The following is a 576,716-nucleotide window of genomic DNA, read 5'->3' as shown; positions in this document are numbered from 1 at the left end:
TTGCTTGCCCCAACCACCCTTGCTATAAAGTTATTTTAAGGAAACAAAGTAAGAGAAATCATTGCTTTAAAGCATGGATTTAACTAGCAGAGGTAACTTATTAGTGTTATATTAAGTATGACAAATGTTCACATTCACAAGTTGCAACGATGTTCCTGTAGGATATCTGCTCGTACTCGCTGACTCCAGAGAAATAAAGAGTTCGGTTGTAACGTTGGTATATCCAGCATCAGCAACACACATGGTGAAATACACAGCAGAGGTATTCATTTCCAACAGTCGCCGGTAGGCCACTGCAGACGTCTAGAGCGGAGATACAGATCCTTCTTTTAACTGTATACTGGGCATGAAACAGTCTGAGCTGTATTGATAATTTACATCTATTGAAAACAGCAGAAAGCCACTTATAGCAGGTACGTAGACCAGGTGCTATTAGTGCTGACTGTCCCTTGCTCATGGATGCAAACACATGTATGGTGAAAAAAGAGAGGGCTACTCGAAATTAAAATCAAATTGTGATGGCGTAATATTATATAACCATGTGACAAATGCATGGGTTATAGGCTTAAATAATTGAAAATAATATTCAATATTTGGTAACCTTTTTAATACTCATTTGCCTGCTCTTTGATTTGTTCTGAGAGCAACAAGATTTCACAGCGGGTGTGTCACTGACGCTACATCCACACTGCTAGAACCTGTAGAAACATGAACTGTCTTGTGGTGAACCATGGGCTTCTGCTTAGTGCTATGCTATTAGAGCTGCCATGGGAGGGCTGCACTGACATAGCAATGTGGAGATAGGTCTGGCTATGCGAGACTAGGGGAAGCCATAGCTAACTCCTTAGCTTAACTACAGTAGTAAGCAGCTGCAGAATAATGTGTAAACAACTGTGGGATATGAGAGAAAGTTGCTAAAAGAAGGAGAAAGCTATGAGTGCTTGAGCAAACTAGTGCAAGTTTAAATGTATAGTGGGTAATGAAATGAAGACTATCACAAAATGATCTGGCTTGAGCTAGAGCTGCAGGGTTACTAGCCCAGCTCTGGCTACCAGTAAGCAACACAGGAGCACCGGCGAAATGGAAATCAGAAATGGAGCTGACCCCAGCACGTCAGCGTCTTTTTGAGACAACCGATCCAAATATGTAGAACACATATCGGCAGGTTATGACCGGTGACCATAACCGATTAATCATTGACGTCCCTAAATGAAACATAATGCTGAATACAATTTTTAAATCACAGGAGGCTATAGCTACACAGCCATTGTATTTGCTTTCAAGAGATGCAAAGAGCAAACAAAGAAGGCCTCCAGGCTACATGGATGTGTTCTATCTGCTTAGGAGGAACAGGGAGGTTACAGCAGAAAGACAAGTCTCAGCAAACACTACCTCCTGTGTTACCACTCCCACAAGGCTGAGCTTGCCCTCGGTGAGAGAGGCCTGAGGCATGTGACTATGTACAGCTAAGCTCTTTACAAGCAACGACAAGGTCTTATTAGATCCACAGAACCTCATAACTCCACCTGAGCAGAAATCACAGACTAAGTTAGGTTAAAGGATGTTGAAAACATGCTGCTAAATGAATGTTATTGTTGTTTCGTGATCAATTCTATTTACAGATCCCGGTTGAGAAAACAAAGCATTTTGTTTCTAAGTTTGTGTTGTCTCGGTTTTCTGTAACAAGGAAACAAATGAATCAAGTCAAAAATCTGACCAAGTATTTGTTGCCATCTTTCAGTATGGACACAATCCAAAATGTTTGGAGGTTTCATACCAAGCTCTAAATAAACAATTCCCAGCTCTTCTACAATATCTGCTTTGTCTGTGGAAACGCATTCACAGCAAACCTTACTAATCTGTAGTGTAGCAATGCCCGAGGCCCTGTTCAGACATTCAGGTATTAACATGCTTCCAGGGTGATCTGATCAGCCAAGTACAGGTGGGAACGCACCCAAGACGTGTTGAGATCCGATCGATCAGACCACATTTAGATTCTCACTCTCACTCAAAATGCTCACTCTCGGATTGCTTAAAATGAACATGACCGTGTGAGTATCTCAAGTACAATGACCCTTACCTATCCTTCTGTAATGCTATTACTGTACAAGGCACAGACATAATTTGGCCCATTTCCATGTAGTTACATAGTCACTGATATGGTCATAACCACTACAGTGCTCAATTACCTATTTTTGAGGGGGAAATGAACTAAAAATTTTCGTCATGAAGGCATGACCTGTCCTCTGCAGGATATCCACCAGACCAGCAGGCATTCGTTGGATTGTTATCAGCCGCGGCAGGCGAGGAAGCAGAAGCAAGGATGCCGGTCGGGCCTGCTAGCCTGGCTAAGGAAACTACCACACAGATCGCCACTGCCAAGACCCCTACTCACCAACGCCAGTGTTTGTAGCTCATGTATGAGCTACAAACACGGAACTGCTGCGTGATGATTATCGCAGAAGCCTGGCTGAACAACCTCCCGGACGGCAGCTAGCAGCTAGCAGGGTGAGCTAGCAGCAGGATGTCTGAGTTGAAAACGCATCTTGTTGTCACGTAAGAGCCCTGTTCATGTTGCACAGACATTTTAATTGCATTTTGTGTCTGTTAAGAGGCACAAAGGCACTCTTTAGAAGATGCCCCCACAACTGCGGTTTTAGCTAACTGGGAGCTATGGGCATTGGCTGCAGCAACTCCAGTTTGCTAGGAACGATTCTGTTCGGGTTTTCTTGCTATCGACAATACTCACATATTTAAAGCGATCAAGATTAACGTAACAATTGCCCGGAGTTCTCCTTTAAGAAGAGGTTGTACAAAAGTTTAATTTGTAACTTAATCACTAGTTATTATATTACACCTATCCTAAATGTTGTTTATAAAGGGCATACAAATTATATTTTAATAAGAATTTGTATTTTCATATTTATTGTTCTATTTATTTCATTTGTACTGTTCAGCAAAGCAGAATTGTCTATTTTGAAAAGGTTTTTTGTTATCTAATTTGTAAAATATTATGGTATTTCTTCTTATGCTTGTTTAACTTTGTATGTATTTATGTTCGCTGCAAAGACAAACTAAATCACCTGATTAATACAACGTTATCACGATGTCTCCCGGCCATTTTTAAGCGCAGAGTTGCCAGAAAGCTGCTACCAGCCAGGCTAAAGCTAATAGTTAGCCTTAAGAACCAAGTGGTCTCTCCCAACTAACATTATGGTTTGGAGCCGCGAAGCTGGAAACGTAACACTTATCTACAACAGCAGCTTGTGTCTGATATAACGTTATTTACACTGATTGAAGTGTTCTTGGATACACAGTTTGTTGCTAGTGCGTGACATGCAGTCTGCATGCACAGCCAACCACCAATCACAATCAATGTTGATCAATTTATCAAACAAACAAAGCAGGCCCCGCTAGTCAACTACAACCTGAAATTTAGAGGAAGCAACCTGCATGCATTATTAATATCATTGACTTTAGCCTGCATTAATAGAATTACAGTCAGGTCCATAAATATTGGGACATCGACACAATTTTAATCTTTTTGGCTCTATACACCACCACAATGGAGTTGAAATGAAACGAACAAGATGTGCTTTAACTGCAGACTTTCAGCTTTAATTTGAGGGTATTTACATCCAAATCAGGTGAACGGTGTAGGAATTACAACAGTTTGTATATGTGCCTCCCACTTTCTAAGGGACCAAAAGTAATGGGACAATTGGCTGCTCAGCTGTTCCATGGCCAGGTGTGTGTTATTCTCTCATTATCCCATTTACAAGGAGCAGATAAAAGGTCCAGAGTTCATTTCAAGTGTGCTATTTGCATTTGGAATCTGTTGCTGTCAACTCTCAATATGAGATCAAAAGAGCTGTCACTATCTGTGAAGCAAGCCATCATTAGGCTGAAAAATCTAAACAAACCCATCAGAGAGATAGTAAAAACATTAGGTGTGGCCAAATCAACTGCTTGGAACATTCTTAAAAAGAAAGAACGCACCGGTGAGCTCAGCAACACCAAAAGACCCGGAAGACCACAGAAAACAACTGTGGTGGATGACCGAAGAATACTTTCCCTGGTGAAGAAAACACCCTTCACAACAGTTGGCCAGATCAAGAACACTCTCCAGGAGGTATGTGTATGTGTGTCAAAGTCAACAATCAAGAGAGGACTTCACCAGAGTGAATACAGAGGGTTCACTACAAGATGTAAACCATTGGTGAGCCTCAAAAACAGGAAGGCCAGATTAGAGTTTGCCAAACAACATCTAAAAAAAAGCCTTCACATTTCTGGAACAACATCCTATGGACAGATGAGACAAAGATCAACTTGTACCAGAGTGATGGGAAGAGAAGAGTATGGAGAAGGAAAGGAACTGCTCATGATCCAAAGCATACCACCTCATCAGTGAAGTATGGTGGTGGTAGTGTCATGGCGTGGGCATGTATGGCTGCCAATGGAACTGCTTCTCTTGTATTTATTGATGATGTGACTGCTGACAAAAGCAGCAGGATGAATTCTGAAGTGTTTCGGGCAATATTATCTGCTCATATTCAGCCAAATGCTTCAGAACTCATTGGACGGCGCTTCACAGTACAGATGGACAATGACCCGAAGCATACTGCGAAAGCAACCAAAGAGTTTTTTAAGGGAAAGAAGTGGAATGTTATGCAATGGCCAAGTCAATCACCTGACCTGAATACGATTGAGCATGCATTTCACTTGCTGAAGACAAAACTGAAGGGAAAATGCCCCAAGAACAAGCAGGAACTGAAGACAGTTGCAGTAGAGGCCTGGCAGAGCATCACCAGAGATGAAACCCAGTGTCTGGTGATGTCTATGCGTTCCAGACTTCAGGCTGTAATTGAATGCAAAGGAGTTGCAACCAAGTATTAAAATGTGAAAGTTTGATTTATGATTGTTAATCTGTCCCATTACTTTTGGTCCCTTAAAAAGTGGGAGGCACATATACAAACTGTTGTAATTCCTACACCGTTCACCTGATTTGGATGTAAATACCCTCAAATTAAAGCTGAAAGTCTGCAGTTAAAGCACATCTTGTTTGTTTCATTTTAACTCCATTGTGGTGGTGTATAGAGCCAAAAAGATTAGAATTGTGTTGATGTCCCAATATTTATGGACCTGACTGTATATGAATACAATGGTGTCATGTAAGTCAACCATTGTATTTAACTACCTAATTTCCCTCTCCAAAATCTCTAGGCTTACTTGCTTTGGTGTTTGTAAAGTATCAAAGCTCAAAGAATGGTTCACATAAGAAAAGTTCATTACTTTGCACTCCCCTACAAAATCACCACAGTAGTCAAGAATGATTTATTATTTCCAACTAGAGCTACTTACAGTGGGGAAAAGAAGTATTTAGTCAGCCACCAATTGTGCAAGTTCTCCCACTTAAAAAGATGAGAGGCCTGTAATTTTCATCATAGGTACACTTCAACTATGAGAGACAAAATGAGAAAAATAAATCCAGAAAATCACATTGTAGGATTTTTAATGAATGTATTTGCAAATTATGGTGGAAAATAAGTATTTGGTCAATAACAAAAGTTCATCTCAATAATTTGTTATATACCCTTTGTTGGCAATGACCGAGGTCAAACGTTTTCTGTAAGTCTTCACAAGATTTTCACACACTGTTGCTGGTATTTTGGCCCTATTCCTCCATGCAGATCTCCTCTAGAGCAGTGTTTGGGGCTGTCGCTGGGCAACACGGACTTTCAACTCCCTCCAAAGATTTTCTATGGGGTTGAGATCTGGAGACTGGCTAGGCCACTCCAGGACCTTGAAATGCTTCTTATGAAGCCACTCCTTTGTTGCATGGGCGGTGTGTTTGGGATTATTGTCATGCTGAAAGACCCAGCCACGTTTCATCTTCAATGCCCTTGCTGATGGAAGGTTTTCACTCAAAATCTCACGATACATGGCCCCATTCATTCTTTCCTTTACACGGATCAGTCGTCCTGGTCCCTTTGCAGAAAAACAGCCCCAAAGCATGATGTTTCCATCACCATGCTTCACAGTAGGTATGGTGTTCTTTGGATGCAACTCAGCATTCTTTCCCCTCCAAACACGACGACTTGAGTTTTTATCAAAAAGTTCTATTTTGGTTTCATCTGACCATATGACATTCTCCCAATCCTCTTCTGGATCATCCAAATGCTCTCTAGCAAACTTCAGACGGGCCTGGACATGTACTGGCTTAAGCAGGGGGACATGTCTGGCACTGCAGGATTTGAGTCCCTGGCGGCGTAGTGTGTTACTGATGGTAGCCTTTGTTACTTTGGTCCCAGCTCTCTGCAGGTCACTCACTAGGTCCCCCCGTGTGGTTCTGGAATTTTTGCTCACCGTTCTTGTGATCATTTTGACACCACGGGGTGAGATCTTGCGTGGAGCCCCGGATCGAGGGAGATTATTAGTGGTCTTGTATGTCTTCCATTTTCTTATAATTGCTCCCCCAGTTGATTTCTTCACACCAAGCTGCTTACCTATTGTAGATTCTTCCCAGCCTGGTGCAGGTCTACAATTTTGTTTCTGGTGTCCTTTGACAGCTCTTTGGTCTTGGCCATAGTGGAGTTTGGAGTGTGACTGTTTGAGGTTGTGGACAGGTGTCTTTTATACTGATAACAAGTTCAAACAGGTGCCATTAATACAGGTAACAAGTGGAGGACATAGGAGCCTCTTAAAGAAGAAGTTACAGGTCTGTGAGAGCCAGAAATCTTGCTTGTTTGTAGGTGACCAAATACTTATTTTCCACGAGAATTTGCAAATAAATTCATTAAAAATCCTACAATGTGATTTTCTGGATTTTTTTTTCTCATTTTGTCTCTCATAGTTGAAGTGTACCTATAATGAAAATTACAGGCCTCTCTTATCTTTTTAAGTGGGAGAACTTGCACAATTGGTGGCTGACTAAATACTTTTTTGCCCCACTGTATATCATCTTGTAAAAATTAGTCTTTTTTCCATATCGCAATATATATCGCAGGAAGAAAAAAAAAAAAATATGGGTTGTGTTTCCCAAGTCCAGGAAGGGGGAGGTGACTGCGAGGCCAGTAAAAACAGACCCTATATACAGTAAGTTTTAAACTACTTTTATTTTTATAACAAATAATGTAACATCAATAGTGACACACTGAATTGGTACAAGTAGTGTTAACTTTAGAAAAACACTTTCATAATTACAAATTAATGAATAAATAGTGACACTTATATAATAAATATAAGTACGGTAAACATAAATAAATATTTAAGGCTACAATATAAATATGTACAAATAAAGGTGGCGTCTGAGAAGAACTGTCTTCATAAACACTGATTATTTATATGCATTAATTCACAGAATATGTGGAAGAACTTATGAGGCTGGTTTTCGAGGAGGTGTTCGAGAACCCAACGCCATTTGTTGAGGTGCTGAAGTCGATCCCCATCCCCAAGGACCTGGCATCGGAACGCGAGAGACCCTCAAAGGAGGAAGTGGTTGCCCGCCATGTGTCCCACTTTGTTCAAGGGACAGTCGGAATCCAAAGACAAAGACAAAGCCAAGATAGGCAAGATGCCTGTAGTGCCTGTATGGACAGGATTGGACAATAGTGAACATCCCTCTTAATTATAGTGTATATCTGTATTTTTTCCTATTATGTATATTAAGAGTGTTCTATTTATAAAACTGTTTTGACATTTGATAAAAATAAAGACATTGTAATTGTGATTTCTTCATTAGGTCTTTGGTTTCTTGGTAAAATAATTTTATGGGACAGTTAATTACATGTTTTAAAAACGTACTCTTTCTGTTCGACACCTCAAAAGGTCTGCTCTGTATATATGTAGATGTTCCGCAGGGTGTAGTGGTTCAAACAGGTATAAGTAAGTAAATAAGTAACTCATTTAGAATAAATATTACCTGAGGAGGCAACATTCCTGCAAAATGCAGATATTGATTGATGAAGCAACATGTATTTGTTAAACTTGTATGTATAAAACAAATGGTGTCAGTGATCATAGAAATGATTGGCCCTATAATATAATTGATTACAAATAATTACATCCAGGAGGTGACTTGAAATTATGATACATTTTTGCACAAAGGTAAAAGTAAACATGACAACACATTTGAAAGTAGGCCAATTGTATATTTCTAGGGAGGATACATTTTGTAGTATTTTACAACAGAAGGTTAGTCAAAATCATATCTACTTTGCATGACTGTTGTATACATTGTAATTCATTATACGTACCATTTTTACCAGACATTACCACCCTCCAGGCAGTCAATGGACATAAAGTTGTTACTGTGATAGAGAATTAAAATGTTATGTATAAAAGACTTAAATAACTTACCACTCTGAAACATCTTGCTCCAGTCTAGGTTTCAAAGCTGGTTCGGGTTGTTCTACCTCTGTTTCGGGATCAGACTCTGGTTCGAACATGTACGGCTGAGCTGAAGCCATGGTTACCGTTAGATAGATGCTAGATCGGATCCGGCTGAGGCGGGTTTGTTTTGGATCACATCAATGCTTATCAAGGCCCGCCCTACTCTGCATCTAAGTGGCTAGTAGTCCTTACCTAGGTACTGCGCATGTGGGACTCCAAACAAAGATGGGATAGAAGTAAGATGCCTCACTCTGTAGCTAAAACAGAGAGCAACACTCTCTGTTGGAAAAAAAGAAAAGAGGAGCTGCAGCAATGTGCAGTACAACAAATATGTGGTGTTTGTTGAAAATTAAACCATGTAAACCTATTCTGGTACAAACTCTAAATAAATTATGAACCTGAAAATGAGCATAATATGACCTCTTTAAAAAAAGACATTGCAGACTAACCACCGCTCAGGAAAAATCCAGCACATAGACAGCACCTTAAAACACTAAACAGGTGAATTAACCTTACCAATCAACAATTTAACAAAACAATATGCTGAGGGAAAATATTTTTATGTTGATTTTGAGCGCTATGCATTCCCACTAACCAGGGAAAGTTTTAAAAAGTAAAATGATACAGCGTGTCGCATAAATACAACATCTCCTGTAGCGGGGAATCAAAGGCAGAGGGGTCGCAGGGTTCGCTAACATTAGCTGCTTGTCTCATCTGGGGTCTGATAAACAGTAAATTCAGTGCCCATAATGTTATTTTCCAAGCTACTGTAGCTGTCTTATTCCACTGGAAACACCTTATTGCGTTTTCCATGGGAAATCAGCCGTTCAGGCAGGTTTGCCTCCTCTGCCTGAGGAGAAAATGCTATACTTGCGCTGTTGTTTATTTGGTTGTCATGACTTCGTGTAACGCTTATCAGTTCAATTTTCTAAGCACAAATGGACATTTGGAAAAACAGAAAAATTTCAGCCTTGACAAATTGAAAAATTGGATCTTTAAACTGTTTCTCCAATTTTCTGTTTTTATTCAGAGGATCAGAAATTTAGAAAATTACAAAATTGCATCTGGGCTCCAATTATTCAATACTGCAATGGTATTCTCTCCCTCGTTCCACCTATCTACGCCCCCCCCCACTCGAAACCATCAGTTACAAGCACCTCTGACCCCAAAGTCTTTTTTTTTTATATATATATAAAAACAGTTTAAAGATCCAATTTTTTCATTTGTCAAGGTGGGGAAAAAAATGAAAAATTGGATATTTGAACCCATTTTTTTGTTTTTCCAAATGTCCGTTTGTGCTTAGAAAAATGAACTGACTTCAGGTCAAATTGACCCGTTTTCAATTTTTGTTTTATATCCGAAAATATGGGACGTAGAAATAAGCGCTGAAAATGTGTAGAAGAAAAATTCAACAATTTAAAACGGTGGAAAAAGCAAAAACAAACTGTGAAAAAAAGTCGTCAAAAACGTCGGAAAAAAAGTGTTTTTTTCAAGGTTGACAGGAAGACAACACAAGGGTTGGCTTTGTAGCAGTAGAAACCCGGTAGTATTTTCGAATGACCATGCTTCCCTCCCTCATGTCCCCCTGAGGCGAGCCTTCTCCGTATTGTGGGTCTGGAAAAAAGCCTCTGATGACGCAAAAACTGTCATTTAGTGTCATCTGAGACATTTTTGCCCAGAGGCTATGGACTACAGCCAGCTAGTTCCGCATGTTTTCAACCCGCCCATAGAGGGTGGGATTGTCACTAGCCGATGCGACTCCAGTGTCAGCCATCTTGAAGCTAAGCTAATAACAGGCTCTCTTTTCAGCAGCAAACTGCAAGCCAAAGACATCATTTGGACCGTTTCCATGTAGTTACATAGTCCCTGATATGGTCATAACCACTACAGTGCTCAATTACCTATTTTTGAGGGGGAAATAAACTTATATAGAGTTTTAGATTTTTCGTCGCAAAGGCATGACCTGTCCTCTGGAGGACATAGCCAGACCACTGGGCGCTCAGTGGATTGTTGTCGCGAGCGGGAGGCGACGAAGGCGGGACGGGAGAGAAAGCAGAAGCAAGGATGCCGGTCAGGCCTGCTAGCCCGGCTAAGGGAACTATCACACAGACCGCCACTGCCAAGCCTCCTACTCGCCAACGCCAGATCGATCGCACACTAAATGGATGAGCTACAAATACACACGGAACTGCTCCGTGATGATTATCACCGAAGCCTGGCTGAACACACTCATCCCAGACGGCAGCTAGCAGGGCAAGCTAGCTACCAGCAGGGTGTCTGAGTTGAAAACGCATCTTGTTGTCACGTTCATGTTGCACAGACATTTTAATTGTATTTTGTGTCGGTTAAGAGGCACAAAGAAACTCTTTAGAACATGCCCCCACAACTGCCGTTTTAGCTAAGTGGGAGCTCTAGACGTAGCTGCAGCAACTCTGTGTCGCTAGCACCGATTTGACTCCTTTAACGCTGCAGCTCTGATAAATTTAAGCATGAAATATCTACAATCTTTATGGGAGATTGCAGGCATAAAAACATGGGATTTTGATGCTGAATATTTCAAACAGCATCATATAACTTAATGTAGTATTAGAGCAAGCAGATACAGAACATACTGTATTTTAAATAATTTAGAGTTGTATTTAAAATAGACTATATTATTATACAGTACCCACTTCTCTGCTAAGCATGACAGGGTTTTTTTTCTGCAATTTTTCTTGCTTGCTTATGTAAATAACGTTATACGTATTTCATCATTTAACAGTGCAGGGCTCTCAAGTGTCACGCATTGAGCGTGACAGTCACTAATTTCGGTCTTTTGTCACGCACTCCCTCCACACATTGTATTTCTCACGTGGAAAAACTATTTTATATGCCGCAGCGCCCAAAAATTTCTCTGGCACGCCGCTCTCACTATGGAACCGGCAGGAATCAAGCGTGTCTCCCCTGGAGTTCTTAGTTGAGTCTGCCACTTATCAGTCAATCCAAAAAAAAGAAAGGGGCTACACAATAGCCAATCGGAAAACAGCACTATTGTATCTGGGTAAGATTTAATGCAACAACCAATGAAAAAAAAAAAAGCATAGAGCAGCGTACAGACACTTCCCTAAACGTTCGCTCGTTCAGAGACCAGAGTCTCAAACGGGGCTCTGTGTCTGTCAGGTCTGAAGGGCCATTCACATTGTATGCGGCATGCGCTGCGCTCGCCGCTAGGTTGTCCTATTCCCAACTATATTTGTTGTGCTTGTCGCCGGGCTCAGCGCAAATTTACGTCATACATGCGCCAATATTTGAATGCACGTCACGACTGCGTCCGGTGTTTACATCAGACGTGCAGTACATGCGACATTGTGGATACACAGTAGTGATTTGGTGGAGACGATGTTTCTGTCTTCGAAACAAAAGAAAGCCTTGGCACTTGCCCTGGTTGTGAGGAGAAGACGGAGGAAGGCAGCAGGAAGAAGGGTGTGGGTGCACGAGACCCTCAGGTCCAGAGAGCAGTTGGGGGAATTCCGGCTGGTGGCTCCGCATTCACTGTGACCGGTTCCAGGTGTACTTTCGGCTCAACAGGGAGCAGTTTGACAGTCTGCTGACGAGATTCGGGCCTACGATTTCCCGGATGCGAACAACATTCCGAAAGTCCATTTCTACAACGGAGCATCTGGCTATTTGTCTCTCCCTGACGTGTGGCTCCAGACAAGACAGTATGGAAAAGTACTTCCAAGTACTGTTTTGGTCTGCCCCTGCACCACTTTTGTCTCCTCTCCTTTATGTACCTGTCCCTTAGGTTCTTCCACCTTTTCTTACACTCCTCCTCTAAATAGATGAAGACGTGTGGATTATTTTCATTTCTAAATAAAATGTTGCATTTCAACACTATGTGTCATTGCATGTTTATATACTTAAGTAAGAGGTCTGCAGTCATTGCAGTTGGGTATAATAAAGCTAAGATATGAGCCTACATTCATACATGCATCATTCATTCTCTGGAAAACACTTTGTTTAATGCATATGTGCAATTAATTCCTCCAAAACTGGAGCTTACACATTTGGAAATGGGTAGTTATTCTGTGTAAAGGCCATATACCTACCTATATACCTATATGTGAACTTCAATGAAAATGAACATGACTTGTGTCAATCAGTCCAAACATATTTTACATCATATAAACATACAAATACAATATTATTATTGTGTAATAACAACCGAGTGTAAATTGTAATTTCCCCATTAGGGATCAATAAAGTGTATAAATTATAATTTGTTTTATAAAAAATACAAATATATCCTACAAATACCTGTATGGAGCTGTATAATCAACTTGGTATTTGGTTTTCGCAGCTCACAACAGTAGGCTACAGTTCTTCTCAGTTGCTTTGGCGCATTTCTCAGATCAGAGATGACAATAATGTGTAACTTTGTCACATAGGGAATAGTGCTCCCTTTCATGTGCATTGTTCATTAGACTATACTTCCAGAGTGAACTGTTAAATATGGACAACACCACAAAGCAGTTTCACTATCTTGGTATAAACAATGGCGTAAGGACTTGTCAGTTTGATTCATAAATACTTGCTTTGGACACATTCATTGGTACTTGCTTTGGACACAAACAAAAGATTTCCAGAAAGATACACGATTTTTCAGGTCAGTCACTATGCGGTGCAGTTTACACCAATTGTTTTAAGAAATGCACTCACTGTTGTGCAAATGCAATTATGATTTGACAAATGCACCAAAGTAACTGAGAAAAAATGTTAACATAGGATTGTATTTCAGTGGAGACATATATGTTGATTTCACATAGCTAAAACAAACCTGAATTATTTAAATTAAGAGGCTACAATAATCTACACAGCTGGCATGCCTATTATGGTGAAATATGCTTCCACAGCATAGTTTTGCGTCCGAGGTCTCTGTACGACCTCGAACTTAGTCTATAGAGCTCTGAGAGATCGCCGACAGCCAAAATCAACCTCTTGTCCATGTTCCTTTTGTGGATCCACGTGTATTCTGTGTTTTTGTTGTTGTTTTTTTCAGACACTTGAATGCACGTCAGAGCGCACCGCGGTCAAAGTTGAACCATGTTGAACTTTGACCGCGGCACGCACAAGAGCGGCCAGCCGCAAAATGCCGCTTGCTCAGCGCGGCGGCAGACCAGTTCTTGCGCGCGCAAGCCATTGACAATAATGGGTTTCATAGCGCAGCGCTGCCGTTTGCGCGTACAATGTGAATGGCCCTTGAGATCTACCGTATCAGCAGAGCAATCACGTAATGCACAGCAGACTATGGTGCAGGTAGATTATTTTCTGAAATATAGTAACTTTATTTTTCTCAAAATATCACGACTCCTCCAAATCTCAGAGAACACATATATTTTCAGTGTGCACAAAGTTTTGAACATGAGCAGATATTTTGCTCAAACTTAACAATATTACAGTAGAATGTCACTCTTGCCCGTCTTCAAAACTTGAGAGCCCTGACAGTGGCTACTTATACTATCTCTCAAAAGCCAATAAAACACCTACTTAAGGACATGTTTAACACACATGGCAGAAGTTTGAAAGTCTTGTGTAAGCATAGTCTTCCGTTATAGTATAGTATATGGCAGTATGTGAACCGTTATGGCACCGTTACTGTGAGAAGCTCAAAAGAGAGTTAGCGTTGTTATTTAAGGGAGTGGCGACAAGACTACTGTGGCTATAAGGTTACGCTACATTGCTAACGTTATTATGTTTCATTAAGCCAACTGGCTGTCTTAACGTTATATAATAACTATCTGTATTTCTATAACAGCCATGGTGGTGTCTCTCGGTCACTAAAAGGGAGTAAACTATTCAGCAAAGTTAAACCTAACCTATGACCGTTAAGCAAGCACTTGGCAAATTAACAGGCGGATGTGGAACCGTTAGCTAGCTAGTCACGTTAGCAAACCGAGTCAGCTGATATGGTAGTGGTGGTATTTAGCTACGCGTTTAACGAACGTTATTCATCAACATAGCCACCCAGGTGAGTTAACATAGTTATATCTAAGTTAATGTTAACTTACGTTATAGGTTAACTAGCTAACAAAACTTGCTAACGGATAAGTTAGCTAGCTCACCCAGTATTTCTTTTCTCCTGTCGGAATGCGGCTGGTCCGTATACACCCACTCGAAGTCCTCACGGGCGACCCGATTCCCCATCTTGTTATCACTATTTTAAACAACTTACTTAGACAAAGAAGTAACGTTAATTAAATATCACAAGGTCGTTTCAAAAGAGAACTCTAACTCTTGTCCTTGTCCTCTATGGTCTTCTTCCTCTCCTCTCTCCTCGCCTGGCTGATTTGCCCGAACATCAGTCACTCCTCCCTACTGTAGTCAGCTCCTCCTACCAGCTTCATCGAAGAACGGATAGGTGAAATTCTGAATGACGCAGTTGTTCTACGCTATCAACATTATTGTTCTTAACGTCTCTGAAATAACTAATGATCACATTTTACCAATAAGTGGAGTAGTAGATATCCATTTAACTATTGTCAGAAAACCCAGCAATATGACTAAAATATAATCCGTTTCATGCAAAAGGAAGAGAAAAAAAGAAGATTAAACAAAGACCTGGTTCTTTATGGATATGTAGGCTATTATATATGCCCAAAACTCACCAGACAAGAAACCATAGTGCTCTACTAGCAACCCAGGAACAGTGTAAAGTATTAGTGCTAGATTGGCATAGTATGGCCGCTTAAAGGGATAGTTTAATACGTTTTGAAACATCAATGAAAATGAAATCAGAGGATCATTTGGTGGGTGGGGGCAGGGGCCTAGCACAAATTTCTGGGCCCTGTAGAAAGGCATTCTTTATGGGCCCCTCCCCACATCCACAGATATTCATTCTAGCATCTTTCTGGGCCCTCCTTTTTATTTTATTTTATTTTACCTTTATTTAACCAGGAAGAGACTCATTGAGATTAAAAATCTCTTTTTCAAGAGTGTCCTGGCCAAGACAGGCAGCAGTACAACCACACATACAGTACATACAAACACAAAATACGTAAAAACACCAAAAAACATAAAACAACTGACACAGCAAATCTTTCAAAGTCAACCACAATCCTAAACACATCAGGCAAAACATCTGCAGCCAGATGTGGCTGCCTCCAAGTCAATCATCATCCTCTTAAAAGCGACCAATAAGACCAGCTCAGTAAGTTCACATGAGGGCCCTGGGTATTCAGTCCCATTTCCACCCTTAGTCTGACAACCCTGGCTGGGGGGTATCATCGTACAGCTCGGCCACTTCTTCACTGCCAGCAAGGACGCAACCCCTTTGTGAGGCAGCATCCTTCCTATGACCATAAACGAGCAAAATCATAGAGGAGCAGAAGGCATGCTATCAAAATGATCAAGACAATTAGGGTTATTGCTGCATTAACAGGCCTGGTATTCCAAATGTAGGCCTATAAACACTCTAATTAACAAGAGTGAAAAGAAGAGTCATTCTGTGTTGGCATGGATGACTCTAGGTGGGTGCCAGATGTCAAGGCCATCTTTTTTCGTAGAAGTATTGTATTAAGAAATGTCTTGCAACGAAAACGGTTTCTCTGTCAATTTGTGTCTGTTCTAATTTGAATGCTCCTCTGCACACTTATAGCGTGATTATAGCTAATTCTTTTGTTGCCCTTTCATTTTTGTTTGTTTTCCTAAGTTTTAATACTATGCTCAGAAGCCAAATCTAACTCTGGTCAGCTGAAGTAAATCATTGAATCTTCCACCTGTTTTTGGTCATTCAGAACTAAATGTGTATAGGCCTTCTTTCTCTCACTGCACATTTTCTGTTTCAAACCATTTCAATTCCCATTCATTCATAACAGCAGCCCTATGATTTGCATAAACAAACTCCCGCTGAACCAGAACCTGGGCACATAACTGTTCAGGTGGGCACACATTTTCTGTAGGGCATAACTAAATAAACATTGGCCTGACGTTGCAAGACAAGAAAAGTGATTTTTATTTGTCCTTACATACTGCACTGCTTTAAAATGACAAAATCAAAATTTATATAAACAAAAAGATGGTTTGATTTGAGTTTCTTTAAATACTTTATCAAGAAACAGCATATGTTCATGTTGAGCTTCTTTAGCAGAGTTGTCACATTTGAACACTTTATTAAGTTAAGCTTTTGTTGTGTTTCCCAGAAACTAGAAACACATTTCATCTTTAGAAACATTACAATCTGGATGACTATGAAGGAAAATTAGGTGTAGTGATTATAAGCCCTATACAATACTATACTAGCTGCTACTGGCTGCTACCTAAAGTTAGTTGTTTAGATGTGTGTTTAGAAAAAAAACAATTCACCAATACTTTATATTATAATTTGTTTATTTCTTTACCAGTGTCCATATTCAGTGTCAGTTACTTACAATAAGTTTCAGCTCAAAATTAAAACAAATAAAGCAACAATGTTGTACAATGTACAAATATAATTTTTTTATCCTTGCCTATATAGTCCAGGCAAAGTAGCGTTTTATGACTAATTGTAAAATAATTTTTTTCAGCATAGATCATTTCTATAAGGTGTCCAGAACAACATACTAAAAGTCCTAAGAAATCCTAGTTGCAGAAATATGTTTAATTCTCATCAATCCAAGATGTGTGCCAGTAAGGCCAGGCAACAATACACCTCAATGGGGCTATTTCTTTCCCTTTCCTTTACTCCTATCAAAATAAAACTTTATACAATGAAAGTATCCATGAAAAGTAAAAAATGTTGTATTACAAGTTTCTTTGAAAATGAATTTTAATATGCAAATGAGCTATACACTAATCGAATATGCCCAAAGTACACCCAAATAGGCTTAATTTTTTCCTTTACTCCTACCACAATACAATTTTACATAGTAAAAGTATACATGAAAAGTAACTTTTTTTGTATTACAAGTTTCTTTTGAAATTAATTTGAATATGCACATGAGCTCCACACTTATTGAATATGTCCTAATTTGCATAGGCAGAAACACCATTCATATGTATGACAAATACATCGGCCCAATCTTCATCCTACTGCCAATGGGTGATGGCAATGCTGTTTTTAGACTGGCCTCTAACCTGAAAACTGCCTGGCTTGGTAGTACCTGCCAGGGGTATAACCCCCGCCGGTATAGTCTTCAGGGTCACGGAGTCACACAAGCCTCCCCACCACGACAAGGTAGCAACAACAGGAGAGTTTTTTTTTTTGGTGTTTTTTATTTAATTTAATTTTTTTTGTTTTTCTTTTAAAAGTTTTATTAATGTTTTTGTTTTTTTTGAAATCCAGCCTGGATCCTTGACCCCTTCTCTGTGGCTCTTGGTTCTGACACCCCCTATATCAGTTCCTGGTTTGTTCTTTGATTAGTTCTTCCCCTCTGGGTCATATTCATCTGATAAATCAGGCAACTGTGAGTTTGTGCAGCTAGTACCACGACATTCTCTGCAAATGGCAGTGCAAGGGAGTCCATGTTTTTTGCATGTGCATCTCTTTGTGCTGCAGTCTTTCTTGCAACTACAGCGGACTACATCTAGTATTTCTGGTGGTGCCGCAGGCTGATCGGTCATTATAGGCATAAATCTCCCATCCAAAACATGCCACCCCCAATCTTTTGGGTCAATACCAATCATTTGTAAATCTACCAGCCCAAAATGTAATCTCACCACGTTACTAATGACTAAGATGGCTATTCTGACGTTCTTCTGATGTTATCTGTGGGGGAATGTCATTAGGTAAGGCTTGTTGCAAATAAAAAAGAAGAAGAAAGCAACTGGAGGCAAGATTGTGCATTCAATTCTTAAGGTCAATATAAGTCTTTTTGTGGCAAGTGACCCAGGTAAGTGTGGCAAGTGACGTCAAATTTATCGTGTTTATGCATAGGTTAACTTACTGAATGGACATGAATGTGTTAGTTATTTGGCCCCTGTTTTTTCTACTTGTGACTTTATGGTTTCTTGGCCATTAGTCAATTAGGCCTAGCTCATGTGCATATTTAAAATACATTTTTCCAAGAAACTTGTAAAACAAAAATGTTACTTTTCATGTACTTTCACTGTGTGAGGTTTGATTGTGATAGGAGTAAAGAAAAAAATAAGCCCATTAGGGTGTATTTTGGGCATATTCGATTAGTATATTGCTCATTTGCATATTCAAATTAATTTTCAAAGAAACTTCTAATACAAAATGTTTTACTTTTCATGTAGACTTTCATTGTGTAAAGTTTTAGAGTAAAGGAAAAAAATTAAGCCTATGCGGGTATATTTTGGGTAGCCTATTGACCCTTTGCACGTGACGTCACGCTCCACTCACGCGAATTATGAACGCCATGACGGACGGCGGAAGAGCTATGCTGTAGATCACATGTGTCAAACTCAAGGCCCAGATGTGGTGCTTAATGGTCTTTAAAAAAAGGTTGTCTTAAAATAGGTCTATGTTGCTTTAAATCGTGCATTGACCATAAACTACATTTCCCACAATGCACGGCGATTATGTTACCCGCGAAGTGACGGCATCCCGCCACTAGATCGCAGTGTCCACATCAGTGTTTAATTAATGCAACAAGTGAGATTGAGAAATATCCCCAAATGATCCCAAAATGTCCAAGAAGCGAAAGATTGATGCAGATGGAAGGCTTTTTCATGAAAGATGGGAAGGCGAATATATGTTTGTGCTTCAAGGAGAAAAAACCGGTATGTCTTGTGTGTTATGAGGCGGTGTCGGTCGTCAAAGAGTACAATCTACGTCGGCATTTTGACACCAAACACGGAGCCAAGTATGCTAAATGTAGCCTTCAAGAAAAACAACAAATTGCGATCGCAACAGAATGTGTTCACAAAAGCCACCACCAAAAACGATGCGGCAGTGAAAGCTAGCTTTATTGTGGCTGAAGAAATCGCTCACGCTTCAAAGTCTTTTTCAGAGGGTGCCTTTTTGAAGCAGTGCATGCTGAAGGTGTGTGAGCAGGTGTGCCCCGACCAGATACAGACTTTCAAAAATGTCAGTTTGTCAAGAAACACCATCGCGGACCGAGTCAAGGAGCTAGCAGGAAACCTGTCAACACAGCTGGCCGAAGAGTCACGTAGTTACACAGCTTTTTAATTAGCTGTTGATGAAAGCACAGACAACACGGACACTGCACAGCTATCCATTTTTAGTAGAGGCGTGAAGTCGGACCTCTCTGTCACCGAGGAGCTCTTGGATGTAGCTGCCATGCATGGGACCACAACGGGACGGGATATTTATGAAGCGGAGGAGAAGTCAGTAAGTAAAACTGGATTGCCCTGGGAAAAGTTGGTGGGATTAACTACAGACGGTGCACCGGCAATGTGTGGAGGAAAAACGGGCCTGGTTGGATTAATGAAGGAGAAAATGAAAAACAGTAACTGTCACACGCCTCTGATAGCTTATCCAATGATAAGAAGCTTTGTGTGGAAAGGTGCTGGGGATGGATAATATAATGACCACAGTAATGAAAACGGTGAACTTCATTCGGGCGCGTGGCCTGAATCACCGCCAGTTCCAGCTGTTCTTGCAGGAGATGGACTCGGAGCACGGAGACCTGCCCTACCATACAGAAGTGCGGTGGCTGAGTAGAAGCAAAATCCTCAGACGATTTTTTGAGCTTAGGGAAGACATTGCTGTTTTCATGCAGAGTAAAGGAAAACCCTTGTCTGAACTGTCAGATCCAAACTGGCTGTGTGATTTTGCTATCCTATGTGACATAACGGAGCATCTCGCCCAACTGAATCAGAAGCTGCAGGGACGAAAACAAGTCATCACGCAGATGTCCGACATGATCACATGTTTCCAGCGGAAACTTGACCTATGGAAGTGCCAAGTGGAACAGGACAATCTTGCCCACTTTTCTGTTTGTCAGAACATCTCGGCCTCAGTTCCTGGTGTTTTTTCATGTGCCAGGTTGGCTACCAAACTGAGCCGGTTAATGAATGAGTTTGATCGGCGCTTCTCTGACTTCAGAGCACAGCACTCTGGCTTTGCCATCTTTACCAGTCCTTTCACCGCCGATGTCAGCAGTGTGCCTCATCACCTTCAGCTGGAGTTAATCGAGCTGCAAAGCGACAGTGGCCTGAGAGCAAAGTTCCAGGATGCTGCAATCGAGGACTTTTACCGTCTACTGCCCCCTGGTGTGATGCCACAGCTTCGACTTCATGCTGCCCGTGTTCTGTCTATGTTTGGGAGCACCTATCTGTGCGAACAGATGTTTTCAGTCATGAATCTAAACAAAACCAAGCACAGATCACGCATCACTGATGACAACATCCACGCTGTTTTACGGATTGCCACAGCACAGGACACACTGGCCAAAGGAAAACGGTGTCAGACATCCGGCCAGAAAACGGATAGGTAAGCATTTTTAAAAACCTAATTAAAATATACGGTAATAACATGTATTTCAACCAAGAATAAGAATAGTTAAACTGAATGCAATTTAATGATTGTGCTTGCATTTTGTTTTGTGTTTGTTGTTTTCAGAACATGATCAATGGATGAGGATGGTGGAGAGGGGATCCACTTGGTGTGTTCAAGGACAGGCAGTATATCCTCAGCTCATAACTCATAGCTGTGAACTGAGACAACCCTTATTTTGTTATTTTCAGTTTATTACATGTACTACTTTATGTGTAGCAATGTATTTGTTGTTTACAGGTTTATGTGTTTATGCAGACAAATGTTTACTCCTGCAGGCTGTGTGCAGCCATTTCTTTTTGTAAAATACTGTCACACGTTCTTAGCAGCTGGTCCGTTGTTATTGTCGTATGTTATTCTGACCCTCTCTACTGTGTCAAAAATGTTTTAAACAAATTTAATGTCATAACTTGTGTTTTGATAATATTTTTCTTTATTTACTTGAATAGTTTGATCGTTGATCAATGGAGTAATGTGGGTCTCAACCTGAAAATTTAAAGGATTATTGTTATAGTAACAGAGCAACAAGCTATGCAAATGCATATGTAATATTTGTAACTTCAATAAGTAATAAATACAGAAAGTTATTTAACAATATGTTACGGAGTAGTTACATTTATTCTACATTATATTTGGTTACATTTATACTGTTTTACAGTTACATCTGGCCCTTTGAGGGCAACCATTATGCTGATGTGGCCCTCGGTGAAAATGAGTTTGACACCCCTGCTGTAGATGGACGGCAAGCTAAACTCATACGCTTTCGTTCGTGTTTGTGTTCTCACATTCACAATCTGCAGAGTAATTCTCACCAACACAAGCATGCAGAGTAATCCTTACCAACACAAGCATGTGTGCAAGCTTTCTGTTTTAAATGAGTGATAAATAAAATTATCCTCAACCAGCTAGCTGCCGTGCAAACAGCTCCAACCCGATGATGACCCACATAACTAGCTAACATCAGTTATTCACTGACCTAGCTACATATCCAAAAAAGAAAGCCGTTCCCTTGATCATTTAACTTAACACACATACAAAAAATATTGGTTAAATTAAAGATGACATGGCACAGAAACTAGCTTCAAAAACAAGTTAATTGCGGGTCTGCGGAGCTCCTACCCCGGCTAGCTGCAGCTAGCTTTGGACTGCTCGCTAGCTGCTGCCCATCGCGTCGTAATATCCACTGGGCAAATCTAAACATAGGCTACACAGCGAATATAATCACAGATAAGAAGATGGCTAGATGTTACAATTGTGTGTGGTTACTACTGATCATAGACACATAGACACAGAAAATTAATGACTGCACTTCCCAGAGTTGGGATGTGTTCAGGCATCCATTAACTAGGAAGTTGCATTGGCACACCCAGTGAACAACGGTATGTGGGTAGCCACGACCGACCATGTCCTCTAAAAATAAGAATAGATGTTAATACAAAATAAACCCTAGATTGATGTCTTATCTTTGCCATTATGAGGTACCTCCCCCCGCCGTTAGCATAGCATCGCGTACCTGTAACCCAGCCAGCTACAAAGAACTGGGAAGCATCCAGACTTTTAAAAGCTTTGAGCACCAGTATATGGGGATACCCCGTTTACCACATAGTGGTACAGATCGTGTGGACTGAAGTCGGGCAGAGTCGGTGATTTAATGAGGTCTGTGAAAACGGAGGGAGGAAGAATTAACGGTTGGTATCCAATCCTGCTATCTCCAACTTCTCAAAATACTGCTCTTTGTGAGCACCTACCAGATGCCCTACCTCGGCACGACAACTTGTTGTTCAATAGAAGAAGCCATATAAAGCCATAAATACAGTTTATTTAGTGTTATGTATTTCAAACTGATTGAAACTATGAAACTTTCCGCTCGTCTACTACTGTTTAGCCTGTGCTTCCGCTGTCCGTCATGGCGCCGTCACGTGGTCGTGTGACGTGTTTGCAAAGGGTCAATATACGATTAGTGTATAGCTCATTTGCATATTCAAATTAATTTTCAAAGAAACTTGTAATACAACAAATGTTACTTTTCATGGATACTTTCATTGTATAAAGTTTTATTTTGATAGGAGTAAAGGAAAAAAATAGCCCCATTGGGGTGTATTGTTGTCTGGCCTTACTGGCACACATCTTTGATTGATGAAAATTAAACATATTTCCTCAACTAGGATTTCTTAGGACTTTTAGTATGTTGTTCTGGACACCTTATAGAAATGATCTATGCTGAAAAAAATTATTTTACAATTAGTTCTATTTTTGGCTCAAAAATGAGTGAAACTTTGCCTGGACTAATGCCGCGTTCTATTTACCTTGGAACTCGGAAGCCGGAGCTGGGAATTACGTCATACCCGAGTTGAATGCGTTCTATTTAAAAGTCGGATTTTCATTGTTTTCATTAACTCTAGCCCGGTTAGTTATTGTTAGCAATACCAGTTGATAACAACGCATTACGCCGTTTTTTGTGCATGCAAACAGCGTAAACACATGTCCACAGATAGAAGTTGAACATGCCTGTGTGAACGACTGATTTAGTGACACAAATAAGACAGAAGTGCTTATAACTTTATGTTACTGCAGCTTTTCACAACTGTTGATACAGGGGGCAGCCATGTTGGATTTTGAACTTGGGCTACTGCAAGGTTGTACGAGTTCCGAGCTCGTAAATTCGAGGTCAGGGGGCGTGTTTACGACTTTGACCTCGTTAAAACCGAGTTGCGAGGTAAATAAAACGCGGCATAATAGTATAAAATCTCAATTTCAAAATCTCAAAAGCAGTATCACCAATATGAGCTAAATTACGTAACTAAATGTCTCTTCTACTGCTTTACTACAACTGTAACTTTAAATTTGATTAAAATACACTAAAAGACAACATTCATAATACTTTTTATAGATATACTCGGGCAGTCTCCATGTTTGGGCCACAAAATCCCTATGCCATGGAAACAACAAGCTTCCAAACACCAATAATTAGTTGCAAATCTCTCAAAATGGTGGCGTGTGTGGTGATTGCTCTGTAGTAGTTTACTTAGCCTTAGTAAATATCCAAATATTCACATTCTTTGATAGTATATTTAATTATTTAACTTAAAAAAAAAAATGCAATAATGTTTTAATACCATAGTTTCTTGTTGGAGAAGATGCATGCTTTGTTTAAACCGAACTAACCAATAGGAAAGGAGCTCTTGTGACTCTTGTGACGTGTCCCTACCAATTGGAATCAACAGTTCTTTCTCCTTGTAACGCGAGGACTTACCTAGCAACAGCAGCTGCACTCTCCGAGTAGCTACTCCTTGAAGCGTAAGCTTAACGCTAACTGTGTGAGAGTTAAATCAATTTCTTCCATTTATTTTAACTACTTTAGAGCAGCTTCAGGAAACATGGTGAGTATGGAATAATGGGAAGTTTTCTTTTTGATTTAACCAGGCTCACAGTCCACATTTTATCAATTAACTAGGCTAAGGCAAGCTATCTCTTTATCGGCATTAACGTTTAACGTTAACTAGCTAACGTTACTTTAACGTTAGCTTTAGCTAGCTTTAACGTTAGTTAGCTAACGAATTAAAAGCCTAAGGTAAGGAGCAGTTGGCAGTTAGCAGTTGGTTTTTATGTTTTATGGCAATGTTACGTTGCAATTTGTGGATTAAGTGTAGTTAAAGTTGTTATCATATTGCTTATGGAAAAGGAAGCGCCAACAGTTACACCTTCTGTCTGTGCCGTGTGCACACTGACCCGTTATAACGTAGGAACGTTAGTTAGTGCCTATTTAAATAGGCCTGGCTGCAACCCTGGGTTTTTTCCAACAATATAATCAGACACTTAATCTGTAATCTGTAGTACTACAATTCAATTCAATTTTAATTATAGTGTCAGAAGTTATCTCAGTACACTTTACTGTTAATAATTTAACCTTACAGAGACCCCCCCCCCCCACTAAGAAGTCATACTTTAGTTTGACACCATTAACTGAAAACATTACAAGATGATATATATTTGTATTTGATAGAACGTTAGCCAAAAAGTGTTGACACAGTAATTATACTTACTGGTTTTGAAAGCTGCATGTGTATGAAACATATGACTACAGCTCTGTCTGGTTTTGGTAGACTAATGTTCATTTTGTCCCTCCACAGATATTCTGTAATATATATCCTCAACATGATTTCGATATGTTTCTGCTTTACAGATATTATATGTAATATTTCTGCATTAAAATGTCTAAAAACGACTATACCTATGTTATATATTTTTTTGTTTATCCCAAATGTTTCCAACAATGTTGGAGACAAATCTGTAATTGTATTCAAATAACACAGACGGTGTCATTTGGCATATAACCTTTGACTCCTCTAGTCTCTTGTCAAAACATGGGAAACGCCAATGTCCATGAGTATTTGTAAAACATACAATGTCAAAGAATTGTAACATTCAGCCTTTTTTTCTGCCACACAGCATAATTTTCTCAATAATTACATGCCACTTTGCAAACCAGTAGACAGTAGAGAACTAATTTATTGATATGATATATAGCAGCTACTATACTATTACAAATATTGTAATGTAAAATCAAAGTAATTACGTGGGAAAACTAAATTACTAAATGTAACATAAATAAAACTTTAAAAGATGAACAGTTACTTTTAAAGCGGCAATGGTGGTTAACAATGAAGACAACAACCTATGATCCCACTCAACTTCACAATGTCATCAAAAGTCTGTGTTTACATCCATGGTTTTTGATTGCGAGACCCCTAGCGGCAGACAATTACATATTGTACTTTTTATTTTTATTTTATTCATGTGTAATCAGCTATTTTTTTGTCTGAATAAACGTGAGTCGAGCATTTCTTATTTCTTTTTTCCCTCCTTCCTTTGAACCTTAGCTTTTGAGGTGTGATGATGATCTCAATCATCTAACGATTTGGTACACGTGAGTGCACCATTTTGTTTTCTTTTCCAGTGTCACATGTCTAAAATAATGCATACAAGTAAATAACCTCTTGTTCTTTTCTGTCCACAGCGTGAGTGTGTGTCAGTGCACGTGGGTCAAGCTGGTGTCCAGATTGGCAATGCTTGCTGGGAGCTTTACTGCCTGGAACATGGGATCCAGCCGGACGGACAGATGCCCAGTGACAAGACTTGCGGAGGAGGAGATGATTCCTTCAACACCTTCTTCAGTGAGACTGGAGCTGGAAAGCACGTCCCCAGGGCTATTTTTGTGGACCTGGAGCCCACTGTCATCGGTAAACTATAATTGAATATTTAGATATATATTTAGACATCTAAGATGCCGCAGACGGTCGACTCGGTGTGTCTGTGCACATTGTTTTGTTTGGTTTTGTGTTTTAACTTAGTTTTTTACGATGGTAGCTTTCTCCAGAGAAGAGCTCTTGAACATCAGGGGAACAACATCAGAGGATTTATTTCCTACTTTTCTTCTCCCGACACTGAACATTTTGGACATTCTAGTCAAAGGTGCACTCACCTTTGCTCACGCAGCGAAACATCGGTCGAGAGGGCGGCCGACTTGGTGTGTCTGTGTGCGTTGTTTTGTTTTGTGTTTTAGCTTTGTTTTTTGCGATGGTACCCGGATCTCTTTCTCCAGAGAAGAGCTCTTGAACATCAGGGGAACAACGCCAGAGGATTTATTTCCTACTTTTCTTCTCCCTACACTGGAAATTTTGGATATTCTAGTCAAAGGTGCGCTCACCTTTGCTCACGCAGCGAAATGTCGGAGGAGAGGGAAACGGGCTGGTGCGTCTCTGCCAGCGAGGATTATGCACACCGTTACCGGGCATATTTCAACGTGCGTTCACTGCCCAACAAACTGGAAGAATTACAACTGCTGTTGGGGAAAAACAGGGACTTTTCTACTGTTTTGTGCTTCACAGAGACGTGGCTCTGTGGATTAATACCGGACTCTGCGCTGCAGCTGGCAGGCTTCCAACTTTACAGAGCGGACAGAGACACGGACCTCTCCGGCAAAACTAAAGGTGGAGGAATCTGTCTCTACATCAACAGCGGTTGGTGCAACGATGTGACAGTGATCCAGCAGCATTGTACTCCTGACCTGGAATCTTTCATCGTCCTTTTTATTCACCCCGTGAGTTCCATTCATTCATTCTGGTCCCGCCGCAGGCCAACGTGCAGGTCGCACAGCGCATGCTCACCAACCAGATACTATGTGTGGAGCGGACCAACCCAGACACCTTAGTAATTGTCCTTGGAGACTTTAACAAAGGAAACCTCACTCATGTACTACCTAAATACAGACAGCATATTAAATGCCCGACCAGAGAGGAGAACATTCTGGATCACTGTTACACCACAGTCAGGGATGCTTATCACGCCGTCCCCTGTGCTGCTCTGGCCCTCTCTGACCACGTCATGGTTCACCTGATCCCCGCCTACAGGCAGAAACTAAAGCTCTGCAAACCTGTAGTGAGGACATCAAGGAAGTGGACCAGTGTAGCTGAGGAGGATCTCCAGACGTGCTTGGACTCTACTGATTGGGACGTGTTCAGGACTGCTACCAACAGTCTGGATGAGTACACAGAGGCTGTGACGTCATACATCAGCTTCTGTGAGGACTGCTGTGTTCCATCATGCACCAGGGTGAGTTTCAACAATGACAAACCCTGGTTCTCAGCCAAACTCGGAAGGCTATGGTTAGATAAGGCAGAGGTGTTCAGGAGCGGGGACAAAGACAAACTTAAAGAAGCAAAGTACAAGTTTAGCAAGGCGGTGAAAGAGGCTAAACAACGGTACTCTGAGAAACTCCAAAAACAGTTCTCAGCGAACGACTCTGCTTCTGTCTGGAGAGGGCTCAAACAGATCACCAACTTCAATCCCACAGTCTCCCACTCCACCAACAACCAACGCCTAGCCAACAACCTTAACGAGTTCTACTGTCGCTTTGATAGACAATGGGTCAGTCCTGTAACCATCCCCCTCAACACCTCCCAACAAAGGGTCTTCCCTGATACCATCCCCCGTGACACCTCTCAACAGCTCCAGCTACAGTGCATCACCTCCACCTCCCCCACCTTAAAGGTCCCCCCCTCCACCTCCACACCCACCTCAGTGACGACTCTCTCCATCAATGAGGAAGACTCCAGGAAAGCTGCTGGACCGGATGTTGTCTCCCCATCCAGCTTGAAGCACTGCGCTGACCAGCTGAAGACATGTCACCTCGCTGAAGACATGTCACGTGCCAGCCTGCTTCAAGTCCTCAACAATCATCCCTGTTCCCAAGAAGCCAAGGACCACAGGACTTAACGACTTCAGACCCGTCGCCCTGACCTCTGTGGTTATGAAGTCCTTTGAGCGCCTTGTGCTTTCACACCTCAAAGACATCACCGACCCCCTCCTGGACCCCCTGCAGTTTGCCTACAGAGCCAATAGGTCTGTAGACGATGCAGTCAACCTGGCCCTACACTACATCCTCCAGCAACCTACGCCAGGATCCTGTTTGTGGACTTTAGCTCTGCCTTTAATACCATCATCCCAGCTCTGCTTCAGGAGAAACTCTCCCAGCTTGGTGTGCCTGACTCCACCTGCAGGTGGATCACTGACTGAGGAAGCAGCATGTGAAGCTGGGGAAAGACATCTCCGACTCACAGACCATCAGCACCGGATCCCTTCAGGGCTGTGTTCTTTCTCCTCTGCTATTCTCCCTGTACACCAACAGCTGCACTTCCAGTCACCAGTCTGTCAAGCTTCTGAAGTTCATGGACGGCACCTCCCTCATCGGATAGGTCAAACCTATTTATCCTATGTACTTAGAACATCCATCCATCCATCTTCGTCCGCTTATCCGGTATCGGGTCGCGGGGGTAGCAGCTCCAGCAGGGGACCCCAAACTTCCCTTTCCCGAGCCACATTAACCAGCTCCGACTGGGGGATCCCGAGGCGTTCCCAGGCCAGGTTGGAGATATAATCCCTCCACCTAGTCCTGGGTCTTCCCCGAGGCCTCCTCCCAGCTGGACGTGCCTGGAACATCTCCCTAGGGAGGCGCCCTTACCAGATGCCCAAACCACCTCAACTGGCTCCTTTTGACGCGAAGGAGCAGCGGCTCTACTCTGAGCTCCTCACGGATAACTGAGCTACTCACCCTATCTCTAAGGGAGACGCCAGCTACCCTCCTGAGGAAACCCATTTCGGCCGCTTGTACCCTGGATCTTGTTCTTTTGGTCATGTCCCAGCCTTCATGACCATAGGTGAGGGTAGGAACAAAAACTGACCGGTAGATTGAGAGCTTTGCCTTCTGGCCAGAATGTAATACCGCACCCGCTGTGCCGATTCTCCGACCAATCTTCCGCTCCATTGTCCCCTCACTCGCGACCCCAAGGTACTTGAACTCCTTCGGGTAAGGACTCATTCCCCTACCTGGAGAAGGCACTCCATCGGTTTCCTGCTGAGAACCATGGCCTCCGATTTAGAGGTGCTGATCCTCATCCCAGCCACTTCACACTCGGCTGCGAACCGATCCAGTGAGTGCTGAAGGTCACAGGCTGATGATGCCATCAGGACCACATCATCTGCAAAAAGCAGCGATGAGATCCCCAGCCCACCGAACTGCAACCCCTCTCCACCCCGACTACGCCTCGATATCCTGTCCATAAATACTACAAACAGGATTGGTGACAAAGCGCAGCCCTGGCGGAGGCCAACTCTCACCTGAAACGAGTCCGACTTACTGCCGAGAACCCGGACACAGCTCTCACTTTGGTCGTACAGAGATTGGATGGCCCTGAGAAGGGACCCCCTCACCCCGTACTCCCGCAGCACCTCCCACAGTATCTCCCGGGGCACCCGGTCATACGCCTTCTCCAGATCCACAAAACACATGTAGACCGGTTGGGCATACTCCCAGGCTCCCTCCAGGATCCTTGCAAGAGTAAAGATCTGGTCCGTTGTTCCACGCCCAGGACGGAATCCGCATTGTTCCTCTTCAACCTGAGGTTCGACTATCGACCGAACCCTCCTTTCCAACACCTTGGAGCAGACTTTACCGGGGAGGCTGAGAAGTGTGATACCCCTGTAATTGGCACACACCTTCTGGTCCCCCTTTTTAAAAAGGGGAACCACTACCCCGGTCTGCCACTCTTTAGGCACCGTCCCAGACTTCCACGCAATGTTGAAGAGGCGTGTCAACCAAGACAACCACTCCACACCCAGAGCTTTAAGCATTTCTGGACGGATCTCATCAATTCCTGGGGCTTTGCCACTGTGGAGTTGTTTAACTACCTCAGCAACCTCCACCAGGGAAATTGACGACAATCCCCCATCATCCTCCAGCTCTGCCTCTACTATAGAGGGCGTATTATTCGGATTTAGGAGTTCCTCAAAGTGCTCCTTCCACCGCCCTATTACCTCCTCAGTTGAGGTCAACAGCGTCCCATCCTTACTGTACACAGCTTGGATGGTTCTCCCGCTTCCCCCTCCTGAGGTGACGAACGGTTTTCCAGAAGCACCTTGGTGCCGACCGAAAGTCCTTCTCCATGTCTTCTCCGAACTTCTCCCAAACCCGCTGCTTTGCCTCTTTCACGGCAGAGGCTGCAGCCCTTCGGGCCCTTCGGTACCTTGCAACTGCCTCCGGAGTCCTCTGGGATAACATATCCTGGAAAGACTCCTTCTTCAGTCGGACGGCTTCCCTGACCACCGGTGTCCACCACGGTGTTCGTGGGTTGCCGCCCCTTGAGGCACCTAAGACCCTAAGACCACAGCTCCTCACCGCAACTTCAGCAATGGAAACTTTGAACATTGTCCACTCGGGTTCAATGCCCCCAGCCTCCACAGGGATGCACGAAAAGCTCCGCCGGAGGTGTGAGTTGAAAGTCTGTCGGACAGGGGCCTCCTCCAGACGTTCCCAATTAACCCGCACTACCCGTTTGGGCTTACCAGGTCTGTCCAGAGTCTTCCCCCACCCCTTGACCTAACTCACCACCAGATGGTGATCGGTTGACAGCTCCGCCCCTCTCTTCACCCGAGCGTCCAAAACATAGGGCCTCAGATCAGATGAAACGATTATAAAATCGATCATTGACCTTTGGCCTAGGGTGCTCTGATACCAAGTACACTTATGAGCATCCCTATGTTCGAACATGGTGTTCGTTATAGACAATCAATGACTAGCACAGAAGTCCAACAACAAACAACCACTCTGGTTTAGATCAGGGAGGCCGTTCCTCCCAATCACGCCTCTCCATGTGTCTCCATCATTGCCCACGTGCGCGTTGAAGTCCCCCAGCAGAACTATGGAGTCCCCCACTGGAGCACCATGCAGGACTCCACTCAAGGTCTCCAAGAAGGCCGAATACTCCTAACTCTTGTTTGGTGCATATGCACAAACAACAGTCTTTCCCACAGTTTTCCCCCCCACAACCTGCAGGCGTAGGGAGGCAACCCTCTCGTCCACCGGGTTAAACTCCAACGTAGCGGCGCTTAGCCGGGGGCTTGTGAGTATCCCCACACCCGCCCGGCACCTCACACCCTGGGCAACTCCGGAGAAGAAAAGAGTCCAACCCCTATCCAGGAGTATGGCTCCAGAACCGAGACTGTGCGTAGAGGTAAGCCCCACCAGATCTAACCGGTAGCGCTCCACCTCCCGCACAAGTTCACGTCCCCAGAGCCAGCATCTGCTGCCCGCGTCTGGTCCGTCGAGGCCCCTGACCTTCACTGCCACCCATGTAGCAGCGCACCCGGCCCCAGCGGTTCCTCCCACAGGTGGTGGGCCCATGGGATGGAGAGATGTCTGCCACGTAGCTTTTTCGGGCTGTGCCCGGCCGGGCTCCGTGGCAAACCCGGCCATCAGACGCTCGCTGACGAGCCCTCCATCTGGGCCTGGCTCCAGACGGGGGCCCCGGGCTTCCTCCGGGCAGGGTCACTCCATCTCTACCTCGATTTGTCATAGGGTTTTTGAACCATTCTTTGTCTGGCCCCTCACCTGAGACCACTTTGCCTTGGGAGACCCTACCAGGAGCACAAAGCTCCAGACAACACAGCCCTCAGGTTCATAGGGACACACAAACCTCTCCACCACGATAAGGTGATGGTTCCCGGAGAGGTTCTTAGAACATTATGTTATTTTATTAGAATATGTTACACTCTAAATACATTAAACAAAAATAAAAATAAAACCCTTCCCTCTCTCCTCCCAAACCCATCCTTACAACCTATTAAATTGAATAATTATTCATTTCTTACTCATTGTAACTTTTATTCTTATATTTGTATAATCTTTATAGTTGTTTATTTATTACCGTTTTTAATTGCTCTTTAATGTTTCGTGTAAAGCACTTTGAATTGCCTTGTTACTGAAAGGTGTTGTAGAAATAAAGTTGCCTTTCCTTACAACCTCAAGTCAGTCATTCACCAGGGCACAGAAACCACTGTTGTGCCTGCTTAGGAAGTGTAACGTCAACAGCACCGCGACCGCTTTCGCCTCGCCATTAATATCATCACAGCAAACACTGTCTGCATGAAGTTTTAAAAAACTAGCCATACTTGAAACCACTTAATCGGCATTTCCGTGACTCACTTGAGTCTGACTTCAACAAAACTGCAGAGCCGATGAAGTTGCACCGTCCGCAGCTATGCGTGTGTGTGCGAGTGTGTTTGTGTCAGAGCTCTGTTCTCTGTCAATTTTCAGAGAGGACAGATAAGCTTGAGCTTACGCGCTCTCAGGTACCGAAATTTCGACGTTTAACGTGTAAAAAAGGGAGCAAATTTACTGGTCGCACATGTGCGACTGGATGTAAAATTCAGTCGCACACTCTCAAATTTTGGTCGCAGTCTGGAGCCCTGTGTACTGTACTGAAATTCAACCTGCCAAAGACAATGATGGTGCACTTCTACACAGCCATCATTGAGTCCATCCTCACATCCTCCATCACCATCTGGTACGCTGCTAGCACAGCCAAGGACAAGGGCAGACTGCAGCGTGTCATTCTGTCAGCTGAGAAGGTGATTGGCTGCAATCTGCCGCCGCTCCAGGACTTGTACGCCACCAGACTCTGAAGCGTGCTGGAAAGATTGTGTCTGACCCCTCCCACCCGGCAACAAACTCTTTGAGCTAATCCCCTCTGGCAGGAGGCTGAGGTCCATCAGGACCAAAACCTCACATCAGAAGGACAGTTTTTTCCCCTCCACCACTAGCCTTATTAACAAGGCCCGGAAACCACCCTGACTCTCTCCACACCCCACCTCTGGCTCTACATGCCACTGTACTTAATCTGCTGTTCTGCTCTTTTTATCTTAATTCTTACTCTCTTATTTTTAATACATTCTGTATATATATATATATATATATATATATATATATATACATATATATATATATATATACATATATTTATACTTATATTGTTTGTTCTGTTTAACCTGTTTGTTTAACTTATTTTAGAGAATGTGTTACCTACAACACCAAAACAAATTTCTTGTATGTGTAAAAAACTTACTTTGCAATAAAGCTTTTCTGATTCTTATTCTGAGATGCCATAGTTATTACCTTATAAAGTAACCTTTATAAACCAATATAAATTACTTGTTTATAAAGTGATTTTTGAATGAATTGTTCTCCTTAGATGAGGTGCGCACTGGGACCTACCGCCAGCTGTTCCACCCTGAGCAGCTGATCACCGGCAAGGAGGATGCTGCCAACAACTACGCCCGCGGACATTACACCATTGGCAAAGAGATCATCGACCTGGTGCTGGACAGGATCCGCAAACTGGTGGGTAACTTGATATCAGGAGGGATCCATTCCCTAATTTTCAAAAATGTCATTAAATGACATGACTGTATCTCATATGTGACCGTTGTCTCTCCCTCTCTGTCCTTAGGCTGACCAGTGCACTGGCCTTCAGGGCTTCCTGGTTTTCCACAGCTTCGGAGGGGGCACCGGCTCTGGTTTCACCTCCCTGCTGATGGAGCGTCTGTCTGTCGACTACGGCAAGAAGTCCAAGCTGGAGTTCTCCGTCTACCCAGCTCCCCAGGTGTCCACGGCTGTGGTGGAGCCCTACAACGCCATCCTGACCACCCACACCACGCTGGAGCACTCTGATTGTGCCTTCATGGTGGACAATGAGGCCATCTACGATATCTGCCGTAGGAACCTCGATATTGAGCGTCCTTCTTACACCAACCTGAACAGGTTAATCAGTCAGATTGTGTCCTCCGTCACTGCCTCCCTTCGTTTCGACGGTGCCCTCAATGTTGATCTGACAGAGTTCCAGACCAACTTGGTGCCATATCCTCGTATCCACTTCCCTTTGGCCACCTATGCCCCTGTCATCTCTGCTGAGAAGGCTTACCATGAGCAGCTTTCAGTGTCCGAAATCACAAATGCCTGCTTTGAACCAGCCAATCAGTTGGTGAAATGTGACCCTCGCCACGGCAAATACATGGCCTGCTGCCTTTTGTATCGTGGTGATGTGGTGCCCAAAGATGTGAATGCTGCTATTGCCACCATCAAGACCAAGCGCTCCATCCAGTTTGTGGACTGGTGCCCCACTGGTTTCAAGGTGGGCATCAACTACCAGCCGCCTACTGTAGTTCCTGGTGGAGACCTGGCCAAGGTCCAGAGGGCTGTGTGCATGCTGAGCAACACCACTGCTATTGCAGAGGCCTGGGCTCGGCTTGACCACAAGTTTGATCTGATGTACGCTAAGCGGGCTTTTGTTCACTGGTATGTGGGTGAGGGTATGGAGGAGGGAGAGTTCTCTGAGGCTAGAGAAGATATGGCAGCTCTAGAGAAAGATTATGAGGAGGTTGGAGTCGACTCTATTGAGGGTGAGGGTGAGGGAGAGGAGGAAGGAGAGGAGTACTAATAAGTAAATCTAAGTTGAAAGTGTCATTCCTGAACAATGTACAGGAGCACAATATCCTATATAATATTGTTTTTAGATGTGTAACCTTGTGTTTGAGTTCCAAATGTATCGCTGTAGTTGTAAAAATGTGCCTTTGTGTACTGGTATGTGGGTGAGGGTATGGAGGAGGAGGGGGTGGGGGGTTTCTGAGGCCAGAGAACATGACAGCTCTGGAGAAGGATTAGAGGAGGTTGGAGCTATTAGTGTGGGAGATGAGGATGATAATGACGGAGAGGAGTATTAAACAGACATGCATTCCTCTGTATTGATCTGATCTGTTCTTAATGTTAAAAAAATAAAGTTTGTTCATTGACTGCACTATTGTTTGCTCTCTTTAATACACTCCTTCCACAGGGAAATGCTCACAATAATCTCTAATTTAAGCCACTGTTAAACGTTATAACATACTTTATTTGCCTAAAATAGGTTGTATATTGTTTTGCTTTGTCACTCAAGATCTAAAACGCTTTGACAATAGAAATGATCTTGCTGCTTAACTCACTTTAATCCCATGGGGACTGTGGTTTTCAACAGATGTTTGAACTCCTGCACCTATGCTAAAATGGGAAACTACCCTACATTTTTTAATTGTTGCAGTATACCATTTGCAGATCTTTCGTTTATTAATTTAAGGTGATTTGTGTTCACGAGAGACGCCCGAGAAGAACCAAGGCCTAAACAGTGGATGAAAATGATCTTGTTATGGAAAAACTCAGGAGCAGCTCAACTCTGTATATGTGAAGAAGACTTCTAGAGTGAGGAGAGTTAGGATTAAGCAGTACAATTTAACCACTGTAGTATCATGTAGTGCCATCCCAACTCTAAAATTCTTCCTGAAGGAGTATTTAAACTTATGCTGGACATACAGGATTTAGAGATGACCAAATAATGAATAGTCTGTATTGTTTCACCCCTACGGCTAATATTTTAGGCTCATATAAGACTCAATCAATATCAACAACCTTACAACAACCTGTTAACTGAAAATACTCTAATATCAGTCTTGAAAAAAGTCCTTGTCCCACTCAAGAAATCGAAAATCAGAAGATTAAAATGTGTTTTGTGTGTTAACTCAAAACAAGTTCATACAAATGCTCTTTAGCATTATAAATACATTCTTATATTTTTATTTTTCAGTTTCATTATAAATCTTGTTAAAGAAAAATGTGCTTTTAAGAGATTCTATTATTTACAGGTAGCATTAGGGTCAAACTGTAAACCACGGCTTGTGTAGGCCACTGAACCATGAGCTGTCTGTATTGTTTCACCCCTGCTGTTCATATTTTAGGCTCATTTAAGACTCACTCAATGACAGCAACCTTATAACAAGATAAAAGACATTGTTAAATGCTTGTGACACTTATGTTTATACATGGAATAAATATTGGAACTGCTTTTTCTCCATCAAGTTGACTGAATGAGATGTTAGTTTACTGTATCAGTGGTGCCACATTGACTGCTGTGATTGATGGTCATTGCTCCTCTCTTCCAGGTGGAGGCGCTGCAGGACAAACACACACAACTGGTTTCTGAAGGTTTCCATGGAGACAAGAAAGTAAAGAAGCAGTGATGAAGCCGATGTAACATATTGTAAAATTGTTGTTGAGTGTGTGTGTGTGTGTGTGTTGTCCCAGCAGTTTGTTGAACAGTAGAAAGAGTGGGTCCCGCTGCACCCCTCCTTAGACCCCCTGGTAGTCCCGGGGTCCCCCATGAGCACCATATCGACACCGAACTTAATGCGTACACCCAATCGGCATAGTCCGCTGCAGCTCAGAGCTCCTGAGCTCAAACGATCCGCCAGCCTCAGCCTCCCGGTAGCAGGGATTACAGGCACGCACCACCGCACCCGTCAAGAGATCTCTTCATTCATAGAGGCTTTGGGCTTTTACAGACGTGACGTCATCAGGGAGCATGTTCCAGCGGCATCTAGCGACGGGAATAAAACCTGCAGCTGCAAAAAATAAAGGCTGATTAACATCTTTACAATTTTATAAAAGTCCCTCAGTAATTAATTTTTTTTTAAATAAAGATCAACACTTTATCACATATCTTTAAAAAGCTGTGTGTGTGTGTGTGTGTGTGTGTGTTAGTAATTGACAGAACAATTTACTAAACATTTGTCCCTGCACTCACAGAACAGCCTAATTGTCCTTTTACTGAGTGCTCCTGTTTTAGAATTTATCATTATCAACAAAAAGAATGACATTTTATTTAAAAAATAGGTGAAAAATATATAATTGAATATACTTCACAATTTGACATATTCACTGGGTAATATGTTCCCCCACAAGTATTGCAATGCAAAACTGATAAGGCTACAATATGAACAAACAATTAGATATAACTCCCAAAAGGTCCACATTTTGTTTGCATACATGTCATCCATTACACCATCTACTGAAAATACTCTGTAATATCTGTAATAGAGTATTGAAGAAAGTCCTTGTTCTACTCCAGAAATCTAAAATCAGTTTGTAAGAAGAAGATTACATTGTTTTTTGTGGCCAACTGAGGTATTTTCTCTAAATAAGTTCATACATTTGCTCTTTAGCGTTATATATACATTCTTATTTTTTTATTCCTCCGTTTCATTTAAAATCTGCTTGTTCAAAAAAGGGGCTTTATTTAGGAGATTCTATTATTTGCATGTTGCACTATGAGGTCCCTTTCCACAAGCTTTGAACTCTGCAGATGCAGTTTATTCATAGACAGTAAAATGAATGGACACAGCGATGCCATAGACTTCAACGGAGACCAGTGAAGTCAATTAGAAGCACTTTTCCGTTGATAGCTGAGCGTACTGCGCAGCCTCAAACTGAGCTTGACAACATAGATGTGACGTGAGCAACCCGTCTGAAAGTTGTAAGTCTTCTGGTAGCTGTGCCAAGAGAAATATAAATGTTACTTCATATGAATTCACTTGCCACATACAAAATATTTCAGCAACGTTTTGATGGATTGGAAATACTTACCCTGTGCGATTTGTACCACGCATGCATTGAAACACTTGACGGCCAAGCATCACAACTGGCAGCATATTTTTGTAGGCTACACTTTTTTTGTAGTTCACAAAGAGTCTTTTTTATAAAGATATTTAAATTAAGACTTGTTGTCACTGATCCAAAACTGTGTAGCGACGGCTGTGTACTATGCATAGGCGAAATTGTTATTAAGTGCTCGACATGTAATCTGGGGATTTTTTTAAATGTAGTTTACGCTAGGCTATAAATTACGAGGTGTTTACATGGTGGCCAATCCAAAAAAATAAAGGAGTTGTTACATGCTGCATTAACATACACCGTTTTGGTTACATGTGGAATGAAGTCTTTTCCATCACTGCATATCTCTAGTCTCAACACTCTTTGTGATTGATTGCTATATCACGTAACCTATCACATTTTAGCCAGAGGTCAGTAAGAGCAGCTGTAATGTCTCCGACTGAGAATTGGGCGATCTGGGTTTGAATCCCGCAGTTGCAAGTCAGTGTCATTTTGGTAAAAAATAATAAATATGCTAAATATTATTTAACTTTAAGAGTTGCAGTTGAATACGAGAATAAGGTGCAGTCTATGTGTAAGTCCTTTTGTATTAGTATGTTCATACATAATATATCTATGTTTAGTTGAAACATTTTATTTTTTTTGTTTCATTTACAATCAATCTATGATTCTAATACAGTATAATTCCATGGTTCCATACCAACAGTCACTTGTTTTGTTTGTTTCTATTTAATAGTTATTAAATTATTAAAACAATGTGTGAGACGCAATGCAGCAAGAGCAATAGGCACGATTATTCATTAAGATGACAAAGGAGCGGACACGCAATTAACATTACATTACATGGTATTTAGCTGACGCTTTTATCCAAAGCGACTTACAATTGCTATATATGTCAGAGGTCACACGCCTCTGGAGCAACGGATGAATAAAAAAGGAAGTCTCTGCTGAGTTCATTGATCTCTCACATAAGACTCTACCGTAAATGGGTCACCAGTTATGAAAAGGGGCGTGGTTACAGCATAGGGGGGTGGGCCTAAACATCACCAATGAAGAAGGAACTCTTTGCTGAGTTCAATGACACCTCACACAAGACTCTACCTTAAACTAGGGATGCACCGATCCGGCTTTTTCAGTCCCGATACCGATGCCAGGGCTTTGTGTATTTGTCGATACCCGATACCGATCCGATAGTGTTGTTGAATTAATAATAAACTGTATACCTTTTGCACCTTATACCTTCCTTCCACCATGTGGAAGAGACTAAGGCTGCGTCTCATTTCTCTATCTTACCCCTAGCCCTTGGTTTGCACGCTCCCGAGAGAATAAGTGCTGTCCCAATACTCATTTTGGTCGAGGGGTAGGGCTAAGGGGAAGGGCTATATACCCCTTGATGCCAAGTAAGGACGCGAGCTTACTTGAACAGCAAGGGCTATCCAGATTCATTACGCAACAAGGAACATGGCTGCCCCGTCGACCAGAGAGATCCATAAATGTAAGTATTTTCGGCTTAAAGAATTGATTTAAAAATTACGACGGTCTTGTTTTGTGCTCTACACAGTCCTGTACATATATATTGCAACCATATTTGTAATTGAAACGTTTTTAAAAATTGCTAGCTTGCTATGCTAACGCTGACGCTAAAGTTAACGTTAACGTTAGCTATATTGCTTATTTGCACAACAGTCCCGCAGTTCTCTGCCTTGAATGGACTCCATGCATGTCTACAGTGTTAACTAAACTCCATTAGCAGCGAATTTCGTTTGATATCAACACTACCGTCCTGTATCACACAGAGACGCCGGAGGAAACCCAGCAGCTGATCCACTTTCTGAAAACGAGCAGAAGTTTCTGCGTTCGTGTTGTAGCCATTCATTATTGTATTGGTACTGTATACTGTACTACTGGTACTGATACTGTAAACATGTGTAATTAATTCCTGTTCATGCACCTGTACATTGTTGTTGGTCATGATACAGGACACTAATGAAGGAAATGGGGTATGAGGGGAAAGGTTACTGGCCAACAGGCATCAGACTGGGATCTGAAATTTCAGAATAGCTGTAGTTTTTTGTTTGTTTGTGGTCTTGTGTGTCTTTTTTGAGTTGTATACATTTGAATGCCTTCTTTATATGTGTGTGACATGTAAGTTAAATAGTTGATAATGGTTCTGTAATATAACATATTTTTATATAATGTTTTTGCCTGTAGTGTTTACTTTATTGGGCAATAAAGCTTTTTGTTAACAAAGAAAGTGTTTCTGAACATCAATGATATTCAAAACAGTGATAACTGAAACAGATATACAACACACCATGCAGTGTGTATACAAATATGTATTGCAAACAGACCTAAGTATGTATGATGATGTAACCAAGTGGCGTCCCATTTCATAGGGGTATGTTTTCACCCTTACCCCTCGTTTTTCTAGGGCCAAGGGCTAGGGCCAAGGGCTAAGGGGTAGGGGAAATAGAGAAATGGGATTCAACCTAAAGGCACCAGACTTTTTGCACCAGGCACCAGACTTTCCTAACTAAACATTACTTTCCTAACTAAGACAAAATAACACAGATGTAATGTATTGAATTCTTATTTATTTGTTATTTAAAAACAATTGTGCATTCAAATCAAAACTATAATGTAATCAAACTTCTTTTGCCTTTATATAGGTTTATGGCTTATTCTACTGTCAGGAGTACATAGAATATCACAAAATGTTTTTAATGTCATCATGTTTACTAAAAGCTTTGATTACTAAAGAGTTTGCTTTGCTCATCCACATTATACAATAACGTTATATGAAGGAGAATCCATGAAACAGTTACAGAATCTAAACTATTTTTTTTCCTGCAAACTGCAAAGTAGTAAAATAAACTCAAATCGAATGAATACACATACAAACAACTTTAACATTGTTTCCCTTTCAAAACAAAATAGTTGTAAGCTAGTTGTATAAACACTACCTTGGCCACAGGTAAGTTAGGTTGTAGTGTGGTTGTAGTGGGCGACTGAACGTAGCTCCGCTGTCAGCCTCCTTTGCTGTTTGAATAATGTTTGTATGTTGGCGGACGTATTTCAGCGAGGCAAGGCATCTTAAATCCCGGGTTTTAATCATTGCTCTGAACCCGTCTTTCTCAACGGTCTGTAGCGGGACCGTAGTTAGATTGCGTTCATAATGTTGCTCTGCTGCATGCTTGAAGTGACATTTCTTTAACGTTAGCACTGTAACATTAGCACGGTAACGTTAGCACGGTCGAGTAACGTTAGAGCGACGGGCAACAACAGTGGCTAAATTATGTCAGATTTTTTAGAAACAAAAAACCTTGCAACAACAGACAGCGCCTCTCTTGAGCATACGTTGTTCTGGTGTATCTCCAGTCTTTCTTCATCCTCTAACTTTCTTCTCTGTTCTTGAATGTGCAGTAGTGACCGGAGCCTCTCCCAGCTTAACAGACTGTTATGCTACCTGGCTAGCTAGCAGCTATAATGTTACCCAACATGCCGTTCGGCGGTGTAGCTACATTTGTAAATGTAAAATTATTAGTGTTAGAAACTGTTTAAATCACAAATTGTTATATGCTATGGTGTTTTATCCTTTTAAAGAAAGTTAGTTGTGGGTTATTAATTGTTACCTTAAACGGTTCAAATGTTATGAAAGGGGGCGTGGCTACAGCATAGGGGGTGGGTCAAACCATCACCAATCAAAAAGAAACTGTCTACTGAGTTCAATGACACCTCACACAAGACTCTACCTTAAGCGGTTCAAATGTTATGAAAGGGGGTGTGGTCTGAGTTATTGGGCGTGGTTAAAGTATAGGGGGCGGCTAAGTATCATCAAGTTTCATGTAAATCGGATGATGTTTGTCATATAAGGCTGATTTCCTGTTGCCAACGGGGGGCTCTATGACCAAAAGTACATTTTTGCCTATAAATGTCCTCAGGCCTGGACTCTTGTCAATCGTGAGAAATTTCGGCCAAATTGGACAATGTACACTAAAGTTATAATAACTTCTTCGTTCATCGATAACTGCTCAAAATAGCTGGCACGCCACACCCACACCATTGGACGAGAAGTTTTTCTTTTAATAACTTTCATCTTTAAGGTCTTAAGATGACTGAATTTGAAGTCCATCAGATGAAATCTCTAGGAGGAGTTTGTTAAACTATAGCACCTTGACTTTTAGGCCTACTTCCTGTTGCCACTAGGGGCGCTATGACTTTGAGTAAATATCGGCCTTTATATGTCCTCAGGGTTGGACACTTGTACACTCAAGTTACACTCACTTCCTGTTTCGATGGCAAAACGCACAAAATGGCTGCCCCGCCACGGCCATGCCCTATGACGAAAAGGTTTTCTTTTAATAACGTTTCATCTTTAACGTCTTAAGATGGCACAGACCAAATTTGAAGTTGATCGGATGAAATCTCTAGGAGGAGTTTGTTAAAGTACAACAAGTGGAAATGGCCAAACTCGCACTAATTTCGAATTTTCAATTCAAAATGGCGGACTTCCTGTTGGGTTTAGGGTATGGCTCCAATGAGCGTTTTTGTACGTCTTGACATGCTACATATGTGTTCCAAGTTTCGTTAATCTACGTTAAACGTACTGCAGGGGCTTTGATTTTTTTTATTTTGTAGGGGGCGCCACCGAGCCGTTATACAGTATATATTGATCATTTTATTATGCCTGCCAAAATTGCGGGGAATGTCAACATTCTATCTCCTCATTGCATTCTCTAACGTTAGCCTCCATACATTTCCGTTGGTTCCTTAAAAAACTTGTACATTTAACTATTACTACTTTATTACTGCTTATTTATTTATTTGAATATAAATACTGGTAATCGCGCAAGCGTAGAACTGATCAGGTAGTGTTGTAAACTGTTGTAAAACATGTTGATCTTCTGCACATGCGCAGAACGGATCTGGCACTGACACCCCTATCACTACCCAATGTGAGTCGAGTGCAGATGTGGGTTGCGCATGCGTCACTTTGCGACAAGTAGCCTACAAGATGCTAATGAGAGACTTCTGTAATGTCAATACAAAAAAATGGACCTACATAACGAAATTCGTTCACTGCTGGCTACAAGTTAGCAATTAAACACAACAAAGGCTGTCACTTGAATGGGGTTTTGAACTAACGTTAGCAATCAAACAACCATAGATAGCTAAAACGTTGTTGAAATGACTGCTGGCTTCGTTAGCAATCAAACACAACAAAGCCTGTCACTTGAATGGCATTTTGAGCTAACGTTAGTAATCAAAACAACCATAGATAGCTAAAACGTTTTTGAAATGATTTCCGTCTTCTGTTATTGTTTGTAATGAGAAAAGTTTATTATTTTATGGATATCACAAATTTCAGTATGACACGTTATGCCGTTTAAATCTGAGCATGCGCAACTCACATCTGCACTCGACTCACATCGGGTAGTGTACACAGTTTCCTGGCTTGGGCGCTGTAGACCTTTTTTTATTTGTTGAGCATAGAAACTTCGTTTTGTAGTGCATTCCACAATGGGGAGGTTTTGCAAACCAACATTTATGTATATATGTTGTTATTATTATGAAATTTTTAACCAAGAATTAAATTATTTTGTCCTTTAAGAATATTCCTAATGGATGGTTTTGACAAAATAAAAATCTATATTCATGGTTTGGAGTTTAGCCAGTCATGCAATGATTCCATAAGCTTTGGATCATATCACAAGTATAAAACAGGTGCTGTAGTTTCTCTCACATTTGTGAGACAAAGGTGACAATGATCAACATCAAATTTGAACCTTGTTGCGATAAATTCATTTGAAGGATACATTTTGTTCACAATTTTAAAATGCATGTCTTCATATTTAGGAGGAATTGGAAATTTCAGGAATTTAGTTCTAATATTTTAGTTTTCCCACAGTTTTTGAGAAGTGTCGTCCTTGTTGAACCAAGATACATTTTCCTTACAAAGAAATTGCCTTAGAATTTTTTGAGTAAAAAAAATCCACATAATCAATATTTATATTTTGTAATTTAGGTGTTGGTGTATTATCTAGATTATTTTGGATTAACTGAATAAGTGCCATTGGAATGTTTTGTGGCACCTTAGTATAGTTTGTAAGAGAGCAATCCAAGTTATAAAGTGTTGAACTCATTGCCATTTTCATCCATCAAAGATGCACAATTGACCATATTTGTTTCTCCATCCAGTCTTCCGTAAAAATAGATTTTCTTCTACATAGAATTACTCTGTTATTCCACAGTGGGACATTGTGAGGGGTGAAATTATGTTTATAAATGATTTTCCAGTGTAATAGGCCCTGTTGGTGGAAGGCTGAGAGTTAGCAGGCAGTTTAGATATTTCATCAATCACATTTTAATAGAAACTCAATGCCTCCTAATTTACTGATGGTAATGAGAACCACACCTCTTCACCATTAAAAAAAAAAGATTGAAACCATTTCATTTTTAATACACCATTCATAATTTCAAAAACTAATGCTTGGGTGTGGGGTGAAATTAACCCAAACCAAGGGGAAAACACTGCAAGTTTACAAACTCAGAGTACCTGGTACCTGCTAACAGGTACTTTTTTTAGTACCACCTCAGTTGAGGTTCCAAGCGAGCTGAGCCGATACGAAAAGGTGATGTGAAAGCGACAGAGGGGGGTGTCCTGAACAAACCCGCTATTTTTAAAAAGTTTAGCCAGCTGTGTTTTTTTTTTTTGCTGCCTCCAGCTTCATTTGAAACTAAATGTGTCTTCTGGCTGTGGCAACAACAACACACCTTCGTTCTATTTATGTTAGGGACTGCTCGCTATTTATTTAAGGGGCCACCAGAGAAGTTTTGGGACCTTTAGGCTAAAAAGACTTGATCCTGCCCTTACCAGTTAATAATTACAGAAGCATGACCCTCCCATTGCGTGCTAGTTTGCACTTAGCAAAAATGTAAAAATGCCATTTCATTTTTTACCACCATAACATACACAAGTTAACCTCTGCTTTCTCATCTTACACATCACACTCCTCTGTTATGGTGTGGTGGCCATTTCAGTAGATTTACTCACTAACATTGTTGTGGAAACACAATAAGCAACTAAATGCACACTTCCTGCATTACTTCAAATACTAAAGTTACTCCTCTAGTAAACTAGTATTCACATGAAATAAAACAATAAAACATTGAGACCATTCAGCAAAGGACACTGGGAAATAACAAATTCAACACTGGTTGCTATGGACTCGTCACTAGGCTTCCTCAGTCATTGTATATTTTAGCACTAGGTAAAGCTGCCGAAGCTGAACATTATATTCCAAAACATATATGTTTATTTTTAAAGCAGATTTTAAATTACATTGTAACAATTTAACAATTCGCCCTTATGAAATCCAATCGCAGCACGGCTGTCTTTGGAACGCAAAGATAGACGGTGACGAACCCCCTTAAACAAAATTTCAACCAAAATGTAACAGTGAACAATCAGTGTTCGACCTACAGTCTGTTGAGATGCCTCTCCAAACGCAGAAACGAAGCGCAGTCACACCATAAAACGTTAAGACACGTTGCGAAAAAAGATCCGTATTTTGCTGTAATCCAATGTCATGGAAAAAAAAGTAATCCACAGCGATCAGCAGATCCACAAAAAGGGTCACGGTGTATCCAGCAAGGCCTATACGAGCGTCACATTCACCAGCCAGCTCCAAACAGGTGAACGAGGCCTCTCCACTTCACCGTTTAAACAAAGTGGAATAAACGTATAAAAGTCCAAATCCACACAAAACCCGCAATCAATTAGTAAGCTGACAGCAAATTTATATACATGGCATTTAGGCAACCTTTATTGCAACGTTGGCATGGCAAGATGTCCAGACTAGTGCAACAGTAACTTTTGTTTTATGCGTCCTGCTGCTCCCATCGTCAGCCAGGTAATATTTTTTTTACTAAAGCAGTATATGAAATCTGATGTATTACCTACCACCATTTAGTTGTTTTGTGTTATTTAAGATATTTATAAAATATCTGGTCATGCCAGATGTAATTATTCCACTCATTTTCAACAATGCAATTACTCGTTTCAGCCACCGGGGGGGGGGGGCAGTGCTCCCCCTGCCCCCAGCAAACTCATGGGTCAGACCCATCTGGTAGCGAAGGAGGGCCGAGACTAAGAGCTACATGAAAAAATATGCACCAAACAAGCCACTTTGAAATTTAGCTGTTTTCATGAATACAAAAGTTGAATGACCCCCCCCCAGACTAAAAATGTTTGGGTGACCCTCCCCTCAACAAAGAATAAAAAGACATGACCCTCCCCTATTTTCCTCCGGTGGTCCATTCCATAAATACTGAACGGTCCCTTAGGTCACGGCAGTTTACTGCGGCGCCGCTATGACGACCAGCCACGCTGAGGCGGTACTAAAATCTGCAATGGAAAACGTACAGTGAGGCGAGTAGAGTGGAGGCGAGTAGAGTGGAAGCGTGTCGAGCAGGTACCATGTAATGGAAAAACGCCATTAGTTTACTGTATCTGTGGTGCCGCATTGACTGCTGGGATTGATGGTCATTGCTCCTCTCCTCCAGGTGGAGGCGCTGTTGGACAAACAAACACAACTGATTTCTGAAGGTTTCCATGGAGACAAGAAAGTAAAGAAGCAGTGATGAAGCCACTGTAACATATTGTAACATTATTGTTGAGTGTGTGTTGTCCCAGCAGTTTGTTGAACAGTAGAAAGAGTGTAAAAAGACTGGGTCCCGCTGTATTACTCAGGCTGGACTACAGCATCTATTCACAGGTGCGATCCCACTACTGAGCAGCACGGGGGACTTGATCTGCTCCGTCTCCGACCTGGGCCGGTGCACCCCTCCTTAGACCTCCTGGTGGTCCCGGGCTCCCCCAGGAGCACCATATCGCTATCGAACTTAGTGCGGACAACCGATCGGCATAGCTCGCTGCAGCTCAGAGCTCCTGAGCTCAAACGATCCGCCAGCCTCAGACTCCCGGTAGCTTGGATTGCAGGCGCGCCCCACAGTACCCGGCAAGAGATCTCTTCCTTCATAGAGGCTTTGGGCTTTTACAGACGTGGCATCATCATCATCCAGCGGTATCTGGCGACAAGAATAAAACATTTAGCTGCAGAGTTGAAGGCCGATTCTTGTGGAAAACTGACAGAACAACTCACACATTAATACTTATTAGGAAAACAGTTTATTACGACGGAGCATTAGGGCCACATCAAAGGAAAAATATAAGGAGGAAGATTTTTTTATTTATTTTGCATTTCGAGAATAAAGTCAAAATGTCAAGAATAAAGTGGAAATGTCGAGAATAAAGTCAACATGACGAGAATAAAGTGGAAATACTATTTCGAGAATAAAGTCGAAATTATAGTTGAAATGACGAGAATAAATTCAACTCCTTTATCACTTAATCACATTAGAGCTACTGTCCGCCATGCCAGCTGCCATGTAGGCAACATCGTAGATACGGGTTTCATCCTTGGTTCAGAGGTGAGTTTCTGAAGTGGTGCAACTGTATTCTTAACCGAAAGCTGTATCATAGCAATAAGGTAAAGCCTATTTATTTATGCTTAACCTTGACGTTACCAGCCTAGCAGAATTGAAGTCATCAACAGCCCACTATCCTAAAAACTGTTAGATGCTATCAAAGAAAGATAGAAACTATCTTGATTGTCGTTACTATTCAACTATAAACGAATAGCTCATGTGAACCTCATGTGACTCTTTTATGTCAATGTTAAAGGACCATAATTCACCAGAACACTGGTTCCATGTACCTGGCAAAAATGTCAATCACTGTGACAGATTTCCTACGAGATCGGGTGGTCCCAGAGGAAGCCCTCACACTAATGGCGGAGCAAAAGGTGCGTATATGGCAGCTGAGATGCAGAAGTCCAGTTGACAGGCTAGCCAGGTATTCCCTGGGTAAGGTTAACGAATTAATTAATTTATTCTCTGAGAATACAAAGTTAATTTAATTTAACTTAATTTAACCAAATGAATAATATTTTTTGTGCTTATAGGCTATTTAGTAAAGTAAATAGAGCTTAACTGTCCCACCCACAGCGGGTTCCGGATGTAAAAATGCAATTTCTCCATTGACAAATTGGAGTATAAGCCATAAAATTGTAACCGTTGATTGTAGACTTAAAACCAGCTTGCCGACATGACTAAGCTATTGTATATGCTCATATAGATGCCAAAAGTTCATGGGGCACCAACCTTGTTTTGAGATAACTTTTATTCTATTCTTTTAGAATAGAATAAAGTTGGGGGGTGTCAGTACCCGATCTGTGCTGCCTGCATGATCCGTCATGCACATGCGCAAGATGATAATCCTGTTTTACGAGGATTTACGACACTGCACAAATCACGATCTGTTCCACACTGCTGTTACCTCCAACGGGAAGCTAACGGTAGTTTAGCTAACAGCTAATTCGGCTAACCGCTAGCTGACAGCTTGACTCAGTCTAAAATAACGTTATCGCAAACTAAACACTTAGAAAAGCAGGCTACAGCTGATATATATTTTAACGGTTATTTTCAGGTTTTATTTTGAGGGTCTTTTAAAGTTATTACATGCTGTCTCAGCTAGCAGTTAGCCGAATTAGCTTTTAGCTAAACTAATGTAGCTTCCTTTATTCAGTGATGCGCAGTGGTTTATGGGATGAGTAGTTCCTTCGCTCTGAAATGAAAATATGTACACAGTCTTGTACCTTTGACTTTTTTTGGATTTTCTGTTAGTTTTTTCACTCGAAATGATATGTTGTATGCTTATGAGTCACGTACCGTCTGGTTAGCCTAAGGCATGGTCTAAAACTCTTTATATACGGATTTTTCCAGACGTCAATGGGAGAAATGAATGGGAAATTTACTTCCGGAACCCAAGGTCTCTCGGAGGAGGGGCGGGACTGTTGCGCTCTATGGAAGGTGCGTTGAGAGAGTGACGTCAGTGTGTGTGTGTGTGGTCGAGCAAGGAGAGCGAGCGGTGCCGATAGCCGCTTTCCGACCAAGTAGTTACAGGAACGTAGTTATAGGAAAAGTCTACTTCTAAACAGATCTACTAACTACTCTCCCCCAAAACCGTTTTTTCCAATTGCATTCGCACTGGCCAAGTGGCCATAGGGACTGGTAGGAGGGGTAAGGGAGTGATGTAAGCACGGCAACGGTCTTTATGTGTTAAAATCAGAAAAAAATACACCAAAAAAAGTATAAACTAAATACTAAATCTAATGTATATAGCATATTTGTCATAATTTAAACAAGTCTCCCAAAGAGAAACGGGTATCTCTCTCTCCCCCGCCTCTGCCTGCTGCGCTGTGGACGTGTGTGTGTGACTGTGTGTGTGTGTGTGTGTGTGTGACGGCCGGCCAGCCGCAGGACACGCTTGTGGAGTTTAACCCCGAAAAGACAGTTAACCACAGGTTGGAGAAATTGCATTGTATTTTTACTTCCGGAACCCGCTGTGGGTGGGACTGTTGAGCTCTATTATGAGTCAGTGTCAGTACCCATTCCGGAAACGCCTGTAAGATCCGTTCTGCGCATGCGCAGAAACTCAATGTGTTTTACGACACTGCCTGATCAGTTCTACTCTTGCGTGAAAGCGAGCGTAAATAGTTAGGGGCTAAGAAGCCCCTAACTATTTACGCTCGCTTTCTTCTAAACTGCGCTGTCAGTTTCATGGCATGTGTCGCCAGCAGCGTCGTCAGCCTGGTGTGCGACAGTAAAAATCATCCGTGTGGAAACACTGTGAGTGATACAACGTTTGTAACATTGATTAAGCGAAGCTTCGAGGCAAATCATTTTGAATCGAGGATTTTTAGTAATCAAATGCTTTGAGTTACTCGAAGAATTCAGCCCTACTTCCAACTTCATTATAACAGACAGAAAACACAGACAGAGCTTGGCTCAAGGTGGGCAGCCATCTGACGGGATCGGTTGGGGGTAGGGGGGTGAAATTAACCCAAACCAAGGGGGAAACACTGCAAGTTTACAAACTCATCAACTGGTGCAATCCAGAGCTAACAAGCTAACCTGACAAGTAGGACAGGTGATGTAAACACATTGGTTAGTGTAACAATATGTACAGTGTACTGTTTTATAAGTGCCGCGCGTTGACCGATTGCGGCACTGGAGCTACATAACCTTGCAAATAACCTGTGATCACCACTGTTGCTGCTGGTTTGATACTGTGTAAGACTTGTCACACACTCCAGTCTGTCTCTGATTTTCAAGTTCAAGTTCAATACTTTATTGCCATGTCAACACAGTTGATTGGAATTTGTCTTGGTCCCACTCAGGTTAGAACAAGGCAATACATACACAGGCACATACAGTACATAGCAGACAATTACATAGACAATCATTCAAACCAGTAAAAAGTTGTAAAGACCTTGTGCTATTGCAACTTCCCATAAAGTGTCTTGTGCAGTCTATAAAGTGCATTTGAATAAGGTGCATTTAGGAGCCTAATAGTGGCAGGGTAAGTACTGTTACAAAACTGGGATGTTTTGCCCCTGAGACTTTGAACTCTCTTTCCAGAGGGCATTAGTTGGAAGAGGGACCTGGCAGGGTGGGAGGGGTCGTCTAGCACTTCATGCGCTTTATGGCTGGTCCACGTAGCGTAGATAGAAGCTACAGATGGGATGGCATGTCCTATAATTTTGGATGCGGTGAGCATCACCTTCTCCAACTGCTTCCTCTCTGAAGAGGTGGAGTTACCATACCAGACAGCGATGGAGAAGACTAGCACACTTTCCACTGTGGCTCTGTAAAATTGGAGCACTGCATCCCTAGCTACACCAAACTTCCTGAGCTGGCGCAGAAAGTGAAGCCTCTGGTGGGCTTTGCTTATAATGAGGTTGGTGTTGACCTCCCACTGCAGGGACTGACATATGGTGGTGCCAAGAAATGTAAAACTTGGACACTCTCTCCACTGCCTGGTCATCAATGATCAGAGGGGAGTGAACTAACCTTTTTTTCCTAAAATCTATGATCAAGTCTTTTGTTTTGTTTTTTAACATTTAAAAATAGGTTGTTCGGGACTTCCGGTGATGCAAGCACCCGAGTAGCTACGTTTTGGCGGAGCTCTGGTACACTTATTCTGCAATACTGGCATTTTTTATTCTTGGTGGCGTTCAATCTCACGGAAAAGCAGAGTGGCTACTCTGGATGATGTCCCTGGACCTATTCTTGAGCAAACCCGCGAGTAAAATTCCTCCTAAACAACTTTTGAAGAAGAAAGATATATCTGTGGCCTCCTCCCAAGACTATGATGCTACACTAGCGGCTAACACTAGCATGACACCTGATCCGGGTCTGACCAAAGCCCTTGAAACGATGACGGCGAATACTGCCACTATGATGGATAAAAAATTTGAAAAGATGCTGCACAATATCACCACAAATATTTCTCAGAGTTTGAAAGAAGTCACTGACTGTGTCAGTGAGGCGGAACAGAGAATTTTAGTGGTGGAAAATGCATCTACTGATGCTGTGCGCTAGTCTTGGAGAAAACAGCGAAGGAGCTGACAGAACGGCTTCAGGATTATGAGAACAGAGGTCGATGCAAAAACCTGAGGATTATTGGCCTGCAAAAGAATCTGGAGGGGACAAACCCTACGAAGTTTATGGAGTCCTGGATTCCCCAGCTCCTACAACTAGACACCAAAGCGGGCCGTATCAAGTTGGAAAGAGCGCACAGGCTCCCGGGTCCCCAGACTTCAAGACTCCCACGCGCAATGATAGTGAGGTTTCATAACTTCAGTGACCGTCAAAGGGTGCGGCTAGACGACTCAAAGATATCCGTCAGGATGGAGCGAGGATTCACTTCTTCCTGGACTTTGCTGCTGCTAAACAGAAAAGACGACGCAAATACGACCGGTACGGAAGAGGCTCCAGAACATCGAGGGAGCTCGTTATGCCATGATCTACCCTGCTTCCCTCAGGATTACAGTGAATGACACGGTTAAAACGTTTAATTCTCCAGAAGAGGCTTCATCATTTGTTGACTCTCTGTAGCTGTCCTGTGAGGCGCAGATGAGGTGAGCCACTTTCGTGTGATAATTGTCGGGCGTTTCGCCTTAACTTCCTAATATGTTCCCCTGCGGAAAGACTCTTGATTCTGCCCACGATATATTTTTCGGAAATAAATAAATCTCAGGGGATATTATTCGTTATTAAGTTAGGTGATGCTTCACGGGGTATGTTTATTTTTATGGAAGTTTGAGGATCACGAGATGCTCTTAAGATCTCGTTTTTGTTTTGTGCGTTTTTGTTGTTGTTGTACTTTATCCCTAATTTTCACTGCCATCAGGACCAATACCCTACCAAATGTGTTTTCTCTTTCTATTTTTTTTATCTTTTCCTATTAGATCTATATATTGGTTACTTAATATAATTATTATTATTAGTGGTAGGGATATTGTCTGTCTATATTGTCAGCCACCACTACTACAACCTACTCTGCCAGATAAGTAAGTAGGGAGTGTGCTTGCATTTAGCATTAGGCAGGGGGTCCTCCACCTGAAAGGAGGGTTTGAACTTGCTCTCTGTGGTGTGATCTCAAGTTTAGAGGTTCTAGAACAGTTTGTGAAGGACCTAGTGTTAGTCTTTGTAAATAGTTTTGTTCCAGGAATGGCCACTGTTTTGTTACATATAGAGATGCACCGATTACAACTTTCTAGGCCGATTCCGATTTTCTTTGAGTTAGGCCAGCCAATACCGATTTTAGCCAATTCCGATTAAATTTTTTCTAACCACTTTACAGCACACACAAATATTTATTTTCTATCTTTTCTTTAATACTACATTTTGCACAGAACAAATTTTGAACAGATAATGAATCACTATAAAATAGAACTATATAAAATTCACACACATCTAAAGTGCAATGTTAGAACCATTTCCTTCTTTTCACATCCAATATCCAACTAAAAAAATGTGATTTTGGTTTTTGGTGTCGTCCCTCCACACCCTACTCTTTCCTTGCAGGTGTTGCATATTGCAAACTTGTTATCTTCTGCACACACGCTGAAGAATTTCCAAACAGCTGACGTGTTGCAGGTTAATTCACGAGGTTCCCTACATGTGTGAGAATAGCGCGGACACAAGCGCGAGTGGGTACGCGCGACACACGGCGGAAAAGTTGAGAGAAAGGAAAAAGAGACTGTGCTGTCGCGTCCGTGTGTGGAGATGCGTGCGTCCTTGAGAACTGTAACACGTGTAACTTATGTTGTCAGTTAATTGTAGCATTGACCGGCATAAAATCGGCATATGTCAGACTGACCTGCCGGTCGCCGGTCATGGCCGAGCATGTGAAAACCGGCCAATTCCGGTCACCGGCCGGTCTATCGGTGCATCTCTAGTTACATATTATTAGCACGCTCAGTCCCGTTAGTATGCTACTTATGCTGCCCAAAGACAGACTGGATGTGAGCTGTGGATAATGATAGATATGTGACAGTGATGAGTAGCAACAATTTAAGATATGCTAAGTGCTTAATTTAACTATGAACATCCCTAGTATTAAACTCTGTACTTGGAATGTAAGGGGCATTCATCACCCAGTGAAGAGAAAGAAGATTCTCACCACTCTCAAAAAGGAAGGAGTGGAAATTGCCCTCCTACAGGAAACCCATCGGAAGGATCAAGAACATCTTAAACTTAAACGGGACTGGGTTGGTCAGACGTTTTTCTCATCCCACACGTGAAACAGCAAAGGGGTATGTATCCTGATAAATAAGAAATTGCCCTTTAAACTGGAATATTGTGTTAAGGACAGTAGTGGGCGATATATTATAATTAAGGGTCTGCTGTATGGGAAATACATCTCAATTCTTAATGTTTATGTGCCACTAAATCACCCTACTGACTTTGTCACAAAGGCATTCTTGGAGTTTGCAGAACTTGAAACTGAATTTTGTATTGTTGGTGGGGACTTTAACTGCCACCTAAACCCGCTTATGGACAGAATGCCTGCAGATCCTAGGGTCCCATCAAAAAGAGCCAGGGCACTAATAGACACATGTGAGGAGTTTGGGTTTATTGATGTTTGGAGAACTGTGCATCCTACTTCTAAAGAGTTTACCTTTTTTTCCAAAGCGTATAAGAGTAGTTCTAGAATAAATTATTTTTTCATCCCTAAATTAATGCTTTCCTCTGTTGTGTCTTGCAATATAGGAACTATTTATATTTCTGATCACAGCCCAATATTCTTACAGTTGCTCTTTAACGAGAAACAGTGCTCTTCTAATTCCTGGAGGTTCAATCCACACTTACTTAGTGATCCCAAATTTATTTCCTACTTTAAATCAGAATTTAACATATTTTACACAATAAATAAAACCCCAGATATAACACCATTAATATTATGGGAAACCTGTAAGGTTTATGTTAGAGGCCTTATTATCTCCTATGTTAGAAATAAGCAACGGAAATCTTTAGAAGCCCAAAGGAAATTAGAAGGCAAACTTGCTGATTTGGAGGAGACATATGCAAAATACCCCTCTGATATTAATATCTGTATAGAAAATATATAATACATATTTTGTTTTGTTGTGGATCCGTGTGATTATAGGGATCAGTTCTTTGGGCTACACCCTGACCCACAGGAGGGGGCTTCTTGTTATGTCATATTGTTTTTAATATTTTTGAACATGTTGGTAATTCACATTTTACTTATTATTTACAACTAAGGTCTTTTCTTTCTTAATCAGTTCACCTTTACCATTTTATCATAAACCAAATGATTGTGATTTATTTTTATATTACATGTGAAGGAACTTGACTTCGTCTTTTATGCATTCATAATTGTATCTTTGTAGTGTTGTCAGTGTTGTGTACATGTTAATATACCTTGGTCTATATCATTCAATCCATTTTGCTATTTTATTTCAGATATTAATGTTTTGTGAAGTTAGTTTTCCACAAGTATCAGCCTTCAGCTCTGCAGCTGCATGTTTTATTCTCGTCGCCAGATGCCGTTGGAGCGTGCTAACGATGATGTCTGTAAAAGCCCAGGACCACCAGGTGGTCTAAGGAGGGGTGCACCGGCCCAGGTCGGAGATGGAGCAGGTCCCTGTGCCGCTCAGTAGTGGGATCACGCCTGTGAATAGACGCTGTAGTGCAGCCTGAGTAATACAGCGAGACCCAGTCTTTTTACACTCTTTCTACTGTTCAACAAACTGCTGGGATAACACACACACACACACACACACACACACACACACACACACACACACACACACACACACACACACACACACACACACACACACACACACTAAACAACAATGTTACAATATTTTACAGCGGCTTCATCACTGCTGCTTTACTTTCTTGTCTCCATGGAAACCTTCAGAAACCAGTTGTGTTTGTTTGTCCTACAGCGCCTCCACCTGGAGGAGAGGAGCAATGACCATCAATCCCAGCAGTCAACGTGGCACCACAGATACAGTAAACTAACAGGGTTACTTTCACTCAATCAATCAATTTGATGGAGAAGAGAAATTCCTCCAGGAATGACTTCCTTTTGACTTGAAAGGCCTGTGAAAAAAGCCTGTTGGTTTATTAGAAAGTAGAAATAAGTAAAAAGGATCATGAGTGTCTAATTTTACAATCAGCCATCAGGTCTGTAGATATGAATTTTAGTAAGTCTAAGTTACTTTATTATTAGATAAATTAGTGTCACCAAAATTACGTCTCACATGACTGGTCTCCTGCTGGAAAAATAACTGTATGCATTATTTGGGCTAACATTTATTTGGGAAGAATATTAAATAGCTTATTTATTATACTGTGTAGTCGGATCATGTTCTCACTAAAAACTAAACAATACTGATGATGAATCAGAGCTAACAAACTATAGGTGTAAAAAAAAAGCACATGAGCAGCAGGACAGGCGAACACATTGGTTAGTGTAACAATATGCTCCAGGTGAGGCTTGAACTGACAACCTCAGCATTGCTCTACAGTGTACTGTCTTGTAAGTACCACACGCTGACCAGTTGCACCACTGGAGCTATAGCCCGCCTCCTTACTTATGACCTGTGATAACCTTTTGTGTGTGTGTTGATGTTGTGGCTGCTGGTTTGATACTGTATAAGACTTCCCAATTTCATATCATAACCCGGAATATTTTACTGTAAAACATTGTTTTATTAACACTTCACTCTCACGCAGACAACAGCTGAATCAAAGTCCGTAAAGTTCTTTATGCAAGATGAGATTACTGCTGAGAGTACTGCTGGTAAACACAGGAGGAGCTCAAGTGATACTAATCACTTAGCAGAGAACAACTCTTTACCTAGTGCTTCTGTTTTTCTCTGTCATGTGCTAGCTTGTTAGCTCTGGGTTGAACCAGTTAATGAGTTTGTAAACTTGCAGTGATTTCCCCTTGGTTTGGGTTAATTTCACCCCCCCACACCCCCAACCGATCCTGTCAGACGGCTGCCCACCTAGACCCAGGTTCTGTCTGTGGTTTCTGCCAGTTATAAGGAAGATGGAAGTTTTCCCTCACCACTGGCCCAAATGCATGTTCTTGGGGGGAATTGTTGGGTCTCTGTAAACTATTGTGTGGTTAAAAGTGTGAGTGTTGTCTAGACCTACTCTATCTGTAAAGTGTCCTGAGATAACTTCTGTTATTAAAACTGAATTAAATTGTTGTAAATTTAGAGATGTATGACCCTTCATTTTTTTCCTACTTTCTAATAAGCCAAAGGGCTTTTTCACAGCAGACATGTTGAGTGGTAATAACAGGAAAAGCCCAGGACGTGTTACTGTTAACATTAACATGGCTGTGTTATTCAAGTGTCCCAGTAAGCCATGGCAGTGTGACAGTGAGCCATATTTTTTTTCTTTTAGCTTATTTTGAACATGTTAAAAACATGTACATGTCAGTACATGCAAGAAAACCTCAAAACAATAAAAATCCTCAGCTAACATGTTTTTCAAAATTACAGTATTGATTCAACATGTTTAAAAAATCTTGTCCTTTTCTATTTTGTTTTCTTCATTTTTCATTTGATTATTTACACATCAAAATTACTTCTGTAAAAAAAGTCTATCAAGTTAAAAGGAAGTCATTCCTGGAGGAATTTCTCTTCTCCATCAAGTTGATTGATTGAGTGAAAATAACCCTGTTAGTTTACTATATCTGTGGTGCTGCATTGACTGCTGGGATTGATGGTCATTGCTCCTCTCCTCCAGGTGGAGGCGCTGTAAGACTAACAAACAACTTGTTTCTGAAGGTTTCCATGGAGACAAGAAAGTAAAGATGCAGTGATGAAGCCGCTGTAACATATTGTAACGTTGTTGAGCGCGTGTGTTGAACAGTAGAAAAAGTGTAAAAAGCCTGGGTCCCGCTGTATTACTCAGGCTGCACTACAGCGTCTATTCACCGGCGCTATCCCACTACTGAGCGGCACGGGGGCTTTGACCTGCTCCGTCTCCGACCTGGGTCGGTGCACCCCTCCTTAGACCACCTGCTGGTCCCGGGCTCCCACAGGGGCACCATATCGATACCGAACTTAGTGCGGACACCCGATCAGCATAGTCCGCTGCAGCTCAGAGCTCCTGAGCTCAAACGATCGGCCAGCCTCAGGCTCCCGGTAGCTTGGATTAGGCACGCGCCACCACACCCGTCGAGAGATCTCTTCATTCATAGAGCCTTTGGGCTTTTACACACGTGACGTCATCATTAGCACGCTCCAGCGGTATCTGGCGACGAAAATACTAAATATTGAAAGGCTGATTCTTTTGGAAAACTGACAGATCTCACAATAAGAACTCAAAAAACATTAATATCTGTAATGCATTAACAAAAGACAACGACGGTCCTGGCTGTCCTCTTTCTGATGTCTCATATTTCAGCATTTGTTTTCTTTGTTTGAAAACAAATAGTTTATCCTGCAAAGCTGTCAGAGAGGAAACTATAATTTTACATTTTATACAAGTGAGGCCTCAGTGACTGTCACAACAACAGTCAATTACAAGACAATATATATGGAACATATTTAACTGGGGATGTAACAATATATGGTGACAAAACATACCACAATACAACCTGTGACAATAAAAAATGAGCAGCTGAAAGTGGATCACAATGTGGACATATTTTCTTTATTTGAATAATAAAGAGAGAAAGCGTCTGGTTTGGGACTACATGATGAGGTTTAAAAAGCACTTTAAGCTTTTCTGGATTCTAAACTTGTCAGACTGGTAATATATGTTGCTAATATGTGCCTTTGGTTTATTTAGTGAAGCCTGGTTCAGACACACAGCTGCTTCCACTTGTTGTCTGATCAGGCCTCTTGTCAGGACTTTGTGGTACACACCGAGCTCTGGAACACCTCCTGACTCCTGTCTGCTTCTTGTGTGTGAAGGTGCTGCAGCTCACACCTTTATGAGGTATCAAGTGTTTTGGTTGCAGTAGTATATTTTAGCTGTGAGATTAACTGTTGTGCTGAGCTGCATGTTGAAGTGAACAACAAGAAAAGGTTTTATATGATGAAGACTCGTTCACTTTTGGTGAAGTGTTACTTTGTGTTCGGTTTGTTGTTACAGCTCAAGTCTTTACTTTAAAAACTGATCATGTATATATATATGTTTGAACAACTTTTATCCATGTAAAAGAATATGAGTTGGTAGTTTACAGTGTACTCCTTATAGGTTTACAGTTTTCACCGATTGCTTACACACTGAAATCAAAAGTATTACACATTTATCAAAACCTTACACTCAAGGAGCAAAACATTGGCCAAGATGTGCACCTATAAGCACAATGTCAGCCTCACACTTTTTGCCAAACAATACACACAGTGATTTTCTAAACACACTTGTATTCATTAGACACAGAAGTATATCATGATGTCACTTCCTTGTAATTTCAAAGCACTGACTGTCAACTACCACACCTATGAGCCAATCTGTGAAACACAGCCATCAGGTGTGCAAACACGATTGCTTAATTGTAGACACACCAATCAGGTTTAAGCACTATAAAAATTGAGCAGGTATGTCTAAAATTTTCTGCACTGCATTTTCATTTTTTATTTTTTTTTGTCTGTTGTTTGCTGAGCTAACAGTGTTATACACACTACTGTAGTAGCGGTATGAAAACTGGGACATGTTTTGTTGTGATTCTCCATGTTGACATGTTGACTGATTTGGTATATGGAGAGAAATAAATTATATTTTCCTCAGTCTGCAGCATTGGTCTTCTGTAGTGTTTGGTGAACTTATTGTATATTAGACTGCCGGGGGACTTCCTTCCTTCGACACACTGAGCTCCTCTCTCCTCTCTCTTTCCATCGGTGTGCATCCATGTCCCAGAAATGCTTGTTACTAATGTAGCTCTGGGGAGCTTATTCCCCGGAGCCCTCATGTTTTTTGTCGGCCAGCAGTTTTCCTTGGATTAGGGTGGCACCTAAATCATGGTTGCAGCTGTCGCTGTGGTCCTGCTACACCTTGCTACACCCTGCTACGCTCTGCAGTGCCCTGCTACGTCCTGCTACACCCTGTAACGCCCTGCAGTGCCCTGCTACACCATGAACTACTACAACTACTATTTCTAGTCATAGTTTCATTATCTTTATTGTGACTATTATTGCCGCTGTTCATCACACATCCAACCGGCACCGTCAGACACCGCCTTCAAAGAGCCTAGGTCTGTAAGTAAGTAAGTAAGTAAGTAAGTAAGTACATTTTATTTCTACAGCGCTTTTCACAGACACGGTCACAAAGTGCTTTACAATGTGCATAGACAATAAAAACAGTCCACATTCTCAGCAAACCTAATGCTGGTAGGTAGTGCATTCCAGAGTCTGGGTGGCATATCCTCAAAAGCTCTATCCCCACATGTCTTCAGACCAGTGTGTGGCGTGGATAGCAGACAGAGGATAGACAGACCTGAGAGACCGGGAGGGGGTGTGTAAGTGAATTATGTTGGCAAGATAATCAGGGTTCTGCTTGAGCAGAGGAATAGCACTGTCTGGCGCTATGATTAAAACCTCAGTCTTATCTGGGTTCAGCTGCAAAAAGCTTTCAGCCATCCAGTTGTTTATGGCGTCTATGCAATCTAGGAGCCTAGTAAGTTTGGATGTCATCTGCATAAAAATAAGAAATGTTAAAATTGCGAATAATCTGACCTAGAGGCAACATATATAAAATGAATAATATGGGGCCCAACACTGAACCCTGTGGAACACCACAAGACAGGGGCGATGATGCAGAATGGCAATCCCCAATGGAGACATATCTGAGAGATAGGATGCAAACCAGTCCAAGGCCACACCTGATATGCCCACCCATTCATGTAATCTCTTAATCATGATATCGACTGTATCGAAGGCAGAACTGAGGTCTAAAAGTACTAACAGTGAGCATAGACCTACGTCTGAGGCCATCTGAAGGTCATTATGGACTCTCACCAGGGCCGTCTCAGTAGAATGTCTCTTGCTATAGCCTGACTGAAATTTGTCATATCTCCAAATTCTCTAAAACAGCTGTAAGTTGATTAGCCACAGCCTTTTTGATAATTTTGGACAACAATGGCAGCTTTGAAATGGGGCGATAGTTTTTTAACTGTCTGAGGTTTCTCCCTAAAAGGACGTTTTCCTCACCACCCGAGGTTTCTCCCTAAAAGGAGTTTTTCTTCGCCACTAAATGCTTGCTCTTGGGGGAATTATTGGAATTGTTGGGTCTTTGTAAATTATAGAATGTGGTCTAGACCTACTCTATCTGTAAAGTGTCTTGAGATAACTCGATACTATAAATAAAATGTAATTGAATTATTATCACTTTCTCTGTGTACTTCATTTACAGTACTCTAATCACTGAGAAGTAGAATTGCTAAAAGTGTTTTAGGTTAGCGACAGCAGTGTGTAACTGGTTCAAACAGAATTAAATCATATGAAACGTGTGTTTCATATGACTTAAAAATTAGTAAATAAATTAGTGTATAGTTTTTGCAAGAGTGTTTCATTTTGCAAAGGGTCTGAGGTGTTCTGCTAATTGGGTGTGCGATTGTGCTAATTGTGTGTCGTTTTTTGAAAAAACGGTCCCGGTTTTCAAAATAGTGCTTAAGCAATTGAAAAAAACTGTAAACACATCGATCACAGTCTGAACATTGTGCTTCATCCACGTTGTGAAAAATATAAGATAAATGTAAATTGTCTATCTTTGATAAATAGAACAAAGTAGAAATCCTGCTCAAGTTAAACAAGTTCAGGTAGTTAGAGACAAGTTGCCAATCTCAGCCACTCTTCTTGTAAAACTCAAAACTCACACGACTAAAGATTTTACACGTTTCTACCGAGGTCAGGTGATGAAACCAATTAGTCAAACCAAGCCAGTGCACAGGTGGCACAGGAACATTGAATGTTGTTTGATTTTGCAGTTTCACAGTATTTTTTGTTCTACCTAGTGCCTAATATATAGACAATCAATATTGTATTGCTTGCACTACTTGCAGTGTACAATATATTCCAAGTGATATACTTTTTGTTTTCATTGCAAAATGTGTTTACTATTAATACTGTATGAAAGTTTTTCTGTAACTACATGCCCTGGACACTGTGTTCTCGAATTTTTGAGGTAATGTCTAAAGAATGCTCTGTAGTGTTTAGTTATTGACTGGCTGTGTGTATGATCTGAAAGTCTTGTTTGATTTTGCCAGCAGAGTCAGGTCTTTTTTGGATATAGTTTGAGAATTTGGTTTCATTTTTACAGTTTTGAGAAAATAGGTGGTTTCAAGAAATGTGTCTTAGCAATCGAGACATTTACAGTTCTTCCCAACGTTACATGCGTTTGCTGAATCCTTTGCTAATTTTCCCAAAACTGTAAACATAAAACCCCTAAAATGGTAAACTCTACAAGTCCCTAACAAAAGCCAACACTGCATTCAAAACTGTTAAATCGCTCCATCAAAATGGCACACACACACACATAAATAGATCTGTCTACCAACCAACAGCACACTGATGTGCTCAACACAAAACAGTACTATGAATATCCCATCAATAGGTTTATGCCTTTTGCATTCTCAGTGTTACGCTGTAGCCGGTTGTAAAAGATTGTCACTGCCTGTCGCGGGAACTGAAAATGGCAAATTGCGCTTTTCCATGTCATGCATATGCATTCACAGGAGGGTCAAGGGGAAAGTGGGAGTTTCCCATAAAGAGATGGGAGGGGAAGCGTAAAGTGCGCCTAACTGTGTATTCCAGCGAAAAAGGCTGTCCTACTAGAGCTTAGATCGGGCCCAAAAAAATCAAGCCCGACCCTACCCGAGCCTGTACACGGTGTGTCCGAGCCCGGCCCGACACATTAACTGTAATTATGAGCCCGATTTAAACCCGACAATTTTTTAATACGTGGGCCGTTATAACTGACGTTCTCAACTAAAATTCTGAGTTGTTTGAACTACAAAAAACTGTTTAGAATTATCTTAATGAATACAAGGACGAAGCATGTAAACTGCGCTGTTTGTTCAGAATGGATCGCAAATGGATCCGAATGAAGAAACGTAAAAAAAATTTTTAAAAAAAAAAACTCGACCCTACCTGCTCCCTCAGCTGAATAGTGTGGGTAACAGATCAGGGCATCAACATAATCAAAGCCCTGGAACCATATAGGAGACTTTCTTGTCTCGATCACCTAATTAATACTTCGCCACGGTCTGCATGCCGACGCACTGGCCGACAACAGTGCTGCAGAGGGGGGGAAGACACGATGTAGCACAGTTTACCTCATACTCAAGTCAGTGCAGGACATACACCTGGAGCTACGGGAGAAGCTGGAGAGGCATAGCTTGCTTCCCACCGAATAAGGCTAATAAAGTAATGATTCAAAAAACACAAATGCTTGTTTAAGGGCCGGCCCGTCCCGTCCCGATTATAGCGGCGTAAAATGTCGGCCCGGTTCGGGCTCGGGCAGAGAATCTAAACTCTATCTCCTACCCAGGACCTGACTATAACAATTGACAACTCTGTGGTAGTCCCCACCCAGACTGCTAGAAACCTGGGTGTGACACTTGACGACCAACTAACCTTCACTGCCAACATCGCTGCAACTACCTGATCGTGTAGATACATGCTGCATAACAGCAGAAGGATACGTCCCCTTCTAACGCAGAAGGCGGCTCAGGTTCTGGTTTAGGCTCTAGTCATCTCACGTCTAGACTACTGCAACTCCCTGCTGATTGGCCTGCCTGCGTCCGGCTCCTGCAGCTCATTCAGAACGCAGCAGCTCGACTACGAACGGATCAGCCCCAGCATACATCCAGGACATGGTCAAACCCTATACCCCAACCCGCCCGCTCCGCTCTGCATCAGCCAACCTGCTTGCTGCCCCCTCACAGCAAGGGAGAACTAATCACTCAACGAAATCCCGACTGTTTGCTGTCCTGGCTCCTAAAAGGTGGAATGAGCTCCCCGTTGACATCAGAATGGCTGAAAACCTGTGCATTTTCTGCCGAAGGATAAAAACACATCTCTTCTGACTACACCTCGGATAATGAAGGAAAAATAAATAAATAGAAATATCTATATATAGCTCTCTTGATACTGCACTTTCACATGGCTCTTTGTAGCATTACCTATTTAGAGCTAATATACTTGCACTTACTACTTGTTGTCTGGAGTTTGCACCTTCAAGGTTGAACGCACTTAATTGTAAGTCACTTTGGATAAAAGCGTCAGCTAAATGACACGTAATGTAATGTACAAAAACCGCCCGTGAAAGCGCGCCTCTATTTTGTGGTGAAAATTCTCTGCCTCTTACTGTAAAAGCGGGTGTAAACCAGCCGCAAGCGGGTTTCCTCGCATCTGTCTCCTGGTGAAATGGCAGCAGTAATCCGAGCAAGACGAAGACATAGGCCAAGGAGACGAGCTGAAAAGATTTTTGCCACAAGGATCACACTTTTTCAGTTGCGTGAACACGAAATCATTAAGCGTTACAGATTAAGCAGCCATGCAATATTACAGTTACTGGAAGAAATCAAAGATGACATTGAATCTCCGACTCAGCGTTCACATTCCATTCTAGCAGTTGTTAAAACTCCTCGCTACATTACAAATATTTGCATCCGGATCATTTCAAACAGTCATAGCATCAGCAGTTGGAATATCGCAGTCTGCACTCAGCCGTATCATAGCACAAGTACTTAACTCTTTGCTACAGCGCAATTTATGATATAGTGGGCGGAGAAAGGCGCTGATTAACCGATGAACTGCAGGTTTGTTAAATACGACGTAAGCTAAAGTATCACAGCGTCCGCTTTCTGTGGGTTGGCCATGGCGCTGATAACGCTACATTCGCAAATGTACGTACAGTACATCTGGCCCAGAGTGTAATTCAGGAATTGTGCTTGCAATTTTACAGACTTGGTTTAGGGATTTGGTACATGCGTTTCAGGTTTCGGTGATTGTGTGTCAAGTTCCAATTTTGGTGTGTAAACAACTGGGAAAAACTGTAAATGAGTCAAGAAAGCTCACTTTCCTTTTAAAGGTGCCCTGCCACACAAAACCATTTTTACTTGTATTTTTTTTTAAATATGTTAGGGCCATATGTGTTTGTGTTATGTCGTGAATGTGAAAAAAAACTGCTACCTCCTCTGTCAGCTCTAGCCACTGAAAAGAACTAAGCGGAGAAATCAGGCCAATTACAAAAGCTGGTCAGTCTGACTGATCTTTCTGGAGTGGTTTACTAGTCTGGACCACTTGAGATCAAGTTATGGGGTATGTGGTCCACAGAGGTGTCAAGTAACAAAGTACTTTGTTACCTTACTAAAGTAAAAAAAATTGGGTATCTATACTTTACTGGAGTAATTATTTTACAGAAAACTTTTTACTTCTACTCCTTACATTTTCACGCAATTATCTGTACTTTCTACTCCTTACATTTTAAAAATAGCCTCGTTACTCCTATTTCAATTTGGCTTGTTTTTTTATTGTCATCGTTCACCAAAACCTAGTAGTGGTTCTTTAATGTATCTGCATTGTACTAAAATGCGTTCATTTTCAATGGGCATAAATGCGGCTGAAACAGGTGCATTCCAAATTGTTTTCAACACATTTTAACATAACATTATAGTCATTATGGCCTTTAGAAAAATGAACATTTTTTGTGGAGGTGGGGTAGTGCACTGTAGGCCCCTGTGGCGCGGCCTTAGCTTTTGTCCCTAATGGCATTTCCCCCCTTACATTACTTTTACTTTTATACTTTAAGTCGTTTTGAAACCAGTACTTTTACACTTTTACTTGAGTAAAAAGCTTGAGTTGATACTTCAACTTCTACAGAAGTCTTTTTAAACCCTAGTATCTATACTTCTACTTGAGTAATGAATGTGAATACTTTTGACACCTCTGGTGGCCCATGAACTAAAATGAGTTTGACACCCCTGCTGTACTGGATGCAGTGAATGCTGGATGTCCACAAACAAACAAAAAATGTCTGGACTCATCTGCAGCGATGGATGAGGATCAGGCATGCGCGCACACACACACACACACACACACACACACACACACACACACACAGGCAGTGATGTTCTTCATTGTTTATATTTCTCAGTGGCTATTAGAGAGGTGCTGAAAGGGGCTGTTGCAGAGAATTTGTAGGACTTTATGTTGTAGTTCCCTCAGATTGCCAGTAGAGGTCGATACAAATCAAGGGTTACCTAATGTCTCACTGTAATCTAATTGTACTATATATATCACTGTGCAAATCCAGTCCTTTGGTCCCTTGGGTGGTGGAGCTGTGAGATGTGAGAAGAAGCTGTGGCAGGGCTGGAAGAATTTGTTGTTGTTGCTTTCTCGTCCGCTTCCATGGCGTAGGTTATAGCCTATGATCCAATTCGTCTTTCATATTTTATTTTATTTTATTTATTCACAGATTACATAGGCCACACATACAACATTCCCGCCCACCTGCATTTAATGGTCAATGGGAATGATATCCGTATATGACCCGGGAGTTGCCGTCCCTTTAAACCGCACAAAGAGGGACAGTGGAGGCGGGCTGCTCATGGGGCTGTGTGACTGTTCGACACCACACACTGTAAAGCATGGATGTATTAAGAGAACTGTGTTGGCCACACTGTACCCGCTTCCGCACGAGCGCTATTGGCCGCCACCGGGGTGTGGGCGGGACACCAAGCTCTGACTCAGCTCTGAGTCACTGCACTGCCTGCTGCTGCGTTCAGGTACTGTGGAAATAAATGAACATTACAAACCTGTTTCAAATATACTGTATAGTTTATCCCCGCGGGAGTCTTCCCAGCAGGGGCAACCTGCGTACGTCTACATAGTATACTGTCTATATTACTGTATTATCAGTGGTGGTAGAAATATTCAGATCCTTTACTAAAGTAAAAGTACTAATAGGCTACCACACTGTAATAGCCTACTAGGCTACTCTGTTACAAGTAAAAGTCCTGCATTGAAAATGTAACATAAGTAAAAGTATGTAAGTAGTCCATCATTCGTAAAATGTAGCCTACTTAAAGTATTATAGTACTCAATGCAGAAAAACTCTCACATTTTAGAAACTGGAAACAAAACAGTTCAATCTTAGCTAATCATTTTAGCTGTACCTATAGGCTATATTGTTGGGTAGGCTAGTTTAATTTATAATAAAACATAATATTTCATAGTTTTATAGTTTTGTGTGCACAAATCTTAATTTGTAAAGTAACTAGTAACCCAACTAAAACTGTCAGATTAGTGTAGTGGAGTCAAAAGTACAATATTTCTCTCTGAAATGTAGTGGAGTAGAAGTAGAAAGTGGCATGAAAAAAAGACTCAAGTAAAGTAGGCTACAAGCAGTCTACCTCAAATGTGTACTTAAGTACAGTACTTGAGTAAATGTAGCCTACTTAATTACATTCCACCCGTGTGTTTTATATAAGCTATTTAATCGGCTTTGTATAGAATTGTCAAATTGCTTTGCCTATTTAAATCTCCCACACCCGGTGGTAAAATATACATTAGTAGGCCTACTTATAAACCCTGCATTTTAAGCTAGGCTAATATTTCAACCATAGATTTCAACACGTGAAAGTTGACATGCCTATAGCCTATTCAATGGTCGCTATAAACTACTCGAAAGCTAAGGCAAACTGTATTTATAATCGCTTACAGCATCTAAACTCTAAAGTGAGCCTAATTGTATGAGCTATTGACCACATACAGAGTAGTGGGTTTATCGAATTTACTATCTGTCTCATGGCACTTAAATGCAGCACCAGACTGGCTGTTCCTCCATGACTTCGCATTGGTCGCGATCTGTGATATTAGAAGTGTTGGACTGATCCTACGTGGTCTGTCAGTTTTTAGATATAAAATAAATTAGACATTTCAACAGCAGCGGAGTGAGCTTTCTGCAAAACTACTCGAAAGACATTTCTTTAAATCTATTTTTCTACTTTAGCACCGTGCTGGACGGATCTGCCATAGAGGGTGAGTGTCTTAAACTGCTTCTTGAACTTTTGTTATTGATGCAACGTTATGGTGCTCCAACCAAGAGTAAGATTCACGTTACCTCGTTGTGTAGGGTGGAATGGTATGCGCTGCCTCCTTCTTGAAGCAGTTTAAACATTTTCATAAAGTCGCTTGATGTGGTAAACATATGATAGCGTGGGTAACGTTACAATTAATGGGGAGGTAGCCTACTTGCCTGTCTACATTTGTCAACGCTTTCACAAGAGGAAAAGCGCATTGTGGAATTCCCGTTACGCACCAGTCAGTATACCGGAGAAATTGTTGTTCTTGCTTATTGCTTAAAGCTGATACTCGACAGAACAAGGCTTCATATATATTCTACATATTTAATCGAAGCTGCTCTTCAAATTGGCATACATCTGACAAAGAAAATATCACTTACTATCAATAAGATCTTACATTTAGGAAAGTGTGCCTTTCGTACCGACATTCTTCTATTGAAAGAGACAGTGGGACTACCGTAACGAACCGGGTGAATCAATTTTAAAAGTTAAAATGATATGAAAATGTGTTATCTTCGGCACATTATTTGTATGCCGAATTTAGTAAAGGATTGTAAAGATTAACATAGCCTACATGTTAATCTGTTGTAGGCCACATGTTGTATTTTCCCATTGGCAATATCAATAACTTGCTATATTTTTCAGGGAGATCCGATTTAAACAGGATGGAAACATAACCTGTCAGGGTTGGATGAACTGGCCATGGTGTAACGTTACTCTCTTGTCGCTCCGAGGAAAGCAACGCGCATTCGCCGCAGCCGCTGCTGCTGCCGCCTGCATTATATAACCGAGTTATACCAAGTTAACCTGTCCAGTGCTCAGCATTCCCTACTTCCCCAGGGGTCTTTGATGTTATGTTTTGCCGTAGCAAGGAGTTTGTCTGACAGCCAGTCATCCAATCATGACAATCACATACCGGGCAGCTTCTTGAGTCGTCCAATCATGATTCACAGTTTACGCTGCTTCCGCTGCACAATAACTTATTTCACAAGTAAATTCCTGTTAAATGACAAAAACAAGCACTGGATGGGAAAAGGGCATTTCACAATAACTTTGAATGCAGCACAAGGCTGGCAGGCAAGTTTCAAGTGAACACCACGCCTGTGTTGTTTTTCAGACCCGGTGTTGGAATCCTCTACAGTGAAATACAGTCACACTTTACACCATTTAGCTGTCAGCATTGTAAACGTTTAATCCAGCTGCTAGTAGTTGTACTGTAGTAGTACTGGTAGGCTAACGTTACCTGCTGCCTAGCGTTAACTTGCGTGACATGCGGCAATGTTTCGATTGCCTCTAACGTCCGTTTCGGAGCTTCAGAGAGAAGCGCAGGCATTTAAGTGGCACCGAAATGAGGCACCGAAATCCGTGTTGCTATTCGGTCTGGTAGATACCGGTCGTTAAGGCACCGGTGCCGTATTAGCACTGGGTCTCGGTACCCAACTACACATAGACCTATCTGTTGTAGTAATGCTGTTGCAATGTTTCTATTGTGGTTTCATAGTTTTGTCATCATAGGTGTAATTTACAGGGGGGATGGGGGGTTTACAACCCCCTCAATAATAAAAACTGGCCAGTGCAACCCACCCCAAAAAACTATTATAATTTCCTTTACATAAATAAAGACATTTGCACCATAAATTGATGCAGAAAAGGCACAAATTGTTTCACCAGAATGCAGAAAATGTGTGTTTGACGTTCAAAATGTTGCTGTTATCACCTCATCAAGTCTAGAATGTCCCCTATAGGAAAAAACACCTTATAACACCTTATAACACAATCCATCCCTAAAGATTTAGTGGTTCTCAACATTTTTGACCTGTAACCTTTTATGATGAAACAGCATCTAGTTGGCCTATATAGACATGTTTCAGATGTCTATGAGATGTGAACAGTTTCACCAAAGAGTGGAGCTTATCAGATGGTCTCCTTTAAATAACAGTTTCAGGCCCCAAAAGGCAAAATCATCCAATGTTAAAAAAATAAAAATAAATGAATTTGTGTTGCAGAACTTATTTTTCTTCTTCCCTATGCCCTTAATGAGATGAAACTAAGAACTGTAAGAAAAGTTAGTTCCCCCTGACCAGCTATAAAGCTATAGTATGAACAATTTCATAATGTCATATTATATAATAGTATATCAGTCACTGGACCCATTTTTCTGTTTAAAATTGTACTTTTACTTTTGATACTTTAAGTAGGCTACATTTAGCTGGCAATACTTCTGTACTTTTACTTAAGTATTTTGAATGCTTTACTTGTAGTGGAATATTTTTACATTGTGGCATTGGGACATTTACTCAAGTACATCTGAATACTTACCACTGTACTCATGATGACTTTCTAGGGCTTGACAGGAGAACCATATGTTCACATTTTCTTCTCTGAAATAATACTGAGGCGATTTTTGTATAATATTACGTATGTGCGTATATACAGATATTTTCAGTATCCCTGTAACATGTGTTAACTGTAGTATGGGTACTGCGTCAGTCAGTCAGTCACCCTGTCTGGCCCATGTTGGGCTGGCCTGGATGATTAGGCTGCCGTCAAATGGCCACGGGGCTGACGGAACTTTGTCAACGGGATTACACAAGCAACCAGGCATCTAATTTAGCAGCTAATCCAGATTAAGGTGCCATGATTGGTCTGTGTTCGCCGCCTAAGGCTCAGACGCTGCGGCCCGTCTGGCACACAGAGTCAGCAGCCATGCAGCGTTCACTGTCTCTGTCTGGAAACAGAGATGATACATTCAGGACCCTGAACTAAGGTCAGGTCCCCACATTTGAAATCTTTGTAAACTGGTCAGTAGAAACCAGTTTAACTGTCTCCAGGGAATGTTCTTAAATGCAACTCTGATGGATTTTTTTTTTAATGATTTCCAGATGGTTTTTATTAAATCTTGACTCAGTTTGGAATAGAGCGGCAAAGATTAATTGATTAGTTGTCAACTACTACATTAATTGCCAACTATTTTGATAATCGGTTACAGTTATTTTTTTAATAGTCTATATCCACGACGTTCCACTTCTGGGATTGCTCCGTTGCCGCCAGAAATTCCGCCGGATGTCTGTTACCTTTATTTATGAGGACTATGGTGAACTGCTCCTCAGATCTCTGCAGGGTAAATCCAGACAGCTAACTACTATCTGTCCAATCTGAGTTTTCTTTTGCACCACTAAAACAACTTTTGAATGTACACGTTCCACCGAAAACAAGTTCCTTCCCATGGCTATTTTGCAGAGGCACCGTTGCTCTGTCCGGCGCTTAGCGCTGCCCAAAACGACTGTGATTGGTTTTAAAAAATGCCAGTAAATTAGAGCATGTTTTTCTCCCATCCGGGAATGCTGTGTGACCTTCCTCCGCAGTGCTGTGGAGGAAGGTCTGGCAAAGCGAGACTATTTTTTTAATGAAAAAAAGTAAAAGTTCTCTGATTCCAGATTCTTAAATGAATATTTTCAAGTTTCTTCACTCCTCTGTGACAGTAAACTGAATATCTTTGAGTTGTGGACTAAACAAGACTATGAAAATAGTTGCAATAATTATTAGTTGCAGCCCAAGTTTGGAATAAAATTGGCAAGTGCTTCCCCTGCCAACCATACTGAACCCGGGTTCAATAGAAAATAAAAGAAATATGTTTTTTCTCATTTGGTGGGTTAGGGTTAGGGGGGTATCCGCAATTGTAAAACAAGAGAAGCATGGGTGAGTTTGTTCTGACACAAGCAAAAGAACTGAACCTAATACTCCAGACTTCAAATAAACCACTCCACAAATGGTGTCAGGTGCCACACTTCCACGGTAGCATAATGAGGGTACAGACAGTTTATTAAAAAGATTTATAAAGCCTGTACAGTGGAAGTGTGGTGCTATTTTGAGCCTTGTTAGTAGAGATGCACCGATTACAACTTTCTAGGCCGATTTCGATTTCCGATTTTTCATTGAGTTTGACCAGCCGATAACGATTTTAGCCGATTCCGAGTTCATTTTTTCTAACCACTTTACAGCACACACAAATATTTATTTGTTTATCTTTTCTTTAATAGAAAATTTTACATTGTGCATAGAACATAGAACATTTTTGGAATAGATAATTGATCATTATAAAATAGAACTATATAAATTACTCCTGGTGTGGGAAATTAACACACATCTAAAGTGCAATGTTACGGAAGAACCATTTCCTTCTTTTCACATCCAATATTCAACAATTTTTTTTTTTATATATTTAGCAAACTAAACTTCTGTATTTATGAAAACAGGTAATGGCAATAAAATAATATATAAATAACAAATATAAATAAAATAAATATAGCCTTAATGCAGTATTGACCTTTTCATAGATGTAAACATAAACATTCTAAATGGACCCAAGTTGATTTCCTGTTGCAGTATATGTGAATGGCATCAACAAGGGGCCAGGTTTTTGCCTAGCAATGGAATTCCATTGAAAAGGTATTTCTCAAAACACACACACAGGCCTGTTTGAATGTCAACAGTAACGTTACTTGAAAACAGTGTGTAGTTCCTTTTTTAGCAAGTTTGCTTTATGTGTCATTGAACACTACCGTTGCTATCAACAGGCTTATCTGCTAACGTTGGTTACCGACGGTTACCTCAGAACAATCCAGCAAATAGACGGTACCCTAGAGTGCTGTTACCTGAAACAGATGATTTAACGTCACCGCTCATTTTACACACAGTTTAGCAACAAAACTAAACGCTGAGGGAAGATTACCATGGTTTTAATGTTGGTTTTGAGCGGTATGCATCCCCACTAACCTGGAAAGCGTTTTAAACAGTAACGTTAATACAGCGTGTCGGAGGAATACAGCGTCTCTTTTTTTTGAATTATTTTTCTTTACAGTGTCTCCTACAGTGGCCAGTGGGGCATCAGAGGCAGAGGGACCACAGCGTTTGCTAATGTTAGCTTTTTGTCTGATAAACAGTAAATTTATCAAAGTCAGTGTGCCCAACGCTATTTTCCAATAAACTGTAGTTGTCATTTCTTTTTACTTTACCCGTGCCCCGACGAATAGCGTTGTAAGCTAATTAGTGGTTTGAGCTAAAACTGGCCACATTTGATTAGCATGAAAACAAATCCCAGAGAACGGTCGACTCGGTACACATGTGTTATTAACCCTTAGGTTCATTTTGCGCTGGATTTGTCCTTTAATAAAAAAAAATAAAAAAAAGAATAGCACTCTATGTAAGATCAGGGACAGGTGCTATATTTCTCCCTGAGTTTGAAACCGCTAACTGCTGGTTAGCGCTTCTGTTTTTTCTGACCTTCTCCATTTAATGCATTTGGCATTCAATATGGAGAATCTGACAGAGGGACTGAAACAAAGACAGAGAGAGAGAGAGAGAGAGAGAGAGACAGACAGAGAGAGAGAGAGAGAGAGAGAGAGAGAGAGAGAGAGAGAGAGAGAGAGAGCTCTGTGAACTATAAATAGACAGTGGGAGAGTGGCTGTAATAATAGCATCACCACACAATAATCCCTCAATAGAATCAGCATTGCACTACACTATAGCCCTAACAGTGAACAGGTATCCCCTACATATAAGCAGGGTTATCTGGGGAACGTGAGCCTGTGACCCTCTGCTCAGCTTCTCTATTAATCTTGTTAATATGGACCTGTGGGTAAAGGAGCATGTTTGACTCTGGCCTGAACAGTCAGAATAATCCTTTTAAATGTGTAGTGTACAGGGTCTTACTGGTCAGTCAGACAGCAGGCGGAGGTGGGGATCATGTTGTGGGCTTTAACTGCCATTTGTTGAATGTCATGCCAGACCCTTACTGTGGCTCCCATCCGCTATTGCTCAGCAACAGAACATTAACTATCATCAGATCCAGCCCTCAGATATACATCTCTTGACATGGCAAAACTTGTGTTGGCTGTAAGCTCTAATGCAGTATTACAAATGAAAAGAGATCGATTAAGATGCTCTTAAAAAGCTTGTTATTGCAGTGCTACTGTATAATTGACTGTTCACTAGTCTTGCATTGCCAGATCTCCACAGCGTGGAGTAAGGTCTGGATACACCACACATGCATTCTGGGATAGGACAGAAAAACGCTCTGGGTTGTTTGCATTTCTTTAAACTAGGGATGCACCCGATACCGTGCGCATGTACTCAACATACTCAACATACATCCAAACCATTAACTTGCCTTTATCATCCCACAATAATATTACAATAATCATACTCCATGTGAAATATTTTTCCTGTCGTTAGTGTTTTTATGTCTTAAATTATTCTTGTTTTTAGCTAGTTATTGTCTATCCTGTTTATTATCTTTAATGCACCTTCAGTTGTGGCACTCACAATTTCGTTGTTCTCTGTGCAATGACAATAAAGGTTTATCTTATCTATCTTATTGTATCTTACTCGTACTTGTAATCATAAAATGACTCCGATACTACCACACCCGATACCACCTCATAGCAACGTGACATTAACTCCTCCGTTGAGCAGGTATAGGTGGTGGAAGAGGAGCAATACCAGCTGTTTGGAGATTTTTGGCTGTAAAAAATAACAGAGGCTGTCACCCAATACATGATTGCACTTGACCACCAGCCATTGTCAGTCGTTAATAAGACTGTGTTTCGACGTCTTCTCAGTGTACTGGAGCCGAGGTGTGAGATTCCCAGCCGACACCACATCACAGAAACCTTGTTACCAAAGCTGCTTTGTGAAAAAGCACATTGGCAACCTGTTGCCCGTATGCTTCACCACTGATATTTGAAGTAGTATCAGCCCAATGCATGAAGAAAGCGATATTTCAATCTGATCCGTCTACATGTGATCTCTCTCCACAGCGCTGTTTTATCAACCACGGCGCTACTCTGCAAATTGTGATTTTTTAAATAATTTATTTTACAAACAAGCTAAAACGAAAGCTCTCGGTTTGTAGTCTTATTGTTTATAGAGTTATAAAGCCTGTCTTAAAATTTGGACAAAATCTTGTAAACGTAGCTGCTGGGTAAACAAAACATCCATCCATCCTCTACGCTGGAGTGCTATCCACATGGCTACTTTATTTGCACGTGAATGGCGTCATCGGACTTTGCGTTCTTCATTCTTTCTCAAAAGAAAGGGCCACATAAAATATGATATGAAGTTAACTGTTCACACAATACAGTAACTTGAGCTATTTAAATTAGCTGGATACATGGTTAAACATAATTTGCTCTTACCAGTGTATTGTCGTGTGTACTTCGGCAACAGCAATCCCACCAATACGTCCCAGTTAGAGAGTAAATGCCGTAAACATACTCTTTGTAAATCTTTACAGTAATTTCCAGAAAGAACCAAGCAGGCCTGCCTTGTTGCAAAATTCAAAGTTTCTTTAAAACTTGACTTTTTAGCGTGAAGCTAGCTAGCTAGCTCGAAGTTTGTTGTTGTTTCCCGAAATGGACAAAGTTTGAGAACGTCAACACACAGAGACCAGATCTACGGCTGGGACGATTCGTCGACGTAATCGATTACGTAAATGCTTCGACACAAATAATTTGCGTCGACGCATAGAAATCTATAAATAACCGGCTGCCTCCAGCAACAGCGCAAGTATGGATTCCTTGCAAGTTCAACAACACGTTGAGAAAAAGGCTCTGGTCTTCTCAAGTGTGGGAGTATTTAATTCTTAATGCCAACAACAATGTGGCAGTCTGTAGACTTTGTAAAATGCATCCCTGAGTCAGGATAACAGCAGCAAAACACCGAAAGTTCTGCTCACCTTTTTGTCCCTTTCCCTCCCAAGTAGAGTTTAGATTCTCTGCCCGAACCCAAACTTGATCCACTGGCCGGCTCGAGCCAATATGTCGCGCCACTATCCTTGATGAAAACACAAATTCATCAAGTATTTGTGTTTTTTTATTAGCCTAATTGGGTGGGGAGAAAGCTATGCCTCGCCAGCTTCTCCCATAGCTCTGGGTATATGTCCTGCACTGATTTGAGTGTGAGGTAAACTGGGCTAAATCGTGTCTCCCCCATCTGTAGCACTGTCTTCGATAATTGCACAACCAGGCCAGATTGTTTCAGATATCTCACAAGTCCTTTATAACGTCAGTTATAATGGTCCACGTATTAAAAAAATTGCTGGGTTAAAACGGGCTCAGGTTCATAATTCCAGTTAATGTGTCGGGCCGGGCCGGGCTTGGACACAACATGCACTGTAGATGTGTGTGATTATCAATTTATGGAGCTTTTCCATTACATGGGACCTGCTCGACTCGCCTCGACTCTACTCGCCTTTTTTGGTTTTCCATTACGAAAAAAAGTACCTGGTACCTGCTAACACCTTTTTTTAGTACCACCTCCGTCAAGGTTCCAAGCGAGCTGAGCCGGTACCAAAAGGGATGTGAAAGCGACAGACGGGAGTGTCCTGAACAAACCCGCCATTTTTAAATAGTTCAGCCAGCTGTGTTTTTTTTTTGCTGCCTCCAGCTTAATTTGAAACAAAATGTGTCTTCTGGCTGTGGCAACAACAACACACCTTCGACGTTCTGTGTGTGTGTCGCGTTAGGTCACGGCAGTTTACTGCGGCGCCGTGTGTTTTACAGTTCTGCGGAGGCTCCAGGCAGAGCTTTCGCCATAGCCTACGTACACACACACATGCCGACTCGACGCACACACCAGCGCACAAGTATAAACATCAGGCCACTTACATATGCTACGGCGAAAGCTCTGCATGAAGCCTCCGCAGAACTGTAAAACAAGCTCAAATGGCCTGATGTTTATACTTGTGCGCGGGTGTGTGTGTCGAGCCGACATAAGACGACCAGCCAGACTGAGGCGGTACTAAAATCTGCAATGGAAAACGGACGCACAGTGTGTCGAGGCGAGTAGAATCAAGATCATATTTCCCTGCATTACACCTTGAAAACACAGCACAGAGTTGTTTCCCCTCTACTCCTGTGGATGGAAACAAACTGTTGTTAGTTTTGTGGTTCTGTTTATAGAAACTACATCCTGTTATATCGCGCGAACATACGTGAATTTGCGAGATCTCGTGGTTGGCTGGCTGCAGCCGTTACGCAACAAATCCGGACCTGGTGGGTATTGATGGACGGCGGAGCACGCAGCCGTTCCGCAGCGGAGCCGATCCACAGACGTTCCGCATCCTGTGGAAATCCACGGTTAGTCCGTTGATTCGTTTTAATGCCCCGCTATGACTTAACATTAAGCATCATCAAACGCTGTCAGTCTGCAAGTGTTATTTTTTTGGTTTACCGTCATCATGAGTGACCCAATCGATTACAGACTGTTATATTAGACACTCTGCAACTTGCCTTATGTTGGATTTATTTGATACATCTGATTTCATATGTTGCTAAAATTGCACATTTTTTTACTATAAGATTAAAGGGAAAAGAGCTTGGATGTTAAACAAGAGCTTATTTATTATTTTGCCTACTACTGTTAAAAAAAGCAAATACACGCTACTCTTTTGCACTTGCTCTGTTTACTTTAAGTTTGTATTTTTGTATTCCTTCTGAAAGTGACTTTATTTTGTTGTTGGATTGATAGCCTACATCTGGCTTCAGGTTGCACTACAAATTCATTTTACTTGAACAGTGCAGTGTTAAACAATTTTAATAAATAGAGACTTGAACCTTATTGACGTTTGTTTTGTGTAAATTGTTAATAATTGAGCAATGGGAAAATAATAAAAATAAAAATTAATCATTAGATTAATCGAAAAATTAATCGTTAGCTTAGACGACTAATCGAAAAAATAATCGCTAGATTAATCGGATCAGCAGCTATAAACTAACATGTTTCTAGCTGACTCATTTTAAAACACAAATCTTGTGAAAGGGTAAATGTGCACTTGATAGCTACATACATATTGTGCTAAAAGACTGGGGCTAAAGCTAACAGGTTTACACACTGTTTAACAAGCTCTACACTTTTGCTCTTGTGTTTTTGGAACGCATCTTTAAATGCAGAGTATCTTTCACAGTACAGCCCCATGCACACCGCTTCAACACGTGGAGCAATCTAAAGCTTAATGGGAGACACCCCAGGCAAAACCATACATTTTTAGCTTTTGGGCTATTTTACTTCCATAGCATGTCTTCTTTCAGACTATTGGGGTAAACAACATCCAAAATACACATTTAGGTGTTTATTTTACTACACTTTGTGTATTTGCACCTGCAAATTTCTCCTAAATTCAGCAAAATTAGATAATTCCTCATTTGCATATTTTAACATTTTCAGAAAACATTTAATAGAAATGAAAGTAATTTACTGGGGATGTTTCGTCCATGTTTCATGTAGTTATTTTTTTTACTCTATCACCTGTAATGTCTTGCAAAATGTCTGATATTTTATAATCCATATCTTTAAAGGCTAGTTTTCTCGAAATGGGTTTTTCTCAGACTCTGAGCCAGAAATCTCCACTTCAGTAGCACTTCAGTAGTACTTACCTTCCAGTTTCACTCCTATCTGTATTCTGAAAGTTTTGACAGAGGGGTTTGTTCGGATATCATTCATAGCCTAATTTATTTATTTTATACCTAGAAACGTGGTGAAAATGGATTTTGTTTTATGGCTGTTGACACCATATTCTGATTTATGCAGTGATAAAAGGAGATATCCAAAATCCCCTCTGTAAAAACCTTTGACATGTTGATGTGTCAACAAAATAAAAGAAAAAATTTGAACCTGTGTTCAGATTTCTGCTCTGGAAATGTATGCAAATAAGCACATATTTAACAAGATAATGCTTAATTTCCATATTTAAACATGAAATTCCAGAAAACTTGTAATACAAAAGATGTTTGTCTTAATGTATGGAATCAACTGGATAAATTTCATGATAATATCTATTAGTTAATTTCTTTTCCTATTCACCTGCAGTGTCTCTCCTTAACATGGCTAGTGCTTAGTTACAGTTGCTAAGTTAGGATTGGACAATCGCTCTTCAGAAGAGTTTAGCAGACAATGAATTTTCCAAAAAGACCAATAGAGTTTCTATTTAGTTTTCTTTGGAAGAACTGTAAATCGTGTGCACTTCTTCATCCAGTCAAAAACCACAAGTTGTTACAGTAATTGACCAGTTGGAACATAAACTCAACCAAATACATGTTGTGGCAACTCTTTCATCAAATGCAGTGTATTTGCTCCTATGTAGATTTTTGCCATTTGTGACTAATGATGTGAGTGATGGGTGTGAGAGAGAGGTCTTCATGACAACGAACACCATCACTTGTCAATAAACCGTCACAATAAGCGATCTAGTGTGTGTATGAGAATGCGTGTGAGTGTGGCAGCTACAGTATATTCTCAGTGCCTTTACTTTGAGCAGTGTTCACCATCACCCCACCCCTTCAGGCACTGACCTCCTTTTCATTATCCACACAAACAGCACCTTTTCTCGCTTCTTTCCTTCTCTTTCTCTCAAATAGTGTGCGTGTGTGTGTTAGGGGTGGAACGGTACATGTATTCTTATTGAACCGAAACGGTACGGGTGTCTCGGTTCGGTACATGAATTTACACGGAGAATACACGGTATAAAAATAAATAAAACTTGCATGCAAATTAATTAATGTAATGCGGAATGACTGTTAGATACGCGTTTCTTTAGGGACACCTAAAGAAGCCCCCCCCTTAGCTCTGAAGCTCCCGAGCTCCGCCTACAATACATCCATGCCTACCTACATGTTGGTCCAGTGAATCCACACACCATGGGCCACATGAGACAAACTAGTCCCTTCCAAACCAAACACGGACGTAGCTGTATCCCTTCTCGCCTCGACCACAAATGGCCTTCAGGCCTGTTTGCTTTGCTATTTGCTCCCCCGTTAGCTGTTAGCTCCACTGTTAGCTACGCTGTTTGCTGTTAGCTCGGCTGTTAAGCTAACGCCAAAACTCGTCAACTGCTCTGTGTAACCGAAGCTGCTCTGTGCATTCACATATGAGAGCAGCGCTTGTCTCCCATATCACACTACTAGCTAGCTGATTGTCTTATTTTGTTTACAAGTTCCAGATGGAGTCTGGAGATGATGTGGGGTACTTACTGTTTACATCTTACTTTATACACTCAGGCTGTTGCAGCTAGCTCAGGGGAGAGACTGTATGACACTAGGTGGTACAGCCTGAGACATGCACAATAAAAAAAATTGCCTTCTGCATTTTTGTTTTGCTTTTCCCTCCATTGTACCGAACCAAAAAGTGTGCCACCTTTACTTAAAATGATCATGACCATGTACAGAGACTCGGTCCTTGCCACAGCAGCCGCGGGTTTAATTCCGACCTGCGACCCATTGCTTCATGTTATCCCCACTCTCTCTCCCCTTTCAAATCTAAGCTGTCCTGTCAAATAATGGCCTAAAAATGCCTCCTTAAAATATAGCTGCAAGCAGCAATGAGGGGGCCAAGCAGTAAACTAGCAGGAATGGCGTTGCCATGGCATAAGCATGCACTCACAGCAACTTTGATGGCAATTGGATAAAGAACGGCTGAGATATCAGCTCATTTACTTTGTTACAGTGCCCCTAGAGGCCAAATTACACCAATGTCCTTGCACGTTCTCACAATCAAGTGCCAAGTCCATGTACCAAGTTTGGTTTTGATATGTTAAAGCATTGGTGAGATATGAGCCTACTTCCTGTGATTATAGCGCTCCCCCTAGTGGTCAAAAGTCACCAAATTTCTGGGAGCTGCCTGCATGATCCGTCATGGGCACGCGCAAGATGATAATCTTGTTTTACGAGGATTCATGACACTGCACGAATCACGATCTGTTCCACGCGTCTGCTTCTGCTTCGGCTAACCGCTAGCTGACAGCTTGATTCAATCGAAAATAATGTTAACTTGAACTAAACACTGGGAAAAGCAGGCTACAGCTGACGTAACAGCTGTTACATATTTTAACGGTTATTTTCAGGTTTTATTTTAAGAGTCTTTTAAAGTTATTACATGCTGTCTCAGCTAGCGCTTAGCTGAATAATCTGTTAGCTAACCTAACAGCTAATTCGGCTGTTGAGCTCTATACGCAATGGAATGACTTTTCTGTGGCTTGGTCTGAAGATCATCTGTGCCAAGTTTCGTGAAAATCAGAGACATTTTATGACCTGTGAAAACTTTTGAGTGTTTTTGATCAAATCCAATATGGCGGAAGGTCCAATATGGCGGATATTGACATCATGGGGTGCGTTGAGTTCGGCGTCATCCAAGGATTCCAACTATATCTCGATGTTCAAAATCAGGCATACGTTCAAAAGTTAATCGCATGGATGCAATGCCAACTTTGACCCATTGGTGGCGCTAGACTGCCTGTGGTGCAGACCTAAAACTTGGTGACATGAATTATGAGACTGCCCCGAATTAATGTGCCAAATTTCACAACTTTTTACTGTACGGTTCTATGGGCTGCCATAGACTCCCATGGCAGAGGAAAGATGTGTAATAATAAGAAAAGGTAGAATCACTAATGGTGCCTTGCAGCTTCGCTGCTTGGCCCACAAAAATCAACTGTGAGGCATTATGAGGAACAACAGAGGGGAACACAAAACCTTTTTTACACACTAATGTTTGTTTATGTGTGGATGTGCTCTGTAAATCTGTAGTGTATAATGTGTGTTTCTTTTTAAATAGTTGTTGGAATACTTAAAATTAGTCATGGGAAGTTCATTTTTGACTTTGAAGATTCCAACTCAAGGTAAACCATATAAGCTTTTTTCAGGGCTTTCAATCATGTCACATACATAGCGCCCTATTTTAACAATCTAAGCGCGCGGCGTGAAGCGCCTGGCGCAGGTGTGTTTAGGGCGTGTACAAATCTACTTTTGCTAGTTTAGTGGCGGAAAAAAGGGTCCGAGTGCCAGGCGCATGGTTTAAAAGGGTTGTACTGAGTGTCTTAATTAATCTTAGGTATGTTTTGGGTGTAACATGCAATAAACCAATCAGAGTGTCATCTCCCATTCCCTTAAAAGCCAGGCAAGTTTGTACCTTGACGTATTGCTATTATGATGGAGGATTTGCTAAGCAGGAAGGAGAGATTTTCAGGAGAAGAAACGGATCTGCTCGTGTGTGAAGTGAAAGTGCGTGAGCAGATCATATCATAATACTATTTCATATTGTAAGATTTTTTTTTTGTGTGCTGCTGCTGCGTCCCTGTGTGTGTAACAAGCATAAGCATAACAATGAAATGCTGCGTTATTGACTTTAGACCAGGTTTTTGTTGGTCACTCTCCGCTGCCTCAAGATAGCAATACATCAAGAATGCACCTGAACACACCTCCCTGTAAGACCAGCACGCCTATGGGCGCACAGATGGGCGCAGGCGCATTTGCTATTTAAATGACGTGGGCGCTGGATGGGAAATTGACAACTGCGTCGGTCTTAAACTAGCAAAGACACTTGCGTCTGGCTTTGCAATGCGCTGCGCCGGGTGCAAGATAGGGCCCATGGTCTTCATCAGCAGTTGGAGTTTGCTCCGTTGTGAGATGGATCTGTTGACATGCAGCTCAGTAGTTTATTTTATCCATATCATACATCTAGCCCTTTACACTGGATATACAAAAGAGCTGTTCACTAAGCCCAGGTAAATGTGACTGTGCAAAGCTTACAGCAGGGCTATTCAACCACACTGTTCTGGGGGACACATTTTCCGAATGAAGAATGAAGAATGAAGAATGCCGACATCACCGGCATGGTCCAATGACATCATTCACATGCATATTAAGTAGCCATATGCAGGAGGTGCTGGTAAAGAGAGATGGGCTGGTTTGTCTCCGCCAGCAGCTGAGTTTACCGACAGCTTTCGCTTTAGCTTGTTTTCCTAAAAATTCGCTTTTTGCAGAGTAGCAATGTGTAAAACGCTGGACGAGAGACATACATGCAGACGTTAATGTTACCTTGTGTAACTTGTCCGCTCCGTGACACACTGTACAGAGTTTTTGTTTTTTTTGCAACTTAAAATGATCCCAAACTTTCTGTTGTTTCTTGCCTGTCTCTTCTCTTAGCCCATCACTATTTTCGCTCTCTTGCTTTATTTTGTAATCCGCGCCGTCAGTCTTCACGGCATGTGTCCAGTAATAATCATCCGTGCAGAAACACAGCGGTTTAAACAAAGCTTCGAGGCAAAGAATTTTGCATCGATGATTTTAGGTATTCAAATTATTTGAGTTACTCGAGAAATCATTTCAGCCCTAGTCTGTAGGATAGGATTTGTAGGCTGGGATGTCTCTGCAGCACCTCAATACAATTCAGCATGGTTTGACACATATTTTGCCTTTAACAAATATTGCGCCCCCCTGCGATTTGGATATTGCACTAGTCCATATTGCGATTTCAATAAGATTGTGATTAATTGTGCAGCCCTAGTATTAACCGTACTAACAAGTCACCCAAATTAACATCAATGTTGTCAACACATCCGGGACCATACTTCTGTTCTTCACCTTAAAACGGCATGCTTTAACAACTCCAAATGATGCAGTAAAAGCTCCTTAATTTCCACTTTGAATGTAAAGTTATACCGCCACCTGAGCGTTGCCCTAGCCTTCTTACTGCTTCCTCTCATCAAAGTCACTTTCGTACACTAATTAGACATGTAAATGTCCATGTACATATATGAAAATTCACACGTAGATAGGAAAAGCATAGCGAAAAGACCGGAAATAGTGGCAGACTGGTGGTGTCCAGATAAGGCCAATAGTTGCAAATATTGTCCGAACATGGACACAGTTACCTTCAAATTATTATTATTTTTTAAATTATATAACACTTGTAACACTGGTCAGTTTAGTTGTTATTTTACATGTATTTAGATTTTTTTGTTTTAATTATTTGTTTACATGTAAACGAGTACCAGTGTTACAAACATGTGCTTTAAAATGTAAAATTATGTTATTGGAGACAACCTTTTAGCTCCTACAGGCCTCATAATATAATCATGATTCATTACAACATTACACATGTTGTTTTCTGTGGTTTCTTATGATGTGCATCACAATGTACTTACTATCTAATGACTGTGGAAGTATTGTGCTGCATTCAGAGATCCCGAGGAGACAAGACTAAGTATGGATCTGAGGGACACATAGTGTACATGCAGAACACACACACACACACACACACACACACACACACACACACACACACACACAGAGAATACTTATACGGCAGAGGGACATGTTTGGTGTCACAGAAAAATCTGCTACAGATCAAGAAAATCATGAGAACTGGCTTTAGCTATCTCACACACACACACACACACACACACACACACACACACACACACACACACACACACCCACCCACACACACACACACACACACACACACACACACACACACACACAAAAACAGGGGGATCGGATGTCAGAAGAGCAGCGTTTGCAGAGCAGGCCTCTTAACAAGAGCCAAAAGAACAAAGTATTAATAATAAATAAGCCTGCATTCAGAGAAAAGATAGATAGATAGATAGATAGATAGATAGATAGATAGATAGATAGATAGATAGATAGATAGATAGATAGATAGATAGATAGATAGATGGATGGATGGATGGATGGATGAAAGATAGATAGATAGATAATGGTTAAGAAGTCCACTGTTGATCAACTACAATCATTAGATCTGAGAAACGTTATTAGGTTAGTTTTGATGCTCACATTGATTTTACATTCATTTGGCTTAGGTGTTGCCCAAAGTGGCTGGTGCTGTGCCTAAGCTTTATACTAGTAGGGAAAACCCTGTAGATGGATAGATAGATAGATAGATAGATAGTAAGATCGAACTGAGTTTTCTCCGTAACAACAAAGCAAATATCATGTTCTGAGGAAGACCCTGAGACCATGTGGAATGAAAGCTCTGGAAAAAGCTATTTTTTGTAAAGAAACTTTGAAACTCCACAATAATAACTAGTAATAATTAAACATCTAGTTTACGTGTATTTTAACTTTCAGATTTGCACACATTCTAAATGAATTGTTAAGGTGGACACCTTTTCAGTGCTATTTAAGGAAATGACACTTCATATTTAAATTTAGCCACACAAAACACACACACACACACACACACACACACACACACACACACACACACACACACACACACACACACACATACACATACACGTTGAGTTGTTGGGATGTTATCATGTTCAATTTCCTCAGCGCAGTGACTCATTGCTCCACTACCTGTATTAAAGTAGACAGTGTTACATTATGTCCTCTTTTGGAATACCCCCTCCCACACACTCTTCCTCCCCTCTGTAAGTGTGCATTGACACTGACATGCTGTTCAATGCTCAACATCAGGTTTAGACTCAGAACGAAAGCAGTTCAACATTATACATTAGAATCATCATGCTGCACAAATACCAGCGTGTTTCTTCTTCAAGTGTCCTGTACGATATATTAATTTTAAGTACGAGGAGTTAAAATTAGTCTTTTTTTTATTGAACTCAAAAGGATGTTGATTGTGAAAAAATCTAAGTAATGGTCATTGCAAGCAGTCTACAGAAATCTTCATGGAGTCTTGAAGGCTTCATGTTGTCACATCTGAACCATCAATCTGATCAATTCATCTAATGTCAAAGAACAAAAATGAAGCTGTGCAGCCCCACAGGTTCGATGTACTGCAGCCTAGAGGATTAGACTTTATTTAGCACTTTGAATGCATTGTAATATTGCTGCCGATCCAGGAAGTTGGCTGAAAGGAGTACATCACTCTTCAAGACGGATAGCATAGACTGTAAAATAGTAAAAATAGTGGCGGTACCATCCGTGACGTCACACATTGGTTTGTGGACTGCCATTTGGAAGCCTCGAGTTTGGCTTTACGATTGTCGCCATCTTGTTTTTTTGCAACCAGATGTGACGATTTTTGACAAGAGGCTGTAGCTGGGGAGGATGACGCAGCCAAGCCAGTGTTGTTTATGGTTGCATTGGCACTGCTCTAAGCTAAATGCTAAACTGGGAAAGTTGCATTGTAATTGATGCATTATTATGGAACCCACGCAACTTCTAGGCAAGACCCGCCGTTCAATAGCATTCACACATTACTATTGGCCAGGCCTCCATGCTTACGCAAGGTAACAGAACCCGATTTGTTCAGGTCCAATCCCCTGATCAGTCAGCTATCCTAACCTTAACTTCTCAAGGTCAATGCCTAACCCCAACCAATCGGGCTGCTTCTTAGGGTGGGACTTGCCTAGAAGTTGCGTGGGATCCACTATAACGCGTAATTGGTTTGTAGACGGGCTTCCCCGTCCTCTCGTATCCTCTCTATGCTGTCAGAGGTTTTTCCAGCTGACTGCTGCTCTCCCTGTGCTACTGAGACAAACTGAAACCAACTGTGTTACTACCACTTAACAAGTAAACTGCTGATTTATTCTCTGCTCTAATATCCGACAGCTGTCACTCTCGCTTAAGGGTGTCACGGTTTCGATTTTAAATCGGAATCGATCGAAATTAAGTCACAATCTTGAATATTGAATTAAAAAATGGAATCGTCGATACTGCCACGCCCCCATGTTACGTCCGGTCGGCTTGTCAAGCGGAAAAAACACACGTGTTGAAATACTGCGAGTCAGTCAACCTCCTGTAACTTAGCTAGAGCCAGTCAAAAGATAGCATGGCAACTGCATATGCTGGAGACCCATCGACTGAAGTGTGTGAAAGTGTGGAAGTATTTTGGATTTCCAGTGAGTTATGTTGACAACGTTCGTGTTGTCGACAAAAAAGCCACAGTTTGCAAGCTCTGCTATGTGCGTGTACCATATTCTGTGTGTTTACCATTGCACATTAGCCTAGCAGATAGCATATATTCCTTCTGCTTATAGCTTTATCCCAACAAAACCGCACGGTTGAATTTCAGCCTGCATGCACATTTTGTAGCCTAAACAGAGCAGCTTATATTGGTTATATTAGAGAGATTAACAAGTTAGCGGATTGCCGTCCGCCGAGTCACCCTCTTTGCTATCGGTCTGCTCAGCTGCTGTGCTGGCTCGATGGTGTTTTAAGCCCCCAACTAAGCCTTCAAGGCAGCACTGCGACCATCGTCTTCAACCATAACCATTGCCTAATCCCAAGGGGGTAAGCTTCTCCTCGGACCGCGAACCTCCTATGGTGCCATTTTGATGCTAATAAGCCATCACCTCCCGTTAGCATTCCATTGACTGCCATTCATTTTGGCGCCACTTTGACAGCGAATAACTTTACATCTGAAGTGTTTAAAGACTGTATTTGGCTCCGTAGCAGATTTTATTTTTGTAAAAATAGGCTAACGATTGTGTCATAACCACACAACTTACTGTCACATAGTAGAGGAATTACCGTATAGTACAGGAGAAGCGCGCAGGCAGTTTCGTCTCACATTAGCTGTTGAAGTTTAATTACTAATGTTAACTAGCATTTTAGTTAGCAATAATTAGCCTGTGTCCATGTTATCTCCTTACATATACCTACGCTCTCCGTCTCTGCAAGATTGGGAATAATTGAGATTTCTCTTGGCACAGCTACCAGAAGACTTACAACTTTCAGACACGTTGCTCACGGCACATTTACGTCGTCTCTCTCAGTTGGAGGCTGCTCAGTAACGCTTAGCCATCACCGGAAAAGTGCTTCTAAAGGCCTTCAATGGTCTCCGTCCAGAGCAACGGGATCTGTTGGTCCATTCTTATATACTGTCTATGCCTAATCCTAGTGCCTTCCAGGCAGCGCTGCCTGGAAGACGACATTGGGGGCTTCAAACACCAAACTCTGTGTGGTGCGAAGCGTCTGCCCTCAGGATTGTCGGTAAACCTTTTTTTTCTTTTTACTTTATTGACAAGCAAGTTTCCAATTGACTGAAGATATGTTATTGTTACATTATGTTGTTAATACATGTTTTAAATTTGACAATGTAACCTTGACCTTAGAATCAAAAATGTAATCGAATCGAGGATTTGGAGAATCATGACACCCCTACTCTCGCTCATATACACACTAAGCACTGAGCTGTTCCTTAAAGGAGCTACACTTCTCTTATGACACGACGATAGCTTGCCATGTATTTAGTCCGAAAGTCCCAACCATCTACAAAATGCTTTCACACTAGAAATGAACCGGAACATGGTTCAGTTTAATCCGGACCGAGACTACTGGTGAAACTAGTGGTTTGGATCAAACTAAAAGTCCAGCCATGCCAAATGCTATATGAGTGAGGGAGTGTTAACAGGCCTGCCCTGATATTGGGATATTTGGCTTGCAGCTTCTGTATGATTATGGCCTAATGGTTATATACTTTGTTATACAGTGCTGTGTCAGCTTGGCAGCCATTCAAGTTGCTGATATCTTTGTCAATGGTACAGAGTAGCGTTTGGGGAGATTACTGTTTGGGTCTCTGACTGAATGATGATGTGTGTAACACCATAATTTTGGCTTTGCATGGAAGCACGTTGTGTGCTTGGTGTGACAACTTCACCATTCCATGTTACACACAGCTCGTCGTGAACATATAGTACACATACGGTGTTTTTCCATTACATGTTACCTGCTCGACTTGCCTTGACTCTGAACGCCTTTTTTGGTTTTCCATTATGAAAAAAAGTCCCTGGTACCTGCCAACAGGTACTTTTTTTAATACCACCTCCGTCGAGGTTCCAAGCGAGCTGAGGCGATACCAAAAGGTGACGTGAAAACCTGCAGACTACTGATAGGTCAGAGAGAATCGTCACTACATCATTGCTAGCGACAGACGGGGGTGAACAAACACACCATTTTTAAATAGTTTAGCCAGCTGTGTTTTTTTTGCTGCTTCCAGCTTCTTTTGATACAAAATGTGTCTTCTGGCTGTGGCAACAGCCACATGCAGAGAATCAAATACAACACACCTTCAACGTTCTGTGTGTGTGTGTCGCATTAGGTCACGGCAGTTTCCTGTGGTGTCGCTATGACGACCAGCCACGTTCGCCTTATGTTGCATTGCTCCCCCATGAGGGTAAAGACAGACAGTGCATTGCAGTGGCCTCCAACCTTGGGGTCGGGATCCCCCGAGAGGCCTCAAGAAAAATCTGCCAAAAAGGTTATGAACCAGTGGTCTATTGTCTGCCATACTGACAGTTAAAGGCCTAGTATTGGCAAAGTGACGGTTGGGAATGAGAATGGGCTGCTACCCTGCACGCTGTTATTGGCTGGGGGTTACACACCCATGTGAGGCCCAAAGGCTCTTTGCTGACGTCCATAAACATCCCACACTCAGCAAAATAAGAAGAAAAGAGGAAATCCAGGCAGAGGGCAGATACAGACACCACCAAACACTTCTAGTGGGTCATACGTGATGATTGAGAGAGATTATATTTGTGTTAGGTTAGAAAACCTGTAGATTTGCACTACAGTGATTATACAGTATGTTGTCAAACTGTGTCTATAGTTTATCTGAATAATCCTTTATTAATTACTCCTGGAGGATAAAAATATATTCATTTATCAATTTATTATTTGCAGATTAAGCTGTGTGAATAAGATGCACAGAAAGACCTAAATAACATATACAGTCTATAAATTACAGTGTGTGTGTGTGTGTGTGTGTGTGTGTGTGTGTGTGTGTGTGTGTGTGTGTGTGTGTGTGTGTGTGTGTGTGTGTGTGTGTGTGTGTGTGTTTGTGTATAGCTGAGGCCAGTCCTCATGACTTGTGGCTGTCTTGATCTGTAGCGGATTTGTTTGCACACCAAACAAATCCCTCTGCCGTATAAGTACTCTGTGTGTGTGTGTGTGTGTGTGTGTGTGTGTGTGTTGCATTGTGTTAGCTTGGACTGGTGCTGGTTTTATGTTAAGACTGTTGTAGAAGAGACTGGGCCAAACTGCAAGAAACATATTACTTTTCACCGGAAACCAAACTGGACCACTCTGGACTAGCATGAGTTCAGGTGGACTGGACTGGGCTCGAATGGTAGTAGATTGATGTTTGAGCAATGTGTTTAGACAGGGTAGGACCAGATTACTCTGGACTGGATTCAGTTCACATTTTCCCCAAATTTTCCATCCTATATGTAGCTCAGCGTAAATTCTGTCAGGGAGACTTCTATTACATTGTCTCTCTTCTCTTTAACTGATCAGCTGGGCAGTGGGTGTTACGGTTGTGTATATCAATTAGAATCGGGCACTTATGTTCTAACCAATCACAGCATACTACCATGTTTTAAATCTGTTCTCTCTCCTGCTTCTGTCAGTTGGATTTTCAGACGAGAGTGCGACCCGCCTCCTCCCCTTCTACCTCCAGGCATTTTTGACGGTGTTCTCGGTCTTCTCCCGGTTGATGGCTCGTTTTTTACGTCTTCGGATTTTCTCACCACCACCAGTGTATAGATTCCATTGGGGGATATGTTTGGTTTTCCTAAACATTAGATTTGTATAGATACCCCTTTACAATGGACTCTAATCTCCAAATAATTATGTTGTACTTACTGGTTATATCTTATCAATAAATGTTTGCATATCTGCAACGGAGTCTCTCCTGATTGAATTGTGGTTATGTTTCTGAAACCGGCAGAAGCATCTCACATTCTCAGGTTTTCCACGTTCCACGTGTTGTTTCCAGAAAAGCTCACTCCATTTCACTTTCCCCCTGTTTGTTTGAGCAGTTTGGGCTTAAAAAACGTTGGAAGCAAAGCATTTTTTCTTACAGGTTTGGTTTGGCTCACAGTCACCGTGCTGAAGGAGAAAGTTAAACTAAATATTTAGTAGTCTGGTTATTTTTTTTCCCCCTCCAGTCACTGCTTTCCCTTCTGATTTCATAAAGATTCATTTTATTTTGTTGCACAATAGCTGCTCCATTTCACTCCTTCTGCTACAGCTCTCCCCTTAATCAGCTGCTGTGAATCTCTGTTTAGTGTGTTCATGTCTTGGACATTACAGCTACAAATGAAAAAAGCAAGCAAAAAAAATTTAAAATATAGAATCTATAAGAACATAGCAGTGTGTATTGACATCCATGTATGGCAAAACTGTTTAGATGTGGTCTGTAATACGTATTAACTTTTTAAATGCTTTGTACAGGATGTGCAGATTTACATGTAAGCATCACACAAATATATGTAAGATACAGTTTATGGCTTTATGGCTGACAAACTCAGACTGCTGTCTTGTTTTTTCGACCATTGTCGAAAAATGCCTCATCATTCAACACCCAATTTCAATACTTAAGGAGTAAATCTCATCAGCGTCAGTGAGCCAATAAGCATGCAGCATGCTACCAAGATCTAATAAAGCTTCTGATTGACTGTCTAACGTTATACGTTGAGAGACAGACAAGGGAAAACTCTACGTAATGCACAGACGGCGCTCACATAGTAGGAGCCATTAAAAATGAATAAAAAGATTTGGGTCGAAATGTGTAATTTTTTTTATTTTATAAAATTGGTATCGACAAAAGTATCGTTTAGGAACCGGTATCAAAGTCATGGTATTGGTATCAATACAGGTATCGGACAATTTTACTGATACCCAGCCCTAGTTCCAGTTAACTCGGAACTCGGAATCCTGAGCTGGGAATAACTTCCCACCCGAGTTTCATTTACAAGTCAGATTTTTCATTGCGGAGTTAGCTTTAGCCAGTTTAGCTATTGTTAGCAATACCAGTTGATACAACGCATTATACTGTTTTTTGTGCATACAAACACAGATGGAAGTTGGACAGGACTGTATGTATGTGATTGTCCTCCTTGATCTTTCTCTAGCCCTCCACTGACTCCTGGTTGATGAACTTTGACCTCTTCCCAGTCAGTACTGTGACTGTTTTTTGTCTGGTGTTCACAGTACAGCCACATATAGAGCTCAACAGTGACCGCCCACTTTTTCAACGGCTCTAGCTCCGGAAGTGTTTTTCCCCATTCAATTGTTCCATTGACGTTTCAAAAATTGCTTATATAAAGAGTTTTAAGTACCAAGCCCACTATCTACGTGATGAATTGTAACCATAAAACATTTTTTATTCGGCGCAAAAAAACATTTTGAAAACGACAAAAAAGGCAAAGGTACAAGACTGTGTAGAGAAACTATCATAGGCTTGAATGGTAGAAGCTCGATCGAGCTGTTTCGTACGGTAAACGTTTCCATGGTAACACCGAGTTGGACCAATCAGAAGCTGTGTTCGAAACCATTCTCTATCACGGAAACTATATAGTGAGTTTGCCATTTTGTAGTGGTGTTCGAATTCTCCGCGGTTCATTTCATTCACTATATAGTCCACTATAAAATACCCACAATTTGCAGCTAATTAGAGTGTACATACGATGTACCCTACATTTTACTCCCGTATACCACAATGCAACGCGGCCGTGTTTTCCAGGAGGAGAAGAAGAAGCAAAACCACCTGCGGAAACTGAAAAGCGGGCCTCAGTTTCTAAACAGTGGAAATGTATATGTATATATGTATGTATATATACAACCTTTTACTCACCTCCTGAGTACTTGGTTTTTTCAGTGACGTAGTGGAGTGGAGAAAATCAATGGGATTTTTACTTCCGGAATCACACTGTTGAGCTCAATGGGAGTCCCACCGAGATACTCAGAGTATGGCCCCTGTTTGGTTAGCAGTGTCCGTCCTGTTTGATCTAAATCTAATTATTCATTTTGTATTTAAGATTTCTATTATTTAAGATAAAATACAATTTAAGTTGCACTTTTGATAAGGGGACACATCTGTTGTTTTGCGCTGTTTTGTAGTGTCATTTGTAGTGCTGAACGATGAATCGTTTTCAAATCTATTGCGATTTGAAAGAATGCGATTAGCTAATCGTGAAGACAGCGATTAATTGAATGTGCGATATTTAGTTGGTGTAAGATTTTGCATTCCTCTTATTATTATATTTACTGTTTAAAAGATAAATGCTGGAATAATGTCACAGATTGTTTCTTATTTCCACTGGATTTTTCATTTATTTTTTAGAACTTTATTTAACATGATCGTAGAAGATGCAACATGTAGGCTGCTATTAAACTGAGGCTAGGGCTGGGACGATTCACAAATAATTTGCGTTGACGCATCACGCGTAGAAATCTATAAATAACCGGCTGCCTCCAGCAACAGCGCAAGTATGGATTCCTCGCAAGTTCAACAACATGTTGAGAAAAAGGCTCGCACACGGTCTTCTAAAGTGTGGAAGTATTTTACTCTTAATGCCAACAACAACGTGGTAGTCTGTAGACTTTGTAAAATGCGTCCCTGAGTCAGGATAACAGCAGCAAAACACCGTAAGTTCTGCTCACCTTTTTGTCCCTTTCCCTCCCAAGTAGAGTTTAGATTCTCTGCCCGAGCCCGAACTTGACCCACTGGCCGGCTCGGGCCGATATGTCGCGCCACTATCCTCGGGCCGGGCCAGGCCCTTCATCAAGTATTTGTGTTTTTTTAATCATTTCTTTATTAGCCTAATTGGGTGGGGAGAAAGCTATGCCTCTCCAGCTTCTCCCGTAGCTCTGGGTATATGTCCTGCACTGACTTGAGTGTGAGGTAAACTGTGCTAAATTGTGTCTCCCCCATCTGTCTTCGATAATTGCGCAACCAGGCCAGATTGTTTCAGATATCTTACGAGTCCTTTATAACGTCAGTTATAACGGCCCACATATTAAAAAATTGTCGGGTTTGGGCTCATAATTCCAGTTAATGTGTCGGGCTGGCCGGGCTCGGACACAACGTGCACTGTAGACGTGTGCGATTATCAACATAGTGACACGGAATGTGTTCCCACTAGTAGCCCAATGGTAAGTTAGTTTGTTGATTCATTTTAATTCGTTCTATGACTTAACATTAAGCATCATCAAACGCTGTCAGTCTGCAGTGTTATTTTTTTGGTTTACCATCATCATGATTGACCCAATCGATTACAGACGGTTATATTAGACACTCAGCAAATACAGGCTACTCTTTTGCACTTGCTGTTTACTTTAAGTTTTTATTTTTGTATTCCTTCTGAAAGTGACGTTTATTTTGTTGTTGGATTGATAGCCTACATCTGGCTTCAGGTTGCACTACAAATTCATTTTACTTGAACAGTGCAGTGTTAAACAATTTTAATAAATAGAGACTTGAACCTTATTGACATTTGTTTTGTGTAAATTGTTAATAATTGAGCAATGGGAAAATAATCGCTTATTGAAAAATGAATCGTTAGATTAGTCGACTAATCGAAAAAATAATCGCTAGATTAATCATAGATTAATTGGGACAGACCTAACTCAGGCATATAACAAGTTTGCAAGAAAGTAGGGGAGAGCCGGGACAATTGAAACGCGGGACAGATGAAACATTCCAGTTTTCTCCGAGTGCAATGATGATAGACAGACTTCCTTAGGTCAAAACATAGAGCATGTTAACCTCTTCTATTAGCCAAATATCTTCCTGTTATTTCCTTTTATCATGGACTTACAGGCGATAAACGAGTTTTGATGGTCAAAAGTAAACTTCATTAGCGGTTCAATTTTTCGATTATTGAGTGTTTTTCATTTAAAGGTTCATCAACATGCTTATTCAGTAGACCATTTAGTGTTCTCCACAATCCCAGACTTTCATATTGCATGCTTGTTTACATGGAAAGCAAAACAGGCTGTAATGGCAGATGTCTATGTCGACCTGGCTGTAACTCCATATATTTTAAGTAAATGCACAAATATCTGTGTTTATAATATAATTTATGGAGGTGAGACATGGAAAAGCAGTTTTGTTTTTTGTTGACGGACACTCACCAAGACGTATAGCCCAGCAACAGTCTATCTTAAATAACACCTTTTGGGAGTACCATTCATGATATGTAGTAAAATATTGAAGTTGTGGGATGTTTATATGGCTTAAACTGTATGTTTCATTCGTCCCCCTATGCTGTTTCATTCGTCCCGACCAGGAGGGACGAATGAAACATTACGCACGTCCCACTTTTGCTGTAATAATTCCTGAACGGTTTTGTTCAAAGCTGAAAATGCAACTGTATTTGACAAGAGGACAGGTGTAGGTTGCTAGTGACAAAATATTAGCTTTCAGTGATCGGGGGGGGGCTGTGATTTATAGAGGCTATTTACAGAATTAAAAATAACAATGGAGCTCTGTTGTAGTGTATTTTATGTATGTGTGTGAATGTATTTGTGTGTGACACAAACAGTGCATGTACTCTCCGTGTTGTGTCCACTTCTTTTTGGGACCAACACATATTTTGGTTCTTCCCCAAAATGCTTTTTGTGTGCAGAGCAGAGTGTGGACAAAGGACTGGGTGTCTGGAGAGGGTGCTGGGGAGGGGAGACGAGGATGATGGGTGGGAGTCTGGAGGAAAGGGTGATGGGTGGAGTCTGCAGGGGATGGCTGGCTGGCTGGCTGGCTGTGTGTTTATGAATGTGAGTTTTTTTTTTTGGGGGGGGGGGGGTTCTGAGTGTGTGTGCGTGCATTGATCTGCATATCTGTCTGCATGTGTCTAAGACTATGCATATACTCATTTGCTAGTGAACCCATCTCTGTGTGCGCAGTGCCTGCCTGCCTTTATAGGCTTGTGTGTGTGTGTGTGTGTGTGTGTGTGTGTGTGTGTGTTCTTTTGTTTTGCTTTGGGTTGCTGGGTGATGGGACCAGCTGGGAGGGCTGAAGCCATTCACTTCCCTTCTGCTTCCCTGAAGGCAGCCAGCAGGGAGAGAGGGAGAGAGGGAGAGAGGAGGTAGAAGAATGAAATAGAGCAGCAAGGTAAGGTGGAAGGGAGGGGGGGGCGTTTTACCTTATTGCATAGAAAGAGATTGAGAGGGAGTGGCTGCAATCAGATGAAACAGAAAGAAAGTGACAGCGAAAAGAAGAGGGGCGAGGAAGTTTTGACCGAGCGCAGTGTGAATGAAGAGATTCATGAAGGAAAGAGAGGGGGGTTGAGGGAGGGAAATTGTGACAGGCTGAATCGTGATAGAGCAGCGGAGCTGACTCAGCCAGTCTGGTCTGGCGTAGGAGGGCAACAGCAGGGGAAGAAGTAATAGATTACTCTGCATATACTGTTTTTTAGTATATCAACATAAAGAAACATTAACCTATAAGAAGGTTATAGCAATACATTGATAGAAACTAATAACTGTGCTCTGCTACTCACAACATGACGTGGCCAAGCCAGTGTTGTTTATGGTTGCTATGGCTCTGTGCTAAGCTAAATGCTAAAGGGGGAAAGTTGTTGATTATCAACCCTTCTGAAGGGAGTCATCCAGTGGAGATTTACCGGTGGGTAAACGCAGACCTTTGTGTACTGCCGCCATTCATCTGCATGTATGGCAGTACAGAAAATCTGCAAACTTTCCCTTGGGATCCGGTATCCAGTTAATATAATACATCCATGAGGATAACTTGCTTTCTCAGTCAATACAGCACACACTGGGGGATTTTTATTTCTTCAATAGACTACTTATACTATCATTACTTATTGGACATTCACATTAAAAGGTGCCAAATTTTCCCTTTAACACATCCTCACACATCCTCACTGTGATGCAAGAACTGTGTTTTGTGTATCCACTGAGGAGAATGTTTTCTGAAAACATCCATTTTTGGATGTGGAAGGCTGGCCTTGTGTGGATGGAAGGCCGAAGGAGACAAAACAGTGCAAATTCATCTTTAGAGTGGACATCCTAACAAATCTCAGTGACAGTGACATCTCAGATTAGAGATTTTGTTAGCTAAAAGATTTTATTTAAATCAGGGTCTGGTGTGTTATGGTCCAATGTGGTTCTGTTTGGGGGACGTGAAAGGCTGGTGAACCTCTACCTTCCAATCAAAGCTGACCTCTGATGATTTATTTCAATCTATCACACGTCACGTTTGTTTTTTTGCTTGTGTCCATCATTTCCTTCTTTTAGCACATTGTTCTCACTGTATCCCTAATAAACAGGGATGTAGTGCTATTTGTTGAAGTACCAAAGCACACCTACACGCACGCACAATTTAATTAAAGTGGAACTATTTTCCGTATTTTCTGTTTTTCTACTCTCGGCTAAGTGTTACGCAACTCCAAGCTGGTCTTCACCGGCCTTCTATGATTGTTCATTTGCTCCAGGCAGGAACTACTGGAGTGTTTTTTAAATGTGCAATATGTAATATATTTACTGTATTAAATCCAAAAACTACCACCACGGCAGATAGCTGTAATCTTGGTGGCCAGTGTTGGTCATTTCTCCACAATTTCAGGTCACATTACTGCTGGAACATGTCCGGTTGTATAGTATTTGGTTAAGAAGCCTTTATCTGCGAAATTTGATGGTAGAAAGTGCTGCTCCATTCCATTACAATCTAATGTTAGCGTAATGCTAACTATTAAGTAGCTGCATGCTAACGTCAGATAGCTGTAATCTTGGTGGCCAATGTTGGTCATTTCTCCCCAATTTCCGGTCTCATTACTGCCGGAACATGACTGGTTGTGTAGTATTTGGTTTAGAAGCCTTTATTGGTGATTTCTGCTATATACACCGTTGCAGTCAGTCTCAGGCTTTGGAGTGAAATGACAGCCCTCCATTGCTTACAGATGTGCGTACGCACAGTTTTAGAAATCTGAATTGTTTTTGGCGTACGCCATTTTTGGCTTTTGGGCGTACGTACACTTTTTGTAAGGATCCTACGCACAGTTTTATAAATGAGACCCCAGGATTTTAAATTTAATTCTATACTGAACGGGTGAAGTGCTGCTAAAACAGGTGTGATGTGTGCTCTTTTGTTAATGTGAGTTAAAAGCCTTGCAGCAGAGTTCTGAACAGCCTGGAGACAGTAAAGCTCCATTTTACTCAAACAGGTAAAAAGACAGTTACAGTAATCTAAGCGAGAGGAAATGAAAGCATGAATGATCATCTCCAATTCACCCTTTGACACTAGTGTTCTTAATTTGGAAATATTCCTCAGTTGGAAGAAACCGTTTCTAACTAATTGTTTAAAGTGGTGCTCCAAGGACATGGCTGAATCAAAAACAACAACTAAGCTCCTGAGGCTCGGCTGGACAGACGAGCCTAAAATGTAACTACATGTCACGGCGATGCATGTTGCTTGGCCATGGCTTGGTAGCGTTGCATTTCCCCCGACTCATTTCCTGGTTCTCCTTCTCCATTAACAACATGAAATCAAGGAGAGGGTTAACTTTTCCTGCTACAAATTTCCCACCGTGGTCAGAAAGAACAGGGGAGACACTTTGTTTCTCTCACTATGACTCTAGAGTCTGTACTCGCTCCGGAGCTAAACGCCGTCACTCTCTCACTTCTCCCTCTACAACACACTCCCCCTCCCCACACACACACACACACACACACACACACACACACACACACACACACACACACACACACACACAAACACACACACACACACACACACACACAAACAGAAGCCGGCTCGACGCACACACCAGTGCACAAGTATAAACATCAGGCCACTTACGTAGGCTACGGCGAAAGCTCTGCATGGAGCCTCTGCAGAACTGTAAAACAAGCTCTAGTCACCAATATGCTGCTTTATCTGAGGGATTCAACTTTCAGGAGCAACAATTAGTGTTTGTGTTTTATATGAGTTCAGAAGCAAAACGTTGTCACATAACCACTGTTTGATACTAGTGTTTTAGTAGAATCGCAAAATACAAGTTTGAACCTGAAAATGCTATATAATTTTTTCAAATTTTATGTAACCATTGTTTCTACGGTGGCAAGTTTACACCAAGGTTATAATCGTTAACGAAAACGAACGAAATAACGTTGTTAACTGAAATAAAAATAAAAATGAGGCATTACAAAAAAACTGTTTTAAACAGTGTTTTTAAAACTGCATTAAACTAAAACTGTAATGTCTGTTTGCAAAACTAACTAAAATAAAATAAAATTATTGAGTAAATGTCATTAGTTTTCATCTTTGTCGATGTCTTTCATAGAGCTAATAACGTTATATCTCTCCGACCATGACATTTCCTGTAGACATGTATAGTTTCCGACTGGGAACCTAGACATTCCACGTCAAATTGAACACAACATGTCCGTGGCTCCGTGCCTCTCGCCTGGCATCAGCAGTACCGAAAGTCGGAAGAAAGCGGCAGTCCTATTTGATTATGACTGTGTCAGATAAAAGCGCCTTGCAGTGGAAGGTGGTAAAATATGTGGTCAATTTATTACAGGGAAAAATCCCACGAATTTGAAAGTACATTTGAGAAGCGCACACAAGCTAGGAGGCTAACCTAGCTTACCTTAAGGAGAACGCAAAGCCCCCTTTCCCCAAAACAGAAACTAACCCCGGTAACGTTACGGGCATGGATGTATGGATACAGGGCCAGGCAGCATGACAGAGACAGCAGCAGGACAGAGAACACTATAGGAGGGCTTTCACCGGCGACCCGATAGCTGCTGGTTAGTAAATACGCAGGAACACCAAAAGCGGGAGGAAGCGTGGGTTAATATGTGGATTGATACTGGGATGTCTCCACGACTGTGTGACTCGATTGACTTCAAAAAGTTCGCCACTTTACTCGAACCAAAGTTCAAAACACCTGTTCATGTATGTCTTCTTTAGTCTGTTGACTATTTAGTTTTTTTCTTGGAACACGTCACTTACACATTTTGCACATACTGCGTCTTGTGTAGACTGTTTACATATTTATGACATATTTATTTACATATGTAGGCTACATTTTATTTACTGGTGTTATTGTTGAATACATTGTGAATACATATTTCTAAAATGGTATGATGTTTTTGTTGCGTTATGATTACACAACACTTTTTCTGATGTATTTGAATCCCCCGACAAATAACCCATATTACAAAAAAAGACTTAAACTAAGATTAAAACTAATAAAACCTAAACTAAAACTAAGCATTTTCAAAAAATAAAAACTAAACTAAACTAGCAAACCCGCTTTAAAAACTAATTAAAACTAAACTGAATTTGAAAACAAAAAGTCAAAACGAAATAAAAATAAAAACTAATGAAAAATGCAAAACTATAATAACCTTGGTTTACACAGATTAGTCAACTATAACTATAAAATGAAAGGATGTTTTTTCTGCCTTTGCATCTTTACAGATGGCTATAGACTGGAAAAATCATTTAATTCACTGTGCCGCTCAAAGGCTACCGCCGGCAGCTACCGGCAGCTGTTAAGGTGGAATTTGTTCTGCCGCATGAGTTGACGTCATGAAATATTAAACACACCTTTAAACTTTGTCTCTCTTGCATGACAAACTTTAGTGATTATTGGATCTTCAAGCACTTAAAAAAGTATGAATTTCAACCGGATTATGCAAAGTGAGAGTATTCTATGTCCTTACTTTTTTATTATAGGTGGGATATTTTCTTATGTTTTTCAAAAGATTGCATATCTCATCTTTGGGATTTTAAAACAATTGAAGGAAACTCACACAGATGAACTATGTATGGTTATTTATTGAATATTACGGACAATTGAAATTGTGCAAACAATTGCATTTTTTTGTAAACAAAAAAAACATTTTAAATACTTTTTAAAGACTATATATATATATATATATATATATATATATATATATATATTTTTATATACTATATTTTACCATTGTTGTTTTCCGCCAGATTGTTTATAGAGCTCAACATTTCCGACCGCACTTGAAAGCAGCTTTATTTCACGGAGAAAGAGAGAGAAAAAAGGACGGCGTGACTGTGCTTTGTTGTTGCAGGTAACAATCAGCTGTTACACAAACCCCTGAGCAGCTCATTGCTTGTGTTTCATGTTTGAAAACTTTCATATGGCAGAGATAGAGGCATTGATGTTTCCTGTTTACTGTACGGGACTCTCATGCCGCCTCAAAACACATACGTCACACAAGTCTGATCACCAGTTACATGACTGGCCACCGCAGCGTGATGTCAGCTTGAGTTTCTCCAAAAGTTGAATCTGTCTCAACTTTCATGCCGCACCCTGGACGGGGTGGAGTTACGTGACTGAAGTACGTAAACGCACACAGTGGGGAAAGTATTAAAAAAACAAAATAACCAACATGGGAATATAACGTCGGTTAGAGGTTCTGAATTTATGTTTTGACTTTTATTTTGATTAATCATCCAGCCCTGTGAGGAAGTGGCTCACATGTTTGATCGCAGGAGCAAAAACACCCCCAGCACCCAGAGATATATACACTTATATATCGTGTATATATCAATGGTGTAACTTTACATTTATATGGCTGGCCCCTGCTTTGCTGCGGTCCAGCCAAAAAGAAAGCTGGATAACCAGCCAAACTGTAGTTGCTGGCTGCTAGTCTCTGCTGAACCGCTGTGACATGAAGTGGCATGAAAAGAAAAGACTCAAGTAAAGTACAAGTACTTCAAATTTGTACTTAGTTACATTCCACCACTGCTTGTGAGTTGGCTCACTTTCTCTCCAAGATTAATGACCTTCCTGTTTTTCGCTACAGTATCTCCCTCCCCAGAGTTTTCACTGCAGTTCAGTTTGACTTAAAGTGCACTGTAAAAAACGCTGCATTATTTTTCGAATCAAGACAGCGAAGGTAGGCGGGAGGGAAGAATGCATGTACACTCATACCAGAATGAGTACACCTCCTATTATTACCCTATCTACTGATATGACTGTCACCTTTACTGCTATCAACACCTTCATTCCTATTCCGACTGCTCAGAATGGAGCTAACCTGTGACCCAAACTGCAAAAAAAAACAACTGTCAAATTGTGGGAACTGAGATTTCCACCATCAATGTGTTTTTGTTGAGTTTTCCCCAGTGGACAGAGGTATCGGTGTCCCATCTACTGCTGGACTATTGGTGAGTTGTCCTGCTGGAATGTGTCACACTCACCAGTTTGCTATGGATGGGTTCAAACACACACACACACACACACACACACAAACACACACGCACACACACACACACACACACACACACACACACACACACACACACACACACACACACACACACACACACACACACACACACACACACATTGAAGGGATAGCATAAACCTTTTCATATAGCCCCGAGCCAAACGCCATTAAACCATACAACAGTGTACTGTACTGTATGTCTAAGGTGGTTATTACAGTATCATAATGTCTTGACTGGTTTAACTGATTTGAAACATCATATACTCAACTTTAAAACTTATTTTTGTCTACAGTGGCTGTATTCAATTCAAATCATTCATCTTCTAATATGATTTGGATGCATAACTTCATGCTGGTTTTTGACATTTTAGACTCAGATTAGGGAGTGTGATAAACAACATGCCAGTAAACAGAGAGAGAGAAAGCATTCATCTCCGAAGTTATGAAAGGAGAAAAAAAGGACTCAAATGAAAGAGAGACAGAGCAAGAGAAAGAACAACTTCTTTCCTGTAAGTCACCTGACACTGGAAGCGGCGTCACATGGCCATGAGTAAACACCCCCCCCCCTCTCTCTTTCTGTCTGTCTGGATCACTCATGTCCAGGCACAAGCCCTCTTCTTGCAAGATGAACAGTTGTGTTTGGAGGGCCCTAACTAGTTTCTATTCATAGATTCATTCAATTCTTCAGACTTAAAAAAAAAAAAAAATACAAGTCAGGTCTAATTCTATATTTTTCATATTGTATCCCATAAAATCCCATAAAAAGACCAAAACCAACAATGTGTTAATCTGTCTCTTAATAAATTCTGACTTCCCAACTTTGACTCTGGCTCTCACCCCCAAGTCGATTGGCTATATCATTTTCTAAAACAGCTGGGCTGTAGTTTTTAACAGACGTTATTTAAACAGGAGGAAATGGTACATTTGTTGGGGACTATTTTTTGCAGGAAACGATCCAAACAGTTCTGTCAATCAACTAACTAAAATATCTATGAGCTTTAAGGATGCAGTATGATGGGAAAAAAATACAAACTGTGAAAAATGAAACTGCTGTTGATAGGCTGTTATGAGCCGATGTCTGCATTCACAGCAACTTCAGGTGTGTTGGCTTAATGACACTGCTTACCAAATGGGGGAGCTGTAAAACCATGGGGTTAACCCTTAGCTAGCAGTTAGCATGGCGCCATTAGCCACTGTTAGCCAGGACCAGTTGGGATCACTTTACTGGCTGTGTCTCAATTGTTTTTGTGAGTTAACAACTCGGGTAGTCTAACTATATAATTCAATGTGACTACACAAATGTTGAAATGACATAAAATGTCTCCATCTTTCAAATACATCTCCAATATTTACCCGTGGTTTGTAACGTCTCTGGTCATGCAACTGTTAGAAACACTGTTTTGTTTTGCACTGTTGTTGTTTTTGCACAGTAGCCTACCTTTTGAAAAGATGCCTGAAGTCTGGAATGTGTCTGGGGACACTAGTTGTTGCACTATGACCATTAATTGCACTTTATTATGTTGTTCTATGCTCATTGCACATGTTGTGTATGTCTTGTTATTACATTTTGATATTTTTCAAATATTTTAATAAAGAAGTTCATGTTTCAAGTTAAAGTACATGGAATCTTAGAAAATCCTTTTTTTTTTTTACCATGGTATCGAAATCGGCATCGAGAATTGTGTTATTTTACTGGTATTGGCACCGACTACTGAATTTTTGGTATCGTGACACCCCTATGCACAACTTTTCCATGCGTACACTGTTGCATGCAATGGTACAGTAAATTGGGAGCAGTAAATCAAACTGATTTTGAGTAGTTGGTCCAACCGTGCTGCTATTATTGACCCTTCGCTAAGTCCCGCCCCTCGAAGGGAGACTGGCCAATCATAGCGTTGCGTTGTCTCCGACCAGGGTCAGACGACTGTATAGCTTGCTGTGGATTTCGAGCTAGTAATGGTTAAACAACATGGACTACAAAAGAAAAGGTTTTGTGTTCTATTGCTCAGAGCGTTTCTGGTTGGTTTGTCAAATGTTATGGTTCAGTGGATAAAATACCTGATTACTTGTAGGCATTGCCAGAAACAACATCGACACATCGTTTTACGTCATATTTAATGTTTTATGTCATATTTAATATCTTCAGATCAGTACAGTGTAGAGACTGACTTTCTTTGTGTTTAGAAGCAGAGATATGCACCGTTTCAACAAGGTCCTCTAACACTTGTAGGCCATCCAGAAGCTTTTTAATCTATTATGGAATTACAGTGTCTTTGTAAAATAAATAATTATGAATCCAAAAATCAACTCACATAATCTCTCCTTTGCTTCGTGACCTTTCAAACCATGCTCCCGCCGTGTTTTTAGCTTTGTACCTAACAACGGACCCTTCACAACAAGCCCTACAGTGTCTTCGTAGCCCTTCCAGAAGTTTAGTAATGGAATGTCAGTGACTTTCGGAGACTTTGTACAAGTAATTCCAGAGCGAATAATCCACGATTGTGCGGCTATTTAGTGTATTTAGTCATCTTTTTGTACCAAAAATCAATGTATTTGCGTTAGCCAGTGCCATCTTGGATTGTGACAACTGTGACGACTGACAACTGTGTCGACCAATCACATAAAGTGATTTTAGGATCGAGTTTGCTCAGCGAGAGAGCCCATACAGGCGGGCCTTATTTACTGTGTCTGTATGTGTGTATTGGCAGAGTCCTGGCAGAGTCCTGGCAGATAGATAAAGAGATGTCAGAATGAAGCCTGTAGGTTGAAATGAGTGTGATTTGACAGAAAATGCATTGAAAATGACACAAGTAACTTTTTGAATAAAAGTGTATAGACTTTTATGGGAAAAATCTAAATAGTTTCATATTTTTGTTAGTTACAGATAACAGTTAATGGATAACAATTTTCAAAAGCCAAAATTGTTTATGTTCTCTGTGTGATTTCAATGAATTTCTGTGAGATTCCATTTCTTTATTGCCAAGATTTGGGATAACAATTTTCAAAAGCCAAATTTGTTTATGTTCTCTGTGTGATTTCAGTACATTTCTGTGAGATTCCATTTCTTTATAGTCAAGATTTGGGATAACAATTTTCAAAAGCCAACATTTTTTATGTTCTCTGTGTGATTTCAATACATTTCTGTGAGATTCCATTTCTTTATAGTCATATAACAATTTATACATTCATGTGGCATCCCTGCAGCATACATATCCCGATACTCCAGGTTCTCCGGAGAGAAATTATGTCTATAACTTGTTCACTTGTTAACTGTTCACACAATACAGTAACGTGAGCTATTTAAATTAGCTGGATACATGGTTAAACATAATTTGCTCTTACCAGTGTATCGCTGTGTGTACTTCGTCCACAGCAATCCCACCAATCAGTCCCAAAACGTTCCAGTTAGAGAGTAAATGCCCTAAACATATTTTTTGTAAATCTTAACAATCATTCCCCAAAAGAACTAAGCAGGCCTGCCATGTTGCACGATCCAAATTGTCTTCAAAACTTGCCATTTTCAGCGTCTAGCTTGCTAGCTCCAAGTTTGTTGTTGTTTTTCGTATCAAAGAGATTTTGAGAACAGTGACACACAGCGAGCGGAATGTAAGGGGCATGGATGTCAGGCTTTATCCTGGAAATGTACTTCCGTTGATTCAGACTCATCACAAAAAAAACTAAGTCTAGGGGGCATGACTATACTTTGGGAGCATATTAGACTAAAATGGCAACTTGATTTGCTACTTGCTTTACTTATACTTCCCCTTTTGAAGTGCATAAGTCAAGGCACTTAACAATTGTTTGAAGTATCAACGTAATAAGAAGAAATAATGATTGTGAGATGTGTAGTGGGCAGACAAACTCCATTTTGCATACCAACTCTGGCTCTTTCCAGCTTTGTCTTAATATCAGTTGAAATAATATAGTACACAATTGTGGCACTAATCATGGATATATCATGTTGTATCAAGGATAAACCATCCTGTGTGTGTATGTGTGATTGAGGCAGGAGCTGTATGGGGCAGGGAGGAGGGTATGATGGACACTGGTAAAGAGACAAAGAGAGAGAATAGGAGGAGGTATAGACAAAGAGAGAGAAAGAAAGCAGATGGGTGCTTTTAGTGTGGAGCCCTTCCCCATCCTCTCTCCCCCCACCCCCCGAACTCCCTCTTTCTTCATGTTTGGCTGGAATGCCACACCCATGTCTTATAGTATTAATAATATTCCCAGGTCCTCTTCACACACCCTGCCCAAATCTGTACACATGGATATTTCCACTGGTTTTACTCTATTTGTCTGTTCCTCTTCTTTTCCATCCAAATATCAATTTATTGCATAAAATTCTTGCTAAAAAATTTCAAATTTAGATATTTTCCAAGCTGTATAATCAAATGTGATATTGCCCTGCCTGTCCCTTTGGGTTCATAGTTTCCAAATGTGATGCAAGAAAGCTAACATTTTAACATTTTCTTCCACACTCTCACACAATCTAATCAAAAAAGTTAACATTTATAAGTTTAACCACACTGAGCTGTATTAGATTGTTTTACACTGTACAGGTGTTCATGATATTATGTCTATGCCCTGGATCTTAACTGCATTTTCATAAACACAAGTCTAGGATAGTGTTAGAAGAAAGAGTAAACAATCAAATTTGAAAGGGGAACACCCTGAAATGTCCCCGTAAAATGTCCCCAGAACTTAATTTAGACCCTGGTTCCTGCTGTCCAAACGCAATGAGTTCCTCAGAAGATTCCTAGTTCCTAAGGAAAATTCCTAAGGTCTAAAAAAAGGGCTTTTGTTTAAAAAAAATACAATACAATGAATACAATAGTGGTAGTTGCAGCAACAGTATTGGTAATGGTTAGGTGTCTTTACTGTAGTAGTAATAGTAGTTGTGATAGTGGTCAATATTGCAGAAACAGTAGTAGCTTTTGCATCTATGATAGATTATGTTATTGACTGCTAGTAGTGTGTAGGGAATTCCTTTATTAATAAGACAAATAGAGTTTATTCCTACCTTGTAATACAACCCACAGGAGCGTTTCATAAATTAGCGAACCCTAGCGGTGACAGGAAATACAACGGTCGCAGGTTTTTTTAAACACCGGTAACGTTGTGAAACGGTCGCAGTTTGGTTAGGTTTAGGCACTAAGACTAATTAGTTAAGTTTAGAAAAAGATTGTGTGTTGGGTTGATGCAGAATGTGACTTAGCTCCGTTTGTTCCGTATAAACTTTGACTTTAACTGTTTCTGTTTTTTTTAAACAAGACTCGAACCCCGGTCTCCTGAGTGAAAGTCCTGTGTTTGTCAGACCCACCACCCTATCCTACCCAAGGCCCCATGTATGCTGTAAAGCCTGTAACGTGGATGTAACATCATGTAACATGTAGCTATCGGCTAGTAGCTAACATCAGCGGTAGCTAGCATGGATGTATTAAGAGATTGGTAACACAATACATTTATGCCTACATAACGTTACTACAGACATAGTGATTACATCCCCTTGGTTCTCAAAACAGTATTAATCTTAAATTAAGATAATTCATTTTAAAGTAAGGAAAATGTTTTTTGTAACTTCAATACAGTGTCACTATCACTCGACATGGTTTAGTGGTTTATTGTAAAAGCTAAAAAAGCATAATGCAGGTCAAGCTAAATAATGGAGCTAGTTAGAGCCGGTGTTGGTTTAGGTTTAGGGTTTAACACTTATCTTATGATACATCCGAGGGCTGTATGCTGTAAAGCCTGTAACATGGATGAGGGATGAAGCCATGGCTGTATTAAGGTAGTTACACACCAACCAGAAAAGGCAGTCGGACTGATCAGTCGGGTCCCCGAGGTCCAAAAAGTGCCTCGGAACACACCGAAGAGACGCCGACTTGAGCATACGCTCTGCGCGTGCGCGAAATGTAATACATCTCCATAACAGCATGCGGCGCTGCTCTGTATTGTTTCCCAGAAATTGAAAACCGGCAGCTGATTGGACGAACGTGTCACGTGGTTCTTTTTTCTCCGGAAATTCACAGCCAGACTGTCATGGCGGCTTGTTCAGAATACGATCTCATATTGTACTAAAATAGTTCACCGAAACGTGTTTCTGAAACCATTTTAAGCGAGAAATAGGCCATGCAGTTGCTGAATCTGTCTTCATTTCAGATTAACAAAGGTTAGTTTAAAAGATTTTGAGATGCTCATCCTCACGCCATTTCCGGGTGAGTCCCGACTGCCCTGTATCCGACTGAACATGTCGGGTCGGCCCAAATGAAGGCCGACGACTCCTCCGACGGACGATGGCACGGGACACACCAAACAAACTCGAGTCACAGACCTTGCCAGACGGTCCGACGGCCGATAATCGGCTCTATGTGTCACCACCTTTAAGAGAAGCTCTGTTCACGAAACTGCAGGCTAACCTTAGTAGCTAGCTAGTAGCTGGCTGGTAGCACGACATAATGATTACATCTCCTTGGTTCTCTAAAAGCATCCTTAGTTTATTTAGATAAGCATGTAAACGATCAGGAACAACGAAAACACAATGTTTAATGTTAGTGAATATTTTAGACAATGAAATGGCGAGTTCATGAGTTCGCCGCGTATACCATGGATGTATTAAGAGAACGACATATACTTGTTAGAGACACGAGGAAGAAGCTCATGAACGTGCAGCGTTGCTACGACAACACAAACAAACTGTTGCTAGTGTGCATGTCCATCATGACGTCATGGGCCAGTCAACGCAGAAGATCGAGCTCCATGACTGCTTTATGCGCTTTTGAGCAACTCTCGTTGGAATGAACGGGGCTTCGCGACGAACCTCGTATCCAGTTCTCTTAATACATCCGTGATCCTACCTCCTATTTGGCGCAGTTATACTTCGTCACCTTACTTCCTGCTCTGCTCCCGTCATAACTACTATGGCCACTAGGTGGCGCCACCACTATAAACGTAAATATAGGTTGCAATTGCTGCTTGAACAAACAACTTAAGTGGGCGTTTTTCGAGGGAGGACAATCTCCCCAGACACGTGTGTGACTCAAAAATTACAGCTCTGTGTGTGTCTGTATGTATGTGTGTGTGTGTGTGTGTGTGTGTGTGTGTGTGTGTAGCCCTGGCATTTTTCTGCTTGTGCGTCTATGGGAATTTATAGACCCTGATGATATAAAAATGCATGTGTGCTGTCACAGTGAGTATAAATGGAACATGATGGTCGGCAAACTAATTATGGTGACAGTGGTAATCCTGCGTGTTACTACCCAAAGGTGCAACACGGTGATGGATGGAAGCAACATGTAGTCTCATGTACTGGGCTGGAGTGATGAGTGGGAACAGTGAACTCACCATGAGTCAGGTTCACACTCAAGTTCACACTGATAGTTACACACACACAACCTGATACATACACAGAGAAATGTAGACACTAGGGCTGTTGGAACAAATTCCGAAAGTCGAATATAATTTGAATAGTAAAAAAAATCAAATAATAATAAATAGGTTGGCTAACGTCAGGTTATCTCCCTTTTCTCATGTCACGTCAAATGAACGATAAGTTACGAGAGTGAGAAACACAAGGCATTATGCTAACGTTATGTATGTGTGACAGGCTGCAGCTGCTAATCGGAAGAAGGATGGGAAATAGTTTTAACATGACTTTAAAATTGACATCCACCGAGCCAAAATGCTTATGTTATCAATAGTTAGCTCGTTCTGTTTTCCTAACTTCGTCGCGAGTTATAGGAGCTTAGCTGGGAGCTTCATGGAGACAGCTCTTATCAGCTGCCCTACAGCTGTCAGAGTTAGCTTCGACTTCATATATTACCTTCTAACAGCTGTCTTCTCAGTAACGTGACAATCTGCAAGAAACAGGTTGCTTTTAAATCACTAAAATAGTAGTGGCAGCACCATTTGGCGTAGTTATAAATGCCATTAGCATCGTGGCTAACACTACTGTTACTTAGTTTATGACAAATTGTTTCGGCTGTGCTTTCTAACATGATGTCATTGTGCTAACCGAGCAACGTTAGCCTTTACAACAGAGCCGCTTCATGACACTTGTTATATAATATTTCATTACAGAGTTCTCTGATGATTTGTGTTTGTCGCTGTGTGTGTGGTGGAAAATAATGTAAACAGAGAGCGGCGTGCCAGAAATGCAATGCGCCATGACGTAGGTCCCCTTCAAGGCCAGGCTGATGTTGGAAGTCCCTCTAGTGGACAGACTGTGTAACAACAACCACATGCTTATAGTGGCTAATATAGTATTGACAATGCATAAGCCTGAGTAGTGTAGTACATATTAATAACAGGCTGCATATGAGCATTAAATATTTGAATATAATTTGAATATTGAAAAAAAATAACAAATGAAATTCGAATGGTATTATAGAGGAAGACTGACAACTCTAGTAGACACATAATAACTATAGAATAGAACATTCACTGATATTGTAGCATGACATGTTCTCTGTTATGTTATTGTAGGTTCTGATGATTATGCCAAATTTTATAGCACGTTTGGAAACAAACAACATAGCCTTTCATTATGGTTTGAATGCATACATTGTTAACCGGGACACTGTTTACAGAATGGAAAAAGAGAAGCAAAGAGAAGCAGAGAATGAAAAATAAGGATAAAGCAACAGCAAAAGGGAGAGAAAGACAAGGAGCGGGCAGATTTTGCACAGAGAGGGAAATAAAATAAGAGCGAGGGAGAAATAAATAAAGATAGATGAAGGGAGGGAGGGAGGGATGGTGTGGGTGCAGCTCTCCAGTTGGTGTTGCTATGGCCCTGCCCTCCCTGCTCACTGAGCCATTTCCTGTTTTTGACCTGAAATCTTTATTTAGAGCCATCCCTCCTCGCTGCTCAGCATTCATGAGTCAACTCAGAATCCAGAGAGATGAAGACAAAACTAATCAGATCTCCATTCACCACAAAAAGCTACGTACTGTATGCATGCACGTGTCGCATGCACAGAGCGACCCAGGCTAACCCGCCTGTTAGCCCTACTCCAGCTGAGGCTTCATTCAGGCTGTTTGCATGATATTGATATATTGAGAATCTCTGTTGCCAAAAATAACACAATATTCCTCTTTTCTTGTCTTGTATTGTTTGAGCAGCGGGTTGCATAAGCTCTGCTGTCTGCACTCATTGAGCTCAGTTTAGCCTTTTATAAAAGAGTCTCATACATGTCATACTGTCCAGTGATGGACGTTTTTGTCTTCAGCCAATGATGACTTAAGACTTACAACTTACGACTTACAGCTCGCCGGCCAAAAGTTGCAAGGGTGGTTTTTCCGCTCACAGGCGCTAGGGGGAAGCGAGACGACGACCATTCAACCCGAAAAAAAAGTCATATAACCATTCCAATGACACCTAAGCTGTTCAGCTAAAGTAGGTTAGGTTTTTTTTTTAAATCACAAATAGGCCAATATTTGCTATAATATGCTGGATTCATATTATTGTATATTTTCATTTTTGAAAAAAATAAACTTTCAAAAAATTATTTTTTAACATAATTTGGCGCCCCTCCCTGCACTAACTCTGAGGAGCCCCTAGGGGTCACGGACCCCCTATTATATATCTCTGACTTAGGCTATTGTATTTACATTTTTATTTTTATTTCACACTTCCTTTGGCACTGTAAATGTATGTTTCACATGCCAATAAAGACTGTTATAAATTAAATTAAGATCAACTGTTTCTCCGTGAAGAGGAGTGTAAAAGGGAGAGAGAGAGAGAGGGAGAGGTGAGCAACATTTAGCTGTTTTTCTGCGAAAGGATGGTCAACAAGACAATGAGATTCGACACAGAGATTGGCAGTCGGCTCCTTAGATGAATGTGGGTCACCACTTATGTATTTTCTTGACTTTGTTTTGGTAGTTGTGGTGTTTGGTGTAGCTTCATCGTATGCTAAACATTTACCTGGCAGTCCTTTCACAAACTTGTCCATGCTTTGCTAGCAGTGCAGCAGAACCATGCATATTATTTATTCATATTTAGCGTCGCTGCTAAGGCCTGGTCAGACCAGTATTTTAAATGGTGAACTTTCAGGTTAAAACTGTTCACTCCAATGGCATTGCTGCAAGCTGGATCCAGTCACAGAGGCAAGAGTTGTGTTGAACTTTGGTGACCTTTGACCAGCAAATCTGCAACGTTGACCAATAGCAAGCTGCTATGACAGCTGACCTTTGAGATAACAGAGAGTCAAAGAGTCTAAATGTCTTATTAGCTGTTTTGCAGTGTTGTAGTACTCAAGACAACTTTTTGAAAGGTCTCGGTCTCAGATCAAGAGGACTCTGGATTTTATTTCATTATCATCATCACATCATTACTGTGATTGGATGTAAAACTCCCTGCTTCAAATGCAACCAAAAACTTGACTCATTTCTATTTTGAAATTTGTTACTGTTGACCCCCTCCCCCTTAACACGCAATCCCAAGAACATAAACGCGGGAGACAGGAGAAGAAGCTCTGGCTGTCTGGGAGATGTCAGCCAAATCGTCGGTAGGACTGGGACAATTCGTCGACATAGTTTACATAAAAGCGTCGTCACGCGTAGAAATCTATAAATAACCAGCTGCCTCCAGCAACAGCGCAAGTATGGATTCCTCGCAAGTTCAACAACACGTTGAGAAAAAGGCTCGCACACGGTCTTCTAAAGTGTGGAAGTATTTTACTCTTAATGCCAACAACAACGTGGTAGTTTGTAGACTTTGTAAAATGCATCCCTGAGTCAGGATAACAGCAGCAAAACACCAAGTTCTGCTCACCTTTTTGTCCCTTTCCCTCCCAAGTAGAGTTTAGATCCTCTGCCCAAACCCGAACTTGACCCACGGGCCGCCTTGGCCCGATATGTCCCGCCATTATCCTCGGGCCGGGCCGGGCCCTTCATCAAGTATTTATTTAAACATTACTTTATTATCCTAATTGGGTGGGGAGAAAGCTATGCCTCTCCAGCTTCTCCCGTAGCTCTGGGTATATGTCCTGCCCTGACTTGAGTGTGAGGTAAACTCACTAAATTGTGTCTCCCCCATCTGTAACACTGTCTTCGATAATTGCGCAACCAGGCCAGATTGTTTCAGATATCTCACGAGTCCTTTATAACGTCAGTTATAACAGCCCACGTATTAAAAAATTGTTGGGTTAAAACGGGCTCGGGCTCATAATTCCAGTTAATGTGTCGGGCTGGGCCGGGCTCAGACACAACGTGCACTGTAGACGTGTGCTATTATCAACATAGCAACGGAATGTGTTCCCACTAGTAGCCCAACGGTACATTAGTCCGTTAATTCGTTTTAATGCCCCGCTATGACTTAACATTAAGAATCATCAAACGCTGTCAGTCTGCTGTGTTATTTTTTTGGTTTACCATCATCTTGAGTGACCCAATCGATTACAGACTGTTATATTAGACACTGCAACTTGCCTTATGTTGGATTTATTTGATACATCTGATTTCTTATGTTGCTAAAATTGCACTTTTTTTACTGTAAGAATAAAGGGAGAAGAGCTTTGGATGTTAAACAAGAGCTTATTCATTATTTTGCCTACTACTGTTAAAAAAAAGCAAATACAGGCTACTCTTTTGCACTTGCTCTGTTAAGTTTTTATTTTTGTATTCCTTCTGAAAGTGACTTTATTTTGTTGTTGGATTGATAGCCTACATCTGGCTTCAGGTTCCACTACAAATTCATTTTACTTGAACAGTGCAGTGTTAAACAATTTTAATAAATAGAGACTTCAACCTTATTGAAATTTGTTTTCTGTAAATTGTTAATAATTGAGCAATGGGAAATTAATTGCTTATTGAAAAATGAGTCGTTAGATTACTCAAAAAATGAATCGTTAGATTAGTCGACTAATTGAAAAACTAATCGCTAGATTAATTGTTTAAAAAATAATCGTTTGGGACAGCCCTAATCGTCGGTCTTTACAGTGGAGAGTTTTAGTGCACCATGAAGACTTAAAAGATGTTTTCCACCCTGACAAGAGGAGAAACTGAGTGATTCTGTGCCAACAATTCAGTTCTGTAAACACGGGACTCAAATTGTGACAGCAGGTTGATCAAAGCCTGTCCTGAGAACAGGCAGCCCGTCTTGGAAAATAGGGAGACTTGTATTGTGATTGTGAGTGTATCAGTGCACAACTGGGTGAGTGTGCAGCAGGGGGCAACAGGGATACAAACGGTCTGAGATGCCCATTTTCTGCCCTGCTCCACTGGTGTTTTTGTCTGTTTGGAGCAGACTCTGCTGGGTTTTGTTTGAGTTTACTGGACATCTTCCCGCCATCTGCTGACGGGTAGGACAGTTACCGCTAACTGGCCGAACAGCACCATCAGTCCAGTGCTCATTTCTGTGACCACTCACTATTCTCGTGTCAATAAAAGAACAAATTAATGATTCCAAGTTCTCAGTAACATCATGCCTACGTGCAAAACACCAGCAGATACTAAAATCTCTGATAAAATACTTTAAAATTAAAAGCATATGACTAATTTAAATGTACTGGTAGGGCATGTATTTAAATGGGGACTTGCCACAGTAGTTACAGTTCTAAACTTGAACATTGCTTCCACTTTAGAGTTTCAAAGTCTTGTTAATGTTCAATTACATATTTAATACTGAGAGGGAGAGAGAAATAGAGATACAATATTACAGAACATACCATGTGTGTGTGTGTGTGTGTGTGTGTGTGTGTGTGTGTGTGTGTGTGTGTGTGTGTGTGTGTGTGTGTGTGTGTGTGGGCGGAGCAAAGTTGATGACGCCAATTCTCGGGCAGCTGCTAGGTTTCAGCTTCTCCTGCTGCCTTCATGTGCTCCTCGTAAATTTACCTGCCAGTAACAGGATGGATCCTGTCATTATTATTCCAGTTATTGTTGTTATATTAAAGTGCTCATATTATGCTTTTTGGCTTTTTCCCTTTATTGTGTTATATATCTTTTTTGTGCATGTAATAGGTTTACAAAGTGAAAAAGCCCAAAGTCCACCCCAAAGGGACTTACCATCTCCAACAGAAAACACTGTTCACAAACTGCTCCAAATAGCTCTATTGTAGTCCAGCTTTTACTTCCGTGACAAACGAGCGGCACTTTGTAACACACGTTATAATGCTCGCCTAGCTGCTAGCATGGCACGCCCCTCATACTCTGCTTCTGACTGGCTAGCAGTGCTTACCTATGTACTGCGCATGTGCGACTCCTATCAAAGATGGAACAGAAGTGAGATGCCTCACTCGGTAGCTAAAACGGAGAGCTCAACACACAGGGTGAAAAGAGGAGTAAAAAGGAGCAATACAACAAAAATATGGTGTTTTATTTTTGAAGATTAAACCATGTAAATCTATTTTGATATAACCTCTAAATACAATTATGAACCTAAAAATGTGCATAATATGAGCACTTTAAAAATGACCTTGGGAGTATCATCGATGGTGTTTTAAGGAAAGTAACTGTCAAAAACGTATGAGTATCAAGGAAAGGAAATTCATTCTAGGCTAAATGCCATCAGCAGATTTCGTCCATATTAATCTGTATTAAATATTTCTAAGTATTAAGGAAAACATTTTCAGGGAGGCCTCTGCACAAAAGAATGTACCATCTTAAAGCTGATCACATACTGAAAATGAATATTTTATTTATTTTTTGATTGCCAGTTACATGGTAGTGGAATGCATCTAATTGACCGCTAGTTGTCACAGCCTTTTGCTGTATGTCCTCTAAATGTCCCATCTTGGTAGCTCCATGGGCCGCTTTGTGTCTTGCTTGTGCCCAGGACAAGAGGATCTCCAAAGGCCGCCACCCAGCAGATTATCTAAAGATTAGAGGGCCCTTTTGGTTACTTGCTGAATTCTCGCTATATTACAAGATACACAAAAATCCGACTTCAAGTAATGCCCTTCCACATTTGGAGTTGCCCATGTTCTCTATTTAAGTGCTATATTCACCATACATCTTAGCATTGAACACCGGTTTTCCTTGTGTGTAACTTGGTGTCATTTGTTACACACTGATTAACTACTATCTTGTTACGTTTTTGCTTCAAATGACACCAATTGCGGGACATAAGCGCACGTGCAGTTTACCACGCGAGTATGTCCGACAGCTCTTGAAGGCAGCATCGTTCCTGCGAGCGGAGGCACTTTTCTCCTCCTATCAGCGCCATTGTGTGACAGAGTCTCGGGGAGCGAGGAGGACGGCTTGTCCTTCTGTAGCCGACAGGACTGTTTAAATACCCTCCATGTTTCTCTTTCAAACTCCGGACCTGGATGTGGTAAGACACCGTTTTTTTGTTTTTCGAATAGCAAAGTAAAACACGCCGGAGGAAATACATTACGGCAAGGCAGTGTAACGTTAACGTATTTCTTATGAATAATAGACACGGCGGAGGTGTTTCAGTAGTGCGGTGGGTAGCGGGGTCTGGTTGAAAAAAGTTTTCGTATTAAATGGATAATATCTGGCAATACGTGTCCCCGCCGCTGTACTTCAGTGACCCTGTACCTCTATCTGCCAAAAACTCCTTCCAGTTTACAGAGCCGAGGCAGCGGCCGCCACTTTCCACTTTATCACTACGGAGAAAAGTCTGTCTCATAAACTTTTTTTTTTACCCAAAAAGCACTAAGTGCTTTCCCCAAATACACTCATCCATTAGCATATAACATACTATTATAAATAATAGATACGTTAGTCATTTCTACTAAAGTTATTCTATTTTTTTAAGTAAATAGGCTACCAAATGACATAGAATGGCATACTCTTGCAGGTAAACGACATTAATTGAAACTGTATTTGGGGCCAAATATAATGGCTTGGTTAACTCTACATATTTGAACATGTTTTGTCAACAACACCATAGAGAAGATGGACTTCATGTTTACACAAAAGCTATTTGCAAGCACACATAGGCCTATTTAGTCTTTATTGTTAACTTGTGTGGAGCATCTTCTTGTACACCTTAACCTGCTCTTAAGTAGTACAGTAGGGTTTTGCAGTGGAAGTGGAAGTGATATGGTCTCCAGTGTTTGGGACTGTATAGCTGTGGTGAGTGGAGTTTCATAACGTGAACCACAAAACGGCAGTGTGCTCTTATACTGACTGTAACGTTACCTCTTCTTCACTTTGTCACTTTCTGTGCTGTGAGCCACAAGTAGGGTTGTGCCGATGGACGATATTATCGTCCATCGTGATGGCTGACCGACATCATGATGGAGAGCCACCATCGTGATGCCACGCCCCCCACCCTGTCAGACACACACTAATCCTAGTCTCTTCTATAGCTAACCTAAAAACTTTGCAGGCAGGCGTGGAGCTGTGGGTGGTCCTGAGCCCGCCCACATTGACAGCTGGCCCGCCCAATCAGAAATTCAAAGTCAAGTGTGTTGGTGTGCAAAGCGCCGCAACAATCACAACAACCATGGATTGCTGTTGTGGCCAACAACTGGAAACTTTATACATTGTTCGTCTGCTATTTCATCACTAAATTCACTTCTGAGACTTTTTTTTGCGAGAAATCAACTATGTACAGCTGAAATATGGGCCGTTTTACGAATGGCTAATTGCTAATTGCAAATTTCGTCCGACTTTGTCAGATTTTAGAAGCTCCACAGTCTGACGTGACTGCCGGCCGGTGCCTGCCACAGACCCGCTGTGAGCTGGCTGGAGCTCTGTCAGGAGACTCGCGTACAAGAGGCGTTTAGTTCCCTGATCGTTTGTTTAAATAACACAACACACATATCCATTATAAGATTAACTGGAACCTGTGGTTTTTCGAAGTTATGATGCTCCACAAGAGATTGCGGGCGTAACATAACAAGCTCGCTGACCGGGCTGTCACACACACCGGCCACGGAGCAGGCAGAGGAGAGGGAGAGCAGCGTGTGACAGGGCAGAGAGATATACCCGTCTCCCTTTGACAGTCTTGTAAATAAATTATAATATGTATATTAGAGCTGTCAGTTTTCCTGTATCATAGGCACCAATTTATGTTTTCCTCCATGGGTGCTCACGGGCGCATGCCTTTTTAAAAAAAAAAAAGTAGTCAAAAAATGTTTGCATTTCAGAACCTTAGGAAATGGACAGCGGCCGACACGAACACACACGCCTATTAACTCGATAATAAAGCCGTAAAGTAGGCTATCTTTCAACTCAGGACAGCGCCACTTCTCACAAATACAGATAGGATTGGAGATGAGAAGTTTAACTGACACGTAACCACGATCAGCGATCTGCAATGTTTAATTTTAAACATTCCATCGCGATGTTTTACTGTAAACATCGTCAACTGCCAATTTAGGGGACATCGCCCAACCCTAGCTACAAGCTTCACATAGGCCACTTCAGAACGAACTAAACTAACCCTTTTAAAGTGGACCAAAAAGTGAACTAACCAAAAATGAGACTCTGTTCTTTTTCCGTTCACGTGGTCAGTTTACTTGAAAGAGCATTCACTTCTCTTTTTGGTCCACCAGCTCTGATGGGTCCTCAGTAGGGCTGCACGATATGAGGAAAATATCTAATTGCGATTATTTTGACTGATATTGCGATTGCGATATGATTCACGATATTGGAGGGAATGATCATTTTTGCATCATTATTCTCATTTTCATTGACAATTATTAAAATTTAAAAAAATGTAAATGATTATAGTGTGATTTTTTTTTGAGAGGATCTGTACTAAAGAAGGATGTTTTCTTTAGTCTGTAGGATAAAATCTTTAGGCCGGTACATCAGCACCTCAATACTTAATTCAGAATGGTTTGACACATATTTTGCTATTAACAAATATTGCACCCCCTTGCGATTTTGATATTGCACTAGTCCATATTGGGATTTCGAAAACAATTGCGATTAATTGTGCAGCCCTAGTCCTCAGGGCTAAAATACATTGGCAAAAGGCAAAACGAACCTGAAGCATATTGTGTTCACAATGCACAGCTGAAGAGAACCGTGACGCAGACTCAACGAGTATGGTTTGTTCCAGAGGGGTCTGAGTCCCTTTGGAGTAAATCACTAAAAGCAAAAAAATGCTGACTAATAGGTCTGAGTTTTTTTTGGAGGGCTGAAACGGACCAAGTTTGAAAACGCCCTTTCTTTGTCTGTACGAGCATCCACAATTTAGACTCCCATCAGCCCACAGAGCCCTGCTTGATCAGAGCTGAACCCCTTCTGAGGAGTAGCCAGATGTAATGCAGAGTTACACAACTGCCTATACTGTAGTAACCACAGTGGGGGGAGGAAAGTCTAGTTTTTTCTGAGTGCGGTACCCTTCAGGAAGTCCCAGGGCTCCAGGTAGGGTCCAGAGTAAACACGTTGATTTTAAATGTCACTGTTTATTTGTATCTGTATGTGTATTTCATTTACTGGAATATGTCCAGTAAGAGACCATGACAATGGCTAAATTCTGATCAGCCTCCACTCTACACTTCAATACTAAAGCTTTCTAAACAAAATGGGGAAAAATGTCAAGCCTTTTAGTTTTAAGATGCACTCCCCGATTTTCTTTTTAGCACCCAGTTGTCCCTCCAAATGTCCTCCCAGCTTGCTGCTGTTATTTCAAACTCAATACATCAATTTTGATCTGGGAGGAAATTTGGGGGATTTGGAGGCACTATAACAAAATCGTCTGTCTTCACAGGCATTTTTAGAAGGCCTTGATGTGAATATGTATTGGACACCATGAGGTGACAGCTGCAGGCTTTTATTGTCCATTTCTAAGGCTTGAATTTACAGAAATAAGCAAGTTGTGTTGCATCAGCTACATTATGAGAGATGAATGTACTCTATATTGCATACCATCAGTAGCTGAATAACTAATAATAGTCATAAGGCTTAAGGTGCAGCAGTAAAGCTTCAAGTGCAGCAATAATATAAGGCTTGTACTGCATTCACAGGGATTATGCTTAAGTAGTAAGCGTGCTGCCTGCAGTAAAAATGATGACACTTGCAGCACTGAAGCTGGTGCTGCTGTAAGAAGGTTGCCACTAAGGTAATAAGGCTGGTACTGCCTTGATACACCCATGCTGCAGTAATAAGGCAGATACTGCAGTAATAAGGTAGATACTACCATACATACACCCAGTGAGCAGATATTTTGACGCTGTAGGTTTCTGTAGCTACTGAGGCTTCGTCACTGGAAGTGTCAAGCTGTGTTTTCCCCCCTGAAGACGCAAAGAGTGGAGCGCTCAACAGCATGTAGACACGTCTGCTGACCTAAATCTGCTCTCTTCTGCCTTTTATTTATAGACTTAAGTGTGTGTGTGTGTGTGTGTGTGTGTGTATGAGAGGGAGTGAGTTTGTGTGAATACACTAATGACCAGGCCCAAATGGAATCCGCAGATTTTTTTATTTATTTTATTTTAATAGTTTTCAGGAGTGATCCAGAATGAAAATCGGCGTAATTTAGCAAGCTGTTTTTCTGCTTGTGGTGGAAATGTTAACATTCTAAGTTTAATTAGAAATTTCTGTGTCCGCAGATTCCGTGTGGCCCTGCTTAATGACCAGAAATTTTAGTGGCATACACCCACTTATTGTGCATGTATGTATGTGTCGTTATGACGTTATTGCTCAATTCTGTAAAAGCAATAAATTATGTTTGTAAAACAGTGGATTTTCTTTAACTAACATAGTACATTTAGTCCAGAAGAATCAGGCATTGAAGCACAGGCACCTGCCAGGTCTCTCTGTTGATTGACTGTGTGCCATGTAAGTTTGGTTCTTGGATAAACATATTCAGTTGCTTTACACTGAGAGGTCTTTTTCAGCTTTTTTGTCCAGCTCAATTCTGTTAATGAGGGAAGAATATTAGAAACAACAACCCCTAAAAAAGCTGTATATGTACCCAATGAACTGGCAACTGAGTTTAGTTTCAATATGAGTCAGGTTTTACATGTCAGTGGCTCTCGCAGTGTGTGATTAATCTCCTAACTTCAGACACCTTAACTTGCACCTTAAATACTGTAAATCAAATAAAGATAGCCATTTATAAAAGAAAAACAGTGCTGCTCTCACAAATGAATTGTAATAGATTAATTGGGCACACACAATTAATTAAAAGCAACATCCTCCAGATACAGACACCAACTATCTCATCTTCTTTGTAACGGTCCACTCCACCCTGAGCTTGCCATGCCAGTGCTCACACCAGTGTCTTTATTAATGGGATGCTGCATGTTGCACAGTAGGAACTGTAGTGTTTTGTAACCAGGTCTGTCATTACGTAAGAGATCAGAGTGAATTCCTTGTCTGATACCCAGATGACCTCTGTCACGTGGGCATTTTATGATCACTATGAGGGAAAAAACACACACACACACACACACACACACACACAGAGGTTTGTAGTATGCACACACACGGACATTGTTTCTAGCGGGGCTATTCAGTGCCTGAATCGGACCAAAAAAGGTGCCACTACCCTTATTCAGCTGTTGCATGACATGTTAATCACATGTTCCTTGGATATATTTATATGATTATCTTGGTAATATATCACAAATTCAAATGTATGTTGTATGCATTTCATTACATACATTCAGAGTTTGACATTAACTTTTTTACACAGCAGCCACTGTGGCTAGTGGTTTTCCAAAGTTAGCCGTGCAGCATTTTCACTAGCCACTATTTTGTAAGAAATTAGGTTTTATTTGATAAAAGTTAAAGAACTAGATTTGCAACCCTTTTTAAATGTAAACGACGAACGATATCAAGACCACATAAAGTGTATAGGCTCTAACACTCCAGTGATGAAATATTCAGCTGTGACAAGTTTATGTGTAAAGCTCCTTTTGTATTAAAAAAAATGCAACCGATTAAGACACAGACGTAACAAAAGAGTGGCTTCTTATTGCATAAGTGATGCAGGGGTGGAGAAGATGAATTGAAAGAGGTTTGGAGCTCGCACTCGAGCAGTCAGCAGCTGACCCCAGGTGACGAGAAGCGGAGCGCGCAGAGCAAAAGTTTGTTGCCTTGGTTGCACCATTTTCATTTTTATTGGTGTGCGAGATTTGGTGACCGTCGGGGCCGGACGGACCACCATGCATCCACAGTGGCCTACTCCAGTGACCAGGGTTTCAATATTTTGTTGTTTCCTCAGCATTAAGCTGTTACTGAGACGCAGTTACACAGGTTCTTAGAGGTGTGTACCTACTCAGCACAGAAGTGGCGGTACTCAGGCTTATTCATTTTGATTCTTGCTCCCCTCTTCTATCTGTCCTCCATTGTTGTTGTTCAGAAAGATTTTTCAGCAATGTCACAATAAAAGTGTTTTCAAGATTAGTTTGGGGTCAAGTATGGGGGGTTTAAGCTCATTCTTATAGGCTATTTGACAACTTACTGTAGCTAACACTAGTACCAGTGCATGGTCATAATATAGCTAATATTCATAATAATATAGTAATATTAAAACGTTGGCTGCAAAATTGCACTTACAGCCACTTAAAGGTGCACTATGAGTTCCTGCATGGTTTCAGCGGGATTTCATTTCTGTCTCAAATCGTAGGCATCTCTCCTTGATCCGCTAACTGCCTGCCCCCACACAGGGGTCGTAAACGTCAAACAAACACTAGGGGCACAGGCTGTGCACCAAAATACAATAAACCACTCCAGCCAATCACCAACAAGATGGTTGGGGGAGGGGGTGGGGGTTAGAGACAGTCAGTTAGTCATGACCTTTACGGAAACATGGGGGGAGGGGTGAGCCTGCTGTGTTTTGTTTGGAATTTACTTGGAACGTCAACAGAAGTGACCATGCAGGAACTCATGGTGCACCTTTTAAAGCTTTAGTGCGTAACTTTTTGATATTCATGAATGTTCAAGCCATTGCCAAATGAGTTGCAACGAATCTAATTAAGACTATCAGCTCCACACAACTCTCTCTGTATTTCTCAATATGACTATGTTCAGAAGATTGTGTCGTCCGGCGACTTTTGCGCGCAGAAACTCAAGTGAAGATAATGACCTCTTCTGAAGAGTCCATCATGTTTTTTTTAATCATCCTGTGTCTATGTCTTTTTTGTCCTCCTTAGCTACTAGCAACTGCGTGGAGGAGGGGTGGGGGCTGTGCGCGATCACGGTAGGCTTGTATCATGTGGACGTGTTGTTGTCATTACTTAGAATTCCTCATGGGGGAACGCACTATAGCTTTTAGATAAATAAACATGTTTAATCTAACTATAAAGCAGGGAATCTCTTTCTGTGTGTCCTTGGCATATCTCGAGAAGCGTCTATCTGATCTTCTTAACACTTGGCGGGTGTATTGCTGGGGGACGTGCATGTGGAATTTGATGCAATTTGTAAACGTGACACGTTCAATATTAAAGGTGCAGTAAGCGATGCTGCATGAAGATTGTTGATATTCGAACTCAACTGCCAAACAAATACAACCCCCCACCCCCCACCCCTTCAGTATCTCCGCCCCCGAGATTCATGGACATACATTGCCATAGCGACCACTTCTGTTAGCGTCTCTGCTGACTAAAACGAAATATGGCAGAGTCGACATTAGCTCACGTTAGGTTGGGGATTAGCAAACTGTCGCTACTGCTGTAAAGCCAGCGAGTTGGGTGCAGCCTTCCCGAACAACAGCAAACGGACAACGTTAAACTGACCTAATGAAAACAGCAAACAGTGAAACGGCGACGCTAACGCTGTTACTCACTTGTCTGTAACGACGAGAGCCCTCATCAGTTTTCATTCCTTTGAAATCACGGAGGTTTATTTTTTCATATTTTTATATATATATAATTTTTTTTTAAAGGTTATTTTTTGGGCTTTTCCGCCTTTGACAGGACAGCTAGGTGAGAAAGGGGAGAGAGAGGGGGAAGACATGCAGGAAATCATGACAGGTTGGACTCGAACCCTGGACCTCTGCGTCGAGGCATAAGCCTTTCAGTATATGTGTGCCTGCTCTACCCACTGAGCCAACCCGGCCACGAAATCACGGAGGTTTCTGCAGCGGTCAAAAGCCTCACTGATGTTGACAAGGCTCTTCCTCTGTTCCCGGTCATAGAACTTCTTTTTTTAATTTCCATTCTTCAGTCCTCTTTAGCTGTTTTTCTGCCAACTCTTGTTGTTGATAACTCCTGGCCCCGGCCACTGCCTCTCCCTTCTCCCCCCGCCCCCATCACTCGCTTGAACGCGCCACCTGGTGCTGATTGGCTGGAATAGTGTTGTTTGGCTCGTGCGCACCTTTCTGTGCGGGCTGTGTAGAAACGCAGATTTTTTTTTCAGCGCACACAGAAAATAGAGAGCTCAGTGACCGTGAGGAGATATTTGCTGAATTTGACAAAAAGTGTATTAGAATAACATCGCTTACTACACCAAGTGTTTTTCCTAGGTTTGTGGAAGACTGAGGTGCATGTATATTGCTGGGGGGTTTAGGGGTCCTCCCTCAAGAAAATGTTAGGTTTTTCAATAAAAGAAAATATGTAATTTCACATAATTTTGGTCCATTATTATTATTATTATTATCATTATCACCACCACTGTGTCTAAAACGTTGGAAAAGCTAGAGCAGATAATAAAAAAACAACTCTTAAAAAGCTTAAAGACAAAACTTAAACCTAAAGAAGTCCACTGGGGACCAACTACAATCATTAGATCTTAGAAAAGTCTTTTAGTTACATTCATTCTTTAATAAACTTGAATAAACTTATTAACGTCTTCTGCAGTTTTAACTTTGCTACGTGGGAACGGGCGATCAAAAAACAAAAAATAAACAGATGGCGTCAACAGATGAAGTTTAAAAGAAAATTAAAGCAGGTCATAAACCACTTGCCGGCCGCACAGTTTCCGCTCTGAGCTGGCTGAGCAAAACTCAAATACAAGGAAAATAACAATGCGGCTCTAATTACCAACCAAATGTACCGATAAAATTCGATTCGTCATCTTTTCTGAATCTGTCCAAGCATCTTCTGGATTCGGCAAACACAGAATCCACCAAAGAGCGCATGCTAAAGTATTAGGTAACCCTTTATTTTAAAGTACTTATTTATGTTTATAAGCATCTTGTAAGGTCCTATACATGTTTTAATAACTGTTAATTACTGCTTATTACAAGCACCTTAAAATAAATTGTTACCAAGTATTATTTTAATTCTATCCAGGTACTCCCCTCTCCTCTCACTAAACGCAACCGTGTTTCACATTAACGTGAAATGGACCGAAAGGAAAAGCAGTCCAGTGAGAGCGTCATTTTTCTTTCACAAAAACCACTAAGACGACAACGCAGCGCTTTCTACAGTTACTCTGGTGTCTTACTGATTTTAGCAGCTTTTCCCTAATCACCTGCTCACATAAGGTCAGCATCATCTGAATGTATTATCATTTTGTGTTTTTTTTTGTTTTTCGAAAGACGAGTCTCGCCGTCCCCCGTGCTGCGGCAAAATGAAATCTATGCTCTACTTGGTGGTGGTTATGTCAAAGCAAGTGACTAACACGCCTGTCTGGAAACTAATACCTCCACTAAGTGTATATTTCACCGATGTTTCTGACCGCGAGTAGCCACGACTTGGGTGTGATTTATTTTCTGAAGTAAAACTATTAACTGTTAATAGTAAAACTATTATTACTGCACAGTAAAAGTCCTGCATTCAAATGGTTACGTCACATGAAGAGTCAAAGAGAGGCATTATCGGCACAATGTAAATTGATTAACATCTGTTCAAGGTGGAGCTTTCATCTCTAATATAATGCTAGATAGTTAAATGAATAATAATATTAGCATCATATTTTAATTGTGATAGTTTGAGTAAAATCTGAATCTGCAACATAACCAGTAACATTTCATAGTCATAATATAGTAGTACAATGATTTCCTCTGAAGTAGTAGTATACATTAAGTCGGTAGTATACAGTTAAGTTGCTTATTTTTTAAGGGCTTTGGGGGCCTTTTGTAAGTTATTTCAGGGTAGTTTGGGTTAGAATAGTAACTCAATTATAATCATTATAAATCTATACTGTAGCTGTTTGGGGCCTAATACCACAGGCCAATACCCTGACAAGCCAGACCCACATCAAGATGTTGGGTCTGGGAACGCACCATTGACAGGGCTCAATCCGAGGGGCGGGATAAGCGGTTGTCTTTCAAATTCCCTCTGCACGCAATAGGATAGCGCTACAACCAGGCAGAGCAACGAAGAAGGTAGCAGAACTAGTTGATAGATTACACTTTTGCCGTATCCGGTCGGCAAAACTCCGAACACATCTTCCTTTTTTAAGAATGATTTCAGTGTCGTTCTTTGTTCTTTTCTCAAAGAAAAGCTCCAAGTCTTCCAGAAGGCCGCTGTTCTCAGCAGCAGCAGCCATAAGCCCGCCCACTGACTCTATACACGATGTGATTGGCCTGACTAGAGTTTGGTTTTTCCAGCTTGCTTTTACAGAGAATGCCTAGACCCCCCTAGGGTGTGCCTAGATTTATAGGCTAACAGGCCAAGCTATTGACACGTTCCGAACGGGCTTGTGTTAAACCGGATTATTAGTCACCTTTAAGTATTTAAACCATGACCATCACCAAACCTCCTATCGGCATTTCACCAGAACCAGGCATTCCAGAAATATGGGTTTCTTTCAAGCAAATTGCCAATTTTATAGCATTTGATTTTTTTGATTTTTTTTTTTTAATGGTTTCAAAACAGCATCCTGACTAAACTTGGACATAAACCAGTTTGTGATTCACTCAACATCATAAATTCTGCTTTGTTTTAACTCAAACTTAAATTAGTTCTAATGTCATATAAATTAGGTTTATTGACCATGAATATAAAAGCTAAGTGACAAAAACGTGAAAAGCACAGAAAAAAGCAACAAAAACTTAGAAAAAGCGCCAAAAATTCACTTTTGACCCGGAAGGACAACAAGTTCATGGTCGAGAGGAAGACAACACAAGGGTTAATGAGACGTCTTGAACAGTTTAGTTGGTGTCACTTGAGTGTCACAGATAGTCGCAGTCTGGTTGAGAAAAGACACACATACTGTATTTTCCTGGTTTAGGGTATTTGCCTATTTTATAGCAGGCCCATGCAAAAGAGCCAGTTAATGATGGTGAGTCTTGATGACCTACTGTCTAATTGTAGCACTTTTAATGCATTTATACAAGTGCTCCAAAATGGCAGAGAACCAGAATGACTATATTAGACAGAGCTGTAGTAGTAGCAGCAGTGGTAGAAACAGTAGTAGGCATCGTCATGGTGTAACTGTATCTTAAGTTGTGTGTGGAAGCGTAGCTGCTATTAAGCGTAGTCAGGCTGGTCAGGCGAGCACTACAATGCACTCTTCCTCTGGGTTTTGTCTGGAATGTGTTTACTAGTTCTACATTGTGTCTGTGTGTGTGTGTGTGTGTGTATGAGAGAGAGAGAGAGAGAGAGAGAGAGAGAGAGAGAGAGAGACCAATGAACACACACACACACACACACACACACACACACAGTAGTAAGTTGGACAGCGTCGTCCTCGTGTGCAGAGCTGGATGCATTACAGTGAGGAGGAGCAGTGGAAGCACAGTCATGACTGCGAACTGTATGCTCATGCACACGCGAACGCTAAGATGAATACATGTCATACTGAGCATACAGCACACACAGTGCTACATTTATCCACCTGCAGCAGCAGAATGTGTAGTGTGTAGTGTGTGTCCATACTTTGTGCATCCAGAGAACCTGAAATAGCCCGATGTGGAGGTGAGGGGGAGGGGTGGAAGTGCAGCTCAGCTCAGGCATGGAAACTAGCGTATCCGGTTACAGGATCATAATATCACTGCAGAGTCCATCCACTAGCACTGCACTACTGCACAACACACACACACACACACACACACACACACACACACACACACACACACACAACACAGCCAGCTCCTGGAAAAATATGTTCGGCCCACATGTGGGTTTGCAGGCACAGTTGGCACACACACGCACACGCACACACACACTTTCTCTTTCTCTCTCTCTCTCTCATGCCTGCACACACACCTGACCTGCACTCTAAATGTGTAAAACATGTTTTTATGTTTTGCACAGAAACACAAAACAGGTTTTACACCATCATTTTGTGATTAGATTTATACTTTTCAATCATTCATTTATATTAAAACTCACAGCTTGTTCTTAATGGTCTATTTTTCTTTGCCCAGACCCACTTCCCTGAAGTCATCATCAACTTTTAATGTAATCTTGTCTTAAAACACACAAAGACACAAGATGGCTTTCTTTTTGAGATGAAATTTCAGATTTTTATGCTACTTGATTGTATTGTGTCCTTCAATATCAATTTGAGTTAATCATCATCTTCTCTCATAAAGGGGACAAAGTGTGTGGGCCTGGTTGTGTAGACGTTTCAGAGTAAAAAGGAAAAGCCCAGTCTGTGTTGGTTCTTTTTTGTATCAGGATATTTGGTGATATTTTAGGCAAAATTAGAGTGTTTATTTTGAGAAATGTTCTTACCTGAAGTTCTTTTCATAGATCAGGTCGCTCTGCTGGAAACAACCATTTATTTGTTTTGTATCTGTTTAACTTTTGAAGGTGGTTTATAAGGTACGAAAAAATAGGAAACACTGCAAATGGAACACATTTCATTAGATGTCTTATTGATTACATATATTGATTAAATAATAGATAGTCCAGTTAACGTTCTTAGCCTCTGATATGATAGATATGATGCAGTTTCATTTCACAGAACAACATAGGCAAAATAGCAAAAATATACTATTACTACTTTATCGCCATCACAATATCAACTTGCACAATATACACATGCGAAAGGCTGCAACGTATCGCAATTGACATTTTTTGTGTTAGTTGAAAGAAAATAAAACGTATTCTTATTCTTAATTTTATAAAGGACAACACACATTAATCAACATTCCTGTAAATGTGCCAGTGTTAGCCAGCCGGCAAATTTTCAACTGTAGTCCTTTGGCCAAATTATTTTAGACCAGAGCAACAGGAAACAGCAAGAAGTCAAGAAGACACCATACAGACAGCTAGAGCAACAAATAAGCTTTCTCAGTAAGCCATGCAGTGCTACAGGAAGCAGCAAGACATTAGCACAGTTACACATCAAGAGTACCCCCATTTAGTATAAGAAGCGATGCAGGCATCAAAACACAGCCAAGCAACACAGACCCAAGCCATCTTCTTACACCGTTCAAGCAGTAACAAGCAGTAATAAAAAGATGAAATAGGCTACACTTTAAAATGTAACTATCATTCTTTTTTTAGTGGTGCCTTTCATATATAATGTTCAATAAAAGAATGTTGGAAATGATTTCCTTTAATTTGTTTTAAATTCAACAAGCAATTTGTTGTATTTTAGCAGACTACTGAAAGCAGCAGAAAGGCAAAACAGAGTACACTTCAGAATCGCAAGTAATATCGTTATCACAATATTCAACAACGTTATCGCATATTTTCCTCATATCGTAGAGCCCTATTTTTGTCCAATTTAAAAGTAATGCCTATTGAGAAAAAGATCTATTGTTAACTTTAGTCCAAAATGATCAGTAATACTACTGAGATTCAAAACTGTAGGTTGGTTGATTTCTAGTCATAGTTGGTTGCTTCTTTGCTTAAAAGGGTTTAGACCTTGAGCTATATTTGCCTGATGGAAATCCTTCTGGAAAAGGTAGTTAGTATAAGACAGTTATTGGCGAGACGGTTAACAGTTGCGCGTTTAGTCACAGTGACCTTGAATGAAGACCGTGGCTCCATTTTGGAGAGCGGCACTCCTCCACTGCTGTGCTTTATCTGCTCCACTCATTGTGACCTGTTTTTCTTCTTCTGGTGTGTTCATATCCAGACATGGCTCATAGGGTGTAGGATGGTTCTGGGCCTGTGGACTCTGACAGTCAGTGGAAGGAGGGGGGGGTCTGAGGTACAGAACGGAGGAAGGAGGAATAGATAGACGGAAACTAGGTAAAGGAGGGACTGAAGAAGAGAAGAGGTGGAGGAGAAGTGAAGGGAAGAGGAGGATAATGAAGTGGAATGTAACGGGTGGGGCACCTCTGGTATGTCAGCCCTACAACGTGTGTGTGTGTGTGTGTGTGTGTGTGTGTGTGTGTGTGTGTGCGTGCCATGAGTTAGACATGCGCAGCTGCTTCAGCTCTCGGTCACACACCCCGCAAACTGCTTTGAAACTAACTCTGTTGCTCTCTCTTTGACTCTCTCTGTTTCTGTGTCTCTCTGACACTCTGATTCACCATTTTCCTACAAGCTCCACAAGCAGCTGCAATGAATACAGAAACTCAAGCAGTAGGTCGTTAAAAGGCACAAACGTCTTAATGTTAGGTTTTTAAAAAGAAATAGTACTTTTACTATTCTTACACTCTGTTGTCATTATTCATTACATACACACATAGGCCCAAAATACACACATAACCTATAAACATTAGTGGAGAGATGTAGGTGGGGGCTGCCATTTCGTAGGGGTGGGGGGAAAAAATTGATACAGCAAAGTATAGCAATATTTTCCGTGTGGCAATACTGTATCGATACATGGGCGCTAAGAATCAATTATAAAATTATATAAATTGCACCAAATTGCGCATTAACTTTTTAGTACTGCGATAATTAAATCAATTGCTTTTTCAGTCTATTAGATTGTAAGATGAACAAACATAGAAATGGATCTTTTTAGATAAAACAGATGTTGACAAAGTTTTACTTTGGGGACATAATTTGAATTTGGAAAATGGATAATAAATTGCAATATATCGAAGAATATTGCAATATAATTGAAATCACTATAACATCGTATCGTGACAAAAGTATCTTGATAATATTGTATCGTGGGGCCTCTGGTGAGTCCCACCCCTACCATTTAGGCTGCATCATTCTACCCTACTACGTTTTCATTTTTAAGCAGCATTTTGAGACAAAAATCTCCGTCCACACAAGAGTTTTAGCTCCTGTAGCAGAACTAATCTCCGTCCATATTAACACGTTTGACAACGCAAATCACATGACCATTCTCATACACTGGACATGTTCGTGCCGGTGTAAACAGGAAGCAGATTGTCTGACGTTACTCTGCGGGTAAAAATCATTGATGTATAAGTTGAAAATCCAGAAAATACTTTAAAAAATAACAATGGCGAAAAGTAAGATCAAGGGTTTATTTGCTTGGACCGATGTCGAGGTGGAACTGTTACCGAAAGGTACGTAAGCCTACCTAGCCAATAAGACTGATGTGCGTCGTCGTTTCCAAAGGTCTCAGTTTATGTCCCTACAGACTACAAATGGAACAAACGGAAATGCCGTAGTAGTGTGGACGCGAGGCCGTTACCTTCCGCTTTCTTTGTGTTGGAATTTTAAACTCCGGTGGAATTATGAGGACTATGGTTAACTGCTCCTCAGATCTTCTTTGGTTATTAAAATGAGGAAACACATGGATCAATAATTATTGTAACTAGCATCAGAACCTGGAACCCGGAATGGAGACATGTTAGAATATATTATATTTTATTTTAATGGAATTTGAATTATATTTTTACCTGTCACTGAGAATTGATTAGATGGCTGGTATGCTCACCTGGTAGAGCATATGCCCCATGTACAGAGGCTCAGTCCTGGTCACTGCGGCCGCGGGTTTGGTTCCGACCTGCGGCCCTTTGCTGCATGTCATCCCCCTCTCTCTTCAAATTCCCTGACTTAATCTGTCTTATTAATAAAGGCAATTAATGTCAAACAAAATAATCTATCCACTTGAGTATTTCTCTTTTATTTATTCTGCAGCCCCATGAACGAGGCAACTGTCTTTGGTTATGTCACATGTCTGTAATAACAGCCGAACAGTCGAGTGTGTTATCTAAACTGCTAAAGTCAGTTGAACAGGTAACATTAGCGTTGTCGGTAGCCTACCGGTTACAAACAGGCTCGGTAACGAGACACTGACATGCTGATGGATTCAGTGTTTTTGTGTTTTTTAGCTGAGCTAGACCAGATCATATTTGGCTAAAACAGATCGGTGATGCTGTTTTACCCTTATGGTTCTGGAAGTGATGAAATGTAGCGTTTTATGTGGAGTGAGCACAGCGCCGGACTACGTATAAAAAATAGCCTTTTAAATGCTACATTGCTTGTGAACAACTGGTTGCTCGGATTTGGCATGCAGTTAACACACAACTGTGTTAACAACTGTATGGCTTATAAATAATATTTCGATACTTTTAGGCAATACCGCAATATATATCTTCATCATATTTTCTTTAAAATAACATTAATTGTTTGATAAAAGTTTGATTTGACCCTTTAAAGTGTAAGATCATACCAGTAAACTCATCTGAAATTAGAGGGAACACAGCTTGTATAGTCTATGATATTTTAGAGGGCTTTAAATTAGAAATCCCACATCAGAATGTCCTGATAATATTATTATTTTGACGTTAACTTGGTCTGTGGAAACAGAAATGTCACTCAGAGGTAGTGTACTGTCACTTTGAAGTCATAATTATTCACATAATATTTTTTTCTCTGAAATACCGTTTGCTGGTAGTAGTCTTTTTAATTATCATTCTTTTTCTTTGTTATTTAATTTATTTTATTAATTTAAATTGACTGGCCTGTTGAATGAATGTGATATTGCCTATCACGTTCACCGAACTAGGCTCCTTACATGCTTATTTTGAGGAGTTTGGTCTCTGAGATCGAACATAGATAGACTAGGGAATTGCTAGGAACGCCAACAACAATCCTTCCTCCAACAAAGAGGAGGGGTTATTCACATACGGGTACCTTGTTGTGTCTGTGAGAGGGAGCGAGCCATAAGAAGGAGCAAGAGAAGTGAAACGCCAAAGCAAGTCTCATAAATAAATAACTTGACAATTTGTAGGTCTACTCGATGTTGGCGAAATAGTTTGCCGCTGGTTGGCTGTCTTGCCGAGAGTTAGATGAGAAGGTCAATAGCACTCTCATATCTGTGTGTCAGCTATGGATCTAAGGCCAGGAGATGGTTAGCTTAGCGTAGCTTATAATGTCTGGAGGCAGGGGGAAGCAGCTAGCCTGGCTCTATTAAAAAACTCAGTGGCATAGCTTTTATAGCTTACTTGCTAACACAGAAAAATGTTGAGGTACTTTTGTTGTGGCAATCAAATAGTCAAAGGGTTTTTTACATCCACTAACGTCAGTAAAATGCAAATATGTGCAGCCAATGAACCGACAGATCTGCATCATTTATGATACAATTGCAAAGTGTTAAGTAATTCAGAGTGCATAGCTCAAAGGCACCTCGGCAGTAGTTTTAATAGAAAAAAGGGGGGTTATTTTAGATTTACTTTTCTGACCGATAGCCGACCCTTAACTGATCATTATCCAACAATCAGGCAGCAGTGTCCCAGTTCACCCGTCCAGGAGGCTTAGACATACTTTCAGCGCTCTGCACGTGCCGACAGCTGCAGGCTTGTACCGGTCGCGCAGAAACGATGTTGCGTGCATTGTCATGGACACATGCAGCCACTTTTTTTGCACGTCTGTGCGACTGACGTATCCCGTCTCCACCGCATCCACCTGCGAGGTTGTCAGCTGTATGTCTGCCTGGCATACTCTGTGTGTAGGACGGCCGATTTAACCCGCCAGTCCTCATCGATATAGTGGCATTGTGTCACGTAGCTCTCCGCTGTGAGCGCCGTCCAGCAGAGAGCCATGAACATAGCAGAAAAAAAGAGCTTAAAACGCAACTTGCTTGTGCAAATTTAGCACTAAGTTTGCACTAGCAAGTTAACTAGCACTCAGTTAAGGAAATACATTTACATACATTTTTCTTTTAAAATGCAAAAAAAAACGTTTCTTTATTAACTTTTTTAATATTTGTTTTAATTATATTGTTTAATAACTGTTTAACTGATAGTATTAATCGGGTAAAATTCTTATTGTTGGTTAACAGTTAACCGGTTAGCCATTAACATCCCTAGCAGAAATAGATGGAAAGTTGTTCATTCCCCTCCTACCTTTTTCGGCCAATCTCTCACCTACTCCCCTGCTTCCTCTTCCTCCTCGTCTTCCTCCTCTTCCTTCCTGCCCCCCAGCTCACCCCCTCCCTCCTCCTCTTCTCCCCCATCTTATTCTTTGTCATCTCTCTGGGTGAATTCCCAGCTGACTCTGTTTGTCATGGCAACCAACCAGTCGTGGTGACTGGGCCTGCAGCTCACACTTCCTGTGTGTGTGTGGTTGTATGTGTGTGTGGAGACGCATGCGCTGTGTGTGTGTGTGTGTGTGTGTGTGTGTGTGTGTGTGTGTGTGTGTGTGTGTGTGTGTGTTTAGACAGCAACTGGCTGCATGAGCCTGTCAGCCTGGATTAGAGTCAAACACACTGCAGCGATTCCTGCTTTCTTTCTTTCTTTTTCATTTTCCTGTCTTTATTTCTGCTGCCTTCCTTGCTTTCTCTGTAGCACCAGTAATAACACTGTCAGATAGTTTGATTAGATAGGGAGATCTATTAAGCTATTGGAATATGTACAGTATCTTTAGAGAATGCACTGTGGCTTCACCGTGGCTCTCTCTTTTCTCTCCCACTGTATGTCTCTCGCCCGCCTGCCACCCTGCCCCACCCCCTCACTAATACCCCATTCAGACCGACACAGTGATGCAGTTCGGGGGTCCTTCTGTATGGGTCAACTGCATCAGCTGGCCCTCCCTCATGATCCTCTTCCCAGCCAGGGTTGGACGCCGGTAGGATGCTGCCAGGCGTTGCTACCAGCAATGGAAATTAATTCAAAGATACCGGCGTTTAAATGTGATTTAACCAATCCACCGACAAAAGAGAGTGAGAGAGAAGGAGAGAGAGATAAATAGAAAGCACGTGCATGGGTGATCAAGAACGATGGACAGACAAAGAGGGAAAACTGAAACGGAACTTTTATCTGGTAAATTACTGGATATTATTTAGTGTAATTCTGTGGTTTACCAGTAAAGTGTTCAAAACTACACTGTAGACTGGAGGCTCTGCTAACAGTGCTAGTTGTCTCATATGAAAGGGTCCAACGCGGGTTGAACACGCGAGCTGTCTGAAGGTGGTATAAGTAACTCAATGTGCTATTCTAATATGACAGGAGGAAGGAGGGTGGAGGGGGGTTGGGCTTCAAATGTGGTCCATGATCCGGTGGTACAGCAGGGAACACTGCTATTACATAACTGTGTGTGTGTGTGTGTGTGTGTGTGTGTGTGTGTGTGTGTGTATGTGTGTGCATGTGCATGTGTGTGTGTGTACTGGACTACAGTATGCAGCGGTAAGGCTCCCTTTGCAGCTGCTCTTGGTTTCAATGTATGTTTTTTTTTTTAAATCCCCTGTTGCAGTAAACTTGTTGCGTTTAAGCAGCTTTTTGAATCACCACGGTTAAGCTCCTGGGTTTCAGTATGTGAACTTCACTGTTGTATATATTAGTGTTTCAGTTAGCTGACATGTGGTATAGAGCCCGACCGATATATCAGTGGGCCGATATTATCGGTGGGCCGATATTATCGGCCGATATTAGGCATTTTCCAAACTATCGGTATCAGCATTTATAATGGCCGATAAATTAATATTTAAAAAATAAAATAAAAACGGACGAAACACCCTTCGACCATGTTATGAGTGTTGGTGTTGCATAGTTTGTCCACCAGAGGGCGCTCTACAATGTACCTGTTGGCAACACTCGTGTTTAACCCTTTAAGTTTCATATCTTAAGTTTGTATGTTTATACATTTTATTTATCAGAACTTTAATATATTTGGATGTTCCTCTGTTCTGTTGTGACAATAAAACAAACAAGTTTATTTTTTTAAACTGCATTATCATATTATTTTAGTGAGGACTCATAAATAACTACAAATAACAAATGTTCTGTTTATGTTTTGTTACACGTTTCTGGATTATTTTTTTAAATATATATCGGCCGATATATAAATATTTATATCAATATCGGCCTTAAAAATCCTTTATTGGTCGGGCTCTAATGTGGTATGATATTGATAATATAATGCTGAGATCCAGTAGTGCTATTGGATTTGAGTCAAAGTACAAAAGCCCCAATGGTCAGGTGTAAACTTTCTGCAATATCAGAATTGTTTGAGGTGTATTCCAGACAGGGAACAAAGGAGTGTGTAAACTTTCACCAATTTAGAAATACTCAATAACAAACCAGGAGGGAAGAACAGTTTTTGGTCATGGAGGTGCTCTGAATTGGTTAAGGAAAGTCATTGAAAATCTTATTTAATAGGCTTGGATTTTCTCAGAAATTCTCACCACTGCCCTGTGTTTTGTTATATACCAGGAGGGGGTACATTTAATCCCCATAGCCCAAATGGGACTGGACTGGCCCAAGTGGGGTGCTACCATTACATATCAGTGTAAGATGATGTAATTGTCACTAAAAGGGCCGTGCCAGGACTGCATCTTTTTTTTTGAATGGCTTGAGAGCTAGATGTTTAATTGATTGATGGATCAACAGGAAATTGAATGACAATTACTCTGTACTCCATTAGTTGTTGCATGCAAAAATGACAAATGTTTGCTTAGCTCTGGGAAATTGTGAGGGGCAACTTCTACTTCTGTCTAACATTTCATAAACAAAATGATTAATCAAGAAAAAAAGTTGTCTAAGAATAATCGCTTGCATCCCTAGATGACATGCTTGTTGCCTTGTTATGTTATACTGACTTCTATGTCGAGCGACAATTAAACTCCTTTCTCCTGTTTCTCTGATTTTGTGTTATTTCAGATATATGTTCGGTAAAGGTGCGAAGCGGAAGCTGGACGAGGATGAAGAGGGGCTGGAAGGCAAAACGCTGGAGGCGCCGGTGGCGGGAGGGGGAATAGGCCTCGGTCCGGAGGGCCTGTCCAAGGTGTCGTACACCCTGCAGCGGCAGACCATCTTTAACATCTCCCTGATGAAGCTGTACAGCCAGCGGCCGCTCGGCGAGCCCAGCCTGGAGCGCCGCGTTCTAATCAACAACATGCTGCGACGCATCCAGGACGAACTGAAGCAGGAAGGCTCCCTGCGGCCGCTGCTCTTGCCGCCCTCGCCGCCGCCCGACGACCCCATGGATGAGGGTTACCGTGAGGCGCCGCCCTCCTTTGGTGTTTTGTCAGTGGCAGCGGCAGCACAGGTATCCCAGCCTTCTGCGCTGTTGATGCCGGTGATCATTCCACCGCCTTCACCCCACCCAATGGTGCCTCCCAACTGCCAGGCATCCCAGGCCTGCTCAAACCGTGTGGAGGCCTGCCCCGCCCCTCTGGAAGCCTGCCTCACTCCAGCCTCTTTACTGGAGGAGGATGGTGGAGATTCAGCCTTTTGTACTCCATCCCCACCCACTCCTCCTCTGTCGCCTCCACCGGTGCAGCCTCCTCCGTTACCTTCGGCACTTCTGAGTCAGGCGTCCCCCGGGGTCCCTGTGCCTGCCTCGTCCAATGACAGTTTCCCCTCCGCTCTGAGTGACATGGAGTTGTGTCCTTCCACAGCCATAACAAGGACAGCAGCAGCTAATACTACGACCATGACTACCTCCCCAGCTCCCACCCGACTCACCCAGCCCTCCCACTTAGCAGCCCCCTCCCCAGTACCCAGAGACTGCAGGACCATGGGTGCTAAACAAGAGGCAGCTGGCGTCTTGCTAGCCGAAGCCTGCTGTGCCGATCTCCGGCCGATGGACACTTTGCCCACACTGCCCCCTGTTGGCCTAGTAGACATTTCTTCCTCTTCCTCCTCTTCCTCTCCCTCTGGGTTTCTCTCAGACTTGGCACTGGACGACGTCCTGTTCGCCGACATCGACACGTCCATGTATGACTTTGATCCCTGTACCACAGCGGGGGCTGTGGGCGCGGCGGCAGGTGGTGGACTCACCAAACTTCCGCCGGTGGTGACGGCGGACGACCTTCTCAAATCGCTGGCGTCGCCATACAGCAGCCCTGCCCCCCAGGTTTCAGCCAATCAGCCTTTCAAAATAGATCTGACAGAACTGGACCACATCATGGAGGTGTTAGTGGGCTCGTGACTCACCGACACCACCACCTCAGAAACACACAGACAGTTTCATATGGAGAACAGACTGGAATGAACTTTTGGGATCGATTTGGTTATTTTCCTGGTTGTTGTTTTTACGTTTAAAAAACAAAACAAAAAAAACTCTCTTCAAAGGTCGGTAATTGTAAACGTTGATAGTGATGTCAATTAGTACTACTATGACAACTACTACTACACAACACTGTGCATGCACTGTGCTCGCCTTTCCAAATATGGAAATGAAGTAACCGGGAAACAAAGACACACATACATTTGTATTTCTATACTTGTGAGGACCTCCATTGATTCCATTCATTCCCTAATCCTAATTTAAACCTAATCCTAGTTTTACTCTTTAACCTGAACCTAAGCCTTAATCCTAAAAAAGTAACTGTAAATAGAAAAAACGAGGACCGGCAAATTGTCCTCATTCTGGAGGATTTTTGCAATCATTCTATCCTTGTGAGGACATTTACTCCTCACAGGTATAGTTATACAAGTGAACACACATAGACATGACACAGACACACACACACACACACACACACACACACACACACACACACACACAAACACACTGAATTCATGGCTTTTAGCAGATGAGTGCCTTTCAAAATGACCACTTCAATTCCTGTTTTTACAGTATTTGTCTTTTTTTCTAGTTCTTTTCACTTTAACAGCCTAGAGAGGTCAATCCTCAATGTTTTTTTTTTTTTATTTATTATATTGTGTTAAAACTATTATTAAGTAAGGTAATTTGTTATGATCAAATAATTATTTAATCTTTATCTTATTACATATGCTATGTTTTATTTGTAAAGCAAGCATAAAAAGGTTTTACAAGGAATACATTGTTTTGTCAGTGTGCTACATTATATATTAGCCTGTCAATATAATCACGCTTTGGGAATAGCTCTAAAACACATCGCCTGGTTGTTTGTTAAACTCGTTTTGGTAGAAGGAAATGTCTTCTTATACACATCATGTCTATGAATTCAGTTCAGGACTTATTATTTTTCTTTCTCTTCCTTATTGGCAGGCAGGCACATATAACTGTGCTGGATGCTTTTTTACATGAGCTCAAACTATGGTCTGGTTATCATGCTTCACTTACATCATTCAAATGAGCTACACCCACAGGAAAGCTTGATGTGTTTACATTGGAAGCGCCAGCTGCGCCACCACCAACTCTTGCCTCCCAGTTGAATGTGGATGATCTGAAAAGTCCAACCTGAGTAGAGACTTTAGGCTCTAAACACATATTTGTGGCTGTGGACTCAAGACAAAACAACTATCACAGATTGCATAGAGCTTCTCAGAATCACACCAAGAAAATTGAATATTTTAGTAGAAATGCCTCTTTTTTGGTTTGGCTCCTACATAATTAGCACCATAAGTGACGGACAGATTACAGCATCGCATACAGTATTACACACACACATACACACAATTTTCAGAGTATGTTTACTTGTGATTAGAATAGGAGGCCTATATGCCAAATCTCAGGGTTCTGCTCTCTTCTGTGCATTGTGTTGTACAGTTTTGATGTTGACCCCAAGGTATGTTTTAAACATATGATAGCAGGAGGGCTTAATCTGGCTTGTGAGGAATTTGAATGTGGATTTCCAATGAAGTAGGAAACCCAAACCACAGTGTTAACCTGATACCTGATACGGTGCAAAATACTAATTGTTTCATAAACCCTACCCCCCTGCACAGCACAAGCCACTATGCATGATCTTTGATTTGACCCAAAAAGACAAAATGTGATGGCTAAGTGTAGCTTCTAAGATGATGGTCACATTGGCATTCCTAAAGTCCACATGCTACGCACACACACGCGCAGACACATACACACACATGCACGCATGCACGCACGCACACACACACACACAAAGTTTTAGCAGCCATGTTATGTCCATATTCGAGCCTTTTATATGATATCTATTGAAGCTAGAAATAGTCCTGTTTACACAAATTTCGAAATTTATGTTATTTTAACTAACTATTCACAAATTTAGCTATTAACTGTGGGTTTCCACGTGAAAAGTGACAACACTATATGGAAGAGATCTTTGGAGTAGAGGCAACAGGCTGAAAACAGCTGTGTCACAGTCTCCTAAATCTACCTTCTCAGACTGCTGACCTTCATTTAGAAACCACACAACAAGAATTTTAAAGGTCACAGTGTCACATAATTTGCACAAAGCCCATTCTGAATGAGACCAACATGTTTGCACCAGGATAGTTGTATTTTTGATAGGTAGTTAAGGCCAGTAGTAGACACAGACATTAACAAATCACAGACATACCATCTTTCCTTGTAATGTAAAAGTCATACTGGCTACAGGACTACGGGATAGAATAATTTCCAAGGTGCAGATACATTACGTGTTTTTAAGGGTCGATGGAACAAAACAAAAAGCTGTAAAATGCCTTTTCTTGCGGAAATATTCAGAAAGATAGAAGCAGTGAGTCAGTAAAAGTCAGACTAACTCACTTTGCCTCTTATAGCCAGACAATGCAATGAAAGTTGAACTAATCGGCTCAAATATTAAAAAGAAAAATCCACCCTGGGATACTTTTATACATCACCAGTCATAAGTTCAATGCATTTACAGACTTGCTGTGTGAAGTGTTGTAATTGTCTTGAGGCTACTCTGGGTGAAATTGGATTCTGCCTTCTCCTGATTTTTAAAGGGGCTGTACTCGATATTCAGAAGAAAAAAAAAAAGTGTTCTGGGATTGGCTCCACACGGCTCTCACAAACCCTTTCCCAACTTGTCAAATAACTCTGCCCAGGGAGCCATTACTGCACTATATCTTTACGTAGCAAATAGTTGTTTGATGCTATAATAATGTTCGGAATATCAAGTAAAGCCCCTTTAAGTATCAGAATTCAAAATGAGGGCTTTTAAGCCCTCAGTTTAATGTTTAAAGCTGTATTCGTAGGTTTTTTTAGCCACTTGTTGACAACAGAACAAGCTCAACACATAACATAACATATTATTACTCTATAGTATATGAGTTGTTTTGGCAAGTGTGTTGGCTAAAGATTGACGCATTAGTATTCATTTGGAATTCTGTCACCTGATAATTGCAAGTTCCATATTCACTCTCTCTTTCAGGCTGTTTTGGTCTCCACCAACGGCTGAAGGAGGGACACATCTGCCTCTTTAGCTGCTAATATACTCCACTTTATTCTGCAAATGTGTTGCTTCGCATTGTGGGTTTATCAGAGTAGTGGGCCAGCAAACCAAAACAATGAGCTAAAACACTCCATAGAACCAAGGGGAACTGCAGAGTTTGGTGATAAGTATCTGAGTCCCTCACTACAAACGACACCTTACACATTATGCATAATCATTTGATAGCAATAATAAAGGTATTGATGAGTGCAGCTTTAATGTTGACACCAAACATTGTAACTGCTGTGCACTGTATCTTATCATCAGACCCAAACAAAATCTGCTGATTTTAAATTTTACAGTTTTCAGTTTTCCAGAATGAAAACCTGCAGAATAATAGCGGACTGCTTTTCTGCTTAGGGCGGAGATGTGTAAGCATTCTGAGCTTTATTTTTATTTGTTTAAAATGTGCGGGAAATATGCGGAAAATTCTGCATCCACAAATTCCGTGGGGTCCTGCTTATCATTATACATATCAACATTTGTCTAGCTTTTCTCAGCAATACACAGTAAGGAAAAGACACCACAAATAGACACTGCAGTGGTGCACAAATGCACATCACCAACAGGGTGGATTTTTTCCTTCAAAAGTACTGAAGTATCAAATAGAACAAGAAAGCCTAAACACTTGTGTGTCTGCCAATACAACCTTGTTATGGTGTAAAATGGTATGTTAATGGTATTTCTAGCAGAAGTCCCAGCTGGTGGTACCCAGTAGTTGTTAATGGGACAGAACGTGTTATCTGGAATCCAGACTGACTCCTCTTGCTGTGGTAGCCAACAGCAGTGAGGTCGGGGCGGTGTTAAAACTTTTTTTTTAATTGAAGATCATTAGTTTCCCAGCGTGCATTTGACCGTAGCCAGTACGTAAATGAAATGCATTTGAACTGAATTCAAAGCAGAGTGTGAGCCGAGCAGATAGCAGCACCAACTCATGCTGTTTGTAGACGACTTAGTCTTGTTTCTTTCACTATGTTTGGATTTGGAGTGCTTGTTTTTTCTTTTGTGTCTATGAAGTTATTTATTCATGTTGTCTTTCTTTTCTGTGTAAATATATTTATTTTTGATGTGAAGTGAACATTTGGATTGTAAATGTGTGTACAGAATGTGTGGTAGGAATGTATTTCAGATAGGAATGTATCTGAGCGTGGAATTATGGGTGGAAGCCATTTTTTTATATATATACATAGGTAGTTCTATGATCTTGTTTATGTTTGTTTGTTGCTTTGTTATTGATTTCTGTGGGGTGGCGGCCACAACTTTTTACATCTTTTCTACTCTTTTATTTATTTATATATATTTTTTTTCATCGTTTTCCAGTTGAAGGCGAACAGTTCATGCAGCAATACTAAAAAAACCTGTTTCCAACCTTCAGATGTCAAGACTCCAAAGCCTGTCATAGACGCTTCAATGCCAAAAGTAATGTAGATAGTATGAACAGCATTCAAGCTCCTGAGACTTTGTCGATCAGTGTTTGTTACCGAATCTGTTTTAGCGCTGTCCGAGCATGTGGCGGTTCCGAATCGCCGAGAAAGACTGACCGCAGTCGAGGCTGATTTCCTCTACGAAGGCTGTATTTTACACAGACCTCAGAGCTGTGCCTTTTTCTATGCAATAGAACACAAACACACAGAGAGAAACTATCAGCTGATCACTGTATTGGGATCCAAATGTGGACTGTAGATAAAAAATGTGTATATATATATATATATATATATATATATATATATATATATATGTATATATATATGTATATATATACACATATATATAGTATATGAAATAAATGGACTGCTCTTTATGAATTTGAAACAGTCTTACTTTTGTAGTTTTATATATATATATATATATATATATATATATATAAATATATATATATACAATAAACTGTAAAAAGAGCAGATTTGTTTTGTCTCCCTACTTTCTGATATTGTGTACAGTCTTGATTTTTCATATACATGCACATAAACACATTGACATTCATATTTACATAATTGGATGACCACTTTGGCTCACTTTTGACCAGTTTGTGTTTTGAATGATTGAAATCAATACTTTGTTTGACAAAATAATCTTAACTCAAGGTCCTACTAGCGTTTTCTGGAGCTTTTAACCGCTTCTCACGATTGAAAACATGTTATCATGTGGCCGCAGTTCCATACTTGCAATCCTGAACCTTACTTTTCATGCCAGAAAATTCCAAACGTTTACTGATACTGTTATTTATATTTTTAATTTTGGAAGGGTATATTTTTTTTCTTCTACCATATACCTTGATAACAAGAAGAGGGGGACTACAACAACTGAATTGTTACAGCCACAGTGCATGTGTGGAAAAATATGTCTCAACTTCTGTATGAATTTTTGTTCACGATAACAGGGGGTTGTATACATGCTAACGAAGGCCATGTGATGTTGACACCAAGCAAGTGAACCGCATTGAGAATTTTTTATCACAATTATATCAAACTATAAATATAATTAACACAACAACATAACCATATAAAATTTATACCATGAAGTTTGTGCAACCCTATCAATAGGCAACGCATTCTCATGAACGGGTTCGTATGATATCGTACGAAAAGTTATGCACGCTAAAACGTATGATATACGAAAACTAGGAGACCGCTGGCTGGTCACGTGACATCGACTACAGAGCTCCGTGCTACAGAGCGGCAATTGCTAGCTGTTTAAGCCACTACAGAGCTTTGTGACGCTGGCTTCAGACCATCATCACAGGTCGTCATATCAGCGGCAGTTAGTAGATGTGTTTAGCTGCTGCAGAGCTCTGCCGCACCGACTACAGTGCTCCGCATGGTGCTCTGTCAGTTCAGCGGTAGCTGGTGGTTCAGTTACCTGAATATAGATGACTGTGCGCCGGGTACGGAGCACCACAAGCTGCCGGTCGTTTTAGGTGGTTCAGTTCCCCGAGAATAGGTGACCTGTGAGCCAGGTACAGAGCACCGCGAGCTGCCGGTCGTTTCGGCGGAGATTACGTTTAAGTTTAGGCAAGAAAAAGTGAGCGTTATGCGGCCACGAAAGTTACATTTAGGAACAGAAACGACTAGTTAAGTTTAGGAAAAAGATCATGGTTTGTATTAAACACGCATTCCTGGGTGAAAGTCTTTTGTCTTCCCCGGGAAGCAAACTCTGCTCCCTGGCTTGAAAGTCCTGCGTCCCATCACCCCGACCACTTCGCTACACAGAGAGCCGCGTTCTTATGCAGCAGCAGTCAATGTGGTGCGCACAGCACAAAAAAACAACGTGGAAATCATACGAATTACAGTGCTTATCTTTTCGTAGATTTTCGAACATATGGTTCATGAGAACAGGCTGCAATAGGTACACTGAGAAAAGTGGTTTAAAAAAGGGTTATAATTTATTTACTCATTCAGAGCGGGGTAGACTAAGCCGTGCCGCAACAAATCCAGACCAGATCTAGATGTTTATTATTTCAGTCAGACAACTCACGATTGAAATGTTCATTATAACAGCAGAATATTGTGTTTGGCGGCCAGACTCCAACCTCATCACTCCCCACAGATTGGGTTCACATGAGATATTGGGTAGTTTCCCCCTGGCTGGAGCCTGCATGTGGATGCTGGGGTGGTGGTGGGGCTTACAGAGCAGTCAGCAATACTGGAGCAGTGACCGCCAAATTGATTGGGTGTGTTTGGTAAATGATACAGAGTGTGAAGCGGGTCACGTGTATGCAACGGTGCAGCTCGAGTTGCATGCCTGAACTAGCTTGCAGGCGTTGCCCCATATATTAAAATTTGTTTATTAGGATAAACCACTTGAGACGTATCATATCGTTTTCAAGGGGGTCCCAACATGTGGGTCTTACTTACTGCATGGTACTAAGTGAACAGGCTTCTCATCTTTAAGGTTCCCTGGACTTAATAAAGGTGCATTATTTTTGTTATATTGTCTTATTGGCCGGGAGGTTGCCGTACTGACTTTCTCGACTTGCAGCTCACCAACACTATGTCTGGAAAACATAATGATAAATCCAACCATACGCTGCAGTACTCAACACCTGTAAACCTAAACAGATAATGCTGTACATGTTCCGTTTTCAGCTCATAACAAAACATAACAGACAACCTGCGGATGGCATACTGGACTGAGAACTTCAGCGGTTACATATAAAATTAAAAACAACAAGCTCTCCACGTAGGGTTGTAACCTGGACTTTACTAAGGTCATAATTCCCAATGCACCCCAACCCCCTTAGAAAATTAACAAAAGAAAAGACATTAAATAAAGTTATGTGTTTGTCAAATTGTTTTTATCCAATCAACTGTTACATTATATTTTCTGTAAATCTATTTCCCTACATGAAGGTTGTACTCGACTTGATCTCCTGCAGCTAAAAAATGATAAACAATTAAGAGCAAATTGTCAGCTAATTTTTATGGGAAACATATGACATCTGATTCTTTTCAAGGCTTAACAGTTGTTTTAAGAAACATAAGTGACTCCTTTGAAAGGGTATTTTTGCAGTACATTAGGTTGTTTTAAAGGGCCTGAGGGATGTAACAGACGTTATTCTACAACTGCCAAATTAGTGGCCATTGTGGAAACAAGTAGAAACCAGTATTTTGCAACGCTGCATCCTATTCATCTTAACTGACAGGGATCACAATAATTGGGCCACATTTGATTTTTAATTAGGTCTTGGTACCAGCTTGATGCGCTTCTTTGCGCTGGATATTGCTCGATAGTCTCCATTATAAAGTTCAGCCTGTGTCTTTCTCTGTTTTTATAGTTTACAGCAGCACAGTGCCAACATTTGCCACTGTTAAACAGCCATGACTCCTGATCCGCAGGCCGGTGGTTATTTCCAGCATTCAGGCCACACAGCTGTGAGGGGAAGGGGGACAATTTGTCTCTATTGGTGGAGGGAGGGAAAGTTTAGCTCAACTTAGCAACAGCAGAGCTAAGGTCACTGAGGACAACACAGACAGAGGGCTGCTTCTCTCGCTGTCTGTCATCTAGAACCGCCTCTCATTTTATTTTATTATTTTATTAAAGGCAGGGTTGGTAATTTATTCCAATATACACTTTTTGATATACTGTAGTTTGAAATGGTCTTTACACCCCAACAGCAATAAATAACTTATGGGCTCTGAAAAAGGAGGGAAAAATATCTGTCATCTGTAGCTGCTGTAATCCTGTAAAAACCAATCACTGCCTTGCGGTCCGCTCGGAAAGAACCAATGAAATGCTTCCTCGCCCAGCTGAGTACGAATCATGTTTGTTTAAGCATTCGGTATTATAATAGGCTGTGTTTTGTACAGAATAAACCTTTAAATCAGACAAATAGCAATTAAAATCCCTCCAATTCAAAACAATAGAAAGTTTATATAAAACGTCATCATGTTGAGTCGATTCTGAACCAATCAGCTGAGAGCCAGACGTTTCCCATCATGCCCTGGGCCTGCCTGGGTCCTGCAGTCGGTGAAGAGCAACTGCGGTGCCTGGCTTTAAAAACTGCGGCTGCCTTGATCTTGTGAGGTTATCGTTGCCCACGTGTGCATGACATCAGAGGGAGTTGGGATCAAGTCGGATACAAACCTAACTGGAATGCATTGGGAGGCAATTGCAGGTGATTGATTCTGCGCAGGCCTGGTTCATCTTGAACAAGCCTATTATTAGGTGTTTGCTTACTGCTGAATGAGACATGAAGTCAAATTGCAGTCCTTTCTCCGCTCTGCTCTGAAGCACGTCTGTGTGTGGGCAGAGCCCCGAGTACAGGAGGAGGGGTTAGACGGAGCCCCGAGGAAAGGAGGAGGGGTTAGAGGGAGCCCCGAGGACAGGGGGAGGGGTTAGACTAGGGTGACCAGATTTCCCGGAACTAAAACCGGGACACTTTGCTCGTGACCGTAGTGCTCGTGCACGCACACGCTTTTTAACGTAAACATGTGCCAGCCCAGGTCAGACATAGACACAGACAGATTAGACACAATTTTGCCAACAGAACACATAGGCCTACTGCTCACAACATAATGGGGTATCTCAGTTAATATTCATGCATTTTCTTGGTATGTAGCCTACATATCTAAGAAATAATATTAAAAGACATTGAGTGAGTTTTGTGTGGGACCAAACCAAAAAGCATTCTTTTGGAAAATTCACCCACTGAACTTGTGAAAAACTTTGTGAAAAGGTATTTTTCATTGCATGGCACTAAACTAATTATTTGGAACTGCTGCCACAGGCTTGAACTAAAGTTATGGTAACACTACATGAATTATGAATTCATGATTTGTGCATTACTTCATTCCTTTATATCTTATGAATGTGTGTGTGATGTGTGTGGCTTGCACAGTCATAGCGTTACTGAAGGCTAGCTGTAGCTCGCGCTGAAGTCAGGAAAAGGTAAACAGCAGTGTGCAGATCGGAGTGTAGTGTGTGAAGAATGAAGACCGGAGGTGTTGACAAGGGAAGAAGCTTGGAGTAACATCTAGAAGATATTGAACACATGGAAGAGGCTTTTGAGTTTGATGGTCGTCCTTTTTTATTCAAACCCGAGTATAAAGACGAAGAACTAGCCTCACAAGAGTTGGAAAGAACAAGACAGACAGAGGGGCAACAGGCAGATGAAGCAGCTGCTCCAAGCACGAGCCCGGAGTTCTCCTTTAAATCATATATGCTTAGAAACCAGTACATGTATGGACCAAAACAATAAATATAAATTTAAATGTCATATATTACATTTATTGTAAAAAAACACAGCCCTGAATGTTTTCTCAAAAGCCCAGAATCTTTTAGGTTTTTAAAACACCTTAAACGTTGTGTCACATGCCCTCAGACTCTCTGACTGGACCGGCAAATCAATGCTGCAAAAGTTTGGTTAGAAATATCAACATTCATTCTGTGAACTCTACTAAAAACAGGTTTCAGATTACCAATGCTGTTTACGCCAAATTCCTACCCTACCTACATTCTGTAACTTTGAAATACTAACATCAGACATTTTTTTGCCTCTCTTTAGGTGGCAGGGGTGAAAATCCTCAACATGTGCTGTGTTCTGGTTCCAGAATGATAAAGACAGTTGGAGAACAATTAGCCTAGATATAAAATAGGAACTAGGATGTAGATGTTTTTCTTTGCTTGGCAACTATGTTTTTTCCCCAAAATGATGTACAGATTTTGAGCATTCTATTATTAAATATCTTGAAAAATAGTGCATATAGCTGCCGTAAATGGGAAACCCTGGGGATGGGGACAAATGCTCTTATGTCTTCTATTTTCATTCTGCTTGTGGTTGCTTGCCAACTAGCTTTATTATATTGCCATCTCGTGGTTAAATACAAGAGGTGCAATGAGAATTTGCATGAGTAGGCTTAAAGCTTTAGTGTAGTTTTTAGTGTAGTTTCATCCGCCCCCATGAGGAATTCTAAATAATGACAACAAAACTGTTGGTGCGTCCACATGATACAAGCCTTCAGTGACTTCCTCCACGCAGTGGCAAGTAGCCAAGGAGGACACGGAGGATTAAAGAGTAGGGTTGGGTACCAAAACACAGTGCCAATAGGGCACCGGTTCCGATGTAAACGGTAGTAACGAGACCGAATAAGAAGGAAAATTTCGGTGCCTCATTTCGGAGCCTGACTTTTTTTCTTTCAGAAGCATCGCTGCACGGGACACTACGTTACCGTTAGCTAGTAGCTGTAACAATGGTTAAAATGCTGACAGCTAATGTTAAGCCGGGCAAAGTGTGACTGTATTTCCCTGTAGAGGATTCCAACACCAGGACGTAACAGTCTGACTGCAGCTGCCGTTGTCGGAAAAACAACACAGACGGTGTGTTTACTTGAAACTCGCCAGCCTTGTGGTGCATTTTAAGTTATTGTAAAGTACCTTTTACCATCTGGTGCTTGTTTTTGTTGTTTAACAGCAATTTACTGGTGAAATAAGTCATTGTTATAAGTTATTGTCATTACATTATTAATCAATCATTTAATTTTGACCATATGGCCTTAGCAATAAACAAGCTGTTCTTTAATGTCGCCAATGACGTTTTATGCTCCTTTTTATAAATATTTTAACTCTTTTTTTAAAAATATTTTATATTATATACATTATAAATATATTATATATATTGCAGTTCAGGCACTGGTTCAGGCACCGTTTAGGCACCGGCACCATTTTAAAAGTATCCTTTTAACACCGGTATCGAAAAAACCCAAATGATACCCAGCCCTATTAAAGAGGTCTTTAAAGGTTTTTAGAGGCCTAATTATCTTCACTAAGTTTCTGTGCAGGAAAGTCATCAGATGCCACAATCTTCTGAACATAGCCATACTGAGAAATACAGAGAGAGTTGTGTGGAGCTGAGTCTTAATTAGCTTTGTAGCAACTCATTTGACAATGGCTTGAATGTAACGGACGTTGATTACTGTAATATATCAGTCCTTACTTCAGAAAAGAAAAGAATCTTTTTGAACAGTATGCTTTCTAAAATAATCATTATTTCATGAAATGATCCATCTCCCTTTCAGTTAGGCTACACTAACTGCCAGTGGTGGAATGTAACTAAGTACATTTACTCCAGTACTGTACTTAAGTACAAATTGGAGGTACTTGTACTTTGCTTGAGTCTTTTCTTTTCATGCCACTTTCTACTTCTACTCCACTACATTTCAGAGAGAAATATTGTACTTTTTACTGCACTACACTAATCTGACAGCTTTAGTTAACAGTTACTTTACAGATTAAGATTTTGGACACAAAACACATGTAGTTTATGAAATACGATGTTTTATTATAAATTAAACTACCCAAAAATATATACCCTACATTTACAACTGAAATGATTAGACCATTAAACACAGATCTGTTTGGATCGTTTCCAGCTTCTAAAATGTGAGGATTTTTCTGCATCGAGTACTTTTACTTTTAATACTTTCAGTACATTTTCCTGATGAAACTTACATACAGTACATACAACATTTTCAATGCATGACTTGTAACAGAGTGTTTTTAGATCGTGGTAGCCTGTTAGTATTTTTACTGAAGTAAAGGATCTAAATACTTCTTCCACCTCTTCTAACTGCTTCAATAAAATAGAAAAGGTGGAAAAAGAGCGAGCAGCAGCGCCCTCAGGAGGCACAGAGCTGGTCATCCATCCCTCCATCTCTGACAGTACTATGTTCCTGCAGTACTGGAGACTACATTTCCAGGACTGCATTTATATGACCGCATTTCCAGGACCCTAGTTTTTCCTTTACTACAGCGCCGTACCAGAGGCTGCGTTTTCAGGACTGCATTTCTAGGACCCTAGTTTTTCATATGTTAAAAGGTTCATTTCACCAAAAAGCTATTTTCTGTCCAAATATTATGTTTAAAAAAGTTTTTTCCACCCAGATACTACTTTCTGTCTTGCAATTCAACTTAGTTGATGTTGTGTAATATTAACAGGTAAAATAAAGAAGTACTTTTTAAATGTATTTAAAGGTGCTGTAGGTAGGATTGCGAAGATCCAGGACTTAGCCAAACATTTTTAACATCGACAACTTCTCAGTCCCTCCCCCCATTTCCGCTAAAGCCCAAAACAGTCTCCTAAGCCCCTCCCCCCACAAGTGAGAATGAATGCGTGTGCATGAGCAGTGATTGACACGCAGTTAGACACCCCCCCCCTGTCCCTGATTGGTGCATCTGAACAGGGAGCGGTGGATTTTTGCAAATTGCACAACAGGCTGTAGGTGGAGCCAGAGGAGCCGGATTCTTTTTTTAAATGACCTGCTTCATGTAGTTCTACTCAAACATAGGGTCAGTTTCAGCAAATATGACAGAAAGTTAGTTTTATAAGTCTTACCTACTGCACCTTTACATTGAAAACAATATACTAAACAAATTTCACAACCCACCCCCCCAACAAAGAAAAAAAAGCAAGCAACTAAGTCAAAAAGTTTTTAATTCTTCCTTGCCACTGTCGTACTAAATACTTGCTCTTGGGGGAATTACTGGAATTGTTGGGTCTTTGTAAATAATAGAGTGTGGTCTAAACCTACTCTATCTGTAAAGTGTCTGGAGAGAACTCTTGTTATGATTTGATACTATAAATAAAATTGAATTGAATTGAAATGTTGGCATTTCCTCATGAACTACACACAAACAGGAGAATGACAGTTTTAATTATTTATTGTCTGCCGTTTGTTCTTCACACAATCAAACCCTTTCAAACTGTCTCAATGATTCATTCATTGCATTCATTACTACTTATTAATTAAGGTTTTACCTAATATTAGTAAATAGTTGATAAAGATTTCACGGCATTGTGTCAAAAATACCTGTGATGATAAAGTGTCTCAGGTATACAATGAACATTAAACATTTCACATACACTGAAGACAGTGAAGACCAACCATAAGGACAGGCTTTTATCATCTTTTGAAGTAATGTGCTGGCTATAATGAATTATTATAGTCTTAAAGTTAACAAGTAATATAATACACCTGGTTGTGCTCACCAAAGATAGCTAAAACGTTACGGTTTTATTAAACAAATACTTTAGGCTAGCAAGCTATCATAAGCTAATGATGATTGTAACTTTAGGAGCTTTAAGACTTTTAACGTTAACGTTAGTTAACTCACTCACACTTTGGCAAGACAGCTAATATTACTTTACTGTCCAATTCAAGACATCAACTGTTTTCACAGTAAGAGTTAAACAATGAAAATAACGTTATTCACAATCAGTAATGTTATTCACACTTGGCTTGACAAGCTCTTCTTCCATTTTTGGTGGAAATGCAATCCTGTCGCGTTATTAAGAATCTCACTAGCTTTCTTTGCAAAACCCGCCCTCTAGTTAGGGTCCTAGAATTGCGATCCTGAAAATGTGGTCCTGAAAGTACAGCCTCCGGTGCTGCAGCTATATGCTAGTCATCTCTCAGCCTGTGGACCTGACAGCTTGTTTGCTTGATGGCCAAATCTCATCTCACACTTGCATCTTTGATCAAGTGTGAATTAACCATCTGTGTAGGTTTCTTACACATCACGTTGCAACTTATCCTGATAGTGTTTCTTCCTTGCAGTCTGATTTCATTATTAGCTAAAGACAAGTACTGACATGACTGCAGCTGTCCAGCTGCATGAAACAGCGGTCGAAGATGCTAGAATGAATAGCTGTGGATGCGGGGAGAGGCCCATAGACAATGCCTTTCTACACGGCCCAGAATTTTGTGCTACGCCCCTGCTGACAGGTTTGTGAAAGCATTACACTGAGGACAACTATCCTTATCGATCTGATGCTTTTGGTAGCTGAGATAATACATGATATATGAGATATTTTTTAGTTTATAGCCTATAAAGGACAGAGAAAGGGAGAGAAAGATCAGAAGAAGAAACAGAAAAAGCGCAGTTGGCTATGTTTGGGAAGTCTTCTCCTGTTGATTTAATCATCCCATTTATTCAGTACATAGGGAAGGAAAGTGTGCCACATTGCCAGAGCGCTTGGCTGGCAATCCCTCCTGCTCTTGCATCATGTGCACTTGCTATAAAGTACCGGCTTCTGTGCGCATGTTCCAATGGCTTTTTGTGTCGTCGCTCATTCTCCATTGGCTCTCACTCCGCTCTGCGCTCAGCCTTCACACACACCAGACCAGCTCTTCACACAGCTGATTGCGTGCGCCCAACGTGTGTTCGTGTGTGTGTGTGTGTGTGTGCATCCAACCAACTCTGCCTGGACCAGACTCAGCTTCCCACGCCGCTCCGAAGAGGAAAAAGATGGAGAAAAAGAGCGCTATCAACGGGCACATGCCCAGCTCGGCGTCCACCGATCGGATCCTGGAGAAAAGTGCGCGGAAGAGCTTCAGGGAGAAGCTGATGGAGTTCCTGGGAAAGAACCTGCTGGTGATCATGACAGTGTCGGGGGTGCTGGTGGGCATCGGGCTCGGGATGATGGTCCGCAAAATGGACCTGACCAAGGCACAGATGACCTACTTCGCCTTCCCCGGAGAGATGCTCCTCCGGATGCTGAAGATGATCATCCTGCCCCTGGTCGTGTGCAGCCTCGTCTCCGGCGCCGCCAGCCTGGACACTCGCTCCCTGGGCAAGCTGGGGAGCATCGCGGTCGCCTACTTCCTGGTGACCACGCTGATCGCCTCGGGGATCGGGGTGGCCCTGGCCTTCATCATCAAACCCGGCGTGGGCGCCGGAGCCCTGAACACCAACAGCCTGGGGTTGGAGAGCATCAGCAGCAACAAGGAGACCGCCGACTCCTTCTTAGACCTGGCCAGGTAACGTTACTGTGGCAACACTGTCATCACTTTAACAATGTGAAACTTTAAAACACTCATAAAGGGAACTGTTGAATATGAAGCAGATTGGTGTGATATTGCAGCAGGGGAATTGTTGGGAACAAGTGCATGGGGGAAGGAGTTTTCAGATCCAGTAAAACTAGGCTACTAATAGGCTCCACACTGTAAAAATACTATGTTACAGTAAAAGTCCTGCATTAAAAATGTTACTTAAAAGTAGCTATGTAAGTCGGCCTATCATCAGGAAAACTTACTTAAAGTATTAAAAGTAAAAGTACTCAATGCAGAAAATTCCTCACATTTTAGAAACTGGAAACCATCAGAACAGTCAATCAACTAAGTGATTAATCGGCTAATCATTTCAGCTGTGCTTGTAGGCCCTTATATTGTTGGGCAGTTTATTATTTATAAGAAAACATCGTATTTTATAAACTACATGTGTTTTGTGTGCAAACATAATGTGTAAAGTAACTAGTAACTAAAGCTGTCAGATGATTGTAATGGAGTAAATAGTATAATATTTCTCTCTGAAATGTAGTGAAAGTAGAAAGTTGCATGAAAAGAAAAGACTCTAGTTAAGTACAAGCACCTCAGATTTGTACTTAAGTAAAGTACTTGAGTACATTTACTTAGTTACATTCCACCGCTGAACATGAGCGGCTGGGAGCATGGAGCCATCCGAGGCGCACACACGCTCAGAAAGACACCGACTGGTGGGAGCATTACATGCAGTGGCGCACAATTTAAAGCATCCAACTTATTCAGTGTATGGTTAATGAATGACATTACAGAGGAGGTCAGTGTAACCTGCAGTGATTGACGTTTGTGCAGTTAGGTCAGATTTTCAGCTCTGTGGTCTAGTTCCTGTCACTGCATCAGTGTATGTAGAGGATTATCATTACCATGGATGTGTGTTGGTTAACTACCTAACATTGCCTTGATTTGCTATTCAAAGTAGGGCTGAGTATGATTCGATTTTGATTCACAAGGTTTGATTGACTGATTGAATGATTTGATGACATTTCTGATTCAATATCAATATATATCAATATGATATCAATTAGGTTAGAGAAAATTCAGTTACAATACCAGTTTTGCTTGGATATAAAAGAGATTCTGAGAGAACGTATGCAACCCACAAATATGTTTTAAATTGCACCAGGTAATGTTTACATTAAGAATTGACCCCCAAAATTTTTTTTCTTTAAAGTAATTTTTGAAAAGGCATAGAAACATAAGATCGATTTTGGGATTTTAATAATCAATATCAGATCATTCAAACAAAGATTGATTATTTTAACCCAGCCCTAATTCAAATTGAGAGTGAACTTGAACTGCACGCTGAAAAAGATAGCCCTGGTTCACAGCATCAACTTGAGTGCCATTCACACACACACACACACACACACACACACACACACACACACACACACACACACACACACACACACACACACACACACACACACACACACACACACACACACACACACACACACACACACACACACACACACACACAATTGTAGCTAGGTGGTTAGTTAGTAGCAGTGACTCAAATCCTTTCCTTCACTTGCAGCTCAGTCAGTAGTAGAATAGAATAGAATACACTACAATTTGTCTTAGGCATAGTGCTACAATGTGTTGCTTCACAACACAAACATGTAACAGAGATCCCATTCTAAAATTTACAAAAAATCAACATAAGACATCGTAGGAAATAAAGGAAGGACACATATGAATATACAGACAATACGACATCTTAAAAAGTGGCTGTAAGAATTAAAGTGCTAGGTGCAAAAAGTGCTGATGTATTTATTGCACTATGCTCTGTTGTGCTAAGATTTACAATTGGAAGCTTGTAGTGCTAAGTATTCAGCAGAAAGTAACTAAGTATCAATGCTGAAGTATTTATAGGCTACTTGTATTACTATTTTTACTTAAGTAAATGATCTGAGTACTTCTCACACCACTGAGTTCAGCATGCAGCATAAGGCAATGCTGAAGTGCCACTTAGTCATGCTTTTCTACTTGCTTTGTGTCTTGAGTGGAAAAGGGAAAAGGGCCATTGCATAGTGGACGTTTGCAGACGTATGTCAAGATCACGTGGACTGAGTTTATATGGATTTTTACCTCATTTGGTTGCCAATTTTAAGAATGTTGGCTGTGTTTAAGTGGCAGCATTATACTTTTAGGAGCAGGGTGGGTATGGGGGTGGGGAACAATAATTTCCATAAAGAAATAAGACAAACAGCCAGTATCTTGAGCTCCCCATTGGTCTATCTTCCCTATTAAATGCCATCTTGTTGATGCCATTATTACATACAAAACTGAGTTTTTATGTCCAGGAAATACCAGCTACTGGTAACAGTCTATTTAGAAACTCACTCAGGAGGAGTCCTAATAATAAGTTCCCACAGTGTCAGGGAAAGCTGACAGCTGTTGGAAGAGTGGAGTGTATTTTGAGGAAGGGAAAAGAGGTGGAGGGATAAACCCCGGCAGCACTGTGTAGTACAAACTAAACACTGTCCGCTGCTGTCAGCATTTCTCCCTTATCACAATAGCAGATGGACAGGCTGCTGTTTTTTACTCGGTTGAGTCAGGTTTTATATTTGCACCAGTTGCTCAATTTTTTTTAGGAAGGATTAAATCAGTACAGGATTGTAAAGACAATTCTGAACTGTTATTCCTCTTGCTGATACATTTGGACTAAAGCTGACAGTTTGGGCTCTTTAACGCTCAGATGCCTAAGGTCATTTTTACAGTTCATTGTCCGTCTGGTTTTATTTTCTAAAAAAGCTTGTAAAACATCAACCCTGTTGTCTACAGTCAATTCATGAACATCATTTTTTTCAGGAAAAACTGGGCTATTAGAATATTTGTGCTGCAGTGAGGTCACTTGAATGTAAAAAAAGGTTTTATGACCTTAAAGACAAATAAATAAATAAAACGGAACATGAATCTCACATATATGTATTGATATCACACACAGATCAATAAAAGCTAAGCCAATCTCCTGTCTAAATCAGTTCCCATATGTATTAGGAGTCACACTGTGAAGAAATAAACATTATAATTTATACAGTTGACAAAATATATACATTTTTTCAAAAAAAGTCCAGACGCTTTTGCCCTCATGACATTCACTTATGCCAATAATCAAATAATAATGTCATATTTATTGAAATCACACACACAGCAATGTTCTAAAACAGGGGAACATGGGATATTCAAAATGGCAGCTAGCATCGAGCTAGCGGCAAAAATGAGGGAAAATTGATAAATTATGGACATCAAGTGGATAAATCTTGGATATAAGCGTTTGGATTTATTGCTGAACAACTCCGAAAAGAGGCACAACTTCCAGGCTGGATAGAAAACCTTCTGTAAAGGCTACAAAGACACCAAAGACACCCCTGTGATGGCTAACTCCTTAGCTTTTAGCAGGAAAAATCATTATCAAATTATCTAAATATTAATCAGAGGTGCCGTTTCGTACGATACCGTATCGTGGACGATCCCTTAGGGCTCTATTTGATTATTTTCATCCACAGAGGTTACAAGTAACCTACTCATTGTTTCCCCAGAGATGTATACCTGTCAGGACATGAAAGTGGTGAACTTTGGCAAAACCTTGGATTGTATAGCTTTCCTGGAAATGATGTTCAAGTCCAATTATTGTCCTAATCAGTTGCTCCTTTTCTCTATGAGGGATTTATATGATTTCTCTGTCCACACACTCTCATTACATGGACAAACAGGTCTCAAAATCTCACTCTAAAGGTGCAATATGTAATACTGACAGCTAGCGTTTAAAATAGTTACTGCTGGGGCGACCTCTAGCTCACCCAGTAGAGTGTGCGCCCCATGTAGGCTGAGGCCTTGGCAGCGGCCCAGGTTTGAATCCAACACTTTCCTGTCTTCAAGCTATCCTGTCGATTAAAGGCCATAAAAAGCCCAAAAAATTAATAAATAGTTACTGCAGTCCAAATTCAAAATACTGGAGAGAGTCATCTTCCTCAGCTCCCTTCTCCCCAGACTCAAAGTTCACAGAGGTTGCCAGGTTGAGAACGCAGCATCCACAACAATGTTGCTAGCTGCTTGTCTCATATAGCCAGACATTACTTCACAGCACAGCGGAGTAGCTAACGTTAGATGCTGGCTATGTTGACAGTCATAAAAGCCTGTGCTCACGCAGAGCTCTGTACCCGACTGACAGACACATTTTCTCGGCTTAAAATTACGGTAAGAACTGCTAAAACACCACTACCTTGCCATCCTCTCCACCCGACTGACCGCCACACTTTCTCGGATTAAAATTACTCACAGTTAGTCGGCTACGGCCGCTGAACAGGCTACATGGTTATTTTGCCAAAGTTAAATGGCATGTTTCCATATGAGGAAGTCAAAGTTGCGGTTTCTGTCATAGGTCTGTCAAGGTGGTTGTAAACAGCCATGGTCCGCTTGCCTGGTCCTCAGGTAGCGTTAGCCGTTATTGTGTTAGCATGGCGGACCAGATAGCCAGGACCAGTCGGAATCACTTCACTGGCTGTGTCTCAATTGTTTTTGCGAGTAACCAACTCAATACTAATTCAATGTGAGTACACAAATGTTTAAATGACATAAAATGCCCGTCCCTAGTAGCCATGACAAATTAGCCTGAAGCTAATGCTTACCTGTTCATGGAGAAAATTAGCCAACTCTGCATCCTTTTGGGCCCTAAGCTGTCTCCATCTTTTAAATACATCTCCAATATTTACCTGGGGTTTGTTACGTCTCTGGTCACGCAACTGTTTAGAAACACTGAGGTTTTTTAGGTCAGTAGAATCTATCTCCGTTGAGCCTGTTTGTTTGTTTGCTGCTTTCATGGCTGTCCTTAACGTTACAGCTGTAGCGTGCTGGGTTTACCTTTTTACAGGTATATCTGGCAACCCGGCACAGCTTTCAAACTGGGCAGTTGATAACAACACACAGGCCAAGACACAAACAGAAATTCCATCACAGAACGGAAATTTCAAAGGAGAAAATACTGGCATTAGCATTGTTGTCAGAAAAGATAGTATTTCAACTTAGCATGTTTCCTTAATATCTGATGACACATTATGGTCATTTTTGGATTTAATACAGTAAATATATTACATATAGGACCTTTAAGCTTATTTGTGAAGTGGAAAAAAATCCTTCAAAAATCTAGTGGGGCAGGTTTTACAGGATGGTGCCTAAACATCATTCCAAGCAAAGATCCACACTCCTGAATAAATTCAAACAAGACATGCATACATCATTTGTAAACATGACATGTATTTTCTGCATTTTCTGCTTTTGGTCTGTTTTGCTGCACGGATATGATGTAGCAGTCAGCGGTATCGTATAAACTCAATTTTTGGTAAAAGAATCGATTTTTTTGATTTCTTTTTGTGCACAAAAATTATTTGGGAGTTACCGCCAACAAGTGGACTGGAGTCGCTACAAACACAGGAGAGTTCATGGCCTCTTGAAAATAAATGGTGCTTAAGTTATGTTACTTGCGCTCGTAGTTGTGGACATAACTTCACACGTCCCACTTCAAAGCTTTCTCCCATTTCCTGATGGGTGCAGGTGACTGTGCGTCGACCATTCTGTGCACATTGTTGACATATACTTATAATAAAGCAATGGACGGCGCGGGGGTAAATAAACTTAGTTACAGAGCAGCCGCCCTCAACAGACGTTCTAACATAAAGTGAACGCACCCTCAACGGGGCAGGGATCATTTCATTGGTCACACTACAGCTGGCATTCTATTGGTTGTTGAATTTTGATAGGGTTATAACACACAAAAAAGCCGAGTGTGCAGGAAAAATCCGAGAGCAGAAAATTTGCAAGCGAGCAGAATCAGCCTGAGTGCGAGGAGAAGGTTCAAAGCTGAGAGCAGGAAATCTGTCCAAACAACAACATATCTGAGTCCAAGCAGAAAGTTTGAGCACAAGCACAGCAAATCCAAGCGCGAGCAGTGGCTATTTGAGTGTGAGAGCAAGGTTTTGAGCGCGAGCAGTGACTATTTGAGTGTGAGAGCAAGAAATCTGAACGTAATATCACTGAGAAATGCTCTCAAATTGAAATAATGCGCTCTTGAATAAAGATAGTAATATAACTCCATATCCACACAGCATTCGGGGATGGGAGGAAAACATGCTCTGGTTTAATAGCATTTCTTTAAACCAATCACAATTGTCATGGGCGGTGCTAAACTCCGCACAGAGCTGCTGCAAAATAGTCGTGCGAGAGAAAACTCAGATTGGACAGATAGTCTAGCTAGCTGTCTGGATTTACCCTGCAGAGATCTGAGGAGCAGTTAACCATAGTCCTCATAAATCCACCGAATTTAAAATTCCAATACAAAGAAAGCGAAAGGAAACAGAAAATACATGCATCCGGCAGAATTTCCTACAACACCGGAGCAATCCCGGAAGTGGAACACGAAGGATTTAGACTACTTTAGAGGGTATAGAAACAAGCCACCTATGTGGTTGTATGGTTTAAAGGACTTGTTGGTTTTCTTACTTGTATTTCTTGTATATACTTTGTATATTTCGTATGGAAATGTGAATGTTGTAAATCTGAACTTTAAAAACATCAGAGAAAATTTGTAAACCGTTTTTTAATTAGTGTTGACTCAGAATTTAAAGAGCCACCAGAATGTCAGATACACTCCTGACCACAAATAACCCGCTTCTGCTGCCTTGAATTAAAAAATGTGTGAATGACGTTTGGCTTAAATTAATTAGGAAATCAAGTTGTTATGTAACAGCTTTAAACTCAGTCCACAGAGAAGAGGCAGCGGGGCTCCGGGGTGTGGGTGGGTTGGCTCTGTGGGAAAAGCATGCCAGCTCTCAGCTCTGGGTTCCCAGGGTAAATCTAGATCTTGCCTCGCTCAGATGACAGCAGGAAACCTGACCGCCTTTATGGAAAGAAAAAGAGTATGAAACCTTGTGTGGGTGCAAGAATTCACCCAAACAGTTACATTTCCTAGCAGCATTAGGACACAAAGAAATGACTAAGTGACAATATGATGGCTACCTGCCATTGTGCCTGGTGGAGCTGACATATTTTAACAGCTGAAGCAGCATTTGGCTCTGGACTGAAGGCACAGTTGACTGGGATCATGAGGTTATGAACTGAATTGCTTGGCTATGGTCTGGCCATGGGAATGGATGGGAGCAAAGTCTGTATCTCTTTGCACAATACAGTTTGGCCACTGAGGACAAAGTTACAACAAACAGGCTCCCAGTTTGCAGGCTCCCAGTAATCCTTGTATGCTTATTTAACAGTAGTGAAAATAAACTCAGCATGGTCCCTGTGCAGAAAGACTTTCAAGGGAAAAGTTGTCATAATAGATTTAAAAATGAGAAACTTCAAAATGCTTAAAAATAATCGTATTTTTACAAGTAGTCCAGCAAGCCCTTCATGTATATGGGGTGTCAACAATGTCCAGATGTATTTTTTCTTTCAGGTTGTCACTGCTATTTGTTTAGGTCCACCACTTTGGTCCAAACTGAAATATCTCAACAACTATTTGATCTAGGGCTTCACGATATGGAGAAAATCAGATATCACAATATTCTTGAATAAATACCTCTATGTCGATATTTCGACGATATTGTCTGGTTCACAATATTACATCACTTTAATGTAATGCAGCCAACCAGGGAAGGACAACACTTGTGCCATATTACGAATCTAAGACACTATTTAGTCCAATATATCGATATAATATAATAATATATTGCCCAGCCCTAATTTGATGTATTGCAATCAAATGTTTCATGGTCATGTTTCCCGGAGGATTACACCAACTGAGTTTGGTCATCTCTTGACTTTTTTATCTAGCACCACCATGAGGTTGACATTTGGGGTTTTTAGTCAAATGTCTCAACAACTATAGTGTCAATTAGCAAATGTTAGCAAACACGTTAGCTGACACGCTCATCTAAAATGGTAGCATTGTGAACATTAAACCTGCTAAACATCAGCATATTAGCATTGATATCGTGAACATGCATTTATTATGTTATTTATTACATTTTATGTGGAATAATCTTAAAGCATTATGTCGACTGGATGCTTTCCAGTTGAAATGCTGCACACTTCCTGATTGGAAGGATTTCATTCATGCTTTAGTGAGGGGAGCCAGTTCATTGGTGATGCCTTTACTGCTCTAACCAAATGTTGCACACTAGATAATATTAGATTACTCCTTATAATATGTTCCCAAGGGAGAGAAAATGTTTACAGAAAAATTATCTTGCCACAAAAAACATCAACACATTTTTGTTTTCCTCTTGTTTGTGGAGACCTGTTATGTTCAAAGTGTAGGCATTCTTTTATATTTTACAAAATATACAGGCTACAGCCAAAGTGTGTAAGCTCCTGACCGACTACAAGAAAAACACGTTACTTTTTATAAATGTCTCTTAATAAAGAAAATGTCTCAGTTTGACTATAAAATGAAGGGAAAGTGAAAAGTAAATAAATACAGTGAAATGTCCAGGAATATCTTATCCTCGTAAAGACTTGGTGATTTGTTTTAATAAAAGATGAAGCAGACAGTAGAGCGGTGCCAGAACAACTGCTCTTTCAGGGAATTTAGGGAAGACTGGGCTTTATGGAAGATCCTGGGAGAACAGCCAAATTGTAGGGAATGTGTGATGACAAACCAATCCTGTGAACAATTTATCATTCAGATGGGTTATCCACATGGTTTCCAAAGACTTTCTGAGGCTATAGTGTTCAGTTGTTGCAATCAAAAACATCAAACAGGAAAACAGCATTTTCTGAATTCTGATTTTTTTCTTTCTTTCTCAGGAATTTATTCCCAGCAAACTTGGTGGCTGCTGCTTTCCGTTCTGTGAGTGCCGGCATCTTCATTCACCACACCATATTGTCCACAATTATTTATTTTTTTATCAATTCCCTTTTGTCTGTTTCTCCTTACCATCTGTGTCTTGATTAAACATTAGAATTTATTTCACCAACCACGCGGATGCCACTCCATGTTCATTTACAGCGGCTATAAATCCGGGCTGTAGCACTGAGAGCCTCATAATGCCTCTTAATGAGTAGATGTCCAGAATAGAGATCGCTGCACTCCCCCCCCAAAACACTTCTTTTTCTTGTCCCTTACCAGCCGTTACCATGGCGAAACCATTCCATTTCAGCCAGCCTAGCAACCCACCTCGCCTCACGGCAGTTGAACGCAGCTCGCTCCACTTCCCCGAATTATAATCGTGTCCGTTGAGGCCAAAATAAGACCCAGGAAAGTTCAATATTAGGGATACGGGCATACAAAATGGCTATGCACACACAAAAAGCAACTTACGCACACATACACTTAGTCACACACACTCACATATCTGAACCAATTGCCTGAAACTTGCCTATAACCAGGCCAGTGAATTATAAACTCACAAACAAGTTAGTGACTTCTCACAAGGAGCGGTAATGGGGTTTCAAAGTGCAGCCAGGTCACAGAGTTCAATATTCACCACCTCCACCTGGAATATACTGTACTACTGTGGCAGAGCCCCTGTGGTATGGGCCCTATTGTGGATTAAACCAAGAAAGCAGAGAAGAGGGGAGATTTACACAACGTGAAAAGCAGCTTGATGCTTAAAGAGGCATTTAAATAAATTAGGTGTAAGATTTAGATTATGGGCAAGGTTGTCTTTTTTTGTTTTATGGATATAGTTAAATACTGTATAACTCTGCATGCCCAAGTATGTTTAAAAAACCTACATGTATAGCCTCATTTAAAGTCCATAGATCTGTCAAGATGTTGGGAACCTTTATCCTAGAGGGCTGTTTAAAGGAATGCAGAGAGAGAGAGGCGGCATTGTTGCAGTGCTGGCTGTCTCCTTTACTGCTGAAAGACTGTCTGAACTTCAATACACGGTGTCAAACTGGCCCCTAACTCTGTGCACATGCTGCATTCCTTATGAGAGCAATGCACACATTGTTCTTAAAAAGTGTCAGTTCCCTCACCTTTTTTAGCCAATTATCATTTGTGAACACTGAAAAATCCACAAAATGCAAAGATTATAATTTTATTTGAAAAGGTTTTTTATAAACATAAAAACCATTAAAAAACCCTTTATCTTTCATTTGAGGTTTTCACTTGACATAATTTAAGTGTTTCTCTAAATGATGAAATGATTAGAAATGAAAAGAGTAGTTTGACATTTTGGGAAACACATTTCACTGTCTTTCTGAGAGTTAGAGAAGAATAGTGATACATTTCTCATGTCTGTTACAGAGGTGGAGCTAATTGGCAATTAGCTTAGCTTAGCATAAAGACTGGAAGCATTGGGAAACAACTAGCCTGGCTCTGTCCAAAATGTGTCTACCAACATGATGTTTGCTGGGACGAGTCTTGTGGCAAATGCGAAAATGTACTAAACAAGAATGTATGACTGAAAAGCATCAAACAAAATTAAGTTTTTTTTCCGTTTATGTTGTAGTATGCCACTGACTACAAGATGGTTGCTGTAGGGAATGACACCAATGGGACCACCCTCTATCAAAAGGTATGAACAGGGCACATCCCAAGCATACACATGTCACACAATCACATAGACATTCACTTAACACGTATGATACATGTGTAAAATGCTATCCATTGCATCTGTGAAAGGAACATTGCTTTGCTTGCTTGTGTCTATATGTCTGCCAAATTGAAAACAGGAGGGGAAGTAACCGTATTCTTGGAGAACATGTTTGCTCTGAGCAGCTTTTTAGTGTGAAGTGAGTCAATTCAGTGAGCAATCTCGGCGGTTTGGTGTGCGTTTGGCTTGGAAACCAACAGAACTGCGCAAAACAAACCAGAGGAGCTGAAATGAAGTAGTAAAGTTAGTTAGGAAAAAAAAACGTGGAGATATTTTTCGAGAGTAAAGTAAATGTAAATGTTTATATCTTAATATATATCTGCCAGCCATCAACCCAAACACATATATTTTTAAAGAATGCACATGGATTCTTTAATGTATTCAGCGGCACTCATAATCTGTTTTATTTTCCCTAGAAAAAAATTGGCTAGTGGAAAATATGATTGGTTGGTAAATTAAAAAAACTACTAGCCATGCTGGCAGGTGAAAAAGTTAATCTAAAGCTCTGCCTACAATATGTGTAATTTAAATAACTCAACTTCAAACTGAATTTAAACAGATACATAGATCATAAAAATGCAAAGGCTTTTTTCTATGCTGCTTCTAAAAGTGTAAACATGCAAAGAGCTAATACCAGCAGATGATATCTTATTCATTGTTGTAAAAGAAAATTAATTGAAAAATGAAACAGTTTTAATCTCATCCTATCCTAATACTCTCCTTCCTGTTCACTGATCAAGTTCCTGCTGTTCTGTATGACATTTCGACTGTGATTAAACTATTTTACCCAATCAACAGATACTTAGTGTATCCTGAATTAATTAAGTCTGTCTGGCTTTTTCTAGCTTATGCTTATCATACACTAGAAGACTTTGAATTGACTTTGAAAAGACTGACACCATCTCACATCTAAAGACAACCATCTCGCATCTAACGTTAAAGACTGGCATAATATGTAAAGACCGGAGATCTTGCAGGGTGTCAAATTGCAAGACTACATCTAGATTTGTTTAGAAAAGTTCAACCAAGCTAGCTGTCGCTAGCTGGTAACTTAAGGGAAAGTTTGCCGATTTCTTTTTTTAACTGTTTTTCCTTTGCATTTTAGGCCTTTAGTTGAGAGGACAGCTCAGACATAAAAGGGGAGAGAGAGGGGGGACTGCGGAATTGAATTTGTAGCTGCTGCGGTGAGGACTGATCCTCCTCTGTACATGGGGTGCTTGCTCTACCAGGTGAGCTATCCAGACGCCCCAAGTTTGCAGATTTTCTGCTCTGCCGTACAGGCAGATGAATGGCGGCACTACCAAGAGGTCTGCTTTTACCTGCCGGTAAAACTCCAGTTGGATGGCGCACTTCAGGAGGGTTGAAAATCCCTCGTTAGCATTTAGCTTAGCGCGCCGCCATAGCAACCATTAATAACACTGACTGTAGCCGTTTGCTGCTTCCTTCACTACCAAGACTTAAAACGTACGATAATATCAAACACGTTTGATTTTATCGGAAAGTCAAGACAGGAAAAAGACTGACTGGGACTGAGTTTTATGACCACCTTACACCAAACGATTAAGCAATATTGAGTCTATGCAAATCTACTCAGACATACATGTGAGTTGAATGTCTTCTCAGCTTTTGTTTATTCTGTTGTTTCCTATAAACTTGTATTAAACCCTGGCCAGAAACAAATTCTGGTAAGAGAGAATTCTGCATTCTTGTGAACTTCTGTCTACACTGTGCAGTGAATAAAACCTGAAACAACCACAGCAACCAATAATTTTTTCGTCTGCAGAGTTAATCTTAGTCAAACACAGTTTTGTTTATTCAACCTTTATCACCAAAAAGTATTATATTAAAGGATAGTCTGCTAGTCTGTCCAAATACAATACTCACATACAGTATCATATATACATTGGAAGAGTTATCATTACTCCTTTCCACACTTGCCATGAAGTGATCTCTTTGAAGTGCAACTACTCAAGAAATGGAGGACAAAATCCCCAGACCAAGTTCAATGCAAAAATACATTCTAAAGTTCAGACAACACGTTAATATGAGGCTTCCTCTCCCACAGTTTAGCAAGGACCCGGCATCCAGGGAAATGCAAAAGCTGTAATTTGTGAAGATAACCACTTAATTTGACAAAACCTCACACAGTATTAGCTTCAATAACATCATGCTATGTTGTTGAAGGCAAAAAGAGTTCCGAAAAGTCCTGTGCTGCTTCTTGGAATCTACTTTAATTTTGTGTGATATCATCTGCATATAGGTTTAGTTTATCTCATGTTTGAAGTGTCTGAGGTAATTTTGTATTGTATCTGGATTCACAGATCACTGGAAAGAGAATCGGGTATCCTTTAGGGCAGGGGTTCTCAACCTTTTGCAAGCTGGGCCCCCCCAAAGCTGGTTCATTGCAGTTGCCCCCCTCCTTCCCGGCGCCACCCCCACTACACCACCTTGCATAGATAGATAGATAGATAGATAGCCCTAGGCTAGGCTATTGTTTTTAGGCCCACACTATTATTATTATTATTATTATTATTATTATTATTGTTATTATTATTATCATCAGTAGCGGTAGGTAGGCCTATTATCATTACTAGGCTATTGTTATAATTGGCAGTAGCACCAGACTTCTAATGTGAGCTTACAGGCATTATTATTATTATTATTATTATTATTATTATGAGTAGTAGTAGGCCTATTATCATTACTAAGCTATTGCTATATAATTATATGAGGTTACATGCTTTATTGCTGTTATTATTATTATTATTATTATTATTATTATTATTATTATTATTATTATCATCAGTATGCCTATTATCATTACTAGGCTATTGCTATAATTGGGAATTGGCACCAGACTTCCGATATGAATTTATGCTTTATTATTGTTATTATTACTAGGCCTAATAGTAGGCATATCATCTGCATTTTTTACAGAAGCTTGCAGGTAGGCGATGTTAATGTGAGACCTGAGCCAAGTATGCTTCATCGTACCTTAGAAGCTTTTTTGCAGCTGGTGGTTGCCTTGTTGGTCCTCACTAGAAATCTCTCCATTTTTGTTTGGTTTTGAAATAATTTGGATGTGGATTAGTTGTGTTTTCAATAAAGTTGAGGCTATGATGTAACGATCTGTGCGTGTGTGCGGAGTGGTGTGTGTCTCCTCTCTGCTCTGACTGCAGGCTGGGACTGCTGCGCAAGGCTACTGAGAGACTGACCGCCTGTGAGGGCTTTTGGACGGGGGAGGGGCTCACGGCAGCACCAGCTGCTCGTTGAGCAAATAACTGCAGTGATACGTGCTTTCGAGTCTCCAAAAACCACAAAAGTCTTCAATAACACCAGTAAAAGTCGCTAAATTTGTCGCTAGTCGCTTTTGACAACAAAAAAAAGTCGCCAGGAGGATGATTTGTTTGTGTGTTAAGCTTGTTTTACAGTTCTGCGAAGGATCCACGCAGAGCTTTCTCCGTAGCCTACGTAAGTGGCCTGATGTTTATACTTGTGCACTGGTGTGTGCGTTGAGCCGGCGTGTGTATGTGTGGGGAGTGTGTGGTAGAGGGAGAAGTGAGAGAGTGACGGCGATTAGTTCCTGAGCGAGTACCGACTCTAGAGTCATAGTGAGAGAAACAAAGTGTCTCCCCTGTTCTTTCTGACCACGGTGGGAAATCTGGAGCAGGAAAAGTGAACCCTCTCCTTGATTTCATGTTTATGGAGAAGGAGAACCAGGAAATGAGTCGGGGAGGAAATGCAACGCTACCCAGCCACGGCCGAGCGACGTGTAGTTACATTTTTCGAGAGATGCACGTCAGGCTACGGCGTAGGGTCCGGTGTAGACACAGAGGGGAGTGCGTCTACGCCGGACCCTGCACCATCAATTCTACGCACAACTATAAAAACACCTTTATAATAGTCCAACCACTTGCATTTCAACATGGGGGGAATTTTCGTGATATATATATATATTTTTTTTCAGATTTTTTTTTTTTTCAGACTGCCACTGGGCCTGTTCGATGTAGTGGATGTTGGATCATATAGATGAGTGTACGATGAGTTTGTTTCTACACCGTAGCAGCTAACAGGGGAAAAACCAGGAAAACCGTAGAAACCGTTTTAAAGTTCCTCTGCAGCACTGCGCTCAAATGGTTCAACACAGTAAGTACTAAACAACCTTTTAAGAATGCAGAAAATGCTCCTTAAAGCTTTAGTGCGAGACTTTTTTATATTAATGAACGTCCGTTACATTCAAGTCATTGCCAAATGAGTTGATACAAAGCTAGTATCTTTGCCAGACCTTCCTCCACAGCGCTGCAGGGGATGGGAGAAAAACTTGCTCTGGTTTATTGGCATTTCTTTAAACCAATCACCATCGTCAAAGATAGCAAAATAGCCTCGGGAAGGAACTTGTTTTGGTGGAACGTGTACGTTCAAAAGTTGTTTAAGTCGTGCAAGAGAAAACTCAGATAGGAAAGATAGTCTAGCTAGCTGTCTCAATTTACCATGCAGAGATCTGAGGAGTAGTCAACCATAGTCCTCATAAATTCACCAAAGTTTAAAATTCCAACACAAAGTAAGTGAAAGGAAATGGACATCAGCGAAAAGACATGCATCCGGCGGAATATCCTGTGGCCCCGGAGCAACCCCGAAAGTGTAACGTTGAGGATATAGACTATAAAGCTAATTAAGACTATCAGCTCCACAAAACATTTGAGGAAGGGTGGGGGTGGTGCACGATCACGGAAGGCTTGTGTCTTGTGGATGCGCCGACAGTTTTGTTGTCATTACTTTGAATTCCTCATGGGGGAGACAGAAACTATGCATTATAGCTTTAACATTTTTTAGAGAACTTTTATGACTGGCATATTTTTAAATAGGTCAGAGGTTTCTTTATAGTCTAAATTGTGAATATACAGTAACTACCTTCTAAATTCAACTACTTGTCTCCAGTGGCCATGGCTTTCCCCCACTGACCCAGTATCAGGGAACAGTTGGGGGATCTGAGCTTGGCATCGGCCCATGGTATTTGTCTGTCGTGGATCGTGGTGGACAGTACCCCCAGTGCCAGGGGATGAAGCTGACAACGGAAGGGGATGAACTCAGGATTTGTCCCTGTCCTTATTCGTTATCCATCATCCAGTTCACTGAATACTTCAACTGCCCCCAGACCAATGCACCCACGCACGCACACTCTGTAGCAAAGGGTGTTGTATAAACTACTGCGGAATATATCAGCACTATTGTTTGACAAGCTTCCACTTCCATAATGAAAGGCTACAAATGAGGTCCCAGTCCAAGCTACAATAAGTGTATCTCCCAGAGACTGTATTATAATAATGTACAAACCTTCCAGGCATAAAAAGTGAAGCCAATGCGTAAGTGCCTTGAACCCGCATTCTATCTAATTTCCAGCAGGGGGTGACTCCCTGGTTTTAAAAATAACTCCGTTTCTGAAGAATACCTTCTATAGGATATTATTTATTACCTCAGCAAACATTATCATGAGTTTATGTCCTCAATCGCTAGCTAGCAGGTCTTCAATACAGAATGATGCTTATTTAGTAAAGTATGGTCCCATATATTTGAAAATAGACGATGAAGCAGGGGATGCTTTAGGGCGTGGCTACACCCCAACCTGTCAATCATCATAGAGGCTTAACAATGCTATCCATGGCCCTGTGTACAGTAAAATAGCCTGAAGTTGTTTTTGAGTGTTGTCCGTGTTTTTGTACTCACTGTGTTTTCACTTCATCAAAGTTTCATTTGGTTGCCTAAAAAGGTCTTGCTCAGCTTTATGTCAACCAAGCGTTAGCTGGTAACTTAAGGGAAAGTTTGTTGATTTTCAGTACTGCCGTAAATGCAGATGAATGGTGGCAATACCCGGACGTTTTCGGCAACTTTCCCCCTTTCGTGTTTAGCCTAGCACGGCGCCATTGCAAACATTAACAAAACTGGCTTGGTCAAATATCGTCACATCCGGTTGCAAAAAACCAAGAGGGCGATGCCCGTATTGCCAAAATCAAGGCTTCAAAACGGCAGTCCTCAAACCAATGGGTGATGTCACTGATAGTACGGTATGGTATGGTAGACGGATGGTCTATGCTTTCTTCACCACTTTGGTCCAGACATGGTCCAGAAATATTTTCAACAACTAATTGAAGGATTGCCATGACACTTTGTACAGGCAGTAATAGCCTCCAGAGGATTAATCCCAAGGACTTTAGGTATCTTTTGACTTGAGATTTTGGGTTTGAGTAAAATGTTGTGTAGTGGTAGACCAATTCTTTTCACAGAATCATTTTTTCGAGTCTATACATGTAAATTTATCGAACCTTTCAAGTGTTAATATTTTTTGCACAATACGGTGTCTAACCCAGACACTAGACAGTCGTTCAAAAAGATTTGTTTGTTTTAGTGCTGTCAAACGATTAAAAAATTTAATCACGATTAATCGCATTAATGACATAGTTAACTCGCAATTAATCACACATTTTTATCTATTCTAAATGTCCCTAGATTTCTTTTTGTCCCATTATTTTTTTTTCATTTTAATGCTCTTATCAACATGGAAAAGTGGATCGGCTTGCTTTGTGCAAATGTTTTTTTATTGAAAACAACATTGGCATACTGTAGTGTTCAATTTCACACGAACGTTCTCACTTGGAGCAAATAATCTCTCACACAATGTAACGGCTTTGACGAGGAGGCGGATAATTCGCATCAGCTCTGTGCTTGGCCATCAAGTGTTATTTCAGACTGGACGTGCTGTGATGATAGCTCAGTTCACAACGACAAAACACACAGATCACTTTGGTCTTGTCAATGGAACCATTTGGCAACATTTTAAAAGTAAACTTTCCATTCAGAATCTTATTGGCATCGATTTCGGTGTCTCGCGCTCGCCATCCACTCAAAACGTAACGTTAGCCTACTACTCTTTGGCTGGCTCGCAAGCCCAAACAACTGTGTGCCTGTTGTTTTGTTTCCTGTCTAGCTAGATCGTGGTGTTGTAGTTTTTCTAATGTTACTAATGTTGCAACAGCATGTGAAAAAAACTACAAAGTTTGCTAGGCCAAAAAGAACGTTAATCTCACGCAAAAAAAATTCACGCCGTTAAAATGGGTTTGCGTTAACGCCATTAATAATGCGTTTAAATGACAGCATTAGTTTGTTCATTTTCGCCCATGACTAATGTCTTGGCATCTGTTGGATGGATTAGCACAAAATGCCGCACAGACATTCATGATTCCTAGACGAGTCCCCTGGTGATCCCATTAATTTTCCTTTAGCACCACATAAGGTAGACATTTCTGGTTCAATATGAAATTACTCAATTTGATACGGACATTGATGTTCCCTGCAGGAGGAATCTTGATTGATCCAATGACATTTCCGCTAGCGCCATCATCAGTCCAATTTGTCCAATACTTTGCCTTATTACTGTATTATAAAATTACATTCAAAACTAATGATATTCGCCTCAGCTGTACTTTGTGTTTAGTGCTAATAAGCGAATGTTAGCATGCTACACACTATGATGGTAAACATCTGCATGTTAGCATTGTCATTGTGAGCGTACTGCATGCTGACCCTAGCTCAAAGACACACTGTGCCTGTAGCCTACTTAAAGTGATGGCGTAAATTCTTCCTTTGTGTCACACATAACCTGTCCAAGTAACCTGTCTTAGCTGCTAAGTAGCCAGTTTTTAACTGCTTCCAGTGCATCTGCACTGTTTAATGGTATTTCCAATGAAATGATACCCATGTTAAAAGTAAGACATTGTCTTTTAACATTCATTTTGTCTTTTTAAATGTTTTTATTTGAACCAACCAAAGGGTTACCACAATCTCTTCACTGTGTTCGGTCCAGTGGTGGAAGAAGTATTCAGATACTTCACTTAAGTAAAAGAAATAATACCATACTGTAACAATACTCCACAAAAATACTTAAATAAAAGTATGTAAGTATCATCAAGAAAATGTACTTAAAAGTATTAAAAGTGAAAGTACTCAATGTAGAAAAACCCTTACATTTTAGAAACTAAAAAACGATCTAAACAGTTCTGTCAATTATTTGTTTAATCATCTAATCATTTCAGCTGGACTTGTAGGCCTGTTTATTGTTGGGTAGTTTAATTTATAATAAAACATCGTATTTTATAAACTACACGTGTTTTGTTTGCAAAAATCTTAATTTGTAAAGTAACAAAAGCTGTCAGATGAATGCAGTGGAGTAAAAGGTACAATATTTCTCTCTGAAATGTAGAGGAGTAGAAGTAGAAAGCGGCATGAAAAGAAAAGATTTAAGTAAAGTACAAGTACCTCAACTTTGTCCTTAAGTACAGTACTTGAGTAAATGTACCATTCCACCACTGGTTTTGCCTCTTACAGTTTGACTCTGCTTTGTGTTTTAGGTGCCTATTGGTACAGAAGCAGATGGCATGAACATCCTAGGTCTGGTGTTATTTGCAATGGTGTTTGGAGTGGCGCTGAGGAAGCTGGGAGATGAGGGAGAAGAACTCATTCGTTTCTTCAACGCTTTCAACGAGGCCACCATGGTGCTGGTGTCCTGGATCATGTGGTGAGTAGAGTTAAATGCATATGGGATTACAGTGGTATTGGTAGTGCCGTATTTAGACTGCATCATATGGTTCAACCCTTGTGTTTTCTTCTCTTCGGCCATGAACTGGTTGTCCTTCCAGCTAATAATTGAAAATGATTATTTTTTTGCGCTTTTTCCAAAGCTTTTGACACTTTTTTAAAACAATTTGGTCACTTTTATGCACAACTAACACCAAATTGCTTTTGGTTTAATAATATGTTTTACACTTATTCTTGAAACATTGGTCAACAAACCTCAATTATGTGAAATTATACCAAATTTATTTTATTTATTTATTTTGACCAATAGTTAAGATCAGATGATGTTGACTGGATCAAAATTTAGTCAGAATACTGTTTAGAAACCATCTAATTTTTTTCAAATGCTATACAATTCATTAATTTTACCTGAGGAACATTGTATGGAACTATCCATGTTAATTTTGGGCAATTTGGTTGAAAGAAACCCATAGTTCAGATTTTGTTTTTAAACTTTGAAAATGAGTCAAATTTGACCCGAGGCAACACAAGGGTTAAAGGTCAGGATGAAGCACTGACTGTCTTTACTAAATATTTGTTACTGTTATAATCCCACATTCCAACTGCTTTCCTTCTATTTTTTCTTTCCTGATAAATCCTTACCTCGTGTCTCTCAGGTATATCCCTTTTGGCATCATGTTTCTGGTGGGCAGTAAGATTGTGGAGATGGAAGATGTGGTTCTTCTGGTCACTAGTCTGGGAAAATACATATTTGCTTCAATCCTGGGCCACATTATCCACGGAGGCATCGTCCTGCCACTAATCTACTTTGGCTTCACACGCAAGAACCCCTTCAGTTTCCTGTCAGGCCTCATCACGCCCTTCACCACTGCCTTTGCCACCTGCTCCAGGTATACAATACTGTCACATCACACGGGTCCAGATAAACTATACTGAAATGGGAAAAGGAGTTTGCATTTAAGTGATAGAATCAGGAAGAAATGTGAATTAAAAGTGGATTTAAATGTGGGGTGCATCTCAATGAAATTAGGAGTAGAATAGAAAATTATTTGCAAATGTGTGTGGAGAGTTGTAAATGTGTAAAACAATTATTCAAATCTGTAATCAGATTTGCAAGTGTATTGAGATTTGTAAATGTGTGGACAAATCTGTAAATGCATTCAGAGATCTGTAAATGTGTAGACAAAAATGTAAATGCATAAATAGTATTTTGCTCCAAGAGCTGGAAATACAGACAAGTCATCATCGACTTTTGACACGTGACTATTGCTACACTTCTGCCGTGACAGAGATCTACAAATGTGTATGGAGATTTGTCTGTACCGCTCTGCTCGTGTCTCAGTAGAAAAACATACCATACATACCTACATACCACCAGTCGGCGGTGACACCAAGTGAACTGAGCAAGACTGGCCTGTAAACAAGTAAACAGGGAAGCTGCTGTCTTTCTGGATAAAAAAAGGTTTACCATGTCATTACCAAGACCAGACTGTATCGAGACCGAGACAAGACCAAGAAGACTTTGAGGGGTTAAGACCGAGAAAAGACCAAGACCAGACCAAACAACTGAAACATACAGTATATACACAATTAGCTAATATGTACAGCTAACATTTGCTTAATCACTTTGGGTGAGGGGTGAAGAGATATATGGAGAGTTTTGGTACAGAGGCAGATTGATAACTTTAGCTAGCTAGCTTCACAAGCGTCAATTACACTTACCTTTCTTTATGCTTCCTTACTAAGTGGCGATAAAAAATGTGAGGTGGTCCCAGCTGTGTCGGTTAGCGTTACATTGCAGAATTTACACACTGCTGTGTGTTTTCTTTTAGGTGTTGTTTTGCAAATAAACTTTCAAAAAATATATTAAATAAAAAGTTATTACAGACGATTTGGCTGACATGTCCCAGACAGCCAGAGCTTCTTCCCCTGTCACCTACATTTACTTTAGGAGTGCGTGTTAAGGGGGTGCGAGGAATGGGGGTTAACAGTAAAACATTTCAAGTTAGAAATGAGTCAAGTTATTGGTTGCATTTGAAGCAGGATGTTTTACATCCAATCACAGTAATGATGTTAACACATAAATCAGACGATACACAGGTAATTTAGTGATATATATAGCAGTTGTGATCTTGACCAGTCTTGAAATAAAATCCAGAGTCCTCTTAATCGGAGAACGAGACAAGACCGAGTAAAAATGTGGTTGATTCTGAGACAAGACCGAAACCTTCAAAAAGTGGTCTTGAGACCAAGACCGGTCTCGAGTACTACAGCACTGCTAAGGGGATAAACCCTGTAAACAAGTTTTTACATACTTAAAGAGTAAGACTTTTCATATTACACAAACAGGAAAGGTTGGTTTAACTAAAGGTAAAGGTAAAGGTTAAGAAGCTTAAATGTAAGACAACTGTTTGGTATTATTTTCACATTCATAGTTGATAAAAAATGAAATGATAATGCTATGTCTCTCTCTTTTTCGCACCAGTTCAGCAACTCTTCCCTCTATGATAAAATGTGTGGAGGAGAACAATGGTGTGGATAAACGCATCAGCCGCTTCATCCTTCCCATCGGGGCCACTGTCAACATGGATGGGGCGGCCATATTCCAGTGCATTGCTGCTGTTTTCATCGCTCAGCTTAACAATGTTGATCTGAACGCTGGACAGATCTTTACCATCTTGTGAGTTCAGGGGATGATAAAAAGGTTTCTTTCTGTTGTTCAGCATAAATATTAAGAGATAAAAACACACCAGAATCAACCATCCATCCATATATTTGTTAAAGTTAACTTCCCGTTCTTCTGTTACAATGGTATTAGTAGTAGTACTATATAGAATTGGGCATTGAGAACCGGTTCCAACTTGTAACCGTTTCAAAAATTATGATTCCAATGGAATGGTTTGGAAAATGTTGGTTTTGAATCCAATCATCAGTTATAAATAACATAACACGCACAAGTTTTGGTTTCCATAGCAGCAAACGTACTTCCAGGCGCTTATTGTGTTTTAGCCATGGAGTAAGCGGCACTAAAGTGTGGCTTTATTTTACATTGAAAAAGCCTGGTAATACTGTAAATCACCATTGAATTAATCTAGCATCGCCAGACCTTCCTCCACAGCGCCGCAGAGGAGGGTCTGGTTAGTTCACAAAGCATACCGGGATGGGAGAAAACTTGCTTTGGTTTATTGGCATTTCTTTAAACAATCACAATCATCTTGGAAGGTGCTAAGTGCCGGACGGAGCAACGGAGCCTCTGCAAAACAGCCTCGGGAAGGAACTTGTTTTGGTGGAACATATATACGTTCAAAAGTTGTTTTAGTCGTGCAACAGAAAACTCAGATTAGACAGATAGAATTAGCTAGTTGTCTGGATTTACCCTGCAGAGATCTGAGGAGCAGTTAACCATAGTCCTCATAAATCCCGGAAGTAGAAAGTCATGGATATAGACTACCATTGAATCAAAATAAAATTTTCCAATGTTACATAAGCATGTGACCCGTTTCAACTCCACCCCTCAAAGAATCGGAATCGAGAATAGATAAGAACTAGAATCAAAAGGAAGAATTGGAATCAGAATTGTTAAAATCACAATGATGCCCAACCCTAGTACTAGTACTCATATGATTATTTCATAATTATTTCTAGGGTGACAGCCACAGCCTCAAGTGTTGGTGCAGCAGGCATACCAGCCGGCGGCATCATTACCATCGCCATCATCCTGGAGGCCATCGGCCTGCCGACCAATGACCTGTCCCTTATGCTGGCTGTTGACTGGATTGTGTGAGTAAAGCCTGTGAACCCAATGACACTCATGTTAGAAAACACAGACAGCTGCGTCTGATCAAGTCTGCACACGTTGCCAACATTACAATGAGCGTAAATCGACCCCAACTGGCATGCCAACAGGGGGGAAATGAAGGGAAACAGTTTGAAAAAAATAAAAGTTGGTTGTATTTTCCCCAAGCAATATTGCCTTGGGGTAGTAGAGCAAACTCACACACACATCAGCAGGTTAAACAGAAAATACATAAATGCTTTACATCCGTTTCACAAGCCAGGTCCCAGGTGGTGCAAAGGTCTAGCTTTCAAAAGTCCCTCGATTTCTTTTTTGTTCTCATGATGTGGAACAAAAACTTCTGAGCTATGAAGATAACACACTCTGCCTTGTGCTATGTTGTTACGATTCCGTGTATTCACTGTTTAGTTTAGTTTAGTTCAGTTTATTTACACAAGGATGCATACATACTGTAGGATAGATTAAAAAAAAAGAAGCAATTTTTAGAGTAGAAGAGGCAAGAAACCTTAAAGGCTTATTCACCTTATACTAAACAAAAGGAAAAAAAACATAACACATATAAAATATATACATATTAAAAACATAAAGCAAGTAGAAAGACAAGGCAAACAGAAAAACAAGCCATAGTCAGACAATAAATACAATCAACAGAATTATCCCCACATAAGGTTTAAGATTAAATGAGAAACTTCTTTAACTGTGACCTAAGGCTGGCAATGAATTCCATAGCAGTGGGCCTCTATATCTGATTTTTAAAAATGGATGTCTTGATATATACGACAAATAGGCAAATGGAAATAATTTTTTTGCCTAGTTGTTGCTCTGTTACTGGCTGATAAGCATACCCAAATGGAATCTGTGGATTTCTTTAGTTTTCAGCAGTAATCCAGAATGAAAATCTGTGGAATTTAGCGGACTGTTTTTCTGCTTGTGGTGGAGATGTGTTGACATTCTGAGTTTTATTGTCATTTTTTAAAATTGGTTCAAAATCTGAAGACAATTCTGCAGAATTCAGCGTCCGCAGATAAGTAATGCTCTTTTCAGCCCTTTCTTTTAGTTGTCCTAATGAGAAAATGCTGTACATTTACCTCCAAAGAAGTCTTTGTGTTTAGCAGGCTTGGAGCGAGGAGGCAGCAGGAAGATTTTAAAGGTTTAATAAATTAAAACAGCTGCAAACAAAAGGTGTCCTAAAGCAGGCAGGTAAAAACTGGCAACCGAGATCCAAACAAAATTCAATACACTGAAAATGAAAAAGAGAAAGAAACCACAAGGAACAAAACTGCACAGGGAGCGCTGCAGGGAATGACTCAGGAAACGAGAACGATCAGACAACAGAAAAAGAAAGCACAGATACTAAATACACAAGGTAACGAGAGTAGTAACAAGAGACAGGTGACAAGTGGGCTGATGAACAGGTGAGACACATCAGGGCAGCGTATGGAGGAAATATTTATTCATAATTCAAATTTAAAGTCCAAAGAGAAAACGAAGCGAGATCAAATTAAAAATATTATTTTTTTAAATTTTCCATTTGGCTTTTCCATTTGGATTTAGCATTGGCTTTTCCATTTGGATTTAATATTTGGCTTTTCAATTTCAATTTCACATTGGATTTCCATTTGGATTTAATATTTGGCTTTTCAATTTCAGTTTAACATTGGCTTTTAATTTGGATTTAATATTTGGCTTTTCAATTTCAATTTAACATTGGATTTTCATTTGGATTTAATATTTGGCTTTTGAATTTCCATTGGCTTTTCATTTGGACTTGACACATGTCAATGTAAATGAGGAGGCGTGGCCCAAAGGCTGGTGGGAGGGTCTGAAACGAAAGGGGTGCAGAGGCACCTGATGAACAGCAGGGGGAGCTGACTGCTTGGGAGCACACTGTTGAGCATCTGTCTGCAGCTTCGCCACCAGGCTGTGAACGACATGAATGAACGACATTTCATGCAACAGTGAAGTTTTCATGTAGTTACTATAATTGGGCCCGTGTTAATGAGGACTAGATTAGGACTGTATTTAAAGCTGATTCTGGTTTCCAACTTCACCCCAGGTGTGTCTGTTTAAAACACGGACGGAGACAACTTCTCTCTTTTGATGTTTTATTTAATTAAGCAACAGTACAAACATGGGTGTGGGTAGCTCTGCTATATGTTTTTGTGTGTTGTCAGATCCCGAGGACACACACACACACACACACACAATCTCAACCGGGTAGTCATCGTCCGAACTGCGACCCGTCCTTTTTCTTTCTCTCACTTTTTTCTCCGGGTGGTGCGCGCGGTGTGAGGTGCGTGTCCGCGCTATTCTCCAACATGTACTCACAACAATCACTCCTGATTGACGGCCTTTTGTACAGCCCGTGTAGGCTACTTTTTCGTTCATTTGATTTCCGATTTTGAAACGATATCCAAATTTGATATCCAAACTTCACTGTTGTTGCATGAAATGTCGTTTGTGTTTAGCCTAGATCATCAGTTTCTATCATGTGAAATAAGAGGCCAAGCCAGCCTGGTGGCGACGCTGCAGACAGATGCTCAACAGTGTGCTCCCCAGCAGTCAGCTCCCCCTGCTGTTCATAAGGTGCCTCTGCACCCCTTTCATTTCAGACCCTCCCACCAGCCTTTGGGCCACGCCTCCTCATTTACATTGACATGTGTCAAGTCTAAATGAAAAGCAAATGTTAAATGGAAATTCAAAAGCCAAATATTAAATCCAAATGAAAATCCAATGTTATATTGAAATTGAAAAGCCAAATATTAAATCCAAATGGAAAAGCCAAATTTTTAAATTTAATTTAAAATTTAAATTTTAAAAAAATAATATTTTTAATTTGATCTCGCTTCGTTTTCTCTTTGGACTTTCAATTTCTCTTTGGACTTTCAATTTGATTTATGAATAAATATTTCCTCCATATCAGCGCAGACAATCACAAAGGCAGGAAAACACACAAGGCAGGAAGTAAAACAAGACATGACAGAATAAACAACACTACAAAATAAAACAGGAATCTAAGGCATCAAAAACATACATGAGGATAAACCTAGAAACCAAAACCGGGGCCCGTTTCAGGAAGGAGGTTTAACAAACTCTGAGTCTAACCCTGAACTCTGAGTTGTCGGTTCCAGAACAGCTGATTTGAGTTGGTTCAATCAACTCAGATTAGATTCACTCAGAGTTAAGCACGTGCACCGCCACAATAAAAAGGCAGCATGAATGGAGCCATGATACTATGATTCACCATGGTAACAACCACAAACAAACTGGTCGACAGAAATACTCATGCGCACATACAGCGAGTTTGAACATGTATTTCGTTAAAAAAGAAACACAGTGAGAATTGGTGTGGGAGAAAATTGCTGCTAGAGTCAATCCATAAATTATAACATAGTGTATTAATTTCATATTTAATCACCTTTAATATTACTGGTGAAAACTGGAATGGTATTACACCTATAATTTCATTTAGATGCAATCCTGTGGGCGAAAAAGTAAACTACTACTAATCCCATTCTGAGGTTGCAGCATCATGTCATTAACAGAATTATAATTTATAATAATTTATTTCTTTCTAATGGCTCTCACTGGTGTGTGTCTAGGAACACTACAAAAATGTTTAAAAAATGTTTCAGAGCGAGTCACATTCTTCTGACGGCGCTTTGCTATACAGTGGCTTTACAAATATGCTCCGCATCACCAATGTTGTAAAGAAAATGCACCACAAAGAATGTGCTGGGATGTAGAGCATGTCCACGATGGGTGACGTTAATGATATGAGGACGGATAAGGTACCTAGCTACATATCTGATAGACTGGGAAGAAAAACGATACCGCTTAAATAGGTCGTTATCTGGAAATGAAAATGCATCTATAGTCGGGCCTCAATATCATCTCCCGACGTATGTTTAACTCTCTGCAAAGTAATACAACTTCTTCATCAGTGGGATCGTCGACAAAAGGAAATGCCATGTTTTGAGAAAGAAAACGTTTTATAGTCTGCCTAACATGGTTAATAAACCAACAGTTTATTCATGCAGATAACAAACTGCGCTAAAATGCGCCTGATACAGACTGAATGAATTAAGGAAATGAAAGAGGTAGGGCACTGAGAGAAACTTGAGGTTTATTGAAGAAAACCTGCTCCCAACCAGGTTAGGTTCACAGGCTCAGTTACCATAGTAACTGACTCTGAGGTTAAAGGTCCTATGACATGCTGCTTTTTGGATGCTTTTGTATAGGCCGTAGTGGTCCTCTAATACTGTATCTGAAGTCTCTTTCCTGAAATTCAGCCTTGGTGCAGAATTACAGCCACTAGAGCCAGTTCCACAATGAGCTTTCCTTAGTATGTGCCATTTCTGTGTCTGTAGCTTTAAATGCTATTGAGGAGAGAGGGGTGTAAGGTGGAGGGTGGGGGTGTGGCCTTGACCAACTGCCACTTTGCTTGTTTGCAAGCCATGATGTCTCTCTCTTTCTCATGGGCGGGCCAAATTCTCTGGGCGGGCAAAGCAGAGTAAGGGGAGGTAACCTTGCCCCTTATGACCTCATAAGGGGCAGATTCCAGATCGGCCCATCTGAGCTTTCATTTTCTTAAAAGGCAGAGCAGGATACCCAGGGCTCGGTTTACACCTATCGCCATTTCTAGCCACTGGGGGACCATAGGCAGGCTGGGGGAACCCATATTAATGTTAAAAAACCTCATAAAGTGACATTTTCATGCCATGGGACCTTTAAGTTACCTCTCTTTCTGAAACAGAAAACCCAGAGTTTCCCCCATCTCAGGGTTAACAAACTCAGAGTTTTCACTAAACCGGCTTTCTGAAACGGGCCCCAGAACACAGAATAAAAGAACCACGAACAGGGAATGAATTAACAAAATAAAACAGGAAAAACTACAACTGAACCCACAAGCCCTAACAGAAACGCAAAGATGATCCGTGGTAGTGGTTGTTTACCTAATGATTATAGCAGGTGAAAGATAACGTGAAAGGTAACTCATAAGTCCAGAACTAACTTTAACCATGTCATGTTTGCTAAAAAGTAGACCAATCTCAGCCGCCTGTCTCTTCTGTCCACTTTGCGTACAGGGATCGTACCACCACGGTAGTGAACGTGGAGGGCGATGCTCTGGGTGCTGGAATCCTCCACCACATCAACCAGAAGGAGATGAAGAAGCAGAAGGAGCAGCAGCAGCCGCAGGAGGAAGGGGAGCTGGCAGAGGTCCTGGTGGAGGTGGTGGCCAAAGTCCAGGCGGAGGAGGAGAACTCGCTGTACATCATTCACCAAACCAAAGCCATGCCTGAAGCCATTGAGTCCGTCCTGTGAACTAAGAGAGACTTTTTCTCTTGCCCCCTGACCTATCGATACTTCTGATGTTGCTGCTGACCAGGTCAGAATCCATTAAAAAAAAAAAAAAAAGAGGTCCCTGATGGTTTCACTTTTGAGGGAAAACAAAGTGCCATAGTAGCAGTCTGCATAGACCATTGAAAGTCTACAGTGTAGTGCGGCTGTTGTACTTTAAAAATTCAGTCACTTAGTCTCAATAACTGGGTTTTAAATGCAGATTAGAGTATGATGAATTTGAGAATGATTGATTTTTATAAACATTTCCTCAATCTAACATACATTTTTGTTATTTTCACTTGACTTGAGGTTGCCTACATTTGTTTGTATCTTTGGAAATTTTGATTGAGGCATTTTGTGATAAACAGTGACGGAAACACACTGTGTAAAATATCCCTAAAACATTCCCATACATGTTAATTTGTCTGACGTACTATGAGATTCTCATGGCCATAAGTTTTTACATTAGAGCATCATCAAGTGCATTTTTTTGTTTTTATCTTCAGACAGCAAATAGAACGACCAGCATTAACTATAGAACACTAACAACTTGCCAAATGCTGACAAGTCAACGTGTCTAATGTATGATTCATCATAACTGAATTACACGTTCAAAAAGCCTGTTCTGGTATGTATTTGCATTTTATTTGTTTAGTTCATTTGTTTTACATTTTTAGCTGAATAGTATTAGGTCCCAGTGTTAAAAATCTTGTTTGTCATAATTTAGAGAGAGGTTTACCAGATGTGCCCAGGCTTTTAGGTAATTGCTGACCATCAGCAGACGTCAAACATTAACCTTTCAAATGACAGGTAAAGAATTTGGCCTCATGCAATCTGTTTATCTAGTGACACACTGGCCCAGTATGGTAAAACATTTTGAACATTGGACCATTTCAAATAGTGTTTATGCATGCATTGCCATGATGGCCTGAAAACCCATTGAATACGTGCTACCCTGACACATCCTATTCATCCTTGAGTAAACAGAACATTGGGATTATTTACATAAACATGGGTCTCTAAATCTCTAATACCATGGAAAAAGACTTCACAAAAAGCCAACTGCAAACATGATAAGGTAGATCTTAATAACAAGTTAACCTGCCTTGCTTTCCCAGCTGATATCAGCATTTTCCAAGCACGCTCCTCTAATTTTGTATTGACAGCAGTTTATAGTTGCTCTACAATTTGTTCTTTGAGTCTGTGTGCTAATAATGGCTACATACTGAACACCCAGCCGTCTCAGCTAGCTAGCTAGCTCTCAAAAGTTGCAAAATGCATCAGCAGTTTTTGGATTAGGCGAGTTAGCTGTGCAAATGTCTGTGTTGGCATCTTTCTTATCCATTTGTTACAAAATCCTTTCTAACAATACATTAACAATATGATTTATTTATAAAAGTAGCTAGTAGATTTGTTGCTAATTGCTTTTGAGAAATACATTATTAAGGAGTCGAAAAAGAAGCTAGTTTGTTTTGGGCTTTGTTTGCTAGCTAATGCTATGGTAACATAAGTTAGCTATGATTAATGCTCAAATTTTTAGCTAATGTTTGCTTAGCTAATATATCAGGTGTTTAGGCTATGTCATGGTTAGCAAACCTGATATTCGAGTTAGCTAACAATTGTAAAAAACTAAACATATAGTATGAAAAGATTTAAGTATGAGCGAAAAGATCAGCTCCCAGGCAAAACAGAAAAGAAATGAACATCATATGTCCAGACCTGTTAAGGTAGAAAACTGCGTAAGCTATGTAAATGCAACATGGTTGAGAGTTATTTGAAGGCATCTTGATGAGCTCATGAGATCCTGTTAAACACATAATGGGACATAATTACAGTTAATCGAACATTAGTTTGCAAGTACTGTAAACACACTTATTTGACATCATGAAAACACTCCAGTCTCCCATTTATTGAAGAAAATATATTCAATGTATGGTTGTCAGTAAGGTCAGTAGTTTATGAGTAAGAAATCCCAGCCAATCCACAAGGAATTCACTCAAAAATCAAAGCTTCATCAAAGGATAACACACAAATACTGGACCAAAATGCATGATGAGTTCATATCATACATGTATACTGTGTCATGATTTTGCGAATCCATCCTTTGATTTTAGTGTTATTTCTTAGTGGCGTTTCAGAGGATTGCATCAAGATATAAGCCTGGAAGTTATATGATGTGTGTTAGTATCTGTATTTTAATCGTTAAAACTCATCACCTAACAAAGCTAAAGTGATCAGTTCATGTCACAGGCCCTGGCTTTTCACCAAAGCATTGACTATTTTTAATTCAGTCTGTGTGATAAATGATTCTTGCTGTTGTTGCTAAATCATTTTAAAGGGAACATTGGGCATTGACATTATTATGGCAATTTTTTAAAGTATAGATTTTCCTTGATCTAGGGATAAAACTGTAAGACTTGTACCATGCCATGGTTGATATCCATGCTGTATGGTATGGTTTGGCATGAAGAAAACTGCCAAATGTCTGATGGTTTAACAAAAAAAGTCTCCCTTTTAGGATGCAGGACTTGACTGACAGAATGAGCCTGTGCTGTCCTCTAGTGGTTTCAGGTATTAATGTAAAAGGAGTAAACAGGGTGATCTCAAAGCTCGGTTGAACCATTTTTGTTTCTGTCTGAAACACTTGAGATAATTCAGCTTGCTTTGTTGAATGATAACTGGTAGTATTACCTATTTATTTAAACATGCATAGGGAATAACTGGTGATGAGACTGCTCCGGGGCTGAGTCATGTGATGTTATACTGTTTTTTAAAGTGAAGACCACTAAGAGGTGAAGGAACATCATGTATGTGAACATATGCTTAATGCATGTTGCTGTGCCTTAATGTCTGAGATGCTCATTATGACGTAGTGGTGGTGCTGCTGCTTTTTGTTTTGGGATCCTGGTGTGTATGTTGTAAGAAGAAGAAGTAAACTAGTATGTTTGAACATTTCTTACACATCATTTGAGATTTAACAGATGCCTTTTTCTAAGCTAACAACTGCTCTGTTAACGTAAAGCTTTATGACTAGATTTTGTTGAGTATATCTGGTACAATCACATGTAATTACATTACATACGTACTATATATATATATTTATTAATTTATTGTAATTGTTTTAGCTGTTTTGTTTTATTTGTACTTACCTCATTTTAACACTTTCTCATTGTAAATTTTTGTATTATAACAATGAAAAAAAATGACATGTAATAACATTTTTAATGAACTCTCGTGCCAGTGTTTCTGATAACCTGTTAGAAATATACTGTACTTTAATTTCAGTTTTTTTGTTGAGGAATAGCTGCTACCTTGCCTGTGCCATGTCAATGTCTAACACTGTCCAGCTGTCTCTTTGTTGTTGGTCCTGCTGTCTGTCAACATTAAAGGTGATAGTACATTTTTCATGCAACCCAAATGAAAAGGCTACTGTTTTTGTACTACTTATTATTAGGTCATATTATTATTCAGAGGATTACAAAGGAGGTCTATGTCAACACAAGCGTGTCTGATTGCATGATGCTGAATGAAAGAGACCCTATAAAAGCTTTTTGTAGAACCAGGCCCATTACACAGGAATAATTGATGCTATTTTAAGGGCTAATCTTTTTTTTTTTCCTGACCATCACACATAAGTGTGGGGTTGATAAGATTGTTGGTCAGTACTTTCAGTATGACTCAGTAAAATGTACTGTGTATGTTTCTGGTTTGAGGAAATGTCACAATTTCTGCCAAACTTTACCAGAGCAGGGCAGTATATCAATATTATATCGATATCGTAATATGAGACAAAATATTGTCTTAGATTTTGGATATCGTAATATCCTCATATGACATAAGTGTTGTCTTTTCCTGGTTTTACAGGCTGCATTACAGTAAAGTAATGTCATTTGCTGAATTTACCAGACTGTTCTAGCTGTTCAGAAGTTGACTGATTGTAATGCAGGTCATATACATAAAATCATCCTAGGCCAGCCGAAGTTAGTTCATAAAAGCATAAAGAAACACCTATTTACAATTTGGACCTCCATGTTGGCGAAACAGAGAGGATAAAACCAGAAGAAAATGTGAGGGAAAGCTGAGGTTGCTGGATAACTAATGTACTGTAAGGTCTTGTTGACCTGCAAAGATACCACAAATACATTCAAGACCTCAACACAAGTGTGTCATGAGGACTTTCTAGTTGGTTGGTTGGTTGCCTGGCCTAGCTCTCTGTCCCTGTCTCCAGCCCCTGCTCACTTTCTTGCCAGTCTATGTCACATGACATCCCCTCCCACCTACACACCTGTTCCCACTTTCCTCAACAGAACTGTAGTTTATAACCAGCCTTTTTCCACACATTCTTTGCCAGATAAAGTTTCAAAGTTGCCTTATTCCTCTTGCTTTTACTCTCTAGCATCTGTAATATGTCTATTATCTGAATTTCTGGCGGCACCGGAGCAATCCTGGAAGTGGAACGTCATGGATATAGACTATTCTTACCCTAACCCTAACCAATCCCCACTCCTCATGCCTAAACCTAACCACGTCAACACATCTAGCGGATCCAACCTAGCATTTACCATTTTCTCCAACATGGAGGTCCAAAGTGTTACTTTATGCTTTTATGAGCAGTGTTGGGGAAGTTACTTTTAAAAAGTAGTGTTTGCTCGTTACTCGTTACTTCTTAAAAAAAGTAATCCGTTACTTTACTTAGTTACCCCCTATGGAAAGTAACTTTTTACTTTACTTGTTACTTTTACGTTACTTTTAAAAGCAGGGGTCTCTGGCAGAGACTGAAGTTAATTATACAAAAACTATCTTTGACCATATAAGCCAATCTCTGGTTTATCAGTGAAGTGTCTGAACTACACTGCAGGCTGGATTCTCTACTCACAGAGTGACGGCTGATTCATTATGAACGAGTCCAGCGCGGGTTGAATGCACATCAGCAGGTCATCGACGTTACACGGTGTTAGTGTATACTATGCAATGTCTGTATGGACTTGTACCGGTCGCGCAACCACAATGGTCCGTGCATTGTCGTAGACACATGCAGCCTCTTTTCTGGAAATCCTTGCGTGTCCGTGCAAACGACACAAGTCCACAGCGGTCTGCTGCGTGTATGTATGAGGCCATCTCCACCGCATCCATCTGTGAGATTATCAGCTTTGTGTCTGCCTGGCTCCGAGCGCCGTCTAGCAAAAAGCCACGAAGCTTAAAATGCTCTCAAAAGTTAGCTTTGGCTGCTTCTTGCTTGCCATGATTACTCTGCTACCAGCCTCTGTCACGTCCCGTGTGGAGCTTGTGAGTGTGCAGCTGAGAAGGCAGCTGTCGCTGTCAAATCTGTCCCTGGGAAAAGTAACGTTGCGCCGAATTGAAAAAGGAACTACGTTTCGTTACCAAATTTTCAGTAGTAGCGCGTTACACTACTTTTTACCCGAAAAAGTAGTTACGTTACTGTAACGCGTTACACCCAACACTGTTTATGAGCTAACCTCTGCTGGCCGAGGATGTTTTTATTAACCCACAATTAAAATCAGTCAAATTCAGATTTTATAAACTGTTTTTATCATCATGACAATGATGACACTGATACTGATAATAATAATCATAATAGTAGTAGTTACAATGTAAGATTTTCCATTGACAGCAGTGAGTTGCCCAATGAGCTAGTGGAAGTTTTGCATAAATATTGACATTTTGAGAAGTCAGAAACATCACAACAGATCGCTGAGTCATACTGAAAGTACTGACCAACAATCTTATCAAACCCACACTTATGTGTGATGCTCAGAAAAAAATGATTAGCCCTTAAAATCCCATCAATTATTCCTGTGTAATGGGCCTGGTTCTACAAAAAGCTTTTATAGGGTCTCTTTCATTCAGCATCATGCAATCAGACACGCTTGTGTTGACATAGACCTCCTTTGTAATCCTCTGAATAATAATATGGCCTAATAATAAGTAGTACAAAAACAGTAGCCTTTTCATTTGAGTTGCATGAAAAATGTACTGTATCACCTTCAATGTTGACTGACAGCAGGACCAACAGCAAAGAGACAGCTGGACAGTTAGACATTGACATGTCACAACCTTGGTTAATCTGAGGCCCCATTACCTTTGGTGAAACCCCTGACTGTTCCTCTAGCGCCATCATATGGTTGACTTTTGTGGTTAAGGATGACACCTCTCAACAACATGGATGGATTACCATGCATGCACTTTGGTACAGCCTTTAATGACCATTGTTTCCTGTTTGTGCTGCCTGCTCCATCATCACCATTTCATTCTGTGATATTCTCAGCTGACCACATGATCACTCACATATGACAGAGACACTGCAAACCGTTTGAAAACACTGATGGTGGGCGCCTGGGTAGCTTACCTGGTAGAGCGGGCGCCCATATATAGAGGTTTACTCCTCGACGCAGCGGCCGCATGTTCAACTCTGACCTGTCATTCCCCCTCTCTCTCCCCTTTCAAGTCTAAGCTGTCCTACACAAATAAAGGCCTAAAGTGCCCCCAAAAAATACACTGATGGTCACAGTGGTCACACTTTGTTTGGAAAGCCTAACCCAGGGGTAGCAACCTTTTTAGTATTAAGTAGTTAAAATGTTCTTGTTGATCAGCGTGCCATATTAGCAATGAGCCTGCCATCATCTACCGAGCCCACTCAGGCAGTGTTTTTATTTTCCTTCACATTGCATTCTGTGAAGAAGGCAATGAGTGCTAGTCACACAGTGTGGTGGAAGTGGATGTGCAGACCAACCACATCAGCACAAAAGACCAGCATCCCTTCAATCTGCTGAAAGGTGATGGCTTAACAACAGACCAACAACAGACAATGGACTCACTGTTACAGCAATGGAGAGATGTCTTTGCAGCAAGTGATGAGGACCTTTGCCAGACCAGTGCAGTCCTCCACCCAATCCCTACAGGCTCTGCACCACCCAGCAGGGAGTGCTACAGGCCAGTTCCACCAAGCATCTACCCTGAATTGAAGTGACTTCTGCAATAATAATCATCCAGCATGTTCATAAAGGAAAGCTCCAGCACCAATTGTCCTTGTGACAATGCCTCTGTAACACGCCTGCAACATTTCAACGCCTGATGCAGCGGTGCCTGGGCGGGCAGGTCCACAAGTCTCTCCTGATCTACTTGGATGATGTTGTGGTATACTCCCCGGACTTCGACACCCACATCAATTACCTGGAGCAGGTTTTTGAGAAGCTGGCAGTCCATGGTTTAAAGTTGCAGCCCCATAAATTCAGCCTGTTCCAGAGGAAAGTCAACTACCTTGGCCATGTCATCTCCAGTGATGGAATATCCACAGATCCCGAAAAGACAGTTGTTGTTGAGAACTGTCCCATCCCATGTGGGGTACTACTGAAGGTTTGTTAAAGGTTTTTCTAAAATAGCAGCACCCCTGAATGTTCTCCTAGTAGGTACTGCTAATATGCGGAAAGGAAATGCTGCCATCGACTGGACCCCAGACTGCTAGATGGCATTTATTCTCTGAAGACTGCTCTGGTGAGTTCCCCAATCTTGGCGTACGCAGACTTCTCAAAACCCCTTCCATCTTTACACTGATGCCAGCCTAGGAGGCTTGGGGGCTGTGTTGGCACAGCTACAGGATGGCAGAGAGAGAGGTGTGGCTTACGCCAGCAGGAGCCTTAACCCCACTGAGAGGAACGACCAAAACTACAGTTCTTTCAAACTGGAGTTTTTGGCACTTAAATGGGCTGTCACTTAAAAGACTATTTGTGGGGCAATAAATTCCTGGCCTTGAAGGATAATAACCCTCTGGTCCACCTGAACACAGCACACTTGGGGGCCACAGAACAGTGGTGGGCAGCACAGCTGGCAAATTTTGACTTTGACCTTAAGTATCACCCTGATGCTTCCAATCTTAATGCTGATGTTTTGTCCAGGTTACCACAGGAAACAGGATCCGACCGACAGGCCCAAGTGGAAACAGCAGTGGTGGAGTTAGAGGCCAGCACAGAAGCCGAAGACCGCTGGAAGGACTGGCAGGAGTGGGACCAAACAGTGGCCCAAATGAAGGGGTGGGTGGTTGGAAATTGTTGTTGTGCGAGGAGAGGAAAGCGTGCCTGGCTGCAACAAAACGCCTCTTAAGGGAATGGAGTCAACTACACATCCAGGAAGGTGTGTTAAAGCGGAGGGCCCAAGAGCGTCATAAGGGTTGAGCGTCTCCCAAATCGTGGTTCCCACAGACAAGACAAGAGTTGTGGGAAAAGTAGCACAATGCCTCAGGCCACATGGGCATGGCGAAGATCGAGGCCTTGCTGAGAAAAACCTTCTACTGGCCCGGGATGGGTGCTGACTTGCAATAATGGCATCCAAATGTGCAATCTGCACTCACCAGAAAAGAGGACACAGAAGACTAAGTCCAGAAGACTAAGTGCGGTGGCCAGATCACTTGCCAACTGCAGATGTATAACAACACCCCCCATGAGACCATTGGACTGACCCCACACTTTGTCATGTTCGGCCAACACGCCTGTCTGCCAGTGGAAACAGCTGTTGGTGCGCCACCAATGACCCAAAGACAAGACTTAAAAGGTTGGGTTCACCAACAAAACCAGACCCTACCGAGAGTGTACAGACAGGTGGCAGTAAAAACCAGAGAATGCGGGAAGGCCAGGTATGATCAGAAAACAAAAAAACTTCCCTTGTTGCACGGAGAGCGAGTGCTCTTGTGCAACTTCCGCCGCAGAGAACAAGGCAAGTCGGCACCTCACTGGCAACCCCAACTCTATGTGGTTCTTGATCAGCTATGCCCAGGCCTGCCAGTTTTCCAGATAAAGCCTGAAGGAAAAGAAGGCCCTATCAGGACAATCTATCGGAATCACCTACAACCTTGCCTTTTCAACCCCCCTGAAGCCCCAATTTTTTTAATGCCTTACATCCTAGGACTTTGTTGTTACCTCTGACCTTTGTGCCCACAGCATTTGCCCCTCCTGCAGTTTCAGTGTTCAATGACCCAGTAGCCCCTATTATGAGACCTGAGCCAAGAGCGACAGATCACCCTGCGTAGGTCCCAGAGACAAAATAGGGGTAGTCCTCCAGACAGGTATGGACACCAAGACTTTGTCATATAATGTAAAACAAGTGGAGCAGTGTGATTGATGGTTAACCTTACCGTATTTTGTGAATTTGTATTGATTGCGGTGATTTTGCTACAACTTTTATATTGACTTGTTATTTCTTGAGGATTAGTTAAACTAACGTTAGGCAATTTGAGGCAGTTTGAGAGCAAAAGTAAGAGGCTAGATCTTTGAAGAATCTGTGCCTCTTGTAAACAATATTGTGTTCTTGTTAGCAATTTAACCATAAACACATCTGCTGATTCTGAAAAGTGTGGGGGGGGGGGGGACATGTCCCCCTTGTCCGAAGTGGAAATTATGCCCTAGGGTATCTCTATGTGTTTTTACGAAAGGCTAAGTAGAGGCTAACTTAGTTAACACAAGCTTAGCTCCATACGGGGACATGTCGCGAGACGAGCGGGGTGAAGTTATTTTGACATTCATCGCTTTATGCGGATGTTACCCTCAATAGCTCTGTGTCAATGCTTCGATTTCTCCCAGTTTTAGGGTATGTTGGAGCATTGACACGGAGCTATTGAAGGTAACATTCGCAAAACCCGACGAATATGAAACATAAAACTAAAAGTATCCAATTCTTTTTTTATCCATTACCTTATTAGCCTGGGTGGGTGGGGAGAAAGCTATGCCATAATCAGAAATATTATAAATATATATATAGGCAATATAAAAGTAACAAATGTGTACAAAAGTTAGGCTGCAGTTACAAAATGCAGCACGTGTCATGCGCGGAGTCTCCTCCTCTCGCACGCATCACACCGGGCCTGCTGTGCTGTATTGTGTATCTTAAGTGCAACATGGAGCTTCAAGATGTAAAGAAAAAAAGAAAAACAGGAAAATTAACTTTGAGCAAGTGTGGAGGAAAGTCAGAGGTATGGAACCAGTTCAAACAAGTCGTGGGCAGTGACAACATATGTGTTGGCTTTGTCGAGTGCATTAAGTGCAGCATGCTGCTCGCCTCTGACAGCAAAAAAACGGGGACTTCGACAATGAACAGACACATGAAGCAGGCTTGTCTTGGAAAAGATGATAGTCAGCCTCCAATGTCCTCTTTTGTTACTTCTCAAAGCACACCTCTGGCAAGGGCTTCCAGGGGCTAGCTCAAGAATTGATCAATGTTGGTGCTACTTATGATCGTGTATCGGCCCAGTCCATCCTGCCTCACCATAGCACCTTTTCCAAGGCTTGCCTAGAAAAGGCCAATGAGAGGAGGGAAGTTCTGGCACAGACGCTCAAAGATGCTCTGAAGAATGGAGATGTAGGGATGAGCACAGATATGTGGACTGACGACTACAAAAAGCTAAGTTACATCACAGTAACGTGCCATTATATCACCGACGACTATACATTAGTTGGTAAAAGAGAGAGACCATATCTGCTGCTAAAGGACCGGTGAGATATGTGAAACTGGCCTGGCTGCGCAATTATCGAAGACAGTGCTCCAGATGGGGGAGACACGATTTAGCACAGTTTACCTCACACTCAAGTCAGTTCAGGACATATACCCGGAGCTACGAGAGAAGCTGGAGACCCGCGGTGAGCTTGAGCGCATCGAAAATATTGCACCCGATTCATTGAGCTTTCTGATAACCTTTTTGGAGCCATTCTATAATGCTCAGAGAGAGTTGGAGGGCAACAAATATACAACCATAAACCTGGTCTGCCTCTGGCTTGAGAGACTGAAGAGACATTGCCAGCCCTCTCCCACCGACTCTCCGCAGCAAGCCTTTGTGCGCCAGAGACATGCTCATATTAGTTCATAATACAAAAAATCCAGGTGAACATGCTGCACAAAGTTGCTGTTTTCCTCTGGTCCAAATTCAACAAATTGAGGATGATGTCTCCTGAAGAGATATCTGAAGTACATGCCCACGTTCGCAACCTACTCTTGTCTGTGGAGGAAGATGCTGCAGCGGCTGTGAGCAGTACTGGCTTCACACCACCACCGGCAGCCAGGCCCAGGAGAGACTCCGACTTTGCTGAGTGGGAGAACCAAGACGTTGATAACGAACCAGATGAACCAGAATTTGTATGTCCATTTTTTTTTATATTGGAGTGTAATCATTGTACCCTGCATCATAACAGGCATATTTGTTGTGTTTTCAAATTATTCTATTTATACTAACTTGCTTACGTATATGCCTATAAGAGTTGGCCATTCAAAGTTTATTGCTGTTCATTTTGTATGTTTTAGATCATTGCTAAAAATCTAGTTTTTTAGGGACATGAAGCAGCGTTTTTGCAGTGCGTTTTATAATAGGCTTAAAACATTAACAGCTATTTATTTTGTTTAAAAATATTCTATATTCTAAAACCTTGTTAAATTATATTAGAGTTCATTCTTGTTCATTTTCTGTGTTCATCATTGTTCTTTTTTTTTACGTTTCTTCATTTGGATCCATTTGTGATCCGTCCATTTTGAATAAACAAACAGCGCAGTTTACATGCTTCGTCCTTGTTGCATTATTCATTAAGATAATTCTAAACAGATTCCTGCAATTCGAGAACGTCAGTTGTAACAGCCCACGTATTAAAAAAGTGTTTGGTTTAAATCAGGCTCGGGCTTGTAATTACAGTTAATGTGTCGGGCCGGGCCGGGCTCGGACGCAACGTGCTCAGGCTTGGGTAGGGTTGGGCTTGATTTTTTGGGCCGATCTAAGTTCTATGTATAAGGGACAAAGAATTGTTTTAAGTGTAAAAACTACTGAAAACTGGCTACTGAAACATTGGCCCGCTGTAGGGTGTCTGGTAAAAACTTGAACCAGAGACTTTGAGATCCAGGAAGATTTATTTACAACTTGAACATGAAGTTAACTATGAAGTTGTATTTGACATTACATGTGAAGTTGGATGTGGTTCTGAAATATATGCAAATAATAAAGAATGCACATTAAAACATTAACTATTAAGTATCTGCCTTACTATGAACATTATTTATTAAAACTAAATGTTATACCACCAGCATATAACAAGAAACAATACTAAGAATTACATTAATTTCTCTATAGTAACTAACATAAATGAAATGTAACATATTGCTTATCAACCCAGACTGAGAATAAGCCACATCTATTACAGCACACATATACATTACGGAGCAAACAGTGTAATATACCTTAAATAGCTAAGCACGTGGCTCCACAGCGCTAGTCCGTTTACTGGCGATTGCACGTTGTCGCTAGCGATTACTTGAACACAAGCTGAATATGAACACGTGGCTGCACGAGTAATATTAAACAATCTGCACATCTATCAGCTATGCAATAAGAAACACAGCAACAGCAATATTATCAAGGCGATAATATCTCTCACTCCAAATAAATGTCACGTCGTAACACTAAACAGTATACTTAACTTATCCACGTTGTAGCAGAACACTAGCCTGACAAGTCAGACCTACATCAAGATGTTGGGTCTGGGAACTCACCATTGGCAGGGCTCAATCCGAGGGGCGGGATAAACGGTTGTCTTTCAAATTCCCTCTGCGCTACAACCAACCAGAGCAACGCTAGTTGATCGATTAAACTTTTGCCGTATCTGGTTTGCAAAATTTTCGAACACATCTTCCTTTTTTAAGAATGACTTCAGTGCCGTTCTTTGTTCTTTTCTCAAAGAAAAGCTTAACTCCGCGTTCTGGACTACACACATCTTCAACAAGTCCGAAAACGGGAAAGGAATGATAACGAAAAAGTCTGTTTACAGCTGCTGCGTTCTGTCTCATTCTCCTGTCTGAGCGCGAGTGATTGACAGGAGATCACAGCGTTGACTCTCGTCACTGACACATTAAGCAATAAATGAATGGGTTTAATATTTTTAGCAAGCAGTAGTTTGTAGAAAGTTCGATCTACAACTGGAACCTTAGATAGGGTATTATTCATATTAAGGTACTTGGGATCAAGTGTATCACCACTTTATGGAAAGGAGTAAAAACTGCACATTTCCATACAAATGGTAACTCACATGTAGATATGGCATCTGTCCACCAGGTGTCAGAGTTTCCCTCTTTTGGTTATAGTAAGCTTGTAAGGGCTGACGTGTGAAGGTAAAACCCATTTGGAGAATGTTGGCACACAGGTAGATATTTCAAATATATATATATTAAATATATGTATATATGTAAGGGTACAAGCGGCCGAAAAAATGGGTTTCCTCAGGAGGGTAGCTGGCGTCTCCCTTAGAGATAGGGTGAGAAGCTCAGTTATCCGTGAGGAGCTCGGAGTAGAGCCGCTGCTCCTTTGCGTCGAAAGGAGCCAGTTGAGGTGGTTCGGGCATCTGGTAAGGATGCCCCCTGGGCGCCTCCCTAGGGAGGTGTTCCAGGCACGTCCAGCTGGGAGGAGGCCTCGGGGGAGACCCAGGACTAGGTGGAGGGATTATATCTCTAACCTGGCCTGGGAACGCCTCGGGATCCCCCAGTCGGAGCTGGTTAATGTGGCCCGGGAAAGGGAAGTTTGGGGTCCCCTGCTGGAGCTGCTACCCCCGCGACCCGACCCCGGATAAGCGGATGAAGATGGATGGATGGATGGATGTATATATTAAATATTTCAGCAGAGGGTCACAGAGGGCGCCACCACGGTAGAAAAAGCTAGGCAAGAGCCTCATTAATGCAGCATCTAAACTCCCAACCTGATTAAAACTCAGATTTAGCTCCAACTCTGACTTCCTGTCAGAAATGGCCTGACCTATGGTGTAATAACATCCACCTGTGAACTGTAGGTTTTTCATTTATGCTTGAAAAATTGATTGAAATTATTTGGTTTTGGGGATTCAAACTTGCTGTACACACAATAATTAACAAAAACATTAATTTGGACACTGAATCTTTTTGCCATATCGTTGGCTCACCTGTGTTGTCTGTTTCATTATTATTTAGTTAGGCTAATCTTTTTTGCTAATGTTGTTTTTGTGCATGTCTACCAAAAATGTATGTCTATGCTATTGTGCTTTGTTTGTTATACAGTATGACAGTTCAGCTTGACAGTTTTAGCATTAGTAGAAGACATTTTTATTGTATTGGGCCAAATCTGTATGTATTATTATATAGCTTAATCCTTATATTTTTAGGGTGAGCTCTTACCACAGTCTAGAGACAGCAGATGTAAAATAGCCTCTAGGCTAATTCTGGCATATTTTTCATTTATTCATGTATTTTTTAGTTTACATTGTTCCTGCTAAATAAACCTGAAAAAATAAATGCCAAGCTTACTGTTATTACTGAGTGGCAGATCGTTTTTGGGTGACAAACTGCTGTTTCACATCCAGTCACATCCCTTAAAGAAAGTCGGGTCTACTTTCTGGTTTACTGATCTCATTAAATTGTAATTCAGTTTATTCAGGAGGTGTACTTGAACTCAAAGTCTGACAAAGACAGCCTGGTTGAAACTTTGTTTATTAATCCTAACAAATATAAGCTACAAGACTGTTCAACTTCATTTTAAATAGTTCAAAAATGTGTAATTTTTCTATTGATGTTTTGTACTGGAACTGCAGTACAAAGACCAAAATGGGTGCATGCTTGTTCACACAGCTGTGACTGTTCCAGCATTGATATCATTCTTCCCTAGCAATGCCGCTAAACCTGCTGTCTACTGCACTGCTTAAAGCAGTCATTAGAGGCACACGTGATTATGGTGAATTTCCATCACAGGGACGGAAAAGTCACCATAATTATGTGTGCCAAGTGCATACATGAAATGCAAAATGCATGCTATTTTCTCTGGTTACTTATCCAGAACAGTGTTGAACCAGAACAAAATACTGCATGTGACCTTTTTTAAATAACTGTCTGCTGTGTGTGGTTCAACTTGATATGGGTCAAATCTCTCTTTACAGGAAGAATATGTTACATTATGTACATTATCACCAGAACATGTGTCCTGCCTCATTCAATTTCTTTTTTCATTTCTTTTTGGGATACTTTTATTAAAGAGATATTTTTGCTCTATGTTTTTTTTTGCTATGTATCATCTTTGTGTGGGCAGTGTGTGCAGATGAATGGTGTGCTTCCCTGCGGAGAAGACTGCCGAGAAGACTTTTCTTTTTGATAATGCCTTTTTTAAATAAAGTAATTGTTCATTTCTCACACTGCACTGGAATTTGTTTTATATTATATCCGTCTTACTCAATTTTTTAATTTTTTTTTCTCTTTAACTGCTCTTTAATGGTTTATGTAAATCACTTTGAATTGACTTGTTTCTGAAATGTGCTTTATAAATAAAGCTGCCCTGCCTCGCCTTAAATCGGCAAATTATCCTTTTAAGGTAGAGTGACAGTTCAGCCCAAAATAAACAATACATATTTTCTCCTATACCTGTAGTGCAATTTATCAGTCTTGATAGTTTTGGTGTGAGTCAGCCAGTGTTGGAGATATCGGCCGTTGAGTCTGCCTTCTCTCCAATAAAGCGCCAAAAAAAATACATTTGAAAAAGTCAACAGCAATGTTTCTTTCCAGAAATCACTACATTATTACTCAGAGATAATCCACAGAACTTGTAAGCAGTTTCATGTAGGAACTATTTTCTTTGTACTGAACTACACCCACCAGCCGTGATGTAAACATTAATGCCTTCCTGCTTGGCTGAGCTGTAGCGTTAGCTAACTCAGGCGAGCTAGCAGGATTGGCTAGCTAGTAATAATTAGGGCTTGGTAAAGTTAAAAAAAAGTGACGGTACCGATACCGGTTCCTGAACAATATTGTTTTGATGCCAATTTTATTAAATCCATTTCAAAATAAAATAAATTACAACACATTACTGAAAAATGTATTCTGGTTCTGAGTTTAAACTCAGAACTCAAATACATTTTTCACATGTGGCCCTAATCCTTATTCGTGGGTTTGGAAGTTGTTGACATATGTTATGAAAGATTGGCAAAAACAGAAAATAATGTAACTGAACCTTCAGGAAAAACTTGTATTTTTCCAATTGAAGGATAAATATCATATCTTAATGCCTCTGGGAGGAAGCAAGAGGAGAGGGGCACAGGAGATTCTACTGCGTGCTTTAAGTGAACCTCAATCTATTTTCAAAACGGTCACTTAACAGCTTCACTACACTGAGAACTCGGGATACACATTACTTGTGTAATTGAAGCCCCGGCCCAGCAGGGACAGAAGAAAAACTTATATCTTTACATAGTAGTCAATTTTTTGTTTTGTTCTTTGTTGTCCTTGTTTTTTCTATTTCTGTGTACTTTTGAGAGCAACAAAAAGTCAAAGTCAAATTCCCTGTCTGTGTTTAGACTTACTTGGCCATTAAAACTGATTCTGAGATGGAGGGGTTGGGTGTGTCTTTCAACATTTCATCGATTATAGCATGGGGAGTTGAAACCAACTCTTCCCGCTGCATCTCCTCTACACAGCTACTCTAGATCTGCCCTTTGATCCATCGTGTTGGCGAATGTTTTGTATGCTGTCTCTGCAAAGACAAAGAACTTGCCCTTCAACAGTGCCAAGGCTGTGATGGGCAAAACACATATGTTTTCTTTCACTGAACTCTTCCAGAAGAATGACTCTGTCTGATCCCATCTGAGGATCAGAGTGGGCTGCTGCGACACACATTCAGTACGTTTACACGCACACCAATATTCCAAATCTGACAATATTCTGAATCTGATAACCTACATATGCATATCCCGTTTGGATATTCCGAATAAGGCCTTTCTTCTGAATTTAGCATTTTCCGATTAAGAAGTGTGATATGTCGGTATTATTTGGGTTTTAGAAGCATTCTTTGGGCATGTATAGGCCTACAGTGACATGAACCAGCTCATAGTTCAACAAACGGAGACGACACATTATTAAGGATTACATTAAAACCATCTTACAAATAGGATAAAACATGTATTTCAGTAGTATCAGTAGTGAGTGCATGTGTGAAGGTGAGTGTGTGAAAAACAGAACCAAAAAGACAAACCACACCAAAAACAAACCCTGCTGGCTTGCGCGTACGCGAAACGTAATACGTCTCCATAGCAGCAGGCGGCGCTTCTCTGTATTGTTTCCCAGAAAATTAAAACCGGCAGCTGATAGGACGAACGCGTCACGTGGGTCTTTTTTCTCTGGAAATTCACAGCCAGACTGTCATGGCGGCTTGTTCAGAATACGATCTCATATTATACTAAAATAGTTCACCGAAACGTGTTTCTGAAACATTTTAAGCGAGAAATAGGCCATAGTTGCTGAATCTGTCTTTATTTCAGATCGACAAAGGTCAATTTTAAAGATTTTCGTCAGATTTTGAGAGGCTCATCCACTCGCCATTTCCGGGTGAGTCCCGACTGCCCTGTGTCCGACTGAGCATGTCAGGTCGGCCAAGATAAAGGCCGACAGCTCCTCCGATGGACGACGACGACGATGGCACGGAACGGAACGGAACACACCGAACAGACTCAAGTCACTGACCTCGCCAGACTGTCCGACGGCCGATAATTGGGTTGGTGTGTCAGGGCCCTTAAGTAGGAAGAGAAGGGCAATCAGGCAGAGTGGACTCAAGTGTGGCTGATCCTCCTGCCACACCTCTGCCACTCGGACTACCTCCTAAACAGCTCACAGGGAAAATGGCAAGAGCCACCCACAAAGTGGGAGGGGTCTTCACAACAGTGAATTGGAATATGCGTCTAAAATCTGGGTTTTTACGGCAGTTTACAGACAGTTTACAGCATCTTGCCTGTTTACGGCTTACGATCAGCTCTGTGCATTGCTATGGTTGTTGAACACAAACCAACCAGCCAACCGTTTGCAGGGCTGCGGTAGAAATGCATGCCTAAAAGAAAAGAAGGAGAAACAAAGCTACTTTTAAACATTATGAAAGACTTGGGTTTTTGAATATGCACAAACATCCCAACGCCAACCTTTTCAAGAAGCTGGTAAAAGGGATGAAAGAGAGAGGCTGTTTTCATGTATGGTCAAACAAGTTCACCCCCTGGGGTGACCTCTAGCTCACCCAGTAAGAGCGTGCGCCCCATGTAGGTCCTAGAGTCCTTTGCAGCAGTCCGGGTTCGAATCTGACCTGTAGCCCTTTGCTGCATGTCATCCCCCATCTCTCTCCCACCTTTCCTGTCTATTCTCTGTAACTATCAAACAAAGGGAAAAGCACCCCCCCAAAAAATTCTTAAAACAAATCCGCCCCTGGTGGAAAACTTTGAAAAAAAATCCTATTTTCGCACGGTTGCATGTACACGGGAATATTAGTGGAATGTTTACTGTCATTAGCCATGTGAACAGTTTAGTCGGAATATCGTCTTTTTCGGAAAAGGGCAAAACCCGAAATATTATGCGCATGTAAACATAGTCAGTGATAGAAACTAAAGCATCAGGGATCAAAGCACCAGGTGCACCAGGTTATTGGTTATAGTTACTTACAATGAGAATAAACAGCATTTTTGTAACAGTAACAGTCCCAAAATCTGTCCAAAAATCAGTTCAGCTAGGAGCTCTGGCTGAGAGTGATAACACAATCCTGAATTGATTGCATGCACTACTAGTAAAAAATAATTGTGAATACGAAAAATTCCGATAGTCTTGAATGCAGCAGGGATGATGTTGCCTTGGATCCATATTACCTTGTTAGCAGGTTGCAAGCTAGCTGAATACAGGCGGTACAGTGCGGATACAAGGGGATGTCACACGCTTTTTAATACGAACTGAGGACTTCGTGGTTTTTATCGGCTCGACACAAGCAGGACTAGTAACTCCCAAACTTTTGCGAGATGACGACGCGCTCGGAGCGAGAAAAAGCCCAGAAATTGAATGAGCAGCATCAGGCCATTCTGTCTAAACTGCTGAGGGAGGAACACAACAAGTTCTGTGCTGACTGTGAGGCAAAAGGTAAGCCCGACAATGTTTCTTGTAAACCTCCTTGTCAGAAATGGAGTATAGAAATATGAAATGATGTGGAAACTTGGCAGCAAACGGCTTGCTAAAGCTAGCAACATATTTTAACGTTAACGTTACTCAAATGTGAGTCACTGTGGAGCTATGCTTAACGTTACATCCCTTCTACCGTTAACGTCAGTTGCTAATGCCAATGTGTGTAATTCAGATTAAAGAAATTTTTTTCATATGTATGTTGTACAATATAAACAAATGTATTGCCTGTCCAGTTAGAATTAAGTCAAAACAAATACTCGTGAGCGATATTTGTGCAAGTAACCACAAAAATATACAATTTCCGCTTAGCATTTTCAAAATAAAACCCCCATCGAGCTCTTGCATTATTTGGTAATAAAGAAAACGAGAGGATGACATTTTAAGCAATAAATACCCCCAATAAATTAGCTACAGTGGGAGGTTAATTATATAAAGAAAGACATTTTGTTATAAGGTTTTCTGAAAAGTCAGATGAGAAGTTAAAATTTTGACTTGCTTTATTGTTTACATCAAATTTTTTTTTTTTTAGCTGATTCGTACTCTGAATCCTTGACAAAGAATAGGATAAGCAAGAAGGCCTGACGAAGGCCGCTTTGTGCTGACACGTGTGGGTTGATGCCCAGTTCTGTTTTTAATGCAAGATTACGATATGAAATAGCCATTTAAGAACAAGAACAAGAAGAGTGCCTTGGACTTTTTTTTTCTTTTTGAAGTTCTGTGTTCCCTTTCCAAAGAGCACCTTCGTGATTTGTGTTGAACTTCCGAGCACTCCAGACTTTTCTTGGTATAGGATAAGCAATGTTGGAATTTGAATTGATCACTGAACATGGGAGGCTGATTGGATTCTTTGTTTATGAGGTTTTAATATTTTTGTATTTTTCATGTTTACATTTTTGTCATTTGAAATTTCCCTTTTTAAAAGCCTTATTTTGAAATCCGATGGCCTGTATTTCCGGTTTTGTACCGTTTCTTGACAGCTTGACGCAGGTTTAGCCCCCGAGAGTATCGATGTCATGTCCTTGACTGGTTTATTTATGAGCGGAAAACGTGCGGGTCCTTTGTAGGCAACATTAAATTAGTGGTGTAGTGTCCTCGCTGAATGTCTCGCATAGAAAAACACGTCAGCATCGGATACTGTTGGTTTGCAGCTGGGGACAACACCTTAACGTTACATCTCACTCGCGATGCCCTACAGAGCAATCACCACCCAAAACTCCAATAAAAAAAACTGGAAGTTTAATATTCCCTTGCACAGTCTCCAAGGTACTGTTTGATCGAGGAGGTTTTATAAATCTTTAGGAACCAGTCTTTGTATGTTTGCCGACAAGTATGGGAGCTCGAAATTCCCAGACTTTTAAATTTGAGTGTGAACGGCTCTCATCCGGACTACTATGACTGAGATTAAATGCCTTTTGCGTCATCACTTTGCCATTTGACAAGTGTAATCTGTAGTACCAGACCTCCCTCAGCCAGCCCTCAGACGGTGAATCAGTTTTGATCACGATTTTCCACTTCCTGCTGCTGATGCTGCTTCTTTTATCAGTTCAGGTTAAATATCAGTTGTACTCATTTCCTTGATGCTAATCTAAATAACGTTTCATGGACCTAGCTTGATGTTGTAGCTGCTAGCAGGCACATTGTGGTAGGTAAATGCACCTACAGTAAACATGAATTACCCACAGTTTGGCAGAATAGAGTTGAATAACCCTTTCAGACCAGAAGTCTTTTCTTTTTAATATAATCTTTAAATATATAGTGAGTAGTATTTCGTTTTCATAAATAATATACAACCTAGTTAAAAAAAAGAAAAGATCTTTAGCTCAAAGTCCACTTACTAGCCTTTTGCAGCTCTTTCAACTAGAGATAGGCCATATGGAGAAAATCGAATATCAAGATATATATATCAAGATATCGCCGGCAATATTATAGGGTTGACAAATGGGGCTTTTACAAATATTTACACAAATAATCATCAGTAATGTAGATATAATAACTAATTGTGTAAAGGCAAATAATATAGGCAAATAGTCACTTTACTGTAATGCAGCCTTTAACACCAGGAAGACGACACTTGTGTCATATTACAATATCCAAAATCTAAGGCGACATCTAGCCTCAAATATCGATATCCATATAATATCTATATATTGCCCAGCCCTACTTTCAACTGCCTCTTTTTCAGATGACTCAGTTTGCTCAGTTTTCATAGAGAAATTGTTGGCACTGTTGTGGTGTTTTAATGTTGTGAAATTGTACTGTTGTCTTCATGTTGTGGTTTTTGTTGTTGTTGTTGTTGTTGTGGGTGATTTAAGTTTAATACTGTGAAATTTGATTGTTGTTCTTTACTGTTGTGTTAGCTTTTTATGCTCCAGTGTTAGGTTTCCCTTCTGACAGAGATGTTATTCTCTCTTTCCTGCCCAGGGACTACAGATAAAAATGAGCTTATAGCTAACCGTGGTACTGCTAAGGAGCTGTGCATTGTCCCTGTCAAATAAATAAATAAATGTTTCTCATTAGTATGTCTCAGTTGTTGATCAAACATCATCCACTGAGGAACACCGTGAGATGCGGTGGAAAGTTCTGGGGAAAAAAGCTAGTAAGGGGTCTTTTGATTTTTTTGGTTTTTTAAATCAAACTCCTGTTTCCAAGAAGTGTCACGCTCGATGTCATGCTAATTTAAATGATGGTTTTGCAAGGAAGACATATCTTTTTCTTTGGTATAGTTGATTTTTGTTCACATTGATGGTTTCCAGGGTTATAATCCTCTCTAACTCATCAACTTACCCTTTTTATTTGACACATTACAGATAATTAGTATTTTAAAAGCTCTTATTGTTCGGAAGTTATTATTTAAGTCAAGACTAAAGTCCTTGTATTTCTAACTTGACTGTGACTCGACTTAAGTATATTCCTCTCACAGATCAAAGTGTATTTGTATATCCTGTCACTGCTGACTCTTATTTAGACTGTTGATTTCAGCAGCTAATCAAGTAAATAATCTGTTTTTTTCTTCACTGAACTGCATTCAAATCGGATCTGCTGATTAGTGTTTTCTGCATCAGTGACCCTGCAGCCTGAGTCATATTTACAAACGTTATTCATAAAGCAGCAGCATCCAGCCATGCCCGATGAGTCATATTCACTATGTCACAGCTATTTTAGCCAAACAATATATGGCTGTTGTGCAAAAAGCCTCATAATTCATTGTAATACGTTAACAGGTGTTTTCTTGTGCTGAGTAAGTTCCAGAACTAAAAGACCTAAGCAAGTAATTGTGGAAAAAACTGTCTAGCCTGCAATGCAATATTGAAAAGTCACAGTCTATGCACAACAGATGGTATAAGGTAGTTTACCTTGTGGTCCAGCAGAGGGCAGTCTTGAATCTCACCATGAGCCTGACCTATTGCACACCCTCTCAGAGTCACACATTACATTATATGCAGTGTTTTCCCTAGCTTTGTGGAAGACTTAGGTGAGCGTATGTTGCAGGGTGTTTAGGCGTCATTCCTCAAGAAAATGTTGTGTTTTTCAAAAAACCAACAAATGCTATTTCCCCATACGTTTTGTATCTCTTTGTGGGGTTTGCGTCTCTTTGTAGTCTCTTTTTGGTCATTTGTGTTTTCTGTGGAGTTGGTTTGGGTCTCTGTGGTCATTTGTGTTTTCTGTGGAGTTGGTTTGGGTCTCTGTGGTCATTTGCTGTCTCTTTGTAGTCGGTTTGTGTCCCTTTTGCGGTAGTTTTGCGTCTCTTTTTCACATCATTTTGTAGCATTATTATCACCATATCTGTGTTCTAAAACATTGGAAAAGCTAGAGCAGATAATACATAAATAAATAACACTCAAAAAGCTTAAAAACTTAAAAGGCTGGACTACAATAGAGCTGTTTGGAGCAGTTTGTGAACAGTGTTTTCTGTTGGAGATGGTAAGTCCCTTTGGGGTGGACTTTGGGCTTTTTCACTTTGTAAACCTATTACGTGCACAAAAAAGATATATGACACAATAAAGGAAAAGGAAAATTCCAAAATGCATAATATGAGCACCTTAAAGCTATAATCATAAGATCTTAGAAAAGTCTTAAAGATTGCTTACTAAATATAAGCTAATTGTCCGCAAAGGATCTATACTTGATTTCTCAGTTTGAAAAAGAAAACAGGGGAGGACAGGTGTCAGTCTCAACAACAAGCAACTGCATCATCTCATGATTGTTTTCATGCAGAAACAAGATACGTGTATATTTGAAAGATGTTCTTTCTACCAACCATTTAATTATGCGGTCCACGTAGAATATAATAGCAACAGCAGAAATTAAAGGGGGCGCATGCTCTACCAGGTGAGCTACCAGACGCCCCTTGTTGCTGCATTTAAAATGTTTAAACTTGAACTGTAAGGGTAACTACTGTTTTTTGTGTCTAAGTGACTGATGGGAACAACAATCTTTGACATTGGTCCAGTATTAAGAGTGAACGCTGTAACCGATAGCGACGGACCCACAGACCGGGCTGCAATGTAACCATATGGGGCAAATGTTCAGCGTCAATTTGGTCCACTAAAAGTGCTTTATTTTGCCACTAAAAAGCTCAGATTAATATTCTAAGTGTCTGCCAACATTATGGAAAGGATCCCTACAGAGAGAGGCCTTTTTAAAACCTCTTTGAGACCTTTCTGTTTAACCAGAAACAACTCTGAGGTCGCTAGCGCTAAACCCACCAGACTCTATTTAAAAAATCAATACTTTGAGCGTGTATAGAGCCAACATATTTTCACATGTAAATCCATAAACTGTGTGTTTATTTCAACCAAAACTAGAGTTGTGATGGTTGGAAAAGTGGAAAGATGACCGATAACGGCTTTGATAGATTTATTTATTTTTCTGTCGGTTTTGAATGGAGTATATTTTATGATGCTAAAATTACTGTTCATTTACATGGAGTCTGGTGGGTTTTGTGAACGCAATTTTGCAGATGTTTTTATGTTTTGAAAAAAGGATCTTACTCTTTAACAGAAAGGTCAACCTCCTTAGAAATCCTTTCCATAATGTCAGACTTATTAGAATATTAATCTGAGCCTGTCAGCGGCAAAACAAGCACTTTTGTGAAGGTAAATACAAGCTGGACAACTGCCCTATTAACTTACATTGTAGCTTGTTTCGCAGCTGCTGGCTGCAGAAAATATATCTTCAATAAACTGTATTTATCTTTTTTGGTTTTTGGGCTAAAACATGATGGTTTTTAAATGGAGCTAATGTGGGTTACCATCTTTTTGTCATTTGTTTCAGTCATTATCCCTGAAATCCCTTTACTGAATGCAGTGCACTCCCAACAAAGCAGAGGCAGTGTATTAGATTGTATTGATTTTTAAAACAAGCATTCACTCCATGGCTGATTGACCACACAGAGTACAGAGCTCTGGTTTGATTGATCAGTTTGTTTTAGGGTTAGTTCGAACACTGTGTCATCCATGCTGCCTGCTGCAGTCGGTGGCTGAATCTCCTTTCCCTTAAATTACTCCCATGGCTCCTCCACTTGCCTCACTCCTCCGAGATCCCTCCTCGATCCTTGGGGCAGGAATAAAGCTTTGAGACGGCCTTCACGAAGGAGGGCCAGAACAACATCCGGCTCAACCAAGGAGTTATCAAATAAGAGAAGTGAGCCAGTGTATCGGGGTGTGGCAGCCCTGCCACCGTAGTGTGGTGACTCACCTTAGCCTCTCAGCTGTAATTCCACCCTGACTCCTGCCTACACACACACACACACACACACACACACACTGCCCTACATTTCCTGTGTGTGTGTTTGTGTGTGCGTGTGTGAGAGCGAGCGCACATGGACTCCTTATTGATTGCAATTCCATTTTCCTGTCCTCCTTGGCATTTCAGTCTATCCATTACTTAGAGTCCAGACTATAATTTTCGCCTTTGGTTTTAACACAATCCTTTCACCAATGTGGCATGCACGCACACATGCTGGCAGTGTGTCAGTGTTGTGATTTGTGGCTCGGGGTGCTCAGAGCTGGCACATGCTTTCCTCTGTGCTGCCACAGCAGATCTTGGCAAGCGCCAGCGGGGCACTCAGCTCTTTGATGACCTGTCCTTGGTACGTCTCTGCTGTCACACACATAAGATACTGGCACAGGCCCACACACACTCACACTAATTTGGAGCCAGCATATTGCATACACACCTGCAATTGTACACATTTTAAATGTGCGAAGGACAGGTTGGCCTTGCAGGGTCCAGTAATGGGGACGGTCCTCAGTGAGAAACTGCAGCACCGCCTGCCTATATCGGTGGCTGGTTGGGTTCAATGTTGCATTAAGTTGTTTCCAACTGTTAAAGAAGTTTCATGTATTGCACATGTACGAAATACAATGCAAGCTTGGTTTTTTTACTACATTGAAGCATTTTATAGTTTCTGCACAAAGGCAGCTTTACGTCAGCAATGGAAGGAGACTTCTAAGAACTGATGTGTTATTGTTTGGGCTGATGTTAGCCCTAAATCATACTGGCCAAAACAAAGGCATGTACTTTAGCCTTCTCACTCAAAGGCTAGTCTAACATTGCCAGACCTAGGGCTGCACAATTAATCCAATTTTAATCACGATCACGATTTGGGCTTCCCACAATAAAATTCGCGTGATTGAACAATATTTTAAATGCATCATTCCGTTCATAGAACGCTCCGTTTCTAAGTTTTTTTTTTTTGCAAAGCCAATTTAGCGCTCCGTAAACCACTGATCACGTGCCTCCATGAGCCAATCAGTTGTTCCCTTGCACCGCGCAGCTTAGTTTCTAGATGTAGACAGTCACAGAGGACAGAGTAACATGAGGAAAATTCCACAACAGATAGCAGTCCGTCATAAGTCGGTCACGAGGTTTACCAGTAAACGCAACATTTTGTCCCGTCTGTGTAGTTTTTCAGACAACAACAGTGACCATAGTGCTAGTTTGTGTCTTTTAGGTCATAGCTTTAGCGGCAGACTGTTGTACGCCCCGCTGTTGGAATCCTCTACAGTGAAATACTATCACACTACACCGTTTTAGCTGTCAGTATTTTAGCCGTGTTTAATCCAGTTACTACTGTAGCTAATGGTAGGCTAACGTTACCTGCTGTGTAACGTGTTATTAGTGTTTACTAGCGTGACATGCAGCGATGTTTCTGTTGCCTCTAATGTCTGTTTTGGAGCATCAGAGCGCAACGCAAACATTTAAGTGGCAACGTAATCCTCGTTGCTATTTCGTCCGGTAGATACCGGGATTTTAACATGCGCCGTTAACGTGAACAGAAAATTGCGTTGCCTGTATCTTTTCATGGCAAACGCACAAAGCGGTCGCACAACAGCTGAAATGGCATACTCCTTCAACAAAAGAGGAATGTAGCACAATATGGATGTATTAGCAGGAATGTAGCACAATATGGATGTGAAAGCAGTTATAATTAGCCTATGTGACAATAAAATTAGTTTTTTTATTTGTGCATTTATTTGTTCTGGTTAAAATCAACAAATAATTGTGATAATTAATCGTGATTATCATTTTGGCCATAATCATGCAGCCCTAGCCAGACCTATCTCCACTGTAGTAGTAAGGTCTGGCTCCTCCACAGATACATTCGAGGATAGGAAATAAAAACATATTGGTTGTTTGCATTTCTTTAAACCAATCACAATCGTCTTGGGCGCTAAGCTCCAGACGCAGTGACGGGTGCTCTGCGAGAAGGAACTTGTTTTGTTGGAACATTTGCACCCTGCACATTAAAACGCTACATACAATATTAAATGAAGTTAACTATTCACACAAAACCGTAACGTGAGCTATTTAAATCAGCTGGATACATGGTTAAACCTCATTGGTATCGCCGTGTACTATGTTCACAGCCATCCCACCAATTGGTCCCAAGACGTCCCAGTCGTGGTGCGCGTCTTATAACAAACAAAGCGAGCGGCCGCAGGACTCTAACATCTGTTGATCCGTGCAGGACTTCACTGTGAGCGGACTGTTTAGAGACGAAGTGACCGGCAGGTAACGTTAAAGGTTATCTGCTACTGTAGCAGAACTGCAAGTAAACGCTGAACTGAGCTGTGTGTTTTCAGTGTTAAACACTGCTGCAGGTATTCATGCACGACTGTTGTTGGTGATTTACAGAGGTGGAAGACTTCAAGATCATGTATTGCAGTAAAAGTAGAAAAAAAACAGCGTGTTGTAGAGTTACAAATTACTTGTCAGTTATAAGTCCTGCATTCTTCCTTAAGTAATAGTACAAAAGTATATATCAAAATATACTTAAAGTACCAAAAGTAAAAGTGCTCATTATGCAGTGTAATATATCTAATTGGATTATTATAATCCAATAAATTGTATTAAATATGGCTGATAATTTAAATAAAATGTTTTATTCAAGTAGCCTACTTGTACATAATTATTTTCTAGGGTTTAAAATGTATACAGATTTGACATTTTCCCCTCCTACTTCTGTCGGAATGGGTACGAAGTTGGCATTGAATTTCATTTGAAATGGTATTAAAAAGGTCTTAAAAAACCCTTGAATTTAAGTTGGAGGATCCTGGGGGTACCCTGATTTATTGAACTGAAAAAACAGTGAAACAGTTAAACAAATCAACAGTGAAAACACCTTGTACTGTGAAATTTCCCTTACTACTTTTCCCATTTGATCCTTTTGAATTCCCCTTCATCACACAAGACAAAATAGGAGTTTACTCGCAAAATGTAATGTGCAAAATAATCGTTTTTCTCGGTAGGAGCCAAAATGGCGATCACAATTTGATTAATTGCACAGCCCTACGTTGCTTAAATTGAAAATGCTGAACAGGTCAAAACATTCTAAACAGTGTGGCCTATACGGGCTCGCTGAAGCTCTAGTATCATTCATCCATAGGTGTAGATTTCGACGGGGATGCAGGGGATATGTCCCCCCCCCATTATTGAGAAGAGGTAGATTTGTCCCCCTCAAAAAATTGGACATGCCACTCCCCAAAAGAGGTAACCGTTGAGGGGGCTAAGAACATGTATTTATCCTTCTTACCTGTAAATATGTTTCCCCAACAATTTCAGAAACCACTATAGTGGACCGTACCATCCTAACCTTGCAGCCCACGTCTCTTTTCAATTTCTCTTTCTGACGGAAAACAGTGAAATATAAAGTCCAGTGTTTTTCCAGGGTTCATTGAAGACTTAGGTGCGCAAATTTGGCAGAGGGGTTTAAGGGAAAATGTGATGTTTATCAATAAAAAAAGAATGCACTTCGACATAATTTTTGACTATTATTATCACCATACATGTGTCTAAAATTTTGGAAAAGCTAGAGCAGATAATAAATAAATAACACTTAAAAAGTTTAGACCTGAGAAAAGTGTTTTAGTTTGATGCTTTTTTTTCAAAGTTATTGGCGCTTTTTTGCCGCATTTTACATTAATTCAGCATAGGTGCTGACAAAAACAGCTCGGGTGCTGCACAAGACTTATAATGGCAGGGAAAACCCTGAAGTCTACCTGTGCTACATCGGGGGGTTAAAGAACACAACAGGGTTGTAGAAAAAAAAATGTGTTGCATAAAAATTCACCAGAATGCAGTTAATAATTAACTGCAAATAAAACCTACTGGAGGAAAGCGATGAATGCAAGGGCGCATTCATCGCTTTCCTATTGAAAACATAATGAAACAAACCACATGCTAGAATGTAGACTAAAAGTTAAAAGTTATTTCAATTCTGCATCCAGTCCCTGTGTATATCCCTCTAGCTGAGTCTTTATTACCTCTGATAATGGTTTAACTTGGTATCCATCTGTCATGATTTATAGACTGTCTGGATCATAATGTTCCTCCATTTGTTAAAGAACAAGACAATGAGACCAGATGATGACTTTTTATTATCGTAACAATAAAGAGGAAAGCAGTCTATCCACTCCTCGTCATTACTGCTGACACTGACTCACAGTAACGGGCCAGCAGGGAGCAGCACAGCGCTTTATTATTTCCCCCTCAGCATCCTGCTCGCCACTCAATGATTTTCCACTCTCCTCCGGCCTGTGCTGAACATTTTGTCAGCCTTTTCCGGTGATATGCTAAGAGGACATTTTATTAATTAGGAACTGGAGGTTGCTGAACTACTTTTTAATAGAGACTACCGCTGAATTTCGCACCACATTGGTTTTATTCTCTTACCAGGGGCACCATTTTATGTAGTAACATTAGCTGTTGTTTCTTATTGCTAGAAGTAAAGAGGAGAGGAGTTAATTTGGTTTCAGCCAAACATAAGTTAAAGAACTATGGATATTATTATATACAGAGCTCTGGCAATGCTGAGCTTTCTAGGTGTTTTACAGCAGGGCATTAAGAGAAAATGAAAGGACATAAATACCTAAAGAAATGGTGAAAAAGAGTCAAATAAAAAGGTAGAAAGGGGTCTGTGACAGAAGCCATGATGATTTGCTGCGTGCTGTGGTTCAGAACAGATGAAAACTGCAGTATTCTCTGTACCGCAGGGTTTGGATGACTCAAGTCAGACATGGCTTAAGTCCACAAAGCCTTCAGCCTTACAGCTTAAAACTTTGTATCTTTAGTCTTCTGTCTGCTTCCTCGTCAGAGACTTTTGTTCTTGCTCAGTATTGATCGAACAAGCTCGCAGGAATCGCATCAGTAAATTCCGATGTACCTTGTTTATTTTTTGTACTTATTTGTTGTCTTAAACATCCATCAGCATGTTTAGCAGGATTTAAGCGAGGGACACACACACACACACACACACACACACACACACACACACACACACGCACACACCTCAGGTTGACAGTTTGGGCTTTAATTTCATGCTTGGCTGCCCCCACCCCCCACCCCCCCTCTCTCTTCAGTTGGAAAGTTCCGCTGCCACTCATGGAGGCTGTCTGTCTGTGTGTCTCTCAGCTGGGATGACTCTGTTTGTTTGTCTTGTCATCTTTGTGGTTGTCTCACTGAGTTTTTGTTTGTATGCATGGCGATGCAGGTTAAAAATCTATATTTGTGTGATTGATTTAAGTGTGTGCTTGTGATGTCATCTTCATTGGTATCTATTTACCTGAAAGTGGGTGTGTGTCTCTGAGTGTCATTGTGCTTGGATGTTGGCATGTGTGTAGCCTATCTTTTGTGCAGGCAGGCTCGGGGTGGGTGGGACGAAATATCGATACAGCAATATATTGTTGTACTTTCTCCGTGCTCCCATGCGTGGCTACTGCATGGCTCCTGGAGGTGGCGCTCAACACATGAATGAGGGAAACTTACATACAGCGGGGAAAATAAGTAACATTTTTCCCAGTAAATATATTTCTGATGGGGCTATTGGAATGACATTTTTACCAGATGTCATTATCAACCCAAGTAATCCACACATACAAAGAAATCAAAACATGTATGTCCATGTCAAAAGTTATGTGTACTAAAGTGGAATGATAATGGGAATAAATATTGAACACATGAAGAAAAAGGGGTGTAAAAAGGCATGGGAAGCCAATAAACCAGCTGAAATCTGTCAGTATTTAGGAAGCAATCCTGCCCCCCCTATTAGTGCAAATTAATATCAGCTGGATTAGTCCTATTTGATGGCCTATAAAAAGGTTTCTCATTACCAAGGTGTCACTCAAGAGGCATTTCATGATGGGTAAAAGTAAAGCTTTCCCATTAACACCATTAACCTGCCACAACCAGGTGCTCCTTGCAAGATTTCTGACAGAGGAGTCCATAGAATACTTAGAAGAGTTGTTGAAGAACCAAGGACCACTCACGGAGATCTTCAGAAAGACCTGGAAGAAACGGGTACAGTTGTTTCAAAGAAAACAATTAGTAATGCACTCAACCACCATGGCCTCTATGCATGCACACCACCAACACACCACTGCACAAGAAAAGGCATGTGGAAGCTCGCTTAAAGTTTGCTGCACAACATCTAGACAGGCCAATCACATACTGGGATAATATAATCCGGTCAGATGAGACCAAAATTGAACTCTTTGGCTGTCATAGCATACACCATGTTTGGAGTAGAAATGGCACTGCACGTCACCCTAAAAACACCATACCAACAGTGAAGTTTGGAGGTGGGAGCATCATGGTGTGGGGCTGTTTTTCAGCATCTGGCACTGGCAAGACTTCATATAACTGAAGGAAGGATGAATGGAGAAATGTACCGTGACATTTTTTTTATATTTTATGTTTATTTATTGTACGAGGAATACCTCTTGAGATGTGTCATCTCATTTTCGAGAGGGTCCTCGGTAGGACTGGACAGTACAGAAGACAAGACAATACAACATACAGTGGGGCAAAAAAGTATTTAGTCAGCAACCAATTGTGCAAGTTCTCCCACTTAAAAAGATGAGAGAGGCCTGTATTTTTTCATCATAGGTACACTTCAACTATGAGAGACAAAATGAGAAAAAATCACATTGTAGGATTTGTAATGAATTTATTAGCAAATTCCTCAGGAAAATAAGTATTTGGTCACCTACAAACAAGCAAGATTTCTGGCTCTCACACACCTGTAACTTCTTGTTTAAGAGAACCAAAATAGTCGTCTGTCCTCCACTCTTACCTGTATTAATGGCACCTGTTTGAACTTGTTATCAGTATAAAAGACACCTGTCCACAACCTCAAACAGTCACACTCCAAACTCCACTATGGCCAAGACCAAAGAGCTGTCAAAGGACACCAGAAACAAAAATTGTAGACCTACACCAGGCTGGGAAGACTGAATCTGCAATAGGTAAGCAGCTTGGTGTTAAGAAATCAACTGGGAACAATTATAAGAAAATGGAAGACATACAAGACCACTAATAATCTCCCTCGATCTGGGGCTCCACGCAAGATCTCACCCCGTGGGGTCAAAATGATCACAAGAACGGTGAGCAAAAATCCCAGAACCACACGGGGGGACCTAGTGAATGACCTGCAGAGAGCTGGGTCCAAAGTAACAAAGGCTACCATCAGTAACACACTACGCCGCCAGGGACTCAAATCCTGCAGTGCCAGACGTGTCCCCCTGCTTAAGCCAGTACATGTCCAGGCCCGTCTGGAGTTTGCTAGAGAGCATTTGGATGATCCAGAAGAGGATTGGGAGAATGTCATATGGTCAGATGAAACCAAAATAGAACTTTTTGGTAAAAACTCAACTCGTCGTGATTGGAGGGGAAAGAATGCTGAGTTGCATCCAAAGAACACCATACCTACTGTGAAGCATGGGGGTGGAAACATCATGCTTTGGGGCTGTTTTTCTGCAAAGGGACCAGGACGACTGATCCGTGTAAAGGAAAGAATGAATGGGGCCATGTATCGTGAGATTTTGAGTGAAAACCTCCTTCCATCAGCAATGGCATTGAAGATGAAACGTGGCTGGGTCTTTCAGCATGACAATGATCCCAAACGCACCGCCCGGGCAACGAAGGAGTGGCTTCGTAAGAAGCATTTCAAGGTCCTGGAGTGGCCTAGCCAGTCTCCAGATCTCAACCCCATAGAACATCTTTGGAGGGAGTTGAAAGTCTGTGTTGCCCAGCTACAGCCCCAAAACATCACTGCTCTAGAGGAGATCTGCATGGAGGAATGGGCCAAAATATCAGCAACAGTGTGTGAAAACCTTGTGAAGACTTACAGAAAACGTTTGACCAATCATTGCCAACAAAGGGTATATAACAAAGTATTGAGATGAACTTTTGTTATTGACCAAACACTTATTTTCCACCATAATTTGCAAATAAATTAATTAAAAATCCTACAATGTGATTTTCTGAATTTGTTTTTCTCATTTGTCTCTCATAGTTGAAGTGTACCTATGATGAAAATTACAGGCCTCTCTCATCTTTTTAAGTGGGAGAACTTGCACAAGCTGTGGCTGACTAAATACTTTTTTGCCCCACTGTAAACATTCAGAAATGTATGAACAGTGATTAAGAACAAAAATATAGAGAAATAACAGGAAACTACGAGAAATCAGACAAACCAAAAACATTCTTGATAAGAATCTGCTGCCATCCACCAGGATGCTGAAGATAAAACGAGGGTGGACATTTCAGCAAGACAATGATCCCAAACACACAGCCAAGGAAACTCTCAATTGGTTTCAGAGAAAGGAAATTAGAATGGCCCAGTCAATCACCTGACTTGAATCCATTTGAAAACCTCTGGAAAGAACTGAAGATCAGAGTTCATAGAAGATGCCCCCTGAACCTTCAAGATTTTAAGACAGTTTGTGTGGAAGAATGGGCAAAAATCACAGCTGAGCAATGTGTGCGACTAGTTTCTTCATACAGGAGGTGTCTTGAAGGTGTCATTACCAAAAAAAGGCTTTTCTACTAAGTATTAAATACATTTCAGCAAGTGTGTTCAATACTTTTTCCCTGTGTCATTTCACTTTATTACACACAACTTAATTTATGGACTTATTTGTTTTGATATCTTTGTATGTGTGGATTACTTGGGTTGTTACTGACATCTGGCGAAAATGTCATGCCGATAGCCCCGTCAGAAAAATCTTTACTGAGAAAAATGTTGACGCGCTCAATACTTATTTTCCCCGCTGTAAGTTAACTAGCCGAGGAGGAAGAGGTTTTTTTTAAATGGGATGGCGGACAGCAGTTTGAGGAAAATAACAGATGCCCCGGCCATGTTTAAGTCCAAAGTCTGGTTGCTCTATAGTTCTCATTTTAATTTACAGACTGAAAAAAGTGTGCTGCTTTTTAACAGTTTGGAATTGCAGTAAATAAAGAGAACACCTGCACTTAACCTTTTCACAGACATTTTTCTATTCATAGTTAGACCGATATCATGATGTATCATTATATGTGTGTGTGTGTGTGTGTGTGTGTGTGTGTGTGTGTGTGTGTGTGTGTAAACCGATTTGTGTCTAATCAGGTCAGCAGTCTACTAATTAGCATTGGTATGTTTGTATCCTGTGTGTGTGGTAACTGCAGGGCTCATGTCTACTGAGAGAGAACTCAATTCAGCTGTCTATTTCTGTCCAAACTAAAGGTGCATAGCATAATAAAACTGTTATTGAATCTGAAATATCCACATGAGACACAGATGAACAGATACTAATGTGTTCAGAGGAAGCTACTGCTCATCCATGTGCTATTCAGTTCATAGTGATCATTTGCATCGGTTGCATTTATTCCTTCATTTGAAGACCATGGGAAGTTGATTTTAAGGTTGGGTTAATAGGACAGCATTCAAATAGACTATGCAGTAAACGGTAGGTTAATGATACAGACCAGTGCAGTAGGTCAGATCATGAATGGGAATGGCTTCTACCCTCCATAGCCACGGCTACATTCTATCATGTTTAGCAAAACTAATAGTAAAGTGAGACAGTTGTCAATCCAGTGCAGTTTGTACAAGCCCACACAGTTTTGAATAAACACCCTATCAGGCAAATCTGAAGACACCTTTGAGGGTCCACTATGAACTCTTAAAGATTGACTGTTGTTACCATTACAGTGCCCTCTGTTGGCGCTTTGACTTTTCAGGTTCATACCTGTATTTTGTGTCTCTGCTAGAACATGTTTACTAGTGGTGTAACGGACCATAGTTGATCCGTGGTCCTTACGGATCAACACTCACGGTTCAGAATGCATGTGAACCGCGGATTAATAAATATTAATACATTTTTAATGTCGCTGTTACTTTAAGCTAAAGTGCGTAGTTTCTGTCTCCCCCGTGAAGGTCGCCGGACGACACCAATTACTAAACACAGCCTTACTGAGAAATACAGAGAGTTGTGTGGAGCTGATAGTCTTTACTAGCTTTGGATCAACTCATTTGGCAATGGCTTGAATGTAACAGATGTTTTTTGTTATAAAAACATTAGCCTTACTAAAACGTCAGGTCTTTGGCGGGTAAATTATTTTTAATCAATGATTTTATTATTAAGCACAATCCTGACCTCATGTTTTTAACTGAAACCTGGTTAGAACATAATAACAGTGATTCTGTTCTTGTAGAGTCAGCTCCCCCTAGCTTCAATTTTATGAGTGAGAATAGAGCGAATAAGAAAGGAGGTGGAGTCGCCATTGCACTCGTTCCAATGCACTTAAATATCTTATGGAAACTGTGCTTCTTTTGAATATGTGGCTCTTCAGCTGAGGTCCCCCTCTCGACCTATATTTCTAATTATCTACAGGCCACCTAAACACTGTGCATCCTTCTTTGACGACTTTAGTGAACTGCTGACATCTATATTAACTTTGACTGTGTAGTTATTGTTGGTGATTTCAACATTCATATTGACAACCCCCAGGATAGAGGGACAAAGAACTGTGTTGCATTTTTGAGAACTATGGACTGACTCCGCATGTGATGGAGCAACAAGGGGCACACTCTGGACTTGATTATCTCGAAGGGTTTGAACATTTCCAAGGTTGTGGTGACTGATGCTGCTCTCGCTGATCATTCCTGTGTTTTCTTTAATGGCACTATCTCTGTGCACAAAAGTGTCCAAACAAAGTTAATAAGAAAACGGTATATCACTGACAACACCAGTGAAACATTCATTCAACTTTTCTCGTCCACACCCACCCTCTCAGGGGTCTCAGTCACTGAGCTTGTAGACAATTTCAATTGTAAAATTACAAATGTAATTGATGCCATTGCTCCCATTAAGGTAAAAACTGTCTCTGATAAGAAAAGATCTCCATGGAGAAATGCCATACTGGTAAGAACAGAAAAAAAGAGAGTGTCGAAAAGCAGAACGCAGGTGGCGAAAAACTAATCTCCAGGTCCACTACAACACCTATAAAGAGAGACTTCGCATTTATAATTTGGAACTGAGGAATCCAAGGCTGTGCTTCGTCTCGGACATTATTGCCAAAAACAATAATAATTCACGTGCTTTGTTTGCTACTGTCGATAGGTTAACAAACTTTTATCCACGAAGGCCTGCAATGATTTTGCCACCTTCTTCAAAGACAAAATTCAGAAAATTAGACAGTCAGTGCTTCCATATCGAGTACAGGGTATGTGTTGTCACAGTGTCCAGACAAAACAAATTCCAATATGACCCAATTTCATATGATTAACCGAAAAAACCTGGAGGACATTATACAACATCTGAAAACCTCCTCCTGCTGCCTTGATATTCTACCAGCGGGCCTTTTCAAAAAATATTTCAAATTGTTTGGCTACAGATCTTCTACAGATTGTAAACACGTCTCTTCTCTTAGGTATCTTCCCACAGGCCCTGAAAACTGCAGTCATTAAGCCACTCTTAAAAGAACAATCTAGACACGTCACTAATGAGCAACTATAGGCCGATATCAAACCTTTCATTTTTAAGTAAAATCATTGAAAAAATGGTTTCTCAACAACTCAACCTTTTCTTGTCACTAAACAACAGTTTTGATGCCTTCCAGTCGGGTTTTCGACCACACCACAGCACTGAGACAGCTCTTGTTAAATTCTTTAATGACATCCACTTAAACACCTGATAGTGGCAAAATTTCAGTCTTAGTATTACTTGATCTCAGTGCTGCATTTGATACGGTCGACCATGACATATTACTAGACCGATTGGAAAACTGGGTTGGCATTTCTGGCTCAGTACTAAAGTGGTTTGATTCTTATTTAAAGAATAGGGACTACTTTGTGTCTATAGCGAATTATACATCTGAGCATACAAATATGACGTGCGGAGTTCCCCAAGGCTCTGTTCTGGGGCCTCTCCTGTTTAACATCTACATGCTTCCACTTGCTCAAATTATGGAAAACAATAAAATAATTTACCATAGTTATGCGGATGACACACAAATTTATATAACCTTATTGCCAGGGGACTATAGTCCAATACAACAACTGACTAAGTGCATTGAACAAATTAACGACTGGATGTGCCAGAACTTTCTTAAATTAAATGAAGAAAAAACTGAGGTGGTTGTTTTTGGAGCAAAAGAGGAACGATTAAAAGTCAGCACTCGGCTTCAAACAATAATGTTAAAAACAACAGACAAAGCCAGAAATCTTGGTGTAGTCATGGACTCAGACCTGAATTTTAACAGCCACATTAAGACAATTACAAAGTCAGCCTATTACCACCTTAAAAATATATCAAGGGTTAAAGGACTTATGTCTCGGCAGGATTTGGAAAAACTTGTCCATGCTTTTATCTTCAGTAGACTTGACTACTGTAACGGTGTCTTTACAGGTCTCCCTAAAAAATCAATCAGACAGCTGCAGCTGATTCAGAACGCTGCTGCTCGAGTCGTCCCTAAGACCAAGAAAGTGGATCACATCACTCCAGTTCTGAAGTCTCTACACTGGCTTCCAGTGCCTCAAAGAATTGATTTCAAAATACTTTTGCTGGTTTATAAATCACTAAACGGTTTAGGGCCAAAATACATTTCTGATCTGCTACTACACTATGAACCACCCAGACCTCTCAGGTCGTCTGGGACAGGTCTGCTTGTTGTCCCCAGAGTCAGAACTAAACAGGGGGAAGCAGCGTTTAGTTTTTATGCTCCACATACCTGGAACAAACTCCCAGAAAACTGCAGGTCTGCTGCAACTCTCAGTTCTTTTTAAATCAAGGCTGCTCTCTGATTCTCCAAAATAGATGTTAGAGGCAAAGCATCACTGCATGTCACGCTAGTTAAAACTAACGTTACACTTGGCAGCAGGTAACGTTAGAGTTGATGTTAGCCTACCGTTAGCTAGTAGCTGGACTAAACACGGTAAAATGCTGATAGCTAAACAGTGGAAAGTGTGACTGTATTTCACTCTAGAGGATTCTAACACCGGGACAGTCTGCGGCTAAAGACACAAACTAGCACTTGGTCACTGCCGTTGTCGGAAAAAAAACACAGATGTGACTAAATGGTGCGTTTACTTGAAACTGGTAAACCTCGTGGTGCATTTAAATTTATTGTAAAAGACCCTTTGCTCATCTGTTTTTGTCGTTTAACAGCATTTTACTGGTGAAATAAGTTATTAGGGCCCGAGCGCCGACAACGGCAAAGGCCCTATTCAGTCCCTCCAGGATTTCGCGGCCTTTTTTTGAAATTGCTGTGGCCCAAAATGCCTGATTTTGCGGGAGCTTTTGTAAAAAATTGCGATAAAAGTTGCAATGTGTTTTGTATGTTTGTTGCAATGAAGTTTTTTTTTATAGTTCTTTAAAAATAAAAAAGGAAACTTGTTTTTTCGGGAGAATAAAACTACTCTGGGCTGAGATTTCCTAGTAACCTTACCAAAAAGGCTCAGGATGCTGTAAATGTTGGTATAACATGAAAATTGCTGGTGGATTTAAGACAAAAAATAATAATTTATTGAATCAATCAAATTTGAACATATCTGTCAGTGGCTTGTTGATCTTTACATTGTTATTTATTTTCCTATGCTGGCCTGGGCTGGGACACACATTCATACAGTTTGATAAAGTACTGACTTTAACTTATCATTGCACTTACAATAACGAGCGTAGCTGTCCTCAGTTTAGGTCATCGTGTCGTCTCATCTCCTTTTTCTCCTGCATCCACCGTGTGTGTGTTTTTTGTGTGTCTGTGTGTGTTTGTGTGTGTGCAAGCGTCAGTCGCGGGGGGTACGGAGCAGTAGCCCCACCCGCTGCAGAGAGCCGACAGCCAGGATGGAAACGGCAGCGACTTTTAAATCGTTAAAGTCTACATTGATGTTAAAATGTATCGGACGGTCTGAAATGTTTTGCACGGTCTTTCGCTGTACGTTTTGTTGGTAAATGAGTCACACAACACGATCGCGAAATCCTGGAGGGACTGCCTATTGAAACTGAAGGAATTATTAGGGGTCCAAGCCCTAAGGTTTTCTAAGCAAGTTGTTGCAATCAGAAATTAGCTGGGGTGTCTCCTTGAAGGAAGGAGCACCTGTGTCCAGCAAACAGGCCGAAAGAGGCGCTTGATGACTCTCAAGTATGACCAGCTCTGACACCTCCTTACTGGAGTTCACTAGGCTGCTAGCCGTGGTCTCTGAGTAGACCGAAGTGACTGGAGGCTCCGAGGGGAGCCAAGAAGATTCATCCAGGTCGGCTGGACAGTTGGATGTGATAGGAGTATCAGGCTCAGGGTCAAAGGCAGAATCATGTGATTCTTGGACGTGCGAAGATGTCGGCATACTTACCCGTTCCGTCAGGTCAAGCCAGACACTCTTTCGGGATCGGAGAGAATCATGCAGCCAAGGCTCGATCTGGTGAGTGCGCAGATCTTTTCGGAGCCGGCGTGGGCCATTCGAAACACCAGAAGAATCATAGTCACTCAGTTTAGGACAGCTCCTCCCCTGTGGGGATGGATTCTGATCAAAGCGAGCTTTGTGGCGTGTACCGTTTGTCAGTGGACAGAACTCTGATTCTACCTGTGTTTCTCTGATGTTGATGTGCGAGTGTGTCCGCAAGAAGAGACCCCTCCCCCTTTTGGCAGGGGAGTGGTAATCTCTCCTCCAAGGGGGAGGAGATGAAGAAGAAGAGTCTCTCCTCTGGAAAGGTGAAGAAGAGTGGTTTCTCCACCAAGGTGGCGGAGAACAAGAACGGTCTCTCTGACTGTGGGGAGACCAAGGAGGAGGAGAAAGTGAGTGGTCTCTCCTCCGAGGGGGAGGAGAATAGAACTCTCTATTCTTCGGCACGCCGTAGCTGTGCACACAGATCTTCACGGCTCTCCTCTAGCTGAAAGATCTCATCACGCCTGGCTTGGGCTCTCTGTCTAAGCCAAGCCGTTCTGCACTGCTCAGCTTCATAGCTTTTCTGCAGCTGTGAGAGCTCTGATTGGAAGACAGCAAGACGGGCTCTGCGCTGATAGATGATGCGCAAGCGATGCGCAATGATGATGAGCAATAATTGAGCCAGCACGTCTTCAATGGAACCTTTCTGTGTCCCAGACGGCTATACAATATAAGCTGATAGCTCCTGGATCATCTTGTCGCAGGTGCTAGCTTCATAACTATTCAGGTTATCCCTATCCTCTGAGGAGTCTAGGATGAGACCAGTGACCACATTCTTCAGAACTGTGTTGGTTGGCTCATTGGGAGCTTTCGCTTCCAGCCTCTGGTAATCAAAGCGCCTAATTTTACCTGTTAGTAAACAGATTGCTACCAGGGCCAAATGTCCTTGTTAGTTTTAGTCATATTTAGTCATTCACATATCTTTTTTTTTGTTAGTCAAGTTTTAGTCTCGTCATTTTAGTCTACTTTTAGTCAAAAGAGAACTCAAGGTATCTTAGTCAAGTTTTAGTCAAAACATGTTAGTCTTTTTTTAAATCAATTATTTCTAAGATTATTTCTAATAACCATTTCAGTCAAATAATGTCTCACACATCTCACATTTTGGTTAAATGTCATAATTATCTGACAAAATACATTTGTTGAATGATTTTTGTTGAATGCAACTTTGTTAAACGCGTCTGGTTTTATATCGAGCCTCTTCCTTCATGCAAATACAATCGTACACAGACACATGTTAGATAAGCACCAGGGTTCCTGGGCTCTACAGCACGTTGTTTTGTTGCCAGCGGTTGCATACATTTCTCCGGCTGTTCTGCAAGCTGTTTAAGAGCGGCTTCACCAGCAGGCTAAGCCTGTCTCCTTCCCTTGCCCGGGGCCCATCACTATGCGCTGTAGCGGCTTCTGCAGCAGGCTGAACCGGGCTTCCTCCCTCCCTCCCTCCCTCCCTCCCTCCCTTCCTTCCCTTGCCTGGGGCCGGGGCACTTTGCTACGCGCTGTAGCGGCTTATCTAGCAGGCTGAACCGGGCTTCCTCCCTCTCTCCCTCCCTCCCTCGCCCGGGCCACATCGCTACCTGGATGTGTGACGGCTAGAAGAAAAAAAGGGGACATGCCGAAATCTCTAGATGATAAAGATAAAGTTGTGGGAAAAGGTATTTTTTTCGTCAACAATACTGCGTGTTAATTTAGTCTTAGTCAGCGTTTTTGGACATTGGTGCAGTCTCGTCATCGTCTCTTCTTAGTCATGGAAAAAAAGGTTGTTGACGAACATATTTAGTCTTGTCTCGTCTGACGAAATTAACATTATTACACTGATTATATACCAAACAACTAATCACATCTGATACTGTATGATAATAGATAAATGAGTCTTATAACATATTACATACTTTAAATTCCTTATATATAGCTATGCAGTGATCTGAGCAGCCTGGATGAAACGCAGCAGGTGATACAACACTCATTATAACCACAAGAGACTTGAGACTTGACTTGGACTCAAGCTCAAAGACTTGAGACTTGACTTGGACTTGAGCTCAGAGACTTGTGAGCATCTCTGGGATAAACCAAGGAAACCAGATAACCCATTTACAAATGCAAAACACCAGTTTACACACATTTAGTCAGGAATAAAATACAACCTGAATGCTCATTCACATGAACTTTCTAAAATCTAGTTGCTGCCTTAAGTGAGGAATAATCAGATTTCACTAAGTGACTCAGAGGGATTGCTGGTCATCACCTTCAGACACTGAACTCACCAGTCAGAGCACCAAAGAGCATCAGTGAAGGCTGCTCATCATCTCAGAGAGAAAAGTGATTGGCTGGTTGAAATAGTGCAGCACAGTTCAGCATGCAAGGCACAGATGAAAGCTGATGTCTTTCTACAATAGCATACTTTATATTTAGAGTATAATTTGTGTGAGCCATTCACTTTTCTAAATACAGTCAGACCCCTCTAAAGCGCTCCATTGATTTTCTCACAGTTATAGAAATACTCAGAAACCAGTGGAAAATGAGAATCCACTGTAAAAACCTACTGTTAAGAAAATGTCAGTGTATCTGGATGATCTGCAGTGTGCCAAAAAAGGATTTCCAGCCACTGCATGCATACACGCACAATATGAGGACATGCACATTTGTCCTCTGTATGTCACTGTATGTAGATGAAAACTACTATGTTTATCTAAGAGGTTATCTAAGCAATGAAGTCCAATCCAAACAGATAGAGTCCAGCTTACAATGGCTGAGCTGCTTGATTCAGGCTTAACACTCAGTCATCCCTGCTTTAATGCTCCTTTAGGCCGTCTAGCGCATTAGTGCCACTGCATTAACACACTGATGCTCTTACTCGAGACAGGCAAGCCCACTCGACTGCATACATTCCCGCCGCCATCCAACTGTCCCTGCTGCACCACCATTATGTAGCCCCGATCCATAAATGTTGATCCCTTGCACTTTCACTGTTCAAAGTCGCTTTCAATCGGCGAATTGACAGATAGTAAGCTTCATGGTCTGGAGAGGGGTAGAGCCAACAATGGCGCTGAGGGACTGTAGCTACTAGCCCATTCAAATGATTTGACTGTCATTTATGTTCCATCTCCTATTCATCCCCATGGAGTTTGGCAGAGCTCTGGTTGTTTCGTGCTACTTTATAGCCTATATAATAGATGATGCATTTGGAAGACAGAGTTCTTTGAGAAACTCTTACCTGATCTCGCTCAAACAAGACATTTTAAAGAAATTCCACAATATACATAAAGGTGTTAATACTCTGGGTCTCAGCGAATTTAATGGCCTCGGGCTTGTCGGAGTGTCATACAGCGTCTGAAACCCCTTTTTCAATAGTGGAATTGAGCGGAGCTGCATCTGACAATTTTTAAAATTTTCAGAGATCATCACAATCATGCCCACTTTATGTGGCGATTAGCCAGGTTTGCAAATATGTTAAAGTTCATGGTTTGAACTTCTGTCTCAAAATGACTATTTAAATTTTTTTGCATTTTCAACTACATTATATTTTTCAAGGGGAGTCCGAAAGCGTGTGCCGTCATACCAATTTGTACAATTCGTTGCTGCGATATTATGAAGAGGCTATGATGGCAGGCCTTGCCTTCTGAGTGTGGCTGTGCTGAACAGGTGTAAAAACCTTTGTCCAAAGACATGACTGGACAACACACTTTACAAACTACTTTGTTTGAAGCACATTAAAGGGGTGATAGAATGCAAAACCGATTTTGCCTTGTCATAGTTAAATAACGACAGTTCGGTGGGTAAATAGGACATACATAGAAGCTCAAAATCCCATTGATACCCGTATCCTCTGTAAATCTCACATTTTGAAACTGCCGCTGAAAACGGGCGAGTCTGAACAAAGCTGGGAGCTGACGTCAGCATCCCAACTCCTAGTCTTTGTCACGCCCCAACATTTGCATAGGCTACACCACTGACCTGAGGTCAGCTTAGTCTTCTGAATCTAGCTAGGTCATGCAGATCTCCAGAGGTCCACTATTTAATTACTAAATTCACTTCTGAGACTTTTTTATGCGAGAAATCAACTATGTAGAGGTGAAATATGGGCCGTTTTACGAAAATTGATGGCTAATTGCAAATTTTTTCCGACTGTGTGTCGCAGTTCAGCAGGAGCTCAGCAGGCTACGTGACAGCGGCCGGTGCTGCCTCGCCACCCGGCGTGTCCTACTTCATAGACTCGCTGTGAGCTAGCTGGATCTCCGTCACGAAGGGAAGCCCGCGGCGCTCCATACCTGCGCAAAGTCACCGGTTCTGGGTTACTGGACTACAAAATGCTGAGGCCCTGATGGAGCTCCAGGGCCTGCAGCTAGCCGCGATTCATAGGATTGAAGGGACAGTAGCAGCTAACGAAATCCCAAATGTTCACAAAAATGCATTAAATTGAAATCGGACACCATAATTAGCTTTATAAGACCTTGGGGTATATGTTATATAAGTGGCGTGACGAAATTCAAACTGTAAATAGACTTTTTAATTTTGCCAAAAGTGAAGCTAACTAGCTAGTCGCGATCTGTACACATAGGATTGAAGTGACAGTAGCAGCTAACGAAATCCCTAATGTTCACAAAAATGCATTAAATTGAAAACGGACACCATTGTTAGTTAAGACCTTGGGGTATGTTATATAAGTGGCGTGACGAAATTCAAACTAAATATACTCTAGTTATGCCGGCAGCTGGCAGCCAGCCAGCTCCGCGGAGCGCGGAGCCCCAGTAGTCCAGTAGCCAAGAAACGGTGACTTTCACTGGGTATGGAGGTTGCCGTTTTCTCGTCAGACTGTGTGGAGCTCCTAAAGTCCGACACGTCTTACCAAATTTGCAATTAGCCATCAATTTTTGTAAAACGGCCCATATTTGAGCTTTTTATAGTTGATTTCTCGCATAAAAAAGTCTCAGGAGTGAATTTAATAACGAAATAGCCCGACAAACAACGTATAACTTTGCAGTGACTGAAATATGAGACCTGCTGTCTCGTATTGTTTCTATGGGGTTCGCCCAAACCAAATATTCATGAGCATACCATATTTGGAAGAAAAGCTCTTGTTCCAAATAGAGCCATATTCACAGGGTAGTTAAGGGCCTAATAAAATAGCATTCAGTCAATTTTCAGCCCAACCAATATTACATACCCTATTAGGAGACCTTAAGGAACAGTGTGAAATACCCTATATAATCATTCTATCACCCCTTTAAGGCCTTTAGTATCCTGTATTAATTTCATAGCCTTTTCTACTCTGATAGTGTTAGACTTTCTCATTAGATTTGGTGACATATCAAGTGATGTTTTAGGCAGACCCAAGCGGCAACTTCCAGGCATTAAAGTGTATCCAATATGGAAGTGCCTTATACCTGCATTCTATCTAATTTCCAAAGGAAGTCAGATTGCCTAGAAGTCTATGAGAAAATGACCCTACTTCTCACTTGATTTATTACCTCAGTAAACATTTACAAAATTAGTTTATGGCCTCAATCGTTAGTTTTAAGTCTTCTTCAATACAGCATGATGTCCATTTAGTAAATTATTGTTCCATTTATTTTAAAATTGATGATAAAGCAACGGATGCTTTAGGGGAGTGGCTACACGCTAACCTGTCAATCACAATAGAGGCTTAGCAATGCTAACCATGGCACTGTGTGTACACATTAAAATAGAAGTGAACTTGTTTTGGGGTGTTTTTGTAAAGGAGATCAAAGACATATGTGTGGATATTTAAAATTTCTTCCAGTTCCAGTGTTAAATATTCTTTAGAAATAAAAGTTTATTGAGCTTTGAAAAGGTGTACAGCATTATTATGCCATTATCATTATATTAGATGAAAATGGTCTCAGAATGACAATATTATCGTTTATCGCAATAATTTCTGCGACCAATTTATCGTCCAGCAAAATTTGTTATCGTGACAGGCCTATGGGGGAAGTTACTACTGATGGATAGCTAACGTGTAAGTGGGAGGCTGCTACATACAGTATAGCAGCATCAGACTCATCTCCAACTAAATCTCAGCCTAAACAGTTGGCTATTAATAACAGCTTGTTTAATTACAGACAACCCTAACGATAGGGATTCAATGAAATATGTATGTCCAGATAAGCAATATGCTGCCACAGTGTTGGGTCATTGATCCACTTAGCCTGTCTAAAGACTGTGGTATCGCGAACGCTCAGGTTCAGGCAAGGTCAAATATGAATACATTTGTGCTGTCAGTTAAACGCGTTATTAACAGCGTTAACGCAAACCCATTTTAACGGCGTACATTTTTTTATTGCGAGATTAACGTTCTTTTTGGCCTAGCAAACTTTGTAGTTTTTTTCACATGCTGTTGCAACAACTAGTAACGTTAGAAAAACTACAACACCACACCGGATCTAGCTAGACTGGAAACAAAACAACAGGCACGCTGCACACACTTGTTTGGTCTTGCGAGCCGGCCAAAGAGTAGTACATAGCTGCAAACTAGTTGCTTTTCGGCGAAAATCTCAGTTTTGAATGGGAAAATGTCATCCACGTGAATCGTGTAGATCCGAAGAGTTTTTTTTGGGGGGGGGGGGTCCGAGACCCGACACCCGACACTGGTGCCTTAACGACAGTTATCTACCGGACCAAATAGCAACGCAGATTTCGGTGCCACTGAAATGCCTGCGCTTCTCTCTGATGCTCAGAAAATGGACGTTAGTTTAATGATAAAATTATAACAACTAGAGATAAAATTCATCACCTTTTGCCCTCAACCTCTAACGGTTCACCTTTAAATGCAGGACTGCTAGAAAGAACGACAAGACCTGACACATACTTAGACTGCTTTTATCCTATAGACCTTCAACACTTAATGTTAAAGGTCTCTTCAGCTAAGCCATCTACCTGTCTCTTAGACCCCATCCCAACGAGGCTACTTAAAGAAGCGTTACCCGTGGTTAACACTTCATTACTAGATATGATCAATATGTCTTTATTAACAGGTTATGTTCCGCAGTCAGAGACGGCACTGGTGAAAATTACTAACGACCTTCTAACTGCTTCAGACAAAGGACTTGTCTCCATACTTGTCTTATTAGATCTTAGTGCTGCATTCAACACTATTGACCATACTATCCTGTTAGAGAGATTGGAACATTTAGTTGGCATTAAAGGAATCGCACTTAGCTGGTTTAAGTCCTATTTCTCTGATCAATCTCAATTTGTTAATGTTAATAATGAATCCTCCAGGCACGCTAAAGTTAGCCATGGCGTTCCACAAGGCTCAGTGCTTGGACCAATTCTATTCACCTCATATATGCTTCCTTTAGGCAATATTATTAGGAAACACTCAATTAACTTTCACTGTTATGTGGATGACACCCAATTATACTTATTAATCAAGCCAGATGACACCCGTCAATTAGCTAAACTTCAAGCATACATTAAAGACATAAAATCATGGATGACCTACAATTTTCTGATGTTAAACTCAAACAAAACTGTTTGTAAAAGATATATATATATATGCTATTATGTTGTATATTCATGTCATTGTTATGCTATGGACTACACTATATTGCCATCAAGGACATGAATTTATTGAGGAATGGAAAATTTGCCAGGAACGTGATGTTTATTAAAAAAAAGAGCTTTATTAGCACACAACAAACACAGCCTACACAACAAATGGTAAACTGGTAAAAAAGGTAACTGGCGGCATTCTGTCTTAATTCGGTCTGTTTTGCAGATGTCTGTGGTGTGTTGCCCTGTACTTCTGCTGGCTGCGAAAAGGACGCACAATCCATCCAGCACACTCTGTCTCGTTTCCAGCAGCTGTAAAACCAATCAATAAAGACAATCAGTACTGCGCGATGCACTGTGCATTGACACAACACATCTATTAATTAATTAAAATAGTCACATTGACCATAATGGCTCTAATCTTACCCTCTTTCTTCTCGCTGGACTCCGAGCTGAATTCTTCACAGCTTCCGCCTGCGATGCAAGATCTGGTTGTTTCTACCTGAAGCTCCTGCTTACTGTCTCATAATTACAGGCAGCTGGAAAACGAAATGAGTGGTATGAATAAAAAACAAAACAAAAAAACATTTATAAGTCACAGTAAAATTAAACAAGGAATGAGAAAACAGGAAAAGTTACTTACACACAATGCCGTCATTGTCAACATCATGTCAATCTGGACTTTGCTCCGAGCAAATAGGTCACAGCCTCGTTATGAGGCGAGGTTAATCTGTGAAAACAAAATGTACGGTTAAGATCGGTCTATTAACGTATATTTCCTTACAAAGCAGAATGAAAGCATATTCTTTAAATCTTACCCTTTCTCCGGTTTGTAGAGCCTACAATTTGTCTCCAAGTTGTGAAGACGGCGTACTGCGTAGTGTAGATTACAAGACCAAAAAAATTCACTTTTATAAAGCAACTTACACTGGTCCCACTTATTAGCTCAGCCTAATAATGAATCGCACTGAAAGCAGCCAGGCACACAGCTGTGCTGCTCGTGTTTACACTTGCATGCATGGTGGGGTTTAAAACATTACTGCCAAAGTCTAAGTAGCCTGTTTAACATCAAAAGACAGTCATTGTACTTCTCAAGAGTTAATAAACAGTACAGACTAGCTCACCGTTTCATTAATAATCATATACTTACGTTGTATTTTCCTTTTCTGTGGGCGCATCTTTACGGAGCCCCGGAGGTGACATGGAGGAAAAAAATAAAAACGCTCCGTACATCTTGAACAACTCCTGCGTGTTTTCTTTTTAGGTGCGTGGTTGTAATTCCCGTGATAAGCAAGTGAAGTTTGACAGAGTGTACAGACATCTCTTTTACCAGTTGGCCTGAAATACTCCCATACTTTGGAAGCTTTTGCTCTAACTCTCGGATGAGTCATCTCCCTCCACTATTTTTCAAATCAAAGCAGTGAGGGGTAGGGGCAGAGTGATAGAGAAAGACAAAGAGGAGGCAGATTAACCAGCAGGGCGCGAACAGCGCACAGACTGGTGTGGAGGTGAATTACAGTGAGTTTTAATGGAATACTGGGAAAGTTTAATAATAATAGGACAATTGAAGTCCAGGTTATGAGGCCATTTCAGCAGAGCCAACAGCTTCATATGCCATGGACATTTGAATATGGTGCTGAATTTGCCAGTATTTTAAGAAGACAAATGGTTGGGACTTTGTCATGCAACCATTTGCTGATATATGCTTTATGTGAAGCACAGTGTTTTGGTTTCAGCAGAAAGACTTCTCTTAGAAAACTGTACAGTAGTGCCTCTGTCTCCATTCCACCAGACAATATTGGATGAGCAAGACCAAAGAAAGGCCACTGTAGTCATGCCACTATGCACAGTGGATGAGCTCTAGGAGAGTGTGATGTTTTTTGCATGGAATGCACATTTTACCTTCATGGCAAAGCCTGATAAAACTAATTGTTTAAATAAATTGTTTTGTGTATCTTTTTTACACAACATTGGCGATTGCTAATGACATACACAGTAATTAATCTAGCATACTTTCATTAAATAAATCAATTCAAGCTAAAATTTAAGAGTCTACAATTAGAGATGTCGATACCGATACCAGTATCGGTATCGACTCCGATACTAACTAAAACGCTGGTATCGGTATCGGGAAGTACTGGAGTTTATGCACCGGTCCGATACCACGTAATAAAGCCCTAAAGAAAATCTACGTTAAAGTAGTTTATTGATGTTCTTTTTTCTTTATAACTGACTGTCAAACTGCAGAATAAAAGAAAGTTCTGTGGCGTTCATTGTTTGTGTTTGTTCATGTTTCACAAAGAGTTTAACCTGAGCCAGACCGACAAACAAAGATAGAAATCATATCACATCCATACAGGGATAGTAGTATACAGTTGTTATAATAAAATATATGACACATTGGTATCGGATCGGTATTCGGTATCGGCCGATACCTAAGTTCAGGTATCAGAATCGGTATCGGGAAGCAAAAAATGGTATCGGACCATCTCTATCTACAATTAGGCTTACTGAGCCTGATGTATTTATACCAGAGATTTTCTTAAAATTAAGTGATTTTGAGTGACATTTTTCTAAAAGTTAAAATGAACTTTTAGAAAAATGTCACCTGGGGTAAAACTCCCCCTGCTGCTACCCTGATTTGCATTTGTAATAGCTTGTATAGCTCACAGCATTTTCACGGCAGACATGTTGACATGTCATAGTAGGAAAAGCACAGGTGTATTCAAAACCATTAATGATGGCTGCATTCCACTTAGGAGAGGCCCTGGTATTCATGGGGTCATGGGGGGACAACTGCCAAGCAAGGCCCACGTCAATTTCACGTCAGTTTTCGGTGTTGTCGTAAACCTGAACTTCCACGATAATCTACAGTGCCGCTTACTGACGAAAATCCCACTTTTCATGCAGTGGAGGTTTCTTGCAGTGGAGGAGTTTTTCCTCACCACTGTTGCACTAAATGCTTGCTCTTGGGGGAATTACTGAAATTGTTGGGTCTTTGTAAATTATAGAGTGTGGACTAGACCTACTCTATCTGTAAATTGTCCTGAGACAACTCTTGTTAGGGCCCAAGCGCCGAAGGGTTTCGGGAATAGGCGCACAAAAATGGCTCGCTAGCACCCCCTACAAAGTTAAACAAATTGAGCCCCTGCAGTATGTTTAACGTAGACTAACGAAACTTGGTACACATATGTAACATGTAAAGACGTACAAAAAAGCTCATTGGAGCCATACCCTAAACCCAGGAAGACCGCCATTTTGAGTTGAAAGTTCAAAATTTGTGAGTTTTTGGCCATTTCCACATGTTGTACTTTAACGAACTGCTCCTAGAGATTTCATCCGATCAACTTCAAATTTGGTCTGTGCCATCTTAAGATGTTAAAGACGAAAAGTTATTAAAAGAAAAACTTTTCGTCATAGGGCATGGCCGTGGCGAGGCGGCCATTTTGTGTGTTTCGCCATCGAAACAGGAAGTGGGTGTAACTTGAGTGTACATTGTCCAACTGGCTCGAAACTTTTCAGGATTCATAAGAGTCCAACCCTGATGACATCTACAGGCCGATATTGTTTAAAGTCTTAGCGCTCCCTAGTGGCAACACGAAGTAGACCTAAAAGTCAAGGTGCTATACTTTAAGAGATTTCATCCGATGGACTTCAAATTTGGTCTGTACCATTTCAACACCTTAAAGATGAAAAGTTATTAAAAGAAAAACTTTTCGTCAAACGGTGTGGGCGTGGCGTGGCGGCCATTTTGAGCATTTATTGATGAACGAAGAAGTTGTTGTAACTTTAGTGTACCCTGTCATATCTGCCCGAAATTTCTCAGGTTTGTCAAGGGTCCAGGACATCTACAGGCCAAAATTGACTTTTGGTCATAGCGCTCCCCGCTGGCAACAGGAAATCCGCCTTATATGACAAACATCATCCGATTTACATGAAACTTATAATGTGTGGTCTACATGTGTGGTCTACATGTGATACTGAGCCGCCCCTATACTTTAATGTACTTAGGCCACGCCCCCCTCGTAAGGCTTTTCAACCGTTTAAGGTAGTCTTGTGTGAGGTATCATTTAACTCAGCAGAGAATTCCTTCTTCATTGGTGTTGGTTTGGCCCTCCCCTTATGATTAAGCCACGCCCCTTTTATAACTGGTGACCCATTTAAGGTAGAGTCTTGTGTGAGGTATCATTGAGCTCAGCAGAGAGTTTCTTTTTGATTGGTGATGGTTTGACCCGCCCTATGTGCTGTAGCCACGCCCCTTTTTTTCATAACTTATGACCCGTTTGATGTGCACCATTGTGTGAGGTATCATTGAACTCAGCAGAGAGTTCCTTATTCATTGGTGATGGTTTGGCCCGCCCCCCTATGCTTAAGCCACGCCCCCTTTCATAACTGGTGACCTGTTTAAGGTAGAGTTATGTGAGGTATCGATGAACTCAGCAGAGACTTCCTTTTTTATTGGTAAAGGTTTGCCCCAACCCCTATGCTTTGGCCACGCCCCCTTTCACAGCTAATGAACTGTATGACGTAGAGTCTTGTGTGAGGTATCATTGAACTCAGCAGGGAGTTCCCTTTTCATTGGTGACGATTTGTAGTGTCTGAGTGCCGTGCTAATGCATGGTCGCAAGGAGCGGCTTCCAACTGTAACCCCGACGCGCGCAGAGGAGCAAGGGCCCATCCAACGCTGCTTGCAGCTTTAATTATGATTTGATACTGTAAATACAATGTAATTGAATTGAACAGGAATCTTATAATAGGGTCTTAAATTTGCACTTGAAGGCTACATACATGATATTGTGCTAAAGGACTGAGGCTAAGGGCAGGGTTATACTTATCTTGCATGGCAGGATTCTTTTGAAATGCTTGACAAGAATAGGACTAAGGATAGGGAAAACGGTACAAACTTACTTGTACTTTTGCTTCTGTATTTTTGGCTTTGGAAAAGCTAAAATAAGCAGAAAAATGCAGAGCCATCAAAGACTGGGTAAACCCAGCCCGATATGCTGGCAATTTGATTTCTGCCTGAACAGCTAAAGGCTTCAAGACTAAACATGTAAAGATCTAGCTCTTAACTTGAGTTTGCTAAACATTATATTTCTTCACTAATGCAAAAGTACCATTAACTTCTTGAATGGTAATTTTGGTCACTTCTTCTTGGTACATTATAGCCCGATCTGCCGGCGATTTGATTTCGCCCTGCAGCTCAGGCTGGAAACCTGTACATTTATCTATCCTGCTTCCGTTACAATTTTGCGGGGACCAATCACAAACTGGCTTATCCACCTGGCGCGCTATTGGCGGGTTTAACGCGATGATGATAGAGAAGCGACCAAGCAGCTTTTTGTTTACATTCAACAAGCCGGCCACCGAAGCGCAGCAACCCGTTGATGCCGCTGTCGCTGTTACGTCACCCGGATCGTTGGTCTGATTGGTTGAAGGACTATTGCATACAGAGTCATTTGAACTATGCCCGTTGATCACGCCTCTTGGCAGTAGAAAATACAGAGCAGACTCCCCAGACTAATGTTCAATCTTAAAGTGGCCATATTTTGCTCATTTCAGGTTCATACTTGTATTTTGAGGTTGTACCAGAATAGGTTTACATGGTTTAATAAAAAATTAAAAAAAAACACCATATTTTTGTTGTACTGCACATTGCTGTGCTGCATCAGGTCTCTGTTTTAGCTACAGAGTGAGACTCTCACTTCTATACCATCTTTGGTGGGAGTCGCACATGCGCAGTAGCTAGGTAAGGATCACATCAGCTAGCTAGCTGTTTCTCCAACTGCAGTCAGTACAAGGCAGGATTAGCCGGGAGACTTCTTCTAAACGAGGGCGCACTTCCAACTTTGTGTGGAATACCTGCAGAACAGGGACATGTAAGTAGTTTGTTTGTAGATTATGGTGAACTAGTGTGTGTTGTAGCAGTGTTTTGCCATTGAGAACGAGCTAGCATGCTAGCGCTAGCATGCTACGGTTAGCCACCTCGTTTCGACTGGTGACGTAGAAAGCCTGCCGATTTTGAACAGCTCACCCAGAGACTGAAGGCAGGATACATTCAGAAACCCGTATCTCACTCATGGATGTTTTTTCCCCAAGTTTGTATGCGTGTGGAAGCACCAGAGACACCAAATAACACCCCAAATCCCAGAAAAAGTGATTTTTTCATAATATGGGCACTTTAAAAGATAGAGCTTGGTCTGGTGATAGCCAGACTAGAGCCATCACCCATGCACACTGCTTTGACTACAGCCCTGCTGTTCCTAGTTACAGTTGCTAACCTATGATTGGACAGTTGCCATTCAGAATAGAGATTTTGTGAACAGTCATTTTGTGAGTCTTTGGCATAGGCGGAAATCGCGGGTGTGTCAGGGGGTCAAGACCAACCCCATCTGAGGGTTGTCTGCCCCTAGAAATATCCTTAAAACCACTCCATGTATTGTACATAATATATACTTCAAATAATTATGTATGGTAGTAAACAATACAAACACACACGTTTAGGAACATTTTCAGTCCTCCCTCCCTTGCCTTACAGTGGTTTGGTCCACTGCTTGGTTTTGGAAATAAAATGGATAGAAAGGCCATTTCCATTCAAATCAACGTAGCAGAATGGTCAGTGCGGCAGCCATTTTTATGTGTACCATTGCCATGGTAGCGAAGGTGAAGTTTTGCAGTAACGGACAAACAAGCAGTGGAGTAACGTTACGAGGCAGAGAGCCATCCGCTAAATGAGTCAAATTAAATTAATGCTTCATCTACACAAAAAGCGTTGCTATCGCCACGAGTGACAGCTTTATTCGGCTTGTTTTCTGTGAATGATGTGGAAAGGGAGTACGGCGGAGTTAGCAAGCTAACGTTAGCAAGTTGCTCAGTTGCTGGCTGGTTCCGCCGTGCTGTCATGCTACATCAGTTACAGAGCTTGAGCTGAACAGCGGGCTGGGTCTAACGTTAGCGGTCCGTTGACCCACTGCCGCTGGGTTTAATGTTGGCACTCCGCTGACCCACTGCCGCTGGGTCTAACGATAGCAGTCCGCTGACCCACTGTCGCTGGGTCTAACTGTCCCTCCTCACTCCCTGCAGCTCTGAGAACGTCTCCCGAGCTGGGTCGGGCGGCTCTCCTCCCAGCGAGCTGCAACAAAGTTTAAAGCCCCACTGACACGTATGGTCACTGTGACAACTAACAACAATAGCCATTTTGTTGTGTACCAATCAAATGACCACGGCAAACAGTCCAATGGCCTTTCTATCCATTTTATTTTTATAGTTTTCCCTCTTTACCTTAACAATAGGCAGAAGTCCAATGGGACTCGTGGGAGAGATTGTGTCAGTAAGTAGGCTGGCAAGTTTTATTCACTTAAACATGGGATAAAGTAATTATTTTCTCTAATACAGATGATGCTAAGTCATTAATAAACTAGTCATGACAAAAAAATAATGTATTTTTCCATGAGTCCGCTTGGTTAGCAGTTATAACGTTACTTAGCTTGTTGTTTGGTAGCTTGATAGTTAGTTTACGTTAGCCAGTGTTGGGAGTAACGCGTTACAAAAGTAACGCAATTACTGGAATGTATTCCTTTTTGCGATAACCCAGTAATATAACGCATTACTAATAACATTTCAGTAATATTATACCCGTTACAATCTCAGTAACGCGAGTTAAAACGCATTTTAACCCGACATCTTTTTTTTTTTAACAATTCACCAAAACCGCGAAACATTTCGGTACAGAAAAAAAGGCTGTGAGTGTAATTTCCTGTTGCTGGAATTTGGTGGTTGAGATGACTGCAGAGACGGATACATTTGCGAGATGGACATTAATTTCAGGAGTTATTACACTGCGTTGAATGTCACTGTTCCCGCGGTCAGAGCCAGAACCGGAGATGGTACGGGTGACGGGATACGTCAGCGTGGACAGCCGTGTGTCCGAGCAGCTGACCGATATTAAACATGTCGGGAATTAATCTTTAGGCTTGCTACATGTAAATATTAGCATTAGGCATACATTTTATCAGCAGTGGAAAGTAACTATACCTAGTGGGCTACTTGAATAAAATTGTAAGGTACTTTTTAATTGAGTATTTTAATTTTTTCTCCTACTTAATACTTCTACTCCACCACAATTCAGAGTCACGTAGGCTATTGTACGTTTTACTACACTATTTACTTTTAAAGATTTAGTTACTTTGCAGATTCAGATTAATAAAACCAAATATAATGAATAAACTATGATATATTAAAGTGGATAAAGATGAGACTTTGTTGATCCCTTGGTGAAATTCACAAGTTATCTGCCAAGTCATACTTCCGCTGTTATTTTGGTGAAAGTAACTCAAAAGTAACAGAAAAGTAGTGTAAAGCATTACAATTCAGAGACAGTAATATAACTAATTACTCTCAAATGGCAGTAACTGGTAATCTATAATGTATTACATTTTAGAAGTAAGTTGACCAACCCTGGCGTTAGCTAGCTTGCTAATTCCACCCACCGTGTTTTCATGCTACACACTTGTAATAGGTAATAATACTGGTAGAAAATAAGCCGTACAAAGTCAGTCATCTGGCAACAGCACTGCGCTTTCCTATGCTTACCTAAGAGTATGTGAGTGAAACATTAAGTTATTAAACTTTACTAATTTAGTGGCTGGATAGTTAGTTAGCTTGCATGCTAGAAGGCTCAGTTCTCAGTTCAGTATCACCTGTATTGGAGAAAAGAATCATTTCATCTGATGTTTAAAGTGAATTAAATAACCTTGCCAGCCTACTTACTGAAGTTCCACAACTACACATATCCTATACAAGTACAATCTTGTATCTATTATTTGTGTCCCCTTCAAAAATTGCTCTTAAGAAATGTTATGTTTAAGATGTTATGCGGAAGATGAGCTAACGGAAATATTCAAACCTTTCATTGAACAAATTTGCATTGCTGCCGGTATGAATATTTTTTTTGTGAAATATTTGCAGGCGAGTATTCTGCATGTCAGTGTCTTTTATTCGTCACACCTAGGGATGGGTACCGAATCCGGTACTTTTTTGGGTACCGACCGAATTACGTTGGTACTACAGAGGACCGTTTCACGTTAAATCAAACAGTGCCAAATTTTGGTATCTGCATGAGCGAGCCTATGAGTGTAGTTAGACTTTTCAAAACTCCACGCAGATGGCGTTCGCTACAATATAATATAATGGCGAGCCGAAAGCAGTCGCGGTGCGGTGTACTTATACACTTAGACAGACTGGCAGTGCTCTCTATGCACTCAGTCATTTTTTGCAAGTCCAAGTCAAGTCTCAAGTCTTTGAGGGACAAGTTCAAGTCAAGTCTCAAGTCTTTTGCCACAAGTCCAAGTCAAGTCTCAAGTCTCTGGCCATCTGATCTGTCCCTAACACTGTATTGTTAAATCTTATGAATTCAAAACATGTCCTGTAGCTACCATCCATACAGTACAGTATCAAAATCAGTTGTAGGATAACTTTATGGGGTCTAGGCTACTTAACACATCCCTCTAGACCTCGGACCTGGTGAAATATTAACCTAAGTCTGTCACATCATATGGATACAACTATAAAGATACAATTTGCATGTTCCCAGCATTAGCACAACACTTTGTGATGGTTAGCTTGTTAACTATGATTATATATGCTAATATATATAATATATCTCTTTCACTCAAAAAAATGTCTAATGTCGAAGTGGAAATCAAGCGAAAAGTGGCAGCGCCACACTAGTTACAGAACAACATGCATCTCAGTGTCAGTCCAAATTACGCACAATAAGCAGTATGAACTCACTGATGTAATGCCATTTATTTTCTAAGTGTTAGTAGGCTCAGTGAAACTGAGTCCAGCGCGAGGGAGACCCGACTCAGAGGAGGAGAGGTTAGTGAGGCCAGCGTCTCCACGGCAGGTGACAGTGCGCACGGATCCGCTGCGCCACGCATGGATGAAATAATGAAATAGTAAATAGGACTATAGTAACATAAATATGTGCAGAATTAAGACAGTCAAGACGGCCCAGTGTTTGGTGGACCGGGTACACCTTGTTCACTTAATAGCCTACAAATCATCCACGGGATCAATTACGCATCACATGAGTTTGCTCACCCGACACAGCGTTTGTTCCCGCCTCCTGTGCGCCATGGATGTCTTAGCCTCAGCAACCACTAACTATAAGATACAATTTGCCTGTTACCAGTATTAGCACAACACTTTGCGATGGTTAGCTTGTTACCTGTGACGATATATGCTAAATGTAACGTCTCTTTTCACATTAGTGTGTGAGTGATTGACCTATTTAGGTGCGTTTTGAGATGCCTGATGAAGTCCGACGTTGTTGATCCGGCATCATTTATCTTGGTGCCACACACTTTGCATGTAGCTGTGAGCTTACTGCGACTGTTTACCAAGTTATTGAAAGCAAAACTAATGAGAAAAGGCACAACTCCAGGAGGATTTGGTGTCGCCATCGGCAATGCATTTTTTGATAAGTGAGTGCGAGCACATAGGTGCATGCGTTACGTTGCACATTATGGCAAAGGGCAGGGGACATACAGCTCGTCATACGTTTCCCCGTATATGCGCCAATAAAAGAAAATAGAAATAAAAAAAATAAATAAAAAATAATAAAAAATGCACACATGCATACAGTGCGCTGCTCATGTAATGTGGTCATGAATCTGTGAAATGTTGATGTAATATGCTGCATGATTGTGTAACTCACACGATGTAGTTCTTTTAAAAAAATTATATTTGGATTATCTTTTTAGAAAGGCCTGACCACGGACTGGGGTTGCAAATTAGCCTATTGGCTAGAAACCTTTTATGCAACACATCTACACATATAGTTATGGCTTTGACTCTAATAATTATGTATGTAATAATGTGCGCTGCATTGTCCCTGACAAATAAACTAATACAAAAAATAATCCTCTGTGTCCTCCTTGGCTGTAAGCAACTGTGTGAAGGGGGTGTGGGGGCGGTCATGGAAGGCTTGTATCATGTGGACACGCCAACAGTTTTGCTGTCATTACTTAGAATTCCTCATGGGGGTGGCAGAAACTATGCACTATAGCTTTAAGAAAAAAATACAATGTTTTTTTAATAATAATAACAGGCGTGGTTTACTTCATAGGCTGTGTACTTGTTTATTACATTATTATTTATTAATATAGTGATCCTGGGATTTTGTTTGAAAAAGTAAATATATACTTAAATATATATAAATATCTTTAAATTTGACTGAAAGAGACAATTATATTGTGAATCACAATTATATCTGAGACAATTAATTGTACAGTAAAATTTGGAATTGTTACAGCTCTGTCCAAATCCATGTTGATTTTATTTAGTTTTTACATAGGCCCACATTTTCCATTTTGGACATGTAAGTTTAGCTATTAGGCAAGTAAAACTAAAAAAGCTTAATGTCGAGCCCTGCGTTTTTAGAGCAGTGGCTTGTGAGGTCATTTAAAATTCCTGTGTTTCCTATCAACAGACTTTGCACGATTGAGTGTCAACAGGAATCAAAGTCTTGTCTGTGTCTGCCTGGAGCTTCTTTACTTCTTCTGGTTCTGTTCAGCAAGCGCATGGCCTTGTTTCTTGTTCTCTGCCAGAGCTTTTATGTAACCTTATGTTTGTTATTTTTGCAGTGGCCTCAGTCTGGCAAGCACAGTTCCAAAATCCAAACTTTCCGACAAATTGAGTCGGTTTCACTTGTGTGCCATAATAATTCATCCTGCACACAAAAAAATGGATTTAGATCTGTATTTCACCCTGTCGTCATGCCACATGTAATGGATAATGGGGGAGATTTCCTTGTTTTTAATTCTGGTTTTTGAGGATTAGGCTTTATGAATAAAAAATATTCTATGACCCTTAAGCTAATGAAAGCTTTTGAAAACCAGTTTATTAAACTCAAAGCTGCTTTCATTCAGCTAAAATGCCAGTTTTTATAGTACCTAATATTTCTAAAACCACAGGAGCTGCAATCAAATGATATCCATAAATAATACAAACCTTTCTATGCTCCTTTTGTAAAATCCCATTAACATGTATGGAAGGGATTTGGGATATTACTTCCTGAGCAATTTTGATAAGAATGTGTTCAAAATGTCTCAGGATAACCTCAAGTTGAAGTATGTACTTTTTTGAAATACTACTTTTTTTTAAGTGAGACAATTTCACCAAAGTAAGTAAAGGCTTTGAATGTTTGTGCTGTTTTTTATCTTTTCTTATTAACTTATTGGGTTTCTGCTCAACTATAATAGTGTACTGTACCTGCACGCTACTGCACTTTGCAGAAATCTCCTGCCAGTCAAACAGCTGTCCAGTTCATGGAAGTGAGAGTTGCCTCAGCATTTTTAAAGCACATTTTTGATGGATTTTTGATGGATTTCGAGAGAATAGCGGTCACACGTTTGCTATTTCATTTAACCGAGTTTTAATTCATCACTTACACAATTTAGATTTGAATTGAAAGACTGAATCTACATTGTCTCAAATGTTCCTCTCTGCAGCAGTGTTACTGAGTCAGTTAAACTGATAACATAGCAGGACCTTTAAAAAACAGTTGAACGAGTGCATCTTTTCTTTCTCTTTCTTTTCCCTTTTCAGGTCCTCGATGGGCGTCATGGAACCTCGGGGTGTTCATGTGCATCCGCTGTGCCGGCATCCACCGCAACCTGGGTGTCCACATCTCCAGAGTCAAATCTGTCAATCTGGACCAGTGGACACCCGAGCAGATCCAGGTGCATGCACGCACGCACGCACGCACGCACGCACGCACGAACGCACGCACTCACACAGGGCTATACACACACCTTTAACACACAACTCTCACCAGCATGGAAATACTGAAGTGACACCTTAAGTATTAGAGCACCAGGCCCCTTGAACACTGAGTCGGAAATGTTCATATGCGTTTTATTGTACCTGTCATCCTAATTTGATGCATATTAATTAATCCGCTTGCATAACAAAGTCTTCAAGCAGTGAGGATGATTTTGTTGTTCTCTTTTTTCTTAAAAAGAGAAAAGGAAATAGGAAATTTTGGGTCCATCCAATCGTGAAGCGTTCCATATCGTTATCAAGGACCTGCAAGATTATCCCCATCCATTCAGAGTTGACTTTAGCATGTCAGTGCTTTGATGCATTGCTTGCGATACTGGAGCCACATATTAAAAAAGATGACCACCGAAGACAAAGTGGATCAACTTGTCGGACAACATTCTTGGCTTTGCCTGTAAGGTGGCTCTGAAGTGTCAAAACACCTCAAAATGCTCTCTACAGATGCGAAACAACGCAGAAATTGAACCCAATCCAAAAAAATATGTGACGGAGGAAAGTTTTGGAGGGAGTGAGTAAACGTGATTGACACAGCATGAGGTAGTATTTATTTTATTTGGGGACTTTATTTGAAAATGTTTGACTGTGTGGAAGGACCTTAGTTTCTTGCGGCTTCTCAATACTGTTGCTCAGTTTGCATTTCTGAATTTGAACTGGTCTCTCTACATAAAGGGTCCAATAGGGTCCATACATAACTTTTACACTGATTATAACTGCGATTCATATGATACTATGATACTGATCAGATCAATTTGGAGTTGATCTGTTCTAGTCCTGGCCCGTAGCCCCCCTATCAAAAATCTGATGTTCTCACTATGACGATTTCAAACATTATTTACATTATTTACATTTTGAAGTTGGAATAGTCAACCAGCCGTGTGGCAGAAACAGTGAGAACAGTTGGTGAAAAAGGCCAACAAATGGTCAAATAATTACTGTTTGCACTGTGCATGTTGGCCTTTCAAAATCACCAGAGTAGCACAATGTAATTTCTGTTGTACGGTTTTCCTTTAAACCCTTTGAACCGAAATGACCCACTTCATGTCAGAAATCACTTCCTTTCCTCTCAGATTCTCAAGAAATTGAAACCCACAGAAGTTGTTCACATTCTGCTAGAATCAGTAAAACTCTTTTTCGTATCAGTATAGTACATTATCTCTGTAGGTTCACCACAGAAGTACAAAATCCAGAAACAAATCATATAAAAAAGACGATCCTTAGATCTTATGATTTAAGAGTTTGCCCTATAATTATCCAATTTATTTTTCTCAGTATCAAAAGCAGGTCTGCAACAACTAAGCGATTGAATCACTTAAAATTGCTTACAGAAATGTTGCCAATGAATTTAATCATCGATTAGTTGGCTCTATGTTACGATGCACGACATCGCTCCAGTGTCTCTCCGACCTAATGTCAGCTAATTAGCGTTAGCTAAATCTGTTCTTTTATCCTTGTATGGTGCAGATTTACATCATCATCTTTTACATGACCCAAAGCATGACGGAACCTTAGTGGCAAAACCAAAATATACTGGATTTTCATCCCAAATAGAAATACATTAAATAAATCATTCGGAGTGACAAAAAAAAACTTTGGACATACAGGCAAAAAACCCAATTCTATAGTATGATCTATAGCAGTGGTTCCCAACCTGGGGTCCGGGGACCCCTCAGGGGGGCGGCAAAGATCACAGGGGGTGCGCAAGTCTTTATCTGGTTTGAGGTTGAGGTAAAAAAAAAAAAAAATATTATGATAATACACTATAATATATAATGTATATAAAAGTCTGTATAAAAACTATGTACTTTTGTTCTCGCTTAAAATTGTAGGCAGGCTACTTAGTAGGCCAAACCTCTGGGACCTCTTAACCTGGGACCCTTGCTGTCATCAGGTCAGCTGCTAGCTGCTGTCATCCTCGTTTGTCCTGCCGCCACAGCATCACTATTTTATGAACGAAACATGGCGGAGAAACGTAAAAGTGCTGATAACTCCTCTGTATCAAAAAAGAAAGTAAGGCTCTATCTCGAGAGTTACCTCAACTTCGGTTTCGGAGGGGGGGCTCAGCTTTTCTTAGACATAAGTAGGGGGGGGCACCAAGGAAAAAAGGTTGGGAGCCACTGATCTATAGTATGACGAACGTGGGAGTTAAAACCGAGCAGCGCATTCACATACTCACACAGTGGATTATAGATATGCATTCATGCTCAGCAACACACATGTAAACACACAGCCATGCTCAAGGAATATAGAGAACTGTAATCAGCCTGAGCATGTCTCATTGATTCAATTACACACAATAAATCAGGGGCCCGTTTCAGGAAGGAGGTTTAACAAACTCTGAGTCTAACCCTGAACTCTGAGTTGATTTACCCTGAGATGGGAAACTCTGAGTTTCGGTTCCAAAACAGCTGATTTGAGTTGGTTCAATCAACTCAGAGTAGGTTCACTCAGAGTTAAGCGCGTGCGCCACCACAATAAAAAGGCAGCATGAATGGAGCCATGATACTACGATTCACCATGGTAGCAACCACAAACAAAATGGTCGGCGGAAATACTCACGCGCACATACAGCGAGTTTGAACATGTATTTCGTTAAAAAAGCAACAGCGGCTGCTGCAAAATAGCGAGAATTGGTGTGGGAGAAAATTGCTGCTAGAGTCAATGCGTAAACAGTGTATTAATTTCATATTTAATCACAGGTAACCTTTTATATTACTGGTGAAAACTGGAATGATATTACACCTATAATTTCATTTAGGTGCAATCCTGCGGGCGAGAAAGTAAACTACTACTAATCCCATTCTGAGGTTGCAGCACCATGTCATTAACAGAATTTTAATTTTTAATCATTTATTTCTTTTTAATGGCTCTCACTAGTTTGTGTCTAGGGAACACTACAAAAAACGTTCAAAAAACGTTTCAGCGCGAGTCACATTCTTCTGACGGTGCTTTGCTATACAGTGGCTTTACTAATATGCTCCGCATCACCAATGTTGTAAAGAAAACTGCCATTTGCAAAAAAACATAATGCGCCACAAAGAATGTGCTGGGATGTAGAGCATGTCCACGATGGGTGACGTTAGTGATATGAGGACGGCTAAGGTATCTAGCTACATATCTGATAGACTGGGAAGAAAAACGATACCGCTCAAATAGGTCGTTATCTGGAAATGAAAATGCATCTATAGTTGGGCCTCAATATCATGACGTATGTTTAACTCTCTGCAAAGTAATACAGCTTCTTCATCAACGGGATCGTCGACAAAAGGAAATTACATGTTTTGAGAAAAAACATTTTATAGTCTGCCTAACATGGTTAATAAACCAACACTGTTTATTTATTCATGCAGACAACAAACTGCGCTAAAATGCGCCTGATACAGACTGAATGAATTAAGGAAATGAAAGAGCGCTGTGTCAGAGGGAGGAGACTAGGTTTATTGAAGAAAACCTGCTCCCGACCAGGTTAGGTTCACAGGCTCAGTTACCATAGTAACTGACTCGGAGGTTAAGTTACCTCTCTTTCTGAAACAGAAAACCCAGAGTTTCCCTCATCTCATGGTTAACAAACTAACTAAACCTGCTTTCTGAAACGAGCTCCAGGAGAACTTGTGTGTGTGTGTGGGTCATGGTTAGTGAATTCTGAATATTTCCATGGCCTGCGAAGCGGTGAGGGAATAATGTAGCTCTCAGCTGTGTGTGAAACTCACCTGAGCATGCCAGTAATTTATTCAGTCATCCACTTGTGAATTTATCCAATTGTTCGGTGTGTACATTATGTGCGCACAACCTTAAAGGTGTGTGTGTTTCTTCAAGGCAGTGCCTATACATCAGCTGAGTGTGAGTCCAAAGGGTCTCACTTGAATGTTAATCACTGTTTTCAATGACTAATTAATTCTGGATGGCTGATTATTCCGACTCTAGCTCCTCCACTTCTCCTATCATCACCCCATTTATCACCCTCCTCTTAATTTAGCTGCGACACATACGGCCAGTGTGTCTTTCAGTGTGTGTGTGTGTGTGTGTGTTTGTGTGTGTGTGTGTGTGTGTTTGTGTGTGTGTCTGTGTGTTTGTGTGTGTGTGCGTGTGTGAGCGCGATTGGAAAGCAGTCAGCGGGCACATTGAGTTGAATGCAAATTAATGAATGAAAGGACCCCCTGTCTAGGGCTGCACGATATGAGAAAAATATCAAATTGTGATTATTTTGACTGATATTGCAATTGCGATATGATTCACGATATTGGCTGATTTGAATGATCATTTTTTGTATCATTATTCTCATTGAAAAATTTAAAACATTTAAATGATTATAGTGGGATTTTTTATTTATTTTTTCCTCTGTAGGATATGATTTGTAGGCTGGGACATCTCTGCAGCACCACAATACTTAAAGGAGAATTCCGGCCAATATTTTTCACGTTAATCTTGATCGCTAAAGCTACGCGAGTACTTTCGATAGAAAAAAACCCCGACCTGAATCAGTGCAGGTAACACGGAGAAGCTGCAGCTACATGTACAAGCGTCCCCTGAGCTAAAACGGCTGTTGTCGGGGCAAGTTTTAGAGTGCCTTTGTGCCTCTTAACAGACACAAAATGCAATTAATATGTCTGTGCCACATGGACAGGGCCCTTACGTATCAACAAGATGCGTTTTCAACTCAGACATTGTTTAAATTCACCTACCCTGGTCCCTGTCTCGATCCTGCCGGTAGCTAGCTTGCCCTGATAGCCGTTAGCCAGTAGCTGCTAGCTGCCGTCCGGTGAGTGTATTCAGACAGGCTTCTGTGATAATCATCCCAATAAAAATCCACGGAGCGGCGGTGGTGTGACTATGTCCTCCAGAGGACAGGTCATGTCACGTCTTGAAGTTTATTCCCCCCTAAAAAAAACAGTAGTGCGGTAGTAGCTGTTAGCTGCTAGCTGCTCTCTGGTGAGTGTATTCAGCCAGGCTTCTGGGATAATCATCCCAATAACACTCCACGGAGCGGCGGTGGTGTTGCTATGTCCTCCAGAGCAGGGTACCCGCGGGGTCTTAAAAGCATTGAAAAAGTCTTAATTTTGATAATCTCAAATTAAGGCCTTAAAAGCCTTGAATTTGTTATACAAAGTCTTGGATTTCGTTACAAAGGTCTTATATTTTTTTGCCTTTCCTAGGATTAAGTTCATACAGTAACAAAATTAACTGTTACTAATGTAGGCTAATTAAAAACTGACCGGACTGTTTAGAGACGATGTGACCGGCAGGTAACGTTAACTGTTATCTGCTACTGTAGCAGAGCTGCAAGTAAACGCTGAACTGAGCTGTGTGTTTTCATTGTTAAACATTGCTGCAGGTTTTCATGCATGACTGTTGTTGGTGATTTACAGAAGTGGAAGACTTACTCAGATCATGTATGGCAGTAAACAGTTACAAGTCCTGCATTCAACATCTCCCTTAAGTTAAAGTACAAAAGTATTATCAAAATATACTTAAAGTACCAAAAGTAAAAGTGCTCATTATGCAGTGTAATATATCTTATTTTATTGGATTTTATTATATTCCAATACATTGTATTAAATATGGGTTAGTTAGTTACTTACTTACTGATAATTTAAATAAAATGTTTTATTTAATTCAAGTAGCTTACTTGTACTTCATTATTTTCTAAGGTTGAAAAATGTATACGGATTTTACATTTTCCCCTCATACTTCTGTCGGAATGGGTATGAAGTTGGCATTGAATTTAATTTTAAATGGTATTAAAAAGGTCTTAAAAAGCCTTGAATTTAAGTTGGAGGATTCTGGGGGTACCCTGCTCCAGAGGATAGGTCATGTCACATCTTGAAGTTTAAAAAAACAGTAGCGCAGTAGTAGCTGTTAGCTGCTAGCTGCCCTCCGGTGAGTGTATTCAGCCAGGCTTCTGTGATAATCATCCCAATAACAATCCACGGAGCGGTGGTGGTGTTGCTGGACCAATTTACCTGACCAATTTCAAAGATTGTTGTTCCCATCAGTCACTTACACACAAAAACATAGGAAAATAGGGTCCAGGTTGAAATAACCCCCGAAATTACCCTTTAATTCAGAATGGTTTGGCACATATTAACTTTAACATATATTGCCCACCCACCCTGCTATTTGGATTTTGCTCTACTGTAGTCCATATTGCGATTTCGATAAAATTGTGAATAATTGTGCAGCCCTATTGCTGTGTGCGTTTGATGTTCTTTAAGGCATTTTACCATTTGCCTCGCAAGTATTAACCACACATGTATTCACATATGTTTTCCTTTCTTTCTTCCTGTCCTTAACTTGCAGAGTATGGTGGACATGGGCAACAGCAGGGCCAAACAGCTGTATGAAGCCTACCTACCAGAGAACTTCAGACGGCCACAGACAGACCAGTATCCTCTTTCTGCCTGCTATCTGTGTCTCAGTCTCTGACTATTGACGGCCACAAGCATTCATTCAACCCCAACTTCATTTACATAAAATCTCAGTTTTTCACAAAACATGTCACCATACATTGGTGAAAAAACTCCCCGTCATTGAACACTTACATATAAACTGCTGTTGTCACTAAAACTACATGTCACCATACATTTTTATAAAACGTCACCATATAGATTTGCTCACCACCATATACTGTATGCCACCCTATATCTTAAAGCTCCCTATGTTGCCATGTATTTTGTATACAAACTAATGTCACCACAAATTTGCATGACAACAACTTATGTTACCATAGTTTGTCAAGGAAAAACCAACAAACACATTCAACACGAGCCTCAAGAATATCTTTAACATAGTCTCTGCTCTCTACTGGAGGGATGAACAGCAGTCTTCCCAAGCCTGGGTGGCCTCGCTAACAGTGTCCGAAATTCATACCTGCAAACTAGTTGCTTTTCGGCAAAAATCGCTGTTTTGAATGGGAAAATTTCATCCACGTGAATCATGTACACGAAATAAACGTCAAAATCGTGACCTGTACACGAATCAATAAATCAAAATAACGTGACTATTTCACGACCTGGCATAAGACCGGGTTGGTTCACGACAATGCACAGAACATCAAGACAGCCTACAGCTGTCCGCAGACACGGAGTGCGCAAAGTGTGTCAGAGCCTCCCAGACGGGTGAACTGAGACTCCGTTTCTTGCTTGTCGGTTAACAGTTAATGATCGGTTAACATTTCATTTCATTGTGCTTTCTTTTGGAAGGCTGGCTACTAAAAATCACCACATACTAGCTAATTAATTAGCCTGAGGTAAACGCTAGCTATCAGTTAACAGAAGGTGGTGGCTGGCGTCTGGTGTGTGCGCCAATGTTTTTGTGTGTGTCGGCCCGCACCCACGAAGCTCAGACGTGCAGATAGCAGAGCAACAAAAGAAAGTAGCTGCAGCTTCACCAAAATAAAGACTGAAAAACAGAACTATTTTGGTACAAACATTTACTCGCCATGTGACGGATAGCCCTCTGAGATTTGCTCGCCAAACGGAAGCCGCATTTGCCGACTGGCGAGTGTTAATTTCAGACCCTGCGTGCTAATTTGCGATGCTACGAGGCAGTAACCTCTCGGGGACTTTTTGTCATCTCAACCACAATTTCCTAAAAAGTATAAAGTATAAATAAAAGAAAAGGAATAAGTAACAAAAAAAAAAAAAAAGAAGTAACCACCCGAAACAATTTCACTGCTGTTTTCTAGTGTTTACTAACCCTGTTTTTGGGCGTGTCTGAGACATCGAACGTGACACATCAGAAAAAAAACCCCAGAAAGGTAGTGGTAAAAACGGCTAAAGCTAACCTGGGCCTCGTTAAACAACAAAAACAGCTGTCAAAGGTTAACCTAGATGGCAAAATTAACCCCCCCCCCCCCCTGTCTCGTTCTCCCGTAAGTGTTGGGTTCAACGTGAAAAAGAGACTATCTTGCCTGGTAGGTGTATGTCTTTCCTACTTCTACAGGGGGTTGTGCTGTGTTAAACTGACTCTCCCAGAATCTGCATGGTCTCAGAAGATTACTGCTTGCTATGGGGACCATGATATAGCTTCGGGTCCGCTCCGTTAGCGTCTTTGCCAGGCCAGCCTCGCTCTTCCTTGTTGTTGTAGCTCAGGTTATTAAAAGGCGTACACGAACGTTTGTGATGTGGAAAAACAAGTGTCTTTGTCTTCAGTAGTGTTAGTTCAAGTATGGTGTGCAGCCGTCCCTTTGAGGCTGTTTGCCACTGATTCCAGCCAGAAGCAATCTTCTCAATCTTTTATTTACAACAATGTTGCTAGACGCTTGTCCATAGCCAGACATTACTTCACAGCACAGCGGAGTAGCTAACGTTAGATGCTGGCTTTAATTGACAGTCATAGAAGCCCATGCTCACGTGGAACTCTTTACCCAACACACATTTTCGGCTTAGAATTACGGTAGGAACCGCTAAAAATGCAACATCCTCGCCGTCCTCTCCACACGACTGAACACATGCGTCATGAGTTTCGCTTTGTTTATGCCGTAGCCTAGCTACACGCTTGTCTCATTAGCCCGTTTGCTTAAAAAACACGCGTCTGGAGGACTAATGAACGGTCTAAAAGTTTTAGGGATTATAGTGACACAATCGAGACAGCTGATAAATTAGGCCAATCTGTTGAACTTTTTGGGGTATGATTGATTGTGAGCGCTATGTGCGAGGGAGATAAGAAGTGTAGGCTAGGTTCTTTCCGTGCATTTATATATATATATATATATATATAATATAACTATTACTACAACTATTGATATATGTATCAACATACGTACTGATCCGTTTAACCCTAATACATGAAATCACCCCCCCAATGGGCCTTTTTCTGTGTCAAGGCAGAGAAATTACAGTCTCAAATTGAACTCATCGTCCTCATCAAACTTCAGCTTCGTCGGCACATCCTCAATCATTCCCAGCAGCAAATAAGAAGTGACAGGCCCCGCTACATCAGCATCATTGCACACATTTAATCAGGACACCTCTAGCAGTGTCTGTGTACCAACAGTGAAACAGCGGTATCCAGTCTGCCCTTTTCCACGATACAAGACAAGACAGCCGTGTGGTTAACACAGCAGCATATGTGCATATTTCCACCAGCAGACTGAAAATAAATAATCTCCCTGTTTGAAATGCTGCTCTAATACCCTATCTTGTATCTGGCAGGCCCATTTGTGCGGGTGGTCATCATTCTTCACTCTTTTCAAGTCCATTAGTCGTTGTGACAGCAGCGCTGCTGGCTGAAAACAAGAGATAACGGACCCAGGATTAGAGGAGCTACCGCCTGAATGTGTGTGAGCACTTTCTGTGTGTGCTTCTGTGTACATACTCACAAATAACTTTTGGCCCTACTATTTACTGTGCTATCTATGTAAATGACTAAATGGACTTGGATTCCCCTGCCATATTTGTTATTTTGTTCCACTCCTACATTAGGTGACCATAACATTACAAAATAGACAGTGTTTGGTATTCGTAGGTGTACAGATCCAATTATTGACAAATTATCAAAGATGTTTTAGCAATATTAATTGCTTTTAGCAATATTAATAAAGTTATTAATAACTTTATCAAATCAACAATCAAAACGGGGCACCACCCTGGAACTTCAGGGGCCAATAACCAAACTGTGAAATAGTCTCATTAGGTGGTATTCCCTTTTAAATACAGATCTTAACTTGGTTAATCTCTGGTATTCTTTAAAGGAACAAAAGAAAGGGTGAATTCGAACCACTCCTTCGTGGTCATTCAGCCATTTTGTGGCCTTCTTATCTCCTTTTCTTCATTTAGGAGTTTGGAGCAAGGGATGTGGAATTTACATGTAGGCCGAAACCCTCTGTTTGAAAGACCACATGGTCTCTGAGTCTTTTGTCTCTGAGTGTCGGTTGGCCACATGTGTTCTTTTGTTTGGATCCAACAACAGTATCAGACTAGTCTCGCATTGCCAGACCTATTTCCACAGCGCTGTGGAGTAAGGTCTGGCTACACCACAGGTGCATTCTGGTATAGGAGGAAAAACACTCTGGGTTGTTTGTATTGCTTTAACCAATTACAGTGGTCTTGGGCGGTGCTAAGCTCCAGACACAGTGACGGTGGCTCTGCAAAATAGTTGTAATAGTTGGAAGGAACTTGTTTTGGTGGAACATTTGCAAAAGAAAACACCACTTACAATATTAAATGAAGTTAAATGTTAACACAATACAGTAACGTGAGCTATTTAAATTAGCTGGATACCTGGTTTAACGTAATTTGCTCTTACCAGTGTATCGCTGTGTGTACTTTGTCCACAGCAATCCCACCAATTGATCCCAAAAAATCCTAGTTAGATATTAAATGCTGTAAACATATTCTTTGTAAATCTTTACAATCATTCACCTGAAAGAACCAAGCAGGCCTGCCTTGTTGCACCATCCAAATTTTCTTCCAAACTTTCCATTTTCAGCGTATAGCTTGCTAGCTGGAAGTTTGTTGTTTTTTCCTGTAACAAAGTCTTGCAAGGCGAGGGACATCCGGCGATTATCGTTGATCCAGACTAGGACAAGACTATTTGAAACAGTCCATTTCACTCCAGTGTCCCCAACACTTTGCAAATCCTAATATGGTCCGTATCACTCTAGAATTCAATACAATAATCAAAATACATGACACTAGTCTGTTTCACTCCAGTATTCCCGCTTACGCAGTCAGACCCTCCACAGCCACAAGACACATTAACATAATGAAACTCTGGTGATCGCACTTCCCCCGTCAGGAACCAACACACCGCTTGATTACATTAGACTCGAGCGGTTGCACATTCGGTTTCGAGATACTATTTTATACACTCATACTGACCGACACCGACGAGCAACATGCACAACATGTACACAATCATCTAAGATGCGCAAGAAATCAAGGCTTCTGGGATCGGTTGATAACTCAAACTTGCAGAGAACCTAGACACCCGTTTGAATATAGACTCATGCAGTACGAATGAGGTAGAAAAACAGGAGTGAGTCGGTTCATTGACGTATGGCACTCAATTCTCGCGGTTCAGTGACACGACTCGGGTTAATTAACTGGCTCTTCGGTCAATTCGTCAACACTACCTGCCAGTTCACAACAATGCAATGAAAAGAGACAGTGTATCATCTCCATAACAACGCCTCTTTGTACTTCTGTTTACTTCGGACTTGTAGGGTTTTTGTAGCTGGATATATAATTTGTTTCATTTAAATATGAATGTGGATAATGTTAGTGGTATTGAGATGCTTGCTACAGTTGCATTTCAAGTGATAAATCGTCAAAACACGTTTTTCTTTTAACTGCTTTGTTCTAATGCCGCTGGGCGCTCCCTCTTTTCAGTCTCTCTCTATCTCGCTCCATATAACGTTACTGAGCTTTCGGGCGGTCGTTGAGGCTCCGTCTAAAACTCTGCCATTTCAACCAGCTGTTTGTAACATAAAAATAAAATGGATTATGTATCATATTATTTCTATAGTTTATAGCTGACTTCACTAGCTGACTTCTCTATTGGCTGTTGAAACAGGTGACGTTCCTTGCGTTCTAAAACCAGCCTCTCAGAACAGCTGAGTCGCAGTGAAACCATCAGCTGGTTTGAGTTGAGCTGAGATGGGCCGGTTCAGACTGCTGCCACTTTTCCATACAACGTTCTAAAACGGTTTTGTCTATTATTATTATTATTATTATTATTATTATTATTATTATTAAACTATATATATATATATATATATATATATATATATATATATATATATACTAAACTTCCTGTATCTTCACATTCACACCATGGCCCTTTTAGTTGCTGACATCCATAAATCTGTGTGAGTTTATTGAAAAGAATATTATGACGATTAACTGTGGAACTTTGACTAGTGTGTACCATTGTGGAAATGTTCACATTCAGTATTAATGCAGTATTAAAGGTCTTCAGTATTATATAAATGGAACATCCCCAGTTCAATTCCAGCCATCTGAACACGGTCAACAACATAAATAAAGGCAAAAATGGCTAAATGTGAAAAATCCATTTAGTAAAGTACAATGATCTTCCCCTGATTTTCTTGGAGTATTATCAAAATCCATGAATTTCCTCGTGTACAATGCTTCTCTCTAAATGTCATCATCAGTTGGAACCCTGATAAAAGACATTACATCTAGATGTGGCTCATATCTCTGTGTGAAATTACATTTCTAATATTGTTTAGTCAAATTGATGGATCAGAAAAAAATCTAAAACATTGACATTAACCACAGAAATGATGTGGCCATGGTGTTTTGCATTAAGATTCTTGCTACGGTCAAAACACCATGGCAAAGATGCAGTGAGTTTGAGTGTGTACACACACACTCAAACTCCAACTTACACACTCCCTAAGACACCCCACCATTAAATCGGCGCTAATCCCGAATCTCTTATCTCGCTATTTCAGCAGCGACACTTCTGTCGGGTTGAGTAATAGACTTCAAAAGATTGAAAAAATTATGACCACCCGCACGAGTCGAGCTACGAGATAAGTTGGAAGAGGCAGGCTGCTGGACTGCATCTCAAACACTTGACTGAAAACAGAGCAATACAGTGAATGGATACATTATTGCCAAATGATAGGGTGGTCGTGTACACATGACCACAAAGGAGTGTTAGATAAAGACGGATGGTACACTAATGAAGGAACTACTAACACACCACATGGACCATAGACATGGGCATACATTTTATCTAACAGTTGAGGGGGGACAATAAACATAAAATTTCTCGAGCAGTTTTTTGAAAGGGACACAACGAATACAGCCCGAATTGTAGAGTTGTAGAGGATATGTGTAGTTGTGGAACTCCAACATCGGATGAAGGGATTCTTTTCTCTAATGCGGATGATGCAGAACTGAGAACTGAGCCTCCTAGCAAGCTAGCTAGATAACTAACCAGCCGACTCATTATCTGTAACCAGTGAAAGCATGTTGGGTGGAATTAGCAAGATAGCTAACTAACTCTCCAACAAGCTACCAAACAGGCTAGCTAACTAACTATCCAACAAGCATTAAACAAGCTAGCTAACTAACTCTCCAACAAGCTATTAAACAAGCTACTGAATCATCTGTATTCAAGAAAAGAATCACTTCAGCCTATGTTTAAAGTGGATGAAATAGCCTTGTCTACTTACTGGAGTTCCACAACTAACGTTACTGAAGTGATTCAAACTTTGTTCTCTCCCAACCTGCGCCGTCTCTCTTAACCAGTGTTGCCAGCATTTTTTCCAATCAAAGTAACTAGCACCAGCTCCAAAATTCGCTAAAAGTAGCTAAACCTCATACACTCATTTGCATATTTGTGACATCATTGCAATCATTTGCATAAAGCTTAGTGGTTGTGTCAGCAAGGTAGATAGAAAGAAATAGAAATCTTTAGCCAAATAATCACAAATTCACTACAGGAATTTATATTACATTATAATGATTACTTAGGTAGCCTACATTATATTTTAAGTAAAAAAAGAAATTCAAAGAAGGCTGGTTTGCCCAGGGCCAGGCCAGCTCAGTGGCGTCTTTTTCCCGTCGCGTCCCGCTGTCTCTCATACCTAAACTGGCCCCCGCACCCTGTCCCCCCTCCCCCGCTGCACATGAGGAGAGAGCAGAGAGGGGAGGGGCTGCTCCTCAGTCACAGAACAGAAGAGAGAGGTGACTGTTTTGGCGGCCACAAGAGAGAAATACCTTGCGTGCTCGCTGGATAATACTGGCGTCTTTTCTACAGAAAGTCGCCAGATTTGTCGCTAGTCACTTTTGTGAAAAAAAGTTGCTAAGGGGGTCTGAAAAGTTGCTAAATCTAGCGAAAAAGTCGCTAAATTGGCAACACTGCTCTTAACAGTAGTGGTGGGCGGATCGATCCAAATATCGATACCAACGTTGCTATTGATATTGATCAATACCAGTGTAATGAGATCGATACTGTAGTTTTAATTTCTCTTCAGTATGCACTGCTGCGGTTTCATCAAAGAGGCGACTGTGTCTTGGTAAGTGCCGCTGCTTTCAAGTGCCACTCCTGTCACAGCAGGCACACTTTGCTCCTCCTCCCCCCTGTTGTGATTTGATGTTGTACCATCACGGTTCTCAGCGGTGCCAGGCAAACAAGCAAGCAAGCAGCCGGACAGAGACGGAGCAGAAGAATGGCTATGTTTTCAGGCCTAAAATTAAACAACGGCAAACTGTATAATTTGTCAAAAGGCTGTGAGATACAGTGTTAATACAACAAATTTAAACAAGCATAGGGAAATTCTGTCCTGGGTTTTATTTATTAATAATCCAAAGGAAAAAAAATCACAAAACCACTTAAAGGTCATGAAAATTCATTCAGATTTAGCAATTTGATGATGCATCCACCTTAATTATTAAAAAGTATTGGTATTGTATCGGTATCGGCGATACTGGCCCTGTGTTTACTTGGTATCGGATCGATACCAAATTTTGCAGTATCGCACACCACTACTTACCAGCGCTGCTCAGTCCCACTGAACGTACAGGCAGTGGCCCAAACCACTGTGAGCCAAGGAAGGGGGGGTCTCAAGATGTTTTTAAACTTGTATTGTTTTACAACTTACACAATTATTTTAATTGTATTATTTTATTATATTATTTACAATACACGTCGTGGCTTTAATGATTTAGGGGGGGGGGGCAACCCTCAGATGGGGTAGGTCCTGACACCACCGACCCCTCCGTGATTTCCGCCCATGAACCCTGAAAGTTGAGTTTGGCAGTAGTTGTGAAGGGAGCGTAAAGTTTCTTTTAACAAGTCTTCCAAACTACATGACAAAATACATTGTTTCTCGTTGCTTTATGTTAGCATTTTCGGACCGGATGTCCATATCGGCAGGAACAGCATTCTAAAATCGTTACAAATCACTGTTACAATTAGGATTCATATGACGATTTCCTGATCTTTTGCCTCCATGGTTGTTTGGTTGGTCCAAAAACTACTTAGGGGTCAGAAAGGGAACAATTGTGGTTTGGGTCGGAACATTACATTATGTTCTCGACACTTTTCTTAAACAAACGAATGATGCTGTTGTTTTACTTTGGACACATTCAGGATTTTCCCCGCCATTATAAGGTTTAGGTGCAACACCAAGCCGTTTTGGGCAGCACCTGAGCCGAATGAATGCATCTAAAAGACTTTTCTTTTTTGTCTTTAGGCCTTTCGAGTGTTATTTATTTATTCTGAAAAAGACACACAAAACTACGGCAAAGAGACACAAACCGACTATAAAGGGACGCCAAATGACCACAGAGACCCAAAACAAATATGACCAAAAAGAAACATAACATGACTACAAAGAGACAAAATCCTACTGAGAGACACAAAATTGATTGATTTTTATTAATTTATCAAAAAACGTAACATTTTCTTGAGATGGGCGCCTAAACCCCCCCGCAAAATACGTGCACCTAAAGCTAGGGAAAACACTGCACATCACCTCCACCTATGTTTGTAATCTTGTTTAATTTTTTTCTAATGCCTGCACTATGTATCACCCTTAAAATCAAGAAGGCAAAGGTTGGGGGCTGGCAGGTTTGTGTTTCCTGAGTATTTCAGAGAATAACAATATGTTGATGATTATAGCACCATAATGTTTCTGTTGTGTGTGCATGGATATTTGGATATTTTTGTGAAGTATTTCAGTCCTTAATCCTAACCTTTAGAGCAGTGGAGGTCTTCATCCGGGACAAGTACGAGAGGAAGAAGTACTGCAACAAGGAGGCCCTGACTGCAGCTCCAGTGAGTACCATCACTTCGGTTCAGGTTATTGTTATAGCTGTTATTCACTATAACAACATTATCCCGCTTATACATTTATATATACACGGCTACTTGCCAAATAAATCAGTAATTTGACACAATATATTGATTTGAACGATTGTATTGCTTCCGCTAAAGAAAATAGAACGTTTCGTCTCTACGGTTGGAATCCGGCATTCATAGTAACATAAATTATGTAGCTGTTTAATGCAACCTTCTGTCTGTCACTCAACACCACAGTATCTCCCCCTCCTTGCCTGGCATCAGACTGCTGTGTGTGCCAACCTTGTTCCAGCAATGAGCTATCCGATAGCCAGCTGTTCACAGCAAATACATTAACATCACTGGCAAAAGCCACCGGTCCGGCACGCATTTTATCCCCCTATTATGGTCTGTGGTAGTAGCCGTATACTATATTTTACTGTCAAAATGAGTCGGGCTGTGATGGGGCGCTGTCGTGCTATCGCCAGCTAGGTGGACAAATTCCTTCACCCAGCTGCAGTTTTAATCACTGCGGGTTGACACATTATTAGCTGAGGCGTTGTTAAGTGAGCTAGCGGGCTATCAAGGCTGCTCTCGTGGCCGTTATAATTCACATTAAACTGAACATTTCCGATGATGGTGAAGTGAGACAAGGTGAATGGGACTTCTTTGGGAATATTTATGTTGACGTTTCTGTCCTCATTCATCTTTTTTCATTCTTGCACAGCCACTGCAGTTGACACACCTCTAAACACTGTTGCAATGTAACTAATTAACGTTATTGGCCCTACGGCTGAAGTTACTGTGTAGCGATCATAGACCGTACATAAAGATGTAGCGATATAACGTGAAACTTTTTACGTTATAACGTGTTAAATAGTATATTGTAATAACTAGGGATGCACCGATACCGATGCCAGTATCGGGTATCGGTCCGATGCCGTTCGCATGTACTCGTACTTGTAGTCATAAAATGACTCCGATACTACCACACCCGATACCACCTCATAGCAATGAGTAGGTCAAGTAGGTATAGGTGGCAGAAGAGGATTGGAGATTTTTGGCTGTAAAAAAATAACTAGGCTCTTGCCCAATGCATGATACACTTGACGACCAGCCATTGTCAGTCGTTAAAGGAGAATTCCGGCCAATTTTTATGTTAATCTTGATCGCTATAAATATGCGAGTACTTTCGATTGAAAAAAACCTGACCTGAATCGGTCCTAGCAAACTGGAGTTGCTGCAGCTACCTCTACGAGCTTCCACTGAGCTAAAATGGCAGTTGTCAGGGCAAGTTTTAGAGTGCCTTTGTGCCTCTTAACAGACACAAAATGCAATTAAAATGTCTGTGCAACATGAACAGGGCCCTTACGTGACAACAAGATGCGTTTTCAACTCAGACATTGTTTAAATTCACCTACTCTGTTCTCTATCCTGCTGGTAGCTAGCTCGCCCTGTTGCCCGTACGCTTCACCACTGATATTTGAAGTAGCAGTGTTAGCCCAATGTCTCTCATCAGCTTAACGGGCATAAACATGAAGAAAGCCATATTTCAATCTGCTCTGTCTGTATGCGGTTTCTACACAGCACTGTTTTAACAACCACAGTGCTACTATGTAAATAGCGATTTTTTTTTTTTCACAAACTGTTATAGTTTGCCATAAGTCTTTAAATTTGGTCAAAATCTTGTGAACTCAGCTGCTGGCGTAAACAAACCATCCTCTCCACTGGATCAGTAAATCCACATGGGTACTTAATATGCACGTGAATGACGTCATCGGACTTTGCATTCTTCATTCTTTCCAAACTCCACTCAGTATTTTGATATTACAAATTATATGATTTATTTTATTGACACTAGCCTGGGGAAATGTCCAGACCCATGCACTAAGTTTTGAATAGAAAAAAAAGGCATGGTACTTTGAAAATACTGCTTTGTTCTAATTGATAACAATATCAGAGAAGGCCAAAATCATCTGTGTGTCTGAAAACATCTTTGGACCCCAGAGTACTCGGTATTGGCAAGTACCCAAATGTAAGTACTTGTACTTGATCTTAAAAAAAGTGGTATCACTGCATCCCTAGTAATAAGACAAACAAGTTCTTGTTATAACTTGATAAGTTTGTATGTTGTAATAACATACAAAAAATATATTGTTATAGCTTGAAAAACATCTTGTTATTACAATAAACTTTTCACGTAATAACGTGATACTGATACATTTTTCTTTTTCTGCAGTGGCATCACTACGCTTCCGTATGTTTGGTGCCAGTATCTGCCAAAGACAGAAACCAACTTAATAGCTTACTCACACTTTCCTTTTTTTTTTTTTAAAGCTTTTTTTTCCCCCCACCATCTAAAAAACAGGAGATATATCTGCATACACAAGTTTTTGTTTATTTCAGGAGACTTCATATTTATGATCAAATATTAATTACATTATACAAGGTTTGTACGTTTTGAAAAAACCTGGAAAAGTCATGGAATTTTTTTTAACACAGCATAATAATATGTGATTAATAACAAAAAAACTGTTTAATAAAAAAGATATTTCACGTCGTCTTAACGTCCTTAACCTTAACGTTATATTCGGTCGGCATAACGTTCAGTTCACTTCCAGTTCACTCACTTGTTGCGATGCTGTCTGAGGTGAAGTCGGTGTTGAAGTTGGTGTTGACAGAAATTAAATTGAAATGCCAGGAAAGTGTCAATTTAACAATGTCTGGCTTCACTTGGAAACATACAAGACGTGGCTCGAGAAGGTCCAGGACCCGAGGAAAGTGAGATGTGGACTATGTTCTAAGATAATTGACATCTCTAATATGGGAGAATCAGCGCTAGCTAGCCATGCTAAAGGCGCCAAGCACCAGGCAGTTGTGGCTGAGCATGACCATCACTAGCTTCTTTTCTCCTCCATCGACATCGACCAACGTTAGGCTGATTGCAGGGTCTTCCATCATGAGTCAGACTGAAGGCACAAGACAAGGGACTATCTCCAACGTTACTAGACAAGACGCATTAAGGGTCGAGGTATTGTGGGCGTTAAAAGTGGCAAACTCCCACTATTCTTTTAAATCGTGCGAGGATGTCAGTGTACTTTTCGGCGCCATGTTTCCTGACAGTCAGTTGACAGCCAAATTTGCGTGTGGGGAACGTAAGTGTGCTTACTTATGTGATTTTGGATTGGCTCCTTATTTTAAATAGCTCGCTTTGAAGACAGTCGCTACGCAGATGTCTTATGTACTTTTATTTGACGAGAGCCTGAATCATTACCTACAGACTAAACAGTTAGACGTCCATGTCAGGCTATGGGACGGGCCCGAGGTGAAGACCAAATACATCGGTTCAGAGTTCCTGGGCCATTCAACCGCCAAAGATGTTGTTAAGAAACTCAACAACTTGATTTCACAGCTAGGAATCACCAACCTCATCCAAACCTCGATGGATGGACCGAACGTGAATTGGAAAGTGTTTGAAATCCTTCAAAAGCAGGTGCAGATTGACGTGGGAAAGTCACTTATCAACATCGGGTCGTGCGGTTTGCATATACTACACAATGCGTTAAGAGGCGGATGTAAAGCGACTGGGTGGGACATTGAACATGGACTTTCTTGTCTCTACTGGCTGTTTCACGACTCCCCAGCCCGACACGAGGACTTTGTGACAGCGACTAGATGCAGCACGAGCATGCTAAAGTTTTGCAAGTTTTGGGTCGAGAATGTTAACGTAGTGGAAAGAGGATTGCAGCTCTGGCCGCATGTGAAACGATACGTGGAGATGGTAGGGAAAAGCGAACTCCCCAACCCAAAGGTGAAATTGTTTGAGGAGGTGAAGAACCAGTGTGCTGATCCTCTCTTCACTGTAAAGGTTGGCATATTCATCAGCATTGTGCGAGAAATTGAGCCCTTTCTCACCATGTATCAGACGGACCAACCAATGCTGCCATTCCTTGCTGAGGACATGAATAGACTAATCAAAGGTAAGCTTAAACATTAAATCCAATTGCCATATGTTACTTGTTTTCTAAGTGCATTTATTTACAGTGTTGGGCAAGTTACTTCCAAAATGTAATTGATTACTAGTACTGTCACTCGCTGACTTTTTTTTCCCTCTGTGCCAAAATGTTTTGCGGTGTTGGTGAATTCTTAAAAAAAAAAAAAAACTTCCGTGCAGGACTGCACTGTGAGCGGACTGTTAAAGACGATGTGACTGGCATGTAACGTTAAAGGTTATCTGCTACTGAAGCAGAGCTGCAAGTAAACGCTGAACTAAGCTGTGTGTTTTAAGTGTTAAACACTGCTGCAGCTATTCATGCACGACTGTTGTTGGTGATTTACAGAGGTGGAAGACTTACTCAGATCATGTATTGCAGTAAAAATAGAAAAAACTGTGTTGTAGAGTTACAAATTACTTGTCAGTTACAAGTCCTGCATTCAACATCTTCCTTAAGTAATAGTGCAAAAGTATTATCAAAATATAGGCTACTTAAAGTACCAAAAGTAAAAGTGCTCATTATGCAGTGTAATATATCTTATTTTATTGGATTATATTATGATCCAATAAATCGTATTAAATATGACTGATAATTTAAATAAAATGTTTTATTTAATTCAAGTAGCTTACTTGTACATACTTATTTTCTAGGGTTTAAAATGTATACAGATGTGACATTTTCCCCTCATACTTCTGTCGGAATGGGTACGAAGTTGGCATTGAATTTCATTTGAAATGGTATTAAAAAGGTCTTAAAAAGCCTTGAATTTAAGTTGGAGGATCCTAGGGGTACCCTGTTACAGCAAACAGGAATACATTACTGTAATTGTGTTACTTTTGTAATGCGTTACTCCCATCACTGTTTATTGAAGTTAGAAACAGGCAACTCATTTTAAATGTCTTTGTTGTTATCTCAGCATTGCAGTCAAATCCACCTTTGTCTAAATAATGATGCACATTATATTGTTTGATACAGCATGTACCTTATACAGAACATTATCCATGTCTTTTTAAATATTAAAAAACAAAGTAGATGGTAAATACACACAATAGAATCAGCACGTGATTCAATTGAAATATACATGTAGGCGTGGTTGAAATGTGCATGTGGTTGTTTTATGGTCTTTAATTGTTGAGTAATGACACTGAACCTTACATACCCCTTATTTTTATTGTTTGCAGGACTCATGGGCCGATTTGTGGTGGACACGCACCTGAAGGAATCATCCACACTCAAGCTCCTGAATGTGCCTTACCAGGACCGTAACCTGCACAAAGATGCTTCTCAAATTGACCTTGGGTTTGCTGCAGACCCTACACTAAAGCAACTTAGGTCCACTAAAAAGGTTTCAGAGAAGCAGTCCCTAGAGATAAGATTGGACAGTAAGACACTTCTGATGACTCTCCTTGACAAGCTGCTGGCAAAGGCTCCTGTGAAACACACCTTAGTAAGATGCCTACAATGCTTTGACCAGAGACGCATGGCCAAATCTAAGGAGCAGTGTGTTAGGCAAATGATGATAGTACTACGCAGTATTGTGGAGGCTAAACATTTAAACAACACTGTATGTGGTGATGAGAGCGTTCCGGGAGTTTTGCGATTTGGCTAACTTGCAGACTAAATTCAGGGATTTTGACCCCAAAGCCGAGCGTGTGGACACACTGCTGTATGAGACAATGGGGACCAACCCCTCTTTTTCCAGACTGTGGGATGTAGTGAAGCTTGTATTTGTCCTGTCTCATGGACAGGCAAGTGTAGAGAGAGGATTCTCAATAAATAAAGAGCTAATTGTGGAGAATCAGAAGGAATTGTCTCTGGTAGCTCAAAAGCTCATTGTTGACCATGTCAGGTCTGTTGGAGGTGTATCAAAGGTAGCCATCACAAAAGAGCTGCTTCTGTCAGCAGGAGGAGCCAGGCAAAGATATCATGGCTACCTTGATGAACAAAAAAAGAGTGTCAAAACAGGATGCTGTAGACTTAAAGTGGAAGGAGCTTAGTGACGAACTCCAAGGTCTGAAAAAGAAGAGGGCCACCATGGAGACAGATGTGTTTGCCCTCGAAAAATCTACTGATGAATTGTCAGAGAAAGCAGAAAAAACAAGTTGTCTAACGTTCATTTCCAAATCAAACAGTTTCCGTCGGACAGCAAAGGCAAAAAGAGCTGCTCTGTTCAACATTGACAAGCAAATTGATGAAAAGCTTGCAGAAATGAAAAAGTGAAGTGTGTGTGTGTGTGTGTGTGTGTGTCTGTTTAAAAAGGGAAGGTTATGTCCTCCATATGCATGGGAAACTTAAGTGGGGTTAAAAAAAAGATTAAACTGTTAGTTGTGCATTTACTATTCAATTTCCACTACTGCCCAATTAGTTGTTAATTTGCAGTTGCTATGTTTTTTCAGGACACTATGATATGCATGTATTTTACCCTGTGTTCTTCAAAGATCTTGCTTTGTGTGTGTGTAAATAAATGTTTATTTTGTATTGAACCACATACATTGTCATCGATTTTATTGTTAAACCTCAGAGGGTAAACTTTAACACATATTTTTAATCTTATAATGTCGACTGACATTTTCAGGAATACATAGTCATGGAAAAGTATTAGTTAAAATGTGTATGAACCCTGATTATTACATTACATTACATTATTACCCATCTCTTGCCTTTTGGCGAGAAATTGAAAATAAATGCTAAAAGGCTTGAAACTGCATCAAAGAGTGTGCAGGTTTTGGCTGCTGTTGTGTTAAAAGCTCAAATGTTCTACTTTATCACATTTGGCAGCCTTTCCTTACACAAGACATTTGAATGGGTTCCAGCGCTGACTCATCTTTGCCAAAGCCACATGGTTGGCTTCCAGTATCTTTCACTCATCAAGCCTGTAAAGTTTGTATTTTTACAGTCGCTGACCTCTCTCTGCACTAATACTGTATCTATCACTCTGAGGATGTTTTCTCAGCTTACACATGTGGAAAGGCAGTGAAATCCCTTTCAATCCCAATTTCAGCCCAAACAACACAGTTTCATAGGATCTGATACCAAGAGTTAGTGCACACTGTCGAGAATAACCTTTCAAAAACACAGTTATGTTGTGATACAGGTCTTTATCAGTAAGGAGAGATGTCTGTGTATAGGTTTGTGTGTGTCAGTGTCAAAACTGAACCTTCTTCTATACTGCGAGTTATGCAAGGGTGTGTGTGTGTGTGTGTGTGTGTGTGTGGGTTCATGTATAAAATCCCGTGTTCCCCCCAAAAAATGACACTCCTATTTTCACAAACATTACACTTCCTAGCAATTTGACTCAGCGGTCCTGGCTGTACTGGATGAAAATACAAAGAAAATACTGCCAAAGTCCTTACCAACACAATCGGGCGGTCCAAGCCGCAATCCCCATTTCAAGTGTGTACTTCACTTTCAACACCATCTTTTCTTCGACTAATCACAAAAAAAATCAATAAATTAGTAATTGGCCATCTGTGTAACAATAATGTGGAAGTTTAAAGTGGACATATTATGCTTTTTTCCGTATTTTCTGTCATATCTACAATGTTATAATGTTGAATTTTCGTCTTAAACATGGCCAAAACAAATGATGAGAAACGTATTTTAGAGAAATCCCCTTGAGCTAAAACGTTCAGATTTCCAACTGTTCCTTTACACTCGGGACAGTTTTTCCTTGGCTACGTGTTACGCAACTCTAAGCCGGTGTTATGGTGTAGAGGATTAAAGGACCCAAACGCAGGGAGAGGCAGGCAGGAGAGGGTTTGAGCTCAAGGATTTATTTTTACAAAACACAAAAATGAACCAAGGGAGTCCTGGGAAAAGGAGCAGACAAAAACCAATTCAAAAAAAATAGGTAAAAGGCGTCCAAGAAAACCAAGGGAGTAAAAAACCAGGGAAATGGAGGAAGGGTAGAAACTGACAGACACTAACACACACAAACTGACAGGAACAAGACACAAACGATCTGACAACAGACAAAGGAAACACAGGGGCTAAATAAACTAGGTAACGAGAAGACACAAGACAGGTGACACCAGGGCTGGGGAACAGGTGGAGCACATCAGACAATCACACAGGCGGGAAAACACAGGAAGTAGAACTAGACATGACAAGACAGAAAACAGACTGTCAAAATAAAACAGTAGTATTTTGTTTAAAAGCCTTTATCTGCGATTTTTGACTGTAGAAAGTGCTGCTCTATTCTGTTAGTGTCTACTGCTAACTATAGTAGCTACATGGCTAACGGCAGTACAATGTCATCTGGGCTGCCAATGTCTCCCCAATTCTGGGTTGCATTACTGCTGAAACATGTCTGATTGGGTAGTGTTTGGTTCAGAAGCCTATATCTGTGATTATTGATGGTAGAAAGTGGTGCTTCGTTCCATTATAATCAAACGTTAGCAGTATGCTAACATTTGATTGTAATGTAAGGCGACATAGCTGTAATCTAGTCGGCCAATGATGGTCATTTCTCCCCAAATTCTGGTCACTTTTCTGCTGGGACATGTCCGGTTGTGTAATATTTGGTTTAGGAGTCTTTATTGGTGATTTTTCATGGCTATATACTCCGTTGCAGTAGCTCCAGCTGCTACTAGTGAAACAGAGCTGGAGCGCACCGGAGATTCCAGGAAACACGCTGGCCAATCAGAGCACACTGGGCTTTTTCGGGAGGAGGGATTAAAAAGACAGGCGCTCCTTTTTTACATTAAAGCATGTAAACATGTTCTAGTTTTATCCTGAAAATGCTATATAATAGTTCCCCTTTAAGATGTGTGGTGTGTATGTGGTAGTCGCCCATCCAAGGTTACACAATAGAGCAATACTGGCAACAAGTGGTGATAAACTAACTTTTACTTTTCCAATCAGAGCCAGCTTTATGGGCCAAGTATGTGTGCACATACAAGGAATTTGACTCTGGTTTTTCATTGCTCTTAATGAACTTAAATAGAAATAGACATAACAGCTAAGAACAAGAACAACAAGGCTGAACAAATAGACAGGACTGTTATGTACACACTATAATTAATATAATTTCAATACAAATGATTTCTCATATCCCTGTTCAGTAATCTATTTCAATGTTTTGTTAAGTCTTTACAACTCCGTGTAACTCCGACATGTTTCGTACCATAATCTTTGCATTCTTCTTCACCGAAATCGAAACTGAGCGTGCATGTCAGTGTCATCAAAAATGTCAAAAGGGTGCGCCTGGGTAGCTCACCTGGTAGAGCGTGCGCCCCATGTACAGAGGCTCAGTCCTTGCCGCAGCGGCTGCGGGTTCAATTTCGACCTGTGGCCCTTTGCATGTCATTCTGCCACGTGTATGTGTTGTTACACATACACGTGGCAGAGTGAATCCTTATTAAAACATGATTTATAAAAATAATGCCAACAATTATTAGGCTATTTTACTTTAATAGCTTAGTATTCTATGCAATTATTGTGGGCCCAGTTTAATATGCAACTTAATTTTAGGCAATATATGTGGTAGGAGGTCCCTGCTCTGTCTCACTTTCAGTTAAGCGGTCCTTGGCTTAAAAAATGTTGAAGACCCCTGGATTTAAGTCATAATCACTCAGCACAATCAATTATTCTCTTTCAACTTGCGGTTGTGATTTTCAAGCTATTAATCATTGTGCCCCGATGTATGGTATCAAAGTTTTACAAAACACACACACACACACACACACACACACACACACACACACACACACTGTGTGAAATGATATGAACGATGCAATGTAAAAGCCAACTAGTGACATTTCTATCCAGGCAAACTCTCTACTCAATAGCAAGGCTACAAACTGAGGGACAGTACACACAAACTGAACAGTGTTGTAGGAATATGAAAAAACTCTAAAACATGAGCAACCATAGTGTTACATTAATGCAAAATTTCTTGTTCACAGCAGTCTTTCTCTGGCACATCTTTGTTTCATCTCTCTGTTTCTTCCTCTCATTGTCTCTCTTTTTGTTTTCCTTATTCTCTTTTTCTTTTTTTTGTCCTTTTCTTTCTTCCTCACACCTCCTTCCTCTCTCTCTCTCTCTCTCTCTCTCTCTCTCTCTCTCTCTCTCTCTCTCAGTTTTCTCTGGTTTTCTCTGAAGCGTTGCCAGCAGCCAGACTGTGATCTAGGATCTGTTTCTGCCACCCACAAAGGCTTTTATATGCAAATTGATTATTAAAAACAACTCATTATCACTTTAAGCAGTTTGGTGCAGATGGAGAAAGAAAAGGAGAGGGCGGGCTACAGTAACCCTGAGCTATATGTGTATGTGTTGGCATGAGAGTGTGTATTTGTTGGTTTGACGTTTTTTTCTTGAGCACTTATAGGAAAGAAAGCTTTGTGTCTGCATGCTTCTCACTGTAGTTACATCATCGTACTGCACTGTTTGGATGATTTGGATGACTTTGGCTGTTAGTTGAAAACTGGATATGGTCAGCATTAATACTGTAATATGAGGGATACAGTAAGATTTAAGCGGATTAAATCACAGATAGTAAAAATGGACGTAGCATCAGTGACGTCACCTATTTTTGGGCCGCTGCTTTGAAGCCTCAAGTTTGGCAATTTTGAAAGAAAAAAAAGGTTTGGCAATTTGACCATCGCCATCTTGGTTTTTCGAATCCCATCATCGTTTCCAGCTCCACCCTCCTGCCAGTAAAACCATTGACATGTTAAAAAATGTGAGTAACAAATAAATGAGATAAGTCATAAAGCCAGCAAACTGACTCTGAAATGTCATACGCAATAGTCTATATCCACGACGTTCCACTTCTGGGATTGCTTCGGTGCTCCTGGAAAATCCACCAGATGTCACTCTTTACAGCCAGATGTCCGTTACCTTCCGCTTCCTTTGTGTTGGAATTTTAAACTCCGGTGGATTTATGAGGACTATGGTGAACTGCTCCTCAGATCTCTGCAGGTTTAAATCCAGACAGCTAGCTAGACTAGACTATCTGTCCAATTTGAGTTTTCTGTTGCAAAACTAAAACAACCTTTGAACGTACACATGTTCCACCAAAACAAGTTCCTTCCTGAGGCTATTTTGCAGCGGCACCGTGGCTCTGTACGGCGCCGCCCATGACGATTGTGATTGGTTTAAAGAAATGTCAATAAACCAGAGCATCCTATCCCGGAAAGCTGTGAGGACTAGCCAGACCCTCCTCCGCAGCGCTGTGGAGAAAGGTCTGACAATGCGAGACTAGTAACGCAGCAATGTCTAACATTCACTCACATTAGCTTATGTTAGCCACCGTAAGCTTCTGCTCATACCAGACCAAGTGAGGTTGTAAAAGCAAACACATTGAATGTATTGAACCAATAAAAGGTGCGTTTAATTGCAAGTCAATTCAACTTCTCATTTGTGAGAGGAGAAATTTATATGTGTTCTTACAAAAGTTACAAAGTCTTTCCTTAATGGAACAAAAAAATGTTCATACTGACCAGTTAGAATTTTAAAAAGGCATTGCTGTATCATTATCAAACTCAAATGTACCCATCAAATGACATTTTAGCATTTCAATTCTGAAACAATTCTACAGAAAAATACAGTATATTTGTATCCTCAAAACCAAATATATGGCATTCAAATAGCCTTATGCAGACATGGACTGCTGCAAAAGAATTTGGAGTTGTTTGTGAGACCAGTGAAGTGAAAGGTAGAGTAGAGAACAGTGTTGTTTTTTGATGCCCAGCTTGCAGTACTTCACACCATGTCTATTGCCCATGCAGCATAAGCTCATTGTTCCGCTATGAGTGAATTACTTGGTGTTTGTGTGTGTCAGTATAAGGCCCACACATTACTTCAGTGTTATTGGAATCCACAAGACATCACAGTGCATCTTGCAAACCCTCTGTGACGAGCCCAGTGATTGGCCTAAAAATGTCACAAGAGAGCTAGCACAGTCACCCTGGAGGAAGACTTTGTTGATTTCCAACCTTATTTGCCTATGTTAGTCATACGGATGTCCTGTCTGCTGTGTCCCCAGTGCTCGCCGATGTTCTGTGTTTCTACAGCCAGCCATGGCAGCCTACTTAGCTTCTACCATGCACTGACACTAAGAACAGCCTTGCAGAGCTGCTAGCATGGCTGTAGACTCATTTGCCAAACTCTAAACAAAAGTTAAGTGCAATTTGTTCTTTATCAGTTTACGTAACTTTGTCTTTAACTGTTCTTGTATAGTCTGTATTTTTACTTCTATTCCTTTTCTATTTGTATACAGTATACCTCTTCTTCTTTTTTTCATTTTTTTTTTTTGGATATATTTGTTATTTCTATCTTTGTGCTGCAGCAACACCTGAATTTCCCCTTCTGGGCATCACTAAAGGCTTATCTTATCTCATCTTATTTACTTGGTCTCTGTGCGCAAATCCACTGATGGAGAGGATTTCAAAAAGAGATCCAAAACTTAGTTGAGATAAATGCTGGTGTACAGATCTAGCTGTCTCCATAATTCTGTACTATATTATACTTGTAATAGGAGTGGGACAAAATAGCGATATGGCACGATAATTGATATGATGACGCCAAATAGCGATGTTTTAATTATTAAAATAAGGCGCTCTGAATAGATTTCCTGCTCCCAGCATCCCTACTCCATGGCTCCTGGAGGTGGCGCTCAACACATGAATGAGGGAAACTTATTACTTACTACGGTATTGCAGAATTGCGGTATTTTGATATTATCGGTATCGTGAGCCATGTATCGTGAGGTACACTGTCATTCCCACCACTAACTTATACCATCTATTTTTTTTTATCTATGCGTAAAACACACATGCAGATAAAGAAAAGTACCATAGAGCTTGCAACTCCTACGAAAAAGTAAAATAGGGCCTTCTATAATGGATGCAACCATGTCACAAAACATAGCTCCAGGTCATTCAGTTGATATTCTTTTAGAACACTGTGGAATTATATTACGGTTTAAACAGCTAAAACCATCACTCAGCCTCCATAATTCTTGTTTTAGTAGTCTCTGTCTAACTATTTAACTTTACTTCAGCGAGTGCCCTCTGCAAGAAAACAAATTAAGCTGTTGGAGGTCTACCCAGCGGACAGTTTTCAGTTAAGATGTTAACCATCTTTCTGTCTCACTATCAGCAGATAGCCAGACACTTCTATCTCCTCAGTCCTAATATCTATTCAACCTCTGTTCATCCTCTTTCACCCGGCTCGCACTACTCCTCTTGTTATCTATCTGCTCTTTATCATTCTGCCCCCACTGCCTCTGTATTCCTTTCACTCTTCCCTCCTACCCTCCAGCCCCTTCTTTCTTTATCTTCATCTTCAGCCCATCTGTGCCTGTTTAGTGCTGTGTCGACATCTCCGCCAGCATCAAAGTCGCGGCTAAAAGACTTCAACAGAATATGTACAGGGCAAATAAAATGAATTCACATCTCTTCTGCGCAGCTTTCACCACCACAGGCAATACATGCAAGCAGTCGTTTGATGCCTTAACGGTCGAGGAGGGAGCGAGAAGGATGGAAATGGAGCAAGATGAAAAATGGCGAAAAACATTCTTCTTTTCAGAAAAGACTCAGTCAGTGTTAGTTTCCACCCCGAGGTGGTGTAGAGAGCAAAGTAATAGGAGAGGACGGCAGTTAGGAAGGAAAGGAGGTGGGTTGATGTTAATGATGTAACCTCTTTCATTTTTCTCAGTTAACTCCTCAGTTAGATGCTGAGGAGTGCTTGGTGTTTTTTTTATCAGCAGTCCAAAATGGGACTCACATACAGCAGAGATGCTTACAAGTCTCTGAGCTAGAGTCCAAGTCTCAAGTCTCTTGTGGTTATAGTGAGTGTTGTATTACCTTCTGCGTTCCATCCAGGCTGCTTAGAACACTGCATAGCTATAAATAATAACAACCAGTGGACCGAGGTTGTGGCTAAAGCAAGAAGCAAGCTAACGTTAGATGGCCATTGCTGAGCTAAACATTTTTGCTAACCTATCAGGGTGTGTTTTCAGGTGCCTGATAAAAAGAGATCTGGTCGAGCCAGAATCCTTTATGTTGATGCCATATATTTAACATTCAGCGATTCTTTTGTTTGGGCCTTGTTGTCTGAAGTTTTTAAAGCCAAAGCTTCTGATGAAGGGTGTGGTCAAACATGTTTGTTGTGCTCTCTCACTTGTGGCCACGCGCAGCAATGTTCCAGATTCTGTAGGTTGGTTAGAGGTTACACAGGCAGGGGAATAACAATCAGACTCATCAGCTCAGTTTCCTAAAAATAAAGATTGTTCACAAGTCCTGCATCTCAAGGTCGAGTCTGAAGTCTTTTGAGGACGAGTCTCAAATAGTCTGAAGTCATTGTATGTGTGACTTAAGTGTCACTCCAGTCCGAGTCTCAAACTCGAATCCCCATCTCTCTCGTACAGTCCCGTTGCAGATTAGCATTCCCTTTGCCTAATTTTTAAGCTTCTGACAAAAACAAATGTAGCAGTGTGTGTAATGGCTGTACACACTCTACTGCTAAAACTCTTTAGCCTGGTTCCACACCCCTGAATCGACGCCCACATATCCAATATCTTTTTTGTTTGATTGTAATACTACTAATGAAGTAGTATCTACATAAGATTGGATTAATTGTTCATATGTTTGGACTTAATGGTAGTATAGGTTGATACATGGACATTGGCTCAAGTGTTGAGTTCTGTGGTCAGGGATCTTCCAAGCAGCCGGTGGCTTAAGTACGGAGGTCCTAAGAGCTCAACACACTGCAAATGAAGAAAACATGCAAAAAGACTTAACTTAGCAAATTAACTTAGCAAATTAACAAAACATCTTCACCAATTTGACAACACATGCGCAGAAACAACTCTGCTCAGCCAATTACAGGATGCTCTTACATGCTCCAAAGTAGGTATTAGGGGACACTAGAAAGGGATGCAGTTAAGAGTTAAGTTATTGCTGCTGCTGCCAGTATCAATTCTAACAGGCATTTTCCACATATTGCGTCTCTGCTGCGTTCCAGCTATGTTCTGGCTATTTTCTGGTTTTGTTCTGTCCTCCGCCACGTGCCATACCACACCGGGAGCGTCTCAGTAGCGGAGCGTCTTGCTACCTCACAGATTTTATTGTCTCTACAAGTACTTTTAGAAAAAACATGTTTTTATTAAGCTAGTATCTACAGTCAGGTCCATAAATATTGGGACATCGACACAATTCTAATCTTTTTGGCTCTATACACCACCACAATGGAGTTGAAATGAAACGAACAAGATGTGCTTTAACTGCAGACTTTCAGCTTTAATTTGAGGGTATTTACATCCAAATCAGGTGAACGGTGTAGGAATTACAACAGTTTGTATAGGTGCCTCCCACTTTTTAAGGGACCAAAAGTAATGGGACAGATTAACAATCATAAATCAAACTTTCACTTTTTAATACTTGGTTGCAAATCCTTTGCATTCAATTACAGCCTGAAGTCTGGAACGCATAGACATCACCAGACGCTGGGTTTCATCCCTGGTGATGCTCTGCCAGGCCTCTACTGCAACTGTCTTCAGTTCCTGCTTGTTCTCGGGGCATTTTCCCTTCAGTTTTGTCTTCAGCAAGTGAAATGCATGCTCAATCGGATTCAGGTCAGGTGATTGACTTGGCCATTGCATAACATTCCACTTCTTTCCCTTAAAAAAACTCTTTGGTTGCTTTTCGCAGTATGCTTGGTCATTGTCCATCTGCACTGTGAAGCGCCGTCAATGAGTTCTGAAGCATTGGCTGAATATGAGCAGATAATATTGCCCGAAACACTTCAGAATTCATCCTGCTGCTTTTGTCAGCAGTCACATCATCAATAAATACAAGAGAACCAGTTCCATTGGCAGCCATACATGCCCACGCCATGACACTACCACCACCATACTTCACTGATGAGGTGGTATGCTTTGGATCATGAGCAGTTCCTTTCCTTCTCCATACTCTTCTCTTCCCATCACTCTGGTACAAGTTGATCTTTGTCTCATCTGTCCATAGGATGTTGTTCCAGAAATGTGAAGGCTTTTTTAGATGTTGTTTGGCAAACTCTAATCTGGCCTTCCTGTTTTTGAGGCTCACCAATGGTTTTACATCTTGTAGTGAACCCTCTGTATTCACTCTGGTGAAGTCTTCTCTTGATTGTTGACGTTTGACACACAAACACCTACCTCCTGGAGAGTGTTCTTGATCTGGCCAACTGTTGTGAAGGGTGTTTTCTTCACCAGGGAAAGTATTCTTCGGTCATCCACCACAGTTGTTTTCGGTGGTCTTCCGGGTCTTTTGGTGTTGCTGAGCTCACCGGTGCGTTCTTTCTTTTTAAGAATGTTCCAAACAGTTGATTTGGCCACACCTAATGTTTTTGCTATCTCTCTGATGGGTTTGTTTAGATTTTTCAGCCTAATGATGGCTTGCTTCACTGATAGTGACAGCTCTTTGGATCTCATATTGAGAGTTGACAGCAACAGATTCCAAATGCAAATAGCACACTTGAAATGAACTCTGGACCGTTTATCTGCTCCTTGTAAATGGGATAATGAGGGAATAACACACACCTGGCCATGGAACAGCTGAGCAGCCAATTGTCCCATTACTTTTGGTCCCTTAGAAAGTGGGAGGCACATATACAAACTGTTGTAATTCCTACAGCGTTCACCTGATTTGGATGTAAATACCCTCAAATTAAAGCTGAAAGTCTGCAGTTAAAGCACATCTTGTTCGTTTCATTTCAACTCCATTGTGGTGGTGTATAGAGCCAAAAAGAATAGAATTGTGTCGATGTCCCAATATTTATGGACCTGACTGTACCTTCCACTCCAAGCACTCCTGTAATTAAACTATACATGCCTTCTCTTTTCTGGTGTTGTTCTGATAAAAAGGATCTGTGATGTCATATTATGTTTTTTTCACCTCCAAGATTAATCTCTCGTTGTCCGTGGTGTTGTAGAGGAGACGTATACGATACTCGGGGGTGTGTTTTGGTAAACTGACTTGATGCTCTCACTGTTTCACTTCCCTTCTGGTTGTCCGGACGGCATCCAGCATTGACTTGAATGGCCGCGATTGCTCGCGGGGCCTGCAGCAACTCCGGAACGCAGCGCAGACGCGTGTGGTGGAAAATACCGGTAAAAACAACATTCATGCTGTCAAACTGCAAATTATTTTGACTCGTTTTAAACCATTATTTACCAATTTGCAATTCATTTTCACCCTTGAACATTCAAAACATTCTCAGAAAACGGGTCTTTATAATATTGTACGAAAATGTATGCACACCAAAACGTATTATATCCTACGAAATTAGGAGACCGCTGGCTGGTCGACGGCTGGCTACGAACTCCGTGACGCCGAGCGGCAGTTGCTAGTTTATTTAAGTGGCTACAGAGCTTCGTGACGCCAGCTACAGACCTCCGTTGTATCAGTGGTAGTTGGTGGTTCAGTTTCCCAAAAATAGATACTTAGGTTACTTTGAGCTGGGTACAAAGCACTGCAAGCTGCCGATCATTTCGGCGGACATTACAGTAAGATTTAGTCCACAAAATAGGAGCGTTTTGCCGCGACGAAAGTTAAGATTAGGCACCAAAACGACTAGTTAAGATTAGGAAAAAGATCGTGGTTTGGATTAAAACCCTCCTAAAGGACACGCATTTCCTGGGTGAAAGGCTTTAGTTTTCCCCCGGGAAGCAAACTCTGCTCTCTGGCTTGAAAGTACTGTATGTTAACACCAACCCATCCACCACGACCTCCTCCCTACGGTGCCGGCCGCGTTCTTATACAGCGTCAGTCAATGTAGTGAATACAGCAAAAAAAAAACTTAACTTTTCTTAACTTTTTGAACGAATGGTTCATGAGAACAGGCTGAAACATTTTTGACTGAAAGTAACTATAGCCAGCTAACATAATGTTAGCCTGTTTCACGATTAATTGGGTGTATTTTGTCATATTATTTGAATTGGCAGGCTAATAATAAGCAAAAGGCAAACGCTAGGTTAACAACAGACGTGCAATAATATCTGAATTTTACGATCACAATGTCAAAATAATCCCCAAAAAACTAACTACATATTACCTAATTGCCACCCATTGTCAGAATGCTGACTTCAATGACTTCATTAGCCAAAATCCAAGGCAACAACATGCCTGTCCCAGCCGTGTGCATCACATTTTAGTGTCTCCTGGAAACGGTCGGTGTTGCTACTTGCAGCATGCTTCTGTATTTGGTTGTGTTTTGTCTAAAAAACTAAAATCAAAACCTATTCAAGGCAACTCGTAGAAAATTGTTTTTTAATTGGAGACGTCTAGTTCTATTTATGTATACTTTGTTTTTTAAAGGAATCTCTGAAGCGCTGAAGTAAAGCTACAGTTTGTTTTTTGTAGCTCTTGTCATCTGTTTTACGAGTGTTTAGGCAATTGGACTTGTTTGGAAGAAAAAAATGGAAGGCAAACAGATGCTCCCCATCTAAGAAAACCAACTTGCCATAGTTATTCTGCATTTGATGAAACTGGGACTGCTGGTTTCTTGTTTTGAATCATTGGATTGGAAAGTTAAATTTTCCAATTTTCCATCAGTGTGTGGATTTTGTTTTGTCATGAAAGTATAATTTTAAATGTTTAGGACAGTGTAGTTATTTTTACAGAATTACCCCCCATACTGTTAGATACTGTTGTATTTCCTTACACTTTTCACCCCCATAGTAGACTGCAAAATGATACAAATGTTTAGCTTTTTTATGACCTGATTACTTTTACAACTTTTTGGACTAATCAATCTGTTCAGCTGTTGTGGGGATAGGCAGTAAGCGGAGACAAGACACAAATCTTGAGGGAGGTAGTTGAAGCTGTGGTGCAGAAAGGCAGAGACGAGCCAGATGGCAAAGAATAAACAAGGAAGTGATAAAGACAAGGCCAGGACCGCATCAGAACTGTTTAGCTCAATCTGTTAACTGACATGTCTCGTTACAGACGGGACAGATTTTAGTTCTGTGATGAAGCAGCTGATGGGATTTTTTTCAGACTGGATCGGTATGTATTTTGAAGACGGATTGGAAATAGCAGTAATTATTAGGGGTGCACGATTCAGAAAATGTCACGATTCGATTCAACATTGATTTTCAGGCTCAAGATTCGATTAAAATCAATTTTTATATTCAAAAACAATTCTCGATTAAAAAAATGATTCACAGTATGTAAATGTAGTTACTTTCCCATGTGATTGCAGTAGACATACAATAAAAAAAAATGTTAATTAAAAAAATATATATTTATTTATTATTAAAAAATATGAATCGATTTTTGGATTTCTATGAATCCATTTTGAATTGGAAGAGCTTGAATTGCAATTCTAATGTGAATCGATTTTTTTGCACACCCCAAGTAATTATTATACAAAGTGTGTGTTCATTTTTTGATGATGGCCTGCTTCCATGATAGATTTTGTGTCCAAGCTGTAGAAGGCGTAAGCCAGGCTTTTCATCATTAAAAAACAACAACATGTACTTGGTTTGAATTCTCTTGAGTCTTCTGAACATAAAATAAGTAATATGCTATGTATGCAAATGTGGTATTGGTAATTATGTTTTCTTGACTTTTTCCTTTCTTTATTTTCCGCTTATCTCCAACTATTCCTCTCCATCTCTCTGTTTCTCAGTCCATCTGGTACTGTGAAAATCTCTGTCAGTGGAGAAATGTATATGGTGCTTGGCAGTAAATAGAAATGTTTATTAACTTATCCAATGATGTGAAAAATGTGATTATTTTTCAGCTCTTTATCTGCTGTATTATTCAACAAAGACAAACAATAAATCATTGCATAGTATGACCAACAAGGCTTGAAACGATTATTACATACTTGACTAATCGCAATTTTTTTCAGCGTATTCACCGTTTTTTTGTTTGATCGTAATTAATTGCTAACATTAGCTAAGGTCTTAGGGGAATGACTGTTGATAGTAATTGTCAATTTCATGTTAATTTAAGCAAAAATTACAATGTTTTAATGATAATAAAGTGGCGTGGTTAACTTCATAGGCTGTTTATAACTTGTTTGTTATTACATTATCCGGGTCACATGACAGTGATATAACCAAAAGAAGTATCCTGGGTTTCAATAAATATTTTTAAATTTGACCGAAATTATATTGTTAATCTCAATTATTTTTGAGACAATTAATTGTATGGTAAATTTTTGAATTGTTACAGCTCTATGACCAACACGATATTAGATTGATTAAACATAAACTGTTCTTTCCTATAGGCCAGGCCTGTGTGCTATGATGAAATGTAGGTGATGTATGAATTTATATGAATGACATATTATTTATTTATAAACTACTTCAATCACAGTGACTGATTTGTTGAATGTCCAGCTGTGTGCATCACTTTTTAGTGTCCCCTGAAAATGGTCAGTGTTGCTACTTGCAGCACGTTTCTGTATTTGTTTGTGTTTTCTCTATTTGCAGATATGTGTTGAAATTGGCGAGGTTGTTTGTTTTTTAATTTGCTTGTGTTTTGTCTATTTGCGTGTTTTCTTAATTTGCAGTGTGTTGAGCTTTCAGGGCCACCGTACTCCCCATAGACAACAATGAACATATAAATAAATGCATATGGTGCTTGGCTGTCTTGCGTCTGATACAAGGGAAACGTCTGTGCACCTTAACGGAATGGCAGACATACTTTTAAAGTTGCCGTAAAAAGAAATGTTAATGAACTGATCCAATGATGTGAAAGGGATCTCTAGTACTGACAAACGTTTCTGCAGAGAGTTAGGGAGTCCATTTAACACAATGTATTAACTAGTGAGTTTTAGAGGTTCTTGAACTTCTTGAACAGGTGACGTCCCTTACATTCTAAAACCAAGCAACTTAGTCTTGCATTGCCAGACCTTCCTCCACAGCGCTGCAGAGCAGGGTCTGGCTAGTCCACATAGCATTCCGGGATGGGAGAAAAACGTGCTCTTGTTTATTGGCATTTCTTTAAACCAATCACAATCGTCTTGGGCGGTGCTAAGCGCTGGACGGAGCAACGGTGCCGCTGCAAAATAGCCTCGGGAAGGAACTTGTTTTGGTGGAACGTGTATGTTTAAAAGTTGTTTTAGATGTGCAACAGAAAACTCAGATTGGACAGATTGTCTAGCTAGCTGTCTGGATTTACCCTGCAGAGATCTGAGGAACAGTTAACCATAGTCTATAAGGATCGACTGATACTGATTAGTAGTTAATGAAACAGATAACTGATATTTGGAACCAATATGCATTTACAGTGAAAATGAAAATCTTTAAATCAAAATTAAGATTTTGGAATGTTACAAACTCCAACACAAAACTTTGTTTAAGTGCTTTAAGCAATTATTTAATGAAGTAGAAACATAATACAAAGTAAAAGATAGTCAGATAGTGTTGTTGGCGGGACATTAAATCAGACTCAGTGGTGAATGAAACCGAAGCAGAGGGACAGACACAGAGCTGTAGTGGAGCCAAAGTCAGGCAAATAACATGCAGATACAGATAATCTGCAAACTGCCCAAAAACGGGCCGATTATCGCCGATAATCTGTCTATTCCTACCATAGTCCTCATAAATCGACCAGAGTTTAAAATTCCAACACAAAGAAAGTGGAAGGTAACGAGGACATCCGGCGGAATTTCTGGCGGCACCGGAGCAATCCCTAGATTGCTAAATAGACCACTGGCGACTTGACCAGCTGAGACGCAGCGACGCTATCAGCCGGCTTGAGTCAAGCTAAGATGGGCCGGTTCAGGCCGCTGCAACAGTTTCATCTTATCGCAAATCTTTGGTCTCAACTGGGCTTAATAGGTTCACCATATCAACTTAAAAACTGAAAATATGTTGTGTTCACAGCTTGTTTTTGCTGCCCGCAAGCGACAATAACAGTTATTGCAGGTTTAAGTGTTTCTCTATAACATTAACTCTTCAGCGTTGGCTAACTGTGATCACATTTGACAGGGCCTTGGCTTTTTGTGTTGTTGTTGCACCATTCTGTTCTGTGATCACGTTTTCTACTCTTCAATACACTTTGATGAGCAGAGAAATAAAGAAATGTCTTGAAAACAACCAGCTACTGTTGGCCGACTGCAGAGTTCAATTCAAGCCTGCTCTCAGTCTGTCTCACAGGTCAACGGCAGGTTAATAGAAGTCATCCCTATGCTCTATAGTGTGTGTGTGTGTGTGTGTGTGTGTGTGAGAGAGAAACTCTTTAGACACCATTCTTTCTGTGCAGCTGTGAGGCTTAATATAACCTTGGCTTGCAGCATCTACTGAAGCAAAGAGTACTCTGCGTTAGAGGAGAAAGTCCTCCTCCATTCCCTCTAATCCAGGGGTCTTTAATGTTTTTTAGGCCAAGGACCCCTAACTTGTAAGAGAGATGAGCAGGGACCCCCTACTACATATGTTATAAAATGGAGTTGCATAATAAACAGGGCCTACAATACACATACCTTTTATGATGTCTTACAATACTAAGCTATTAAAAATAATAATTATTTACATTTTCATATAACATCATGTTTAAATGTCAAACATACATGTAGCAGAGTGAGTCCTTAAGCTTAACTGTATCTGTGGATGGCTACTATAGTGGCTACCTTACGTTGGGGCCAGTAAGCCTATCATCAATGTTGTTTGTTTTGTTTTTTTGTTTTTTTTACGAATAGGCAGATTTATCTTTGCTAATAATATGTTGGATCCACGTTAATGAATGTTTTCAGACATATTTATATTTTTTGGGGAAAAAAACGTTCAAAAAAGTATTAAACAATAATTTGGCCCCCTGCCGTGACTCTGAGGACCCCCTAGGGGTCGTGGACTAGTGCTGGGCAATATAATGATATTATATAAACATTGATATATGAGGCTAGATATTGTCTTAAATTTTGGATTTCTTAATATGACACAAATGTCTTTTTCTGGTTTTTATATTGATATACTGTATATACTGTAGTAAAGTGATGCAATTTTCTTAACTTACCAGACCGTTTTAGCTGTTTTATTTTGCTATTTGCTATTACCCACTTAGTCATTGTATCCACATTATTGGTGATTATTTATCACAAATCTCATTGTGTTAATATTTTGTGAAAGGACCAGTAGTCAACCCTACAATATCGCCACAATATTGACATCGCTGTATTTGGTCAAAAACATTGTGATATGTTCATTTTTCCATATCACCCAGCTCTATGGTAGACCCCCTGTTAAAGGACAACTCCGGCGTAAAATGAATTTAGGCGTTAATAACGCAAAACGTGTACCTAGTCGAACGTTCTCTGGGACATGTTTTCATGCTAATCGAATGTGTCTCTAGCTTTTAACAAGCTACTGCAAAACCGGTGGTTAGCCGCTAACGCTAGCTTTCGGGGCATGGGGTAAATCACTATTTCTACCACAAACAAGGCTCAAAATAGCACCACACTTAAATGGTCTATACGCTTACAAAGTTCTCAATGCTTCGGTTTGCATGTAGGGACCCTCATTATGCTACTGTTTAAGTGTGGTGCTATTTTGAGCCTTGTTAGTGGTAGAAAATAGTGATTTACCCTCTACCCCGAAAGCTAGCGTTAGCAGCTAATCACTGGTTTTGCGGTAGCTTGTTAAAAGCTAGAGACGCATTCGATTAGCATGAAAGCAGATCCCAGAGAACGTTCGACTAGGTACACATATGTTATTAACCCCTAGGTTCATTTTATGCCGGAATTGTCCTTTAAAGATCTCTGCTCTAATTAACATTGCTCTCTCTCTCTGCTTCTCTTTCCTCTCTCTTCCTACTCTGTTCTCCTTGCTCTGTCCGTCTTCATTTTGTCTTCTTCTCTCCCTCCCTTGTCTGTGTCTAACCTTCGGTCTGAAACTCTCAATCTTCCAGCCCAAGTCCTCTGAAGCAGCTCCTCCGTCCACCTCACCGTCCTCCCAGGCTGACAGAAGCCAACAGGAGGTGCAGGTCTTTCATGTTTTGTGTGGTGTGGTGGTGTTTTGCTGTGGTTTGTTGTCAGGGTATCCCCCAGAAAAGTTGTTAGGCCCGGTGGCAAGTGTCTTTTTTTGATGAGGGCCTGGCTGGGGACAGTCACAGACTGATAGCAGCATTAATGTAGAGCCAAATAGTTTCTGAGACAACAGAATCATGGACGGAATTGCGAAATTGAGAATTTAAAAAAGCAATAAGACAGATTCCATAGGGCTCTACATTAAGTCAGTGCTGAAAACTAACTGGAGATTTGAAAACATGACTATGTTGAAGTTTCCAACCGAGCCGCCCCACTGAAACTAGTTTAAAAATGTCTTAAAAATACTGTTTCCCTGGTGGGGGGCAATTTAGGCCCGGTGGGCCACCAGGCTTGCAATACACTGGGGGAAACCCTGGTTGTGGTGCTGTCATCATGTGCTTTGTCACCGTTATGTTGGGCCAAGTGAAAGGTCAGAACAGTCATTGGCAGATTGTTTGACCAGGCTTATAGATGTTTATCCCCTGATACTCATATCAAATCCTTTTAGCCACTTTGATTTTAGCCTTGTAGATTATTTAATCACTATGCCAGACATGTTTTGACAGTGTAGGAGGCCCCGTGCTTTCACTGGGCCTGAGTTATAGTCTTCTTTTGAAGGCTTTTTTCAGACAGCCATGTAAAACCTCATACTCGGGTAAACTTTGCTAAACTCCAAACTGTCCAAGGAAGCAAGAGATCAGAAACATCTTTCACATTTCTTTTTGTACTTTTCCTCAATTATTTTATGACACATTTACTAAACATTTGTAGCATGAAATCACAAGACCAAATCGCAAATGTGAGTTCATCTGGAGCTCGCAAAGAATCTTCCATTCCCACTGCAATATCCATTTTAAAGTGCTCATATTATGCTTTTTGGCTTTTCCCCCTTTCCTTTATTGTGTCATATATCTTTTTTTGTGCATGTTATAGGTTTACAAAGTGAAAAAGCCCAATGTCCACCCCAAAGGCACTTAGCATCTCCAACAGAAAACACTGTTCACAAACTGCTCCAAACAGCTCTATTGTAGTCCAGCCTTTACTTCCGTGACAAACGTGCGTCACTTTGTAACACACGTTATAATGCTCGCCCAGCTGCTAGCGTGGCACGCCCTCATACTCTGCTTCTGACTGGGTAGTAGTCCTTACCTAGCTGCAGCGCATGTGCGACTTCCAACAAAGATGGAACAGAAGTGAGATGCCTCACTCTGTAGCTAAAACAGATAGCTCAACACACAGGGTGAAAAGAGGAGCTGCAGCAATGTGCAGTACAACAAAAATATGGTGTTTTTTGAAAATTAAACCATGTAAACCTCTCCTGGTACAATCTCTAAATACAATTATGAACCTGCAAATGAGCATAATATGAGCACTTTAAACGAAATGGGCTGTTGTTGTAGTTATTTGCTTTCAATGTAATTTTATGAGTCTTTTATGGGTGTATGTTTTTTTTAGGTGGTCTGTGAACCCCTAACCGAAGACAATTTGTAAAATGATTATGTGATTGATAGACAATAAAGCTTGAACCTCTTTGTTCATTTTCAATTTCCAAGGGGTGTTATCAACAGCCGTTGACCAAAATGCCTCTGGACACTATTGGATAGACCTACAACCAATCAGAGCAACAAAACGTATTGTAGCACTGAGCCACGGACAAATGTAAACAGACTACAGTGTGCAGAGATGAGCTGTGAAAATAGTACTTCAATAGATAGTTCCACATCAGATGCAGCCATCTTGGTTGTTTTTGAAAATGCCTCAACGGCGCTCCTCTTTACTAATCTAGGTTTATGCTCACCGTAGTGTCCCCGGCGCAGGCTTGTGCAAGCCAAAATGATGATGTCGCGTATTTTGCATAAAGTGCGGTTGTGATTGGCCCAGCCAGGATCTGGCCATCTGAACAGGAGGTAACCAGACGGATCTTTTTATCAACCTGGACCCTATTTTCTGATGTTTTGTGTGTAATTCACCGATAGGAACAACAATCTTTGAAATTGGTCCGGTAGTAAGCGTGAATGCTGTAACCGGCAGCCACATACCAGACTGCAATGTAACCCAATAGGGCAAATGTGCATCATCAATTTCGTCCACTAAAAGAGCTTTTTTATGCCACGGAAAGGCTCTGGGGTCTCATTTATAAAACTGTGCGTAGGATCCTTACTATAAGTGTATGTACGCCCAAAATGGCGTACGCCAAAAAAAGGTCTGATTTATAAAACCTATATGTATGCACACCTGTAAGCAATGTTCCCTTTATAAATCAGAGATTACCTACAAGTGTGCGTACGTGAATCAGCCTCTTATCCTGCCCTGTACACACCCATTTTTAACCATAAATAGTCAATGCAAAGCACCTTGTGAATTCTGATCAGTATATGAATAACACTGGCAGTTGTTACACCGAATCATGACTGGCGAAGAAAAAACAAAAAACTTCTCAGACGTTCAGGAATTGCTGCAAATTGAATTATAATTTCGGCCTGTTCTTGCACAGTATAGGGAAACCTGATCTATAACTACATGTAGTAATAATAAACGGCAGGCATTATGGCACTCGGGGACAGCTTCGATATACCAGACGTATATAATAAGATTTAACAGAACTACATAGTATAGCCAAACAAGCCTTAGTGATAAAGTTAAAGGTTATATATAATATTTATTTAAAAAAAAAAAAAACACTTCGTTAGCCATCTCCCTCTGGAAACAGCCGGGTTCCCCCAGAGTGGTGAGGACCTGTATTTAGACCGGGATGGCTCGGTTCCGGTGCGTTGCCCTCTCTACTGGACCCAATTCAGTACATAGATCCAGAAGACAATTTTAGCATAGAATTTAAATCGGCATATTAGCCAGTCATCGTCATGGTCTCTGAAGCCTCTCTTTCTCTTGTTTCTTCCATTGCCGTAGTCCTCCTACAGGGCCAGCAGTGCCATCGTGCAGCATTATGCACAGGTATATGTTTACAACAATTTGTGATTGTTAATACCTTGCCAAAATCACAGCAATTAACTAGTGGTATCCCCACCCCACCGCGATATACAAGTACATTTGAAGACGAAAGAAAGTGTATTAGGCAAACACACTTTTCTTCATGCAGGTTTTGTCACGAACAGTATTAAAGTTCAGACTGATAACGAGGACATTGAGGGTAACGATTGCGCGAGAGCTTAACGGCTGTATTTCCAGACTTTGACATTTGATGATATATGCGCAGTATTAAAGACATATATTTAGTTATTTAGGCTACACTGTGTTCTGCCGTTATCTAATGCTAGGGTATTTAAATGTTATCATGTATTCCATGCAGTCGGGCCATCTCCTCCTCCTGCGCTCCGTAGCAGACAATGTGACGGCGAGACAGCGCCGATTAAACATTAAGAACAAATTTTTATTTAAGATTTGAGTTGGAGGCGTTTATAGAACAACTACCACTCAGTACAAGTGCAAATAACACTGCTGGATTTAATCTTCATGATAACGTGATGGAGTGAAGAAATGTGCGTGAGGCATCAATACTTATAAGTTATGTTACTCTCTTTTACTTTCTGCAGTCTGACTTCAGTTCACCATCTCACCATCTGCGTCGCCAATTCCTATTTTGTCTCCAAAATGTGCGTACGCATGGGTCAGAGTTTGCGTGTAGGACCGCACATTCTCCCGTTAAGTTTGTTTTTTATAAATCACAACCTTTGCGTGTGAAGTGGCGTACGCACATTTTCAGCCCCGTTTTGTGCGTACACCACGTTTATAAATGAGACCCCAGATTATTATTCTAAGTGCCTGACAACATTATGAAAAGGATCCCTACGGAGATAGGTCTTGAACAGCTCTGAGGTCGCTAGAGCTAAACCCACCAGACTCCATTTAAAAAAACAATACTTTTAGCATGTGTAGAGCCAACATATTTTCACATGTAAATCAGTAAACTATGTGTTTTTCAACCAGAACTAGAGTTGTGATGGTTGGAAAAGTGGAAAGACGACCCAAAACGGATTTTCTAAAATTACAGTTTATTTACATGGAGTCTGGTGGGTTTAGTGAACACAATTTCGCGGATGTTTTTATGTTTAAAAAAGGATCTTACTCTTTAAAAGGTGGACCTCCTTAGAAATCCTTTCCATAATGATGTCAGACACTATACTACAATATTAATCTGAATCTGAATAGTCAGTGGCAAAACAAGCATTTTTGTGAACGTAAATACAAGCTTCACAATTGTTCTATTAACTGTACATTGCTTGTTATGCTGACTGCCAACTGCAGCGATCTCGCTTAATACCGGACCATTGTCAAAGGTTGTTGTTCCCATCAGTCACTTAGACACAAAAACATAGGATAATAGGGTCTAGGTTGAAAAAAAGTAAAGTTACTTAAAGTTACCTTTTAAGCTTAAAATATTGATACACTCAATGACATGACACTCGTTTCGAACTACAAAAACTCACAGTCCACTCACAGTTGTAGAGTGTTGTTTCTTTTCCCTCACAAATGTTTTCCCCGCCAGGTGCAGCCTGACTTTATATTTTAATTTAATTTAATTATATTCTATTTTAGCCCTCACTGTCATTACCTAAAGCTGCTAGTAGTGTTCATTTTAACTGGCAAATGTAACTGCGCTAATAATGAGAAGCCTGCCACCTGACTGTTTTCTACATAAGTCATTGCTAAAAAAGAGTGAGGAGAGATAAAAAGTTTGAGATTAATTGGTTTGAATGATAATCAGAACCCAAATGCAGACAGACGCAGAGCCAGGTGTGTGAATTTAACAGGTTTTTTTCAAAGTACTCAAGTGGCAAGTCCAGGTTTCCAGGGTGGGAAACAGGTCAGGAGAATTCCGAGAAGGAGCGGGTCCATCAGAGAGAGACAGTTTAACAGGCTAGAGGCGGGGTCCAGTGGTGGTGGTTCTGAATCGGTGTATGGCAGGGGTAGCAGGAGTCAGGTTCCAATGGTAGGTGGAGGCACAAGAAAAGGAATCAGAACAGGCAAACATACAAGTAGACTTAGGCCGGTTACACACTGCCTGAGTGGCGTGAGCATGCCGTTTCTGTTGCATGTCAGCTGCGTGGCGGCTGCGTGGATTTTTCTATGTCTTTACACACCAGAAACGTGTCTAACGCGGTGCTGCTGCTGCTAGCCTTGTCTGGACACATCGATGTTTCCCATTGATAAAATGAAATACCATGCTAAATATAAATATAGACTGATTTCATTACAGCAAAGACAATGTTGGCAGTATTGAGGGCAAAATAGGCTACAGAATATTTCGTTCTATATTGACAGGTGCAATATTAGAAAATCAATTTTTTTTTTTTTTAATTACATTTATATCTGCATTTATATCAAAACCCAGAGACTTTCAAACATCAACATATCATTTATTAAATGTATTCGTATCTAAACGACATATAAACATCTTTTCCTATTCTATTTTGCCTGGAAACGCTTCCAACACGCTTGCGTGTCGCATGAAAAATAGGCGTTGGTTCTATTTCTACCATGCACGCATTTTCGGCGCGCGTGTCACGCAGGCAGTGTGTAAGCTCTAACCTGTTAACATTGGAGCCGAAATATAAACGGACACACCACGCAGCTGACACGCTCGCGTGACGCATCCAGTGTGTAACCGGCCTTAAACTGGCAGGCAAAGGTTTGTCTGGAGCACAACTAACTGTGGCAGCATTGTCTACAATCTGACGCAGAGTGAAGGAATGACCAGGTATATGAGGTTGATTGTGGTAGATGAGAGGCAGCTGGAACCCTGACTCCCACACTCCACTCCTGCAATTAGGACAGACAGGGAGAGGGGAGAGAACAGAGAAGCTACCTAGGGGCAGTGGGCCTAACATTGGTGAAACGAGCTGCCCGTTGACATCAGGACAGCTGAAAAAACACATCTCTTCCGACTGCATCTTGGCTAAGAAGATGAGGGTTAAAAAATTATCAGCAATAAATTGCTCTTACATGTTTTACTTGTGCCACTTCGCAGTTTGGTAGAAACTGTGATTCTTGCAGTTCTGAGTTTGTACCTTCATTAGGGGTGTAAGACATTTTTTTCTATGCAAATGTTTGTATCAAATGTATTAGCAGACAATTATTGTTGCATTGTTGATTTCTTTTAATATAGGGCATATTTCACATTCAGAATTCAGATAAGGGGTGGTTTCAGACACATCACTTCCAGATACCAAATAGTCCAATGCTATTCTCATTAGCTCATAGTTAATGGGAGTGAGAGACTTGGTGCCCACTAGAGCCTCAAAGATAATACACTCAAACTTGCTGATGGATAAGTCAACAAAAATGTGCTAGGGTGTGCATCTTTCCCTTATAAGACCATGTGATACGTAACTAGCCACATGGGTATGATACAGTTCAGGGACAATACATTGACGTTGAATCAATGCCGTGCCATTTGCTGAAATATGATTCAATCTGATTTAATGTAAAAACATTTATTTTCCATTGTAAATTAAAATGAGCCAGTCTTATAAACGATGCATTGCCTACCTTCAAAGAGAGTAGAGAGAGGTCTGGCAATGCAAGACTAACCGATTCGTAATGTTAGAATCGGGTCATTGGCGGATTCTTGGTCCATTCAGATCGATCCAGAGCTCCATGTATCAATGTAGTCGTATTTGTGCTAATCCAGGATTTTGCGGCTTTTTTTTTATAGATTGTTGCGGCCCAAAATGCCTGAATTTGCGGGAGCTTCTGTTAAAAGTTGCGATGTCTTTTGTATTTTTGTTGCAATGAAGTTGCGAGATTTCTTTAAAAATAAAAAGGAAACTTGTTTTGGGGAGAATAAAAACTACTCTGGGCTGAGTTTCCTAGTTACCTTACCAAAAAGGCTCAGGATGCTGCAAATGTTGGTATAATATGAAAAAGTCTGGTGGATTTAAGACAAAAAATTATAATTAATTGAATTAATTAAATTTGAACATTTCCGCCAATGGTTGTTGATATTTACATTGTTAGTTAATTTCCTATCCTGGGCTGGGTGATAAAGCAGTTATTGGACTTTAACTTATAATTGCACTTACAGTAACGAGCGTAGCTGTCCTCAATTTAGGTCATCCTGTACGTCTCATCTCCGGTTTTTCCAGCCCCGCCCGCTGCAGAGAGCCGACAGGAAACAGCAGCAGCTTTCAGCGACTTTAGAATGAAAAATCGTTACAGCGGACTTTGATGTTAAAATGTATACAGGTTGGAAGGACGGTCTGAAATATTTTGCATGGTCTTTCGCTGTACGTTTTGTTGGTAAATGTGAGATGTTTGAGTCACACACGTCTCGTCTTCATATCAGAAACAAGGAAATTAATTTGGTGACGTATGTGTGTTACGTCAACCCGTTATCACTCCCATACTGACGCATAGTCTGGCACGTGGGACTGCTGTGATTGGTTGAAGTCGCGGGAAACTCCAATTATTGGTCAAATTTGTGGTAAAGTTGCAGTGATTGGTAAAAATTGCGAGTCACACTGAATTCACGGTGATTGGTTGAATTCGCGTGAATTGTTGCCATCGCGAATTCCTGGAGGGACTGGCTAATACAACCAGATACCGATTCATATTGGTGAATCTTTATACTACTATGTCCTGTGCTGTAGATAAAAAAACCAGGAATGTCAATCAGTTTAGGCAGAACAGAGGCCCGTAGCTGTACTGTACTGGCCAAACAGTAGCCATAGTTACTTTCATTGCCCTGCCATGAAGTCCGTAGAAAAATATAAAACATAATAAATTCCCCCGTGGCAAGCCTTGACATTTGATCCAGGCTTTCTCTGCATGACAGTTTTTATACAGTTTGTTTTGTTAATATTTCAGTCCATTAGAAAAAGAAGAAGAAAACAACACTGACCTAATGCATGCTCAAAAGATAGTGACTGTAGAATAATAATACATGTTCTCAATGGTAGTTAAGTATTGATGGGAATGAAGTATTGTTTATTATGTTCACAATACAAATTACCATGATCATAAATAACTATGAGCAGCCAGTACATTAATCACATTGAGAGTAGAGACAGAGGGAGACACTGAGAGAAACTGCTATTGTCACTATAATGGCTAGATTGTAGGCTTCAGCCACTAAGCTAAAGCTTGTCTCTTTGGCATCCTGACTGTCATTAGCTAAAGCCTCTCGGTAGCTGGCATCAGCACCCGCTCATTGACATATAACAAAGCAAGACAGAACCATTAACCTGGAAACACTACATCAACTCTCCGCACACGAAAAAAATCTGCATTGTGAGGTGCATTAAAATCACATTAAAGAATGAGATCTAATTGCTTTCAACCTGCTATGAGGTACAACAAATCATTACAATTAGGCCTCTTGTTTCCTCCTTTAGAATATTCTAATGGTTGTCGAATGGTGATTTAATGAAGATGAGTGCCGTCTTTCTGCATGCTTAAGCAGTAAAATATGCTAATTATGGTACTACAGGACAGAGACAGAATTATCACTGTGATATGTGTTGCAGAATTGTCTTGCTGCACCTTTACTGCTATGTGCATGAATACATTATTAAATATTAACCCTTGTGTTGTCTTGCCATCGACTATGCAAGGAAACAAAATTGAAAATTAATTTTGACGGTTTTGTTGCTTTTTTGGCGCTTTTTGCCAACGTTTGTGTCGTTTCTTTCGACGTTTTAGTCGCTTTTTTTTGATGTTTTAGGTGCTTTAGAGTAGCCTGTATTTGCTTTTTTTTAACAGTAGTAGGTAAAATAATAAATAAGCTCTTGTCCTTTTAATCTTACAGTAAAAAAAGCAACAAAAGCTAAGCAATTTTAGCAACATATTAGCAACATATTAAATCAGATGTATCAAATAAATCCAACATAAGGCAAGTTGCAGAGTGTCTGTAATCGATTGGGTGATGATGGTAAAGCAAAAAAATAACACTGCAGACTGATAGCGTTTGATGATGCTTAATGTTGTCATAGCGCGGCATTAAAACGAATCTACAGACTAACGTACCGTTGGGCTACTAGTGGGAACACATTCCGTGTCACTATGTTGATAATCGCACACGTCTACAGTGCACGTTGTGTCCGAGCCCGGCCCAGCCCGGCACATTAACTGGAATTATGAGCCCGAGCCCGATTTAAACCCAACAATTTTTTTAGTACGTGGGCCGTTATAACTGACATTATAAAGGACTTGTGAGATATCTGAAACAATCTGGCCTGGTTGCGTAATTATCGACAACAGTGCTACAGATGGGGGAGACACGATTTTGGCCCAGTTAACCTCACACTCAAGTCAGTGCAGGACATACAGTGGTGTGAAAAAGTGTTTGCCCCCTTCCTCATTTCCTGTTCCTTTGCATGTTTGTCACACTTAAGTGTTTCGAACATCAAACCAATTTAAACAAAAGTCAAGGACAACACAAGTAAACACAAAATGCAATTTGTAAATGAAGGTGTTTATTATTAAAGGAGAAAAAAATCCAAACCATCATGGCCCTGTGTGAAAAAGTGATTGCCCCCTTGTTAAAACATACTATAACTGTGGTTGTCCACACCTGAGTTCAATTTCTCTAGCCACACCCAGGCCTGATTATTGCCACACCTGTTCACAATCAAGGCATCACTTAAATAGGAGCTGCTTGACACAGTAAGGTCCACCAGAAGATCCTTAAAAGCTACACATCATGCCGAGACCCAAAGAAATTCAGGAACAATTGAGAAAGAAAGTAATTGAGATCTATCAGTCTGGAAAGGGTTATAAAGCCATTTCCAAAGCTTTGGGAATCCAGCGAACCACAGTGAGAGCCATTATCCACAAATGGCGAAGACATGGAACAGTGGTGAACCTTCCCAGGAGTGGCCGGCCGCCCAAAATTACTCCCAAGAGCGCAGCGACGACTCATCCAAGAGGTCACAAAGACCCCACAACAACGTCCAAAGAACTGCAGGCCTCACTTGCCTCAGTTAAGGTCAGCGTTCATGCCTCCACCATCAGGAAAAGACTGGGCAAAAATGGCCTGCATGGCAGAGTTCCAAGGAGAAAACCACTGCTGAGCAAAAGAACATCAAAGCTTGTCTCAATTTCTCCAGAACACATCTTGATGATCCCCAAGACTTTTGGGACAACATTCTGTGGACCGATGAGACAAAAAGTGGAACTCTTTGGAAGGTGTGTGTCCAAGTATATCTGGCGTAGAAGGAACACTGCATTTCATAAAGAACATTATACCAACTGTAAAATATGGTGGTGGTAGTGTGATGGTCTGGGGCTGTTTGCTGCTTCAGGACCTGGAAGACTTGCCGTGATAAAAGGAACTATGAATTCTGCTGTCTACCAAGAGATCCTGAAGGAGAATGTCCGACCATCTGTTCGTGTACTCAAGCTGAAACGAACTTGGGTTCTGCAGCAGGACAATGATACCCAGAGATACAGGAGAATCTGGAGAGGCATAGCTTTCTCCCCACCCAATTCGCTAGTTGCATGATAATAAATAATAAAGTAATGATTAAAAAAACACAAATACTTGATGAAGGGCCTGGCCCTGGCCCAACGTGTTGTTGAACTTGCGAGGAATCCATACTTGCTACGCGCTGTTGCTGGAGGCAGCCGGTTACTTATACAAGTGCTGGTCATATAATTAGAATATCATGAAAAAGATGATTTATGTCAGTAATTCCATTCAAAAAGTGAAATTTGTGTATTATATTCATTCATCACACACAGAGTGATATATTTCAAATGTTCATTTCTTTTAATTGTGATGATTATAAAAAAATTTGAAAATTAGAATATTACTTAAGACCAATACAAAAAAGGATTTTTAGAAATGTTGGCCAACTGAAAAGTATGAACATTGTGGCGGGACAAGAATGGACCAGAATCAAATTGCAGTGAAAACCCACTAAGGTGGGCGCTTTATTTTTCTTTGTACAGCAAAATAAAGAGTACAGCGGTGTAGCTCCCTTGTGGCGTGGCTAGTGTGCAGGGTTGGGTTAGGGTCTTGGGGAATTCTGCTGGGTAGGCGAGGTGCAGTAGGGGAGCTCACCGGTGAAGTTGGGCAAGGAGGGGAGAGGAGACCTCGCGTTCCAATGGAGATTGAATCCTAAACACACCAGCAAGTCCACCACCGAATGGCTGAAGAAAAACTAAATGAAGACTTTGGAGTGGCCTAGCCAAAGTCCTGACCTGAATCCTATTGAGATGTTGTGGTATGACCTAAAAAGGCCGCTCATGCTCGAAAACCCTCTAATGTAACTGAATTAGGACAACCCAATATCGCTAGTTGCATGATAATAAATAATAAAGTAATGATTAAAAAAACACAAATACTTGATGAAGGGCCTGGCCCTGGCCCAACGTGTTGTTGAACTTGCGAGGAATCCATACTTGCTACGCGCTGTTGCTGGAGGCAGCCGGTTACTTATACAAGTGCTGGTCATATAATTAGAATATCATGAAAAAGATGATTTATGTCAGTAATTCCATTCAAAAAGTGAAATTTGTGTATTATATTCATTCATCACACACAGAGTGATATATTTCAAATGTTCATTTCTTTTAATTGTGATGATTATAAAAAAATTTGAAAATTAGAATATTACTTAAGACCAATACAAAAAAGGATTTTTAGAAATGTTGGCCAACTGAAAAGTATGAACATTGTGGCGGGACAAGAATGGACCAGAATCAAATTGCAGTGAAAACCCACTAAGGTGGGCGCTTTATTTTTCTTTGTACAGCAAAATAAAGAGTACAGCGGTGTAGCTCCCTTGTGGCGTGGCTAGTGTGCAGGGTTGGGTTAGGTCTTGAGGAATTCTGCTGGGTAGGCGAGGTGCAGTAGGGGAGCTCACCGGTGAAGTTGGGCAAGGAGGGGAGAGGAGACCTCGCGTTCCAATGGAGATTGAAGAGACATCCGGCTCCCGTTGTCCTCGGCTTGATTTATGGGCTTTCCGGGTGCAGGAAACAGAGCAGTGGTTAGCTTGAGTGGCAAACACAGACTCACTTGCCTTAGTTGGTGTGGCTCCTTTTGTCCTGGCCTAACGAGGGCAAATGAGAGGCAGCTGGAGGCGGTGATTAGTGGTTGTCAGTCGTGCCTTGTTGTAGGCTGGCTTCTTGGCCATGTGCTTGTTTTGCCAAACACAATGGGAGACCTTTGAAGGCGTGTACCCGGCATGGCAACGATTCAGGGGCCATTTGGCCACATTATCTCCCCCAGGTGTCAAGCCGGGTCGGTCAGGAGCTCTGAAGGAGACCCATGCAGACAAAAGTGAGAGTGTACGTAACGCTGACAAGAAGCAGTAGCCCACCCTGACCAGCAGCGGGACAACCCATCAGCGTTGCCATTGGCTGTGCCTGGACGATGCTCGACCGTGAAATGAAAGTCTTGGAGAGCCAGGAACCACCGGGTCACACAAGCGTTGGTGTCCTTTGCCTGGGCCATCCATTTGAGGGGAGCATGATCCGTCACCAGGGTGAACTTCCGGCCCAAAAGATAATAACGCAGTTCCAAGATCGCCCACTTGACAGCCAGGGCTTCTTTCCACAGCTGCATATTTCTTTTCAGCTGCGTTCAGCTTGCGGGACAGGTAAAGGACTGGGTGTTCTTCACCCTCATGCTCCTGTGACAGCACTGCCCCCAGACCGACATCAGATGCATCTGTGCAGAGCCGGAAAGGCTTAGAGAAGTCTGGGGCCCAGAGGACAGGCTCACGCGTCAGGGCCTCCTTAAGCCGGACAAACGCAGCTTCCTCAGCAGGACTCCAGCAGATCTTCTCCGGCCGTCCCTTCTTGGTCAGATCTGAGAGGACGGCAGCTGTAGATGAGAAGGAAAGGATAAAGCGCCAATAATACCCCGCCAACCCCAAAAACGCTCGTACCTGGCGTTTGGTGGTGAACCTTTGCTTCTTGGGGCTTGATTAGACCTCGGCCTATCAAATATCCCAGGTAGTGGGCTTCAGTGAGGCCAAGGTAGCACTTGGAGGGATTGGCAGTTAGGCCCGCTTGGCGGAGGGCAGCAAGGACTTTCCTGAGCCTGGTATTGTGTTCGGACCAGTCCTCTGCATGGATGACCACATCATCCAGGTAAGCAGCAGCATAGTCTCGGTGTGGTGCCAGGATCTGGTCCATCATCCTCTGGAAGGTGACCAGAGCTCCATGGACACCAAATGGGAGTACTCTGTACTGCCAGTGACCACTACGGGTGCTAAAAGCAGTCTTCTGTTTGGCCTCTGGGCTCAAGGGTACTTGCCAATAACCCTTGGTCAAATCCAGAGTAGATATGAACCTTGCTCGGCTTAACCGTTCCACCAGCTCGTCGACACAGGGAAGGGGGTAGCTGTCAAAGCTTAAAACTTTGTTCAGTCGGCGGAAGTCATTACAGAATCTCCAGGAGCCATCTGGCTTCGGAACCAGCACTATGGGGTTGGACCAGGGGCTGTGAGGTGACTCAGTCACCCCAAGCTGGAGCATTTTCTGGACTTCCTCATCCACCGCTTGTTGTCTGGCTTCAGGGATTCGGTAGGGCCGTTGCCAAACAAGGGTCCCAGGGGGAGTGTGAATCTCATGCTGCACAACGTTAGTCCTGCCTGGGTGGGAGGAAAAAACATCCCGGTGTTGATCGAGCAGCTCCCGGAGTTCGTGCAGTTGGGCAGGACTAAGCTCCTCACCCCAGTGGACTAGGGGTTGGTTAGCATGGGCGCAGGCCGTCAGCAGAGGAACAGGCTCAATCCATCGTTTGAGTAAGTTGATGTGGTATGTCTGGACCGGATGTCGTTGGACTCGGTAGTTGATAGACGTTCCACCACGGTGTAAGGACCTTGCCAGGTATCGAGGAACTTACAAGATGCGGAGGGGATGAGGACCAATACCTGATCGCTGACCTGGAACTCCCGGGGTTGGGCTGGACGATTGAAGGTCTGCTGTTGGGCCCGCTGGGCCTCCTCCATGTGGGAACGTACAAGCGGCATTACCCTCTCAATCTGGTCTTGCATCTCCTTAACATGCTCAATGGTGGTACGGAAGGGTGACGGCTGCTGTTCCCAGGCCTCCCGGGCCACATCCAGAAGGCCCCTAGGCTGCCGTCCATACTGCAACTCGAAAGGGCTAAAGCCAGTTGATGCCTGTGGAACCTCATGGATGGCAAAGAGAACATAAGCGAGGAGAAGGTCCCAGTTTCGTCGGTTGTCATCCACCACTCGTCGGAGCATTCTTTTCAATGTTTGGTTGAATCGCTCGACAAGCCCATCTGTCTGGGGGTGGTAGACAGAGGTGTGGAGGTGATGGACCTTCAGAAGAGTACACAGGGCTTTTGTCAAATGGGACATGAAAGGGGTACCTTGGTCAGTGAGGATGTCCTTTGGGATTCTGACGTGGCTAAAGAGCATGAAGAGCTCCCAAGTAATGTTCTTGGATGTGGCTTTACGCAGGGGCACAACCTCAGGATACCGAGTTGCATAGTCCACGATGACCAGGATATACTCGTGTCCACGACCAGATCTTGGGAGGGGGCCCACTAGGTCCATGCCAATACGCTCAAAAGGTACATCAATGATGGGAAGGGGAATGAGTGGACTTGGGGGGTGGCATGTGAGGGGAAGTGCGCTGACAAGTGGGGCAACGTTGGCAGAAATTCCTCACCTCAGCCGTCATCCCAGGCCAGTGGAACCGATCCCTAATACGGGCTTCTGTATTCTGGGCTCCCAGATGACCAGCCATTGGATGGGTATGAGCCAGGGTCATTACGGCGTCAACCTGTGTGCATGGAACAACCAACAGGTCCCGACGTTCACCTCGGCAAACCACACTGTAGGAGAGGAGCCCATTGTGCACCTTGATATACTGATCTGGGAGGGTCCTAAGTCGCTGCTCCCCTTCGACCTGCAGGACCTGTCGCCAGGCATGTTTTAGTCATCCTCCTTCTGTTCTCGAGCAAATCCTCCCCCACCAGTAATCTGTTGAAACAGTTCAGAAAATGGATTAGGACCCCCCTGTTCCCGCTCACCTTTTTCATCCGCATCGGAATCTTGGGCCAGTAGGACAGGTCGTTCATCTGGCTGGGGTAGGGGGCGGTGAAGGTGATCCTGGGGTTGGCCTCTCCGTTTCTTTCCACGCCCACCCCAGGCATCAGGGAAACCAGGCCAGTCACGGCCAAGGAGGGCTGGCACGGCTGCATCCCTACCAATAAGGGCCAGGAACCAGAGGCATCTTTTACAACCACCCGGGTGGCTGTTACTTCCCGGACATCCCCATGAACACAGGAGATGGGTAGCATGGTCGTTGGTCCAGGGGGTACTCCTTCCAAGACGTCCGGGCGAATCAGGGAGACAGTGCTGAGTCGAGTAGAGTTTGGACGGGTCGACCCTGAATGTGCACCCGATGGGTGGGGACCCGTGTTGCTTGGGAAGTATGGATAGCACAGCCAGCAAGCCATGTCCTGGCGGGAGGAGAACGAATGCCTGGATCTGTAGGCATGGGCTCATCTCTTGGTTGTGGCGGGCCACGTGGTGTAGGTTGGTGAATAGTGGGGGAAGGACAAGGAGGGGGAATCCCTGCGTCACGTCTCTGGGACCTCATTGTTGGGGCACCTCATTCACTGGGACCATCACGCATCAGGGCATTGGTAGCAATTGCTCGTTCTGTGGCCATCTGAGCAGGGTTTTCAGCAGCAGCCAGGCTCACAATACGGCGCTCTGACTTAGGGAGGGCACGTAAGAAGCGATCCATCGCTACTCGTTCTGTGATCTGCTGGGCATTCAGTCGATCTGGTTGAAGCCATCTCTGGGTAGTACGTATGAGGTTAGTCATTTGTACTCTAACAGGTATGTCAGGCGAGTAGGACCAGGACTGATACTGCTGGGCTGCTGCTACTGGAGAGAGACTGAGCCGGAGCAAAATTTCCTGTTTCAGGGTGTCATAGTTCCTTGCATCTGGCCAAGGCAAAGTCTGATAGGCTCGTTGCGCTTCACCTGTAAGGTATGGGGCAAGAATATCTGCCCAATTAGCACAAGCACGTTCTCTGGTGGTCTGTTCAAAGGTGTAGAGATATGCTTCCACGTCATCGGCCGCAGTGAGCTTTGTGAGGTGGGAGCGGGTGACATCATGAGCCGTTTGGGGGCCCAGAGGTCCACCGGGGTCTTGCATTCGCAGGAGTTGCTGAGTCAGGGCACCGAGGGCTGTTGTGATTTGCTGCGATTCCCGCTGGCCCTGGACGAGTGTTTGCAAGATAACTTGCATGGGGTCCCCCGCAGATGCGGCTGCAGGACGGGAGGCTGTCCGTTGGGGTTGTGAAGCAGTTGGATCCATTCTTCTCATGCCTGCATTCTCCACCAGTGTGGCGGGACAAGAATGGACCAGAATCAAATTGCAGTGAAAACCCACTAAGGTGGGCGCTTTATTTTTCTTTGTACAGCAAAATAAAGAGTGCAGCGGTGTAGCTCCCTTGTGGCGTGGCTAGTGTGCAGGGTTGGGTTAGGTCTTGGGGAATTCTGCTGGGTAGGCGAGGTGCAGTAGGGGAGCTCACCGGTGAAGTTGGGCAAGGAGGGGAGAGGAGACCTCGAGTTCCAGTGGAGATTGAAAAGACATCTGGCTCCCGTTGTCCTCTGCTTGATTTATGGGCTTTCTGGGTGCAGAAAACAGAGCAGTGGTTAGCTTGAGTGGCAAACACAGACTCACTTGCCTTAGTTGGTGTGGCTCCTTTTGTCCTGGCCTAACGAGGGCAAACGAGAGGTAGCTGGAGGCGGTGATTAGTGGTTGCCAGTCGTGCCTTGTTGTAGGCTGGCTTCTTGGCCATGTGCTTGTTTTGCCAAACACAATGGGAGACCTTTGAAGGCGTGTACCCGGCTTGGCAACGATTCAGGGGCCATTTGGCCACAACATGAAAAGTATGAGCATGTACAGCAATCAATACTTAGTTGGGGCTCCTTTTGCCTGAATTACTGCAGCAATGCGGCGTGGCATGGAGTCGATCAGTCTGTGACACTGCTCAGGTGTTATGAGAGCCCAGGTTGCTCTGATAGTGGCCTTCAGCTCTTCTGCATTGTTGGGTCTGGCGCATTGCATCATCCTTTTCACAATACCCCATAGATTTTCTATAGGGTTAAGGTCAGGCGAGTTTGCTGGCCAATTAAGAACAGGGATACCATGGTCCTTAAACCAGGTACTGGTAGCTTTGGCACTATGTGCAGGTGCCAAGTCCTGTTGGAAAATGAAATCTGCAGCTCCATAAAGTTGGTCAGCAGCAGGAAGCATGAAGTGCTCTAAAACTTCCTGGTAGACGGCAGCGTTGTCCCTGGACCTCAGAAAACACAGTGGACCAACACCAGCAGATGACATGGCACCCCAAACCATCACTGACTGTGGATACTTTACACTGGACTTCAAGCAACGTGGATTCTGTGTCTCTCCTCTCTTCCTCCTCTACTTTCATCAGAGAACATAACTTTGGACCACTCAGCAGCAGTCCAGTCCTTTTTGTCTTTAGCCCAGGTGAGATGCTTCTGACGCTGTGTCTTGTTCAGGAGTGGCTTGACACAAGGAATGCGACAGCTGAAACCCATGTCTTGCATACGTCTGTGCGTGGTGGTTCTTGAAGCACTGACTCCAGCTGCAGTCCACTCTTTGTGAATCTCCCCCACATTTTTGAATGGGTTTTGTTTCACAATCCTCTCCAGGTTGAGGTTATCCCTATTGCTTGTACACTTTTTTTCTACCACATCTTTTCCTTCCCTTCGCCTCTCTATTAATGTGCTTGGACACAGAGCTCTGTGAACAGCCAGCCTCTTTAGCAATGACCTTTTGTGTCTTGCCCTCCTTGTACAAGGTGTCAATGGTCGTCTTTTGGACAACTGTCAAGTCAGCAGTCTTCCCCATGATTGTGTAGCCTACAGAACTAGACTGAGAGACCATTTAAATTAGCTGATTAGAGTGTGGCACCAGGTGTCTTCAATATTGAACCTTGTCACAATATTCAAATTTTCTGAGATACTGAATTTGGGGTTTTCATTAGTTGTCAGTTATAATCATCAAAATTAAAAGAAATAAACACTTCAAACAAATATGACAAATATATCAGTCTGTGTGGAATGAATGTATACATTATACAAGTTTCACTTTTTGAATGGAATTACTGAAATAAATCAACTTTTTCATGATATTCTAATTATATGACCAGCACCTGTAGATTTCTACGCGTGATGCATCGACGCAAATTATTTGTGTCGATGCGTTTACGTAATCGACTACGTTGATGAATCGTCCCAGCCCTAGTCTAAACCCCTCAAACTCTTGGTTTTGTCTCGGTTTCGATACACTGGTCTTGGTGATGACTTGGTCTCGGTTTAGGTGTTCTCGACTACAACACTAGTGCGGGCTGTACAGTATATGCTGTTGCAAATATGCCACTGTCTTACACCATCTGTCTCTTTATTTTATTCACAGAAGGAGCGTGAAAAGAATAAAGAGGAGAAGAAGAAGGATGTTAATAAAGTGGAGAAACAAAACAACACAAAGGTAAAAGTGATGTGCACAGTTAATAGACTACATGTGACCTGAAAAACATTAATTTGCCATAGGTTAAAGTTGAAATCTTGAATTGGCGTCACCCGTGGTTACCGTTGTATCAGCAAGTGTGGTTTAATACTACAGGTCCCAGAATTCTAGAGGCAGAAATACAACAAAAGAGCAACTGGTGTATATGTGTACAGTGCAGCCAGACAAACTCGTACTATTTTAGAGAGAGAGACTGAATGAGAAGCATAGAAGTCTAGATAGCATAGAAAGTGAAATTTCACTAAGCTTTATTAGCAGCCATGTACATATTTGATTATTTGACTTTTGAATTCTCCTAAAATGTTGAGGTTAGGTTGTAAATACAAAGGATGTAAATACAAAGAATCAAACATAAATAAATAAGCAACATACAAATAGGTTGATGTGCACAATTGATGTCCACATCGCCTAAAATATAATGGTGAGACTGACATGCAGTTAATGTTACACTTCTGAGACAGACAGGCACCACAGTGTTCCCTATGCCCCAGTGACTGACTGACAGGCTGAGGTTTAAGGGCAAGGCAACTTTATTTCTATAGCACCTTTTAGCAACAAGGGAATTTGAAAACAGAATAAGATACAAATACAAGAATAAAAGTTACAGTGCAGTAAATTAATAATTATTTGATTTAATAGGTTGTAGGCATGGGTTTGGGAGGGACGCTGCAGTTATTAGGTCTGAAGAGGCAAAACTCATATTTTCTGAGATTAAAGTAGTCAAAAAACACATTTACGAGAAAACATTCTCGTGGCAGAAATACAATAGAAGAGCAACTGGTGTATCTGTAACAAACTAATTTTGTTTTTAATAAGGCGTTTACATATACACTTTAACAGGAGGAGCAAGGGCTCGAACTGCCAACCTTGTAAATATTTACTTCCTGCAGAACAGGAGGTAGTCTAGAACAGTGGTTCCCAAAAGGGGTCCTGGGTCACCCAGGGATCTTTAAGATAGTTCCAGGGGGTCCCCAGCAAATAGGGAATTTGATTTTTTTGAACTCTAATTCCAACCATAAGTTACACAATTAAAGAATGTATGACTATTTTGGTCATGGGTTTCATACACTTACAGTAATAAAACATCTAAGGGGTCCTTGATGTGAAAAAGTTTCAAGAACCACTGGTCTAGAATAAAGAAACCTCATTGTAATGATTTCACAAAAGGGGTAAACAAAGAGGTCACTGATCACAAACTAATTATACACATCACTATTCATATATCATATTCATGGAGGTTGTAGGCTCTCAGTAGTGGCTGAGGATTTTGTCTTTAAGACCTTGTCAATTTAGTTTTGGCCATGAAAACTGGCCTGTTGGTGCAGTAACAAGAAGAGAAGTAAAAATGAGAGAACAGCCCTCTGACATTGATCGTGCTTTATTTCCCATGCTGGTGAAGCCCTGCAAAGGCCAGAATGAGGACAAAGAGAAGTGCTGCTTTCTTTGCTTGTGTCAGTGTGCTGTTGTGAATGCATGATGTGTGACAACAGAGAGTCGCTCCACCTCTGTGCTGCAGGAATCCTCAAGGGGAAACTCCACATAAACATTCATGTCGTTCACAGATGCTTTAGCTTGGCTCTGTGAATCAGTATGGATAATTTCTCATACATGCACAGGGGCGTAAACATGTGAACTATATTTCAAAAGCTATGATCCGTCCGTGAAAGTGTGTGTTGGATCGTGTGACTTCAACCTCAGCTGCATCAAACAAGTTAGCTGTTTCCAACGTATCTGTAATCATTGTTTAATTATATTGTCTTTATGTCACTCAGTGTAATGAGTGAAGCCCTTACCTTGCTGCTGGCAGATTTTGCTACATTTAGCTCTCTTTTTTTTTGGACGTAGATAGACTGTTAACGCTCACTGTACCAGAGAAAGATGCCCTAACATCATAAAAGGCAATTTGCATAACATTGTGATTTGAATACAAATCTGGAAATTGATGGAAAGATTAATTAAAGACAAAATCGCTGCTGTATGCAGAGAAAGTTTTTATATAAATAACTAATTTGACCAGAATGTATTAATCCAGCTCAGTGTGAACAGAAAGAGCTGCAATTACTGAAGTGTGGAACAGAGGTGTGTGTGTGTGTGTGTGTGTGTGTGTGTGTGTGTGTGTGTGTGTGTGTGTGTGTGTGAAGTTGGAGCACTGTAACTGAAAGCAGTTTTTCCAAACTCTGTTTTAGTTTGTGGAACATCATGCAGTATGTATCTACTTGATCTTAGGTTGTGTTCAGATCTACTATGTTAAAAGTGTAGTTAAATATGAAGGAGTGTGTCCAGTTATTGATTTGTACACAAAGGTCAACCAATGTTTGAGCCTTCTTGTGTTGAGTGAGGGCCAACCTACCATTTCATATAATACACAGTGATGGGTAGAGTACTTTGCATGGGTTATAAATCTCAGTGCTGAATGATACACAGAATCCAAAGATTTCAACAGGGACTTTGTGGAGTGTCTGTAAAACACATCTCCATAGTCTAAAATTGGCAAAAAGGTAGATTCAACCAACTTTTTCTTGACTTTCTGTGTGAAGCAGGAACTGTTTCTGAAGTAAAAGCCCAACTTTAATTTCAATTTAGTGATTGAATACAAATCTGGAAATTGATGGAAAGATTAATTAAAGACAAAATCACTGCTGTATGCAGAGAAAGTTTTTATATAAATAACTAATTTGACCAGATTGTATTAATCCAGCTCAGTGTGAACAGAAAAGAAAGAGCTGCAATTACTGAAGTGTGAAACAGAGGTGTGTGTGTGTGTGTGTGTGTGTGTGTGGGTTCTTGTTTAACTATATTCGTGTGTTCCAAAAACCGGGAATACAGTATACTTGTGGGGTCCCGACAGCTTTGTGGGGCCAAAATGCTGGACCCCACGGTGGAGGGGGTGGGGGGGGTTGGAGGGCAGCACTAAAGGAGTGAATGTGTGTGTTTCTAGGTCATGGTTAGTGAATTCTGAATATTTCCATGACCTGTGAAACGGCTCTCAGCTGTGTGTGTGTGTGTGTGTGTGTGTGTGTGTGTGTGTGTGTGTGTGTGTGTGTGTGTGTTTGTTGAGATGCTCTACAGGGAAATGGAATGAAGGCTATGGGCAACTGTTCCCACTGAGAGTGAAATGTAACGCAACGGTCTGTACTCTGTCGCGTTCATTCCTTACTCTACATCCATCTGCTCATAAACTTGACTCGTTTGCCTTTTTTACAGTTAAAAATATGGTCACATTTCTTTTCTATGGCAATATTTCTGTCGCGATTTTTATTTTTACACCTCTTTTCTTTACATACTATATATATATATATATGTATGCATTTAAAGGACAATTGCACAAAAACAAGGACATGATAATTGTGGTTTGTAATGTGTCATGCTAGAATCACTAAGCGTCACACAATATATAATAAAGTAGCTTGATTTTTTCAGGTATTTAATGTGCTGTACTAGACAAAAACACACATTCCTGTCTGGTCAATATATCTACAATGTCTTAACTGATGGTTCAGAAAATGGATCGTAATGTGTTAAAGCCCTGACTATGTATGACCATGGATCCATTCAGCAAGGAACCCTGTCATCTCGCCTCTGTTTTCTAACTAATAAAGATGTACTACATCACACATTTCCAGACACTGCAAAGTTTGTCGGGCTATTTCGTTATTAAATTCACTTCTGAAACTTTTTTTAAGCGAGAAATCAACTATATAAAGCTCAAATATGGGCCGTTTTATGAAAAATCTATGACTAATTGCAAATTTGGTAAGACGTGTCGGACTTTAGCTAGGAGCTCTTATAAAGCTAACACTGGTGTCCGATTTCAATTTAATGCATTTTTGTGAACATTAGGGGTTTCGTTAGCTGCTACTGTCCCTTCAATCCTATGTGTACAGATCGCAGCTAGTTAGCTTCATTTTCGGCGTAATTAGAGTGTATTTACAGTTTGAATTTCATCACGCCACTTATATAACATCTACCCCAAGGTCTTATAAAGCTAACAATGGTGTCCGATTTCAATTTAATGCAGTTTTGTGAACATTAGGGGTTTCGTTAGCTGCGACTGTCCCTTCAATCCTATGTGTACAGATCGCGGCTAGTTAGCTTCATTTTCGGCGTAATTAGAGTATATTTACAATAAGAATTTCATCACGCCACTTATATAAACATCTACCCCAAGGTCTTATAAAGCTAACAATGGTGTCCGATTTCAATTTAATGCATTTTTGTGAATTTCAGAGGAATTCTAAGAGGAGGCTAGCTAGCTCTCATTGATAGAGCTCCATCCAGCCGCAGGCTCTATCAATGAGACTCGCGGACAAGAGCCGTTTATTTCCCAGATCGTTTGTTTAAATAACTCAACACATTATAATTACACACATTATAAGATTAACTGGAACCTGTGGTAAGAGATTGCTGGCGTAACAAGCTCGCTGACCGCGCTCTCACTCACACACACCGGCCATTTAGCAGGAAGAGGGGAGCTGCAGGCCCTGGAGCTCTGTCAGGGCAGCAGCGTTTGGTAGTCCATTAACCCAAAAAACGGTGACTTTGCGCGGGTATGGAGTGCCGTGGGCTGCCAGCCGTGACGGAGCTCCATCTACCTCACAGCAGGCCGGGGTCTGTGAAGGAAGGCAGGCCGGGCAGCGAGGCAGCAACACAGGCAGTACCGGCCGCTGAACTCCGACACACAGTCGGACAAAATTTGCAATTAGACATACATTTTCGTAAAACGGCCCATATTTGACCTCTACATAGTTGATTTCTCACATAAAAAAAGTCTCAGAAGTGAATTTAGTGGTAAAATAGCAGATGAACAATGTATACAATTTCTGAGATCTGTGCGACCTATTCAGAAGACTAAGCTGACCTCAGCTCAGTGGTGTAGCCTATGTAAATGTTTTGGGCGTGACAAAGATAGAGACTAGAGCCAACTGAGGAGGAGCCGCCGAGTTGACATCAACTAGGCGGCTCGTTGAGATTTGCCTGTTTTTAGAGGCAGTTTCAAATTGTGAGATTTGCATAGGAAAGAGGTGTCAATGGGATTTTGAGGTTCTATGTATGTCCTAGTTACCCACTAAACTGTCATTATTCAACGATGACAAGGTAAAATCGGTTTTGCATTCAATCACCCCTTTAAGACTATCAGCTCCACAAAACTCTCTCTGTATTTCTCAGTATGGCTATGTTCAGAAGATTGTGTCATCCGGCGCATAAAATCGAGTGAAGATAATTACTGCGTGGAGGATGGGTGGGGGTAGTGCACAATCACGGAAGGCTTGTATCATGTGGATGTGCTGACAGTGTTGTTGTCATTACTTAGAATTCCTCATGGGGGAGACAGAAACTATGCACTATAGCTTTAAGTTACTGCTGTGTAAATGTATCCAAAGCTGGTGTGAAGAACTACATAAACATACATTTGCTCCAGTGTCAGAAGAAAATCAATGTTGAAAAGAGACATTGCATTTTGTTTTAATGTCATCAAAAGCAATCAGCATATGATTATTTCCAATCGATGAAAAATTCATTACCTCCAGTCTCTTTGTATATTGTTACCCCGTTTTCCCGTATGACCACTCCAACACTTGGGCAACACGGGGGATCAGTGGTTAGCACTGCCGCCTCACAGCAGGTACGCACTGCAGAGTTCGATGCCCAGTGTTTTGTTTGTGGAGTTTGCATGTTCTCCCTGTGTTGCGTGTTTGTTTGCTCCGGGTGACACTATTAGTGTCTGTTTTTATAAAGAATTTGTACTCCTATATTTTATGAATCAAATTAATCTCAGGCAGCAAACGACAACCTAATGATGTCATTTTATGGCTTGCACACCTTGCGTTGGGATCACCGTGGCTACCATAAACCTACCTTAAATCAGGGTGGGGAAATTGAGGTACCCTTAAGCAAGGTCCTTAACCCCATTGTAGCGGATCAGACTGTGGTTGTACTGGGCAGCTTCTAGGTGTGAATGTAATCATGGCTTTCCTGAAAAAGAGGGGCTTCCTCTTGGTGAAACTCCCCTGAATAAATAAATGGTTATGAGATTATGCGATAACATTGTTGAATATTGCGATATTACTCGCGATACATAAACAGATAGTAAAATGTACTCAGTTCTGCATTTCTGCTGCTTTCAGTATTTTTCTACAATACAACAAATTGCTTGTTAAATTTGAAACGCATAAAAGGAAATTGTGTCCAACATTTTTTATGGACAAATTGAACATTATATTGAATATAAAAGGCACCACTTAAAAAAAGAATGACAGTTACATTTTAATGTGCAGTTTTTTCTGCTCTCGTTAATTGGCATTTCTTTAAACCAATCACAATCGTCTTGGGTGGCTCTAAGCACCAGGCAGAGCCAGGGTGCTGCTGCAAAATATCCTCAGGAAGGAACTTGTTTTGGTGGAACGTGTACGTTCAAAAGGTGTTTTAGTTGTGCAACAGAAAACTCAGATTGGACAGATAGTCTAGCTAGCTGTCTAAATTTACCCTGCAGAGATCTGAGGAGCAGTTAACCATAGTCCTCATAAATCCACCGGAGTTTAGAATGCCAACACAAAGAAAACCAGCAGCGACAGCGCAATCCCAGGATTGGAACGTTGTGGATATAGACTACGATGACGATAAAAACAGAACAAATCGAAAAGTTTGACCCAATGATGGACCAAATTTAGTGGCAGTCCATCCAATAGTTGTTAAAAGATTTCAGTCAAAACCAAATTGGTCAGCCTCATGGATGCTCTAGATGAGAAGGGGATCACCAAAGTCATTAGCATGCAGCCTCTGGGGACCATTGTTGCTTTACAAAATGGTATGGCAGTCCATCCAATGTTTGTAATGATATTTCAGTCTGGACCAAAGTGGTGGAGTGACTGAACCACCAATATTAGAACCATTGGTTTCTAGGGATGAAAATATTGGTGGCTAAAATATCCCACTGGAAGGTAAGGGTGTGGAAGATAGAACGAAAATGCTTCATCTCTGTTAACCGGGCTGCAGATGCATCTATCAACCCTCCTATCTTGGCGTTTGTTGGTGTAGAATCTTTTAAAAATTATTATTGATTATTATTCTCTTGTAGCCAACCATAACAGTTTTAGTTGCTGCTTATTCCCACCAGGCGCGTCCGCACTGCGTTTCGGGCGCCATGGCGTGCCCCGCGAGCAATCACAGCCTTTCAAGTCAATGTTTGATATTCCACCAGCTGCGCCATGGCGCGTCCCAGAAGTGTGTGTGAAGCGGCTCTCCGCTCCGCTTTGCTAGCCCCAGGTCTATTTTCACGCAAGACGCGGGCTGTTTGGACAGCCAGGCAGGGAGTGAAACAGCCAGACTATCCAGTCAATTTACCAAAACACCCCCCCCCAAATATCGTTTATGTCTCCTTTACAACACCAGGGACAATGAGAGATTCATCTTGGAAGTTGAAAAACACAATACCACATCACAGATCTTTTTTTTATCAGGACAACACCAGAAAAGAGAAAGCATGAAGTTTAACTGCAGGAGTGCTTGGAGTGGAAGGTAGATACTAGCTTAATAGACATGCGATTGTTCTGTTAAGTACTTGTAGAGTCAATATAATCTGCGAGTCGGGCAGCAAGATGCTCCACTTCTGAGACACGCCCAGTGTGGTATGGCGCGTGGCGAAGGAAGGAACAAAACAGCGGAGCAGCCGGAACGCAGCACAGACGTGCCCAGTGAAGAATCGGAGTAAGAGTTTACCTTGGGTGCTAACATGGCACTTCACTTCTCAATATCTGTGTGTGAAAAGGAAGACTCTGCAGCCACTCAGTTGACCTGCTGGTATGTTACACATTGAGGTATATGTCTTAGTTGGAGTGCTTTCACACCTACTTCGTTTGGTTTTGGACCTTCGGACTTTTTAGTTTGATCCGAACCAAAATGACAGATGTGAAACCTCCCCCGGATTATGGTCCGGACCAAACAGCCAAAATTTGGTCTGACCAAAAGAGTTAGTCTCGGTCCAAATCAAACTGAACCATGGTTTGGAACTTCGGACCAAATACAAGAAGTTCTGGCAGGCTATTTGTCGTGTCATAAGAGAAGCGTAGCTCCTTTAAGGAACAGCTCAGTGCTTAGTGTGTACCGGTGTGTACGTAGTGAGAGAAAGTGACGGTGGATAAGCTCAGAGCAGACAGCTGTCGGCTATCAAAGCAGAGAATAAATTCAGTTTACTTGTTAAGTGGTAGTAAATGTACAGTGTAGGTTTCAGTTTGTCTCTGAATAAATGCAGTACCTTATTAAACCCAAGTAAAGTTCCAGTGTCTTGCTTCTCAACAACGCAACATAACATAAGAGCGCACAGGGAGAGCAGGAGTTAGCTGTAAAAAACTCAGACAGCAGAGAGAGGACACGAGAAGCATCGTGAGACGCAGCTCACCTATGTGATGACGACAGGACGTAGTTACTGTATGTGATGTAGAGTTTTTCAGTGCGCTTGCATAACTGCAGTGTGAAACAAAAACATGAACCATGGTCCAGACCTTGGTTCAGACTTTCAGGTGTGAAAAGGCCAATATAATATATGCAAGAATTAATATTTTTCTGTGTGCTGGCAGAAATATGTGGCATTCACCACCTCTTTTTCTTCCTCCTTACCATCTGACCCATTGTCAAGGAGGTACATGAGGACATTTCTGGTGTTTGTGTGTGTGTGTGTGAGAGAGAGTTTTTAGTCTAGTGTATTCTGACAAGCTAAAAACTGACCCTGAGGAACCTAGAGAATCGTAGACGATTCAAAACGGCACCTCTGATTCATATTTAGATAATTTAATAACCGTAAATTGAAGCTTCTTACCGATTTTTCCTGCTAAAAGCTGAAGAGTTAGCCATCACAGGGGTGTCTTTGGTGTCTTTCTAGCCTTCACAGGAGTTTTTCTATCCAGCCTGGAAGTTGTGCCTTTTTTCGGAGTTGTTGAGCAATAAATCCAAACTCTTACATCCTAGATTTATCCATTTGATGTCCATAATTTATCACGTTTTTGGTCATTTCTGCCGCTAGCTCCGTGCTACCGTCTAGCATAAATCTCCCATGATGCTTTGTGAGATTGTGTTGACGTCTTTCAACCAATGTGAAGGCAGGTCCGTCATACAAAGACTATGTAGTGGAAAAGATAGATCACTCCAGCGAATCCGAGCGAAAACCTTTTTTTAAGAAATGTAAATAGTTTGTCCCTTTTATATGAGTTATAATGTTCATTATGTTTATGTTTGCACTGCATGACTCCAAATATATAGGAGAACTGTTTTAGAACATTGCTGTGTGTGTGATTTCAATAAATATGACATTATTATTTTGATTATTGGTATAAGTGAATGTCATGAGGGCAAAAGCGTCTGGACTTTTTTTGAAAAAAATTTATATATTTTTTCAACTGTATAAGTTATAATGTGTATTTTTTCACAGTTTGACTCACAAAGCATATGGGAACTGATTTAGACAGGAGATTGGCTTGGCTTTTATTGCTGTGTGTGATATCAATACATATCTGTTAGATTCATGTTCCGTTTTATTTATTTATTTGTCTTTAAGGTCATACAACCTTTTTTTACATTCAAGTGACCTCACTGCAGCACAAATATTAGTATATATTAATAGCCCAGTTTTTCCTGAAAAAAAATGTTCATAAATTGACTGTAGACAACAGGGTTGATGTTTTACAAAACCAGACGGACAATGAACTGTAAAAATGACCTTAGGTTTCTGAGGGGCATGAACATGCTGACAGCCATGTTTCCTTCTATTTCTCTGTCTTTCCCCTCGCTTTCTTCTCACTCATTTTCCTTTTCTTTCTGCTTGTCTCACCCTCTATCCTCCTGTTATCACCCTTCAGTCTGCTGTGTGCTTTTTTACCGTTCTCAGAAACAAAGACGTACTGTACCATCACGACACATCTCTAGCAGCCCTTTCATCTTTGCATGCAGATAATGTAGCCTACTGTACATATCTGCGAGGAGATACTGGATGGAGCAGCCCAAGCTTTAATCAGCAGCCATATTTCATTTCCTTTCACATCACTTAATTTCCTTTCTTCCTCAAATAGGGTGACACAAACAGCACTTGGGCTTTGCTTTGCTCTTATTAAAATTCAAACATAAAACAAGTGTAAAATACTGTGAATGCACCAACTACTGAACTCATTTCACAGTAAGTCTAAGGGAGGCTACAATCAATATGGACCTTTCTAGGATGTGTTGTTGGATTGCAGTTGCAGAGAGAGAGAATAGTTTGTGCTGATCTTCTATATTCGTACATTTGTCATTTTTTGTGAGAGAAACAAAGAATTACAGGAATTGTTTCTCACAGGTTTATTATTCATATCAGTCCATTGAAACCCTGAGATTGTGATGATTACAGATAATGATACATGCATACTGTATGTCTTTTAAGTCTGATGAAATTTGAACGAGTTCATGTTAGCGATTCCTGCACACAGACATTGCAGTATTGAGTGAAGTTACAGTAAATATCTATCTATTGATGTATTGATTCATTGATTACACCTCCATATAGTTAGATGACTCACATGAGACATTAAAAATGCAATGGTCAAATGGTCCTAACTTTAAGCCCACAGCGTGTATCGAGCTGGATCCTAGTTGTGCATCAATGTGACCAGAATCATCTTTTTCTTGTGTTGGATCCTTCCCACCTGGTTGCAGCCCACATCTTTTTAAACTCCACTCCCAGAGTTTGGAACACAGTGTTCCTGCTCTTTTCTGTTCAAATCTGAAGCCTTAAATCCAATCTTAGAAAGCACTGATGTCATCATCAGGTTTTTTTTCATTAGTATCTTGACAAGTCAAGACAGTTTTATTTATACAGCCCAATATCACAAATCACTTGACGTCATGTATAATTCACAACACCTTTATAAAAGCATTTGATGGTCCAAATTGTGTTGCTTTACTTGAGGTCAAGGGGAAAATATTCATGACACAATTATAATGGTCTTATGGCAGCCAATGCAAAACCCAACCACTTAATTAAGCTTAGCGTTAGTTCATGCAGGACACAGAAGTCATATGCCCGTTGATTGAATTATCATTCCTATCAGACACGCACCAATCACAGCCATTCTCACATCAAAGCGGTCCTTTTAAATGTGACTCCCTCCTCACTGGTCCCTGCTACACTGACGCTGCTTCACTCACTGCTGCCGCTGGCAACGCTTTGCCTCCACCATCCCAGCCTCCACCTTCCTAGTTCAGAGTCCTAACATGACTCAAAGTTTAAAATTGTTTTCAATGTCTTTCTTTATGCTCACTCTTTTTTTTTTTACCCAGGGGGGTTTCTGCATGGTGCTTCCTGTTTCAGCTTAGCATGCTGCTTGGCTTGTCAAGGGAGCATTATCAAGAGCGGAGCCATCAGCGCCAAGCATAACTGTATTTCCATTTGTTGCAATAAATGGTTAAATCTATCAAGAGTGTTCCTGACTGAAATTACAGTTTAATGTAATGTTAACACATAAAGCTAAATAGTTTCTTAAAGTTTAATAATTAGGCCTGAAACATTCATGACAGCTGATGTTGTCATCATGTTAATGTCAAGTTGACATAACACAAACATCTCAAACAATGCTAACTTTGCATTAAAAGTGTCATAATTTACCAAATGACACTTAATGACAGCGGTCATTAACATTGCAAAAGACTCCTTCATATTCATGACAGGTGCCATGTCATAGTTATGAACGGTCATGTCAGTCTTATGCACACTCCTTCAAATATAGTGTTACTCAAATTTTCTTCAAGGGGCTTTACAATCTTTAAAGCAGACGACACCTTCTGTCCTTAGACCCTCGATTCGGATAAGGAAAGGCTGATTGTTCTCCCTTCCTTTTACTTTGTATATAGTAATAATAATATGTAAGCAATGAAAAAATAAATACTGTTGATGTAGGACTTAGTTGGCTCTGCCATAGAAGACTTCATTCAGAAAATAATTTAAGCATTTATTTCCCTGCAGTTTCTGCATCAGTGTTGGTGGGGGGGTTGTTATTTTGATTGGCCATCCATTTCTGTTTTGATTACAATTTATGGTGCAAACTGTGTTTGGATAATTGAGTTGTAAAATGTAGCTGTGTACTATTGTGTGTTATTTGAGGACAAGGGAATTATGTTCTGTGTTTGGAATAGTTATTTCAGTCAAAGTATTACTGATATAAAACTGATGGAGATGGTGAAAGGGTTTCTTAGGGGGCTTTCACACCTGAGTCCGGACCAAGGTTCACGTTTTTGCATTTGATCCGGTAAGTTTTGGTTTCACACTGCAGTTATGCAAGCACACTAAAGATCTATACGTGACAAAACTACGTCCTGCCGTCATCACATACGTGAGCTGCATCTTCAGATACTTAACACATAGGCTAATTGATTGGTTTGTAGACGGGCTTCCCCGTCCTCTCGTATCCTCTCGCTGTGTCTGAGTTTTTTCAACGGACTGCTGCTCTCCCCTACTACTGCTCTTTTTGTTTTGTTGCGATTTTGAGAAGCAAGCCACGAGAACTTTCTTTCTGCAGCGTTTATTCAGAGACAAACGGAAATCTACATTTTACATTTACTACCACTTAACAAGTAAACTGCTGATATTCTCAGACCTGATAGCCGACAGCTGTCTGCTCTGAGCGCATTCTCCGTCACACACACTCTCATGTAGCCTACATACTAAGCACTGAGCTATTCCTTGAAGGAGCTTCCCCGCTCTTATAACACGATGGTAGTCTGCCAGAGCTTCCTATAATTGGTCTGAAAGTTCAAACCATCCAAAAAATGATTTCACACTATAAATGAACCGGACCATGGTTCCGTTTGATCCGGATCGAGACTACCTCTTTTGGTTGGACCAACTTTCGGCCGTTTGGTCCGGAACCGTGGTCCGGGGGAGATTTCACACCTGTCATTTTGGTTCAGATCAAACTGAAAGGTACGAAGGTCCGGACCAAACGAGGTAGGTGTTAAAGCCCCCGTAGAGGCAAGTAAGACACCTTTGAAACCAAAAGGTCACAGGTTCTGTCTTGCACGTGTTTATTACCTGCCCTGTCTAAAGCTGCAAAGATCGATTAGTTTACAACTATTACATTAATCGCCAACTATTTTGATAATTGATTAATTGGTCTGAGTAATTTTTTATGAAAAAATGTATTCCAGCCTCTTAAATGTGAATATTTTCTGGTTTCTTCACTCCTCTGTGACAGTAAACTGAATATCTTGAGTTGTGGACAAAACAAGACATTTGAGGACGTCATCTTGGGCTTTGGGAAACGCTGATCGACATTTTTCACCAATTTCTGACATTTTAGACCAGGCAACTTATCGATTAATTGAGAAAATAATCAACCGATTAATCAACAATGAAGATAATTGTTATTTGCAGTCCTAGCCATTTCTTTCTAGAAGTTCATGAACCTGAACCTGATCCTGTTTACTAATCCATGGATGCTTTTACTCTGCCTGAACAGCTAAAGGCTTCAAGACTAAACATGTAAAGATCTACACCGGATTTCCACTGGATGCGGAGCGTCTGCGGACCGGCTCCGTTGCGGAACGGCTGCGTGCTCCGCCGTCCGTCAATACCCACTAGGTCCGGATTTGTTGCGGCACGGCTGCGGCCATGACTGACAGCTGTAGTCACGAGGACCCACAATATCTCGCGAATTCACGTAGAATAGAACCACAAAACCAACAACAGTTTGTTTCCATCCAGAGGGGAAACGACTCTGTGCTGTGTTTTCAAGGTGTAGTGCAGGGAAATATGATCCGCTGTGAGCACGGTGTATTTTATTTTGAAAATTAACCGGATTTTTATTTTGTTTGTGTGCTCGACTTCCTGTCCTGCACTATCTGCCGTGTGCTGAATTGCTGCAGAGCTCTCCGGCGTCCAGCAAAAATAGAAGCTCTGCGTATCTGCTCCGGAAGGCTGGGCCTGGGACGCAGTCGGAACGCAGCTGTTCCGCAGTCAATGGAAATACACACATTGACTTTAATGGAAACCTAATGACTCCGCCGACGTTCCGGAGCGGATCCGCAGCCGTTACGCATCCAGTGGAAATTGCCGGCTAGCTCTTAACTTGAGTTTGCTAAACATTACATTTCTTCACTAATGCAAAAGTACCATTAACTTCTTGAATGGTACTTTCCGTCACTTCTTCTTGGTACATTATAGACTGGGTAAACCTAGCCCGATGTGCCAGCGATTTGATTTCGCCCTGCAGCTCAGGCTGGAAACCTGTACATTTATCTATCCTGCTTCTGTTACAATGTTGCGGGGACCAATCACAAACTGGCTTATCCACCTGGTGCGCTATTGCCGGGTTCAACACGATGACGATAGAGAAGCGACCAAGCAGCTTCTTGTTTACATTCAACATAGCGGCCACCGAAGCGCAGCAACCCGTTGATGCCGCTGTCGCTGATACGTCACCCGGATTGTTGGTCTGATTGGTTGAAGGACTATCCAATTGTGTACAGAGTCATTTGAACTGTGCCCGTTGATCAAGCCTCTTGTGCATTAGAAAATACAGAGCAGACTCCCCAGACTAATGTTCAATCTTAAAAGATTGAGCTTGGTCTGGTGATAGCCAGACTAGGTACATTATTCAGTAAAAATTAAATTCACTTATCTCATTTGAGTAGGGTCTGCCTTATTTTTCTGTTTTCTGTGTATCCATACAGCATGCTTTAGAATTGATGAGATAAACTGAATAAAATCAAGAAAGCCTAGATGCTGTTTTGAATGCTGACCTCTTGGATTTACTGAATCCTAAACTTTTACTATTGCTAATGAGGCCATGTTACACCAACAGAACAGTAGGCTATGCGGTTGTACTAATCAGCATGGTGCAGAACTAGATGGCACATTGCTCTTAGGAAGGCTATATTTGCTCAAACGCGTTGATTTTCTAATTGATTCTGTCTGTTCAGACAGATGTTAGGCAGTGTTGTCCCTTCACAAAAAAAACAAAAACAACTTTTGTATTCATGAAAACAGCAAAAAAATGTCATGTATAGCTCTTAGTCTCGGCCCTCTTTCGCTACCAGATGGGTCTGACCCATGAGTTTGCTGGGGGGCAGGGGGAGCACTGCCCCCGTGGTGGCTGACACGGGTAAATGCATTGTTTAAAAATGAGTGGAATAATTACATCTGGCTTGACCAGATATTTTATAAATATCTTAAATAACACAAAACAACGAAATGGTGGTAGGTAATACATCAGATTTCATATACTGCTTTAGTAACAAAAATATTACCTGGCTGACGATGGGAGCAGCAGGACGCAAAAAACGAAACTTACTGTTGCACTAGTCTGGACATCTTGCCGTATAAAGGTTACCTAAATGCCGTGTATATAAATGTGATGTCAGCTTACTAATTGATTGCGGGTTTTGTGTAGATTTGGACTTTTATACGTTTATTCCACTTTGTTTAAACGGCGAAGTGGAGAGGCCTTGTTCACCTGGTTGGAGCTGGCTGGTGAATGTGACGCTCGTATAGGCCTTGCTGGATACACCGTGACCCTATTTGTGGATCTACTGATCGCTGTGGATTACTGCAAAATACAGATCTTTTTTCTTAACGTTTCTTAACGTTTTATGGTGTGACTGCGCTTAGTTTCTGCGTTTGGATAGGCATCTCAACAGACAAACATTTTAGTTGAATTTAAGCGTCTGTCTATTGCGTTCCAAGACAGCCGTGCCGCGATTGGATTTCATAAGGGTGAATTGTTAAATTGTTACAATGTAATTTAAAATCTGCTTTAAAAATAAACATATATGTTTTGGAATATAATGTTCAGCTTCGGCAGCTTTACCTATGTGCTAAAATATATGACTGAGGAAGCCTAGTGACGAGTCCATAGCAACCTGTGTTGCATTTGTTATTTCCCAGTGTCCTTTGCTGAATGGTCTCAATGTTTTATTGTTTTTATTTCATGTGAATACTAGTTTACTAGAGGAGTAACTTAGTATGTGAAGTAATGCAGTAATGCAGGGAGTGTGCATTTAGTTTCCATGCTTATTGTGTTTCCACAACAATGTTAGTGAGTAAATCTACTGAAATGGCCACCACACCATAACAGAGGAGTGTGATGTGTAAGATCAGAATGCAGAGTTTAACTCGCGTATGTCATGGCTGTAAAAAATCAAATAACATCTGTACATCTTTGCTAAGCACAAACTAGCACATAAGGGGAGGGTCATGCCTCTTTTTCAAATCATTTTGGAGGGTCATAGAAAAATGATTACCGGTGAGGGGAGGGTCAAGTCTTTTTAGCCCAAAGGTCCCAAAACGCCTCCGGTGGCCCCTTAACTAAATAATGAACAGTCCCTTACCTGCTGCGTTCTATACAGGCTGCTTAGAACACTGCATGGCAATATTTTATAACATCTAGTGAACAACAGTCGGAGTTTACTTCCCTAGGTCGTAGCTAAAGCAAGAAGCAAGCTAACATTAGATGGCCATTGCTGAGCTAAACATGTTTGCTGACCTATCAGGGTGCGTTTTTAGGTGCCTGATAAAATTAGATGTGGTTGAACCAGAATCCTTTATCTTTATACCACATATTTTGCATTCAGTGCTTCTTTTGTTTGGGGTTTGTTGTCTGGGGTTGTCAAAGCTTCCGATGAATGGCACAGCATCAGTTCGGTCGTCATGTATGTTGTCCACTCTCACGTGTGGCAGATATGTTAGCCTACCTATTACGTGCTACGTAGGTAGGTTATAGGTTACGCAGGGAGGGGAATTACAACCACGTCATCAGATAGTCGAGTCTGAAGTCTTTTAATGACGAGTCTCAAGTCGAGTCTGAAGTCACTGTGTATGCCACTCAAGTCCCCATCTCTGGTACTTCCTAGTGCTGGGCGGTATGACCAAAAATTTGTATCACAGTATTTTTTAAGATTCTTGCGGTTCCACGGTATATCACAGTATTTTCTTCCTTTTGCATGACTGGGCCTTTACATAGGTTTATAGTGGTTTATTCTACTGTCAGGAGTACATAACATAAACTCATTTTAATATCGACATGTTTCCTGAAAGCTTTGATTACTAGGGGTTTGCTTGGCTCCACAACATTATACAATATATGAAGGAAATTAGAATGCATGAAACGGTTGCAGAATGTAAACTATTTGTATTGTGAAAAACTGCAAAGTAGTCAAATAAATTAACTTAAATAAAAAGATATACCAACAACTTTAACATTGCTTCCTTTTCAAGGGTCTAAATTATGTCGGAAAAAACAGCAGATGGCTCCTCTCTTGGGCACACGTTTTTCTGGTGTATCTCCGGTCTTTCTTTCTTTATCCTATATTTTTCTTTTCTGTTCTTTTTGTAATTTTAATTTTTTAATTTTATTTTAATTTGATTCCATTCAGCATTGTCCCGTTAGCATTTCACATCTCACATATATGTTTTTCACGTATACAAAACATACAAATATTTCACAGCAGGGATCAAACACACAAATAGACAAAAATTCACAGTTAGACACAAAACTCAGTAAACTTGAAATGAGTACATTTTTCACTTCAGTCCACATTTTCATTCCCCTCTTGTAAAGACCTTTCTCTCCTGGTGAAGGATAATGCCGAACACAATCTTATGAACAATTGAACAGTCAAAATTTGTAGCAAGAACCAAGGGGATCCATAAGATACAAAGTTTTTACCAAATTGTACAAAATCAACCCAATTACTCCAGAAATTCTTAAATTTATTAGATTTTAGTCTAACTAAGAAAGTCAGCTTTTCCATCCTGTAAATATTATTTATTACTTCGACCCAATCCTCCATTTTAGGTACCTCTGTTTTCAGCCACTTCCTGGTGATAGCTTTTTTACCTGCCACTAACATTACTCTGAATAAATATTTGTCCCCTGAATATATTAATCTCTGGTTCACTATTCCCAAGTACAAATCGAAAAATGTAAATGGAAGTTCCATTTTCAAAATGTTTTCCATGCATTTCTTTAATTCGAGCCAAAAAGGTATAATGGAGGGGCATTCCCAAAATATATGAAAATGATTGGCTTTACTTTCTCCACATAGTCTCCAACATCTCGTATCCTGAGATTTCTGTTGTGCTGGTTGTAATAAAATATCTTACTATGTTCTTCCAACCATATTCTCTCCATGAGAGGGAGCATGTTGTCTTGCATTGTTGCATCTCTTCCCATTCCTCCTTTGACAACATCCCCCCCTTCTCCCACTTTTATATATACTGTATTATGACCTTTTAAATTTTCCACTTCTTTATATAATTTTGAGATTAATTTCTTGCCCAGATCTGATTCATATGCTAAAATAAATAATTTCATAATTCCCGACTCGACCTCATCTAAACTGGAATTTTTTATTGTTTGCTCCATATAATGCCTCATCTGTAAATATCTGTAGAAATCCAGATTTTTCAAACCAAATTGATTCTGTAGATCTTGAAAACTTTTAATTTTCTTCTTCTTAAAGAGCTCCCAGAATATTGTTGGTCCCCCGCCCCAACTTCTGAAGCTCCCATCCATTGTATTAGGTGTAAAATCTGAATCATGTGCAATCCACCGCAGTAACCTACTCTGCTCTATAAGGTTATTCTTTGCTATAATCTCAAACCAAATGTTAAGGGATAAACCCAGCCATGGATTTAGTTCCTCATTAAGATTTTCTCAGTTTTTTATCATTTATTATAGCTTGTATTGGGATGGTAGTTGATGTGTGGCCTTCCATGTCTTTCCATCTTGCACTGTAGGCAGGATTACACAAGTTCCACATAGTTTTTAGTTGCGCCGCCTGATAATAGCTCTTAAAACAGGGCAGGTCTAGTCCCCCTTTAACTCTGGGAAGCTGTAGAGTTCTATATCTTATCCGTGGTCTTTTTCCTTGCCAAATGTATTGAGAGACGTATCTGTCCCATTCTGTAAAGTCTTTGTCTTTTTCTTCTACTGGCAGAGTTTGGAATAAATACAATAACCTTGGAAGAACATTCATTTTGATCACCTCTACCCTTGAAGCTAAGCTTGTGAATGGGACTAGGTTCCATCTTACCATATCCGTAATATATATTTTATTTTTGAAATTAATGAATCATAATTCATGGATTTCATTTGAGATAGGTCTTGAGGTAGATTGACTCCCAAATATTTAATGGATTTTGATTCCCAATTAAATTTGAATCCTTCATTTACAGCTCGATCCAGAACATAGTTGAATGTGAGAACCTTTTTCACATCACATCTCATTCACTTTATAGCCTGATAATAAACCAAAGTCCTCAAGTGTTGAAATAAGTGCTGGAAGAGACTCAGTGGGTTGTGTCAGGTATATTAATACGTCATCCGCGAATAATGCTATTTTCTGTTCATCCCCCTCTATGTCTACACCTTTAATATCTTTGTTTTGTTTTATCCATTGGCTCAGGGGTTCCAAATAGATAGCAAAGGGAGAGGGCTAATTGAACAGCCTTGACGACATCCACGTTCTAGTATGAAGGAGCTTGAGAGATTTCCATTGATCTTGATCCTAGCTGTGGGTTTATTATAGAGAGATTGAATAGTTTTGACAAAAGTTTCATGGAAACCAAATCACTCCAGCACCATATACAGGAAATCCCACCTGACGGAGTGAAATGCCTTTTGTGCATCCAGTCCCACTATTATTGCTTCTAATCTTTTTTTGATTATGGTTTGCATTACATGTAGTGTGCGCCAAATATTATCCTGTGTCTGTCTTTGTTTTATAAATCCAGTCTGGTCCTGGTGAATTATATCTGGCTAAATTGTTTCTAAACGTCTGGCTCGGATGGCAGTGAATAGTCTGTAGTCTTGGTTAGGAACACTCACTGGTCTAGTGACCAGTGAGTGTTTGATTACTAATGACTATGATTTATGTCTGGTTGAGAATAGAGATTTTTGTAGTACATTTCAAAACAATCATGTATCTCTTCTGTCCTATATTTTGTCGAATTAGTAAATGAATCCTTGATTTTATAAATATTATTGACATTTGCTTTTTTAACCTATAGGCGAGCAACTTTGTCGACTTACTTCCTGTTTCGTAATACCTCTGTTTCAAGTACATCAGCTTTTTTTGAATCTCCTGTGCCAGGATATCATGTATTTCTGTTTTAACCCTTTTGATTTCTTGGTTTAATTTCTCATCCTCTTTATTTTTGTGTTGTTTTTCTAATTTCTGATTCTAGTTTATTGAGTTTTTCCTGTTTTTGCCTTTTCAGATATGCTGATTTCGCAATTAGTTTCCCTCTAATTACAGCTTTACCCGCATCCCAAAGCACAGATGGAGACACCTCACCATTATCATTCTCCCTTACATACGTCTGAATTTCCTTAACCAATTCCTCCTTCATTTGTCCTTTTAGAACATTTATGTTCAGCCTCCAAAGTGTTGCCTTTGTTTCTCTTGATATAGCTTAAGTCAAATATACTGGACTATGGTCTGATAGGTCTCTTATCCCGATTTCACATTTTTCAATCCTGTAACTGTCCTTACTATACATTAAGAAATAATCTATCCTTGAATATACTGAATGAGGTGATGAGAAAAAAGTGTAGTCTCTTCCTTTAGGGTTTAGTTCTCTCCATACATCGATTACTCCCAACTCTGCCAATAGCCCTATGAATTTTCTGCTAATTGTGGACTTCTGTATCCTCCTGCCCGAACAGTCGAGTTGTGGGTTTATTCTGAGATCTAGGTCTCCTCCCCAAATCAAAATGCCTTCCCCCTCTGGTGTCATCAAATCAAACATTTGCCTGTAAAATATCCAGTCTGACCCTGGGGGCGCATATACATATAGTGACCAATTCTCCCTCTACCCTCCCCTTAATTAATATAAACCTTCCCTGTTTGTCTGATGTTTTCAAAAGTAATTTTCCCTGATATTACAATGGCCACTCCCCTCCTATGACCTGTTCTATAGGATAAAGAAAATACTTGATAAAATCCATTTCTTTTAAGCTTTTCATACTCCCTCTCTGACAGGTGGGTCTCCTGCAGCAGAACCACTCCCACCCCCTCTTTCTTCATTTTACCTAGTATCTTGGATCTTTTAATTGGGTTGAGTATCCCATTTACATTATATGATGCTACAGTCAGGTCCATAAATATTGGGACATCGACACATTTCTAATCTTATTGGCTCTATACACCACCACAATGGAGTTGAAATGAACAAGATGTGCTTTAACTGCAGACTTTCAGCTTTAATTTGAGGGTATTTACATCCAAATCAGGTGAACGGTGTAGGAATTACAACAGTTTGTATATGTGCCTCCCACTTTTTAAGGGACCAAAAGTAATGGGACAGATTAACAATCATAAATCAAACTTTCACTTTTTAATACTTGGTTGCAAATCCTTTGCATTCAATTACAGCCTGAAGTCTGGAACGCATAGACATCACCAGACGCTGGGTTTCATCCCTGGTGATGCTCTGCCAGGCCTCTACTGCAACTGTCTTCAGTTCCTGCTTGTTCTTGGGGCATTTTCCCTTCAGTTTTGTCTTCAGCAAGTGAAATGCATGCTCAATCGGATTCAGGTCAGGTGATTGACTTGGCCATTGCATAACATTCCACTTCTTTCCCTTAAAAAACTCTTTGGTTGCTTTCACAGTATGCTTCGGGTCATTGTGCATCTGCACTGTGAAGCGCCGTCCAATGAGTTCTGAAGCATTTGGCTGAATATGAGCAGATAATATTGCCCGAAACACTTCAGAATTCATCCTGCTGCTTTTGTCAGCAGTCACATCATCAATAAATACAAGAGAACCAGTTCCATTGGCAGCCATACATGCCCACGCCATGACACTACCACCACCATACTTCACTGATGAGGTGGTATGCTTTGGATCATGAGCAGTTCCTTTCCTTCTCCATACTCTTCTCTTCCCATCACTCTGGTACAAGTTGATCTTTGTCTCATCTGTCCATAGGATGTTGTTCCAGAAATGTGAAGGCTTTTTTAGATGTTGTTTGGCAAACTCTAATCTGGCCTTCCTGTTTTTGAGGCTCACCAATGGTTTACATCTTGTACTGAACCCTCTGTATTCACTCTGGTGAAGTCTTCTCTTGATTGTTGACTTTGACACACATACACCTACCTCCTGGAGAGTGTTCTTGATCTGGCCAACTGTTGTGAAGGGTGTTTTCTTAACCAGGGAAAGTATTCTTTGGTCATCCACCACAGTTGTTTTCCGTGGTCTTCCGGGTCTTTTGGTGTTGCTGAGCTCACCGGTGCGTTCTTTCTTTTTAAGAATGTTCCAAACAGTTGATTTGGCCACACCTAATGTTTTTGCTATCTCTCTGATGGGTTTGTTTAGATTTTTCAGCCTAATGATGGCTTGCTTCACTGATAGTGACAGCTCTTTGGATCTCATATTGAGAGTTGACAGCAACAGATTCCAAATGCAAATAGCACACTTGAAATGAACTCTGGACCTTTTATCTGCTCCTTGTCAATGGGATAATGAGGGAATAACACACACCTGGCCATGGAACAACTGAGCAGCCAATTGTCCCATTACTTTTGGTCCCTTAGAAAGTGGGAGGCACATATACAAACTGTTGTAATTCCTACACCGTTTACCTGATTTGGATGTAAATACCCTCAAATTAAAGCTGAAAGTCTGCAGTTAAAGCACATCTTGTTCGTTTCATTTCAACTCCATTGTGGGGGTGTATAGAGCCATTTTTTTGCCCTTTCAAAATGAGCATAAATAAGTAACCCAAACCAACTTAAATGAATAGATGTCCATTTCTCACCTTAATCATGTGCAGATCATAATCCAAGTACACAGAAACTATTCAACCCTTTTCCTTGAATCCGAAGTCCATCTGACTTAGACTTAGTTCCTCTTAACGGTTTGCAGTTTTTGTTTAAATCCGGGTTCTGTCTCTTTGGATGATTAATCCTTTTTAGCTCTGCTGTCCTGCCAGGTTAGGCGCCTGATCCTCTCTAGTCCAGTTTGGGGAGGCTGTCCCGCCTCCCCCACCACCAGGCTACAGGGTCTTGTCCTGAACGATAGACTAGCAGAGCAAGTGTAATATGTTTACTAGCGATCACGTGCAGTGAATGGTTAATATGCTTTTACGTCCGTTTTGGTGAGCCCAAAATATGGCATTTTAAAAGTAGCCTACATTTACGATAGCTAGCTAACAGTAGACTACAGAGAAAGTGTGATATTTGTATGTCCGTTTCGGAGCGTGTACAAAAAGCCGTCTATCAGCTAGAGTAGATATAGTAGAGTGCATGTCCGAGAATAGCGCGGACACGCGCTTCAGACCGCGAGCGGGCACGTGCGCCACTCGGCATAAAAGGGAGAAAGAAAAAAGAGTCTGCTGCTGTCCGGAGCGACAGAGGGAAAATATTTCAGTCGGAACCGAAATGAGGAACCGAGGTTTCGGTACCCAACCCTACTACCAGCGCCAGTTGTTTAGCCGTCAATAGGTAGCCAGAGATGGGGACTCGAGTCTGAGACTCGGACTCGAGTCGCACTTAAGTCGCACAAACAGCTGACTTCAGACTTGACTCGGACTCGACCCAAAAGACTTCAGACTTGATTTGCGACTCGACCCAAAAGACTTCAGACTTGACTCAGACTCGAGCTTCGAGACTCGTCAACAACCTGTTTTCATGCAATTCTAGCTTTTTAAATCAAAATGTATTCATGTATTTCTATTTTCTTTTATTGGCGAATATACGGGGAAACGTATGACGAGCTGCATGTCCCCTGCCCTTTGCCATAATGTGCAACGTAACGCATGCGCTTATGTGCGCGCACTCACATATCAAAAAATGCATTGCCGATGGCGACACCAAATCCTCCTGGAGTTGTACCTTTTCTCATTAGTTTTGCTTTCAGTAACTTGGTAAACAGTGGCAGTAAGCTAACAGCTACATGCAAAGTGTGTTGCACCAAGATAAATGATGAACAACGTCGGACTTCATCAGGCATCTCAAAACGCACCCAAATAGGTCAGTCACTCACACACTAATGTGAAAAGAGACGTTACATTTAGTATATATCGTCACAGGTAACAAGCTAACCATCGCAAAGTGTTGTGTTAATGCTGAGAACAGGCACATTGTATCTTTATAGTTAGTAGTTGCTAAGGCTCAGACATCCATGGCGCACAGGAGGCGGGACGCACGAATCCATCTCCCCAGGAACAAACGCTGTGTCGGGCGGGCAAACTCATGTGATGCGTAATTGATCCCGTGGATGATTTGTAGGCTATTAAGTGAACAAGGTGTACCCGGTCCACCAAACACTGGGCCGTCTTGACTGTCTTAATTCTGCACATATTTCTGTTACTGTAGTCCTATTTACTATTTCATTATTTCATCCATGCGTGGCGCAGCGGATTCGTGCGCACTGTCACCTGCCGTGGAGACGCTGGCCTCACTAACCTCTCCTCCTTGAGTCGGGTCTCCCTCGCGCTGGACTCAGTTTCACTGAGCCTACTAACACTTAGAAAATAAATGGCATTACATCAGTGAGTTCATACTGCTTATTGTGCGTAATTTGGACTGACACTGAGATGCATGTTGTTCTGTAACTATTTTTCTCTTGATTTGTTTGAGTGAAAGAGACGTTACATTTAGCAAATATAATCACAGGTAACAAGCTAACCATCGCAAAGTATTGTGCTAATGCTGGGAACAGGCACATTGTATCTTTATAGTTGTATTCATATGATGTGACAGACTTAGGTTAATATTTCACCAGGTCCGAGGGCTAGAGGGATGTGTTAAGTAGACCCCATAACGTTATCCTACAACTGATTTTGATACTGTACTGTCTGGATGGTAGCTACAGGACATGTTTTGAATTCATAAGATTAAACAATACAGTGTTAGGGACAGATCAGATGGCCAGAGACTTGAGACTTGACTTGGACTTGTGGCAAAAGACTTGAGACTTGACTTGAACTTGCCCCTCAAAGACTTGAGACTTGACTTGGACTCAAGCTCAAAGACTTGAGACTTGACTTGGACTTGCAAAAAATGACTTGTGAACATCTCTGTTGACTGCAAGCCTGGCTACAGGCACCGCCAGATTATGGTGCTTTTAGGGCCATGGTAGTAACGTTAGAGTTTAGTCAGAAAAAGTTAACGTCATGCGGCGATGAATACAGATCCATTCTATGACAACAACCGAGCATGTACACACTCGTCTCCATCTAATGTAGCTAATATCAATCATAACATGATCAACATATGGACAAGCAGCACAAAGTCAGGATGATAAAATGTGTTTTCACTAACCCAAGGCTGAGGGCTCACTAAAGAGAAAGGTGACGCGGCGGTTCTTCCTCTGGGCAAACTTGACTTATTTTGTAAGCTAACCACTCCACCTTTAACCGCGGTTACTTTTACCATCAGTTTGAGTGATGACAATAGAGTGTTTTCACCGACGTCACGTTCTGGGTGGTAACCTGGATGCACGGCCATATTGGATGCACGGCCATATTGGAGGCACTCGGTGTAAACAACTGAATGGAGTAATGGAGTATTGTGCACTTTGGATACTTTAATACTTTGTCTAAAAAACAGAAAAGCTCATCAAAACGCGTCCAAGATGCAAAGGCATGGAAGGACTTGGACCACAAAAAAAGGCACGATATTTTGAGAAATTACAGTTTACTGGCGGTGCAGATCCCTACAAGTTGGCTCCCTCTTCTTGGATCCATGGCGACCTTCCTATGCAACCTTCCTTCAGTTGCATATCCCGATATAGTCAACTACATGGTTTTCTCGCCGAGCCCATACACAGCAGAAGACCTTAAATCCTACAAAAGTTTGGAGGCTTATAACCAGATGGTGTGTGGATGGGTGAGGGAGACGCAGTACCAAGTCATTAACGACCAATGTGTTGTGAAGGCCAAAGTAAGTAATACAATAACGTTTAATCAACCTAACCTTAACTGTATGATATCATTGTGATACTCAAGGTGTAGCCAAGTGACTCTCAATAGTTTTTTTTTTTTCAATTCAAAGACCGAACAAGACAGAGTTTTCCCTCGTAGATCCTGGTTGAGCTTTGCCAACCACAAGCACTGCCTTTCCTCTGATAACTTCTGACATTCCTCTCCCTGGTTTTTAATAAGTTTTGGAAGTCGATAATATTCCAAATGTTTTTTTTGGTCTGACCTATTGGTACAACCTAAAACACGGCAATAATTAACCATTTTCCTTAACGCCATTCGGGATCTACTTCAGTGCCTGTGCTTTGTTGTGATGCGGAGTACCTCCAACATGGCGACTTCGGGTCTGATGACGCGCCGTGAAAACCCTCTATATCCAAGGGGGTAAGCTTCTCCTCGGACCGCGAACCTCCTATGGTGCCATTTTAATGCTAATAAGCCATCACCTCCCGTTAGCATTCCATTGACTGCCATTCATTTTGGCGCCACTTTGACAGCGAATAACTTTACATCTGAAGCGTTTAAAGACTCTATTTGTCCATTGTTTATTTATAAAGAAACACAACAATGTATAAAAGGCTCCATTACCTTGTACCTCACGTTATGGCTCCGTATCAGACGTTTTTGTAAAAATAGGCTAACGATTGTGTCATAACCACGCAACTTACTGTTGCATAGTAGAGGAATTACCATATAGTACAGGAGAAGCGCACAGGCAGTTTCGTCTCACATTAGCTGTTTAAGTGTAATTACTAATGTTAACTAGCATTTTAGTTAGCAATAATTAGCCTGTGCCTATGTTATCTCCTTACATATACCTACGCTCTCGGTCTCTGCAATATTCGGAATGATTGAGATTTCTCTTGGCACAGCTACCAGAAGACTTACAACTTTCGGACACGTTGATCACGTCACATTTACGTCGTCTCTCTCAGTTGGAGGCTGCGCAGTAACGCTCAGCCATCACCGGAAAAGTGCTTCTAATGGCCTTCACTGGTCTCCGTCCAGAGCAACGGGATCTGTTGGTCCATTCTTATATACTGTCTATGTCTATATCCCGAGGCTGGTGGGCACCAAGGCGTTTTGATTCCAGTTTCTCCTGCAAAGGGTTCAAACCTATGCTCGAGTATACAATCCACTTTGATAATTTTTCAAGTTAGCTAGCGACGATAACACAATCCCCCCTCTTTGCTCTTCTTGCCGACTGTTGGCACCGTGCCAGACAGCCAATCATATCTGAGATATGAAATGACGCTGTTGTGGGGCTACGGGTGGGGCTACTGGGCCATCACATTCGTGTGATATACAGTACATTAAACACACTAACACTCTGAGCATGCATATTAATTATTTCCCACGTACAATGCACATTGCATTGTGTGAGAGAGGCTGGCCCCACTCTGACACAATCAGGCAGCCGTAGTCTATCGCGAACACGCAGTCTGAAGCAGCAAGGCAGGGGCAGAATATGAAATATAAATCCTACCACAAATTATATACAATTTAGTAATATGTTATATACATAGAAGATAATAAATTATAGATGAAAATTATTTTGAATTAATTAAAAATAACATAACATTTGTTTGCATTTCTTTCTGTTGCTCCTAATGACCAGTCGCCACTGGCCGTAAGACAAAAACCTAAGGTTAGGTTATTGCCATAACCACAATCTTTCCCTAACCCTAACCATACTATAGGTTTTTATCTTTTTTAATCATACTATAGTTGCCATGTGCAGCTATTGCAGAAAACAAGAATGTAAAAAACATTGGCATTGACCATAATCCAGGCTGGCGATAGGGTTGTGAGTATAGGTGTGTGTTGCCCCTAAGCCCACACACCGGTGGCATCTCGGGATACACCACTTAGCATTTTCCTAGAGTCGAGTGTGTCAGAAAACTGTACCGTAACAATATGTCTTCTTTCTGATCTTGTTCGATGTGTTCTACAGACATCACATAACTGACTGAATGTTTAATCCCCCCATCTATCCTGGGCCTGCCTGGTGACCCGGGGCATTTGTTGAAAAACCTCAAATATTAGTTTGAATGAAGACTGATGAGTAAATTTGGAGCTTTGCTTCATAGCTCATACATGTTTTGTATAAGTGCTGAGTTCTTGAGGTGCTTAACCTTACATTTGACATCTTATAGCATTTTCTTACAGTTTGAATGAATTGGTGACACTCATTAAAACTGTGGTGATTGTTTACATCTTCTGTGTGACCGCGTTGAAGATGTGTGTGAAGCATCCACGTTTCGCCAAAAAATACACTTAATACATTTTATTAAATTCCTTTAAGCATCCACGTTTTGCCAAAAAATACACTTAATACATTTTATTAAATTCCTTTAAAGTCTTCATACATACATATATTATCTAAGTCTAGACAGACGTGGACATAATGTGCAACAAGTGCACTGGTTGCCAGAGGCATACAACCGCAAGGTGGTAATTCTAGTTTTGAAGGCTGACACTTTTAAAATGCATAAAATTCTCTCCTAACAGACTAAATAATTATTTTTGTGTGTTCAGCTGAAGGGCAGGCTGATGTATCTTTCATGCTTGTAAATGACAGGAGGAACTCTGGGATATGTTGGGCACTTAAAATTAACTTTTTAACATTGACTATTCTGCTTGGCCATCTTAAATGAAATGGCACCTCTGTATCAGAGATAATCGTCTGATTTGAAATGAAATATAAAGAGCAGTCAAACGTAGATATAATATGGATAAAACTGCATATGGTTGTCGCCATGAATGTAGACAGTCATGCACAGACATTCAGCATGACAGACACACTAGAATATCCAGACACACTAGAATATCAAGTAGTCTGCCTTTTCTCTCTGTATTTAAATGAACCATTTTTATTCAGCTTGATTGGGGTTGTCAAAGCTCAACTTTGTCTCCTTCTCCACACTTCCTACCCAGAGCCAATTAGACAACAGCTCTGATTGGAAGCTGACATCTATGTGTGTGTGTGTGTTATGTACTTGTGTCCTTACACACTAATACATTTTGGAACGAATATCTTTTGCGACGTTTACGCCTCACGTCCACACTACTCCGGAGTTTCAGAGTCCCTAAAATGGAGAAATGTGAAACTCTGCTGCCCCTGTTTTGATTTAAAAACACCGGAGTTGCTTTGCGAAATTTGTTACACTGGAAAAAAGCAGGTTTGGCAAATCATTGCTCCTAAATTGCCAAGATAATGCACCCTCCATTCCAGTTGGTGACCTAATGCCTGTTTGTTGCCAAGTGGCAAAAACATAGGCCAAAACTAAAGAAGAAGAGGAGGAAGCATAATGACTGATAGTGTCATGGAAGCACCTGGTGCAGGCTCTGCCACCATGGTAACAGACGATGACCACCCCGACGACAGTGGTGATAAAGATAACGTTACACACCTTTGGCCATAAAGTTCATAATCAAAGTTTTTTGTTTTACTTTTACTTCTAATACTTAAGTACATTTAATATCAGAAAATTACTTTTGATACTTAAGTACAGAAAACATCAGATACTTTAAGACTTACTCAAGTAATATTCTAAAAGATGACTTTAACTTCTACCAAAGTCATTTTCTGGTAGGATACTTGTACTTTTACTCAAGTATTGCTTTCAAGTACTTTATACACGACTGGTCAAACGAAACAACTACCACTAACCTGCTGCTTCCTGTTTACCCCGGCACGTGCATTCCCCGTATACGTGATTGGTCATGAGATGTAAGTTTTGGACATGTTAATTTAAACGGAGATTAGTTCTTCTACTGGACCTGAAATTCCTGTGTGCATGGAGATCGTTCTTTGGCTCAAAGCGCTGCTTAAAGGACAATTCCGGCGCAAAACAAACCTAGGGGTTATTAACAGATGTGTGCCCACTCTGTCATTCTCTGGGACATGTTTTCATGCTAATCAAATGTGTTTGTAGCTTGAAAGACTAGCGCGGACCGCTGATTAGCTTACAATGCTAGTATTCGGGGCACAGGGAAAGTAAAAACAAATCGCTATTTATATCACTTAAAAGGCTCAAAATATCACCACACTTCAATGGTAGCATAATGAGGGTCCCTAAATGTTAACCGAAGCATTGAGAACTTTTTAAGTGTACAGACAGTTTATTGAAAAGATAGATTATAAAGACACTCGCGTTCATGTTTACATGCCACCGCCGTCGTCTTGAAAACCAGTCATGACTTACAGCTGGCGATGCAAACTAAAAAGCAATTTGCTCAATATATCTGAAATAATCGCACTCTGCATAACTTGTCTAGTGTACTTACTAGGTGGATAACTGTCCATCTGGTCCCTCCGGTCTCGGTCGCCGTCTCCAATTTATTTTCGGGACATGGAAACATTTTTCAAGTAGAGCCCTGTTTTTTCAGAGAGGGGAATTCTTCAGACTGTACAAAACACTGCACTCTTGGGTGTCGCGACGCAACAGGTCATAGCTTCACAATGTCCGCAGGTACACCACCAGTTTCCCGAAGTACGAGGATGTGTTGCGGCATTGACCAACGGTAACTCTCTCTCTCTCTCGTAGCCCTTTCACGGAGCTCCCACAGGTCTTTGTTCAATAAACTGTCTGTACACTTACAATGTTCTCAATGCTTCGGTTATCATTTAGGGACCCTCATTATGCTACCGTTGAAGTTGGTGATATTTTGAGCCTTTTTAGTGGTATAAATAGCGATTTGTTTTTACTTTCCCTGTGCCCCGAATACTAGCATTGTAAGCTAATCAGCGGTCCACGCTAGCGTCTTTCAAGCTACAAACACAATCGATTAGCATGAAAACATGTCCCAGAGAGCGACAGAGTGGGTACACATCTGTTAATAACCCCTAGGTTCGTTTTGCGCCGGAATTGTCCTTAAAAATAGGGCTGCAGCTATTGATTATTTTAGTAATCGAGTATTCTACCGATTATTTCATCGATTAATTGAGTAATCGGATAAGAAATACTTTTGTTTTATTGAAGAGCAATAATATACAATAGTTTGGTTTAATTTTCGGAAAAAGCAACATTGTTATTGTCTACATTGCTTACAATATCATCTCTCAAAAAACATAAACATATTAAGTGCATTTAAGTGCCATATTACACTGTTTTTAAAGAAAACATTTTCTGAAATGCAGTAACAACCTCAAACTAAGGCATACATTAAACATACATAAACATTACCTTAAGTTGTGCAACTTAACTTTCAGAACTACAAGTTTCAACCTGAGACTGATCTGTAAATAGGCCTATATGTAAATATTAGTTATACTCAACCTATTTTCATTTATATATATTTGATTACAATGTCACACAGCTCTGTTACACTTATGCTAGTAGATCGTTGATCAGCTGAGAGAAAATGGTGAACAACACAGCTGTTTTTCCAAAGGGATAGTCAACAAGTCGACTCTTTAGATCAAATTGCGGGCACCACCACTACGTATTTTCTTGTGTTTGTTTTTGGTAGTTCTTGTTTGGTGTAGTTTCATCGTCCATACTACTCTGTGATTTACTTTTGTCAGGAAATTCGTGGAATAGAGGATTAAGTTAGACTTGATGTTTTCTGTTGAGATGCTTAAGCATTGACGTCGTGCTATTATTGTGGTAAGCTAGTTCAATTTTGCAGTAGACACACTGTACACATTTTTTGTTTTAATTACGTTTGAACTGATTCCAAACTTTGGACACTTTCTGTCGTTTTCTCCAGCCTGTCTCTTCTCTTAGCCACTCACGATTTACGCTGCCGTCAGTCTTCATGGCATGTGTTGCCAGCAGCGTCAGCCCGGTGTGCGACAGTAATAATCATTTTAGTGTTTACCACTGTTGGAGGCAGAAAACTTTAGTCCGATAACACAAGCCAGTTCTTGAGTTAAGTAAATTCAAAGATTTATTCATGACACACACTGCATGAATCAATTGAATATGTGTGAAAGAGACAGTGTACTCCACACAAGAGCTACAAAAGACTCCTTTATCTCTGTAGTTGTTTTCACTCTCTCCTCACCTCCATTCATCTCCATCTCTCCTTCATTTGTCCCTCCCTCTGCCTCTCTTTCTTTGTAGCTCTCCATGTGTCTATCGCTCTCTCTACACACACTAAACCACTGTCGTCCCGTTGGACTGCTGGCGTATGTTGTCTTTTTCCTTCAGCCCATGAATAAATTATCAAAGAGAACAAGAGGCTGCTTTCCTTCATGGAAAACACTGGCGCTTGCTTTCCTTTGTTCGAGTGTGTGTGTGTGTGTGTGTGTGTGTGTGTGTGTGTGTGTGTGTGTGTGTGTGTGAGTGTGTGTATGTGATTGTGCAGAGATGCGTTTGTGTGTATCTTTGTTCATTCAGTGCAGGGATTTGGGGAGTGTGTTATCGCTAGGTGCTCTGTACATCTGGACTGAGTTGGGCTCTCAAAGGTTCCCGAGATTGGATGTGACACACACACACACACACACACACACACACACACACACACTCAACAGCAGCAATTGCAGCAGCTATAGCATATCTGTGGTCGATTGGAGTTAGTTTGAGCGCATAGTGTGAAGGGCAGCCAAAGGAGCAGCGTTCTGTGGCTAATAACGTCACACGCACGCACGCACGCACGCACGCACGCACACACACACGCACACACGCACACACACACACACACAGAAAGCGGTGCTCTTTGAGGTCTAGCAGTCAAAGGATCGATAGCGTAGCCACAAGGAGGCTAATCAATGAGGTGGATTTGCACTGCTGGAGGAAGAGAATCAAGCCTGTTTCCCAAGAAAACACACACACACACACACACACACACACACACACACACAAACACCACACAATCATAAAGGCACACATCCAACCTCCCCCACTATAAATGCACAGATGCACACATACACACACCAACATGCCTCCTCCCATCGCATACTACACACACACACACGCACGCACGCATGCACGCACACACACACACACACACACACACACACACACACACATCTCCCCCGCTGTGATGCAGCACAGCCTATATGCCACTGAGATAGTTCTCTCACAGTTACCTCTCCAAACAGAGTGAGCATGCAACAGATTTATTGTCAGTTATAGATTTGTGTCAAGTCCCTGCTGATGTGTGAAAAAGACGGTCCATAACCCATTTATTTTAAAAGTGATCAATATAATAATATAACAGAGAACAAGTGACTGGTTAAGAAGTCTTTTTGTCACATTCTAGGTGCTTCATGTACTAAATATTATTATTTTATATTTAAGCAGCCTGGTAATCAGACTGGATGGCCCATAATTTTCTTGTTTTGACATTGTGTTCATGTTAGCTGTTTTCTATGAACCATAGTGACTTGTGTATCTGTCACATCATCATCATTTTCAGTCAGGGACGTCACTAGGATTGAAAGACGGGGGGGCTTAGCCCCGAGGCTATGCAAAACTTTCCCTTGCAAAATCTTACTTACAAACTCTAAAGTTAGCTTTTAGATACATCAAAGCTGCATGGGAGGGATTTACTTAGGCCAGACTGTACTCCTGCTGAGTTCTTCTTTAGGCTAAGACTTAACCGCTATCTATCTGCCCGTGTAAATGTGTGGTAAAGTAATACCATACCTAATTTCTCTCTCTATTAGATAAGTTGCAGGTCAAAATAAGACTATTTAATTACTAGGGGTGTAACGATACACATATTCGTATTGAACTGTTCGGGACGAGGCTTTCGGCGAGATGAATAAAAGTTCTAGTATGTATGTATTTATAGCGTAGTCTACATTAAGGCAACATCTACATACTTGTTTAATTTATTACAGCAAAGGAATGCAGAAAGTTAAGTTGGTCAGAATCAAGCATATATAATAAATATCATGAAATAATTTAGTTTAGGCTATGCCTTGGTGCCTCTCTCTCTCTCTAAAATATCTTCCAGTATCCATTTGTTCAATGAATTGAGGGATATACTGGTACAATAGCATTAACAGTGACACTATGATATTTAGGGACTGATATTGTTTTAATACTATAGAGATAGCAGGCTATATTAATGGTAAAGAATAGAGAGCTTCGGATACCTTACGAGCCATTTCTTGTATTTCACCCGTTTTCCACTAGCTAGACTATTGTTTTCTATAGCCAACTAAAATATTCCTTTATCTTTACCTCAAGTAAATGTAGCTGAAGTGAAGCAAGTAAAAGTCATTAACAACAACTTACAATTTCACTCTGTATCACTCACTGTGTGTGCGGTAGCAAGTCCAGACCAAAGATTTGCGACGAGACAAGATAAATCCTGCAGCTACTTGCTGACACCCTGGTCTGCAGCATTCTGAAAGCTGCCAGTTTAAACCAATGAGAAGAGACAAGATGGTGTATCATCTTCATAGCCACTGACTCTTTGTACTTCTGTCGAACTTTCGACTTTCCGGCTTTTTTGTAGCAGGATATATTATTTGTTGTTTCTAATTATGAATTTGGATAATGTTAATGATAGTGAGATACTTGCTACAGTTGCATTTCGAGTGATAAATCGGCGAAAACAACATTTTATTTCTCTGATTTACTGCTTTGTTTTAATGCTGCCTGGCACTCTTTCTCTTCAGTAACTCTCTACCTCGCTAGTCCACATACTGTTAACGTTAAAACAGAAGTTAGGGTAGCTAGAAGAAAAGCTAGGGTAGCTAGAAAAAAGACTGTGCTTCCCCTTTAACCCAAACCACGACCTTTTTCCAAACTCAACTAATACGTTTTTGTCTGAAAGTAAACAAATCTACGACCATTTCACAACACTAAAGACATGTTTAAAATTGTTACCTTTACGTTTAAAACCGCGGCGTTAGCCATCGCAACGTTCTCTGGTTTATATAGGAGTTTGTATTTCCTCCCACCGCTAGGAGCGCTAATTTATGAAACGCTCCTATAGGTCGTTTTAGAGGGTAGGAACAAACAACCCATAACGACGTATGGTTTGGAGGACTTACATCACATAATTTAATGACGGTTGAAGAAAGTTGAAATAAGAGTTGTTTCTGTAAAAGCGAGGAGGCAGATCACTGCTAAATAAACAGCTTCACCTGAAGTTAGCTTTGTTTTATAAAGTTCTCTCACCTCTTTTCGGCATGTCACTGAGGATTCTTAGCATCTTCTACAGGTGCATCATATGCCGTGTTTCCTCTAAATGGTACAGCTCTGCTCACCTTAACTTACTTTTGGTACCAGGTCCTTTTTTACCATTTTATTTTACACTGCTGATAGTACCGGCAGCATTGTCAGTTAATCGCCATAGCGCCCCCGTGTGAATACGCCATATCATCTTCAACGGACACTAGAATTCTTTTAATCGGCTACCAAAGAGAGGGCCGTCTGCCCTTCATCAATTTTACAGGGTAGTGTTTGTACGGTTTTGCTGTGCTGCCACTTTTTAAAAATCTGGGCCGAGTGAACACAAAATATTGACGGAAACTCAGATATTTTAAAAAATCGCAGGTTTGTGCAGGATATTCCATCTCGGCGCCAGTGACGATTCTCTGACCAATCAGTGGTCTGGTGTTTTAGTATTGGCTCACTTGGATCCTGAACCAATGTGGTACCAAAAAAAAAGTACCAGGTACAATCCATAACTTTTGCTAATGTAAAACCACAAAAGAGTGAGTCAAGTAGAGCAGAGCAGAACCATGCAGTTCAAACTTAGCAATAGAGAGCATCTTGACTAGCTGTACACTGTGTGGTATGGGAATGCCTGCAGAGTCTGGAGAAGAGCCTGCAGCATCATCAGAGACTTCTCCTACCCCCAACACAGGTTTTTCACACTTGTGCCCTGCAGGACATCTATAGTGCGTTCCAATTGTACTCGGAAGTCGGATTTTCCGTGGTCAAAGTCAGAAACACGTCCACTGACATCGGATTTCCGAGCTCGGAACTCGGACAAACCCAGAGTACCCCAAGCTCAAAATCCAACACGGCTGCCCAGTGCATCAACAGTTGTGAAAGCTGTAGTAACATACAGTTATTATACTTCTTATTTGTGTCTCACTAAATCAGTTGTACACAAAGTCCTGTCCAGCTTCTATCTGTGAACTTTTTGTTATGTTTGTATGCACAAAAAAAGCGTAATGTGTTGGTGGAATTGCTAAAATAACCTGGCTAGAGCTAACCCCACAGTGAGAAATCCGACTTGTAAATGGAACGCATTCAACTCGGGTGGTACGTCATTCCCAGCTCCGTCTTCCTAGTTCCGAGGTAAATGGAACGCACTACTAGGCTGGAGGACAGCTTTTATCCTCAGGCCATCAGACTGATCAACTAATCTAATCAACCCTCTAATCTGTCTTCTATAGTGGAGAATACCAATGAGATGGATTCTTTTCAGCAAGTTTGTGCAGAAACCTACTATAGGTAGAATTATTTTCAAGAATGGAGTAGAAAGAGATGCATGAAGACAAAGACAGTATACGTTTTAAAATGCTATCTAAGAGTAGAAGCTGCTGACTTGGAACTGTGTTGTTTTCAGACCTGATTTATTCAGTGCACTTACTAAAGACCTTGGAAAGGTTTGGTATATTATTTTCAAACAGACAGCCATATTACAGGAATCACTCCATCCCCCAACACAAAGTTTCTCAAAAAGCATGGAGTAACACCACCATTTGAGCCATTAGTGGCCTTTAAATCAGTTTACATTAATCATCTCTAAAATTATAGATATGATGCTGATTGTTGATTTAATATTTGTCCTAGAAATGACTTGTGCTGGTAAGCTATAGGAAGCCCCTAACCTAAGTTGAATCCAATACAACATGTTGATCTGATATTATGATAGTATATCCTAAGCCATCAATCAAATGATTTTATGTGTAGGAAGCTCGAGAAAACACCTCCTTTCAGTCAACTTTGGCCAAAGTGCTGTACAGTAGAGGTCTTCAGGGATCCAAAAGGTTGTACCAGATCCAAAATGGACCCGTCGACAGTCAGACCCAATCCAAATATACCTGAGGATAATTAGACCACCTGTTCCATCTTGTGAAGGGCTCATGCATGGGTACAATCTGGTGTCACATGCAAGTCTCCTTGAAAAAACAATCCAAGGCGCACTGAAGGGTAGGGGTGTCCCTGACTAAGAATTTTCATAGTCGAATCAGATTTGTTAAGTTTTGCCTATTGTCGAATGATCATCGATTCATGTGGATGGGGGGGGTTGGGGCGACTGTCGGTCACGGATCATGGAAAGTGAAACTTAAATCTGTCATGGGGTGGTTGGATGTATTTACTCATTTAAAAAAAGATTTATTAAAAGCTTCAAAGATGTGCGACGAGACAAAACCATTTTAGAACGTTGCAGGGAAAATTTGCCTCGGTCTGAACCAGCCCGGAGAATCAACAAGCGCCTGCAAGCACAGTATGTGGTCGAGCGACCTAGAGAGAGAGCGGCGTTAAAACAAAGCAGTGAATCAGAGAAATAAAAAATTATCGCTGTTTCACCAGTAGGAATGCAATTGTAGCAAGTATCTCACTATCACTAATGTTGTCCACATTCATATTTAGACGCAACAAATGATATATCCAGCTACAAAAAAGCCTGAAAGTTGAAAGTTAGAATGGAAGTACAAGAGTCGTTGCTGTGAAGATGATACACCGTCTCGTCTCGTTGCATTGGTGTGAACTGGCAGGTTTCAGAACGTTGCAGACCGGCACCTTGCAAGTTTCAACTCGTCTCATCGCAAATCTTTGATCTGAACTGGGCTTTACGCCTCTGCGAATATGAAAACTGTTTTTTTTAAACGTTATGTTCCATGGCAATGTGCATTTAAAATGACCAGCGCATTGCGACCAAGATTGGTCTTCATCATGATAAATAGACCTGATTCAAAATATGGTTGACTCAAACAGACCCAAATAGAAAGAGAACACCAATTGGCAGCAGCATGATGAGCCATCAATTAATACGCAGCGTGGAAACGAGTAGCAGCACGTCATATTTCCTCCACTTCAAAGGTCACACTTTCCGTCTGCCTCCAAAAACACACTTTTTGTCCTTTTATCATTATGACACTATTTAATTTTGTACTTTTTTCATTAAAAAATGACTCAAAGTGATAAATTGATTATAAAAATAGTTGCCCATTAATTTAGTAGTTGACAACTTATCGATGAATCGATTAATCTTTGCAGCTCTAATACTGTCACTTGCTTGTCACAGCCTGCAGTTTGAAATGGAGGCTGCAGAGAATGAGAGAACTTATTATATGATTATTTCACAGTGGTTACGTTCTAAAGCACAAATAAATAACCATCAAACACTCAACAGATGATTTTGTGGAGTCAAGACGCTCGTAGTTCGTAATTTCACCTCTGCTTTTCATTCATTGCAGGTGCAGCAGTAAACAAGGAAGTTTACAAGAGGGGAGAACATGTCTTTTTGTTTGATTACATGAAAAGTGAAATTATGCTTTGTTGTAGGCTTCCTGACTCATTTTAAAAAAGGCAGAGAGAAAAAGAGAGAGAGAGATTTGCGCAAGCCAGCAGCCACACTGAACTGCTGCCGGTGTTGTGCCGACTTTTGCATGCCTGCCAAGAACTGCTTCCACAATGGGAAATTATTTATTTTTAAGGGAAAAAAGTAGTTTAAAAACGATTCTGAAGTCTAAAAAAATGTTGATGTTCAGAGTTGTCAATGTTTTGTTAGACTCAGTAGTAGTAGCATTTTCTCACTGCCCGTGAGGTGGATGTAATTTTTGGCATTGATGCGTGTTAAGGGGTGCATGCATTATTTGGCAGAAATTATCCTATGTTGCTGCCCGAATGTTCCTGGCCGTGAGGTGGATGCAATTCTTGGAAAAAATGCAAAACACCGACTGAAGACGCGTGTCTCTGGCGAGTGACCGAGAGAATGAGTGCTGTGGATAAAATAATTAAATAAAAGTTATTTATTTATTGTGTGTGTGTGTGTGTGTGTGTGTGTGTGTGTGTGTGTTAGGGATGTAACGGTATGAAAAGTTTACCTCACGGTTACAGTGACCAAAATTATCACGGTTTTCGGTATTATTGCGGTATTTTTAAAAGTGTGTTCAATATGTTCAGAAAGCACTGATAGGCCTACCCAAGCTGAAATACTTTCAAAAATGTAACAGTGTTTATTATATTACAAAAATATAGGCAATTGGCTTGTAAAAACTATTGAAATTGGCTACTGAAACACCGGCCCACTGAAGGGTGTCCGGTAAGAACTTGAACCAGAGATGTCTGACTTTGAGATCCAGGAAGATTTATTTACAACTCGAACATGAAGTTAACTATGAAGTTGTATTTGATGTTACATGTGAAGTTGGATGTTGTTCTGAAATATAAGCAAATAATAATGCACATTAATAAGCATCTGACTTACTATGAACATTATTTACCAAAACTAAATGCTGTAGCCACCAGCATGGTATTTAGAAACAATACTACAAATTACATTCATTTCTCTGTAATAATTAACATAAATGTAACATATTTCTCAGTAACACAAACTGCGAATAAGCCACATATATTACAGCACACAAATCCATAATGGAGCAAACAGTGTAATACACCTTTAATAGCTAAGCACGTGGCTCCACAGCGCTCTGTTTACTGCCGATTGCATGTTGCTAGCAAACAACCGGAATATCAACACGTAGCTGCACAAGTAATATTAAACAATCTGCACGTCTATCAACTATGCAATAAGAAACACAGCAACAGCAATATTATCAAGGCGATAATATCTCTCTCTCTCTCTCTCCAAATAAATAACACGGGCAAAACTTAATCCACATTATAGCAGTACACTTATTGAAATATGAATAAAAATAGCTTAAACGTTTACACAGATAACGAGGCAGTGAAACCCATGACAGTTTAGCAAGCTACAGAATAGTTTAAACTTACGTTCTGGGCTACACACATGACTTCAATAAATCCAAAAATGGGAAAGGAATGATAACAAAAAAGGGTAGCACTTTAAATTACGGCACGGTAATATGATGGTAATAGTGGGGTTACAGTGTGATAATAAAGAGGTAATAACATGTAATTACTATTTTAAATTCCAAGAAGTTTTATCTAATTTAGAAGGTATTACGCTGATAGTAGCCTATAATACTGTGAAAACATCAACATATATTACCACATTATTATCATGTTATTACAATATTACCATTACCCAGATATAGTATATAGTTTGTTCCACATGCGTGTGTGTTCCTTTAAGAACTGTAGGACCTTTGCACCATGGAATTTAGTCAGAAAGTTGAATGTGAGCAGGACAGCCTCATGTGTTATCATCTCTCCATACTATCCGCATCAATCTTCGACGTTCCATGCCTTTGGTAGCATTCTCGGTATGTGAAATAGATGCTGACATACTGTTCTGATATCTTTGTTAATTATTGTCAGAAAGTTTGATGTGCAATATGTATATTTTTGATAATGATTGATAGCTCATATTAGACTGACAGTATGCTTCAGTAAGCTAGTTTGCCACTATTATCTTGGATTGTGCTACATGTAAGTATATTTTTATTTAGATAAACAATATAAACTTAGCACAAAAAGTAAGGAAATTTGTGTTTGGTAGATTATTTCTCTGTGTTAACAATGCTTTTTGGCATTAAATCTTATACCGTTGGAAAGTCTTTAGTTCCCTTTCAAATGGTACTTCATTTGTAAGGAACACGCATTTGTGGGATGAGCAGCAGCGCAGAGTATGTGTGTTGCGCCCATGAAAAATTTGCCAAATCTTCTCTGCCATTGCCCTTCACCGTCAGGCCCGTTTGCGCTGGTGTTGGCAACACGTGCACTGGAACCTGAACATGTGGAGGAACGTTATGTTCAGTGATGAGTTCAGATTCTGCCTACGGCAGTTGGATTGTAAGGTCAAAGTGTGGAGAAGACGTGGAGAACGCTATGCTGATTGCTGCACCAAGAGAGTAACACCTTTTGGTGGAGGCAACGTGATGGTGTGGGGCGGCATCTCCCTCACTGGAAAAACGAGGCTTGACATCTTTGGAGGCAATCTCAATGCAGAGAGATATAGAGATGAGATTCTGCAACCAGTGGCAATCCCATATCTCTACAGTCTGGGACCGAACTCTATCCTCCAAGATGACAACGCTCGCCCCCACAGGGCGGGGTTTATCGGAGACTACCTTCAGAATGTGGGAGTGGAGAGCAGGGAATGGCCTGCCAGCAGTCCTGACCTCAACCCCATGGAACACTTGTGGGATCAGCTTGGGCATGCTGTTCGTGCCAGAGTGACCAACACAACCACGTTGGCTGACATGAGACAAATGCTGGTTGAAGAATGGGATGCCATCCCACAGCAGTGTGTGACCAGCATGAGGAGGAGGTGCCAGGCTGTTGTGGCTGTGTATGGTTCTTCCACACGCTACTGAGGCTCCTGTTTGTGAAATGAATAAATTGTTAAATTGCCAATATGTCTTGTTTCTTCAAATTCCAATCATCCAATCCACCAAACACCAAACGAGTCAATGGCAGAATAAGCTGTTTGGCCTTGGCAGAGAAGATTTGGCAAATTTTTCATGGGTGCAACCCACATATTCAGCGCTGCTGCTCATCCCACAAATGCATGTTCCTTACAAATGGTGCACCATTTGAAAGGGAACTAAACAGGCTTTGCCAATGCCAAAAAGCATTGTTACCACAGAGAAATTATCTACCAAACACAAATTTCCTTACTTTTTGTGCTAAGTTTAGGTTGTACTATGTACACTGTATAACATACATATTTCCTTTATTTCAGCTTACATCTTAGCTACTGTATATACTACCGCATTACAGTGACGTGTAGTTAGAATAACAGAGGTGCAGAGATTACCTGGAAACTACCAGCAGCATTTCCAGGTAATCTCTACACCTCTGTTATTCTAATATTACCATGTTATACAATAGAAACAGGCAGTTTTGCATTTTGCAGCACTGATTCATGGTTGTTACACAGAAACTACCAGAAGCATTTCCAGGTAATCTCTACACCTCTGTTATTCTAATATTTCCATGTAATACAATAGAAACAGGTAGTTTTGCATTTTGCAACTACTACTTATTACATTGGTAATTACATGTTATTACATCTGTTACCTTCTTATCACCTTATTACCCCAGTATTACATCTTATTACTCTGATGTATTACCCAGTTATTACTTTGGTAATTACATGTTATTACCTGTATATTACCGCGTTATTATCACACTGTTACCCCACTATTACCATCTTATTACCGTGCCATAATGTTAAGTGCTACCGAAAAAAGTCTGTTTACAGCTGTTCGGTCCCCTTCTCCTGTCTGAGCGCGAGTGATTGGCAGGAGATCAAAGCAATGACTCTCGTCAGAGATTGGTCAATCATCTCAGGAGAGAGAGCAAGTGTTACTATGGCCTTCAAGAAACGCCCTGTAGGCTACACAGTACTTCAGGAGACTCTGATGAAGCTGGGAACACGCGGTTTCCACACCGTGGTAATCCACCATGATAATAATGATATTTTAAATGAAAACGGTAATTGTTATCATCAACATTGTTACCGTGGTTTACCGTTACACCGGTAATCGTTACATCCCGTGTGTGTGTGTGTGTGTGTAACCTGTAAAGATTCACTTTTGAAAACACCTGAATATACTCTGTTTAAATTGGTGTGTGTGTGTGTTAGTGTGTGTTAGTTGCCAGTGTGTTGATTTGATTAGGTATTCTTTCCCTGAACAGCCCCGTCACGCATCAGCCGTCAGACCACACCATGACCTTCCTTAAACACTCAAGTGTGTGTGTGTGTGTGTGTGTGTGTGTCTCTGTGGATGCATATATTTGTAGTATGTTTGTGTGCTTGGTACCAATGTGTGAAAGTTGTTGTGTTTATTTGTGCACATTTATATGCAATATTTTTATATATACTTTTTTATATGTATGAGTATGTCTTTTTACCTGTTTGTGTTGTCTTGATGTTTCTGCGTGCGTGTGTGTGTGTGTGTTTTAAAATGGAATTGGTTTTTCATGACTCTCACATGAATGTAACTGTGTGGAAGAGATGCTTGCGTGTGGCAGCTTAAGATCTCGTCTCTGTGACAAAACCTTTTAGATTCTAAGTGTGTGTGTGTGTGTGTGGTGCGTGCGTGCGTGCGTGTGTGGGTGTCTGTCTTTGTGTCAGTGCCACCAGCTGAGTGACAGATTGTGTTGAATGGTGCAGAACTGCAGCAGCCCTGCACACTTAACAGTCTCTGACTTACTGTGGTGTGACACACACACACACACACACACACACACACACAATCACGCAGGGCTTTTGTTGTGTGTTTGCGGTAGAGCTGGGGTGCTGCCGACTATATGATATGGATATCTCAGTCTGATAATGCATTTTCAACACACTTGACTCCATGCACCGTCCATTCCTCCCTATCTTTCTCCTCCCTCCCTGTCCTTCCCTTTGTCATGCTCTCCTCCTCCTGTCATTGATCTTTTTTTTTTTTACCTGTCCTCATCATCATCGCCCACCTGTCTCTCCGCCTTGCTTGTTCATCTTTCCATCTCCCTCGCTCCACATCCAACACTCTCCTGTCTCCTCGTAATTGCTCCCTGCTCTCCTCTACCTTCACACTTTCCTTTTTCTCCTCTCCCCGCAGATTGACCTCCTTATCCTCCCCTTCCTCCCTGGTGAACTCCCTGCTTCTCTTCTCTTTCTTCCTCTCTCCTCCACTGCGGCTGTCTGTCTTCGGCATCATTGGCTCACCCAGCCGCTGGCAGTTTTATTATTCTCTTTTATAGTTTGAATAAGGCAGCTGTCAGCCACAAGGAGACAATCCACTTACTGTAGCGCTACTACGACTACTAATGTACTACAGTACTGTTGCCACTGCTATTGTAGTTACTAGTCACTCTACTACTACTCTCATCACTGCAGCTACCACACAACTACCAACTATTTTAAAATAAAAGTCAGTATTCAGGCTCATATAATATATAATATCAATAACGGACGCACTTCAAAATGTAACTGGCATTATTTTATTGTGGTGCCTGTTATATTCAATTCTATGTTCAATTTGTTCAATAAAAGAATGTTGGAAATTATATAATTCATTTGTTATAAATTCATCAAGCACTTTGTTGTCTTTTAGCAGAATACTGAAAGCAACAGATACAATCAATACACTTTAATATCTGTGTATTTATAGCAGGTGATATCATTATTTGAGCATGGAAGGTCATGCACTTGAAGCTGCGGGGAAGCTTTTAATGTCAAACATCTGTGAAGAAAGAAGCGTTGATAAGCAAACAGGAACAGGGTGACAACATAACTCAAATCTCACCTAGTAAATGAACCTTGAGTTGAGAATATTTTGCCAATCCGTCACTTATTAATTCTAATCACTTTGTGTTAGGTAGTCTGGATCAACGACAGTACATTACCAGGGTAATTGCCTCACATACAGCACTGCCGGATGTCCCTCGCCTTCCCCTCTCTGTGTGTTGCCGTTCTCAAACTCTGTTTCCTTCGGAAAACAACAAACTTCGAGCTAGCAAGCTTAAAGGAGAATTCCGGTCAATTTCAACCCGTAGCTCTGTTGTTTGTAAATGTGGAGTGCTGTCAGTAGCGAGAAAAACTAAAACAATCGGTGCTGCCTACACCGTGTTATCCCCCTACTAGCGTTAGCACCCAACAGGCATAAACAGGGCACGTTTTAAACTTGCTTTTAGCCTCTAAACATGCTTGAAATGTCATTACAAGTGCCTACCCATGTGAAGTGATTCCTTCCGAGGGAACACAGTGACTCTGACTGCAGTATATGTGACAGAAAGGCATAAAAGTTGTGTTAATCCAGCCAGTGCACATACCTCTGTTTGTTTCCTGTTTTCCGGTCAAGTCCACACTAGTCGATTGTCGAACTCATACAATCCAATATTCCAGTCAAATTTGCTGTGTTCCCTCGGAAGGAATGGGTACATGGGTAGGCACTTGTAATTACATTTCGAACATGTTTAGAGGCTAAAAACAAGTTTAAAACTTGCCCTGTTTAAGACTGTTGGGTGCTAACGCTAGCAGGAGGATAACACGGTGTAGGCAGCACCGATTGGTTTTGTTTTTCTCGCTACTGACAGTACTCCACATTTACAAACAACAGAGCTACGTGTTGAAATCACACTAAATCAAACACTAAAACAGGAAAAGTTTTGAAGAAAATTTGTGATTGTGCAACAAGGCAGGCCTGCTTGGTTCTTTTGGGGAATGATTGGTTTACACATAATACAGTATGTTCACGGCATTTACTCTCTAACGTTTTGGAACCGATTGGTGGGATTGCTGTGGACGAAGTATACACTGGTAAGAGTAAATGAGGTTTAACCATGTATCCAGCTAATTTAAAAGCCCACGTTACTGTCTTGTGTGAACAGTTAACTTCTTTTCATATTGTATGTGGCGTTTTCTTTTGCAGGGTGCAAATGTCCCCAGTAGCCATTTTCAAAGCCGACGGCGCCGCTCAAGACGATTGTGATTGATTTAAAGAAATGCAAATCCCTGAATGTGTGTGGTGTAGCCAGACCTTACTCCACAGCGCTGTGGAGATAGGTCTGGGAATGTGAGACTGCGGGACTAAGTGTTAAAGTACTGTTGATGCAAAATTTCCTGCACAGATGTTGCACATTAAAGGTCTTTCAGCAGCTTAAAGGACATAATCCCATCTTTCCTTGTAGCCTTTTAATGTGAAACATCTGGAGCAAGTGGATTTGACAGCAGCCTAACACAGCATTAAAAAGGGCAAAGTTACTGCAATTGGAATTAATTAAGAAAACACTTTTTCGCTCAGAAATTCCAATTCCTGATACAAACTCAGGGTATTTGCTGCCACTGAGTACCAGTAGCAGTAATATTTCTTTTTTCCCCAAGTTTAAAATTCTGTATACGTGGGGACATTTATTCACCTGTTGAGGCTTGTGCATTGTATTATATTGTTATAGACAGTTTTTTTCTGCTGCAGCTTCTGCTTTGAGCGGTCTGTCTTATGTCTCCCTCAATCATCTTCATGTTTATTCTTCCTCATTCTCTTATTCGTCCTCTATTTCCTGTCCTCTGGATCTCTCCCTCACTCCTACTCTCGCTCTCGCCGCTAACCAATTTGCAGCCCTCATCTCCCGCTCGTCTCCTTCCACTCTATTTGTTTTTCCTCTCCCTTTTTTAGTGTTGTTTGCTCTTTGTTTGTTCCATCACCTCGCTCTGCCTTTCCTCAGAGGATACGTGTGAAGGAGGACAGTGGGATTCTGTGTTGCGTAACACTGAGCACAGTCTCACTGGCTTGCCAGCTCTGTTTTTTTGCATACAGTTTGTGTATAAATTTAGTTGGTTTATGTTTCATTATCTGTGCAGTGGTAGTTGGTGAGAAAGTGTTTCCCAGAGTTCGAATGATATTAGGTTTGAAAGCCCATACAAACATGTTATTTTTGGACTGAAGCTGTTTGGTTGTTTTGTGCCAATACTATTTTAGGCCCATCTCGCACTAGCAATGAACCTGCGAGAGCCCTGTTATTGCATAGTGTATGTAGTGGATGGGGGCCTTTAGACCACTGGGTCACAACGCCCCCTGTATACTGTAGTTTTTTTCACTGTTTTGGTGCCATGGCAGGCAGCAAATGCAAATTAACAGCAAATCTAGTGTTTGGAATTGCGAGAAGAGCTCTGCGAGAAGAGCTCTGCTGACCTAATTGTGCACCCTTGCATATCATATTGTATCGGTTTACAGTAGTAGGTTTAGATTACGGCCAATCCATTTAGTGCCTTATAAGTGATAAATACAATAATTCTTCTTGACGCAATTGGAGATCAATAAAACGAGGAGTATTGTATTAAAGTTTCTGTTGTATGCCAGATTAATGGAAGATATCTATTGAGAATCATCCTTAGTTTCAGACTAGGAGGAGAAAAAATTACCCCATAGGTTGTTTGTAAAAACAAAAATTACAACCTATATTTATGTTTATTGTTAGGTGGTGCCCTCTAGTGGGCGTAGTAATTATGACGGAAGCAAAGCAGGTAGTCATGTACTTTCACCCAGGAGACCTGTGTTTGTGTACTATTTGAAATCCATAAACTTATTTTTTTAACATTACTTAACAAATGGAACATAATAGAAAGTTACCCTAACCTATACACATTGTAAAGCACTTTGTGACCCTGTCTGTGAAAAGCACTGTATAAATAAATTTTACTTACTTACTTACTTACTAACCCTATGTACTGATTTGAACCTAACCAAGTAGTTTTGATGCCTAAACCTAACCAAACTGTGACTGTTTCACAACGTTGACAACCTGTTTAAAACCGCAACCGTTTAGGTACGAGGACGTAAAACGCTCCTGTGGGTCGTATTTCCTGCCACTGCTATGGGCGCTTATTTTTAAAAGATTCCTATAATAGGGTAGGAACAAACAACCTATGTGGTCGCATGGTTTGGAGGACTAGTTGAGCTCAGGGTAATTCCTGTCTTAGAAAGCCGCCCTCTAAATTTCACCATGAAAACCACATTATTTGCTCATTATTGTTTTGTCATTCAGCTTGACAGCAGCTTCCTTTTGTCTTCCTTCCATGCTGTTTGACCTTTTGTTGTGCTGGTGCTGAAGGTGGTAGATATCTACAAAAACTAAATGTCATGCCTCTGTTTGCATGTTCGCTATGCTGTTTTCTTTCAGAGAATGCAGACTGTACTGTCCACTCAATATGAGCCACATGCAGAAGCATAAAATCCAGATGCACAAGCTGCTGCCTGCTTTCAAAGTGCTGCTAATCGTCTCATCAAGCACTTTTTATAATAGTATTATCTCATGCTTTGATGTAATTAGGATGCCGCAGGTACCCAAGGGATCTTAGGTCCAGTTTCATATACCTAATGAATATTTATATACAGTGTTACCATTTCTGGCAGCTAGCTTCACAATCGTGATTAATTCTAAGCCTCATGAGTCCCTTGTTGTTTGTTTCACGCTGGTCGTTGACATGAACTAAAAATAAATATTTCAACATTATATGTCATTTAGCTGACGCTTTACCCAGATCTCCCACACCCAAGGCATGTGTCATATCCACTGCGCCATCACCACAAAATGATTTTAAATCATTTTTGTAACATAAGGTGTTGAATCTTTGTCACCTTGAACTTTTTAGAGATGTTGGAAATCATAAATCTGTTCAGTGTCTTGCTAAAGGACACTTCAACACATAGACAGGAGGAGCCAGGTATCGAACCAATCCTGTGATTAATGGACAACCTACTCTAACAGCCACCTCAGTACGTCTTAGTAACAGTATCTTATCACCAAATAAAAAAAGCAGCGAAGTAGAAGTGATTTGAATGAATAATGTCACAGCATAACCAACTCTGGGGAAACATGATTACTCTTGTTAAGTCTAGGATTATACCAGAGCTTGGTTTTTCTCGTGCATTTGAAAACTAGCTAACTGCTTAGTCACCAGACTGAAGGTAAGGGTTAGAGGCCTACCTGATCGTCCTTTGGCTCGGCGTCTTCAGCTTCGGCAGCAGGCCAGCCCGCTCCTCTTCCTCCGTCAGTCGGTGTAGTTTCCAACCGTGTTGACACCCAGTTGACAGTTCATTTGTTTGACAATCAAAATGTGGCCATAACATTAACACAAACTCCGACGGGAAAACATTACAACAAGTCAGAAAACACAATTCTCTTCAGCAGTCTCTCACCGCAACGTGTTCTACTACAGCCTCTTTCACAGCTGCTTTTCAGTCTTGTGACGTAGGTAGGTCACACCCACCCCAGCCTGGCCGCCACTAGACTAACAGCTGGATTATGACATGACAATAAGTAAACATGAATAGTACGTCCTACAGAAATGTTTCACATTAAAGCCTTCTGTTAAGGAAAAACTCAGGAGCAGCACAGCTAATTTCACATACTTGAAGATGGTTCGGGAGACTTATGACAACACAGAAGCATTTAATGAACACTCAATTAAGGAGACAATTAAGCAGGCAGTACAGTATAACCACAATGTGTTACTGTGCAGTGCCATCCCAACTCTCTGAAGTTCCTGTCTTCTTGAAGCTGTATTTAAACGCATGCTGGAGGCATTATGTTTAGCTGAACCTTTAAGGGAAACAAAGATATTGCAATCGCCTAAACACAGATGCTAAAGCCTAGTTCAGCCTATCTCTCTCTCTGGGAAGTAGGCTAAAGTGTGGCTGGCCCACGACCTCCAAAATGAGACAAAACAGCATCATACAGCTGCCTAGATCCCCTGAATCTGTAGAGAGACGAACATAAATAGTTTTGGTTATTAGAGACTGTCCGAATGTTCTCGTCCCCTGACCTGTTACCTATGAATTACCTGATGTTGGCTAAGCTTTCCCTTTGTCTCATCATACCACAACATGGTGTTTCCGGAAATTCCACCACACCTTCCAGCAGATCAAAGGGCAGAATCACTCCCTTTCCTGGTTTATTGAGTTTCATTGACAGTAGCTTAACATTAAATACTGCAACTGGAATTAATTCATGTTTACATTGTTGTACTAATAGAATAACTGCTGTGGACCTTGTATGGTAAAAGAAGATAAAAAAGACTCGGCAGATCCTCACTGTCACCCATTTTGTCTTGGCTTCAGCAGTTGAGTACATCAGGGACAAACTTACAGCAGACTTTCACCTTACTCAGACCTCCAGTGTGACAGCCGTCAGCTGATGGCTTTGTCTGTTGTGTATTTGACAGCTATCTGATGTGACAGCAGTCATAAAAGGGTTTGGTTTACTCAGTGGTTTTCATTCAATCGGGCATCACCTTCATTGCCAAAGACTATTCAGCTGTTGGGGGGATGGGGGGTGGTGGTTATTGATTGCTGGCCTCCCTTCCAATTCCACTTTCTCTCTTTTCAAACACAACTGACCCTGACACCCAATGACAGTCTGTCGATAGCCGTCTGTCAGCTGCATCACTTTGTGTCATCCCGGATAACTAATGGAAAACCCAACTTGTCTGCCAGCATTTGGAGAACGATATTGGCAGCATAACTATCCAATTCCTTCTGAACATACAGCTGGGAATTTCAGCTTTTTATGCAGACTGACATTTCGGATTTCCCTTTTTCTTTCTTTTCTGTCTCACAGCAGTGGTGTGGGATGTAGCATTGAAATTCTATGTAATCTCAACTTTGTCACGCTGTGCATGGTCTGAAATGTTGGTAATCAAATGGACAGGCATACCAAAAAATGTTTTCCTTGTTGCTCTCTCCCTGCAAATACTCTTAATGGAGGTGTTGGGCTTCTTTTAAGAGAATTTTGTATTGTGATTTGACCAATATGAGTTTGGCTGATAATGATCTATATATGTCTTTGTTTGAGAAGTATGCTTGTATTATTATTAAGATGTTTAGATGTACACATTTTCAGTTATGATATTGTTTCATTAAAATCTTAGGGTAAGATTAGGGTTAAAGATGCACAGGTCTTGCATTGCCAGACCCTTCTCCACAGCGATGTGGAGTAAGGTGCATTATTCACATTCATTCATCAGATGCTTGGCCAGCTGAGTAGTAATATCCAGTCGTATTATAACAGGTGAAACCTTTTCACTGTGTATCTGTCAATACCGTCTCTACCAACCCAACATCCTCATGTGCTGGGCTTTGGTTTTTTTGAACATCCAATGTTCATGTATGGTCAAGGGGATTAGTTCTCCCTGCAAAGTTCTCTGATTTTTTTACTCAAATAATAGCCATTATTTATTTATCTAACCATTTGCCACAAAAGGTAAATATTTTTTCCTCTAACCCAAACTAGTTCTGTTAATGCACAGCATTAACTAACCTTTTGCTGCTGTACACAAATAACCTTCCTGCTGCGATTCATGCCGCCGCTGTGCAAGCTTTGCTGCAGTCCCAACATACATCAATTCGCTGCCAATGCATTCTTGATTAGGCGTGGACACGGTAATTGTTTTCATTGCCTTGGATTGGAACGACATTGAATTTAATGTGGTCCATCGATCTTTTGTTGAGGGGAAATTGGGTTTGTTACAGCGTTGTAGATCTCTCATGGCCCACATGTTAACCTTTTATTCTCTCTCTCCATCACAACATTTTTCTCTCAAATCTCACTCTCACTCTATCTCTATCTTCCCCCATCCCTTCCTCTTCATCCTCTTGTCTCATTCTCCTACCCTTTGACTTTTCATTTCTCACTCTCTCTTTCCCTTTATCTGTCTATTATTTTGTTTCTCACTCCCTCCGATTCCTCCCCAACTCCCTATTTTTTCCCATTCTACTCCCCTAATTTGCTTTCAATTTAAAAACTTGATTAACATAATTGCTTATCAGAAACCATATTGCCATGGCAGTATAACATTGAAAAATAGATGAAAGGTGAAACCAACAATACTTGATATTTTACTCGAATATATGACTTTAAAGATTAGTTTATGGTCAATATTGTTTGATAGATTTGATTGATTTTTTTTCTTTCTGTCAGCTAATTGATTTACTTAAAGAAAGCATTTAGAGTGGGTGCACTTTATTTACTATTTCTACTGTCTGTCCTCGCCAACAGCTTCAGAAACCTTCCACTTGTCCACTTGATCTGTTAGGTCTGAAAAAACCGTGCCGTCTTTCTATTTTGTACAACGACCAGCAGAAGTAGTCACGTCTGATGTTTGTTGGTTTATGTACTGCTGATTGTCAATCCTGGACTGCTTTTTTAGTGTATGAATGGTGGTCTGTTTAATCCTACTGTCATCTGTCGATCATGGATGTGGCACATTGTTTCCTTTGTGTTTCTCTACAATTTTTGTGGCTGTGTTCGTCCTCTGTTAGCTCTACCAACCTCTTGGACTGAAGTACAGCCGCTCTGAAGTACAGCTGAAGGTTCTCCTTCAGTGCTGCAACACTAATGTAGCAGCACTGGATCCTGGAATTGTAATTCCCCCGACAATGCGAAAAGTTTTCGGAATGCCAGCTCTACTAGGAACAGGACTGTTTGACTGAGGAAAGAGGGGTGCAGTGCGCCAGAGACTTTGGACACAGCAGCTGCGCCATATTCCTCTGCCCTCCATCATAAAAAAATGAACTACGAGATCTGAATCTTACTGAAACCTGGCTTATAGACCAAGACTCTGACGCTGATCCTGAAATTAAAGGTTTTTGCCCAACCCTGGCGTCTGGATCGTGACGCACACCTGACTGTCAAATCACAGGGAGGGAATGCCTGTATGTAAACACCTGAAGGTACAAATTGTGCTCGTTTGGGACACAGTGTGTACCCCTGGTATTGAACTTTTGGATAACTTTGTCTGTTTTATTTGCTGCGCGGGTTTCCACAACTATTTGTCACAGTTGTTTATATTCACCCTAAGGCAAATTGTGGATAACGCGACCCTAATCAAAACTGTGCTGTGTCTACACACAGTGGCCCTCATTTATCAACCTAACGTAGAAACCAGCGCAGATATGAGCGCAGAAATCCTCTTACGACAGGCTTCACGTGTGATTCATGAAACGTTCGTATCACAGCAATCAGAGCGTAAGAATGGTCGTACATTGATAAATGCAGCGGCTGGAAACGATCGTAATTTAAATATCATGCCCCAATATATTCTGGGTTTTGAGGCCTCGCCCCTACAATTTACGACATGGCGAGACGTAATCCGGCTAAGAAGCGTCACTTTTCAGAGGTGGAGATTGAAACCCTGATATCTCAGGTTCATTTGCACTTACGTTTGTAGATTTGGCAGCCTGAAAGCTGTTATTAAAGGCTGTAGAAAGAATGCCGAATGGAAATAGATCACTGATGCAGTCAACAGTGTTGCCGTGGTAAATCGGACTCCAGCTGAAGTTTATTTAATTTATTCATCACATGTGTATGCTATAGTCCCCATAGTAATATACAGGCTTATATTGCAATCTCTTAGGCCTACATGGTGTACCTATATTTAAATAAACACACAGTAGCGGAGTTTATGCAGTGTCTTTTATCAGAACCAGGCAACAGCTGTGAGGGAGAGCGCCTGTCCTCCCACCCCCCACCCCCCAAATAAATCGTTCACTTGTGGCCATTAACAACACTTTAAAAGAGAAACGAAAACCTGAAGAATAAATAAAAATGTTGTGCATCATCATGTTTCCTGTATTGAGTATAATTGCCAAACATAACAATATACCTTTTAATAGCGAGGAATAATATCCTGTCTCATTTCGTATAGCCCCAGTTGGGGCTGTGCTGGACACTGCTCTCTGTGCATCGGGTCATCTGGCTCCAGAACCCCACAGGCAACAATGTTGCAGCAGTTTTCTTCCCCTGCTGATGCAAGACCATGAGCCATCTGCCCTTAATCAATCCGATTGGGCGCTCCACTGTGTCCCGTGCGCGTACGTATGCACTGTTGTACCGGCGAATAGAGGTATTTTAAACGAGCCAGATCTGCCATTGCTGATAAGTGATCAACTGATGACTTCTCCTTCTCCTGTTAAACTTTTTATATGCTGCACCACAAGTCCACACTGACTCGAAAACTTGCGTACACAAGGTCAGACCAGACGTAAGATTTTATTGCAGCTTATGCTCACGTTCAAATTGATAAATCCCTTGCTTTGCGTAGGAATCGGCGTACGCCCGTCCTACGCCTGTTTTTGGTCGTACGCACCCAATCCCTCCGTCAATTCCCGATGCACCCAATTTTATCATGGGAGATTTTAATCATTGTGTTAGGCCTAAGTCCCTGAATCATTTATCCAAGTTTGTCACCTGTCCAGCAAGATGGGTTTAAGTATTATTAATAATATATAATAAAAATAATAAAATAATAAATCTTACATGATAGCTCCTCTGGGTTTTCCCAGTCATCATGATTCGACGTAACGAAAGAACAACTGCCAGGGTCATTAACATACTGATCAGCATTCATGAGGTGCTTTGCATTGACTATTAATGGTTAAAAATTGGCGTGTACAGGGCGGGATAAGAGGCTGATTCAGGTACGCACACTTGGGTAATCTGTGATTTATAAAGAGAACATTGCTTACAGATGTGCGTACGCACAGTTTTATAAATGAGACCCCTGGTCCTGATAGCTAAGGGGGAAAATGTGTTGTGGCGAAAGAGACAGATATTTTTCTGGGGGATCCCGAGGCGTTCCCAGGCCAGGTTAGAGATATAATCCCTCCACCTAGTCCTGGGTCTCCCCCGAGGCCTCCTCCCAGCTGGACGTGCCTGGAACACCTCCCTAGGGAGGCGCCCAGGGGGCATCCTTACCAGATGCCCGAACCACCTCAACTGGCTCCTTTCGACGCAAAGGAGCAGCGGCTCTACTCCGAGCTCCTCACGGATAACTGAGCTTCTCACCCTATCTCTAAGGGAGACGCCAGCTACCCTCCTGAGGAAACCCATTTCGGCAGCTTGTACCCTGGATCTTGTTCTTTCGGTCATGACCCAGCCTTCATGACCATAGGTGAGGGTAGGAACAAAAACTGACCGGTAGATTGAGAGCTTTGCCTTCTGGCTCAGCTCTCTTTTCGTCACAACGGTGCGATAAATTGAATGTAATACCGCACCTGCTGTGCCGATTCTCCGACCAATCTCCCGCTCCATTGTCCCCTCACTCGCGAACAAGACCCCAAGGTACTTGAACTTCACTTGGGGTAAGGACTCATTCCCTACCTGGAGAAGGCACTTCATCGGTTTCCTGCTGAGAACCATGACCTCCGATTTAGAGGTGCTGATCCTCATCCCAGCCGCTTCACACTCGGCTGCGAACCAATCCAGTGAGTGCTGAAGGTCACAGGCCGATGATGCCATCAGGACCACATCATCTGCAAAAAGCAGCGACGAGATCCCCAGCCCACCGAACTGCAACCCCTCTCCACCCCGACTACGCCTCGATATCCTGTCCATAAATACTACAAACAGGATTGGTGACAAAGCGCAGCCCTGGCGGAGGCCAACTCTCACCAGAAACGAGTCCGACTTACTGCCGAGAACCCGGACACAGCTCTCGCTTTGGTCGTACAGAGATTGGATGGCCCTGAGAAGGGACCCCTCACCCCGTACTCCCGCAGCACCTCCCACAGTATCTCCCGGGGCACCCGGTCATACGCCTTCTCCAGATCCACAAAACACATGTAGACTGGTTGGGCATACTCCCAGGCTCCCTCCAGGATCCTTGCAAGAGTAAAGATCTGGTCCGTTGTTCCACGACCAGGACGGAATCCGCATTGTTCCTCTTCAACCTGAGATTCGACTATCGACCGAACCTTCCTTTCCAGCACCTTGGAGTAGACTTTACCGGGGAGGCTGAGAAGTGTGATACCCCTGTAATTGGCACACACCCTCTGGTCCCCCCCTTTTTAAAAAAGGGGGAACCACCACCCCGGTCTGCCACTCCTTAGGCACCGTCCCAGACTTCTACGCAATGTTGAAGAGGCGTGTCAACCAAGACAACCCCTCCACACCCAGAGCTTTAAGCATTTCTGGACGGATCTCATCAATTCCTGGGGCTTTGCCACTGTGGAATTGTTTAACTACCTCAGCAACCTCCACCAGGGAAATTGATGCCAATCCCCCCTCATCCTCCAGCTCTGCCTCTACCATAGAGGGTGTATTAGTCGGATTTAGGAGTTCCTCAAAGTGCTCCTTCCACCGCCCTATTACCTCCTCAGTTGAGGTCAACAGCGTCCCATCCTTACTGTACACAGCTTGGATGGTTCCCAGCTTCCCCCTCCTGAGGTGGCGAACGGTTTTCCAGAAGTACCTTGGTGCCGACCGAAAGTCATTCTCCATGTCTTCTCCAAACTTCTCCCACACACGCTGCTTTGCCTCTTTCACGGCAGAGGCTGCAGCCCTTTGGGCCCTTCGGTACCTTGCAACTGCCTCCGGAGTCGCCTGGGATAACATATCCCGGAAAGACTCCTTCTTCAGTCGGACGGCTTCCCTGACCACCGGTGTCCACCACGGTGTTCGTGGGTTACCGCCCCTTGAGGCACCTAAGACCCTAAGACCACAGCTCCTCACCGCAGCTTCAGCAATGGAAACTTTGAACATTGTCCACTCGGGTTCAATGCCCCCAGCCTCCACAGGGATGCACGAAAAGCTCCGCCAGAGGTGTGAGTTGAAAGTCTGTCGGACAGGGGCCTCCTCCAGACGTTCCCAATTTACCCGCACTACCCGTTTGGGCTTACCAGGTCTGTCCAGAGTCTTCCCCCACCCCCTGACCCAACTCACCACCAGATCGTGATCGGTTGACAGCTCCGCTCCTCTCTTCACCCGAGTGTCCAAAACATACGGCCTCAGATCAGATGAAACGATTATAAAATCGATCATTGACCTTTTGGCCTAGGGTGCTCTGGGTACCAAGTACACTTATGAGCATCCCTATGTTCGAACATGGTGTTCGTTATAGACAATCCATGACTAGCACAGAAGTCCAACAACAAACAACCACTCTGGTTTAGATCAGGGAGGCCGTTCCTCCCAATCACGCCTCTCCATGTGTCTCCATCATTACCCACGTGCGTGTTGAAGTCCCCCAGCAGAACTATGGAGTCCCCGACTGTAGCCCCATGCAGGACTCCACTCAAGGTCTCCAAGAAGGCCGAATACTCCGAACTCCTGTTCGGTGCATATGCACAAACAACAGTCAGAGTTTTCCCCCCCACAACCCGCAGGCGTAGGGAGGCGACCCTCTCGTCCCACCGGGTTAAACTCCAACGTAGCGGCGCTCAGCCGGGGGCTTGTGAATATCCCCACACCCGCCCGGCGCCTCACACCCTGGGCAACTCCGGAGAAGAAAAGAGTCCAACCCCTATCCAGGAGTATGGTTCCAGAACCAAGACTGTGCGTAGAGGTAAGCCCCACCAGATCTAACCGGTAGCGCTCCACCTCCCGCACAAGTTCCGGCTCCTTCCCCCACAGAGAGGTGACATTCCACGTCCCCAGAGCCAGCCTCTGCTGCCCGGGTCTGGTCCGTCGAGGCCCCTGACCTTCACTGCCACCCATGTGGCAGCGCACCCGACCCCAGCGGTTCCTCCCACAGGTGGTGGGCCCATGGGATGGAGAGATGTCCGCCACGTAGCTTTTTCGGGCTGTGCCCGGCCGGGCTCCGTGGCAAACCCGGCCACCAGACGCTCGCTGACGAGCCCTCCATCTGGGCCTGGCTCCAGACGGGGGCCCCGGGCTTCCTCCGGGCAGGGTCACTTCATCCCTTCCTCGATGTTTCATAGGATTTTTGAACAGATAACAGTAACTAACATTAACCAAATAAAAGAAATGTATACATTTTTCCTCTTTTGTTCTGTTGCTGGGATATGAGCGATGCTTTTAAAATGACAGTAATGACAATAAGTAATCTCATATATCATTACCAATGTACCCTAAATTATTATAAGAGCTGGCCTTAGCTAACAGTCAACAACTGTAGAGCAAACTTAAACTATGCTTTACACTATAATAAACTTTTAAATTTTTGGCATGTTTTATAGTAGAGTGCAATCACACATTACATCACATAAAAACTCCACGTCGCAGAACATTAAGCAGGCATATACGTATGGCATGTTATTTAATATTCACTATATATAGGCTTACTATACTTTGATTGAACGGTTCGGGGCATAAGCACAGTTTGTGGGCATAAGCCACTACTGTGGTAGTAGTGGTGTGTAGTTCTAATATTTACTGTGATTACATTGGCAAGGGTATATTAAATTACTTAGTGTTTGTCACTGACAGTTGTCTACCACTTCCACCTGCCGTTAAGAAACGGTATGTGCAGACTTCCGGTTGGACGATGAGGCCAGAGATTGGCATGGGGTACTTTCCATACAATCATCTCTCAATGCAAATCAAACCAGCTATTAGGCTAACTGAAATAAAACCATGCCAATCTCTAGGTATGGTGAAGGGTATCTGATGATGTGGGGCTATTTTAATTCCAAAGGCCAAGGGAACTTTATCAGGATGCATAGTATCCTGGATCCATGAAATAACTGGCCTTTAAAAAAAAAATCTGCCTGCCTCTATGGGAATTTAACATAGGGGTGTACTTACTTATGCCCCCTGTATTTTAAGGAAGAACATTTATTTATTTACGATACATTATTCATTCACAAACAAAATTGGTGTCCTTAAAGGTTGGATTTTTCCTCATTTTTTAATTAAGGCATTAAGATCAATTTCCAAAAGCTGATTTTTTTATTCCTCTTTTTAGTCAACTTTAGCATGGGTGTCCTAATTTTTTCACATGACTGTATATGCGGGGGCTTTTCTCCCACCAGTTCAGGTAGTCCAGAAAGTTAGGATAAGTGTTTTTTGTGTAAAGTTGCTTAACTCAGGACTGTGACGTTTCACAGTGTGAGGAAAAGGAAGCCAAATAAGATCATAACAAATGATCATCTCAATGCAGGATATGTTGCAGGTGACTTTTTGTACCTGGAATGTAAATGGGGTTGGTAAAGGTTTTGTCCCACTTAAAGGCACTTAAAGTTGATGTGATCTTCTTGCAAGAAACTCACCTGAAAAATGATGCTCATAATAAACTTAGATGTAGATGGATTAGCCAAATATTTCACTCTTAAGTTTTCTACAAAGGCAAGGGGGGCAGCCATATTGATCCGGAGGGTAGCTCCTTTTAGGCACCAATCCACAATTCAGGACAAAGATGGGAGATATGTTATGGTCATGGGGGAAATGCACTCAATCCCAATAAAACTATTAAATATATATGGCCCGAATCACGACGATCCAGAATTCTTTAGAAAGGTATTAGGTTTAATCCCAGACATGTCCACCACACATTATTATCGGTGGAGATTTTAATTTGGTGTTAGACATCTGGACAGGTCTTTTATTCAAAGGAGTATAAACACAAATGCAAGTGGCCTTATTAACACATACGTGGACAATATGAATTTATGTGACATATGGAGGATCCTAAATCCAACAGGGAGGGAATATTCCTTTCACTCAAAGGTGCATAATGTGTACTCAAGGATCGATTATTTTTGCACAAAATGGAAAATGACCGAACTATCCATAAAATAAAAACCAAAAATGGTCACCTTTGTACCACACAGGGCGACATTAATGATAAATTTCGTCAATTTTATGAAGGGTTATATTCATCTAAATCAAACTCTGGTCCGAGGGATATGCAGGAAATTTGGATAAATGTAAATTGCCAACATTGGCCCTCAATGCTGAAATTACATGTCAAGAAATTTTGAAATCAATAGGATCCTTAAAGAAGGGTAAAAGCCCAGGTCCAGATGGATTAGGAAGTGAGTTGTACAAGAATTTAGTTTTACTTATAGAAAGATGGTGTTTTGCCACAAACGCTAAATGACGCGGGAAAAAAAGGGAAGGATCTGGAAGAGGTAGGCTCCTATCGACCTATCTCTCTTTTAAATACAGATCAAAAGATTTTGGCCAAGACTCTAGCCCAAAGACTTAGTTTGCTAATAAATACGCTTGTGCACGCCGATCAAACAGGTTTTGTCGCTGGAAGGAGCTCCTTTCTCAACTTCAGACGCCTTTTTAATAGAATATACTCGCCTAGAATTTCAAAGGATTTTTTTCTGTTAAGCCTCAATGCTGAGAAAGCATTTGATCAAGTAGAATGGCCCTACCTCTTTGCCGTCCTGGAAAAAATTCAGATGGGTGATGAGTTTACTGCATGGATCCGATTACTGCTAAAATACTCACAAATCAAACTGCCCAGTTCCGACTCCACAGAGGCCAAATGTTTTAGCAGTTATTAAGCTATTTGGCACCTTCGCTGGATATAGGATCAACTGGGGTAAAAGCGAACTGATGCCCTTAAAGCTAGAAGATTCTAATTGGCTCAGGTCACTCCCTTTTAAGATAACATCAGAAAAATTCACCTATCTGGGATTCCTCATTACTAAAAAATTAATTTCTATATTCAAAGAAAATGTTCTTCTCCTTTTAGACAAACTCAAAAATAGAATTCAGTTCTGGAGAACTCTTCCATTATCCCTAGTGGGCAGGGTGAATACAATTAAGATGTTTTTGCTCCCACAACTACTTTACCTCCTCCAGAAAATACCAATATTCCTCAAGGTCATACTTTAAAAAGTTAGACTCAGTAGTTCTTCCCTTTGTCTGGAATTGTAAATCCCATAGAATAAAAAAGAACATTTGTGTAAGTCCATATCACATGGAGGACTTGCACTTCTAAATTTTATAAATTATTGGGCTACATCTATCCGTTCCATTGCATCAGTGTTAAATGATACTGCTTTGTTGTCGAATGGGCTGGAGATTGAGCGAGAGAACTGTCTGCCATACTCAATCGGTGCTGTAATTTTATCTCTGATTCCTCTTAACAGAACATGTTACAAGCACAACCCGGTAATATATGACACAATAAGGACTTGGAAACAGATATCAAAGAACTTAAAACTCAGATTGATCTCTCTCTGGTTGCCAATAGCAGCAAACCCTTCCTTCCCTCCTTCTTGTCTAGACACAGCATTTGATATGTGGAAAGAACTCAGTGTTTGTAACGTAGGGGTTATATATTGAAGGATCATTTGCATCTTTTCATCAGCTACAACAAAAATATGGTTTACCCAAACACTATTGATTCTTTCAAGTAAGAAATTATGTAAGAACACATCTTCCTCAGTTTGAGAAAGCAAGGCCAGATAAGTTGGATGACTGCCTAGGTGAGTTAGGGAGGTCAGATCACAATATATCCTGTTCATACGATAAGTTGCAAGAGATAAGCCGCCCAACTACTGCCACTGTTAAAGCGGATTGGGAAAAGGAGTTGGGTACGAACATACAAAATGACCTATGGGACGAGAGTTTAGCATATATCCATAAATGCTCCATAAATGCACGTCATTGTCTAATACAGTTTAAAATCCTACATAGGCTACATTATTCCAAAGAAAGACTTCATAGGATCTTTCCTAAATGCTCTCCTCTGTGTGAAAAATGTGACACTCATGTTGGTGATTTACTTAATAGTTATGTTCTTTGTTGCAAAATATAAGGTTACTGGAGTGATATATTTAGTTTCATGTCTACGGTGTTAAATATTCAAATTGTCCCAGATCCAGTTTTAGTAATCTTAGGGATAACCAATGAAGCAAAGAGACTGACACTGGCAGAACAGCGCTTCTTGGCATATGAAATTCTCACTGCAAAGAAGTGTATCCTCTTATTCTGGAAAAAGAAAGAGGGACCAACACTGAAGATATGGCTCATGGAGATGATGGACACACTCCACCTTGAGAGGATTTGAGAACATTTGGCAACCTTTGGAATCTTATCTTACAGGACAAGCAGTATCCTGATTGCAGTCTGGGGTGGGTAGGGATTAGGGCCTCTCATTTGTTATTTTTTTGTTTTTATTTGTTTATGTATTTATCCTTATTTCCCTTCCTTATTTTTGTTTGTATACTGTAAAAAAGAAGCACTGTAATAACAATTTTGTAACTTGATTTTTGAAATTAAGCTCCGTAATAAAACATATTTGAAACTGAAGGAAACGGTATGTGGTGGTGGAACTCCAAAGAGCGGCACATGCCACTGTAGGGAGCAGCAGAAGCCCCCAGGAAATCGGCTTATCCCGCTGTACCACTTGTTGTATACCATTAGTAACTTTTCGATCTTGGCGCTACTGCAAAACAGATGAAATACTCCACAGTGTCCCTTTAAAATCTCTTTTTAATAAAGGTCAGTAATGGTTTTCTTCATCGGGTCACATGCACATTATTGCAGTATCCGTAATAAAATTGAGAACACAAAAGCTGTTGCAAATTGGACATTGTACTTGATGATTTCTTTTAACCTTTCTCTTTGTGTTTCTCAGCAGTCCGAGTATAGAGCCAGTCCCAAGGGAAGCACAGAGCCGGCTGTGGACCTGCTGGGCCTGGGTAAGACATCACCCACCTTCTACCAATGGACTATATAATAACCCTCGGACAATATCTGTATTCACATGACATGAAAATTAAGCCAATTATGCTGAATGATGTAATAACATTTTTTTTTATTTATACGGTTATATTGCATGTTAAATAGTGTGTGACATTATAAGGGAAAGGTTTAATGCTGTCAGGCTTTATTTGAGTCATGTACAGAGACCTTTTACACTGATGACTTATTATACTATCTGGCCGTTAAGACATCGTTGGTGGCTTCAGGCCGCCATGTCTGACACAACTGTGAGCAAACTCCAGTTGAATCCATAATTGTTCAGTCATAGACTGGCCTATCTACTAGAAAATTATATTTTACACCCTGTATTACTCAGTTGAGTAGATAGTACTAGACTAGAAGTAGACTTATTGCCTTTAAAAAAAATCAAGCACAATGATTAACTTATAAATCTGGGTCAATTCCAGTAAAGTTGTGAATTTTTACAAAATCATTGTGTGAAATCTTAAGCTGGTTTATTCCTTAATTCAAAAGGAACAAAATAAGTTGAAGAAGAATGTGTGGAGCTAAAAGGTGGTTTTAGGAGAGGGAAACTTTGAAATTTAAAGCAAAAGAGGACAAATAAACATCAGAGCTCAGATGTAGTGTCTTGTTCTGCATGCAACCCTGTGCAATCTGACCAGCAGCTAAACACCTTCAACCATCAAGCACCAGAGACTGGCATCATCGTAACTCAATTTATTGACAGAGAAAGGGTGAAACTGGGAAATGAAACACAATGACCAGTTACTTACATATTGATGAGTCACAAACATTTTACAATGATAATTGTAAAAACAATAACTACACGTCACTGTAATGCGGTAGTATATACAGTAGCTAACATGTAAGCTGAAATAAAAGAAATACGGTAATGTATTGTTGTACAGTGTACGTTATATAACCTATATTGTTTATCTAAATAAACTAAAATATACTTGTAGCACACCAAAGATAATAGTAGCAAATTAGCTTACTGAAGCTACTGTCAATCTAATATGAGCTATCAATCATCATCAAAAATATACATATTGCACATCAAATTTACTGACAGTAATTAACAAAGATATAAGAACAGTATGTCAGCATCTATTTCACATACCAAGAATGCTACCAAAGGCATGGAATGTCGAAGATTGAAGCGGATAGTATGGAGAGATGATAACACAAACCATGAGGCTGTCCTGCTCACATTCAACTTCCTAACTAAATCCCATGGTGCAAAGGTCCTACAGTTCTTAAAGGAACACACACGCATGTGGAACAAACTACTGCCAGCAATAGGAGAAGAAAAAGTGAACTAATGTCCTGATGGGGACAGAACACTCCCCACCTGGTATCTATAGATAACACCCATACACTTAGCTCCTGAAGAACAGTGTTTGAAAGTCACTACTTGCTCTTGTAGTCTTCTTTGGAGAGAAGGAGGACTAAGTCTGTGACAGGCCTAAGGAAGAGCTTGATTCCATCCTGTCTGGAGATTTTGATCTCTATGCTGCGGACCTTCCCATCTTTGCTTGGGAATACCTTAGTAACCAATGCCACTGGCCATTCATTCCTTTCAGCTTGGGAGTCTTTCATGAGGACAATACTTCCAGCATCAATGTTTGGCTTGCTTGAATGCCATTTACTCCGAGTCTGCAACGTGGAAAGGTACTGCTTCCTCCATTTGTTCCAGAAAACATCTGCAAGGAATTGAACCTGACGCCAATGCCGCTTATAAAGATCTTTGGTGTCAAATTGACCAGAAGGAGCAGGGAAAGGGCCCACCTTCTGCGTGAGAAGGGTAGCAGGGGTGAGCATCAATGGATCTGCAGGATCAGCGTATATTGGACCCAAGGGTCTTGCGTTTATGATGGCTGCTACTTCTGCCAAAAGAGTTGCGAGACGTAGACGTAGAACTGTCTAGTCTCATTGTAGATGTAACCTAACAGGACCTTGCTGTCCGTGTAGAAAGTTGTGGCATCCAGGTCAACATCGATTTCTGAACTGACAAGCTCAGCTAACTCCACTTGCAACACTGCTGCGCACAGCTCCAATCTCGGTATCGTGTGTTCTGGTTGTGGTGCGAGTTTTGCCTTACCTAGAACAAACCCTACATGGTGTTCTCCTTCAGCATCTGTAACTTTGATATAGGCAACTGCGGCTATTGCTTTGGTTGAAGCATCACAGAAGGTACAAAGTTATTGCTGTTGAGTTCTCGAGAGGGAGACTGGTGTATATGTTCGTGGGATGCGGGGACTTTCCAGATCTTTCAGGGAGTCTCTCCATGCTGTCCACAGCTTCCCTTTATCTGGAGGTCATTGGGAGTCCCAGTCATCCACTTCCATGGTGTGCACACGAGGATAGTTTTGCCTTGGATGGTAACTGCAGTAACAAATCCGAGGGGGTCGTATAAACTTTTAACTGTAGACAGGACACCCCGACAAGTGTATGGCTTATCTTCATCTACAACCTGGAATGCAAGTGTGTCCGTCTCAAGCTCCCAAATGATTCCAAGGCTACAATGTGTTGGCAGTGTGTCTGTGCCAAGCTCCAGATCCTTCAAGTTGTTTGCGTAGTCTTGGGAGGGAAAGGCTCTCATTACCTCAATGCTATTTGACGCAGTCTTGAGGTTCGAGCAGGCAAGTGTGTCTTGTGTTCTTTTGAGCAAGCTGATGGCAGCTTCTTCAGAGGGCAGTGACTTCAAACCATCGTCCAACCCAAAGTCAGCCTCGCCATCCTGCGCTGAACGTTTAAGGCTGTAGCAACAGCTGGAGAGGAGCTGTTGCCAGAAACATGCACTTTCATGCGGTATTCAGTGATGTCCTTGTGAATGTCGTTATCCTTAAACCATCTCAAAAAGTTCCTGTCCTCCTCTCTGACCAGGAAAGAGTGGAACATTTGCTGTATGTCCGCTGTAACCGCGATGGACTCTTCTCTGAAACAAATCAGGACTCCGAGAAGGGTGGTGTTAAGATCTGGACATGTTAAAAGTACATCATTCAGCGAAACCCCTTTGTATTGTGCGCTGGAATCGAATACCACCCAAATCTGACCTGGTTTCTTCGGGTGGTAAACGCCATAGGTTGGGAGATACCAACGTTCCTCTTCTTCCCTCAGAGGAGGAGCAATCTCTGCATGGTCACTTTGGAATATTTTTTTCCATGAATGAAAGACAATGGTCTCTCATTTCCGGTTTCCTGTCGAAGTTGTGCCTGAGTGCAGATTGCCGTTTTAGTGCCTGTGCTCGATTTTCAGGAAGGCGGCATCTCTGTGACTTGAAGGGGAGAGTCGCTACCCAATTGTTAGCATCATCCTTTTGGAGCCCTTGTTCCATTATCTTTAGGAATAATGTAATAAAACGTCTTCAATCGAGAGAGACGTTTCATTATCGTCTTTCGTCCTTTGGAATACCGTACACCCAAGGTGATTTTCCTCTTTGTCACAGTTGGTATCATCTCTAAGGTATCCCTCGATGAGGTCTTTTGACAGAGAGTCGCTGTATCTTTCTTTGATGAGGAGCAGGTTGGGACAAGATTGAAAGAGAGATGGGCGAACATTCTCTAGCGTGCTTGTAAAGAGAGTGTTCAGGGTGGATGGTTTATGAACATTTCCCAACGATGACCCACCTATCGTGAGGCCCATTGATCTGTTCCCTAACCTTGTGCACTCTTATGATGTCCCTTCCTAAGAGAAGCAAGATTGGGGCTTTGTGGTCGATTTCAGGAATCTGAAGAGCTACAGATGTAAGGTGAGCATGGTGAAGTACAGCATTTGGAGTGGGGATTTCTGATCTATTGTTAGGGATCTGATTACATTCAATCAGCGTAGGGAGATGTAGACACACCTGACCATCCAGAGATTTGATTTGGTCACTCACCCGTCTTTCAGCTGTCTCCGTTACTCCTGCACATGTCTTCAGGGAGTAAGGTGACCTGTGCCCTTCTTCCTTGAAAAGATCAAAGAACACTGGCCAAGCCAATGACCTGTTACTTTGGTCATCAAGGATAGCATATAGGCTTACTGCTCTGTCTGGATGAGTTGACTTAAGGACTCTAACAAGACATATCTTGGAGCAAGACCTCCCACTGAGGTCTCCACCACAGACTCTAGTACACAGGGCTACAACATCAGCGGGGACACTTTTTTCCTCCACGCTATGCTCTATGGCAGGGTCTATGGTCTTAACAATCCAGGGTGGAGGTCCAGGATGTAAAGCTGTGTTATGACCTTCACTCTCACAATCTGAGCATTTCACACTGACCTTGCAATTTCTGGCCAGATGTGATGTTAAGAAAGGCTTTTTGATCTTCAAGAGATTTCCCTCTGAAATTGCAACATCTTTGCAGAGGGTGAGGCTTCCTATGTATGGGGCACTGCCTGTCAGGCTCCTTAGTCTTCTTTTCAGTCCTCTCGGCATTGGAGGGGGAAGACACAGGCAGGCCTGTATGATTTGGACAGGGCCGTGTTGAACATGGTGAGGTCGAAGCTAAGGTCATTCCTAGTGGTTGCTTGGTGGCAGACAAGTCCACGAAAAAGGAAAATGGTGGAAATGGTACTCTGTTTTGTTGTTTGCCTTCATTTATCCATTTCTCTTGCAAGTTGTAGGGTAACTTTTGTGCAATGGGGTTGACGCCACGTGAAGTATCCAGGAAGGCTAGGCCCGGTAGATCTCCCTCAGCCTTGGCAGAAAGAACCTCCATCAACAGATTCCCCAGCTCTCTCAACTTCTGGGGATCTTTATTATGTATCGTGGGGAACCCGTCAAGTCTCTTGAAGAGTGCACTCTCTACGGCCTCTGGCAATCCATAACAGTGCTTCAGTCTTTCCCACATCTGTACACATCATTGTAAGACCTCTTTCAGGTTGGTTTACATTAACCGCCCTGATCCGCCTTGCGTGTCTAGCAGACTAATTTCCTAGCCATTTGACTAATAGGTCCATCTCCTCCCCAGCTGATAGGTCTAGGCCTCTGATTGCGTTGAGGAATGAAGCTCGCCAGGCTCTGAAGCTTTGGGGGCGATCATCAAACTGTAGTAGTCCGGTGCTGACAAGTTTGCGGCAGAGAACCTTACAAAGTTTGTTATGCCTTGACTGTCATGTGGATTACCTAATGGAATGCTCTGCTGATGGATGGTTGTGGTCATTTATTCCTCCTGTCCTGATCCAACCATCGCTCTCTCTCCCTTTAGCAGCATAGGTCTGGTCTGTTCTAGGTTCAACCTTTACTGCCTGTTGTGTAGGAATATTACTAGGAAGGAGCGTGTTGTTGTCCTTCACTTGGTTAATGTGTGGAGCTGGAACAATTCTATCTTGATGTGGCATAGAAGTTCCATATCCTAACTCATACTTATTAATGGGTTCCATTTCCGGCATTGACTGAAGGCTTTTGTGTGATACAGAATGTTGAAGCAGATATTCAGAAGTACGCTCTTCAGGGTCTTTAGGCTTGAGTGGGAGGTCTATTTTGCAGCTATATTTTTCCCATCGGTGTCTGTGGCTGCCTCAAGGACCTCTGCCTCGGCAATGGCAGCTGCTGCTTCTTTCTCCATTTTCAATATGTCTAGTGATGCATCTAAGCGTGCCCTCTCTATCTTCATTTGCATTTCTTTTTCAGCAAAAGAAACTTGTGCTTTTGCTGCTTCTGCTTTAGCACGTGCAATGGCTGCTGCTTTACTTGTTGATGAACTGCTTGAGCTTTTCCCAGAGCATGAGGTAGCAGACCTGGTCTCAGACATGGTTGCCTGTTTTTCTTCCATGTTGTAGCAAAGGATGAGATTGCCTGTTTTAGCGTTGCCTTAGTTGTAGCCATCTCTCTTAGCTTTAACGTAGAGGCAGTAACTCCAATCAGCTCAAACTAATGTCCTGATGCGGACAGAACATGTAGCATATTTAATGTATTGCCTACACAACAATGGTACGCCCTCTCATATTTTTGGCCAGTGCGGCCTGACGTGGGGTTGCGTCTCAACTTTTCACCGCACGCCTGCTTGCGTTTATTTTGAGTGTCCCCCCTGCAGCAACCCCCGCCGCAGCCTAAACGCACTACCCCCATTCAAAATGAATGGAAAGACCTGAGTTTTTGCCGATGCAGGCTGTGTGAATGAGGCCTAATGACAACAACACGTTACAAACCCATTATTAACCTGTTCAATAGCCAGAAGGCGAAATCCTTGTCTGACCCCTGTCCCTTTTAATTTTTCAACGCTAACCAACCATGAAAATAACCAATGGCTATGCGTGTTTGTCTTTGCCATCCTTAGTCTTTGTGCTGAATGTGTAGGTCTTTTCTTAGCAGTACAATCACTGACTGAAACATTTTGTGGACGCTTCTTCAGATTTTCAGCCATGCCTTCACCTGTTGTAGCAGTCCTCTTCGTCTCCAAAGTTCAATGTTGCTGTTCTCCTTTCTTAGCTTTCTCACTCGAGGTTCTGCCCACGATGGTCGTCGTTTACACCATTTTGTAAACAAAGTCATACTTTAGAAATACAGAGAAAATGTTTTGTGGAGCTGATACTGTAGTTTGAAATAGCTTTGTATCAACTAATTTGGCAATGGCTTGAATGTAACGGATGTTCATTAATATAAAATACTACTACCACTATAACTTTAAGACAACATTTGTTGACCATTCATTTCAGTGAAGAACAAGGCAAATTCATTTTTATATGTAAATGTAAGGTAGTAGCCTGGAGTAGGCCACTAGTTGTCACTGTTGCAATGACTTTCAAAAGAAAAATAGAGCCATTTGAGTTTTTTGTCCAATACAAGACACAGTAGTTTTTGGTGTGTAGTTTTTGGTGGCTTTATATTTCATTTGATCATTTATTTATATCCAATTTAATTTAAAAAAAAAATTGAGTGAGAGGTGGCCTGTTGCATTATCAGGTTGAGCTGATGTGCGTAGCAGTGGATGTAGTGGGCATTTGGGTACACATCTTGTATTTTCCTCTGAACACCTGAAGTGGCACCCCTCATCACGCTGGCCCCATCATACGCCTGGCAGATGAGGTTACTTTTCTGATCCTCAGGAAGGATAGAAGCAAGATGCTCTTTTAGTGCAGTAGCAATGGACTCAGCTGTAGCTGACAGCAGAGGGATGAACTCAAAAAATCTTTCCTGCACATTGTTTTTGTTGTCGATGTAGCGCAGCACAAGTACAAGTCGGGACTGTGTGGCAATATCTGTTGTTTCATCTTCCTGGATTGATAAAAAAAATCACTTGTCTGGACTTCTTTGATTATGTTTTTTCTTGTAACAGACAACATACAGTCCAGTAGCTCATTCTGTATAGTTTTTGACGTTACCTTAAATACAATGGCACTGTCAAGGTGCTCTTACAAAGCTCCATCAAGAGAGACAACAAAATCCACCAACCTGCGAAAAATATCCAGGGGTTATCTGAGCTCTCACTCTCATCATGGCCACGTAAAGCCAACTCAAAGGCTCCACAAAATTTCACAGAGTCTATTATCCTGGACAGTATGTGTCGATTTTTTGTCACCTTTTCATTGTGCCTCCTAATGCCAATCCTGTAGCCTTCATCTAGTTGTTCAGCAATGCTAACTCTGCCCAAAAACGTTAGCTTCATGCTGTTATCAAGATGGCTGCGGCTACTTTCATGACATTTTTCAGAGAGATGTTTTAGGTCTCTTACCCCCGTTGTTGTCCACAAAACCTCAGTGCCGACACTTTGAAATAAAAGACAGGCAAAGCAAAAAGTGCATTGCTAACATCACATCCAGCCAGCCAACTCCGTTTCTCATAACAAGTGCGGGTGAAGCTCTGGGTGTAGCTTCGTCCTCTGTCACTGGCCTGCTGCTGGATTTGTAAGTCGGGTTGGTCCATTCCAAGATCCTTTATCCTTTTTTTTCTTCCAGCGAACGCCTTGTGAAAGGGTTTTTTTGTAAATCAATGACAGAATTTGGTTTAACTGCTGCCATTGTCATTGTCACTGCTGTCACTGTGTGATTTGCAATTTTTGGCGGAGTGACTCAGATACACATCCATCTGTCCGGCACCCCTGCCCATGACACCGCATGAAACATATTGAAACATAGAACATAATTAACCGATTAAAGCCAGTTTTTATTAAATGCTGAGGCTCTTACTACCAGCCGGCACATCGTATGAGTAAACTATTTAGGGCCCGAGCGCAGACAGCGGCGAAGGCCCTATTGAAACTGAAGAAATTATTCTTTTCTGAAAATGAATTGCCTTTTTGAGGGGCTTAACATACTCAAAAACTCACCAAAATTGGCGGTCGCATCAAGCCTAGGATAGATGTGTCCGACTGTGATAAACTACGTGAAATGCTGTCAGTACTGTCGACCAAAGAGGAAAGTTTAACGGACTTAGACAAAGGCATTGAGGACGAAACTCCAATGGACGAATTGGAGGCGGAGATTGCAAATACTCAGGATTACCAGGACCACATTCTCACATGGAAGACTCGCACAAAAAGACTGATTCAGAAAGCCGAGTCAGAGAGCGGGTAAGCGATGCAAGTGCAAGTTGAGTCAGATCTCTTAATGCACAGACTGTTAAACTGCCCAAGTTGGTGATAGAGAAATACAGTGGAGAAATAAGCCAGTGGCAAAAATTGTGGTCTCAGTATGAAACTACTATTCACAACAACGATGTTCTGTGTAAAAGAGAGAAGTTCACCTATCTGAAGTCATATATGACTGGGGCAGCAGCCAGAGCTGTGGCGGGATTTACCATGACTGACAGCAATTATGATGCAGCAGTGGAATTGCTTCAGAACCATTTTGGAAGAAAATACATTGTAATCAGCGCACATATGTCCAAGCTGCTGAGCCTAACTCCTGTAAAGAAATCATCAGACGTCGCAGTTTTGAGACACCTTTATGATGAATGTGAAATACAGATTTGTCTAGAATCCTTAGGGATATACAGTGATACATATGGATGCCTGCTATGCCCAGTGCTTCTGCAGCTCATACCGGAAGACATAGCACTGGCTTACACACGCAAGTCAGACCTTAATGATGAATGGAAGGTTCATGAGCTCATCAAATTCCTGCAAACCGAGGTCCAAAGCAGAGAGAGAGCACTTCAGCTTTCATGACCAGGTAACACACAAAGGGACATTCCACCAGATACCAGATTGCGTGCTAAGCTCTTTTAGTGAGAACAAACATAAAAAATGGAGTGTGCCCTCAGCCACTGCACTGCACACCACCAGTAATGCCCCTCAGAACTGTATATACTGTGACAGTGATAACCATAAACCAGAACACTGTCCAGAAAAGTCTGTGTCTGCACGCAAAGAGAAACTGAAAAGGCTGGGAAGATGTTATGTGTGCCTAGGCCCAAAACACATAGCAAAATTCTGCAGAGTTAAAGGTGCTTTGTGTGCCTTGTGTGGTCGCAGGTATCACCAGTCAGTCTGTGAGCAAAGTGAAATGAAGACAGATGCAGACCATGGCAGCACTGATGCTATTGTATCCTCTGTGTCTAGCACAGTGAAACAAAAGGCTAACATGACGAACACAATACTGCTCCAAACCGTAAAGGCATAGACAGAGGGCCCAGGAGGGAGAAAGATTGTACACTGTCTGCTGGATGGAGGAAGCTAGAAAAACTTCATTCATGAGGCTGTGGTTAAAGCCTTAGGACTACCCGTAATAAGGCAGGAGATGCTACGTCTTTACACCTTTGGCTCTACTACTCCTGTAACAGCACAGCGCAACTTGTAAAGATGTCTCTGGAAAATGTGTGGAATACACAGCAAAGAATTGACATTGAAGCAGTGGAGACTCCTCAAGGGTGCAGTGCTGTGATAAAAGTGCCCGGTGAACCCATCCAAAAGGAATTAAAGAAAAGGGGTCTGAAACTTGCTGATTTTCCACAAGAAGCCACAAATGATCCAGAACTGGCAGTGTTAATAGGAGCAGACTGTTACTGGAAGGTAGTGACAGGCAAGGTCCAAAGAATAACAGGGTCACTAGTGGCCATAGAAAGCAGCTTCGGATGGGCCTTGCAAAGACCAGTATCAACATCCAGTGTAACCGACACCACTTGTATGCACATCAGCCTACAGGAGGATGCTCAGATCTCAAAACAACTACATGCCTTTTGGGAGGTGGAGTCACTGGGCATTGTCAGTGAAAAAACCCAGAACCCAGATGAAACAGAGGCTCTTCAGAGCTTTAAACATGCTTTAACATACAAAGATGGTCGTTACCAAGTTGAGTTGCCCTGGCGACCAGACAAACCAGATCTCCCAGATAACTTCACAGTGGCAAAGAGGTGGTTTGAAGGCCTCAAGAAGAAACTAAGAACGGACGCAACACTGTACACAACGTACAATGATGTCATTCAGGATTATCTGCAGCAAGGCATTTGTGAGGATGTCCCAGACAACTCTTCAACAGCAGAGCAACCTGAGACTGTGAGATACTACATGCCACATCATGCTGTTCTAAGAGAAGACAAGGTAACAACTAAACTAAGAGTAGTTTTTGAAGCATCGTCACAAAATCAAGTTCAGGCTCCACCAGATAGCCTTTACTGCAAGGCATTCTGGCAGATAGCTCTAACAGAAAGGGATAAAGATGCTGTGAGGTTCTTGTGGCTGCATGGACCTCCAACCAGTGAAAAATGAGCTGTGCATCATGAGGATGAATAGAGTGGTATTTGGTGTGTCACCCAGCCCATTTCTGCTAGCTGCAACCATAAGACAACATATTTATATTTATATTTATTTAACCAGGTAGGTCGTTGAGAACAGGTTCTCATTTGCAACGGCGACCTGGCCAAGAAAATGGGAGAAAAAAGAGTGCAATAGGCTACAAAGGTACAGATTAAGTAGGCAGAATCAAAGAAGGCGCAAAGTGAGGTGTACAGTTGAAACCAGATATTTACATACACTTCAGAAAAAAACAAAAACAAACTTTTATTTCTTTACTGTCATATATTAAATCAGAGTAAACTTTTTCTGTTTTAGATCAATACATTTTAACATATTTTTTGCATTTGTTAAATGTCAGAATCGAGCGAGGGAGAATTTTTATGTATTTGTTTTTATCACTTTCATCAAAGTCAGAAGTATACATACACTTCCTTAGTATTTGGTAGAATTGCCCCGAAACTGTTTCACTTGGGCCGAACGTTTTGGGTATCCTTCCACAAGCTTTCTACAATAGTTTGCTGGAATTTTGGCCCACTCCTCTTGACAGAACTGGTGTAACTGGGTCAGGTTTGTAGGCCTTCTTGCTCGCACTCGTCTTTTCAGTGCTGCCCACAAATGTTTCTATGGGATTGAGATCAGGGCTTTGTGATGGCCACTCCAATATGTTGACTTTGTTGTCCTTAAGCCACTTTGTAACTAATTTGGAGGTATGCTTGGGTTCATTGTCCATTTGGAATCAGCCAGGAAGTTAAAGCTTGGGCGCAAATGGGCGCCCAAGCTTTAACTTCCTGGCTGATGTCTTCAGATGTTGCTTCAATATATCCACAAAATTTTCTTTTGTCATGATGCCATCTATTTTGTGAAGTGCACCAGTCCCTTCTGTAGCAAAGCAGCCCCACAACATACTGTATGTTATACTACCACCCCCATACTTCACAGTTGGGATGGTGTTCTGAGGCTTCAAAGCTTCGCCCTTTTTCCTCCAAATTCATGAGGTTCATCATTATGGCCGAACAGTTCAATTTTTGTTTCGTCAGACCACAGGACATGTCTCCAGAAATTAAGATTTTTGTCCCCATGTGCAGCTGCAAACTGTAGTCTGGCTTTTTTATGGTGGTTTTGAAGTAATGGCTTTCTTCTCCCAGAGTAACATTTTAGCTCATGGTGGTACAGGACTCGTTTTACTGTGGATAATGACACTGTCTTACCAGTTTCAGCTAGCATCTTCACAAGGTCTTTTGCTGTTGTCCTGGGATTGATTCGCACATTTCGCACCAAAAAACGTTCCTCTCTGGGACTCAGAATCCGTCTCCTTCCTGAGCGGTATGATGGTTGTACATTCCCATGTTTTTTATACTTGCGTATTATTGTCTGAACAGATGAACGTGGGACCTTCAGGCATCTGGAAATTGCACCTAAGGATGAGCCACACTTGTTGAGGTCCACAATTCTTTTCCTGATATCTTGGTTGATTTCTCTTGATTTTCCCATGATGTCAAAGAAAGAGGCTCTGTGTTTGAGGTGTGCCTTTATATGCATCCATAGGTGTGCCACCAGTTAACTCAAATGGAATCAAATAACCCATCAGAAGCTTCTTAAGCTCAGAATGGAATCATCTGGAGTTTTCTTTTTGTTTAAAGACACAATAAACTTAGTGTATGTATACTTCTGACTTTGATGAAAGTGATAAATAAAATACATAGAAATTCTCCCTCGCTCGATTCTGACATTTAAGAAATGCAAAAAATATGTTAAAATGTATTGATCTAAAACAGAAAAAGTTTACTCTGATTTAATGTATGACAGTAAAGAAATAAAAGTTTTTGTGTTTTTTTTCTGAAGTGTATGTAAATATCTGGTTTCAACTGTAAGTAAGTACGTCGATGGAAATGCGCAGGTGGGAAGGAAATAATATGCATGAATAGACAATATAGTACATTGCTGAGATGTAGTAAAAAGTCAGAATACAGTTAGTGCAAATTAAATTGTGGTTATAACGCAGAATATATAAATAGTCTGTATGAATGCTGAGAAGTAATGAAGTCAATATACGGATAGTGCAAGATGTAATCTAGTTAGTGATGTGGGTCAGTAATAACACAGAGAATATGAACAGTCAGTTTGTCTAAATGCAGAATATAGTAAAGAGTCAATATACCATTAATGCAAATATAGAGGTGTACTTTTGGGGTGATCAAGGAGATGTAACTGCTTGAGCAGAGGTTACGGGTGGGTAGGGCTATTGTGGCCAGTGAGCTTAGGTACAGCGGGACTTTGGCTAGCACAAACTTGTAAATGAGTTGGTACCAATGAGTTAGGTGTCGAGTGTGTAGCGAGGGCCAGCCAACTAATGCATAGAGGTTGCAGTGGTGGGTGTTAAGAGGGGCTTTGGTCCCAAAACGTATGGCACTGTGATAGACAACATCTTTTTTTTTTAGGAGAGAGTTAGAGGCAGTTCTGTAAATAACATCACTGAACTCGAGAATTGGTAAAATTCAAGTCATTTTCACCAAAGCGCGTTTGGCAGCGTGAGTGAAGGAGGTCCTGTGAAGAACGATCCTAGAGTCCTAGAGTCGGTCCTGTGAAGAACGATCCTAGACTGAAGATTGAAGGTGTTTTATGTGTTGCTGGAAGGTCAGGGAACTGTCTAGCCAGACACCTAAATATTTGTATGCAGTCACATTTTCTAATTCCAGCCCATCAAGCATGGTAATGCTGATCGGATGGGCAGGGGTGGGCAGTGATCGATTAAAAAGCATGAACTTGGTTTTGCCGGAGTTTAGAAGTAATTGGAGGTTTCGGAAGGAGTGCTGAATGGCATTAAAACTCTCCTGAAGGTTTGATAGTACATTATTCAATGAGGGACCGGAAGTGTACAGGATAGTGTCGTCTGCATAGAGGTGGTTTTTTGAGTGCCCGACTGCAAGAGCAACATCATTGATGTAGAGGGAGAAAAGAGTCAGCCCGAGAATCGAGCCTTGTGGTACCCCCATAGAGACGTCCATAGGTCCTGACAACAGGCCGTCAGATTTAACACACAGAAAAGTAGTTATTGAACCACGCTAGGCAGTCATGAGAAAACCCAAGTTTATTGAGTCTGTCGATGAGAATATGGTGGTTAACAGAGTCAAAGGCCTTGGACAGATCAATGTAGACGGCTGCACAGTAGTGCTTTTTGTCAATGGCAGCAGTGATGTCGTTTATAACCTTGAACCAGGGGCTATATCTACTTTTGGTTCTGAACTTTTTAAACAGGGCGTGCTTATTTAGGACAGTGAGGAAATCGGTTTTGAATGACATCCAGGCGTCTTCCATTGTCGGGATGAGGTTAATGCTCTCCCAGGCTACAAGGTTCAGGTCAGTAAGAAATGCTTGTTCGCAGAAGTGTTTTAGACAGCGTCTGACAGAGATAAGTTGTGGACGTTTGACCGCGGACCCATTACGGATGCAAGCAATCGGGTAATCGTCACTGAGATCCTGATTAAAGACAGCTGGGGTGTATTTAGAAGGCAGGTTGGTTAGGACAATGTCAATAAGGGTGCCCTTGTTTACAGATTTGAGGTTGTATCTCATGGGTTCATTTATAATTTGCGTGAGGTTGAGGGCGTTAAGCTTAGCGAATAGAGTGGCTGGGGGGTTGAGCATGTCCAGGTTCAAATCTCCTAACAATACAAATTCTGCAGTTAGATGGGGGGCGATTATTTCGCAAATGGTGTCCAGGGCCCTGCTTGGGGCTGAGGGGGGTCTGTAGCAAGCAGCAACAGTCATGGCCTTATTCCTAGAGACTTAGATTTTTACAAGTAGAAGCTCAAATTGTATGGATACAGACCTGGATAGGATGAGTGAGGTCTGTAAGCCCTCTCTGCAGTATATTGCAACACCACCTCCTTTAGCGATTCTGTACTGACGGAAAATGTTATAGTTGGGGATTGTAATTTCTGAGTTATTGGTGTGTTTCCTTAGCCAGGTTTCAGATACGGCAAGGATATCAGGGTTGGCTGAGTGAATTTAGGAAGCAGACTTCTAATATTAAGGTGCATAAGGCCAAGACTTTTGCGGTTTCAGAAATCAGAGAATGAAAGCACCTGGAGAGTAGGGAAGGTATTGCGGCCTGGGGTTGGCTCAATGTCTCCTGCAGAGCAGAGGAGGAGCAGGATGAGTATGTGACCCATGGCTTTAAGAACTGGTCGATTAGTAGGGTTAGTGGAGGGAAATAAAGTAATGGGATTGTGGGTGTAGTGAAGAAAATTCAGGGCCGCAAGGGGAATGATGGGGTTAAAGGTTAATGTCGGTAAGCCTAGGTATGTATTAACAGTGAAGGAGGTTGAATCACTAGACAGATACGATAAACAACAGTATGTCTCTGAGGATACATACAGAGGGACAGTGGCGTTATCAGTGTTATAATGCAAGGAGTTAAGGAGTCTACAGGGAAGTAAAACGGAAGAGGTAAACAAAAGCAGCAATACACGAGGCATACTAAGTGTAGGGATATCAAGCAAACAATCACACAAACAATCACCATTAATAACTATTAATAGTAAAAGTAATGAGCAGAGACAGTGTTCAGGCTTAGCTTAGGCCTGATAAATAGACAGTAAAAGAAATGAGCAGAGTCAGTGTTCAGGCTTAGCTTAGGCCTGTTAAATAGACAGACAGTAAAAGTAATGAGCAGAGTCAGTGAATAGTCAGATGAGATACCGTGGGAGCTGAGGTCATGTGGTGGCTGGGCTGTGGTGTTCCAGAGTGGTAGCAGAGAGAGTAGTACAAATAAAAGTCAATGAAAAAAAAAAAAGCAAACGCTGTCTGGGGTACAATGTTATTGTTATCCACCTTGTATAGGCCTATGGAAAATTGGAGGTGGCTGCTAATGGCGGCTAGCTAGATGCATGCAGAGAGAGTGCATCAGAAGTAGTCCAGAAGAGCAAGTCCGGCAAAACAGCAGACACAGTCCGGTGGTGAATAACAATCTGACCCGTTTGGGCCAGAAGACGACGATGAACAGCAGACAACAAGCAGTGGTTAGGCAGCTGGCTGGCTGGCCTGGGAGACAGGAGGGCTGGTAGGTCTGAATCCTCGCCGTGCGGGGAGTTCCGGAACCTCACTGAATTAAAGTGAGGTATGTACAGCAAAGATACCAGATGGAGGTATGCTCAGAATAGGGTGCCGGGATAGGCGAGAGAGATAGGCAAAAGTAAGTAGATCCAGTGATACAGCTAGCAGGTCCGGAAGGAATGTTAATCCAACTGAGGAACAAAGGAATAGATGCTAGCGAAGCTAGTAAGCTAGCTATCTAGCTGGTAGTCGGAGGGTGCGGTAAAGGTCACAAAAAATTGAGCACTGTAGTGGTTATGACTATATTAGTGACTATGTAACTACATGGAAATGGGCCAAATGATGTCTGCGGCTTGTACATTGATAGCGTTAGAAGGCTAGCTGTAGTCTCGCACTGAAGTCCCGGTGTAGCAGGAAAAGGTAAAGAGTGTGCAGATCGCTCAGGGATTTGACATTTGACCTTTGGCCCGTTTCCATGTAGTTACATAGTCACTGATATGGTCATAACCACTACAGTGCTCAATTACCTATTTTTGAGGGGGAATAAAGTTCAAGTTTTCGTCGCGAAGGCATGACCTGTCTTCTGGAGGACATAGCCAGACCACCGGGCGCTCACTGGATTGTTTTCGGGAGCGGGAGGCGACGAAGGCAGGGAGAAATCAGAAGCAAGGATCCCAGTCGGGCCTGCTAGCGTGGCTAAGGGAACTACCACAGAGATTGACAATGCCAAGCCTCCTACTCACCAACACCAGATCGATCACACACAAAATGGATAAGCTATAAATACACACGGAACTGTTGTGTGATGATTATCACAGAATAAGCCTGGCTGAACACACTTATCATGGACGGCAGCTAACAGCTAGCAGCTAACAGGGCGAGCTATCTACCGGCAGGATAGAGACAGGGTAGGTGAATTTAAACAATGTCTGAGTTGAAAACGCATCTTGTTGTCACATAAGGGCCCTGTTCATGTTGCACAGACATTTTAATTGCATTTTGTGTCTGTTAAGAGGCATTCTAAAACCTGCCCCGACAACTGCCGTTTTAGCTCAGTGGAAGCTCGTAGAGTTAGCTGCAGCAACTCCAGTTTGCTAGGACCGATTCAGGTCGGGTTTTTTTCAATCTAAAGTACTTGCATATTTATAGCGATCAAGATTAATGAAAAAATTGGCCGGAATTCTCCTTTAAGTGCTGGGACCACTGCTTTTCATTGTCTACATTCTACCTGTTGGCAACATTCTCCATCATTTTGGGATCACTTTTCCTTTTTACGCCAATGAAACACAAAAACAAACACCTCTCTTCCCCCCTCTGCCCATACCTCCTATAAGCAACTGGATATCAATCAATCTTCTTAACTCAATGGAAATAAAAGCAAAGTTTTCCTCATTGGTTCATAGTACACTCTCCAAAGCCCACCTGTTCACTCTATCAGTTAATGGCTCTCTGATTCCCACCTCCTCCCAAGTTAAAAGTCTTGATGTCATTCTTTACAGTACACTTTCCTATCGACCCCACATCTGCAATATCACACACACTGCATACTTTCACCTCTGCAACATCTCCAGACTCTGCCCCTCCCTCTCCCAACACAGTCACAAGTCCTTATTCACGTCCTGGTCACATCTCGCATTGACCATTGCAACGCCCGCCTCACTGGCACCACAAATAAACTTCCATCGCCTCCAATCCATTCAGAACTCCGCAGGCCAGGATCATCACCCGCACAAGATCAACGGTCGGCCATTGGTGTGTGAATGTTTGTGAATGTTTATCTAATGAGCGGGTGACACCTTGTATGGCAGCCTCGGCCACAGTGTATGAATATGTGTCAATGGTTCCTGTACTATGTAAAAGGGCTTTGAGTAGTCGTTAAGAATAGAAAAGCGCTATATAAAACAGTCCAGTCCATTTACCCCTCCTCACTCCGCTCCACTGGCTTCCTGTACCCCACCGGATAAATTACAAAATTTTACTGCTAACCTTCAAAGCCCTCCACAACCTTTGACTCTAACATGTCAACAAAATGAAACAATAATTTTGATTCTGGCTTTATCCAATGTTTAGATTTTTCTTCTGAAAATGTATGCAAATTACCGCATATTTAACAAGATAATGCATCATTTGCATATTTAAACATAACATTTCAGAAAACTTGGAAATTTGTCCTAATGTAAAAATCCTCACATTTTGGAAACTGGAAAGGATTTAAACATTTCTGTCATTCAACTAAGTGTTGAATGACATGTGTTTTGTGTGCAAAAATCTTAATGTGTAAAGTAACTAGTAACTAAAGCTGAAATATAGTGGAGTAGAAGTAGAAAGTGGCATGAAAAGAAAAGACTCAATGAAAGTACAAGTACCTCAAATTTAAGTATAGTACTTGAGTAAATGTACTTAGTTACATTCGAACACTGCTGGATATTCAGTAGTGCACCGAGGATATGGCATTTAACAAAGGTCACAAGCTGGATTCAAACCTGTGACATTTCAAATACACGCTATGTGTCTTGGCCCGGTAACCGCGAGGACACTGTGCTCCATGCTTGTTGACCTTAGTCCTGAGAAGCTAATACACAGTAGAAAAACGTGGGTTGGTTCAGGGTTTTCACCTTAAATGTGTAATATGCAGTCACCCTGTTTTCCCAATACATAAGGCTGTATTGTATTAGACTTAGCTGAGGGTAAGCTGCGCTGACAGAAGAGAGAGTCGGTGGATACAGCATCAATAAAACATTCCCGACCGCAGCATGGAAGAGTGAGAGTAGATGCCCTGTTATAAATAACTAATGCTACACACCTTGCAGCCATGTCGAGTGGATGCGATTTCAAACATAATCAATAAGTCACATACGTGGCAGTCTGCCTTCAGCACTTACACATCCCCCTCGTTCCTCCATCCATCCCTCCGTGTCTCTGGTTACCTTTCTGCTTGTGTGTGTGTGTGTGTGTGTGTGTGTGTGTGTGTGTGTGTGTGTGTGTGTGTGTGTGTTTCTGTTCTGTTTCTGTTCTGTTTCGGCCAATTCCTTTGTTCAGTGTAATTCAGTTTAGCAGGCTGTGCCGGAAACAAAGCATAAACAATACTGTGAGACCAGCAAGATAAGCATTTTCACACAAATTCTCTTTCCATCCTTGCTTGGTTTGCCAAACAACTAGGCCAATATTAGTTTTTTTTAAATTAAATATCTAACATCATTAAAAAAAGCTTCTCTTTGACCACAGCAACATTGAAACATATTGTATGTATTTATTTGAGGTTTTGTTGGATAACTTTGGTGTCCCATGATGATAAATGCTGTCAGGGCTGTTCCATCCTGCCAAAAATAGATCTCTACAGGAGCCACTGAATCAATTTCAAAAACCTATATTGATGGAGCACCCCTGTCTTTAATTTTTATTTTTATTGGTGATATTGAACAAGACAGAACAAACGTGCTAACAAATAACATAAAACAATGACAATAGGGTTCATAGTGGTATACAATACAGACAGTAACATTGAAGTTGAATAAAGAACTATTGGAATTGGCTGGAGAAGAGAGTGAAAGAAGAAAGGGAAAAAGGAAGAAGATAATTTTTATTTTTTTTGTGCATTTGTTATTTCTGTCTCTATATCCCTTTCACTTCGACCTCTGTCTTTCTCTACTGTAATGGTACAGACTCACTGAATTGACACTTGTGTCCAGAGAGAATCTTCCTCCATGTTGTCTCCTCTATTTTAGCAGCAACTGTCCTTGTTGCGTTCCAAAGCAAATGTCCACCATTGTGTTGGTTGATGCAGAGGCGCAACTACCCAGTGTCAGAGGGGTATGCAGCAACAATTTTGGCGCCCCTCCAAAAAAAAAAATTAAATAAAAAATAACACACACAAAACAACAAATACATAAATAAATAAGTGTGCTGGGCATCATAATGTATGGGCTTTAAATATACAGTTGAAACCAGATATTTACATACACTTCAGAAAAAAACACAAAAACTTTTATTTCTTTACTGTCATACATTAAATCAGAGTAAACTTTTTCTGTTTTAGATCAATACATTTTAACATATTTTTTGCATTTGTTAAATGTCAGAATCGAGCGAGGGAGAATTTCTATGTATTTTATTTATCACTTTCATCAAAGTCAGAAGTATACATACACTAAGTTTATTGTGTCTTTAAACAAAAAGAAAACTCCAGATGATTCCATTCTGAGCTTAAGAAGCTTCTGATAGGTTAATTGATTCCATTTGAGTTAATTGGTGGCACACCTATGGATGCATATAAAGGCACACCTCAAACACAGAGCCTCTTTCTTTGACATTATGGGAAAATCAAGAGAAATCAACCAAGACATCAGGAAAAGAATTGTGGACCTCAACAAGTGTGGCTCATCCTTAGGTGCAATTTCCAGATGCCTGAAGGTCCCACGTTCATCTGTTCAGACAATAATACGCAAGTATAAAAAACATGGGAATGTACAACCATCATAACGCTCAGGAAGGAGACGGATTCTGAGTACCAGAGAGGAACGTTTTTTGGTGGGAAATGTGTGAATCAATCCCAGGACAACAGCAAAAGACCTTGTGAAGATGCTAGCTGAAACTGGTAAGACAGTGTCATTATCCACAGTAAAACGAGTCCTGTACCACCATGAGCTAAAATGTTACTCTGGGAGAAGAAAGCCATTACTTCAAAACCACCATAAAAAAGCCAGACTACAGTTTGCAGCTGCACATGGGGACAAAAATCTTAATTTCTGGAGACATGTCCTGTGGTCTGACGAAACAAAAATTGAACTGTTCGGCCATAATGATGAACGGTATATTTGGAGGAAAAAGGGCGAAGCTTTGAAGCCTCAGAACACCATCCCAACTGTGAAGTATGGGGCTGGTAGTATAATGTTGTGGGGCTGCTTTGCTACAGAAGGGACTGGTGCACTTCACAAAATAGATGGCCTCATGAGAAAAGAAAATTTTGTGGATATATTGAAGCAACATCTGAAGACATCAGCCAGGAAGTTAAAGCTTTGGCGCAAATGGGTCTTCCAAATGGACAATGACCCCAAGCATACCTTCAAATTAGTTACAAAGAGGCTTAAGGACAACAAAGTCAAGGTATTGGAGTGGCCATCACAAAGCCCTGATCTCAATCCCATAGAACATTTGTGGGCAGCACTGAAAAGGCGAGTGCGAGCAAGAAGGCCTACAAACCTGACCCAGTTACACCAGTTCTGTCAAGAGGAGTGGGCCAAAATTCCAGCAAACTATTGTAGAAAGCTTGTGGAAGGATACCCAAAACGTTTGTCCCAAGTGAAACAGTTTCGGGGCAATTCTACCAAATACTAAGGAAGTGTATGTATACTTCTGACTTTGATGAAAGTGATAAAAAAAATACATAAAAATTCTCCCTCGCTCGATTCTGACATTTAACAAATGCAAAAAATATGTTAAAATGTATTGATCTAAAACAGAAAAAGTTTACTCTGATTTAATGTAAGACAGTAAAGAAATAAAAGTTTTTGTGTTTTTTTTTTAAGTGTATGTAAATATCTGGTTTCAACTGTAAGCTTTAAGTATAGTATACCAGCCACTGTAGTCCTACCATAATTATAAATAATTATATGGTATATATACTGTATATCTGTGTGGTCTAACTAATAGTACTCCTACTTGATGTCATCACTGGTCTCATCTCTACTTGATGCCATCGCCGACATCATCGTCCTTGCCTGTGTTCTTCTCCACTAAGACATATTGTCAGACAAACATTATGTAATAGATTTTCCATATTAGTTTTTCCATATTAATAATATTAAGAAATGAATCTGTTGGTATCAAGTGGCTCCCCCTACACTTCCACCTAACCTGACCTACCTGTTGCCTTCCCCTGTCTTTCCTGGTCCATCATCCTCACACCTGAATGAAATGAACTCACTGTTAAATATAGCAGCCTAATTTCAATTCTTAAATCAGCCTAGTGATGGCATCAGATAAGACAACTATTATGCAGTAAGGTTGTGCTGCTGTTGAAATTACATTCACATTGGATTTTAAAAAGTACAAATATGGAGAGCCACTAAGCACAGACCTTTAAAGGAGTGATAGAATGCAAAACCGAGTTTACCTTGTCATAGTTGAATAATGACAGTTCGGTGGGTAAATAGGACATACATAGAACCTCAAAATCCCATTGACTCCTCTTTCCTATGCAAATCTCACAATTTGTAACTGCCTCTGAAAACAGTCAAATCCCAACGAAGCTAATAGTTGACGTCAACTTGGTGGCTGTACCTTATTTGGCTCTGGTCTCTACCTTTGTCACGCCCCAAAATTTGCATAGCTAGACCACTGGTGAACGTAGGTCAGGTAGATGTCAAACACTAGTGTAGCTGCGAGCTGTGCATTTCAACGGGAATTACAAAGAAGAAAGTTTGGAAGTTTTTCAAGGATATTGAAAACAAACCACGGTCGTAAATGCAGTGTTCCAGGCTGTACAGGGAATGCTGACACTTTTTTACATTTCATCGCGGGCTGCCAGTTGTGGTGCTCCAGGTAAGCGGTAGTTGTTGTTTCAGTTACCCCAGAAAAGATGAGTATGCACTGGGTAGGCTACAGAGCACCATGAGCTGCCGGTCGTGGAGCTCCGTCAGGTCAAGTAGTTGGTGGTCTAGTTACCGGGTAACTGCGAGTGTGGCAGGCATGTTCCCTGATATACACTTAACCAGTAGCGGAGTGGCGAGTGGGAGAGTCGGGACTTGTTTTGGTGGAACATGTGTCCTTTGCAGTCGTGCAACAGAAAACTCAGATTGGATAGTCTAGCTAGATGTCTGAATTTACCCTGCAGTTAACCATAGTCCTCATAAATCGAACAGAGTTTAAAATGCCAACACAAAGAAACATCCGGCTGCGCCGCTATGCGCCGCATAAAGCGCATACCCACTTTTTGCGCTACTGGATTGATGTTTGTTTGTAACTCTCACTCTCGTGACACAATTGTAAATGCAAGCAGTTTTTCTGCAGCACTTCAAAAATCCATCATTTGTGCAAAGTTGCATCAAAACACCAACATCACAATATAAACTACTACATTATCTGTTTACCATTTGATATCACTGCATTTCTGGAAAGACCGCAAGAGGTGGTGTCCTAATTCCTTTATCACCTGTAAATAAACAGATTTTACCAGTAGCAGGTCGTTTTGTGTCCACTTTCTACACATCCCTCTCTGTGATGGTCACCAACTGGGCTCGTGTTACTTTTTCTGGAATCCTTTGCTCCCAGATTCACTCGCAGGGGAGCGGGCAAGCTTCATTTCATGTCCTAGTTGTGACTTATGTTTTGGGAAAAAGTAGGTTAAAGTAACATATTTTTGGGTTTATTGCTGTACTTGTCTCGCATTGCCAGAACTTCCTCCACAGCACTGCGGAGGAATGACTGGCTAGTCCACAAAGCATTCCGAGATAGGAGAAAAAAACGTGCTCTGGTTTATTGGCATTTCTTTAAACCAATCCCAATCGTCACGGAGCAACGGCGACTCTGCAAACTAGCCTCAGGAAGGAACTTGTTTTGGTGGAACATGTGTCCGTTGCAGTCGTGCAACAGAAAACTCAGATTGGACAGATAGTCTAGCTAGATGTCTGAATTTACCGTGCAGTTAACCATAGTCCTCATAAATCGAACAGAGTTTAAAATGCCAACACAAAGAAACATCCGGCGGAACTTCCGGCAACACCTGAACATTTTGGAAGTGGAACGTCGAGGATATAGACTATGGCTGTAACAAAACACTTCAAAGACCCAGTTCATTTATATTATTGACAGGATTGAAATGCTTGTGAAGCTCCAGTTTGACCATTGGGACAACATGTTGACATGTATTTGTGCATCAATGCATGGCTTAATCAAGTCAGATATTTTACCCCCTTGTGTCATGGCCAAGTCCTTAATGTGACAGCCTCCCAATGCTGAAAGAGGTCACTGTATTCATTGAAGATACTGGGAAGCTGTGTGTGTGTGTGTGTGTGTGTGTGTGTGTGTGTGTGTGTGTGTGTGTGTGTGTGAGAATGTACCAGGGGCAAAGGGGTGATTATAAAACACCCCCACTCTGAAGTATGGGTCTGTTTCCATGGTAAAGTTGAAAGTGCTCTAAAGAAGCAGCTCCATCCTGTAAAAAAGGATGTTGGGCTCATTGCCCGACATGGCAGTGATGATGATGAGGATGGGGCTTTTCTCCCTGCAGCTCATTTCCATGGCAATGGGTGAATGAGTTTTTTTTTGGTAGGGGTGGGGGGATTAGAGTGGTAGCAGGGTAATTGATGCACGGGAAATCCTATTTTTCTCTCATCTTTTGAATTTGTAACAATTTCACTTACACCTGTCACTCGTCAGCCTTAAAGGAATAATTATAATCCTAATGGGTTTTATTCTTCAAGCAGCAATTTACAAAGTGATTTAACTATCACAATAAAAGCCAAGCTCATTAATAACGAACAATAATGAAGGTCCAGTCAAGTACATTTTTCTTTTTTACATATCCCAATTTCACAAATCTTTGCCTTGAGGGGCTTGAAGGCATCCCTAGATGGATAGAGGGTAAAAATCAATAGTTTAATTATTAGGATGGAAGATGTCACTATCAGAGTAAGTCTTTGAAATGTGTTCTAATGAGTGGTTTAAAAAGGATGTTGAGTGGTCTTTCTAGCCTTCTCACAGTAAATGGCTTTCCTTGTACCCTGCTGTCTGGCTAAAGGGGCTCAGTCTTGTTCACACGTTAAAAGGGCTAAATTATGGATGTTTCATCACTGTGGTTATATAAATGACCTCTGCTGCTCGCCGGCTCTTACACACACACACACACACACACACACACACACACAGTATTCTCTCTCTCTTCCCTTTCACACACTCCTTCTCCTCCCCCTGTCTGCCTCTCCATCACTGTCTCCCAGATGACTGTTCATGGTGTACTGGGGCTTTTCTCTCCAGCACCATGGCCAGGGGTCTCTCTCTGGACAACACAGTTTTTTTAGTATCACATTTTTTAATGATACTGTAGTTTAAAATACTTGAAGTCACAAATGATCTAAATGTGACTCTGGTTGCTAAAGATTTCTTTCGTCTTCTTGGGAAGTAACCATCAAATAAGGCTCTTACTTTGCCCATTAGTAACTGACAGAGCCACGACAGCTGCGTCACCCTGCTTCCAGGCTTCATGCTAAGCTAGTGTAAGGTATTTTATTGTGTTACCTCTCCCAGTTGAATGTCACCCTTGCTGTTGAACTTCCCTATTTAATAACAAACGTAAGTTTTATCCACGTAGAATGATGGTAATCAACATTTACTTTTGGCCCATGGCCTTTCATCAGGATACACTTGGCCCTTCATGTGAAAGAATTTGGGCACCGTTTAAAACAAACATGACTACTGTTAGCAATGCGGCGACGACACGCACTGAGCTCAGGCTCATACACGGGAGGGGTAGAGAACACGCAGCGGGGCAGGGAGGCATTTCATTGGTTCTTTCAGTGCGGACCGGGAGGCAGTGATTGGTGGGTGTTTTTACAGGATTCCAGCAGCTACAGATGACAGATCTTTTTCACTCCTTTTTGAGAGCCCATAAGTTATTTATTGCTGTCGGGGTGTAAAGACCATTTCAAACTATATAAAAAAGTGCATATTAGAAAATAGTTACCAACCCTGCCTTTACAGTTTTTTTTCAATTGCTTAAGCACTATTTTGAAAGTAGGGACCGGTTTTTCAGAACACTACACACAATTAGCACAACCACACACCCAATTAGCAGAACACCTCAGACCCTTTGCAAAATGAAACACTCTTGCAAAAACTATACACTAATTTATAAAAAACATATTTTGTTATCATATGAAAAACACACGTTTCATATGACTTAATTCTATTTGAACCAGTTACACACTGCTGTCGCTAACCTAAAACACTTTTAGCAATTCTACTTCTCAGTGATTAGAGTACTGTAAATGAAGTACACAGAGAAAGTGAAAATATACAATAAGTTCACCAAACACTACACAAGACCAATGCTGCAGACAGAGGAAAATATAATGTATTTCTCTCCATATACTCAAATCACTCAACATGTCAACATGGAGAATCACAACAAAACATGTCCCAGTTTTCATCCCGCTACTACAGTAGTGTGCATAACACTGTTAGTTCAGCAAACAACAGACAAACATAAAATACTGTATCCAGTACAGGTCACAATTACAGAAAAAAGAAAGAAAATACAGTACAGTAAATACTAGACTTACCTGCTGCATTTTTATAGTGCTTAAACCTGAATGGTGTGTCTACAATTAAGCAATCATGTGTTTGTGCACCTGATGGCTGTGTTTCACAGATTGGCTCATGGATGTGGTAGTTTGACAGTCAGTGCTGGAATTGAAAGGAAGTGGCATCATTCTGTGTCTAATGAATACAAGTGTGTGTATTGTTTTGCAAAAAGTATGAGGCTGACATTGTGCTTATAGTGGTGCACATCTGGGCAAATGTTTTGCTCCTTGAGTGTAAGGTTTTGATAAGTGCGTAAGCAATTGGCAAAAACTGTAACACGCAGAAATGGCGTTGCTATTGATTTTGGTACAAACTAACCTTGATCTTCTCATTATATTATATTTATAGGTTACTTTATATGTACCCGTAGGTAAATTTGTTGCACAGTAAAGAAGTGCCAGGCATCCATGACACACAGTTCAGAAAACACAGACAACATACAATAGGACAATAAATAATGATACAAACAATTAAAGTGCTCGAGTGCTAATCAAGATGCTGAAATCTAATAAACACCAATAAAATCACTTAAAACTAAGCATTATGAAAAATAATCTAAAAACCAATGATTAAATAAATACCAAATGACCTACGCAAATACAGGCTGTGCAAATTGTGCAATTTTTTCTTATAGCATGTTCATCAGTGTGACTGCAGCTGGAACAAAGCTGTTTTTATATTACTTGGTTTTACAACTTGGAACTTGGTACATCCAATTACATGAACAGACAGTTTGCTATGATATACATTTAAGTTGTAGAATTACAATATAGTGAACTATAGAGGTGATGTATCAGAGTTTTTCCTGCACTAGCTCCCTGGACACTCGCCATTCATTTGACTAGTCCATTCTCATTATTTTTTTGTGTGTGACTTTTAACATGTGGCTTTTTCACAGCAGACATTTTGACTTGCGAAAAGCACAGTTGTTAATACTTTTGCTTTTATAATTAATGATAGCTCTGTTCCAGTTTTTGTGTCCAATAATAAACCATATCTGTGAGCCAGCATGGACAATAGACCCTTTTCATAGCAGACATTTGGACTTGGTCACAGCAGGAAACACAAAGATGGAAGTAATAATAATAACGGTGGCTCTGTTCCATAAGGATGCAACAGTAAGCTGTGCCAGAGAGTCAACATGCACAATACCAGGGCCTAGGAACTGGCACACCTAAATGGAATGCAGCCATCAGCAATATTACTTACACCGTTCCCCTTTCTGCCCTCAAAATGTCTGCCGTGAAAAAGGTGTATTCATTTTAATGTTGACATTTTCGATGATTTGTAGCTCTCTGACAGACGGACAGTGCATTTTTAGAGTTGTACACTACTAGACTAGTTTGGCTATCACCAGACCAAGCTCAATCTTTTAAGATTGAAAGTTAGTCTGGGCAGTCTGCTCTGTATTTTCTACTGCACAATAGGGCTGCACGATATTTTGTTTCATCGTCTACATCGCGATGTGTGCATGCGCGATAGTCACATCGAAGGACCAAAGCCCGTCTACGGAAAGCTGTTCCACTCCCTATTCAGCCCCATTGTACCTACTTTGGTTGCAGTTCCACCAGAGTTCCACTGGGGGTGATCACGGTCCAGTGCAAAATGAATGGGACCCTATGGAGCTAGACGGCTAAATTTGTCTCTTTCGCCTGATTGTCGTTGAGAAATCTCAGATTTGATTGTAGTTTTTGCAAGTTCAACATGGATTATAGGTCAAAAGTTGAATGAACAGTACTTATGTCCTTTCGATTTGTTACAGGTTGAGTCGTTGTTGCCCATAACACGCTAGCATTCTGCTAATGAATGCTGATTGGTCAGTGAAGGACTGATTACGATCGGAGATCCCACTTGACGGCATCCGAAGCAGAGCCAGAATGTCAGAGTGAATATTTCGGCCTTACAAAACATTAGCAAACCTCTTTCTAGCACGTGTATTAACAGGGAGAGGCTAACCTGTCAGCTGTGTTGTCGATGCCTCGAGAGAAAAAAGAGCTTGCCGTAAAGCAGTATCTCTGGCCGTATATGTGTATGACGTCATTGACATTTTAAAAGGCTTTTTAGAACAAAAAAGCGACTTTAAAAGAAATCTAACACCCAGCAGTGTGTATTTTGTTAGCCTCCCCTTTCGAATGCAACATTCAAATTACTAGACAAAAAATTATATCCTGAGAAAAGTGGATTTTGAGAGGTATAGCTCCATAGAGTCCCATTCATTCTGCACTTGCCTGTGAGCGCCCCCTATATGGAACTCTGGTGGAACTGCAACCAGTTCAGAAGCCGGAAGTAACAAGAGAGTGGAACTTCTTCCCTTATTAGAAATTCTTTGGCAGGACGTTGCGATGTTAACGCTACATCTTCTTTGCTGCTTGATAAAAAAGTAAACTTTCACCGTTCTCCTTTTCCGTGATTGTTACCGGCCGGCCCTTCCCCTTTAAGACAGGTGGTCATGTGACGTAACGTTAGTCCGACGGGAGGGGGGGGGTTGTTATGGGAAGTGAGGCTCTCCCGTGTGTAGAAAAGTACCGTAAGCGGCAGCTGCTGCTGACACAGTGATGCACATGCTTTTCCATGGGTAGTGAAGCTACAGTAGTCAGTGTTTTATGTTCGTTGTAAAGACAAACTAAATCCCCTGATTAATGCAATGTAATCGCAACATATCCCGGCCATTTTTCACCGCAGAAAGCTGCTACCAGCCAGGCTAAAGCTAACATAGTTAGCCTAAAGAAACAAGTCGTCTGTCCCAACTAACGTTATGGTTCGGAGCTGCGACGCTGGAAACGTAACACTAATCTACAACAGCAGTCTGTTTCTGATATAACGTAATTTACACTGATTTAAGTCCTCTTGGATACACAGTTTGTTGAAGAGTGTGACATGCAGGCTCTGCATGCACAGCAAACCAATCATGATCAATTTTAATCAATTTATCAAACAACCAAAGCAGGCTCCGCTAGTCGACCACAACCTGAAATTTAGAGGAAGCAACATGCATGCATTATTAATATTCATTTTAGCCTGGATTGATATTATATGAATACAATGATGTCATGTCAGTCAACGAGTTTATTTCTTCCTAATTTCCCTCTCCAAAATCACTTCAGAAGAGTAATCACAGCGTTTACTTGCTTTGGTTTTTGTAAAGCATTAAAGTTCAACAAAGACTGGTTCACATAAGAACATTTCCTTTTTTATTTTTATTTTCTTTGTAGATGCACTCCCCTACAAAATCACCCCAGTAGTTGAGAATGATTTAGTATTTCTAAATAGGGCTATTTATGTCCTCTTGTAAAAATTAGTCTTTTTTTCATATCGCAATATATATCGCAGGGAAAAAAAATATCGCAATGTAAGTTTTTTCCATTATCGTGCAGGCCTACTGCACAAGAGGCGTGATCAACGGGCATAGTTCAAATGACTCTACACAATTGGATAGTCCTTCAACCAATCAGACCAACGATCCGGGTGACGTACTTTGCAGAGCAAGGCAGAGCAAAAGCCGGTCGGTAGTAAAAAGCCGATCAGTAGTAAGGCAAACATCACAACATCCTTCTTTTGTAGGAATTGTTCCAGGGCAAGTTTCTGTTCCATTTTCAGAGAAAACTTGCCTTTGAAATCTTTTAAAACAGTAGCAACAGCGGCATCAACGGGTTGCTGCGCTTCGGTGGCCGCCATGTTGAATGTAAACAAAAAGGTGCTTGCCTTCGCTTCTCCATTGTCATCGTGTTAAACCCGCCAATAGCGCGCCAGGTGGATAAGCCAAATTGTGATTGGTTCCCGCAAATTTGTAACGGAAGCAGGATAGATAAACGTACAGGTTTCCAGCCTATGCTGCAGGGCGAAATCAAATTGCCGGCAGATCGGGCTGGGTTTACCCAGTCTAATACTAGACTATTCTTGTTAATCCAACTGAAAACATAAAATAAAAAACATCCCTACCTTAAAGTGACTATATGTAACTTTTACACATTTCTGAAACTGTGTAATGTTCCATCTGGTGATCATAAATTACCTGTAAAAGCAAACAAGACAAACAGCGAAAAGAACGCTAGTTTTACAGTATGTTGTTTTTATTAATGCCTTTACCTGGTCAGATTTTTCCAACGAATTCACAAAATGAGTTACGGCAGGTAGATGGCGCTACAGAGCACACATTCTGACGTGTCACAGATTTCGGTGCATCACCAGAAAATCCTTGGTTAGTGAGTATGCAGGTAAAAGTTAGCAGGAGATGTCTTTATGTAGGACTAATTGTGTTTTAATGTTATTTTAGAAGTTATCTGCTGTAGTTATGGCTGATACTGTGGCAGGGCCATCACAGGAAAGAAGGAAATTAAACGAAGAACAACTAAAAGCTAATAGGGAAAGTGAAAGACAACCGAGTCGATTTCATTCATAAAATAACTTTAGATTGCGTGATGTGGTTGTACGTCAGTAGCCTACATTAAATTATAGTGGTGTGCGATACTGCAAAATTTGGTACGATCCGATACCAAGTAAATACAGGGCCATTTACTTGCTGATACGATACCGATACCTTTTAAAAATTAAGGTGGATGCATCATAAAATTGCTAAATCTGAATGAATTTTCATGACCTTTAAGTGTTTTTGTGATTTTACCTTTGGATTATTAATAAGTTAAAACCCAGGACAGAATTTTCATGTGCTTGTATACTGTAAATTTGTTGTTTTACCACTGTATCTTACAGCATTTTTACAAATTATACAGCTTGCCATTGTTTAATTTTTGGCCTGAAAATATAGTCACACGGCGCTCCTCTTCCTCTCTGCCATTCTTCTCCTCTGTCTCTGTCCTGCTTGTGTGTGTGTGCTGCTGGCCGCCGCCAGGCCTGGCTGCTTGCTTGCCCGTTTGCCCGGCGCCTCTGAGTCATGTGACGGTACAACATCAGATCACAAGAGTGAAAAGCAGCGGCACTTACACAGACACAGACGGCCAAGTCGCCTTTTTGATGAAACCGCAGTGGTGCATCCTGGAGAGAAACTAAAACTAAAGTATCAATCTCATTATACTGGTATTGATCAATATCAATACCAAAGTTTTTATCGATATTATCGATATTTGGATTGATCCGTCCCACCACTATTAAATTACATCCCCCTTCCATTTAGCATGGATGTTTTATTCCTTTTAGTCCATGTCTGTGTTGGCCTACTATTTTCTTTTCCCTTGTCCCCCTGCAATAGTGTAAAGCGTCCGTGGGTTTCATATAATGCACTATTTTAATCTAAGTTATTACGTTGGTTGCTACAACAAACTCTTAATGCTTTGGCTCTTGACACAGTGACAGTGATACCCGGTTTAGCTCACGATACATCCAAAGTAGGCTAAATTACTGTATGCAACACTTTTAATGCAACAATGCATCTGTAACGTATTCTCTTATTGTAAACGAATGATTTTTTTGTCTGAGAAAAATATTGATCGCGACTATATGACCTCCCGGTAACGCTTACTCAGTAATATACAGTGGACAATAAAGCAAGTGTGCTGAAATCAACACAAACTGAAAGTTACATATAGCCATTTTAAGCAGCTCTGTGACACTGTCAAATATATTTGCAATTCCACACAAGTTTTTTTTTCCTAAGACCAAAGGAGAGGCATAAATGAAATAATTTTCAGGGTAAAGCTAAGTACTGAAGGAGTGCTGTCACCAGAGTTTTCTTGGGGATGTTCCAGTTAACAAGCAATTAACAATTGTACATGGAGCTGAGTGGGGTGTTTTGGAAACACATGTGAAGGCTTAAAACTTATATGAATGTAAAGGTTAGATTGAATAATTCCTATTTGTCTAAGTGCCTTCACTTTTTACTGTGTTTCTGTCTTTATTGATCTCTCTTTATGTCTGTACATTAATTCATATTTTTTCAAATCATGACTATACATGTATGCTTACTGGTTCAGTAGAAATCTTACGTCATTTTAAATTTTTATCAAAATCAAGTAATGTAAATCTCCCAAATGTTATATATGTTAAATATATTAAATATTAAATATGTGACCTGATCACAAGGTCCATTTTGTATGAACTTTTCAATAATAATGTTGCCAAAGCATCAAAATACAATTTGTCCAAATATTTGGATAAAACACAATAAACAGTAATATGAACATTTACACAATATTTGGGATTGATTTATATTTATTTTATCGCTTTTTCAGATGCTCCAGAGGGTGATGGGAGGGGCTCGAGTGGTGCTGCACCAATCAGCGATGAACTGGACATCTTTGGACCAATGGTCTCCAACCCTCTTCCCTCTTCCAACAACACACAGCAGGTAACAAACGCACACATGCACGCACGCACACACAGGCTTTCATCATCTGCTTATCACCATAGGCCGGCTGCAACACAGGGAGTCTGCGGAGACTCCCATGATGCAAACACACACGCACACAAACACAAACACGCCATCTCCCTTATATGTGCAGACTCACGCTCTCTGAGGATCACATCAAAGCAAACTGTCATAGACTCTGCCTTTATAGAATTGACCAATGTCGCAGAGAGAGAGAGAGAGAGACCTATCTGACACTAAGGCCCTGTTTACACATCAACGCTTGCAGGTGAAAATGACAAAATATTTTATCAGATGTGCCTTTCGTTTAGACGGCGACAGTGCCCATGGCCACTCCGCCATTGGGTATCCACAGCCTGCCCATGTTTTGGTTTCACGCCACTAGGGAGAGAAGTAGAAGGAAGGTTCTACGCAGACGTGGGGACTTGGTGGTGTTGTGTGCCGCATGGTGTGCATACTACATCGAATTTCAAACACTTTTGTGTCACCATATGCACACAGATGTCCCCCCCAAAACGCTTGTCTAAACAATAAATAAATAAAATAATAATAAAAAATGAGATTGTTTTCTCTTCAGATCGTTTCCATCTAAACATAGCCTAAGAGGAATGATGTGAACTGTGACAGTGAAGAGAGCAGCTGGGAGTGGTAGAAATGTAGTAGTACTGTTTGTATTTTTAGAATATAGCAGTAATAATGTAGTTCACTTGATGTGTCTGATATGTCTTTAAGGTAACCCTTCCAATCTATGTACTGTAGCAGAATCAGTATTAAAATATACAACCCAAATAAATCAGTTACAGTATATGCTATCTACATGTTGTTTTAACCCAGTGCAGCTGACCAAATAACGCTGTTTGTGTTAAACTATTTTGGTAAATTTAAGAAAGGACAAAGTACTTTCATTTGCTTTTTGTAACCGCCCTGCAAAATGGCAATAAGGTGAAAGACGGAAAGATTGAGAAGGAAAAAGTAGATGCAAAAAAAACATTAAAAAAACAGTGGAGGTAGGAGACCTCCACTGTTTTCTGTTCTGTTTTCTGTTCTGTTTTCTGTTCTGTTTTCTGTTCTGTTTTTTTGTACAGAGTGTGAGAATAAAATGGTGGGAGTTATGGCTGAAAGATTAATCATTCATTATTCAAAAGCGCAATTTTCAAATCACAATGGCTGTGATTTTAATTAAATCATACATTATTAACAAGCTGAGGAGCAGTTTACCATAGTCCTAATAAATCCACCGGAGTTTAAAAAAAAACAAAGAAAGCGGAAGTTAACGGACATCCGGCTGGAAAGAGTGAAATCCGGCGCAATTTCCGGCGGCAACGGAACAATCCCGGGAGTGGAACGTCTTGGATTGGTCATCAGTGCGTGAGTCCAAATCGAGTCAGGAGTCCAGAGAAAAGCGACTCGAGCATTCCATCACTGCTTGGTACAAACTAACCTTGTTTAATACATTCCGACCACACAAATACAGGCCTGAAGTATATGCAAAGAAAGTAGGGATATATATCGCGCCGTTTTTTGGCAGTTTGCAGATTATCTGTATCTGCGCTTTATTTGCCTGATAACCGATAAAGTTAATTAATTAAAAAGTGCGCTACTTTTCTGGGCCTGAACCAAGCCCCCAGGAACAGTGCCATGTCTTACAGTGTTACAGTGCTTCTTACAGTGCAGATGCTTTGCTGCTTGCTCCTGCCTCTGCTTGCATATTTCTGCTGATAATCTTGCTTTTCCTCTGTGAGAAACTATGAGCAGCTGCTCTTGGATACTTATAAATCACTGGACTATACATTTTTTGTAGACATAGTAGGCTATTGCCATATTTCAAAAAATTTCTGCCTGAGTATGGCCTAAATAGCTCAAGCCTGTCCTACAGTGACTGGAAACATGGTACTTAGCTAAAGCTAATTTGCAGCAAGATGCCTCCCTTCTCTGTGGATGACTACTACAAACCAAGGTTATTATAGTTTAGCATTTTTTATTAGTTTTTATTTTTATTTCGTTTTGACTCTGTTTTCAAATTCAGTTTAGTTTTAATTAGTTTTTGAAGCGGGTTTGCTAGTTTAGTTTAATTTGAAAATGCTTAGTTTTAGTTTAGTTTTTATTAGTCTTTTTTTAAACTCTTTATTTGGCATTCTTCTTATTTACAATATAACATACAAAGACAAAGAACAAGGGGCACTATGTATTGTACAACAACAAAATTAAGTATTAAAATTGTTCCGCTTCTTTATATGCAAACCATTTTGTCCAGCGCTTATTATATATGTGTCCTTTGATACGTAGAAAGTATGTCATCTTCTCCATTGAGTGTATCTCCTCCACTATTTCTTTCCATTGTTCAGTCCGAGGTGGATCAATCCTTAACCAAGACCGAGTGATAGCTTTTTTACATGCAATCATTAGAATTTTAAAAAGATAAATGTCGTCTTTTTGGACCACCTCACCAGGTAGTAGACCTAACAAGAAAATCTTAGGGCCTTTAGGGATGACATAACCCATTATCCTCCCAGTAATTAAAAAGATACTGTCCCAGAATTGTTCTAACTTTGAACACGCCCAAAATATATGGGAGTGATTGGCGTTCCGATGTCCACACTGACGCCAGCATTGCTGTTGTTCACCCCTTTGGTTATTAATAATATGAGGTGTAATGAAAAATCTGACCAGACTCTTCCACCCAAATTCCCTCCATCTTTTAGAACTAGTAGACGTCTGTTGTGTCGCACACATCGAAAGCCAATCACCCTCTGACACTTCCATACACAGCTCCTTTTCCCATTTCGACTTAATATACAAGGTATTATTCCCATTTTGTTTCTGCAGTGCTTTATACAATTTAGAGACAGTTTTACTTGGCAGGAGCTTATAAACATTAATACAAACTTTAACAATGTCATTGCCTTCTGGAGAAATACCCTTTCTTATTTCACTGTTATAGAAATGTCTCACTTGAAAATATTTGAATAGATCTCTGTTCTCTAGTTTGTATTGACTCTTGAGTTGTTTGAATGTCTTAAAGGTGTTGCGGTCTACAAACTGACACAGGGCCATGAGGCCTTGATCTTTCCAACTCGAGAATGCAGAGTCTATTTTACCTAGTCGAAAACTCTGGTTGCAGGAGGACCAGATCAAAAGTTTAATATCATTAGCCAATTTGTACTTATTTACAACCTCTTTCCAAATTAATAGCGTATCTTCAACTATACGATTCCCATCTTTGTTTGTGATAACTTTACCTCCTAGACGGGTTTGAGGTTGGCTCTGTCCCTGAGACATTTCAATCAGTCTCCATCGAGACTCGATTTATGGGGAACACCAATAAATCATATATCTCATTTGAGATGCGTAGTAATAGTCCTTCAGATTTGGGAGGGCTAAACCGCCATGATCTTTATCGATCTGAAGTGTCCTAAATTTTATCCTTGGTCTAGCCCCTGACCAAATAAATCGTGATATTAGCCGGTCCCAAGCGTTAAAGTGTGAGTCAGCAATCCTGATAGGCAATGACATGAAAAAATACAAAAATCTCGGAAGCAGATTAATTTTCACTATTTCCAATCTAGCATTGAAGTCTAGTATCAGCATTGCCCAGCGCTTCATATCTTTTTGTATTGAGTCAATAACTTTCTCAAAATTCGAACTGAACAAATCATCTAGATCTTGGGAGATAAACACACCTAGATACTTACTTAGCTTCCCATTTAAGTTTATAATTGTGTCGTATGGATTTACTGGGGGAGTAGTTAATGGTCAGGACTTGTGTTTTGGTAATGTTTAGGTGATAACCAGATAGCTGACCAAACTCAGTCAGAGTTCTCATAAGTTTAGGGAGGCTTACATCTGTATTTTGGAGGTAGGTGATAATATCATCCGCAAAAAGTCCAATTATATGTTCATTATTTGCAATAGTAATGCCTCTAAGCTCTTCATTTTGCCTAATAGCCTGTGCCAAGGGCTCTATGTATAACGCGAAGACTGGACTGCGCTGGACTGAGGTAACAGCCTTGTCGAGTACCTCTAAACAGTTGAAAGCTATCAGTTAGGTGTCCATTAATTTTTACCCTGGCCCTCGGACTATCATACAGTGACTGGATACACCTAGTAAAGTGTTTATGAAAGCCAAGACGCTCGAGTACCTTGTATAAAAAGGGCCAGCTGACCCGGTCGAAGGCTTTCTCCGCGTCGAGGCTGACTAAAGCCAAACTCAGTTGTTGTTTCTTGGCTTGGTCTATGACATGCAATGTTCATCTTAAGCTGTCGTGAGTTTGACGGCCTTTAATGAATCCTGTTTGATCCTCATGAATCAAGTCTATAAGATAATACTCCATTCTCTTAGAGATTATAGAGGTAAAGAGTTTGTAATCAACGTTCAGTATTGAGATCGGGCGATATGACTCACAATATTCTATATTTTTTCCTTCCTTAGGGAGGACAGATATTACAGCTTCTCTCCATGATGGCGGTATCTCTGCCCTACTCAAAGTCCAATTAAAAGACTCCAGCAGAACGGGAGCAAGCTCCTCCTTGAAAATCTTGTACCACTCATTTGGAAACCCATCGCTACCTGGGCATTTGTTAGTTTTCAGGTTTCCAATAGCTGTGTCCAATTCTTTTCAAGTGATAGGGGCAGTTAAAGTGTCATTTTGTATTAATCCTAGGGAAGGCAGGTCTAATCCTGCCAAATACTGTGTAATAACACTTTCATTCACTGGTTTTGAGGATGTGTAAAGTGTTTGATAATAGTTTTCAAAGATTTTATGAATTTGATTAATATCATAAGTTAAACTATCAGTTAAAGGGTCTCTAATTTTGGTAATTGAGTGCTTTCGGAGGCGCCTTGCTAGAATTCTTGTGGCTTTTGGACCAGATTCGTAAAAAATCTGTTTTGAAAATCGTAAATATTTCTCTATCTCCTCGTGTATCATATTATTTATATTATTTTTAATAACTGTTATTTGTTCGGTCAGTTCTCGATCATTAGTATTTCTTGTTGTTTTAGTTCTAAACTCCTAAGTGTCTTTTCCAACTCATATTTTAATCGTTTTATCTTCTTCAAATAGGCAGTTTTTGAAATGAGTCTGCCTCTCATTACTGCTTTAACTGCATCCCAAACCAGAGCAGGATTTACCTGACCATTGTTATTATCCTCTACACATTCTGCTGTTTCCTTCTTAATGTCATTCATTGTGGTTTCCTTGTTGAGAATGCTTATATTTAAGCGTCATAGCGTTGTTTTTGGTTGATCAGATAAGTGAATAGACAAATAAACCATATTGTGGTCAGATATATCAGATGTTCCAATTTTGCATTCCTTCACCCTAAACCTGTCAGTGGTGTTCATCAAAAAGAAGTCAATCCTGGAGTGGACTTTATGTGTGAGAGAATAATGGGTAAAATCTCTCTCTTTAATGTGGAAATCCCTCCAGACATCGAACATACCCGTCTCTCTAATTAAAATATATCTTTTGACCTGCCAGTTTTTTGTTTTTTGGAGCTGGTTGTATCCATGGCATAATTTAGGATTGTATTCCAATCACCAGCACAAACTAGAATCCCCTCACTTACTGAGATTATTGTATCAAAAAGCAGTTTTAAAAATGTCCTGTCACTTTCCGGTGGGACGTAAATGTTAGCAAACGTGACCACAACATTATCAATTCTCCCTTTTATAATAATAAACCTGCCTTCTTTATCAACCTTTTCAGAAATTAATTCAAAGTTTAAAGAGTTGGAAATGAGAGTAGCCACCCCCCTTTTCCTACTATTTTTACACCAGCTATGAAATGTATTTGAGTACCCTAATGTTTTAAATTCATCATGTTCTTGCTTAGACATATGCGTCTCCTGTAGAAAAGCTACTTGTATCCCATCTTTTCTCAATTTAGCTAGCACCCTTTTTCTTTTCACTGGACTACTCAAACCATTTACATTTAAAGAAGCAATTTTTAAATCATATGACACTGTTATAATAACAAAAACCCTTACATGATTCAGTGACCCCTAAAAACACACATTGAACAATAACAAAAATGAACCTTAATGAACTGACTTCCAAACAAAAAGAGGATTCTTCCTCCTCTCCTGTAACCCCGTTGGCCCGAAAAAGACAGTAGATGTGTCTGGATGTAAAAACACGTCCATCCTATTAGTCCAACGTAGACGATAAAGTGTGGCCTCTCCCACATAGTAGATAATCTGGCCCTGGCCTGAAAAACATCACGTTGTAGCTTGATGCCCAGCTCCTTTTTAATCAGATTGTTAGATAGTTAGTTGGAAACGTATGCCTTTGTCCTTGAGTATTTTTTTAATGGTGTTGTATTCTCTGCGCCTCTTAACAATCTCGGGTGCGTAATCATGGTCGAAGTGTATAAATGCGGTGCCCATTTGTATCTTTCCTTTTTTCCACACTTCCCTCAAGATCATTTCTTTCGTAGAAAACTCCAGAAAATTGACAATTATAGCCCTCGGTGATGCTCCAGGCGGGGGTTTACTTGCAAGAGCCCAATGTGCGCGTTGTATTTTAAGGTTAAAATCCTCCGGTAGTTGTAGCTGGCTCTGCAAAGCTTCTCAATAAACTGCGTTACAGAGTTCCCCTCTTGTCCTTCTGGCACCCCAAAGACACGTATGTTAGTTCTTCTGGATCGTGATTCCAAGTCAAGCACTTTGATCTGGAGTTTCCTCTGCTGTTCGAGGCAGGTGCACGGCGCCTCAGTCGCCTCCTCTGCCCAGCCCTCCACCTGGTTCACGCGGGCCTCCGTCTCGTCCATCCGCTGTGATAGGCCTTGTACGTCGGTTGCAATATTGTCCAGTTTACCGTTGATTTTTTGTCCCAGTTGGTCAATATCCTGTTTGAACTTTGCATTGTCTCCTTTTAGATCAGATTTTATGTCCTCTATTGCCTTAAGAACCCCAGCAGTGTCCATGCTTAGCCCGGGGCTCCCCGTTCCCGCGCCGGCCGTGATGTTGCTAGTTTGGTCTGGTTGGGTGTTAGCTTTTGCGGCTGAGGCATTTTTATCTTGAGCTTTGGGCATTTTTATCGATCTTTTGTGGCCTAGTGTGCTTCTTCTCCCTCTCATATATTATTTTGTTAAAGATAACAAACAGAATAGCGAGTTCAAACGGGATTTTCGAGGTTAAAGTGGGAGAGAGGTTTCAACGCGACCGACTACTCCATGAGCACACCCGGAAGTCAGTTTTTATTAGTTTTAGTGTTAGTTTGAGTCTTTTTTGTAATATGGGTTATTTGTCGGGGGATTCAAAAAGGTCAGAAAAACATCATACAATTTCAGAAATATGTATTCACAATGTATTCAACAATAACACCAGTACATAAAATGTAGCCTACATATGGTCATAAATATGTAAATTACGTCTACACAAGACGCCACAGTAAGTGCAAAATGTGTAAGTGACGTGTTCCAGGAAAAAAACCTAAATAGCCAACAGACTAAAGAAGAAATACACAAAGTGTTTTGAACTTTGGTCCGAGTAAAGTGGCGAACTTTTTGAAGTCAATCGACTCACACAGTTGTGTAGACATCCCAGTATCAATCCACATATTAACCAATGCTTCCTCCTGCTTTTGGTGTTCCTGCGTATTTACTAACCAGCAGCTATCGGGTCACCGGTGAAAGCAGGCCTGTAGTGTTCTCTGTCCTGCAGTTGTCTCCGTCATGCTGCCTGGCCCTGTATCCATACATCCATGCCATGTACCGGAGTTAGCTTCTGTTTCGGGGAAATCGTTTTTTTGTAATACCTCGTTTTTATTTTTATTTCAGTTAACGACAATTTTTTTTCCCACCTAGTTTTCGTTATTTCGTTCATTTTTGTTAACGATTATAACCTTGCTACAAACTCCTTCAGAAGATTGTAGTTCTGGAAACCATAGCGCCCTGATATTTGTGATATGACCGGCTGGCCTGCATTATCATCCAGGCAGAGCGCCTCTTCAACCCCTGTACTTATTAGGACATAGCCGTGGACAGCTGCAAAAGGGAGAATTAGCAACAAAATGCCTCCCCAACAAGTGTGCAACTGGATAACAGATTTGCTCCACTGCTGCAGGACCCTGGACCTTCATCTGATGACCTGGATTGTGTCTCATTGTCACACAGCAGGGTAATGACTGAGAGCAATTAAAAAAGTAAAAAGCTACAGGGAAAGCTAATGACTGGGCCTCAAACTCTGATTGTGGGTGACTCTGCTGTAAAAGATGTAAAAAGCAGTAAAAACACCAAAATACTCTGTTTTCCCAAAGACATGGTGTCTGACTTGGCCCAAAGAATCCCGGCTATCGTGGCAGCACACCCAACTCTTTCCAGGACAAGCCCGGGCCCTGTGTATTAAATTCTTCCTCAATTTATGTTGTGATAGAAGGTAATAGAAAAAGAATGGTGAATTTGCTAAGTAAGAAGAAGCACTTAACTGCAAACTTAGCAAATTTAACATCCATTCCTCGTCTAACACTAGCCTTACTAAACGTCAGGTCTTTGGCTGGAAAATTATTTTTATTCAATGATTTTATTATTAAGCACAATCTTGATTTTATTTTTTTTAACTGAAACCTGGTTAGACCATAATAACAGTGCTCCTGTTCTCATCGAGTCAGCTCCCCCTAACTTCAGTTTTATGAGTGAGAATAGAGTGAATAAGAAAGGAGGTGGAGTCGCCATTTTGTTTAATGACTCTATAATGATCTTATAGAAATTTTGCTTTTGAATATGTGGCTCTTCAGCTAAGGTCCTCCCCTCAAGCTATTTTTCTAAATATCTACAGGCTACCTAAATACTGTGCAACCTGTTTCGATGACTTTACTGAACTGCTGTCTATAATCTGTATTAACTTTGACCGTGTAATTATTGCTGGTGATTTTAACACTCATGTTGACAACCCCTAGGACAGAGGGACCAAAGAACTGTGTTGTGTTTTTGAGAACTATGGACTGACTCAGCATCTGACAGAGCCCACACACAATAAGGGGCACACTCTGGACTTACTCTTAGCTTAAGTAAAATCATTGAAAAAGCGTTTTTTCAATAACTCAACCTTTTCTTGTCACTAAACAACAGTTTTGATGCCTTCCAGTCGGGTTTTCGACCACAGCACTGAGACGGCTCTTGTCAAAGTCTTTAATGACATCCACTTAAACACAGATAGTGGCAAAATTTCCATTTACTTACCATTACTTGATCTCAGTGCTGGACCATGACATATTACTAGACCGATTGGAAAACTGGGTTGACCTTTCTAGCTCAGTACTAAACTGGTTTGAATCCTACTTAAAGAATAGGGATTACTTTGTATCTATAGGTAATTTTGCATCTGAGCATACAAATATGACGTGCAAAGTTCCCCAAGGCTCCGTTCTGGGGCCTCTTCTGTTTAACATCTACATGCTTCCACTGGCTCAGATAATGGAAAACAACAAAATAAGTTACCATAGTTATGCGGACGACACACACGAGTTAGGATTGGGATATGCAGCTCTCAGAAAAATCAGCAAGGTGTTGGGGCTCCCTGGCCTTCACCTTAAAACTTATCAGAGGCACGGCAAGAGAGTGACAGGTAGGCTATGGAAACAGAGTTGTGTCAGAAAAGCAGTCTGTAGAATTTCTAATGTCAGAAATAGCCCAATACGTGTGGCTGTTACCACCTTGTAACATATTATAACATTACTGTAACAATATTTGTTTTGTATGGATGGAATAAGGATGTATTTATAAGATTAGAATAAAGTGCCATCTCATTCATTATGTTGTGTTGCAGTGGTCAGTTTTACTTTTACAGTACAGATTTTTGTGTACTGTATCTATAAAAACAAAACAAATGAACAGTTATTGATACAATACACATTTCATTTTAGCGGCAGAAATTGAGAGGGGTCTTGAGTCACTTCACAGGACCAGGGAGCAGGTCAGGCAGGCCTATGCAGATATTGATGCAGATGTGGCAGAGTTGCTGAGAGAGAATGCAGATGCAGTCATAAATATCAGTGTGTCTTTTGATGGCACTTGGCAGAAAAGAGGGTTCACATCACACTATAGGATTGGGGTGTGCATCGATATTTTTACAGGACTGGTGATCGACTTTGAGGTTCTATCCTCCTATTGCCTTGCGTGTGCCCTTAAAGAAGCTGCCAGGCATGAAGGAAAGATTACAGATGAGGAAATTGACAGCTAGAGAGAAACACATGACTGTGCACAAAATTTTAGGGACTCAAGCAAGGCTATGGAGCAGGAGGCAGCAAAGAGGATGTGGGCCAGGTCCGTGAGTTGCCACCAGCTGAGATACATTCAGATGCTGTCAGATGGGGACAGTGCTGCATTCAGGGAGGTGGTATCCCTCAACCCATACCCTGGGCATGAGGTAGAGAAATTAGAATGTATCAACCATGCCCATAAGCGTATGGGCACAGCACTACGCAAATTAAGTGCTGAACGCAATTTGGGGGGGAAGGGTCTGGGAAAATTAATGGCCAAAAAATTTAAAACATTACAAAATTATTACAGGGGGGCAACTGTAAATAACCAGGGTTCCCTAGACAAAATGAAAAATGAGATCTGGGCTGGTCTCCTCCACAGCATGTCCTGTGATGAAGTCCCCTTGCACACCAGGTGCAACCTGTCCTGGTGTTGGTATAGGAGAGCGGAGGAAAATGGAGAAACTCCAGAGAGCCACAGGCTCCATGCAGGAAACCTTTTGTCTCGGGAGGTGGGCCAGAAGCTGATCCCTGTGTACCACCGCATGTCAAGTGACAGCCTGCTGCAGCGCATGCAGCATGGTGGCACTCAAAATGCGAATGAGTGCCTCAACTCTGTCATATGGGCTCGCTGTCCAAAAACAGTATTTGTGGGTAAGAGTAGGGTTGAGGCAGCCGCAAGTATGGCCATTTCAACTTTTAATGAGGGGGCCTCTGCCATGCTTGCCATCATGGATAAGCTTTGGCTGGAAAGCACTGTCGTTACCGTCACCACCATCAGGGAAACAGACATGCTGAGGATCACAAAAGCCATCCAGTCTGATAGTGCAAAACGTTGCAGAAAGACTCTGAGCACAGCTAAAAAGCTGAAAAGGCATCAGGAAGAGAGGGCTGAGGGGCCTACATATGGTGCAGGCATGGAGAGCTAGGCTTTCAACCCTCATGGGTGAACTTTGTGTTCTGTGTGGACATTGTGTGTTCCGATGAGCATAGAAGACTAGAGTTGCAGTTCTGATGATAAGTTTGTGTCTGTATTTGTGGTTCTCTGTGGATAGTTGAAGTCTTATTTGGCAATGTTGTTTTAGTCAGTTGTCATTGTTCATGGTCTACCTTGTTATAAACAATTACTTGGCCAGTTGTTTTGCTTGTTAGCAATGTTTTCATATAGAAATGTGTGGAATTTTACAATATAAATCTTTAAAGCCCGTTTTCTCAAAATGACTTTTCTCTCATACTCCAAGTCCGAAATCTCCACTTCAGTAGCACCTATATACAACAAACTTTCCAGTCTTGTACCTAGTTATATTAGGAAGACATTTACAGAGGGATTTGTAAATATATTATTCCTAACCTGATTTATATAACATTTTATTCCAAAAAACATGGCGAAAATCAATTTTTTAAGGCTATTGACAGTATATTGGTATTTACAGGATAATAAAAGCAGATATCCATAAATCCCTCTGTAATTTTTTTTCCCATCTAATATGTGAACACAATGAAAAAATTATTTTGAACCTGGCTTTATCCAATACTCAGATTTTGTTTTTTTGAAATATATGCAAATTAGCGCACATTTAATTAGATAATGCCTAATTTGCATATTTAAACATTAAATTACAGAAAACTTATAATACATTTTCTTCTCATCTTAATGTAAGTAATCAACTTGGAGAGTTTCATGGTGATATCTGCTAGTTAAAAATTTTACCCTATTCACCTGTAGTGTCTCGCCTTAAATGAAGAAAAAACTGAGGTGGTTGTTTTTGGAGCAAAAGAGAAACGATTAAAAGTCAGCGCTCAGCTTCAAACGACAATGTTAAAAACAACAGACAAAGCCAGAAATCTTGGTGTAGTCATGGTCTCAGACCTGAATTTCAACAGCCACATTAAGACAATTACAAAGTAAGCCTATTATCACATTAAGAATATATCAAGGGTTAAAGGATTTATGTCTCAGCAGGATTTAGAAAAACTTGTCCATGCTTTTATCTTCAGTAGACTTAACTACTGTAACGGTATCTTTACAGGTCTCCCTAAAAAATCAATCAGACAGCTGCAGCTGATTCAGAACGCTGCTGCTCGAGTCCTCACTAAGACCAAGAAAGTGGATCACATCACTCCAGTTCTGAAGTCTTTACACTGGCTTCCAGTGCCTCAAATAATTGATTTCAAAATACTTTTGCTAGTTTATAAATCCCTAAATGGTTTAGGGCCAAAATACATTTCTGATCTGCTACTACACTATGAGCCACCCAGACCTCTCAGGTCGTCTGGGACACGTCTGCTTTATGTCCCCAGAGTCAGAACTAAACAGGGAGAAGCAGCGTTAAGTTTTTATGCTCCACATATCTGGAACAAACTCCCAGAAAACTGCAAGTCCGCTGCAACTCTGTTCTTTTAAATCAAGGCTGAAGACCTTTATTTTTTATGTTGCCTTTTAAATAATTGTTCATTTCTTATACTGAAGTTGCATTGTTGAAACTGTATGACAATCTATATAAGCATATAAAGAGAATTAAAAAGTAAGACCGGTCGGACCGGCCCGTTCTGGGAACGGCAAGGATTGCTGGTGGATTACGTCTATCGAGCAACGGCTTATACATTGTCCCATACTAGCAGCCTAAAATCAAGTATTTTATCTGCTTTTATATATTTTTAACTGTTTTTAACTGCTATTTAATGTTTAATTTCGTATACTATACACTATAACTTTTATTCTTGTATTTTATCTGTTTTTAATTTGTTTAATTGTTTTTATGTAAAGCACTTTGAATTGCCCTGTTGAAATGTGCTATACAAATAAAGCTGCAGTTGTAGTGCAGGGAATTAGTGGACCCAAATACAGAGGCTGACATTTTGTTACTTGAAGGTTTTTTTTAACAAAAAACAAAGTTCATACAAAGGAGTCCAGAACAAAAGCAGGCAAAAAACTCACTCCAAAAGTGGAGACACCTGAGAACAGGATATCCAAAACCCGAACACAGAGACCACAGGGAATACTGATGGAATGAACAAACTGGCAGGAACAAACTCAAAATGATCTGACACAGGACAGGGGGAAGACAAATACTAAATAAACAGGGTAACGATTTAACAAGAGGCAGGTGACACAAGGGCTAGGAAACAGGTGAGAAACGTCAGGCAATCACAAGGGCGGGAAAACACAGGAAGTAAAACTAGACAAGACGGCACAGAAAACCAGACGGCGGCCGAACAGGACGTAGAAGCGGGGCATGGCGACGGGAGCCATGACGTCCTTTTCCCCCCCATCTACGGCCTCCACGGGTCCCAGAGCCAGGCCACCCTCATAGGACTGCTGGTGGTCGGGGGCGTACGCTGACCAGGTTGCATCGGAGGAGCTGCTAGTGGAAGTACTGGGCCTCTGACTAGCAGCTTGGAGGCTGGCTCTTTCGGCTTTCTCAGTCCGTTTAAGCCACATAGAAAACTGTTCGAACAAGGATGTGAAAGTCTTTGGCTCCTCCCCGGGTGGAGCGGTGGCTCGATTCTGAGAAGCAGGCAAAGAGACAGGCGAGCGACAAACAATGCCCCAATAGCCACGGTGTTAGCTGGCTGGGGAATAGGCATGCTGGTGGGTGAGTCATTGAGATGAGTTTGACAAAAACACTCTAGCTTCTTCTTAACTTCATCCAGGTGGGGAACAAAATGACTCACCCACGGTCTTTCCTTGAACCAATGCTGCTGGGTGGCGATCCTCTCCAGGATTGGCGAATGCTGGCTTGGTTTTGAGCTGATCAATTTTGCCATTCTGGTCGAACTGGCCCACTTTCTCTGCAAAGTCTGTCTCTCCGCTGGGTCCATGCTGGTCAGATCATTCTGTTGTAGTGCAGGGAATTAGTGGACCCAAATGCAGAGAGCAGGCTGACGTTTTGTTACTTGAAGGTTTATTTAACAAAAACCAAGTTCATACAAAGGAGTCCAGAACAAAAGCAGGCAAAAAGAGAGAACAGGATATCCAAAACCCGAACACAGAGACCACAGCGAATACTGACGGGAACAAACAAACTGGCAGGAACAAACACAAAATGATCTGACACAGGACAGGGGGAAGACAAATACTAAATAAACAGGGTAACGATTACCTCGTCAAGAGGCAGGTGACACAAGGGCTGGGAAACAGGTGAGAAACAACAGGCAATCACAAGGGTGGGAAAACACAGGAAGTAAAACTAGACAAGACAGCACAGAAAACCAGACTATCACAATAAAACAGGAAACAGAACATAATACAAAATCCACAGAATACACAATCAGAATAAGACAAAACATAGGACCAAAATACCAGACCGAAATAGAACAAAATACAAAGCAAAATACCGAAACCATAACAGCTGCCTTGCCTTGCCTTGCCTTAAAGCAACCATGGGCTTAGCGGTTAACGGTGGAACTGCAACCCTCTGGCCCAGAAAGACTTTTCCCATGGTCCCATTGGCGATAGAAACTTATATATTTCAGGATCATTTTTTTTGTGGTACATCAACTTACCAGCCCAAACACGTCACGTTTTTAACATTTTTAACATTTACTAGCAGCCGAATCCAGAGTTATTAAACTAGGCACGATGAACGTGCATAATAGACGTGAGCAGGCTCATATGATGTTTTCCTTATTATTATCTTATGATGCATCCGAGGGATGTATGGATGGATGTATGTATGCTGTAAAGCCTGTAACGTGGATAAGAGATAAAGCCATAGATGTATTAAGAGAAGAAGCTCTGTTCACGAAACTGCAAGGCTAACCTTAGTATTTAGCGCTAACTAGTAGCTAGCTAGTAGCATGCCATAATGATCTCCTTGGTTCTCTAAATACATCCATCATTTTAATAAGCATGTAGACGACCAGGAACAACGAAAACACAATGTTTAACGTTATTTTATTTTTCATGAATGAGCATGTTGCTACCGGTTGCTATGACAACACAAACAAACTGTTGCTAGTGCGCCTGTCCATCGTGATGTCATGGGCCAGTCAACGCAGAAGATCCAAGCTCCATGATTGCTTTATGCACTTTTGAGCACTCTCATTGGAATGAACGGGGCTTCCCGCCGAACGCTGTATCCAGTTCTCTTACAGTTTTTCTCAATTGCTAAAACACAATTTCTGAAGCCTTGCTCCTTTTTCTGGAAACATTAAACACAAAACCTCATCTTCAAGCACTATTTACAAAACCTCTGACTCCTCTCGCAAAGTGAAATTTTGCCTCAAAACAGTTTTACCTGTGTTCAAAATCAAACACTGCTCTCAAATCATAAACAAAGTGATCAAAAAGATAGACACTATCAAACAGTCAGTAAACAATACACCAAAAAATAGAAAACACATTGTTCAAAACATATAGTTCTCAGGGAGAAGTACATTTTTAATCTCAAAACAAATTTCATATTTTTTCGTCATTGTCTTTTGATGAACGAAAACATGTTCTATCATAGTAGCTCAAAATTTATCAGAAATTACTACTCTGCTTTGCTCTTTGCAATTTGTTTTGTTCTTCCTCCTCCTTGTACACCTATTTTTGCAGTACTGTACCCTGCATCTCACAAACTTGTCCTTTGTCTCTGTGATACTGTAATTCTTGTTCTTTGTTGATATGAACCTGCAACCAGTCAAAATCTATTGAGCAGTCAGTACTGTTAACAAATGGAAAGCACAATGTTCAGGGCCATACAATTTGTTCATTGTACAGTGTACAGCCTACAATGCACTGTACTACAGTATACAATACTAAAAGGGGCAAAATTCCTCTTCGTCCTCCTCTTCCTCTTTCTTGCCCTCATCCTCCTCTTCCTCCTCGTCGCCCACCTCGCATACGCACTTGTCCTCGTCCTCTCACATTGTTTCTTCTATCCATTGTCAGACTTTCTCCTTCCCACCTTCAACAACCTGTTTGCTCCCTGAACTGGCTTATATTGGTTGTGTCACATCATTTGAAACAAGTGAAATCAATTTTAAGTGGTTGTGTTCAATCAATGACATGTGTTCTCTATTTGTATTTGATTGTTACCACTTGTGTTTACCAGTATGGATGACATGTGCATTAGAGTGCAGAATGTGTTTTGAGAATGAGAATGTGTTTAGAGTTTTACTAAAACAGTCTAAGTGAGATCTGCAAATTGTGTTTTACCATGTGAAATGGTTTAAGGTATTGACAACAGACTGCACAATTAGCTAAATGAGTTCAGACAACTGAGACCTTTGTTCAGCCAATGGGTTTTAGTGTTTTAGCAATTGAGAAAAACTGTAATACATCCATGGTCTGAACAAGAAAAGAGAGAAAAATTGGAGCAAACGGGGAAAAAAAATGTATGCCACTCATTTTTTCTTCCTTCCTCTCTCTGTCACTCTTTCAGCAGCTAGTCTCAGGGGAGTGAGTAAGGCGGGTTGAATAAACATATTGAAGGAGCAGCATTGAGTTTTAAATGCTGTTGTGTTCCCTCAAGCATGGCCTTTGACCTCGGCTCGGCTGGAAATGAGGACATGCACATTAATGCGGACAAATACTATATATAAACTGACACAGTCTTTTTCAAACATACTGTACAAAGACTCAGAAAATGCATATATGCTGTTGCACACTTCTAGTCAGGGAATACAGAAACACATACAGAAAACAAACAGGAGGCATGATTTCAAAGAACACTCACACGCAAACATACACAAAGTACAAATTCACACTGAACCATTCATGTTCCAAGGTTCCAATTTATTTCTCTGGTACACACACACACACACACACACACACACACACACACACACACACACACACACACACACACACCTCAGAGCCTCCTGGGACCCGACCAGGCAGTGGCTCGCTAGGGACCTAGGCATGATGAACAATTATGGGCTGCTGTAACTGCAACCTCCCCCTCTGCCACTACCAGGCTCCCACTTGCCCTCTAATCTCCCCTTTACGCTCACCCCCTCCTATACTCTGTCTACTGCAGCTCTTGTGTGTGCCTCGCACTTCTGCTCATCTCCATAAATCCATCAGTCCTGAATTCCCCTTCTCTATCCTCTTCCCTCTATGCAGTGTTCATGCCATATGGTCATTACCACAAACAAAAGTTTCTGACTTGTAAATAGTGTTTACGTCAACATCTCAGTCGTAATTACCACTGGGAACATCCGATTTTTTGTTAGTTCCAGTATATCCAACTTTCTGCTTAATCATGCGAAAGTGCCTGAAAAAGTTAAGAAAATATGAATGTCTCGCATTACCAGCTGTATTTAACAGATATAGTGCTATATTGTCGATGCACATTATTTCTAACCCTCAGGCTGCAATCATGCATCGTCAGACAGATCTATACATCTGCCCATTGCACACAGTGCTTAAACTACTTAAACAACAATTTTGTATATATTTGTTTCTCCACATTGGTTAACTACTGTGGCAAATAATTCCTTTCCTCAAAATGCTAATTTGTGACCACAATATACTAATTTGTGGCCACTAAAAACTAATTTTGTTTACACAAAACAGTATTTTGGGGCAACGAAGTAGCCTAACTATATATAGAGGGTTGCAACCCTCCCAATAATTAAAACTGGCCAGTGCAACCCCCAAATATCTTATCATAAATGTAAATGGGCTGTATTTATATAGCGCTTTTTTAGTCTTAACGACCTCTCAAAGCGCTTTTACATAGAATAGGAACCATTCACCATTCACACACATTCATACACTATGGCCAAGGCTACCATTCAAGGTGCCACCTGCTCATCAGATAAACATTCACACACTTTCACACACCGATGGCACAGCATCGGGAGCAATTCGGGGTTCAGTGTCTTTCCCAAGGACACTTCGGCATGGGATTGCGGGGCCAGGGATCAAACCACCGACCTTCTGATTGGTAGACGACAGCTCTACCAAGAGGAAGAATGAAGAATATTAACTCTTTTTAAACAGGATAAGTGGTTGGCTTTCTCGATTCAATGTAATTGGCAGGCAAAGAAAAACTTTTTTTTCCAAACACTCTGTGCGAGACTTGGTTGCCCCCAACCCTTCCTCTGTGTCTTTCAAGCACACAGTAGTAACAGCAGGCACGACTCATGAGCGTTGGTGAGCGCATACAGTATGAAGAGAAGTGATGTGAAAAAAAAAATAAAATAAGTCTGTGCTTCTTTTCCTGTAACTTATTCTTATGGAGGACTTAGTGCAATGAATCCATCTGCTTAGATCTAGTATTGATAGTATTTTGTCCATATTTTATTTATTTTCAGTTATTTATTTTCGTTAGCTTTGATGCTAGAGCCGCTTTAGCTTTCCCATGATGCTCTGGGAGAGTCTTTTTGACCAATCAGAGGCGTTGCTTTCAGAAATAAAGTCAAAAAAATTACCATTTCGACCAACCCACAATACTGCAATAATTTTTACAGAATAATATGGCATAAAGTACAGTTGAATTGTAGCATGTTTATCAAAGGGCTGAAAATAAATATCCATTTTACTAATACTGGAACAACAGATTGATACATTACAATTTTTTTTATGCAAAGTGAATGATTATATACTATTCAACTGAACTAGTTGAGATATCTGAAGCATGTTGTTTTGCTATGTCTTTTAAATTTAATGTGAAACAGCCTATTTGGGCAGACATGTCCCGGGGCCTCCCTAGATAGGTGGAGATCTCAACCCCCCCAATGTTGAACCCAAAGTTATGCCCTTGAGTTTAATTTATAATAAAACATTGTATTTTATAAACTACATGTGTTTTGTATTAAAAATCTCAATTAGCTACTACTACTTGTAAAGTAGCTAGTAACTAAAGCTGTCAGATTAATGTAGTGGAGTAAAAAGTACGATATTTCTCTCTGAAATGTAGTGGAATAGTAGTATAGAAAGTGGCATGAAAAAAAAAGACTCAAGAAAAGTACAACTACCTGTGTACCACACTTGAGTAAATGTACTTATTTACTTTCCTCCACTGTGTGTGCTGCCACAAGCATATTTATCTCTGCTTCGTTTACCTGCTTTTGAAAATCAAGTCTTGTCTGTTTGGCTGGTGTCGGCAACATGCTCTTTTAATCAGCGTCAGCATCACTCAGGGTCCGGCGGTCTTAAGCAACTAGCTTTGTGTTAGCATGTTGCCTTGCAGATGCTTGGACAAATTGGATGTTGTGTTTGTGGCGGTGGATACTTTGAAAAGACTAAAGTCTGACACCATCTCACATCTAAAGACAACCATAACAATAATAATAATAATAATAATAATAATAAATTGAATTTATATAGCGCTTTTCACAGACTCAAAGTCGCTTAACCATCTAACATTAAACGCTAAAGACTGACATAATATGTAAAGACTGGAGATATTGCAGGGTCACACATAGCAAGACTACAACTAGATTTGTTTTGAAAAATGTAACCTAGCTAGCTACCGCTAGCGTTAGCTGATAACTTAAGGGAAAGTTTGCAGATTTTCTGTACTAACGTACATGACTGGCAGCAGTACCCGGAGGTCCGTGTCTATCCGCGGGTAAAACTCCTGTTGGATTACACACTTCAGAAGGGTTGAAAATCAACAACTTTCCCTCTTTAGAGTAAAGCTTAGTGCGGTGCCATAGCAACCATAAATAACACTGGCTCTAGCTGTTGCTGCTTCCTGTTTGGTGCTGGAAGGAGAGCACCCATCATTTGTTGACAATGTTCTCATGATTTCACTACCAAAACTTACGAAAATATCAAACAAGTTTGATTTTGTCGGAACGTCAAGACGGGAAAAAAACTGACTGGGACTGAGTTTTATGACCACCTTACACCAAATGATTGAGACGACAGGAGCGCACCTAACTCTAGCAAGACTCTCATGATTTCATTCCAATATTGGAAATCAGTCTGCAACAGTGGAATCGCTTGAAAAGTCGTATGGTGTACGGTCGGCATAATTTGAAGTAATGGACATGTAGGTGGCACTGCCACACAACACCACCAAGGCCGCGCCTACGTAGAACCTTCCTTCTACTTCTCTCCTTAGTAGCGCGAAACCAAAACATGTCGAAGCGAACAAAAGCTTGTATGGAAGGACGAGGAGGTGGAGTTGCATGTTTGTCTGATGATGACCGGCACAGTCGACCGTGATAAGCCACAGCACAGCACCCACGGGAGCACTACCAATATCCTGAGCCTCGCAGCCCTTCAGCCGTTGCTTGAGAGTGAGAGGCAGCGGGCAGAGGAGCCTATAATTTCTGTAGCCTACTCCGTAACAACAGACTACCTGGACGCCTTTTTCTCGTCTCTCTCCACACCGCTGTCTTCAGACTTTTCAAGATTTCCACTCTGGGGGATGGTTTCACTTTTGCATTTTTAAGCCCCAAAAACGCCATCGCCGAATAAGCGAAAGGCACATCCGATAAAATATTTTTTCGTTTTCACCCGCGAGCGTCCCCGCGAGCGTCATCGTGTAAACGTGTAAAAGCGGTGGCTCGACCATTTTTGGATGTCTCCTCATGAACTCTGTGGCTAAAGTCAAAGTCACGTTACGTTGGGAAAAGGGATGTTTTATTTGTTTTTCTCTCCTCCCGTTATGCTGATAGTTAAAGAACCATTAATGCAAGTAATGTGATCATTGCTTTGATTAGTAACTGTAATGTCACAGTTGTTTGTCTTCCCACTCCACTGTTCTTCAATTTGTTCCCTCTCTCTACTGTCACTCACCATCATCGGCTCTCTCACAAGAATATATTGTCCTTGAATCTGCACATAAACAGGGCTTTTCCTGGCTCAGAAAGGACCTTTGGGGGGGGACTACGCATGACAGTAAGCATGATTGGTCCACTTACAGAATGTACAATGTTTACAAGAATGTATATTATGTAAATAAAACCCAAATTAACAAAACTGCTTCAAATATATTAATATTTAAATACTGCAGGTACAATCATTGGGAGGGTTCAATACAGACTGAATCTGGAGATACAACTGAGTTTAGTTCTCATATTCAACTTTATGTTCTGCTTGTTTAATGGTTGTTTGGTAAATTGCTCCTTAACACAGTCGGAGAGGATTTGACACAATTCTTATTATTTTGGTGCTGGTGATTTTCCTTGTGGGCTGACTAGAACCTCTTTGGGGGGCACCAAAAATTTCTCTATGCAGGAAAAACCCTGATACAGTATACTGTTCCTGTTCTCCTCCTCGCCCTACATATGTACCCTTCCTCATTTTTAGACACTCCTTGCCCCTCCCCTTATTGTCCTTTCCTCTCCCTGGTACACAGGGCCTCATTAATCAATGTTAGGTATGTACAAATATATGTGTAAATCAGACATACTATACAAGAATGTCTAAGCGTAATAATATAGGAACTTGGATTTATGCTTAAATGTGCATACTGTACATTCAAATGCAGCCAAGCTGGTGTACAGCCCCAAGATAAAACGGGGACTTCTTTCATTTCTTTTCTTTTCACAAGTTCTTTAAAGGGGCTGCACTCGAGATTCAGAACATTAATATGGCAGCAGTCTTGTATAAAGTACTTGAAAGCAATACTTGAGTAAAAGTACAAGCATACCAGAAAACAACTTTGGTAGAAGTTAAAGTCACCTTTTAAAATATTACTTGAGTAAAAGTCTTAGGGCCCTATTTTAACGATCTAAGCGCACGGCATGAAGCGCCTGGCGCAGGTGTGTTTAGGGCGTGTACGAATCCACTTTTGCTAGTTTAACGGCGGAAAAACGGGTCTGGTCGCCAGGTGCATGGTTCAAAAGGCTTGTACTTAGTGTCTTAATTAATCTTAGGTGTGTTTTGGGCGTAACATGCAATAAACCAATCAGAGTGTCATCTCCCATTCTCTTTAAAAGCCAGGCATGTTTGTACCTTGGCGCATTGCTATTATGATGGCGGATTTGCTAAGCAGGAAGGAGAGATTTTCAGGAGAAGAAACTGATCTGCTCATGCATGAAGTGAAAGCGCGCAAGCAGATCATATATGGCACGAGCACTATGCCACCAAAACTCCACATGGTGAAGCAGGCATTAAAATAATAATGAAATGCTGCGTTATTGACTTCAGACCAGATTTTTGTTGGTCAATTGCGCGATCACATTGTGATGAAAAACTGAGTGAAAGTATTCTTTAAAATACAGAAGTATTATCAGCAAAATTGACTTCTTATTCAGAACAATTGTCCCTGTGACTGATATACTGATCCTGATGCAACAATGTGTAAGCAGCTAGTTTTACAGTAACTGCTTTAGAAATGGTCAGGTAGTTTAGTTTCCAGCAGCATTTAAGGGAAAGGCATTCACCTCACAGTATGTGGATAATAATTACCTCTGCCTTGGTGTGAAGGTTAACCTGTGATATTTTGTCTATAACCAACAAGTCTGACTGGCTATGTTTCTGTCATTGGATTTAGGTGTCCTTTCCTGTTGGGTCCTCCGGCCACACTCTCAGTTGTAGAATGAGTGTCTCCTGACCAGGGTTCAAAATTAGCACCATCCACCAGCCAAATGCTGGTAAGATTTACAAGTGGCTGGTAGATTTGCTTCACTCACCAGACAAAAAAAAAAAACAAGCTGGCAAAATTTAAACATTCTCTAGCCATTTGGCTGCTGGACAAAAAGTTCATTTTGGATCCTGCTCCTGACCCCTTACAAACACAAACTTGGCCGTGCAGGTTCATGCTCCCAAGGGGAAACTCCGTGAACTTACCTGTAGCGCCATCATTGCAGCGCCAACCTTTCCTCTCCTATACACACAAGCAGTAATCACAAGGGCAGAGTTTTGACAGTCAATGCACATACACTTAACCTCACACACACATACACACACACACACAGAGACTTTGGGATTCAGCAGGCGGATATTGCTCTACAGCTGTCATTAGGTGGGTGCGTGTAGAATGATGAAGCCAGCAGCCTGCTGATTTGTGCAGCTATTAACCGGCATCAGGGAGCGCTCGCCTATCTGCAAATACGTCAATTACAAAAATATGATTACAGCCTTGTAGGAGGGGGAGGTTTTGTGTTATCCCCAGTGTTTCGCTACCCCCCCCTCTCTAACACACCCACACTTTCTCCCTTGTCTTGTCCTCTGTCTCACCCTGAGCAAGAAAGATGTAGTTATTAAGTAGGTTTTACCAAAAACTTTTTTTTTATTTTAAAACTTGAAAAAAAGTAATGTATGCTACGATAAATGATCCCACTGAGGGTTTCACCAATAAAATGTTTTGTTTTTCCACCATCACAGTCAGCATTATGTTTTTGTGTAGGCATATCAGGCAGGACGTGCTGCGACATGCTGTTTCAATACCATGTTAAGATAGTAAATTGCATTCTGGCTTTCACTGTGTAAATAATCTCCAATCAGATGCGGTGACAACAACCATGTTGTCATTGTTTTAAGCAACTCAGTTGAGCTAGCTAGAAAGAGACGACATTCCAGCAAAAAATTAAGAGCTACCAACCAATATAAAAAATGTCGATATAAAATAATATTTAGTAGAGTCAGAAATGTATCAATACAAAAATGGAGCCTAAAAGAGGATGGCCAAAAAGGAGCAAGCAAAAGAGATATCAAAAATAGTTTATACACCGGATCTAGCTAGACCGGAAACAAAACGACAGGCATGCCGCACACACTTGTTTGGGCTTGCGAGCCGGCCAAAGAGTAGTAGGCTAATACGGCTAGTACGTTTTGAGTGGATGGCGAGCGCGAGACACCGAAATGGATGCCAATAAGATTCTGAATGGAAAGTTTACTTTTAAAAAGTTCCCAAATGGTTCCATTGACAAGACCAAAGTGATCTGTGTGTTTTGTCGTTGTAAACCGAGCTATCATCGCAGCACGTCTTGTCTGAAATACCATTTGATGGTCAAGCACACAGCTGATGCGAATTCTCCGCCCCCTCGTCAAAACCACGCGACAAAAGCACAAAGCGAGCCAATCCACTTTTCCATGTTGATAAGAGCATTAAAATGAGAAAAAATAACTGGACAAAAAGAAATCTAGGGACATTTAGAATAGATAAAAATGTGCGATTAATTGCGATTAATTGCGAGTTAACTATGACATTAATGCGATTAATCGCGATTAAATATTTGAATCGTTTGACAGCACTAATATATATATTTTTCAAGTGCAGTTCAAGTGCAGTCATTGCTAGCACGACCAATGTAGGGGGACCAGAGGAGGATGTAGGACTATCATCGCCAGCAGCTGTGGTCAGTGAGCCAAGGCCAAGTTGCCAGAAGCAACTTTGACATAGGAGGAGTCGGATACACAGCCCAGGCCAGACAGGCTTCCCCTTGGCCCAGCCCGGGAGACAAAGAGGAGCAGGGCCAGGCTAACGAAGAGGAGCGGGGCCAGGATAACGAAGAGGAGCAGGGCCAGGCTAACAAAGAGAAATGGGGCAAGGCTAACGAAAAGGGGCGGGCGAGGATAAAGAAGAGCAGGACGAGGCTAACGAACAGGAATAGGGCGAGGCTAATGAAGAGGAGCAGGGCGAGGCTATAATCATGGCGGTTGAGGAAACAGGTGGAAGTGGGACAGACCTTTTTACCTGTCAAACTGACAGGCCACTGACATGCCAATCAAATAAATGAGTAAGCTTATATTATCTACAGGGCAGGTTACCCAGACAGGCTTTATTGAGATACATTTTCCATTGCTTGTCAATGTCTTTGGTCATCATGTTCTGGTGAGGCCACTAAACCATTTCATTATTATATACGTTAATAAACTAGGCTATAAGCACATACGCTTCATATTTTGTGTTTGAATTCTCCACTTGATTGATTTGCTGGTGTATTTTACTATAGGCCCCTGCAGGAGACAGATCATTTGAAATATCAAATATATAAAAAGTTTTGCAGCGTACATAACTTCAGCGAGCATGTACACTTCACTAGTTGTGTTTAGGTGTTTCAAGAGATAATCTCTCCCTCTCTCCCTCTCTCTCTCTCTCTCTCTCTCTATATATATATATATATATATATATATATATATATATATATATATATATATATATATCGTATGTATATGGTTTATGATATAGGCTATTGCCTTTTATTTGCTGATGAAATATGGTGCTTTTTGACCGCTTTGTACCTTCTGTGGTGCTGATCAACTCTCCATGGTTCTGAAGATATTGGCTAAATTGTGGCTTCTCTAACAGCTTCAAATTTGCCCTTAGATTTAGTTCTGCTCTTATGTTACAATGCTTAGTAATATTAACCAATGGCCTAATACAAACAAACTTATTTTAAACTTTTATTTATTTATTGATATTTGTATAACATTATTATTATACCATTTATTGGTATGTGTAATAGGGAAATATGGGTGATAGGGTCATTTTTGTGTGCAACTGGGACCGTCGTGATTAAGCTCTGCTGCTGGATGGAAGAAGGGAGAAAGAGAGTGGGATGAGACGGGTTGCTATGTTGCTAGGAGAGGAAAAACGGTCCCGGGCAATAGATGAATGGAAAGAGGGCAGATTGGGCGGAGAGCAGGTTAAGAGAGGAATGAACAAATAAAAAAGGTGGAGGGAAAGGGCAGGGACAAGACGTGGAGCATGAAGTCCCATCAGTCATACGAGAATGAGTGCAATGATGCAGACACACCTGAAGCACTGGCTTAAATCACCACCACCAATCCCATTTCTGTTTTTTTTTTTTCTAAAGCTGCTGGGTTCAGTTGTGATACCCAGTTTGTGAGGAATCAATAGAAGACCCAGGGCCAGATTTATCAAGGCTTTGCAGTTTACGTTTCATTTATAATAATACAAATAATATTAATTATGACTCTTATTTATATAGCACTTTTTCATGAAACCCAAGGACACTTTACAGAAGTACTGTGGCTAAGCTAAAGGAGGTTGTAGGCTGTGGTGAACAGGTGGTGTTTCAGGAGTTTTTTTTAAAATGTCCAGGGATGTAGCATTTTGGATATCTGCAGGAAGGATGTTCCAGAGGGGTGAGGCTGCAACACTAAAGGCTCTGTCTCCGAAGGTTCAGAGTCTGGTGTGGGGAATGGTGAGCAGGCCAGAGTCTGAGGACCGCAGGTTTTGGGGTGGGGTGTATGGATCGAGGAGGTCGGAGAGGTACTGTGGGGCCAGGGCATGGAGGGATTTGTAGGTGAGAAGGAGGATTTTATATGTGATGGGGGACTTAATTGGGAGCCAGTGAAGGTGGATGAGGGTTGGGGTGATGTGCTGCCAAGTCTTGGTGTGGGTGAGGACCCTGGCCGCAGAGTTTTGGACATACTGGAGCCTGTCTAGGGTTTTGCTGGGACAGGACTCCATTGCAGTAGTCCAATCGGGAGGTTATGAAAGCATGATTGAGGGTTTCTGCCACAGAGTCAGAGAGTGATGGCCAGAGTCTGGAGATGTTTTTGAGATGAAAAAAGGCTGATTTGGTGATGGATTTGATGTGAGTATGGAAAGAGAGGGTGGAGTCCAGGATTACACCAAGGTTGCGGACCTCAGAGGATGGGCAGATGGCGCACCCATCTTAATATATTTATGTCGGCAAGGTGCATCTCTGTCCTCATCGCATGTGCATTTAAGGCTGGACCGTGCAGATAATAGGAGGAGACATGTTAGCAGAGGTTGACTATGAATTCCGCTGGATTTACGAACATCAAGCAATTTGCAATTGTCAGTTCTGTGGAAAATTCCCCACCTTTGAAAAAGGAGTCGTGGGAATTTACACAAACCACAAAGAAGATCATGGGAAGGTGAGTTTTGGTTTGTGTTCATCAAACTTGAATTTGACCATCAGTTAACGGTAGAATCACTTTTATCTGTTAAGACATTTCACTATGTGCTCGGCTGCATGTACCTCAGTATTAATATCCATATCAACACATTCTCCACCTCTGTCTGCTCCGCTCTGCTGGACCTGCTGCTCCCGCTCAACCAACCGCTCAGCTGCACCAACTGAGTTTCACTCACAGTGTTTGTCTCCAGGGCTCAACATTTGAAGACATAAAAAGATAATGTCTTTTTGAGACAGAACACCATCTCTATCCAACATAGAAGACATCTGATCAAAGAGCACCCTACTCAAGGCACAGCACAAGCAGATGATGATTGGCAGACAACTTGAACAAAGCACTTCTAAAACCATGCTAATCTAAAAAAAGAAATCATAGTTAAATATGGAAAGTGAGCTTTTATCTGAAACACACAAGATGTTAATACAACAGTAACCGACTGTACTGTAAGTGTGGGTATATGTTTACCTGATTCTGAAGTTAGTAACTTGCATGCAAGACAATTCTTACTCAACCTGCATTCCTTGTTTTTTCTGTGGCCACTTGTCCAGTTGCCGATCTCTTTCTAGCTTTGTTTTAGTCTTCACTAACTATTTGGCTCTTTGGCTCAGCTAGTCAATAGCTTAATCTTTTTGCTATTTGGTGTTGCACAGGTGATGTACATTGGAGTTTTTATTTAATTTTTTTGTTGTTGCTGAAAACAGCTCCCTGCTTGTAGCTGGGAACACATTTGATTAAACTGAGCCAAAACAATAAAGTTGGGGGCCATAAACTACATAAAATGAGGTTAAAGATGCTAAAACGCTCTGTAGAGGTAAGAGGAACTGCAGAGTTTGGCGATTCTTAGGCCTTCTTGTTTACATCATACAAATCCGGAAGTTCTATACAGATTTCTTCCACTTCAGAGTTCTCTGGGAACATCAACATTAAGTTAAAGTAGAAGCCTTTGCACAAGCGTGCTGTGTTTAAGGATTAACAGGATGAAAATGAGAAAGGGAAAAGAAAAAAAAAAGTGACTTTAAGAGAGGGGTGTGTGTGTGTGTGTGTGTGTGTGTGTGTGTGTGTGTGTGTGTGTGTGAGAGAGAGAGAGAGAGAGAGAGAGAGAGAGAGAGAGAGAGTATGAAGGAAGGATAGGAGGAAGGAGTGAGGGGTGAAGGGAGAGTGAAGTAGGAAAAGAAAAGAAGGAAATGCAGTTGATTGCTGAAGAAGGACTAAGGGGTGAAAGAGGAGAAAGAGATAAATGTAGTTTGTTGAGAGCAGCAAATAAATTTGAGGGAGGTAGAGAGGGATGAGGTAATGAACTAACCAGCAATTGATTTCTTCCTTCTTGTTCTTCCTTTCCTTTAGTCTTTCACTCCTTCTTTCCTTCCTGTTCCTTACTGGCACTCTCTTTCTTGAATTCAGATTTCCGAGGTGAGCTTTGCTTTTGTTTTCAGTAGATTAGCCCAAATCCTTCAGCACACACACACACACACACACACACACACACACACACACACACACACACACACACACACACAAACAGCCTAATGTGGTTTTAAAGCCACAGATGGTCTATCAGAGGGGAGTTTATGAGTATTGCAGTGATGGAAAACCATAGGGAGAAAGATAGTTGTATTTTGTGTGTGTGTGTGTGTGTGTGTGTGTGTGTGTGTGTGTGTGTGTGTGTGTGTCTCTTTGGCTGTAGAGGTCTATGAATAGCGACAGTGAGGAAAAGGCTGTCAGAGTGGTAATTCAGAGCTCTGGCTGCACCCATCAACACCAACATTGGCTGAGAAGAATGGAGCCTTGTTGAAGAGGCTTTCTATTACACAATGTGCTGCTAGGAGCCCCGCAACATATCACACACTATGTGGACGCTGTGTGTGTGTGTGTGTGTGTGTGTGTGTGTGTGTGTGTGAGACTGAGAAAGACAAAGAAAAGCATAGACGCACGTGCAGAGCATGTGACATGCTCTGCTTGTATTTTGCCTTTAGAAGTGAGGTCAGACTAATATATCACTGCATTTTATGTGTGCCATCAGTTTGGCTTTGGCAAGAAATCTGCAGGACTACTTCACTGTCCTTTTAAAGCAAATTGACCCCAATACTCAGGGACGTCACTAGGATTGAAAGACAGGGCTTAGCCACCCAGCTATGCACAATTTTCCCTTCCAAAATCGTACTTACAAACGTTACTCTAATGTTAGCTTTTAGATACATCAAAGCTGCATGGGTGGAACTTACTTAGGCCAGACTGCGCTCCTGCCGAGATTTCTGTAGGCTATGACTTAAATGCTATCCATCTGCCAGCCCTTTCTATTGACAAAATCTCTGCAGCCTTCAGCAGGAGGTCTAATCGGGACGTGAGTCCTGTCTATTGCGCCATACACCTGTGGCACAAGGTGCGCTCTGGAGTTACGCAGTGAGATCTCATGCGCCTCATCCACTAGCCTATATATACCTTCGCATCATCCTCATTTGTATGGCATTGCACACGCCGTAAACACACGTTTCGCCATGTAGCCACGTTTCGCCATGTAGCCAGTTTGTAGAGCGCAATTGTAATACGCTTCTCGATTGGAACCGGAGGGCCATGGCTTATCTGGGTCAAGGGATGGGCCAATAAAATTACACAACAGGTCAAATCTGAAAATGCTTCAACCAAAGGGTTTCCGTTAAGTGTCTCTAAACCACAATCTTCGTTTGGAGCGCTTGTGTTCCCACACCACAGGTCGCCTCCGTTGTCGTCATTTACGTCCATCTGCATCATCATAGCAATGTGTTGTAAATGAATCGAAACACCATAAAATGTCTCAAATCAATTCGATATACCAATTTGACTGCAAAACAGCATGTGACGTCATTATGCACAGGTTTTTATTCGCTTTAAAGACGTTGGATGGAAACACACTTTCACCAGCTTTATTCGCTTGAATTATTTTACCAAAGTGTCACGTCAACATCCAAAATGTCAGGTCCAGCTCAAATCAGTAAAACAGACAAACAGAGGTTAGTGTACCATGACAAATAACAGTACTAGAAAGAATAAAATAATAAATAGCCATTTATTCCATACTTTATCATGTAAGCTGTTGATAAGGATCCTATTTCAAGTAGCTACTTTCCGAATTTAATAACCTGATGGTGGAGGAATACAACTTTCAACGACTACTATATGTATGTATATATGTACAGTTGTGTTCAAAATAATAGCAGTCCAACATCACTAACCTCATAAATCAAATTTTTTGGTAGAAGTGATATTTCTACATGGCAAATAATTTACTAGTAAGTGTTGTAGAACCAACAGACCCAACAGTCATGACATGCATGCTGCTCATTCTGTGTATTGAAACTGTAATTGAAAGGGGCATGTTCAAAATAATAGCAGTGTTGTGTTCAATTAGTGAGGTGATTGATTCTGTGAGGAAACAGGTGTCAATTATGGCCCATATTTAAGAAAGGAAGGAAGCAAATGTTGTGCATGCTGGTTATAGTGCATTTCACACTGAAATACTCAGCAAAATGGGTAATTTCAGACATTGCTCTGAGGAACAGCAGACTTTGATTAAAAAGTTGATCGGAGAGGGGAAAACATATAAAGAAGTGCAGAAAATTATAGGCTGCTCAGCCAAAATGATTTAAAATGGCATCCAAAGCCTGAACGACGTGGGAAAAAACGGTCAACTACCATTCGAATGGATCGAAGAATAGCCAAAATGGCAAAGGCTCAACCAATGATCAGCTCCAGGAAAATCAAAGAAGACTTAAAGTTACCTGTGAGTACTGTTACGATCAGAAGAAGGCTATGTGAAGCAAAGCTATCAGCTAGAAGCCCCCGCAAAGTCACATTGCTGAAAAAAAGACATGTACAGAATAGGTTGAAATTTGCCAAATGACACATTGACTGGCCAAAGGAGAAATGGGGCAACATTCAGTGGACTGATGAGAGCAAAATTGTTCTTTTTGGGTCTAGGAGCCGCAGACAGTTTGTCCGACGACCCCCATGCACTGAATTCAAGCCACAGTACACTGTGAAGACAGTAAAGCATGGTGGTGCAAAAATCATGTTATGGGGATGTTTCTCATACTGTGGTGTTGGGCCTATTTATCGCATACCAGGGATCATGGATCAGTTTCAATACATCAAAATACTTGAAGCGGTCATGTTGACTTATGCTGAAGAGGAAATACCTTTGAAATGGGTCTTTCAACAAGACAATGACCCAAAACACACCAGTAAGTGAGCAAAGATTTATGTTATGGAGTGGTCAGCCCAATCCCCAGACTTCAATCCCATAGAAAACTTGTGGGGTGACATCAAAAATGCTGTTTCTGAGGCAAAACCCAGTAATGCAGAGGAATTGTGGAATGTAGTTCAATTGTCCTGGGCTGGAATGCCTGTTCACAGGTGCCAGAAGTTGGTCGGCTCCATGCAACACAGATGTGAAGCAGTTCTCAGAAATAATGGTTATGCAACTAACTATTAGTGCAGTGATTCAAAGTAAAGCAAACCCTTGAGACATTTTTCAGTTTATACAGAAAATGTTTGACTTTGTAATGAAAAATGCAAATACTGCTATTTTTTTTTAACAGCCTTTTTCTTCACTTTCTGTAAAAAAAACCTGATCAATTTTGGTCATGTTTTGATTTGGAATTGAATGTGCAGTGTTCTCAGTGCATTGATATTATGGAATTAAAAGCTATTCTAAGGATTTTGAGCATTATTCACTTTTTGAAACACACTGCTATTATTCTGAACACAACTGTATGTATTAGGGGTGCATGATATATCGACTCAATATCGTTATCGCAATTTTATATCGAAAGTATGCAATATTTTGTGGAGTGATGCGTCCCGTCCGTTGGCTGTGTGGCTTAGTTGTGTTCGATTTAGAGCCCGCTTGAAACGCTAAAATGATCATTTCATTGGCCAGTTAACGTGCCTCTTGCACATGTTAGTGCACGTCAGCGCACGGGTCCACTACGTGACAAACCCTATGGAGCGTACCTCGTGTGTGCATATTTCGACAGAGTGACAAGTGAAGAAATAGATAGAGACAACAAAACGGAACAAATCAGAGAAGCGAAAGAAAAGTTTTGTCCTGTTCTCTTTATTTATTTTATACTGTACAACCAGTAAAACATGTCCTGTTCTGTAGACATGGTCGTTATTTATTTATTCATGACTGTGTGTTAAAATAAACCTTGTGTTGTAAGAAAACTTGTTTAATTTGTTATGAATCTATTTTAATGCGTTTTCCCATAACTTTTGTAATTTTACATATGTTCAAAATTAATATATATATCGCAATATTCATAATTGATATCACAATATCACATTTTGTCAATATCGTGCAACCCTAGTATGTAAGTATTTATGTATGCTCATGTATAGCCTAGCCTACAACATCTACATAATTTATTACAGCAAATGAATGCAGAAAGTTAAGTTGGTCAGAATATAGCATATATAATAAATATCATGAAATAATTTAGTTTAGGCTATGCCTTAGTGCCTAGACCTGCCAACAAATGCCTGTTGTTATAAGAAAACAAAACGTCCCAGACTTTTTTAGCCCTGTAGACCAGTGGTTCTCAAACCTTTTGACATCAAGGACCCCTAAACTGACAGAAACTAGACCACCATTTGATTAGATTTTGTCCAAGGGTCCCCTTCTAATAGGATTTTTGCTTTTAGATGGTTTATTACAGAAAGACTATGAATGAGTCTATGAATGAATCTATGAAACAATCTGTTAATTATGGATGTAATTATAGTGAAAATAAGTTATTTCAGTTTTTGCTGGGGACCCCCTAGAATCCCTTCAAGGACCCCTGGGGGGGGTCCCTGGACCACACTTTGAGAATCATTAGACCACTAACGTTACTGACCTCAATCAAGCGCTTCCCTCAAAATCAGCTGCCCTGCCAAACTCCTGCTTCTCTCTCTCTCTCTCTCTCTCTCTCTCTCTCTCTCTCTCTCTCTCTCTCTCCGCCTCTCTCTCCCTCTCTCCCTCTCTCTCTCCCTCTCTCTCAAATATCTTCCAGTATCCATCTGCTTAATGAATTGAAGGATATAACGGTACAATAGCATTAACAGTGACAATATGAAATTTAGTTTTCTGTGGGGACTGATATTGTTTTTAATACTACAGAGATAGCATGCTATATTAATGGCAAAGAATAGAGAACTTCGGATAGCTAACTAGGTTAGTTATTTCTTGTATTTCACTCATTCACTCTAGACTATTGTTTACCATAGCCAACTAAAATCTCCCTTTATCTTTACCTCATGTAAACATAGCTAAAGTTAAGCAAGTAAAAGTCATTAACAACAACTTGAAACTTTCTTACATCAGTAAGGCTGAATTGTACGTAAGTTGATTAAAGCATCATGTTAATAAGGTCTTTTTAAGAACAGAGAAAGATGCCGATGTGGTCTCCCTTTTCCACGTGCAGATGGATGCAGATGGATTCAATACATCAGGTTTTGTATGTGGTCATTCAGTTGTCACCGTCAGGATACATTTCCTATTAAATCATGACACTTTAATGAGAACATGAATAATGGCAATGTGTCATATATAACAGCTTATCAGACCAGGTGAATGGAGGACCATCATGTGTGCAGACTAACATACATACTGTACATACCCATCCATCCATCTTCGTCCGCTTATCCGGGGTCGGGTCGCGGGGGTAGCAGCTCCAGCAGGGGACCCCAAACTTCCCTTTCCCGAGCCACATTAACCAGCTCTGACTGGGGGATCCCGAGGCGTTCCCAGGCCAGGTTGGAGATATAATCCCTCCACCTAGTCCTTGGTCTTCCCCAGGGCCTCCTCCAAGCTGGACGTGCCTGGATCACCTCCCTAGGGAGGCACCCAGGGGGCATCCTTACCAGATGCCCGAACCACCTCAACTGGCTCCTTTCGACGCGAAGGAGCAGCGGCTCTACTCCGAGCTCCTCACGGATAACTGAGCTTCTCACCCTATCTCTAAGGGAGACGCCTGCTACCCTCCTGAGGAAACCCATTTCGGCCGCTTGTACCCTGGATCTTGTTCTTTCGGTCATGACCCAGCCTTCATGACCATAGGTGAGGGTAGGAACAAAAACTGACTTTTGCCTTCTGGCTCAGCTCTCTTTTCGTCACAACGGTGCGATAAATTGAATGTAATACTGCACCCGCTATGCCGATTCTCCGACCAATCTCCCGCTCCGTTGTCCCCTCACTCGCGAACAAGACCCCAAGGTACTTGAACTCCTTCACTTGGGGTAAGGACTCATTCCCTACCTGGAGAAGGCACTCCATCGGTTTCCTTCTAAGAACCATGGCCTCCGATTTATGATGGATGGCCCTGAGAAGAGACCCCCTCACCCCGTACTCCCGCAGCACCTCCCACAGTATCTCCCGGGGCACCCGGTCCTATGCCTTCTCCAGATCCACAAAACACATGTAGACCGGTTGGGCATACTCCCAGGCTCCCTCCAGGATCCTTGCGAGAGTAAAGATCTGGTCCGTTGTTCCACGACCAGGACGGAATCCGCATTGTTCCTCTTCAACCTGAGGTTCGACTATCGACCGAACCCTCCTTTCCAGCACCTTGGAGTAGACTTTACCGGGGAGGCTGAGAAGTGTGATACCCCTGTAACTGGCACACACCCTCTGGTCCCCCTTTTTAAAAAGGGGAACCACCACCCCGGTCTGCCACTCCTTAGGCACCGTCCCAGACTTCCACGCAACGTTGAAGAGGCATGTCAACCAAGACAACCCCTCCACCCCAGAGCCTTACGCATTTCTGGACGGATCTCATCAATTCCTGGGGCTTTGCCACTGTGGAGTTGTTTAACTACCTCAGCAACCTCCACCAGGGAAATTGACGACAATCCCCCATCATCCTCCAGCTTCCTGCGGGCAGGGTCACTCCATCTCTACCTCGGTCACTCATAGGGTTTTTGAACCATTCTTTGTCTGGCCCCTCACCTGAGACCACTTTGCCTTGGGAGACCCTACCAGGAGCACAAAGCTCCAGACAACACAGCCCTCAGGTTCATAGGGACACACAAACCTCTCCACCACGATAAGGTGATGGTCCCCCCGGAGAGGGACATACCCACACCTTGAAATTGGAGATTTCATGTGTTTGACACAGCTCTCTTATTTAGCTTCATATTGTTCATGATGTTTTGATTTAAATAAATCATGTAAATAAAGAGCATTTCCTAGTAGTAATTTTTAACACTTCTTCCTCCTTATGTTCAACATCCACTGCTTCAGCCTGGGTTTCTTCACATCAAGAAAATGTAAAAACGTTTTGTGCGAATATTTTTTTTACTGCCTGTGGGCTTACTTGTCATGTTTGCATATGGTGAGCAATAAATACATAAGAACACTGCAAAAGTGTATGACTTGGTCTTGACAGGCTATAGAATGAGAGTATATAACGTTGGCTAAAGGCTTCCCATGATGCTTCCCTGACTGGTGTTAGGTTGATAAGGGGTTTAAATGCTTGTTTACCTCAGACATTTTTCTGCCTTTCGCTGTTGTCACTAGCATTGTAAATTAGTGAGCAACCAGCACTAAACATAGCTAACTTTAGCAAAGTTACTTTGCTTGTGTTAGCCTAGATTGTTAGCAAGCTACTAACCCAGGGTGACGCTAATTGTAATGCCTCATCATGTAAATAAACACAAAAAAACAACAATGGTCTTACTGCAATAAACTACCTGTAATGCCTAAAGTAGGCTAGAGAAACTAAAACATATTCACATTGAAGAAGCTGCAATCAGAGAATTTCTTTCGTGAAAATGACTCAAATCAATTAATCGCTTATCAACATAGTTGGCGATTCATTTAATAATTGAAATCTAGTTGATTAGTCGATTAATCTTTGCAGCTTTAATTTGCTCCTTGTCTGTGTCTTTATTTTCAGTCTCCAAACATTCTCTCCTTCCTCTCTTCCTCTTCCTTTTGCATCCTACCCACCTACCTCCTCCTTTTATTTATCCCTTCTTCTGACCTTTCCTTGAGTCGCTTCCTCTGTCCCTCCTTTTCTTCTCCATTCTTCCCTCCTGTCTGTCTCCTCCTTACTTCCACTATCGCTTTTTTGCCTTCCTCCTCTCCTCCTTCTTTCCCTCTTCCAGCCAAAGGAAGTCAGTAGAGAGAGACAGAGGGGAGCCACACTGCCTGCTAAGCAGCACAAACACAATCTCAAAGCTTTGTGTGTTTGTATGCGTGTACACTTGAGTATTAAGTTTGTGATTGTGTGTGACTAAAAGAATTCAGTGCATTTATTCACCAGTGTGTGTGTGTGTGTGTGTGTGTGTGTGTGTGTGTGTGTGTTTGTGTTTCAGAAGCCACGCTTTATCACAGTCTCACGTTATCTTATTCATGAAGTCCAGCTGACTAGCGCCTCTCCTTTTCTCTCTCCATTTTCTGTCACCTCACTACACACACACACACACATACACGCACACACACACACACACACACACACACACACACACACACACACTCACACACACCTGTACAGAGCTTTTAAGCAGGTGTTACTTTTCTGGCAGCTCTGTCCATTAGACGTAATGGGTGTGTGCCTCAAACGTTTTTTTTATTTATTTTTTTATTAAAAGGTGCATGAGAGCGTGTGTGTGTGTAGGCATGTAGGTATGTGTGTGGCCTGTCTGCAACTGTTCATGTCTACCTCTCTTGCAGCAGCCTAATTAATGTCATCTGTCTCACTTACAGTGACAATGCTTCTCCTCTATTGTCTCCACCGTTCTCTTCGCTCCCGTCCTTTATTCAGCTCTTGCTCTTCTCTCTCTTATTTTTATCTCGTCTCTTCCCTTCGCCTCTCTCCTGTTCTCCTGTCTTGTCTCGTTTTTTCTCACCCTGATATATACGGTATGCATGAGCGAATATACTCCCAGTCTGTATACACAGTTTTTATGTGTTACCTGTATAACCTTAAGACTAATATGATGAGCAAAAACATACACCAACTGTCAAACTTAGCTAAGGGATGAGCAATCCAAGAGAAAGAAGGGTTAAATGTTAAACAACATGAAGTCATTTAGGGACAGACATAGGAACCTTTTTGGTACTGATCGATAAGTGTAGGAGTTGGCATTGGATGTCTGGTCAGATTTGTATTCCTGTTTGCTTATTTTTTGGTGTAATAGTTTTGGTGTAATTCAGTTTCAATCAAATGTTTGCCAACTTAAAGGTATAATATGCAGGGCCTTCCTCGAAAAACTATGTATAGACTAACACATAATTCCTTTCAACTGTCAGTTATGATATATATATATATATATATATATATATATATATATATATATATAATTCTGCAGCCGCAGATTCTGTGTGCTACTGCTTATGACTCTGTATCTGCAGAGACCCTGCCCTCTGCCTGTATTTCCTCTTTTCTTTCTATTTTGCTGTGTTCGGGATGTTTATTGGCGTCAGCAAATAGCCTTAAGGCCACACGTGGGTGTGTAACCCCCAGCCAATAACAGTGTGCAGAATATGCAGCCCGTTGTTATTCCCAAATGCCGCTTTGCCCCTCAACGTCTCGTATCGACGTACAAGTCTAACTGACACAGACACACAGAAACAGACAGGATGAAGCTCTGAATTCACTCAGAATCCGACAATGTGGCACCTTCCGCAGAGGTGTGTGGGTGTTTATTACTGCTTTAGAATATAATCGCTGCAAAACAATGAGAAAAGACTATTTTATTGCTTTGATATACTGCTTTGTACGGCACTCCCCCTCTTCATTTACTCTCCAGCACGCTGGGCCACCGCTGCACGCTTTCTCTCTCACTTCAATTCAAATTGCTTTATTGGTATGAATGTCAGAAAAACAATATTGCCAAAGCATTAAGGATAATAAGATGAGAAAAAATACATACATACAATTCATTGAGTAAACTGACATATATAAATTTAAAAACAAAAACAAGAAAACAACAGTATATTAATATCAAATTATAAGTGTCAAATGTAAAGAGTACAAAGACAAAAACAAAAAACAACAACATGAAAAACACATGAAGTAGAGGACTAAATGAGAAGGCAGAGTTAACTGTGAGGAGATGAACTACAGATATTACGTGTTGTGCTGGTTGTCTCTCAGGCTGTGACATGCACTCACATATCTCGCTGCTTCTAAAGCGCTCTCACTATTTTCTCCAAGTATATTTAGCATTTTTGTCTGGTCAGAGAGTGTATCAAAATCTCTCTCTCTCTCTCTCTCTCTCTCTCTCTCTCTGGCCGTTAAGCCGGGAGGAGGGGCCAACTTTGAATGCTGTGTAAAGCCATACTCAATATTTATTTTACCTTTAAAACAGTTTTATTTTGTTAATGTTCTTGTATGGCTGCTTGTGTTTAGACAACATTAAACATTTGAGAATTGCAGTTCTTTTGTAAAATAGGGAAAAAGGGTTTTGTAGAAAAACATTTTTAACTGTAAATTTAATTATTCTAATAATGGCCAATAATACATACAAACAGTAGCCTACCCAGCTTCAAAAATAATGTTCCTGTGACATTTCAAGTGTACAACAATTACCTGAAAGCTAATAAAAAAACGGAGAGATGACCTGGAGGCCAAGAGAGCACAGAGCGACTCAGCCCATGTTAACCACAGCGTGAAATCCCCGCGGACAGCTACCAGCTTACCAGCTGGTAATGCAGCTAAAGACACAGGGTAACGTTAACTTACTGACTGGTAGCATGCAGCTAAAGACACAGGGTAACGTTAACTTACTGGGAGCCTGCAGCTGCACTATTCCAGTCACCATGGCCACTGCCAGAGATGACGGAGAAACAACAGAACTGGAAAATCCTCCTATTCCCTAAAGTCACCAGTGTGACAACATTTTGTGAGTGAGTTATGTAAACAAACAACGAAGGTAAAGCAGTTGGTCTCCGACGGGACTCCATGGTGCCTTCAAGTACATCTTGTTAAACTAATGATGCATTGAATTTTGCCACTAAAAAAACTCTAGCTCAAGCTGTTCATAAATTTGTTTGATTAAATTTCTGCTCATTCACAGTTCGTGTGAGGAAGATGGTTCAATATTTTTTTTATAATGATATTAATTTGTTTACCTGGAGCAAAGGAAAACGGCAAACATCGGTATCGGTATCGACATCGGCCAAATGAAATATTTACACATTGGTATCGGCTGAGAAATTTGCAATCGGTGCATCACTACTTTTGGCTTATGCAACTCTGCTCTGTATATGCATGGTTGACGTAAAAAAGAGCAGGTATATTGCACAACCATAAGATCAAAATATGTTTTGTTAAAACTATTTTTATTTCATGACATGCAAACTTCTCAGACATTTGTTTAATTACAGTATTTGTGTGTGTGTGTGTGTGTGTGTGTGTGTGTGTGTGTGTGTGTGTGTGTGTGTGTGTATGTATGTATGTGTGTGTTCGGTGTGTGTCTGTGTACGAATTTGTATGGGCGCAATTGTATGTCTTGTTTGTTTTTGTTGATTGTCTTGTGTATTCCTATTTCTATTCATGCTTTGTTTTAATGTGTATGCTGTTTTTTTTATGTAAAGCACTTTGGGTTTACGTGTAATTAGGGCCGCACGCTATTGGAAACAAATTGACATTGCAAAATGTTTTCCTGCGATATATATTGGGATATGAAAAAAGACACATTTTTTACAAGATGACATAAATAGCTCCAATTGGAAATAATAAATCATTGTCGACTACTGAAGTGATTTTGTAGGGGAGTGCACCTACATAGAAAATAAAAATGAAAAATAACTTTTCTTATGTGAACCATTCTTTGTTGAACTTTAATGCTTTAAAAACACTATTACTCTTCTGATGTGATTTTGGATTGGTGTTTATAATCATGTCAATGTCCAGCACTTTGGTCAACCTGGTTGTTTGAAATGTGCTTTACAAATAAAGTTGGATTGGATTGGATTGGATGTGACATTGTATTCATATAATCCTATCAATCCAGGCTAAAGTCAGTGATATTAATAATGCATGTATGTTGCTTCCTCTAAATTTCAGGTTGTGGTCAACTAGCGGGGCCTGCGTTGGTTGTTCAATAACTTTATCAACATTGATTGTGATTAGTGGTTTGCTGTGCATACAGAGCCTGCATGCACAGGAGAGCCTCTCTTCCCATAACAAACTCCGTCGGAATAATGTTATGTCACACACACACGTTGCCTACATGGCTACCTGTCATAAAGGGTCGGCCAGTAACAATCATGAAAAAGGAGAACGGTGAAAGTTTAATTTTCTATCAAGCAGCCAAAAAGTTGTTGCGTTAACATCGCACGTCCTGTGATGTGACTATCGCACATGCGCGCATCGCAATGTAGACGATGAAACAAAATATCGTGCAGCACTACATGTAATGAAAGGTGCTATACAAATAAAATTGACATTGACATGCAATATGTCTTCACCCTCTCCTCCCTTCTGTCTACCTGACAGTCTGGTTCCAGTCAAGCACCTCCACAGGCGGATCCCTCCACCTCGTCCTCTTCCTCCTCCTCTACCTCCACCACTACCACCACGAAGGCGGAGGAGAAGAAGCTTTTATCTAAAGACTCCATCCTGTCTCTGTACGCCAGCAGCTCAGTGGCCAGTCAGCCGCAGAGCCAGCATCAGCCTGCTCCAGGACAAGGTAACGCACACTCACTCACAGCATTTTTATTAACACTTCGTCATCCATATCTAGTTGCTGGAGCTTGATCCTCTTATCCAGGATCTACATATTTATGTCCAGGAAGTTACCAGCGTGTTGTGTTCACAGTAAACTAATTAGCAGCAGTTTATTTCAACTCGTAAGCAAATACTCCTTTAATCTGTTCAACTACAGGAAATAACCCCAACGTGCAAAGGCTTATGGGTATATTGTTGCAAAAATGCAACCCGCTCAACCAAAGCTTTCATACTGTAATTCACAGCTACAGTGTGCAAAAAAACCCAGGTAGCATCTTAACTATAGAGCTCAACAGTGACCGCTCACTTTTGCTCTGGTTTTGATTTTCCCTATTCAGTATCTCCATAGAAGTTTCACAAATTGCATATATAAAGAGTATTAAGCCTGGAACAAAGCCAAAAAGCTATGAGATGTATCGTGAGCATAAAACATTTTATTTGGCGCAAACAAACATTTTGAAAACTTAAAAAAGGCAAAGGTACAAGACAGTGTGTCTGTGTACAGTAACTATCATAAACTTTATTGGTAGCAGCTTGCTAGCCGTTCGCGGGTGCGGTGAACATTTCCATGGTAACAGTGAGCTCCCCCATAAGAGACATCGTTGAGGATTGTGGGTAGTGTAGTACTTCTCCATGACATTACACATAAAACATGTTTTTCTCTAAACAAGGTTGGTTTCATATGGACTTCTGGCTTCTACAGTAGCAGAAATCTTTGTTTCACAAAATTTTGTAGCTCGTGGTCAATCTACCTCGGATGGTTTAGACATTATGACTAATTATCAAATCCCTTATGGAGAAAATGAATGAGATTTTTACTTCCGGAACCACACTGTTGAGCTCATTGTTTTCTGTTTATGGCCCACAACTTTACTCTTTTGGTTCACTCTCACCACTCTCATTAACCTTGTGTCCAGAAGAAGGCAGCTATTTTGAGCAAAAAAGCTCTGATAAAGCAACTGCACCAAACGATCAGCACCAAACAGCAGACAGGCAAAGTGAGCGACTAGCTGATGAACATAGCGGAGCTTTTAGCACCTAAAGAGTCAGATATTTTCCTCAGGAGTTGATGGAGACTAAAACAGGTCTGGCACAGGTTTGCTACTGCGTTCGCCATATCAACTTTATAACGAAATAAAATGTGTTTGTTGTGTTGATAGCTTGTTGTGCTGCCCCCAAGTGGCCAAAACCACAATTTTTGGCAGGTTTAAAGGCAGCGCTGTTGCTTCTAAAGTCAATGGAAAGACACGAGAGGCTGCAGAAATTTGCTTTCGGAGGTGCAAATTGAAGCAAAGGCGTGTTCGCATTATTTGAAAATGTTGCATTTGAGGTGTAAAGTTTGTGGTTACAGTGAAAAAAGCCAAAATGAGCTAAACTGGAGGAAAATAGCTGAAACAAGTGGAGTTGTTTGTGTTTTGAGATCATTCAGAGGCTGAGCTGTAAAACAAAGTCTGTATGTTGCTAGCTAGCCACAGCTATTGTCCGCACAGTCGGTACATCAGCTGTTTGTGGTGTATAAACAGGGACTACTAAAACACACACTTAAAACGTGAAAAGAATTCGTTTGACCACACCTTTACAGACACACCATCCATCCATCCATCTTCCTGTTCTTATCCGGGGTCGGCATAGGGGGCAGCAGCTCCAGCAGAGGACCCCAAACTTCCCTTTCCCGAGATGGATGTGTCTTGTATGTTTATTTGCTTTATGTATTTTAATGTGGCAGTGTTTAATGTTTGTTTTAATGTCTGTTTAAAAGCCCTTCTAGGGACGGGCATTGGAAACAAGCAATATCTATAAATGCTGTGATGCATCTGTCCCTATTTTAATAAACATGAAATAAAAAAAATAAAAAAAATGAAATGAGCCACATTAATCAGCGCAGACTGGGGATCCCGAGCTGGACGTGCCTGGAACACCTCCAAAGGGAGGCGCCCAGGCGAATCACCTCAACTGGCTCCTTTAAACGCAAAGGACCAGCGGCTCTACTCCGAGTTCCTCACAGATGAGCGTCTCATCCTATCTCTAAGGGAGACACCAGCCACTCTACTGAGAAAACCCATTTCGGCCGCTTGTACCCAGGATCTCGTTCTTTCGCCATGACCATAAGGTGAGGATAGGAACGAAAATCGACCGGTAGATTGAGAGCTTTGCAGACACACCCAGAGTGAAAATGTAGAACACTGGTTCCAACCTTTTTGGCTTGGGATGGGAGCATGTGAGCAGAGCAGGAGCGTGCGGGACGATTTTAGATGGAGCGCAGAGCGGATTTTTACAAAGTCGGAGCGTCGCCTTATCTCCCGCTCACACTTATGAGTTTGAAGCAGTGTTATTAGAGTAAACTAAAACTTAAATTATAAAAATAAGCAGTAAAAAATATTTTTAGTAAACTGAAACTAAATAAAAACTAAAACCTTCCAGAAAAACTTAAGCTAAACTGAAACTATATTGCCAGGTTAAAAAACTAATAAAAATAAAATTAAAATGAACGTAAATCATTTCAGTTAGCTATAATACTGTATATCACTACTGAAAAAAGGAGACAGCATGAATTTCCGTCAACTCTCATTGTGACATTGAACCACAGAAATTGAACGAACTTGACAAAAGACAACATTAAACATCATCGCTCTTCTCCAACCATGTGTTTTGTATGTATATGTAGCTTCCTGTTATACCTGACCCTGACAAAAACAAACTAAAACTACTGTAAAACTAAAACTAAACCTTTCTAAAAACAAAAAAACGGAAACTAAACTAAAACTAGCAAACACACTCAAACTAAAACTAAACCAAAATGAAATTGAAAAAATTCAAAAACAAATTGAAAATTCAAAGCCAGTTGCGCCCTGTTAGCTCACCTGGTAGAGTGTGCGCCCCATGTACCAAGGCTGAGTCCAGCGGCCCAGGGTTTGAATCCGACCTGTGGCCCTTTGCTGCAAGTCTTCCCCCCTCTCTCTTACCAATTTCCTGTCTGCAATTGTCCTATCCATTAAAGGCCAAAATGCCCCAAAAAATATCTTAAAAGAAATAAATGAAAATTGAATTCAATTTCAATTCAGTTTTATTTATAGTATCAAATCATATCAAGAGTTATCTCGAGACACTTTACAGATAGAGTAGGTCTAGACCACATGCTATAATTTACAAAGACTTGTAAATTAATCCAGTAATTGCAATAAGAGCAAGCATTTAGCGACAGTGGAGAGGAAAAACTCCCTTTTAGGCAGAAACCTTGAGTGGTGAGTAACACTTGTTAGGGAGAAACCTCAGACAGACCAATGACAGACAGATGAAAAGAGAGAGGAGCTCAATGTGTCAAAGGAAGTCTCCCGGCAGTCTAAGGCTGAATCTCATTTCCCTGTCTTACCCCTTCCCCTTACCCCTTCCCCATAGTTTTGCGCGTTCACGTGAGTGTAAGACCTATCCCAATTCTCATTTTGATCGAGGGGTAGGGCTAAGGGGAAGGGCTAGATACCCCTTAAAACCAAGCAAAGACGCAAGCTTACAAGGGGTACCCAGAATACAATGCGTAACCGGAAACAATGGCGGCCAGATCGACCAGAGAGACCCATAAATGTAAGTATTTTCGGCTTAAATAATTGATTTTTAAAAATGACGTCTTGTTTTGTGCTCTACACAGTCCTGTACATATATATTTGCAACCATGTTCTTAATTGAAACGTTTTAAAAAATTGCTAGTTTGCTACGCTAACACTAACGTTACATTGCTGATTTGCACAACAGTCCCGCATTTCTCTGCCTTGAATGGACTCCATGCATGTCTACAGTTTTAACTAAACTCCATTAGCAGCGAATTTTGTTTGATATCAGTGCATAACACTACTTGATTTGGAGACATCGATACGTGTTTTACATATACCGTCCAGAATCACACAGGAAGGAGGAAACCCGGCAGCTGATCCACTTTGGGGCTGAAAACGAGCAGAAGTTTCTGCGTTCATGTTGTAGCCATTCATTATTGTATTGGTACTGTATTATTGTAATCATGAGTAATTCATTACTGTTCATGCACCTGTACATTGTTGTTAGTTATGATACAGGACACTAATGAAAGAAATGGGGTTGGAGGGAAAGGTTACTGGCCAACAGGCATCAGACTGTGGTCTGGAATTTCAGCATAGCTGTAGTTTTGTTCGTGGTCTTGTGTGTTTTATACATTTGCGTGCCTTTTTTTATATGTGTGTGACATGTAAGTTATGGTTCTAATAATAATAATAATAATAAATTGAATTTATATAGCGCTTTTCACGAACTCAAAGTCGCTTTACAGGGTATAGATAATAGAGACAAACAAACAAAACAAAACAAAACAAGATTCAGGCACAGATGAAAAGGGGAGGGGCGTGGGGCTAGGGATAGGCAGTGGTGAAGAGATGGGTCTTGAGGCGAGACTGGAAGATGGTGAGGGACTTAGAGGTGCGGATCTCTTGGGGGAGGGAGTTCCAGAGCCTGGGAGCTGCCCTGGAAAATGTTCTGTCCCCAAAACTGCAGAGGTTGGACTTTTGGATGCAGAGGAGACCAGCTGAGGTGGATCTGAGGGACCATGAGGGTTGATACGGGGAGAGGTCAGTGAGGTATGAGGGGGCCAGATGGTGGAGGGCTTTGTAGGTGAGGACCAGGATTTTGTAGGTGATCCGGTGGGAGTTAGATGGGGAGACAGTGGTGCCGTCGATGTTGAGAGTGGGGTTATTGATTTTGCTGAGTGTGGATTTGGAGCCTATGAGGAGGAATTCTGTTTTATCGCTGTTGAGTTTGAGGAAGTTGTGTTGCATCCAGGTTTTAATAGCTGACAGACAGGAGTTGATGTGGGAGAGGGGAGGATTGTGAGAGGATTTGGTGCTGAGGTAGATCTGGATGTCATCGGCGTAACAGTGGAAGTCCAGGTTGAAGTGGCGGAGTATCTGACCAAGAGGGAGGATGTAGATGATGAAGAGGAGGGGGCCGAGTACGGAGCCTTGGGGAACACCTTGTGTGACTGTGGCTGTGGCTGTGGCAGAGGTGTGATTATGGAGAGAGATGAAGTGGGATCTGTTGATAAGGTAGGAGTGGAGTCAGCTGAGTACAGTACCTTCGTCTTTTAGTCTGGTGAGGTCATCCGGTGAGGTGAGGGTTGAGTCCAGGTGGAGAGTGGCAGGTCAGAGAGATTAAGAAAATAGTTGATAATGGTTCTGTAATATAATATATGTTTATATAATGTTTTTGCCTATTATGTTTAATTTATTGGGCAATAAAGACAGATTTTTTTCACTTTCTTTGTCTTTTGTTAACAAAGAAAGTGTTTCTGAACATCAGTGACAGTGATAACTGAAACAGATATACAACACACCATGCAGTGTGTATAAAAATATTTATTGCAAACAAAACTAAGTATGTATGATGACGTAACTGTAACCAAGTGGTGTCTCATTTCATAGGGGTATGTTTTCCCCCCTAGCCCTTACCACTCTGTTTCGAGGGACAAGGGCTAGGGGTAAGACGAAAGTGTAGGGGTAAGGGGACACCCTCCCCCGCCAGTCTAGGCAAACGCTGCAACTCCTCACTCCCTAAATGTAAGCTTTCTATGAAGAGAAGCAGAGATAGGGAGGGGGCGCGCCATGACTGTGACTACACACCCTCCCCCACCGGTCTAGGCGAACGCTGCAACTCCTCACTCCCTAACTATAAGCTTTATCAAAGAGGAGAGTTTTAAGTTTACTTTTAAATGTGATGACGGTGTCTCCCCCCCGAACCCAGACTGGGAGCTGGTTCCACAGGAGAAGAGCCTGATAGCTAAAGGCTCTGGCTCCCATTCTACGTTTAGAGACTCTAGGAACCACAAGTAACTCTGCATTCTGGGAGCACAGTGCTCTAGTGGGACAATAAGGTACTATGAGATCTTCAAGATATGATGGTGCTTGACCATTTAGAGCTTTGTAGGTCAGTATAAGGATTTTAAATTCAATCCTGGATTTTACAGGAAGCCAATGCAGAGAAGCTAATACAGGAGAAATATGATCTCTTTTCTTAGTTCTTGTCAGAACATGCGCTGCAGCATTCTGGATCAGCTGGAGAGTCTGAAGGGACTTATTTGAGCAACCTGATAGTAAGGAATTACAATAGTCCAGCCTGGAAGTAACAAATGCATGGACTAGTTTTTCAGCATCATTTTGAGACAGGATGTGCCTAATTTTGGCAATGTTACGAAGGTGAAAAAAGGCTGTGCTTAAGGTTTGTTTTAAGTGGGCGTTGAAGGATATATCCAAAAATAACTCCTAGATTTCTGACAGTAGTGTTGGAGGCGGGGGCAATGCAATCCAGAGTAACTATATCTTTAGATAATGAGGTTCGGAGGTGTTTTGGGCCCAGGAAATAACCTTGGTTTTGTCTGAGTTTAATATCAGAAAATTGTAGTTCATCCAGGATTTTATATCTTTAATACATGCTTAAAGTTTAGCTAACTGACTGGTTTCGTCTGGCTTGATTGATAGGTATAATTGGGTGTCATCTGCATAACAGTGAAAGTTAATGTAATGTTATTTTTAATAAAGAGTGTTTCCTAATAATATTACCTAGAGGAAGCATATATAAGGTGAATAGAATTGGTCCAAGCACTGAGCCTTGTGGAACACCATGGCTAACCACGGGTAACACTTCTTTAAGTAGCCTAGTTGGGATGGGGTCTAAGCGACAGGTAGATGGCTTAGCTGAAGAGACCTTTACCATTAAGTGTTGAAGGTCTGTAGGATAAAAGCAGTCTAAGTATATGTCAGGTCTTGTCGTTCTTTCTAGCGGTGCTGCATTTAAAGGTGAACCGTTAGAAGTTGAGGACAGGAGGTGATGAATTTGATCTCTAATTGTTATAATTTTATCATTAAAGAAGCTCATGAAGTCGTCACTACTAAGAGCTAGGGGAATAGATGGCTCAACAGAGCTGTGACTCTCTGTCAGCCTGGCTACAGTGCTGAAAAGAAACCTTGGGTTGTTCTTATTTTCTCCAGATAGGTGGAACGCCATTTACTTTCAGGTTTTCGCAAGGTTTGTTTTAATTTGGGAGTTATACCAAGGTGCTAGTTTCCTTTGCTTCATCATCTTCTTTTTGAGAGGAGCAACAGAGTCTAAAGTAATCCGTAGCGAGGCCGTAGCACTGTCTACAAAATTATCAATTTGGGAGGGACTAAAGTTAACATAAGAGTCCTCTGTTGTATTAAGGTATGGCACTGAATTAAATGCTTTTGGAATAACTTCCTTAAATTCAGCTATAGCACTGTCAGATAGGCATCCAGTGTAGAAGCTTTTATCTAATTTTGTATAGTCGGGTAGTAAGAATTCAAAAGTTATTAAAGAATGGTCTGATAATAAAGGATTCTACGGAAATACTATTAAATCTTCAATTTTGATGCCATATGCCAGCACAAGGTCGAGGGTGTGGTTAAAACAGTGAGTGGCCTTATGCACACTCTGACTGAAACCAATTGAATCTAGTAGTGAGTTGAAAGCAGTACTAAGGCTATCGTCACTGTCCACATGGATATTAAAATCACCTACAATAAGTACTTTGTCTGATTTAAGGACTACACATGATAAAAACTCAGAGAATTCAGATACAAATTCAGAATACGGACCTGGAGCTCGGGAAACAACAACAAATATAATTGGCTGTAATGTTTTCCATGTTGGCTTTCAAACGAGTTAGAATTGAGTTTAGGTTTAGGATTAATTAACAGGCTTGAATCAAAGATGGCTGCAACTCCCCCTCCTCAGCCAGAGCCTCGAGGAATTTCTCTCTGTTCTTTATGGCACAGCCATGTTTCAGTAAGACAGAATAGATCAATTTGATTATCTGATATCAAATCGTTTACTAGTACTAGTAGTAGAAGACAGAGATCTAATATTTAATAGTCCACATCTAATTTTCATATTCTGTTCTATCATTGCAGTGGTTGTTTTAATTCCAATTATAACCCTGGTTTGAAGCATGCCCGAGCCCATATCTGTGACTGCAGTGACAGCATCTGTTGAGGATCCTCAACAGCTACCATTTATTTGAATTCGAGGACTTGCAGGTCAAACCACTTAAATGTGTTGTACATGCAGAATGTAAACACTATACACATATAGTGTCTAATAAGCAGGGGAAACATACAGTAATATGAGCACAAGAGCACACACTCAGACGTAGCTGTTTGTACACACACAGAGACACACACGCCTACACACTTTCACACATACATCAGAGGAAAGATGCATCGTAAACCTGGAGGAAAGTATGGGCAGATAAAAGGTCAGATGAAGGGCATATGAAATAGCAGGCAGCTCCACTTACTGGAGTCCCACTGCAGCAGTAAAACTAGAGAGGTGTCTGCAGATTCACACTCATCTCACAGTTATAATGTGAACAGACTCAAGTGCCAAGACTGTTTGTGTTTGTGTGTGTGTGTGTGTGTGTATGTAGGCGGTTGTTCATACATACGCACATTAACCTGAGCATGTTTGGAGTGTGTGGGAAAGCATTAGTGCTACATGTTTCTTGAATGGTGGAAGATAGTAGGCAGCAGATTTGTACAGCAGGCTCATTGTGCATATTGATTATATTGCTGCATGATTTCACAGATGTATAGAGGATTAGCAATGGAAATCATCATGAAGGGCTTTCTGCTGCGTTATTGTCCTCTGTGAATCCAAATAGACGCTGATGGAGATCAAAGCCAAGAGAACCTCGCCAGGCTAATAGTTCAGGCATTATGCAACATGACCCCCACATAAATTGCAACAGAAATTCTTTTAACTGATTTAGTCTCATAAAGGTCTCCTCTATAACATATAAAAAGTCCTAAGAAATCCAAGTGGTGGAAAGTATTGAAAAATACAGAAATCGGTGATGCCAATTTCCCATTGCAGCCCATGTTAAGGGGAGACATGGAGTTTGGTGATGGTGATTCCGGGGCTCTTTCATGTTAAACAAAAAGGATGTTACACTTTAACAAAAAGGTCTATCTCTGTAGGGATCCTTTCCATTTCCAATCTGAGCCTGTCAGTGGCAGAAACAGCACTTTTAGTGGACGCTAACTAATGTTGAACATTTGTCCATAGGGTTACATTGCAGCCCTGTTCACGGCTGCGTTCTCGCTCAATACTTGACCAACATCTTTTAATTTCAAAGATTTTGGTTTATATTGGTCACTTTGACACCAATGCATGGGAAAATAGGGAACAAGTTGAAAGATACCAAAACACCTTATGTAAATTAGCACATATTTTATTAGATAATTGCCTCATTTGCATAATTAAATGTAAAAGTTCAGAAAACTACAAAAAAGTACTGTCAATGTAAATAATCAACTGGGGGAGTTTCATGGTGATATCTGTTAGTTAAAATATTTTCCCTATTCACCTGTAGTGTCTCCCTGCAATGGGAAACCAATTTCAGTATTTTTCAATACTTTCTACCACTTGGATTTCTTAGGACTTTGTATATGTGATCAAGGAGACTTTTATGAGTAATAAACATTTGTCAGATTTTCTGTTGCAATTTGTGGGATATTTTCTTTTCTTTTCTTACAAAATGCTTGTACTATAATGCCTCAAATCACTGACCAACCTGTGTGTGTGTGTGTGTGTGTGTGTGTGTGTGTGTGTGTGTGTGTGTGTGTGTGTGTGGGGCACATTGGTCCCTCTCCATATTGTAACCAGGGGTTGATGCATATACTGTATATGTGAAGCCAAAACATCTGGATTGCTTCCTGGTGGCTGACAGCAGTATAGGTCAAAATCCCCGCTCCCTCCATGTAACTGGATGGGACATGGGCCAATTTAAACAAAGAAAGTATATGAAAAAAAAGTTTCTCAAATTTTTTATTAGTTAATTGATGCTAAAAAAACGGGGTGAAACGTCATGATTGAAAGCTTGTATTGACTTTGCGGGACTTTGATACCGCGGCTCCATCACCTGATCACTACTGCCTAGACTCTGGCTCCAAAATTACAAGATGGCAGGGCCCGTATCCAGGATATTTTGGCATCGCTTTTGTACAGAGGGAGTAAGTGGAGACGTGTCGTCCATCTTTTTTACAGTCTGTGTGTGTGTAACAGGATGGATGTGGCTCGCAGCTAATAACAAAATTATCAAAATGTCAGAATACACTGACATTACAAAATATTACGAACTGAATCATGAACCCATGGGTCCTTTTCTGCTTTTTGGTGTATTGAATTTGGCCCTGTCAAGCAAACTTCTAATTTGTTTGGTCTAATGTTTTCATTTTCACATTTATGTTCGTTGTGACTTTAAAGTTACAATCGTTAAGATTTTAGTCCGGGTTGATTTTGAAGTGTGTTTTAACAACACAGATTCTTGATTTGACCCATTAAGGCACAAACCTGACGCGCCAGATGGTTTGTTAACACAAAACCATCTGAGAAGCCGTCAGTGGAAAATGTTTGGAAAACAGGCAGGCACTTTCAAAAAATACCTGGCAGGTGATTGGATGAACCATCTGTCTATCATGTCTGCCATTGTTGTTTTGCGGGCACGGGCTTCACACACACCTAATCCACAGCAGTAGTTGACAGTAGCTCCTCACCGGAGGCTGATTGGTTCGGTTCGCTGCTGTTTGGACATAAACGCATCCTTGAAGCTTGACAAGTTGGATTTTTGTGTGATATGTGATCCCAAGATTGTCTCTTGATCTCGTAAGAATCTGCCGGCCAAGGTAATCAAGGGCTAACCTTGGTGCTCAATGCATTGCATTTCTATGGCTGCTTCAGAATAATAAAAATACATACACATCCCTAGTGACCAATGGGATGGATGCTGGATCAAAGCAAAAGCATAGAAGGACAAATAGAAGGATGTTGATATGCAGATCTATTTCTTCTGTTATGCTTCACAATAAAAGCCACCACGATTTTTGAAAGTTGAATGCTTTTAATGTAAGGTAGTCGCATGAAATGTTCTGTTTGGTTTGGAGAGGAGACTGTTATTAATAAGATAAGAACTGTGTACGTTAATGTTGAACTACCTGTTGCATAGTTTCCTGTGAATCCCCAATGTTAAATCCCTCAGGAATGGTGGACTCTGCCACTAACAACTAACTTTATAACACATTCAAACTTATCACAGAATTGCTGAGTTTTACTATTTGCAAAGTGGGTGTTTCTGAGAATGCATTTTCATTATGCTATTTATAAACCCCTCTACAAGTGAGAATCTCAAAGTGCTTTCCAGAGGAAGAGAAATTAAGTACAATAACAATACATAGTCAGTGGCTGTAATGGCCATACTTAGTGTTTTAAAGTGTTCTGAAAATTTTAGGTCTGATGTGGAAGTTTGACATCCTTAAGGTTTTTTATATTTTTGGATTTTGAAAGAGTAACTATTTGCTCTTTAAGTTATTTATTAATTATTAAACCAAAACTGGATTCTTGAAAACAGTTTATTTACTTCAACATGACTCTCTTGTTCTCTCTTATGTTGAGTAGAAAATATTCTTAGTAGTAGGAGAGTTAACATGAAGAACCATTTTTTTTCTTTTTGCTCCAGCAGGAATGTATGCGGGCCAGCCTCAGATGCCGTTCACTCCGCAGGGTTTCGCTCCAGGGATGGGCGGAGCCACCATGGGCGGAGGAGGGGCCACAATGCCTGGCATGGCGATGCCCAACGGCGGCTACATGGGCATACAGCAGCAGGGCGGGTTGCCAGCCAACCAGAACATTTACAGCATGCAGCCAGGACAGCAGCAGGGACAGTGGAACATGAGCCAGGTAACACTCAGGACATATATATATATATATATATATATATATATATATATATATATATATATATATATATATTTAAACATGGTGTGATTTACCAGGGGGATGCGTAGGATTTCCCCCTTTCTGGTCTACATATCCCTGCCTCTGCTCAATTATTTTTATCTCCGGTGGGGACAATATGTATCCCCCCCTCAAAGTGATCAATGCTACTTCACCAATAGAACATATATTATATACATACAATAGAAGTATTTTAAACTAAGTTAAGCGCTGTAACAGGAACAGGTTTTCCTGGGTAAAATTGTGATTTCGCCAGGAAGTGAACTCCACTTCCCAGCTTGAAAGCCATGTATTTTATGTTTTATTTGTATACATTGTGCTATTTCATTTTGATATTATTTTCCATTGGATATTGAAGTTCATAAATAAGTGTTTTGGCATGGCTGGTCAAGTGGCTCTATCTATGGTATTAAAAGGGGGATTTAATTCTTGCATTTTTTGTTTTGTTGTGCATGATCAGAAAACATCCCCCCTCTGCTTTTTTTCACAAATCGCACCCTATGTTATCCATAAAAAACACACAGAATTGTGGTATTCATTTTATAGTGATGATGAACTCATTTTTACATTTAGCCCATTGTAATTCCACTCCACTCTACACATTAATATTTTATGAAGCACGCTTACATGTTTACTGGATTTCTAGCTGCCTAAATAAAAATGTCATAAATATAGCGTCTTTTTCCTCCACAACAGCTGTCAGCAGCGACCCTCATTTACAACGATATTAAGTCAAATTACAAAGACAAAAACAGAACAACAACACAGAAAACACCATCAGAGAAAAACTGAAAGCCAATAAAACTTTCTTGATTGGAAAAATTATTTGATAAATAAGTTAGGATAATTTATTGGAAAACCTATATTTTCGACAACAACATAAATAAAATCAAATCTTCTCCAGTTACTGTCGCCCTGCCCAGATATGACACGTGATGCCTTTAATTCAGGGGTCTTCAACGTTTTTCTAAGCCAAGGACCCCTTAACGTAGAGAGACGGATCAGGGACACCCTACTACATGTATTATATAAAATCAACTTGCATATTTAACTGTGCATACAATAACATGTAGGGCGTCCTAAATCTTTTTTACACACCATTTTAGTACATAGAATACTAAGCTAATAAAATAATAATTGTTGGCATGATTTTATGAATCAATGTTAAAATCCTCAGAATTAACTGTGGATGGCTATCTTAGAGACTACCTTACCTGTAGGCCATCATCAATGTGTTGTTTTTTTTCTTCTGGAAAATAGACCGATTTCCATTTGCTAATAATATGTTGGATTCATGTTAAGACATATTTTTTTTTTTTAACTTTAAAAACACACACATTCTTCTACATTATACCATAATTTAGTGGCCCCCCTGCACTAACTCTGAGGACCCTCTGAGGTTAGTGCAGGGGAGCCACTAAAGTTAGTGCAGGGGATTGCAGGGGAGCCACTAAATTATGGTATAATGTAGAAGAATTTGTATGTTTTTAAAGTTTAAAAAATGTCTTAACATGAATCCAACATATTATTATGTTGAAGATCCCTGCTTTAATTGATTAGAAAGAAACAAAACCCATCGGTGGAGGATGGTTCTGTATTCCCTACCTTAGGTATTGCTTGGTTGACTCTCAGCAGCAACAAGCAGACAGTCCCAGACAGTTCTAGCCGAGTGTGTTTACAGAATAAAAGAGCTGTGTTCTAGTTACAGCCGGTCAATCTGTTCCGTCCTTATTTTACCTTCATGAACTGTCTATTAGGCCCACACCTGGTTTAAATGGAAGCAAAGCTGCTCTATGAGCTTTATTTGGCTGGATTTGATGCACTTTTCCTTATTCAGACAGATCACACCAGGTGGAAAATGGGTCTTACATGTTACTACTTGAAATGCATTGCAGTTAATGAGCCAAACTCATTAATATTTACAGAGTAAGCTTACAAAGTCGAGTCAATTTTATTTATATAACCCCAAATCACAAATTTGTCCCAGAGTGTTTGAAGTGAAGCTGTACTGCCAATTAGGGATTTAATTAAACAAGACGTTAATTATCCAGCCCCAGTGCAGCCATGACACACTTAATAAAAAACAACAGCTAAGTTAAGTTAAAGTTAACTGGAGATTTAAATCGGTAGTCAGTCGGTCAACATCAAGGTAGGAATGACAACAGATCGTGTGCACTGTACCTTTTGTGAAAATTATTTTTGATCCATTAGCTTCACGTAAACTGTCTAATGAGGTGGCAACTGTGAAAGAAACATGACTAAAAAGAGGCGGATGGACACTATTTGAGTAAGTCTTCTTAAGCCTATATGTGGCATATCTATTGCTACGGTAACAGCACTTTATTCTAAATTCAAACTTTCAAACAGAAGAGAAAATTAATTAATTGAATCATTTAAAATAGAAACAATTTGTATTACTAAACTATTACTATATAATTTGTATTAGATAAAAAACTGGTAGGCCAGCCTTAATCTATAACTTCCTATTTAGTGTTTGACAGAAAGCAGCTTGCTTTGTGTTTTATTTACATCATCAAAATGACCACACAGATTTTGAGGTTAAAAAGACTCACCTGTTTGAATAACAAATATGATCTCTCCGTGTTAAAAAAAATTGAATAAGGGCGCCTGGGTAGCTCACCTGGTAGAGCGCACGCCCATATATATATATATATATATATATATATATATATATATATATATATATATATATATATATATATATCAGCATGTTGACATCTAGGGAGGTAAATGAGAGATCATAAATCAACACGCACGCACGCACACACACACACACACACACACACAGAGTTAAATTGGGAGGTGGATGACGAGGTATGTGTGCATATCGTGCAGGAAGAGGATTGAAATGGTGAGTTGATGAACTCACTTGGTAACACATAATGTCCGGGCTTGGCTGGCACACATGCAAACCACACAGAAACACACACACACACACACACACACACACACACACACACACACACACACACACACACACACACACACACACTCGCCCACAGCTGTCAGATGACCAGATAAGCAAGTGGCGCTGCACCAAAGCACATTCATAATAGATAAGGCAGAATGGAAGGAGGATCGTGAGCAGGGGAGCAGAAGAGGGGGATGGGGGGGGCGAAGAGTGGTGAGGTGGACAGAGAAGGGTGGGAGGGCAGGAAGCAGGGGAAGCCAGAGGCCTTTAAGAGCAGATAAGAAGGTAAAAAGCGAGGGATGGAGGCAAGGGAGTCAGGCTAAAGGATGGAGAGTACCAGCCGCCCCCCCTCCCCCTGCCTCTGGGATTAGGGAATAGCTGTCTATTTTAGCTCTGAAGAATTCTAACACTGACCTCCCTCCTCTCCATCTCTCACTCAGATGGCCCAGCAGATGTCAGGCATGGATGTGAGTGGTGGAGTGCCGGCGCCAGCCACTTTCAGCCAGGCAGGGGCCCCTGCGGCTGGCTGGCCCGCGGCTCCACCTGCAGCTACTGGCCAGACCCTCAGCACTCAGCTGTGGAAGTGAGGAAAAACGGAGGGCAGTTATATGGCAACAAAATACTCCCCCCTCCCAACAAAAAACCTACACACCTTCACCGTGATTTCTTTAAAAAGCCAAGATGACATCACACTGGATTGAGAGATAAAAAAAGAAAGACTGGCAGCTGTTGTTTCCCTTCTTTATTCAGCTTTCCTCATCCTTTTTGATTTCTTTTTGTTGTTGTTGTCTGAAGAAAGAGACAAAAACAGCAGAATCGACAGTAAAAGAAAGCTGCTGGACCAATAACTTCAAGTGTGTATTATTGTAATATTATATCATTACCAAAATGGATAGTTAGTGAATAGTCTTTCAATACCTACAGTAGATATGGTTATCTCATGGTTGGCTTATGCTACTATTAGTGCGCTCCATTTGTACTCTGAAGTCGGATTTTCCGAGGTCAAAGTCGGAATCACGCCCCCTGACCTCAGATTTCCGAGCTCGGACCTCGGACAACCCCGCAGTACCCCAAGTTCAAAATCTAACATGGCTTCCCTGTGCATCAACAGTTGGGAAAGCTGTAGTAACATACAGTTATTAACCCTTCTGTCTTATTTGTGTCTCTCTAAACCAGGCGTACACACAGTCCTGTCCATCTTCTATCTGTGGTATCTATGTTGCTACGCTGTTTGAATGCACAAAAGCAGCGTAATGCGTTGTCATCAACCGGTATTGCTAACAATGGCTAACCTAGCTAGAGCTAACCCCAAAAGGAAAAATCCAACTTGTAAATGGAACCAATTCATCTCGGGTGTGACGTCATTCCCAGCTCCGAGTTCCGAGGTAAATGGAAGGCACTATATGTCCTCACCCCCCTCTCTGCTGTGTATAATGTAACCGTCCCCTCTTCCTCTCCCTCTCTCCCCCTCTCTCGCGAGCTGAGTCTCGTAGCAATAGTCGTCTGAACAGTACTGTATTTATGTGATTATGATGTGAACCTCCCACTTTTTCAGAGCCATAAGAGACAGGTTGATGCTAATTTTGGTTTGAGTTCTCTTCATCCCCATGGGGGAAATTATCTGGAGACGAGGTTCTCCAGTTGACTTTGAGCATCATGTGGAGCTAAATAGGGTTTGACTGACATGGGTTTAAAGCTGCTTATACGGTAGATAGTTATTTTGCACTGATTCACTCAGTTATTGTCACGTAATTTGACATTGTATAATTACAACCACTTGAGGGGTGGTTTGGATTGGAGTGTTTTAATCCAAACCATGATCTTTTCCCTAAACTTAACTAGTCTTTTTCGTGCCTAAACTTAACTGCCGTTGTAGTAGCTGTACCCCTTTTAGCCTCAACCCACTTACAGTATATATTAAAATAACTGCACCAACCACAGGGTAAACTTTGTTCTAAACAATAAAGGTTAGTCCAAACAACTAAGGACTGTCTGCACCAGAGGGAATACCATTATTTGCTTTCTTGCTGAGAGTTAGATTAGAATATTGATACCAAGACCAGACCAGTGCGAGTCCAACACTGCAGGACACGATAACGTGGGAAATGCTAACCATAGGCACTCCTCAAATTGATCTGAAAGAGCCACTTTCCAATAAAAAAACACTGACAGAAAATTCTTCCACATTCACCTCTTACATAAGTGCATAACGTTAAAAATAATCAAAAGGCAGTTCAAATCCTGAGTCCTCTTTATCTGATACCGAGACAAGAACGAGTAAAAATGCGGTCGATTATAAGACATTGTCTGCTAGGTATCGAGCTTGGTCAAAAGCCAAAAAAAGGTTTTCAACCACTGATACTGTGACGACACTGTCTGGCCAGTTATCGAGTTTGAGATGATGAGATGAATATATCGGTCTGTTTCTCTACTGCTGCATACAACCCGCAGGATTCCCTTTAAGTATGAGTGATTGCTGGGCGCCCCTATGTGTCTTTAGTAGCCATGCTGTGGTGTTTTGAAGTGTTTTTAACCCCTAGTGAGCTGGGTTCAGTGGATCCTTGTTGTTGAGAACAGCCTCTTCCCTTGCGCTCCCTGAGGCAAATTAATTCACTACTGGAATCACAGCCGTTTGTCTTTACTGCAGTTTAAATAGTAGAGCAGGTACTGTATCTCCGGCTGTGTTGTGGTTTCGTCACTCAGATCGCTGTCAGGAGACAGCAGAGCAGTGGCTCCAGCCCAAAACATTTTCTTAAAAGCCCAGAATCTTTTAGTCAGATTTTACTGTCTTTCAGAGGCTGTAGTGGGTTCCGTTTAAAGCTTGTGAAGCTAGATATAGCTATCATATGAAACTAAATAATGCTTCAAAGTTAAAGTTAATTGAAGGCTACATTTTGGCCAGGGAAAAACTGATATGGCCATTTTTCATGGGGTCACTTGCCCTCTCACTTCCAGATATATGAATGAAAATGGGTTCTATGGGGACCCACAACTTTACAGACATGTTCACATTATGATAATCCCATGTGGGTTTTCCTTGGCAACTATCATGTTTTTCACAAATGGTTAAGGCATCCTATTATCAAATAGCTTGAAAAATAGTGCAAATGCTGTTGTAAATGGGAAAACAAATCTCCCAAAGGGAGCATGTCCCCCTAGGTTTGGGCTGAGTCCCGAATTTACTATATGTGGCTCTACCACTGCAGCAGAGATAAGTGAACTGTCAGTTCACTTCCAACTGCAGGGTAAGATTTCTTGCTTTTTAAAAATCTGACCGATGTGACACCCAAAATGTTGCTCCCTTCATGTATGACGCTATAACCGTATGTCTGCCATCCACCATCCTTATTGTGGTGTTTTGTTGTGTGCAGCACAAGAGAAGCACAGTTAGTCTTAAGCAAATAAACCTGGATGACCAATCAGAGGGCTAGATGATGAGGGCTGAGGAGGAACAGGATTGGACAGTATGAAAAAGGGGACCTGTATGAAAACGCTGATTGGGTCCCATCACTGCTGTCCAGTCCTTGTTTATTAGGCGTAAGAACAGAGGAGCAAGAGTAAAAATGAACAAACAACAAATACGTACACACACACACACACACACACACATATGCACAGAGTTACCATCACACTGCCGAGTGCCAATGCAGAGATTCATGTCCGTATAAACAGGGTCCCTCTGTCATGCAATAACTGTAGCACTCTCTTACACACATTAGTGTGAACAACACATATAAACATATTCATTAAATCTATTGTCCTCCAGGTTTATTTCCAACGTGTTTACATTTTCTGGTGCCTAGTACAGAGAAAAGTGGTTTCCGTGCATTGAAAAAAAAAAAAAAAATCCAGGAATTTTTCTGTGTTCATGTTTGTCCAATGACTCAACTGTAAAAGTACTGTTTTATCTTTTTGGAATTTTTTTTTGATTGCTCCTTTTTTCTGTTCCAAGATTTACAACAAGGTCATTTGAAATAAAGGCTGTTATATCCTGGATTTAATTATGTTTTTATTTCCCGTGTTTACATTGTACACCGTGCCCTCTGGACGTTAGTGATTAGGACAATACTGCAGTTAAAATACACTGAAGAAAAACGGTTCTTTCACATTCGAGCTGTGAAACTAAGCGGCCTGCCTGATGTGCCATTTCCTGTCTACTCAATTCATTCCTTTATATTCCTCCGCTGGCAAGTGCATTTCCTTTTGTTTTCTTTGTTGTCGGCCCACAGAGTCTACATTATTGATGGCAGCTTGGCAGGAGAAACGTCACTTGTTACTTGACCGGGCCGCTTCCAAACCTGTTCACATATGCTACTTCACATACAAAAAGAGACAATGGCAGAGGTTGTTCCAGTTCATTACATATGATCAGTTCAGGATGACGTAAAGGAGAATTACATATCATTTATGCATCAATAAATCATTACCACATTAACTATGAGACATGAATGTGATTAATTTAGACAAAGACGAGAGCTGGGACATCTAGCTGCTTCTGTCGGTTTCTAGCTTGGTTCTCTGTAGTTCAAAAATGCACCTTGCAGCACATTTAAAGCTAATTAACACATTGTATCTAGTTTGTTTAAAAAGTGGACAAATTGTAATCAGCAAGACTACAGCTTGGCCAATACATTTTACAGGGGTGTTGCGTGTTCTTGGTGAACACTAGTTTATCCGTCAGTAGCCTACCTCTGTGTAGCATGTCAAGCTGCTGTTCCCAAAGAAATAGTTACACCACGTAACTTCCCCTAAAACCACAAAATTGTCAGTTTGGCATTTCTGCTTATTTCCAGGTTAAATAAATGAGATAACATGTTAATATGTGCTGGTAGGCATATTCTTGAACTTTGAAGATAGGTACAGCTAGGTACAGTCTTTCTGCTAGACAAGCTTTACGCTAACAATATCCTGATACCAGCTTCGTACTTAATGCACAGCCATGAAATTTGTATCAATCTTTTTAACAGCTGTTAAAAAAAACAGCATTGTAAGTAATACCACTGCCAAAAGATACTGTGTAGCAATTATCTGTACCAAGAGACTTGTTTGTATGCTAATTATATCTCAAACCCACAGTTAATTTGACAATGATGTATTAATGGTTCAAATTACATTGACAATGACAAGTATTCACATGGCACTTCAGCAACCTTATATTTTATAATACATTTACACTTTAGTTTTTCAAGCCATGTATGGAGGAAATGAACAGGCCAAGTCATTCCAGTTTGTAAAAGGAACATATTCATTTCCTTTTTTTATTCTCACAAAGCACGTTTGACTGACAGCCAGAAGTCTTGTATCATGCAGCTCCTCAGAGTCTGTATCCATGGTGAACAGATTGTATCCAGCCCATAAGGAGAGAATGCAGGGTGCTGCCGTTAGTCCCAGCCAAGAGATGATGGGCAGACACAATCAGATTCTGCTTTTGGATCCGCTGCTCAGCTCTTCCTCTCACACCTCAATGACCACAGTGTCTTTCCGATGTTTGGGCTCATTTGCGAGGTGTGGTTTCTCTGTGCGGGTGTGCCAAACCAGCACCTGAAAAAGAGGAGAAGAAAAAGAAGCGTGAGGAAATGTGCTGACAGTGGAAAGGCTGGGCACTAAATAAAGAATGAACAGGCTGTTATGCTTGGATAAATACAGCACAGATACAGTTGGATGGCAGAGCTTTACTGATACGGTGTAAGAGCAAAGAAATATGATTTTCTTTTATTAAAACTGCTGATATCTGGTATTTTGGGTAAAATAATGTCTGAAAATCCTTTTATAAAATCACTGGACACTGAAATTGACCCTGAAAATGGCAGGTTAAAGGATTATTTTGGTTAATTACAATTTGGGTGTCACTTTTTTGAGCACTGGCCATCTCTCCTACCAGTAATAATGAGATTGTACTCAAATATTCAATGAAGTTAAACATGTGGAGCAATGTTTTTGTGTGCATCCCCATCCTGTTTGTATCTAATCTGATGTATACACTCCTGTAGATCAGACCGTCCTTGCCAAGAAAACGGCCGTACAGGTTGATTGTGCAAGCAGCTCATAACGAGCCATATTTATGTTTGCTGTTAGGTGGCGACCTCTAGTGGCCGTAGTAATTATCGCAGGAGCAAACAAAGGCAAGGCAAGGCAACTTTATTTATATAGCACATTTCAGCACAGGGCAACTCAAAGTGCTTTACATAAAACATTAAACATTAAAAAGCAAAGTGCAAGATAGGAAATTAAAAAATAAATAAAAATATTGACCTGAGAGGTCTGGGTGGGTCATAGTGCAATAACAGATCAGAAATATATTTTGGCACTAAGCTGTTTAGGGATTTATATAGCAGCAGAAGTATTTTGAAGTCTATTCTTTGAGGCACAGGAAGCCAATGTAAAGACTTAAGAACTGGAGTAATGTGATCCACTTTCTTGGTCTTAGTTAAAACTCGGGCAGCAGGATTCAGAATCAGCTGCAGCTGTCTAATTGATTTTTAAGGGAGAACTGTAAGGACACCATTACAATAGTCAAGTCTATTAAAGATAAAAGCATGGACAATTTTTTCCAAGTCCTGCTGAGACATAAGTCCTCTAATCCTTGATATATTCTTAACATGGTAATAGGCTGATTTTGTTATTGTCTTAATGTGGCTGTTGAAGTTCAGGTCTGGGTCCATGACTACACCAAGATGTTTTGCTTTTTCTGTTGTTTTCAACATTGCTGCTTGAAGCTGAGTGCTGACCTTTAATCGTTCGTCCTTTGCTCCAAAAACTACTACTTCAGTTTTTTCTTCATTTAATTTAAGAAAATGTTGGCACATCCAGTTGTTTATTTGTTCAATGCACCTAGTTAGTTTCGGTATTGGACTACAGTCTCCTGGTGTTAAAGTTATATAAAGTTGTGTATCATCGGCATAACTATGGTGACTTATATTATTGTTTCCATAATACAAGCTAGAGGAAGCATGTAGATGTTGAACAGAAGAGGTCCCAGAACCGAGCCTTGGGGAACTCCACATATCATGTTTGTATCCTCAGATACATAATGGCCTAAAGACACAAAGTAGTCTCTATTCTTTAGGTAGGATTCAAACCAGTTTAGAACTGAGCCAGAAAGGTCAACCCAGTTTTTCAATCGTTCTAGTAATATGTCATGGTCAACCGTGTCGAATGCAGCACTGAGATCAAGCAACACCAAGACTGAGGTTTTGCCACTATCTGTGTTTAAGTGGATGTCATTAAAGACTTTAACAAGAGCTGTCTCAGTGCTGTGGCTTAAGGCAGGTTGGGGTGGTGGATGGGTCTAACAAACACAGGACTTTTACTCAGAAGTGTGAGGAAACAGAGGTTCCTGTCCCATATGAAACCAAAAGTCACTCACTTTTTCAAACCCACTTTTACGGACCTTAAGGTAGTGTTCGTTATTTATTTCAGGGGCCACCGGAGGAGTTCTGGGATCTTTGGTCAAAATAGACCTGACCCTCCCTTCACCAGCAATACATTTTGGATGGCCCTTCAAAATGATTAGGAAAACAGGAATGACTCTCCCCAACAATTTATTGATGCCTTCTGCACTAATTTGCGCTTGGTAAAGATACACAGATACCCAATGTTTTTTAACAGCCATGGCATACGTGACTAAACCTCTGCATTCTCATCTTACGCATCACACTCCTCTGTTATGGTGTGGTGGCCATTTCAGTAGATTTACTCACTAACGTTGTGGAAACACAGCTCAGTACTGCATTACTTCAAATACTAAGTTACTCCTCTAGTAAACTAGTATTCACATGAAATAAAACAATAAAACATTGAGACCATTCAGCAAAGAACACTGGGTAATAATACATTCAACACTGGTTGCTATGGACTCGTCACTAGGTTTCCTCAGTCATTGTATATTTTAACATAGGTAACGCTGCCAAGCTTAACATTATCCAAAACTCAATTTCTCAGACGAGCGTCAATTTGGGAGCTTGCATGCTACCACTCCTTCCTTCTCAAATGCCTTGAAAAGGCTGTCGTTTGCACAATTTCACAAATAATCACAGGGACCGAAAGGATATTTGAGTCGGGTATGGCTGCAGCCTGCAGAACTCCCGTCTCATGCCCTCCCGGCTTGGTGCAGTCCGCGGCGTGAGCTTCGACTTTTCAAAATAAAAGCTTGCGTCTGGTCTGCTATGTTTTCGTACGGTGTTTTGGATGTTTTTGAACTAAACAGTTCTAAAAAAACATCCCCAATGTGTGAGTCCGTGATTAGTGACTTCTGTGATGCAGTTACATTTTATTTATTTTACGTGAATCATTTTAAGCCAATCCTAGTTCCGTTTCACAGTGTTACCTGTGTTTAAAACGGATGCCGGTATACGTTAACTAGAACGGTCACATGATTAAAAGTACCACCGTGGTCATGTGTTACGGTCACGTGTTTAAAACATCCACAGTGTGGCAGTCATATATGTTGTTTTGGTAGTCATTGGAAACCTATTCTGAGGTTTAGGTACAGTATGTGAGCAAATTGCCCAACAATATTAATATAGTTATATATTTGATTTAGCTGGTGACCTTTGTATGTACAGTTTATATTGCACTATTACAGTAGTGGGTGTACTTTAAACCTTAGAGAACCGAGACCCCGCGGACGGCCGCGAGAGATCATTGTTTACACTATCCTGTTTGAATTGATCTAAAATAAAAACCATTACAGCTAGAACATTCATTCTTTTTGCAGCCGAAAGCTAAGGCGTCTGCCTTTCGCCTCATCACGTTGTACGCTCGCGATGACGTCGTCACGTTACGTGACATCCAGTGTAAAAGAGCTGGCGGACCATTGCTATTGCAGATTAAAACGGCTATAAACTCTGATGAAGATGAATATGTTTTGTGATTTTATTCAGTAAAATTTGATGAAAACAAGACAAAGATTTTTTCATTTTATTTTATTTATGACACAATTTCATTACTTTTATTAAATAGTATGGCTTATTGACTTAGATAGCCTTTTAGTTTAGGTTGTACTGATTTTAAGTGTATGAAGCATTTGAAGATTCTCCAAGAAATGGCATCACAATAAGCAAACAGACCAATGTAGCCACTTTCGGACCAATTCTATTGCAGAGTTCAAAGGGTTAACATCATCATTGGCCCAACAGTGATGTGGTCAGGGCCGTAAGCATCGCTGTCTCATTTAATATTGCTTAATTACATCAGAGATGACTTCTACTGAGTACTGTCTGGTATTAATAAAAGGCCAATTTAAAAGCTACAGGGTATTGGTATTTCCCTGGTTGGAAAGACTATTTGAAGTAAAGGCTTCATTCCTTGGTGATGCTCTGATGAAATATCTGTCAAATGAAAGACACTGCTGTATTCTTTGTAACGCAGATTGCATTGTATCCTCCTGCTGTTGAATGTGAAGCTCACTAGTGTGCCAGGGAGGGTTTCCATACACAGGAAACAAGTCTGACACCTCCTGAAATGGATCATATCAAAAGCAGCAAGCACTTCAATGCAGCTGTTTGTCTTCGGTTTACAGCCAATTTCACAGCAATATAGTGGTGCGAAAACACTGCAGTGGATGCAAAGATTGATATTTGTTTCTGGGGAGAGGAACACATTTCATTCCTCAGAGATTCAAGTGAGGTTATTTGGACAAAAAAAATGTTTTATATATTTTTTAGCCAATGGCTAATGAGCCTCAATTCACATGTGTGTCGCATTTCTGTGTCCAAAGCAACACACAGACTCACAGGGGCATGATTTATTGCTGCTGTTTCTGGGCTTCTTCAGGTGGAACATGTCACTTCCTGCACACTGTGTGCTGCTAATTGGCCCGCTTTGCATATCTAACGAGGCTAATGTAGCAGCTACTTCACTGCATCACTCCAGAGCCATGAGGAAACTAGTACAGAAGGTGCGAGTATGTGTATCTCTAATCATGCAGTCAGAGTACCATCCCTGTTCCCCTGGACCCACACCTCTCTTTCTACTTCTCCTAGTTTCAGGGTTTCTGGTTTCACCAAGTCAAATTTAAGACTTTTAAAGACCATTATGAATTAAATCTAAGACCTATATCACGACATCAAAAAAAGAAAAGGAAATGCATAGTCACAAAATGAATTGCTTTCTTGCATAAAAGCAGTGGGCTTCAAATACGATGTTCGTAAATGACTTAAACAAAGCCCTAAATTCAGTTTTTTTCGTGCCAAGGTCTCCTAAACTTGCACTTCGGTACCATCCGAAAGAGACTTGCGCCAATAATACGAAAGCTGATTGGCTGCAATATAAGTTGCACGTTGGTCTCATTTGTTGTCATAATACAGCAAATTATATTTTGACTATCTAAATAAAGTACTACAACACCAAGGAATAAAAACAAACAAACATTCTAAGCGTTAGAATGAGCATCAGAGGTATGGTTACACAGAGCCATAGAGAGGGAAGAGTTGAGACACTCGATCTCACTAGCAGGGTGGTAACGTGGTTCACCTCAGCCTGTATAGTTCCAAAACATGCCGCGCTGTCATGTTCTTCTATAGAACTGACAGCAGCGATTGCGATATTGAATGGTAAATATAAATGAAAACACATAGACAAGTACTTGTTTGACTGTTGCAATATTGCATATTTGTAAATGTCAGTTTTACATTTGGAGTGGTAGGGTGACAACTGAAAGCTATGTGTAAGTATTACTTAGATATGTTTTAAAATTTTGGAGGGAAAGCTTTGCGTCCGTGTTAGCAAGGGTAGCACTAGGCTACTGGCTTTAGTGGTTTAACCTTAACTTTTACCTTACTACATCTCTGTTTTGAAATCCAAGACGATTCAAGATGTTCTTTTTTGTGCAACTGGACTACTGGATTTCCTTGATTTTGCTTGTAATTCCGATTCACTTACCCGTGGTCAGAGAGCGATTGAGAAAGCAGAGTAGCAGAGTAGCAACAGTCCATTCGTCATTTAGTGTCCTGCCCACTTCTTCTGATGAGGCATAAGTTGACCACACAGCCATGATAATTTTAAGACTAAGCCATACACAAATATCAAATATATTAAAGAATAACAACTCATTACACTTGGATGAATGAATGAAATAGTATTTTTTTTATTAAACAATGAGACAACAAGAACAAGTGTGTGTGTGTGTGTGTGTGTGTGTGTGTGTGTGTGTGTGTGTGTGTGTGTATCTAACTGGAAAAACAAGAACAAAAATAATTTGGCGCTAAGAAAGAGGAACAATTTAGTTAACCAGAAGTTCATACAAATGTTTAACAGAGACCAAATTAGTGTTTAAATTAAATTGGGGAAGAAATTAGTCACACTACTGTCTGTGTAATAAACATTTTAAAGAGGTGGTAGAATGATTATATAGGGTATTTCACACTGTTCCTTAAGGTCTCCTAATAGGGTATGTAACATTGGTTGGGCTGAAAACTGCCCGAATGCTATTGTATTAGGCCCTTAACTACCCTGTGAATATGGCTCTATTTGGAACAAGAGCTTTTCTTCCAAATTTGGTATGCTCATGAATATTTAGATGAGCTGCGCGCTGATTGGCTTGAGCGAACCCCATAGAAACACATTGGAGACGAGACAGCAGGTCTCATATTTCAGACACTGCAAAGTTATACGTTCTTTGTATATATATATATATATATATATATATATATATTTGAGACATTTTCCTGTCAGGGTATAATTAAACAAACGCAACCTTATTTCTACTAGCTATAGCATCAGACACACAGTACTCAGCTCTATCTAACACCGTCAGGTTCAGTAGATAAAACCTAAATAAAACCCGTCCTTAATCAACCTTAATGATCCTAGTAATCCAACATCAATAACTAACTAATTAAAAGTTGTCAGAGATTCACTACTGAACTTCGTAATTGTTGGTGTAGCGATACCTTCACAGCTGGCGAAGTCGAGCTAACAAACGCAGGCAATCCAACCTGATCTCAAAGAATTCCGTGAAATGAACACGGTCCCTTAACTCAAAATCTGTGGCAGTTTGTGACGGGCCCACGGATCCGATGCCTATGTAAGTCAATGACAGGCATCATCCGTGGTCTACTCACAGATTCCCTGATCACAGCACGTTTCTTTCTGCCAGTTGAGCTGCCGCAGAAAAGCTGTATAGCTTTGCTATTATTGGTATTTTTAGCCCAATAACCGCTGTTTTAATCAACATTTATTCACCAGATCTTATCATGGTTTATTTGTATTTCTTTTAATGTTATTATTTAGGTCTATTTCGGCCAGGGAAGCTGGATTGCTTTGTTGTTTATTGATATTTTTAAAACTATACGGTCCAACGGAGTTTTCTCTATGACTCTGGGGTTACACAGACATAGGGAAATTAAGACCTGTTTAAAACTAATTATGACCTAAAACAGACCTCGAATACTTCAGTGAATTTAAGACTTTTTAAGACCTAAAATTGTGAATTTGAAAATGTTAGATTTTTTTAGAGTTTGCTCTCTGCTTTCTTATTCATCACCTCCACTTTTTCTCTCATGGCTTTGCTCTTATGTTTACCTCTCTGTCCTCCTTCCTGCTCTGTCGTTCTTTTCCTCCCCAAGGCAACATGAAGACAAAAGGCTTTACCAGGTTAGAGTATTTTTGCCTTAATAGCATCCAGAAAGGACAGGCCTGTTTCTCCCCATCAGGAGGAGGAATTGTGGAGAAGCAGTGGAAGGACGATTGGGTTCCTTGAAATAAGATACATCTTTGATGACTGCACTTAAATTTCAGTTTATTGTAACTTGGGTCTTATTTTTGTAGCTATGGCAAGCAGTGGTCAGCTGTGGTTATGAAAACATATAGATACAATACACTCTAGCCTTGTAATCATACTGAATTCATTGTTAAGATGTAAAAAAAAAAAAGCTGATAACAATAAATTGGCCCATTTTAATTTAATTTTTAAAAACTCATTGGATGCCCTACATTCCGATAACAATATATCTGCAATAAGCTAAAATCACTGGTTTTGGTCTAACTCTCACGCTTACCAAAGTCTTTGCTGGGATCTAGGAGGATTACCCTAAACCGCTTGATTTGGAAGTAGAAGTGAGTACAATTGAAGGTGTTGATAATCATCCCCCACTGCACAAGAAAACTGTGTGCACACAACTAGTTACGGTAGGTCAAGTTGAATGAGTTATGCCTAGTATACACTAGAAGAATCTGAACAGACTTTGAAAAGACTGAAGTCTGACACCATCTCACAGCTAACGTCATAGACTGCCATGATATGGGGATCTTGCAGGTACACACATTGCAAGACTACAACTAGATTTGTTTTGCAAAATTGAACCAAGCTAGCTAACTAGTAAGCTGGTAACTTAAGGGAAAGTTTGCAGATTTTCTGTTCTGCTGTACATGCAGATGACTGGCAGCAGTACCCGGAGGTCCACATTTATCGCCATGATGCCATGGAAACCATAAACAACACTGGCTCTAGCTGTTTGCTGCTTCCTGTTTGCTGCTGGAGGGAGCATACCCATTGGTTGTTGAAAGTGTTCACATGATTTCACTTCACTACCATACGGTGGCCGACAGGGGAACACGCACTGCAACTTAAAGGGATACTTCACCGATTTAGCATTAAGCTTTGTATCAGTAGAAACACGGTAGTATTTTTGAATGACCGTGCTTCCCTCATTCATGTCCCCCTGAGACGAGAGATCTCTGTATTGTGGGTCTGGAAAAAAGCCTCCGATGACGCAAAAATCATCGTTTTCCATCATCGGAGGCATTTTTGCCCAGAGGCAATGGACTACAGCCAGTAGTAGGAGCTACTTCTTGTTTTCTACTTGTTTTCAACCCGCCCATAGGGGGTTGGACTGTCGTCTTTACACGAAGACTGCCGAGCCAAAATGAGCGTCAGCCATCTTGAATCATCGCTTAGCTTTTCAGCAGAAGATTTTAGATAGATAGATTTATTGATCCCGAAGGAAATTTTAGAACAATAATTATGTGCATTCAAACTACTGCACACATGTACCACCGGGATACATTGGTACAGATCGGAGAATATGCAGGAAACTTTATTACAGACGGAATACTCTACACACTACGCAAGTTTTGCCTGCTACGGAGACCAACTAGCCGGTAAAGGGACATCCTGAGTGCTGTGCGGAAAGCGGGATGAGGGTAGGAGTTGGAGCTAGGTGGAAAGCTAATGCTAGCTGGCCACCTGTGCAAGGCTTCGCCTGCTACGGAGACCAGCACCTCAGCCTGTGGTGCCGCTAGCCGGAATACTTGACAGGCTTCGCCTGCTACGGAGACCAGCACATCAGCCTGCGGTGTTGCTCGATGCCGCTAACCGGTATCAGCGGTGAAACGCGGAGGATGTCCCTAGCTCATACTCCTAGCGTATGGAAAGCTAACGCTAAGTGTCTCTTTGGACAACAAACTGAACTACATCCAACTTCAACGAAACTCCCAACTGTGGAGATTGTGACTGTTAGATGCTGACCATTCTACATTCCACGCAAATTTACGGCTGTGTTAACACCAAGTGCTAATGCTAGTATGTGTTAGCTGAACTTTACGGCGCATAAAATGTATGTGCACTAAATGTAGCCTGTTTCGTATGTCGTTTTTATATAATGTCGTTTTTATATATTTTAATTGTGTAACCACTTGAGCCACAGTGAAACGTTGTTTCGTGTATATGGTTGAAATGACAATAAAACACAGTTGAGTTGACCGTCTCACTGTGTGTCTGTCTGTAAACGGTAGGCGTGGCTTGGGAATGGACTCAGAGCAGCGAAGCAAGTGCATTCTGCATTTTTTTTTCACATTTATACTACGTAAGTGACCCAATTTAAAGATATATTCAGCTTTCCAGTGGTGAAATATCCCTTTAATGAAACACGCAGCAAATACACACAACACAACCAAATACACAAATGCGCTGCAAATACAGAAACAACCCAAAAAGAAAAGCACACAAACTCCGAAAACAGAAACGATGCAAAAAGAAAAGCACACAATCCCCGAAAACAAATGCAACAAAAAAAAAACACACACAACGGAAGTTCTCCTCGGAATGAGTTTGGCATTTTTTGTTTCTGGCCTTGTCTTTCTAGAGAGGCCCGAGATCTCAGCAATAAACTTGGTGAGTTCAGTTTGCAAGATGAAGAGGAATGCCCCTTTTTAGTCAAACTACCATTCAAACTTGGGGAAAAATAAAATATTCAATGTTTTTGAAATAAGTTATAAACATTAGGGGTTTAAGAAAAAATCGATACACCTGAGTATTGCGATATTTTATTTTTCAATACTGTATCGATTTTTCAAAAAGGCAATATCGACTTTTTTTTAATTTAACTTTTTTTTTACGTTAAAAAATATTAATGTAAGACAGTGGTTCACGTTTATGTTGTGTTTAAATCCCCTTCCGCTAGACGGCTATGCTGAAACACACCACTAGTGACCTTGCCTAACAGTCCCTAGCAGTCCCTGACTTTTTGTTAGAAGCTAACAATGTAGCTATGGCTAAACTTTGGCCTACTTTAGCATATAAAAATTAGCTCACTAAGAACCTGTAAACCACAATCCCAAACTGGCAGTTTGATTTTCTGTGTACTGAATTGTTTACCTAAAGTAAACTTCTTTGAATATATTGAATTGTGACCCATGTATCGTGATACGTATCGGCTCGCCAGATTCTTGCCAATACACAGCCCTAATAAACATTGTCACTCTGATCTACAGCGAGCCCTGTTGCCTTATCAGGAAAGTAGCATGTGGTGCTGAATAGATAACCTTGACACTAAACCATCTGAGAAGAAAATCATTTTGGATTTGACACCATGCATTTCCATTTTTTCTGCACTTCAGGGACTTGAGACAAAGAATAAACTTTCTTAAAAGCCAAGTTGTACAGAGAGGAAAAAATGCATCAAACCAATTTGTAAATGCACTCATGATGCTTTCAGGATCAGCTCACCCAAACCAGATCTAGTGATGGTCAGAGATGCATTAAGCCACATTAATAAAATAAAAATTAAGTTTAGCAGAAACCTGAGAGCCATTATAAATCAAATAGACACCAGTATAGTGTTTCAGTCCATGGCAGCAGACGTCCCTTTGTCCCTTTTCTTTCCTCATTGCTATTATGTTTGTCTTTTTTAACTCCAATTCAGTCGGTTCATCTAACCTATCCCGTTTTCTCTACACAGGCTTCAACTCTCCCTCTTCTCCTCCTCACTTTCTATCTCCTCTTCCTCCTGTGCTATCATCTGTCTCCATCTGTTCCTGCCCCCCCCCATTGTCCTGTCACTGCTGTCTGTTGCCATTACTCACCTGCTCTCACTACATTACAGCTGCTGTCAGTCGTCTGCAGATACTGACCCGGCCATCACATGACCATTTCTGCACTACATTGTCAAGGTGATCTGATCCCAGATCCCTTCTTCAAAGTGGATCGAGCCTGCGGTCAGGAGCTGTGTTCGAAACCGTTCCCTATCACAAAAATAGTGCCCTAGTGTGTTCGCCATTTTGTAGTGGTGTTCAAATTCTCAACGGTTAATTTTATCCACTATAAAATACCCACAATGCACAGCTAATTTCAGTGTACATACTGTACGATGTGCCCCAAATTCTACTCCCTTATACCACAATGCAACAAGGTTGTGTTTTCCCAGAGGAGGAGAAGAAGCAGAAGCACTTGCGAAAAAGTATTAAAAGTACTCAATGCAGAAAAATCCTCACACTTTGGAAACTGGAAACGATCCAAACAGTTCTGTTTTTAATAGTCTAATCATTTCAGCTGGACTGGTAGGCCTGTATATTGTTGAGTAGTTTAATTCATAATAAAACATTGCATTTTATAAACTACATGTGTTTTGTGTGCAATTTGTAAAGTAACTACAAATTGGGCCGTTTTATGAAAATGTATTGCAAATTTGGTGCGACATTGTTCAGAAGTTCAGAAGTGCCTACCGGGGTCGCTGGCTTACCGATCGGCCTGTCCACCTTCACAGACCCGCTGTGAGCTGGCTGGAGCTCTCTCAGGAGACTCGCTGACAAGAGTTTATTTCCATGATCGTTTGTTTAAATAACACAACACACATATCCGTTATCAGATTAACTGGAACCTGTGGTTTTTCGAAGTTTTAAAGCTCCACAAGAGATCGCGGGCGTAACGTTAACAAGCTCGCTGACCGAGCTGTCACTCACACACCGGCCACGGAGCAGGCAGATGCGAGGGAGAGCAGCGTCTGACGGGGCAGAGAGATATACCCGTCTTGTAAATAAATTATAACACGTATATACATTACATTTAATATTTTGGTTCATAATTAGGGTTTGTTTTATTTGTTATTTCACATAAATAAATATGTAAGAAATTAAGTTTCAGTTTCTTAAATTTTCAGCATCTTCTAAAGTAAACAAACAAAACAAAGCTCAATAACTTAATACTTACATATTTTTCATTTGCAATAGTGGTGTGAATTAAATGTTTTTTGCCCAGTGCTTTAAGAGCTTGTTCTAAAGGCTCAACCTGGCCTAACATACTGCAGAATAAAACAATTTACCTGTTTCATACTGCATACTACTGATGAACGCAGTATGCACTATATACTGCATACTGCAGTCGTCTGCAGCATGTCGTAGGTGATTTTGAAAACAGCCATAGTCTCGCATTGCCAGACCTTCCTCCACTGTGCTACGGAGCCACAGTGCCACTGCAAAATAGCCTCAGGAAGGAACTTGTTTTGGTGGACCATGTGTACGTTCAATGGTTATTTTAGTCGTGCAACAGAACACTCAGATTGGACAGATAGTCTAGCTAGCTGTCTGGATTTACCCTGCAGAGCTCTGAGGAACAGTTAACCATAGTCCTCATAAATCCACCAGAGTTTAGAATGCCAACACAGAGAAAGTGGAAGGTAACGGACATCCGGCAGAATTTCTGGCAGCACCGGAGCAATCCCAGAAGTGGAACATCGTGAATATAGACAGAGCTGGTCTACGGAGAGCCATTTCACTCCCTATTTAGCCCCATTGTACTGAATTTGGTTGCAGTTCCACCAGAATTCCACTGGGGGTGATCACACGCGAGTGCAAAATGAATGGGACTCTATGGAGCTAGACGGCTAAATTTGTCTCTTTCGCCTGATTGCCATGGACAAATCTCAGATTTGATTGTAGTTCAACATGGATTATAAAGTTGAATGAACGAGTACTTATGTCCTTTCGATTTCTTACAGGTTGAGTCGTTGTTGCTCATAACACGCTAGCATTCTGCTAATAAATGCTGATTGGTCAGTGAAGGACTGATTATGACCAGAGATCCCGCTTGACAGCATCCGAAGCGGAACCAGAATGTCAAATTGAATATTTTGGCGTGGTCTTTAAAACATTAGCAAACCTCTTTCTAGCACGTGTATTGACAGGGGAGAGCCTGACCTGTCAGCTGTGTTGTCGATGGAAGTTTTCTGTGTTGAAAAAGGAAGTGACTCAGAGCTTGCCGTAAAGCAGTATCTCTGGCCGTATATGTGTATGACGTCATCGACATTTTAAAAGGCTTTTTAGAACAAAAAAGCCACGTTAAAAAAAATCTAACACCCAGCAGTGTGTATTTTCTTAGCCTCCCCTTTCGAATGCAACATTCAAATTACTAGACAAAAAATTATATCCTGAGAAAAGTGGATTTTGAGGGGTATAGTATCATTCATTCTGCACTCACCTGTGAGCGCCCTTATATGGAACCAGAGTGGAACTGCAACCAGTTCAGAAGCCGGAAGTATCGAGAGAGTGGAACTTCTTCCCTTATTAGAAATTCTTTGATATAGACTACTCCAGTCGTAACTACTACGGCCACTAGAGGCCGTCACTTTAAACGTAAATATAGGTCGTAATTGCTGCTTTAACAAACAACCTCTAGGAGCGTTCTTCCGAGGAGGACAGTCTCCTCCAACAACATATTTACCATACAGATGAGAGTGAAATTGAACTTAAGAGCACTTTTCCAAAAATGTCAAACTATTCTTTTAAGATTGCAACTCCCATTTAGCAAAATGTACTGGCGTGTCTGATATTTGATACTGTAAAAACTCACACAAAAAACACATCACATCTTCTAACTGCATGGCAGGGCTTTATGAGTGATGATGTCACGTCCTGCTGCTTTTGTAACTGTGATGTGATAAATGCTGATATCACATCTTCTTGTCTATGCAGCGCTGACTGATGATGTCACAGCCCGCTAATGGCCTGTATTAATATCAGCGGCAGGGCGCCTCCATTAGTGTAATGGGGCTGATAATGATGATGATAGTTTCAACACAGAGCTGACAGCAGCAGCCAGCTGTAAATGATGATCCAGCAACTCCGGGGGTCTTTATCCTATTCCCCGCAGGAAACATTTACCCATAACCCACCAGGGACCTGCAGTGTGCAGTGTGACCTGTACACATATACAGTGAAACAGTAAATTGAGATTTCACATTTACTGATTCCAGGGAAAGGCGCTGCTTTTTGCATCTTTTCTCCAAAGAGAATGGAAATACTGTTTGCAGTGTCATGGAGGGATAGAAGCAGGATTAAATTATTTAGTTTACTAAGGCTACTGAATAAAATCTGGCAATTAGATTTGAAATACTGGTAACACTTTAGATTACAGCCCGCAATGTACAGGGTAATTACTCCGGAATAAGGGTGTTCCAGTACAGTACTTACCAATACTTATATGTAGGTATTGGGGAACAAGATGGAATAGGTTATGGAATAAGGGGGTAACAATTGGGATCTTACAAATAAGTTATGCTGAAGTTATTTTTTCCTACTGCGTACCTATACTGTAGTTATTTTTTTACCTACTGGGTACCTATACTTTAGTTGTTTTTTACCTATTGGGTACCTATACTATTTTTTACCTGCTAAATACCAATACCGTAGTTATTTTTTACCTACTGGGTACCAATAATGTAGTTATTTTTTACCTACTAGGTACCTATTTTAATATTACAGGGTATATGCTAGGGGGGCACGATTCAGAAAATGTCACGATTCGATTCAATATCGATTTTTAGGCTCAAGAATCGATTCAAAATTGATTATCGATTCAAAAACCATTCTCGATTAAAAAAACGATTCACAGTATGTAAATGTAGTTACTTTTCCCATGTGATTGCAGTAGATATACAATTGAAAAAAAAAAAAATACGAATCTGAATCGATTTTTTTGCACACCCCTAGTATATGCACTGAGCAATAATCTGGACATTTGGGAGAAAATTAGAGATACATTATACTGTAGTTACTATGTAGTTAACAACTTTACATTTAATAGGCTACTATTACAAGGTACAGTATGACCATAACACTGAGCAAAACTCTGGACACCTGGCCTACCTTCTTCTGCTAGATGACCATCCCCGACCACAGAGGACCTGCTGATCTTTTTTTTCTTCTCACAACTTTATTTTGTAACTTTTCACAAAAAGCATGTGATACAGAATACAATTATAAACCAATTCGGCATTATACTTCATCATACTACTAATAGAATACAATCTTTTTTAGAGGACCTGCTGGAGCAATGATCAGGAGCAAAGCACACTAACGTTATTGTAGTTACTTTTAGCTCTCTCAGTTGAATGAGGTATTTTATCGCCTGAACCGTAACATTTGACAAACCAACCAGATTTAATTGACAAAGAACATCATGGCTACACTCCATCTGTATCTGTATCATCTTTTAGTCTGATATGTTTAATATGTAAATAGTTATTTATTTCAAAACTAATCTGTTTGAATGTTATGTAGCCTAGTCATTGCTTTCAATAAAAAGTTCATAAACCTTTGTTTGACTTGTTTTTACTGAACCCAGCCATGTAGTTATCATGTAAATAAGTGTAACAAGGGGGGATCTATTCATTGTGAGTCATACTTGTGTTTCATCTTGCTATATTTATTTCCTTGGATGAAAGGAGAATGTGCACACAACTGAAAAAAGGTAAGCACCTTGAGTAGCTGTAATTTTTGGTCTGGTGGAGAGAAGACTTACAGCATTGTAACAACTTCAAATTTCTCAGATTACCCCTAAACACAAGTGAGTGACCTGTAGGATGGACAAATTCTGTACGACGTTGGCAAGCAGAGCTACAACGCCATAAATGAGCCTCAAGGAATAATGTTTGTCTTCAGAGGCCGACAGTATCTATGACAATACACTCTCCCTGGTCTTTTGTTCAGAAGAAAACGCACAAATGCACCCCCATAGTTAATTGAACTACCCCCAAATTATAAATGAACAATGAGTTTGCCGGTTTGTTAGAAATAGGGTCATTTTAAAACAAATACAAAGTTTAGATTTATTAAGTTATTCCGAAGTCATTTCATCACCCCACCTACCCTGAAACGAATGAAGAAAGAATAGGTACCCATTACGTAAAAATAACTACAGTAGGTATCTAGTAGGTAAAAAATAAATACAGTATAATTTATTTCTAATTTCCTCCCAAACGTCCAGATTATTCCTCAGTAGTGTCATGCTCGCTCCTGCGAGTCAAGTTATGGTTTTTAGTTTGGTTCTCATTTTTGTTGTTTGTTTTCATTTCTGGTTTTATTCTGAAGGTTTCTGTTTCCCTTAGTGTGTTTTACTTCCTGTTTGTCCCGCCGTTGTGATTACATGTCCCCGCCCTAATGTGTTGCACCTGAGTCTCACTGTCTCCCGTCTTGTGTATTTAAGTTCAGTCTTCCCCTTACCCCAGTGCGAGATCGTCTGCTTCCTTTGTGTTCAGCCTTCAAACGTTTCCCTAGTGTCCTGTATTCTGAGTTCTTGTTGTTTCCCTGGATTTTGACCACTGCCTGTATTTTGGATTTCACTTTTTGCCTGCCGATTTGGACTTTGCTTGTAAGTTTATTCAGTCTGTTAATAAACTTTTGGCATTCTACGTACCTGAGTTGTCTATCTGTGGCCCCATACTTCTGTGTGCGTGATAAGTAGGTTATACACCATGTAATAATAGAGTATGTACCCAGTAGGTAAATAACTACAGTATTGGTACACAGTAGGTAAAAAATAACTACAGTATAGGTACCCAGTAGGTAAAAAATAACTACAGTATAAGTTCTTTGTAAGATCCCAATTATTAGCCCCTTATTCCATAACGTTATATCTCATTCCCCAGAACATACATATTAGTACATACTGTACTGGTACACCATCATTTCCGAGTAATTATGCTGTACGTTGCTAGCCTGGCTCCGCCCTCCTTCGTACTTCCGCTCAATTTTCATTTCCCTTCAGTACTCCGTCTGGGTTTGCGGTATAGTGGTTTTCTCCGGCCAAATATTTGGCGGTCCAATCAGCAAACAGAGGGAGTGGCTGAGAACGATGACGTTGAGGACGTGCAATAAAAAGATGCGAGCGAAGCCATTCGGTCCGTTGTGGCAACGCTGCCGAATATCCAGAAGTTAAAGCCAAGTTAACACTTGTCAATGGAGAGTGGCCATACTCTCTGTACAAATGAAATGTACGAGAGTCTGGTAGGACCAGGCTAGTATGTTGCGGGCTGTAATCTAAAGCGTTACCCAAATACTCATTAACCAGTCCCTGAAGCTTTGTAAGCAGGATTAAGAATGTGGATGACAGTAGCAATAGATAAAATGGCCACAAAAATGGCGACAAACTGGTTCAGAAAGAGATTGATGCAGCTATCCATGCTAATGTTAGTGGACTTAAAAAAGTAGCAATTCTTGAATCTGCATATTTCTTCGGCTGATGGGGAAATGTGTTTGTGTCCACCAGTGTAGTACTTGAGTACCTTTGAGCTCAAGACCAATCTTAAGACCAATTTTTGAAGGTCTCGTCTTGGAATCGACCGCATTTTTACTCTGTCTTGATGAAGAGGACTCAGGATTTTTTATTTATTTAATAATAAATTGCATGTGCATTGTCTGATTTAGGCCTATGTGTTAAAACTTGCAAATGCAACCAATAACTTGACTCATATCTAATTTTAAATTTGTTACCATAAAACCCCCTCTCCAGTCAGATTATCAGATTATGCTAGTTTGTCCTCAAACAGACTAAAAGCAATTTATACAACAAAAAAAGCAAAAAACAACAACTAACATGTATAAATGAATGACTGTGCTTTTTTGGAACAAATAGGGACGTGATGTTTAAATTCCTTTAAGGCGACTGTGTGCTAGTTGTCAAGAGGATGAGTGGCTTCATAAAACCAAGTGCCAACAGGGGCTGTGGTGATTCCAGATGAGCTGCATCGATCTGAGCTGTCTAAGCACACAACTAGAATTGATAGCGCTATAACACCATTTCTATCCAATTCAAGCTCTAAGTTTAGCCCATGCCACCTACTTAAAGCATGACTCATGCTGTCAATAGTGGGGAGAGATGCCCCCATGGCTAGCTACTGCTGGGATGGTAGCCATTAGTATGGCTGCAGTTTAATATCTGCGCCCCACACACACACACACACACACACACACACACACACACACACACACACACACACACACACACACACGCAGGTCAATGCTGTGAGAAGTAAAGAGAAATCATTTTAATTTGATAGAGAACACAAACAACATATTTCCTTATTGCTGAATTGAAATCTTAACTGTCGACATGACCTTTGACCAATGGAAGGAATTTGCATAGAAATCAGGGGTGTAGAGCAAAGCTATGAGCTGTTTATTTCGTAAATACTAGTGCAGTGCCCATTTGGCGCCCCCCCAACTGTTAGATAAAATTTACGCCCATGCACTAAGCTAACAATATGTCCAATGTCAGGTTCGCAGCAAGCATTTTGTTACCAAGTCCAGTAATGTCCAGTAATGTCACTTTTAGCCTAACTACTATCTACTAAGTTAAAGGTCCAATGGGTAGGAATTTCTCCCATCTAGCGTTGAGCTCATACATCGCAATCAACTCTCTCGCACCATACAGTTCAAAGTACGTATTACAGCTACGGTAGCCTTCACGCTTCAAAACACTATAAAAATACGCTAACGATTGTGTCATAACCACGCGACTTACTGTCGCATAGTAGAGGAATTACCGTATAGTACAGGAGAAGCTCGCAGGCAGTTTCAACTTACATTAGCTGTTTAAGTTTAATTACTAATGTTAACTAGCAATTTAGTTAGCAATTATTAGCCTGTGTCCATGTTATCTCCATACATATACCTACGCTCTCCGTCTCTGCAAGATTGGGAATGATTGAGATTTCTCTTGGCACAGCTACCAGAAGACTTACAACTTTCAGACAGGTTGCTCACGTCACATTTACATCGTCTCTCTCAGTTGGAGGCTGCACAAGTGCTTCTAATATCCTTCACTGGTCTCCGTCCAGAGCAACAAGATCTGTTGGTCCATTCTATATACAGTCTATTATGGGGTGCCGAATGTAAAAGTTCGGTTACAATGTTTTAGCTGATACATTTTCAACATTTAGCTCACTTTCCTCACATTTAACGCATTTTCCTCACATTTGAGACAGAAATTATATATATATATATATATATATATATATATATATACTATATATATATATATATATTATATCTAAATGTTAAATGTTAAATCTAAATGTTATATCTAAATCTAAATGTTAAATGTATATCTAAATGTTATATCTAAATCTAAATGTTCAATCTAAATCTAAATGTTAAATTTATATCGAAATGTTAAATGTTAAATCTAAATATTATATCTAAATCTAAATCTTAAATATACATCTAAATATTATATCTAAATCTTAAATATATATCTAAATCTTAAATGTTAAATCTAAATGTTATATATAAATGTGTTGCCAAGTGTAAAGCTAAATATTTAGAAAATATTCAAATCCCCAAGGAAACCACGCCTACTGCAGTGGCTTCAAAGTGATGCCCCAGCAAGGGGTATCTCTGCTGTAGCCAGTGGGTACTTGGAAAGATTGTGGAGCAGCTTAACTAATGAAAATAATAATTGAATTATGATTGATTTAAAACAATATATCAGCTAAAACAGCTCAACACATATGTTAAAACATATAGCGAAGTAATCAATGGTAGAAAAAAATAGCTAAAAGTGGCCTACTGACTTAGCTAACAGTTGAAATGATTAGCTAAAAGTAATGGATGACTTTTGAAACATTAACCACACTTCAAGTAAAAGGTCTAGTTAGTAGAATTTCTGACCAAACCAACCTAAATGTTTACAGTTCAACTGCATGAAAATGTAAGAATATTTACTTTAATATGATAAATAGTGTGAACACATTGGGAATTGATAGGGCGGGGTATGTGAGTTTATATGACAGGGCTGTGGGGGAACCTCAGACCACAAGGGTTGGAAAGCACTGATCTACAGTATTTTATATTATTGACCGACCGGTATATTACAGACATGCCTTAATAATTGTGTTAATCACAATACACGATTTAGTTTGAATTACATATCTCCGTGTGTGACGTGTATACCGTCGTCCTTCCTAGCAATCTAACATTAGCCCAGCATGGATAAAAGTCACCTGCAAATCAACATATTCATCTGAACACAACTAAAATGTCACAATCCAGCCACTTGCAAGAAGTCTGTAATACATGGTTACATAGCTTAGTTATCAGGTTTTATTAACCTTAATTCTGTTTGCCAAGGCTATATTTTATTGGCTTGCCAAAGTAGTATCGTTGCTAACATGACGTTAGCTAACTAATTATGCCAAAGCAGTAGCAGTAGCTACCTAATGTTACTGCCAAGATAGGTTTCATTGTAAGAGATGTAAACACATGACAACACGTGGACGAGTCTTACAACACCTCTCTGGTCTCTAGTGAAATCATATCTTGGCAGTAGTTAAAGCTAACGCTTTCTGCTTTTTGAGATAAATTAGCGCTAGCAACGGATAGCTCCTTCGCAAGCTAATATAGACAAACATAATTCAGGTTAATAAAATACGGTAATGTCACCAAAGTATTGAAAACTACTTACATGTGGCTATAGTGTGACAGGCCTACTGCTGTTCAGTCTTGCGAGACCTAGCTAACTTAGCTAGTTACAGTGCTGAGGCAGAGGCCTGTTCAGATGACATGTCGGCTGCGGTGTATGAGCTAGATTGCTTGTGAAGGATGAGTCAAACGTTAAACACACAAGGAGATATGAGTCAAACAAAACAACGGCATTATAGTACACACAAATATTAAGACATTTCTGTGATATAAGTCAATAATACAAAATACTGACCGAAAGTGTTTTTAAACCAGTAACATTAGTCAAGCAGTCCACTGTAGTCAGTATTTACTGTACCAACAGGTGTTGACTGAAAATTACGGTGCAGTGCGATTTGAAGCCACTGCAGTGGGCGTGGTTTCCTTGGGGATTTGAATATTTTCTAAATATTTAGCTTTACACTTGGCAACACCTTTAGATATAACATTTAGATTTAACATTTAGATATAAATTTAACATTTAGATTTAGATATAACATTTAGATATAAATTTAACATTTAGATTTAGATATAACATTTAGATATAAATAACATTTAGATTTAGATATAACATTTAGATTTAACATTTAACATTTAGATTTAGATTTAACATTTAGATTTAGATATATATATATATAATTTCTGTCTCAAATGTGAGGAAAATGCGCTAAATGTGAGGAAAGTGAGCTAAATGTTGAAAATTTATAAGCTAAAAAATTGTAACCGAACTTCTACATTCGGCACCCCATAGTCTATGGTCCCTTCCCGGCTAACGTATTTCAAGATGGCGCATGAATATGGAGCGTCTACACCAGTTCACGCGAATGCAAATGTAAAATTTCAAGCGAAAAGGAATACTTGGAATTGATGGTGGTGGTAAATTTTCATGAAAAAGGACAAGTTTGTGAACAGGCAACACAGATTTTGATAATGAACAACTCAACACGTTACACACTGGACCTTTAAGCTAACACACATAACGTCGGACATAATGTTAGCTTAGTGTCAGGATCCCACAGTCTTTCCATTCTTCCTGCTGATCCTGTATACTTTTGTCTTCATGAAAGCTCAGTTTTTCGGTTTGGCAGCTTATAAACCTGAAGTTATGGGTATTCACATTGTTACACACAGGTAGTGAATATCGCCACACAGCAGCTTTTAGGCATTTTTATGTTGCTTGCTAGCAGACTGAATTGACGAGGAGTAACCTTCACGCAATACAAGTCAATGGAGAGTTCTTTCCCTTCCGGGGGGGACTTAAATGTGCTCTGTCTCAGTACATTTGAGAAGCACGCACAAGGAGGCTAACCTAGCTAACCTTAACAAGGTAAAGGAGAACACAAAGGCTCCATTTCCCCGAAACAGAAGCTAACCCAGGTACAAGGCATGGATGTATGGGTACAGGGCCAGGCAGCATGATGGAGACAACCGTAGGACAGAGAGCACTACAGGCCTGCTTTCACCGGCGATCCGATAGCTGCTGGTTAGTAAATACGCAGGAACACCAAAAGTGGGAGGAAGCGTGGGTTAATATGTGGATTGATACTGGGATGTCTACACAACTGTGTGAGTTGATTGACTTCAAAAAGTTCGCCACTTTACTCGAACCAACACCTGTTCATGTATGTCTTCTTTAGTCCATTGGCTAAATTTAGGTTTTTTCCTGGCACACGTCACTTACACATTTTGCACTTACAAAATTATTAAAGATGTAACCCTATCCCTCAGGCCGCAAGCCCCAGCAAAGTCTGACTCTGCGTTCTGACAAACCCTTCTCATTTATTGAGCCTTTCGGAAAACAAAAGAGAATATCACACAACCAGTTTAGAAGAACAATCTGGCCCATAAATCACATACAGTATAAAATAAACCTTAGCTGCCCCTCTTGGAAGTAAGCGCTGGTTACTTAGCTAGCTCCATGTGCCTGTTTTGTGTAGATTGTTTACATATTTGTGCTCATCATATGTACATTTTATGTACTGGTGTTATTCTTGAATACATTGTGAATACATATTTCTAAAATTGTATGATGTTTTTGTTGAGTTACACACAATACTTTTTCTGACCTTTTTGAATGAATTTGACCCATATTACAAAAAGAAGACTAACAAAAACTAACACTAAAACTAATGAAAAACTAAACTAAAACAAAGCATTTTCAAAAAATAAACCAGCAAACCCGCTTTAAAAACTAATTAAAACTAAACTGAATTTGAAAACATAAAGTCAAAACGAACTAAAAATAAAAATTAATGAATAATGTATAACTATAAGAATCTTGACACACACACACACACACACACACACACACACACACACACACACACACACACACACACACACACACACACAGGTTCCTCAATTATAGTTAGATATGTGAATTATACCAGAGATGGGAACTTGAGCTTGAGACTCGCTGCTAACACAATGACTTCAGACTAATTTGAGGCTCGTCATTAAAACACTTGAGACTTGACTTGGACTCTAGCTCAGAGACTTGTGAGCATCTCTGATACATACTGAGGCTTTAACCAAAAGTTGTCAGAAGTTGCATGTGACCCGCAGATTAATTGCAAAATTTAACCCTAATATTAGTGTGAAATATTTTTTTTTACTTTAAGTAGGCTGATAAAAGGAGGGTTGCTGTTAAAAGATAGGCAACGCAATTTTCTGTTCATGTGAATTCATGTTAAAATTATTTTATAGAGACGGTCATGGCTACTGAAAGAGTGGAAGAACTCAAAAAGCTGTGACGCCAGCTACAGAGCTTTGTCGTATCAGCGGCAGTTGGTAGTTGAGTTACCCGAGAACAGGGAGGTTTGAGCCAGGTACAGGGCGCCGCGAGCTTGCGGTTGTTTCGGCTGACATTACGGTAAGGATTAGGCGACAAAAAGTGAGCGTTATGCGTCAACGACTGTTAAGTTTAGGCACCAAAACGTTAGTTAAGAGATAAAAGTTAAAAGATTATGGTTTGGATTAAAACACTCCCAAGGAACACGTATTTCCGGGGAGTCCTTTTTTTCCCCCTGAAAAGTGAACTCTACTCCCCGGCCTGAACGTGCTGTGTTTTATAACGCAGTTAAAAATATATATTATCCCCCCTTTTTTGTGCTGATCCGGAAATGTATCCGATCTGTGACTCAAAACCGTGAACTGACCCAACCTACTCAGCATGAAGCTGTAAGCAGCACATCAGGTCCTTGACCCGAATGGTTACATAGCCAAAGGCATTTTTCAATATGTTGCCATGGTGACAGCGGTGCTTGGTTACTGACCCGGGTGCAGTTGTTGGCTTTGGGCTCCAACTCGGTGACCTTTGTGATCTGCTTGAGGAAGTCGGACTCCTGCATCCCCGGCTGGGAGCCGCGGCGCTTGAACTGCGCCCGCGGGTTCGCCAGGATCACCTGGAGGTTCACCGCAAAACCTAAAGGAGAGAGAGAGGGAGGACGATGAGGCAGAAGAGTGGGAGCAAAGACAGAGAAAGGGAGAGGTTAGCCAGCATGGATTTAAAAACACATTACGAGCCTATTATACTCACAGCAGCAAATGATAGTGCATTAGTGTTTCTAATAACTATGATATAGCTGATATGAAATTCCTTTACCACAGGGGTCTGCCATTCTCCTGTGATAATTGCAGTATAGATGAGAAGATAAGCATGAGAAAGTCAGAGGGAAGTCAAAATGCTCATGATGCCAGTGTGTTGTAGTAGAGGTGGGAATTAATGGCTGGCTTGCAACCAGATTTAATCAACCTGATTAGAACAATTGGTAACAGTGGGAGAAAATGTGACACTACGTAATTACTCTGGAAGACATTAGCTGTCCTACAACCAGCCATATGTTTGAAGGTTGAAAAGAGATTCAGATTGCGAGATTAATGTTTAACCCTTGTGTTGTTTCGTTTTTGAAAAGTTGTTTTATTACAGAAATGTGGGTTTCTTTCATCCAATTCAATTGCCCAAAAATAACTTGGATGCATGGATGAAGGCTACGTTGTATACTTACAGTACATACAATGCAGGTAAAATAAATGATTACTTCTATTGATTTTTTGGGTGTTTGATTCAATTTTATAGCATTTGAAAAAACAAACAATGAAATGGTTTTAAAACCTGAGCAAACATTAACATAAACCAGTCTGTGATCCACTCAACATCTTATCTGTAAGCAAAAAAAATCATACTTTTTTACTCTACTTTTTTTACTCAAAAATTTACTACCTCAGCGACTTCCACCAGGGAAATTGACGACAATCCCCCATCATCCTCCAGCTCTGCCTCTACCATAGAGGGCATATTAGCTGGATTTAGGAGTTCCTCAAAGTGCTCCTTCCACCACCCTATTACCTCTTCAGTTGAGGTCAACATCGTCCCATCTTTACTGTACACAGCTTGGATGGTTCTCCGCTTCCCCCTCCTGAGGTGGCGAACGGTTTTCCAGAAGCACCTTGGTGCCGACCTAAAGTCCTTCTCCATGTCTTCTCCGAACTTCTCCTATACACGCTGATTTGCCTCTTTAACGGGAGAGGCTGCAGCCCTTCGGGCCCTTCGGTACCTTGCAACTGCCTCCGCAGTCCTCTGGGATAACATATCCCGGAAAGACTCCTTCTTCAGTCGGCCGGTGTCCACCACGGTGTTCGTGGGTTACTGCCCCTTGAGGCACCTAAGACCCTAAGACCACAGCTCCCCGCCGCAGCTTCAGCAATGGAAACTTTGAACATAGTCCACTCAGGTACAATGCCCCCAGCCTCCACAGGGATGCACGAAAAAGCTCCGCCGGAGGTGTGAGTTGAAAGTCTGTCGGACAGGGGCCTCTTCCAGACGTTCCCAATTTCCCCGCACTACCCGTTTGGGCTTACCAGGTCTGTCCAGAGTCTTCCCCCACCCCCTGACCCAACTCACCACCAGATGGTGATCGGTTGACAGCTCCGCCCCTCTCTTCACCCGAGTGTCCAAACCATACGGCCTCAGATCAGATGAAACAATTATAAAATCGATCATTGACCTTCGGCCTAGGGTGCTCTGGTACCAAGTACACTTATGAGCATCCCTATGTTCGAACATGGTGTTTGTTATAGACAATCCATGACCAGCACAGAAGTCCAACAACAGACAACCACTCTGGTTTAGATCAGGGAAGCCGTTCCTCCCAATCATGCCTCTCCATGTATCTCCATCATTGCCGTGCGCGTTGAAGTCCCCCAGCAGAACTATGGAGTCCCCGACTGGAGCCCCATACAGGACTCCATTCAAGGTCTCCAAGAAGGCCGAATACTCCGAACTCTTGTTTGGTGCATATGCACAAACAACAGTCAGAGGTTTCCCCCCCACAACCCGCAGGCGTAGGGAGGCGACCCTCTCGTCCACCGGGGTAAACTCCAACGTAGCGGCGCTCAGCCGGGGGCTTGTGATTATCCCCACACCCGCCCGGCTCCTCACACCCTGGGCAACTCTGGAGAAGAAAAGAGTCCAACCCCTATCCAGGAGTATGGTTCCAGAACCGAGACTGTGCGTAGAGGTAAGCCCCACCAGATCCAACTGGTAGCGCTCCACCTCCCGCACAAGTTCCGGCTCCTTCCCCCACAGAGAGGGTGACGTTCCACGTCCCCAGAGCCAGCCTCTGCCGCCCGGGTCTGGTCCGTCAAGGCCCCTGACCTTCACCGCCACCCGTGTGGCAGCGCACCCTACCCCATCGGTTCCTCCCACAGGTGGTAGGCCCATGGGATGGAGAGAGAGGTGCCATGTAGCTTTTTCTGGCTGTGCCCGGCCGGGCTCTGTGGCAAACACGGCCACCAGGCGCTCGCTGACGGGCCCTCCACCTGGACCTGGCTCCAGACGGGGGCCCCGGGCTTCCTCCGGGCAGGGTCACTCTATCTATTCCTCGTTTACTCATGGGGTTTTTGAACCATTCTTTGTCTGGCCCCTCACCTGAGACCACTTTGCCATGGGAGATCCTACCAGGAGCACAAAGCTCCAGACAACACAGCCCTCAGGTTCATAGGGACACACAAACCTCTCCACCACGATAAGGTGATGGTTCCAGGACAACAATTCCCGAATTTAAGGATGTTTCAGAATCCCACACATGCAAAGCACAGCCAGCTACAGACAAGTGGCAGCGAGACATATCTGTATATGTGTGTCCGTGTTTGGGGGCGTGTTTGGTGGGAAGGTAACCTGCACATCACACGCAGACGCCACATGCAGAATGCTTTACAACAGCGAGGGGGGCTCTTTTCCTGTTATTGTATTAAATTGCTGTGAGCTGGCAGAACATAACATAATCTCAGAGATTATTCCTTCACAGCGCTGTGCAATGCGAGAAAATCTCAGAGTTGAACCGGGCAGACACATCAGTTTTCATCAGACTTGCCCTGGGTCGGGTTAATTAAGTCTACTGCTAACTTACAACACTAATAACATTACCGTCGACAAAATAACCCTGCGAACAAATCCATACTTCTCCATTAACTGTCAAGCCACTAAACCTGTATGGAAATGAACACCTCTGCTGAAGTGTTAAATTCGTCAAAAAACGATCATATGACACGAGACAACACCCTCTCTCTCTCTCTCTCTCTCTCTCTCTCTCTCTCTCTCTCTCTCTTTCTGCATGCGTGCGCACACACACGGTCCGGTTCTGGTGGTTGATGAACGCAGATATGTGCTGATTAGCTCTCATAACGGGCTGGATGGGTAGCACACTGCCATGAGTCCATGACGCCAATGTCTGATTACTCCACATTTTTACTGTGATATTTTGTGATTACATTCTGAATCTGCCCCTTTCTCTGTCAGGTAAATACAGTAGTATTTCTTCCTCTGATGTAGACGTAGCCTACACTGTAAGTCAGTAGTAGGCTATACAGTGGATGTGCATATTAAGTGGTTTGGGGTCCTTCTTTAAGTAATTTTGGGGTACAATTTAGTTTTGAAGAATTCTACAAGCAGCAATACCGCAGGCCAAGCAATCGCCCGTTCCAAACATTTTCAACAGGCACTAGTTGAGTAAATTTAACAAACATGTGACACTAGATGCAGTTTCTCGAGTCGAGTGGCGTGTCTGTTAAAAACGTTCTCAGAAACAACTCATCCCATGGTAAATGTACTCAGTGGTGGAATGTAACTAAGTACATTTACTTTATTGTCCTTAGGTACAAATTTGAGGTATTGTACTTTACTTGAGTCTTTTCTTTTTATGCCACTTTCTACTTCTACTCCGCTACATTTCAGAGATACATATTGTACTTTTTACTCCACTACATTCATCTGACAGCTTTAGTTACTAGTTACTTTTACATGTAACAAGATCTGAATACTTCTTTCACCCTTGAGCTTCATGCTTATTAAATGTTTAAACACACACACACACACACACACACACACACACACACACACACACACACACACTCACAGAAAAAGCACATGCAGTAGGGGTTCCCAGAATCTTACTGTACTGGCTCTCCTTGACAGGGAAGTCTTTGTCAGAAACTTGTAACAGAGTATTTTTGCAATGTGTTGTTAGTACTTTTACTAAAGGATCTGAATACTTCTTCTACCACTGAATGTACTGCATTTATATCGCGCCTTTACCGGACAAAGCGCTTTACAATTGGCCTCTCATTCACCCATTGACATAGCCTGACAAGCCCCCTGACAAGCCAGACCCACATCAAGATGTTGGGTCTGGGAATTCACCATTGGCAGGGCTCAATCCGAGGGGCGGGATAAACGGTTGTCTTTCAAATTCCCTCTGCACGCAATAGGATAGCACTACAACCAACCAGAGCAACGCTAGTGGATAGATTAAACTTTTGCCGTATCTGCTCGGCAAAACTCCGAACACTGTGCACACTCCAAGTCTTCCAGAGTCGGTTCGAAAGACCGCTGTTCAGCAGCAGCCATCTTCTTTGTTTTCAAGTAGCAGGGAATTCACGCGGAACCGTCGCAACTGTGCCGTCCTTATGTTAAACCCGCCCACCGACTCTATACACAATGTGATTGGCCTGACCAGAATTAGTTTTTTCCAGCTCGCATTGCTAGGTAGTTTTAGTTTTACGCATTATTATAAAACATTGTTTATTGAATTTCAGGTTCTTTATGAGTTTAACTGAGTTGTATTTTGTCTTTTGGTATATTCAGTACGAACAAGTTTTATTTTGGTAAGCTACAAGCTACAGGACCGGAAGATTTGGAGAGAAGCGCGGAGGAGAGAAATGGCGACCGTGAATAGCGAACTGTTAAGCTCCTATTTTGTGTTATTCTACTGCTGGTCTACCAGGCGAACACGTTTTCACGGTGTTCCATCATACTTTTATAAGGAATAAAGGTGAATATGGACATCAGTATGAAGTGTGGACTCCTTTATGACCAGGGAAACTACAGAGGGGTCTGAAAAGTCGCTAAATCTAGCGACAAATTTGGTAAATTGGCAACACTGCCCCGCCCCCGCTGCTGTACAGAGGCTTGTACAACAGCGTGCTGCGTGTGACGTCTTTTGCGAATGTGGCATCGTTTGAAAGACACACACACACACACACACACACACACACACAGGTTCCTCGGTTTATAGTTAGATAAAGCCAAATTGACGTCAACAAACTAAGCACAAAAGCTAAAGCTAACTTCTTCTGCTGCCGTACTTAACCTTGCTGCCATCAACACGTGTGGAGAACACGTCATTCACACATCCGATGTGTTGTCTGACCCTGCAGCCAGAGGTCTGACACAGGATGGTTCTCTTTTACATCTTTTTGCCTCCACCTCAAGCTGACCCTTTACTGGCAGAGCAAAGTGCTCAGAGTACTATTTAAAGAACAGGAATCCTTTAGATATAAACTGTTTCCCAATGGTCTAATGATTCAGGGAGTAGTTTTGTGGCAAATATTCTGGTAAGTCTCCCTCTCTGTCTGGGGATAAGGTATTGGCCTCTATTCTTCTGCCATAGTTTGCAGTTTGTCTGCGTTTGGCATTGGTTTGTTATTGCCACATTAAGTAATTCACCATAATTAACAGATGCTTTTGAAATTCAAGACTCTGGCCTCTGCAGATCTCTAACTGCCTCAAGTTGTTATTAAAACATCAAACTGATGATTGTCAGATCTCTTTTAAAGCTGCCGAATGCTAAATAGTGTGTAACATTTGTTGTTCAGTTTTTTGGCAGGGCTTTTTTAATGTGATGCTCCTGAGAGTTTCAGAGCATGTTTATCAGTAAATAGTTTACTTTAGCCATAGTAAAAAAACACATTATCAACTTTATTGACCAAAGAAAATGATCCCATCCTCCAAAATGTAAGAGCTGTCCTGATAAATTATTCAATGATAAAGCACTCTCTCACATTCTAGTGTGGCAATAGTGAAGATAATATTAAAGTTCTCAGTAGTCTTCTTCTTTTCAAAGCCGTCTCTGCTACTCAATGCGATCACTGCACTCTGCACAGCAGTTGTCTCAGTCAGTAGTCTGGCATTGCCAGCTCTACATCCACAGCGCCTTGGAGTAAGGTCTGGCTACACCACACATACATTCCAGGATAGGAGAAAAAAGGTTTGTTTGTATTTCTTTAAACCAATCACAATCGTCTTGGGCGGTGCTAAGCTCCAGACGCAGCGACGGTGGCTCTGCAAAATAGTCTGGGTAAGGAACTTGTTTTGGTGGAACGTTTGCAATAGAAAATGCCACATACAGTATTAAATTAAGTTAACTGTTCACACAATACAGTAACGTGATCTATTTAAATTAGCTGGATACATGGGTAAACGTAATTTGCTCTTACCGATGTATTGCCGTGTGTATTTTGTCCACAGCAATCCCCATCGGTCCCAAAAATTCCCAGTTGGAAACTACATGCCGTAAACATATTCTTTGTAAATGTTTACAATCATTCAATGAAAAGATTCAAGCTGCCTGCCTTATTCAGGGTTCTTGCGCTGTTTGTAAAGTCAAATTTAATGATTTCTAAGACCTTATTAAGACCGCCACAAATATAGTTTCAGACCCAAAAATGTTGAAAAAAAATAAGATATTAACAAACTTTCTAGCTTAATAATGTCCTTATAGTCCTTGCGCATCCTCAAAAACAAAAAAATATACAAGTAGATTTGATCAGGATATCTGATTGGTGAACTAGACATGTAGAATGTGCTCAAATCAGCATGAGCCAATACATCCTTGCACACCCAGAGCATGAGCCAGAGCCATTGAGCATCACTTAAAATATTAATCCGTCATTTCCATGTCAACATCACAGAGTTGAATCAAAAACTATTTTTGAAACTTTTTTATCTATGAAAATAAATCAGGAAACACAGTGGGCCCCGCAGCAACTATGCAACATATTTGAAAGTGATACATCAGATTAAACGACTCAATTTTACAAAGCTAAAAGTTACTGGAAATGTTTGGATCACATCAGCTGTGCCACTGACACGGCGCTATGTTAAATATAGCTGCTACATGTGAACTTCACGGACGTACAGGAGCTAAATCTGTCAATTGAAAACTTTTTTTTTCTTTAGCAGATAGCATTCTCTTAATACATCCATGGTTACAACACGATTGAGGTAGCAAAGCAGTTTAGTGTTTATATGTGTGGTATTTATTCAGTTTTGGAAATCCCACAATCTCTACAAAGCTAATGTTAGCTTAAGTTAATGTTAGCTGGCTGACTAAACAGTGAAAGACTAGAAATCCTTGAGAATGAATTGTCCCACAATATGAATACAGTTTGATTTTTGTACATGTATTTTGTTGGTAACCGTTGTTGTATAATCGTGTCTGTTTACTGTGTGAAAATCCCACAATACCTCCGCCCTTTGAGTTTCTTGCAGCGACACAAAGCCGCTAGCTGACAAGCAGCGAGGGAGTCTGAACTTTTGCTCTGCTTTGTTGAAACAATGCAGGCATTAGCATAGCCCCACTAGCCGCCACGTGTACTCTTGTGTTTTTGCACATACACATGCATTACCATCATTAGCTAGCTAATGTAACGTAAAACTCCTGAAAATGCCACAAGGCCTCATCTCTAATAGACTACAAATGGCTATGAAGGTGAGGTAACCAAAGACACATTAGGTAATTTACAGTAGGCCATTGTGTGTGACAATTGCACGATCAAAATTGTCATCAAAACTTTCCATTTTCAGCGTTTAACTAGCTAGCTCAAAGTTTGCTGTTGTTTCCTGTATTGAAGGGATTTTGAGAGCGGGAAACACACAGAGAGCGGAAGGTGACAGGATGCCAGGCTTTATCCTGAAAATGAACTTCAGTTGATCCAGACTACATTTTCAATAATGAAACAAATACAAGGTTTTCTGGATGTAACTCCAGTTCTATGTATGAGGGTAGCCCACCTTTGCTCTGTATCTTTAAGTAGCTGAAGTGAAATACAATTAATACTGTGGGGAATATAATCAAAGCATGATACGGCCTGATTACGAGGTCTTGGAAATATGTGGGGGGCCCTGCAGAAAAAGTTTGGGAACCACTGGCATAAATCATTGATCCATCATTTTCACTGCATTGGATGTCTGTCACCTTCCACTTTCTTTCCAATCTGAGTTTTCTGTTGCATGACTAAAACAACTATTGAACATGTTCCACCAAACAAGTTCCTTCCCGAGGCTATCTTGCAGAGGCACCGTTGCTCTGTCCGGCGCCGCTCAAGACGATTGTGATTCCAATGCCAATAAACCAGAGCACTTTTGTCTCCCATCCCGGAATGCTGTGTGGACTGGCCAGACCCTCCTCCACAGCGCTGTGGAGGAAGGTCTGGCTTGACTCATATGGGCAGGCCAGACAGCATTTTGTTAACTGAACTCAATGTTGACAAGCTAGCATACAACAAAAAGGTACCTGCTCAAACTGAATGGAATAATGTATTCATCTGTATTGCTAGAAGTTAGAAGATAAGTTAGAGCAGAAGATCAATATCAGTCTGTCTCTTAAGCCCTAGACCTTTAGCTCAGGCCCCTGCTCGAAAATGATATATCCAAAAGGAATGGAGTATATCTCTGCAATTACAAGGTCTATTATAATGATATTTTATCATAATAAAGGTAACACGTGTACGATTCATGTAGAGGTGTAAGCATCAATATATACTGTATGTTACTGGGTCAGAGCAAATGAAGATGAAGCACAGCATAAATTAAAGATAGTAAAGAAAGTTAGAGAGAATATCCCTCTTGGAATAATGCAGTTGCAGCCCAAAACCTCTAGAAACCCATATATATCTAAACATTACCTGTGAAAAGATTTAGGCTTATAAAGTGAAGCAGAGCAAAGAGGTTTTTAGTAGAAGCATGTTTAGGCGGACATTTGGGTACCATCTGTGCCATTTGACTCTCAGGTACCAAACTTTAAAATTAAATTACATTTCACTTATATGCCCCTGTAGGTATTTATTTCATCTAAATATAATGTTTCTGGCTTTGTTTTGAAAAAAAAAGATCTATATTTTTTCCATTCAAGAAAAACCATACAAGGGAAATTAAGTTTGACTCTTACTTGAAGACATTCATTTACAATAAAACAAGCAATAAAACCTAACTAGCAAAACACAGGTAAGAACACAGTTAATAAACAACAATTAATTGTATATAAAATAAAACACATTTCCATCCTGCCACTGCTGGAAGCAGTTCTTTATTTAACACTGGTAAGAACACAGGTAAAAAACCTTTATATACACTAAACATTTCTTTTGTGCCACTGCTGGAAGCAGTTGTTTTTGGAGTTCAGTCTGTGGAAAACCAATTAGATTTTTCCTAATCATCCCACAATAACCAATGTTTTTGCTGAGCAAATGCTGAAAGAGGGCAGGGCTGGTGTAAAAGTTGTCAACAAACAGTGGAGGCCAATGGCTCGGCCTACCACGGTGCTTCTCAGCTGCTGGCCTGTATGGATGAAACTCACTCCAGCTACCCATGAAATCCATCACCCTGGGCTACAGGCAGGAGAAGGCAAGGCTGGTGATAGAGTTAAGGGACTCCTCCGACAGGGCAGTGGCTGATGCAAACGCCAGAGTTGAGACTGGAAGGAAATGGAGGGCCAAGGAGGAGGTGCAGAACGTGATGGGAAGACTGCAACATCAACAAGTCATGGGCATGGTCCAAACAGGGTGGGCAGGCCTCGGATAGAGTGACCCACCCATCCTATGGTCCAAGGCAAGCAGGAAGGAGAGGAAGGACCTTTTCATTGCAGAGGTCACCAGGATTGAGCAGGAGGAGCTCAGAGTAAGGTCTGTGGCACAGGGGAAGCAGGAGCGGTGGACAACTTGGATGGGTGTCGCGAGTCGAGCAATCAGCTGGAGTTCTGGAAACTGCCAGACTCGGCTCAGTTTCCTCATTAGGGCAACATACGACACCCTCCCGAGCCCTCAAAACCTCCACCAATGGCTTGGAACAGAGCAATCCTGTGACCTCTGCGGGACCATCGGGTTGCAAAACAGCACTGACACAGGGTTGGCTCAGATGGCGGCACGACCAAGTGGTCAAGAAGCTGGCAGAGGTGCTGGAGAAAAGTCGGCAGGAGGCAAACAACCAGAGTCCATCAGAGAGCTGATGCAGGATCCACTTCCTCAGGTAGGGGGAACCCGCAATGCATACCAGCAAGAGACCACCCGCCAAGCTATTAACACCAGGGGCAGTGTGGAAGATGGAAGTAGACCTGGGTAGGCAGCTCCAGTTCCCACAGGAGATATGCAGCACCACCTTAAGACCAGACGTGGTGGTGTGGTCTGCAGCTGTGAAGTCAGAAATACTGATCGAGCTGACAGTGCCATGGGACGCCTCCCATGGCACTGTCAGCTCATGGAAGCTGCATACGAGAGAAAGAAGGCGAAGTATGCAGACCTGGTCGTGGAGTGCGGAGAAAGTGGATGGAGTGTGAAGCTGTACGCGGTGGAAGTGGGAGCCAGAGGCTTTGTGGGCAGATCAACATCACGCCTGCTCAAGGACCTGGGACTACGTGGAGCCACACTGAGCAGATCCACCAAAGAGCTCTCTGAGGAAGCTGAGAAAGCAAGCCACTGGCTCTGGCTGAAACGACAAGACAAGGCTTGGGGAGTAACATCCAATTAGGTTTTGCTGCAGGGGGTGTCAGGGAGACGTCCCTGTTCACTGCCCCGCCACCAGGAGATGTTCTGGGTTAAGGGTGTGAGACATCAATGAGTGGTGGTCCACAGCTGAAGACCCTGCAGCAAAACCTTGCGGTATACGGTCAGGTTTAGGCCTGCCTCAGGGAAGAGGACGCTCCTGCCATGCACAGTCCACCACAGGCACTGTTGGAGGTGCGACAGGCCTAAGGCCCAGCAGAAAGACCACCTCACTGTAATGAATAATGTAACCGCCACCGAGCAGAGGGAATGGTAGAAGGTCTATCACAGAGGAGTAGCTCAGACCCTGACCTGTGGTGAACACACTCTTCTCTGTGTACACAAAAAAGTTCCATGTGTATGCAGTTAAGGCATCTGCGAGAACAAACAGTTTGTATCCCCACTTTGTGAGCTTGTCCTTCATATACTGCCATTATTGAACACTCTTTTTTTTTTTTTTTTAAACGAGCGTTGTGGATTTTGTAGGATATAATATGTGCGCTCTAGTATCTATGTGTATTTTGCGTAATGCAGTTGAGACGAAAGTCAGACACCATTAGCGACACAGGCAGATACCTCGAGAATCCATTTGCCAATTTGGATGATTGACACCTCTACTGAACCGTCAGAGCCAATAGAATTGAGTGACAGTCTCAAGCTCAATGTCCACAACACCAGTGGCCAACCACAACGAGGCTTATACGTACACTGTGCTTATACGTACCAATAGATGCCTCCTATTTACTTTATGTTACAAACCTCCTCCCCGTACTGAAAATACCGGTAGACTGTCAGGAACTGTTTCAAAGGGACACAAAAACATTGGAATAACACTAAGCAGCGTCGATATGCCTTCGAACAAAAGTTCATCACAAAACACCAAAGGTAAGATATAATTCATGGTTATGGCTGTATAAAGTGAGATTACTTTTTTGCTCTTCTTTGGCTGCTATCTTGGTTTTTTGCTGTGTAGTGGTAAGACATATACCGTTGGAATCAGCAGCGTTTCCTCTTTCATATGACATATCCACCTTAAAACATCTCAAAAACTCAAGTTTTGGTTTTACTTGCTGTAATTATTACACATCGCCGCTAGACTCCACCAATGTACTTAACAGACAGACATGACCGTGGTTCAGTCTTCTTAACTCACTCTCGGAAAGAAAGCAAATAAGTACATTTCCTAAAATGTTAACTATTCCTTTAATCCTAGCATGTGCAAGCAAGGACGTGGTTTCTTGCATTTTAAATGTTGCTGTTTGACCAGACTCTGAAGTGTACGAATGTTGGAGCTTCACACTTTACACTTGAATTCACCAACAGGGGCGGGGCTAGAAGCGGGACACAGGGTGACACCAGCCCTCCCTGGAATCGCCCGTTCACCAAACCAAAAACCTTTTGCAATGATCTTTTCCCTTTCACAGGCATAATGTTTCTTGATGAAAAACTCAAAATGACTCAGTGTCAAGTCCCTGCAAGTTATGTCAGACAACCTGAAATCAGTGGCTGTCTGCAAGGTAGGAAAAACACATTGAAAAAATCCAAACACAATGGTGTAATTTAAAGCACATGTAAGTTGTAGTAAATGGGCTAAAACATTAGTATGGTCCTTAAATGGCCCATCAAGACAGCAAAAAGGAAAGTGGAGGTATAGTTATGTTTTTAAGCACAGCAGCATTTCTCCGAAGGATGCTGAAGTTTCTACTTAAGAGTCTGACAGAAGGATATTTTCAGAAATTGCTTCGATCCTCCACACATGTAAGTTGTAGTAAATGGGCTAAAACATTAGTATGGTCCTTAAATGGCCCATCAAGACAGCAAAAAGGAAAGTGGAGGTATAGTTATGTTTTTAAGCACAGCAGCATTTCTCCGAAGGATGCTGAAGTTTCTACTTAAGAGTCTGACAGAAGGATATTTTCAGAAATTGCTTCGATCCTCCACACACAAGGTCTCAGCATAATTACAGAATATTTATTTATGCAAATCGTTAGTGGGTGGCACGCCTTGGCAATCAGTGCATTAGTACTGATGTACCTCGCCTCCTCTCTTTTCCCTCTCCCCCTGGCTGAACAGCACTTTCTAGGCTGCAGCTATCCTAAGGAACTGACACAGGGCCAGCAGACAGCAGTCCTCTGAGTAATGGGAGTGTCAGCGTGGGTCACACTAAATAAAACGACCACATGGAAATGGGTTTGGCTTATCATCCACCCATTGGCTTAAAGTCTGCTGCATTTTAGGTCAGGTCAACCATCACAAATCATAGACTGTAAAAATAGTGGACATAGCATGCGTGACTTCACCCATTGGTTTGTGGACTGCCGTTTTGAAGCCTCAAGTTTGGTGATACGGGCATTGCCATCTTGTTTTTTGCAACCAGATGTGACGATTTTTAACAAGAGGCTGGAGCTGTGGATGATGACGCGGACAGGCGAGTGTTGTTTATGGTTGCAATGGTGCTAAAGGGGGAAAGTTGCCAATTTTCAACCCTTCTGAAGCGAGTCATCTAGTGGAGATTTACATTGTACCACTACATTTACTTGACAGAGAATGTTGCAGATTCAAATTCTACTCACAAAATATTACAATGAAAATATGATGCATTATTTCTTTTTTCAAACTATCCAGCATTATATTAAAGTTGAAATCTCCACCTTGAAGTTCATTGTGCTAATACAGTCAGGTCCATAAATATTGGGACATCGACACAATTCTAATCTTTTTGGCTCTATACACCACCACAATGGAGTTGAAATGAAACGAACAAGATGTGCTTTAACTGCAGACTTTCAGCTTTAATTTGAGGGTATTTACATCCAAATCAGGTGAACGGTGTAGGAATTACAACAGTTTGTATATGTGCCTCCCACTTTTTAAGGGTCCAAAAGTAATGGGACAGATTAACAATCATAAATCAAACTTTCACTTTTTAATACTTGGTTGCAAATCCTTTGCAATCAATTACAGCCTGAAGTCTGGAACGCATAGACATTACCAGACGCTGGGTTTCATCCCTGGTGATGCTCTGCCAGGCCTCTACTGCAACTGTTCCTGCTTGTTCTTGGGGCATTTTCCCTTCAGTTTTGTCTTCAGCAAGTGAAATGCATGCTCAATCGGATTCAGGTCAGGTGATTGACTTGGCCATTGCATAACATTCCACTTCTTTCCCTTAAAAAAACTCTTTGGTTGCTTTCGCAGTATGCTTCGGGTCATTGTCCATCTGCACTGTGAAGCACCGTCCAATGAGTTCTGAAGCATTTGGCTGAATATGAGCAGATAATATTGCCCGAAACACTTCAGAATTCATCCTGCTGCTTTTGTCAGCAGTCACATCATCAATAAATACAAGAGAACCAGTTCCATTGGCAGCCATACATGCCCACGCCATGACACTACCACCACCATACTTCACTGATGAGGTGGTATGCTTTGGATCATGAGCAGTTCCTTTCCTTCTCCATACTCTTCTCTTCCCATCACTCTGGTACAAACTTGTCCATAGTACAAGATGTTGTTCCAGAAATGTGAAGGCTTTTTTAGATGTTGTTTGGAAAACTATAATCTGGCCTTCCTGTTTTTGAGGCTCACCAATGGTTTACATCTTGTAGTGAACCCTCTGTATTGACTCTGGTGAAGTCTTCTCTTGATTGTTGACTTTGACACACATACACCTACCTCCTGGAGAGTGTTCTTGATCTGGCCAACTGTTGTGAAGGGTGTTTTCTTCACCAGGGAAAGTATTCTTTGGTCATCCACCATAGTTGTTTTCCGTGGTCTTCCGGGTCTTTTTGGTGTTGCTGAGCTCACCGGTACATTCTTTCTTTTTAAGAATGTTCCAAACAGTTGATTTGGCCACACCTAATGTTTTTGCTATCTCTCTGATGGGTTTGTTTAGATTTTTCAGCCTAATGATGGCTTGCTTCACTGATAGTGACAGCTCTTTGGATCTCATATTGAGAGTTGACAGCAACAGATTCCAAATGCAAATAGCACACTTGAAATGAACTCTGGACCTTTTATCTGCTCCTTGTAAATGGGATAATGAGGGAATAACACACACCTGGCCATGGAACAGCTGAGCAGCCAATTGTCCCATTACTTTTGGTCCCTTAGAAAGTGGGAGGCACATATACAAACTGTTGTAATTCCTACACCGTTCACCTGATTTGGATGTAAATACCCTCAAATTAAAGCTGAAAGTCTGCAGTTAAAGCACATTTTGTTCGTTTCATTTCAACTCCATTGTGGTGGTGTATAGAGCCAAAAAGATTAGAATTGTGTCGATGTCCCAATATTTATGGACCTGACTGTAATGCCTCTCTTTTTACTTTAAGTAAACATTTGAAAGCAGTTACTGTTACCATATGGCATATAAAGGGCCTGGTGAATTTGTGTGTTTATATATACATATAAACAATTTTTGTAATACTCGCTCACACATTAGGACACAAAAATACATGCCAAAATGAAAGTGAGAGCAATTTTGAAGATTCAACTTTTACAGATTAAAGGTTATACATGTACTGATAAGCACTAGATTTTAGTGAAACATTTTAATGTATTCTATTCTAAAAAATAGTTTTTACTCAAATGCAATGAGCAAACCACTGCACAATAACTTATACTTACACAAAGGAACACACACCCTGATGTAATACCTATACAGTTGTTAGGTTACTCTGGTATCAGTCTCATTACTGCTCTGTGTGCAATACTAGAGGCTAATCAGACAAGAGATCATCAACAGAGATGAATGCAGCTCAGGTGGAGCAGATTGATATGAGAGCAATAACAAGATAGACAGCTTCTAACCTGCAGCCAGATGCAGCGATAGGTATGGAGATCACAGCTTATCTGAGCCATGTTTGCCCAGGAGGCTATTACTCTGCTCTAACTTTGTCCCACTTTACTCCTGACCCACTCCGGCTGACCTATTTGACTGTATGTATCTATTCTGATTCACTGCTTTGTTCTTGCTAACGCCACTCCTTCTCTTCATTCACTATTCAGCTTGCTCAACCACCACTGCTCTCTCATATGTATTCTAACTGGTCAGCTGAAAAAGAGAGGATTGCTGTTTTATTACCACATGAACTGTATGCCCAAGAACGTATGATCTGCAACATTTACCCTTTATATTTGATTCATTTATATTTTGCTGCAAGTGACACACATTTTGCCAATATGTTTTCTTTGTTCAGTTCCACTCTTACTACGTTGCCTTAGTGCTGGAGGAAGGCTCATCAACTGCTCTTTCACACTGTCTCTATCCTCCTCTCTGCTCATCTCATCTCACCATCTCAGGAGCAGGATATAAACTCTGGGGTTACTGGGGGTTAAACTCTTTCATGTCCCTATCATAGGGAACGCTCCCAAGGCACAAGTACCACTTCAACAAAGGTACACCCGTCTTTGTGTTGGCGTGTCTGCATGTGCACGCATATACTCACTTGCCCTGTTTTGCAAAGACGCAGCTTGAATGTTCTTCTGGAAAATTGCATGTGTGTACATGTGCGTGTCCTTGTCCTGGAACACATACGCTTGTCCACTCGTATAGATTCAAGTGCTGGCAGATGTATGCTTGCGTGTCTTTCATATATATGCTTGATGTAGTAATTGTGAGTGTGGATGCACGTCTATAATCACACACACACACACACACACACACACACACACACTGATGTGAATAGTACTCACATCTACACATCATCATTGTCCAGGCTCCATTGTGTCTGGCTAAATGAGACAGAGCAGGAGATAGGAGGCTTTAGTGATCTGCTAACAATACAGCGTTGTATAACACAATACTATTAGGACACCCACTGGCACCTACTCCACACTCTGCACACACCCCATTGTAAATCCTATGAATAATAATTTAAGAGTAAATAAAGTTTGGGCCTTTCGCTCGGCACAGCCATTGTTGTTCTTGCAGAATTTAAAGCAAAAGAAATGCTTGGTAATACTGCCACGGCAGTAAATCTTAACGTTGCAAATTGACAGTGTAATTATATAGTGCAGTGTAAAAGTAAGGCTGATAATTACAGTGCGTGTGTGTGTGTGTGCTTGTGTGAGGGAGATTAGGTGGATGGTCGGGAGGAGGATGGAGGGATGAGATCTCGGCCGTGGTGGAGCAGGAAAGGTGGGGGACAGAGAAAAAGACAGGCTCACTCTTGTTATCGTGGTTTAATTAAAAATAATCCCAGGGGCAGACCTGTGCATGTGTGTGTGAGAGTGTGTGAGTGCACGTGTTCTCTGCGGCAATGCCCCCAGCTGTGTCCATATATGTGTTTGGAATGATGAGCATGCAATCATCATCATCATTACTATCTACAGTAAGACAACACTTCTACATTTCATATTATTTACTAACATTACGTGTCTCTAGCAGAGTCTGAATACAGTATACTGTATGTGTGGGTGGAGTGGGATAAGATGTTATTATTTGGTCAGTGTGATGAATTTGTTTCTCTCAGTTCAGAGGAACGATGGTGCTGAACACTGGAGGTATGGAGATGTAAATAAACTTAGCACAAAAAGTAAGGACATTTGTGTTTGGTAGATTATTTCTCTGTGGTAACAATGCTTTTTGGCAATAAATCTTATACCGTTGGAAAGCCTGTTCAGTTCCCTTTCAAATGGTGCCCCATTTGTAAGGAACATGCATTTGTGGGATAAGCAGCAGCGCTGAGTACGTGGGTTGCGCCCATGAAAAATTTGCCAAATCTTCTCTGCCAATGCCAAACAGCTTATTCTGCCATTGACTCATTTGGTGTTTGGTGGATTGGATGATTGAAGTTTGAAGAAACAAGACCTATTGGCAATTTAACAATTTATTCATTTCACAAACGGGAGCCTTAGCAGTATGTGGAAGAACCATACACAGCCACAACAGCCTGGCACCTCCTCCTCATGCTGGTCACCAGCCTGGTCACACACTGCTGTGGGAAGGCATCCCATTCTTCAGCCAGCATTTGTCGCAAGTCAGCCAACATGGTTGTGTTGGCAGTGTTGGGAAGGATACTTTCAAAATGTATTCCGTTACAGAATACAGAATACATGCCCAAAAATTTAATTTGTAACGTATTCCGTTACGTTACTCAATCTGAGTAACGTATTCTGAATACTTGGATTACTTCCACATTGAATTGCATTTTATAAGTGTAGGAATGCGGCCATCACATACAGCTTACTAAATAGGCCTATTCTGGTGTGTTCTTCTGTTCCAACTGGCTGAATGTGTACCTAAACAAGCAGATAGATTTTTGTATTTGTAGTCCCGAACTGAATACTACAAAAATCAAACCGCAGTCTAAGCTACCACAAGCTAATTTTAGCTAACGTTAGCTAACATGTCAAACGGGGCTAGTCAGTCATTCAAAGGCTCTGGGGATAGTAAGCATGTCAACTATAAAATAGCAAGGTGACCAGTAAAACTACAGCAGACGACTACCCCTGGCTAATTAAAAACTTACTTTAAGATGCTTCTTCAGGTTGGAAATGGAGTAATTTGGACGCTGAAAGGAGGTTGTTTGCTGGCAAGCAGAGGTTGCACTGCACAGTTATATTTCGTTCTCCCTTCTCTTTCTTTAATGTGAAATGCTGTTTGAATTTCCAAGATAGAAACGCATTCCTGCCCTGGCTCTGTTGTGCCGGTTCCGGCTCCATCTCTACCTCTAGTATCAGTGATAGCTCAAAATGACTCTGTGTAAATGTAAATGTCTGGATTTACCCTGCAGAGATCTGAGGAGCAGTTAACCATAGTCCTCAGAAATCAATCAGAGTTTAAAATTACAACACAAAGAAAGCAGGACGTGGCGGAATTTCCGGCGGCACTGGAGCAATCCCAGAAGTGGAACATCGTGGATATCAACGGAACTACATATCCCAACATATTCTCACTCCCAGCTCGTCAAAAGTGACGCTTGGTCAGGTTCCTTTGGCATTTGTTACTGACGCAAAAAGTCTCCTTTAGCATCTAGCCCTTTGCCGTTATTTTTAGTTGCACCTGGTCTGGACTCCTGGCGCCACTTTTTGGCGCTCTGGGCCGGGACGTACCTTTAACTGACATGCGGCACAAAAACGGGACAGTTAAGTTTGTTGTGTTGTTTGACCCACCACCCCTTATGTGTATTTTCGGTCTTTCATACTACTCATTACCGTTGTCACTCTTAATACTACGTCATCTTACAGCACTGCGGTCGAGCTGCTGCTATGCCCGGTGCGTTACATACATACGCTAAAGAGTGATTTTTGTGTCGTTATCTGACGCTGAGAGCCACCGACCAAGCCCCAGTATTTGGTATAACTTGCCATTTTCAGCGTGTAGCTTGGTAGCTCGAAATTTGCTGTTTCACGTGCTGAAGAGATTTTAAGAACGACAACACAAAGAGAGCGGAAGGCGAGGGGCAAAGTCAGGCATTATCCTGGAAATGTACTTCCGTTTATCCAGACTACATAGGTACTGAACACATAAAGAGTGCAGGACGCACTAGTAGTCTGACTTTATATTGAGGCCCGAGATGTTTTTCTGAGGCAACAGCCTGTATTCAAAACACATAGATTGAGTTTTCCGATGCCTCCGACTACTGCATTCTTCCAATTCAGATTACATCTTATCTGTCTCTTTTCTGAACAGTTTTATTCAACATGACTCTGTGATCCTGCATTTTGATTTATCTCAGCAACAATCAATCAAGCAAAGTAGCACAAAGTAATCCTGTGTGAAGTAGCAACAGTCAGAATATTAAATTGGAAAGATCCCATCTCATTCTATGGTAAATTAATCAATGAAAAAAAAACAGAAGCTCAATAGAAAAGCCGACTCATCTCTTCAGGTAAACTCAAACAAGGAAAGAGCACAGCATATTGTTCTCAGTTGACTTTAACTGGTTTCTAAAATCCTTTGATGTCTCCAGTATTGTAGTCAAGACCACCTAAACCGAGACCAAGTCCTCCACAAGACCTGAGTGTATCGAGACCAAGTCAAGACCAAGACCTGAGTGTTTCGAGACTAAGTCAAGACCAAGACTTTAGAGGGGTTGAGACCGAGTCAAGACCAAGACCAGACCAGTGCCAGACAGTCAGTCTCTCGTGGTAACAGAGGGTTGTGTCGGAGGTACAGTATATCACTGGACACATCCAGACCACAGATATCTGGCAGCAACAGGTCCCACTCCTGACAACGTATTCTTTGGGCATATAGGGGTACAGCACCCAAGGGAGCACTACCAATATCCTGAGCCGCTGCCCTTCAGCCGCTGCTTCACCCTCCTCTGCCCGCTGCCTCTCGCTCTCTCTCTTTCTCTTCATTAGTAACGTTGTCAGTGTTGGTCATCTTACGTTAAAAAAGTAATTAGTTACAGTTACAAATTACTTCTCCCAAAAAGTAATTGAGTTAGTAACTCAGTTACCACATTGTAAAAGTAATTAGTTACTCAGCAAAGTAACGTTATTTTTTATGTTCTATAACGCTATAACGTTCTATAACATCTTTAACGTCAAAGATGTTTATATTAACTGATTGAAGAATAAAAACACTATATACAGAAAAATCGAGCGTTGCTTGTTTTAACAGAGTGGCTTCGTCTCCTTCGCTGGAGCTCACGCTAGCTGCATTTGGGCTTGGGGTTGGGTTAGCAGCAGCAAAAGGGTCGTGTTAGCATGTGTTGATGTGAGGTGCTTCATAAGATTTGAGTTGCTTGAGGCAGACGTGGATAAAGTATTTTTTCCTGGGCATAGCGTGCATGTTACATAAACATTCTTGCCTTTAATTTCAATGAGCAAGAAGTAGTGCCGGTACTTCCAGTTCAAGAACGCTACCTTTGAATATCCCTGGCTCGTCGCCATTGTCGCTGTCTTGTGTTTAGTGATAGTCAGAGCGTGCAGTGAGACAGCGTGAGCAGGGCATCCACCCACCCAGCCAATCATCATCGCATTTGCAACGGTGTCATCATCCCCACCCCTGCTCTCTCCAGGCAGCTGATGTGTAGCCAAAGCCTGACACCTCGCGCTTCATTCAACCAAATTGTAGTAACGCGCCACTTTACATTCTCAGTAACGATAACGGCGTTGCAACGATGGGAAAAGTAATTAATTAGATTACTCCGTTATCGAAAAAACGGTAAGTATAATATATAAGTATACGGTAAGTATAACGGCGTTAGTAACGCCGTTATACTTAAACGGCGTTACTCCCAACACTGAACGTTGTAGCCTACTCTGGCTCAAATGAATAGCTTACATATGGTCATCGAACTAACGACCTCACCGACATTGTCGAAATCATTTAAATATTGAGCATATTACATTGAAAATCTTTTAGATAACAGGAGCCTATAATTTCAGACCTTTTTTAACCTGAATACCTTTTACTCGTCTCGCGTTTCACTCTCCACACCACTGTCTTCAGATAAAAAGTCACGTCCTGAGATCGATAATGTTGTCAGACACTTTTAGTAACAATCTGAGTACAAACATTTTTTTTAAAATATTTTATTAGACAAAAAGCAAGGCTCCACAATTGCCCCATTATGTTACATTGTAGCTGGACCAAATTCAAAAAATGTTTTGTCACATCAGACTATTAGACATAAATGCATGGGGAAATGGGGCCCAGGTTGAAAAAAACGGTAGTTACCCTTTAAGACCAAGACCGATCACGAGTACTACAACACTGGATGGCTATGTATGGATGTATGGATGTATGGATGTATGTAAGTATATTTGTATGTATGTATGTATGTATGTAGGTATGTATGTATACTGTATGTATGTATATACTATATGTATGTATTAGTGCTGTCAGTTAAACGCGTTATTAACGGCGTTAACGCAAACCCATTAAACGGTGTAAAAAATTTTATCGCGAGATTAACCTTTTTGGCCTAGCAAACTGTCGTTTTTTTCACATGCTGTTGCAACAACTAGTAACGTTAGAAAAACTACAACACCACACCGGATCTAGCTAGACCGGAATCAAAACAACAGGCACGCTGCACACACTTGTTTGGGCTTGCAAGCCGGCCAAAGAGTAGTACCTACCTGCAAACAAGTCGCTTTTTAGGCAAAAATCGCCGCTTTGAATGTGGTCCGAGACCTGGAGCTAATACGCCACCGGTGCCTTAACGACCGTTATCTACCGGACCGAATAGTAACGCGGATTTCGGTGCCTTATTTAGGTGCCACTTAAATGCCTGCACTTCTCTCTGATGCTCCGAAAACAGACGTTAGAGGGAACTGAAACATCGCCGCACGGGACGCTAGTTAACACTACACTTAGCAGCAAGTAATGTTAGCCTACCGTTAGCTAGCAGCTGGAGTAAACACGGTTAAAGTGCTGACAGCTAAACGGTGTAAAGTGTGACTGTATTTCACTGTAGAGGATTCTAACACCAGACTGTAGCAAATATGAAAATACGACAGCAAACATGAAAACACGACAGCAAATATGAAAACACGACAGCAAATATGAAAATACGACAGCAAACATGAAAACACGACAGCAAACAGGAAAACACGACAGCAAATATGAAAACACGACAGCAAATAGGAAAACACGACAGCAAATAGGAAAACAAAACGGCATTAACTTTTACTGGAAAAGGTAGGGCCTATCTAGCAGAGGCCGGAGCCTCCTGATTGGACAGACGGACTGTCTCTCTGTTAAAAGTAGGCGCTTTTCCATGTTTTTCACCTCTCCTTCCTGTTAAAAGACAGACAGTCCGTCTGTCCAATTAGATAGGCCCTACCTTTTCCGGTAGAAGTTAATGCTGTCGTGTTTTCATATTTGCTGTCGTGTTTTCCTATTTGCTATCGTGTTTTCCGATTTGCCGTCGTGTTTTCCTATTTGCCGTTGTGTTTTATGATTTGTTGAAGTGTTTTCATATTTGCTGTCGTGTTTTCCTATTTGCTGTCGTGTTTTCCTATTTGCTGTTGTGTTTTATGATTTGTTGAAGTGTTTTCATATTTGCTGTCGTGTTTTCATATTTTGCTGTTGTGTTTTCGTATTTGCTGTTGTGTTTTCCTATTTGCCGTTGTGTTTTCCTATTTGCCGTTGTGTTTTATGATTTGCTGTTGCGTTTTTCTTTTTGCTGTTGTGATTTGCACTTCAGGGCCACCGTAGACATTCAAAGTTGTTGTAAAATACCCTTTTCCCATCCAGTGTTTGTTTTTGCCGTTTTGTGCTCCTTTTTTTTATTTTTTTAGATCAATTTTATATTGTTTTATATTTTTGAACATACAGAACAGACAACTAAAATTGAACAAGGTGCTCCTTTTTTAAATATTATATATATATATATATATATATATATATATATATATATATATATATATATATATATATATATATATATATATATCTTTCGGTTCAGGCACCGTTTTAAAAGTATCTTTGTATCATGTTGTTTAAGAGCATTAAAATGAGAAAAAATTATGGGAAAAAAAGAAATCAAGGGACATTTAGAATAGATAAAAATGTGCGATTAAATATTTTAATCGTTTGACAGCACTAGTATGTATGTATGTATTTATGTATGTATGTATGAATGTGTGTATGTGTGTATGTATGTATGTATGTGTGTATTTATGTATGTATGTATGTGTGCATGTGAATTTTGGAATAATTTAGTCTTGAAGAGAAGAGTTTCTTTGTTAAGAAGTGCCCAGACTTTGTCCCATGATAAATCTAAATTTCTCATTGAATACATTCTGGTCATTTTGGAGGATAACATTTACAAAAAAGAATCTGCAGTTTTATTAATACAGTGTGTGATTTTACAACTTGTTGGAGTTGTTCCTTACCTGCCATGTCGGTGGCAAAGGGTCGGTCCGGTCTCCAGCCGGTGTACCAGCCCACAACTTTACCCCCGGACACCAGGGGACGCTCATATGCTCTGCCGCCTACAAATCCCACAGGCCAAACAGAAACCCCTCGAGTACTGCGCATCTGCAAAGAGTGATAAAAGAATGGTTCATGCTTCATTTACTGCAGCTATATGCACTATTTTTCAAGCCATTTGATAATAGAATGCCTAAAAATCTGTACATAATATAGGAACCATAGTTGCCAAGGAAAATAATCACTCTGTAGAGCTAACATCCTGTTTTGTATCTAACTGTTCTCTAACTGTCTTCATCATTCTGAAACCAGAACACAACTAATGTTGAAGTTGACAAATTTTCAATTATTCCACTGAAGTGGCAAAAATGGTCTGATGTTACTATGTTTAAGTTAGGCTACATAATGCAGGTAGGGTAGGACAGCATTACTACTCATGAAACCTATTGTTAGTCGAGTTCACAAAATGATTGTTGATATTTCCGCAGTAACAGAACTTTTGCTCCATTGATTTGCCGATCCAGTCAGAGAGACTGAGAGGGAAATGACTTAAAGTCCCAGAAGCCTCCCCCTTGCTCTGCCACTGCAAATCTGTCTTCTGCTTTTTGAAACCTGACCAATGCATTTTGACAGTTGTGTTATTTAAGAACAGCAGGAGGCAGATGTGCTCCAACAGTCTCCACTGTGGGGCTGGATGGTTAAAATTATGTTCTGCTGTAGTACATCAGTTGTGAAATCCTCTTAGGTCAGACTTTTTGCTTTTTGTAAACTTAAAACTCTCCTCTTTGATAAAGCTTATAGTTAGGGAGTGAGGAGTTGCAGCGTTCGCCTAGACCGGCACCCCTTCTCTTCTCTGCTTTTCTTCATAGTCGTCAGATTCATCTACCAACACTTATAGAACTGGCTCAGCTTTTAATTAGGCTGTTATAGTTTTAGAGTGCCGGGGGACTTCCTTTGACACACTGAGCTCCTCTCTCCTCTCTCTATCTGTGTGCATCCATGTCCCAGAAATGCTTGTTACTAACTTAGCTCTGGGGAGCTTATTCCCCGGAGTCGTTATGTTTTTTTGCCCAGCAGTTTTCCTTGGATTAGGGTGGCACCTAAATCATGTTTGCAGCTGTCACAGTGGTCCTGCTCTGCGCCCTGCTATGCCCTGCTACACCGTGCTACACTCTGCAGTACCCTGCTACGTCCTGCTATGCCCATAGATAGTATATAAGAATGGACCAACAGATCCCATTGCTCTGGACGGAGACCAGTGAAGGTCATTAGAAGCACTTTTCCGGTTACTGCGCAGCCTCCAACTGAGAGAGACGACGTAAATTTGACGTGAGCAACCTGTCTGAAAATCTTCTGGTAGCTGTGCCAAGAGAAATCTCAATCATTCCCAATCTTACAGAGATGGAGAGAGTTATATATAAGGAGATAACATGGACACAGGCTAATTATTGCTAACTAAAATGCTAGTTAAACTTAGTAATTAACTTAAACAGCTAATGTAAGTCGAAACTGTCTGCGAGCTTCTCCTGTACTATATGGTAATTCCTCTACTATGCGAAAGTCCTGTGGTTATGACACAATCATTGTCATAACCACCTATTTTTACAAAAACGTCTGCTATGGAGCCATAACGTGAGGTACAAGGTAATGGAGCCTTTTATACATTGTCGTGTTTCTTTAGAAATAAACAATGGACAAATAAAGTCTTTAAACGCTTCAGATGTAAAGTTATTCGCTGTCAAAGTGGCGCCAAAATGAATGGCAGTCAATGGAATACTAACGGAGGGTGAGTGCTTATTAGCATCAAAATGGCGTCATAGGAGGTTTGGGTTGTGAGGAGACGCTTACCCCCTTGGCTACGTCCTGCTACTTCCTGCTACGCTCTGCAGTGCCCTGCTACTTCCTGCTACGCTCTGCAGTGCCCTGCTACATCCTACTACGCCCTGCTACTTCCTGCTATGCCCTGCAGTGCCCTGCTATGCCCTGCAGTGCCCTGCTACGCCACGAACTACTACAACTACTTTTTCTAGTCATAGTTCCATTATCTTTATTGTGACTATTATTGCCACTGTTCATCATACCCCCAACCGGCACCGTCATACACCGCCTAGCAAGAGCCTGGGTCTGTCCAAGGTTTCTCCCTTAAATTAAATTTTCTTCACCACCCGAGGTTTCTCCCTAAAAGAGAGTTTTTCCTCGCCACAGTTGCACTAAATGCTTGCTCTTGGGGGAATTACTGGAATTGTTGGGTCTTTGTAAATTATAAAGTGTGGTCTAGACCTACTGTATCTGTAAAGTGTCTTGAGATAACTCGTTATGATTTGATAATATAAATAACATTGAATTGAATTGAATTATCCACATTCAGTTTTCTTGTCAATCACAATATGAGGTCTGCAAAAGCAAACTGGACATGGTGTCGGAGCCTACTGGCAAAGTCCACCCTGCGGATGCATTAAAGTGGAAAACACCAGAAAGTGTGGTGCCATGGATACTGAAACGAATGACTTGTGTGTCAGTTTGCATGAGTGATTAGAGATTTTTAATTTCTAATGAAATGTGGGTGAGAGCAGCATGCAGGGACGCTGTGGCTAACTGAATAGAGGACAAAATGAAACTGTGCTGCGCGGAGCTGCCTTCTATTTTTCACAGTGAATGAATTTGCACACAGCCAGAAGCAGTGCGACGAGAAATGAGACACAGAGAGAGGGAGATAAAAGACAGGGATGGAGATGGATGGGGGTGGGGCAGAGAGCTGACTGTATGAGGACAGCTGAGTTTTTGTGTTAGGGTATAAGACATGAAACATCTGTATCTTGTCTTTGTGTGTGTGTGTGTGTGTGTGTGTGTGTGTGTGTGTGTGTGTGTGGGTGTGTGTGATTCTATTTTCTAACCCCGTCCCCCCTGAAGCCTATTCATTCAGACACTGCTCCTCATCACTCACCCAAACAGCCACCACCCAGTCGCTCATGACAAAACAACAGAACAAAACCAAATCAGTAAGCGCTGCATTACTGCACCCAGACATCACACTGAGCTCTGGCTTTTAAAACCACGGGAAACCAACTGTATATATATAGCACAATATATGAAGAGGATTTACAGTTCTGTTCCTCGAAGCAATCATGGAGGAGGAGATGTAGCTGTGTGCACAAAATAGCTGAGTGCATTGCATGGTCTATAGAAAAATAAAAACGCTGACGAAACCCTGGAGAATTTATCTCAACTAAAATGTATTTATTGGTGAATAATTTAGAAGAAATTGAACATTTTTGCCATGTTTTTCTAGCCTGATAGATGTAGGTAAAAACCAATGACAGCCCAGTGAGTGGAATATTTGTCCCGTCAGGTGAAGAAAAGGTTCATCTGTATTACAGATGGAGAGAACTGTCAATCTGCCTTTGGCAGCCTAATTACTGTAAAGGATGTCTGCCTCGAGCAAAGTGCATATTGAGCCTTGCCAGAGCTCAATGACAGAAGCGAATCTGTAGACCGAGCTGCAAGGGAAGAACATGTAAAAGCCAGTATATACAGTATTAACATGCAGCTCAAAGTCATTACTGACTGTAGTATGGCCTCTAGCAGTGTTGTAGTCAAAACCACCTTAGTCTATATCCTTCGCGTTCCACTTCCGGGATTGCTCTGGTTTTCCGGGATTGCTCATTTTCCGTTTCCTTCCGCTTTCTTTGTGTTGGAATTTTAAATTCGGTGGATTTATGAGGACTATTGTTAACTGCTGCTCAGATCTCTGCAGGGTAAATTGAGACAGCTAGCTAGACTATCTGTCCAATCTGAGTTTTCTCTTGCACAACTATTTTGCAGCGGCTCTGTGCGGAGTTTAGCACCGCTCATGGCGATTCTGATTGGTTTAAAGAAATGCCATTAAACCAAAGCACGCGCTTTGGAGGAGGGTCTGGCAAAGCAAGACTTAGGGTGTTTTCACACATATCGAATCGTAATCGAACTATCGTGCGTTTGCCCCGAATGTGCAATCCAACTCTGGTGCGCACCAAAAGCGGACCAAACAAGCGTACCGAGATCTGCTTGAAGAGGTGGTCTCGGTACGCTTTCAATCCAACTCTGGAGCGGTTTGTTTGTGGTGAGAACGTGATCCGTACTAATCCAACTATACATGTTCCGCACACCTGACCCGTAGTCAGGTGTGTTTAGCAATCTGCGATGCAGCAGAGCAGCAAACTGTAGCAGCTTGCAGTGTTTCTATCACAGAAATAGACATCAGTCAAGCTTGCCATCCATCATTCGTATCTCCGTGGTCAAACCAGCTGCCGCTAAAATTGGAGACAGCCGCCAGCAGAGCAGAGCGAAGTCTCGGTGACCAGAGCAGACCTAGTAACGTCGCAAAACAAACTCTAGTACGATTCAACTGAACTAAATAAGGCAGTTGTGAAAGCCCCCTTTAAAGTGGACCAAAAAGTCCACAAAAGGGACTCTGTTCTTTTTGGCGTTCACATTGTCAGTTTACTTGGAAAAAGGGCTCAGTTGTCTTTCTGGTCCACTTCAGCTCTGATGGGTCCTCAGGGCTGAAATACATTGGTAAAAGGCAAAAGGATCCTCCTCGAAAGGAGGTCTGAGTACGGTTTGTTCCAGAGGGGTCTGAGTCCCTTTGGAGTGTTGACATATGCACAACAAATGCTGACTAATGGGTCAGAGTTCATTAGGAGGACTGAAACGCACCAAGTATGAAAACATATAAATATAAATTTGATGTCTGATCAAGGTCCTTGACTAAAACCTGTGTCTCCAATAAGCTCATTGCTGACAGTGTGCAGGATTTCATGTTCTTACGCACCTGTCACCACAGACAAGACAAGATAGACAGCACTTAGTTTAAGTAGGTAACATGTTGAAATGATCCAACTGTTACGTTACCCCTTAGCTAAATGTGGAACAGATTTGTGCTGGGTTAGCTCTGTGGGCCTCAACTCTAGCTCCTCCTCTCTTGTGCCATTGGCGCATGTGGAATAGCCAATCAGTCTATCTGGGAGATAAAGGCTGAAGAGCTGCTGTTTTACAGCTCTTGTGTTGGTGCTATTCTGTAAGGATTTAATCCAATATTCTTTTGATAACCTTGTAAAATTAAGGTACCTTAACCTGTACGTTTCTTGACAGAAAGCCCTATAGGGGAGAGTTACATTTTCTCTTGTTGTTCTCGTGTTGATAGGGAGTTAGTCTTAGAATTGTACCTTTTTGTTTTTGGGACAGTATAGTCAGCTTTGTTATTTCATTTTTACTCAGGGCCAGGATGTTTGTTACCAGTCGGGCTGATGATATCCTTCCCGTGACCTGGGCTACCTGCAACAATATGCGAAACCCATAGTCACAAATCTGGGTGTCAAAATAGACAATGGTTTTAAACTTGATAAACAGATAAATAATGTTGTTAAATCGAGTTCCTATCACTTGAGGCTTTTATCTAAAATGAAACCTGTTTTATCTCGTAAGCACTTTGAGCATGTGATTCATGCTTTTATTTCAACTCGTTTAGATTACTGTAATGTACTTTACATTGGCGTTAACCAAACCTCTCTCTCATGCTTACAGTTAGTGTAAAACTCGGCCGCTGGTCTTTTAACCGGAACTCGCAAGCATGAACACATAACACCAGTCCTGGCCTCGCTACATTGGCTCCCGGTCCATTTCAGAATACATTTTAAGATCTTATTGTTTGTTTTTAAATCACTGAATGGGTTGGCACCTCGCTACATCTCAGACCTCTTACAAGTTTACACCCCCTCACAGTCACTTAGGTCTACTGATCAACTTCGGCTGGTCGCTCCAAAAACCAGGTTAAAAACCAGGGGCGACCGCGATTTTTCAGCTGCAGCGCCTAAACTGTGGAATGAGTTGCCTGCACAGGTCAAATTGGCCCCGACCCTCAAATCTTTTAAATCCCGTCTTAAAGCTCACTTGTAATTCCCTGGCTTTTAACCCAGCATGAGAACTGTGTGGTATTATGTTGTTTTATGTGTTCTATGTGTTTATATGTGTTTTTTAATGTTTTATTTCTTGTCCAGCACTTTGTAAACCTTTGTTTTTTAAATGTGCTATATACATAAAATGGATTGGATTGGATTGGACTTTGGCCAGGGCGCTCCCTGATATTTTCTGCATGCTTCCACATCTGGCAACAAAAGGTTAATCTGAACCTCTTGACTCCTCATATAAGCTAATGTTACTCCCCTCTCCCCTAGACCAACATGGGATCGTAACATTAAACCTAAACAATTTACATCTTTAGTGGAAAATAAGTAACTAGTTACATGTAACGGCATCAATCTACAGTATGACCTATGTGTGAGGAAAAAAAAAAGTTTGATATTAAAGGGAAGTGCTAATGTGACATATATTATAGTACAAAGGAATCAGTGTTCAGCAAAATATAAAATACTGGAACTTCAACTTTGCTCTGTTCTAGGGTTGTTTCACTCAAATACAAATACAAAGAAATCTTTTTCTGCCATGAAAAAGAGTCTATTCAGTGTAACTGCGTAGCATGATGAAGGAACTCAAAGAAACAATAGTCTGTGTGACACTCATAGGAATGTCTTCAATGATGGGTTCAAGACTGGAGAGACATACAGTAGAATGCTGTAGTGTATAGCCTCAAGACGTGATCGTCGACGATGAATGATCTCTTTCCTTTACAAATCAGGGGAAGTGCTGATTTGCAAACCATGTACTATGATCTTAAGAAAGATGCCCCATAACTGGCCAATACAGGACATCCTTTGAACATTTAGGTCTATTCTTTGGGTCACCTAATCACCATGATGTTTTGGTTCTGAGGAACGACGAGACCATGTCAGCATAGGGTCACCTTTATCTCCGTCTGGACTCTTCGCATCACTTTTTGACTCTCAGGGTCGGGACGTACATTAATCTGACATTACACAAGAACAGGACAGTTAAGGCCTTTTTACGGTTGTGCGCAAACTCCATGCCGTAGCGTCTTACATCGGATGAAGTCATTCTTTTCTCTAATACAGATAATGCTGAGTCATTCATAAAATAGTCATGACAAAAAATGATGTATTTTTCCACAGGGACTAACCACGTCACAGAGAACAAAGACAAGCTGAACACTTTGGTTGCCAACACTTCTGAAGATGCAGGTAAATTGCAGAAAATCACAGTTAAACAAATTTTTTCCATTAAAATGTACATTAATTAACATATGCTTAATTAACCCTACACAAGTACTGAAGTAATGTGAAACCATAGAGTAGCGTTGTATTAGTTGTAGGGCTGTCAAAATAAGGCGTTAATTTTGATTAATTAATCTGAGAAAAAATAACTAATTAATCCATTCCGTATTGACGTTTGACCCGGAGCCGTTCTAGCCACCATTCATCTGTAAAATGAAGGAGGGAGACGAGAATGTGCTGCCTGGATCATTGATTGGAACATTTACTTGTAAAAATCTTCTTCCTGATATGTCTGCGCTTCTCTCTGATGCTCTGAAACAGACGATACCGGCAACACAAACACCGCTGCACGTGATACTAGTTAACACTATACTCAACAGCAGCTAACGTTAGCCTACCGCTAGCTAGTAGCTGGATTAAACACTGTTAAAATGCTGACAGCTAACGCCAAACGGTGTAAAGTTTGACTGTGTTTTACTGTAGAGGATTCAACACCAGTATGTAACAATCTGCAGCTGCCGTCGGAGAAACAACACAGACGGTGCGTTCAATGAAACTGGTAAACTACAGCCGTGCATTTGAAGTTATTGTAAATGTCCTTTTCCCATCTGGTGGTTGTGTTTGTCGTTCAACAGCAATTTACTAGTGAAATAAGTTATTGTTATTGTTATACATTATTATTAAATCATTTAATTTTGACCATATGGCCTTAGCAATAAACAAGCCGTTCTTTAATGTCACCTGTTGTTTACTACCCTTTTTTTTCTTTTCTTTTTTTACTTTCTTAAAAAGTATTGGTTATGTATGTGCTTAATTTCAATTAATTAATCACAGAGTATGTAATTAATTAGATTTACATTAATCGATTGACAGCCTAATTAGTTGTGATGCTTACATTTAATCAGTCTCTTTGTAGATAATGAAACCAAAAAAAATAAAATGCAATTACTTTACCAGTTTATTAATTGAGTAAAAATTCTTAGTTTAAATGTTGTTTGGGGGAATGTGTTCCCCCCAGCCTTTTTCTCAAATCCTCTCCTCACATTCCAGAAATAAGAAAATCACAGCTAAAAACATTTAACGTTCAATCCTCTCATTTTAAATATACAGTACTGTGCAAAAGTTTTAGGCAGGTATGAAAAAATGCTGTAAACTAAGAATGCTTTCAAAAATTGAAGTGTTAATAGTTTATTTTCATCAATTAACAAAATGCAGTGAATGAACAGAAGAGAAATCTAAATCAAATCAATATTTGGTGTGACCACCCTTTGCCTTCAAGACAGAATCAATTATTCTAGGTACACTTGCACACAGTTTTTGAAGGAACTTGGCAGGTAGGTTGTTCCAAACATCTTGAGAGAACTAACCACAGATCTTCTGTGGATGTATGCTTCCTCAAACCTTCTGTCTCTTCATGTTATCCCAGACAGACTCGATGATGCTGAGATCAGGGCTCTATGGGGGCTATGCCATAAGCCTCCCTGATGGTATTGCATGATGGATACGTATCTGCCTGTATTTCTCAGCATTGAGGACACCATTAATCCTGACCAAATCTCCAACTCCATTTGCAGAAATGCAGCCCCAAACTTGCAAGGAACCTCCACCATGCTTCACTGTTGCCTGCAGACACTCATTATTGTACCGCTCTACAGCCCTTTGGCGAACAACCTGCCTTCTGCTACAGCCAAATATTTAAAATTTTTACTCATTAGTCCAGAGCACCTGCTGCCATTTTTCTGCACCCCAGTTCCTATGTTTTTGTGCATAGTTGAGTCGCTTGGCCTTGTTTCTATGTCGGAGGTATGGTTTTTTGGCTGCAACTTTACCATGAAGACCACTTCTGGCCAGACTTCTCCGGACAGTAGATGGGTGTACCTGGGTCCCACTGGTTTCTGCCAGTTCTGAGCTGATGGCACTGCTGGGCATCTTCCGATTTTGAAGGGAAATAAGCTTGATGTGTTTTTCATCTGCTGCACTAAGTTTCCTTGGCCGACCACTGCATCTACGATCCTCAACGTTGCCCGTTTCTTTGTGCTTTTTCAAAAAAGCTTGAACAGCACATCTTGAAACACCAGTCTGCTTTGAAATCTTTGTCTGGGAGAGACCTTGCTGATGCAGTATAACTACCTATATACTATAATTGGTTGATTATACACCTGACTACAATCCTACAAAATCCCTGACTTTTTGAAAGTACCTATAAGAATTGATGATGGTTTGAAGGCAAAGGGTAGTAACTCCAAATATTGATGCGATTTAGATTTTTTCTTTTGTTCGCTCACTTTGCATTTTGTAAATTGATAAAAATAAACAATCATTATTTATATTTTTGAAAGCATTCTTAGTTTACAGCATTTTTTCACACCTGCCTAAGACTTTTGCACAGTACATATACAGTACAATTTTGATCTGTTTAGTGTATATCATTACACATTCTCATTTTTTTAACCTTTCCCTTTTAACCATTCGACAGATGGACTTCTTTAACTGTGATAGCCTTAACCTTTTTCTGTTGCATTTGTTTCAAATATTTATTCTGTGACATTCTGAATGCTTTCCTTGTATCAGATATTGTTCCTTTGCACATATAGAAGGTGTGTACAGATGCTTGGGAATCAAAGTGTATAGGATTATAATTTTTGACATGTAAAACTTGGTCTTTCTGATAACTGAAGTGAATGCCATCACTCTCCTTTATCAATGGTACGAATGTACGTGTTTATGATGCATCATTTTGAGTTTTTAGTTTATTGCTACTATTACGCGACAACTGAACTAGTTAAAAACTGTGCTTGTATCAAAAACATTTGATACAAATTGAGGATGGAACAGAATCTTCAATCACTTCAATCACATATTGGTGTAGTCTTTACTTTGATTTGATTGACTTTGCATTGCTGCTGAACTGTGCTATACAAATAAAACTGGCTTGCCTTGCCTTGCCTTGCCTATATCCACAACGTTCCACTTCCGGAATTGCTCTGTTGCCGCCCGAAATTCCGCCGGGTTTCACTCTTTTCGGCAGGATGTCCGTCACCTTCGTCTTTCTTTGTCTTGGCATTTTAAACTCCGGTGGATCTGCTCCTCAGATCTTTGTAGGGTAAATCGAGCCAGCTAGCTAGACTATCTGTCCAATCTGAGTTTTCTGTTGCACGACAAAACAACCTTTGACGTACACGTTCCACCAAAACAAGTTTCTTCCCGAGGCTATTTTGCAGCTGCACCGTGGCTCTGCCCGTTGCTTAGCACCGGCCAAGACGATTGTGATTGGTTTAAAGAAATGCTGTGTGGACTAGCCAGACCCTCCTCTGCAGCACTGTGGAGTAAGGTCTGGCAAAGCGATACTAAGATTGGTCTAGCAATGTTTAAAATGCCCTTTAAAGGAATAGTTCAACATTGTATTTCCTTTCTTTTAGAGAGTTAAATGAGAAGATTATCTTATATTTATGTGTTTAGCATGGAGTTAGCATGCGGTTTGCTTAGCATAAAGACTGGAAGCAGGTACTAGCAGGACCAGTGCGTGCATTTCTGCCACTCTAGACGAAACACAACTCTTTGCAACGTAGGCTACAATACACCAACAATACCATGCAGTCAACTAACACCAATATATACAACCCGTTCTCACTCCGAACTCTTAAAATACGGACGTTTGGACAGTGGCTGTCAGCGTCTGAAGCGACGAAAAAAGCGTCCTTCAAAGTGTTTGTATAACGTACCGGGGAGAGCAGCAGCTACACAGGGTTTCAAGATGACGTAACACTAAGAGCGACTACGGTAGCGAGTAGTATGTAAGGCCGAAATTCAGCATAGGGAGGTTGGTTGGGGTGGTGGATGGGTCAAACACAGGACTTTCACCCAGGAGACCGGGGTTCGTGTCCCGCGTGTCAGGTTTCCTAAAGTCGCTTTCTTCTTTTCCTAAACCCAACCGTCCGTTATTCCCGCGTGTCACAGAAACGTAAGCCCACCCATGACCTTTTCCTAAACCCAACCGTCCCGTTCTTCCCGCGTGTCACGGAAACGTAAGCCCGCCAGCCCACGACCTTTTCCTTAACATAACTGCAGCAATAGTCCCGACCAAGTGCATTAGGATAAAGCGCGTTATATGACACTAAAGGAGACTTTTAGCATCAATAACAACGACAAAGGCACCTGACCAAGCGTCCGTATTTTACGAGATGGGAGTGAGAATCTGTTGATATATACATATCACGCAAATAATAAAAAAAAGTGAAGTGTCAACAATTATTAAAGTAGACCGACACATGGAGCATATGCGTATATATTTGAATGGCAACAACAGCACCAACAGGTCTGCATAATAAATCCAATAGGTTGCAAACCCCTTTACAGCACATGATAGCACAGCTATTTTCTAAATAATCAAATTTAAACTGATCTAAAATGCAACTGTAATAATATTGCAAATCTTTATAGAAACAAAACCATTTGCGTAAAGCACACAGACACACACACACACACACACATACACACAAGTGTGCAGCAAGGCACATATCATGAGCAGGTTTACAACTTAAAACCACTGAAGAAAAAATAGCTCATCACCCCTGGAGAAATCAATTCTGATATGGTCCTCTCTCTCTCTGTCAAAATGTCAATTAGTTACTGTGTTATTGTTGTTGGCTATTTGCTGGGATCTTTCATATCCTCCTGACCTTGTCTGTCTACAGGTAGTCTCGCATTGCCAGACCTTCCTCCACAGTGCTGCGGAGGAGGGTCTGGCTAGTCCACACAGAATTCTGGGATTGGAGAAAAACGTGCCCTGGTTTATTGGCATTTCTTTAAACCAATCACAATCGTCTTGGCCAGTGCTAAGCAATGGGCAGAGCCACGGTGCAGCTGGAAAATAGCCTCGGGAAGGAACTTGTTTTGGTGGAATGTGTACGTTCAAAAAGTATGTTCAAAACCAATCAAAATCGTCATTAGCGTCGGACGGAAAAAGAGCTATTTTCCTTTTTTTGTACTCACAACCAGACTGACAAATTGACAGACACACATTCCTCACAAATGGACTACAAGAGGCGACAAAATGAGGGCCAAACAAGCCCACAAGTGCTGCTCTAGTCTGCCTTTACGCACGTGCTGCGGCACTGGGTACTAGGAGTTAAAGCAGCAGATGTAAAAGCTTTCGCAAGCTGGAAACATACTGAATACATGTTGTGTTAAAGCAATTAGATAAAGAACAGCTAATGGACATTTATTTTGATCAAACTGTCAAGATATGATGAAATCCTCTTCCTCCCCTTTCATTTATCTTCTCTCCACCTCTCAGCCTCTCTCCTGCCTGGGACCCTGAGCAACACCAGCAGCTTTGAAGCCATTTCCCTGTTAATACTGTGGCCCCTTGAGTTTGCCTGTGTGACACTAAAACCCTTCCCCCTCGTTTCTCTTTTGCTGCTGTCTGCCTTTCTCTCTCAGGTCATTTTTCAAAGACTCCAGCTCCTCTGCTTTGTAAGATGAAAAGGAGAGAAAGAGGAAGAAGGAGAGGCTGACTCTGTGTGTTGGTCATTCCCAGATCATTCCTGGAGTACAATTGTTATTTTTGGCTTAGCGGTTAAGTCCTAGTTGACTGCTAATGATGCCTTGGCTTGAATGCTGCGCCTCAAAGCTCAGCACAGGCTCCACGGGAATGCAAACATATTCAGAAACACTCTCTGGACTTACAAGGGGCCCAATTTTATAACACTTTGAAGACCAACATTAAGATTTGTTTTGCCCTGCCTAGCCTGCCTCTAGAAACCAGATCTCCACCACAAAATGGTAAAAAAAAAAATCATCGCATTTCCTGCATAATAAACATACTAAGTAGTATCCGTCTTTGTTGCCTTTGGCTTTTCGGTGTTCCCAGAGGTTTTAACAAGTCAAATTCAAGCAATTTTCAAGCACTTTTAAAGCACATTATCAGAGTTTTTACAAGCATCTTGCGTCTTGCTTTCTGAAGTATCTTCAAGTCAAAATGTATATTTTTCTCTGCAATGATCATAAACGTTTCCATTAGAAAACCCCATAAAGAGCAGAGGGATTTAACTGGATGTTGTAGCCAATGCCAGCAGAATGTAGCTTTCTATTCTAATCAATCTTTAGAGTATATCACGTTTGTAGGTTAGAAAAGGTAAAACAGTTATAATGTAGTGACCTTCACCGTTTACACTGTCATGCTTTCAATGTATGACAGAGTTAAAATTGAGATTAGGAAAATAATTGATGACACTGTCATGAGAGGATTTGATGACCACAGTCAGAGCCAAATAACCACATGACAGTTAAATGTAACCTAACACATTACAACCAGACACTTTCATTTGTGCTTGATATTGAAACCTGCCATGCAGTCACGTGCACATATAGACATCAAAAGGGGCTTGAACACATTCCCTGTTTCTTCCTCGAGAGAAAGTGCCCTTTTTTTCTGGATGCATGTTTTTTTTTTGTTAATGAATATAGCCTGTATATATTCCTGTTTGCACACGGCTTCCCTGGAAAACAAATGTATTTACTGAATTAAAAAAAATCAAAACATCAGGACGGGAGATGATACTTTGTCCCTATCTCTCTCTCTCTCTCTCTCTCTCTCTCTCTCTCCGCGATGCGTTTCCTCGTCAGCAGTGCGCGCCGCACACAGAGAAGAACACAGAGGCTACGTTCAGACTGCAGGCAAAAGTGGCCCAAATCTGATTTTTTTTTGGGGTCAAGTTACCAGGTCAGACTTCTTCAGAAGTAATCTTCAATCAAATCTTGCCCAGATCAGATTTTTCCAAATCAGATTTAGACCACTTCCATATGTGGTCCTGAATCTGAAAAAAATCAGACCTGGGTCTGTGTAATTAGTGTATGGGGAGATACTCAAAATTAGAAGGATCATACCGTAACCGCTCTGTTTTTGAAAAATAAATCTTTCTCTTCATTCTTCTCCTCCTCAGCAGGTTAGTTCGAAAATGCAAACAGTTCACACTGGACTCTTATATAGGCCACATTGTAAAAGGTAATGTGAACAGCCTAACAAAAAGCGTTAAGACTTGCGGTGTGAAAGTAGCCAGAGAGGCAGAGAGGCAGACAGAAAGGCAGCAGTCCCTTCATAGCCTCGTGAGACCGCCCTGATCTCGCGAGCTCCAGTTTTCCACTCGCAGATCAGTCTGGCATCTTGAGACAGAGAAAATTTGGAGCCGTTCGCCAAACGACCGACCAATCAGCGTTGGTTTTGAGGCGGGTTTAGGTGTGACGCAACGAGAAGCGACTGTTCAGTCTAAACAACATGGTGGCTTCCACGGATGAGATGAGCATAGCTATCGCGCAAGTTTTATCCAAATTAGAAAGTATTCCTTCATTGAAAGAAGAGCAAAAAACGGCACTGGAGGCTTTTGTTTTGATGTTTTTGCTCTTCTCCCGACTGGTTTCAGCAAGAGTTTGATATATCGTTGATCTGATTGGTTGATTTGGCCCGTCTATCACCAACATATTTTTTGATGATGAACAAAAGACTAAGCAGCCAGTGCCTCGAGTTTACAGCTAATTAGCCAAAAAAATATATAGTTAACTTCTGTCTTGCTAACATGCATGAGCTACTAGCTTGTGTAATAAATTAGCTAAGGTTTATCTGAGGCATCATGGCCCTACAGACTAATATTCTGTACTTAATGGAGACACTCTAGGTGAACAGTTACGGTACAATCAGTGTCTAATAACATCATCACAATCACCACATTGATATGCAAATTAGGCATTAGCTAATTAAAATGCGCTAATGTGCATTCATTTTACAAGGCCCAGTTATTGAGTTAAAAGGCTTTCCCCCTTAAATGTTGGGTTTAAATATGTAGATTCATTTTGAAGAAATCTACAGATGCAGCCTAAAACAAATACCATCTAAATGTGTATTTTGGAAGTTTTATTTCTATTCGAGTAAAAGAACACTTGGAAGCAAAATAGACCAAAATCTCTAAATTGACCACAACATGAAAAAAGGGTCCTGCATTAAACAGTAACTTCATCATTTTGACCGTAGGCTCCTCATCTAATAATAACAGTGTTTTTTCATTATTGGTGCAGTGTTTTTTTCCTGTAAAATAAACAAAATTGCAGCAAGAACCTTTATCAGTTTAGTCTGAAGATTTTTGTTGAAAATATTTTTTGAAGTGTTATTTATTCCAATAACACCAAAAGAATCAAAATGATTTATTGACATTTGCAAAAGCTATGTCCGTCTCCTTGGTGCAGTCACTTCTAAATATATACCTGAAACTAGTAGCATAGAAAACATGCACATTGTGGCAGAGTTTCCTTTGGTGTTTGTGATTAACCTGGTGAATACTAAAAAGTTTCTGTGTGAACTGATTATTTTGTTAAAGGTACACTGTGTAGTGTTTTAAGTATTTTATTAGCTCAAATCAATGTCTTCATTCATAAATATGTCCTCATTGGTGTAAAATTACCTCTGCCAATGATCTGACTTATCCTCGTAAGCGAAGAATTTCTTATCTGTATTTACATTGGACGGGCAAGTCCAAGGAGGCTTCCATGTTGTTCCGCCATTTTGAAAAACTATAATCACTGAGAGGGACATAAAGCACTAGCCTACCTATCTAGCTAATCCACAACACGTTTTCGTTCAGAGCCAGCGTCACGTGACTGAAACCAGCTGAAACGGAGAAGGAGATCAATAAGAGGCGCTTGTCACCGCCCCGGCAAATTTGAAAGCCTGCATTGCACCTTAGTTCATAATGGAGGATCATACTTATGCCGAGCCACAGGAGAAGGAATCCTCGTCGCCAAAAAAGCGAAAATTGGAGGACATGTTGTCATAGCTTCTTGGTACATAAACGGCTACCGCAGTTGCAACACGCATTTGAAAAAGTGAGGCGCTAGAGAGCATTATTCGTTTGAATGCAGAATACAATATTACCGCTAGATGGGAGAAATTCCTACACAGTGTACTTTTAAGTATTTATTAAATCTATTGAACAATTGCGCAAGGGAAAAAGAAATGGGCAAGAGTGGTGTTAATATATTTAACGTTTTGTTTCAATTTCAAATAAATAATTATTTAATAACTATTAAGCCTTTTTTTTCCTTGAGCCGCTGCTTCCCAAATTGTCTGCGCACGTCCCTGCTGCCATGTTTATATCCTCTTGGTTAATGTCAACCTGTCATTAACTTTGTACTGAAACAGACTTTATACACCAAATCACATGTAATGACAACTGTCACTACACGTTGTAGATATGTTCAATATGTATTTTCTGTCAGAAATCTTGAAGACAAACATCCACTGTGATTTAACCAAGCTCAATCAGACATTGTGTTGGACCAATCCGAGAGCTCACTGCCTTTCACAACTCCTCAAACAACTATTTAAAAGCTGCATTGATTGAACTTCACAAGAAGCTAAAAATCACACATTTAATATATATGGTCAAAAACGTTAATATGGCTAACATGTTAGCAAACTGCCTATTTACAAATCCAGCAGACACAGAACAACACTAGCATTCATTTGCACAGGTAGTGTGTCTAGTAAGAATATTAGAGCTTTTCTCGCTGAAAACATTTGCCTGCTGCTGCAGGAAACAAGGTAGATGAGAGCTGTGAGACTGAAGCAAAACAGTAAAGTTGCGACCTAGAAAACCAAAACAATGAGTTAAATGACGCTGAAAAAGCTCTGTAGAGCTGAGGGTAATAATTCTCTGTGGGTTTGTCACTACAAGCAACTCCTTTCACATTACACACATTTGACTCATTATTATTCATAAAGAGCCACTCAATTTCAATGTAGCTGTTTTGCCTCAAATTGATTAAAAAACTGTTTTGGTGGTTGACGACAAATCTTTTTCACATTTTACTGCTGTTTTTCTAGTCTGAAAATCAGCAGTATTGGCTAAACTATTGTGTATCAATAATGAGAAACCACCTATTATTGACAGCTTGGATGGAAAGCTACTGAGGATGGTTGCTGACCAAACTGCCACTCCTATTTTACATCTTCAGTTTAAGCCTGGCAAGTAATGTTTTTCCCCAAATTTGGAAAGAAGCTAAAGTTATTCCTCTACCCAAGCAAGCTAAGGCTGCCTTCACCGGCACTAACAGCCGATTAATTAGTCTGTCACCTATATTATATGTATTTGACCAGATACAGTTTTCTTTAATGGAAGTTTTTCTGATACATAACATTTAGAGTGTGGAATTCCACAAGGAAGTTCACTTGGCCCTTTACTATTTTCTGTTTTTATTAATGATCTTCCACTTTTTTAAACAAATATACAATGTATATACATGTATGCACCTACAATTAATGAAATAACTGCAACTTGCAAATAGCATTAGAATGGGTTACTAGCAATAAATTATTCTTACACATGTCAAAGACTAAAAGCATTGTATTTGGTACAAATCATTCCTTGAGCTCTAGACCTCAGCTGAATTTGATGCGGAATAATGTAGCTGTTGAGCAAGTAGAGGAAACAAAGCTTCTTGGCGTTATTTTAGATTGTAAACTGTTGTGGACAAGGCATATATATTATCTTGTTGTAAAGATGGGGAGGAATATATTTGTCATAAAAACATGATCTGTTTTTCTAGTCTCAATTGACTAAACAAGTCCTGCAGACTCTAGTTTTATCACATCTAGACTATTGCCCAATGATATGGTCAGGTGCTGCAAAGAAGGACCTAGCAATACTGCAGCTGGCTCAGAACAGAGCAGCTCGTCATGCCCTTCAATGTCCACTTAGGTCTAATGTAAACAACATGCATGTCGCATGCACAGAAGGACTGGCGAGCTTTCCCACTGCCAGCACGCCTGTTTGTCGCTCTGAGAGATTGTTTGAGTGAGTGAGTTTATAAACATTGGCATCACTTTTATGAATTAAATACTCATTTTTATTTCATATTGAACCCCTGTGATGATTCCGGGGCTTATTGGATTAACTGATTAAGTATTTTGGATACTTTTTGACTACCTACTACAGGCACGATCAGCTCAACGCAAGCGTGCAGTGCTTTTGATAAACATTGTTATGAATGCCGTAGCTGTGTGCATATCGGGATTTACTTTTCTACTGACTTTACCTGCGTTGTATGATCCCTTTCCTGGATTGGCGCACAGCAAAAAACTTTGATATAAACTCCCATCTGTCTTTGTACTGCTGTGAAGACGGGTAGCTTCGCGGTGGAAGAAGTGGAAATCTGACTCCAGTCGTGGTCTTGGGATAGTATCATCTTGGAATAAGCATTGCTGTTTTCACCTTATCTGGGTTGGATGCAACTTTGGAACACATTGTTTATCCGTGGAAATTATTTTATTTAGCTTCACGGCATTGCGTCACGGGAGGACGCTGCGGAGGGGGTGGAGCTAGTGGTGGATTTACTCTACTCGAAAAAGAGGACTTTGAGTTTTTTAAGGATATTGTCTAAAATCCTTGAATTAAAATGGATTTAAAGCCGCGGATATCTTTTGCTGTGCTGTATTTGATAGCGCTGTATGTCTCTATTCGAATTTCCCCTTGTTGCCATGGAAACGCGTTGCTCTCATTTCCGGATTGTTCACTCTGGGCGAGGAGCGAAACAACCCATCAGCTGGCTGTGGTCAATCAATCCCAGCCTTTGCTCTTCACTTCTGGCACATTAAAAGTGCAACGTCTAAGCCGTTTTATGGCTCTGCAAAACCATCTGGGGTCTCAAGGAGCAGCCCTTTTAAATTTGGCAGTCATCCACAACCACCAACATTGTAAACTGCCTAAACAGAGACTTTTGCTTATATTGCTGCTATTAATTTCTGGAACTGTCCACCCAAATCCAGGTCCAGCAAAATATGTTATATGACACCCCTGAAAGCTTTAAATGCAGAAAGGGCCTGGGATTTTGTCATTTGAATGTTCGTAGTCTGGTTGGCAAAATAGATATGGTTCGTATCTGGGCACTTTCAACCAATGCCGATGTTTTTGTTTTAAGTGAAACTTTGTTCAACAAATCTATTTCTGATAAGGATGTAACTGTAGGTGGGTACAACTTTTTTAGAACAGACCGACCTAAAAAGGGTGGAGGTTGCAATATATGTGAAAAAGTCATTTCTTGTGAATGTAATTGTCTCAAAGTCAATAAGTAGACAATTTGAATTGTTGGCCCTAAACTTAGAAGTTTCTAAGAGTCTTCACATCATGGTTGTTGGTTGTTATAGACCCCCCTCAGCTGACAGTAGCACTCTCAGTTTTTAACAAGTCTGAATTATAATGAAATTGTCTTATTAGGAGATCTTAATTGAAACTGGCTTCTGCCAATATCTGACCATTTTAAATCATTTTGTGATTCTTTTAATTTTTTTCAGATTGTGAATAGCCCCACCAGACCAAACTTAAAACATCCAGAAAAATCATCATTAATTGATCTCATTCTTACAAATGCCCCTCACAAATATTCCTGTGCCTCTGTTTTTGCAAATGATATAAGCGATCATTGTCTTATAGAATCTGTAAGGAACACAAAAATTCCTAAAACAAACAATCAAATTTTTAAGAAGGCAATGAAGCAGTTTTCAATGCAGCTTTTTACATGATCTGTATAATTTTGATTGGGGAAGAATTAGTCTTATTGATGATGTTGAAAATGATTGGACATTTTTTTATGATGGTTTTACAGACCTGGAAAATAACCATGCCCCACTCAAAAGACATAGAGTGAAAGGGCGAAATAACGTTTGGTTTAGCAATGACTTGTCTGACCTTCTTCTAGAGCGAAATGAAGCCTGGGCTCAAGCTAGAAAGTCAAAGCTCGAGTCTGACTGGTTGAAATTTCGGCGTTTACGTAATTTATGTACTGTAAAAATCCGTAATGCCAAATCCGCCTATTTCCGTTCTGAAACATCGAAACATTTTAATAATCCTCTCAAGTTCTGGAAAACAATCAAATTATTAACGGAGGCAAAAACAGATCTTGTATTGTTGTTGATGACAAAAAAATCATTGACAAAAATGAAATCTTCAATAGTTTTAATAATCATTTCATTGCTGCTGGTTCCCTTTATGAAACACTAAATAATCCAGTTTCCGGTTCTCCCACTGCATGTTCTGTTGATCAGTTACTGTCAGCTCAAGTATTTCATTTCAAGACGTAAGAAAGGCCTTGAAAGATCTAGATCCAAAAAAATCATCAGGTCCAGACAAATTGGAACCATATTTTCTAAAAATAGCTGCAGATTTGATAGCAAATCCAGTTACATATTTAATTAACCTTTCTTTAGCCACAAATCAAGTACCAGCCATCTGCCTCCCTAAATATTTCCAAAGGGGTGCCTCAAGGCTCAATCCTTGGGCCGCTTCTTTTTAGCATTTATATAAACAACCTCTGTAATAATATAAATAATACAAACTATCATTACTATGCTGATAATACTGTTCTCTACTGTTCTTGGTCCACTTTAGGTCAAGCAATCACAAATTTACAATCTGCTTTTAACATCTTGCAACAAAATTTGGCTACTTTAAAATTGGTTCTGAACTCTAAAAAAACTAAAGTCATGACTTTCACTAAGGGAAAATCATCTAAAAACAATGTCCCAACCATTTGTACACTTTCAGGTACAGAAATCGAAGAAGTGTCACATTACAAATACTTGGGCATTATTATTGATCAATCACTGTCTTTTACATTGCATGTCCAAGGTTTGGTTAAAAAACTGAAGTTGAAGTTAGGTGTTTTCTTTACAGGTTTTTAGGTTTTTTGTTTATCCTTTGAAGCAAAAAAACAACTTGTAAATGCAACTTTCTTGTCTGTTTTGGACTATGGTGACATTTTATATATGTATTCAACCTCCCAGTGTCTTCATGCTTTGGACACGGTGTTTCATAGAGCCTTAAGATTCATCACAAACTTAAAATCTCATACTCATCACTGTTTGCTGTACTCTCGGGTCAAGTGGTTCTCCCTCTCAATCAGGTGTTGGATGCACTGGCATCTACTTTCTCCTTTACATCCTTACATCTCCGCTTACATCCTCCCGAGGTCTGCAGGGACATATCACTTGCATTCACAGGATCTGTTTTTATTGTCAGTCCCTAAAGCCCGCACTGACTTTGGTAAAAAGGCTTTTAATTTTGCAGCACCATCTGCATGGAATCAGCTTCAGAATGAACTACAGTTGAAGGAGTTGGTCTCTTTTTATTCTTTTAAAGGCTTTTTAAAGGATCTTGCAGAAAGGCAGTCTGTCATTGTTTTTAAATTGATTTAGGATCCAGATTTTTCTTTATGATGACATTGTTGTTTGAATATGATGAGTGAAAGTGTGTCTATGTTTTTACTTGTTATTGTCTTTGTATTTATTTGAAACCACACTGTTGCCACTTGCCAGGACACTCTTGTAAAAGAGATTTGTAATCTCAAGGAGTTTTTTATCCTGGTTAAATAAAGGTTTGAATGAATGTCAATCTCTCCTGGTTGAAAGTTGAGGAGAGACTATCAGCAACACTCCTGGCTTTTGTTAGAAAGATTAATGAATTGAAAATTCCTAATTGTTTGTATAGTCAACTTACATTTAGCTCTAACACGCATAAAAACCCCACCAGACATGCCACCAGAGGTCTGTTTAAAGTTCCTAGATCCCGAACACAATCAATGCAACATACAGTATTGTATTGAGGGATGGTTGCATGGAACTCAATTCCGGCTGAGATTGCTAAAGCGCACAATAAATCAATCTTTAAAAAACAAGTAAAGCAACCTCTAAGGGCCCTAAGCCTGTAACCATATTTTGTAACTACTTTTGTACTTGTTATATATAGGAATATTTATATGTATACAAAGATGTTGTAAGATTTAACTTTTCTATATTCAGTGTGTATGTATTTAGTGTAATATTTATAAGAGTATATGAAGAGGAATATGTATAGTTATATTTGCAAGAAGGAATAATGCTAGTTATACAGCTCTTATTTTTATTTGTATATCATGTGGCTGTTTTGTCTGAAAACATCTTATCTTTCCATGTCATTTTTTTGTCAAAGCATCAGGGAGTCATTGGAGAGGGGCTAAAGAGGAGCCTCTGGAGCCACAGGTTGCAGACCTCTGTGTTGGGCAGGGTCTGAGGGTAGTAAAAGTAAAACTTTGACCCAGCATACATGTACGCTTGTCGTTAAGTAATATAACAAGTATCGTAACTAATTACTTTTGATGATCAGTAGTAAGGAGTTAAGGAGAAAAACTTTATAATTTGGCGGCAAGGGCAATGCAATTCCTGAGTTCCTGACCACAACCTTTTAACAACATGATATTACAGGATGATAAAAAAGTGATATGAAACCAGCGTTGTAAACTGGTTTGACCTGATATCAGTGAGATGCTGTATAGTTCCAGACTACAGATCTTGCCTCCATTTTCATTTCCAACATCTGTGTAGCCGTCTTATCAACAACAACTCAGTGTCAAAATGTTTGCTGGGAGCCAAACAAAGCTGTGGGGGTGACACGGTTTCAGCAGATGGGACATTATTCTGCTCGGTGTATGGCGACTGCTTTAGCACATGCTGCTTTCCATGCAACCATCTGCAGATTACTGCTGGCACAAGAAAAGTTTGCAACACAAACTTTTAGTTATACTTTTATTTAGGTTGGCCGAGCATACAGTACATGCTGTTATACAGCAAAACCCTGTTGGCAGGTACAATAAAAAAAAAAAAATCAAATAACGTGTCGAAGAACAGACACAAGGAGAATAGTAAAGAGAATATGGGCTTGCTTAAAGCAGTTACAGGCAGGTATGGGACCCATTATTGAGAATAGTCTGAAGCTTTAGGGGAGTTTAAGTCTTCTGATTTTTACTTGGTTTTGCAAATTATTCCATGAGCCCTGTTTGTTATCAGTAAAGGCAGTCTTTTTCTAAATCAGGTCTGAAATAGGGTTCATAATGCATCAAGTTCAGGCTGTTCTCATGAACCATTTGTACATATAGTTATGAAAAGTAAAGCACTGTAATTTGTAAGCATTCCACGTATTTATAACTGCATGCACCACATTGACTGCTGCTGTATAAGAATGCTGTGGACCACGTAGCGAGGAGGACTGTGAGGGGTTGGATGGGTGGGTCATAAAACACAGGGCTTTCAAGGCGCGGAGCAAAGTTCGCTTCCTGGGAAAGCAAAAGACTTTCACCCAGGAAGAGTGTCTTCATGTCTCGGGAGGGTTTTAATCCAAACCACGATCTTTTTTCTAAACTTAAATAGTCCTTTTGGTGCCTAAACTTAATTGTCGTCGCCGCATAATGCTCACTTTTTGTCGACTAAACTGAACTGTCACAGTCTGTCATGTTGCGGTGCCCTGTACCCGGCTCCAAGTCACCTTTTGTCAGCTAAACCCAGTTACCCATGGCCACCGACAGTTTGCAGAGAACTATAGCAGGCGTCACGTGACCAGCCGTCACCCGCCTAATTTCGTAGGAAACATGAAATGGTATACATACATTTTCGTATGATAGCATACAAACAGTATATGTGACTGCGTTGACAAGTTCAGTATGGGTTCCAGAGCCGCATAAAAGACAGCAGTCTTCAGAACAGAGCTTTTTATACTAATGAACACCAATGGTTCTTACATCTGCATGCATTTATGAGTATTGTAATTATCTCCAGTAATGAACCGAAGAGCTGAATTAAAAAGTGGAGGCAGCGTTTCTATAAATGGCATATAAACAGAGGAAAATAGCTTCAACAAGCATGACGTTTTTATTTGCATTAAGCACCAATTTGAAGTGAATAGGAGTTTGTTGCCTTGCATTAAAGCAGTGTTTCTTAAACTTTTTTCAATAATGTGTGTTATGTACCCCCTTTGAAATATTTTTTAGCCAAGTACCCCCTGACCAGTGCAGAATTGGTGCACCAGTACATTTTGGGTTAAAAAAAAAAGCCTGTACATTGCAGTGCTTCACCATCTGTGTCTGATTGAACAACCTTAACTTAACCATAACTGTAAAACACTTAAATGCTATTTCAAATGATTAGAACCGATCAGCAAATTCATTCAGTATTATAATATCATTATTTTAGGAAACCTGCGTGAGTGATATTTTTTGGACGTTTTTGTCACCTTTTAAAAAGAAATGTGACAATTTACTTTGTCGTTTTTGTCACCTTTTTCGAGGTTTTTTTGGACAAGTTTTCCAACGTTTTTGTCGCCTTTTTCAATACATGCATACATGTCCCAGGACCTCATAGATAGTTGGAGATCTCAACCCCCCCAATGTTGAACCCAAAGTTACGCCCTTGTTTGAATCACCTGTCCTCAGCCAACTGTTATTTTGCTGTGAAGTTAAATGAAGTTTTTTTTAATGCAAAAGCAGCGAGCAAAATGCTTCACTCTCATTGAAAACAATTCAAAAAGCCGCCCCAGGCTGCTGAAAATGCCCTCTGTCTGATCTGGGCCTAAAGCTAGCTGACGGGACAAATAGTTCAGTTTATTTTAGAGATGCATTTGTACTGTCAATTTATGCTTTTTCTCTGTAACAGTTTATACTCTGGCAGAGTATAATAGTAAAATGTTCACTGACAACATATGTAATTTGTTTCCCTACAACACTCACTCTTGCAACGTAACATTCATTCATGTTTATCGTTCGGGGTAAAACTGTGGTCTTGTGGAAATATAAAAAAACGTGTTAACTTTATTAACATGTGACCACAAACGTGATTTTTTTCACAACCTGGTGGTGAAAGAAAACTTTTTCACTGGTTAAAAATGGTTTCACTGAACATAATCCACACAGCATTTATGTTTCTTTTAAAAAGTACACAGATAAAACAATTATTATTGAAAAACAATTCCTGAACGTTTTTGACAGCTTGGAAATTAGATGATTGTTATTTAGGGTCACAAATATCCCCATAGCTTCATGCAGACGGGCCACATTTTCCAAATTCTGGGACAAAATAAACAGTTATGCTCATGTAACAACATCTAAAACTTGTACTTCCTTAAAGGTATTAAGCAAGATCGCTGCAGTCAGCAGCGGCGAAACAAGCTACAATGTAAGTTAATAGGGCTATTCTCCAGCTTGTGTTTACCTTCACAAAAGTGCTGGTTTTGTCATTGACAGACTCAAATTAATATTCATTCATTCATATTAAGTGTCTGACAACATTGTGGAAAGGATTTCTAAGGAGGTCGACCTTTCTGTTAAAGACTGAGATCCTTTTTTTAAACATAAAAACATCCGCAAAATTGCGTCCCCTAAACCCACCAGACTCTATGTAAATAAACAGTAATTTTAGCATTGTAAAATACACTTCATTCAAAGTCGACAGAAACAAAATAAAACTATGAAAAGCCGTTTTGGGTTGTCTTTCCACTTTTCCAACCATCACAACTCTAGTTTTGGTTGAAATAAACACATAGTTTACCGATTTACATGTGAAAATATGTTGGCTCTATACACGCTAAAAGTATTACTTTTTTAAATGGAGTCTGGTGGATTTAGCGCTAGCGACCGCTGAGCTATTTCTGGTTAAACAGAAAGGTCTCAAAGAGGTTTTAAAGGTCTATTTCTGAAGGTATCCTTTCCATAATGTCAGTGTAGAATAATGTTCTTTCTATTTGCAGTTAAATATAATAAGAATGTAAAAGGTTTCCATAAGAGACCAAGTGTGTTTTGGTGTATGCTTATTGCATGGAGTTGTGCGCTGTCATAGAGACGGTGGTTCTCCGGGCAAGGCACATCTGCATTCCCCAACAAAGGAAACTCTGACACACAGAAGGTTTAGCTTAAGCCATAACTATAGAGTCATGAGTCTCGAGCAAAGTACAGTGAGTAATAATAACAAGTGAAAGAGGAACAGAATGTACTGCTTCGCGTGAGAGCAAATGAGGACGAGACATAACACAGTGGCCCCTACCCTGGCGTGTGTTGTGAGAATAGTCCCGGTACGGGACAAGAAGACAACGCCCCAGAGCAAGGGGGGGGTATAAGAGTTTAGGGAAAGGATAGAACGGGACTCACAAGGTCTGACAGTCTAGAGATACGTGGACCCGCTCTGGCTTTTTGTCTGTTGCTAGGGAAACTTAGTCTCTGCATGCTTTGTGATCCCACAGATCTGTGTATTGTAACTCTGATGCTTGACTGATTAAACAAATGTATTTGACTTTATATCATTGTCTTATTTGGCTCTTGCTTAGGATAAATGTAATACCAATTTAACGAATGTGCGGGGATATATAGGTCTATTATTGGAGTCAGACACATTGTCCCAAAAGGGGGGACACAGAGGAGGAAATCCCCAACATCAACACTTAAAATAATAATCTGAGCCTTTCAGTGGCAAAAACAGCACTTTTAGTGGAACAAACTGATGGTGAACATTTGCCCCATACGGTTACATTGCAGCCCGTTCTGCGGCTGCCGGTTACAGTGTTCACACTTAATACTGGACCAATTTCAAAGATTGTTGTTCCCATCAGTCACACACAAAAATATAGGAAAATTGGGTCCAGGTTGAAAAAATGGAAGTTACCCTGTATGTACATCATGAGCAAAGGTTAAACAAAGAGATGTTTGTATGATCATCCTCAAACAAATGGCCAGCAGCAGCAACATGTCTGTTGAAATCTGGTCACAGAACATTCTGAATTAATGATGAACATATTTCATATAAAATGTACCTTCCAGAATCTAGCAGCTCTGAGTGAGAACGTGCGAGTAGTATCCTGAGTTGGCAGCTCTGACTGCAGCTGTGCCTTCATCGCTTTAACTCCTAAATGCTAACCAGAGAGTTGGTTCCTCTGTGTCTGGCTGTTGCCCAGGTTTTCTTTACTGCCAATTCAGGAGTAAACCACGAGCTCAGTCTATCTTTTATTCATAGATTTTACTATCATCTCGTGTTTTACTGCGAACAAAACTTTCATTTCAAAACACTTATTCCCACTTTGAGTTGTAATTGTTGGGAGATATTATACCATTGAAAAAGGGTTATTATTTTGAAGTCCTACTTAGGTTTACATCATTTAAACAGCAGAGTTTTAAACACTCACTAACAACACTGCAACAATATTGGGAAAGTATGGAGTCAAAGAAAAAAATCAATGCAATCTGGAATAGCGATGGGACAACCGACTCGTCGGTTCAACCGGAGGGTCATTGGTTGGCCTACCGAGTTAATAGTTTCGGTCACTGGGTCCGCGTGCCCTTCGGCGGGGGGTGGTGGTGATCGCGCGTTTACTTCCCCCGCCAGGAACTAAGACACTGCTTGATTACATTAGACTCGAGCGGTTGCACGGTTACATTCAGTCTTGATATACTATTTATACACTCATACTGACAGACACTAGACTCACGCACTGGCCACGGTTACATTCGGTAGCCTGGTGTGCGGTCTCCTCGTGACAGTCTAACTATCATGTAGCAACATTCACTTCTAAAATTTAACTTAACATAACTACCAAGATAACATTACGTGCATTTGTATGTGATATAATACTTTACATAGGTAATGTAGCCTATGAATTTCCATGAACACAATTCTAAAATGCACGAGAACCTAGACACCCGTTTGATTACATAGACTCATGCATTAGGAGGCATGGTTACAGTCTTATTCAGTAGCCTGGTGCGCGGTCTCCTCGTGACAGCCTACCTACCATGTAACAAACATTTAACTTAACATAACTACCAAGATAACATGACATGTATTTGTATGTGATATCCATCGATAATGTAGCCTATGAATTTCTATGTACACAATCATCTAAGATGCACGAGAAATAAAGGCTTTTGGGATCGGCTGATAACTCAAACTTGCCGAGAACCTAGACACCCATTTGAATATGGACTCATGCAGTACCCTCGGTTACGGTCCTTACGGTCTCGTTCAGTAGTCTGGTGCACGGTCTCCACGTGACAGCCTACTAGAGGTGTGAATCTTCACAGATCTCCCGCTTCGATTCATGTCATGTCAGTGATTGGCATCAATTTCCCTGGTGGAGGTTGCTGAGGTAGTTAAACAACTCCACAGTGGCAAAGCCCCAGGAATTGATGAGATCCGTCCAGAAATGCTTAAAGCTCTGGGTGTGGAGGGGTTGTCTTGGTTGACACGCCTCTTCAACATTGCGTGGAAGTCTGGGACGGTGCCTAAGGAGTGGCAGACCGGGGTGGTGGTTCCCCTTTTTAAAAAGGGGGACCAGAGGGTGTGTGCCAATTACAGGGGTATCACACTTCTCAGCCTCCCCGGTAAAGTCTACTCCAAGGTGCTGGAAAGGAGGGTTCGGTCGATAGTCGAATCTCAGGTTGAAGAGGAACAATGCGGATTCCGTCCTGGTCGTGGAACAACGGACCAGATCTTTACTCTCGCAAGGATCCTGGAGGGAGCCTGGGAGTATGCCCAACCAGTCTACATGTGTTTTGTGGATCTGGAGAAGGCGTATGACCGGGTGCCCCGGGAGATACTGTGGGAGGTGCTGCGGGAGTACGGGGTGAGGGGGTCCCTTCTCATGGCCATCCAATCTCTGTACGACCAAAGCGAGAGCTGTGTCCGGGTTCTCGGCAATAAGTCGGACTCGTTTCAGGTGAGAGTTGGCCTCCGCCAGGGCTGCGCTTTGTCACCAATCCTGTTTTATATTATAGTAGTAGTATAATAGTATTTATGGACAGAATATCGAGGCGTAGTCGGGGTGGAGAGGGGTTGCAGTTCGGTGGGCTTGGGATCTCATCGCTGCTTTTTGCAGATGATGTGGTCCTGATGGCATCATCAGCCTGTGACCTTCAGCACTCACTGGATCGGTTCGCAGCCGAGTGTGAAGCGGCTGGGATGAGGATCAGCACCTCTAAATCGGAGGCCATGGTTCTCAGCAGGAAACCGATGGAGTGCCTTTTCCAGGTAGGGAATGAGTCCTTACCCCAAGTGAAGGAGTTCAAGTACCTTGGGGTCTTGTTCGCGAGTGAGGGGACAATGGAGCGGGAGATTGGTCGGAGAATCGGCTCAGCAGGTGCGGTATTACATTCAATTTATCGCACCGTTGTGATGAAAAGAGAGCTGAGCCAGAAGGCAAAGCTCTCAATCTACCAGTCAGTTTTTGTTCCTACCCTCACCTATGGTCATGAAGGCTGGGTCATGACCGAAAGAACAAGATCCAGGGTACAAGCGGCCGAAATGGGTTTCCTCAGGAGAGTAGCTGGCTCCCTTAGAGATAGGGTGAGAAGCTCAGTTATCCGTGAGGAGCTCGGAGTAGAGCCGCTGCTCCTTTGCGTCGAAAGGAGCCAATTGAGGTGGTTCGGGCATCTGGTAAGGATGCCCCCTGGGCGCCTCCCTAGGGAGGTGTTCCAGGCACGTCCAGCTGGGAGGAGGCCTCGGGGGAGACCCAGGACTAGGTGGAGGGATTATATCTCTAACCTGGCCTGGGAACGCCTCGGGATCCCCCAGTCGGAGCTGGTTAATGTGGCCCGGGAAAGGGAAGTTTGGCGTCCCCTGCTGGAGCTGCTACCCCCGCGACCCGACCCCGGATAAGCGGATGAAGATGGATGGATAGATGGATACAGCCTACCTACCATGTAGTAACATTCACTTCTCTAACATTTAACTTAACATAACTACCAAGATAATATGATGTGTATTTGTATGTGATGTACTTCCCCATCAATAATGTGTGAATTGCCATGAACACAATCATCTAAGATGCACTAGAAACAAGGCTTGGTTAATAATTCAAACTTGCCGAGAACCAAGACAACCAATGCTTGATTACATTAGACTCGAGCGGTTGCACGGTTACATTCGGTCTCGTTCAGTAGCCCATTTCCTGATTGATTCTACTACCACTCCAGTGGAGGCACTATATTTTTCTCATACTACCCATGGCTGCTGCTCCTGTCTGAGATGTGTTTCACTAGATAAAGCTGGAGCTACTGAAACAGAGTATATAGCAGGACATTGTACCGTGAAAAATCACCAATAATGGCTTCTAAACAAAATATTACACAACCGGACATGACCCAGCAGTAAAGTGACCGGAATTTGGGGAGAAATGACCAGCATTTGCCGAGATTACAGCTATGTCGTGTTAACATGTAGCCACTTTATAGTTAGCAGTATGCCTACGTTTGATTGTAATGGAACGAAGCAGCACTATCGTCCGTCCTGAACCAAACACCCAGTCTGATATGTTTCAGCAGTAATGCGACCTGGAATTGGGGAGAATAACAATATTGGCAGCCCAGATGACAGCTGTTAGCCATGTAGCTAGGTATTTTATCTGCTGAACCTTAACATTTGACAAACTAACCAGATTTGATTGACAAAGCACATCATGGCTACACTCCATCTGTATCTGTATCATCTTTTAGTCTGATTTATATGTATGTACATGTAAATAGTTATTTCTTTCTAAATGATCTGTTAATGTTATGTAGTCATTGTTTTCAATAATAGTTAATTATTTTGTTTGACTAGTTTATTACTGAACCCAGCCATCACGCGCCGCGCCGTCACATCCTGCGCGACCATGGGGGTAAGCGTCTGTCAACAACCCGTAGATCCTATGGCGCCATTTTGATGCTAACAAGCACTCACCCGCAGTTAGCATTCCATTGACTGCCATTCATTTTGACATCACTTTGACAGCGAATAACTTTACATCTGAAGCGTTTAAAGACTTTATTTGTCCATTGTTTATTTCTAAAGAAACACGACAATGTGTAAAAGGCTCCATTACCTTGTACCTCACGTTATGGCTCCGTAGCAGGCGTTTTTGTAAAAATAGGCTAACGATTGTGTCATAACCAAGCGACTTACTGTCGCATAGTAGAGGAATTACCATTTAGTACAGGAGAAGCTCGCAGGCAGTTTCGACTTACATTATCTGTTTAAGTTTAATTACTAATGTTAACTAGCATTTTAGTTAGCAAAAATTTGCCTGTGCCTAATGACAATATAATGGTTCGGATCAACTACCAGGTGACGCCAAGACAAGCACATGTTATGACCTGGAGCCCAAAACCTCCTTTGTTTCACTACTGTCTCCTGGTGTCTGACAGCTACACTATGTTTGTCTCACCATCGACTGTCCTCAGTGTTGATGCTGAGAGACAAAGAGAGGAGGTACGGAGTGGAGTAGTCTGAAAAAGTTATCTCCTTACATATACCTACGCTCTCCGTCTCTGCAAGATTCTGAATGATTGAGATTTCTCTTGGCACAGCTACCAGAAGACTTACAACTTTCAGACAGGTTGCTCAGTCACATTTACGTTGTCTCTCTCAGTTGGAGGGTGCTCAGTAACGCTCAGCGCTCACTGGAAAAGTGCTTCTAATGTCCTTCACTGGTCTCCGTCCAGAGCAACAGGATATGTTGGTCCAGTTTATATACTGTCTATGTGCGCGACCCACCACCACAAGTCAATTTTCAGAACTGTCTTCTCTAGAAGAATAGTGAGTGTAAAAACAGATCTGATTTCAAGTATTGTATTGTGTCCCCACAGATCAAGGTCTCAGAGAGGCTACAAGTCCTACATGTTATCCCTACACTACACAGTAATCCAGTCCCCATCTGAGAACACAGACAACTCTCAGAGAAAGCCAGAAACCACAGAGCTCACCCTTATGATCAGGTTTGTCATCAAAAACAAACTGCAGCTTTCCCACAGGGATGGAATTGGGAAAAGAAAAAAAGTAAAGGTTGCTGTGAGAGCACACAGTGGGATTTTCTGGACATAAAGTATATTTTGTTATGCTTTTTCCTGTATTTTGTTTTTTTTTCTAGTGCCACGGCTCCTCAAGAATACATATCTCCTTGGGGTGTTAAAACTCAAAAAAGTCTCACACACACATTCAGTCCCCCCTTTTTCACTTTCTGTGAAGCAGCTACAGTACATGTTTTAAATCTGAAGATAACAGTCTTGGTCCATTGGCTTCTGGTGCAAGACAAACCATTTTCTTTTTGGAGATAGATACCGTTCTTTATAAGCAGCAGCAGGCACTTCAGCATGTGTATCAAGTCTCAGTTTAGTATTTTAATAGTAATAATCCAGTTACACAAAAGAATTCTTGCCAGTCATTCAGATCTATAAAGCCTAAAATCACTAATTTTAAGAGCCCCTGAGCTCCCAAAGCTTCCAATCTGTATACACACCACACCTTCAATCCTTAGACACAGGTGAATCAATTTTTTTTAATGATAGCTCAGTTCCATCCATAGACATGTAAAAATAGTAGACGTAGCATCCATGACGTCACCCATTGGTTTGTGGACTGCCATTTTGAAGCCTCAGGTTTGTGTATCTTTTGGTCATTCGATTTTCATTTCATAAACAAAAAATTAATGGTTATTTGATTTTTGTTAAAAAATACAAAATTTGAAAATTGAAATACAAGGCATTTTTTCCCTTTCATGGTCAAAAGGGGATCAGAGAAATTTAAAATATATGATTTTCATTTTCTATTTCATATAACAAAAAAATAAAAATCACTAGAAAACAGAAATGAAAAAAGGCCTGTTTTTTATATTCTGAGAACGGATGTTGTCATTTCCAAGGCAACAGTGCCAGTGTACCAGTGTTGCTTTCAGCACAGGCTAAAATTACTTTGGATTCCTACTCTGATGTGATTTTTAGACATGGCGAAATGTGCAGAAATCTCTGTGCGCATATCACAGGGAAGTGGGGTGCAAGAAGATTTTCTGCAAGAAATGTTTTACACTGAAAATGGCTCAAACATGATGTGACCATAGACTGTATGGACTCATCTGACACCACGCTGAAGTTAGCTTCCGCTTCGCAGCGTCTGATTCTTCTGCAGTTGAGGGACATTTTTAGGAAACCAAAATGTTCCAATTAACTTTGATGAAGTGAAAACACACAATGAGAGGATCAAAGCTTTAGACGAAAACATGGAACACCCAAAAACAATTTTCTATTTTAATGTACACAGGGCCATTGTTAGCATTGCTGAGCCTCTGTCCTGATTGACAGGTCCTAAAGCATCCCCTGCTTTATTATAAACATCATGCTGTATGCTGAAAGACTTTAAAGTAGTGATTGAGACCATAAACCCATTATGAAAATGTTTACTGAGGTAATAAATAAAGATAAGAAGTAGGGTCATTTTCCCATAGACTCCTATAGAAACTGACTTCTTTTTGCAACCAGTGGAGTTGCCCCCTGCTGAAAATTAGATAGAATGCAGGTTTAGGGCACTTAATTGTTTCCCTTTTCAGGCCCGGAAGCTTTGTCCATTATTTTTACAGTCTATGGTTCCATCAAGTGTCCCAGTAATGTGGTTGTTTTTAGTATTATCAATTACATGTGTGCTTTTCCTGCTATGACATGCCATGTCTGCTGTGAAAAATGTCTATTTGGATAAGGAAAAATAAGACTACTAAAATCACAATATGGAGAAACTGAATGACAATATATGGTTCGGATCAACTACCAGGTGATGCCAAGACAAGCACATGCTATGACCTGGAGCCCAAAACCTCCTGTGTTTCATTACTCTCTCCTGGTGTCTGACAGCTACACTATGTTTGTCTCACAATCGACTGTCCTCAGTGTTGGTGCTGAGAGACAAAGAGGAGGTACGGAGTGGAGTACTTTGAAAAAGTAAAAAAATGTCCAGTAAGAAGGGGTTTTCTTGTCTAACAAAGACTGTTAAAGGAGTTCACGTACAGTCATTTTCGATCGAGCACACCTATGGGAAGTGAAATGAAATGAAAAATACAACTGGTTGAGCGTGCGCCCCCATGTAGCATGGCTTAGTCCTTGTTTCCGCGGGCGCAGGTTCGATTCCCAACCTGTGGCCCTTTGCTGCATGTCAATCCCCCTCTCTTTCCAACTTTAATGTCTTCAGCTATCCTATTTAAAGACCAAAGAAGTGTCCCCACCAAAAAAAACTAATATATTTTGAATATGGGTGTTGAAGCGATTCAAAGGCTGGAATGATTCCAGGAAATGTCATTTCATTCTCCTTCCTCTTCTGATAAGACCTGCTGAGCACACAGGCTCTCTGCCCTCACTCTCCACACTCTCTTTGCTTCACTGATGAGTCTGTAAAGACCTTTGTTCTTTACTGGGAATCACAGGGTACCCCACAATACGATACACAATACATGACTCACGATACCGATAATATCACAATACAGCAATTCTGTGATAATCAATATATTGCTACAAAATCCTATAATGATACATCACGATATTGGTCTAACTATGAATACACAATTTCTGTTAAAAGATTAAATGCAGGTTTTCTTTCTTTATTCACTGCAAGTCCAAACTGTTAGAAAGCAGCACAATTCTGCAGAACAAGTTTTTCAGTATATTGTGTAAATTAAAATGACAGAACTATAGAGCAACTATGGATCCAGACTTTGGACTTAAATGTGGCCGGAGCATCTGTTATTTTCCTCAAACTGCTGTCCACTATCCCATTAAAAAACCTCTTCCTCTTCGGCTAGTTAACTTATGTTCAAATTTCCCTCATTTATATGTTGAGCGCCACCTTGTGGAGCCATGAAGTAGCCACGCTGGGAGCAGGGAAATCTATTTAGAGCACCTTATTTTGTAATTAAAATTGGCGCCAGCATAATGATTATCGCAACAATATATTGCTGTATCGATATTTTGTCCAACACTTACTGTACATCAGTTTAGGCTGTATAGTTGGAGTCACCGGCGGCCACTATCACGTGTTACAAAAGTTCCTGTCTCATTATCAATTAAGGATATCTTCACCAGAGGACACTGCACTGAGATAACAAATAATGAATCTATGCCGCACATGAAAAATAATATCAGATGTAGCTGGGTGCATGACGACCCGCAAGTCTTGACAAATTACAGAACCGGCAGCTCTGTGAGTAAACGCATGCTATTTACAAGTAAACAAAAGAAAGGCTGGGGGGGGAAATACAGTGCTGAGAGGAATCACACTCCATCTGACTCGCAGCCAGGACACTGTCTGGGAGCACTGAGGCTCGCTCGGGTAATCAACACTAGCTCCCCTTCCCTGCAAACAAATAGGTGAGAAGTGAATTGTGTGTACACACAAAGAGACTCTTAATGACGGAGTATATGAAATCCATTATGGATGGTCTCGTTTCCTGCCTCCTGCCCCGGAGAAAGAGCCGCCATTGTGTTGTTTGCGCACCGGGACGAGTGTTCGGGTGGCTGGGCCGGGTGTGATTTTAATCAAGTGTATTTTTATCTGTGAGTTATTAATATGCATGGCAGAGGCAATCAGAGAAAGGGAGGGGGAAAATGAGCCGGGAGAAAATGAATGAATCAAATTAGAGAGGCTGGGGATGGGCAATGAAACTGTGATGCAATAGAGCATGGGGTTATGTGAGAGAAAAAAATGAAAGAAATAAAGGTGTGTGCATATTGGGTGTGCTTACTCAAGTATGTGTGTGGTTGTGTATGCATGAGTATAAACCTGTAGGCTACATGTACTGTAATGTCACAGTGTTTCTTTCCAACACTGGAACTAGCTGTCTGTGTGCATGCTTGCATTAGTGTGTATACCGTACAAAATGTCAACCAAAGTATTTACGGTAAAATCCAGCGTTTTGTAAGCCCAGATCACAAAGCAGTCATTCATGCTTAAGATAGCTGGTTTCTTTGCAGTCATACATCACTATTCCTCTCATTAATTTGATTGCTTGTATTATGTGGTGCATATAATATACAACAATTTTGGAAGTACATTCATTTGCTTTTTTTCACTGACATGAAAAGAACATTATAAATCTCATGTCTTTGTACTAGGTACGGACATGCTAGCTTAGCTTAGCATAGGAACATGCAGCAGTGGGAACAGCTAGCCGCGGCTGTCCACAGTGACAGAATACATTGACCAACTCGACTTGTATTACACGAAATGAAATGAAATGTAAAAATTGCAATTTGTGGTTTAAAAGGATACTTTGCAGATATGAAACCAGCTCTGTGTCATCTTTGTGTGGGCAGTGTGTTTAGATGAGCGGTGTTTGGCTTTCCTCCATGGCGCCAGTGGAATGGACTAGATCAGCAGAGGTCTGCCAAGATCTCAGCGGACCTCCGTGACACACTCCGCGTCATCTGGCAAATATCGGCAGACCTCCACTTTTAAGCTCCACGGGGAGCTCCGTGCACTGGCGCTATAGAGGGAAGCCAAACAGCCATCATCTAAACACACTGCCCACACATACATGACACAGAGCTGGTATAAAATGGGCAAAGTATCACTTTGACTATCACTAAAACCACAAATGAAATTTTTTGCAAATATATGATTATACCATTAATGGCAGATCCAGGGTAACTTTTCCCTCACACTATTTCACTATTATAAAAAAAAAGCTAAAAATATGATATATATCTCAAATTTTTCATATATAATAATTATCGTACACCAGGAAACACTGCCTCAGGTCCATATTATCGCACACACAAAATTGATATTGTTCATGTCAGCTCACTCTGGGAGAGAAAGAAAATGAGTTCATTTTCCTTTGTTGGAACTATTTCCTTTTATAGCTCCTTCTAATGTGGCACACATCCTCAATCATGGATAATGGCCAATAATGAATATGTTGAAATAGTTGACATATTTACTAACTAAAAGGAGATAATAAACCGCCATTGCTACAACTAAATCCACAACCAATCAGTTGTTCCTACCCACCAAAATACATGGGTAAAATAAAAATTTTAAATATCAAACTTTGTGATATATCAAAGAACCTCCTTGGTAGATTTAACAAGCTTTAGGACATTGGAAAAACTGAGAACACAGTTTTGACACATGGCTTTTGTCAGGGTTTGCAAGCCTGTTACAAGCCCTGATAACAAAATGTGTTTTATTTTTTATTAAACAGGTTCAGTGAATGAGCTTCTTTTTAACGTAAATGTATCTCAATCACTGTTATACACAGTGGTGAGCGAGGGCAAAATGGGGATTTAATGAGGGAGTAGAGAGTATAGAGAGGGTGTGTCATCAAACTGCACATTCAGAGTAAAAAGAAAGTGTTAATTAGCAGAGAGCTGGCACATAACGCCTTTTTACATTTACACTGGCCCTTAAAAGCTTTCAACCTTTCCGTCACCTTGCTCTCTCCCCATCCTTATCCTCCCACCAACCCCACCGCGGACATTTTCTCTTGGCGAAGTTCAAATCCTTTCTGCTTCGCTTCCCTGACATTACAACCCCCACCCTCACTTCTCCCACTACACTATGTAATTATGATAATTGCTCATAGGGGTTTGAGGAAATTGAATTTCCCATTTCACTCTGGTTTCTTTATCCAACTAGTTTCTCCTTGTGCTGCCCCCCCTCCCCCAATCGCCCCACCATTCTGTAGGCCTGGAGTCTGCCGTTTGGACTACTGATCAAATATATCCTTAATGTTTGCATGTGTGTATTTGGACCAATGATGGAAACATGAACATAATATACCAATATGAGAGAGGAAAATATTAACACTGAATGTAAAATTCAAAAATATGAATGTATTTAAATACATTTTCCCATTGTTAATTCTGTGTCCCTATGTTAATTTAATTAATAATAATTAATTTAATTTATCTCTTGGTCTATGGCAAATATATGTAAAAAAATAAAACAAAGAAACAATCATAATTACTATCTGTTCTCTTCCTGTGAAACAGTTTCAAATGTTTAATGAGTCATACTGCACTAGTGGGGGTTCGCTAATTTTATGTCCAATGAAAATGTTTTATCAAGTTTTTATATCCCTCCCACATGACTATAAACCCGCCGGACCGACAACTAGCTAGCAACAGCAGTGAGTGGTTGTGACGACGTTGGCGCGCACCACACACACACGCACTCACACGCACTTGCACGCACGCACACACACACACACACACACACACACACACACACACACACACACAAAGACTTGCTATACCAGCCACGTGCTGTCGCGGGTGCTTACAATGTGGCTGAGGTCTAATTCAATCAAGGGAAACTTTGCAGATGTTACTGGCTCTGTGCCAAAGCAGCACAGGCATACTACACGCTCCAAGCAGATTAACGGAGCAGCTGCCAGACGACAGCGTCCGGGTAAGCGGATGAGCTGGCGGCATAGAGGGAGGCGCAGTTCATCAGTGACTGAGCCGTTTGAAAAACTGCAAAGTTTCCCTTAATCTTTTCGTCCTCCTCCTGATCTAACAGCAACAATAGGAGAAGTTTGTGTGGAGCCATTGCCTACAGTCCTCAGTACTGCACTAAACTTTAAGCATGCCCACTTTTTAGAGGCCCAATATTCCATTTCCCTATAGGAAATACTGTACGTCACAGTACAGAAGCTAAAGACGCCCCAACTTCTGTTTCACTGGAACTTTAAGGTTTCTGAGCCCTTTGATTAGAAATAGAAAGATCTTAGTTGCATTTCAGCACAGCTGGGTTTCTACCACTAATACACAATGTGAAAAGCTATATCCGAATTAATAATATAATAATAATAATAATAATAATAATAATAATAATAATAATAATAATAATAATAATAATAATAATAATAATAATAATAATAATAATAATAAATGTGCACTAGACCCAGTATGGCACCATTTGAGAAAGTTGTCCATGAGTCACACTTCAGCATGGGGCATTTGGCTAAGTACCTGCTCCCTAAAATAGTTGCTGTGACTGCTGTGGAGCTCTCAGGACCAGGGGGAGTTCAATTATTTAAAAACAGGCTGCTGCAGCTGAATCAAACAGCTCTGCCATGCTGCCATCAGCTGAAAACCCCTCCATCCCCAGAGTCAGCTTTTCAGAACTGAAGAGGGGGGGCACTGCTTAATTTTCCTGATTGCTTTTAACTCAACCAAGTTGAAGGGGTTCCTTCATTTCAAAAAGTGACCCAAGACAGAAAGAGTTGCGGTCAAAATAATGGTGAATAGCTACTCTTAGATAAGTCTCACATTGCCAGACCTTCCTCCATACCGCTGCGAAGGAGGGTCACAGTCCACATGAAAAACATGCTCTGGTTTATTGGCATTGCTTTAAACTAATCACAAGTGCCACTTGGGTGGCACTAAGCGCCCGACGGAGCAACCGTGCCTCTGCAAAAGCCTCAGGAAGGAACTTGTTTTGGTGGAATATGTGTACGTTCAAAGGTTGTTTTAGTCGTGCAACAGAAAACTCAGATTGGACAGATAGTCTAGCTAGCTGTCTTGATTTAGCCATAGTACTCATAAATTGACTGTAGTTTAGAATGCCAACACAAAGAAAGCGGAAGGTGATGGACATCCGGCCGAAAAGAGGGACATCCGGCGGAATTTCCGGCGAGACCTGAACAATCCCAGAAATGAAACGTCGTTGATATAGACTACTCTTAGATCAACCTTTAATAGCCTACATAGACAAAGAGGAGTTTCAAGAGTGTAGAACGACTTAGGTCTTATTCTTTGTAGCTTTGGCCATCATTTATATTGGTTATGATAACACTGTACTCACCAAAACAATTGCTGAGATCCAACAGCACAAATGTGAGCAGACGATCAAACAAGCCAAGAGTTTAGTTAGATTATCTAAACCCTTTATTTGGAGGAAAACCAAAAGTGGATGTCCATAATCCCTCATCATCCCTCAGAAAATTACAGGCAAATACAGTAGGTCATAGTGGAGCTCATGGAGTTATGGAGACCCAAAGTGTTTAATAAAATCTTTGTCCAAACAGGACAAAGCCAGTTATGTGATTGGCTGTCTTAGATTAAAATGACCTGCAATAAGCTCTGTAATTGTGAAAAAATATAGAATGGAAAAAACCCCACTTAATAACAATGACCTAGTAATGAAGTTTTAAAAATATATTAGATTATTTCACAATTTAATGGAGACATTCAATGGATATATTTCAAACAGACAGTTTTGGTAATAACTTTGCTAATCTGGGGGTTTATTTAAAACCTTTCTGTCTCAAGCCTCCTTTACACTTGTGCAGATAAAAAAAACAGATGCACTTAGCCACATATATGGGTCTCTAGGTCACAAATGTGATTACAGTCTGTCTATGTTTTCTGGGCTACATGTAAATCAGGGTCGGACCGCCTGCGGTCGAGAAGGAGATGGTAATGCACCTGAAGCTGTTTGGTAAGTGCCTTGTTGCTTAAGTGAGACGGAGAACAAACAGCTAATTCCAGTGTGATTTTAGCGAAACGTTAGCTGTTGTTATCATAAAGACAGGAGACAGACCATGGATGTATTAAGGAAACCAGACAGTGAGTGAATCTTTCCACAGACTGCAAATGACATAGTTACACTATGGAATATTATGTGTCATGGAGAGACGGATGCATTTACACCTTTTCAACATCTAGCTAGAATGCATCTCAAGCCTCCTCCAGTCTTGAATGCTTCTCGGATGCTTTTACACTTGCTTTTTTGAGATCAGACTGCTTTCTGTTCGGCACAAGATGCAAGAAGTAACTAAGTGTAAATTAGGTTTAACTGCTTATATTTCTTGCCACACACAAGTGACTTCTTTTAAGAGAAGAATGTCCTCCCCCAAAAAAACACTCCCATAGGTCATTTGTTAAAATAGCAATTACAACTCATAATAACGTATTTAGTAGTACCCTCTAGTAGCCTACCGTAACTATTACGAGATCAAAGCAGGAAGTAAGGTGACAAAGTATTAGACTGCCAAATTTTGGGTAAGGAGGAAGTATAATCTAAGGTAGATGGGTCAAACAAACACAGGACTTTCACTAAGATTCTTCTAAAACTTTCACCCAGGAGACTGGGGTTTGTGTGCCGTTTGAAAATAAAAGTAAACGCCATTTTTTATAAAATTCTTTACTTTACGGAACAAACAGAACTACATCATGTTCTGCGTCCCGTTTGTAACCTGGAAGTTAGGTAACGTAACGTCTGATTTTAACACAAACCATGATTTTTTTTCTAAACTTAACTAACTTAAGTAGTTTTGGTGCCTAAACCTAACCAAACTGCGACCATTTCACAACGTTAACATGTTTTAACCGTTATGTTCGGTTGTTAAGATATGCGGATAGAAAACAACCCTGTGGGTCATATTTCCTGCCACCGTTAGGGGGGGCGCTAATTTATGAAACGCTCTTTTAGGTCGTATTAGAAGGTAGGAATAAACAACTGATATCGTCTGATATATTGTTTGGGGAACTTGTTTTTTAAGTGATGTTGTCCTGTTCCCAGGTCTCAGAAATGAACTTGGTTGCTATACTATCACTACTGGTAGGAATCATAACCAAAAACTACGAGAAAAGGAACCAAGTTGTAATAATAATAAACCAACACCAACTTTACCTTGAACTGTGGCTAAAATGAAGCAAGCAAGAATTATGCATTATTGATCATCAGGGAGCTACATTTCTGTTGCTGGACTGCCAAGCTTCATTCAGTGTGGCTTAGGAGATTTCTAACCATTACAATTCCATTATTCTGGGTATAAATTGGGTTTTACTGTCCAATAATGGTTTAGATACTGTTTAACAAGCTTGTCTTGTCCTTACAAGAATATATTTCTGGAAGAAACTATGAGAACCCAGAGAAACCGTTTGGGATTCTAGAATCACTATAGGAAACCAACAGGAAGCAGTGTGTGTTAAGAGGCAATCAAGGTGTAATTGCATGGGCTGCATTAAATGAGCAGCCTTGCGTTTTCTGACACCCTATTGACTGCAAGGAGGCGACTCAGCCGGAACGTGTCGCATGCATAATAAATCATGCCAAACTGAGAGCTGACTAATGTGCGGCAGCAGAGAATACACCTTTTAACTCTGGTCTTAAAAGCCTTTCCACCTGACTTCTTGAGAGGAGGGGAATGTGGGGAAGCTTGTTAAACATTTGGTAGGGGTGGCGGTGCAGGGGGCATTGTAAAACATAGTTAAAAATATAACTAAAATAACTAAATAGTTTGTAGCAGGCTCTCAGAGCAAAGCAGGGCAGCCACTTTCATGTAATCAACAACCCAGAGTCGAGAATGAGGCTGATTTTGTTCGGCTGGAGGTCCTCATCTGTTAATTGGGCAACTGCAGGTCACTAATGCATTGCCTTTTGCTCTACAGTAGCTAATAAAGTCACACAATTAGTTAAAACATTGAATTAATAATGCTTTTTTTTTTGGTTGTTCAATCAACACGGATTTGTCTCATGTCGAAATACATGGTGTATGAATTATCAGTTACATAAATCTAAGTAGCGTACCCCAGCTTTAAGAAATTAATAGGCTAGAGGAAAGACCCCTAAAAAAGCTTTTTGAGATACCCCTTTTGGAGGTAGAACAAAGCACAACAACATTTTTCATGTTCTCTTAGGTCTCCCACCTATGAAATGATTCTTGTGTAAAAAATATTTTACCGTAAAGGTGGCTAAACTGACAGATCTTGTGACACACCCCATAAGTAAAACAAGTGCAAAATAAAGCCAGGCCAAATGGTGATGATACACCTGAAGTATTTTCACAATGCAATTGCTGATTGATCCAAATTTGGTGGGACAGTGAGCAGGGGGTTCTTCTACATGTGTGAAAAACAGAATATGAATCTCTTAATTCCTTGAGAGAATGCAGTATTTTATTAACCGTTATTGGAGTGCGTGCCTTTTCGGAACCTTTCCCCCACAACTTTATCTAACTTTACGTGTGGTGGAATCAGGTGTGGCTCGGTTGCAGCTCATCTAGATTTTTGGCGTGTTCCCTTATTTTCGTCTAGCAGTCACACATCCAGGTAGCAATTTGGCCCGGGCGGAGGAGGAAGCTTAGCCTGCTGGGGAAGCCGCTACAGGGTGGCCGGAGCAATGTGCTGGAGAGCCCAAGAACCTGGGCGTTCATCTAACGTGTTTGTGTGTGTTCCAGTTCCTCATTTGCATGTAGGGTAGACAGCAATCAGTTTTTGGGCAGATGATCACTTTTTGGCAGGACACTGGTAGCCCACTACGAAGACATGCTTGGACAACCCGTTCTCATTCTCAAATACTGACGCTTGGTCAATGGTATTCAGCATCAGATACCGAGGCAAAAATCACCCTTTAGCGTCTGTAGGGACGCACTGGGCATAGCAGCAGCTCGACCTTGGCGCTGTTAGATTACGTAGTAAAAAAAGCGACAACAGTAAAGAGTAGTATTAAAGACTCACGTGTAAGGAGGCAGGTTGGGGTGGTGGATGGGTCAAACAACACAGGACTTTCACCCAGGAGACCGGGGCTGGTAGCAGAGCCAGTGAACTGGCAACTCCCTGCCCCCGCTGCTTTACTGCGCATTCACGCACAGAGATTCCTCGATTTATAGTTTGATTATTACAAAGAGTCACGGTAAAATAGTATTTTAGTTGCAACAATGTCAACTTAGTCATTTTTCTTCTTGAAATGATGTTCTAATATGAAGCTGCCACCCACTATAAGCACAGTTACTGCCATCAGTCTAAAGCCTGCAGACAGTTTCTGCAGGTTATTACTGCCGTATGACAGCCTTTTATCTCTCAATGACAGGCCATTACCTGCACAGAGGAGCTGGGTAATGAAATAGGCAGGAGGACAGAGAGAGGACAGCGTGCTATCAACACATCAAACAGATGCTCTTTACACTGAGCTGCAGCCACGGGATCTAACACTGAGACTATGGGCCAGATGTACGTACATTTGCGAATGTAGCGTTATCAGCGCCACGGCCAACCCGCAGAAAGTGCACGCTGTGATACTTCAGCTTACGTCGTATTTACCAAACCTGCAGAAACTCCCACTTTCCCCTTGACCCTCCCGTGAATGCATATGCATGACACGGAAAAGCTCAATTTGCCATTTTCAGTTCCCGCGACAGGCAGTCTGCGCTTTTACCTCAGTGTGGCTTGTTTGTACAAACCTTGCCATGTTTTTACGTAAACGTTGCGAAACAAATACGCCTGAAGTGGGCGCAAAAGCGTTAGTACATCTGGCCCTGTGTGTCAGAGACAGTAGACTCAGCTACAGCACACTGAGTTCACACAGTACTGAGAGTTTTTACCCAAGTGTTGCATTCAGTCTGACTAGCCTGGACTAGCCAGACCCTCCTCCGCTCTGCAGCGTGTGGATGGTCTGGCAAAGCGCGACTACTAAATCACTCACCCTGAAATTGTTTACATTCTAGTAGTAGTATTACAATCAGGCAGTAGGGTTGGGTACCGTTCACATTTTTATCGGAACGATACCGGTGCCTGAAACTCGGTTCCGCATGTATGAAGTTTTGAAAACCGTAACCACACTTACAACCACTTTATCGGCATTGCCATGACTCACTGTGACTTAAACAAAACTGCAGAGACGTTTGCTCCGTGCGCATCTCTGCGCACACGTGTGTGTGTGTGTGTGTGTGTGTGTGTGTGTGTGTGTGTGTGTGTCGAAGCCCCGCTCTCTATCAACATTCATAGAGGACAGCTAAGCTTGCACTTACAGATACGGAAATTTGGCAGTTTGTTTTCATGTGAATCAGTCCCTGGTAGTACTGACGTAAGTTGGTCGGTACCCAAAAAAGTACAGAGGTCGGTACCCAAACCTATCAGGCAGTGGTGGAATGTTACTTAGTACATTTACTCAAGTACTGTACTTAAGTACAAATTTGAGGTATTTGGACTTGGGTCTTTCCTTTTCATGCCACATTAACGTCAGAAAAAAATGCCCAAAATGTTGGAAAAATGGCAAAAAAATTGAGAAAAAACACTTAAATGTTGAGAGAAAAAAACGCAAAAAATCGTGTGAAAAAGAAATGTAGAAGTACTGTGCTTAAATACAAATGTTGAGCTACTTGTACTTTACTTGAGTCTTTTCTTTTCATGCCACTTTCTACTTCTACTCCGCTACATTTCAGAGAGAAATATTGTACTTTTTACTCCACTACATTCATCTGACAGCTTTAGTTACTTTACAAATTAAGAGTTTTGCAAACTGAACACATGTAGTTTATAAAATACGATTTTTTCTGCATTGAGTACTTTAAATACTTTGAGTACATTTTCCTGATTATAATTACATACTTTTACTTAGGTAACATTTTCAATGTAGGACTTTTACTTAACAGAGTATTTTTACAGTGTGGTGCTTTTACTTAAGTAAAGTATCTGAATACTTCTTCCACCACTGCAATCAGGTATATTCCTTTAGTTTGTACTATATTATTCAGTGCAGCGTTGAAACGGCTGCTCCAATAATAAAATAGAATGCAACATTTATTATAGGAGCAAATTACAGCAGTTTCAGAATTGCGGCCAGCTATCTTTGAATAGCGGTAATCAGAGTGAGCAATCAGAAATCAGAGAAGCATTCTTGTGCATGAGTGTATGTGCATTTGTGACAAGTTGTATATAACAATGTATTCATACATACAATTTATTTTGAGTTAAATATAAAACCATTCATTTAAAAAAGCTAATTTCAGTTTGATATTATCACAGTACTATAGTATCTATTTTCAAAATATGTATTTTCATTTATGGTAGTTGTAAATGTATATGAAGACTAAGCAACTAGTGAGTAACACCAAAAAGAGGAATGCAGATAGCTAATTCAGATCCTTATCTGTGTGGTTTAATGGTTCGTCGATCTGTTGGTAATGCCTAGGGGCTCCAGTAGGGGGATCGCGCTCCTCTTCCTCATTCAATACAGACGAGTGAAGGAAAGAGCTGAGTGTGTGTTTTCCTCATCCTTCTCCCGTTACTATTCCCCTTTTAAAGGTAATTACCGTTTGCAAAGCAGTGTATACTTATGAACACATGTTGATAGTATTTTCCTTTATGTTACTGTGGTTTTAAATGCATGGAAAAGACGTTTTTGTTGGACTTATTTGTTGTTGAATTTTTTGCTAACTCAGACATGTAAGCTAGTAGCCGGATACCTCGTGGTCACGCCGTAGAGTCTGAACGTTGACATTGGTGTTTAAGCGTGTTACTGTTTCATTTATATATGTATATATTTGTGTCTATTTCATGTCATAATGACGAAAATTGATAAGTCAACAGGTTAAAAATACATTTCATTATTCGAAAGTTCCATGATCATTTTAGCTTGTACAATTTACATGTGGCGTTTATTTGGTTAAATCAGTAATTTAGATAATTTAGAACATGTTGAAAATACACTCATGATACCTGTGGTCCTAAAACTGAGTGTGCGCATATATACATTTGTCTGTTGTTTGTATGCATTGTTTAAAATAAGATTCAATACAGCCGAGTGAAGGAAAGAGCTGCGTGTGTGTTTTTCTCATCCTTCTCCAGTTACTATTCCCCTTTTTAAGGGCACAACACATTTATTTTATTTATATTTTTAATATTTTGTTTGTGGCATTGTTTTAGGCCTTTATTTGATAGGACAGCCCAGGCATGAAAGGGGAAAGAGAGAGAGGGATTGACATGCAGCAAAGGGCTGCAGGTCGGATTTGAACCTGCGGCCACTGCGGCAAGGACTGAGCCTCTGTACATTTCTCCCCTCTCTCTTTTTCTGTCAGTCAGTACTCCCTCTTACTCTTCATCTGTTCTTTCTCTCACTCATTAAAAAGGCCTTCACTTGACCAAGTGTCCATATAGTTTCACCGCTTGCGCTACTAAAATACATTGGTTTAACAATGGCCTGGTGAAACAAGCGGTTTTAAAAATGGGATTCATCCTCCACAGGGCTTTTAGTAAGGATTCAGTGGGCTCCTTATAAACATAAAGAACCAGTGAATTTCAATGTTTGAATTTCTTTGAAATGATCCCTATTGGGGAAAGACTAGTCCAGGGGTATTCAACTTAAATTGCAAGAGGTCCAGTAAGTCAACCCTCCGCCCCTGCTGAGGTCCGAACAATTCGATACCTGCAAATACTAAAGGAATCAGTTTAGTCAACATTTTTATTTAACAATGCAGCCTACAATGTTTTTAGTTTTACAGTAACCTTTTTGGGGAGGACCTTAACAAAAGGATAGAACACTGCTCTATTCTGTCTTTCGGGCTGCTTTGTTAAAGCTTTTTGGTAAAATGCAAAATCATTAATGAACTCAAACAGGCTGATGAAATGAAAAACAAAGTGCCATAAACCATATCCATATACCTAAATTGGCTTTGTAAATATTCCTTTCAGTCCATAAAATAAAACCTCCTCAAAGGAAAACTAAATAAAGTGCTCTTTTAGGCTGACCTGAGCTTAATAATCGCTTGCAGATAGAAGCACAAACCTTCTAGCTTAAAATAAATCACAAATCAGATCCATAAGATCATTCATAGACACATGGACATTTTTCAGGCTAATCCCTCTCTGTGTCAACATTTCTTTTATGGCCTGATGTCTTCCCCTCTGGTATGTGTCGTAAGACCTAAGATGGCCTCACCAACACCTTCCCTTTCTGCATTGTAAAATCTCACGTATACCAAATCTGGGCATTGTCACTAATAGTACATGCACTCCTTTACCATTTCTCCATAGGTAAAGAGATTTTTATGTTGTCCCAAAATCCGCTGCATTCTCAGCAAACACTCATATGCCCGCTGTTGCGCTGTGAGAGAGTGAAACAGGACTCGTGTAGATCGCTCATATCGCTCAGACTGCTGTGGGTAAGTTTCCTCAAAGTGTCTGTGTCTAGTTTCATAGTGGTGTTTAATATTTCTCCTTTTGACAATCGCAACAGACTCCCTGGAACTGAGCATAGAGAGTCTAATGGACAAAGCGATGCCGTAGATTTCCACGGAGACCAGTGAAGTCTATTAGAAGCACTTTTCCGGTGATGGCTGAGCGTTACTCCGCAGCCTCAAACTGAGAGAGACTACGTAAATGTGACGTGAGCAACCTGTCTGAAAGTTGTAAGTCTTCTGGTAGCTGTGCCAAGAGAAATCTCAATCATTCCCAATCTTGCAGAGACGGAGAGCGTAGGTATATGTAAGGAGATAACATAGGCACAGGCTAATTATTGCTAACTAAAATGCTAGTTAACATTAGTAATTAAACTTAAACAGCTAATGTAAGTCGAAACTGCCTGCAAGCTTCTCCTGACTATACGGTAATTTGTCTACTATGCGACAGAAAGTCGCGTGGTTATGACACAATCGTTAGTTTTATAAAAACGTCTGCTACGGAGCCATAACGTGAGATACAAGGTAATGGAGCCTTTTATACATTGTCGTGTTTCTTTAGAAATTAACAATGGACAAATATAGTCTTTAAACACTTCAGATGTAAAGTTATTCGCTGTCAAAGTGACGCCAAAATGAATGGCAGTCAATGGAATGCTAATGGCAGGTGATGGCTTGATAGCATCAAAATGGCGCCATAGGAGGTACGCTTTGTGAAGGCTTGTTTACCCCCTTGGAAATGAGGCAAACCGGCCTCGTAGAACTTGTTGCAACCTAGCAATGGCATCAAACAGTCGCAGACCATACAGGTCTACAGAGCTGGCCTCGTTCTGCCTGTTAAAAATTCCTTTTTTTTAAAGAGAAATACGGATATAATTTATAGATATTTCCCAGTTGGGTCTAAAGGCTTCGCGGTCCAGATGGAATCCTCTAGACCCTTTACCCTCATAGTGCTGATAAGAGTTGGCCGATATGGAGAAAATGAATTATATTTGTTATTTTGGACCAAATATCTTGATATCGATATCATGACGATACTGAAGGGTTGACTATTGGTGCTTTCACAAAATAGTTACACAGTGAGATTTTTGACAAATAATTATCAGTACCATGGATATAATGACTAAGTGGTTAAAGGCAAATAATAGAACAGCTAGAACAGTCTGTTAAGTTTAGAAAATGACACCAATTTACTGTGATGCAGCCTGTAAAACCAGGAAGAGACAAGGGGGGTTAACACTTTTGCAAGGCACTGTATCCCTGTCACATTCTCATTAGGGGCTGAGCCCCCCTAAAGGTCTGATCCTAGAATCGCCCCTGGTTCTGAGGTTTATCAGCGCTGTTTGCTGGTGGGCTCCAACACTTACATCCTACTCTAGTTAAGTACAATTTTGTGTAATGTACATTTTCATTTCTTTGACTGCTAGTTACTTTACAGGTTAACATTTTACCTCCCTGTACATTGGCTACAACATTACAATGCTGTTAACATTATTAATGCTCATCTTATGATAAAATATGTAGTAAAATGACTCTGAGAGGGGTTATTCTGCATAATGTCAGAAGAAACAGTCAGTAGTCACTTACACAGCAATATCTAATGGTTTGCTAACGTTAGCCACCATGAGCTACTGGTCATACCAGACCAAGTCATAGGTTGTAGCAGCAAAAACCCTTTAGTGTATTACTGAGCAGGGTTTTTTTTTTTTTTTTTGTTATTAATTATGAGTTTAACTTTTACTTTGTAAAATATATTTGCTATTTTCTCTTTCAGAACTTACATTGTATCCCTTTAGGTAGCCTGCATTGTATAGGCTACTTCTGTTATTGCACATTTAGGTTTTAAATGCAGGACTTTTACGTGTAAGATAGGCTATTTTAACCGCAATAAACTGTATGTTCCCATGCATAGGCGTAATTTACAGGGGGGGTGGGTGGGGGGTTACAACCCCTTTAATAATCAAAACTGGCCAGTGCAACCCCCCTTAATATCTTATAATAATTTCCTTTACATAATTAAAGACCTTTGCACCATAAACTGATTCAGAGAAGGCACAAATTGTTGCAAAAAAGTTCACCAGAATGCAGGAAACGAATTGTTTGATATGCTCAAAATTTTAATTTTACTCAAACATGTAGACCCCCCCAATTTTGAAACCAAAGTTACGCCCTTCCATCTCACAGTTTTCAAAATAAAATTGCCCCCTTTAATTCATATTTTGCAGCTACGTTAATGCCATAGTGCATTAGTCCGCGGTAAAGTGATGAGTAGTTAGTGAACAGGACAGACAGTAGAATACTTAATTACACAGGGGACATGTTTAATGTCCGGTTACCTCCTCAAACAGCTCCAGGCTGTACGTGTTGTCGTCATCCGCGAAGAAAACCACCCCGGCGTCCCGCATGCCCCGGTGCTGCCGGAGCCACGCGAGAGCCACATTCCTCTGTTCGGTGGCGCGTGGCATCCCGGTGCGCTTAAACCTGCGCGGAGTGAACACATGCAGGTGTGTGTACGGCACACCGCACCGGGCCAGAAAGCGCGCCACCAGCTCCGTGCGCGTGGTCGAGTCCTCTACTACGATCCAGTGGAACCGGGGCACCTGGCGGAAGGCGTGGGCCAGACGGGTCAGCTCCGCTTTCTGCACCGGCCGGGTGTACGTAGGAGTGATGGCGTAGATAACCGGCAGAGCGGACTGGTTCTGGGCGCCACCGACTCCCGGATCGCCGTTTCGGGCGGCCCGCTGCGCCCTGCCGGTGCGACCGGCCGCTGGAGCCCGGACCGCCCTTTTACTGTCCATATCGATCATGATGATGACAATAAGGACCCAGGGCAGCAGGATGAAGAAGCGGCTGAAAAACACTGATTTCATGGCGAGGCTGAAGTTACCGCGCGCCCTCTCTTTCACTCACTCCATCGCAAACAGAAAGGCGCCGCGCGAGCCGCCGCAACTCCAACAACCTTTCCTTCAAATCCCGTGATTATATTCTGTTACAACCAAAGAACAGAAATAGGCGCCTTTAGTCCATTTTCAAACTATGTAGAGCACAAAACCTTCCGCTGCGTGCGTTCCCCCGGTCCCGCCGGGACCCTTTCTCCGGAGTCCTCCTCCTCCACCTCCTCCCTCTCTTCCCTCGGATGGGACCTGAGTGCTTCTTCGTCGTCCTACCCTCCTCGGGCTCACTCTCGCACAAGCCCCGTTACATTCCCATGTTGTGCCGTCCCTCAGCGTTGTTTCCAGAGGAGGAGAAACAAGCCGCGTTCCTCCTTGCGCCGGGCGGTGATAAGCCACCGATGTGCGCCGCCGAGGAGCATCACTTGGCGAGGACGGAGCGCTGCTCTGAGTCTGAGGATAATAAGGCAGGAGGGGAGGAGCAGGTGCACAGCAGAGGAGGGGCGACCGGATGGAGGAGAGAACCTGGGGAGAGAGAGAGCGCACCAGAGGGGAGAGAGAGAGAGAGAGAGAGAGAGGACGGGAGAAAGGCCTTGTTATGTTGTGTGCATCAGTCAGCTGAGAATAAACCCAGCGGATAGAAAGGCATAGAGACACAGAGAGAGAGAGAGAGAGAGAGAGAGAGAGAGAGACACACACACACAGAGGCACAGAGAGAGAGAGAGAGCGACACACACACAGAGAGAGAGAGAGAGAGAGAGAGAGAGAGAGAGAGAGAGAGAGAGAGTCGCCTGTGTTTCTGTGTTTGTCAAGAATAAATTATTAGGTTAAACATGGATACCTCCAGGGGGCTTTGAGAGAGTTCCAGTGGTCCCCATGCTGATAACACGAGAAACATTTCATTTTAGAAATCAACCAGTTGCAAACAAGCTTTTCACTTTGGCCACCATTATCTTCCCTTATATAGTATAGTTTATTCCGAACTTAAAAACAATAACTCAATATTTGTTTTAATGTCAGGGCAACAAGTAAGAAATGGGTCACAATGTGAGCTCTAATAATTATATGAGGTCCACAGGTCACAGTTTGACAATATTTATTCAAGAAAGCTAAATGGCAAGCATATTAATACAGTAGTTGAAAGTTGATTAGGCCTAATTTGTTAGGACAAAGTCAAACATTATAGTCCTAGCTTCTACATTGACTGTCATGATTTATTACCTGTCTTTGCCTCACATGATATTAAACTGCATATTTTGGAGTTTTGGACTGGTGGTCAAGTCAAGTCAATTTATTTATAGAGCAAATTTAAAACCAACCTAGGCTGAACAAAGTGCTGTACAAAGTTATATTATGTTATAAAAACAAAGGAAGACAAAAAAATATAGACACAATGAACATCATACAAACAACAGACTTCTATACAAATGTCCCTAAACTAAATCATATGCCAAAGAATAAAAATATGTTTTAAGACGAGACTTCAAGATCTTGGCAGTAGAGGAGGACCTAATATGAATGGGAAGTTTGTTCCAGAGTCTCGGGGCCACAACGGAGAAAACACAATCACCCTTTGTTTTCATCCGAGTCTGTGGAATAGCTAAAAGGAACTGATTAGACGATGTTAGGTTTACTGGAGTGATGTAGGGTAAGGAGATCAGCAATATATAAAGGGGCCAATCCATGTAATGCCTTAAAAACAAGTAACATTACCTTAAAATCGATTCTCAATTTGACCGGTAACCAGTGAAGAGAAGCCAATCTCTGGGAGATATGATCCCTCCTTCTGTGATTGGCAAATCACAGAATACAAGGAATTGCAGTAGTCAATACAAGACGAAATAAGAGCATGAATAACAGTCTCCAAGTCCTTACGACAGAGGAAGGATTTTAGTTTAGCAATAGTCCTGAGATGAAAAAAGCTACATTTGACAACAGAACTAATTTCTTTGTCAAATTTTAATGCCTGGTCAAAGATGAAACCTAGATTTCTGGCAAAAGGGTGCACACTTGTATGGAAGATATATTTATTCATAATTCAAATTGAAAGCCCAAAGAGAAAACGAAGCAAGATCAAATTAAAAATATTATTTTACTACGCTACTAGGAAAAATCATGCCATAATTGAATTTAAACAAGAAAAATTAAACTGAAAAAGCAAAGTTGAAATGTAAAATGATTATTTGAAAATGTAAAGTGCAATGTAAAAAGTCAAATTTAAAATGCAAAGCTTAAATAAAAATGCTTAAAGTGGAATCTTTGAAATCTTTCATTGATTGAAAATCGCAATGGAAATAATAAAAGAGAAACATCAAATATGAAACTCAAAATGTGAAATGGAAAAGCTTAAATGGAAACTCTCAAATAGAAAAAAAAGAAATCATTTTATTTTAGCCTTTGCACTTCAATTTTCAATTTTATCTTTTAAATTTTACATTTGGCAATTGCCCTTTGACATTTTAAGATTCACCCTTTCCATTTAGATTTAACATTTGGCTTTTCCATTTGGATGTGACAGATGTCAAGAGACTTCTCAAGTCCGACAACATCGGAGAAAATGTGCAATTGGCCATCAATTTTTGTAAAACTGCCCATATTCAAACTCTACACAGTTGATTACTCGCATAAAAAAGTCTCAGAAGTGAATTTAGTGGTGAAATAGCAGACTAAAATTGTAAAAGGTTTCCAGTTGTTGGCTGTTGCCAAGAATCCATTGCTTTTTTGCTTTTCGATTGCTACAATTTTCGTCTGCTATTTCACCACTAAATTCACTTATTATTTTATGTGTATCAAAAGCTCCAGTTCACAGAGCATTTGAGAACCTGGGGATCGAGTAAAATAGTTTTACTATAGTCATGTTGTAATTGTTATTTATACTATATTCAAACATAAATACTCCGGGAACCATCACCTTATCGTGGTGGAGAGGTTTGTGTGTCCCTATGAACCTGAGGGCTGTGTTGTCTGGAGCTGTGTGCTCCTGGTAGGGTCTCCCAAGGCAAAGTGGTCTCAGGTGAGGGGCCAGACAAAGAATGGTTCAAAAATCCTATGAAAAATCGAGGAAGGGATGAAGTGACCCTGCCCGGAGGAAGCCCGGGGCCCCCGTCTGGAGCCAGGCCCAGATGGAGGGCTCGTCAGCGAGCGTCTGGTGGCCGGGTTTGCCACGGAGCCCGGTCGGGCACAGCCCGAAAAAGCTACGTGGCGGACATCCCTCCATCCCATGGGCCCACCACCTGTGGGAGGAACCGCTGGGGTCGGGTGCGCTGCCACATGGGTGGCAGTGAAGGTCAGGGGCCTCGACGGACCAGACCCGGGCAGCAGAGGCTGGCTCTGGGGACGTGGAATGTCACCTCTCTGTGGGGGAAGGAGCCGGAACTTGTGCGGGAGGTGGAGCGCTACCGGTTAGATCTGGTGGGGGCTTACCTCTACGCACAGTCTTGGTTCTGGAACCATACTCCTGGATAGGGGTTGGACTCTTTTCTTCTCCGGGAGTTGCCCAGGGTGTGAGGCGCCGGGGCGGGTGTGGGGATACTCACAAGCCCCACGGCTGAGCGCCGCTACGTTGGAGTTTAACCCGGTGGACGAGAGGGTCGCCTCCCTACGCCTGCGGGTTGTGGGGGGGAAAACTCTGACTGTTGTTTGTGCATATGCACCAAACAAGAGTTCAGAGTATTCGGCCTTCTTGGAGACCTTGAGTGGAGTCCTGCATGGGGCTCCAGTTGGGGACTCCATAGTTCTGCTGGGGGACTTCAACGCGCACGTGGGTAATGATGGAGACACATGGAGAGGCGTGATTGGGAGGAACGGCCTCCCTGATCTAAACCAGAGTGGTTGTTTGTTGTTGGACTTCTGTGCTAGTCATGGATTGTCTATAACGAACACCATGTTCGAACATAGCGATGCTCATAAGTGTACTTGGTACCAGAGCACCCTAGGCCAAAGGTCAATGATCGATTTTATAATCGTTTCATCTGATCTGAGGCCATATGTTTTGGACACTCGGGTGAAGAAAGGGGCGGAGCTGTCAACCGATCACCATCTGGTGGTGAGTTGGGTCAGGGGGTGGGGGAAGACTCTGGACAGACCTGGTAAGCCCAAACGGGTAGTGCGGGTAAATTGGGAACGTCTGGAGGAGGCCCCTGTCCGACAGACTTTCAACTCACACCTCCGGCGGAGCTTTCGTGCATCCCTGTGGAGGCTGGGGGCATTGAACCCGAGTGGACAATGTTCAAAGTTTCCATTGCTGAAGCTGCGGTGAGGAGCTGTGGTCTTAGGGTCTTAGGTGCCTCAGGGGCGGTAACCCACGAACACCGTGGTGGACACCGGTGGTCAGGGAAGCCGTCCGACTGAAGAAGGAGTCTTTCCGGGATATGTTATCCCAGACGACTCCGGAGGCAGTTGCAAGGTACCGAAGGGCCCGAAGGGACTGCAGCCTCTGCCGTGAAAGAGGCAAAGCAGCGTGTGTGGGAGAAGTTCGGAGAAGACATGGAGAAGGACTTTCGGTCGGCACCAAGGTGCTTCTGAAAACCGTTCGCCACCTCAGGAGGGGGAAGCGGGGAACCATCCAAGCTGTGTACAGTAAGGATGGGGACGCTGTTGACCTCAACTGAGGAGGTAATAGGGCGGTGGAAGGAGCACTTTGAGGAACTCCTAAATCCGACTAATACGCCGTCTATGGTAGAGGCAGAGCTGGAGGATGAGGGGGGATTGGCATCAATTTCCCTGGTGGAGGTTGCTGAGGTAGTTAAACAACTCCACAGTGGCAAAGCCCCAGGAATTGATGAGATCCGTCCAGAAATGCTTAAAGCTCTGGGTGTGGAGGGGTTGTCTTGGTTGACACGCCTCTTCAACATTGCGTGGAAGTCTGGGACGGTGCCTAAGGAGTGGCAGACCGGGGTGGTGGTTCCCCTTTTTAAAAAGGGGGACCAGAGGGTGTGTGCCAATTACAGGGGTATCACACTTCTCAGCCTCCCCGGTAAAGTCTACTCCAAGGTGCTGGAAAGGAGGGTTCGGTCGATAGTCGAATCTCAGGTTGAAGAGGAACAATGCGGATTCCGTCCTGGTCGTGGAACAACGGACCAGATCTTTACTCTTGCAAGGATCCTGGAGGGAGCCTGGGAGTATGCCCAACCAGTCTACATGTGTTTTGTGGATCTGGAGAAGGCGTATGACCGGGTGCCCCGGGAGATACTGTGGGAGGTGCTGCGGGAGTGCGGGGTGAGGGTCCCTTCTCAGGGCCATCCAATCTCTGTACGACCAAAGCGAGAGCTGTGTCCGGGTTCTCGGCAGTAAGTCGGACTCGTTTCAGGTGAGAGTTGGCCTCCGCCAGGGCTGCGCTTTGTCACCAATCCTGTTTGTAGTATTTATGGACAGGATATCGAGGCGTAGTCGGGGTGGAGAGGGGTTTCAGTTTGGTGGGCTGGGGATCTCATCGCTGCTTTTTGCAGATGATGTGGTCCTGATGGCATCATCGGCCTGTGACCTTCAGCACTCACTGGATCGGTTCGCAGCCGAGTGTGAAGCGGCTGGGATGAGGATCAGCACCTCTAAATCGGAGGCCATGGTTCTCAGCAGGAAACCGATGGAGTGCCTTCTCCAGGTAGGGAATGAGTCCTTACCCCCAAGTGAAGGAGTTCAAGTACCTTGGGGGTCTTGTTCGCGAGTGAGGGACAATGGAGCGGGAGATTGGTCGGAGAATCGGCACAGCAGGTGCGGTATTACATTCAATTTATCGCACCGTTGTGACGAAAAAGAGAGCTGAGCCAGAAGGCAAAGCTCTCAATCTATCGGTCAGTTTTTTGTTCCTACCCTCACCTATGGTCATGAAGGCTGGGTCATGACCGAAAGAACAAGATCCAGGGTACAAGCGGCCGAAATGGGTTTCCTCAGGAGGGTAGCTGGCGTCTCCCTTAGAGATAGGGTGAGAAGCTCAGTTATCCGTGAGGAGCTCGGAGTAGAGCCGCTGCTCCTTTGCGTCGAAAGGAGCCAGTTGAGGTGGTTCGGGCATCTGGTAAGGATGCCCCCTGGGCGCCTCCCTAGGGAGGTGTTCCAGGCACGTCCAGCTGGGAGGAGGCCTCGGGGGAGACCCAGGGCTAGGTGGAGGGATTATATCTCTAACCTGGCCTGGGAACGCCTCGGGATCCCCCAGTCGGAGCTGGTTAATGTGGCCCGGGAAAGGGAAGTTTGGGGTCCCGTGCTGGAGCTGCTACCCCCGCGACCCGACCCCGGATAAGCGGATGAAGATGGATGGATGGATGGAAACATAAATATTATTTATGGTGCCAAATCATAACATTAGTTATCTCAACCAGAATCATTGAGAGCAGCCACAGTCTATAGGTCAACTGGCAGCACTAGTGTCAGTGTTCAGTTTTTTAGCTGTGAAAAGTACAGTCTACTTTATTCAGATTCTAATAATTCTATTCAAGATGAGGCTCCAGACCAGAGGGAGGGAAAGCATGCGGAGCGTGCCGGGGGTGTTGCCTTTTTCTCCAGATTAGAGCAATAGCCCCTTCAAATGTCTGTGCACGTCCCTGTCCATGTTCTATTGTGGATTCATTCAGAGGTCCTTGAAACAGATGAAAGCGGGAGCTCCTGGCTTATTGGTGTTCTCCACTTCAGCCGAGAAGCTAATCATTGATGGTTAATTATGCACACACCACGGATCAAGAGATCTGTCGGGAGGAAAGAGAAGAGAAATCACTGAGCCAGGCTAATAGAGTTGGTTCACACCAAACTAATTGCAGGCAAACAAGCTCATAATTTCATAGGATGAAAGCACCTTTGATTGTTTGGACTAGGTGGTAGGGCGGTAGTACTTTTAAGTACTATCTTTGGCACTTTAAGACCTAGTATTACATTGCTCTCAAACAAAAAGACTTTTGGAGGCTTATTCAATCTCGTGCTCAATGATTTGGGTGAAAAACAAGTAATGGGCTTACTCAATGATAAATCACTTTTAAGAGACTGATGTGACGATAGAAAATGGTTTGCCCGGCTCTATTCCAATATTGCTTTATCAACCTTAATTGTGTGTTGTTCCATGTGTTCACACACAAGCCATTTGGAAATTAAAATGACTCATCCAGCAAAATGTAATTTTTAATGAGATCATTTTGATTGCAATTGCTACAGATATTAGTAGGTAACACAGAGGAAGGACAGCATTTTTCTTTTAATGTGGTAACATTGAAAACAAGATGATTTATCTAAAGGGGCTTGCTCTAACAAATTGAAATCGTATTGCATTGTATCATATTATATAAAACTTTACTGTATAATCCATCAATCATCCAGTCATGTTTTGAAACTCAATTTGTAGCAATACTTGACTCATTTCTTTTGAAGCGTGTTGAGAATGAGAAGTCTCAGCAGCAAGCCAAGCATTGTTTGAGTCATTGGAATCGATCAACATCTCCATCCTGCCATTTTATGCCACGGTTGTACTTACTGCTCCTTTAAATGCTGCTGTCAGAGGTTGCTGTCCTCCTATCAGTCCAGTGTCAAGTCATGACTCTTTTCATGATCCATCAATCTTTGTTAAAAATCTTCTCCCTTCTCCTCCTCCTGTCATGCTGTCACATTAATCACTTGTCAAACTGCCTTGTCCATCACCTGTCTCCACATTACAAATGCAGTTTATTCATAGGAAGTGTTTGTATCTGTGTGTAAGGATCTAAACGACAGGCAACTGAAAGAACCAAAAATAGACATGTTTAAGTATACATAATTGCAACTTCCTTTCACACAACCATTCCAGCTGCAGATACAGTATGTACTCCTCTGCAATGTAAAGCATCAGCCACTGAACAACAGATCTCAAACTAATTACCTTAGCATGTCATTCATTCTCACAGCTAATAAATGCTTTTCTAAACTAGAAAACTGCACTCTCCACCAGGTGTGTCTCTCTCTCTCCCCTCCCAAAAAGATAAGAGTTAAATCTTGGGCTACATCCACTACGTTTTAGTTTTAAAGCGTCTAACTTTTGCTACGTGTATAATGCTGCTAGAGGCAAGCTATTACTCGAGCGATTTGCGATAATTCCCGTGTCCAGCTGTGTTATCAGCCCTATACACCATGTTAACACTGTTATGTGCATGCCCCAGTTTACCTGAATGGTGTATGGAGATTATTTCTGAAACTGTTCTAAAATATTGATGAGGATCGTTTTCATTTTAAAAGGTCATTTTAAAACAAAAGAGTATTAGTGAGGATGTAGCCTCACTCATTTGTCCCTCCTGGCTCCCAGATAACAGCGAAGACAACACAACAAAGGCCAAAATGTGACCTACAACAACAGGTAAGGCTTGTTTTTAGCCTAGTCGATTGCCGAAAATGCCTTTACCTTCTGAAGCAGTTGTTGATCACTTGTCGCCTCTACCGGACAGTTAAGTGCAGACTCAGCAGACAATGATGGTATGAAGCAGAGCAGTCAAAAAATATTCAAATAAACCACAAAAGGGCCTTGCACAAAAAAATGTTAGGCTGATAGGTCCAGTATTATGATTAGCTGCAGACAGACAGAGAGTCAGACAGGCAGGCACACACACACACACACACACACACACACACACACACACACACACACACACACACACACACACACACACACACATACACACAACCAAACCTATGATTTAGGTTTACGCCTGGCGGAGATAATTAAATGATAATGTACAATAACAAAAGCTTTGTCAGATGATAAATGCAGATTTTTCAGTGGCAGAAATGCTCTGGAGACAGAATTAAACCCCAATGGGCAGAAAATAGTTTGTGAAATTAGATATGATAAAAGAGGAGCTGGCTGATATAATGAAGACACACTCTCTCTTGCTACTAACTCAAACAACGGAATCTTTTATTCTTTTAGATAGTTAGGCTACACCTCCAAATGTAAGCAACTAGCTGGTAGCTGGTGGTTTGCAAGCTAACTGACCATCCCAAGTTCCTATGTCATGTCTGTGGTTGAAGAAGAAAATGAAAAAGAAGTTACTCTAGTGTATGTTCATAGATGCAGTTTTTTTTTTTGCTACTTAAGGACAGCTGAAAAAGCTGGAACCCAACACTGACATCATCACATTCTAAAGTTGTTATAACCATCATGTTAGCATGTACAGCAAACACGGAGCAACATTAGCACTGATTTGGAGTTGTGTCTCTGTCCACCTGGCTAATATGCATTATTCACATGTTCAATTATTTATGATAAATCTGAATATTATAATGAAATGGACACTTAATACAATACATTATTAACATAAACAATGTACACAAATCTAAACTATTTTAATGTTGCTGTGGGACAAAGTGAGACTAGCCTCCAATCAAATGCCATGTGTGTAGATATGATGTTTATATAGTGGATCAATACAAATAACACAATAGATGTTTGAATTACTTGAAGCGACGTGGATAGGCACTTTTGCCCAGGGCATAATGTGCATTTCACGATTACATTTGTTCCTTTAATTTCTTGGAGGGAAAAGTAATGGCTATACTTCCATTTAGAGAAGGCTACTTTTAGATTATTTGGGCTCGCCATACCTGTCTCTCGTTGACTGACTCGCTTGTGTTGTTCGTTGTGTGTCCGACTATGCGTGCTTTTGAACACCTGCCTAACTCTACCTCTGATTGGCTTACCATGAAATTTTACTCAACCTCAGCCAATCGTCAGCATTTATGCGCTTGTCTCGTGCACTGCCCACTAACCAAGGAAGAACAGTAAAAAAAAGTCTTTGCCTCTTGGCTCAGAGATCTAGTTGGTCTAATGAAAAAACAGCTTCAAAGTACCTCGCCTTTCCCTCTTCTTTGAAGTGTGTAGTCTTTCTAATCAAGTATTTTCACAGTCTTATACTTCAACTAACAGTTTAACGATAAACAAGATCAAAAAATATTTTTTCATTCACCACCATTCATACTTTTTCCGAATTAAAGGAAAATTCTGGCCAATTTTTATGTTAATCTTGATCGCTATAAATATGCGTGTACTTTCGTTTGAAAACAACCTGACCCGAATCGGTGCAGGCAACACGGAGTAGCTACAGCTACGTGTACAAGCTTCCACTGAGCTAAAACGGCAGTTGTCGGTGCAACACGAATAGGGCCCTTACGTGACAACAAGATGTGTTTTAAACTGAGACATTGTTTTAATTTACCTACACTGTCTCGATTCTGCTGGTAGCTAGCTCGCCCTGTTAGCTGCTAACTGTTAGCTATTAGCTGCCGTGCGTGATAAGTGTGTTCAGCATCACGCAGCAGTTCCGTGTGTATTTGTAGCTCATCCATTTTGTGTGTAATCGATCTGGTGTTGGTGAGTAGGAGGCTTGGCAGTGGTGATCGGTGTAGTAGTTCCCTTAGCTGCGCTAGCAGGCACGACCTATACGATGATAGCCTTCATGTTTCCATGTAGTTACATAGTCACTGATATGGTCATAACTACTACAGTGCTCAATTACCTATTTTTGAGGGGGAATAAACTTCAAGTTCGCGAAGGCATGACCTCTCCTCTGGAGGACATAGCCAGACCACCGGGCGCTCACTGGATTGTTTTCGGGAGCGGGCGGTAACGAAGGCGGGGAGAAATCAGAAGCAAGGATGCCGGCCGGTCGGGACCAAGGGGGTAAGCTTCTCCTCGGAATGCGTAGATCCTATGGCGCCATTTTGATGCTACCAAGCCATCACCTTCCGTTAGCATTCCATTGACTGCCATTCATTTTGGCGCCACTTTGACAGCGAATAACGAATACATTTACATCTGAAGCGTTTAAAGACTCTATTTGTCCATTGTTTATTTCTAAAGAAACACGACAATGTATAAAAGGCCCCATTACCTTGTACCTCAAGTTATGGCTCCATAGCAGACGTTTTTGTAAAAATAGGCTAACGATTGTGTCATAACCACGTGACTTACTGTCGCACAGTAGAGAAATGACTGTACAGTACAGGAGAAGCTCACAGGCCGTTTCGACTCACATTAGCTGTTTAAGTTTAATTACTAATATTAACTAGCATTTTAGTTAGCAATAATTAGCCTGTGTCTATGTTTTATCTCCTTACATATACCTACGCTCTCCGTCTCTGCAAGATTGGGAATGATTGAGATTTCTCTTGGCACAGCTACCAGAAGACTTACAACTTTCAGACAGGTTGCTCACGTCACATTTACGTTGTCTCTCTCAGTTGGAGGCTGCGCAGTAACGCTGAGCCATCACCGGAAAAGTGCTTCTAATATCCTTTACTGGTCTCTGTCCAGAGCAACGGGATCTGTTGGTCCAGTTTATATATGTCAATGGTCGGGACAGCTAGCACAGCTAAAATCTACCACACAAAACGTCACTGCCAAGCCTCCTACTCACCAACACCAGATCGATCACACACAAAATGGATGAGGTACAAATACACACGGAACTGCTGCGTGATATTTTGGCTGAACACACTTATCACGGACAGCAGCTAGCAGCTAACAGCTAGCAGCTAACAGGGCGAGCTAGCTACCAGCAGAATCGACACAGGGTAGGTGAATTAAAACAATGTCTGAGTTGAAAACGCATCTTGTTGTCACGTAAGGGCCCTGTTTATGTTGCACAGACATTTTAATTGCATTTTGTGTCTGTTAAGAGGCACAAAGGCACTCTAAAACCTGCCCCGACAACTACCGTTTTAGCTCAGCTTGTACACGTAACATGGTTTTTTTCAAATGAAAGTACACGCATATTTATAGCGATCAAGATTAACGTAAAAATTGGCCAGAATTCTTCTTTAAGGTCCCATGGCGGTCCACCGGAAGGGGAAGGACTTTGCCTCTTTATGATCACCAGCTAGATGCTAGCTTTGTTTGGCAGACAGCAAGCTTGCAACCAGGTTTGTGTATCTACTGTTTGATGCTGGGCATGTCTTATTGTATATTTATCAGAGCTTTTTGCTGAAGAAAGCTGCCTGCTCAGGTTAGAAACGCAATTAGGGAAATAAATGAAATTGGTTGAAAGGCTCTATAGAGTTGAGGGTAGAGTGGGGTGGCAAAGTAAAGGTAAAAAAAACATTTACATTATATAGCCAAAACACTGATTCAATGATAATATGAAAAATAGCAAGTAGTTTTAACTTGCTGTAAATATTGAGTTTATTTGCCACATTTTTGTCTTGTGCCCCCGCCTTGAGCTCTGAAAAAGCTCTATGCTTTATATCCGCCAGTGATTTTTTTCTATTACTGCCTCCGGAGAAGCTCTGAGAAATGTTTGTACAGCTAAAACTCCAATCTGCCCAGCATTACCTGAGCACTTTGTCAACGTGTTACAGCAGTTGAAAAAAAAATTTGAGTTTGATCCCTGGCGCTGCAGTCCCGTGTCCTTGGGCAAGACAGTACTGAACCCCGAATGCATAGGCGTAATTTACAGAGTGGACAATAATCAAAACTGGTTTGTGCAACCCATCCTAAAAACCTATTATAATTTCCATACATACATAAAGACATTTGCATCATAAATGGATGCAGACAAGTGGAGATATCAACCCCCCAATGTTGAAACCAAAGTTACGCCCTTGCCCGAATGCTCCCAATGCTGCGCCATCGATGTGTGAATGTTTATCTGATGAGCAGGTGGCACATTGGTATGGCAGCCTCGGGCCACAGTGTATGAATGTGTGTGAATGGCACCTGTAATATGTAAAAGCGATTTGAGTAGCTGTTAAGACTAGAAAAGCACTATATTAATACAATCCATTTATATTTGGAGATGCTGTGGTTTTGGCTTGGCTAATATGTGACATTGTGTCAAATATCAGGAGTCTGTGTGATTGGGGGCAGGCAGGGCCACACCAGACAGTGTGGTGACACTGCTAGTGGCAGAGTGCTGCTAGAGGACGGAGAGTGGGACTGTACAGCCACACAGCCCTCCACCTCTCACATTTCTTCATAATGCAGTTTGTCATATTTGTTGTACATGTGTCACGTTAGCCTCTTTTACACAGTACTGCCATAACAAAGATCCACCATTACGATGGCTTTGCTTTTTTTACACTGAACCAAACAACAGCGGCATAGTCCTTGTGGTTCAGCCGCACCGCCTGTCCCTCTTACACTGACGTCGATTCGGCTCTGTTACTACCTTCGCTACCGGCCTAACGGCGGAACAACTCTGCCCTCCCATTCTGTGTTTGTATTTTTTATACAGAATGTGAAGCGAAATAACGGGGTAACATTCAAATGTGACAGGGGCTATTGTTTTTGGGAAGCCCTTAGCCTGAAATAATTAACATACAGCTGAGCTATGACTATACATAAGTATACATGAACGTCCTTACATTCAAAGTATTTCAAATTTTACCTTTATTGTCTTTTTCAGTTTTTCAGTTTTCAGAGACATTTTCAATCCCAATATAGATGTAACTCTTAAAAAGACATTGAATCATTTTAAGGCAATCTGCACAAGTACCACATACATGGAGATAAGTGTGTGGAGGGTTTCATCTTTTTTCATTTAGTTTTATCTTTTTCATCAATCACATTCTTGGTAAGTGGTAGGAAAGCTTTTGTTATGAAAAATGCAGATATGAACATATTCACAGTACAGTGCCAATACAATTTAATACTGTAGGATGACAGAGATGGAGAGAGAGTGTTTCAATGCCAAGAACTGGGATAGAAAAACAGCAACACATTGACAGAGAAGAGAAACTGCGAGTGTTCATGTGTGTGTGTGTGTGTGTGTGTGTGTGTGTGTGTGTGTGTGTGTGTGTGTGTGTGTGTGTGTGTGTGTGTGTGTGTGTGTGTGCGTGCGGGCGTGCTATAAAAGAGGTTTTACCCTGAGGACACTTCACTGTCATTCCTCCAAATACAGCTGAAATAGACGATGGAAGATGGAAAGTATAAAAGAGCATTGCCGGTAGGTAAACTGAAAGAAAGAAGAATGAATGAAAGCAAGGAAGCAAGGAAGAGAGAGAAATACCAAAGGAATAAAGAAAGAAAAGAGCAGGAAGAGGGAGGAGGAAAGGGGGGGGAGAGGATTGATGTTTACTGGTGGAGAAACATCCTGCAGTGTTTGGAATCAGACAAGCTAAAGAAATGCCACATCCCACTAACTGGAGCACACCGGCCCCGATGTGCACATAAATCACGGCTGAAAATGCAATTATATGATAATTCACAGTACAATTCAATTCAGGGGGACAATTCAAATCCGCTCAAAAATGGCAACCGGATCACAACACATTTGTCAACACCATTAGCATAGAAATAAGTTTCTGTCCAGTGATACATTCTGCACCAGGATGAAAAAGACATTCCGAGGTGCCGCTTGACATTTGATGGCATCAGCTCTAAAAAAGTCAAGAGAGTAATACTCTGTTAGATGTTAAATTGCTCAGACTCCTGACATTCTCTTAAATGGAAGAAAAAAAACAGACCTACCGTATATTTAAAGTGGATTGAACCAAATTCTTAGTTCCCAATGCTGAAAGAATAATGGTTTGACTCAAAATCCCTTTTGAATGTCATATATTTATAAAATAACAGATAACAGATGCTGATATTAAATGTCTTTACATTAAACCACTAGTAGAAACACTGATCCTGTATTTATCGTAAATAAATACAGGGTATAGCACCTTGCCCTGTTTTCCACTGTGCACTTTCCTTTGTTACTCGGCATCACCTACTGATTCCAGTGCACGTAGAGCTCTGGAATCAATGGTTGTCAAACTTTCCATAACCGTCAAGCCTCATCTGCTTTTGCCCCTAACTGTGTAGCAAAGTAACAATAAATGGCTTAAACGGAAACATCAGTTGTCCCTCCGGCATTTTTGCCGGTGTACCATGGTAATGCTCAAACTCCTGTAAACCAGTCCTAGAGATAGACTACACAAAGGCAGCAAGTTTGCATTCCAATTGGATCAGTTCAGAAGTAGAAAAAAAAGTGACATACCAGCAAAGCAATCAATGCCTGTAGAGCTTTACATTCCATCAAAATGTCTGATCACAGAGTTTAATCAGGTCCTCTGTGACACAATGTCAAGAATACTGAAGTAGCAGGTGGAATATAAATCAGACCTGTTTCATTGGATTGCATTACAGTGTAGGGTAGTTTTTGTGTATTTGATGATGCCTTTGACAATTAAAATGTGGGAGTGTGTCAGCTAGATGAGGGCTATACACATAATGAACAATACCTTCCATGTATTGTCAGGTGGGGCACATTTTCACATTCATGTGGCAGCAATTTGGTTTTAGTCATTGCCAGGTATGTTAATGACACAGCTATTTATTGTGATCCTGTTGATTGCCAAATCCAATTCTCATATGTATAACAAAAGGGCACCAGCTACAGCCTCTGATGTGGGCATCTGTAATCTCTGTGAGGCTGGAACACTTAGAATTTTTTTTTTTTTTTTTTGCCAAGCCAATAATGGCAGAGAGAAAGGACATGGACAGTTGTGCATAAATAACAACACCTGCATTATCAGTTCTGGGGAGTATGCGCTACTTGTAGCAATGCTACTAGTTTAATTTTCCCAATAGCAGTTGTATAAAATTAAGTTCCACAATAACAAAGACGTTATATTTACTTTTTAGTGCACAGAATGATCAGTATGTTTTAAATAGACTGATTTATATTCGCTAATAATATGTTGGATACAATACAATTTTTTTTTTTTTTTCAGTTACCCGGCTTCACCTAACCTAACACCCACGGTCCCGCATAAACTGTATCACAACGCTGGTTATCAACTAGTTCAGTCAACCCAGGGTTCCCCAATCCAGCGGCGCATTGGCAACACACGGCTCAAGAAGCCGAGCCGATATGTAATTCCCTCCCATCACAATCTATATATTTCATAAATATACACATCAGGGAATGCTAACGGGGTTGTCGGTCTCTAAATGTTTTTATGTTTTTTGAATAAATATTGTCAAACTGTGACCTGTGGACCTCATATAATTATTAGAGCTCACATTGTGACCCATTTCTTACTTGTTGCCCTGACATTAAAACAAATATTGAGTTATTGTTTTTAAGTTTGGAATAAACTATACTATATAAGGGAAGATAATGGTGGCCAAAGTGAAAAGCTTGTTTGCAACTGGTTGATTTCTAAAATGAAATGTTTCTCGTGTTATCAGCATGGGGACCACTGGAACTCTCTCAAAGCCCCCTGGAGGTATCCATGTTTAACCTAATAATTTATTCTTGACAAACACAGAAACACAGGCGACTCTCTCTCTCTCTCTCTCTCTCTCTCTCTCTCTCTCTCTCTCTCTCTCTCTCTCTCTCTCTCTCTCTCTCTCTCTCTCTCTGCGCACCGAGCTCCGCCTGATCTTCTAAGAACGGTGACGCCGTTATCAATCGAGTATTGATTGGTCAGTAGGCGGTGCTTTTACGCCGGTTGATCTCTGATCTCCAACTTAACCTGCTCCCGACCAGGTTAGGCGTTCAGCATAAGTTACCACGGCGATTGAACCCGATCACAAGTGATCCACCTTCGTAGTACAGAAAACCCTGGGTTGAACCTGAAGTTAGCTCGTTAACGCCAAATCTCGCTTCGTAGTACAGGCCTCTGGAGTGCTGGAGGTGTGTTCAGAGGAAAGTAGGTCAAGGGGCGTGGCCGGTTCATCACTGCACAGCCGTTCTTCACAGCTGCAGCTCATCTACAAGATTCAATCCAGCAATACTTAAACCCGGGCTGAGCACCTCTTCGGCGCTAGTTCGTTATGTACACCCATGTGGTAACTTGGCTCTGAGGTCTCAGTTTACTCAAGTTGTGTCCGTGTTGTCTTGTGCACCCTAGCTTTTGTCTTTGTTCTCATACTTACCTTGTGTTTCTGTTCAGTGACCGCTCAGACCTGCTGCCTCCTCCGCTGTGCCTACAAGCTTCCAGCTTCACCGTCCGGCCTTATCCTCCACCTGTGGAAACTGCTGTGAACTCTTCCCTGCCTGTCCGCCTCGAGTCTCGTACAACCTGGATCCTTCCCCCTCGGCTCGCCTCGGTACTTGGACCAGCCAGGAGATTCCCCGCTCAGACAAAACCCACACGGTTTCTCTGAATACTATTTTGTTCATTAAAACCTTTACAAACTGCTTTCGTTGTCTGTGTGAAATCTCTGCGTTCTGGGTCAGAACAAGCCCCTAACAAAAAAAAAATGGTCACAAAAAAAACACAATACATACGATTTTCAATCTTTTTTTCCCACCCCTACGATTCAGTTATCCATACATGCTAAAGGCAGTTGTTACGCTGCCAAACTACTAAGTTTCTTCTTCCTTAAATGAGCTTTCAGTGGTCCCATTGTGTCAGCAGGAGCCACAGTTAACACTTCCCTGAGCAGCAGGACAAACCTATCATTATTCATGAGCTCCTTTATTAAAGGGCACTTCCACATAAAAATCATGCTTAATGAAAAACGAACATAGTTGTATCACACACTTTTGACCATTTGGTTAAAAACAGTATTAGACCTTGTGAGGAAGGCCATGAAGGGTAAAATTGCCTCTTCTGTGTTTCTAGCAACCTGGCAGTGCACTGAATTTATTCTGTGCTTCTAAAATGAAATCTCCGAAAGAACAACAGTGTTTTTGTGTCTCCTTTCCTACCAGGCAGACTGGCTGAAAATGCAATAAAGATTTTCTCTCACTGTCTTCCCTGTTTATCAGTTTCTCTTTTTCTGTGTCTCTTTTTTCCTTCTTGTGCCTTTTTTGGCTCGCCATTTCACACTTCCCATTCCATCTCATTCGCTCTCTTTTCTTATTTCATTTGGTATTTATCTCTCTTCCCCGCTTTCTCTTTCTGAGAGCGCTGAAGCAATCTAAGCTGATTTGTTGTGAAAAAAACTGTGCAGTTAGAAGGGCAGAACAGTGGTTTGGAGAAAAAACACACACAAACACACACATATTTAGGTAGTCAGTTAAGACCCATTCTAAAAGAGCACATCAGCAGCTGCGAGGACATTGATTTGGGTGACTGACATTGACAGAATATCTATCAGGAGCCTTTTAAAGTGTACATATCTAAGCCCTCCATGCATATGAAACTAGCAAAATCTCCCCCTTGCCCAATTTGTCTCTCGCACACTTTATACACTCCATACCTTTCCCTGTGAATAGACTCTCAGCTGGCTCACAGCCTGGCTCTTTCTTTGTGTACAACACAGGGAAAACAAATGCTCTACCTCGCGCTGTCTGTGCGATGACATTGATGGCTGTAGCTCTGCCAGCACGTTTTCGAGCGAGGACAGGGAAGTCTCTCGAGCGTGCCCAGCAACCAAACAAGCTGCTGTTTGACTAACCTTGAATTACTGGCAATATCTGGCCCCATTAGCATGGCAGAGGAGACCTTCTCTTTAGAAACACAGAGTCAATGTAAAGTCTGTACACTGTGCGGTGCGTGCGTGCGTGCACTACATGTTGTGGTTTGGCTGAGTGAGTCAATGAGTGCTAAGTGCTACAAGTTGCACTGGACTGTTTAAATGTCAATTTTTAGTCAGTTGGCAATTTGTATACTCTTGTATACTATATGCAACATTTGGGTTATGGGACAAGGGAGCTAAAGAGTGTGTGTGTTTCAATAGTTATAAATAATAGAACTGATAGCTCTCAACGGGTACCATTAATTACTAGTTCTTAAATTATTTAAAGCCCCTATGTAAAGGGTTGGAAATTGGAAATTCTAGTGACTGCTGGAAGTATAAAAACGACAAAATAAAACAACCCATTGTTGCAAACATTTAAGACCACAAAGCTGAGTTTACCGCTAACCACCATATCAGTTTATGGCTGAGTCACAAGTAAGTCTTATGAAATCTTGGCTCCTCTAGTTTTTAATTTTAAGTTATTACTTTCACACCCCTTCACTCCCTTGTCTGGACAATACAGATTTTATTCGCTGTGCTTTTAAAAACAACATAATCATTGGGCTTGGGGAGGATATAAATGATATATTGTATTAATTAATAATAAAGTAAGGACAGTTCAAGTCCAAGTAAAGTCACTACACGGGTCATTGGTGTTAAGTCGAGTTCCAAGTCTTTTTTCATTTTGTTCAGTCAAATCTAAAGTCATCCGATATTAGGAGAATGCCTATTTGGAGCAAAAGTGGAATGAGTAAAGTGCAAACCATTAACAGTATCTCCTTAAAGCATACATTTTATTCCTTTGTGTATTTTCTGTCATATCTATGATGTGATAATGTCATATTTTAATGTTAAACGTGGCCAAAACCAGTATTTTAGAGAAATCCCTGTGAGCTAAAACTTTAAGATTTCCAAAAGTTCAGCAGTTTTTTCCACTCTCAGCTAAGTGTTACATAACTCAAACTGGTCTTCTCCGGCCTTCTATGATTGGTCATCTGCTCCAGGCAGGATCTACTGGAGTTTTTTTTAAAGCTATTGCGGTGTTAACATTGTCGCATGTAGCTACATGCTGATGAGGTAAAGATTGGCTTGCCAATGTAGTTGGCAATTTTGGGTCGCATTGCTGCTGAAACATGTCCGATTTGGTAGTATTTGGTTCAGAAGCCTTTATCTGCGGATAAGCCTTTTTGACGGTAGAAAGTGCTGCTTCGTTCGATTACAATCTAACGTTAGCCTACTGCTAACTGTTAAGTAGGTGCATGCTAACGCCAGATAGCTGTATACTTGGCGGCCAATGTTGGTCAATTCTCCCCAATTTCGGGTCACATTACTGCTGGGACATGTCCGGTTGTGTAGTATTTGGTTTAGAAGCCTTTATTGGTGATTTTTCACGGTACAAAGTCCTGCTATATACTCCATTGCAGTAGCTCCAGCTGCTACTAAACCTGTTTGAGTTGTGATTCACTCGGATCTTTCACCCGAGTCTTTAAATTGACTCATGAATCGCGAGTCTCTAGTATCATTAACTCGGATCAGTTGAGTCCTACTACAATTCAATCTAAAATGATAACAGCACCACACACAAACCTCTTGCAACATTAGCTAAGTAGAACTAGCCATCTTAGCTGCCAAAAGCTTAATAACATACAATTTCGTAGGCAACGACAACTCCACAAGTCAACTCAAGCGACTGAGTGAGCAGAGAGACAGTCCGAGACAGGTTATAGGAACTTCCCAACCCGCAGACTCAGAGCCGGAAACATTGCAAGCTCGCAGACCATGGGACTAACTCGAGAACTCATGAGTTGTCAGTGACTCATGATTCTCGCGTGAGTCACGCGAATCAACTAGCTATGAGTAGATCCACATCCAAATCCACAACAAAAGCCATTCTTTCACTTCTGAAATAACATACAATGTTCTGCATGTAGCCTAGCTAGGCCTACTGTAGGTTTTGGTGTATAAATGTAGTATGTTAAAATGCAATTAGGTCGAGCAGACAATCCGTAACATTGCAAACTCGCCTCGGCTCGCCTCACAGACCACTCATGAGTCCTCGATGACTCATGAGTTCTCGCGTGAGTCAGTCAATCGCGCGAATCAGCCAGCTATGAGTGGATCTGTAGCAGACGAGCGAGGTCTCTCCTCGAGTTCAGGGTAAAACAAATCCAGAACAAAAGCCTTTCTTTCACTTCTGAAATAACATACAATGTTCTGCACATAGCCTAGCTAGGCCTACTGTAGGTTTTTGTGTATAAATGTAGTATGTTTAAATGCAATTAGGTCGAGCAGACAGTCCAAAACATTGCAAGCTAGCAATACTAACTCAAGTGACTCAAATGACTCGCACAACCAGATCAGTTTAGTGAGTGACTCAGAATAACCTGAATCCTTAAAAGGAATCGAGTTTGCCAGGCCTAGCTGCTACTAGTGAAACAAAAATGGAGCACAGCGGAGATTCCAGGAAACACGCTGGCCAATCAGAGCAGACTGGGCTTTTTCGTGAGGGGAGCTTAAAGTGACAGGCGCTCCTAAATCTCATAAAGAGGGTGAATACAGGTGCAGCAGCCATGGGCAGTATAAGAAACATAAAAGGGTTTTTTTAACGTATTAAAGCATGTAAACATGTTCTAGTAGCAGCATAAAATGAATGTATGAATCTGAAAATGCTATATAATAGTTCCCCTTTAACACTAGAACCATCATAGCCCATGCTATTTTATGTTGTGGTTCAACATTTTTAATTATTCCATCATTGTTATTGCTATGTTTCCTTCCTGCCCTGACTTTTCCTGAATACCTATTCTGCACATGCCTATAAGTGTCATAATGATAGAATAACGTTTAAAAAACCAAATATATGGCTTTTTTTTTCTTTTTTTTTTTTTTAAACATTCCCCTTTAGTCGCCAGGAGTAGCGATTAACCGATTAACTTACTCTCCTCAACAGCCAAAATGATTAATTTGCATGATGGCCGTAGAGCGCATCACGACAATAAATCTAATCACTCTAAAGGTATAGTATTCATCTAATCTGATAAGCTACTTGGTTAGTGGGGACTCCGTGTCGATTGATACAGTCCTTGCTGCTATAGCGATGGAAACGCTGCACAACAGAGATGGAAAGTGATGACGTGTTCATGGCCCATCAGCGCGAACAAAAGGATACAGACACTCTTGTGCTTTGAAAAAAGAAATAGTACCCGTGAAGAGTCTGGCAGCCAATGAAACAACCTAATAAAAAGAAAAATTACCTATTGAGATCCTATTTTTTTAACCCTTGTGTTGTCCTCGGGTCAAATTTGACCTGTTTTCAAAGTTTTTTATATCAGAAATATGGGTTTCTTAACAACCAAATGGCTTCAAAATAACTTGGATGCATGCATGTACGTTGTATGGAACCCATACAACATATACATCCATGCATCCATGTTCTTCGCCGGTAAGATTAAGGATTACTTCCATTGAATTGTGGTTGTTTTATTTAATTTCATGGCATTTGATTTTTTTTTTTAAATGGTTTCAAAACAGCATCCTGACCAAACTTTGACATAAACCAGTCTGTGATTCACTCCGATCTTAATTATTCTATTAGTCAAAATAATTCATAATATCTGCTGTTTTTCAAACTCAAAAATTAGGTATAATGTAATTTTATTAGGTTTATTGACCATGAATAAAAAAAAGCGTTGAAAAGAGGGACAAAAACATTTTAAAAAGCGCCAAAAGGATAAAAAAATAATGTTCATCTCAATCATCAAGATTGATGATTCATACCTCAGTGAATTGGATTCAATTTTCTCCAGATATTAAATCATAATTATACCTTTATCCCAGTACCCTATGTTCCCTGCCTGGGTCCTATTGTCCCCTGGCTCTCCTGTTTGGTTTACTGCCTCTGAAAGAGTCTTGAACTGTAGTGTGATATATAACCTTACAGTCGTCGAGCCAGCGCTCGGTGTAATCCATCTTCACTTTGACACCTGCCATTCTGCTTGTGCTGGAAAACTTGTGAGTCCAACTTATCAGTTAAATATTCTAATCTAAATATGAAACTAGAGGGTTTTTTCCATTTAAAAATGGAATAAAGCCTCAGGCACCAAATAGGGTGTCTTTTATTTCAGCTGCACACAATGAGATGATTGGCATGGGAAAACCAAAACTGAATCAATAGGTTCCATTAGGCTGGGTTCCTTATTGTACTGGTCCCTTAAATTAAACACTGATTACTCCCATGCCGGAATGCTGTGTGGACTAGCCAGACCCTCCTCCGCAGCGCTGTGGAGAAAGGTCTGGCAAAGCGAGACTAGTTTGTGTCCAACAACCATAGCAACGCACAGAGCTGACCATAAACCGTAAACTGGCAAGAGGCCATAAACTGGCTGTAAACTGTTGTAATCTGTGGTAAAAACCCTGATTGAGAAGCATATTCTGAATGTGCTGTAAACATTTCAAAAGAATGCCTCTAAAACCCAAATAATACTGGCATATCCCACGTCTTAATTGGAAAATGCTATATTCGGAAAAAGGTCTGATTATAAATATACAAATGGAATATGCTGTTTATGACCTGTATCAAATTTGTAATATTGTCATATTGGTAGTGATAGTGAAATATTAGTGTGCATGTCAACATATTTACTGTTGATCCTTTCACTCTTATATGAAGGATATACGTTTGTTATTCTTAAACTTGCTTTTATAGCATCCCAAATTTTTGATGGCACATTTGATGGTATTAAATTGATTAATGAATTGGTTGATGTATTGATTTAGCAACATTTTGGGCCGGTGGCTGGTCTTCATTTACCAGCAGTTAATTTTCTAGCCATTGTGGATGTGATGATATCTCCCAGGCAGCATTCATGCCTGTAGCCTTTAGTGTCTGTAAACAGGTCAGTGTAGACAGCAGCCTCATCTGTTACACTGTCACTTATTCGTTAGCCATGAGCCAGACTGTCGGCCTGAGAGATTAGTTGCTAGCGCGCTGCTACTTTAAAGCTCAAGGAGGAATAGAAAAGGGAGGCGAAATTTAACAAAATGTGTTTGAGTGAGACATGGAACAGTTAGAAGTGAGTTTGGTGTGATGTTTGGAATGCGTTTGAAAGATTTTATAACCATTTTTTATTGGAAGGAAGTTGACCAAAACACAGTTCTTTTGTTTTTCAGTAGTGCCTTGCTTCTCTTGAGATCAGCTAGAGATCCTAATTACTGAAGCGAAGAGACAGTGATTTTTTCACGAGCAATCTGTGCTGATTGCTGATTGTTATTCCTAAATGACTTGACGCAGAGCTCTCGAATTGTGACACTCATTTGTGGTGATTTCTGCATGATGATAATGGTCCAGGTGCTGTTCAGTAATGCAAAGACTGCTTTCTCTTTCCCTCCCTAATAGTCCCAAGGCTATGAATCCTGTGGTTAGCAGCATCAGACAGCAACAAGTTGAACCTAGTTAAAAAATTCAGTATGATCTGGAATATTGAAAAAGATGTTTGCAATAACAAAAACTAATTCTGTTATTTAAGTTTTTTTTAAAGGAGAGGCTGTCACATAATACTCCATAACAACATCAGTACATATGTCAGTACACATACCAACATACATAAATGTGTCAGTACCAGAATTATTATAGAAAAGTAAAACTAAAATAAGCAGTGAAAAATATTTTTGGTAAACTGAAACTAAATGAAAACTAAAAAGAAAAACTCAAACAAAACTGAAACTATATCAGTGGACCATTTCAAATGGAGGGGCCATGCTGGGGCCACCTGGATTTTAGGGGTACCAAATAAAAGCACAAGTGTAACATACCACCAACCCTCAATTCTGCAATAGACTAGAACATACACAAATAACAATAAACACAAGAATCCTCATTCAGTGTTAACCTACATTTTATTTATCACTGCAAATGAATAATATCCCCACTTTAGGGTGGGGTTAAAAATGTATGAAAGTGTTTGCCACAGTTAGGTCAAGGCTTAATATTAACGGGGCACTGACCACCCATGAAAATCATTTCAAATCTTATTTTTTAGCTATAATATTTCACTACTGAAAAAAAGGCAGCATGAATTTTCATCAACTCTTATTGTGACATTGAACCAAAGAACCGACTTGACATGAGATGGTGCCTTGATTGCTTCACATCACACACTAAAGTATTAAACATTATAAATGGCTATTCTTCAACCATGTATTCTGTATGTGTATGTAGCTATATACTTCTGAGACGTTACACCTGGCCCTGACAAAAACAAACTAAAACTAAATATATACTGTAGAAACTAAGACTTTCTGGAAAACTGAAACCGAACTAAAACTAACAAACACTCTGAAAACTAAAGCTAAACTAAAATGAAAATTATGATAAGCTTGGTCAGTACATCAGATACCAACATACATGTGTCAGTATTCATTTCTCTTTCCATGTGAAATATATAATGTTATTATATAATAATATATATGTTGTTTGATTGGGTATTGTTATGTTGTAATGAATGTGTGCAAATCAATAAAATCAATATACATACCAATACATGTACATATGTATATATTATTAGCCATATCCTTACTTTAATAGTGGATGTAGTTTACTCGGTTGTCATGGAGATAGGGTCTGCCTTGATGCTGAAACCTAAACTGACTGATTTACAGTGCTACTACTTTCCTGCTGTGGTTGGAATCTAAGTTGATGCAACACATTCTCACTCCAATTGCGTCACAAAGCAATGCTTGGTTAGGTGCCTTTTGCATTTGTTACTGATGCAAAAAGT

At 41.1% G+C, this 576,716-nt stretch overlaps 6 protein-coding genes and 1 pseudogene across 15 annotated transcripts in view; 5 read left to right on the top strand and 2 right to left on the bottom strand.

The window, feature by feature from the left end:
- degs1 (delta(4)-desaturase, sphingolipid 1) overlaps positions 1-14,737 on the bottom strand; it is a 24,231-nt gene extending 9,494 nt beyond the window's left edge. Inside the window, exon 1 of one of the 2 annotated variants that reach the window (XM_078272612.1) lies at positions 14,493-14,737. In XM_078272612.1, coding sequence (XP_078128738.1) covers positions 14,493-14,574 — 82 coding nt within the window. In that variant the 5' untranslated portion in view covers positions 14,575-14,737. Of the gene's footprint in view, positions 1-14,438 lie in introns of both variants that reach the window. The other variant, XM_078272613.1, reaches the window with a different exon arrangement.
- Positions 14,738-18,995: 4,258 nt separating this feature from the next.
- On the top strand, positions 18,996-20,768 carry LOC144532776 (general transcription factor II-I repeat domain-containing protein 2-like; annotated as a pseudogene).
- A 3,343-nt stretch (positions 20,769-24,111) lies between these two features.
- LOC144532768 (tubulin alpha chain-like) lies at positions 24,112-34,802 on the top strand. Its single transcript, XM_078273704.1, has 4 exons — positions 24,112-24,207; positions 25,845-26,067; positions 33,412-33,560; positions 33,670-34,802. The coding sequence occupies exons 1-4, from the start codon at positions 24,205-24,207 to the stop codon at positions 34,654-34,656; spliced, it is 1,362 nt and encodes a 453-aa protein (XP_078129830.1). The 5' UTR covers positions 24,112-24,204; the 3' UTR covers positions 34,657-34,802.
- A 32,140-nt stretch (positions 34,803-66,942) lies between these two features.
- On the top strand, positions 66,943-137,785 carry sertad2b (SERTA domain containing 2b). Of its 4 annotated transcripts, none has more exons than XR_013503337.1 (2): positions 66,943-67,150; positions 89,366-90,351. XR_013503337.1 is itself a non-coding variant. In XM_078273073.1 (2 exons), the coding sequence occupies exon 2, from the start codon at positions 135,662-135,664 to the stop codon at positions 136,928-136,930; it is 1,269 nt and encodes a 422-aa protein (XP_078129199.1). In that variant the 5' UTR covers positions 66,943-67,150; positions 135,658-135,661; the 3' UTR covers positions 136,931-137,785. The 4 variants fall into 4 exon arrangements, 3 of the variants coding, with proteins under 3 accessions (XP_078129199.1, XP_078129200.1, XP_078129198.1); XM_078273073.1 differs by lacking the exon at positions 89,366-90,351 and adding an exon at positions 135,658-137,785; XM_078273074.1 differs by lacking the exons at positions 66,943-67,150; positions 89,366-90,351 and adding exons at positions 100,819-100,917; positions 135,658-137,785.
- A 13,938-nt stretch (positions 137,786-151,723) lies between these two features.
- Positions 151,724-184,163, top strand: slc1a4 (solute carrier family 1 member 4). Its single transcript, XM_078273751.1, has 8 exons — positions 151,724-152,380; positions 161,246-161,288; positions 162,898-162,963; positions 171,444-171,610; positions 172,287-172,520; positions 174,116-174,310; positions 175,276-175,410; positions 180,514-184,163. The coding sequence occupies exons 1-8, from the start codon at positions 151,869-151,871 to the stop codon at positions 180,749-180,751; spliced, it is 1,590 nt and encodes a 529-aa protein (XP_078129877.1). The 5' UTR covers positions 151,724-151,868; the 3' UTR covers positions 180,752-184,163.
- Positions 184,164-199,412: 15,249 nt separating this feature from the next.
- Positions 199,413-452,131, top strand: LOC144532266 (stromal membrane-associated protein 1-like). Of its 6 annotated transcripts, none has more exons than XM_078272935.1 (11): positions 199,413-199,699; positions 240,063-240,196; positions 246,591-246,676; positions 255,974-256,049; positions 279,889-279,957; positions 298,415-298,486; positions 360,316-360,376; positions 392,599-392,714; positions 433,153-433,345; positions 444,926-445,146; positions 448,576-452,131. In XM_078272935.1, the coding sequence occupies exons 1-11, from the start codon at positions 199,582-199,584 to the stop codon at positions 448,720-448,722; spliced, it is 1,293 nt and encodes a 430-aa protein (XP_078129061.1). In that variant the 5' UTR covers positions 199,413-199,581; the 3' UTR covers positions 448,723-452,131. The 6 variants fall into 6 exon arrangements, with proteins under 6 accessions (XP_078129061.1, XP_078129060.1, XP_078129059.1 ...); XM_078272934.1 differs by having other exon boundaries at positions 360,313-360,376; positions 444,929-445,146; XM_078272933.1 differs by having other exon boundaries at positions 360,313-360,376.
- Positions 452,132-452,189: 58 nt separating this feature from the next.
- Positions 452,190-551,579, bottom strand: b3gat2 (beta-1,3-glucuronyltransferase 2 (glucuronosyltransferase S)). The gene is made up of 4 exons (XM_078273712.1): positions 551,046-551,579; positions 500,981-501,125; positions 477,361-477,509; positions 452,190-453,676 (listed from the first exon to the last, which is right to left on the bottom strand). The coding sequence occupies exons 1-4, from the start codon at positions 551,577-551,579 to the stop codon at positions 453,590-453,592; spliced, it is 915 nt and encodes a 304-aa protein (XP_078129838.1). The 3' UTR covers positions 452,190-453,589.
- Positions 551,580-576,716: the final 25,137 nt, after the last annotated feature.

Source organism: Sander vitreus, chromosome 17, assembly GCF_031162955.1.
Source record: "Sander vitreus isolate 19-12246 chromosome 17, sanVit1, whole genome shotgun sequence".
NCBI classification, from domain to species: Eukaryota; Metazoa; Chordata; class Actinopteri; order Perciformes; family Percidae; genus Sander; species Sander vitreus.
This window is presented reverse-complemented; position numbering and strand designations above follow the sequence as displayed.

Excerpts from the sequence above, each read along its gene's own strand:
- LOC144532266 (XM_078272933.1), top strand. The coding sequence starts at position 199,582 with ATGACGACGCGCTCGGAGCGAGAAAAAGCCCAGAAATTGAATGAGCAG. Across the intron at positions 298,487-360,312 it reads AGAAACAAAACAACACAAAG|CAGTCCGAGTATAGAGCCAG; the intron begins GTAAAAGTGATG and ends TGTGTTTCTCAG. Across the intron at positions 360,377-392,598 it reads TGTGGACCTGCTGGGCCTGG|ATGCTCCAGAGGGTGATGGG; the intron begins GTAAGACATCAC and ends TCGCTTTTTCAG.
- LOC144532768 (XM_078273704.1), top strand. Across the intron at positions 26,068-33,411 it reads CCTGGAGCCCACTGTCATCG|ATGAGGTGCGCACTGGGACC; the intron begins GTAAACTATAAT and ends TGTTCTCCTTAG. Across the intron at positions 33,561-33,669 it reads TGGACAGGATCCGCAAACTG|GCTGACCAGTGCACTGGCCT; the intron begins GTGGGTAACTTG and ends CTCTGTCCTTAG.
- slc1a4 (XM_078273751.1), top strand. The coding sequence starts at position 151,869 with ATGGAGAAAAAGAGCGCTATCAACGGGCACATGCCCAGCTCGGCGTCC. Across the intron at positions 171,611-172,286 it reads CTGGTGTCCTGGATCATGTG|GTATATCCCTTTTGGCATCA; the intron begins GTGAGTAGAGTT and ends CGTGTCTCTCAG. Across the intron at positions 172,521-174,115 it reads GCCTTTGCCACCTGCTCCAG|TTCAGCAACTCTTCCCTCTA; the intron begins GTATACAATACT and ends TTTTCGCACCAG.
- sertad2b (XM_078273073.1), top strand. The coding sequence starts at position 135,662 with ATGTTCGGTAAAGGTGCGAAGCGGAAGCTGGACGAGGATGAAGAGGGG.
- b3gat2 (XM_078273712.1), bottom strand. The coding sequence starts at position 551,579 with ATGAAATCAGTGTTTTTCAGCCGCTTCTTCATCCTGCTGCCCTGGGTC. Across the intron at positions 501,126-551,045 it reads GCCTGGAGCTGTTTGAGGAG|ATGCGCAGTACTCGAGGGGT; the intron begins GTAACCGGACAT and ends CACTCTTTGCAG. Across the intron at positions 453,677-477,360 it reads AAGCCAACAACTGCACCCGG|GTGCTGGTTTGGCACACCCG; the intron begins GTCAGTAACCAA and ends CCTCTTTTTCAG.